The following is a 438828-nucleotide window of genomic DNA, read 5'->3' on the forward strand; positions in this document are numbered from 1 at the left end:
TCCGCGGCATGTGGGATCTTCCCGGAATGTTTGAGTGATCCAGTTTTTCCGCATCCTCACAAATTTGGTGTTGTCACTATTTTTTACTTTAGCTGTTCCGATAAGTGTCAAGTGATATATTGTTGTGATTTTAACTTACATTCCTCTAGTTGCTAATAACATTGAACTTTTTTTTTTTTTTGGCCGCGCTGTGTCTTTTTTGCTGCACGTGGGCATTCTCTAGTTGCAGCGTGTGGGCATTCTCTAGTTGCGGTGAGTGGGGGCTCCTTTTCGTTTTGGTATGTGGACTCTTCATTGCGGTGGCTTCTCTTGTTGTGGCACACAGGCTCTAGGGTGCACGGGCTTCAGTAGTTGTGGTGCGCAGGCTCAGTAGTTGTGGCCCACGGGCTTAGTTGCTCTGTGGCATCTTCCTGGACCAGGGATCGAACCTGTATCCCCTGTGTTGGCAGGCTGATCCTGGACCACTGTGCCACCAGGGAAGTCCCCAGTTTTTCCTTTTTATGGATCATGATTTTGGTGTCAACTCTAAGAACACTTGACCTGGGAATTCCCTGATGGTCCAGTGGTTAGGACTTCGTGCTCTCACTGCAGGGACCTGGGTTCCATGCCTGGTCAGGGAACTAAGATCCTGCAAGGTGCGTGGCGTGGCCAAAAAAAAAAGGTTTAAAATTAAAAAAATAACACTTGACCTAACCCTAGATCCCAAAGATTTTCTCCTATGTTTTTTCATAAAAGTTTTGTTTTATGTTTTACATTCAAATATGTGATCCATTTTGAGTTAATTTTTGTATAATGTGTTATATTTAGGTAGAGACTCATTGTTTTGCCTATCGATGTTCAATTGCTGTAGCACCATGTAAAAAAACGATTAAAGAAGATAATTTAGGTGATACAAACTTAATTTAACACTTCATGAAGCAGACAATAGCCATTCAGAAAACTGCTAAATGGAGCAAAAGACAGGAAGCTTATAGGATAAAGAATAATGAACAGGAAGAGAAAAATAGAAAATATCTGATTGACTGGGGCCACATAGTCAACCCCATTTGGGGTGAGAAGGAACAGGAAATAAGTATAGAGCCCAGAGCTGGCTTGACATTTGGGGATTGACTGATGATATAGTGTGTTTCTGTTGAAGTGGAGCATCTATGGGGACATGAAGGTTATCTAAATTTCTGTATCACCACGAGCAGGAGTGGCTTCATTTGGCCCCAGACATTTATTTCAACAACCATTTGTTGAAAAGGCTATCTCTCCTTCATTGAATTGCTCTTGTACCTCTGTCAAAAATCAATTGGGCATATTTGTGAGTACATTTCTGGGATCTCTGTTCTGTTTCATTGATCTATGTGTCTATTCCTCCACCAGTACTACACAGTGTTTTTTTTAATATAAATTTATTTTCTTTATGTATTTATTTATGGCTGTGTTGGGTCTTCCTTGCTGCATGTGGGCTTTCTCTAGTTGTGGTGAGCGGGGACTACTCTTCGTTGTGGTGCGTGGGCTTCTCATTGCAGTGGCTTCTCTTGTTGTGGAGCACGGGCTCTAGGCACACGGGCTTCAGTGGTTATGGCACACAGGCTCAGTAGTTGTGGCTCACGGGCTCTAGAGCACAGGCTCAGTAGTCGTGGCACACAGGCTTAGTTGCTTCACAGCATGTGGAATCTTCCTGGACCAGGGCTCAAACCTGTGTCCCCTGCATTGGCAGGCGGATTCTTAACCACTGCGCCACCAGGGAAGCCCAGCCCCTACACAGTCTTGATAACTGTAGGTATTTGTCTTGAAATTGGGTAGACTGATCCCTCCCACTTTATTTTCTTTTTCAAATTTGTTTTAGCTATTCTAGTTCCTTTGCCTCTCTGTATAAATTTGAGAATAATCTTATCTATGTTTACAAAAAACTCTTGCTGTGATTTTGATAGGAATTTCATTAAACCTGTTTATCAATTTGGAAAGAATTGACATGTTTACTGTGTTGAATCTGCCAATCCTTGAACACAGTATGTCTCTCCATTTATTTAGATTTTGTTTTATTTCATTCACCAGCATTGGGTAGTTTTCAGTATACAAATCCTGTATAGTACATGTGTTTTTTTGTGTGTTTTTTTTTTTGCGGTACGTGGGCCTCTCACCGCCGCGGCCTCTCCCGTTGCGGGGCACAGGCTCCGGACGCGCAGGCTCAGCGGCCATGGCTCACGGGCCCAGCCGCTCCGCGGCATGCGGGATCCTCCTGGACCGGGGCACGAACTCGTGTCCCCTGCATCGGCAGGCGGACTCTCAACCACTGCGCCACCAGGGAAGCCCAAGTACATGTTTTTTCAGATTTACACCTAAGTTTTTTTTTTGAGTGATTGTTAATGGTATTGTATTTTTATTTTTGTTTTCCTCGTGTTCATTGCTAGTATATTGAAATGCAATTGGTTTTTGTATGTTTATTTTGTATTCTGTGACCTTGATGAACTCACTTATTAGTTCCAAGAGGCTTTTTGGTAGATTTCTTGGGATTTTCTCTGTAAACAATCACGTCATCTGCATTTAGGGACACTTTTATTTATCTTTCTAGTGTGTATGTCCTTTTTTTTTTTGCGGTATGCAGGCCTCTCACTGCTGTGGCCTCTCCCGTTGCGGAGCACAGGCTCCGGACGCGCAGGCTCAGCGGCCATGGCTCCCGGGCCCAGCCGCTCCGCGGCATGTGGGATCTTCCTGGACCGGGGCACGAACCCGTGTCCCCTGCATCGGCAGGCAGACTCTCAACCACTGCGCCACCAGGGAAGCCACATGTATGCCTTTTATTTACTTTTCTTGCCTTGTTGCGCTGGCTAGAACTTCCCGCACTATGTTGAATAAGAGTGACAAAAGAAGACACCCTGTCTTGTTCCCAATCATAGGGGGAAAATATTGTCTTTCACCATTATGTATAGCGTTAGCAGTAGGTTTTTTGTTGATGTTCATTAACAAATTGAGGAATTCCCCTCTATTCCTATTTTTCTGGGAAGTTTTTATCATGAATAGCTGTTGAATTTTGTCAAAAGCTTTTTCTGTATCAGTTGATAAGATCATGTGACTTTGCTTCTTTAGCCTGCTAATATGGTGGATTACATTAATTGCTTTTTGAAAATTGAACTGGCTTTGCATCCCTGAAATAAACCCTGGGTGGTTATAGTATATGATTCTTTTTATAGATTGTTGAATTCTATCTGCTAATATTTTGTTAAGAATTTTTGAATCTAAATTCATGAGGGATATTAATCTATAGTTTCTTTTTTTGTACTGTTTTGTCTGGTTTTGGTATCAGGGTAATACTAACTTCATAAAATGAATTAGGAAGTGTTTCCTTCTCTTCTATTTTCTAGAAGCTATTGTGTAGAATTGGTATTAATTTTTCTTTAGATGTTTGGTGGAATTCTCTAGTGAAATCATCTATGCCTGGAGATTTCTTTTATGGGATTTTTAAAAGTAGGAATTCAATTTCCTTAATAGTTATAGAACTATTCAAATTATCTATTTCATATTGGATAAGTTGTGGTAGTTTGTATTTTTTTTGAGGAATTGGTCCATTTTGTTCCAGTTGTTAAATTTATGTGTGTAGAGCTTATAGTGTTCCCCTACTATTTTTTTTTTTGATGTCTGAGCATCTGTAATGATATTCCTTATTTCATCCATAATATTAGTATTTTGTGTCTTCTCTCTTTTTTCTTGGCAGTCTTACGAGAGATTTATCAGATTGATCTTTTCAAAGAATCAGCTCTTTGTTTCACTGATTTTCTCTACTGCTTTTGTTTTTACTGTGTTTTCTTAGATTTTACATTTGTCTATTTGGCACCCATTAACCACAGGGACAAACTAATGATTAAAGTTGTTTACATCTCCCTTGCAACCTAGCTTTTGCAGGCATGTGAAAATCATATTACAGACTGTTCAACCAATCCCAAGTCTGTATGCCAACCACTTCCTTTATTTAACCCTCATACTCCAAGCCAATATTTTCCCTGCCCTAAATCACCCAGGGCCAAGTAGCAGATGACCAGGGACAGACCAAAGCCCACTAGAATTATTCAAATTAGCCAATCCTAAACTGTTTTCCTGCCCTGCTGTGTCTTTTCTGTGGAAACCCCAATAAAGATTGTGCCCCTCACTCCTTTCTGCCTCCTGACCAACACTGGTGCTTCCCCCATGGTCTTGCATAGTGTGCTATGCCTCCCCTTTGTAGGGGAACTGTGAGTAGTAACATTAAACTTTTCTTTCAGTGGCATTAACTTCTCTATATCATCATTCAGTCAGTGATCAACTGAGACCTGTTAATCAGTTTTCAATTTCATTGATTTCTGCTCTTGTCTTCATTTTTTCCTTCCTTTTGCTTGCTTTGGGTTTATTTTGCTCTTCTTTTTCTAGATTCTTGAGGTAGGAGATTACATTATTGATTTGACATTTTTCTTCTTTTTTAACATATGCTACAAATTTTCCTCTCCACACTGCTGTAGCTGTGTCCCACAAATTTTGTTGTATTTTCATTTTCATCCAGTTCAATGTATTTTTTCCCTTGAAACTTCCTCTTTGACCAATGGATTATTTAGAAGTGTATTCTTTAGTTCCAAGTATTAAGAAATTTTCTTGTTATCTTTCTGTTATTGATGTGTAGTGATTCCATTGTGGCTAGAGAACACACTCTATATGACTCTTTTTGGTTGTTGTTGAGATTTGTTTTATTATTGAGGATATGCTCTATCTTGGTATATGTTCAGTGAGCACTCAAAAAGAATGTGTATTCTGCTGTTGTTTGGTGGAGTGTTATGTAATATTCATTAGATTTGTTAGTTGGTGGTGTTATTGTAGATGTCTATATTTTTGCTGGTTGTGTGTCGAGTTGTCCTTTTAATTGCTGTGAGAAGGATACTGAGGTCTTCAACTGTAACTGTGGCTATGTTAGGGCTTAATGCTTAAGTCTGCCATTTTGTTTTGTTTTGCTCTCTGTTTGTTCTCTGTTTTTCATTTCTCTGTTTCCTTTTGCCTGCATTACTTGCTCCCTATGGGAACATTTTTAGTATTTCATTTTGATTTATTTATAGTGCTTTTGTATAAATGTATTTATTTTTATTTTTGGCTGTGTTGGGTCTTCATTGCTGCATGCAGGCTTTGTCTAGTTGTGGCAAGTGGGGGCTACTCTTTGTTGCGGTGCACAGGCTTCTCATTGAGGTGGCTTCTCTTGTTACAGAGCACAGGCTCTAGGTGCGTGGGCTTCAGTAGTTGTGGCACACGGGCTCTAGAGTGCAGGCTCAGTAGTTGTGGTGCACGGGCTTAGTTGCTCCGCAGCATGTGGGATCTTCCCAGACCGGGGATCAAATTTGTGTCCCCCGCATTGGCAGGTGGATTCTTAACCACTCTGCCACCCGGGAAGTCCTATAGTGCTTTTGAATGTATGTCTTCGTATAGCTTTTTCTTAGTAGTTGCTCTAGGTATTACATTTTATCCATAATTTGTCCCAGTCTACTGGTGTCATCATTTTACTAGTTCAAGTATAGAATCTTTAACTGTCCTTACCTCCTTTGACTCTCCCCCATTTATTATAATTGCCTTAAATATTTCCTCTACAAACACTTAGGACAATATCAGAAAGTGTTGTAATTTTTGCTTCAATTATCATAATTTAGGAAACTTAAGAGGAGAATGAAATCCTATTGTGTTTACCCATATTTTTTCTTACTGTATTCTTTCTCCTTTCCTGATGTCCTAGGGTTCCTTCTTTTATATTGTTTTCTTTCTGCTTAGAGAACTTCCTTTAGTTATTTGTTTAGGTATGTCTGCTGGTGATAAATTTTCTTAGTTTTCCATTATCTGAGAATGTCTTGATGTCCCCTTCATTCCTGAATGACGTTTTTACTGGGTATAGGATTCTGGATTGATAGCACTTGAAAAATATTGTGCTACTTCCTTCTGACCTCCATGGTTCTGATGAGAAATCTGTTGTCATTCTAATTATTTTTCACCTATAGGTAAGGGGTTTTTTTGTGTTTTTTTGTTTTCTTCTTTTTTTGGTCTGGCTGCTTTTAAGATGTTTTCTTTGTCATTGTCAGAAGTTTATGATGTGTCTTGATGTGGATTTCTTTGTTTTTGTCCTGTTTGGAGTTTGCTCAGTTTCTTGAATTTGTAGGTTTATGTTTCTTGACAAATTTTGGAGATTTTCAGCTATTGTTTCTCCCAGTACATTTTCACCCCCTCCCTCTTTCTCCTGTCCTTCTTTGACTCTGTCATGAATGTCGTATCTTTTGCTGTAGTCCCACCAGTCCTTGAGCCTTTTTTTTCTCTCCCTGTTCAGACTGGAGAATTTCTGTTGTTGTATCTTTGTGTTCACAGATACTTTCCTATGTCCGCTCTGTCCATTCTTCCATTGAAACCATCCATTGAGTTTTTTAAATCAAAAGTTACTGTATTTTTAGTCCCAAACTTAGAATTCGTTCTTTATACCTTCGATGTCTCCACTGGACTTTCTGTTTCCATGCTGAGACTTTCTATTCTTTTGCATTTATTTCAAGCATGTTTGTAATGGCTCACAGAATTTTTATGACGGCTGCTTTAAAATCTTGGCCAGATAATTCTAATATCTCTGTTATTGTGGTATTGGCATCTGTTGGATTTCCTTTTCTCTCAAAAAATAGAAAATATGGCAAGTGTCTTTTTTGTTTTTTGTAACCTGGATATTTTCCTGAATGTTATGAGACTCTAGATCTTATTTAAACCTTCTGTTTTAGCTGGCCTTTTTTTTTTTTTTGGACACTGTTCAGGCAGGAGAAGTGAGGGCAGTGCCAAGTTACTGCCAGGTATACGTAGAAGTCCAGGTTCCTTACACAGCTTCTATTGATACCTGAGGCGGGGACTTCTCCTTACTGCTGGGCAGAAATGTGAGTGCAGCACCCTACTTGACCTTTTCTGACACCTCCCAAGTGGGGATGTTGGGGTACCCCCCAAAGCAGGAAATCTAGGCTGCACAGGTGGCCTTTGCTGACATGGGTAAGGTAGGGCTGCCGTTTTTTTCTGTGTTGTTTAGCTAGGCCAGAGCACTTTTGTCTAGACGATTTTCTCCTTGCTGAGCTGCCGTCTTTTTCTTGGTCCTTTGGCTAGAGAAAACAGGCTTTTATGGGGCTCTTTTGGTCTGTACTCGTTAGCATTTCTGGTTGCCAGTTTCTTCAGCTCTAAGAAAATTGGGAACTCACCACCATGTCATTCCTCAGGAATTCCTGGGAATCCCAAGGTTCCTAGCCAGTCTCTCCTCTCTCTATCTTTCAGAGTCTTCTTATTTTTGTTTTATATATAAAGTCCAAGATTTTTAGTTGTACTTAGTGGGAGGAATAGGGAAAAATACATCTACTCCCATATTCCCAGTAGCAGAAGTTCCTATTATTATTACTTTTAAATGACGTTTGAGCTAGGTTGTAAAAAATAAATGGAGGAATAATTAATACAGCTGGCAGACAGCAGAATCTCAGAGAGAAGGAGCAGTGTGTATTAGAGCACAGGTGTATGAAACTGAAAGCTGGGATGCATGGCCTTGGTGAGAGCAGGAGACTGAAGAGTAGGGAAAGGTCACACTGGGGAAAGCCTTCCTATTGAGCTAAGGGTCTCAGCCTACTTTGCCTCCTCCATATTCTATCCCCATTCTCTTACTTGTGTGGCTGACCTCCAGTAGGGGCCCCAGGGGGTAAAATCTGTCAATGAGACAGCCAAGTGAAATCTGGATTCTTTTTTTTTCTTAATTATTATTAATTTATTTATTTGGTTGCACCAGGTCTTAGTTGCTGGAGATGGGCTCCTTAGTTGTGGCAGGCAGGCTCCTTAGTTGTGGCATGCAAACTCTTAGTTGCGGCATGCATGTGGGATCTAGTTCACAGAGCAGGGATCGAACCTGGGCCCCCTGCATTAGAAGGGCAGAATCTTAACCACTGCACTACCAGGGAAGTCCCAAAATCTGGATTCTTAAAGGGCTTCCTATCTGCCCTAGACACAGAAAGGAAGCCTGATGGAGGCTCCTGCCTCCCAGGAGCTGAGCTGGTGGACCCTGAGCTGGCGGACTGGAGCCAGCTGAGCTGAGCTGTGGACTGGAGCCAGGCCAGAACTGCTGGACCATGATTTCTCTTCTCCTCTCAAAAGCCTGGTACATCCATATACATACACAAGCCACAAGCCTGTACTTCATCATTGCATCTGTGGGCCACTGGAAACTGACCAGTGGTCAGAAGACTGCCTCTAAATTGGTGTGTGATCTTGAGCACATCATTTTCTCTTTCTGGGCCTCAACTTCCTCATCTATAAGATGGAAATAATGGTAATTCCTGGGCAGCTAGCTTCACAGGACTATTGTGAGGATTAAAGCTGAACTTATGGGCTTCCCTGGTGGCGCAGTGGTTGAGAGTCCACCTGCCGATGCAGGGGACACGAGTTCGTGCCCAAGTCTGGGAAGATCCCACATGCCGCGGAGCGGCTGGGCCCGTGAGCCATAGCCGCTGAGCCTGCGCGTCCGGAGCCTGTGCTCTGCAACAGGAGAGGCCACAACAGTGAGAGGCCCGCGTACCGCAAAAAAAAAAAGCTGAACTTATGCCAAATGTCCATCCACTGATGAGTTGTTAAATAAAATACAATGGAATAGTATTCAGCAGTAAAAAGAAATGAAGTACTGATGCACATTACAACATGGACGAACCTTGAAAACATTACGCTAAGTGAAAGAAGCCAGACACAAAGGCACACATTTTATGATTTCCCTTTACATGAAATAATCAGAATAGGCAAATCTATAGAGACAGAAAGTAGATTAGTGGTTGCCTGGGGATAGGAGGGAGGCAGGGAAGAGTAGGACTGCTTATGAGTTCTGGGTTTCATGTGCAGGTGATGAAGATGCTCTGAGATTGATTGTGATGATGGTTGCCCAACTCTGTGAATGTACTAAAAACCATTGACTTGTACACTTTAAACAAGTGAATTGTATGGTTTATGAATTATTTCCCAATAAAGCCATTTTTAAAAACAAAAAGATAAACTAATAACCACAATTACATTAAAATCATAATAATACTCGTAGCTGACTTTTAGTCAGCATTTACCATATGCTTGGCACTTTCCCAAGCACTTCCTACATATTATTTAATTCTTACAAAAACCCTGTTGGTAGGTATTGTTATCCTTATTTTATTTATTATTTTTGGCTGCATTGGATCTTCGTTGCTGCACACGGTCTTTAGTTGGGGGCTACTTTAGTTGGGGCGAGCGGGGGCTACTCTTTGTTGCGGTGCACGGGCTTCTCATTGCAGTGGCTTCTCTTGTTGCGGAGCACCAGCTCTAGGCACACAGGCTTCAGTAGTTGTGGCTCAGGGGCTCTAGAGCGCAGGCTTAGTAGTTGTGGCACAGAAGCTTATTTGTTCTGTGGCATGTGGGATCTTCCCGGACCAGGGCTCGAACCCACATCCCCAGCGTTGGCAGGCAGATTCTTAACCACTGCGCCACCAGGGAAGCCCTATCCTTATTTTATAATTGAAGAAATTGAAGCTCAGAGAGAGACCAGTGCACCTCTTTCACTCAGTGACATGTGCCACCACAGACCAGGGGCAGCCCAGCTGCTGAGACCCCTCTAGGCAACCCCAGGTACTAGAAATGATTGGGCCTGCACACACTTTAGGCCCACATACGGCTTCAGCTCCCTTCAGGCCACAGGTGTGAAAGCCTGGGGATTTCCATTCATTTCACAAGTATTTATTGAATACCTACTCACTAAACAGGCATCTATGAGAAGCGGGATGGAGTAGTAGTTAAGAACTAGATTGCCTGGGGACTTCCCTGCCGATCCAGTGGTTAAGACTCTGCGCTCCCAATGCAGGGGGTGTGGATTCAATCCTTGGTCGGGGAACTAAGATCTCTCATGCCACATGCCACATGGCGTGGGCGCAAAAGAAAAAAAAAAAAGCTAGACTGCCTGGGTTCAAATCTCAGCTGTCCACTTATTACCTTTATAACCTTGGCATATATTATGTTCCTTAACTTCTCTGAACCTAAATGAACATAGTAATGGAGTAATAATAGCCACCTCATACCTATAACTCAAAATTACATGTTATGTATATAAAACACTTAGGACAATGCATGATACATATAAAAGGGCCAGATGTGGTTACTACCATTATCATGTGCCAGGCACTCTGATGTGAGGCACTGGGGAAAGAGTGTTGAATAAGATATAGTCTCTATCTTCATGAATATTATAACCTACCTTACTTATGAATTTATAAATAAACTCTAGTCCTTCAGGGAGAAAGGAGCTATATTAATTACAATTAGGTTTGGCTGTAAGTTGTGGAAAATCCAAAATAACAGTACCTTACAAAAGCTAAGTTTATTTCTCCTTCGCAGAAAAGGCCAGAGACAGGCAATTCAAGGCTGGTAGTGTGGGTTTTACAAAGTTGTCAGCTTCTTTTTTCTTCCCCATCTTCATTCAGCATGTGAATTCCACCTCACAGTCAAAATTGCCTGCTAAATTTCCAGATATTCTGCCTGCATTTAAACCAGCGGGAAAGAGGAAAGGACAAAGAATTGGACTTTCCACGCTTTAAGAAAACTTTCTGGATGTTGCCCATCAAGGTAGACACAGGGATGATGTAAGAAATGACTTGCTGTCTGTGATGGCTAATTTTATGTGTCAACTTGACTAGACCACATGGTGCCCCGATATTTGATCAAACATTCTGAGTGTATCTGTGAGGGTGTTTTGGAGGTGATTAACATTTGAATCAGTTGATTGAATAAAGCAGATTGCCCTCCCTAATGTGGGAGGGCCTCATCCAATCAGTTGAAAGCCTGACTAGACCCAAAAGGCTGACCCTCCCCTGACTAGGAGAGAATTCATTCTGCCTGACTGCCTTCAAACTGGGACACCTGTTTTTTCCTGCCGTCAGACTTAAACTGAAACATCAGATCTTCCTGGATCTTGAACCTGCCAGCCTTCAGATTGGAACTACATCATTGGCTCCCCTGGGTCTCCAGCTTGCCAATTCACCCTGCAGATCTTGGGACTTGTCAGCCTCCATATAGTGTGAGCCAATTCCTTATAATCGCTCTCCCTCTCTCTCTCTCTCTCTCTCTCTCTCTCTCTCTCTCTCTCTCTATATATATATATATGATAGATATAGATAGAGAGATAGATGTAGATATAGAGATAGGTATATGGATATATATATATATCTAGATATAGATATTCTATTGGTTCTGTTTCTTTGGAGAACCCTAATGCAGTGCTCATCTGTAGAGAATGTGGTTATTATCAAACAGCCTCTGGCAGTTGGCTCCTTCATGCTGCACAGACCCACTTTACTTGGGGTCATACTATCCCATAGTAGCTTGCATCAGGTGACTGAGAGAGTGGGACTATAAAGGCCCAACAATTTGGGCCCAACAAGGTACACTCTGACAGGCAGTAAGTGATACAGAGCTCCCCACTGAGTTGCCTGCAGCTTCACAGTTTGCCTTCTTTCTCTGCCCAGTCCTGTTTCTGCACCCTTCTTCTCATAGCTGCTCATTTGTAATGAGTATCTAGCACCCCAAATTCCTTCTCAGCTTCTGACTCCGAAGAACCCGACCTGAAAAACCTATATTACATTACCTCAGCCACATATAAATGCAGAAGCTGGGAAATATAGTCTTTATTCCAGATGGCCTTGTGCCCATTGAAAAACAGGGAGTTCCACTACTTGTGAAAAAGGGGATGTTGTAGTAACTCAGGGGGGCCCAGGGGGGCCCAATGTGGAGTCAAAGGTTCGTAAAGGAGAAGAGGCTCCCTGAACAGGTAAAGAAGGTTTCAGGCACTTGGAAAACATAGATTTTTGCCTTGCCACAGCCAAATGAAGTATTTCTGGTTCTGGTTTCCAGTGATGGCAGATAAGTTCAGTCAGACTAACCTTTCATGAATAACAATTACAAAATTTGGGGGAAAATTTTTTTTTAATTATTTGAAGGCACTGGAGAGTGACCAAAAGTAAGCAAAACTGGAGGTAAGTAACCTTGGAAAACAACTACAACTGGTGAGATTTGTGAATCTGTGGCATTTTGCTGAGAGCATTCCCCAACCTGCAAGCAGCTCTGGTGGGGAAAAGACGCAGCTTTACTGCCTTGAGGTGTTAGAGATTAGAGTTTGGGGCTGGCAGAACAGCCAGAGTTAGAGGAGAAATCCTGGAAAGCAGAGAATAGCAGGGCGGGGGATCCCCAATATTTGCATAAAATAATCCCCCCAATCCTTGTTTGACTGCTAACCTACACATGCATAGGGTTAACACCAGGCAGCCCAGTTTAAAAAAAAAAAAAAAAAACCGGGCTTCCCTGGTGGCGCAGTGGTTGAGAGTCCGCCTGCCGATGCAGGGGACGCGGGTTCGTGCCCCTGTCCGGGAAAATCCCACATGCCGCGGAGCGGCTGGGCCCTGTGAGCCATGGCTGCTGAGCCTGCGCGTCTGGAGCCTGTGCTTCGCAACGGGAGAGGCCACAACAGTGAGAGGCCTGCGTACCACAAAAAAAAAAAAAGCAACAGCTAGAAGGTGAAAGAACTGGGTGAGGATATCCACTTTTGCCTGCTGGAGAGAGAATTTGGAGTTGAAGTCTAGCCAAGCTAGCTTCCTGCAAGAACAAAAACCATTCTTCAAAGGAACATAACAGAATCTAGAATCCTGGGACATATCATTCTTAATGTCCAGTATCTAACAAAAATAGTGGGCAAGTGAAGAAACAGGAAATGTTATAAGTCAGTCAACAAAATCCCCAAGATGACTCAGATGTTAATTTAATTCAGCTGTTATTAAGTTTCAAAGACATAAAGGAAATGTATGCAAACGAAATACCACTACATAGCTACTAAAATAGCTAAAATTAAAAAGACAATATGTTAAGTGTTGGTGAGGTTGTAGAGCAACTGGCACTCATATACGTTGCTGGTTGGAGTGTAAAATGGTATAAGCATTTTCAGAAAAGTGTTGGTAGTTTCTTGTAAAATTATACTTACCACATGACCCATCCATTCCACTCCTATATTTATCCAAGAGAGCTTTTATTTGAGAAACAAATGTTTACAAAATAGCCTGTACATGAATGTTCACAGAATCTTAATTCATAAGAGCCCCAAACTGAAAACAACACAAATGTACATCAATAAGTGAATGGATTAACAAATTGTGGTATATTCATACAGTGGAATACTACTCAGCAATTACAAGTAACAAACTTTTTTTTTAAGTTTTTTTTTAATCTTTATTTATTTATTTGGCTGCGTCGGGTCTTAGTTGCGGCAGGCGGGCTCCTTAGTTGCGGCTCACAGGCTCCTTAGTTGCAGCTCGCCAGCTCCTTAGTTGTGGCATGCAAACTCTTAGTTGCGGCATGCATGTGGGATCTAGTTCCCGTACCAGGGATCGAACGTGGGCCCCCTGCATTGAGAGTGTGGGGTCTTAACCACTGTGCCATCAGGGAAGTCCCAGTAACAAACTTCTGATCCATAAAATATGTATGAACCTCAAAAACATGATGCTGAACAAAAAAAGCCACACATAAAAAAAGTACACGTTGTATTATCCTACTTACATGAAATTCTAAAACGAAATACTAATCTTCATTAATACAAAGCAGATCTATGATTGCTTGGGGCCAGGGCAGTAGAGAGACTGGCTGCAAAGGGTCATGAGATAAATTTTTGAGGTGATGAAAATGTTCTATGTATTGATTGTAATGATGATTACATCAGTGTATACATTTTCAAAACTCATCAAACTGTAACTTAAAATGGGTTCATTTTCTTATATGCAAGTTATATCTCAATAAAGTTTATTTTAATTAAAAAAAACAAAATAAAAAAAAATAATAAAAAAAAAAAAAAAAATAAAGACAATTTCAGATCAATAAAAACAGAAAATCATCACCACCAGATCTGTACTACAAGAAATGCTAAGGAAAGTTCTTCAGACTAAAGGAAAATGACACCAAATAATCCACAGGAAGGGAGATCACCAAAAATAATAAATATGTCAGTATTGTAGGCAGAATAATGACCCATTAAAGACATCCCTTACCTAAACTCCAGAATCTATGAATATGATAGGTTACAAAGGAGAATTAAGATTGAAGATGGAATTAAGGTTGCTGATCAGCTGACCTTGAGATGGAGAGATTATCCTGGATTATGTGACCCAATGTAGTCACAGATGTCCTTATACGTGGAGGAAGGAGGCAGAAGAGTCAGTGTCAGAGAGCAGATGGCCTCTAGAAGCTGGAAAATGCAAGGAAACAGATTCTGCCCTAGAGCCTCTAGAAAAGAATGCAACCCTTCTGGCACCTTGACATTAGCCTAATGAGACCCATTTCAGACCTCTGACCTCCAAAACTGTAAGGTAATAAGCTTGTGCTGTTTTACACCACTAAGTTTGGTAACAAATTTGTGTTGTTTTACATCATTAAATTTGGTAATTTGTTACAGTGGCCATAGGAAACTAATACTGTTGGTTATTATAAAAGTCTAGCTTAAAAAATTTTTTTTCTTCTCTTAGTTTCTTTAACATGCATATGACATGTTAAAACAAACATTATAGGGCTTCCCTGGTGGCGCAGTGGTTAAGAATCCGCCTGCCAACGCAGGGGACACAACTACCGCCAAAAAAAAAAAAAAAAAAAAAAAAGGGCTTTCCTGGTGGTGCAGTGGTTGGGAGTCTGCCTGCTAATGCAGGGGACACCGGTTTGAGCCCTGGTCTGGGAAGATCCCACATGCCGCAGAACAACTAAACCCATGCGCCACAACTACTGAGCCTGTGCTCTAGAGCCTGCGACCCACAACTGCTGAGCCCATGTGCCACAACTGCTGAAGCCCACGTGCCTAGAGCCCGTGCTGCACATCAGGAGAAGCCACCACAATGAGAAGCCTGTGCACTGCAATGAAGAGTGGCCCCCGCTTGCCGCAGCTAGAGAAAGCCTGCACGCAGCAACAAAGACCCAACTCAGCCATAAATAAATTAATTAATTAATTTAAAAAAAAGATGTTAAAAAAACAAGAAAAGAAAAACTCAGTACTATCTCAGGCAAATAACATTCAAATCTTCTTTTTTAAAAAAAATATATTTATTTATTATTGGCTGCATTGGGTCTTAGTTGTGGTGCGCAGGCTTCTCATTGCGGCTTCTCTTGTTGTGGAGCACAGGCCCTAGGCACGTGGGCTCAGTAGTTATGGCTCGCGGGCTCTAGAGCACAGGCTCAGTAGTTGTAGCACACAGGCTTAGTTGCTTCGCAGCATGTGGGATCTTCCCAGACCAGGGCTCGAATCCGTGTGCCCTGCATTGGCAGGTGGATTCTTGACCACTGTGCTGCCAGGAAAGTCCCCGTTGAAATCTTTTGACCTGAATCTCTTGCCTCACCCAGCATACTAAAAAATTGACAGTGGTCCTAGTGCCTTTCCTATCAAATCTAAAATTTGATCTTCCTTCAATCTTAGAATGTCTTTACTTTGGTGCCCCCACTTTAAGCAAGCCAAGCTTTTTTTTAATCCCACCATTCCTTGCTTCCAAGGCCATTTTATATATCCTATGATGTCCCTACCCTCTTGGCCAATTGTTACTAGCCAAATGCACAAATCAGGTCTCCCTGAGAAATTCTTTCCAAACTTAGTCCCCATCCCATTCAGATGATATATTTATTTGTTTTCAAATGTATGTGTATCTTGTTTTCAGCACCAAACTGTATATTCCTAAGATACGTTGGCATCTGCTCAGGGGCTCCCCATACTGGACTCAAGAAAAAAATCAGTTATTATCTAAGCCAGGGGATTCCAATCAACTGGTCAAGTTTAAGACATGATTAGTTGAAGCTACTGATGGTCACACTCTTGAAAATACGTCTCTCTTTAATACGTTTCCTTAGTTCTTGCACATGAGCTCTCATTTATTCCTCCTATAGAACCATTTATTTGTGATATATTAGTATAACTGTGTGCTCAAATAAGTTTGGAAAACAATACTTGCTCTATATCATGTCCTTTTAAAAATGTTGATAAATAACAATATATGTTTCATATAATAAAAAAAAAGAAAAACTCAGAAATGAGGTGACAGGTCTCAGGAAAGAGAAATGAAAGAAAAAAATCATTTTAGAAATGAAGACCAAACTAGAAAGTACACAACAGCAAATAAACACAATAGATAATGCCTTAAATAAAATGGAAAAGAAAAAATTTTAAATCAAAAAGAAATGAAGAAAGGTAAAAAGGATTTGAAACACAATGAATACTGAAAATAGGCAAAGAAGACTAAAATATAGATAGACAGTTAGATAGATAGATAGAGAGATAGATAGAGTCCCTGAAGAAGAAAAGAAAAAAAAAGGGAACAGAACAAACACTAAAAGCTATTGAAGAAAATTTTCCTGAAATAAAGAAAAATTTGAAGCTACACATTCAAAGATCATACTTCAAAGCTGAGAATATAGTCCCCAAATGACCAGTACCAAGACATTCTAATAAAATGACTGAACTTTAAAGAAAAAAATACTTTGGCTATCTAAAAAAATACACAACACATGACTTAGAAGGGAAGATTAGATTATCATTAGACTTTTCAAATACTTTATGAATGAAGTAACATATTTAAGAGACTCAAGAAAGTAAAGTGTGAACCTAGCAAAAGACTTAATAAGTATAAAGGACACAAACTTATCAACATGTAAGATCTCAGAGAATACTGTTCCCAAGGGCTTTTCCTGGGGAATCTAGTAGAAAACTAACTTCAGATAACCAAAATGAGTAGAGTGACTTAAGGACTGGAGGTGAATATTATAAGATAACTTGTAGAACTAAAACTACGTAGGGGCTAAAAAGAAAAAAGAGTATAGCATATCATGACTATATGCCCTGACAATGTAGATTCACTACAAAGTTGTTTAATGAGGTGGAGAATGGCAACTGCATTTGCAAAATACTTTTTAAATGTTTTCAGTAATCATATTGGTGGTAGTATTAATATTGTTATTCTGAGAGTGCTTTGTGTATGAGATAAAAGAAATGAGTAATTATGGAATATTCTATCATCTCCTGTGTCCTTAAAAACTAAGATTCTCAGTATGGAAGAAAGGAGCCAGAGAAGAGATTAAGTAAAAGTTCTTGAGTCTTTAATTTGAATTGAAAGTATCACTATGTACTCCTGAATTGTTTTAGTGTGTGTATGTGTGTGTACTATATATATAGTCTATCCACTGAATCTGTAGTTCTGTCCACTGAAAAGGCCTGGCGGTGGTCTTGAAATATAATTTCTTACTTAAAAAACTGAAGGCTTCTTAGAGAAATGGTTGATTGCAGTCTGGGGCAAGAAGTATAGAAGATGACCCAGGAATATTTTGTCAAACCAAACAGAAGGAAAGCTGTCAAAGATTACTAGAGTCGGGACCTCCTCGGTGGCACAGTCATTAAGAATCTGCCTGCCAATGCAGGGGACACGGGTTCAAGCCCTGGTCTGGGAAGATCCCACATGCCGTGGAGCAACTAAGCCCGTGCACCACAACTACTGAGCCTGCGCTCTAGAGCCCACAAGCCACAACTACTGAGCCCACGCACTACAACTACTGAAGCCCGCTTGCCTGGAGCCCATGCTCCGCAACAAGAGAAGCCACCGCAATGAGAAGCCCATGCACCGCAACAAGGAGTAGCCCCTGCTCACCGCAACTAGAGAAAGCCCAAAAGCCCACGCGCAGCAAAGAAGACCCAACGCAGCCAAAAAAAAAAAAAAAAAGAAAAGATTACTAGAGTCACGTCAAAAGAACCAAGGAGCCAGTATAATGAGACTCCACTGGCCAAAGTTGGGGCACTTGGCAGTTCAATAATGACAATTCTAATTGATGATTGAAACCCATCAAATATATATAAATCCATAGGTTCATAATGATATATATTTTTTTCATAGTGGTATTTTTTAAAGTGGTCAACTTTGGAGGATGATAGGGATTCAATTCATTATCTTCAAAACTGGTGAAAAAAGAATCAAACATTTATTCTGCCTTTCCTATGTGAACCGTACCCTCAGAAACCAAATAGTAGGTAAGAGGATGTTTCTCTTTATGAAAGTATTTCAATGAATAAATAAAATTGTAGAATTAATGGCATCCTCAACGAATAAATGGCCACCGGCAATAAACATCAACATCTGAAAAAAATTGTAAGCATAGAGACTGTATTTATATGCTTCTTAGAGTCTTGCCCAAGTGATCAAATCTGAGTCTGATTCAGCCTCTGGATCCAGCTGCCAATTTGCAGGAAATATTGAGAACACAGGACCATTCAGAACTGCATTATGAGTAGGTAATCAGCAAAATCCAGACTGTGATAAACTCTATACTTCAAATGGCCCAGGTTGTTCAACAAATAAATTGTAAGGAATTAAGAAAGGGATGAAGGGGGGACTTTAAATTAAGAGACTTATAAAGACATCAAATGTACTAAGTGAAGTAAGTCAGACAGAGAAAGACAAATATCATATGATATCACTCGTTTAGAATCTAATTTTTTAAAAAATGACACAAGTGAACTTATTTATAAAACAGAAACAGACTTACAGATATCGAAAACAAACTTATGGTTACCAAAGGGGAGATGTGGGGGGGAGGGGTAAATCAGGAGCTTGGGATTAACATATACATACTATGTTGGTTGTCTAAGAAAACCAACAAAGACCCACTGTATAGCACAGGGAACTCTACTCAGTATTCTGTGATCAGCTATATGAGAAGAGAATCTGAAAAAGAATAAATATATGTATATGTATAAGTGAATCACTTTGCTGTACACCTGAAACTAACACAACATTGTAAATCAACTACACTCCAATAAAATAAAATAAAAAGACATCAAATGTTTTCAAGTGGACAAGACTATAGTATCTAAGGATGTCCATTTGGATGATAAAGATATAAAATAAAATACAAAGAAGTGAATACTGTAATCAGGAAATGGTTGCTTATCAGCAGAGGAAGGGGATTATAATTGGGATGGGGCACATGGACAGGACTTCTGGGTGGGTTCTAGTTCTTAACATGGCAGTGGTTATAGGAGTGTTTGCCTTAGAATAATTCATTAAGCCTTACATTTGTTTTGTGTGTTTTCTACACTTGGGCTTTATTTTACAATGAATACTTTTTAAAAGAATAGCAAGGTGCTCGCTTCGGCAGCACATATACTAAAATTGGAACGATACAGAGAAGATTAGCATGGCCCCTGCACAAGGATGACACACAAATTTGTGAAGTGTTCCATATTTTTTGATGATCCATGTACAAAAAAAAAAAAAATAGTAAGGCAGTATTATGAACAAATTCATGCCAATAAATTCAACAACTTAATTGAAACAAATTCTTTGAAAAACACAACTTACCAAAACTAACTCAAAATGAAATTAAAAGTTGGAATAGCTCTATATGTATCACAGAAATTGAATTTGTTATCAAAAACCTCCCCCACAAGGAAAACTCCAAGCCCGTATTATTTCACCGATGAATTCTATCAAATACTGAACAATGCTACCAATCTTACACAGATGCTTTCAGAAGACAAAGAAGGAGGAAACAATTCTAACTTCTTTTAAGAGGCCAGCATAATCCTGATACTAAATTAAAAAAAATTTATCAGAAAATTGAATAGTTATATTTTATTATATTGAGGAATTACTAATTTTAGGTGCCATAATGGTAATAAAATTGCTTATCTTTTAGAGGTACAAACTAAAACATTACAAATGAACTGGAATCATATCTAGTTTTGCTTCAAAATAATCTTGGTTAGGGGGAGAGTAGCTGAGGGAATAAATAAACCAAGATTGGCCAGAGTTGATAATTACTGAAGCTGGGTGATGGATGCATGGAAATTCATTATACTATGTTCTCTACTATTGTTTACACTCAAGATTTTTTATAATATAAAACAAAAATAACTACAAATGATTAAAAGACATTAAATAAATAAAAGCTATAAGTTCACAACAATAATTTATTTATTTATTTTCCGTACGCGGGTCTCTCACTGTTGTGGCCTCTCCCGTTGCGAAGCACAGGCTCCGGACGCGCAGGCTCAGCGGCCATGGCTCACGGGCCCAGCCGCTCCGCGGCATGTGGGATCTTCCCGGACTGGGGCACGAACCCGTGTCCCCTGCATCGGCAGGCGGACTCTCAACCACTGCGCCACCAGGGAAGCCCCACAACAATAATTTAAAGAGAAAGTGAAACAAAACAAAATCATTAAACACCAAGTTGCTAGGACATCAACTTACTACTTTGAAAGGGATAAATAAGGGAAAAGAGATTTAAGCATTTATCTTGCCATCCTGGCCTGAACTTTATTTCAGGGTAACCAGATGGTCCTGGAGGATGTGAAAATGTTTTTCTGTACAAAATTAGAACTAATAAAAGAAAAAATAATAGCATTAGGAAATCATCATTTTGTAATTGCTAGTGAAATAACCAATTAATAAAATGGTCATTAATGGATGGTAAAACAATTTGGTGAAAAGTTGACAGGGAACTTTATGATGCAGGATCAGCCTATCACCACCTGAAAATGGAAGAAGCCTGGGACCTGAAATGGGCAGTGAAGGAGAGCTGTACAACCAAGAATACCTGTGCTCCTGTGTAAGTGAAAAATAAATCTTTATTGTGTTAAATTACTGTAATATGGGGCAATTCATTATAAAGGCTGGCTTACTATTTATATATATTAAAACACATAAGTACATAATTATTTATATTTTCAAAGATACATATATATCCAAACACATACTGAACACATTAACGTGTATACCTGGGTCAGGGAGAGGAATGACAATAGGGATCAGGGATTAAAAAAAGATCAAACAAAAAGAGACTTAGTATCAACAGATGATGAGAGTTCACCCCGCTCTGAGGAGAATGGTTTAACTATTAAGGAATAAAAAGATAATAATTTAAAAGAGAGACAACTAATCTACCCTTTCTAGAGAGAGCCCAGGCTAGTTAGCTGGTAATTATCTTCTGCCTTGAGGGGGAGCACAGAATGGTCGTGGAGAGGAGGCAGTGTTGAAGATAGAGCCTGTTAGAACCCTCCACCATGTTCACCAGGGACGTCTCAGTCCTGAAAAGTTCCCTAAACTGAGAACTTCTCCCAAGTCTGACCTTCACTCTCAGCTCTCCTTGGCAGTGAAGATGCAGGAGGCATTTGCCATTCTCCAGACATGGGGCCTGGGCCTGGCTAGCTCCCCTTGGCACCATCTCTCACTCCAGGCCAAAGGAGGCTAGACAAAGCATAGAGGCTCCTTCTGGGTGTGGATGCATCCTCCTGCCCACCCTCCATCTCTGCTTGTGGAAGGCTGAATAGTGGTCCTTCCTCCAAAGATGTTCAAGTCCTAATCCCCAGAATCTGAGAATATTTTACCTTATATGGCAAAAAGGACTTGGAAGATATGGTTAAATTAGGGATCTTGAGATGGGGAGATGATCCTGGATTACCCCAGTGGGCCCAATGTAAGCACAAGGATATCTGATCACAAAGTAATCCTCCTAAGAGGAGACAGAATTAGAGAAAGATGTAAGAATGGAAGCAGAGGTCAGAGAGGAGAAATACTATGCTGCTAGCTTTGAAGATGGAGGAAGGGGCCATGAGCCAAGGAATGCAAACGGCCTCCAGAAGCTAGAAAAGGCAAATAAATGGATTGCCCCCTAGAGTCTCCAGAAGAGACTCCAGAAGAGGCCTGCCAACACCTTAACTTTTAACTTAACCCAATGAAATTGTTTTCGGACTTGTGACCTCCAGAACTGTAAGATAACACATTTGTGTTGTTTTAAGCCGTTAAGTTTGTCACAGCAGCAATTGGAAATATGTACACTGGCCCTGCTGCTGGGCAGCATAACCTGTTCTCCTAGAAGCGTAAGGTCTGTGAGAGAGGGGAGTGGGGAATCAGAAAAGACTTCCTGGAAGCCCCTGCAGTCAGACTGACGTAGGTTCCTACCATAGTTCACTTATGATCTGTTAATAATGCATTGTTTACAGTGTTGCTAAGAATTAAATGGAATAATACTTTAAATTACCTATTACTACCTAATTAACCACTTTTTAAATTATAAGTCACATCTCTTCGTGGGTTTACATTCATTCCTCCATTCATTCAACAGGTATCACTGAACATCCAGTATGTGCCTGGCACCATGCACAGGGTGAGCCTGCATCCAGTGCAAGATCCAAGCATTTCTCACCTAAGCTGCCACTGAGCTTCCAGTCAGTCCAGTGCACAAGTTCACCACCCCATCCTAAATGCAGGCTCTTACACTTGCCCATTCACATGGTCTCATCTCCTTGGTGGACTCATCCCAGCCAGCACCACCCCTTATACTCCCAGGCACTGTTTCTGCAGCTGCCAGGAGCTCTGTCATCTCTGCCTTTACCCCAAGCCCTGACAAGTCCCCAGCCCACTTGGAGGATAGTATGCTCCCTCTGATATCTTCAAGCCTCCATTTTCATCCCATTCTCTTTTGTCTCTCTGCATCTTTCTCCCTTTTCACCCTTTTCTTCTTTGAGCTCCTAAACAGGTCCTCCTCATAACCCGGAAAAGTCTAAACTAACAGGAGAGCTAAGCCTTAAACAGTCAGTCCAGAGGCAGGTAGGAGGGACCAAGAATGTGTGCTTGCCAAGGGTTCCTGGGCCTCTCTAGTAGTGAAATGGAGTCTAAGGTATTGAGACGGGATGTCCAGGCTACCTGGAGTTCCCAGGCAGCCCCACTCACCCACCTTTGCAACCCCTCAATACCCTCAGATGCCAGTCCAACTGAGCTGTAATCCCCTGACTTTGGAGCTCCCCATCTCCACAGGACCCAACTGGATTTCTTTATCTCTCATCTCCCACCCCTATCCCCTGCTTCTCACGTCCAGGTCTGGAATGTTGAATTCTGCCCCCATGATGTCTGGGCCTACTCACCCTACCTTCCCAGAAAAATAGCTGGTCCAAGATTGATCTTCCTTATATCTGTGGTCCATATTAATGCACCCTTTACCCAATCCTGGTCCAAGGGTCTCTTTCCTCAGAGCCTGTGGCTCTTTCTCTAAATATCGAGCTGCCTCTCTAGGGTGGGGTAAGAACCTATTAAAACAGGGAGAAAATTGCTTTCAGATCCTTTGGGCTTGGGTGGTGACAGGGTGGGGTGGGGAGACAGTCTGGCCAAGTGATGGAATTGTGGGTGGACAGGCAGGCAGGCGGGCGATCTGGGTTCTTTAACCTGAGCATTGTCACAGATTTACCATGGGTGACACTGGTAAAGTCTCTGCCTTCTGTAGGCCTGTCTCTCTAACCTGTCTGTGCAATGAGAGGGCTGGTCTTTAAGGCTATATTTGAGCCTGAAGGTTTCACCCAGCTATTCCAGCAATGGTGCATAATGGTCACAAGAGGGCGGACAACCTCTTCAGCTCAGAAGTTTACAGATTAAATGAATAAGCAAGCTTTGAAAAGGAATACAATAGTTCCAAGTGGAAAGGTAGTTACCCATAAGTCACCACAAAATGGCAACAGAGTCAGGGTATTGGGAAAGGGTATTTGAATTCCCAGCCTAAGGGGAGGTCAGGAGCCCCAAGACCTAGAGGGGTAAGGAGAGGGCTGGTGGGCAGCAAAGAAGGGACTTACAGATATTCTTTAGAGATTTCAATCACTTTGAGAGGAGAGGAGGAAATGTATTGCCCCAAAAGGATTGGGGTAGGGGGTTGCAGAACCAGACTTGAGGAGTTTAGGGGAACTGGAGATAATCAACTTGGCTTCCGTCCCTTCCTCAGCATAGAATGAACAGTAGAGAAATTGCAGGAGTTATTCCAGGATTTGAGGAAGACTCCTCCAACTCACGAGGGCACAGCAAATAGGCAAGGCTCACCTGACATCCTTTTTTCTCCTTTTTGCCTTCCAATAATCTAGTTTCAGGGCCCAGGAAAGACAGGGACCAACATAGGGGCAGTTACCTGGGGTTCAAAGGGTTAACCTCCAATAATTCATATTCTGACATCAGCCACAGCCTTTGTCCCCACCCTCTCTCTGGGCCTGTCCCCTCCCTGAGCCCCAGGTTGGCAGGTTCCCTGAGTCCCTCCTTTGGTGTAATTCACTAGGGCCCTGGGATCCAGGCCCAGAGCCAGTGCCCTGCTCCCTCAGCAGGTCCAGGGAGTCTAAAGCTGGCTCTAAGGGAGGAAGGAAAGCAGCTTTTCCCTCCTATTCTCCCCCCTCCCAGGATGTGGGCCCTAGGACCAAAGAGCCTCTGTCTTTCTCTGCCACACCCCCCATTGTAACCTAGACAAGGGGATTCCTTGTGTCCTGGCCTCAGGCTGGCATCCTAGTAACCAAATGGTGGAAGGTCTGGGGCAGGATGGGGGCAGGGGAATCACAAGATCTGAGAAGATACCTCCCCCTTTTGGAGATTCTGGTACACCCCAAGCTTCTCCTCCCTCTGGCTCCCATCAGCGTTGGAGAGAGAAGGCTGAGGGACTCATCTGCATATAAAAGGTCTGAGGCCCAAAGTGGAAACCGAGAAGGTGTGGAGACACAAAGGCTGAACCTCCTGGCGGACAGATTTGGAGCCAGAATACAAGAATGGGGGCAACCCAGGGACAGAGTAAGACAGGGGACTGTGGCAGGGCAGGCCAAGCAGACTTTTGAGAGCTGTAGGTGGAGGCTCCTGCCAGTTTCCTCCCTAAAAGCACAGATATAGGAATGCTGGCAGCAGACAGGCGTGTGGTCAGAGAGGAAGTGAGAATCCCTAGGATAAAATGAGAACTCCCTGTTTAAATACTAAGAACCTCTCTGAGAAGAAGTACAAACATCTGACTGAGAAACCTTCCTGCGAGGAGGGTGGTATGTTCCCATTCACAAGAAGTAATGGTAGGGAGAATAAATGATATGGTCTCACTTAGCAGCAGGGGCTCAGACACCCCCATACTGACCTATCATCACTAAAAGACTGGTACAGAAAGGCTAATCCATCCTGGCAGGAAATGACATCACTCACCAGACAGGAAGGGGTGGCTCTACCAACCCCAAAGGCTTCTGGGAGGGCCAATCCATGGAGGGTTGGCCTTGAATGTCCATGACCCTCCACAATCCTCCATCTTGGCCAAGAGGGGAGCCAAGGCTGCTAGATGTTGGGTGAGGCAATTATACCCCCATCTCTTCATAAGTGATCTCGCAGGGATGCTAAACCATCAAATCCCAGTTGGGAGGAAAGGGGAAGAGATACCATCACACCTGGAGCCACAGGTCAAGCCTCTAGAGTCAATGTGTCCATGAAAATAGCTCTAGGGACCCAATAATTGAAGGATAAAGGCAGAGCCTCCCCAGGGATCAGAGAGATGGTGAGGCCAGGTTTCCATGGTAACTGATTTCAATGCAGCCTCTTCCTAATCCCAGATTGAGGGAGAATAAATTTGAGGGAGACCAGGGCCTAGCGATGAAAGAGCCATAGGAGTACAAAAGGGTGGAAGAGTTGTTACAGGAAGGTCACATCATCCTGGCACTGGCCCCAGTACCAGTGGGTCTCAAAGCCCAGCTTGGTACTCTCATCCTCTGGTGGCTCAGGAGGTCCACCTTGGAGCCCCTCCCCGGGGGGCTTCCACACAGCCCTCAAGCTTCCTAGCCTGGTGGCTGTCAGGTCCACCTCAGTCCTGGCCCTCTCCCCGCCGGGTATAGCCTTTGCCCAGTCCATCTCGGGACGGGGAGCCCCAGGGGGGCCCTGTTCATCCAGCTCGCTGGGGGCCACTGTGTCCAGGAAGCTGCCAATGGAGACACTGTCCAGTCGGTCAGTGGAGCTGGTGTCTGGCAGGCTGTCCCAGCTGCCTCGCCTTGAACGGCCTGGGCTCCCGCCTGTCAGGCTATATTGGCTGCTGGTGAGGCTGCTGCAGTGGCTGGTCAATGTCCCCCGCTCCTCCAACAGCCAGCGCACTGCCTCAATGCCCTCGTTCAAGGTCACCAGCTGCTGTAGGATCTTCACATCGATGGCTCGCAGGTAAGCCTAGGGGAGTGGGAGAAGGAATCAGTTCCAGGTTCTGGGCCACGGGTTTCCGCAATGTTTCTAGAGGCCTCTACCTTGTGATCCAAACAACTATGCTTCAGTTTCAAGAAGCATGGAAATAGAATGGTTTGGAGTGTAGGCTTTAGAAGCAGAGACACTGCTGTTTAAAATCTCAGCCCTACAACTGATTAGCTGTATGACTGTGGGCAACTTTCTTACCTTCTTTGAGCCTGGGTTTCCTTGTTTGTGAAATAGGGTTAGGTCACTCACCTCACAGGGTGGCTGGGAGAATTTTGTGATTTTTTTAGGCACTGAGCACTGTGCCTGGTACAGAGTAAAATCTCAATAAGTGTTAAGTATTAAAATCCAATCCTACTGAGATTTGAACTTCACAGTTAGGGTATTAACTATTGAACCAGTCCAGATTCACCAGTAAGACTTAGAAGCAGTCATCCGAAGAGTAGCCTGGGGCTTCCCACTGGTGGCGCAGTGGTTGACAGTCCACCTGCCGATGCAGGGGACACGGGTTCGTGCCCCGGTCCGGGAAGATCCCACATGCCGCGGAGTGGCTGGGCCCGTGAGCCATGGCCGCTGAGCCTGCGCATCCAGAGCCTGTCTGTGCTCCGCAACGGGAGAGGCCACACAGTGAGAGGCCCGCGTACCACAAAAAAAAAAAAAAAAAATCCCCTGTTCAGAGAGTAGCCTGATAGGCAGCCAAGTGTTAATTGGGAAGTAGACTGGGCCAAAATGAGGCAGGAGCTGGGGGGGTAAAGAAGGCACTAACCTGGTCCTCCTTCAGGATGTTGGTAGCAGCTGCTGTGGAAGGGAAGGGTTGGCTAGAGCTTCAAAGAGTCAGAATCTCACTGGCTGGGAATTCGGGGCTTCCCTTTACTATACACCAGTCTCCTTGTCTGCACTGGGAGTAAGTTTGACTTACTGGGTAATCTCTAGGGTCCCTTCTAGCTCAGATGCACTGAGTTATCTTCCCCAAGTACAAGTGTGAACTTGTCGCTCCCTTGCTCAAGAACATTTTCAGGCTTTGCACTGCTCTTAGAGAATAAAATCTAAGCACTTTAGCAGCAGGTCTTCAAAAGCCTGTCATAATACAGCTCTTGCCCATCCCTCTAACTTCACCTCTAGGATATTTCTGTGGGAACCCCAGGTCCTGCCACACACAACTTTTAAAATTTCATTTTATTTAGCTTTACTTTTTTTTTTTGGCCACACTGTGCAGCATGTGGGATCCCAGCTCCCCGACCAGAGACCAAACCTGCAGCCTCTGTAGTGGAAGCATAGAGTGTCAACCACTGGACTGCCAGGGAAGTCCTAGGTTTACCTTTTTTTAAAAAAAATATTTATTTATTTGGTTGCACCAGGTCTTAGTTGCAGCAGGCAGGCTCCTTAGTTGTGGCTCATGGGCTCCTTAGTTGTGGCTTGCTGGCTCCTTAGTTGCAGCACACAGGCTCCTTAGTTGTGGCTCGCTGGCTCCTTAGTTGCGGCTTGCCAGCTCCTTAGCTGCAGCATGCAGGCTCCTTAGTTGTGGCATGCAAACTCTTAGTTGCGCCACGCATGTGGGATCTAGCTCCCTGACCAGGGATCGAACCTGGGCCCCCTGCATTGGGAGTGCAGAGTCCTATCCATTGCGCCACCAGGGAATTCCCTACCTTTACTTTTAATAAAAGTTATAGATGCACATAGATTAAAGAAGCAAACAGTTCTCAAAGATTTATTATGAAAAGTAACAGATCCCCCATCCTAGTCCTAAATCCCACTTTCCAAAGACAGCTACTATCGCTTTTTTAGCTGTTTATTTTGGTACTTACCTTCTAATTCCCAAATAACTACTTATTGATTTTTTTTTTTTTTTTCTGGTACACAGGCCTCTCACTGTTGTGGCCTCTCCCATTGTGGAGCACAGGCTCCGGACGCACAGGCTCAGCGGCCATGGCTCACGGGCCCAGCCACTCCGCAGCATGTGGGATCCTCCCGGACCGGGGCACGAACCCGTGTCCCCTGCATCGGCAGGCAGACTCCCAACCACTGCGCCACCAGGGAAGCCCTCTCTGAATGTTTTTTTAATAACTTCCTGTTTTTGTTCATGGCTGCAATATTATCTCATCTCTTTAAGGATATAATTAATGATTGTTTAAGTTCTTATCTCCCTGAATTATCTCCATTTTATTCAAGTCGCTTTTTTCTGTTTGTATAGGTCTATATAGTTAAAGGGCTTCATCAGATGTCTTACAATCTTTAGCTGCTGCTTATACTTCAGAGTGGTCTCTAAAAAGCTGATGGAAACTCTCTGTGCCTGAGGCTTGCCAGCTCTGAACCTCACTAAGGGTTATTTTGCTAGGATGTTTGATTGGGTAAGGCCTGTAGGTAGTACCTTGCGTGTGTGTGTGTGTGTGTGTGTGTGTGTGTGTGTGTGTGTGTGTGTGTGTGTGTGTGTGTGTGTGTGTTTCTTGGGTTCATCACATTCACTATATTATACCCGTCTAGAGAGTATAATGTAAGCAAAGCTGCCAATGTTCTGGGAGCCAAGTAAGGGAAAGGCTGGGAGGGGTATTACATAGCATTTAGTATATTTTAATTTAATCCCTCTTGCTCTCAAACTTTGCTTGGTGTCTCCCAACCTGGAGACCTTTGGTTCTATTATTTTTTAAATATATATTACTTGATAAATGTTTATTGAATTATTCAGGAAATAACTGCTTTAGTCACACCTACAGTGATAAGCCAGAAATCAGACCAACTTTGTACACTGAGAAAAATATAGGCACTGGAATTAAACAGACCTGGATTCAAGTTCCAGTTTTGCCATTAATGAGTCATATGAAATTGGAATATTTTTTCCCTTTAAACCATCATTTCTTCATTGTAAAAAGAGGATACTATCTAATTTAAAGGTTTATTTTCAGAAATAGAAGGAGCATTAACAGGCAGAGCATACTGCCTGACAAGTATTCACTAATCAATAAATGGTAGCTATTTGGCTTTACATATTACTATGGTTAACTTATCTACTATGGCATAAGCACAGAAAATTTTGTACCTGAAATTATTTGTGTTTTTGGAAGAACATCACAACATTTGGAAGAATATTTGTTGACTTCAGTTAAACAAATGATTATTGGGTACCTGGATTTTCTAATAATTACAAAGATAATGGAGAAACTCTCCCTGCTTAACAGAAGCTTACAGTTTCAGTAAGGAGATGTGGACATAAATAACTGAAGTACCACAGACTGCACAGACTATTAATGACACAGGATAAAAGAGATCATCTTCAATTATTTCGTGCTGGGGACAAATTTATTAACAGTGAAACCATGTAGTCCATGACCAAACTAAATGTATTAAACAAAATTTTTCTTACTAAAAATGCTTCTCCTGCTTTGTTTTCTCCCCCCTTCCTTTCCTCTTTCCTCCTTCCTTCCCTCCTTCCCTCCCTCCCTCTCTTCCTTCCTGCCTTCCAGTCTTCTTCCCTTCCCCTTCCTCCCTTCCTTCTGTTCTATTCTTTCCAAAACTTACATTTCCAGTTTTCTGCGATGATAAAGGAGTTCTGGGCACTTGGTTGCCCAGTTGGGGAGGGATTCTTAGAGTATGATTTTTTTTTTTTTTTTTTTTAGTATTTTATTTATTTAGTTTTTGGCTGCGTCAGGTGTTAGATGTGACACGCCAGGATCTTTGCGGCGCGGGCTCTTCGTTGCAGTGTGTGGGTTTCTCTCTAGCTATGGCATGCAGGCTCCATAGCACATAGGCTCTCTAGTTGTGGTGCACGGGCTTAGTTGCCCCGCGGCATGTGGGATCTTAGTTCCCCGATCAGGGATTGAACCGGCGTCCTCTGCATTGCAAGATGGATTCTTTTTTTTTTTTTTTTAAGATGTTGGGGGTAGGAGTTTATTAATTTATTTATTTTTGCTGTGTTGGGTCTTCGTTTCTGTGCAAGGGCTTTCTCTAGTTTTGGCAAGCGGGGGCCACTCTTCATCGCGGTGCGCGGGCCTCTCACTATCGCAGCCTCTCTTGTTGCAGAGCACAGGCTCCAGACGCGCAGGCTCAGTAGTTGTGGCTCACGGGCCTCGTTGCTCCGCGGCATGTGGGATCCTCCCAGACCAGGGCTCGAACCCGTGTCCCCTGCATTAGCAGGCAGATTCTCAACCACTGCGCCACCAGGGAAGCCCCGAGATGGATTCTTAACCACTGGAACACCAGGTAAGTCCCAAGTATGATGCTTTTTTTAAAAAAAATAAATTTTATTTATTTATATTTGGCTGCGTTGGGTCTTCGTTGCTGCACGCAGGCTTTCTCTAGTTGCGGCTAGTCAGGGCTACTCTTCGTTGCAGTGTGCAGGCTTCTCATTGCGGTGGCTCCTCTTGTTGCAGAGCATGGTCTCTAGGCATGTAGGCTTCAGCAGTTGTGGCTCACGGGCTCTAGAGTGCAGGTTCTGTAGCTGTGGCGCACAGCCTTAGCTGCTCTGCGGCATGTCGGATCTTCCCGGATCAGATATCAAACCCGTGTCCCCTGCATTGGCAGGTGGATTCTTAACCACTCTGCCACCAGGGAAGTCCCTTTTTTTTTTTTTTTTAAATATTTTCTTTTTTTTTAAGATTTTTTATTTGTTTATTTATTTTTGGCTGCATCGGGTCTTCAGTTGCAGCATGCGGGCTCTTCGTTGCGGCGTGCAAGCTTCTCTCTAGTTGTGGCACATGGGTTTTCTCTCTCTAGTTGTGGTGCGTGGGCTCCAGAGTGCGTGGGCTCTGTAGTTTGCAGCATGTGGGCTTTCTCGTTGAGGTGCGTGAGCTCAGTAGTCGTGGTGCGCGGGCTCAGTTGCACCGCGGCATGTGGGATCTTAGTTCCCTGAGCAGGGATTGAACCTACGTCTCCTGCATTGTAAGGCGGATTCTTTACCACTGGGCCACCAGGGAAGTCCCCTGAGTATGATTCTTTTTTTTTTTTCCCAATTTTATATCACTAATATAAATGAAAACCAGTATTTTTTTTTAATTTATTTATTTTTGGCTGCGTTAGGTCTTCGTTGCTGCACGTGGGCTTTCTCGGGTTGCGGTGAGTGGGGGCTACTCTTCGTTGTGGTGTGTGGGCTTCTCATTGTGGTGGCTTCTCTTGTTGCGGAGCACAGGTTCTAGGCGCACGGGCTCAGTAGCTGTGGCTCATGGGCCCTAGAGCACAGGCTCAGTAGTTGTGGCACACAGGCTTAGTTGCTCTGCAGCACGTGGGACCTTCCTGGACCAGGGCTCGAACCCATGTCCCCTGCATTGGCAGGCGGATTCCCAACCACTGCACCACCAGGGAAGCCCCCGAGTATGATTCTTAAACAGACATTCATCAACCCTTTTGTGTTCAGCTCTATTTGCACCCTCAGATCTAGAAATATCTGAGACCAACTCCTGAGACCTTTGAGGTGCAAAATGGGTTGCTTTTCAACTTTCCTCATTGCTGGCTTGGAATTCAGCTTTTTTCAAGTCTACTAAGTTAGTTACTACTCTTCCTTCTGCTTTCAGCTTCCAAAATTTTGTTCCTGTCATATTCTCTCCTGTTCTTGTCATAATGGCTTCACAGCTTTAAAAATAATCTTTCTACTGGCTTTTAGTGGAGTTTCAGGGGGGAATGGAGGTAAATGCATGTGTTTAATGTGCCATCTTGAACTGGAATTCCCACTGACTTTATTCAAGTCACAACTCAAATGCCACCTCCTCTAGGAAGTCTTCCCTACACTTCCTTAAGGTGGAATTAAGCCATTCAGTCATGGAACAATATTTATTGAGTGTTTCTTATAGGCATGGCATTGTGTAGATAAAGCAAGAAAAGACCATTTCTTGCCCTCAGAGAGTTCACAGTCTAGTGGGTTAAGATAAGACAATGACACAAGCACTTAAAATTCAGTGCAGAAAATGCCAGGGGATGCAAATGCTGCACAGAGAGCTGTGGGTACCTAGAGGACCATAACCAGAGTAGTAAGGAAATGCTTCCTAGAATAAAGGACATGAGCTGAGACTTGAAGGTCAAGTGGGACTTAGCCAGACAAAGCCATGGAGAGTCATTCCAACCAGAAGAAACAGCTTGTCTTCTCCAGTTCAGTTGTGCCTTTCCAGAGCACAAATCTGACCATGCCACTCTATAATGAAGACTCTTCCAGGAAGTCCTCCCTGAGTTCCAACAGCACCTGTGCCAGAGTGGCTAGTCTGTCTCTCTCTTCCTTAACCCAGACTATGAGCTCCCTGGAGCAGCAGATCCTGCCCAGTTCGTTTATGGTGCTTAGCCTAGGATTGGGTAGGTCAGATTCAGTTCTATGATTCTCTTGTCTATACTATCCTTGGTCCCTCTGCTGGTCCCAGGGTTCAGGGGGCTGGGTTTTATCATGTTGGCGGCAAATGAATCTGAGGACCAGATTCTATACTCCTGTGACAGTGGGATTCCCTGACTGTGAAAGCATCACAGCCCAGAATAGAAGAAAGCAAGGCTTTCTTGCCAGAAAAAGAAACAGTCATTTCACACCATCTCTTTGGAAACAGAAAGGGGATAAACAGCTCAGGAGAGATGCAGCCTCAGAGGCCACTCCAACCCAATTCTCTTCCCAGGGAGATTCAGGTTCCCCATTCTTCCCTTTAACATGTACACACCAAACCCTCTGACCAGCCCTAAGATCACAAGTATGGCTCACTCATGGCTCAATCTAAATGAAGCCCTGGGATAAAAGCCTACAGATCTCAGTCCTAGCTCCCTGGTTTTAGAATGAGATTCCCAGACTATTGTTACCCCTCTCTCCCCTCGCCCTCTCCCCCAGGAGGTAGAAAAACTGAGGCCAAGAGAGTCAGGGCTCTGCTTAAGATCACAAAATTATTCAGGAGCAGGGCCAGGACTTGAACCCATGCCTTCTCTCTCCTTGCCTAAAGCTTTTTCTCAAACTGCTCTGTGGGGGTGGGTTGTCATAGCAACAGTTCTCTGGGTGGGAGGATTAAGTAGGGGAAGTTGCCATTGTTTCCCCTTCCCACAAATCCTGGGGTCTGTCTGGTTCAGTCAACTTTTGGGGAGGGAGTAGTAGGGGAGGGAGAGGCCTAGAGGCAGTGATGACCTTGGCCTCAAGGGCAGGACTGCCCCCTCCCTGCAGGAAAGCTGAGTGAGGGACAGTTGAAGGACAGTACTTAGAGGGCTTGGACTAGTTCTGCCACAAGCGGCTCCAGGGGAAACCCCCTGCCCCACCCTTGTCCCCCTGGGTGCCACCCAGTGTGTAGGGCAGAGTGCATAAAGAAACCTGAGATACCTCTGCTGAGGAGGGAGAAAGGAATGGAGTAGGAGTCCGTGGGGCACATAGGGAGCCTCTCCCTGTGCTGGACCCCAGAAGGCTCCCTCCCTTGAGTTCTTCATGGGCAGCCTCGGGCCCCAAGCCAGGCTAGGTCAGGAATGCAGAGAGACCCAATCAAAATTAAAATGTACCCCTTAAAATTTATGAACAGGTAATCTGCACCAAAGAGAGAAAAGAGAGCCAGAGCGACTAGGCACGGCTCCCCCCAGTATGAGCTCAGGCAAGCCCCTTAACACCTGCAAGCATGTTTGCTCTGTGAAATGGGAAAATAATGACTGCTTTTCTCACTCCAGTGACATGAAAGGCATTTAATGTATCTGGCACAAAGCAGGTCTCAACGGTGAAGATGTAAAGTGTAGGCAAATCACCTGGGTTCAAAGCCTGGCTCTGCTTTTTACTTTCTGTATGACTTGGGCAGTTACTTAACCTCTCTGTGCCTCAGTTTCTTCATCTATAAAATATCACATACCTAATAAGTCTCTGTGAGGACTAAGAGAATATCTTGTAAAATGTTCAGCATGATACCTGGCACATGCACTTGGTGAAAGTTAGTTTCCAAAGCAAGACATTCTAAGTTAGCTCTTTCTGGGCCCTGAGCTAAAGTTTGTACAGTGAGGCAAAGCCAGACCCCTCCCTTAGGTGGGCACAGTTACAGCCCTGCTCTGGAGAATTTGGCAATAGCTTCCGATCTTCAAGGCCAAGTGCACATATGGCATTCAAATCCTTCCCCCAGGGAGCCTTTCCTGATTGCTTTGCCCACAAATCTCTCCTCCCAGCCTCTCAGGCTGTCAGGTAGCGCCCATGACCTCCCTCCCAAAGGCACCCCCTCCACACACACACACACACACACACACACACACACACCTCAGCCTGGCACAGAGCTGGGCACAGTGGGGCTCCAGGAAGACCTGTTAGCTGACACACTCACTGTGGGCTCCTGGTTCTGTGCCAGAAAGTGGCTGGCAATTCCTCAGTTCCCTAGAATTGGCCACAAAGTGGTGGCAGGTGTAAATCACCCCCTTCAACAGAACCAGGGCCCTAGGGAGCCTGGGAGGCCCCAACTGCCCTTTTGGCTCTGAATCTAGACCAGCAGCAACAGGGAAGGGGTTGGGTGCCTGTTTTCTCCTCCTCTCCCCAAGGAAGTGCAGATGAGATGCAAATATCCAGTGTACTTGGGGGTTGGTAGGAAGAAGACTGAGTCTGCAGTGATGGGACCAACACGGCAGGTGCTGTTATTCTGTGTCTGCTAAGGTTCTAGGAACTTTCAAATATTTTAAGTGGGTGTGGGGGAACGTTGGGGAAAGAGGATGTTTTTAGTGGCCCTAGCCCAGGCAGTTTTCACCCAAATCTCTTCTGTGCTGAGTGTTGTGGTGGATACTGGAGCCTCTGAGGAACAAACCCTGGGCCCAGTTTGCAAGAGGAGAAAAAACTGGTTGCCCTACAATGGTGGCTGGGGGCAGAGGTGGCCCCAAAGTGAGGCGAGAGGGGGAAGATTTGTGCTGTGCTAGGTTCTCAGTGCTTCCCAATCCTCACCTCTCCCCTCCCAATTATTTGGCAAAAAAAAAAAAAAAAAACAACTGAAAAAACCCTGAGCCTCCCACCTCAAGTGCTCAGGGCCCATCAATACTCCACTCACCCTTCCTGGGGAACGCAATTAATGGACCCCAGGGCTTAAAGATTGATCTGATAGGAATCCTGAGGACTTAGGTGGGGAATATTAACTCCCTCCTCTCCAGCCCAACTCTGGGGACGCGAGTCCATCCCTTCCGGCCCCATGCTGGAGACTCCGTGCCCCTGGCCCGTGTAGCCCACACTTACCAGCTCCATCCTCAGCGCCATGATCTTGTCCCCCAGGCTGTGGCCAGTGCTAGGCGCCCCCGGGAGCAGCAGGGCGCCAGAGGTTCCCGGCTCCCACTCGCCTCGCAGCCCGCGGAGCAGCCCTTCAGGGGTCTTCCTGCCCACCTTGCCCTCCACGTCTCGCAGGTCAGGCGTCTGGGACTCCGCAGTCCCCTCCATGCGGGCCTAAGCCTGAACAGGGTTGGGCGACCGGACGCCGGGATCCCGCTCCCAGGGGTCCTCCTTTCACAGCAGCTAGTGCAGAGCGGAACCGGTGGGTCCCCGCCCGCGCTGTGTGGGGGCGGGAGGAGGGCGCCGTAACACTCAGAAAAGCCGCGCAGAGGGTGTGTATGTGTGTATGTGTGTGTGTGTGTGTGTGTGTGTGTGTGTGTGTACATTCGAGTGCTGCGCACACACCTCTGGCTCCGGAATGGGTGAGGCTGGGCGATGCTGGATGTGCACCTGAAAGAGCTCAGCGCCTTCTCCTGACTCTGGCTCCGGAATGGGTGAGGCTGGGCGATGCTGGATATGCACCTGAAAGAGCTCAGCGCCTTCTCCTGATTCCGGCACTTAGTCCAGCCAGGCACTCAGCAGGTGCCCAATGAATGTTTGCTGAGTGACGTTAAGCATCCTCAGTTAGGGAAGTGGGATTTTAAGGAACATTGGTAACAGAACTACAGAGGGTTTTGGAAGGCTTCCTGGAGTAGAGGAGCTGGATCTAAAACAGTGCTTGGAATTTAGCTAGCCACTGATACACACACACATCCAGTGTAGCCACTAAATTTAGACTAAAGGAGCAACCAGTATTGAAGCCGAAGAGGGCTACATCATGCTTGATCTTGTAAACTGATGCTTCTTAAACTTGACTGCGCATACATGAATTATCTGGGAATCATTAAAATGCAGATTACAATTCTGTAACTCTGGGGTGGGGCCTGAGATTCTGCATTTCTAACAAGCTCCCTGCTGATGGCCATGCTGCTGGTCCAGGGACCACACTTTGAGTAACAAGGTTATAAAAGATGGTTCTAAGGTGCTGGGATTTTATTCTATGGGCAATGATGATCCCTAAAAAGCATTTTATGCTTTGGCTTGATTTTGTTTTTCTTTTTTTTTTGCGGTACGCGGGCCTCTCACTGTTGTGGCCTCTCCCGTTGCGGAGCACAGCCTCCGGACGCGCAGGCTCAGCGGCCATGGCTCACGGGCCCAGCCTCTCCGCGGCATGTGGGATCTTCCCGGACCGGGGCACGAACCCGTGTCCCCTGCATCGGCAGGCGGACTCTCAACCACTGAGCCACCAGGGAAGCCCCTTGATTTTGTTTTTTAATCCAAGTAATTCCAGCCCATGGTTACAGAAGGATTTATAATGAAAAGATAGTTACCGCAACCTATTCTTTCCCACCTCTAGTCCCACTCCCCAGAGGCAACCACGTTCAGCTATTTTTTCCTGGTGTTTATACTCATAACTCCACAATAGACTTATACCACTATGTCTTAATTTTAAACATTGTCTACTGACTTCCTATTATGATAAATAAGATCTACCTCACACTCTGTATTTCCTTCTTCCATTGGCCCTATACATTTCTATCATTATTTTTTAGCTTGTTACCTTTGTAATTTTAAGTAACATACTTTTCCTTAGTATGCCTTGAACCATGGAAGGGTTTTAAATCAGAGATTTACAAAACAGATTTGCCTTTTTGAAAAAATACTCTGGATTTTGCAAGGAGAAAGAATTAAAGGGGTAAAAATCTGGAGTCATGGAGACCAGCTAGAAGATAAGAAACTAAAATGGCCTGGACAGCGGCTGGTGGTAAGGTTGGAAAAGAATTAGACCTGAATGGAGGAGGACTCTTTAGGAGGTAAGATTGACAAGACTTGGTGACCAGTAACATTCATTTGTTTATACTGGCATTTGATAAATATTTGTCCAGAAAACGAATGATTTCAAAAAATATTATGGAGAATCTCCTATCTTCTAGCCGTTGTATGTGGTACAAAGAATACAATGGTGAGCAAACAGACCTGGACTGGTTGCTGGAGAGAGACAAGGAATCGAGGGTGACTTCCAGCTGTTTGATCTGATGCCATTCATGAAGGAAGGGAACACAAGAAGAGGACTGGGAGTGAGAAGAGTTGATTCTAGCAGGAGCTATGTTGAATTGGAGGGACCTATGAGAATGTCCAGCTGGTAGTTGAACACAGGTCCGCCTGGAGCTCAGGAGAAAGGCTAAGTCTGCAGATATGAGTTTAGGAATCTAGATGGTCAGAGAGCTCATGAGAGTGGATGAGATCTTCTGTGGAGAGGGAGTTTGAGGAGAGAAGAGGGTCAGGGAGGAACCCTGAGGGACACCTTTCTAAAATGCCTTTTAAAAATGTGTTGGGATTTCTTCTATTCTAACACATACTTATTAGGAGAAATCACTGATTGCCTCAACTACCGAGACAAGCACTGTTAACATTTTGGGGATACCATCCCACCATTTCAGGAAGCAGATGGAATATGGAGAGCTCAAAAAAAATCTAACCTATCTTCTGGCTTCTTCTGTCTCCCTTTCATCTGTTATCCACAAAACAGTAAATGTTCTCTTAAATTGGATTATGTTGCTTCCCTGCCTAAAACTGTGCCATGGCTACCCACTCACTTCAAATAAGCATCACCGTCACCTAGAAACTTTTTCGAAATGCAGTATTCTGCTCTGCCCCAGACTCCTGAATCAAAAACTCTAAGAATGGGGCCCAGCAATCTGTTTTAACAAGTCCTCCAAGTGATTCTGATGCAAGCTAAAGTTTGAGAACCACTGTGTTAAGCTAAGTGCTTCACATGTGTTAAACTCTATAAGTGTTATTATTGTCAGTATAGTGAGGGGTTAAGAGTGGAATCTGGAGCCAGGCTGCCTGGGTTTGAATTCTAGCTTTACCAACTTCATGATATTGGGCCTCATTTTCTTTGTCTAAAAGATTGGGATAGTAACAGTACCTACCTCATGGAGTTGTTGTGGAATTAAATTAGTTAATATAGTAAGATGCTTACTTAGAACAGTGACTGCCATGGAGTGTCATATGAGGTCATACTCATTTCACAGAGAAGGGAACCTGGGCTGAGACGTGAAGTGACTTGTCCAAGGTCTAGGTGGGTGGTAGAACCAGGTTTTCAATTCCCCCGTAGTCTGCAGTGGCCTCGCATGCTCTAGACCTGGGTGCAGGCTTGCCCAAGCAAAGGGAGGGGTATCTGGGTCCGAGGCCTGTAGCCCCTCTGACCCTGGCGTGCCCTGCGGTCTACTCCAAGGCTCTAGGACTCCGACCCCAATCGGGTTTGCCACCACGCAGTGTTGGGAGCGGGGAAGCTGCTCTCCCCCAGCCGCCCACCCGGCCAGCCAGCTGCAAGGCAGCCGAGGCACCGAGCACTACCGCTACTCGCTGGGGGAAGACACCAGCCGCCGCCCTAAGCGCCTCCCGCCGCCCTCTCACCCCGCGGCGGCGGCGGCGGCGGCGGCGGAAGCGGGGAGGCGGGCCGCCCGGGCCGGGGCGGGGCCGCGAGCGGCATGGAGGAGGCGGAGGCCGCGGAGCGCCGGGCCGAGCAGTGCGGGCCCGAGTGGGGCCCGAGCGGGGCCCGGGCCCCCTGAGCCGTGAGTGTCTCTGGGCGGGGGTCCGGGAGGGGTGGCATGGCCGGGGCGGGTCCCCGAGTGCTGGGGCGGCCCAAGGCGCGGGAGGAGAAGAGCAGGGCCAGACAGGAGGGGGCGAGGGCGGAAGGGGGTGGAGAATGGCGGGGGGGGGGGGGTCGCTGCCCTTCGCTCACCCTAGGACTAGGAAGGCCTGGGGCTTGGTTCTTTTAGGGACTGATGAGCCTTGAGAGCTGATTATTTGGCCTCCAGCATTGGGACAATGGGCAGTCCTGTCAGTTTCCCCAGCCCCAGGAGAGTTTCCAGGTGATCTGACCCCTCTGAAGGTTTCCTTTCCAGAGAAGTTGAGCCACTTTTCCCAGGTCACACAGCATGGATGCTGCAAGGATGAGTTACTGGGGGGTCCTCCTTCATCTCCCCAAGAAAGCATCAGACTTTGGGAGGAAAACTTTACCCCACATGACCCTCTGGTCTCCTCAGATTCCTGAAGGCATGGGTTGGCCAGGACAGTGGTGACCCCCCAATCCGGCATGGACGACTGGAAGCCCAGCCCCCTCATCAAGCCCTTTGGGGCTCGGAAAAAGCGGAGCTGGTATCTTACCTGGAAGTATAAACTGACCAACCAGCGGGCCCTGCGGAGATTCTGTCAGGTATAGAGGTGTCCCATACCTCCCAGGGGCTCCCTCCCAGCTTTACCCCAGCCTAGACTATGGGTACTGGAACCTACCTTGGCTGCCCCCACCCTGGAAAGAGGGTGGGAAACCTCTTTGTCTCATGTCCCTACCAGGTAGTGGGTTGGGTCCAGAGTTCTGGAATCAGAACCCAAGTACAACCTCCTAGGCTTCTGACAAACCTGAAGTTGGATCAGGAAGGCTTTGCCCAGGACCCACACCTGTCAGGCAGTCAGGGCTAGGACCCAGGTCTTCTGATCCCCAGCATGGTTCTCTGGGACTGGCTCCATCTCTAGGAACTAATTGTGGAGGAACCAAGGGAATCAAGGCTCAAATGGAAGAATACAGGAGTTCTGGGTAGGGAGCGCCCTGATGAAGGGGAAAGGGTCAGGGGAGGGTCCCTGAAGGAGGTGGTCGTGAAACTGAACCCAGGTCTGGGGGAGTAGAGCTGGTCAGACAGAGGGAAGAGAGGCAAAACCCAGGTTCTCCCTGTGTCATCACTTCAGCCAGAGCCCTCCTTTCAGCAAGACGTGCAGTGATCTTTAGGGGGTGCCCCTCTTTAGTTGTCCCCACCCCTCCCCTCAGACAGGAGCTGTGCTTTTCCTACTGGTGACCGTCATTGTCAACATCAAGTTGATCCTGGACACGCGGAGAGCAATCAGCGAGGCCAATGAAGACCCGGAGCCAGAAAAAGACTATGGTAGGACCAGACTGAGGATGGGATTGGTGGTGGAGGGGGCGTCCCCTGGGATCCTGTGGCTGAAATGATGGGCAGAGCCCAAGGGGTGAGACAGTGCTGGAGGGACTATCTCCATGACCTGTCACACACCCACAGATGAGGCCTTGGGCCGACTGGAGTCCCCACGGCGCAGAGGCAGTGGTCCCCGACGGGTGCTGGATGTGGAGGTATACTCAAGCCGCAGCAAAGTGTACGTAGCAGTGGACGGCACTACGGTGAGTGGGCTGGTGTCTAGTGTACGGTCACTGCATTCTACTTACGGTGTGGTCTGCTGGCTCTGGGTCCACTGCCTGAGTGGGAACTGCAGCTCTGCCAGTTTCTAGCTGTGTGACTTCGGAGGCCTCAGTTCCTCATCTGTAGACTGGGACTAATGATTTCTGCTTGTCAGGATTAAATGTAAGGTATGTGAAATGTATTATATGTAGTGGGATATTATCAAAAGGGATCAGTAGTGTTAGTAGGCAGTTAATTCAGTGATTTATTTATTTCGTGGTCCCATTTATTTATTTATTTCCTGGTCCCTTCTTTGGCTTCGGTCTTGTCCTGGACGCTGGGAACCTGGAGGTAGTCAGCCCTGGCCCTACTTTGAGGGGTCCATCTGTGAGACGGTGATACCTCCAGCATGAGGCTGAGATAGTCAAGGGCTCTAAGAGTCGTGAAAGCTGGCGGGGGGTCGGGAGGTGTTGTAGAAAGATGGGATCTCTTTTGATGGGGGTGCTATGGAGGCTTCCTGGAAGAGATGGCCTTCAGGCTGGGTTGGAAGAGAACTGTGTGAACAGAAGCAGAGGAAGGAGGGGAGGTTTTGTTTCATGCAGCTGTTTTTTTTAAGTGCCCTAAGACAGAGAGACCTCAAATGCCAGAGTGAAGAGTTTGACCTTGTCTCTGCTACCCTGTAGGTGCTGGAGGATGAGGCCCGGGAGCAGGGCCGGGGCATCCATGTCATCGTCCTCAACCAGGCCACGGTGAGGTTCTAGGGGTAGGGGACCTAGAGGGCCAAAGCTGAGCCCTCCTTGCTGGTGACACTAACTCATGAGAGGTGTGTCTCCTGCCAGGGCCATGTGATGGCAAAGCGGGTGTTTGACACGTACTCGCCTCATGAGGATGAGGCCATGGTGCTGTTCCTCAACATGGTGGCACCTGGCCGAGTGCTCATCTGCACCGTCAAGGTCAGTGACTCTGCCTTGGCCCCATTCCCAACACGCCTAGCTCCAGCCCTGCTCATGGCCCTGGGTTCTGTGCCCCTAATATGGCATAGTGGCAAGAGCCTCTGGAGGAAGGTGACCAGGTTCCAATCCTATCCTTGTCAATGGAGAGCAAGACAGAGTCCCTACCCTTATGGAGCTTACACCAATAGGGCAAGAGCAACAAAAAGCAGCCAAATAAATCTACCATGTCAGGAAAAGATAACTTGTATGAAGAAGAAAATTAAGCAAGGGAGACAGGGTGATGGGGGTGCATTTTAGAAAGGGGAGGCCTCTGTAAGGACAAGACATGTGCACAGAAAGCTGGAGGAAGTGAGGAGTGAACCATGTGAATATCTGGAGGAAGAGCATTCTAGATAGAAAGAATGGCAAGTGCAAAGGCCCTGAATTCGTAAGGTGCTTGGTGTGGAACAGCCGGGCTGCCAGTGGAGCTGGAGTAGAATAAGGGAGGGGAGGAGAAGGGTGATGAGAAGAGGGCAAGGAGGTAGCAGGGGACAGAGGTGCAGACTGTGTGGGATCATGTTAAGGACTAATTAGCCTAGTGACCTTGGGTGATTCTCAGAATCTGTCTAAGCCTTTAATTATCTGTGAAATGATAGAAACCACAAAGGGTTGTTGTGATAGTTTAATGAGCTAATTTAAGTAAAAGGTTTTACATGGTGCTTGACATGTAGTTAGTGTTCCCTGATGCTAGGTCTGCTGGAGCTGTGCCAGTCAGGCTGACCACCTTTTCTGGTCTCCCAGGATGAGGGCTCCTTCCACCTCAAGGACACAGCCAAGGCTCTGCTGAGGAGCCTAGGCAGCCAGGCCGGCCCTGCCCTGGGCTGGAGGGACACCTGGGCCTTCGTGGGACGAAAAGGAGGTGCCAGGACCGTAGGCCATCCGCCCTGTAGTATGAAGGGGCTGAGAGGAGCAGAACTCCAGGAGATGGGGTGGGCTGGGGGCAAATAGGAGTCGGTGGTGGTAGGCTGGATGAAAGTGGGCCGGGAGATGGGAAGAAGCTCCAGAACTGCAGCCTGGGCCCCCATTGCCCCTCATTTCTGCCCCCTGCCAGGTCCTGTCCTCGGGGAGAAACATTCTAAGTCACCTGCCCTCTCCTCCTGGGGGGATCCAGTCCTACTGAAGACAGATGTGCCGCTGAGCTCAGCTGAAGGTGGGGTTAGCGGGCGCTGGGCTCCAGGGCAGTGCCTGGGCTGGGGATAGGCATTTGGGTTCTCTTCACGGGGCTCTATTCTTGACTGGGTGCCTGGTGTTCTCCAAACCACACTGGCCTCATGCCCTCATCCTGTTGACCTCATCCCTCCCTCAGAAGCAGAGTGCCACTGGGCAGACACAGAGCTGAACCGTCGCCGCCACCGCTTCTGCAGCAAAGTCGAGGGCTATGGGAGTGTGTGCAGCTGCAAGGACCCCACACCCATCGAGTTCAGCCCTGACCCAGTGAGTGGGGCCTTGGGCAGCGAGGCCCGGACTCCTTCCCAGCTTGGCAAGGGGCCCCAGGAAAGGTCCAGGTTGGGCTTTCCCTGCCCCAGCCTGGGAGGGAACCGGGAGCTGAGGATTTATGCTGAGCTCTGAAAGACGGGGCGTCTTGGTTGTGGGGAAGGAGCAGGCCATGTGAGCGAAGGCCTAGAGTTGGAGTTGGGCTGAGTGTGTGGAGGGGCCAGGACAGGGAAGACCCTCTGCCTTTTCCCTTGCGTCTCCCTCTCCCTCAAGACTCTTCCCCGGGTGGGGATCCCAGTTTGAAGAGAGAGTGAGGCAAGAGCTGAACACTATTTCTCCCTCAGCTCCCAGACAACAAGGTCTTCAATGTGCCTGTGGCTGTCATTGCGGGGAACCGGCCCAATTACCTGTACCGGTGAGCCTGGGGGGGGGCTGTATCCAGCACTGAACAGGAGGGTGCTCAGTGGTGGGAACCCGAGGCTCATGTACCTGCAGGGGGAACTCTTGAGGTGGGCGGAATGGAAACAGATTCTAGGTGCATTCACCTTTGGGGGTGAACATGGAGAATCTGGGCCCATCTGTAAGCACAGGGGAGTCCTGATTTGGGGGGACAAAGAGGCCTAATCCAACCCTGGGCTCCCCAGGATGCTGCGCTCTCTACTCTCAGCCCAGGGGGTGTCTCCCCAGATGATAACAGTTTTCATCGATGGCTACTATGAGGTGAGTGGGGCTTGGGGGCTTTGGGCGGAGCAGAGCGCAGGGTTGCTGCTGCTGAGTAGCAGTGATCACAGAGGACTGGCAAGGGAGACAGCCCGGGCAAGGGCCATGAAATGTGCAGGGCTTGGCGTGTCAGAGCCTACAGGGGTGGGCAGGGGGCGGGTGGCTCACATGATGACCAGCGGCCATGCCCCTTAGGAGCCGATGGATGTGGTGGCGCTGTTTGGTCTGAGGGGCATCCAGCACACTCCCATCAGCATCAAGAACGCCCGTGTGTCTCAGGTACCGCCTAGGCAAGGATGGAAGGGGTGGACACCTGGCCCCACTGTCCACCCCAAAGCTCATGTGCCCTATTCCTACTCCCCACCCAGCACTACAAGGCCAGCCTCACTGCCACTTTCAACCTGTTTCCGGTGAGTAGTAAAGACAAAACTCTTGGACCTAGAGAGGGGAAACATGGGCATAAGTCTGGTCTTGTTATATAGCAAGCTCTTCCTCTCTCTGGGTCTCATCCTCCTGATGTGGAAAATGGGGGTAGTGCTGCCTGAGAAGTGGGATGGAGGTGGAAGAGACGGGATGAGAAAGTCCCCCTTGGGATCATGTTGTCCCCCACCCCCTACAGGAAGCCAAGTTTGCTGTGGTTCTGGAGGAGGACCTGGACATCGCTGTGGATTTTTTCAGGTGAGGGAAGTGTCCCTCCATGCAGCTCCAAGCTGCGTAGGGCCTCTGTGCATGAGTGGGTCTCCAGGGAGGAGGGCAATGAGGGGTCTTGGAAAGCTTTCCAGAGGAAGCAAGCTCCAAAGTGGGGAAAAATCCTGAGCAAAGGTGGGCTGGTGGGGGTTGGGGCTGGAGTAGAGAGTAGAAAGGATGAATGGAGACAGTGGGGCTCTGGGGGAAGGAGGCATGACTCCGGAGTCCCATCTCCAGTTCTTCCAGCATCACTGTGTGACTGGGTTTGTCCTTGCCCCTCCCTGAACCCCTGGACCCTGCCTCTCAGTTTCCTGAGCCAGTCCATCCACCTGCTGGAGGAGGACGACAGCCTGTACTGTATCTCTGCCTGGAATGACCAGGTAGGCTGAGTGGCCAGGGGTCAGCTGCGGAGTTGGTAGAGGCCCCGAGCTAATACCTCCCATCACGGCCCCCTGTCCCCAGGGGTACGAACACACAGCTGAGGACCCAGCACTGCTGTACCGCGTGGAGACCATGCCTGGGCTGGGATGGGTGCTCAGGAAGTCCTTGTACAAGGAGGAGCTTGAGCCCAAGTGGCCCACACCGGAAAAGGTACCCTGGCAGGGTAGGGTGAGTGGGCTGAAGTCCCCTACCAGCTTGGAACCTCGTAACTCTCAGAGTCTTCCATGCCCCCAGCTCTGGGACTGGGATATGTGGATGCGGATGCCGGAGCAACGCCGAGGCCGAGAGTGCATCATCCCTGACATTTCCCGATCCTACCACTTTGGCATCGTTGGCCTCAACATGAATGGCTACTTCCATGTGAGTGGGAGGCAGGGGTGTTGGGGCATAGGGCACAGTGTGGTAAAAGGGGCAAGAACATGGACTCGAGCGACCCCAGCTCTGCCACTCACTAGCCATGTAGCCTTAGGGAAATTACTTACCTTCTTTTGCCTCAGTTTCTTTATTTGTGAAATGAGGATAAAAATACTCCTACCTCATAGGGTTGTGAGGTTATGAGGTTTAAATGAGTTAATATGTATAATATGTTTTGGACTGTAAACATTATATAAGGATTAGCTGGTATTATTTTTATCATTACTATTTTTAGCACTAGACTGTGGGTGTGGGGAGCATATTTCGGCTGCCACGCACTCGTCCAGCCCAGCAAACTCTGCCCTCTCCTGTCCTTGCAAGTGCTGAGGCCTAAGCCTCAGCCTGAAGTGAACAGAGAGGGCCCCAGGTCCCCACCCCTTCATCGCTGTGTCCAAAGGGCCACTCCCCAGTTATAGCCAGGGAGGCCTTGAGACAACCCAGTGTAAAGAATGGAGAGTTTCCAGCTTGGAACCTCCTAGAAGCCAGAAGGGCCTTCAGAGGCTGATTACTACAAGACCCCCACTCATCTCCGAGAGGGACGGGGAGTGACCTCATGTCCTTCACCCTTAGTACCTTAGTCATAGCAGTTTTCTCCCTCCCAGTCCAGCCTGTCCCTTTGCAGGGGCCGTTCCTGGCTTCTGTGGCCCTAGAACAGCAGGCCCAGGGAGAGCCACTGGGGACAAGGACTAGCTCAGGGGTCAGTAGCATGAGATGCCAGTATGAGCATGAGCTCTCTGGCAATGGTGGAGCCAGAGGGACCTTTATAGATCTAGGACTTCATTTGTGGGCCTCGTGGATGTGTGGTGGGTCAGCAGGCAGGTGTGGGCCAGACAGTGTAATGCCCTGATTTTCACCTTCACGTCCGTTCCAGGAGGCCTACTTCAAGAAGCACAAGTTCAACACGGTTCCAGGTGTCCAGCTGAGGAACGTGGACAGGTGGGGGCTGGGGACGGCCCAGGGGAGGATATTTAGGGGCCTTGATAACCAGTGCCTGACAGGCCCTACTAGCCCTGCGGTCTGTGTGTTTACCCCAGCCCTGCTTCCCCCCAATCTCCATGTCATCCCTTGAGGGGCTACTCCCTCCCCTGACCCATTTCTCCCTCTCCTTTAGTCTGAAGAAAGAAGCGTATGAAGTGGAAGTTCACAGGCTGCTCAGGTATGGCCTAGGGCAGTGGGGTATATGAGGCAGGGGGTAAGGAGAAGTCAATACTGGGAGTCTTGGTCCCATAATTTGTGGGGCCCACTGCAAAATGAAAACCAGGCTCCCTTGTTCAAACATTATTAAGTGGGACTTCCCTGGCAGTCCAGTGGTTAAGACTCCACACTCCCAATGCAGGGGGCATGGGTTTTATCCCTGGTTGGGGAACTAAGATCTCATGTGCCGTGACCAAAAAATGCCAAAAAACAACAAATGTTAAGAATTCCAAGATGGCAGCAGTAGAGCATTAAAAGCACAGGGCCTGTGTGACACACTCATGAGGTAGGCCCTGTCTTGGCCTTTCTCCCCCACTCCCTGCTACAGTGAAGCTGAGGTTCTGGACCACAGCAAGAACCCTTGTGAAGACTCTTTCCTGCCAGACACGGAGGGCCACACCTATGTGGCCTTTATCCGAATGGAGAAGGATGATGACTTCACCACCTGGACCCAGCTTGCCAAGGTGCCTCAATACCACACCTACCCCAGGAATACCCCTCCCCAAGATACAAGGAGCCTTTCTGGAATCTTCCACCTCAGAACCTTCTCTTCATACTCTCAGAGCCTCTCTTCTAAGCCCCTTTACAAATCCATATTCTTGAAGATGCTACCTCTTGCAAACTGAGGAGGCTGCTGAGGAGAGGGGGTTGGCCAAGGGCCCTCCCCACAGCTCTCCGACTCTTGCCTTTGCCCCACCCCACCCCCACCAGTGCCTCCATATCTGGGACCTGGATGTACGTGGCAACCACCGGGGCCTGTGGAGATTGTTTCGGAAGAGGAACCACTTTCTGGTGGTGGGGGTCCCAGCCTCCCCCTACTCGTGAGTGACTCTATTCTGTCCTTGGAAATGGAAGACTAGTGGGGTTAGGGGACGTAGCTAATGACCTCCTCCCTATTCGTTTTTCTGTTATCTTCCCAGAATGAAGAAGCCACCATCAATCACCCCAATTTTCTTGGAGCCACCCCCAAAGGAGGAGGGAGCCCCAGGAGCTGCAGAACAGACATGAGACCTCCTCCAGGACCCTGCAGGGCTGGGTACTGTGTACCCCCAGGCAGGCTAGCCCTTCACCCAATCCTGTAGGATTTTGTAGACACTCTCAGGGGCTGGGGCTGGTTTGTTTTTAACATGAGACTTAATTACTAACTCCCAGGGGAGGGTTCCCCTGCTCCAACATCCCTGTTCCTGAGTTGGAGGTCTATTTATTTACTTCCTTGTCGGGAAAGGGCAGGATAGTACCTGGGAATCTTTGGGATCCCTGGGCAGCTGATCCTGCCCTTTGTATACTCCCTCCTCCCAGGCCTGGCTCAGAATCTAACCTATTTATTGACTGTCCTGAGGGCCTTGGAAACCGGCGGAAGCCTGTAGGGCCTTGATTTTTTTTTTTGGACTGGGGTGCTGCCCTGAGGGTGGGGCAGGCTCTTACTCAGGAAACTGCTGTGCCCAACCCATGGACAGGCCCAGCAGGGGCCCACCTGCTGATGCAGACTCACTCAGAGACCCTCAGACACTGAACCAGGCCTCTTTCAGCCTCCTCTTTGTCCAGATTTCCAAAGCTGGATGAGGTGGTCATTGATTAAAAAAGGAGAAAAGCTCTGGGGATTGTCTTGTGACTGTGTGTGTGTGTGTGTGTGTGTGTGTATGTGTGAGAGAGACAGACACACACAGAGACAGAGAAAGAGAGAGAGATGGGTGGGAGAGAGGATGGTCATGATGGATGATGGGTTTTCTTTACTGTCCTCTACAGGTTTATCTTCCATTTGGGGCCATTTGGCCAGCAGGGGATGCCCAAGTCTCAAACTCCAATGTTTTTACCCTAGAACAACAGAGCCTGACCTTTGCCCCACCCTACTTGGGGCTGAGCTCAGAGCGGCCACCCTATACCCCATTCCCACTGTTTAATTAACCATCAAGCTGTTTTCTGCCTAGCTCGTGTCTGGGCCAGGGCACCTGTCCCCAAAAATGGAGCAAGAGAGAGCAAAAAGGGATACCTGGGGATGGGGGCGGGGGGTGGTGATAGAGAGCAGGTGAGTATAGTGGAGGTGGGAAGGAAGTGGATGAGACAGAGCTGAATGGGCATCATTCAGGAAGTGAGGACTGGGCTGCCGGTGGAGACATAGGAACAAGGATGTCTATGGTCCTTAGGGTACTTTGTATGCAGACTCCATATCTGGGCATTTTTCTGGAGAAAAGCCATCATTTTCATCAGATCACCCAACCAGTGATCCAAAGAAGTCGGGAAGATCTAAGTTGGTCACGCTAGCACCAGAAAATGGATGAGATTGTCCAGAGGAAGTGGTTGAGATAGCCCAAGGCACAGGGCATGACATTTAAGGAATCTGTGAAGGACTTAGGTTCAAGAGAGTAAGTGTAGGACACTTGGAGAAGGGGTCTGCCTGCAGAGCCCTTGCAAAGTGAGCCTCATGAGCTCCTTATATAGAGCCTTGGCCAGGGAGGCAGGAGCTGGCTGGAGCTCTGCCCTGTCACCAGCTCTCTGCCCTTGCCTCTCCAAGCGGTGCCTAGAGCCCCGCTCGGCGATGGCACGGGTGGTGTGTGGCTTCAGTGTTTGCTGGAGGTAGAGATAGCGCTTGAGGTGCCACAACAGCCAGGTTGAGGAACAATTAGCTCATAATGAGGTGGAGGAGGCACACCCAGGGCAGACAAATCCCTTGTAGCCTCTATACAGGTGCCTGGGGGTGGGGTAGTGTGAGAGGCATAGAAAGGTGGTAAAGGTGGGAGGGGGCTAAGTGCTCTACCTGCCCATCCTCCCAGCAGGCTGCTGATCTGGGCCTCACAGACCAGCTCTCAGGCACTGCACTGCACCGGCTAGGTCGCAGTTCCTTTTTGGATTCACGAGGGGTGATGGATCTGGGTTGCCCTAGTAAAACCTGGGAAGAGGAATCCAGGGCTCAGAGGCAAGCAAGGAGGACTGGTTTGCCAGGCTGGGCTTCGCCTGGTAGTAGACACCATATCCTCTGGCCACAGCCTCCCACCCTAGCGCTGTGTCTCCTGCAGCAGCAATCAGATCTATGTCTGGGACATTCTGGCCTAAAAGTAAATCATGTTCCCATGTCAGCCAGGATCCCACCCGGCTCTGGAGTCAGATGTCCTGGACCCACATCCAGGCTCAGCTCTTCATGGGAGGTTGTGGGCCTGGAACAAGTCACTTGGCCTTTCTAGGCCCAGTTTCTGGAACATGGGGGTGGTTAAGACTCGATAAGAGATCAAATCTATAGAGCCCTGGGCAACCAAGACCGAGAGTAGATGAAATTCTTTCTGAAATCCCCAAAGCAGGGACAGGTCGGGGGCTGTGCCTGCATGAGAAGGGTAGGCAGCTTGGGTCCCCTGATGGGGGCTTCCGGAGGGCTTCCCAGAGCCTAAAGAATGACCCTCTTCCATCGCCCTGGCAATATTTCGGCTCTCCCTGCCCCCACTTGGGCACAAGCTTTTTATTTTCATAGCTTTCCAGCCCAGTGCTCCTACCCAGGAGAGGGCAGTTTCAGGCCAAAGTCCTCCCACATTATAGGACTGCAGACTGGCCCAGCCCCTGCTTCCTCCCTCAGTGTCCTCTTGGCCATCCTTGCTAGACTCCCTCCCAGGCCTGGCATCCGAATGAAGGTGAGAAATAGCCACCCACCTCCGTGCTACTTCCATTCTGCTACATTTCTGGGAGCCTTCTGAGTCAATAGCCCCACAGGAATCTGAGGCCTGTTGAGGCATGATGGGTCCCTCTCCTGAAGGATACACGAAAAGAGTCCAAATGGAAACATTTTAATGGGTTTTTGAGTTCTGAAGTGCTTTCTACACATCTGCCTGGTGACTGCTGATTTTGCATATGCTCGTGTTGTCGGTGCAGTGCCTTTAATCCCCCCTGTGGAGTACTGGGATCACCAAGAGCACCCCACCCCCCTGGCCTGAGAGGATATCAAGGGTTTAAGAAACAGACTGGAGGAATGGGCAAGAGGATTGGCTACCTTAGAGGCTCTGAAATAGGTGGACCCCAACATCACCAATGGAAGGACAAGTCTGGCACAGGTTCAAGGGGGTGCTGCCTATTTGGCCCCAGGCCCACTCCAGCCCAAGTGACACTGTTAGATCCTGTCTCCACGCTGATCACTGCCTCTTGGCAGTGCTGGGGTGCCCCTTCCCAGTTCCTGTATGGCAGCAGCAGTGGCGGAGGCAGAAGCCAACTTATTTCAGATTGCAGTACAGATACATGGACACAATCATGGCAGCCAGCTGATGAGAAAGGAACAGGCAGAGAGGAAGAAACATGATCAGGGTCCTTAAGCTTTAGGCCCCTGGCCCCCAGACATTCGACATGAAGCTTTGTTAGAAGTCTGTCTCTTCCAGAAAGGCCTCAGACATGGATCAAGCAGCCCTGAGCCCATGGGGATATCCTGCCCCAACCTCCTCCCCTCCTTACCTCTAAGCCCCCAATTCCAGCTGCCACACCACCCACAGTAACTGCGTTGGTTCTGATGTCATACAGAAGCTGATTGAAGCAACCCTTGGAGGGGAGAGAGCATCTATAGTCAGCAGCTGCCCCCACTCACATTCAGCTCTCCGGGGCCATTAAAGCAGCCCAACCTCCCAGGCCAACCTGTACCTCTACTTTCTGGTTCTGGGCCTCGACACCAGTGCAGGGTTCCACAAATGTGCCATTGTCACGGTCAAAGCAACAGTATGGGGGAAAGACGTTGTTCTCTTTTACATAGGGAGAGTCCTCAAAATCTGTGTAGTTGGTGAAGCCACAGCACTTGAGCTGAAGAGGAGGAGAAGAGATGGTCAGTGGGGCCTTGCTTATTTCTCCTCACCCCAAAATCTCCCCCAGCCCACCTTACCCCTTCCATGGTGGAGTTCCACACTTGGGTGAAGTCTTTTTGGGAACCGTACTCTTTCTTGATGGTGGGCACTACCATCAACGTCAGGAAGTTCTCAGCCTGGGTGGGGAAAGTCAGTGTTTAGGGCCTGGTAGGGAGGGTGGCCATTCGCAGTGCTTTGCCCAGTTGTCCCCCCCTTGCCCCATCCCCGCTCCTCACCATTGTGGTGTACACCAAGGCAACCACAGCAGCTGCAACCTCAGCAATGAAGATGATGAGGACGATGAAGAAGAACTGAGTGGAGAACAGGGATCTTGAGTTTTAGGGAGAGACAGTCCCTCATGCATTCCTTGCCCTAACCCACCCCCACATGAAAACAAGTCAGGGGCCCCACTGGCTGAGGCCCCTGGAGTCCAGAGCAGGGCTTGGGGATCCCCAGGGCCTGGTGTCAAGGGTGAGGGACCCTGGGTCTCGGTTACGGGCCTGTGGAGCTGGGTTTGACACACCATCATGAGGGCACACTTGTTCTCAGTCTGAGCACCATAGCAGCCCAGGAAACCAAGAGTGAGGAGCACAGCGCCAGCTGCGATGAGGAAGTAGCCCACGTTGACAAACTGCATGGCACTGGATGATAGTGGCCCGAAGATCTTCATGAAGGATGTTCCGTCGACTGACACCCAGATGCCCACTGCCAACAGGGCCACACCACACAGCTGGAGACAGAGAGGCAGGCCTTGAAACAGTGCCGTCAAGCAGCTCCCTACCACGCAACTGAGTGAGGGAGATGGGAGACGAGAAACTTCCCCCTTTATTGACTATGGAGTGTAAAAACTCATCCTGTAGGGAGGAAAAACATCCTTTAGAGCCAGAAAGATGGGAGCTGGAACATCCATAGCCAGCGCCAGGCTGCACACCTAGGCAGATATAAATGGGATCAGGGATTCCAGAAATAGCTGAAGGGTGGGGGGAGGGGCAAGGCTTTCCCTCTCTGTTGCCAGGGTCATGCCACATAGCTAGGGGTGAAAAAAGTAGGTGAACATCCCCCCCAGCAGCTTCCCCCTCCCCCCCACCCCCCTCTCCATCCCCCCCTCCAGGTGCCTGGAACGACTGTCCTCTGATAGGTGGAAAGAGGGGGGTGGGAGCCTTGAGCAGTCTCCACAGTCACCATAGCAACAGAGGCATGGCTGAGGTTTACACCTGCTCCCAACATTGGAGAGGGCGGTGGTGAGAAGGGATACCCACCCCAAGGCCCCATTTGGCTCCCCTCCAGAACCAGCCTAGACTTCTCCTTGCCACCCAAGTGGAAACTGAGGCACCAGAGAGGAAGTACAGCCAGAGCTCTTAGGGGCTCTCTGGCTCAACCCCCAGCTCAGAGGGAATCCTGAAGCCTAGACTGGGGAGGAGGGCACTGCCCAGTTCCCACAGCTTAGAGCAAAGCCTTGCTGATCCAGAGCTTCAGTGGATAAATCAGCCTGACACTGCCTAGGTAGGTGTCCAGTCCCTACTTCCCGGCTATGGAAACTGAGGCTAGAACCAGGAGTGAGGTGGCAGATGGTGGGTGGATCCCAGGCATGTTTGCCCAAGGACAGAAAGATGGGGTTTTAGCCTACAGGGTCAAATTTCAAGGAGTCTGAGGCCTGCCCTGCCCAGTCTGGCGAGGCAAGGGCAACAGAAGCAGAAACCAAACCAGATTTGCCTTTAACCCCCTCGGGCCAGAGCCCCTGCTCTCCAAATCCCTTCAGTCCTGTTCCCTTCTTCAGATACATGGATAAAGTCTAGTTCCCTGAAACCAGAGGAAGCCCAAGGCACAGACCACATCGGAGTCAGAGTTTACTCCCCCCCAGCCCAATTCTTCCAAATTCACCTATACTTCATGTCTCCATTTCCTCCCCTTTCACGCACCCTAACCCACTCTCATGTGGCGCCAAGGTCTCTGGTGACATGTGCTTAGTCATGGGTGGATCCTCTTTGACCTCCCTGATACCTCGCTCGCCCTCCTGGTTTGCTTCCTGCTGCTCTTTCTTCATTTGCTTCCTGGTGGCCATTTCCCTGTTTATCCCTTGTAAGCTGAGTTTCCTGGAGTTCACTCTCCCTGAGTGGTTTCACCCCTCCCATGGCTTCAACAATCACCTATGGGCACATGACTTTCAAATATCCTGAGCTGCAACCCCACTGGGTACACAGCTGCCTGTGAGATATCCCCCAGGTTGTTCTTGCCAGAGACGTGGTCATCATCTCCAAGATGATGTCTCCCTTGCCCCTTCTTCCATCCCTTAGCCACCATCCAAGGGCTTTGTCCTTTGTCCATTTTGTCCATTTCTGCCCATCTCTAGGGTTCATGCCTCATTGCTCAGCTTCCTCAAACATGCCCTATATAATCTGTTCCTGGTTTTCTGAACAATATTTGATTTCATTGCCTTTGGGCCTTTCTGCATGCTTTACCAACCCCCTCACTCAGTGCAAATTCCTAGCCTCAGCTATTTCCTCCTAGAAGTCTTCTCTGACCAGGCAGGGTTCAAGCCCCTCCTATGGACCCCTGTGCTAAGACCACGTATACTATGTCAAAACTGTCTGCCTATCTGACCGGCTGGACCTGAGATCCCCAAGGGCAGAGAAAGGGCTTGCTTACCTGTCACCCCAGCACTCAGCACAGGGTCTTAGGCAATGTGTTTGTTGAATGAATAAGGGCTGCTTGCAGCTGACACTCTGCTCCGATGTCTCTGGGCCTTCTGTGCTTTTGCTTCCCCATCATACAGAGGCCACTGAATTTCCTTCCACACGAGGTGACCTTGGGCAAACCCCTTCCCCTCACTGGGGCCCCAGCCTGTTAGCCTACTCTGCCCTGCTGTAAGCCTGCCTGAGCTGAAGCTTCCTGGAAGGGAGAGGATGCCCCTAACCTTCTCCACCCCAACTGTGTGGCAGCCAGGCTGCTACTGGGACCAGGACTCAGCATTTGGGAAGACTTCTGCACCTCCTCAACTTGCAGGAAGAATCTGGGCATAGCAGTCTCCTCTTCCCCAGTTCGGGCTCTGCTCAGGTTAAGACCTACTCCTATAGGGAACCCCAAAGAGCCCATAACCCCCACACTTACAAAGATGAGCATATTGAAGAGGATCATCATGGTCTTAATGAAGTTGAAGCACTGCATGGTGGCTCCTGGGAGGCAGATGTGTGTGTTAGGACCTTGCTCCCTGCCCCCACCCCCAACCTGGGCTGACACACCAGACTCCAGCATCCTGGACTCACATAATCACCAAGCTTTTCCTGCATCTGGACTCTGACACCTCAGGACTTTTCCCAATTGCCATCCTGACGCTCCTATCCCTCTGTACTGCCCAGGCCCTCTACCAACACCTGGCACTCTGAAATCCTAACATCCCAGGTTCCTCTACTGGCACCCCAAGCCTGACTCCCACGCTACAGGGTCACTCCATGCCCTTCCCTGGCACCTGTGTATCCTGGGCTTTCCACTCCCCCCGAAACCAATCCTAGACTCTTCCAAGACCCTCCCCATGGCCCTTCCAACTCCCCAAACCTGTTTCCAGATTGATTTCACTTCACGGGATAGTCTCTATCCTATGCCATCACCTGTTCAGGGTTCTTGGTAGTGAGTTCTGAAAGAGGGATCTGCTGAGGCTCCAGAGGGAACTGCAGCTCCGGGGAACTGCCACTGAGTGGGCAGGCGGGGAGACGGAGCTGGCTCTCACACAGCACTGCTCACCTGTGGGCGGGGCAGGTGCTTTAAAGGCCTCCTTCTGCCCGCCCGCCTACCCCACACGCAGCCCGTCCGCCTCCTCCAGCGCCTGCTGCCCCCCTGCTGCCTGGCGCTCTGTCCTCACAGCCCCAGCCGCCTCGGGGCTCCTCCTGGCAACGCCAGCCATGGGCAACGCCCCTCCTGACCTGAAGGAGAGAGAGGTCTGGGGGTGGGGCAAGTGGCCTCCTAGAACTGTGTGCCCTCCACCACGGCAGCGCACAGGCGCTTCCTACCCTGCACCTGCTGATACTGTCGTACACACCCTGCATGCTCGAGGCACGCACATCTGCCCAAGCTGTATATTCAGACACACACACACAAACACCTCCTAGTGCTCTCGAATGCACACTCACACACGCACACACACACTCTGAACTGTGTGGACTGACTCCCAGCAACAATCAACAGAGCAACATCTGAAGTACGTACTGAAACACTCTCTCTCTCTCTCTCTCTCTCTCTCTCTCTCTCTCTCTCTCTCTCTCACACACACACACACACACACACACACACACTCACGCAGGCATGCCCACACATGCTTTCAAGGCAACGGCCAAGGCTTGGAGTTTTCTGCCCCCTCCTCTGAGTGGCAAACGACTCCTAATCTTCTAGTCTTTTTCTCTCCACAAAACTTCAACCCCACACCATTGTAAAGCAATTATACTCCAACAAAGATGTTTAAAAAACCCAAAAACATTCAACCCATCTTTCTCCTCCCCTGAGTCTTTCCTCCTCACTCTTCTCCCTCCCCACCCTTTCTCTCTCCTCAGTCCTCTCAGCACTCTGCATACACCCCTTCCATTCCTGCCAGCAGGGGGCACCATGGTCACACAAAAGCACTGCCCCCATTCCTCCCCCGACCCCTCCCCACCAAGTTCTACAGCTCGGTAATCCCCATCATCGTCAATCCTTCTGGGGCTGCTGGTCCTGGAGGTCGAGGTGCTGGGAAAGTTCTGGCTTTTAAGTCACTCAGACCAAGTGCTTGAATCCTGGTTCTGTTGCTTATTAGCTGTGTGACCCAAGGGGCATTTCTTAGACTTGGGTTTAAGCCTCTGTTTCCTGGTCTGTATAACAGAGTAGTTATGGGGTTTTCAAGTGGGATTTAAAATGAGATTTTTCTTCCCATTCTGGGACATAAGGGAATGACCACAGAGTGAAAAGTTCAGCATAAGGAGAGTCACAGCCAGAGGGGGTGTGGGATGGAAGATTTTAAAATTTGTTTTGTTTTTATAATGGGAGGAGGCAGTTGAAGAGACAGGAGAGAGAGGAAGGCTGTTAACACTAACATTTGTACATATCATGTTTTAAATGCATCACTTATATAGTAAGTCTTTTTTCTCCTTTCACAACAATCTTATGAGATAAGACTCTCTTTTCGTCTGCTTTTTAAATATGGGGAAAGAGAGGCACAGAAGGTTAAGTGCACATTTCTGAATGAATGAATGCTTGCAGAATAGCAGGAGTTAAACGTCTGGGCTTTGGGCCTCGGCCATCCCAGATTTGAATCCCTGCCTGCCTCTAATTGTGTGAGCCTAACTGAGCCTCAGTTTCCTTGTACAGTTGATCCTCATTATTCATGGATGCCATATCTGTGAATTTACCCACTCACTAAAAATGATTTAAAACTCCAAACCAATACTCACAGCACTTTTGTGGTCATTCATGGACATGCGCAGAGCTGCAAAAAATTTGAGTTGTCTACCATGCTGAGGTTGAACAAGGGGACGCTCTGCCTTCTTGTTTCAGCTCTCACAATGTAAACAAGTGTTCTTTTTGCGGCCTATTTAGTGTCTGTCATGTTTTTTGCATTTTTGTGCTTTTTGTTGGTGACTTTGCTATTAAAGACTCCCTCCAGCGTAGTGCTGAAGTGCTCTCTAGTGTTCCGAAGTGCAAGAAGGCTGTGATATGCCTTATGAAGAAAATACATGTGTTAGATAAACTTCATTCAGGCAAACGTTGGCCATTTGTTGGCTGTGAGTTCAATGTTATTGACGTCAATATATTTTAAATGAAGTGGCTTTAACAGAAACACAAATAAACTAGGTTATTGTTCAGTTGAAAAATGTTGTGACCAGAGGTTAGTATGAATCTAATCCTGTATTCCTCCTGGGAGCATTGGCTCAATATTTGCTAATACAGTGTTTGTGGTGACTTTATTAGGGCTAACTACCACGAATAACAAGAATCGACTGTATATGAAATAGGAATAATGACAGAATCTCCTTGTAGGGTTGTTGTGGGATTAGATGAGATTATGTTTGTAAAGGACTTGGCACTGTGTTTGGCACACAGTAAGTACTCAATAAACATTGTTAATGTGGATGAGTGAGAAAATGAGGGAGGAATTTTTTTACTCAGAGTTCCTTTTTTCCAAGGGGCCAAGCTGAGGTTTTCTGGCTCTTTGGCTGGACCCATGGAGAGAACTGTGAGGGAGCCTGGCCCCTAAGGGAGGGGCTGGGGATCAGGACCTGTAATAAACAGCATTACTCTTACATAGACTCTGTATGTCATCGAGGCCTCAGCTGCCCTGGCCAGTAGCACCATCAGGCACATGACAGAAGTTCCCTGCGCCCATGGGGCCTTCTCAGCTTGTCTGTGCCCCTTGGCCCCAGGGCTTGTTATATATTTATTTATTTATTATTTATTTTTGGCTGTGTTGTGTCTTCGTTGCTGCGCGTGCGCTTTCTCTAGTTGTGGCGAGTGGGGGCCACTCTCCGTTGCAGTGTGCGGGCCTCTCACTGCGGTGGCCTCTCCTGCTGCGGAGCTCGGGCTCTAGGCACACGGGTTCCAGCAGCTGTGGCACATGGGCTCAGTAGTTGTGGCTCACAGGCTCTAGGCACGTGGGCTTCAGTAGTTGTGGCACACGGGCCCAGCTGCTCTGCGGCATGTGGGATCCTCCCCAACCAGGGCTTGAACCCGTGTCCCCTGCATTGGCAGGCGGACTGCCAACCACTGCGCCACCAGGGAAGCCCGGCCCCGGGGCGTAATTTCCCCCTACCAGAGGCCAGGTATGGGCTGACCTCGGCTCCGGTTTCCCAGGATGTTTAAGTGTAGCCGCAGAAGGTACCGGCAGAAATCCCAAGGCCCAGCTGCCACCACTGCAGCCACCAATCTTGCCACCATGGCCACGGATATCAACAACACCCACACTGCCACCACCAGGGTGTGGATCCTTCCACTGCAAGGTTAGCCGAGGGCCCTGAGCCAGGGTGGGGGGTGAGAAAAACGGGGCCACTCAAGTTTTCCCCACATTAGCCCTGTGCAGGCACTGTGGGGGACACACCTTCTGTGAATTATCACCCCAAAGGTATAGTGGGGTCTTGATGGCAGGCATCCCTCAGGCTGAGAGCCTTAACGGAGGATGTATTGGCTGGAAGTGGAGGGCCTGGGGAAACAGGAGAATCGAGGAGCAGTGGAGCTTCCAGAACTTCTGCCTTCCTCACACTCTTCCCTCTCCTTCCTCTCCTCAGTACTCAGACACCTTTGTCAACGTGGCAGCTTTCTGATCCTCTAGAAATGCCCAGAAACTAGTCCAGAAGCTTGGCTGGCTCCGGACCTGCATCTCCTAAGGGCCACGGGTGGTAAACAGCAGACAAATAACAATCCTTTCTGCTCCAACTCTTTACCCCACTCCAAGGTGTTTCCAGCTGACTATGTAGGGTATAAGGGCAGGGTTGGGACTGAATGCTCCCAGGGATAGGCTTCAGCGACAGCAGCAGGCCTCAGAGTAAGACAGTGGAAGGACAGAACAAGGTCAGCAACACACACCGTCTTTGGCCTCAGCTTTTGATCTGGCCTACGAGGTGGGGGAACTTCCTGCCTTGCACTCCCATCTGCACAGGGAAAAGGATCTCCGGAAACATCTTGGAAGGTATAAGAAGCCAGATCCTTGGAGAGGGAGGTAGAGGCACAGATCAGAAAAGGATAGCATGAAAGACAGATTTCACTGCTCCAGTGTAAACCATGAGTGCCTGAGCAAGAGGTGTATGTGGCTCTGTGTGCCTCTTATGGTCAGCGTTTGTGACACCAAGAGAATGGGGATCTAAGCAGACATGTGGCTGAACATGCCTTTGCAAAGAATGTGCCTCTATTGCCAGCTGTGTGTGTCAAGGTGTGTTTGTGAGCATATGAGCGGGTCGGAGAGAGCGGCATCATCTCCATGAAGAGGAATGAAGGTCAGGAGGCGGGTGCGGGCGGCCGGAAGGAGGAGAGTGTCAGCTTCTGAGCGGAGTGTACCATCTTCAGCCCCACAGCCATTCTCTGAGGTTGGTATTTTCCAGGACTAACAGCTTAGCTGGGGTGTTTGAGGGTGGGGTGAGACTGAGTTAGAGTCCAGAAAGTGGGACTCAGGCCTGGGGATTTTCCACTTGGATTTCCGCATGTGCGCCCATGTGTCATCGGGTGTAACTGAGTTTACGTGGGGTGTGTCTCTATGGAGTTGTGTCTCAGTGGCAGGAAACATTGTGAGGGACTGTGTCTCTAAGGTGTCACTTTATGCACAAGTTAGTGTGTGTCCCAATGTCCTGAGGTCTGGCTCCAGTTCCAGGGCTCCCTTCCTTGAGGGTTGGGGGTGGGAGTGAACACTGAGACCTTTGGCCTGGCCCCCTGGGAAGCCTGTGAGGAGAAAATGAATTCTGTCTGCTTTCATCCACTCCAAGGCTTGCCAGAGACTGGGACCCTGAGAGGAGGAGAGGGGGCAGAGAATTCACTGACACATCATGCCCAGACAGCACTGGCGGAGGATGAGGCTTCTCAGGGTTTAGGGGGAAGGTGCTGAACCACAGTCAGAGCTGGAAGCTAGCTAGGCTAGTGCCCAAGGCCCACAGGGGGGCCCACACATATAAAGACACATGACAGGAACACATGCAGACATGTAAATACAACTGGACTCACAGATACACAATGCAACAAATTCACGCATGCATACAAGTACATGCCTATAAACATATGTGCACTGACACAAATGCATATAAACCTCTCCACGTGACGCATGTAACAACACATACACGTGCCTACAAATGAGCACACACACACACATGCGTGCTCCTAGACGCAGCACACAAGCGTATAGACACTTGCAATCACACTCATGCAAACCCAGGTACACACACACATACATGCAAACACACTCACCAGACTTCCCTGCCCCTGCGGCCCTGGGACCCAGAAGAGCCTCCCTCCCCTATATGAGTGTATGTGTGTGTTTGTGTGCAAGCGCATGCATGCATGCATGCCCACATTTGTGTCTGTGTGTATCTGGGTCTGTGAGAGTGTCTGTGCATTTGTGTGTGTGTGTGTGTGAGTGAGCAGGGTGCTGAGCTGTGGGAACCCGATGACATCAGCTCTTCTGGCTATTTTTAGCTCCCTCTGCAATGATGGCTACTTCACTGCCCCTCCCCCTCCCAGGTTCCCATCTCTCCTCCCCCTTCAGGCTCCCAGCGGCAGCCGCAGCCAGTGGGCACCCACCACCCCAGTCTAAGTGACCCCCCGGTTGACCGAATACAGTTCATTCTCCCTCACCCCAGCCATAGCTCCCTGGAAGCTGAGAACACCGGGCTCCCAGGCCAGAGGAGGAGGCTTGGGCAGTCTGGCAGCCCAGAGAAGGGGCCTGGGTTAGGTGAGCTGACCTGGCCGGTCTCCAGCCCCTAGGGCGCCTCTCCTTCTGCTTTTCAATCTGAAACTGTGTCTTGGTCAGTAGTGCCTGCTGTGTGCCAGGGAGGATGCCAAATTCTGGGGACAGAGCAGTGAGCATGACAGTGGGCGTTCTTCCTGGCTGGAGTTATGGCTCGGTGGGAGACAGACATGAAACAGAGCACACAGGCACCGCACTGGACCGTGGGGAGGGCTCTGAAAATTGGTAACGAGGGGATTTAGTCTGGGATGATGGTCTCTGTCTCTCACAGAGGTGACCTGAGGGAACCAGAGGGGCACTCCCTTTACCTTGCACCTCGCACCCCAACAACCACACCTCCACAATCCCGCAGAGTACTGCTTCCTTGTCACACCCCACTCTCTGCTCCCAGCACTGCAGCAGCCCACCATCCAAGTGGTGGCCCACTGCTATTTGTGTCTCTCTTTTCTTTGGAGCTTCCCCACAATCGATCCCCAGGAAGCAGTCCAGTGTTTCCCATCTATAGATGAGAAAACTGAGGACCAGAGAGGGGTAGTGCTGGACCACATCCCTCAATGCCTAGAGAGCAGCCCAGACGAGATGGCAGGCAGGTGGAGGAGGAAGTGGTGGTGGCACCGGTGTAGAAGGGGCAGGGATGAGGTCAGGAGGTGGGAGAGGGGAGGACCGCAGCCTGAGGGGCTCGTGCCTGGAGGACGGCTTCCTGCTCTACCCAGCCAGGGCAACTGCTGGAAAATCGGGTTTGGCAGCTTCAGCTAAGCCGCAGGGCTGGAGGAGTGGTCCAGACCACACCTGGGAGGTGGCCTGGAGGTGGGCCCATCCTCTAGCATGGAGTCTGGCCAAATGGTCTCATCGCGGGAGCATTTTATAATACTGGGGCCCTTTGGAGTATGTGGACAATAGCTCTGGGCTGAAGTCAGGAGCCCAGAGTTTCAGTCATTGTTTTGCCCCAGACCCCAGTGTGATCCTTAGAAAGTCCTGCCCCCTTTCTTGACCTCAGTGGGCCCTTCCGGGAAGGAGCTCTAGAGGATCGGTTTCACCACCCCCAACTCCTGCCCTCCGTGTTTTCCTGGGAGTCTGACTTAGGCACAGGAACACAAAGCCAGTGGGTAGGGGCTGACCAGACAGCCTCTAGGGCGCCAGGCTGGAGGTCCCTTGTCACCAATGGATCAATGGCCGGAAGCCCAGCTCCAGCCCCACAATGCAATACCGGTCACCCCACCCTTACCAGTGCCCTCACCCCCACCCCCACTTCCGGCCTCTGTTCCTTCCTCACCTTCAGGGAAAGCTGCAGGGCTCCCTAGGGAATCTCCCATATCTCCTCCACTGGCTCCCTGCCCTGTGCTTAACCCTCCCCCTCTGCCCATTTGGCCAGGCCAGTCTCCCAGTCAACTTTCTTTTCCTGGACCCGCAGGCAGTCCAGGGAGTAAAGGAAGCTGGGTGGGAGGGCTGTAAAGGAGGCTGCTTTTCCTGCTACCCTCAGATACTGAAGCCTAAATAAGGGGCTTTGGGGAGGCAGGTGGACTGAATGCATGGGCGTAAGACTGGGCTGCCCTGGGCATATCCCACCCCGGGCAGCCCCAGGGGAGGTAGGAGTGCTACCCTTCACCTATCCAGCCATCTTTTTCCTCTGCCTTCAGTGAATTCATAGAAAAGAGCCTAGAGCTGAGACTTGCATTCTCTGGAGAACAAACACAGAAATCCAGGCCAAGTGAATCCTGACTGTTGTCCCCATGTCAATGACAAATTCATGAAACACAAAAATCATAAAATTCTGGGTGCATAGAATCCACAGTCGCAGAATCTTAGCATCACAGAATTCTAGCGTGGTGCAATCTGAGCTACAGAATCCTAGAAATACAGAATCCTAGCGTGGTGCAATCTGAGTTACAGAATCTTAGCATCACAGAATTCCAGTGTGGTGCAATCTGAGCTACAGAATCTTAGAAATACAGAATTCTGGCATCACCGAGTCCCAGATGACAAGGGTAGCATAACCTTGAGAAGAAAGTCTTGAGAAGTCAATTAGTAAAGGGTGGATGGCTAAACCAGGGGATTCCCCACTGGGGATGCGCACAGGAGTTCTCACATGAACGGGAAGGAGGAGGCAGAGCCTGGGACACATGAGCTTGGGTGAGGTAACACACCTGCAGTAAACCAGACAGAAGACAGACCTCTTTCATAAGGACACATTCCTGGTTCCTGAGGATGAGGGGAGTGGAGTGGCAGTGAGGAGAGAAGGGGAACTATATAAACAAATAAAGTGTAACCTGAAGAAAAATTCATCAGGTAGCACAATACACTGGCCCTAATGCGTCCAACTTCCACAGGATTGGGGGTAACATCAGCCCAGGACATTTTCAAAGGTTAGTAGGTTAGTAAGACTCTTTATCACATTAGAATGGTGACCCATGGCTGGCTTTTTTTTTTTTTTTTGGTCAGAAAGGTACCAAACAGAAAAAAGTCTATATACTACACTTTTCTTGGGGCTGCTGGCAGGAGCAGCCTTTCTCCGAAGGGATGCTGAACCTGGAGCAACATGGTGTACACCAAAGCCAGCTTGTGGGGTGAGGTTCAGAGCCCCCAGCAAGGCCCTGGTAGGGGGCCTTGTGGAGGGCATCTGTCTGGGGTGGTGTCTGTTGGGGGCGGGCATCTCTATGGAAGGAGCCAAGTTTGAAGCAGCACTTTGTATGGGGACTCTTGTCTGATTATGGGGTTGGTTACTCAGTAAACAACAGGGATATTTACTTAGTATTTCTGGGAAACTACTGCAAACTCAGGAACCCAGAAGGAGCAGCTCCAGAGAAAGGCAAATTCCAGGACCTGCTGCGCATGGGAAATGGGGCAATGTCAGTTGGAGATCCTCTTGCTCGGCTGCCTGTCCTTGGATTCAGCTCAAAACCTCAGCCTCGACCTCTAACCACACCCCCATTTGCCTCCTTCTCCCTGCCTGCCTTCTGTTCTACCTACCTATACCTGCTGTGTGACCTTTGGCAAATGCTGTTCCCTCTCTCGGCCCCAAACCTCCTTTGCTTTTTTTTGAAGTCTATAATTGGGTCCTAAGTGAAGCTTTTAGTACTTTATAGTGCCGCTTTTGTCCAGATCAGTTTCAACTTCAGATATCTACATTCTCAGCTTCCAGAGAAAGTGTCTGGAAGCGTCAGGGGAGAATGCAGGGAATAGGGAATAGAAATAATGCTCACATTTGACATGCTATATGTGTCACTGCCCATGATGAGTGTTTTTATGAATCTTATACAATGCCCGCAACCACCCTGTGTATATAAATCATTGCTCCCATTTTATAGATGAAGGAACTGAGGTTCAGGGAGGGTAAATAACATGCTTCACATCATTCAGTAGGGAGCAACAGAAGCGGAATCTCAACAGGTCTGTCTTAATTCTGAGTGCTGTGGTTTCAGATTTCATGCGGCTTCAATAGGTAAAAGGAAAGCCCATGGATGGGAGTTTCAGGGAGAAGTGGTCTCTCTGGCTGGATCTGAAAGGTGATGAGTTGCACTTAGAAAAGTTTGCAGGGCTTCCCTGGTGGTGCAGTGGTTAAGAATCTGCCTGCCGAGGCAGGGGACACAGGTTTGAGCCCTGGTCCAGGAAGATCCCACATGCTGCGGAGTGGCTAAGCCCATGCGCCACAACTACTGAGCCCACGCGCCTGGAGCCTGTGCTCCGCAACAAGAGAAGCCACCGCAATGAGAAGCCCACGCACCGCAACGAAGAGTATCCCCCGCTCGCCACGAAAGCCTGCACGCAGCAACGAAGACCGAACACAGGCAAAAATAAATAAATAAATAAATTTATTAAAAAAAAGGAAGAAAAGTTTGCAGTAAGGACTGACAGCCCATGCTGTGAAAAAAGCTGAACTGAGGCTCCTCTTGGGAACCCCTGGGTATCCTGAGCTCAGACTGGAGATAGCTGGGCTGGGCTGAGTGTGAGGAGGTTGGCTTGGAGAGTGGGATGGTCCTGGTCTGATCTTTAGGGTGTTGAGAGGCTGCTGTCACCGTTCCTGGAGATAGTGTGTGCATGTTGGGGAGGGTCTGTGAATGTGGGCTTCTTCGCTTTCTGGGATGGGCTAGCCTCTGCCACCTGAAGCTGGAGCTGGTTGACAGGCCTTTGGGGCCTGGGGCAGGGGACTTTCCAGCTGGGATAGCATGGTGTGTTGGCACTAGTCTCACTGCCTTGAGGGTTCCAGCACCTTTTGGATCCCTGAGACTCAGCAACCTTGCACAGCTGCCTCAGTTAACTGGCTCAAAGGAAGTGGAAGGATTTCAGATGGACACCTAACCCCTGCCCTGTCCAAGGCTGGGTCATCACAGGGGGCTGGGAAATCAGGAAGTCACTGTCTCACAGGGTCAGGACTGGAGGCACCCCGGCGGGGGGCTGGGGGAGGGCAGTCATCTCTTCCAGATCCTTCACTGTAAGGGTGAGGAAAGAGTTTGAGGTCCAGAAAGAGAACAGGACTTGCCAAAGATTGCTTGGTAGACACACCAAGAGAGATGTCAGGGCTAAAAGAGAGGTTCAGACTTTGTATACTGAGAGCTTAGAAAGGCAGAGGCACAGACCCCCAAAGGCTTCATCAAAAATGTATACGTGGTTTTAAAGCTGGGCTTAAAGAAAGGACAACTTTTTAGCTGATGCAAAGGGATAAAAGACTTTTCCTGGCTGAGAAACACCATGAGCAACGGCCCAGAGGGGACACTGATTGGCTACGTGGGATGAATAAATTGCCCTACAAGGCTGGCCCATGTGGTTGGAATAGAAGTCTGATGGGCAATAGTGTAAGCCAGGGTCAGGACTTGAGATCAGGACTGTCTGTGCTCTGTGAGTAGTCACAAAGATGGAGGCCGCAGGGATCCAGGGCCCCGAGGCGGTTGGTACGGCAGTCTGAGGAAGACCAGGGCTGGGAGAGTCTTAGCAGCAGGGGTGGGGTCTGCTGGACTCTCACCACCCCAGGGCCCGGTCTGTTTCCTCCAGTCCTAGGCTCTGCCCTGACCTCCCTCGACAGGACCCAGGCCCAGCGTGAGGTCGGGCCCAGGTAAGGGGAGAAGATTACACCCCCGGTAGCTGCCTTCCCGCCCCAGGTTTTCCGGGCCACTGCGCACACCTCCTCCCTTCAGCAGCTTCCCGATCCCGCCACTGCGGGCGGGGTGGTGGACGGGAGAGGGACGTCCTCGGCTTTAGGGCTTTGGCCGCTGTGAGCCCTCCCAGTGCTGCTGTGATGCAAATCCGCTCCGGATTTATTCCCGGACGTTCTTCCGTAAAGCGGGACGCGCCCGGCGCCAGAGCTTGGCTGGACGTGCCTCCCCCGGCCCTGACCCAAGGGCGCCAGGGCCTAGAACTGGGCGGGGGTGCCTTCCCCGCTAGCCCGGGGATAGGGGTGGTGTTGGGAGTACGGGTGCTGGGCAGCGGCGGCTCCGGCCTGGGGGCGGGGCTGTAATTAACCCGCCGGAACGCCAACGCCGGGTGTGGAGCCGGAAGCGGTGGTCTGGAAGACCAGCAAGAACCCGACTAGGAGTATAGGGAATGGGGAGCAGCTTGGGCAGGCTGAACTCAGGTCCGGGCCTGAGGTTTTTGGTGGAGAGATATGAAGGTTTAGGGCTGGGGAGCGTGTATAGCGCTGGAGATTGTGGGGTGGAAGACATACCCGGACCTGTGATGGGCCGCCCCAAGCCTGGCAGGGAAGCCAAAGCTGGAGTTACACCTCGGAGGCCTGAGAGCCTGACACTACTGGGAGGAGGGTGGAGGAGAGGACAGGCGGGAGTAAGGGTGCTGGGTGCTGGGGCTCCAGCTTCAGGAAGCAGACCTGCAGGAATGGTGTGGGCACTTTATAAGGAAACGCTAGCCAAATCAGGATGTATGTATAGGCATAGGGAGATGGCATCTACTGAGTGCATACTGCATGTCCACAGCAAGGATATTCAACAAATTGACAAAAAGAGGAGTGCGTCTTCACTTTTTTCTTGTTACTTTTATAACCAGAAAAGGACACGACAGCTCTTTTTATTTAAAAAAAAAAAAAAAAGTAAATAGACCTAGTTTTCAGCCCTGCTAAGCCACTTACTGTTTGGCCTTGGAAAATTTACTTTAACTTCCACAAACCTTTTCTTATCTGTAAAATAATAATAGGAGAACCTAGGCCCAGGGTTTGTGGATTTGTTTGAGGATTAAATGAGTTAGGACAGCAAAGGTGCTTAGAACAGTGTTCAGCAAGTGTAGCAATGAAAGCTACTTAGCCTAGTTTGGAGGTGAGGGTGGGCATGGGGAGCAAAAAGTCTTCTGGAAGAGTGGAAATCGGAGCTGAGTCTTAGAATATGAGTAGCAGCTTGTCAGTGGAAGAGGGAGAAGAGAAGAATGTTAATGACAGAGGGGACAGCATGAGTAAAAACAGGCGGGGAGAAACAGGACCATGAATTTGCGGGAAACGGGGAGGCATGAGGCAGGCAGTGGAAAGGTGAACTGGGGCCAGACTGGGGCAAGGTGGGGCTCAAAGTTACAGAGGCCGGTTTCCCTTCTGAGAGCTGTTGAGTTTTCATCGGAGGCAGGAGGAGATAGGCTCCCACTGGGGCAGTGTGGGCACAAAGAGACCTGTGAGGAAGAGGATAATGGCACGAACTATGCGGCAGCCCTGGGGTGGAAAGAAGTGGATGGATTTGGGAGAGGTAGGAGCGACAGGACTTGGTGATAGATTGAATAAGAGGCATATCTTGATTTCTAACTTGGGTTCCCAGGGTGCTGCTATTCTCTGAGACAGGGATCAGGAAGAGTAAAACATTTGAGGGGAAGCTGAGTTCAGTGTTGGACATGCCCTTTGACCACACCCCTGGACAGACCCTCAATAATTGGGGTCCTTTCGTCCCACCTGGCAATTCCTCTGTCCATAAGATGGGAGGGGTATCATTAGCACTGCTGGCTGGCTGTTCCCTGGCTGCGGCTGGCTGGAGGTCTGGGTGGGGAGGCTGGGCTGGGGGTGCTGCTACCACTGGGCCGGGTCTGGCGAGCGTTCCTTTGTGGTTCTGGATTGCTAGGCAGTTTCTTTGGGCACAGTCATGTTATAGGAGCTCAAGGACTGAGTTGTCTGATCGTTCCCAAAGAGAGTCCCTGGAGGGGGCCAGTGCTCTGTGCTGTGGAGATTACAGTGTCAATTTTATAGCTCAGGAAACAGGCTCAGAAATTGAGTGGCAGAACAAAGGTCACTGGAAGTGAACAAAGGTCTGTGTGATGTCTTCTCACAGTTCCAGCTGCCGCATCATCAATGGTGACATTTGTTCTAAGAGGGGCAGGGAAACCACCAGAGCCATGGCTCCTTGGGGGAGAAATGCAATCTAGAGGGGGTAAGGGGGATTGGGGGAGGAGGTAGGGAAAGCTTCCTGGAGGTGGTGCAATTTGTGAGGTCATAGAAGCGCAATCTTGTTTTCTGTCTTCCCAGCCAGCAATCATTGACAATCAGCCGTTGCCTGCCGTGAGGGAGACCTTGTCATCTGAGGGACCTCTAGGTAGAATGTGTCCACAGAGCCCAAAAAGCGGCAGGCTGGAGTTCCTGCAGGCATTTCAGGCCTGAAATGGAAGCACTTCTACCTCGTTCTCTGGCATCCGTCAACCTGAGCGTCCCTTCTGCACAGGCACTTCACTGGCAGCTGGAATCCCACTGCCTATTCATTTTCCTATCAGGGTTCAGCACAGGTTTCTGTTCTGTTCCCAGGTTTTGTTTTACTTAAAAAAAAAAAAATCGTGTGATGAAGTGATGGGTTATTTCTAAGGGAGGACTGACAATTACAAGAAAAACTAATCTTTCTGTGGATGATTGGGGAAAAGTTTTAAGATACAAAAAAACATTGCTAACTTTCATCTGTCACTCATTAAGTGTTTTTTCCAGGTGTCCAAATAACTGGCATGGTAAGAGGGTGGCTGCATTTTAGGAGCTGAGAAGGGGTAACTTTCCCAAACAATGTTTAAGTAATATTTGATCATTGTAGAAAATACAAGTAAAAAGAAAATAAAAAAATAAAGCATCCATTAAGAGAGAAATACTGCTAACATTTTAAAGTATTTCCTTTCTTTTCATTTCTGGGCATTTCTGGTTTTCTTTTACATGGTTAATATACTGCATAGATAATTTTGTGTCTTGCTTTCTTTTATTTATTTATTTATGCCCGCATTGGGTCTTTGTTGCTGTGCGCAGGCTTCCTCTAGTTGCAGCCAGCAGGGGCTACTCTTTGTTGTGGTGCTTGGGCTTCTCATTGTGGTGGCTTCTCTTGTTGCAGAGCACAGACTCTAAGTGTGTGGTGCACGGCTTAGTTGCTCCATGGCATGTGGGATCTTCCCGGACCAGGGCTTGAACCCATGTCCCCTGCATTGGCAGGCGGATTCTTCACAACTGTGCCACCAGGGAAATCCCGTGTCTTGCTTTCTTATTCAACAAAATTACAAGAACTATCTCATATGATTTAAAACTGTTAAAAAAATGTTTTAATGACTACATAATCTTCTAGTATATGGAGTTACCATATTTCATTTTACCACTCCCCCCATCCTTAGACGTATAGGCCCTTTCTTTCTTTCCCTCTTTCTTCCTTCCTTCCTTCCTTCCTTCCTTTACTTCTTTCTTTCTATTATAAAAATGCCATGATGAAAATCTTTGTACATATATATCTTTGTCCATATTTTGGGTTATTTTCTTATAATTTTTTTCTGGAAGTGGAATTACTGGGTCAGAGGGTCAAAATATTTTTAAGGGGCTTCCCTGGTGGTGCAGTGGTTGAGAGTCCGCCTGCTGATGCAGGGGACTCGGGTTCATGCCCCGGTCCGGGAGGATCCCACATGCCGCAGAGCGGCTAGGCCCGTGAGCCATGGCCGCTGGGTCTGAGCGTCCGGAGCCTGTTCTCTGCAACGCGAGAGGCCACAACAGTGAGAGGCCCGCGTACCGCAAAAAAAAAAAAAAAAAAAAAATTTTAAGGATGTTTTTATTTTTTATTATTTTTTTTTAAATTAATATATTTATTAATGGCTGCGTTGGGTCTTCATTGCTGTGCGCGGGCTTTCTCTAGTTGCGGCGAGTGGGGGCTACTCTTCGTTGCGGTGCACGGGCTTCTCATTGTGGTGGATTCTCTTGTTGCAGAGCATGGGCTCTAGGCACGCGGGTTCAGTAGTTGTGGCACGTGGGCTCAGTAGTTGTGGCTCGTGGGTTCTAGAGTGCAGGCTCAGTAGTTGTGGCGCACGGGCTTAGTTGCTCCGCGGCATGTGGGGTCTTCCCGGACCAGGACTCGAACCCGTGTCCCCTGCATTGGCAGGCGGGTTCATAACCACTGAGCCACCAGGGCAGTCCCTAAGGATCTTTTTAAAATTGAAGTATAGGTGATTTCCAATGTTGTGCTAGTTTCTGGTGTACAGCAAAGTGATTCAGTTATACATAGGTATATACGTATTCTTTTTCATGTTCTTTTCCATTATGGTTTATTACAGGATATAGTTCCCTGTGCTATACTAAGGATCTTGATATGAATTGCCAAAATGCTTTCCAGAAAGGTTGTGCCAGTTACACCCCATCACCCTGATATAAACGTACCTGTCTTATGGTATAACACTGAGTATTACCATAAAAAAATTCTTCTAAGTTGATAAGTGTCAAACTGGAATCTCATTTTTGTTGTTGTTGCTGAATAGTTTCTTGGAGGCCAGAGTGGCAGGGGTCTACTAGGTTAAAGATTTGGTCCAGGGCTTCCCTGGTGGCGCAGTGGTTGAGAGTCCGCCTGCCGATGCAGGGGACACGGGTTCGTGCCCCGGTCCGGGAAGATCCCACATGCTGCAGAGCGGCTGGGCCCGTGAGCCATGGCTGCTGAGCCTGCGAGTCCAGAGCCTGTGCTCTGCAACGGGAGAGGCCACAACAGTGAGAGGCCCACGTACCGCAAAAAAAAAAAAAAAAAAAGATTTGGTCCAGTCTGACTGGTAAATTCTTCTACAGGTCAGACTGTCTCCTTCACTAAATTTGTGGGGTTTGGCCATTGTTGTGGATATCTGTTGTTTTTACCTGCCTGGAGTTCTCTCCTCCTTGTGGTTACAGTCTCCCAGTTTTCCTTTGGGAAGTTTCCTCCTCCATTTTGGTCCATGTGATTCAAGTGGGCCTTCTCCACCCCCCGAATTCCAGGGATGGGCATTGAGACCCTGGCCTGGCCAGTCATCACAGTGATTGGTTTAGTAATGGACATTTCACACAAATGGGGCAATGATGGCCTTTTGCTGGAACACCTGGGGGACAGAGGCCATCTCTCCTATTAGGGGATTGGGGGTAGAGAGAGTGAAGCTAAAGAATGCAGGCCTGCATTTCCAGATAATTTATATATTCAAATGATTCATTTCCTTCATTCTTTCCTCCAACTCTCCTAGTGTCACTATTCCTCTTTTAGCAAAGGGAATATTATAATTTTTAACAAAGCAATTTTATAAGTTCCTGAAGCAATGGATGTATGTGTGTATACATAATCGAAACTGACCAAATACAAATATATATATATATATATATATATATATATATATAAAAGAATGCAGGCCTGGAACTGGCTGGTGGCTGACTTTGCCACTCAAGGGGAGAGCCCGCCTAAGACAGAAGCTAATACTAGATAAGTGGTGCCCAGAAATGGAGAAGATATACCTGGAGACTTTTTCTGAGCCCCTGGATTCAGCTGTCTGGCATTTCATTTACGTGAGGCAACAAACACAATCTCCCCTCCCCCTTAAAGGCAGTTTGAACTAGGTTTCTGTTATATGCAATTGAAAAAGTTCTATGGTTTTTGCATGGTGTTCAGAAAAGGCAAAGGTGCCTAAATTGTTACAGAATCATAGGTTCTGAAGGTTGAAGGATCTTCACTGTGTTCTTCATTCATGTTCTATATGCATATCTCCAAGTGTTTTAGTCAGGTATTACTAGTCCAGCCTCTGCTTGCATAATTCCAAGGATGGGGTACTCACTACCTTCAAAGGTAATCTGTCCCATTGAGTCAGGAGATAGATGGTCCCCAGGCTGAGCAGCTGAAGTCTGTGCCCACCACCCCCCACCCCCCACCAAGATATTCCAGGATAAGATAATGGCAGGAGCAGGGAGGAGCTGAGCCCTGCCCAGATAAAAGATAAAGGAACCATATATTTCTCATTCTCAAGGTCAAGGAAACCTTCCTGACTACACGTGTGTGCGCAGAAAGACTCCTCAGGGGCCAAAAAGGGAGGGGGCACCACTCCATAGCAGGTGATGTCAACCTTTCCATAGGCCTCTGTGCTAGAATCCATCTTGGCTAAGAGATGCATGCGCACACAGAGGAGCACCTTGAATTATACCAAATACAGACTCAGAGCCAGGTAAGCAAGATGACTGGCCAGAAGAAACCCAGAAGAAATGCCCCATATAAGTGATTTAAACTACCACGAAGGCACGACTCTCTCTGAGCCCAACCGTGTGTGTCTATTCATACGTACTTTTTTCCTCCTAATACACCCTTTACTTGTTTCACTACTTTTCGTCTCTTTGTTGAAATTTATTTCTACAAAGAAGACAAGCCCGGGCCTTGTCACTGGCCACTGGCCCTTGTGGTCTAGTGGCTAGGATTCAGTGCTATCACTGCCGTGGCCTGACTTCAATCTCTGGCTGGGGAACTGAGATCCTGCATCAAGCCACTGCAGGTCGAGGCCACCCGAGGTCACCATCATTGGAAAGTCAACATCGAAGGAAAGTTTTTTTTCTCATGAACTGGAAGAACTAAATTACTCCCCATGACTGAAACTAAGACAAAAGATGGGAAGGATCTAATCTGATGACCCAAGTATTTTGGCCAAATCCTTGGCTTTAGAAAGGAAGAGGTTAAAGAGAGCTGAGTTTGGGCAGGAAAGAGGTTAAATGGTTTGAATAAGATAATGGGTGTTTTGTTTGTTTGTTTTTGCTTTTGAGAATTAGGGGGCCCGGAAGCGGGGGCTGGAGAGAAAGAAGAAGAGAAAGGAAAGTCAAATAATATGGCATAGTAGCAGAAAGACTTTGAGGAACAGTAATGTCTAATACTAAATTTCGGAGGTTTTCCGTGGTTATGCTAAGTTCTCTCTGTCCCAAGTTTGGTGACAAAGCTTCTGGGTAAGCGACCGTTTTTTTTTTGTTTATTTTTGTTTGTTTGTTTTTGCGGTACGCGGGCCTCTCACTGTTGTGGCCTCTCCCGTTGCGGAGCACAGGCTCCAGACGCGCAGGCTCAGCGGCCATGGCTCACAGGCCCAGCCGCTCTGCGGCATGTGGGATCTTCCCGGACCGGGGCACTAACCCGTGTCCCCTGCGTCGGCAGGCAGACTCTCAACCACAGCGCCACCAGGGAAGCCCTAAGCGACCGTTTTTGATGACAAAGGATTGAGGACCAGGTACAGGACAGGTATAACACACAGGGGTTGTGAGGCAATCCATGAGCTAAATTCAGATAGGGGAAGCAGGGAGGCAGAGACAGAAGTTATTATGACAATGTGTGTGTAATTGCCCTGGGGATTTTCAATAATCTTTGGGAATGTTTTTGGCAATTTTTGGGAATGGAGGTTTGACCACTATTATCTGTTTTTTGTTTTGTTTTGTTCTGTTTTGGCTGCACTGTGTGGCTTCTTAGTTGCCTGACCAGGGATCAAACCCAGGCCCTCAGCAGTCCTAACTACTGGACCATCAGGGAATTCCCTTATCTGGTTCTTAAGAGGCAGAGAGAACGCCAGCTAACAACTCTATTGTACTCATGTTAAGATGAAATCAGCCTCCTTAATGCTTCCCCCATGATCAAAGGCATTTGCCTTTGGGATCCATGAAGACCAAGGCTACTTCCTTTGCCCCACCAGCCTATAACTTTGTCATCTGGCTTTGGAGTCAGAACTGGGTTTGAATCTGGGCTTTGCCCCTGACCAGCTGTGTGACTGAAATTTATAATCTAGTGGGAAGAAATTGAAAATAAACAAATAAATAAAATATGTAGGGACTTCCCTGGTGGTCTAGTGGTTAAGACTCCATGCTTCCACTGCAGGGGGCATGGGTTCGATCCCTGGTTGGGGAATTAAGATCCCACGTGCCGTGTGGTACAGCCAAATAAAATAAAATAAAATAAAACGTAGTATGATGGGTAGAGATAAGTGGTATGGAGATAAAGCAAGTGAGAAGGAGATGAAATGCCAGGGAGTTAGTTATTTGCCACCTTTTATAAGGTGGACAGAGGAGACCTAATTGATAATGTGATATTTGATCAGAGACCTACAAGAAGAGAGGCAACAAGCCCTGCCTATACTTGGGGGAAGAATGTTTCAGGTAAGGGTAGAGCAAGTGTAAAGGCTCTGAGGTGGGAGTATATGAGATGTGTTTATAGACCAACAAGGAGGCCGGTGGCTGAAACAATGAATCTGCCCTCTCCGAACCTCAATTTCCCATCTAAATAATATAGGGCTTCCGCGGTGGCACAGTGGTTAAGAATCTGCCTGCCAGTGCAAGGGACACGGGTTCGAGCCCTGGTCCGGGAAAATCCCACGTGCTGCGGAGCAACTAAGTCCGTGCGCCACAACTACTGAAGCCCTCGCACCTAGTGCCTATGCTCTGCAACAAGAGAAGCCACCGCAATGAGAAGTCCGTGCACCGTGACGAAGAGTAGCCCACGCTCGCCCCAACTAGAGAAAGCCTGCGTGCAGCAAAAGACCAAAAGCAGCCAAAAATAAATAAATAAAATTTAAAAATAAATAAAATTAATAATACAGATGATAATAGTACCTATATCACAGAGTAGATATGATGAGTAAACGTGATAATGCTTAGCACAAGGCCCAGGCCTTGTAAGCTTTTGTCGTTAAGATGACAGCTAAGTCTTTGACCTTGTTGACCATTCTTTTTTGATGATGATTTGTGCTTCTCCCTCCATCCCAGTTCTCTTCCTCTGATTCATGCTGTCATTAGCCTATCATCTTTCTGCTGCAGTTGGTTCATCAGTCACTAATAATTAACAGCACCTACTATATGCTGCACACTTGGTTATAGGATTTTCTTAAGATGCCTACTGTCCCATGGGGGATAGAACACGGGTTTGATCCTTGGTGGGGAAACTAAGATCCTGCATGCCTTGAAGGGCAGCCAAAATAAAATAAAATTCACCTTAAAATTTTTATGTAAGTAAAATACACTATTTTTTGTGTACATTTCTATGGGTTTAGATTTAACTATAAAGAGCTGGTTAGGAAATATTTTAGGCTTTGTGGACAGTCTGTCATAAATACTCAACTCTGCCTTTGGAGCACCAGAATATCTACAGATAATACATAATGTACAGAGAGTGCATCTGTACATTAACAGCCATCATAAAAAGCAGGCCCGGGGCTTCCCTGGTGGCGCAGTGGTTGAGAGTCCGCCTGCCGGTGCAGGGTACACGGGTTCGTGCCCCGGTCTGGGAAGATCCCACATGCCGCGGAGCGGCTGGGCCCGTGAGCCATGGCCGCTGAACCTGTGCGTCCAGAGCCTGTGCTCTGCAACGGGAGAGGCCACAACAGTGAGAGGCCCGCGTACCGCAAAAAAAAGAAAAAAAGAAAAAAGCAGGCCCAAGAGAATAACCAGCAAAGTGCTCTGGGAGTTCAAAGGTAAGCTCATGGGAAGCTTCCTGGAGAGGGAGCGTTTAGGCTGATTTTGGGAAAAGGCTTTTCACGAATGGAGATGAGGTGGAGAGGCCGTTCCATGAGGAAAAAAAAAAGGTGTGAGCATGGGCAAAGAGACTGGCATGCTCAAGTCTCAGGTGGGGAAGGGGAAATTGCCTGATATGGGACAAGCATAATGTGCTGGAAGTGGGGACAAGATTTTGAAGGGACTTGATTGTCAAGTTGCGGATTTTGGACTTACTCTGTAAATTGTAGAGAGCCATCAAATACTTTTAGGGAATGATATAGTCACAATTGTGTTTTTGAATGATCTGTCTGGCTGCAGAGGAGGAGAGGTGAGGGTCAGCAGGGACAAAGCGGGTGATGGGAATACCGAATGAGGAGGCTGTAACAACGGCACTGATGAGTACCGATGAGGCCTTTGGAATGGAGATGGAGAGGAAGGATGATAGAAATTCAGGGTGAAACAAGATGCTCTAACTCCTCTCTTAGGATCATCAGGGAACATATAGGAATTGCCCAGATATGACTACAATGAAACTGTGCTCTCAACTCTTCTGAAATTGTGCTTTGGGAGATTGAGGTCAACTATTTTCAGTCCCACTCCACGGAAATACCTTTCAGGAAAGGGAGATGGACAGGAGTAACATGTGTCTGCCCTGGGAACCTTCCTGTTTTGGCATTTGAAAACTGCACGAAACTTCAGCAGCTTGGGGGTACTCTAGCCATCACTCTGTCCTGCAGGGATCAACTTTCTGAACAGGGATTTCTCCTGGCTCCCAGAGCGGCTTGAACTGAGAGATGGAGAATTGAGTTTTGGCCCTGGAAATGTCAGGTATAAAGCTCTGTAATCTTGGAGCAAATAATGCTGTGATTTCCACATAATCTTTTCAAAGGCTGTTTTGACTTTCTAAATGGTCTATCTAGCTGAAGAAAGAAATCAAAGATAACTAAAATTTGATAATTTGGGGGAACCCAGATCTGCCATGCTGCCAGTTCCTCTGAAAGGAGAAAGCCAGTCCAGTCCCTGAGCTTCAGGATTTACGATACTAGTTGGCTGAATCCATAGCATCAATATTAGGAGACTGGGGAGGCTCTGTCCTTGAACATGAATGACCACTCAGCCACCTCCTGTGGAGCTTTCCCATTGACGGGCAGCAAGGAGTCCTGAGGGCTGACTTTGGAGTGGAGGGAATTGGAGGGAGGGGGCCCAGCAGATGATTATCATAATAGCCCAGCTGAGCATTTCTTAAATTTTTTTTATTGTTTTGCGGTATGCGGGCCCCTCACTGTTGTGGCCTCTCCCGTTGCGGAGCACAGGCTCCGGACGCGCAGGCTCAGCGGCCATGGCTCACGGGTCTAGCCGCTCCGCGGCATGTGGGATCTTCCCGGACCGGGGCACGAACCCGTGTCCCCTGCATCGGCAGGTGGACTCTCAACTACTGCGCCACCAGGGAAGCCCCCAGCTGAACATTTTTAAGCTTCAAGCATTTTTACCCACATTAGCTAATTAACTGACAGCTTGTCCAAGTAGAAATGAGGGATGGTAGGAGACAGGGAGCTCATGCCTGATCACGCTTTCAGGGTCTGGAGGGGACTGATAACATGACTGCAGTAATAGGGCCAGGGCGTTTGAGTGTTTGGACAGGGACTAATGGACAGAAGCTAATTGACAGGCTCTTGGGCCCATGCGAGTGATGGTCAGCTGGTGTATCCGGGACAGTGTGCTAAATGCCCCATTCAGTCCAGGGGCAGTCACAGTCAGAGAAACCCAGTCAGACCCTGTTACTGATCTGATGACAAGTGCACGGCATATTAGCTGCTTCACCACAGATGACTGCTCTGGAGAACTGTCTCTGTGTCCAGGAGACTGAATGAAATTCTTCGCGGTCAGAGATGTCGCATATGATTTTTTAAATAGGAAACTTTCACATCAGAGCCCAGCCAGTGATGAATTCCTATTATTTACTATTTATTTTCTATAAGGAAAACCAGAAAAGACAAGCACATTTACAGAAATGAGTGTGTTTTAGCACAGCTTATAGTAATTCAGTGTAGACATCTATAATTTCACATTTTAAAATTCACCTTAGGGGCTTCCCTGGTGGTTCAGTGGTTAATACTCTGTGCTTCCACTGCAGGGGACATGGGTTCGATCCTTGGTGAGGGAACTAAGATCCTGCATGCCTTGAGGGGCGGCCAAAATAAAATAAAATTCACCTTAACATTTTTATGTAAGTAAAATATACTATTTTTTGTGTACATTTCTATGGGTTTAGACTTAACTGTAAAGAGCTGCATAGGAAATATTTTAGGCTTTGTGGACATACAGTCTGTCATAAATACTCAACTCTGCCTTGGGAGCACCAGAACATCTACAGATAATACATAAATGAATGAGCATGACTTTGTTTATGAACACTGAAATTTGATTTATGTAATTTTCATGAAATATTCTTTTTCTTTTGATGTTTTTCTGCAATCGTGAAAAAAATCTAAAGAACAATCTTAGCTTGTGGGCAATACAAAGATAGGTGATGAGCTGAATTTGGCCCTTGGGCTGTAGTTTTCTGACCTCTGGTTCAGACCAGGATTTCTCAACCTTGGCAATATTGACATTTCAGGGCAGATAATTCTTTGCTGTGGATACTGTCCTGCTGCACTGTAAAATGTTTAGCAGCATCCTTGGTCTCTACCCACTAGATGCCAATGGCACCCCCTCCTCTACGTTGTGACAACCAAAAATGTCTCCAGACATTGTCTAATATCCTCTAGGGAGCAGAATCGCCTCCTGTTGAGCACCACTGGTTTAGACAAATGCATACAGTCAGTTCACTACCACAACCATCAAGAGACAGAATAGTTCTATTATCCTAAAAAAGTCCCTCATACTGCACCTCTGTAGTCAACACCCCACTCCATCCCAGTCCCTGGCAGTCACTGTTTTCTGTTTCTATAATTTTGTCTTTTCCAGAATAATACATAGATAGAATCATAAGGCATGAGTTTGACTTCTTTTGCTTAGCATAATGCATTTGAGATTCATTCATGTTGTTGAGTGTATCAGTAATTCATTCCTTTTTATTGTTGAGTAATATTCAATTTTATGGACATATCATAGTTTATCTGTTCATCAGTTAAAAGATATTTGTGTTGTTTCCAGTTTTTTGTGATTATGGATGAAATTGCTTTGAACATTTGTGTGCAGGTTTTTGTCTGAATGTAAATCTTCATTTTTCTGGGACTTCCCTGGTGGTCCAGTGGGTAAGACTCCGGGCTCCCAATACAGGGGGCCTGGGTTCGATCCCTGGTCGAGGAATTAGATCCCGCACACATGCCGCAACTAAGAAGTCTGATGCCACAACTAAAGATCATGCATGCCACAACGAAGATCCTGTGTGCCACAACTAAGACCCAGTGCAGCCAAAGTAAAATAAATAAATACTTTTAAAAAAACCTTCAATTTTCTTAGGTAAATACCTAGGAGTGGAATTTAGGGATCATATGGTAATTGTATGTTTAATTTTATAATAAACTGCCAAATTGTTTTCCAAAGTGGCCGTACGATTTTAAATTCCCACCAGCTGTGTATGAGCATTCCATTTGTTCCACGTTCTCACTAACACTTGGTATTGTCAGGGTATGTTTTTTTAAGCCATTCTAATAGGTGCATAATGGTGTTTCATTGTGGTTTTAATTTGCATTTCCCTACTGATTAGTGGTGTTAAGCACATTTTAACGTGCTATCTGTATATCTTTGTTGCTGAAGTGTTCATATCTCTTGCGCATTTTTTATTAGGTGATGTGTTACTAAGTTCTTTGTATATTCTGGATACAAGTCCTTTGTTGGATCTGTGATTTGCAAATATTTTCTCTCAGTCTGTACCTTTCTTTTATTCTCTTAACAGGATCTCTTGCAAGCAGATGCTTTTAATTTTGAGGAAGTCCAGTTTATCAATTTTTTTCTTTTATGGATTGCTCTGTTATGTCATATCTAAGAAATCTTTGCCTAACCCAAGCTCACAAAGATTTTTTCCTGTGTTTTCTTTTAGAAGTTTTATAGTTTTAGGTTTTACATTTAGGTCTACGATCCATTTTGAATTAATTTTTGTATAAGATGTGAGGTATGTTGTGTTTTTTTGTTTTTGTTTTTGTTTTTTTGCATGTTGGGTATCTAATTGTTTCAGCACTATTTGTTGAAAAGACTATCCTTTCTCCATTGAACTGCCTTTGCACTTTTGTCAAAAGTCAGCTGAGGATATATGTGTGGGACTGTTTCTGGGCTCTCTGTTCTGTTCCATTGATCTATGTGTCTACCTTTTGCTAACATCACACTGTTCAATCTCACATTTTAAATAAAATTCCTAAAGGTGAATTCTTTTGAAACAGTTATGTGTCTAATGAGTGTTCTGTCATGTTGAACACATTCAGAATTGTGAAATATTTAAAACCCAAAGCTAATATTTTGGTGAAAATCTTGGATGAAAGTTGGAGGGTGACAGAGTTGACAACTCAGATAGTGTGAAGGTGCTGAAAGAACACTGAAACATCTGTGGTTTTGGGCAAATCCCATAGCCCAATTAAAGCTCCTGGGAGTCATCTGACACAAGCTGAAAGAGTAGTATGGTGGCAAGATGACCAGCCATTGAAGAACTTATTCTTGAGGACTCAAGAGGCCCTGGAGAGAGTCTCCGAAATAGCTGACATGGGGTTAATTCCTACAAATAGGGAAGTGTGTGTTCATGCTAGAATAACTTAGGTATAAAAGGTTATTAAATAATATAATCTCATTTAGTAGTTGGAGGCAAATGAGGCTGAGGATATGTGGGTTATATTTTGGAGGGGGTTCCACCTGGAATTTTTATGAATCTTATTGAAGTCTATATCTGTACCAAAAGTTTATATCCGTACCATGAACTCACCACTACTTCTAGAAATAAAGCCAATAAATGTTTAGGATAATGGCCAAGATAACATTAGAAAATTTGTGCATGGTGGTAGATGTAGACTTCCAGAAATCTCTATGATTTGTGGGATTCAAAAGAACTATGGAAAACCTGAAATTGAACAGGTGTGCAAACTTCTTTTAGGTCCCTGGGCCCAGCAAGGTCTTCAGGAGGGGAGAGAACACAGCCTTACTCAAGTTTCTAAAGATGTTAACTAGTCTGCAGTCCCAGGGAGATACCAGGGAACAGAGTTTCAGTGTTGGATATGGTTAGAAGTTCTCCTACATGAAAATAGATCGTTTCAACTGCCACCAGAATCATTGGCCTAGTTACTGGGGACAGGGGGAAGGAAAGGCCTTCCAGTTAGAGATTTATGAGATCCAAAGTTGAGAGTATTTGGGGGGAAGGCCACCCCTGGTATGAGGAAAGTGTGCTTTTGGTTGGGCATTCTACTGAGATACTACAAGTGGATACCAGTAGTGGAGAAGTGAGAGCAGAACCTCTGAGTCTGACAAAGGGAGTTTTCAAGGCTATCAAGGTCTCAGCTTCAGTTGCCTGAGTGCCAAATACTCTGACCACTTTAGTAGTTGGGAGGGTTTATAACCATAGGGTTGTTCAGATATTTTTCTCTGCTCTATTGGAGGGTGTGAGAAAAGATGCCTACTTTATTTTTTAAAGATGCCTACTTTTTGTTTGTTTGTTTTAAATTTGTATTGGAGTATAGTTGCTTTACAATGTTGTGTTAGTTTCTGCTGTACAGCAAAGTGAATCAGTTATACATATACATATATCCCCTCTTTTTTAGATTTTCTTCCCATTTAGGTCACCACAGAGCACTGAGTTGAGGTCCCTGTGCTCTACAGTAGGTTTTCATTAGTTATCTATTTTATACATAGGAGTGTATATATGTCAATCCCAAACTCCCAATTAATCCCATCCCCCCACCCCCCTTGGTATCCATAAGTTTGTTCTCTACATCTGTGTCTCTATTTCTGTTTTGCAAATAAATTCATCTGTACTATTTTTCTAGATTCTACATACAAGCAATGTTATACAATATCTGTTTTTTTCCTTCTGGCTGACTTCACTCTGTATGACAGACTCTAGATCTATCCATGTCTCTGCAAATGGCACTATTTTGTTCCCTTTTATGGCTGAGTAATGTTCCATTGTATATATGTACCACATCTTCTTTATCCATTTCTCTATCGATGGACATTTAGGTTGCTTCCATGTCCTGGCTATTATAAATCATGCTACAATGAACATTGGGGTGCATGTATCTTTTTGAATTATGGTTTTCTCTGGGTATATGGCCAGGAGTGGGAGTGCTGGGTCATATGGTAGTTCTATTTTTAGTTTTTTGAGGAACTTCCATACTGTTCTCCATAGTGGCTGTACCAATTTACATTCTCACCAACAGTGTAGGAGGGTTCCCTTTTCTCCACATCCTTTCCAGCATTTATTGTTTGTAGATTTTTTTTTTTTTTTTTGGCTGCAGTGGGTCTTTCTCTAGTTGCGGTGAGCGGGGTCTACTCTTCACTGCAGTGCGCAGGCTTCTCATTGAAGTGGCTTCTCTTGTTGCAGAGCACGGGCTCTAGGCACGCAGGCTTCAGTAGTTGTGGCACACGGGCTTAGCTGCTCCGCGGCATGTGGGATCTTCCCAGACCAGGGATCGAACCTGTGTCCCCTGCACTGGCAGGTGGATTCTTGACCATTACGCCACCAGGGAAGTCCCTGTTTGTAGATTTTTTGATGATGGCCATTCTGACCCGTGTGAGGTGATACCTCATTGTAGTTTTGATTCGCATTTCTCTAATAATTAGTGATGTTGAAAAGTTGCCTACTTTTGAATTGGGCCTGGAGACACACTTATAGGAGGCAGAGGAAACAGGAGCCAAAGTTCTAAACAGTGTGAATCAAGTCCCCCGTGTAACAGGCAAGGATTAGGGCTATCCTAAATTAAGGCTTTGGGGAAAATTTCAGCTGCCAGACCCATAGTAGTCTTTTAGGTTCTTCCAATTATTGAAATTAACACAGGAAAAGGAGGAAGGGAGGCAGCTCAAGTCATGGAATGAAGGAAACTCCATCAATTGAGGTGACTGTAGATATGCAGCAAGGACTCCAATGACTACTATACAGAAGGACTTCACAGTACAGATGAGAGCCCTAATGATGGCCTTCTAGGTTTGGGGAAAGAGCTATGAGGGTGGACACTTCAGAGCCCCTAAAAGGCAAAACACTGGAGGGGTGAGACACTATAGCATTCCTAAGGTTGAAGAGCATCAGGGAAAGGGAGTGGAGATGGGCCTGGAGTTTGAGCTGTCTTCAACCCTCACAAGAGGATCCCCTGCTAGTGAAGAGCCCATCTTTGTCTTGTGGAGGGAAAAATACTAGGAAGAGGAGCAGCCAAGAAAAGCACCAAGTACTAAGCACAGCTTGATGGTGAATTCACAAGTAGCAAGCACGCAAGCCATTCCCCATGATGAAAATAGAATGGGTGTGGGCTTCCCTGGTGGTACAGTGGTTAAGAATCCGCCTGCCAATGCAGGGGACACGGGTTCAACCCCTGGTCTGGGAAGATTCCACATGCTGCGGAGCAACTAAGTCCATGCGCCACAACTACTGAGCCTGCGTGCCACAACTACTGAGCCCATGTGCCTAGAGCCTGTGCTCCGCAACAACAGAAGCCACCACAATGAGAAGTCTGTGCACTCACTGCAACTAGAGAAAGCCTGAATGCAGCAACGAAGACCCAACGCAGCCAAAAATAAAACAAATAAAATAACTCATTAAAATCTATTTAAAAAAAAACACGAATGGGTCAGATGTGTTTTTGTTTTAGTACTGATTGTGAAGCTTGAGTTTCCTGCAGGACTTGTGGAGATGATGGAAGGAGTGAAAAATCTGTGGTTATATGTTGGACCTGGAAGTGCTCAAGGAAGGTAGGTACCTTATAGGGATCAAGTCCAGACTCTTTAAAGTGTCTACCGAAAGCATGCAGTGGTGTTCAACCCTCATGCAGGAATGGAAGCCACAGCAAAATCAAAAGGAAGAGCCCCAAATTCCCATCCTCCCTTTTTCCATTCTGGGTCCTCTATGTTAAGCTTTAATTTGGGGGATTCCCAAAATTCAAAAGGAGGAAATAGAATGTGTCATGGAAGGCCCAAACCAAGAATAGTTTTCTCTCTTTAAGAATGGACTGTGACTGGGCTTAGGAGAAGTAGCATAAACTTGAAGTTGGAAACCCAGACTCTTTAGAAAATAGTGCAGGAAGTCTATATTGTCTGAAAGGGATGATCTTTTAGATCACCTTAAAGACCTACTGATTAACTGCATCATCTCTGGGTTCCATATCCCACAGATTCCCTTTTGTGATAGTGAAGAGAAAAAAATCAAGTAAATTCTGGGTTTGTGTGGATTTCCTGGCTCTGAATAGACAGTCTGAAATAGTCCAGCATACTGTGTTCCTTATACAGTGGCTTAGCCACTTCCTATGGAGTCAGTTGTTTCCAGAATTGGATGTCAGAGCAAGTATTATAAAATCCCTATGACTGCAGAGGCCGTTAACAGGGTAGATTTTATCTGTCTTGTGTAGGTCTACCAATATGAAGGGATTGGGGTTTCAGGAACCCCCGTTACTGTTCAGAGGTTACTGGAGAAAGTGACTGGTCATTTGAATTTATCTGGAAGTGTTTATTTATTCATTTATATGTAATATTTATATATTCATTATTTATATATGTATACACATATATTCATGTTCTCCAAAACCTTGGAAAAGCATGAAGAATGGCTCTTCAAGAGTAGTGAACATGGGGACTTCCCTGGTGGTCCAGTGGATGGGAGTCCACCTTCCAATGCAGGAGATGCGGGTTTGATCCCTGGTCAGGGAACTAGGATCTCACATGCTGCAGGGCAACTGGGCCCGCGTGCCACAACTACTGAGCTCAGGCACTCTAGAGCCCGAGCACCACAACTAGAGAGAAGCCCGCGCGCCTCAATGAAAGATTCTGCATGCCACAACAAAGATCCCGCGTGCCGCAAATAAGACCCAACACAGCCAAAAAAAAAAAAAAAAAAGAGTAGTAAACATTTTTTTTGGTCTGCCCAGATTTTCTTTGAGAAACTGCCCTCCCCAATTCTCAATCCATGTATGGTGGGTGCAGCTGACCCCATACTCTGCTTCCAGGAGTGCCACATGACCTAGAACTGTCCAATTAGAACATTCCATCTAACTAGGCCCAGTGATTGGTTCAGGGGTGAGCATGAGATCCAAGGTAGGCCAATGAGACTCAACCCTCAGAATTTTTCTGTAACTATATGGAGAAACGCACTTTGCTAGATGGAGTTGCTAAGCATGTGGAATGTAGGCCTAGGGCTGCTGGAAGCTTTCCTTGTCACCATTTGGGGGAACATCAGAGGGAAGGAGAACTGAGAATGAATCTAGTTCCTGCTAGCATTATTTGAGCACCTCTACTTAGGTATATTTATTTGGATTAAGCTAGTTTTCTGTCACTTACATCCGAAAAAGTCATACTAATACAATAGTGATACTAGACCGCTTGGGAGACTTTACAACTCAAGTAATTTTGCTTGATCTCAGTAAAAGAGGATGACATGTAATGTCACACGGGGGAAAGAACAGGTCACGAGAAGATCTCTATTAACAACTAGCTCTGCCCCATCAACTATGAAAAACTAGAAATATTCATAATGTTTATGAAAAGCTCTTCCAAGATTGCAGAATTCACCTGTATTCTAACGTGGCATTATCAGTACAGACCCAGCTCACCAATTCATAAGTCAGCTTAAAATCCAGAAGGAAGTCAAATCCCTCACTCCCTTGTGAGAGTTCAAGGCCTTGGTAAGTTTGCTGAGCTCCTTAGCTCAGGATTGTCCTAACAATTGCTGACCCACGCTGATGTCAGTTTTGAGGGCATCTAAGTAAGTATTATGTTAAAAAAATGAAGAAGAGAGAAGCCTTATAATTTTTGTTATCAAGTCTGTCTGAGAGTGAGGTGCAACACTATTTAAAAAATAGAGTTCCTGGATCAAAAGTGGGAAATCACAGGTAAATTCCGAGAGAGAGAGCGGATGTGTCAGGTGCTAGACTATATCTCATTTGCCCATGTGTTTCCCAGTGCTAAGTTGGTTTCTTCTGGTACCTGACTATTATCGATCTGTAAGCATGCTGGTGGTTTTTCTTCACTGTCTATACTCACGGGCCACTGAGAATCAGGCTTTGACACAGGCCTTGGATACCGTGATCACAGTGGCATTTGACTGTGTGGTCCAGGGCAGACCATTACTATCTTCAATGTGAGTGTAGAGTTGGAGAGAGGAATGATAGGCAGGACCCAAGCCGAGTGTGTGTGTGGGTTCTCTCCAAAGAAAATACTCAAAACTTCCCAAGGAATAGGACCAGAGCATCCTCCGATAGAGATGGCTTCTAGACCTGATTAATAGCATAGTACCAACATTTGACATTTTTGGCCGCCTGGCATCTGAACGCCCTTCCGTTTTGGAGGACTCCCAAATCAGGTGGGAGGCGGGGTCCATAAACTCTGATATGATGTTGAGTATGGTGCCAAAAGATGCAAGAAAGAAATAAAATGCTATTTTAGGATGTGGGGCTGCCCATTAAGCTCAAAATAGCTAATTGGAGGTATAACATAGCCTGACAGTGGGAGAGGACAGTCACAGTGCTTGACCAAAATAACTTACCACTGATGGGGGAACCCTCCTTTTTTCTGGCCCACTTGGTAGGCATTAGGGTTCATGAGGAAACCCTCCCCCAGGCACTACTAGAGGCCCCATGGGGAGCAGAGAGAGAAAATTGGACAGTGGTTGAGAGGGTAAAGACATCAGTCTTATTTAGGATTCTTGGGTTGCAAATAAAAGAATCTAGTTGGAGCCTACTTAAATAAACAAAGAATTCATATAAGGAGCCCCTGTTAGATCTGAGAAAGAGGGGCCCAGGACAGGGTCTAGAGGGTCCCGAGCCCACCTCTCCTCATAGGATGAGAAATCAGTAGAGCCAAGGGAACTTAGCAACCCAGAGGCTTTGGTTCTTTCTTCTAGACCATGCTTTTGGAGTTCTTCACCCAAATGGCCCCAAGCCTGTTTCCAGGACTGCACTGGGCCTTTTCCCTGGATATGTTCTCCTAAGGACAGACAACATTGTCAATGCCAGTACCTTTAGACCCAAGGGGTGGTCAAGCGACCACTATTTGTAGCAGAATGGATGGAAGGGGCTTGGACGTGTGCACAAGGATCCCCTTCACAGTTCAGGATGAAGCCAGGGGTGAAAAGAGATGGGAGTCAGAACTCTAAGAATCCATGAATTCTAGATTTGAACCTAGTCTTCCAGGTTTACATGAAGGTATATTTGGCAAGATAGGAGGATTGAATATATTTTACTTAGTGGTTTGTTCCTTTGATTTATGACTTTTAAGTATTTTGACATATGGTATGTGTGCTTCTACTTATATTATCATCCTGGGCTCTGCAAAGGTTAGAGGTGGGCCTGACCTTAGAACAGGGACAAAGCTGGGCATTAGGAGACTATAGACTGAAGAAATTGACTACTGGGGGACTTCTCTGGCAGTTCAGTGGTTAAGACTCTGCACTTCCACTGCAGGGGGCACAAGTTCGATCCCTGGTCAGGGAACTAAGATCCTGTATACCATGCTGAGTGGCCAAAAAAAAAAGAAGTTGACTACTGCTTAGGTCCTTTCCATTCTTCATCCCTGCTCCTTTCAGAGCATTTTCTTCATCCTTCTTTGGCTTTCTGAACACTGGCCAGCTCCAGAGATTCCATGCTACACGTCCAAACCCCTGGAGAGACCAGTTCTTGTGTTGGCTACTGTTTGCAAATATTTGACAGAAAATGTAACTCAGTCTGTGTCCCATCAACTATGGCCAGCAGCAAGGTCATGTACAAACTGAGGAGAGAAATGTCATGGTGAACTGGCCAGAGGTATTAAAAGGTGTCTACTACAATGGGGCAACTGACCAACCAGTCTGGGTCATCAATCCACTCACACCCTCAAGCCTTAGCCCATTAACAGTATCCTCGGGGCTAGTTAATCCACCCAGTGAGGTCCCAGAAGTGAGTGTATCACCTAGAAAAACAGAGGAGGAAAATACTACCAATAAAGAGAAAGATTCTCAACCAGAAAAGTTGTAATCTCATTTTGCAGTGAGCCATTTTTTAGGTTGGGGATGTACTGGTTACCTAATACCACCAAGTGTTGCCTTTCCTACCTCTTAAACATTTCTCAAATCTACCCAGGGCTATCCATCTTTTGTCTACATTGTTTTAACAATGTTTTGTCTTCAGTTTGTCCCTTCAGTTCACTCTGCAATATGTAATGATTCTCAAACACAGACCTGCCCTCATTGCTCTGAGCAAAAAGAATGCATTCCTGGGAATTCCCCGGCGGTCCAGTGGTTAGTACTCTGTGCTTTCACTGCTGAGGGCCCAGGTTCAATCCCTGGTCGGGGAACTAAGATCCTGCAAGCCGAGCGGTGCGGCCAAAAAAAAAAAAAGAGAATGCATTCCTTATCTTGGTTTACAAGGCTCTTCGCTCTGCAGCTTCATTCCTCACCATCCTCTACATCCTTTATGGCACTATTTCCAGTGCTCCCAAGAGACACATGCTCTCCTCTGGGCATCTGCACATGCTCTTTTCCTTGTGGGCCTGTATTCCCATCTGGCCCTGTCACCCAACTAGAAAAGGAACCAGCTTAGATATGATGATTTTGAGGTGTTTTGGGGCTATCTAGTAGGCATTTGGGTAGACAGGAGAAGGGATGCTTTAGGAGGTTGATGAGGGTGCTACCAGAGGTCAGAATGGGTGATCGGCTTTCAGTTGGAGGAGAGGCATGCTGCCTCAGAGGGAGGAAAGGAAGCAAGGATGGTAGAAGTTTATAGGCTCTGGAGGGGATGTAAGCAGGGGGGCCATTATGCCTGATGTGAAGTAAAAGGCCAGGTTATATTTACTGATCTGGGGGTGGAGTGTAGTCATTTGAGATAAGTGGTGAAGGTTTGGAACGTCGGAGAGAGCACATTGAGGATTAAGTAAAAGGAAGCCCAATTATGACCAGAGACCAGCCCAAAGCGAACTTGGTAAACTTGGTTTTTCTTTCTCTAAGCCCCAGCTGCCTGAGTGTAAGAGCAGAAGCAGGACTCTTGTTTTGGTCTGGGATTTGGCTTCAGCAGGGTGACTTTTTTGGAAGGACACAGGGGAGACAAAGTTGAAGGGATTGTGAGAAAATTGTTAAAAAGATACACCTTGGGTTAGGCCTGAGGTTCCAATACTGGGGCTAGTCTGTAACAACATTTCATCAGTTTGAACACTATATTTAAAGTGACTTAAGGTCATTTCTTGGGAAGGATGGTCCTTTAGTTTGAAGTTATATTCTTTCTATGTCTTTTTTCTTTCTTTCTTTCTATGTCTTGATAGTAAAATGTCTTTAATTATTAAATTATCAGGCAATGTATTAGTTTTGTAGGGCTAGCATAATGAACTACCACAAACTGGGTGAATTAAAACAACAAAAATTTATTCTCTCACAATTTTGGAGGTTAGACGTCTGAAATCAAGTTGTTGGCAGGACTGATCCTTTCTAAAGACTCTGAAGGAGAATCTGTTCTATGCCTCTCCTCTAGCTTTCTGCGGTTGTAGGCAATTCTTGGTGCCCCTTGGCTTGGACATGCATTACTCCAATTTCCGCGTCTGCTTCACATTGCCTTCCCCTCTGTCTGTGTCTCAAATCCCCTCTGCCTCTTTCCATAGGGACACCTGCCTTTGGATCTAGGACTCACCCTAAATCCAGGATGATCTCATTTTAAGATCTTTATAACTGCAAAGACCCTTTTCCAAATAAGATCACATTCAGAGCTTCTGAAGGGTTAGGACTTAGACAGATCTTTTTTGGGGACCACTATTTACTACAGTGGTATGAGATGGTAATCATTTTCCTCCAATGCCTATGCTTGGCAAAAAAAAGAAAAGGTCAGGGAGGGTTGGAGAGAGTTATCTGTTTGAGTTGAGATTTCAGAGAAGGAGCAATTCATGGGTATAATATCGCCTGGTTCTTGTTTGCAGGGTCCTGGGAAAACTCAGGAGAAACACCAACCACAAGGCCCTATATCAGGGTAGGATACAGAACTATATTCCTCCATTGCCCTGAAAAATAAGGCAAGGGACACATTTGAGCTGTGGTTAGGGAACACAGCCAGAAGTCAGTGCTGCAAGAACAGAATCAGTGAGGAGTGTGACATTAAGATAACAGTCGAGGAGATGAGAAAGAGGCTAAGGAACAGTAGAGCTATTGGAGAAGAAGATGGAGAGGGTAAATAGAGGCTGTCTTGCACCCTGATCTTTTGGTCTCAAGAGAGTTAGCCAGTTTAAAAGCACAAGGGCTGTAGGGGAGGGATAAATTGGGTGTTTGGGATTAACAGATACACACTACTGTATATAAAATAGGTAAACAACAAGGACCTACTGTATAGCACAGGGGACTATACTCAATATCCTGTAATAACCTATGGTAGAAAAGAATCTGAAAAAGAATGTATAACTGAATCACTTTGCAGTACACCTGAAACATTGTAAATCAACTATACTTCAATTTAAAAGAAAAAAAGCACAAAGGTCAGTGAAACTCTTATTGCTTGTTCACGTGAGTCTCCCTTACTAGATGATGGGCTCAACAAGGACAGAAATAGCATCTTACTGAGTACTCAGCATAAACTGTAGATCGTGAAAGGGGTTTAGTTGAACTGAAAGAGCTTGTCATTTTGGATTGTTCTTCCCTTCCACCTTTAACATTTAATAAATCTACTTTAGGTGCAATTATCATATTACATTTTTGATATATGTGATGACCAGTTAAATTTTTTTTGTTCACTATATGAAAATATATTGCTTTAGAACTCCCAGTTCCTTATGCTAGGAGTACCTAAGGTGTTTTACTTCTACTATCAGGACCTTAGGTGCCTTTACTTAGCCCTAACATTGCATAATTTAGTATTTCACATATTGGTACTGAGAGGGGAGCAACAGGATCCTGGATGAAGTTTGGGGAATAATAGTGATCTTTGCAGAGCGTTTCCTTTGCAAGAAGCGTAAGATGAGCAGAACACAAGGTAGTCTCTACCTTTGAATTAAAAAAAAAGTCACTGTGGGTGTATCACTTTTTTCAATCAAATTCTCAGATCTGAAGATCAAGCCTTTTACATTCCATGCCTGTACTTTTCTTACTCAAATGGTGATCTTTAAGCCCTAGAGGTTGGATCATTTTCCCAGATTTCAAGGATGCCCATGCAGAGGTGTCTGGGGAGGCTGTAAGAGGCTCGCCCTCTCTCCCTCCCTCCCTCCCTCCCTCCCTCCCTCCCTCCCTTCCTTCCCTCCTTCCCTCCTTCCCTGCACCCTGCGGGATCTTAGTTCCCCCACCAGGGATCTAACCCCGTGCCCCCTGTAGTGGAAGCTCAGGGAGTCTTAACCACTGGACCACCAGGGAAGTCCTGACTTTTCTTTTAATGCATAGATTTTATAGAATATTTCTAAAGGATGTTTGTGATTTTATTATTCATAGAAGCAATGAAAAATGCTATTAGTTTTTTTTTTAAACCAAAATTGTCCAATATGGGAACTGGGCTGATTTTGCCCTCTACAATGAAACATATAAGACAGTTTTTAGATTTGACACCCTGGAATTACAGGGAGATTATTGTACATTCCAGAAAGCGGGCATGAACTACAAATTGTTCCAAACTATTGAAATAATGACCACAGGAAGTAAGCGTACTTTAAAGCTCTATATGGTGTTACATTTCAGAAATGAGCTGGCCTGGAAAATGAAACCAGCTTCTCTTCTCACTGCTGAGTTTTTCTGAATTTTCTACAAGCTGCTTGGAATTTTGCTAACAATTCACAGCTGATAAAATAAAAGGGTAGTGGAACTGAGTGTCTGTGGTGAAGACCCTAGAGGCACCCAGCAGGAGAGAAATGTCACTGTCTGCCCCTCGCACTTCTGTAACCAAAAACTGTACAGTTAAAATTTTTTCTTTTTGTCCTTTTAAATAAATGGGAATCAGCTGAGGAACTACAGAAAGGATTATCAGGGTAACCTGAACTTAGACTGCCCCAGAACTTTCTTGGAGAGTCATTTCTTCTTGTGACTTTTGTTTATTCACTCAAAGAATATTCATCGGCTACCCACTGTGCACCAGGCCTGATGCTGGGCACTGATGGTCTGAGGACATGCTTTCCACCCATGAAGAGCTCCAAGAGCAGGAGGGGACAGTTAGACCTGGAAACAGACACTTTGAACACGGTGTGCTAAGGGTTGTACAGAGGCCAGTGCAGGGGGCTGGGTGAGCACAGTCTTCGAAATAGGATGCACATAAGTGAGAGTTTGCAAGTTTCTAGTGGAGGGTATTGCGTGGAGGAGAAATTTTCTGAGAAATGCAGTACTTCAGTATAGCTAGTTCTTAGGAGTGACAGGAAGAAATGTGTGAGAAAAGACTGGAGAGGGAGGCAAGGGTTAGACCATCAAAGCCTTGAATGCCAGGCTAAGAGACTGAAACCTTATCCCGAGGGCAAATGGGATTACCGTGCAGTTTCTGCAAGGGAGTGACAGGCCCAGATTTTTTATTTAGAGCCATCACTCTAACTTTGTAGAGTATGAACTGGAAGAAACAAGGCAGGGAGATTATGAGGAGGCTGTTGCAGCCTGATTAAAGATAATGAAAGACTCTGGTGATCTGATCTTTGGGTCAGATTTCAGTGAAACTTTTTCAGGCTTGGAGCTAATCATATGGATTGGACAAACTGAGAAGTAAAGAGACCACATGTTTAAAGCAGGTGCATATAAGTTTGGGGCAGGCCAAATATCACCTCCTCAAGGAAGCCTTTACTCAGCTGCATTGTGGGCAGAGATCATTACTGTTTTGGGGGTTCATATAGCAGCACTCTGTCAGTTTCTCTATTATAGCATACTTCTATAAATACAGGCATATAATTGGACTCCTTCTCTATGGACTCTGGACTCAATGTTAGGCACTTTGTCATATTCATTTTTGTATCCCCAGTGTTTGAAAGCATCAATAAACATTTGCTAAGTGAATGAAGGGGTGGGAAGCTGTGTGGTGTAGTGGGAAAGGCATCAGGACCTGGGGCTCTAATGCTGGCTGTGCTACTGAGTGGCTGCGTGACTTTGAACAAGTCTCCTCACTGCTCTGGGTCTCAATTTCCTCATCTGTAAAAGGAGAATAAAAATACAAACGTCCTCAGGGTTATGGAGATTAAATGAGGTAGCAGAGCTCACCAGCTGCCCTGTTTGTGCCCTGTCCTCGTGAAACAGTCTGGACTATTGTTCCTGTCATTTGGATCTCATTTGCTCTCTCTCTCTCCCGGTGAGAGCTGAGTTGAAAGCTGTTGCCTTGATGGAGGAGAAGTTTGCATAACATACCATCCAGGTGGCCCTTGTGTTGCTAAAAGGGCAGACACCAAAAAGAGGGGAACATGTTAGGCTAGAGAGAGAGAGACCTGCTTTTTTGGTCATCTTCAAAGCTGAAGGAGGACCCAAAGTGGGGAGAAGACCTATATCATGTGCTGAAGGGTCTGAGGAAGCCCTCAAACAGAGCCCTATAAGCCCAGGAATTTAGCAGCATCTGGAGAAATGCCACTCCTATGAAAACTGCTCATTCATCTCATGTCATAATTTCTCAGTGCCTTGGGCTGATAGGATTAACCCTACCATGGTTTTCCAAGTTTCAAGAAAGATGTAGAGGAGAAATAAAAAATTACAAATGCCAAATAAAAGGGGTATCATTCTGAAAAAATGGAAAACCAAGATGTTAGACACTGGTATCTCAAGAGATGACTATCCATCCCCAGGGGAGATGTCTTTCTAGAAGATCTACTAGCATTGCTTTTTTTACATTGTAAAGGCAAACTTTTCCATAAAAACTTGATATACCTCCAATTTATAAGGCATGTGGCTGGGGAGGTCCTAAAATCTGCAACTGATAATTTGTAGAGTTTTCTTGGAATCCCATTTATTAAATGGGATTATTTATGATATAACTCATATTAAATGAGTTTATTTAGCTGCATGGACTTGGCCTTATCACAAGACAAGTGGCGAAGGGAAGATAATGAGAAAGGAAAAAAAGAGGGGGATTGAGTCCAGTGATCCTCCCCAAAGCCTAAAGCCAGTTCTGTGTTAAAGCCAGTGACCTTAAAAAAATAATAAAAGTATGTTTCCATTTTGCAAGGCTTTAAAAAAATATCTTGTGCTCAGATGGCACCTTTAATCACGAAGAACTTTTGGCTGAGTTCCAGGCTGATTCTGCTGGCACAGAGAGGTCTGAGATCATACCCTATATTCAGTGCACAGAAGAAATACTTCACCCATCTCTGAAATAAAGAGGGGGAAACGGAGCATATTTGAACTGTTTCATTGCAAGACAAGAGCAGGGTGAAAAGTGAAGGACACTCTGTCTGTTTGGAGTTACAGAAAGGTACTATTAATTCTAAGTACTTAAGTGGCATTTTTTTTTCATTCTCAGAGCGTTTCACAATAAACTAAGTAGCTTGCATAAATCTGAAGGTAATCTCCAATTTCACAGATATATAAATGAAGGCAGATTTTGTGATTTACCTAAGACTACTTTAAATTTTAAAAAGGCAGGAGGCAAACGGGAAAAAACAACTCCCAAAGTAGCAGGTTGTGACCCAGGAGTTTGAGCCCTTACAGCTGAATTTACTCCACACCCAGGCCAAATATAACTCTCCAGGATGGAAATGATCCAGGGCACCAGAGCTAACATTGTCTACCTTTGCCAAAGAGCCTGAGGCGGTTTGGTGACAAGTAGTCAGAACCTCACTTCTATTTCTCAACTGAAAGAAAGTAAAGCCAACATCATATGACAGGCACTTCCCACCATGGCAGGGCACTGGTTCAAGCCCATCTGAAGGAAGTGTGCTTCCCCTTGATTCATCGTTGCCTCTTGCATCACTGTTATTCTTTGGAGGCCTCCTTTATTTGTTGGACAGTTGGGTCATATGATTTTAGGTGGCAAGGTTGAATCACACAGCTTTACTCAATGTGTCAGTATTGAGCACACATTATATACTGTGCTGTTTCTTCACTACATTTCCCAAAGCCTTAGCTGTGGGGAAGGCCTGGGTGATTGCTCTGTGCATTGGAAATTGAATCCCCACCACTAAATCATGAGAAGTGGTCCAGGCAAAAGCTGCTATGGAAATCTGAAAGCTATTATCTTTTCCACAGTTCCTCTCTTCACCTTCATTTTGTTTGGGAATGCACAGGGACACCCGTGAACAAAAATAAACCAACTTGCCCTTGACTGATTGTTCTGTTTTTTGAGTTATCAAATGTGAGTACTTCTGGCTCCCAGATACAGTGAAGTAAAGAGCCTGCTGGGAAACCAGCCACAAATTAGGGTTGATCTTCCAGTATCTTCTACCTGGAGGAATGGTTCTGGACATTCAAATTAATGTGACCCGTCCCAGGTTGGTTTGGCTCCAGAATCACATTTGGATTTCAGAAATGTAAGCAAGCAAGCATATAAGAATACTGGTATGTTTTCTCAGCTCAACCCTGTCCATTCATTCTTCCTGGCTCTTTTTAACCCATGACTTTATACCCGGTCCATACACATTTTGACTGCTCCCAGGAACTGCCTCAACTCAGAGCACCTTTAAGGAAGGCAGAACCACTTTAGGAGGTTGAGGATGAAACGTGGCAACTTTTCCACAGGCATGTCAATACAGCAGAGCCACTCATGGTAGGAGGTTTTGCTAGGGCTTTAATCAGGTTGTCAACCCAAACACAATGGGCTTCGTTACTCCTGTGTAAAGAGGAAAGAGAGCAGTTTTTGGCCTCCCCAGACTGTATTGCAGGGTATGCAGAATGGCAATTCCAGGCACAAGCTTCACGAGACACAAATCTGCTTTTGGCTATTCCGTGTCCCCCCAGCAAGTGAATTAGCAGTTTCTGAAATGCGTGGAAATATTCAGCATTTTAAGAATGGGTGTAGGGATTGGGTGTATGTGGAAAGGCATCTGTCGGGGACACAGAATAGAGCCCTTTTGGCGAGGGATTCCAACACCTGTGATTTATCTCAAAAATCACACACGCGCTGTAATTGCAAGGCATTTTTTTCCGGCTTGAGCACTAGAGCCGAGGGGCCTGCTGTGGCGCTCCACCATTTATTTCAGGTGTGGGCAGTTCCCTCTGGGTTCAAAAATCCTGGGGTGGAAAGCGCAGGGTAACCGCGAAATACCTGCTTAAGAAATGCCTCACTGCTCAAGGGGAGAAGTCGCGGCTGGGCTCAGGTAGCGGCCGCGGACGGCTGCACGGGGCCCATGGGAACATCCTCTCACTTAGCAGCACGGTCCTGCAAGTGGGTTTGTGGACCTTTGCTTTATTTGACAACTTATCATGGGGGGTGGGGCGGACTGTCTCAGCTCGGATAAGAGGTCCGTGGGGAGGGACTCTAACCGGGGACCTCCTAAGGACCAGAAGAGCGCGCGTCCCGCCAAGTGACAGCACGCGCCCTCTCTGTCCGCTCCCCTCCCCCACGGCCAGTCTCCGGGCAGAGGTGTCTCGCGCCAGCCCGTCCTCCCCCTCTCCTAACTCGTCCGGGCGGACCGAGCCTCAGCGGGAGCCCCGCCTGTCTCCGGGCAGCTTGAGCCCCTGAGCGCTCGCCGAGCCTGTCAGTAACCGCCGTTTGCGCTTTCTTTCTTTCTTCCTTCTTTTTTTTTTTCCTCCTCTTTTCTTTCCCCCTTCTGCCTTTGTCCCGCTTAGTAACTGGGCTGCGACCAATCGCCGCCTCACCGGCCGGCGCCGGCTGGCTCCTGATTGGCTCGCTTGGGGCGCGCAGCCGTCTCCCGCTCCTCAGCTGGAGCAAGGCAGACAAAAGACGCAGGCTCCGGGCTCCGGCAACCAGGCTCAGCCAATCACCAGCCACTTCATCCTCTCATTTCCCCCCCCTCCCCTCTCGCCTCTCCCTCCCCGCGCGGCTCGCGTGCTCCCGGCACTGACTCCTGGCGAGTGGCCAGCGCCCGGGCCCTACCATTCTGATTGAGGCTGGGGGGAGAAAGGTTGGAGGGTTAAGGAGCCGAGGCCTAGGGAGCGGTGGGGAGAGTTGATAGCCGAGGCGGAGGACAGCTTCTTAAACAGTCTCTCAGGCACCTGACAGAAGCCCCAACACTTCGAGGCGGAATAGAGTGGAAGGGGCAGTGGCGATGCTGGCCATCCCCCCTGCTCGGCGCGGTTAGGTGGCGCCTCAGCGGGAGAGCGTGGGGGCGGGGGAGGGTGTCCCCCCTCCGCGCCGTTAAAATGAAACTCTAGTGGCTTGAGTCAGGGCAGAGCGTGAGGGGAGCCGGCGCTGGCGAGCTTGCTTGCAGCCGGGCGGGAGCGCACGGCCAAGCAGAGATAACTGGACACTCGGACGGGCCCCCATCCCCAGGCTGCAGCAGCTTCGGTTCCTAGCCCGACCGGAACGGAGCCCGAGTCCTGGCCCCTGAGGGGATTTCTCCCCGCAGACCAGTGGGACCCCGAAACTTGAACGCAATACCCAACCTCCTTTTTATGCCTTCCTTTGTCACTTACCCACCTTTCTCCCAGCGCGTTCTTTTTCCCCCCCTCTCTGTTCTCCCTCTCTCGAAGGACACAAAAGTGGCTTCCGCGGAAAGATTTGAAGGCGGTGGGAGCTTTTCTCTTTGGAGAACGACTGTGTAGGAGGGATTTTGGGGAAGCCGCTTTTTAACACTTCTGCCCTCCGCCCCCCAAGCCTTTCTGTACCCCTTCGAGGAGAAGAGCCCGTAGATTGAACGTTCGGGGGGCATTTTGCTGGCTGCCAAAGCAGGAGAGGGGAAAAGGACCCCGTCCTTGTCCTGGTACTTGGCTGGACTTGTACCGGCCGTTGGAAACCCCGAAGTACATTTCCGAGTGGGACTTTTACAGATATATATTTTTAGATTTTTAAATAGCAGATAAAAAAAATATATGCTTTCTATATATTTCCTGACGACCTGCCCCTGACAGCGCGATGTACAATACGGTGTGGAGTATGGACCGCGATGACGCAGACTGGAGGGAGGTGATGATGCCCTATTCGACAGAACTGATATTTTATATTGAAATGGATCCTCCAGGTACTTGGGAGAAAAAAAAGAGAATCTTGTGATGAGTCTGATTTGTGTTTAACAAAACCTTGGTGATGTTTTCAGGGCAGAAGTATTCTTGGGTGAACTAGGTTCGGGATGAGGGGCAGATTTGCAGTTAGAGCTGCAGTAAAACTGCTTCTGGTTTACACGTTTAAAGTTTTCAGTTAGGACCCCGATCCTATTGTCCTGTGAGAGTGGGGGTGGGGGCTGGGGTGGGGGATGGGAGGAGAGACCCGTTTCTTTTACTTCTTTGCCTTTGCTTGTCGTTCGGTTTTTTGTCGTACCCTTCACCACCGCCACCCCCCCTTTTTTTTCTTTTTCAATTAAAGATTCTTCTACCTGCAAAGGATGCTTTATATCCCAGTCTTGAAGTCAGTCTTTCCCTTTGGGGAAATTCTTTAAAGCTTGTCATTTCGTACGTTTGTCTTCTTTGGTTCGCTGTGTTTTACGTTCGTTAACTTCTGAAACTGGGTTACCTATGTGATGATTCGTTTTAAGACCCCCTTTTTCTCTCACGGAAACCGAATGCCGGTTAGTGATTTTCAGGGATTGGGCGTTTTTATTCAGTCAAGGCCTTAGTCTCAGGTTTTTCTTTTCAGAATATAGTCACTCAGATCTACGTGCCCTATTTTATTACTCTTTAATTTATGGTGATTTAACTTCATTTATGGGATAGAATTTAACGTAACTTCAATTCTTAGCGTAAAAAAAGGAGAAACCTTTTTTGTGTGAATATATGTGATGTGTACATATGTGAGATAGGTTTGAGTATACATAATGTAAAGTATACATACACTGTATTTTTACTTTAGAGCTTTGTCTGAGATCCTTACAGACATTTTGTGTATCTGGTAGGAAAGGAAAAGGAAGGAAAAATGGAAAAGTTGGGTAATTTTTTTTCTTTAAAGTCTACCCCATTTTATGATTATTAGCTGTCAGATTTTCAAACCCTGTTTGCAGTTATAGACAGCGCTTTATGTAATGATTTTTGAATAAGTAGAGGGCTTTTGTGACTATTTTTGTTGAGGATGAATTCGTTATGTCTTTAAAAAATGTGTTATAGCTAAGCCTATAGAATAAATTGTGTGTCATTGGGGAATCTCAGTTATCATAAGACTATGTGTTTTTGGAAGCCTTTGAAAGGATTTGAGCCCATGAAAGTGTAATGAAGTATAACTGTCTTATAGGATGTATGTAGAAATTATTTCCTGTGTCCTTGTGAACAGTGAATTATCCTCTTTTTTTTTTTTGGGAGATAGAGTGTTAAATGATGTTACATTAAAAACTGGTACTAATATTGAATCAACCTTTTTCACTCTTAATGATCACTTAGAATTTTTTCTTTTCCCTTCATTTTGGAGCCTTCTTTATTTGCTTTTATAATTGTGACTGCAATCCAGATGCAGCTTTTTTTGTATTTTGCAAAGTTTGTGAGATTTGCCACCCATCTATTGTGTGTATTTCCCCCTTTGTTTCCCCCTAATGGTAAAGCATCATTTCTATTAGATGCATTTATCATTCACATAAATGGAAATTTAGTACATCATTGGTTCCTCTCCTGTAAAAAGTAAGGTTAATAATTCTAGATTTCTGTTACTGTAAGAATTATATATTCGAACTGCCTTAGAATCATACTGTATCACATAGTATCTTGCCTTGCAGACATACAAAGGGAATTTGTTGGGCGGAGAGGTGAGTGGGGAGGAGGGGAGAAAATGAAGAAGGCACTAATATTTGAAAAATATGGGCCTGGTAGAAGTGTAGACCGAGTTGAGTTGAGTTGTCCAGAAATGATTTTAAGAAAAGTGAACTATTATGTAGTAGTGTGGGTCTTACAAGATTGTATAGAAAATTCTGATCCAAACTTTGTGTATTCCATGGAAATAAACTTTTGAGTTTAAAATGTTCATCGTTAAAAGAAATTTTGTATACTGTGATTCTAGTCAGAATATTGAAAGTATGGTTATGCTGCTCTTTATTACCCATTTTATAGTCTTAATGTAGAATACAGTTAGTTATTCCTTACAGCTTTTTAAAAAGGAAGCACACTTGAGTATGCTGAAGTATTGCCTATGAAGTGAAGTAAAAGTGTAATGTAAATAATGTGAACAACCTTGTTTTGTGTGGTAAATTAAGTTTCGAAACATTTAAAACTAAGTTAATTTTTAGTGAAGAGGTTGCAGCATGTCTTGTATCTGCCTTTTTCCTAGTTCCTGTCCCAGATCAAGCTCTTATTTCCTGCCTGGACTGGTGTGATAGTGCACTGACTGTTCTCCCCGTTTCTACTCTGTCCAATCCACAGTATTATTTAAATATCATCTGATGATTTACCTTCCAATGGTAAATCTTCCGATGACTTTAAAAACCGTCCAATGGCTTCCCTTTGCCTACTGAAAAAAAGCCCTTTCTTGCTTATCCTGTCATGTAAGTCCCTTTATTTTTGCTTCCAGCCTAATATTCCAGTCTTTTCTCCTCCTGGAGTCCATCACAAGTTCTGTGGAAGCTATTTTATACTTGCTGTTCCTTACTGTGTGTGTTTTCCTCTTCCTCGGATGCCTTTCACTTTGGGTTGGAATCTTATATATGTTAAGGGCCTGGTGAGATGCCTTCTATGCCAGAATGTATGTTCCATGATCCCTTCTGTTAGGAGACATCCTTCCCTCCCTCTTCTAGCACTTCTCAGATAGAACTTCTTCCGTTCTGTCTAGAGTAGCTTCTGCATTTATTTATGTATACTTCCCCCTTTGGAATTATCTTCCCACCAGCTTATGAGCTTCTTAGTTTGCTCAAGGTCTTGCAAGTAGTAGACAATTTAATAAATATGTGAATTAATGAATACCTAAGGAGCATCATTTCTTTCTAGCCTTTAAGTGCTTTTCTACTTAAGGTCTTTGGTCACCTCATTTCTTGGCTATTGCAATAGCCTAGGGTTAAGTAACTTTCAAATTAAACAGTTGTTGACTTAGGTTCCTTAACTATAATATTAATATTACAGTTTTCAAAGTATGGCTTTCATTTTAATTTTAGACTGAAGCATAAATGTGAAGTTTTTATCTGTTATTGCTTCCAGCAGCCTCAAAAACTAGTATTGAAAGGTGTTTCCCTCCAGCCTGTATTTTCAAAAACTACCATTACCCTGCATCCTGAAGGTTTCTAATAACTGCATGGATTGCTACATCTATTACAATTTATTGACAACGTAAGGATTGGATCCAGATGGGACTTTGGTGTCTTAATGTTTATGTATTTCCCAGAAATACTGGGAAATACTGAACTGTTTAGATGAAACAAAACTTTTTATTTTGGAGATGTTAAGATTATGGTACAGAGAATTGCTTTTAAGCATCTCAGTTAGTCCTGTTGTGATTTGGGAATCAGGATTATTCCATAACAGAACAGTTGCCGGATAGGCCTCTCAGAGAGCCCTGTTTTTGGTATAGGGGCTATTGGAGGATTACCAGTACATAACTGATCATAAACTCATGCCCAGAGCTTATAGATAGTGGTCTATTAGCTTGCACTTTAGTTTTGACATTGTTATTGTATTTATTTTGAGGAGATGTAATAAATGATTTATTTTTTAAACTAATGGATACAATTCTTTTTAAGATTGTCTGTAGACTTTTTTTGTTCTTATTAAGACAAATTTCTGAAATAATCTGTATGGCAGCAACATCTCCTCAGTGGTCACTAGAAAATTAAAAATTTAATTGTTTGGCAAAACATAAATACAGAAAGGTCTAGAAAAGTGGTTCTCATTTTTTTTTTTAATCTCAGTACCCTCTTTTTTTTTTTTTTTTTTTTTTTTCGGTACGCGGACCTCTCACTGTTGTGGCCTCTCCCATTGCGGAGCACAGGCTCCGGACGCGCAGACTCAGCGGCCATGGCTCACGGGCCCAGCCGCTCCGCGGTATGTGGGATCTTCCCAGACCGGGGCACGAACCCGTGTCCCCTGCATTGGCAGGCGGACTCTCAACCACTGCGCCACCAGGGAAGCCCTCAGTACCCCTTTTATACTCTTAAAAATTATTGAAGATCCCAAAGAGTTTCTGTTTAAGTGGGTTGTATCTATTGAAATTTACTATATTAGAATAAAACTGAGAAGTTAAAAATATTTAATTCATTTAGAAATAATAAAGCATTATATGTTAACATAACTTTAAAATGAGGAAATAGCTATATTTCCCAAAAAACAAACAAAAAAATGGGAAGAGTGGCATCATTTTATGTTTTTGCAAATAACTTTAATGTCTGGCTTTTTAATCTTTAATGTCTGGCTTAAATGGAAGACATGTAAATTCCTAAGTCTGTTCCTCTATTCAGTCTGTTGAGATACCACAGGTCATAGCCTGTGGAAAACTCCACTACACAGTTGTGAATGAATGAGAGTACAGAAGGCAAGTAATGTCTTAGTGACATTCTGAAAGTATTTTTGATCTGTTGGACCCTCTGAAAAGGTCTTGGGGACTCTCATTGGTCTCTGGACTACACTTTGAGAAGTACTGGTTTAGTAGTTACTTGACTATATAGTTTGATGGCCAACCCAGTAAAGTATCTTCTGACTTTTTTGAAGCCAAATGAAAAGGTTGTTTCAGGAAACTTTCTTGCTTTGGCATACTTGGTATTTTCATCCTGGTAAAATTTAGATTAAGTAACATTCTGGTGGAGAACTAGCATACTGGCCCTGTGGTTGAAGGAAATATCTGCTGAGAAGCAACACTGAAGAAATAGGTCACCTGCCACCATGTGGTCCTTACTATTAGCAGACTGAGCATTCTGCTTCTGTGTAATTTTTCTTTATAACTCTGAACATTTGATGGATTCATCTTATGTAAAATGCTTCTATGTGTAGTAAGGTATTTCTTTTATGAGCTACGTGTCAACTTTTTAATGATGCTGTAGTATGGGACAAATGTTAATATCATCAAATGATGTAAAAAGCCATGCCAACTTTTTCTGCATGTTCTTATTGAAAAAGATTAGTCATTGCTTTCATTTAATATATTATAGTTTATAGTATATCCCACTATGTTTCATTAGAAATATGGTAAGTCTTCATTTTATAATGCTTTTAAAATTTATTCTCATTTTTTATATTTATCTTAGAATGTAGAAAAGATTGGACATGTTTATGGTCACCATATTTAACAAAGTAGATAGAAAAATAATTACAAATATGTCTGTGTGATATGATATAATTTTTATTGATATTAAAGGGGGATGCAGCCTGAATGTAGTAGGAAGAACACAGGCTTTGGAAACAGATGGTATGGGTCCCATACCTAGCTTTGCTTCTTACTCTGCCCAAGGTTACGTGCCTAGTGCTTAACCTCTGTGAGCATCCATTTTCTCTTTTGTAAAATTGAACTAATACGTACCTTTCACAGTTGTTCTGGGAATTAGAAGTACTATATCATAATCTAGCACAGTGTTTGGCACATGTTATATACTCAGTTCATTGTAGCTTATATTTTAAAGCATATTTTTGTTTAAAGATTTTTTTTTTGATGTGGACCACCTTCAAAATCTCTGTTGAATTTGTTACAATGTTTTTATGTTTTGGTTTTCTGGCTGCGGGGCATGAGGGATCCTAGCTCCCTCACCCCCTGCACCAGAAGGCGAAGTCTCAACCACTGGACCGCCAGGAAAGTCCCTCTTAAAGCATATTGATAATATTTAATTATCTTAACTCTACTGCTTTGGACACTGTTGCAGTCAAAACCTCTTGAGCTATCTTGCTCCATTCTTGTCTCATCCTTGACATTTAAACTGGGGCCGTTTTGTTTTTGGAAGAATTCTCTAGGGTCTTTTCTAGTTATAACATCTCATGAGTCTATGGAAATACGACTCAAGTCATCCTTTCTTCTTAGTTTCTATTGCCCTTGTTCCTCATCACCTAGCATTTGAAATGGTTTGTAATACGGTAATTGTTGCCAACATTTGTTGAGTAGTTATTACAGAACAAGCGCTATGTTAAATGCTTTCATATGTAGTATTTCCTTTAGCCATACCACAACCTTATAAAATAAGCACTATTAGTATCCCACTTTACAGACAGGAAACTGAGGCATAAATGTGTTTAGTAAATTATTCAGTGCCTCACAGCCAGCAAGTAGCAGAGCAGGTGTGTCTGCCTGACTCTAATGCCCAAGTTCTTAATCAGTGCCTCCTAAGTGATTGCTTTATTTCTAAATTTTTTCCCCTCCCCCATAAATTCATCCTGAATTCTTCAGCCAGGTTAATCCTACAGAAATGTTATTTTCATCGTCTTACTGCTCTATTTAGAAATAATCAGCAGCTCTCCATTTCCTTTAAGCAGAGGCTATATTCTTAAACTTGGCTTACATAGTCTTTAGTAATATGGTTCCAATTTACATTTCCAACTTAATTACTAATCCTCTATTCTCATTTCTCATCTTGCCCAATTCCTTGCTTATCCCCTCAATATACCTTGCTTATCCCCTCAATATACCTTGCTTATTTCCACCTCCAGCCTTTTGGTTATGCCGCTTCTTGTGTTAGATTATGCCCATCCCACCCCATCTTCAAATCAGGATCCTTTGCAAGTCCTTCTTCCTTTTTTTCTTCCTCTGAAAATTCTAGCACTGAACCCCTTAATTATCTAGGGCTAAGGTCTGTTATTTTGACACAAAATCATGTTATATTATGGCATTAATTATTTTGTGAATATAATTTATCTCCCCAACAAGGTAAGCTGCTTGAGGTCAAGCTGTCATATTTCTTTTGTATCTATTTTTTTTCTCTAAATACCCAGTGTCCAAATATTTTGTTAAATCTTAGACCTGTGGACCCAACCAGCTTCATTTGTGACTTGTTTCAAAATATTGATATTATTTATTATCAACATGTGACCTTTAAACTTATAAAGGTAATTTATTCTAACAAAAGAAATAATGAAAAATTCCAATACTTAATGTTATCAGCAAAATTTTATGGTTTCATGTAAAAGTCACATTTGAAATTTGGAACAATTAAAGTGAGTAGTAAGTTTCTGAAAGTTTGTTAGGCTAGTTTTAACACAGTGTTGGGTTAAATGTAGATTTAATTTACTTAATGTGTTACTATCCCAATTAAATTTAGATTGTGTAGGACCTGACTTGGGATAGCAAGGTAAAGCCAAGCATAGAGCCTTATAAATCAGTTTCCAAATTGTTTGCCCATATATGGTATATTTTTTGTTCCTTGTGTATTATTTGTAAGTTCATATAAAGTAAGAGGGTTATCTAATTTTTTTAATAAAAGAGTCAGTAGGCTAGGTCCAGCCTGCCAGATCATACCATTTTGCATGTCCCACGTCAATAAAAAACTGCCCTGTGCCCTGTGAATATGAGCCAACACAAAGCCAAAGTCAACACCATGATGTCATACCATCCGCCATTATCCAGCCTTGGATTTCCTGTCTGATGTTCTGTTTGTGGACCAGATTAGTTGTCTACCCGTGTGTAAGGGTATAGGGCAACAAATCCAGAGCATGTAGCTATGTAATCTTAAATACTTATTGTTATAGTTTCTTTTTTTTTTTGGCTGTGCCACGTGGCTTGCAGGATTTTAGTTCCCCGACCAGGGATTGAACCCGGGCCATGGCAGTGAAAGCGCCGAGTACTAATCACTGGACCACCAGGGAATTCCCTAGTTTCTTTTTTTTAAAACTTAAGAAAAAATAAATTCAATCATGAGTCAAAATTTAAAATTTGTGTATAAATTGTTTTGGAGAAGGCCTTATTGAAATGATTGTGGTAGAAGAACACTGTTTTAGAGTTCGTTCTTTCACAGGTATCCTTTTTAACTTTCTAACTCTACAGCTGAGTCACTCAGTATGGTATAATTCATGTTGAACTTCTAATATGCATTTGTAGAATTAGCTACAAACCTTTTTTTAAAGATAGTTTAAGATAAATTTTATTTTTCTTATTAAAAGCACTACAAAAATACTATAGTCATTGTAGAAAAGATAAAAAATACAGATAAGTAAAAAGAAGAAAGTAAGAGCTCCCAATCCTACCACACAGAATAACCACTGTGATCACCTTTAGATATATTCTTTCACGTGTGTATTTCTCATTTCAAATTCAAATGAGACAGTACTGTAAATATCTGCTTTTTAAGGTATTTATACAAACTTTTACATTTGAGAATAGTTTTAGATTTACAGAAAAGTTGCAAAGTAGTACAGAGAATTCCCATATACCTTTCACCCAGTTAAATAGCTGCTTTTTAAAAAAAGTTTATTTAATTTATTTTTATTTTTGACTGTATTGGGTCTTCATTGCTACGCACGGGCTTTCTCTAGTTGCGGTGAGCTGGGGCTTCTCTTCGTTGCGGTACAAGGGCTTCTCATTGTGGTGACCTCTCCTGTTGCAGAGCATGGGCCCTAGGCGCGTGGGCTTCAGTAGCTGTGGTGCATGGGCTCAGTGGTTGTGGCTCATGGACTCTAGAGCGCAGGCCAGTAGTGTGGCACATGGACTTAGTTGCTCTGCGGCATGTGGGATCTTCCCGGACCAGGGATTGAACCTGTGTCCCCTGCATTGGTAGGTGGGTGCTTAACCACTGCACCACCAGGGAAGCCCAACACCTGCTTTTTTTTCATTTAATTTGTCATGAACACTTTCCCATGACAATAACTATTCATGTCAATATCATTTTAAATAATAGGATTGTATTCATTTGTAGGGATATAGCATATTTATTGAACTAATTCTATTTAACCACAAACTTTTTTTTCTGAGGTTAGTCCTGGGATATGTTTCATAAAAAAGTATGTAGTTAATATGTTTTCAGCTGTAAGCAGCAGAACCTAATTCAACATGGCTTAAGAAATAAGAAATTTTATCTTCTCATATAATAGGCTTCAGCATTGGTTGATTACAGAAATTCAACAATGTCAGTAAAAACCCATATTCTTTCCACTGCTCAGTTCTGCTGCTCTCCACGGGATAGGCTTACAGGCATCACATCCATACACACAACTTCTAAAAGAAGGAAGATGTCTCTTCCTGTGCCTCTATTTACAGAGAGAGGAAACTTTCTCCAAAAGCCTCTAGCAGGCTTCTTTCAGACCTTTTTGGCCAGAATTGGGTAGTATGTCCATTCCTCAACCCATCAGGAATGGTTCAATAGTGATTACTATCAAACTAACTGAGTTTGTGCCTGAATCTGGAGTGGTGTTGACTTCCCCTGAGGCATTATACTGGGGAAGGATTCTATTAGGAAGGAAGAAGGAGGGGATGAATTCTAGGTAGGCAAACAACAGTGGCCAATCTGGAAAGTAATTTGGAGAACCATAGCTCTTTCAAAGTTCTCGTCTCTGTGTTTGGAAATGAAAAGAATTAGCGAGTTAATTTGTTTTTCTTTTTCAAAACTAAAATCTAATTAGTATAGTGATGTATTATGAAACCCATTTTCATTTTATAAATTGGAATTCACAGGGTCACATAGTACTGATAGTTAAATATAAGACAGGCCTTTTCCTATCTTACCAGTTGCTTTCTAGAAGATGAGGAAGCTAACTTCTCTGGTTGACGGTTTCCTTACTTGAGTCATGTAGGTGTTGGAATAGAGTATATTAGTATATCAAGTAAATGAGTGTGAAGAGAGAATTTTGTAAAACTGTAAACTCCAAATTTCAAAGTTTAGTAAATTAAGTAAGTTTGGTATATGAAGCCTTGGACTTGTAGAATGATTTATGATTTGAATGACTGACGTTAAAAATTAGGACACTTAAAGTAACCCATAGATCAACCCATACATTTCAATTAAAATGTATTAACTAGTTAGAAATTTAGAGGCAATATAGTGGGGCTGTTAAGAGAGAGGGTTCTGGAATCAGATTGCCTGAGTTCAGATTGTGCCTCTGCCACTTCCTAGCATATGTCATTGAGCAATTTACTTATGTTTTCTGTGTTTTGGTTTCCTCACCTAAAAAATGGGGATGATGACGGTCCCTACTTCAGTAGGATTGTTGTGAGAATTAACAACTGTAAAGCAGCTAACATGCCCAGACCATATTAAGCATCCAAAAATGTTTTTGTTCATGAGTATTGATTAATTCATGTTTTTCAACAAATATTTGATTGCCAGATAGTGTTCTAGGTATAGCAGTGAACAGAACAGCAAAGCTCCCTGTATTCATGGAGTATACATTTTTTTTTTTGGAGTATACGTTTTTAAGGGAGGGGAGAGAGCAAAGAATAAACAAATTCATAAGTGAAATACATAGTGATGGTGATAAATGATATGGAGAAAAAGCAGAGAACAAAAAGAGAGTGCTGGGTGGGGGACCTGCTATTTTAAATAATAGGACAGGGAGGGCCTGACCTAAAGGAAATGAGGGGGCTAGCCAGGTGGATATATGGGAGCTGAGAGGGCGAGGGAGTGTGCCTGGTAGAGGGGATACCATATGACTTACTCTGAGGCAGGAGCGTGTGTGTCATGTATTCAGGGATCGTCTACGAGGCTAGTGTGGTTGGAGTGGAATGAGGGGAAAGTAGTAAGATTTAAAAACAAGTAATGGTGTGGATGGTGGGGAAGACCATGTAGGACATTGTAAGAACTTTGGCTTTTAAAACTTGACTGAGGAATATAGCCAATATTTTATAACTATAAATGGAATATAACCTTTAAAAATTGTGAATCACTATTCTGTACACCTGTAACTTGTACATCAACTTATACTTCAATAAAAAAAAAACTGTGATGAGAAGCCATCCAAGGTATTGAACAGTGATGTATTATGATTCCTGGCTTAAAAGGATGATTCTGGCTGCTGGTGGAAGTGGAGAAACTGGTTAGGAAGCTACTGCAATAAATAAGCTGAGGGATGGTGGTGGCTTGGACAAGGGTGGACGCTGAGGAGGTGGTGAAAGTAGTTGGATTCTGAATATTATGACCAGTTATGTAGCTTGTCATTTCTAAACTGACTTAATTATTTTCTAATTTCTTAGCTTTAAGTATGCTTTAGTAATGAAAAGATTTAGCTTTTAAAATTATGTCAAAACTATATATTTTGGATGGATTTTTCTCTTTTTTGAAGTGTTATAATTTCTACTCTCTGCCATCTGAGTGCAAAGCAGCATAATATGTGGTCTAAGTTATTTGATGAAGGCTTACTCATAAGTTGCTTTGATAAACATTACTGTATAAATCTAGACTGTACTATAATTTACTTTCAAAAGTAACTTTGAAAAGAAAATTATCTTAAAGTTCTAAGTTTCTATGGTGGGCTTTGAAGGGGAGAAGAAATTAAAGAGAAGGAAGCCATGCCATGTATGTGTCATTTTACTTTATGTGCTAAAGTTGTTAGAGTTTTAGAATAATTAAACTATATTTATGTGTTTTTGCTTATTAGTGGAATGCTTAAGTGCTTGAGTATAGACATTGCTTTGAAATAGGAAGTGTTGCTCAGTGTTTAGGAGCTCTGAACTCGGGCTGCTTGGATTTCCAGTTCTAGCCCTGTCTACTTCTGGTTTGTGACCCTGGACGGTTTCCTAATCTGTATAGCAGGGAGAAGAATATTAACCCCATTGCAGGGTTGTTGTGAGAATTACATGAATGAGTACATGTTAGACACCTAGAGCAGGTATCTGTTGTTGTTATTATTTTTATTATTAAGCTGGGATGCTTTGTGACATATCACCTCTGTTCCATTCAGATGAAGCACCAGCCTAACATTTAAATTGAACTGAAAAGTAATTTAAATCTTTATTCCAGCTTCTCAAAAATGCCAAAGGGGATTACATTCATACCATATTGCATTACTACTTAAAATCTGATTTCTCCATTTTTTTTAAGAGTATCTTTTTAAAAATAATTAATTAATTAATTTTGTCTGCACTGGGTCTTCATCGTGGCGCATGGGCTTCTGTAGTTGCGGCACATGGGCTTCTCTAGTTGTGGTGCGCGGGCTCTAGAGTGTGCTTCTAGAGCACGCGTGGGCTTCTCTAGTTGCAGCGCGCAGGCTTCTCTAGGTGTAATGCACGGGCTCTCTAGTTGCAGCATGTGGGCTTTGCTAGTTGCAGCATGTGGGTTCTAGAGTGCGTGGGCCCAGTAGTTGTGGCGTGCGGGCTCTCTAGTTGCAGTGCGCGGGCTCAGTAGTTGTGGCACATGGGCTTAGTTGTGGTATGTGGGATCCTAGTTCCCCAACCAGGGATCGAACCCAGGCCCCCTGCATTGGGAGCTCGGAGTCGCAACCACTGGACCACCAGGGAAGTCCCTGATTTCTCCATTTTTGATCAGTATCTTTGCACGGTTAATCCCAAACTTCCTTCTCTCTTTTAAAACTTGCCAGACTCTATAGCAACTTGAACAGTCTCATTGTTTTTGTTTCTTTCCTCCCTTTCTCAAACTTATTAGTTTCTCTTCCAGGAGTACCTGTTTCCCTTTCAGCTCTCTCCTTTGCCTATTTCATTACTCTGATCTGTATAATAAGGGCCAGGAACCAAGGGAGTAAAGAAAAGAAGCTATGAATACTCATATAGCAACATATTTCATTTTGTCACACTTCTCTGCCATAGAGGGTATAACATGTTTGACTTTTAGAAAGAAGTTTGCTTAAGACAATCAGGTAGTTAAGACCTGTTGTAGGATGTTAGCTCAGGACTTGGGAGTTTAGTCTTTTTCCTAGTAGTCATGAACTATGTAAGAGAAGTTATCACTTCTGTCTGACTGAGATTGACGTGGGCCTCTCTTTTGATTCCTAGGGATCAACAATGGGCATTTAGAGTAGAGTTGCCAGATAAAATACATTCAGTATGTCCCATGCAATATTTGGGACATATTTATACTAGAAAGTTATTCATTGTTTATCTGGAATTCAAATTTAACTGGGTGTCTTGTGTTTTTATTTGCTAAATTTGCCAAGCCTAATTTAGAGAGAGGCTAGACAGTTGAATAGACACTATTTCCTAGTACATTCTCCCCATGGAGATAGATGTGTAGGGATAGACATGTAACTTGTTGTAATGGATATCAGGATTTTTTAGTTTCAGTAGCAAAAAGCCCAACTCAAATTGGTGTAAGCAAAGAGAATTTATGGGTTTGTGTAGTTGAAAAGTTGAAAGGGGATGAGGGAATAAACAGGGTTGTACTGTATAGCACAGGGAACTATATCCAATCTCCTGGGATAAACCATAATGGAAAAGAATATAAAAAAAGAATGTATATATGTGTATAACTGAGTCACTTTGCTGTACAGCAGAAATTAGCACAACACTGTAAATCAACTATACTTCAGTTTAAAAAAAAAAAAAAGGAATGGGGGTCCCTGGCTGGGTTTGATTAAGACTGTCAGGCTTTGGCCCTGTTTTTCTGCATTTCTCTTGGCTCTCCCCTATATCAGTTTTTTCCTCAGGCTGGCTTCCCTGGTAGTACAAGATGATTGCCTGTGGCTCCTGGGACTACATGTTTTCTCAATTCTGGGTGGGAAAAAAGGATGCTTCCCACAAATATAACACAGAAATCCTGAGTTTGTCACTACTTAGACTATTCCTGTGTCTCAAAGGATCACTGTCTTAAAATCTGTATTCCTTGAAATATTAATTGTAGCTTTCTCTGTCTGGTAAACTTGAGAGTGCATCAGAACCACCTGGAGGACTTGTAAAAACACAGATTGCTAGGCCTTACCCCCAGAGTTTCTGATTCAGTAGGTTTGGGTTCTAAAAATTTGTATTTGTAACAAGTTTCCAGATGTTACTGATTTGGCTGGTCTGCAGACCACACTTTGAGAACTACTGCTGTGTGTAATCAGGGCCTACTCCTGGAGCTGGGGAAGGGGTCAGTCCCACATAAACTCCTTACCAGTGTGGGGAAGGAACAAGACAGGTTTTGAGGAGATAATTACAATGTCCACTAAAGAGAGGACTGCTGGCTGTTTTTTGCCTGTCCAGCTTCCTTTCCCTCTTTTTTTTTCTCTTGTTTTTCCTTCCCTCTTATTTGGGTAACAGCTTCCTGATTTTTGTCTTGGAACCATTCCTCCCCTATTTGCAATCAGTGTGGCTTAGGTAGAATTGATCTAAGCCATTGGCTTTAAGGGTGGGCACGTGACCCAGGCCTGGCCAATAAGATCACTGCATTTGCCTGGCCAGGGGGATTAGCCTAGGAGTTAACAGGGCAGTGATCTTTGTAATATAGTCAATGCACATTACTGTACGTTACTATTTACTGTCTTGACTAGTGATATAAAGATGGCATAATCCTTGTCCTTAAGGAGCTCAGACTGTAATTAAGGAGTACCCACATGTAAACAAATGCATGTAGTACTTCTCTTTATAACTTCCTCCCTTTCTCATGTTTATCATCTAACATACATTTCCATTGTATACTGTATTACCCACTTTATAATCCTTAACCACAGTTATAATTAGTTGTTTAGCATCTTTAGTCTTTATTAGATTATCAGTTCCATCAGGATAAGAGCTGAGTCCTTAATTAACTGCTGGGTTTCCAGTACCTAGCACTGTCTCTGGCACATAGAGATACTCAGTAAATATTGATTGAATGAATGTTTTAAGTATAGTAATAGAAAAATGTATAAATAGAAGAGGGAATGATTGGTTTACTGGTGGGGTAGTAGAGAGGTAGCAGCCTGAGTAAATGCACACAACTTGGTGTATTTGGGAACTGTAACTAATTCAGTTTTGTTGAAACAAGTGTGGGGTAGGAAGTGGTGGTAAATGAACCTGGAGAGATAGGTGAGGGCCAATTGATGAAAGGCCCTGAATGCTACACTTAGAGACTGGATTTTTTCCTATGGGCAGTTGGGGAGCCACTGACTGATTGGTTTCAAGTAGGGAAAAGAATATATTGGCTGCAAAGTGAAAAACAGATTGGAGGAAAGCCAGATTGAAGAAAGTAAACTCTCTAGGAGGCTATTTCAGTACAGATGAAAGATGTTATGAAAGCCTAAGGTAAGTGGAAAAAAAAAAAAAAAAGAACAATATGGAGGTTGGGGGGAGACCCTGTGCATAAGAACTCATGTGGACTCATGGACATTTTTACTATAATTTAATTTTGTTTTAGCAACAGAGACTGCCTTAGCCAATCTTAACTACTGACGCATAGTTCTACATACATACCCACTTTATATTTGTAACTAGAGATTATGTTTCTGTTTTATCTTCTAATCATTTAAAAAAAATAAGTGGAAATTACCTGCCCCCCACCACCCCCCAAAAAAACCTCTAAAGTAAGGTAGTAGCAGAGAGAATGAATAGGAGAGTTATTTAAAAAGTAGAATTGATGGGACTTAGAGACTATTTTGAGAAAAATCAAAGACTCTAGAATGATTTTTAGTTTTCTGGCTTGGGAGATGGTGGTACCATAAACTAAGAGACACAATTTAAAGAGGAAGGGCAGCTTTGGATCATATGGAGAGAAGTGTAAATGTGTATTTTATTCTAGGTACTCTTCTAATGGCTGGGAATATAGCAATGAACAAAACAAAGTGCTTGTTTATGCAGGAGGAGATACGACAGTAAACAAATTAAGAAGTAAATACATAGTTATGTTAGGTGAAGACAAAGGCTATAGAGGAAAAAAACTACTGGCTTAGGAATTCCCTGGTGGTCCAGTGGTTGTAACTACACACTGTCACTGTGGAGGGCTCGGGTTCAATCCCTGGTCGGGGAACTAAAATCCCACAAGCCATGTGACACATCCAAAAAAAGAAACGAAAAAACAAAACAAAAAAAAGCTACTGGCTCAGGGAGATGGAAGTCAGAGAAGGAATTACTGTTTTATTTTGGGTAATCAGAGAAGGCCTCACTGATATGGTGATTTAACCTTATTGTGACATAAAATACATATTAATAAGTATATAAAACATAAATGTACAGTTTACTGACTTCATATAAAGTGAACAACCTTGTAACCACCACTTAGATAAGGATGTTGAAGATAGCTTCCCGGAAGCCAAAAGCATGCCCCTTTCCAATGAATATCCCCCTTCTCTTCTTCCCACCAGAGGTAACCATTGACTTGACATTTTATGCAATTACTTCCTTGTTTTCTTTCTTTTCTTTTCTTTTCTTTTTTTTTTTTTTTTTTGGTCTGCACTGTGCAGCTTGCGAGATTTTATTTCCCTGACCAGGGATCGAACCCAAGCCCCTGGCAGTAAGAGCACCGAGTCCTAACCACTGGACCTCCAGGAAATTCCCTGTTCTTAAATGATATATTTTAGTTTTGCCTTTCTTTTGAGTTTCAGATATGTGGAATTATACCATATGTATTCTCTTGTGGTTTTTGTTCAGAATTGTCGTCTATATTGTTTTGACCTAGCTGTAGTTTCTTCTTTTTTTATTATATGGTATTTCATTGTGTATCACAGTTTATTCCTACTGTTGATAGATATTTGGGCAGTTTCTATTTTGTCTGTTATGGACAGTGCTGCTATGAACATTTTTTCACACATGCCTTGTTTTACATCAATGCATTTTTGTAGGATATATCTAGGATTCAGAATTCTGGTTTATAGAATATGTGTATCTCAGCCCTTCTAGAGAATGCCAAACTATTTCCTTTTGTAACAGTATATGTTACTCTAACCCTCGGTATTGTCAGACATTTACATTTTTGTAAATCTCATAAGTGTGTAGTGGTATCTCATTGTGGTTTAAATTCATTTGCATTTTCCTTATTCCTAATGAGGTTGATAATCTTTTCGTATGTAGGCCATTTGGTTATCTTCTTATAAAATGCCTTTTCATGTCTTTTGCCTGTTTTTCTGTTGGATTGTCTATTTTTTAAAATATTTATTTACTTATTTATTTGGTTGCACTGGGTCTTAGTTGCAGCAGGTGGGCTCCTTAGTTGTGACTGTAGGGCTCCTTAGTTGTGGCATGCATGTGGGATCTAGTTCCCTGACCAGAGATTGAACCCGGGCCCCCTGCATCGGGAGCATGGGGTCTTATCCACTGCATCACCAGGGAAGTCCCCTATTTTTTCTTTTTCTTAGATTTGTAGGAATTATAGATATGGGTGTCAGTCCTTGTTTATTATTGTACATGTATTGCAGATATTTTCTCTTAAGGTGACATTCTGAGCAGAGACCTAAAGGAAATGAATGAGTGAGCCATGGGGTTAGCTGAATGAAGAGTATTACAGGTAGAGTGAGCAACAATAACATACAAAGACCTTGAGGCAGGAGTATTTTTGAAATGTAGGAGCAGCAAAGGATGCTTACCTGAGGTTGGAAGACAGAGGGTTAGGAGGATCTCAGAAAAAAATGAAGCAAAATGAAAAGGAAAAAAGAATTCATGGGGCTTCCCTGGTGGCACAGTGGTTAAGAATCCACCTGCCAATGCAAGGGACACAGGTTCAAGCCCTGGCCCGGGAAGATCCCACATGCCGCGGAGCAACTAAGCCCATGCACTACAACTACTGAGCCTGAGCTCTAGAGCCGGCGATCCACAACTACTGAGCCCACAAGCCACAACTACTGAATCCCATGTGTCTAGAGCCCGTGCTCCGCAACAAGAGAAGCCACTGCAGTGAGAAGCCTGTGCACCACAACGAAGAGTAGGCCCCGCTCGCCGCAGCTAGAGAAACCCCGTGCAGCAACAAAGACCCAATGCAGCCAAAATAAATAAATTAATTAATTAAAACAAAAAAACCAAAAAAACCCCCCAAAACTCATGGATTGTTCCTAGTAAAAATGTAGACTATAAAATCCATTCCTTGCTATTACTACAAATATGTAAAAATGGAGTATGGTGAAGGAAGAGAACTAGAATACGATAGAATGAAAAGAATAATTTAATGATGGCATTGTGGATAATTTTTGTCCTAGATTTGTTGTTATATACCAAAAACAATGTTAAAAGTACATTTAGAAAGAGAAAAGATTTGCAAGTGGATACTGCAGTTAAGTTAAAAAAATTAATCTTCAGAAAGATAATCTCAGAGCTGCCTCTTACTCTCAGGCATTAATACATAGAAACTCTGTATTAGTTTCCTGTTGCTACCATAACCAGTTACCATAAACTTAGTGGCTTAAAATATTATTATCTTGCAGTTCCGGAAATCAAAAGTTCTAAAATCAAGGTGTTGGCAGGCTGTATTCCTTTTGTAGGCACTAGAGAAGGATTCATTTTCTTGCTTTTTCCACCTTCTAGAAGCTGCCTGCATTCCTTGACTCCTGGCCCCTTACTCTATTTCAAAGCCAGTAGCATTGCATCTTCAAAACTCTCTCTCTTTCTGACCTCTGCTTCTGTTGTCATATCGCCTTCTCTGATATTCTTGCCTTCCTCTTATGAGGATGTTTGTGATTTCTTTAGCTCACTTGGATAATCCAAGATGATCTTCCCATCGCAATATTCTTAACAGAATCACATCTACAAAGTCCCTTTTGCCATGTAATGTAACATATTCATAGGTTCCAGGAACGTTCTAGGGATGTCTGCATCCTTGGAGGGCTGTTATTCTATCTACTGCAGACTCTAAATTTGAGAATAAAAATTTCACTTAATCCTGTTTCTTAGGGTTTGATGAATGAGGAATTAGAAGTTTAGATAAAAGAGAGAGGGCCCTCATTAGCAGAGAAGGAGCTTGGTGAATGTCTTATCTTAATTTTGAATATTCTACAACATCTGCCATAGAGGGATAGCTTAGAGTTAGCCTTACGCATGATGTGAGGAGTACCTGAAAGATTGCTAGGAACTTTTAAGTCACATTTCATGTAGTTGATGCCTTGAGAGAAAGAGGATTGTGCTTTGTTAGAAGACTGGTTTGAATTTGGTCTGCTTAACAACTGTGTGACATTGAACGGTCTTCATCTGTGAAATGGGAGTAGTCGTACTTAATTCACAAAGATTTTTATAAGAATTATAATATATATATACAAACATACACAAATATACATATACATATAATGAAATAATACTTAGCTTGGTATCTGGCATATAGCACGTACTCACTTTTCTTGAAGGTCAGTGCTTTTGTGATATACTGATAGGGAAATATTAGAGAGGTTAAGGTGAGGGGCTTGTGCTGGAAGCTTTGCTAGAGGCAGCTGCACATCTCAGTTGCTAGAAGCTGCCTGACTCTAGCGTGTGCTTGGCTCTAAGGTCAGGATGGGTAAACTTTTGGGACAAGAGAAACAGTGGGTTAATATTTGTAGCAAGTGTCACTGATCATGATTCTTTTTTTATGGCTCATTTTACCTTTTTCTTTTTTTCATTTTACCTTTTTCTATGGGAAATTTCAAAAATGTTTTTCTGTCTTCAGGCTGACGTTTTTTTCTTTTTCTGCCTTCAATAAAAGTCTACTGCTGTTTTTTCAGCATAATTATTCTTGGATCTTCTCTTTTTCTCTATGGTAAGCCTAAATGCTGATCATCTCATACATTAATTCAACAAATATTTAACAAGTGCCTTCTATCAGTGAGACACTCAGCACTGGAGACACGAAGATAAATAAGAAAAGGTGTGTCCTGAAGGAGCTCCAGTTTCAGTACAAAGACAGGTAAATAGCTATACTATAATGGATAAGCTTTATATTAGAATGTTAGCAAAGCTCTATGGAATCAAAGAGGAGATTAGTGCTTACCTAGGCCTAAAAATGTGAGGGAAGGTTTCATGGATAAAACTATGTATGACCTGAGTCTTAAAAAAGTAAGTGGAGGGCCTCCCTGGTGGCGCAGTGGTTGAGGGTCCGCCTGCCGATACAGGGGGCGCGGGTTCGTGCCCCGGTCTGGGAGGATCCCGCATGCTGCGGAGCGGCTGGGCCCGTGAGCCATGGCCAATGGGCCTGCGTGTCCGGAGCCTGTGCTCCACAACGGGAGAGGCCGCAGCGGTGAGAGGCCTGTGTACCTCAAAAATAAACAAATAAATAAATATAAATAAAAAAGTAAGTGGAAGGAGAGTGTGGTGAAAGAGAGAAGGAGAGAGAAAGGAAGAGGGAGAGAGAAGAAGGAGAAGAAGACGGGGGAGGAGGAGAGAGAGAGGGAGAAAGAAAAAGAGAGGAATGGGCATTCTTTGCGGTACAGGGAACCATATGTACAAAAGCATGAGAGGGTGTTGTGTGTTTGGATGAGCTGTGGGTGTTTGGGTGTGGCTAGGGTGAAAGGTGCCTGTGGGAAAGTAATAAGAAAATGAGCTTAGAAAAGTAAGCAGGGGGCTTCCCTGGTGGCGCAGTGGTTGAGAGTACGCCTGCCGATGCGGGGGACGTGGGTTCGTGCCCCGGTCCGGGAGGATCCCCACGTGCCGCGGAGCGGCTGGGCCCGTGAGCCATGGCCGCTGAGCCTGCGTGTCCGGAGCCTGTGCTCCGCAGCGGGAGAGGCCGCAGCAGTGAGAGGCCCGTGTACCACAAAAAAAAAAGAGGAGGAAAGTAAGCAGGGCCAGGCCCTAAAGGGCCTTATATTCCACACTGAAGAATTTGGACTTTATCTTACAGGTAGTACAGAACTCCTGAAGCATAGTATGCTAAAGCAATATGATTAGATTCAAGACTCAAAAGTAGCAGGGCAGGTAGGAAGAGAAGATTGGTCTCTGGGAAGCTCAGGGGCAGATTTTCAAGAAGGACAAAATGGCTTACAGGGACTTCCCTGGTGGCGCAGTGGTTGAGAATCCGCCTGCCAGTGCAGGGGATATGGGTTCAAGTCCTGCTCCGGGAAGATCCCACATGCTGCGGAGCAACTAAGCCCCTGCGCCACAACTACTAAGCCTGTGCTCTGCAACAAGAGAAGCCACCGCAATGAGAAGCCCGCGCACCGCTACGAGGAGTAGCCCCCACTCGTCGCAACTAGAGAAAGCCCGCGCACAGCAATGAAGACCCAATGCAGCCAAAAATAAATAAAATTTAGAAATGGCTTACATTGTAAAACCTGAAGTGATTTTGTGAAATAAAGATAGAAAAGTTTCTGCTGGACCTTGTTATTGAGAAGAAATCAAATTACAGTAAGTTGAAGAGTGGATGAGAGGTGAGAGTATAGACTATAAATATATAGACCACTCTTAGAAAACTTGCTGTGAAGGAAAAGTGAGAGGTAGCAAAAGAGAGACATAGACCTGAGAAACATAATTTTTTTTTTAAAGACAGAAAAATTGAACAACTTATATTTTGGTGGAGATAATAAAGCAGAGATAAGGTTGAATATATGGGTGGGGGGTGTGATTTGATGGAACAGGAAAGTGATGTGTTTGGAGGTGAGAGGAGTTATTATCCCAGGGGAGGAGGAAAGATACCTTTGTCTAACACTTAGAAGGGAGGAGATGGATTTGAAGAACAATGTAGGTTGGAAAATTGGGTGAGGTCAGACTTCTTTTTTCTGGTAGAGGGCAATTGTGAAAGAAGAGGTGTGTAGAGTGATTGCTGTGTGGGATGGAAAGGGCCACTGATATATAAATGAATTACTAATAAGATAGTTAATGTCAGTGAAGATTAGAGACTTGCACATTTGCAGTGGCACAAATTCCATGCTCGTTGTGCTTTTCTTCAGCAGCACTCAGCACTTGTGGTATGGAAACAGGAAGCAGGTGGTTGGATAATTCCCCATGATTGAGAGATGTACTGGGCTGGTGTGGCAAAAGAACAACAAGGAGCTGGGTAGATATATCAATAAGAGAGTGGTTGATGCTCAACACTGAGGGCATAGTTAAGTGAATTATGACACATTCATATAAAAAACTCTTTTGCAGCTATTAAAATTTATGTTTATAAAATGCTTATTTTATAGTATTAAGGTAATAAGAGTGCTGTATGTTGTACAAAGGTTTAGTAATGATCAACTGTAATACTCTAGGGGTTGTCTTAGGCTTAATGATGAATAAATACTCTCAGAACCAAAAGAGTATTGGTTGTCCCTGTTCACACACAGACAATCATTCGACAGGGATTATTATGTCTACTTTACAGGTGAAGAAAATGAGATTTAGCAAAGGTGACTATTCAGAGTCATAGATTTGATAAATGGCAGAGTAATAACTATTATAGTACTTATTGGGTAGTTAAGCATTGTTCTGCTTAAGTAGTCTTATTTAATATTTTCCTCACATATTGCTCTAATTTTCATTTCTCAGTTAAAGAAACAGACTCAGCAGAGAGTAATAATATGAGCAATAGATAACTATAAAAATGTGATACCAACAAGTGATTTTAGAAATTCAAGAGAAGGGGGGGATTGTGGGCTAGAGTGGAAGGAAGGACTTTGGAAATGATGGTGTTTGAACTTGGACTATGAAGGATAGGTAGGATAGTATTTTTTTTTTGCAGTGTGTCTCTTTGATTTACATTTTCCACGTTAAAAAAAGTTCTCTATAATAGTCTACTATATCATGTTTCTGGAGCCTTTTGCTCAGCTAAAAAAAATATTATTCTTGCTTATTTTTAATGAAGAGACCAAGGCTATCTATAGATGTCATAAGGGACTCAACATAATATCCAGATCTTGGGTGCATCAAATTTGAGACTCCTTTGGAAGGAATGGAAGAAATAATGGCTTCCAATCAGCTTTGCTAGTTGATTCATGAATTCCTTGGTAGGCCTTCTAGAATAGGTTTCAAATAAATCTATTTATCTGTATATTGATCTTAAGTTATTTTTCTCTTTACACAGTCATTTATATTTGGGTATTATTTTTACTATGGTTAACAGAAGAAAACACTTCATTTGAAACAACAATGAAAAGGCCACTGAAAATTAGTTCTTTCATGCTGAATTGAAACGGGCAAAAATAAGGACTCTTTAAGGGTAGTAGTTTAAATTTCCTTTTCCCCCAGTCTTGACACTTTCCTCTGTGGTTTTAGTGGAAGAAACATTTGAATGTAGAATATTTTACCTTAAGGAATCTTCAAGAACATATCAGAAGGAATTTAGGAAGTATGATCTCACATTACTCATAAAGTAGGGCTTGCTCTGTGTGGATTTGTTATTTATCAGGTTTTATGTTTGGAGATGCCTATAATTGCCATCTGTAAATTTCCACAAGAAGTAGTCACCATTGTAATCTGTCTCATTTGTAGATCAAGTCCGTATGTAATAGATTATGGCTTCAAATGAGTACTTGATACTTTTTAATAGGGCTCATCTGGTAACTACAAAAAGTAAGGATAAAACAGACAATTTAATGAGCTGTGAAAACGTAGCTTCAATAGGGAAAGCACAGTTTAAAAACAATTAAGAATGACTTACCAATACTGACTTGAGAAGAAATTAAAAATCTTTATATAGTCTTTTAACCATAAAAGAAATTGAATTAGTGATTTAAAAAATCTACCTACCAAAACGATTCCAGGTTCATATAGTTTTAAAAATCATGATTTAAAAAAAAAATTTACCAGCTTAACCCTTTTTAAATGTGTAATTCAGTAGAGTTAAACATACTCACATTGTTATAGAACATATCTCCAGAACTTTTTCGTCTTGCAAATCTGAAATGCTGTACCCGTTAAACAACTCCCTTTTCCTCCTCCCCTTAGCACCCGGTGACCGCCATTCTACTTTGTGTTTCTATGAATTTGACTACTTTAGATACCTCATATAAGAAAAATCATATAATCTCTGTCTTTTTGTGACTGCTTATTTCACTTCATGTAATATCCTTAAGATTCATCTATATTGTAGCCTGTGACAGGTTTTCCTTCCTTTTTAAGGCTGAGTAATATTCCACTATATGTATATGCCACATTTTGTTTATGCATTCGTCTGTCAGGGGACATCTAGGTTGTTTTCACTGGTGGCTATTGTGAATAATGCTGCTGTGGACATAGGTATCCAGTGTCTCTTTGAGACCCTGCTTTCATTTCTTTTGGATATATGAGTATATATCCAAATTGGGATTGTTGGATCAAATGGTATTTCTTTTTTTTTATTTTAATTTTTTTTGGCTGCATTGTGCGTCATGCAGGATCTTAGTTCCCTAACCAGGGATCGAACCCGTGCCCCCTGTAGTGGAAGCACAGAACCTTAACCACTGGACTGCCAGGAAAGTCCCTCAAATGATATTTCTATTTTTAATTTTTTTTCATAAATTTATTTTATTATTTATTTATTTATTCATTTTGGCTGCGTTGGGTCTTTTGTTGCTGTGCACCGGCTTTCTGTAGTTGCGGTGAGTGGGGGCTACTCTTTGTTGCAGTGCGTGGGCTTCTCATTGCGATGGCTTCTCTTGTTGTGGAGCACGGGCTCTAGGCACGCGGGCTTCAGTAGTTGTGGCATGCGGGCTCAGTAGTTGTGGCTCACGGGCTCTAGAGCACAGGCTCAGTAGTTGCACACGGGCTTAGTTGCTCCGCGGCATGTGGGATCTTCCCAGACCAGGGCTTGAACCCGTGTCCCCTGAATTGGCAGGTGGATTCTTAACTACTGCGCCACCAGGGAAGCGCTATTTTTAATTTTATGAGGCACCTCCATACTGTTTTCCATAGTGGTTGGACCATTTTACATTCCCCCAGCAGTGCACTGGGGTTCCAGAATTGTGGTACTGGGTTGAAGGTAAGCCTTGAACTGAAACACATTATTCTTTCTGTGATTGGTCTCTATGTGTATGTATTTTTATACTTTCTTTGTTATGAGGTTACAAAAGGTCTGATAAAAGTCTGTTTTAAATTGGAATTTTTTGTTGTTGTTGTTGTTGGTACGGGAGCCTCTCACCGCTGCGGCCTCTCACCGCTGCGGCCTCCCCCGTCGCAGAGCACAGGCTCTGGACGCGCAGGCTCTGGACGCGCAGGCCCAGCGGCCACGGCCCACGGGCCCAGCCGCTCCGCGGCACACGGGACCCTCCCGGACCGGGGCACGACCCCGCGTCCCCTGCACCGGCAGGCGGACCTCCAACCACTGCGCCACCAGGGAAGCCCCTAAATTGGAATTTTAAAAGTACCTTGGTTTGCCTTCTTTCTCTCTTTTATATTGAGATATAATTCACATGCTGTTATATTCATCCTTTTAAAACATACAATTCAGTGGTTTTTAGTATATTCATAAAGTTGTGCAGCCATCTAATTCCAGAACATTAAAAAATGTTGTAAACCTTGTAGCTGTTAGCAGTCACTCCCCATTCTGCTTACCCCAGCCCATGGCAACAACTAACCTACTCCCATCTCTATGGATTTGCCTGGTTAGGACATTTCATGTAAATGGAATGATACAGTTTATGGCCTTTTGTGTTTGGCTTCTTTCACATAGCAAAATGTTTTCAAGGTTCATCTATTTATAGCATCTATCAGTATTTCTTCTTATGGCTGAATAATATTCCACTTTATGTATATACTACATTTGTTTATCCATTCATCAGTTGATAGATATTTGGGTTGTTTCTACTTTTCAGCTATTATGAAGAATGCTGCTATGAACATTCACGTGCAAAATTTTCAGTTCTCATGGGTATATACGTTGGAGTGGAATTGCTGGGTCATATGATACCTTTATATTAAACTTTTTGAGAAACTGCCAAACTGTTTCCCACATTGGCTGCTGCATGATTTTACATCCTTGCCAGCAGTGTATGAGGGTTCCACTTTTTCTACGTTCTCATCAACACTTGTTATCTGTCATTTTTATTATAGGCATCCTAGCAGATGTGAAGTAGTATCTCATTATGGTTTTGATTTGCATTTCCTTAATGACTAATGAAGTTGAGCATTTTTCATGTGCTTATTGGACATTTGTATACTTTCTTTGCTGAAATGTCTGTTCAATATTTTATTCTCTTCAGGGGCTATTGTAAGTAGAATTGTTTTCTTAATTTCATTTTTGATTGTGAGTTTATTAGCTAAATCGTTAATAGTGGGTTTTTTGGGGATATGATTATAGAGGCTTACAAGTTTTTTTTTTTTCTTTTTTGGCCGTACCACGCGGCATGTGGGATCTTAGTTCCCCGATGAGAGATCGAACCTGCTCCTTCTGCAGTGGAAGCATGGAGTCTTAACCACTGGACCACCAGGGAGGTCCCTCAATAGATTTTCTAAAAAAAAAAGTTTATTTATTTATGGCTGCATTAGGTCTTTGTTGCTGCACACGGGCTTTCTCTAGTTGCAGCTAGTGGGGGCTACTCTTTATTGCGGTGTGTGGGCTTCTCATTGCGGTGGCTTCTCGTTGCAGAGCGTGGGCTCTAGGCACATGGGCTTCAGTAGTTGTGGCACGCGCACTCAGTAGTTGTGGCTCGTGGGCTCTAGAACGCAGGCTCAGTAGTTGTGGCACATGGGCTTAGTTGCTCCGCGGCATGTGGGATTTTCCCGGACCAGGGCTCGAACCCGTGTCCCTGCATTGGCAGGCGGATTCCTAACCACTGCGCCACCAGGGAAGTCCCCTCAATTGATTTTTGTATGTTGATCTTGTGTCCTGCAATCTTGCTGCGCTTGTTTGTTAGCTCTAATAGTGTTTTTTTTGGTGTGTGTATTTTTTGTAATTTTCTGTATGCAAATAGACATAGTTTTACTTCTTCCTTTCCAATCTGGATGCCTTTTATGTATTTTATTTCCCTAATTGCTCTGGTGAGAACCTCCAGTAGTATTACATAGAAATGGCAAGAAAAAACATCCTTGTATTGTTCCTGATTTAGGGGAAAGCATTCAGTCTTTCACCATTAAGTATCATGTTAGCTGTGCGTTTTTTCATAGATGCCCTTTATCAGGTTGAGGAAAATCCCATCTACTCCTAGTTTGTTGAGTGTTTTTATCTTGAAACGGTGTTTGATATTGTCAAATGCTTTTTCTGCATCTACTGTGATGACCAAACCTTTATTCTTATTCTGTTAATATGGTGTATTACATTGATTGATTTTTGTTTGTTGAACCAACCTTGCATTCCTGGAACAAATCTCACTTGGTCATGGTATATAATCCTTTTTATGTGTTGCTGGGTTTGGTTTGCTAGTATTTAGTAGAGGATTTTTGATTCTGTGTTCCTAAGGGATATTGTGTCTATAGTTTTCTTCTCTTGTGTTGTCTTTTTCTGGTATTGGTATCAGAGTTATACTGGCATCATACAATGAGTTGGAAGGAGTTCCCTCCTCTGTTTTGCTAATCCCTCTCTCCCCCTAAAGTCTAATCCTAGTTTTCTTCAGTTCCGTTGTTCACTTTAAAAAATATTAATGCTATTTTTTTGGTTCTGGTTGTTCTTTTTATGAACACCTAGATATACAGACTGCTAACAAACACATGAAAGAATGCTCAACATCATTAATCATTAGAGAAATGCAAATCAAAACTACAATGAGATATCATCTCACACCAGTCAGAATGGCCATCATCAAAAAATCTAGAAACAATAAATGCTGGAGAGGGTGTGGAGAAAAGGGAACACTCTTGCACTGCTGGTGGGAATGTGAATTGGTTCAGCCACTATGGAGAACAGTATGGAGGTTCCTTAAAAAACTACAAATAGAACTACCATATGACCCAGCAATCCCACTACTGGGCATATACCCTGAGAAAACCAAAATTCAAAGAGTCATGTACCAAAATGTTCATTGCAGCTCTATTTACAATAGCCCGGAGATGGAAACAACCTAAGTGCCCATCATCGGATGAATGGATAAAGAAGATGTGGCACATATGTACAGTGGAATATTACTCAGCCATAAAAAGAAACGAAATTGAGCTATTTGTAATGAGGTGGATAGACCTAGAGTCTGTCATACAGAGTGAAGTAAGTCAGAAAGAAAAAGACAAATACTGTATGCTAACACATATATATGGAATTTAAGAAAAAAAATGTCATGAAGAACCTAGGGATAAGGCAGGAATAAAGACGCAGACCTACTAGAGAACGGACTTGAGGTTATGGGGAGGGGGAAGGGTGAGCTGTGACAGGGCGAGAGAGAGTCATGGACATATACACACTAACAAACGTAGTAAGGTAGATAGCTAGTGGGAAGCAGCCGCATGGCACAGGGATATTGGCTCGGTGCTTTGTGACAGCCTGGAGGGGTGGGATAGGGAGTGTGGGAGGGAGGGAGACACAAGAGGGAAGACATATGGGAACATATGTATATGTATAACTGATTCACTTTGTTATAAAGCAGAAACTAACACACCATTGTAAAGCAATTATACCCCAATAAAGATGTTAAAAAAAAAAACACCTAGAAATATAGTCTTCATAATTGCATTTAGCTTACCAGTTGGGAATATGACTCATGGTACACAGCAAACTTTAAATGAAATCTGCCTAAGATACTGTCTCTTTTGGATAGCCAAATATAAGGACAGGAGGAACTATTTAGACGTAATCAAACATTTTATAGATAAGAAGACGAGAGTTTAAGAGGATTGTTCAAAGTTACATTGCTGGATTATGGCCAAGTCTGGAGATTTTATTTTAGACCAGTAGTTTTCTGTGTGTTTGTGAGCAATACTAAGGAACAGTATTCTATTTATTTGAATGAAATATGTCTAAAACTTATCATATTGTAATCATCGTATTTTCCAGTTGGAGAAATCTTTGAAAATATAATGAATTCATTGCTATCAGGAAGATGATATTATTACTATTATTATTATTAGAATCTTCAAAACAGTTAACTAACTGAAGAAACTGTTGTTTACCTAAATTATATCATGTGAGTGGACAAAAAAAGGCAGTGTCAAAATAAATTGAGGGACTTCCCTGGTGGTCCAGTGGTAAAGCATCTTCCTTCCAATGCAGGGGACGCGGGTTCGATCCCTGGTCAGGGAACTAAGATCCCACATGCCACGGGGCAACTAAGCCCACACACCACAACTGTTGAGCTCGCACCACAACTGTTGAGCTCGCGCCACAACTAGAGCCCGCGTGCCGCAAACTACGTAGCCCACATGCTCTGGAGCCCGCGCCACAACTAGAGGGAAAAAACCCACACGCCACAACTAGAGAGAAGCCCGCACGCCGCAATGAAAGATCCTGTGTGCCACAACTAAGACCCAGTGCAGCCTAAAATAAACAAACAAACAAATAAATAAATACATCTTAAAAAAAAATTGAAATCAGAAGGAACTCTGTCTCTAGCTTGGGGAAAGGCACAAAGGGAGGGGAAATCACATTACTATTTCAATCTAAATGTTTTAACCTTGAATTATTAATTAAATGTTACTTCTACCAATTGTTAAAATCATTTTTTTGGTTGTGAGACAGTCTTTTAGAAACATATATTTTCAAAGAAAAAATCAGCAATATAATTTTAAGAAAATAACATATATGTTTCTAAAGATAAGATCATAGCTTCAGTTTTGCTGAGCCAAGAAGCTCAACTAAAAATACCTGTTGGAAATTGCAGTTTTCTGTCTCAATGTCAGTAACATACAAACCAAATTCTGTGTTGTGACTGGCTTATGTACTGTTTTCATTCGGAGATTAGTTTTACCAGCAACATCTGATTTGGAATTGGGATTTAGCTCACAAAGCAGGTTGGTTATTGGGACATAGGAAAGGGTCAGTGTTACTAATGAGCATACTACAGAGAAATAATTTCAGTGGAGAAAAATAGCATTTGTCCATATGTGAGCAAAATTGTTCTGTAATTCATTGTTGTATGCCAAATAGTCTGTGAAGTCTGGATTTGAATGTGGCAGCTCACTGGTGCTGGGGGCGAAATTTTGTTTTAATCATTATCCTTGAAAAAGAGGTTGGTTAAAGGTGTCAGTTGTTTTTCTTTTAGAAGGATGAAATGTTGTTTTTGTTTCTTTCTCTCCTCATGTTCCCATAATTTTATTTTTAGGTTTTCAAAAAGCTGAAGATTTAATTTACGTAAAAGTTTTCCTTCCCTCTGAATATAGTTGTTTTTTTCCTCTGGATAGCCTGATCAACCAGTCTTTTCTAAGCTTTTTTCTATATCTAAGATTATATCAACATCCAGAGTAGTTCTAATTCTTTTTTAAAAATTTCTCTAAAATGAAATAGGTTCATGAGTTTAGAACTGTATTTTAATAGAATTATTTCATTTTATAACTTTTGTGTTTAAACCTTGTATAATTTCAGATTATTCACAAATATATGTACTGGGAATTTTTCTCATGTTCTCTGGTTCCTTAGCAGTGGTTAGTAATAGCTAGTTTGATGTTTCTAGAAATTCAGAGTACTTTTTAAATAAAATGGTCATTTAAAGTACCATGGATAACACTTTCTATTCAGGTAGTCAGAATTTATCATCTGATGAAATATTTCAGGTTTGTTATGTGTACTTGATAACATCATTTGCCTTTGACTACACTTAACAGGATAATTTCTTTATTTACTTAGTACTTAAACACAGTACCCTCAGTACCATACAGCAAAGGTTTATATGAATGAAACACTTTTCTTAAACAGAATTTTTATGTCAAGGATATTTGTAGAAGATAAGATTTACTATTTAGAGGGTAAATATTAAGAATTAAAAAAATGTAAGAGGTTGATACAGAAAGATTTTAAGAGAGCATTGCAAATTCCTTTTTTACTTTTAGTTGATTGATCAGAACCAGTATCTAAATATAGCTTAAATGAATTAACTGTAAAGAGTAAACATAAATTAATAGTTTTTTTCTTTTTCTTTATGAAAATAAAAACAATTTCTTTTTTTTTTTTTTTTTTGCGGTACACGGGCCTCTCACTGTTGTGGCCTCTCTCCTGTTGCGGAGCACAGGTTCCGGACGCGCAGGCTCAGAGGCCATGGCTCACGGGCCCAGCTGCTCCACGGCATGTGGGATCTTCCCGGACCGGGGCACGAACCCGTGTCCCCTGCATCGGCAGGCGGACTCTCAACCACTGCACCACCAGGGAAGCCCTAAAAACAATTTCTGATTTACTAGTTTGCCATCTCTAGTTATACTAAACTACCAGTAACAGCTGACTAAGCCAGAGGTGCTAAGGACTTTTTCCCTAGTACAGAGATGACTGCTTTTATGTTTGCCTTTTGGTTCTGCATATGTTACTTAGGTCTGGTTTAGTGATAACTGAAATATCCTGTGAATGCCTAATAAATATTTTTGGTGCCCACTATATCACCTTTGAGGGAGAAAAAAACCTTTTTCTCTACCCTCATAGGTTTAGTTACTGGGGATTGCTAATTAAACTGACAAATGCCGGATTAACAAAAGAAAAGGTTTACTCCTCATATATACACAGGAATGTCACAGAAAAGAAGTGAAAACCCAAAGAAGCAGTTAGGCTTGAGAGCTTGTATGCCATATTTTTAAAATTTTCTTTTCTTTTAAATTGGACTATAATTGATATATAACATTATATTAGTTTCAGGTGTACAACATAATGATTTGATATATGTATATATTGTGAAGTGATCACAAGTCTAGTTAACATCTATCATCACATATAGTTACAATTTTTTTTCTCATGATGGGAACTTTTAAGATATATTCTCTTAGCAACTTTCAAATATACAATATAGTATTATTAACTATGGTCACCATGCTGTACATTATATCCCTAGGACTTATTAATTTTATAACTGGAAGTTTGTATCTTTTTGCCACCTTTACCTATTTCACCCATCTCTCATCCCTTTCCTCTGGCAATCACCAATCTGTTCTCTCTATGAGTTCTGTTTTTTTCATTCTTTTTCTTTTTTTTTCAGATTCTATATATAAGTGAGATCATACAGTATTTGTCTTTCTCTGTGTTATTTCACTTAGCATAATGCCCTCAAGGTCCATCCATGTTGTCACAAATGGCAGGATTATCTTCTTTTTATGACTGAATAATATTCCATTGTATATATTTTCTTTTTTTTTTTTTTTTGGCCGAGCCACGTGGCTTGCCAGGATATTAGTTTTCTGACCAGGGATCGAACCTGGGCCACAGCAGTGAAAGCCTGAAAGCACCGAGTCCTAACCACTGGACCTCCAGGGAATTCCCTCCATTGTATATATTTTCTTTATCCATTCATCCATCAGTGGACACTTAGGTTGTTTTCCATATCTTGGCTACTGTAAATAATGCTGCAGTGGACATGGGGGTGCATATATCTTTTTGAGTTAGTGTTTTCATTTTTGGGGGATAAATACCCAGAAGTGGAGTTGCTGGTTCATACATTAATTCTATTTTTAATTTTTTGAGGAACATTCATACTGTTTTCCATAGTTGCTGTACCAATTTACATTCCCACTGACAATACACAAGGGTTTTCTTTTCTTCACATCCTTGCCAACACTTGTTATTTCTTGTCCTTTTAAAATTTTTAAATTTTTGACTGCGTTGGGTATTTGTTGCTGCGTGTGGGCTTTCCCTAGTTGTGGCGAGCGGGGTCTACTCCTCGTTGTGTTGTACGGGCTTCTCATTTTGGTGGCTTCTTGTGTGGAGCACGGGCTCTAGGTGTGCAGGCTTCAGTAGCTGTGGCACACAGGCTCAGTAGTTGTGGCGCATGGGCTGTAGAGCGAAGGCTCAGTAGTTGTGATGCACGGGCTTAGTTACTCTGAGACATGTGGCATCTTCCCGGACCAGGGCTCAAACCCATGTGCCCTGCATTGGCAGGCGGATTCTTAACCATTGCACCACCAGGGAAGCCCCTCTTGTCTTTTTTTTTTCTTTCTTTCCTTTGCGGTACGCGGGCCTCTCACTGTTGTGGCCTCTCCCGTTGCGGAGCACAGGCTCCAGACGCGCAGGCTCAGCGGCCATGGCTCACAGGCCCAGCCGCTCCGCGACATGTGGGATCTTCCCGGACCGGGGCACGAACCCGTGTCCCCTGCATCGGCAGGCGGACTCTCAACCACTGGGCCACCAGGGAAGCTTCCCTCTTGTCTTTGATAATAGCCATTGTAACAGATGTGACATGATATCTCGTAGTTTTGATTTGGATTTTCCTGATAATTAGTGATGTTGAGCACCTTTTCATGTAACAGTTGGCCATCGGGATGTCTTTTTGGAAAAATGGATATTCAGATCCTCTGCCCATTTTTTTAAATTAATTTATTTTTGGACCACATTGGGTCTTCGTTGCTGTGTACGGGCTTCTCATTGCGGTGGCTTCTCTTGTCACAGAGCATTGGCCCTAGGTGCACAGGCTTCAGTAGTTGTAGCACACGGGCTCAGTAGTTGCAGCACGTGGGCCATAGAGCACGCGGCTTCAGTAGTTGTGGCGCCCGGGCTTAGTTGCTCCGCAGCATGTGGGATCTTCCTGGACCAGGGCTCGAACCCGTGTCCCCTGCATTGGCAGGCGGATTCTTAACCACTGTCCCACCAGGGAAGTCCCCTCTGCCCATTTTTTATCAGATTTTTTGCTATTGAGTTGCATAAGTTTTAAAATATATTTTATTTATTTTTAAAATTATTTATTTATTTATTTGGCTGTCCTGGGTCTTAGTTGCGGCACACGGGATCTTTGTTGCCGTGTGTGGGATCTTCATTGCAGCATGAGGGATCTTTAGTTGTGGCACACGGGATCTTTAGTTGCGACATGCAGGATCTAGTTCTCTGACCAGGGGTTGAACCCGGGCCGCCTGCATTGGGAGCGCAGAGCCTTAACCACTGGACCACCAGGGAAGTCCCTAATATATTTTAGGTATTACTGTCTCATCAGATTTATGATTTGCAAATATTTTCTCCCATTCTGTAGGTTGCTTTTTCATTTTGTTGATGGCTTCCTTTGCTGTATAGAAGCTTTTTAGTTTGATGTAGTCCCACCTGTTGATTTTTGCTTTTGTTGCCTTTGGTTTTGGTGTCAAATCCAGGAAACCATCACCAAGACTAATGTCAAGGAGCTTACCTTCTGTTTTCTTCTGGGAATTTTATGGTTTCAGCTCTTATATTTGAGTGTTTAATCCATTTTGAGTTGATTTTTGTGTATGGTGTAAGATGGTGGTCCAGTTTCACTCTTTTGCATGTGGCTGTCCAGTTTTCTCTGCACCATTTATTGAAGAGGCTGCCCTTTCCCCTTTGTATATCCTTGGCTCTTTTGACATAAATTAATTAACCTTGTGTGTGGGTTTATTTCTGGGCTATTTCATTCCATTGACGTATGTGTCTGTTTTTATGCTAAATACCATACTGTTTTGATTGCTTTAGCTTTGTAATATAGTTTGTGTTCAGGAAGTTTGAAGCCTCCCGCTTTGTTATTCCTTCTCAAGATTGCTTTGACTCTTTGGGGTCTTTTGTAGTTCCGTGCCAGTTTTAGGATTGTTTCTTCTATTTCTGTGAAAAACGCCATTGGAATTTGGATAGGGATTGCATTGAATCTGTAGATTGCTTTGGGTTGTATGAACATTTTAACAGTTTTCTTCCAATCCATAAGTGTGGAATATCTTTCCATTTAGTTGTGTCTTTAGTTTTTTTCATCAGTGCCTTATAGTTTTTAGTGTAGAGATCTTTTACCTCCTTGGTTAAATTTATTCTTAGGTATTTTATTCTTTTTGATCCAGTTGTAAATGGGATTGTTTTCTTAATTTCTCTTTCTTATGGCTCATTATTAGTATAGAAATGCAATTGGTTTTTATATATTGACTTTGTATCTTACAGCTATACTGAGTTTATTAGTTCTAACAGTTTTTTTTGTGGAGTCCTTAGGGTTTTCTATACGTAATATATTGTCATCTGCAAATAGAGACAATTTTACTTCTTCCTGTCCAATTTGGATACCTTTTCTTTTTTTTTTTTTTTTTTTGCCTAATTGCCCTGGCTAGGACTTTCAAAACTGTTTTGAATAAAAGTGGTGAATAAAAGTTGTCTTGTTGGGCTTCCCTGGTGGCACAGTGGTTAAGAACCTGCCTGCCAATGCAGGGGACATGGGTTCGAGCCCTGGTCCTGGAAGATCCCACATGCCGCAGAGCAACTAAGCCCACGTGCCACAACTACTGAGCCTGCACTCTAGAGCCCGTGAGCCACAACTACTGAGCCTGCATGCCACAACTACTGAAGCCTGTGCGCCTAGAGCCTGTGCTCCACAACAAGAGAGGCCACCACAATGAGGAGACCACACACCGCAACGAAGAGTAGCCCCTGCTCGCCGCAACTAGAGAAAGCCCGCGCACAGCACAAGACCCAATGCAACCATAAATAAATAAGTCTTGTTCCTTAAAAAAGCTTTCAGCTTTTTATTATTGCATATGATGTTAGCTGTGGGCTTATCATATATGGTCTTTATTGTGTTGAGGTATGTTCCCTTTGTACCCACCTTTTTTTAAAAAAACATATTTATTTATTTGGCTGCCTCACGTCTTAGTTGTGGCATGTGGGATCTTCGTTGTGGCATGTGGGATCTTTAGTTGTGGCATTCAGGATTTTTAGTTGCGGCATTGAACTCTTAGTTGCAGCATGTGGGATCTAGTTCCCTGACCAGGGATCAAACCTGAGGCCCCTGCATTGGGAGCGCAGAGTCTTAGCCACTGGACCATGAGGGAAGTCCCCCCTCTGTACCCACCTTGTTGAGAGTTTTTATCATTAATAGATATTCAGTTTTTTTTTTTTTTTTGCGGTACGCAGGCCTCTCACTGCTGTGGCCTCTCCTGTTGCGGAGCACAGGCTCCGGATGTGCAGGCTCAGCAACCATGGCTCACAGGCCCAGCCTCTCTGCGGCATGTGGGATCCTCCCGGAAGGGGGCACGAACCCGTGTCCCCTGCATCGGCAGGCGGACTCTCAACCACTGCACCACCAGGGAAGCCCAGATGTTCAGTTTTGTCAAATGCTTTTTCTGCATCTATTGAGATGATCATATAACTTTTATCCTTCATTTTGTTCATGTGGTATATCACAACATGGTGCTTTATGGATGTTGAACCATCCTTGCATTCCTGGAATAAATCCCACTTGATCATGATGTATGATCCTGTTAATGTATTGTTGAATTCAGTTGGCTAATATTTTGGTGATGATTTTTGCATCTATGTTCATTGGAGATATTGGCCTTCCTCTTCTATTATTTGTAAGAGTTTGAGAAGGATTGGTATTCATTCTTTTTAAAATGTTTGGTGGAACTCACTAGTGGAGCCGTCTGGCCCTGGACTTCTGTTTGTTGGGGTGATTTTTGTTACTGATTCGATCTCCTTGCTAGTAACTGGTCTGTTCATGTTTTCTGTTTCTTCATGATTCAGTCTTAATAGGTTGTATGTTTCTAGGAATGTTTCCATATCTTCTGGGTTGTCCAGTTTTTTGACATGTAATTATTCATAGTAGTCTCTTATGATCCTTTGTATTTCTGTGGTATCAGTGCTAATGTCTTCCCTTTCATTTCTGATTTTATTTGAGTCCTCTCTCTTTTTTTCTTGGTAAGTCTAGCTAAATATTTGTCTATTTTTAAAATCTTTTTGAAAAATCAGTGAGAGCTTGTATACCATTTTAAGAAAGGGTGATAAATTGTGGAGAAGTGACTAGACAAAGTTAAAAGGATTTGGGATTCTAGGGGTAGTAAATTGTGGGAAGGTAAATATATGGGGAAATTAATGGAAGATAAGGGTCATTTTAGTAAGGTTTGTTTATGCAGACTCCAGTTGGTGCTGTCTCCTGTGATAAAAGTCATTTCTGGTGATTGAGTCATTCTCGTCTTCCTGGTATGGGAGAGGGAGATGTCTTTGCAAATAGAAATATATGCCCTGCCTTTAGACAGAAAAGGGGAGGGCAGAGAGTTCCTCTTGTGTCTTCTGTTTCTTAATTGCCTTCAGCTCAAAATAATCCTCATGCCAAAGTGGCATACTTTGGGGTGGTATATTCTTTTTTTTTTTTTTGGCGGTACGCCAACAGTGGTATGCCACTGTTGTGGCCTCTCCCGTTGCGGAGCACAGGCTCCAGACGCACAGGCTCAGCGGCCATGGCTCACGGGCCTAGCCGCTCCACGGCACGTGGGATCTTCCTGGACCGGGGCATGAACCTGTGTCCCCTGCATCGGCAGGCGGACTCTCAACCACTGCGCCACCAGGGAAGCCCAATTTTAACCATTTTAAGTGTGTAATTCAGTGGCATTAAGTAAATTCATAATGTTGTGCAACCAGTACCAATATCAATTTTCAGAATTTTTCATCATCGCTAACAGAAACTTAGTACCTATTAGACAATAATTCCTCCATTCTCCCCACCCCACAGTTCCTGGTAACCTCTATTCTACTTTCTGTCTCTATTAATTTGCCTATTCTGGGTACTTTATAAGTTGAGATAAATATACAGTATTTATCCTTTTTGTCTGGCTTATTTCAATTAGCATTATGCATTCAGGATTTATTCATGTTGTAACCTGTATCAGAATTTCATTCTTTTTTAAGGCTGAATAATATTCCTTTATATGTGTATACCACATTTTATTTGTCTGTTCTTCTACTGATCAACACTGGTTTGTTTCTGCCTTTGGCTATTGTGAATAATGCTGCTATGAACACTGGTGTACAAGTATCTGTTTGAGTCATTGCTTTTAATTCTTTTAGTGTATACCTACAAGTGGAATTGCTGGATAATCTAGTAATTTTATGTTTAACTTTTTAAGAAACCACCAAATTGTTTTCACAGCATCTGTACCATTTTTACATTCCCAGCACCAATGCACCAGGGTTCCAATTTCTTCAGATGTTTGCCATCATTTGCTATTTTCTGTTATTTTGATAATAGCCATCCTAATGGGTATGAAGTGATAACTCATTGTGGTTTTGATTTGCAATTCTCTAATAACTAATAATAATCTTTTCATGTGTTTATTAGCCTTTCGTATATCTGCTTTGGAGCAATAATATTCGAGTCCTTTGCCCATTTTTTAAATTCAGTTGTTTGTTTTTGGTTGATTTGTTCTTTATGTATTCTGATTATTAAACCCTTGTAGATATATGATTTGCAAATACTTCCTCCCATTCTGTGAGTTGTCTTTTTCACTTTTTTCATGGTGTCCTTTGATGCACAAAGGTTAAAAAAATTTTTTTTAACTTTATTTTTGGGCCACACCTTGCAGCATGCGGGATCTAGTTCCCTAACCAGGGATCGAACCCGTGCCCCTTGCAGTGGGAGCGTGGACTCCTAACCACTGGACTGCCTGGGAGGTCCCTAAAAGTTTTAAATTTTGATGAATTCCAGTTTATTTTTTCCCTTTTGCCTGTGTTTTTGGTGTCAAATCCAAGAGATTATTACCAAATCTAATGTTGTGAAGATTTCCCTATATATTTTCTTCTAAGATATTTGTAGTTTTGGCTCTTACATTTAGGACTTTATCCAGATTGTATTAATTTTTTTTTTATAGCGTGAGGTAGGAGTTTAACTGCATTATTTTGCATATGAATATACAGTTTCCCCAGCCCCATATGTTGTAAAGACTTTCCCAAAGATGGTCTTTGGACTCTTGTCCTAAATCAGTTTACCATATACGTATGAGGGTTTATTTCTGATTTGTCAGTTCTGTTCCATTAGTCTGTGTGTCTGTCCTTCTGCCAGTATCATCCTGTTTTGATTACTGTAGCTTTATAGTAAGTTTTAAAACAGGTAAGTGTGAATCTTCTAACCTTGTTGTTCTTTTTCAAGATTATTTTGGTTATTCAGGGTCCCTTTTAATTCCATATGAATTTCATTGCTTTTTCTAGTCCTACAAAAAGCCTATGGCAATTTTGATAGGGATTACATTGGATCTGTAGATTGCTTTTGTCCATCTGTGAACCTAAGATGTGTTTCCACTTATTTATGGAATTGTTTTCTTAATTTTCTTTCAGATTGTTCATTGCTGGTTTATAGAAATATAACTGACTTTTATGTGTTGACCTTGGACCACTACAACTTTGCCAAACTTATTTATTAGCTCTAGTAGTTTTTTTTTTTAAATTAATTAATTAATTTTTGGCTGTGTTGGGTCTTCATTGCTGTACACGGGCTTTCTCTAGTTGCGGCAAGCGGGGGCTATTCTTCATTGCAGTGTGTGGGTTTCTCATTGCGGTGGCTTCTCGTTGTGGAGTATGGGCTCTAGGTGCATGGGCTTCAGTAGTTGTGGCATTTGGGCTCAGTAATTGTGGCTCGCGGGCTCTAGAGCACAGGCTCAGTAGTTGTGGTGCACAGGCTTAGCTGCTCTGCGGCATGTGGGATCTTACCAGACCAGGGCTTGAACCCATGTATCCTGCATTGGCAGGCAGATTCTTAACCACTGTGCCACCAGGGAAGCCCAGTACATTTAACTTGATACAATACTTTAATCTTCTATTTGTACATTATTTGTAGATTATGACCAAAGAAATAATTTTTTTACAGCATTGTAGCCCCTGAACACTTTCTTTAATTAAAAAAATCAAAGTGAATTTTTGAAAGTTTTTTTTAAAAAGTCAGAAAACACAACAAATTAAAATGAAAAATTATTCATAACCATTTTTGGTTTTTTTTTTAAACATACATAAATAAAGCATGCATATATAGGTAAAGTGCTCTCCTGTGTTGCTCCCAACATTCCTGTTGTACACTATTAGCAGTTTGTGTATTCTTCCATATGTTTTTATGCATGTATATACATACACACAAACATATATGTGTATATGTTTGTTCTTATATCTACATATTAAAAACTGGATTTGAAACATCTTTATGTATGGCTAATATTTTAAAACTTGTAATATAATTTTTCAAAATGGGAAGAGAAGTACTGTTCATTGTCTACTAGATAGAAACAAAAGTGCTAGGTATTTTATGAATACTTATGTAGGAAGGTATTGGGTTGGCCAAAAGTTCTTTTGGGTTTTCCTGTAAGACCTTATGGAAAAACATGAACAAATTTTTTGGCCAGCCCAATATTTGCTCAGGTGCATTTAATTTATCACTCAGCACTGCAGTGCTTACTCAGTGCAAGAATCACTTTGTCAAGGGGTTGAAAGGTAATTAATGTACCCTAATTAGCTTCTCCCTTTATGTGTTCCACTTGACCTACTTAAAATGTATGTGATTTGTAATTTTTCCCTTTATTTATAATATCATAATCTGGAAGTGACATATAGATAAAAATATGCTTATCTCCATGTAATAAGAAGGTTTTGTAAGGTAAATTTTTACTTACTTTCGTCCAATAAATTCTATAATTTACATGGGAGGGAGATCAACTGCTAGAGAAAGCAAAACATTTAGTTTGAAGACTCATGTTAGTTTAGTTGAACTAAATTTGAACATACTCATGATTTTAAGAATGATGAATTATCTTGAAGTTTATCCTTTTGGATTATAAAGTTCATAAGTATAAAGACTGTGTCTGTCTAGTTCATTGCTGTATTCCCAGCTTTTAGAACGTAGAAGGTATTCAATAAATACTTGTTTAATTAGATGAGAATGTAGAAATAGGCCAGTATTTCATTCATTCTTAATTGTGTTCTTTTAGCAACTTTATGTAGGAACAGCTTTATAATCATTTCATTCTTCTTATATTTCTGCAGATGAGACAAGCAAGTTTTAAGGAGGCTATGGGAGCCCTCTGTAATACATGTGACGTGGTCATTATCTGTTTGGTGGTGGTGGAGCTATCAGTAAACTGTCATTATCCATAAATAGCAGATTCCCCAAGCTGCTGGTCAACTCAGTTCAGTATAGAGCTCCCCCAGAGAAGGAATATAGACAGCAGCAAGTCTCTGTGGCTCCTTTTGGTGATTAGGTTGTAACCTACCTGCTGATTCAAGGAGGCGAATTGGTTCTTGTTGGGCCCTCCTGGTCATGGCATTCAGTTCAGTAAGGACTAGGTTTGAGAAGCCCAGTGTTTGAACTTGAAGTTTTCCCAGGAGGGGATCAATTGTTCCTTTTGCTGGGTTTTCATTGCACCTTACTTTACTTTTATTATAGTTATTTACCTCATTCTGCTGAGAATTATGGTTAGGTGTTTCTAAGTGTCATTCCCTCTAGATTTGTTCTTTTGAGTGCCTTGTCTTTGTACCTTTCATAGTGATAGCAAAGTGCTTTTGTATAGCACACGTTTAAACTGTTAATCCTTATACGTAGAAGAATTTTAAATTCTACAAAATTATAGTTCCAACTGTTGCTACTTTTATAAGCCACATCCTTTTCAAAGGAGATAAGTATAAATAAGTAGCCAATTAGAAAAAAAAGTATGGATTATAGCAAGCTCTCCCCCATCTAGTGATTTCAGAAGCCTGATTTTTTAAAAAAAAAAACAGCTTTATTGAGATATAATTCACATACCATACAATTCATCCACTTAAATAGTATATGATTCAGTAGTGTTTAATATATTCACAGAGTTGTGCAGCCATCACCACAAGCAATTTTGGAACATTTTCGTTACCCCCCAAAGAAACCTGCATACATAACTGCATACATTAACTGTCATTCCCTTTTCCCCTTCAACTCAACCATTATTCTACTTTGTCTTCTATAGATTTTCATGTTCTGGACAATGGAATCATATAATATGTGGTCTTTCATGACTGTTTTTTCACTTAGTCTAATGTTTTCATGGTTTATCCATGTTACAGCATGTTTTATTCCTTTTTACTGCCTTTTAATTTATAATTAAATATTAAATATATTTAATTATATGTATATGTATTCTCACACACACCACATTTTATTTATTCATGTGGGTTGTTTCCAATTTTTGGCTATTATAAATAATATAGCTATGAACATTTATATACAAGTTTTTGTATGGTTGTATGTTTCATTTCTCTTGAAATATACAGCTAGGATTGAAATTGCTGGGTTATATGGTAATTGTATGTTTAACCTTTTGAGGAACTACTAGACTGTTTTCCAACCAGTTGCATCATTTTACATTTTCATCAGCAGTGTATGAAAGTTCCAATTTCTCCACATCCTCACCAACACTTGTTATTATCTGTCTCTTTGATTATAGTCATCCTAGTGGGTATGAAGTGGTATCTCATTGCAGTTTGATTTTCATTTCTGTGATGCCTAATGATATTGAATATCTTTTCATGTGCTTGTGGACCATTTGTATATCTTCTTTGGAGAGATACCTATTCAGATCCTTTGCCCATTTTTAATTTTAGTCACTTTTTTTTCTGTTAAGTTGCAAGGTTCTTTATGTGTTTTAGATACAATTTTTTGTCAGGTATATCATTTGGCTCTTAACATTTAGGTCTTTGATCCATTTTGAGTTAATATTTGCATATATGGTGTGAGATAGGGGACCAACTGTATTCTTACATTCACATTGTTCCCCTTTCCCCACAGTATTTTCTATAACTTTTTTGTTAATTAAAAAAGAAGTTTTTTTGAAACAATCTAAAACTTAAAGTTGCAAGTACGATACAAAGAACTTGATTTCTTGAACCATTCAGAGTAGGTTGCTGACATGATAGTCCATGATGACCATGTTTGTGTGTATTTCCCACCAATAAGAACATTCTCCAACGTAACCACAATACAACTATCAAAATCAGAAAATTAACATTGATGCATTACTACCATCTCATCCTCAGATCCCATTCAGGTGTTGCCATTGTCCCAGTAATGTCTTTTATAACAAAAGGAGCCAGTCCAGACTCACACATTGTATTTAATTGTCATGATTCTCTAGTCTTCTTCAATCTGGAACAGTCCCTCAGTCTTTCTTGACTTTCATGACCTTAACATTTTTGAAGATTCCAAGCCAGTTTTGTTTTTCTTTTTTTAGAGGGAATCTTTTTTTTTAAAATAAATTTATTTATTTTATTTATTTTTGGCTGTGTTGGGTCTTCATTGCTGCGTGTGGACTTTCTTTAGTTGCGGCTAGTGGGGGCTACTCTTCGTTGAGGTGTGTGGGCTTCTCATTGCAGTGGCTTCTCTTCTTGCGGAGCACAGGCTCTAGGTGTGTGGTGCACGGGCTTAGTTGCTCCGTGGCATGTGGGATCTTCCTGGGCCAGGGCTCGAACCATGTCCCCTGCATGGGCAGGCAGATTCTTAACCACTGCACCACCAGGGAAGCACCAAGCCAGTTATTTTGTAGAATGTCTTTCAGTTGTGGTTTGTCTGATGATTTGTCTGTGGTTTGTCTGATTTCCTCATGATTAGATTCAGCTTATGCATATATGGCAGGTATTTGGCAGAAGTGATGTTGTGTCCGTGATGCATCCTGTTGGGGGCCCATGATCTCACCATTACTGTTGGTAGTAACCTTGATTAAGGTATATTTGTCAGGTTTCTCCACTATTATATTAGTCTTTTTCAATACTTTTGTGATTAATAAGCATTTGTGGGAAGGCCTTCGAAATTATATGTCTTCCTCATTAATCTTTCAATTTTTTCATTTATTTATTTATATCTGTGTGGACACATAGATTCCTATTTTGTTTAATGGTTTATATTCCCTTACTATTGTTATTTGTATTGATGCTCCAGTTATCCCAGATTTGGTAGTGGGAGCCCCTTCAAGCTGACTTCTTTGTTCTTTTGTCATGGCCCCTCATTCTTTGAGTACTTGGTTACTTTTTAGCACAACATAATGTTCCAAGTACATTTGGTACTTGCTCTGCCCAACCTCAGCCATTTCTTCAAAGAGCCCTGGTTCCTTTTAGTACAGAATGGCATTAGAAACCAAGATCTGGGTGCTAGGTGTGCATATTAGGATTTTGCTGATCCCAGGACCTCTCAGGGGACAGAGCTAGGGAATAGTTGTATTTTCTATAAGTACAGACATTTATATCTATCTATCTATCTATCTGTTGAATTCCATGAGTTCACATCAATAGCTGCAATTGCAGTCCAAACCAGGGGGTTCATTCTATTTTTCTGCCTTTCCATATCTGTAACTTCCTTTTTAGACTGTGAGAACCCCAGCTCCTATTATCTATAGTAGTTCTACTTATTTGATCCATTTCTCTGTATTACCCAGTCTTTCATAGTTATTGCTACATTCTGCCTACCCCCTCCCATCCCCTGCCCAATTAGAAATTCTTTGCATCCTAATCTGGCTTTGCCCCACTGTGTTGGGATGCCCACCTCCTAGGACTGTGTCCTTGTTAGCTTGGTCTCCAACACTCTGTGCCACCCGGGTCCCAGGCCACTGCCCTTCTTCTTCACTCACCTTCAACACCCCACGCCAAGTTGCCCTCTTGAGGATTCCCTCCTCACCCTGCTGGAGATCTGAGATCCTTGTTGTGCAGCTGCCCTCAAACATGGACATAGTCCTCCCTCACCTGCTTTGGGCTCTGACACCAGCTCTTGGCCATCATGATCAGCTCTCCCTTAATGGCTTTTGGACTGAATTGTTTGTGAAGGGGCTTCATGTTGTCTTTTGAGAGAGAAGTTTTTTGGACATCTGTTTAGAATTAAAAGTTTATTTTTTTTTCTAATTTAGAACTATTTTATTTGAAGAGATTTTCTTCTGTAGTTCTAAACACAAAACGAATGCTGTTTGACTGCTTCAGAGGCATCATTGTATTTAAATGCATCATGTGATATATTTACATTTTAAGCCACGCTTGAAATTGAAGACTCAATACAAGCTTTTTAAAAAAAATTTATTTATTTATTTATTTATTTTTGGCTACATTGGGTCTTCGTTCCTGCGCGTGGGCTTTCTCTAGTTGCAGCGAGCAGGGGCTACTCTTCATTGCAGTGCGTGGGTTTCTCATTGTGGTGGCTTCTCTTGTTGCGGAGCACAGGCTCTAGGTGTGCGGGCTTCAGTAGTTGTGGTGCATGGGCTTAGTTGCTCCACGGCATGTGGGATCTTCCCAGACCAGGGCTCAAACCCGTGTCCCCTGCATTGGCAGGCGGATTCTTAACCACTGCACCACCAGGGAAGTCCCAATACAACCTTTTTATTATTTTTAAAATTACTTAATTTATTATGTGTGTGTGTACAAATATACATTTTTTTTAGCCTTTATTTTTTTTTGAATTTTATTTAATTTATTTTTTTTATATAGCAGGTTCTTATTAGTTATCCATTTTATACATATTAGTGTGTATATGTCAATCCTGATCTCCCAATGCATCACACCACCACCACCCCGCCACTTTCCCCCCCTTGGTGTCCATACGTTTGTTCTCTACATCTGTGTCTCTATTTCTGCCCTGCAAACCGGTTCATCTGTACCATTTTTCTAGGTTCCACGTATATGCGTTAATATACGATATTTGTTTTTCTCTTTCTGACTCACTTCACTCTGTATGGCAGTCTCTAGATCCCTCCATGTCTCTACAAATGACCCAATTTCGTTCCTTTTTATGGCCAATACAACCTTTTTAACAAAGAAAGTATTAGTTGTAACAAAACATAACTATTCATTCTACAGATTATCATTTTTCCTAATATGACCACTAAATATAGAGCCCCTATTAAGTTTTTTTTTAGAAAAACTGACACAGTAATGCAAACTACATTTCCTTTCTCTTTACTAGTAATAAACTATGACATCCATTTGACAAAGCACTACCCAACCCTAGCAAAGTCATTTCTGCAACCTTTGTAACTCAAAATTGACCATCTTTTACACTTAATCTGTCTCCTGTAAGGAATGGATGTAAATGGTTATGTCAAGTGCAGAAGTCAGTCTGTGTCAATTGGTGTGTATTTTATATTGTGTTCTTAAGTTAACACCAGAAAATGAAAAATAAGTACTCTTATGTGAATGAAACATACCCTTTGATAGTTATCACAAAGGCAGAATCAATTGATTTTTAGTCAGGACTAGTGTCTCAATGTCCATTTCTTTATTAATACTTTTTATGGAAACGTGTTAAAGGCATAGGTATAAACGCACACGTTAACAGCTTACTTCTCTCCCAATAACCACTTGCCTGGCCTTGCTCCTCCTTTTCATGGGATCAAGCTACTGAGCCCTCAGCTACAGAGGCTGTGGTGCCTAGTCAGTATTTTTAAATAAAGCAGATCTCATATCATCCTTTTCTGAAAAATGAAGTACAGAGAAGACTATGGAAAGTAGTGAGAAAGAGCATACTGTGAAAAACAAAAAACCAAAACCATAGGATGTGATGTTCAAATTTAGAGAAGAGCTGGTTCATGATAATTGTCAGTAAATCATAAAGTAGGGGGCAGATTGGGCCAGGACTGGAGAGGCAGGAAGGCCAGGGAGCCCCAGTGCGCCTGACAAAAGTGGGCATGCTCCAGATGGACAGTCTAATTACGACCATCATGGCAAACATTTTCACAAAGCTGTAAACTCTTCAAGGCCAGGGACGGTGGCTTACTCAAGTCTGTATCCCCACTTCTTAGCACTTTCTTGCGCATGATAGACATTTAATACGTATTTCTGGGAACCAGGGAACTGAGCTGAATCAGCTCACTGCTTTCAAAGCCATTTTGGGTGGTGTCTATTCATGCAATTCATTCACTCCTCTGCCTAAGGCAGGGATGACAAACAGACTTTATCTCACTCTGATGGACTGATAATGGATGCCTGGAAGCATGAATGACACAGATTTTGAGGGGACTTCCTTGGCAGTCCAGTGGTTAAGACTCCACGCTTCCACTGCAGGCGCACGGTTTCAATCACTGGTTGGGGAACTAACATCCCCGCAGGCCGCGCAGTGGGGCAAAAAAAAAACTGCATAAAGAAAAAATGACGTGGATTTTGAGACCAATTCCTGGTATGGAGGAAAGGAGTGCCGCTCATTCACAATGCCACCTTGAAAGAATGGTGGCACAGACATTCTCTATTCCCCACCCCTGGTCTAGGAGAAGGGAATCCAACGAAAAGCTAGTACTTTATAAGAAGGAAGAAAACGCAAATAGCTCGAATATTTCATTTTTTCAGGCAATTATTAGTAGAGTTCTAAAAGGACTCTTTCTTTGGCTAATGTTTAACATTTAACATAAAATAACTCTTAATTTGATTTATAATTATTTGAATCTTAGTGTACATTGGTTAATGAGCTGTGTTTGAGGAAATTAGAAAACAAATAATAATTTACATCTACAAAATAATAATATTCATTTCTCTTCTAGCTCTTCCACCAAAGCCACCTAAGCCAATGACTTCAGCCATTACAAATGGAATGAAGGACGGTTCTGTTTCTCTTCAGGATGCAGAATGGTACTGGGGGGATATTTCAAGGTAACTAGAAGGGTACTATAATTGAATGAAGTTTAAAAAAATAATTTTGAGATTATGAGTTAAAATAAAACATTTTTAATGCCCCACAAGTTGTCATTTAAAGATTACCATTTAAAAAATTGTTTAGGAGAACCTTTCAAATTTTCTAAATGCTTTTCTTCCCACAAAAAAAAGTGACAAGAAAATCTTTCAATTATGGCTGTGATTATTACTTTTAATACTGTATTGAGGATAGACTTCTGAATAAATGAAACCTATACATTTAGGATAGGTGCATGTGTTTTAGGACAAAAGATATTTATCTGTACTTAATTTTCCTTTTCTGTTTCTAAGGCAATGGTTCCACAGTCTTTGCATGCACAAGAATCATGGGGTAGGGTCCAGGAATCTGCATTTATAACCTCCCCAGGTGATTTTTATGCACCCTTCACACACCTCCTTTTGAGAAACAGGACTCTAGTATAGATTTGCTTTTTGGGTAAAATGTGGTTTTGGGAAGCTTTGAACTTACAGAAGGAAAAAATATATATGTATATATATTTTAAAATTTGAACATTGTATTTTCTTGTTTTTAAAAAGTCCTATCTATTTCTGCCAAGTCAGATTCCAGGTTGCTTCTATATTGCTCAATATGCTTGTCCTTCTCTTTCTCTTGTCTGTTCTCTCCCATTACAAAGTAGCACTCATTTCTTTTTTTTTCCTTATCATTTTAACCCTCTTTAAGTATACAGTTTAGTGGCATAAAGTACATTCACATTATTGTTCAACCATCACCACCATCCGTCTCTGGAACTCTCATCTTCCCAAAGTGAAGCTCTGTACCAATTAAACACTAACTCCCCTTTCCTCCTGTTCTCCCCAGCCCCTGGCAAGCACCATCCTGCCTTCTCTTTCTATGAATTTGACTATTCTAGGTACCTCATATAAGTGGAACCATATAATATTTGTCCTTTTGTGTTTGGCTTATTTCACTTAGCATAATGTCTTCAAGGTTCATCCATGTTGTAGCGTGTGTCAGAATTTCCTTTTTAAGGCTGAATACTATTCCATTATATGTATATACCACATTTTTATTTATTCATTCATCTGGACATTTGGCTTTGGTGAATATTCGGATTGTTACAGCTTTGGGCTATTGTGAATAATGTTGCTGTGAACATTGGTGTATAAATGTTTGTTCAAGTTTCTGCTTTCAGTTCTTTGGGTGTATACCCAGAAGTGGAATTTCTGGGTCATATGGTAATTCCTTATTTAATTTTTTTTTTTTTTTTTTTTTTTTGTTGTACGCGGGCTTCTCACTGTTGTGGCCTCTTGCGCTGCAGAGCACAGGCTCCGGACGCACAGGCTCAGCGGCCATGGCTCACGGGCTCAGCCGCTCCGCGGCAGTGGGATCTTCCTGGACTGGGGCACGAACCCATGTCCCCTGCAACGGCAGGCAGACTCTCAACCACTGCGCCACCAGGGAAGCCCCTCCTTATTTAATTTTTTAAGGAAGACTTAATATATTTCATATTCAAATTGATCAGAAAATTTAAATTTTAGCAGTGTACAATAAAAGGATCTGTTATATTTAAATACTACGTAATTTATATTTTAAGACCATGTGGTTCTATAATTCAAGTTTCTTTTATGCTCTGCCATTTTCTTTGAGTCTTCTAGTGTTGTTCCTTAAAGGCCTAAACCAGCTCTGCAGAAGGAATTTGTTATCAGTATAAATTCAAATTGGAGAATATTATATTAAAGGCTGTGAACTAAGTAAATTATCCACACTCTGATCTGACCCAGCTGCCACTGTTGCTTAAACTTAATCTTCTTTCTAAACAGCTGTTGTTTTTTTCTGAAACTCTACAAGTTCATACCTGCCTAAGGAAGCCCTAAAGGCTTAATGGAAACACTATTCCCTACAGACAGTTGAAACCTGGAAGAGTTCAAAAATCAAATACCCTTCCTTAGATTGCATAACACCAAAAATCAAAACAGAAAGAAATATCTACGGGGAGGAACTAAATGACCTCTGGCAGCCCCCATGATTCTATAACCTTAGACGTACCTACCTCCCAACTAGTCTTAGTGATAATATGTGAGAAGAACAACCAACACTTACATTTTTTTCATTTTTCCTATAATTCTGTTCTTCAGGGAGGAGGTAAATGACAAATTACGGGACATGCCAGACGGTACCTTCTTGGTCAGAGATGCCTCAACAAAAATGCAGGGAGATTACACTTTGACTCTGCGGTGAGTATTTTTCAGCATTTTGGCTAGGGTTCTACTAGGATTATTTATTTCTGGGTATACAAAGATTCCTGTATTTTATTTAAATCTTTACATACAAATTTTTTCATATTTTTATTTAATTTAGATACATAATTTTTAGTTTGGCTAACCGTCCTTTTTCTACACATTTAAATATTTAAATGTTATATTAAAAAGGCAACAGTTTTTATTTTTATGTAGCAATAAGACAGAAAGGCTTAAAATCCCTAAATGTAATGAGTAAGAAATATACTGTTGACCTTATGAGTGAAGGAGAGGTCATGGGCACAGCCTAAGGTTATTAATGATGTGCTGGGAATCCACGCCTCCAATAACAGACTTCAGAGAGTTAAACTCAACATAGATTAGGCTGATGAGGATATGTAGAAGATAAAGCAATTCTCAGCCTATATCATGCCATCCATGTGGGCGTATTAGAATCTCATAACGTGGATGTATCATTCTTTATATTTACAAAGATGGGATGTATATTTATTAAAAAACTTTATATATATATATATATATATATATATTTTTTTTTTTTTTTTTTTTTTTTTTTTTTTTTTTGCGGTACACGGGCCTCTCACCGTTGTGGCCTCTCCCGCCGCGGAGCACAGGCTCCGGACGCGCAGGCTCAGCGGCCATGGCTCACGGGCCCAGCCGCCCTGCGGCATGCGGGATCCTCCCGGACCGGGACACGAACCCACGTCCCCTGCATCGGCAGGCGGACTCTCAACTACTGCACCACCAGGGAAGCCCTATAGATATATTTTTAATTAATTAATTTTTGGCTATGTTGGATCTTTGTTGCTGTGCACGGACTTTCTCTAGTTGTGGTGAGTGGGGGCTACTCTTCGTTGCGGTGCGTAGGCTTCTCATTGCGGTGGCTTCTCTTGTTATGGAGCATGGGCTCTAGGCACACAGGCTTTAGTCGTTGTGGCTCGCGGCCTCTAGAGCGCAGTCTTAGTAGTTGTGATGCATGGGCTTTGTTGCTCTGTGGCATGTGGGATCTTCCCGGACCAGGGCTCGAGCCTGTGTCTCCTGCATTGGCAGGCGGATTCTTAACCACTGTGCCACCAGGGAAGCCCAGATGGGATGTATATTTAAATAGGTTAGGAATACTGTATTAGATATTTCCACATTCAGTTTTAACAATTAACATAGCCTAAGGGCAGTAAAGTCTTGTGATTTTTTTTTAAAGGAATATCTAAATAAAAGAATAATGATAACAATAGTGACAATAACCACTTCCTTGTACTAAGCATTTTACATTCAATATCTATTTATTTATCAAAACAACCTTATGGGGTAGGTATTATTAATATTTCCATTTTATAGATGAAGTAACTGAAGCTTAACTTTGTTAAGAAACTTGTCCTAAAGACACTTAGCTTATAAGTGGCAGAGGATGAGTTCAAATCCAGACTTATCTGTCTCTTTGTTGCCTTTCCAGCCTAGTATCTTTAGGAAAAATAATCCCATATTTTATGCTAGAAATTTGGGGTTTATATCAGTTTCTAGTAAAGACATTAATACCTTAGGACTTCAGTTGTGCTGAGGAATAATTAGTGTTCTACAGTGATTCATTCAACTTAATTTTTTCCCATTCCAGTCAGGCTTCTGTCTCTACTACTCTACACGGACAGCTAAACCAATGGCCACTTCTTTCTTACCTTACCTGACCTCTTAGCAGCATTAGTCATAGACACTTCTTCTTAGAAACAGTTTATTGTCTTGGCTGTTGTGACATCACCCTCTCCTAATTTCCTTCCTAACTCCTTTGCTCAATATCCCAGGGCTCAGAATTGGGCCTCCTTTTCTCCATTCTCCCAAGGTGAGCTTGTCCTCTCCCATGGCTTTAATATACAGCTTCGTGGTGATGATTCATAAACCTTATCTCCAGCTCTGACCTCCTGAATTCCAGATGCATATATCCAGTTGCTACTTAGATAACTAGAGGACATACTAATTTTAATATAATCAAAGCAGAATTCTTGATTTCTAATGCATCTCCTCTACCCAGACTGTTTCTCTTCTAGTCTTTCCTTTTTTCAGAAGCAGAACCACGATCTCTACAGTTACTAGAACCACAAATCTTTTTTTTCCTCCCTTTCCCTCAGCCTCACATCCAAGCCATCATTAAACGAGCCCTGCCAACTCTACCTCCAAATCTACATCCATAATCTCTTCACACTTCTCTACCATCCAAATCTAAGCCACCATCTTCTTGCTTATATTTCATAGTTACCTCCTAACAGATTTGGATATGTAGAAAGTTGGGAGAGAAGGTTTGCAGGATTAGGTAACAATAGGAACAAAGATATGAAGGTGAGGAACTATAGAGTCCTGTTCTGTGAGATGCAATCCCATTTGGCTAGAGGGTAACATTTGAAAAGAGGAAAAAGCAGTAGGGGATAGAAGGTTGGAAAAGGGTCATGTTGAAGAGGGCTTTGAATTCTAAAATTTGGAGTTTGTGTTTATTATCATAGGGAGGAGGGGGAACCATTTCATTTTTTTAAAAAATTTATTTATTTTTGGCTGCGTTGGGTCTTTGTTGTTGCACGTGGGCTTTCTCCAGTTGCAGCCAGCAGGGCCATTCTTCGCTGCAGTGAGCAGGCTTCTCATTACAGTGGCTTCTCTTTGTTGCGGAGCATGGGCTCTAGGCACGTGGGCTTCAGTAGGTGTGGCACGTGGGGTCAGTAGGTGTGGTTTGCGGGCTCTACAGCACAGGGTCAGTAGTTGTGGCGCACGGGCTTAGATGCTTCGCAGCATGTGGGATCTTCCCAGACCAGGGCTTGAACCCCTGTCCCCCGCATCGGCAGGCAGATTCTTAACCACTATGCCACCAGGGAAGTCCCCCATTTCATTTTTTAAATAGGGAATTTATATGATCAGACCATATTTGAATAGAAAAAAATAAAAAAGGATAGAGACTAGTAAAGAGTTAAAAGGCTATTATTAATTGAGAGGGAATGATCATCCAGAATTAGATTTATTCTTTAATCATTTAATATTATTGAGTGCCCACATTGTTCTAGGAAAAGAAAATGATGGACAAGCCAGACATGGTCTCTTGTCTATAGTGTTTATATTTGGGAAGGGGTATTAGTGGGGGAGAGGGAGACAAAATAAACACATAAAAAAGAAATGAGGGAGTTCCCTGGCAGTCCAGTGGTTAGGACTTGGCATGGCCCTGGGTTCAATCCCTGGTTGGGGAACTAAGATCCCGCAAGCTGCGAGGCACAGCCAAAAAAGAAATGAGACTGAATCACTTTGTTGTACACCTGAAACTAACACAATATTGTAAATCAACTTAGTTCAATAAAAAAAAGAAAAGATAATTTCACAGTGTATGAAGTGCTATATAGGGAATACATAAGGTTATCTGATAACAGAATATGAGGAAAGGGAATTTCACATAGTTTTCAGGAGGGCCTCTCTGAGGATATGACTTTGGAAAACTGAAGGATTAGAAAGAGCCAGCCAGAAAAGTGTTCCAGGGAGAGGGAACAGAAAATGCAAAGACACTGATTTTGGAAAGATTTGGTGGATCCAATGAATGCAGAGACTGCTGTGCCTGGCTTCCAGTGTGAACCACAGAGTGGTAGGAGATGAAGTTGAAAGTGGAAAGAGCCCAGTGCAGAGAGCCTGATGAGCCATGGTAGGGAATTTGAAATTTATTTCTAAGTGCAAAAAAAATTAATAAAAGGTTTTAAGCAGGAAAATGACATGATTGAAAGATTAAATGAACTATTACGTAGGATGGTGGCTCTAGGAATGGAGTTGAGGAATCAAAGTAAGAGGCAATGTGGAGCTAAGAGCTAAAAGAATTTGATAATAGAAAAGGTATGAGGTTGAGGAGGAGTTAAAAGTGACTGGTTTGACCCCTGCGGGGCTTAGAATGAATGTGCCATTTATAGAAATAGGAGAGCCAGGAGCAGTTGATTTTTAGCTGCTTCAGAACTTCCAGGTTAAAAAATATCTAGAATATGGCTAGAAATTTAGGTTTAATGCTTAGGAGAGAGTATAGGGCCAGAAAAAGATTCAGGTACCATCTATATAGAATAATTGGAATTTTAAAGAAAGAGTTTATTTTGGAAAAAATGGGTAGAGGCTGAAGGCAAATTTTTTTAGGGAATAACTGTGTTTAGCAGCAGGATGGAGGCAGAGAAAGAGCAGTCTAAGAGTTGAGAGAAAAGAGTAATGTCCTAGAGGTCATGGGAGTATGAAATATTAAGAAGGAAGTGGAGATGGAGGGAAGGAAGGGAGTAGGGAAATTTCAGTCACTGCAAAGAATCTGAGCCTGGGATAGAGGAAGTGAGCAGAGTCTGAATTTGGTGACCCTCAAATGAGAGGAATGAGAGTGAAGTCAGACTGCAGCGAGTAGGTGATGAGAAAGTAGAGGTTTTTCAATTCAGTAACCATTTAAAAAAATCAGCAAATAGTATTTATTATAGAAAATCTGGATAGTTAACAAATCTTTAGGAATCTGATATATGCCAGGCATTGGGCCAGGTGCTAGGATATAAGAAGGAATAGCATGATTCTTCTGTTCAAGAAGATTACAGTGAGGGAGAGGCATAATTAAAAATCCACCACCACAATTCCTTCATGTCTTTACTTCCCTCCTTCTCTGTTTAGGGTCCATGGTCCACTATTAAAGTTACCCTTGTGAATATATCCTCTCTCCAAACTTGCTCCTCTCTCCCTTCATAGTAGTCGTCTAACTATATTCCAACACTTGTTAAATTCAACTCTCCATCTATTTTTTGCTTATACCTGGGCAGCTGAATGTGGAGAAAAATACATCATGCTGATTGGTCTCACATTAACTTTGTGACTGCTAATCTTAAGTGGGCATTTAGTACTGCCCAGCTGAATTTGCATTTCCGCAATCCATTTGCTCTCTCACTTTTCCTAGATGATAATTTCACATATTCTTTTTTTTCTCTTCAGATCAACAACCCACCTCCTTCCCTTTTAACAAGCTGCTTCCTGTTTCTCTGAGGACATGGAAGCAGTTAGAAGCCATAATTCCATCATGCTCCTGTTGCTATAGCTGTCAACATGAATGTAAATACTCTGCCTTTTTCCTGTTCCATTCGTGTCCTTGTCCAAGATCCTGTTGTGGACTGGATCCCATCCCATCCCTCTAACCTACTCAAGGACATCACCCTAGGAATTATCTTGTCCTTTCTTTTGTATCAACAGTTTTTGTCTCTCTACTGAGCCCTTCCCATCAGTATATAAATATGCTATACTGTCTCTCACTTAGGAATAGTAAATAAAGAATACTCCCTTGACTCTCTTTCTCTTTCCAGCTATCTCCCTATTTCTCTGCTCCCATTTACAGCAGTATTCCTAAAGACAGTTCTCTATAGGCATTTCTTCTATCTCTTCTTTCATTCTCTTTAATCCATTCCAGTCAGGCTTCCATCCTTACCATTCCACTGAAACCATTTTGTCAAGATCACTTAGTGATTCTCTACTTTGCCAAGCCCCAAGATCATTTACCCAGTTGATTATTTCCTCTTTGTTGAAATGCTTTTTTTTTAAATTGCTTTTTTTGGATACCATTTACTTATTAATTCCCCTCTCTTGGTTTCCTTTGTCATCTCCCTGACCACTAAACATTGGTGTACCCCAGGACTTAGAACTCGGACCTTTTCTCTTATTCAACTATGTTCATCTTCAAATAACATCTATAGGCTGACAATTCCTGATTTTATACATCTAGCCCAGAACTTTCTCCTGAACTTTAGATTCTTCACATAGGCTGCAGGATCCTCTGCTCTTGGATGTTCACTAGGCATCTCAAATGTAACATGTCTAAAACAAAATTGTTTTTTCCTCTTTAAACGTGTTCCTTTTATATATCCTTCTTCACTCCAATAAATGACAGTTCCGTTCTGGCTACTTAAGATAAAAACCTTGAAATCATCTTTACCTTGTCTCTTTCTCTTATATCCATATCCAGGCCACAGCATATCCTGTCAGCTCTCTCTTCAACATATATTCAGAATCCCACCATTTCTCAGTGTCTCCACTGCTACTACTCTTGTCCAGGACACCATCATGTCTTGCCTAGATTATCTTTCCACTCTACCCCTTCCCACTTTGTATGGTCTCACCTCAACCTAGCAGCTAGAATGAGCCTTTTAAAACACAAAATAGATGATATCATTCTGCTCAGACCCTCTTGTGTTTCCCTGTCTTACTCAGCAAAATCCAAAGCCATTACGATGACCCATAGGCTATTAAATGATCTAAGCTCGTTTTATATCTTTTATTTTGTCTCCCACTACTCTCCTTTTTGCTCATTCAGCCCCAGCATCACTGGCCTCATTGCTGTGCCTGGAATATGCCAAGCTTTCTTCTACCTCAGGGGCTTTGCACTTGCCGTTCCCTCTGTCTGGAAAACTTCTCCCCCAGATATCTGCTGTGCTAGCTCCCTCAATTCATTTAGGACTCTGCTAAATGTCACCTGAACAGAGTGGTTTTCCTTGTTTAACATGTATAAAATAGCAATCTCTCCACCCCCAGAATGATCTCTTCCCTTTACTCTGCTTTATTTTTTTTCCAAAGGACTTAATACCAGTTGATATATCTAGTTGTATATTTTATATGTTCTATCTTAATGAAAAATTCTTTATCCTCTTTATAAATATGGAGATACATTCCTCATGCTGCTAAATTGGAAGTTCTGTGAGAGCATGTACTATATCTGGCCTGCTTATCATTATGTCCACTGTGCCTCATACAGTTCCTGGCACATAGTAGATGTTCAATAAGTTTTTTTTGAATGAATGAGTGCTTTTTAGCTTTTCTCTAGCAGAAAGACCAGCTTGCATTTATTGTGGGTATATGTGTGGGTATATACACCTATAGAAACTGCATATGATTAGGTGGTCCTTCTAATGTACATTTTACAGGAATAGTTCTTCATCCATCTAAACAGTGACCTGCTGAGCATTAAATTTAAATCAATCCACAGATTCAAACCAATTGTGTTTGACCTTTCACAAATCCCAGTGGTTCATTTATCATGTGTAATGGCATGGCATAAAGAGATACAGAAGCATATTTTTTCCCCATTAAGTCTGCATTCTGCTATAAGAACAGTTGAGTGGGAATGGTGCAGTATTTTGCTATGATATAACGAATACATCTGCTCTGGTTTTAGATTATACCTTATGGGACTTGTAAAACATTGCCATTTTAAGCTTTGGTTATAAATTATCTTTTAAGGGACCATTGGATATGACTCAGTAAGCAAAAGTGGTCTAAACTATTCAAGCATCAGATTACATCCATCTAATATAAATGACTCTTCAAAAGCTGTACTTTGTAAAACAGTTGAATGACAGTTGAATCATTTACATATTGTGATAGCCTAAATAAATAGTCATTTCCAAGAATTACAAGCAAATATAAAAGAAAAAATAATGTAAGGTGCTAGATTAATTACTCAGCTATAAATCATTCAAGGAGCTTAATTATGTTTGTGCATTAACAATAAAACCTTGAGTGCTGTGTTGGTGTATGTGTGACAAATGGTTATCATCCCCTTTCATGTAGAGATTGCTTCTGCTTCCCTCCACAGACACACAACCACGTACCTTTAGATCCCAAAGAGATTGTCCCTGTTCTTCCTGATATAGAATTTAAATTTAAAAATTCATTCAGAAAATAAACAAAAGATACAATTTACTTGTGTTTTGATTTTTTTTAGTGATTATTTTTGCTAAATTTGTTGATACTGGAAGCTGTGTAAGTATGCTGACCTTTAGTAACCAAGATATTTTATAGACAAAAGAAATAGTTGTTAAAAAAATATGATATTATGTATACTTCTACACACATAACATGTGCCTTTTTACCCATTCCAGTTTCATTAACATAGTAAAAACTTGTTTATAATGTAATACCAAGCTTTCATATCTCCATGTGAAAGTAGTACTTCAATAGAATTTTTTGGGAAAAAAATCTACAGTTGTTGTCTTGTTCACAGGAAGGGAGGCAATAATAAGCTAATAAAGATCTATCATCGAGATGGTAAATATGGCTTTTCTGATCCTCTGACATTTAATTCTGTGGTGGAGCTCATTAGCCACTATCATCATGAATCTCTTGCTCAGTACAATCCCAAACTTGATGTGAAGCTGATGTACCCAGTGTCCAGATACCAACAGGTATGATTACACAATTTTTTTTTGGCTGTGCTGTGCAGCATGCAAGATCTTAGTTCCCCCACCAGGGATCGAACCCGTGCCCCCTTCAGTGGAAGTGTGAAGTCTTAACCACTGGACCGCCAGGGAAGTCCCATGATTACACAGCTCTTGATAGCTAATTGGCAAGTCATTATTTAACAACATCATTTGATTCTAACTTACCAGGCTTATCAGTTAGAAAAAAGAAGAAATTTAGATGTTTAAAATTTCCTACTTAAGATTTAAGATATTTTTAGAACTTATTTTGTGGCTACTACTCCTTAATAGCTTGTTGTATGTGTTTATTAACTTTATATAAAAATACTTCTGTTTATGTTTCCTATTCTTTATTTCTTTTGTTTACCTGTATAGGATCAGTTGGTAAAAGAAGATAACATTGATGCAGTAGGTAAAAAACTGCAAGAGTATCACTCTCAGTATCAGGAAAAGAGTAAAGAGTATGACAGGCTATATGAAGAATATACCAGAACATCCCAGGTTAGTATATTTTTGTTGTTTAGGCCAATAAGTATGCAATAAGTATTATAGTTATATCGGATTTTCTATAATTTTATAATTTTCTATAATTCACCTGACAATCTTTAGCTGTCTTAATATCTTTTTTTAATTTAAAAAGTTTTTAAATTTATTTTTTATTGATGTATAGTTGATTTACATATATAAATTCTTATATATATTTATATATAAAAATTATTTTTCAGATTCTTTTCCATTATAGGTTATTACAAGAAATTGAATATAGTTCCCTGTGCTATACAGTAGGACCTTGTTGTTTAAGCTATCTTAATATCTTTTTGTTTTTAATTGAAGTATCCTTGATTTACAATGTTGTGTTAGTTTCTGGTGTATAGCAAAGTGATTCAGTTATACATATGTATACGTATTCTTTTTCATATTAATATCTTTTAATATCAAATAAACTGGTTTGAATAATACCAACTTATTATTGAATAAGTTTTCAATAGGGTATAAACACTGTGCTCCTATACATCTTTATTCCTCCCCCTTTATATTGTTACTACCACTGATTACATTTTTATACATTGCCAATTAGCATAGATTTATAATTATTGTTTTATGCATTTGTCCTTTAAATCATATAGGCTTTTATATTTACTTATCCAGTTACCTTTACCAGTATTCTTTATTTCTTCATGTAGCTTTTTTTTTTTTTTAATATTTATTTGGCTGCACCAGGTCTTAGTTGCGGTACGCGGGATCTTCGTTGCCTCATGTGGGATCTTAGTTGCAGCACATGGGATCTAGTTCCCTGACTAGGGATCAAACCCGGGCTCCCTGCACTGGGAACTCGGAGTCTTAGCCACTGGACCATCAGGGAAGTCCCTCTTCATGTAGCTTTGAGTTACTGTCTAGTGTCCTTTCATTTCACCCTGAAGGAGTCTCTTGAGCATTTCTTGTAGGGCAAGTCTAGTGGTAACAAACTCCTTCAACTTTTGTTTATCTGGGCATATCTTAATTTCTCCTCCTTCATTCTTGAAGGACAGTACTGCTGGCTATAGAATTTTTGGTTGATGGTTTTTTTTTTTCTCTCAGGGCTTTAAATATGCCTACCCACTGCCTTCTGGCCTCCATGTTTCAGATGAGAAATCAGCTATTAATTTTATTGGGGGTCATTTGTATATGACAGGTTGCTTCTCTCTTGCTGCTTTCAAAATTCTCTCTTTGTGTTTTGACAATTTGACTATAATGTGAAATACTTGTTTTTTTTATATCTTTGTCTATAGTTTATAATTGTTAACTGTGAAGGGTATTCCAGTCTTACTGTGCTTCATGGTACCTTGTTTTAACCCTAGAATTAATGTTCTTGATTTCTCAGCCCCAAAGCCCTTGATCTTATTTCTAAGCTAGTGTCTGTGGTGGGCAGTGTAAAGGTAGAGACTGCACCAGGAACCTCAGGACTGGAGGAGTTTATTAGGGAATATTGGCCTGTGAGGATTGTAGGTTAGGTATGAGATATAGTGCTGATTGGGGAAAGGTGTGGGATTACAGTGGCCAGAATTGCTGTAATGGTCCATTTTTCTATGTGAGATGTTTGATTTCATTTTATTTTCAGGTTTTCTTTTATTAGTTAATTAGTTATTCAGAATGATTTTAATAACTTTTTTTCCCTTTTCTGATACTTGTGTCTGTGGTGTGCCTGTGTGTATATGCTTTTTTTTACACTGCAAATTTCAGCTTTTCTGTATTCCTTTACCTCTTCTAGGTGCATTATCTGTGATGAGGCTAGTGTTTGAGTTAGAATGGGGAAAAAGTTACTGAGGAATCAACATATGTGGTCAACATTAGGGGATGGTGAAATTATCATACATATAATAGAAGGTTATACAGCTATTAGAATAGTTTTCAGAAATTATTTTAAAACTTCTTGATTTTTAAAGAGTGAAAAAGTTATGTAAATATATATGTTAAATTCAATATAAATGTTGCTGAATTCTATGAATTATATCACACAACGTAAAAGTCCCTATTCCCCAGAGGCAACTGCTGTTATTAAGTGCTTCTTAGGAATTCCTGATGACCTGAGAAATGCTAATGATGTAGTTTCAGGTAAAGGAGACAGCATTTAGAATTGTGTGTACATGATTTCAGCTGTGGGTGTACCTACTCACCTGAAGGGAGAAGACTTTATAAAAATATTCTGGGATGTTTTGGGGATAGAATTAGAGAGATTTGGGGAAAATACAGTTAAAATAGAAAGAAGGAAATAATAAAAAAATAATATGCATGTATTATTCTATAACAAAAATGGCATTTCTTCTTTTTAAAACAAAATGAACACTACCAAACGTAAAATAGATAGCTAGTGGGAAGCAGCTGCATAGCACAGGGAGATCAGCTCGGTGCTTTGTGACCACCTAGAGGGGTGAGATAGGGAGGGTAGGAGGGAGGGAGATGCAAGAGGGAAGAGATATGGGGACATATGTATATGTATAACTGATTCACTTTGTTATAAAGCAGAAACGAACACACCATTGTAAAGCAATTATACTCCAATAAAGATGTTAAAAAAACAAAAAAAATGAAATTATTCTATAACCATCAAAAAAAATAAGGCAGTCTACATTTACTGATTTTGAGTGGTTTCTAAGACATATTAAGTAAAAAAAAAAAAAGTGAGGTACAGAAAAATATATGTGGTAGAGAGAAGCCCGTGCGCTGCAACGGAAGATCCCACATGCTGCAATGAAGATTCCGCTGGCAGCTAAGACCTGATGCAGCCAAATAAATAAATAAATAATTTTTAAAAAGAAAAATATATGTGGTATACTGTCATTTATGGTTAAAAAAAGAATTTGGAAGGTGTTATATATTTATATGTACTCAGAATATCTCTGGTCAAAAACTGACATACTCTCTGGGGAAGGTAATTAAGGCAGTGAGGGTGCAGGAGTAGGGAACTTAATCTTTACTATTCTTTTGTATTGTTTGATTTATTTTTTTTCTCTGTGCATGTATTACCTTTTTAAAAAATATAAAATGAACTGAATTGGAATTTAGGAGATTTATTTTCTAATCCTGGTTATGTTAAAAACTAGTGATGTCCCATGAGAGACATCACTTGTCCATGCTTCAAGTTCCCATCTATAAGATGCAGATACTGGCAACTACAGCTATATTTGAGTGTGAATGTGTGTTTGTGAGAGAGAGAGAGAGAGAGAGAGAATCAGGTATAAAAGGTTAGCACAACCATCCAAAAACATTTATTGAATACCTAGTCTAGGTATGAAACTATATTTGACTCTAGAAATACAGAGGGAGAGATGAGGCCCTATTTTGTAAAAGTGCAAAGTGCTCTGACAATATTTGTTAAATATAATGTGCATTAGTCAAAATAGCATACTTTAATCCCTTTCCTCTGCATCAAATAAAACTATGATGGGTTACTATAATTGTGTATATTTATTTAAAGGGCAATGTATAACACTATGTTTAATCTCACAAAAACATTGAGTAAAAGATTCAAAAGAATATATATATAATATGAGTGTATTCTATAAGGTACAAAACCAAGCAAATGTTAACTTTTTAATTTTGGCTGTGAGCATAAAGTGGTAAAACCATAAAGAATAACAAGGAAATGATCATCATAAAGGGCAGGATAATGTTATCACCAAGGCAGGGAAGGTAGAGTGGGAAAAGGCAGGGAGTTGTGATCCAGAAAGCATACACAGGGAATTTCTGGGGTGCTGGTAGTGGATGTTCATTTTATAATAACTTGTTAAGCTGTGTATTTTTTATGTACTTTACTGTTATGTTATATCTCGTGCTAAAAAATGATAAACATTAAAAACCCATGGCTGTATGCAAAAACAATGTGACTATTTCTATAGATCAGAGGTGGAAGAGAAACCCATAATAAATAATCATAAATGGAACTTTTGGATCTGGAAATAAGCAGAGACAGCTGAGAGCTTGACCTCCCTGGTAGTTCCTTCTCAGTCTTCTTTGCTGATTTCTCCTCTTTGACCATTGTTCTATTCTCCTTTCTGGATAGTCATTCACTCTCTGGTGTGATCTCAAAGAGTCTCATGGCCTTTACATACACCTATATGTCAGTAACTCCCAAAATTCTATCTCTGGTTCTTCTGACTTCTTTTAACTCTAGACTCATATATTCAACTGCCTATTCAACAGCCCCACTTGGATGTTTAAGTAGATATCTCAAGCTTAACATATCCAAAATTGAACTCTGATATTCCACGTCAAGGCTGTTCTACCCTTTGCTTTCCCCATCTCAGATGAGAATTATAATATTCTTCTTACTCAGGTCAAACGCCCTGAAGTCTCTTTCTTTTACATGTTGCGTCCAGTCCATCAGGCATTCCTGTTGACTTTACCTTTAGAATATACCCAGAATCCTACTCCTTCTCACCACATCCATTGCTAATACCTTGATCTAAGCCACTGTCAGTCATTTATCACAGAAACCTCCGAACTGGTCTTCTTGCCCTTATCTATACTCCCCTTGCCCTGGTCAGTTCTCAACATAGCAGCTAGGTGATACTTGTAAAACATAGGTAAGATCATAGCACTCCTTTGTTTGAGACCCACCTCTGGTTCCACGTTTTACATAGAGTGAAAGCCAGAGTTCTCTCTACAATGCCAGTATGATCTGTGTCCCTCTTTCTCTCTGACCTCATTTCTTATAACTCTCTTCCCCACTATACTTCAGCCACACTAGCCTCCTTGTGGCTCCGCGAATATACTAGACCTGCTGCCTATCTTTGAGTCTTTGCACCAGCCATTTCCTTGCCTGAAACACTTTCCCCCGAGATAGGCACCTGGCCAACCACCTCACCACCTTCAAGGCTTTGCTCAAATGTTGTCATCTCAGCGAGGCTCACTTGACCACTTTATTTGAAATTCCAGCTCACATTTCACTTCTCCTTTCCCACTCTACTTTTCTTTTTCCGTAATACTTCTTACCTTCTAAAAAACTATGTAATTTATTTACTTGTTCTATTATTTATTGTCTGTATAACCCCCTAAACTATAAGTTCCAGGAGGGCAGAAATCTTTAAGTTTGTTTACTTACATATCCCAAATGCTTCAAATAATGCCTGGCGTATAGTTAGTGTTCAATTATTTGTTGAATGAATTTATGCAAGATAATGAACCAAAGCACTCCACCCTTGTCAAGGGTGTGAAGTCAGACTCATGGTATGGACTGGAATCTTGGGGAGGGCTAACCCTCCTGTGAATGGAGGCAAGAAAAAATGGCCTCTATTGCATATGGCTTTGGTTTGTGTAGAGCTGCATTTCTGCTTTCTTGTCATGATTGGAGAAAGCAGAGAAAGCTCCACGTGCTGCACACATGCCCAGTAATATGGGGGCTTTAACAGCAGAATATGAGTTCTGGGCAGCTAAGAGACTGGGTTCTGGAATTGGAATCCCTGGTTGGGGAGCTGGGAATGGGGGTGGATGGAAGCAACCAAAAAAGCCACGAGGTCAAAGCTAGAAGAGGGCTAATTCCTCCGTGTGAGAATTGACAGCAACACCTGAGATGGGGCTGAGCGGAGAAGAGCCTTGGAGGCTTAATGCTTTGGGAGGTAGAGGAAGAGAGGGCGGGATCCAAAGGGATCCAGTGATTAGCAGTTTAGGAGATGTGCTGGGACAATGAGTGTTAAAGGGAGATTAAAGAATTGACCTCTGTTTGTGTCATAGTGTTTCTAAGTGTTATAGACCTTCCCTGTTTTTTTCTGTGAAATCTTAGATACAATCTAGATTGCTTTAATGTAATCGAATTCTTCCCAGTGAATGGGAAGAGATGGTGTATCCTGAATCAGAGTTGGCACAGGGTGAGAATAGGCTGTATGTGGGGATATTTGGCATCCGGATTACATATAATTAGGAGGCAAAGTGATAGGATTTAGCGATGGTTTGGGATTAGAGACAGGAATTCAGCAATGAGATCATTGGTGACCTTGGAAAGAGCAGTCTCTGTGGAATGGTGAGTACAGAAGCCAGAATAGGGCGAGTTGCAGTATGAATGAGAGATGAGGAAAGAGAGAGAACCCATATAAACAACTTTTTTAAGAAGCTTAACTGTGACTGGAAGAGAAATTAAGGTTAAGGAACTTTTCTTTTTCAAAGTGGTGTTACTTGAACTTGTGTGTATGCCGATGAGAAGGAACCTTAAACTGGTGGAGTGAATGCTGTAAGAGGGGCTAGTTGATGTGATGAGATGAAGTGCCTGAGAAAGGAAAAGGAGGTGAGACCCAGAGCACATGTAGGTAAAAGAGAAGAGAAGGAGAGCAGGTATAAATAAAGGTAGGGTTACAGTTTCGGTGGTAGGTATAATGGCGTTGTTTGAGGGGGAGCTGCTGCTTTGGCAGCAGCACCAAATACTTTTTCCTTTGCTGCCCTACCTACCAACACACACAACAGTGTCAGTAAAGTCAAGTTTTTGGTGTTTCCTTTGAAGATACAGGGCCAGAACTTTTAATAGGTAATTTCTAACCTTGCAAGGGAGCCACGACTATAATTTGAGAGTTGTAGAATTTGAGAGTTGTAGAATTTATAGCTAGATATTTAGATACGGGCATTACAATAAGTTTACAATACTATTTGAGATAATGTATGATATAACCTCAGCTGTATGAAACATCACAAGGTTCTAGTGTCCCATATCTGCTAATCCCCTTATGTTCCAGCCCTACCGAGCAATTGCTGATCCCTAACATCCACTATTATTTCATGTATATGTCATGCCATGCCTTCTATGTGCAATGCTGAATTTTCTTCTCAGTTAAGACCTAGCTCAGATGTTGCCTCGTCCATGAAGTCTCTGTAAAGCAGTAAGTAACTTTATTGCCCCACTTTATTGCCTCTATCGTGACATGAAACAAAACCTTATAAAAGTTCAGGAATCTATTTTGCCTGTATATTCTGAATCCTGGAGGGCAGGCCCCATGTTTTATGAATCTCTTTAACACCAGGTGGTACTTTCTAAACAGTGGATTCTCAATAATCATTTGTTGAAATTAATCATTGCTAAATAGTTGAATTATCCCATAAGCACCAAAACTTTTAAAATTGTAAACATTCAGGATTGCAATCTTTCTAGATCTTTACACATATTTCTTGATTTTCTAAAGTAAGTTGAACAAAATTTAACCCTCTTTGAAGATTTTAGGAGAATCATGATTCAGAAGCTAAAGTGTACAAATATATTCAGAGCTCATTGGAATGCGGAGGACCACTTACCCTATGTGGTGAACAATGTGAACGGCTTAGCCTCCTGGGCTTCTGTTAGCCTCCTGGGCTTCTGTTTTGTGGAGTTTTTAGTTTTTCATATTATTCTGCATCTCGTTTTAGCAGCTATTCTTCCCCTTTGCATTTTCTGCTTCTAATTAGATTAATCTACTAATGAATCTGTTTAGAAAACGCCATGCTTTAGAAATGAAAGTAAGTATAAGTAGACTCTATAGGGCTCTTCTGGAAATAAGGCTTTGCATGTTGGTGCATGAACTCCTCTGCTCTGTCTCTTCACTCGTTCAGCACCTTTTGGGGGTCAGCACTACATTAGTTACAAAGGCAGAACTTTATCCTTGTCTTCAAGATGTTCAGGGTTAATCTCTCTTAGCAACTCAGAGGGCTTTCTGTGTTTCTCAGCTATATTTCAGGTAATAGTTATTTTTCTTTTATTTTAGGGTTTGAATGATGTATTTTATATACAAGTAATACGGGTAGAAGGGTTTGTTTTGGTCCCCTTAATTTGATATTATATGGAATCGTAACAAGAATTGTAAGATTTGTTTTAAGCCTAAGGTTACAAAAAATACAAAGATAATGAAGTGTGTGTGTTTTCTTTTTTTACAGGAAATACAGATGAAGAGGACTGCAATTGAAGCTTTTAATGAAACAATTAAAATATTTGAAGAGCAGTGTCATACACAAGAACAACATAGCAAAGAATATATTGAGCGATTTCGGAAAGAGGGGAATGAAAAGGAAATTGAACGGTAAATCTACCTAATACCTCCAAGTGCATCAGTGACCCGAGACATCTTTTCTTCTCCAATAATCTCTGACATGTCTGCTTTTACGCCCTCAAACTTGACAGTCCTGCCATATGGAATTACTTGCTGTTCCCACTAATGGCACCAAGCTGAACCTTGTCTCTTCTGTGTTCTTTCTCCGTCCTCCAAAATTGTTGACCCCGGCTCATCCTTTAGGACTCGGTTTAGATACAACTTACTGGAAAATTTTCCCTGACTCCCTAGACTGGTTTAGGGGCTTTTTATCCCCACCCCTGCAGCATCTATCCTGATCCCTAGTGTAACATTTACTGAAAGTCACACTCACTGTATTTTGAGCTTGTTGAGAGTAAGGGTGGTGGCTTATTTTCCCTGATAGCTCCAGCAGGTTTTATGGTGCCTGAGAGTACATAGTGGTGCCCATGGAATATTTGTTGAACTGAAAACCAACGGCAGCAGTCTGACAATTAGTTGAAGGCAGAGCAAGACCATTGGCAGGAAGACCAGCCTGCATGTTGCAGGTGACTGATTGCGTCTTTGTGGTCATCAGGTTAAAAGACGGTGAAGGCCTGAACCAGAGCAATGGCACGAAAGGAGGGGTAGTTACTAGAAATGCTGAGGACTTGGTGCCTGACCAGATCTGGCAGGTGTGGGAGAAGCCAAAGATAATTCCTAGATTTCTGATATTAGTGACTAAGGGATGTGTAATTCACCAAAACGGGAAGTACATCAGGGGAGTTCAGGGTTGGAACCAATGAGTTTTGAAGTTCCTGTGAAAACCCAAATGGAGTTGTCTGAGAGGCAGGCAGCTGGTTATCTGGATTTGGAACTCACAGTACAGAAGGCATTTGGGAGGCCAAAGTGTTGTAGGTGATGGTAACTGCTAAGGATGAGATTACACAGAGAGTGAGAAGCATGAGTATTGGATCTGGCAACTAAAAGAGTATTGGGAACCTTTATCAAAGCAAATTTAGTGGAGTATTAGAAAATGAGCCAAATAACATGGGGCTGAGGAGTGAAAAAGTGGATCATAAAGAAAAATGAATCACATGCAAGGGAAAAGCAAAATTATTTCTCATATTAGCACCAAAGTGTTAGTGAACTTCTGTGTGCCTAAGAATAGTATTAAGTGCTGTGAGGCAGTATAGCTTAATGAATAAAACTGTGGGCTTAAATGCTATATTAACCATTTACTAGCTGTGTGACCTTGAGTGAGTTACTTAACTCTCTGAGCCTGTTTCTTCCTCCATAAAACTGTGGATAAAACCTTGTTGAAATGCTATGAGGACTAAGTGATACACACACACACATTTATGGTAGAGAAAGGTAGGGATGTGTGTGTGTGTGTGTGTGTGTGTGTATCTTGACATATGGTATCAGTAAGTGACAGTTATTACTAATAATGAAGAAATAGAAAAGAACTTGTAGTTTAGTTGCAAAGGGAGTTAAAGTATCATGATGATGTTTTAATAGTAATATAAAACTACATATTATTGAGTGACAAATGAGTAATGTGGACAGTTGTTGCCTTAGGATTCAGAGCACAGCAAAACTTTGTGTGCTGGAAAAGCTTAGGGCCGTCATCTACTGAGTGCTTACCAAGATGTCCCAGGCACAGTTTAGTCCTTTTACATGTATTACCACAATTAATTCACATAGTACCCCAGCTTTACTTGTTCAGTCATGGCTGGATCCAGGGCCCAAACAAGATCATCAGGATTCCCCTCATGCTGTGTCTTTTGGCTCAGTTTTTCTCTGTGTTGGCTTCATCCTCAGGCAGGCTTTCCCTACGAGGTAGCAATATTAGCTGCTGGGAGTCCTAGAATCACATGTTCACAACTTAGTCCCAGTGGAAAGAGAGAATCTCTGTTTACAATATTTCTAGTAAGAGTCCTAGATTTGACTCTCATTGGGTCAGTTTGGGTATTATTCCCATTTCTGAACAAGTCATTGTGGCCTGAGGCAGGGATAGGATGGAATGGAACACTCTTTTTTTTCTTTTTTAATTAATTAATTAATTTATTTTTGGCTGCGTTGGGTCTTCGTTGCTGCGCATGGGCTTTCTCTAGTTTGGGTGAGCAGGGTCTACTCTTCATTGTGGTATGTGGGCTTCTCATTGCCGTGGCTTCTCTTGTTGAGCACAGGCTCTAGGGCGTGCAGGCTTCAGTAGTTGTGGCATGCAGGATTCCATAGTTGTGGCACACAGGCTTAGTTGCTCCAGGGCATGTGGGATCTTCCTGGACCAGGGCTCAAACCCATGTCCTCTGCATTGGCAGGCGGATTCTTAATCACTGCGCCACCAGGAATGGAACACTCTTATTGGCCAGGCTGGGTGGTATGGATGTTCACCTGTGAATCTGAGATGGGGGCAGGGAACATGAGGGTGCTGTTCCCAGAAAAGTAGGAATGGATATGTGCCAGGCAAAAACAGCAGATGTCCACCACACTTCAGGTGTTAGGGCTGTGTTCATACTGTGGAAAGCTCCTGCTTGGTTCGTGTTTTAGCCTTAATATGTCAAATATTTTCACAGAATTATGATGAACTATGACAAATTAAAATCACGTCTGGGTGAGATTCATGATAGCAAAATGCGTCTAGAGCAGGATTTGAAGAAACAAGCTTTGGACAACCGGGAAATAGATAAAAAAATGAACAGTATCAAACCTGACCTGATCCAGCTGCGCAAGATCCGAGATCAGCACCTTGTGTGAGTATTCTGGGACTATGTGGGAGGGATCCACCACCACCTGATTCCTACTGTGCTAGAGACCTTAGAGGTAGAAGAAGAGATTTGTCATTGAGAACTGGCCAGTGAGATTGTAAGAACTTAGGACAGCAGTCCTGTTAGTAGTCGCGGTATCAGAGTCTACCTGAAGTCAAGCGTGTGGGGCCAGTCAGAAGGTAAGACTGTAATCCATACAAATGAGCAAAATGGTTGAGTTTTAAAGGTACAGATTCCTTAATGTGTGCCTAAAACACAAAACCCAGAATCTTCGGCTACATAGAAGAACCACAGAAACAGAAATTACCCCTCAAAGGCAAGGGCACTAATAGTGGGGGCCTACAAAGAAGTATACAGAATAGTCCGTTAAAGGGTTCTTATATTTAAGAAATAAGATTCTATATTTAAGTAATAGAAATATTACTGTTGATAGCAGGTATGAAAAATGGCACACCTGAGGAGTGATGGAAAACTGTGATTTAGCTAGATATAGGGATATTATCTAAATATAGATTGAAAGATATATTATCAGAACAAGATGTGTGGATTAAGAGTTTTAGGCCAGATGACTGCTTCATAGAAGGAGAAAATCCATGAGAAAGGAAAATATATTAGGTTTAGTTCTAGGTAATAATAGACTGTTATGTAATATGTTTATGGGTGACTTTCATGCATGTAACACACTCAGTTCAAACTCTTGGCAGGAGGAGACAGAGTAAAGACCTCTGAGGGTTTCTTTGTGTCAGAAAGAGGGAGGGGATAAAATACAAGCTTAGAGGTTGGAACATTGGCTGTTGAGTTTCAGTAGAGGAAAATTTAAGGTGATTGTTTTGGGAGCAAACAATTATAACTACACTATACTGAGTAATTTTTAGTAGCACTCCTCTCTAGAGATCTTTCATTTTGCTACTGTGGCCAAAAAAAGTCAACGAAGTACACATAGCATACAGAAGAGCTTTGGAAGCAAGGCAGGCAGGTGCCCTTGTGTAAAAGCAGGATGTGTCTGCTCTTGGAATGCTTATATGGTTTGGGTCATATAATGAAGCTGAAGAAAGGCCCAAGAAGGCTGTGCCATGGACCAAAGGAATGAATGGAAGCACTTCTTTGCCCTGGAAAGTGATGAGAGATGAAGAAACCTACCATTCCTAGGTGCATGACTAAGGGTGGCAAACTAGACCTTGAAAGTTCCTTTAACAAGTTATGTAAGCTAAATATAAGAGAATTTAGCTCTATATTTAGAATTTATCATGAATGATAAGCCATGACCTGCTTGTATCCTGCTAGGATATTTAGGGAGACACACAAAACCATTGCCTCTTTTGGAAGTGTTGCTTCCACTGTCCCATAGTCCATGCTTTGATGTTTCTAACAAAGACAATACTAGGATTGGTAGGCTTGATCTGCTCTAATGCTGAAATTGTACAGTCAGTCCTGAAAGAGACTGGTTGTATTGCTGCGTGATACTGAATATGATCTCTCTTTGGTCCTGTGTTGAAGTTGGAATAGGTTGGAATTCTGCAGCACCCAACGAGAGACTGTCATTAGTTTATCAGGTCCCTTTTGCGTGTGGACATTTCCCTGACTTCCCACTGTATAGCCCATAAGGATTTTTTGAGATTTTCTGCTGAGATTCCAATGTACTGTTTCTAGAATATTCTTGAATGCCTAAATGCAGAATTTCATTTCTTAAATATAGAATAAAATATTTCTTAAATATAAAATCCTTTATTTATTTTTACTTTATTTTTAGTTTTTGGCCATGCCATGTGGCTTGCGGGATCTTAGTTCTCCAGTCAGGCCCCACGGCAGTGAGAGCGCAAGTCCTAACCACAGGACTGCCAGGGAATTCCCTAAAAGCCTTTAAAATTCCTTTTCAAAAAAAGGAGTTCATTTGCAATTCTTTTTCATCAGGAGCTAGTTTTCATGATTACCATTTACTTTTCTTGGTATTCATAAACCTGAATGCAAAATAAAGAATAATTTGCCATAACACAACTTAGTCTTCCTGACTAATAAACTATGACTTATTGCCACCCTAAAGTAGGCTCTGTGTAGTGTGTGTCAGTCCATCCACAGCTACGCCCAAAGTAACATTATTATCAGTGATTGGATCATCATTAGCAGCTGATCATATTTTATTTGATCATATTTTAAAAAGCTGGGATAAGTACCTGATCAGATAGATGATAAAATATCAGGCTCCAGAAAGATCTCAGGAGACTGAAACTGTGATCCAAATTGAATATCATAGAACTTAATTTGAATAAATGTCATCTTACACATAGCTCCAAAAAGTCAACTTCCTGAAAGTAAAATTGGAGAGGCAAGATGGGGCAGCTGTGTGTATGAGGAATTCTGAAGGATATTATTACTGTGTCAGTAATTGTTCGGTAAAGGTACACATTGTGACTACAAAAGTTAGTTTAATCTTACATTAAAATGTATCCTAAATAAGCCATTAAAAGTCCCATTCTCTTATGCTGGGTAAACACTCCTTGAGTACAGGAAGCCATCTCTTTATCTGAGGATAATAGATCCTGGAAAAAAAAGTCCACTTAAAGTTAATCCATTTCAAAAAAAACACCGCTAATCCATTTCAAAGGGTGTGCTGGAATTTTCCATTTGCCCTCTCAGTTTCTACTCTTCATCTTTCTCTACCCTGCTCTGTGCCTAAGAAAACGGATCTATTTGCCCTCTGGCTTCTAATTAGTTTTGGCCATTTGGAGGCACTGGCAGGAGATGAGAGGGCAGGAGGAGAGTGAAGTAAGAATATTTATTTTCTGGCTTCCTCTCTGTGTGATCACAGTGAGTTGGCTGTGTCCTCATTCTCTACCAAAGGTGGCACTCTCCATACGATACTCTCTGGGTTCAAGTCACTGCTGTCTCCAACTGATTCTTCAGTTCTAGGAGAGGTTATGTCTTCCCACTACTGCTAGCCCCAGGGAGTTTCTCTAAAACATCTCAAGACCTTTGTAAATAGTAAACTCTCCTCAACTACCAGTTTGACTGTGCCTTCTGCTTCTAGCCAAGGCCCTAACTGATACAAATTAGGCGAAATGTCATAGTATGAAATGTCATAGTACACAGTAAACAAAATGATAGTTTGATGAGGGATTTTATGTTGAAGATAAAATTGAACATAAAGAAAATAAGTTCATCCTATGTGAACTGAATTTATGTTGTAACTTCAACTTCATATCTTTTTTAGAATAAACAAAGAAAAAAACCTCACAGTTAGTGACAGAATGAGAATTGGATGTCAGGTCTTTGATGCTTTGTTCGGGTTTTCCCCCTAGAATGTACTGTTTTATATGTGGCATTACTCAATAACAGTAAGTTAAATATGAATTAACATGCTAAATTTACTTGAGCTTTTTAAAAATCATTTTTAGAAGCTAGTCAGTTCCTGGCATTGTTATTAGATGTTTAAGGAGTCAGAACTATATAGTAGTATTTGAAATGGACTTTTGGGAGATTAGAAAAGTTGCCTGTGTCAGAAGGCAGAGACCATCATAGATGGAGCGTGAACCAAAATATTCTTCTCTTTCGCCTGGATTTTCCTGGGTGTCTTAACTTCCTTGTGGCAGAAAGGGAAGCTCAGTTTACAGAGGTTGGTGGTTTACAAGAAAATGAGGACTCAAAAGAAAATGTGGTGTAGTTTGTTCATTTTAAGCCTTTTACCCAGTGTGCTTGTCTCTTTATTTAATAAAGGAAAGATCAGTTCTTCAAGGATAGAAAACTTTGGATGTTAAGAGTGCTTAGAGGAGGGTATCTGGATATTTTGCTAAGAGAAGTGATAGTGTAGGATGGGGTTTGTTACTAAATAAATTCTATCAAGATCATATGTTAGTTGTTTTCCAGTTTCACTAAGCATACAAAATGAAATCCAGGTTAACTGAAGAACATGTCTCATTGAGAAAGGCTGTGTAATCTGTCTTAAAATAACTTTAAAATTAGGTGCGATGCCAAGTTATCTAGTGTACTTGGGGTCAGAGGGAGATACAAGATGACCTTGGAGTTGACCCTGAAGACTTTGTTAAAAGTGGCCCACCTACAGATATTTACTGACTATTTATTGAATATCTACCATGTGCTGGCACTGTTTTCAGCATTTGGAATAGCCATGAGCAGGACAGATCCCTTTCTTTAAAGCAGCTTACATTTTAGCTGGGGAGACAAACATAACCAAGTGAAAATAGTGAATTTCAGGGAGTTTCCTGGTGGTCCAGTGGTTAGGACTCAGCGCTTTCACTACTGTGGCCCGGGTTCAATCCCTGGTTGGGGACTAAGATCCCACAAGCCGCGCAGCGTGGCCAAAAAAAAAAAAAAAAAAAAAAACCCATTAAAAAAATGAATTGCAGGCAAGTACTATGAAGATGATAAAATAAAGAAAAGTGTAGAGTGACTGGTGGACTGCCTTAGTTGGGACAATTTAGGGTAGTCTTCCCTGAGATGTTTATGATGACACCTGAATGATCAGGGGCCTGGTTGGAGGATGGTGATGAATGAAAGAGTTTTTATACTCCACTGAAGTTTCAGGCCATCATCCATCTCAGCGGAACGAGATGAAATGGTTTATTTCATTTTACATCTAAAATGTTGGTATATTTTGAAATACTGTGATTTACCTGGTGATGAAGTAGATTTGTATTAATTACTCAGATTGCCACCCGGAATTTCTTGTGGCTTGCTTAGGTGCAAAAATAGACCTTGAAATTCTGTTTTAGAATTTAACTCAAGTTAGTAGTAGGCCAGTGAGGGATTGCATACTCTGGTTTAGTGGAGATTGCAAACGTGACACCATGCTCACCTAACTAATGATTTCAGAAACAAGTGTCCCATTGTGTTTGAGTGCAAGTATATGTGTGCTTGTGGTTATATAACCTTCTAGAAAAGGAAAGTGAAAAGTGAGAGAAGTGCCTAATTTCAAGTAGCTTTCTGTGTTTCTGCCTTTTTGCAAAAAGTTGAAGGAAAAGTAATGGAGAAACAAGTTTAGGGAAATCTCTGGCCATTCTTAGTGGGACTGGGGAAAATAAGTTCCTGGACCCTGGAAGTTTGTCCAGGCAGAGTTTGCACAGACACTGACACTGGTGTCTTCCCTCTGGCAGGTGGCTCAATCACAAAGGAGTAAGACAGAAGCGCCTAAATGCCTGGCTGGGAATCAAGAATGAGGATGCTGCTGAGTAAGTTCTCTCTGTACCTTTCTGTCAGAGGGCTTTGTTTCCAGGATAAGACATGGGACTTCTTAATACCTACTGAGTGCTGGTTCTCTTTGTTACTTGAGGACATTTGAATCAAGAACTTTGCACCTCTTTAAATTGAATTGCCTCAAGAATACCCTATAGGCACTTGAGTTCAAAGACCTGATGAACCATATGAAACCTGGATGCTTAAGCATTGCTCATTCAGACATTCATGTGTCAGGTTATTGGATGAAACATGTGAATTCTGTGCTTTCTGCATAATAGCAAATAATAAAGCTGTTAAAAAAAATCCAACTAATTGCAATTCCACTGTCATTTTGTGGTTTAAGATTTAGAAGAGAGTGTTATTCGTGAATTTGCTTTTAGATATAAGTAAACTGATCGTTAGAATAATATTTTAACATTTAATTTTTAGGACCTATTTTATCAATGAGGAAGATGAAAACCTGCCCCATTATGATGAGAAAACCTGGTTTGTTGAGGATATCAATCGAGTACAAGCAGAGGACTTGCTTTATGGGAAACCTGATGGTGCATTCTTAATTCGTGAGAGTAGCAAGAAAGGATGTTATGCTTGCTCTGTGGTGTAAGTCTTCTCTGGGGGTATAACCTTTTGAAAACTTCCTCATTGATTAATAGAAAATCAACCCCTCCTAAAGTTCAGATCAAATTAGTTGAAGTACAATAAAATGAGGAACCATGGCTTAGACCATTAATATTAGTACAAAGAAAACCGTTAGTTGCTTTAAGAGAAATACCATCTGAAATTATTTCGGGGATTTTAATTTAAATGGTAAGCAGACTAGGCCCTGCATTGTTGCTATTGGACTTTAGGTATCTGTGAAAAGTAACTTGAGATTTTCAATTGAAAAGATCACTTAATTCTTTAGTAGTCTCCTGCTTGCCTAACTTGGCCTTCATTGTCATACTAAGGAAGGCTTGATTAAACAACTGTTTTTACTTCAGAAGAAAAACTATCTAAAATTTGTACTTAAATAGTATTCTGTTGAGGTTGTGATAGAAAATGTTGGATGTGTTCTGTAAGATGATCTTATGACTTTGTTTGGAAAAGCCTATTTTCCTTTTAATGGAAAGTGAAGTTCTGGGGACAATTAATCATGCCTCAGTGAGATTTTGCCAAAGTGTTGTATATATATTCCTTAAAAAGGCAACTGTTTTCATTGACAAAGACCATACCTAGAGTGGAGGTACAGTATGATGGTCATGAGAGCAAGGTTTGGGGCCAGATATACAGGATTCAGATCCTGACTCTACCACTTACTAGATATGTGACCTAGGGTAAGTTACTTAAACTTTCTTTGCCTAGTTTCCTTATTTGTAAAATAAGGATAATAATAATATCTACTTAAGGGTTTTTAAAGTATTACTCGAGTTAATATATATGATTTAATATACTTTGATCAGTGCTGGAACATAGTAAATAAATGTTATCTACTAATATTATTATGATAATGATGCTGCTGATGGACATGCCAGAAGGCAAAGATGACAAAAATGATTTTGCCCTCAAAGAGGACAAAGTGGTGACGATAGACAAAAGACACTCATATTAACGGAATGCTTAGTGCTTTACATGATCATCTTGTCCTTAGTGGTCTGTCTCTGTCATGCAGTCATAGTTTGAATCCAACTTTACCTGGTTTCAAAGCCCGCATTTTTCTTTTGCACCACACTTTCTTCATTTCACAGTTAAATATCCAAGATAAACAAAATCACTGTGACATAGGTATCACTAGTAGGCTGTGTGCATGAAGAACTAATTCTGATGGAGAAAGAGGGTTGGGAGATTTTGTGGAAGAGGTGGCATTTGAACTGGACTTTGAAAGGATATTGAAAAGTGGGACATCTATGGGCAAAAAGTAAGGCAGGAATTGGATTAGTATTATCCAAAGATAGAGCTACTTGAAACATTTCATTTCTCTCTGACCTGGGCTCAGATACTCAAGTTTATTTGAGTGGAAATGGCAGGAGAAGATGGCTCTTGCAGGATCTGAGATCTTTTAAGAACAATAAAAAGAAGGAAGACAATAAGCCCAGCACATTAGTAGTCCCTCACTCTTATCTAGGTCGTTGGGTGGCAGCCTGTGGGTTAAAGACTTGGCTGGTGGAAAATGCTCCTCAGCAGCTCAGCTAATTCCTGGGAGACCAAGGAGCAGCTTGAGTATCTTGGGGAGCTGTATTCTTTTTCTCCTTCTCCTTCCTTTAGCCACAGACTTCATCAGACCCAAGTCCACAGCAGTGTGGATTTCTGTTGCCTATGAAAACCAACTGCAGTAATATATCATATTGGGGTTCACTTTTGGAGAGATTGGAAGCAAAAGAGTCTGGCATCACAGACTTCCACTTGTTTGTTAGCCACTCCAGCTACAGAAAGCCTGCTTACAGTGATTTCTCAGTTTACTCAGGACATTTGCTGAAGTTAGGGATGTGAATAAGTTCAGTTTTTAAGGAGACTCATAGCAAAATTAAAATGATCATGTAGTAGGAAGTCAAGGCATAAAACTCACTTGTTTTTCCATTTTAATATCTGTAAATGACATTATAAAGAAGCCTAAGAAGAAATTGCTTAACTCTACAGCCTTCTCAGGCTAGAGCCAACAATATATGTGTTTCACTAGGTTAAGGAGTTAGGTAGTGAGCACCTGTGATCCTTATTGTTATTGCCATTTGGGGTAAGAAATTTGATTAGGGATAGAACAATTAGATCAACAAGGAAACAGAAGACTTGAACAACACTATAAAACAACTAGACCTAACAGCCATCTCTAGAACACTCCATCTAACAACAGCAGAATACACATTCTTCTCAAGTGCACATGAAACATTATACAGGCTAGACTCTAGGTTAGGCCACAAGTCTCAATAAATAGGGTTGAAATCATACAAAATATGTTGTCTATACCACAATGGAAAGAAATGAGAAAGTAAAAATAAGGAAATTTGGGAAATTCACAAATGTGGACAATAAATAACACACTCCTAAATAATCAGTAGATCAAAAAAGGAAAACAAGGGAAATTAGAAAATACTTCGAGTTAAAAAGAGAAACACAGGGGCTTCCCTGGTGGCGCAGTGGTTGAGAGTCCGCCTGCCGATGCAGAGGACACGGGTTCGTGCCCCGGTCCGGGAAGATCCCACATGCCGCGGCGCGGCTGGGCCCGTGAGCCATGGCTGTTGAGCCTGCGTGTCTGGAACCTGTGCTCCACAACGGGAGAGGCCACAACAGTGAGAGGCCCACATACCGAAAAAAAAAAAAAAAAAGAGAAACACAAAATTCAAAACTTATGGAATGCAGCTAAAGCAGTGCTAAGAGGGAAATTTATAACTGTAAGCATTTATATTAAAAAAGCTCTCAAATCAATAACCTACCCTTCTTTCACCTTAAGAAACTAAAAAAAGAAGAACAAACTAAACCCAAGCAAGCAAAAGGAAGGGAATAATAAAGATTAGAACTGAATTATATAAAATAGAGAATAGAAAACAATTGAGGAGGGCTTCCCTGGTGGCACAGTGGTTAAGAATCCGCCTGCCAATGCAGGGGACATGGGTTCAAGCCCTGGTCTGGGAAGATCCCACGTGCTGCAGAGCAACTAAGCCCGTGTGCCACAGCTACTGAGGCTGCACTCTAGAGCCCATGACCCACAACTGCTGAAGCCCGCACACCTAGAACCCATGCTCCGCAACAAGAGAAGCCACCGCAATGAGAAGATGACGCACCACAACGAAGAGTAGCCCCCGCTCACCGCAACTAGAGAAAGCCTGCGCACAGCAACGAAGACCCAACATAGACAAAAATAAATAAATAAAATAAATAATTTTTTTTAAAAAGGAAACAATTGAGGAAATCAGTGAAACCAGAAATTGGGATGAACAAATAGTTAAAGTCTCGCACACACACACATACACACACGGGAGAGAGAGAAGACACAAATTACTAAAATCAGGATGAAAGAGGGGATGCTACTTGTAGTCCTTACAGAAATAAAAAAAAATAATAATGGAATACTATGAATAATTATATGCTAACAAATTAAACAACCTAGATGAAATGGACAAATTCCTGGAAGCACACAAACTACCAAAACTGACTTAAGAGGAAGTAGAAATTCTGAATAGAACTATAACAAGTAAAGAAATTGGCTTCACTGGTGAATTCTACCAAATATTGTAAAAGGAATTAACACAAGTCCTTCACAAACTCTTCCAAAAAATAGGAGAGAACACTTCCTAATTCATTTTATGAAGGCATATTCCTTATGAATATAGACATAAAATTCTTTAACAAAACACTAGCAAAGCAACTCCAGCAGCATATAAAAAGGATTATAAACCATGACTAAGTAGAATTCATCTTAGGAATGCCAAGAGGTTCAACATTAAAAACTCAATGTAATAAACCATATTAATAGAATTAAGGACAAAAATCAACTGACAATAATCTACTGATTATTTCAGTAGACTCAGAAAAAGCATTTGACACTCTTACATGTTAAAAAACACTGAATAAACTAGGAACAGGAGGGCAATTCCTCAGCCTGATAATGAAAAACCCACAGCTAATATCATACGTAGTGGTAAAAGACTGAATGCTTAAGATCAGGAAGAAGACAAGGATGTCTGCTCTCACCACTTCTAATCATTGTACAGAAGGTTCTAGTTAGGGCATTTAGGCAAGGAAAAGAAATAAAAGGTATCCAGATTGGAAAAGAAGAAGTAAACTATTAGAGCTAGTAAATGAGTTCAGCAAGGTTGCAGGTTAAAAGATTAGGATACCAAAAATCAGTTGTGTTTATATATACTAGCAGTGAATAATCTGAAAATGAAATGAAGACATTCTATTTATAATGGCATAAAAAATGCCTAGGCTTAAAAAAATGCAAAAGCTATACAGTGAAAACTATGAAACATCATTGAAAGAACTTAAAGAAAACCTAAATAAGTGGAAAAACATCCGTGTTCATGGATGGCAGTGCTTCCCAAATTGATCTATGTGTTCAGTGTAATCCCCATAGACAGTACCAGCTGGCTTTTTCCAGAAATGTCAGGACGATCTTAAAATTCATACGAAAATGCAAGGGATCCAGAACAGCTAAAATAACCTGAAAGAATAGAAAAGAGTTGAAGTACACCTCCCAATTTGACAACTTACAACAAAGCTGTAGTAATCAAAATTGTGAGGTACTAACATAAGATTAAACATGTAGATCAATGAATAGAAATGAGAGCCAGGAAGTAAACCCTTACAATTATGGTCAGTTGGTTTTCAACAAGGGTCTCAAGACCATTCAAAGGGGAAAAAATAGTCATTTCAACACATGGTGCTGGGACAACTGGTGAGCCACATGCAGAAGAATGAGGTTGGACCCCTACCTCACACCATATACAAAAATTAACTCAAAGTGTATCTTAGGGACTTCCCTGGTGGTCCAGTGGTTAAGAATCCACCTTCCAATGCAGGGGACGTGGGTTCGATCCCTGGTCGGGGAACTAAGATCCCACATGCAACAGGGCAACTAAGCCCGGGCACCACAGCTAGAGTCTGCGTGCTGCAATTAGAGAGAAGCCCATGCACTGCAACAAAAAGATCCCGTGTGCTGCAACTAAGACCCGACCAGCCAAAAATAAATAAATAAATATTTTTAAAAAAAACCCAAAATGTATCATAGAACTAAATGTAAGAGCTAAAAGATAAAACACTTAGGAGAAAAGATTAGGTATAAATCTTTGTGACTCTGGATTAGGCAGTGGTCTCTTACACATCAAAAACACAGACGACAAAAGAAAAAGATAAATTGGACTTCACCGTAATTAAAGACTTTGTGCATCAAAGGACACTATCAAGAAAGTAAAAGAGACAACCCACAGAATGGAAGGAAATATTTGCAAATCATATATCTAAGCAACTAGTGTCTAATATATAAAGAACTCTTAACAATAAAAAGACAAGTGCCTCAATTAAAAATGGGCAAAGGATTCAAGTAGACACTTCTTTAAAGAAGATATAAATGGTCAATAAGCATATGAAAAGATGCTCAATGTCATTAGTCATTAGGGAACTGTAAATCAAAACCACCATGAGATACTACAAGGATGATGGTAATCAAAGAGATGGACAATAACAAGTGTTGACAGGGATGTGGAGAAATTAGAACCCTCATACACTGCTGGCAGGAATTTAAAATGGTGCAACCACTTCAGAAAACAGTTCGGCAGTTTCTCAAGTTTAACTTTCTTTTTGGCAGGGTTGGGGGGTGCCATGCCACGCAGCTTGTGGGATCTTAGTTCGCCAACCAGGGATTGAACCCAGGGCCATGGTGGTGAAAGCACTGAGTCCTAACCACTGGACCTCTGGGGAATTCCCAAGAAGTTTAACTTATGACTCAACAGTTCCCCTCATAGGTATATATCCAAGAGAACTGAAAACCCATGTCCATACAAAAACTTGTACATGACTATTCACTATAGCCAAAAAGTGTTAACAATCCAGGTGTCCCATCAATTGATGAATGGACAACCAAATTGTGGCATATCCATACAATAGAATATTACTCAGCCATGAGGAGAAATGAAGTATCAATACATGCTACCACACAGAACTTTGACAATGGTGTATTAAGTGAACGTAGCCAGACCAAAAAGATTGAGTGATACTGTATGATTCCATTTATATGAAATGTCCAGAATAGGCAATCCGTAGTGACAGTAGGTTAGTGGTTGCCTGGGTCTAGGGGGAGGGAGGAATACAGAGTGACTACTAATGGATACATGGTTTCTTTTTAGGGAGTGAGATAGTGGTGATTGTTGCACAACCTTATGAATATTCTAAAACCCACTGATTTGCACACTTAATTTTTTTTTTTTGGTTTGTTTTGCCCCCTGCAGTGCATTCTTGCCTAATGGGGGTCCAGAGCTGAGTGATTAAATGCAGCCATCCATTTTAGCTACCAGGTCTTGGGAAATGAAGGGTATCTCTGTGACAAGTCTGTCGGGGTGGGGGGGCAACACATGGGTGTGATATCGTACAAGCTTTGATTGACAAAAAGCTTCTACTTCTCCTTTGCAGAACAACTGCTCTCAGACTTCTGTTCATTTAGGGTCCCTTTATCTGTTGCTATCCGCCTTAATTCCCTGTGGTGTTTGTGTGTTGTATCGTTGCAGTGCTGATGGGGAAGTGAAGCACTGCGTGATCTACAGCACTGCTCGGGGCTATGGCTTTGCAGAGCCCTACAACCTGTACAGCTCACTGAAGGAGCTGGTGCTCCACTACCAGCAGACATCCCTCGTCCAGCACAATGACTCCCTCAACGTCAGGCTTGCCTACCCTGTCCACGCACAGATGCCCTCGCTCTGCAGATAAAGAGGGAGTGGGAAGAGCGGTGGCTCTCTAGCGATTTTTATACAGTTTTTATTAGACTATGAGGGCATTCTTTCTACGTAGACTGCTTGTTTTGCACAAGAAGTGATTCTGTGAATGTGAAGTGGAGAGGCCGAGCAGCAGCCGGCCAGAATGGGGGCATACAGGGCCTGGGGTTCTCTGTGACTCACCGCTGCACTGACATAGGAAGCTGGGAGCAGATGCTGTTTTTTGGAAAGTCTGTTTCATTGGGGTTTTTATTTAGCCAGGCACCCTCAACAGAACACATTAGGCCTGATGGGGGTGAGGGTTATATCTGGAAGCCTCTGAGGAGTCCATGTCCTCTTCTGAGAGGCCATGTTGCTCTGAGAGTGTGGTGGGGCATGGCCCTTCTTTCTTCCTCCCAACAAGGCGGTGGTTTTGGTTCGGTGGTAGAATGGCATTTGGTGAAAAAGACAACCAAAGGAAAATGGGGAGGCTTGGGATTTCATTTAAAGAATCTTAATCCATGGGTAAAAAACTTTCAGCCGAAGGTACTTAACCAACATCGTTTAGGCGTCAGCATCTCAGTAGCTCCTCCCTTTAAAGAAGCATTATGTTTAGAAACCAAATTGATCCCAGCAAAACGATTGTTGCCAGACTAAGGTCTGATGGAAGAAGGCGGCACTAGTATCTGAATGCACACTTCTGTACCAAAACTTGAAAGTAAAACTAGAGACTTTGTTAGTTTTAGCAAACACTAAAATTGGTCAGTGTAACTCCTTTTGCCCTGCCCTTGTTTCTCTGAGGTGAGGAATAGTGTTCTTTTCGTGGGCTGGTGAGCTTTGAATCATAAAATGAAGTTGGTACTTGTGTGGTGTTTCCTTAGCCTAAAGAATGATCTGTTGTTTGAAACCTTTGTAACTTGTGTGTATGAGTAAAGAAAAGGTGCAATCCAGTGCTTTTAGATGGCTTGATATACCAAATAATGATGTAGAACAACATTCTTATATGTGCTTCCCCAAGTTTAAATGCCCAGCAGAAATAGTCAACATGGTTTAATTTCCCGTCATCTCCTGTCGTTTGCTGGGTAGGGCCCAGGGGAACCATAGGTGGCTAAGGCTGTAGCTGGAAGGGAGCCAGACTGCGGTCAGGGACTTCAGTAAATCACAGGCCCAAGGGCTCTGGTTTCCAGGGCGAGGGTCATACCACATTACCCATGTGCTTCCATACAGTGGTTTCTGAAACTTCTGCAAGGAGAGGAAGGGATGGCTTGGAGTTTAGACTGTTAGCCGAAGCCATCTGGAAGCTTTTTTCTTTGCCTTTTTTGTGATCCTGCCATTAAGATGATGTGCACAGACTGTCCTCATGCTCCAGTGGCCCTGATTTTAGGCCAGGAATCTTCCGCTTCATGTGATTTAAGCCTTCCAGCTGAGTGAAGCTGGGCAAATGGAGCTGGAGGCAGCCTCTACTCCTACCTCCATTATGCGCCACCCTCCTCAGTCAACACTCGTTTGACAAATAGAGTCCAGCTGCCTCTGAGTCAATCCTAGAGCCATAATAGGCTTGAATGAGTCAGCTGTTTGAGCCCAAAGCTGTGCAGTCAGGCATCCTGGCTGAGCTACAGAAGTCAATATCTGAGTCTTGGTGAATAAATAAGGTTTACACCTAGGGAAACTCTAGTTTTGGGGATGAAAGAAACAAATTTTGCTTTCCCTGAGCACTTATCTTGGTGACAGGATCTAGAATGGACCATGACATAGAAATAGATTAAAAATTTGGGGGAGAACCTCCAGAGTTACTGACAGTGAAGATAGAAAGAAAAGGGGCATATCTTTGGCTTTTCCTTGGTTATGTTACAGTTTCAGGATTGGGTGAGGCAGACAAATGAAACCCCCTCCAGTGTCACTGTTCTGACCTAAGCCCTTAACTAGTTGATAGCCAGCTGAAATCCCTTCCCCGTATTGCCAGATTGCTGAACCTGCTTAAGCAGCTAGATGCTCAAGATTGGGTGCAAGGAATCCCTTCTTTCTGGTACTAAAATTTAGTGTGTCCTGGATATCTCTTAAAATAAACGAAAAGGAGAATGAGGATGAACCACGTGTTGCTCCTTATCAGGCAGCGTTAAGGGTGTGCAGGGAGAGCGCAAGCGCCATCTACCATCTACACTTGGGCTGGCTTGTGGAGAAGGGCTACTCATTTTTAAGTCATACATTCCTTCACTTTTTTCTTTCCTGTTTTTCATTACTGAATTTGTTGCTTTGTGGGAACTAAGACCTAGGGATCATTTGAGAAGTTGGAAAGTATCTTTTCTGAGGAGTTGCCATGTGATTTGCTTGATCTTGACCAGTGGAAATGGCATAGGGACCAGTCTGCTAACCACTTAGAGGGGTAGTATGCAGCTCTTTTACTCCATGGTCTTGGCAGCAGGTCTTGGCCTCCTTCCTCAGAACCTAGCTCTGTGTGTTATCCCATGATCTGGGCCCTGGGATTCTCTCTCGGCATCTTAACTGCAGCCTCAGTGAGGCAGAGGGTAAAGAGACAGACCAAGACCAGAGGGGCTCATTGTTTTCCTGGCTAGAGAAGCTGGCCACCAACACGGAAGCAGCTTAGGGCTGGCTGGACACTGGTCAGAGGCCTATCTTTTCCAGGTCGAGCTTTCATCACAGAACAATGCTCTGTCTCCATCTGGCCATAGATGCTAACTAAGCCTTGGCCATGCCTCAGGCCTGTATAGGCTAGTGGTGTCCTTACCACTGATTTGGTCAAGGTTGAGGACTTCTGATTACCGCCCCTACCCTGTCTCCAGGCCTCGATGGAATCCCTGCTCATTTTGGACCCTCAAGTGCTTTGCAGAAGCTCTGAGAGCCAATGTGGTGTCTTCCACCGGTCTCCTCTTGCAGCAAGGAACCAGCCTCATGGGTCCTCCTGGGCCAAGAATTGCATCTGGGCAATTACTGGTTTTTCAAGTTGGTCTCTTGCCAGTTAAGACTCCTTAGTAGATCTGTTTGAGGCTTCAGTGGCCTCAAAGCAGAGGGTCCAGATGGGGGCCTGGCTGGGCCCTCTGCTGTCACCTGCTCAGCCTTGCTCTAACTCCAGCCACTTGTGACAGACAACCTTGTTTCCTTACAAACTCCAGCATGTGACTTTGGTGCCCTGTTGTTACTCGTGAAAAACCTATTCTTCTGTTGTCTTTGGTGTAGTCAAAAAAATTCATGTAGTTACGTAAAAATATCAGATTTACAAGGAAGCCAACTGTATGTCTTGTGTTGGGACAATTCATAATGTAGTTCCTAGACCACTTTTGCAAATTGTTCTTGTCACCAGGTGTGTTCAGACATTGCTGTGCAGTTGTGGGGGAGGGTGGGGGGAAGGTGAGGGGAGATACTTTTTGGTCTTTTTGTTTTTTACCTTCCCCAAGTGGGGACAGTCTGGCCAACTTGCTCCAGTAATACAATAAAGACATTGCAATAAAGCTCCTTTTTGTTCTCATGCTGTGGAGGGGTGGGCTGGGCGCGCGGGGGGCGGGGGGCGGGCAAAAGGAAGAGGACTGGGGTATTGAAAAACCCCGAAGCTCCCAAACCTCGTCCACCGTGGCACCAAAAACTCAAGCTCAGTCCTGGGGTTGGATTGGGGTTACCAGAGGCGCTCTTCTTCCCCTGAAGAGGAAGTCAAGCCTGTCAGGCATGATGCCAGAATCCTGTCCACCAACACAGCACACAGGGAGACTCAGAAACTAACCCTGATAAAGTTAAACGTGAGAGCCCTTTTGTCCTCACCCCATTCTTATCAGAAAGGCCACTTAATTGATTCTTAATACCTGTCTCTGCCCAGCAGTGTGTTTGCATGCTCTTTTGTGGAGGCAGGGGTGTGGGCTGTCTTAGTCTGCCTGTCCTCTTGTTGCCCCCGGCCATCACCCTCTTTGTTGAGGTTCCTACATGTTGGGAACATAATCAGCAAACATGTGACCAGCACTGTGGGCAAAGGGCACCGCAGTTCTCATCCTTGTCACTCAGGCCCCACTCACCTGTGTACTGAATTACAAATCAGACTGAAGGGCAATAATCTATTGTTCTAAATGACCTTGCCAACGTCCTTCCTCCCCACTGCACTTAGCTACATAGCACCCTCAAGGCCACTGCCAGGAACCACGGATGATTTCCCCTAATTCCGAGAGCTTGTCCCACCCTCGGCATGGGATGCTCAAACTCCTATCTATCTCCAGCCCAGTCCTCTCTTCTGAACTCCACCTGCTGGCGGGATATCTCAAATGGGGCCTTGGGTGTCCCACAGGACTGCAAACTTTTTGTCTACTTAATGAGTAAACATATGCTTGGCTGTGAATTCCCTTACCTTCCTACCACCAAACCTATAACTGGTCTGCATCCACATAACTCCTCTCCCTCTCACCTGTCAAATTACAAAAGGTAGCCCTCCTCCAACTATAAGCTAGTCTCTCCACGTGTATTTTGGATCCTATTTTCTCCCATCTTCTCAGGAATCTCCTGTGAGTTCTCTGTTGTTTCCTCTCAACTGGATGATCCATTTAAACGTGGTTGGCTGTCTCTCACTCCACTTGCTCAGTCTCTACTCAATCCTTTATCTCTTCAGAGCCTAACCTTTTTAAAAAAACATCTAAGTTTGTCTTTATTTCTTCACCTCCTCAAGCTTTTCAGTACGGGTCCCACCACTACCTGAAATTGCTCTCCTTGATGTCTTAAGTAACCAGCATTGTGACTACTCTGTGAAAAACTCTGCCATTGACTCCATGATCATCTCGTTTTCCTCCTGCATCTCTGACTGTTCCTTTTAATTCTCCTGGACTCTAAGTCTCCTGGGCTCCTCTGGCCACCTCACTTATGCCTTTTTCCCTGGCAGTTTTATCCATATCCATGAATTCACCTACCATCTCTAGGCCAATTATACCCATCGTTGTTTCTCCTGCCCAGACCTATGTTGCGAGGTACCTCACATGCAACGTATTGAACGCAGGGTCACCACGTAGCCCTGGTTCTTTCATTATTTCATATTTCAGTGAATGGAAATACATAATTCATCTGGTTATATAGGTCAGGAATGTAGTCATCATCTTTGATACCTTTGCTTTGTGTCTACATAAAACCCACCACCAACCCATATCAATTTTACTTTCTAAATAGCAAAGATACTCAACTTTTCTCTCCAACTTCACTGTTTCACTATCTCTAACAATACTGGAAGGCCTCCCTTTTATCATTCTTGCCCCCTCAAATTCATTTTCATTATAGCAACCAGAGTCATTGTTTCAAAATAGAAATCTGGGGAATTCCCTGGTGGTCCAGTGGTTACGACTCGGACTTGCGCTGCCAGGGCCCAGGTTCAATCCTTGGTCGGGGAACTAAAAACAACAAAAAAAACTAAACTCAAAACAAAACAAACACCAAAAAGGGCCTCCCCCATGGCACAGTGGTTAAGAATCTGCCTGCCAATGCAGGGGACACGGGTTCGATCCCTGGTCCGGGAAGATTCCACACGCCACGGAGCAACTACACCCGTGCGCCACAACTACTGAGCCTGCGTTCTATAGCCCGCGAGCCACAACTACTGAGCCCGTGTGCTACAACTACTGAAGCCACGTGCCTAGAGCCCATGCTCCGCAACAAGAGAAGCCACAGCAATAAGGAGCCTGTGCACCACAATGAAGAGTAGGCTGCTCGCCGCAACTAGAGAAAGCCCACACAGCAACAAAGACCCAACACAGCCAAAAAATTAAAAACAAAAAAACACCCAAATCTGAACTTGCGTAAAACCATTAAATAACTTTCAATTGCTCTTATGGTAAATCACAAAATTCTTAAAATCATCTGGCTTCTCCCAAGTTCAGGATCTCATCCCCTACTTCAGTTACTCTTCATTTGGCTCCCTCCACTCAGCTAACCCCAGAGGCTTGGACCTTTTCCTTTTTCCTTCTGCACATGTCCTCTGTACAATCCCTATCTTCTCCTATGGCTTTAATTACCACCTATTGGCTGATGGCTGCCAGAGCTATGCGTCCAGCTCCCTACACTTCCCCTCCGTCTGGGGACACCTCCTCATTGTTGCCATCCTAGTTTAGACCACCACAAGGGGTCACTACATCATTTTCTCTCTGGTCGGCTTACTCCACTTGAGCCTCTCTACACTGCGGCCAGTGATCTTCCTAAAACCTAAATCTGATTATACCACTCCCAGAATTACCTTCCAGAAGCTCCTCACTCCTCAGGCTAATCCAGCAGTGTTTCTCAAGGGGAGCATCACTGGCACTTGGGGCAGCTGCCCTAAGCAATACAGGATGCTTAGCATCTCTGTGCCTACTCTTCGCAAACCCCTTCCTTCCCATTTCCAACTGCCCCAGGGGGGCAGTTCCTCCCTCCCAGGAACTGCTGCAAGATGTGCCCGCACCTCCCCCTTTACCTATGGTATGGTGCTTCTAACCAGATCCTGACCTACATGGGGGGCTGCCCCAGGCGACTAGTTACCTGTGTTCCCAGTGTCCCGTAAAGGCTGTCCAAGGATCTGCCGTCAGTGAATGACTGAAGGAAGGAGGAAGGGAGGTTCAAGAGGGGCCTGGAAGGCTGAGGGGACAGACATCTGCCACCACAGGCAGGGTGCGCCCTCTGGCGGCCACAGCCTTCCCGACGCAGGGTGACGAGCAGCTGCAGGATGCATGTCGCGCCCAGCCAGTACCCAGAGGCATTTTCCTGTCTCTAGGCCTCTTGATGCCTCTCCTTCTGACCTAGGCGCTGGATTACAGAACAGTCAGTGCAAGACAGCAGTTTGGCGAGTGAGTCCTGCATCACCATGGAGGCCCTCTACCACAGCCCTGCCTCCTGTCCCTGGGATACCATCTCCCGACTCCTCCAATGGTCCCACAGCTGTCCTCCCCCTTCCTTCCACACCACCCACCCACTCACCAACTGCAGTCCTACCTACTGGGGGCGGCTCACGTCAGCAATGTCCATATCCAGTGCTAAGGCCTACCTGAGAACAGCCCAAGAAGGGCTGACTGGCTACAGACATTAAGGGTTTATGACTAAATACGGAAGGCAGTTTCTCTATTTCACCTGGCTGCTCAGCATTTTACCAAGTGAGCTCTCCTTCCATTTAAAATCTCTTTACTTTTGGATTTTATGACTCTTCCTTGATGTCTTCTTTCTTTGCCTTAAATGCTAGTGCATTACTACTGATACATTGATGGCTCTCAGATTTCTAACTTCAGTCTAGATTTCCAGACCCATGCACCCAAACTTCTGGATGTCCCACAAGTACCTCAAATTAAATATATCCCAAGTTCAACTCTTCACCTCCCTCTACCTCTTTTTCTCATTTACTGGCTAAGAGCACTCCAAATTAGGAGATAAATGTGGGTTCTAGAGTCAAGAGAGTCTAGATTCTAATCCTAGCCCTGCCCAGAGCTGTATGATCTTGCTCACGTTAATGTCTGAAAACCTGAGTTCCCTTCTCTATAAAGCAGGAATATTACTTGCTACATGGCCTTCTCTGGTTCTCCATCTCCTACAGAAAGTCTAAACTCCTAGAAGACTCTTAGATATGGCCCTTGCCTAACTCACTAGACCCATTTCCAGTCTGAATTACTTTCAGCTCTTTGAGTATGCCAGGTGTACGCCAAGTGCCGTACTCTTTGTCTGGACATTCTTTCTCACACTAATCCCCACTCTTCTAACCTAGCAAACTACCACCTATCATCTGTCCTCCAGGTTTGAGCTCAGATGCCCTAGTCTCTGGGAAGCCTAGCTGGCTTAGGCACCCTCCCACAACCGTGTCTCATTCATCACTACATTCTCAGCAGCAACACAGGACCTTAAGTTACATTTGTATTGACTGAAGGAAAGAAGAAAGCCAAAGACATAAAGATAGTTTCCAAGAGCGTGTATTACACAGGACTGAGTGCAAGAAATGGCAAACAACCTCTATGTTTGCTTTAAAAGCTCATCGGGTGCCAATGCCAAGTCCTGATGCTTCTGAGGGCCCCCTGGGTCTCGGCCCTTCTGGAGCAGGCTGGGCCCAGGCTCCTGGGTGAGGGGGCAGCTTTTGCATGGAATGTCCTGCCTCCTGTCACCTGAGGCATCAGGCACTTTGGTGATACCCGGGGCTGGCTCCTCTTCCTCTCTTTGTGTACACTCAGGCTCCCATAGCCAGCTCTGGCTGGGAACCTCACAAGGTAGATGGGCCAGCCCAGGGGCACTGGGTGGCCATGACTTCCCCTCCTGTCTGGGAGACAAGTTTGCAGGGTGGACTGGAGTTGTAGTTTCCAAATCCTGAGAGCTGGCCAGCCCATCTTCCATTGTTGCCTTTCTGGTTGGGGATGCCCTGTCAGGGTCTTCAGCAATGAATTTCCAGGACCACAGGCCCAGCTCTCCGGAGGTGGAGGCAGTGGAGCAACTGGCGGGGATGAGTCCTGAAGAGCTCGGACAAAGTGCTGTTAGTGCCTGGGTGTGGAGGTGCTGGGCCTTCCAGCAGCCTTCAGGGGGGATGGGGTCTGTGGGTCCAGCCCTACCCAGGTTGGGAGCTGATGACGAGGAGCTGGCAGCCTCTTCAAAGGCTTGTAGGATCCCAAGCCTCTTCTGGGGGACACTAGGGCCTTCCGTTCTGGGAGATCCCAGTGTGACCCCTGTCAATAGGCCTGGGACCACCGGGCCCTGGCTCCTGGGATCCCTGGGCAAGAAGGCGTCCTCTTCCTCACCCTCTCCTGCTCCTGCTCCTGTGAGGAGTGGATCCTGGCCCACTTCTGGGTTAGGTACCAAGCTTGGCTCCTGTACACCTTGGCTGTTCTCAGGCCCCTCATCAGTGTCATCTTCTGAAGAGTCAACCTCCCGGATGGCTTCCTGCTTCTGCAGCGACTCTCGCCGTTCAGCCCGGTCCTGGCGGAGGGTTCCTAGGGCCCGTGAGGGAGCAGCCTGCAGCACCCCTTTCCCTGGCAGCGCCCCCTTACCAGACAGCACACTCCTGGTCCCAACTACCTCCAGAGGGCTGACTTCCCTGGGTGGCAACTCCTTCTTTAGCTCAGGGTAGGGCAGGTCGAGACTATGTTTTCGAGAAGTGGCTAGCTTCTTCTCGGAAGCAGCAAGTGCAGCCGCCAGTTTCTCAGCTGACTGCACCCTCTTAAGCAGTGGTGAGCGGGGTGACTCCGCACTCCTGGGTCGTGAGAGTTGCCGGCCTAGGGGAGGCGACACGTGAAGCTTGGTAGGGAAGGCCTGGGCTCCGTGGCCAGACAGGGGTGATGGGGAACGCTGGGGTGAAGCTGCTGGTGGCGGAGAAGGGGTGTGGGCCAGTGGTGACAGTGGGATGCTGCCTGCTGACTTGCGCCGTGGAGAGCGGTACTGGCGTTGGAGCTTGGGCGCCAAACCGTGGAGGGAGCTGGGCCGTGTGTGCCCAGAGCCGGCTGGAGAACTGGGCACGCTGGAGCTGGGGGAGCTGCTCTGTGATGAATTTCCCCCCACTTTACACAGACAGACAGACAAACAGAGAGACACACACACACAGAGGCAGAGCAGTTAGCTCTTGGAAGTGACTGAGGGGCAAAACAGGGCTTAGGCCTGGAATGTCCCAGGATCATCAAGGTTACTCCACCAGTGAACCAGAGCCCAGGCTACAGAAATGAAGTCACCCTCCACCTCTGTCACCTCCTCCCCAAGACTGCCAGATCTTAAGGGGGTGGGTTGGATGAGAGCTTCAGAGTGGGATGAGTGGGAAGCACAGAGGGCCCAGGACTCTGCTACCTCCCAGGGGCTGTCTCTGCAACCAGCCCTTCATACCTGAATGCACAGCTTCAGGGGTCACCCTGTAGCCCTGAGTGGGAGATCGGGGAGAAAGGCTGTGGCTGTGTGTGGGAGAACCTGGCCCACTCTCCCCTGATGACAAAGAGCGGTTAAGGGAAGAAAGGCTGCGGCTGGTGTGGAGTAGGGATGCCTGCTTCGTGATCTTCCGGAACAGGGAGCTCCTTTTTCTGCTGCAGAGACAGGGGTCAGAGGCTGTCTGAGTTGGTGCCCAGGGCACAGCACACACTGGGCCAAGGGCCAGGGTCCCCAGCACACACTAGCACCTAGGTGGCTGAGAGCAGATCCCCTGGGCTAAGTCTGGCTCACCTTTCTTGCCCATCCTTGCCCCGGCTCCGCTTGCTCCTTCGGGCCATCTTGGCCTTGTAGCTGTCCTTCCGAGCTGGCCCCACTTTAATGGATGTGTTCTCCAGGGGAGTTGTTGAAATAGACACCTTGTTTCCACTCTGGGGATCAGAGCATGAGCCTAGGCTAAGGCCGTGGCTGTGTTCTTGCCCCTGCCCCTGCCCCTCCCCCTCCCGCTGAGTACGGCTGTCCCACGGCTTGAGCTTCTGCCCCTGCATCACCACGTCTGAGCCAGGGACCACCTTCCTTCTTCACAGATTAGGAAATGGCTCCACTGGAGCCCAAGTAGTTTGGGGTTGGGAAGATAGAGAAGAGGCTCACATGCCCTGTCCTCCAGTCCTACCCACAGCTCAGCAGGATCCCTGCCTTGGTCAATGAGGGTGTCGCCTTCCAGTGAAAACCCTTTGCTATGTCCACACCCAAGTTCCGTGTGTGTGTGCATCTGTCCTCAGTGTCAGGTATGTGTGCGCCCAACTCTCCCACTCCCCCATGGCCAGTCACTGACTCATAAGGCTGGAGTCATTCAGGGACCGCAGCAGGCGGCACACCCAGCACTGACCTTCAGGATCAGCTCCACCACCTCTGTATGCACCAGCCCGTGCACAGGCTCCCCGTTGACGTGTGTGATGAGGTCCCCCTGACGGAGCCCCGCCTCACTGGCTGGACCTCCGTCCTCCACGTGCTGTCCCGGGGAGAGAACAGTCCTCAGCCTGGAGCCTGAGCATGAAGGGTGGGGCCTAGCTCTGCTCATCGAGCTGAGACCCCTACCCCCCACTCTTTGACCCCTGAGGGTAATGTGGGCGTGGACAGAAGCAGGGACAGACAGGCCCTAGCAAGGGGAAGGAAGAAGAGTGATGAAGCTGGGAGACAACAGGTCTGGATGGTCAGACGTACCCACACCATGTGGTGCACGGTGTAGACGTCTGAGTCACCCATGTAGACACGGATGGCCCGCAGGGTGAAGCCATACTTCTTGCCGGCGCGGTGGATGATGATGGGGGGCCTTGAGCTGCTGAGGGCTGGCAGGAAGTCCCTGCTTGGAGAAGAGTCCCTGGACGATGGGTTGGATGACTGGGAATGCGGGGACATGGGGCTGGCCAGTGGAGAGCAGGTGTGGTGCTCTGGAGAAGGAGAAGCCGGGACTTAGTGCGTCCATGCTCAAGCCCGGCCCCTGTCTGGGCTGTTGATCCCACACAGCTCCAGTCACAGAGCCTGCCCCCAGCCAGGTATGTCTTCCCCGCAACCTCTGAGCAGCAAAGCGCCTTCGTGTGCCCAGACCCTTGCAGACCCCAGGAGGTGACGGGCTCGCATTTACTGAGTGCTTACTTATATGCATTAGGGACCACAGAAGCTCTTCATACATACTTGAACGTCACAATTACCCTATGAGTTACCATCATTAACATCCACATTTTTTGATGAGGAACTTGAGGCTCAGAGGGATTAAGCACCTTCTTCAAGATCAAGAGCCCTTCAGTGATGGAACCAGGATCTGCATGAGCCTCTGCCTCAGAGCCTGCGCTCATTACACGGTGCTATCTGCCTTCTGGAACACGCACACCCCCCCCAGACCAACGCACACCTTCAGAGACCCCTGCTCTCTTAACAAAGGGGCCACAGTGACACACAGCCTCTCGGATCCCTGCTCCTCGACACACAGAACACAGACACACCTGCTGGGTGCACACCCCAGCCACGGGCCCACAGAGGTTCCAAGGCCCTTCCTATGAGTTCTATCTTCACCCCCCGGGGGCCTCACCCGCAGGAATGAGGAGGGACAGGGCTGTGGCTGAGGCGGACTTGATCACTTTGTTGATGGGGCGAGCAGTGCGCTTTTCTATAGAGTCCCCAGAGAGCAGCCGGTGGCGGGCCCTGCGCACCGCCAGGTCGCTGATGGCCTTGGCTGTGGCTCCCTCAGCCCGCTGTGGGGTCCCGCGGCCTCCTCGAGTCTCCATGGCTGTGGACCAAGTGACCAGTGAGACCTGCAGTGCAGCGGAGCCTCCCCTCCTGGCCCCCTGCCGCATCCCCAGCCCAGGCCCTCTGGCCACCCGCTGGGCCACACCTGGACTGGAAGCGCTGCTCTGGCCAAGAGGCTCCTCATCCAGCTTCAGCCGCCGTTCCGCTGGCCGTTCAGGGGAAGGCCCGGATCCCCCCTCTGCAGACGGGGGTGTCAGGAGCCAGGCACCCTCCTGCTGCTGCCTCCGAGGGGGGCCGCCAGCCTCCTCAGTGCCCTCAGGGAAGCGAGGCACGTCCAGGAGGCCCGAGCAGTGGCGGCGCACTGTGAGGGGAGGGCTGGAGTCGCTCTCTGTGTGGGATGACTCAGACACTGACAGCCGCTTCCGTAATCTGTGAGACACAAGGCCTAGGGTGAGGTGGCCCCAGCGGCCTCCCTCCTCCAGCCCAGGCTTCCTCTGGGGCTCGTGTCACAGAACCTCTCTTCAGGAGCCATCTTCTCGAAGGCCCCTCACCACACCACATGCCTCCCCACCATCCGTGACCACCAGCGGATGGCTGTGCTGCCCACCCCTGGGCGAGCTCTGGGTGCTCACATCTCAGGGGAGCCGATCACCCAGCTCCGCTCTCGGCCCCTCAGCCCCGCCAGGCCGTCCGAGCGGTCCTCCTTCTCCTCGCTCAGGCTGCGCTTGGTGGGGGGCGGCATCCGGCGCTCCTCGAGCAGCGAGAGCCTCTCCATGCTGCTGTACACCTGTGGGCACAGGAGACCTGCCGGGACGCCCAACGACCACACCTCCCAAGGAGCGAAGAGGATTCTCAGCGCCTGAAGCCCAGGAATTCGAGCCAGTTCTCCTCTTCCCTCCCCCATATATACCAGATGAGTATTCGAGGAAACAGCTATTCCACTGGTCTGACCTGGCCGCACCCTGGCATCTCATATGTCAGGGCCCTGAGCAGATCTAGAGGCATCTGTCACATGCAGGCCCAGACCTTGCCCGCTCTTTTCCCAGAGATAGCCCATCCCCTCCTCCCCAGGTGTGCCCCAGGGATGTCCCTCAATAGGTCCTCTTCTCCCAGTTCTCCAGTCTGGGCCCACCACAGTCGCACCTTGCTGAACCTTGGAGAGCAGGAAGAGAACTGGCGAATCTCAAGGTAGCCATCCTCACTCACTTCCTCCTCGTCCTCTGAGTCTATGTGGTGGTATCGCTCCGAGCGGGCTGGGACACACAGAACAGTGCCTTTCAGAGGCCATGGTGGTGGCCTCCTTTAACCCTATCGGATCTCAGGAGGGCCTGGAGAAGTTGCTCCTGATACCAAGTTCACGGTGCACAGGTGTTTCTGGGCACACAGGTAGGATCCCTGCTCCTCCCCGTTCCACCAGTGGCCTTACTGTCAAAGTAGCTGGTATCATCCTCTGACTCCAGCTGAGGAATAAATTCTGCCTTCTGACGAAGCAGTCCTGTCCAGTCCAGACCAATAAAGAACGGGTGCTGCTTCACCTCATAGGCACTGCCTGTGGACAGGGATGGCGTGGGCAAGGGGCTGGGGTGAGCTGTGTGGAGTCCAGGTCAGCACGTCCGGTGAGAACCTAGGCCTCGAAAGGCTGGGCCTGGAGGCCTCAGCTCCAGCACCTTCCTCTTCCGCCCACAGGGAGCAGGGCAGAGGTTCAGGATCCAGGGGCACCGCCCACACCTGAAGTCTGAACCTCCCAGTTATATGGAATCAGCCCTACTCCTCCAAGTGCTGAGAAAGGTTAGTGGGGCCTGTCCCACCTGTACCCAGTCTCTCCAGAGGGTTCTGGTGGAGCAGTTTTGAGGTGAGATCCTGGGCGTCCGGTGGCAGCGCATCATCCCCCTCGGGCCACACAATCTCATCTGAAGAGTCATTGGGTGTGACAAGGAAAGGAGTGGGTTAGAGGAGTCTCAGAAGTCGTGGGCAGAGTGGGGAGATGGAGAAGAGGGTCCTGTGATACGATACGTGTGGGGAGACATAAAGGGCCCAGCCCAGAGCCCTGAAAGCCTTGCCTGGGACCCACTGCCTTTAAGTTGTACAGGTTCCTGTCCTTCTAGGGGAGCCTCCCACATCCTAGACCACGGCTTGCTCTTTGGTCCAGGGTGGCCACTGCAAAGCAGTGGTCTGATCTCCAGCTCACCCTGCCTTTACACTCCAGACACATGTACACTCACACACACACAGAACTCACACTCACGGGGTATGCACAGACACAACACAGGTACACCCATGCACTCATGTGGGACCAGGCACACAATCAGAACAAGCGCTAGGTGACACACAGAGTCTGCATGTGCACATATCTGAGGCAAGCATACCAAACACACACACATGAACACAGAACAAGAACTCGTAAGCCTCGCAGATGCATGCGTAAGTCATATCTGTGGATCCAGATTCTGTCCCCTTGGTGGGCCAGGGGGATGGTACCTACCACTGATCACTTGCCCAAAGAGCTCCTCTGGAGTGTCTCCGAAGAAAGGGACGCAGCCCACCAGGAACTCATACAGGATTATGCCCATGGCCCACCAGTCCACTGGTTTCCCATAGCCCTGACGCAGGATCACCTCAGGGGCAATGTATTCCGGGGTCCCGCATACCTGGGCACAAAGAAGTCGGGCTGGCTCAGCATGCAGAGACAGTGCATTGGCATGGCGGCCGGAGGGGCTGGGGTGCTCCCATTTCTGGAGCAGCAAGTCTCTGAATGAAGACTCAGCTCACTCTGGTTAATGAGCAGGAGCAATAGGAGCCCCAGCGTACCAGGGGTGGAGCTGTTGGTGGGGTGAGTTTATATATTTTCCTAATTAACCGAAACATCTAGTTCTAGCCTGGAACCACCACTCCTTTTTGGCATGTGGTACCCACAATTGGTCTCTGCCCTCCAGCCTCCAGAGAACAGACACTGCAGTCATATGACTCCTACAGGGACTTGTGAACATTCATAACCTGTAATGTCAAATCAGGAAACGCCCCGCGGCTGCTCTCAGGATGCAGCCCAGTGGAAACTTGGAGCTGTGTTCCACGGACACAGGCGCCAGGAGAGCTTTGCTCTTTACTGAGGCTAGAAGTCTCAGGACTGACCTCTTATCAGTCTCTGAGAGTGTCAATGGTTATGTGACCTATCTTCTTCAAACCCCGAGGTGGAAGATGATTTTGGATTTTATATCCATGTGATTCTCATGGGCCACCTTATTTTCCAAATGTGCTGCCTATCTCAATGGCTCCCTGGAACCAAAAGGTGGAAAAGACAGGAGCTCTCAGTCTTAACATCTAGCTGCAAGGTAAGCATGTGGCCTCCAGTCCTTACTCTGAGGCCTGGATTCAACCCCCAAGGTCTCAAGCATCCTTGCTATTACCTGCTTGTCCAGGAACTCGCGAGTATCCTTTTCAATGTGGCCCTCGTACAAGTTTGTGGTCAGACTCATGAGGCCGATTTTAGAAAGGCCGAAGTCAGTGAGCTTGATGTGCCCCATGGATGTGATCAGCAGGCTGGGAAACCAGAGAAACAAAAGTCTGAAGTTACTTCCTGGCCTTCCAAGATGGCTGGTTTTAGTACATGCCCAATTTTCCCACTCAGGCGTCTACTGTGGGACATAAGCAGGACAGCTTCATCAGGGAGACAGGCAGCTGTGAAAGAATAAATAGCTCTGGTCGTATGAGCACTGTACTCTGCACAAGCAGCTAACCTGCCTTTTGCCCATTCCCCCAATTCACTTTTGTTTACGGCCCTCAACCGTATTCTACGCTGAGGGCAAGTATCAGCCAGCTGAGAAACAGACTTTCTTCCACCAGCGATCAGCCTCACCCTAAGGCTCCAGCCATTCCCAGTCTCCACTCCTGACCTCAGTGGCTCACAACACCCCAGTCAGGGAGAGGGCAAAGGGGCACAATGATCCCGTTCCACGTCCACGGCTAGTTTTAGGAGGGCTGGTTGGGAGGAACTAGAAGTAAGATCTCACAGAGAACTGTCTCTTCCTCTTCACACACTCTGCCTGAGCCATTTTGTGCCAAAGGCTTCACCCTACTACCCCTTTACTCCCAAATCTGTATCTCTGGCCCTGACTTTTTTTTTTTTTTTTTGGCCCTGACTTCTTTCACGAGCTCCAGGCCTAAAAACTGCCCAGATGTCCTACAGGCACACGAACTCAACCTGTCCAAAACAAGGTCATGCCTCCTAACTGGTCCTCTTCTCAGTGAAAAGCAGTAGTTTCTGTTACCTACTGAGCTCTGTGGTAAGTGCTTTAGCAATTATTTATCAAAATATTCTGGCTCATGAAAGGTCTTACAGAGTAACTAACACAACAAAGGTAGGTATTATTATCCCCAAAAGGAGGAACACAAGGCTCAGAGAGGTTTAATTAACAGACCCGGAGTTCAGAGAGTTAATGAGCTTTATGAACGTAGGTCTGTCTAATGTCAAAGCTGCTTTCCACTACAGAGGCTTACCGCCACCAGCACCAAGGTGGAAAGCTGGAAGATATCCCAGACTCCTGCTCTCTCACCCCAGCCTTATCATTTCCTTTCCACTTCCCAACGCTATCCCTCTCTTCTCCATCCTGACTCTGTTCCAGTGCAGGCACTGTTGTTTTGGGCCTAGACTACTGCCATGGTCTCATCACCTCTTTCCATGGGCAGTGATCTTCCTAAACCTAAATCAGAGTCTGAGTGTGACACTGTCACCCTGTGGTTAACAGGCCCTTCAGAGACTCTCTAGGACCCTTTAAAATTAAACCCAAACTTAACAAAAGGCCCCTTGATGATCCAATCCCTGCCCCTCTCTCTAGCTTCCTCTCTTACTACTCTGACCAACTAACAATCTCAGCTTCAGCCATACTGTACTCTTTGTAGTTCCTGAATGGGACCCGTCCCCACACCTGTGCGTGCCTTTGCAAATCCTGCTCCCCAGCTCGAGAAACCTCCTCCCACCTTCGCCCACCTGACTAATACCTTCTAAGAAGCAGCCTATACAAAGATATTTCTGCCACCCACACTAGCTTTAAGCTCTACAGGCCAGGGACTAGAATACAGTGCTTGGCACAGAGCAGGTGTCAGTAAATGTCAGGACACTTGCTTAGCCATCTACTACATGTGTGGATCCTTTTGTTCCTGCTTGGTTTCTTGAGTGGAGCTCCTCAGTGATTCTTTGATGTCACCAAAGCCTTACGGTGCCCCTGCCAGACCTTGCTGGCAATGTTCTTTGCATTTGGGGTAGTCAGGGGCTAGAGTACCAAGCCTAGATGGACACCCACATGAGCAGTGTTTCCTAGCAGCCATTTGGGATAGATTCAAACGTGCTGTGTCTGCGTTCATTTATCTAGAGACCCAAGAGGGACACCCTAAACAAGGGACTGGGAGAGTGGGCATACTTGTCAGGCTTGAGGTCACGGTGCACGATGCCATAGTTGTGTAAGTACTCCAGGGCTAGCACAGTTTCCGCAAAGTACAGGCGCACCATATCCACAGGCAGGGCCCCGATGTTCTTCAGCAGAGTGGCACAGTCTCCTCCTGCAACAAGCCCAGGCCACCATGAAGGATGGGTCCAGTGCCCTGCTCTAGATGGTCTCAGAGGCCCCAGAGTAGATAGTGTCACAGAATACCCTGGTGCCAGAGACTGTGATTCTAACCCCTCTGCTGCTGGCATGGGTGGGAGAGTGTGGAGGGGAGCAGGAGGTAAGACGAGTCGGCCAGTGGCTGTCAAGGCCATCGTTCAGGACAAAGAGGGAAGGAACCCAGGCCTCTAGGCCTGTAAGCTGACTCGTTGGGACAGGACTAAGTTATTTTAGGATGAGACTTCAGCATTTGTCCATTTATTTCCTTCCTGTTGGCTCTCCTTTAGTTTTTGAGTAAAGTAACACTGTAAACTCCCAGCACCTACCCAAAGAATGAAAAGCGGAGTTTTGTTCAGCTTCAACTTCAAGACTTAGGCAAAATATCTTTGGAAGCTGTACGCAGCCCTGACGAAGGGAGAGGGAAGGCCACTGGCAAAGCGGCTGCCCCCTCCAGAGCTGTGCCCCATGATGCTCTCCTACACCATCCCCAGAGCATTTTGTGGGGTCCTAAGGGGCATCCCCTTCAAAAACCATCCGCAAGGGCAGTGGCTTTCCCCTCCTCTGAGGGCCCAGATGCAATCCTCCCAGCATCCGACCCTGGGCTTTGGTGGCTCTGCTACCCCCTTTGCTCCTGCCAGGTGCCAGCAGGTCTGCCAGGCTGTGCAGGCTTTGTAGCTGTGGGGCTGATACATCCTGTCCTGACATGGGCAGCCTCATGGCAGCTACTGCTCCAGAAGCCTCTCCCTGGGAGGGGCACGACACCTTGTGCCCACCATGGCCAAATGGTCTCTGAGATCCTAAGGCAGAAACCAAGGCCAAAGAGAGGTTGGGAAGCTGGGCCCTGAAACCTCACGCCTACACAAGCTGTTGGTCCCTGCTCAGGGCTCTCTCAGATTATACCGTGGCCCCCAAGCCAGACCACCTTTTCCCCAGTACCTTCAACATACTCCATCACCATGCACAGGTGGCGCTTGGTCTCAAAGGAGCAGAACATGCTGACCACAAAGGGGTTCTCAGCAAAAGTCAGTATGTCACGCTCCACAAAGGCTTGCTGGATCTGGTTCCGTAGGATCAGGTTCTGCTTGTTGATCTTCTTCACGGCAAAGCGCTGCCGGGTGGACTTGTGCCGCACCAGGAATACGGCCCTGGAAACAAAGCCCATCCGTACCCCACGGCCCTCAGCCCCTGAGCTGTGCTCTCCTCCACTGCGAGCTTGGGTGGTCAAACTGCTTCCTCTCACACCTTATCAATGCACAGAACAAAGGAGCAGGGGGTGCTTATCAATGAGAAGGATCTGAGCACCTGCCCAGGGAGCTCTTCAATTTCCTGATATACCAAGACCTGAGGACACAGCTCAACCCCTCCTCAGAGCTCAGTGAGAGCAGAAGTGCCGCCAAGAGGAGAGGGACTCTTCCCTGGGAAAGGAACCACACTCAGGTATTAGAGGAAACTGGGCTCTTGCCTCTCCTGGAGGCTTCGGGGAGGGACAGGTCCATCCTGAGGCATCTGGTGCTCAGAGGATTAGGCATCATTCACTTCCGGAAGGAAGAGCCCCAGGGCTGACTTAGCTCCAGTCCCGGCCACACCCTGACCCCTGCCTTTACCCATAGGCGCCATTGCTGATGAGCTTAATGGTTTCGAAGTCCTCTTCAGAGGGTGTCTTTTTAGATGTCAGAGATGCCCCACGGCCCTGGAAGACATGGGAAAGGGCAGGAGCCAGGAATGCTTCTCAGAGCTCACATCTGGGGGGAAGCTGCGGCCCCAGCATCTGCTCAGCTCTTAGCCCTGCCATGGCCTCCTGCCCATTCTTCCCCAGGAACTGAATGACCTCTCAGACAGTGTAAGCGATCACCCACTCCGCCATCCCTCCTTCAGACAGTCTCTTAGAGAGAATTCACAGCCCTTTGCTTCACAGGGCCCCGGGTCCAGGATTGAGGCAGGAGCTCAGGGTCTTTACCTCGATTGAATCATCTGTCTCTGGAGTGTCAGGACTGTCATAGCTGCTCAACTGGGCCATTTCTAGAAACAAAGCAAGGACACAAGAGAAAAGTGTGCGTGGCAATGTCAAGACATCTCAGCAGTCCATTCACATCACACGACAGATGCACGTAGGGAAGGCATTAATGCTTCCTGCATCAGGCTGGGAGGCGGTCCTGTGGCTCTATCCTTAGTGCAGTCACAGCTTTTAGACTTGTTTGTCAAATAATATTGCCACTCCTATTTCTAGAAGTCCAGTACCATTCAAAAGGCCTGGCAAATTCTACAAAGCTTCCCTCAAACTTGGGACAATGCCTGAAAACAGGGCCCAAAGCTGGGCTGTCTGATAGCTGGCCCCCATCCTGCTGGTCAAGACTCTGCTTTGCCAGATGAGGTTGGGAAGCAGGAAAGGCAGGAGTGGGACGACTAGAGACTAGGGATTCGGAAGCCCATGGTTCAGGAGGGGCTCAGTGTGAAGGCCCAGAGAATGGCATTATCTTCTGAAGCCCTGAGTTGGGACCACCCCAAAGACACAGGAGGACTTGTGAGGTGGCAGCAGGAGAGGCAAGCATGCAGAGGAGGTGACCATTTTTGAAAATGTGATTGTGGCCCTCTGTGATGACCTTTTGACCTTAGGCTCTAAATCCAACGCAGCTGGGCCCAAGGCAATCCAGCTTGGGTTATATAAGGCAGATGTGGACAATCCTGAAGGAGGGGCTGTTTTATGACAGAGAACACAGAGTTTTTCCTATAGCCCTCGGGCCTCTGATGCTGTGTTGTGTCCCTGTCCAACTAAGCTTCTTCTCCAAGTGGCTTCCCTGCTGTTAGAGCTTGTAGGCTGTGTGGCCTCTTTGCAGCCACCAGGCCGCATGCTCACCCTCTAGGGGATCCCGTGTGAGGCCCAGTTGGCTAACGATGTAGCGGGGAATGTCACATTTAATCCCTTGTCCCTCTTTGGCGTGGCCCTCAGCTGCTTCTAACAGGTGGTAGAACTCTTCAGGGTCAAACTCCTGTACCGGGGAGAGAGGTAGTCAGTGGTGAGGGCTACAAAAGCAGGCTGCTGGTCTCTTTGGTTTTACGGCATATACCCAGAGTAGGATGACAGGAAGACTTCCTCTTTGTGATGGACACCCCTACCCCTGAATCCCAAGAAACATCATGATTCAGGAACCAATGGGGACAAAGCTGTCTTACAGGTCACCTCCAGATTGGACATCCTAAGCGTTTGCTGTCTTTACAGCAATAAGAACCAGAGCATTTGGTTTCCAGAGAGCTCTGCCTATTCGCCTGGTCCAAAGCCTTGTGCCAGCCGGACACGGCACTGTCAGGTGTGTTCCCACACCCAGTGAAGAGGGGCAGTCCTGGCACACCTTCAATCACGCTTCACAGCCCTGGCGGTGCACACACATGCCTTCAGACATCTACTGAGCAAACCCCTGTGTGCTGGGGGCTGGAGAGCCTTGTGGACACAGCACAGAAGTCCTTGTCTGCCTGGAGCACATAATAACGAGGGCCCCATTGACTGAGTGCCTACTAAGTGCCAGTATGGGCGAAACCCTGGAGACACCTCTGTGACCTTGGTGAGGAAATCAAGGCTCACAGAGATGCACGGACTTGACCATGACCACAGAGGTAGGAAGAAAGAGAAAATCAGCACGCAAACCCAGGCCTAACTCCAAGCCCCTGTTTAACCACGGACTTCATGTCCTTGAGGGAGAGGCCTCTGTTCACCACGACCCCACAGCCTCCACTGCTTTCTTTACCTCTGGTCTCACGGGTTTGGAGAACTCTACCACTACCTATGTGGATACAATCTAACCCAGACTGGAAGTCCTTTTACCTTCTTCTTCATCCTCAGTCCCTGTCTAGTCAGAATGTCTACTTCAGAAACCCGCCTCTACCCAACTCTTCTGCTCTGTCCTCCCACCACTGTCCTAGTTCTGGGCGCTCCTCTCCGTCACATGAACGGCTTTAAGTGCCTCTGCAAGGTTGTCCCTGGCTCATCCTGCCTTCTCTTCCAATTCACTATCCATGCTGCAGCCAGCGTCATCTTTCTTAGGAGTAAATCTGATGGAGTGTTACTCAGAAGTAAATAGGAACCAATTACTGATACATGCAATAACATGTATGACTCTCCAAAACATTATGCTGAGTGAAAGAAGTCAGAACATACTATATGATTTAATTTATATGAAACTGTACAAAAGGCAAACTTATCCATAGTGAAAGAGCAGATAAGTGGTTGCCTGGAGTGGGAGGTAAGATGGGCAGGGGAAAGGGACTGATTGCAAAGGAGCACAAGGGAATTTTCTAAGACGGGAGAAATGTTTTCCATCTTAACTGTGGCAGTGATTAGACAGGTGTATATTTGTTAAAACTCATTGAACTGTATACTCAAATGGGATATATTTGATTGTATGTAAATTATACCTCTATAAAATTAGTTTAAAAAAGTAAATCTGACCATGTCATATTCTTACCTAAACTTTCTGATGGCTCCAAGTAGCCTTAAGGATAAATGCAAACTCCGGAGCCAAGAACCCAACACTCTCCATGGTCCTGTCATGGCCTACCTCCCAGTTTATCCCTCACCAACACTTCGGACACACCCTGTACTCCATCAAATGCCTTTTCTGATGGCTCTCCCCTGGCAAACTCATAATTATCCTGCAAGTAGCTGACTAAGCTTCACATTCCCCAGGGAGCCTTCACTGAATGCCCATCTCTGTTCATCCCAAGGAGGACTAGAGCACTTCCTTCCCCATGTCCCCGTTGCACCTTGTATTTCCCTTGGCTGCAAACTTCTTCCAGTATCATAATTATTATTTGCATGTCTCCATGCCTCATACTTAAGGCACTAAAAGACGAAATCTAACTCTACTGCAGAGGAGGCATCGTAGGATCAGGGACCCTGCTTTACTTACGCCTGTATCTCCAGTGTCTAGAATGACGCAGGTACTCAGTAGTGTCACTGAATGATCAAATGAAGGGTGGACTCAACTTGTGCAAACGAAACTGGCCTGTGCTCCTCACCCCCAGGGTCCCCATTGACCTGGGGCCTGCTCAGTGTGGGCTGGGCAGACGAGCACCCCTCCCTGCCACACTTCTCAGGAGCAACCACTTTTCCTCACAGGGACTTGCTTGCGTGTCATATTTAAACAAGGATTTCAGCAGCAGAAATGGCAGTGGGTACCCCCACAGTTCTGCTGTTAGCAGAATACTTCCTCTACAGCCCCCGTTCCCTCCCCTCCAGCCACCCACCCCCCCCAACCTCCCGAGAGCCCACTCACCAGGCATTCCAGGAGACGAGCAGGGCGGGCAATGACAATCATCAGTTTTTTCACCAGCTGCATCACAAAAGCCACTTCTGAACTCTCTGAGCGCTCATGAGCCTGTAGAGAAGACAAAGGATACTTAAGCAATCCACCGGCCCAACATGGCTGAGTGAAGCAGGACTGGGCTGGGCAGAGCCTACTCTGCCAGAGGGTACAGAGGGTGTACCCTCTGTAGTACAGAGGGTGCTGCAAAGTAAAGACCTTAGAGAGGGCCAGTGGGCCGTGATGAGGGGGGACAGGCTGCTCACCAGGAACCACATGAGCTGAGGAACACTACATGACGCCGAGGAATGTCACAAAGACACGCAGCTTTACCTGCTGCTCCATCCAGCAGGCTTCACTTACCCTCCAGACCCCAGCTCAAGATGTAACTCCCAATGGAGACTTCACTGATGCTCACTTTCCACCACAGACAGACTGTAAGGAATAGAAAGACCTCAAAGCAGGAGAGTGATGTGACCAGAAGGGATTTTAGAGAGATCTCTTTGGCTGTAGTGTGGATGGTGCACTAAGGAGGGCAAGCCTAAAAGCAGGGAAATCCACCAGCAGGCTACTGCCAACAGTGCAGATGAAAAAGGCATAATAAGCCAAGGCAGTAAGAATGGAGGGAAATGGACAGACTGGGCCATCTCCGAGCAGCCCTGAGGGGTGGAAGAGGCAGGAACAGATGGGAAGTACAACGACAATTTTACGGAAATTCCATTGAACCCATAAATGAAATAGACAGTATAAAAAAATACACAGTTTAGGTGAGGATAGGTAGAGAACATATTCCCTTTGGTTTTAAAGAGAAAGCAGGTAGGTGGAAAGTTCTGCTTTGGACTTGGAAAGTTTGAGGTACCTATACTAGATACTTTCGTAGGCATTGGCTCAGCCCCAGAGACTCTCCCTTCTTGGAAACTGCTCTGACTCATGGAGCCACATTTGTCTGGTGTGGCTGCACTTTCCCTCCCACCTCCGATAGCTGACCAGAGTGGACTACTTTCCTAGGAACTTACTTTTTTAAATTTTTTTTTAATTTTTGGCCGTACCATGCAGCATGCAAGATCTTTGTTCCCTGACCAGGGACTGAACCCATGCCCCCTGCACTGGGAGCACGGAGTCTTAACCACTGGACTACCAGTGAAGTCCCCCCACCCCGCTTTTTCTTTTACATTTTTTTTTTCCCCTAGGAACTTAAAAATGGGTGGAACGACAACCATTAATATCAGCATGACAGAACTGTATAATTCGCTCTTGGGTGAAAAGGATGACCATACCTACCAAAGAGAGAGAAACAGAGCTGAGAGAAGGAAGACGAATGGTTCCTGGGCTTTCCACAGGCTCTCGTTTCTGGTTCTGGTCCCTTCTTAAGGCCTGGTTGCATTCCTGTCTTCAATTCTCTAAGACACCCTTTCAATCTTTATAATTAGTTTCCCTTTCCTGCATAAACTGCTCTGAGTTGGTTCTCTACCACTTGCAACAAAGAATACTAACCGATGTGGAAAGTACGGTGGAGGAGTCCAATCAGCAGCTGGGGCCACTGATCCGGAGCTCAGAAGAACAGTGGGGAGCAAAGGCCCGTTAGCAGACGGATGACAACTGAAGACACAGGAGCTGACAGGGCCGATCAGAGAGTGAAGAAAGGAGAATGAGGAGCACGGATGCTCAGGAAGGTGCCCCTCGAAACACCAGCATTTAAGAAAACTTGTGAAGGGGCAGCAAGGCCACAAGACTGGAGAGAACAGTGTCATGACAACTGGGGGGGAGAAAAGATCAAAGAGAGGTATTCACTGTGGAAACCTCTGTAGACAGGTGAAGGAAAGTGAGGACTGAGAGAGGTCACAGCATTTGGCAACCGGCCAGTTAGTTCTTTGGTGACTTTTGCCTGAAATGTTTCAGTGGAATAATGGGAAGGGAAAGTAGAAGGCAAGAGACTGAATAGTGAACAGGTTGTAAGGAAAGAAATACAAGCAAATGAAGACCATTAAAAAAAACTGGTTATGCAATGAAAAGAGAGGCTGGGCACTTGATGAAATCTTGTTCACTCTTTTAACACGCAGCTCAAATATCAACTTTGTGAAGCCTCATCTAAGTCCCCTGCCCCCCCCCCCCACACACACACACGAAGAACAAGAAGTAACAGCTCCTTTTTCTATGTTTTCCTAGCTGTTTGCTCACAGCACACGGTACTAGCATGTTGTTTTATAATTAATTGTCTGTCTCTACAGGTACACTGTAGGGCCTTGTGAGTAGAGAGGCTGTGTCGCCTAGCACAGGTGCCTCCCCCCCCCCCACACACACACACGAAGAACAAGAAGTAACAGCTCCTTTTTCTATGTTTTCCTAGCTGTTTGCTCACAGCACACGGTACTAGCATGTTGTTTTATAATTAATTGTCTGTCTCTACAGGTACACTGTAGGGCCTTGTGAGTAGAGAGGCTGTGTCGCCTAGCACAGGTGCCTCTTATATAGCAGATGTCAATGCTTACTGACTAAGTATTTGCAAGTGTATGATCTTAGGCTCTGGAATAAGTAACCTGGGTTTGGGTGCTAGCTCTGCTACTCAAGAAATGAGTTACCTTGGGCTAACTTGGCCCTTTTAAGGTTTGGTTTCCTCATCTGCATATTTAGAGAATAATAATAATACCTTCCTTACAATGTTGTTATGAAGATTAAATTAGACAATGTAGTGCCTAGCAAATTCATCTACCAGGGTTTCCCTGCACACATCCTTCACTCTAGTCATGCCAAACTACTTTACCTGCAATTCCTGAAATGAACCAAGTTCCTCCACACCTCTGAAAGGTTGTTTATACTGCTTTCTAGATCCAGTGAACTCCTACCTACTCATCGAGACTCAGCTTTTCCTGAACTCTCCATGCAGAGTCAGCACATCCTCCTCTGTGCTCAGAACGGATCTCTGTTTAGTGCTCATCAATCACACTTACTATAATAAACAAAAGTGAGATACTTCATATAGAGCACTCAGTGTGGTGTCTGGCATACAGTATACTTCGATAATTGACAGCTATTATTTTTACTGTAATACATATTGATGGGTCTGTAAACCCCAGTCAACAGCAAATTCCTTGAGCCAGAACCGGCACTGAACTTCTTCTCTGCATTCCCAGGGCCTAGCAAATGAGAGAACATATGAATGCACGGGCTCCATGTTCAGTGCTCTTCCCACTGCCAGAGGCAATGCATCTGGGAAATACCTGAAGGTTTTGGGCAAAGCTCTGACTTGAGCATTTCAGAAGATCCATCTTAGATGTACAAGCAACCCTGGAAGTCACTCTAGTTGATTTATCTGATGCCTCAATCCCTGATTCCTACGTATTGTCGGAGAACTGTTAGAAAGTTATTCTTGAACAGAAACAAACAGCCGCCAGTGATGTTTCATGGGACTTCAGCTTTTTAAACTCATATTTCTGCAATGTTTAAATTTAAGTATTACTTTTGAAATCAGAAAAAGACATTTTTGTAGAAGGAAGAACTTTTTCATCTATTAAATCAAAACCTTTCTTACTGTAACTCTTGTCCACTGGGCTAGTATGCCTTTTAGGGGACAGAGAAGCTGCCACATATTACATATGATAAAACTCCCATTATTTGACAGCACTAATCGTGACCATCTTTAGTCATCCTTTCTCTAGATTCAACTGTTTCCTAAATTAAAAAAACAAACAAACAACTTCCTGCTCCTAATTTCTGGACTAACACACCGGAGTCCTTTGAGCCCATTAGCCTGGGCTCTCAGCTCAGTTGGTCCTACAAAAGCATGAAGGCACACGTCTGGAGGTAACAGGGGTCTGGACTGGGAAATATTCTAGTGACATGAAGAGCCCCGAAGAGACAGCACATCTCCTCTCCCCTAAGCTGTACTAATGGTGTGATATGGGCAACTGTAGTCTGAGTGGGAAGGCGTCCGATCACCCTATCGGAGAGGCAGAGAGGAAAGCGAAGAGCGGAGCACGAAGCAGCGAGAAGAACTCAATGGTCTCTGGATTACTTTGCCCAGAGACTTTTTACACTGGGGAGGATCAGGTCTCTAAACACATCAGTCCCTGCTGGAGAACTTCTGCTACGCAAACAGAATATCAGCAAACGGATAAACCCATGGTGCCGTCCTCGGGCCTGTTTTTCCTCGACTGAGGAGAAGCAGTCTCAAGGTTCTGCTTACACCAGTATGTCTACCAAAAGAGAGCCCACTACAGCCACTAGGACCTCTTTTTGGCTCTGGGTTACAAATCTCCTAGGCAAATATTTATGAACACTACGCTGGAGCCTCGGGAAGAGTAATTGGTATTAGAAAAGGAAAGGAATCACAGCACTGAGTTCTGACGCCGAACAGGCTTCTCGGAGAAATGCAGGGGACTGAGGAGGAACCAAAGCCCAGCAGCAGCAGCACATGTGGGGTGCGTCCCACATACCAGCAGGGAGGTGGCAAGCAGGCTGGGAACACCATGACTGCCTTCATCTTAGCTTGGGACTAAAAACCACTACTATACGGATTCACCAGAGTTGCAGAACAAGGACACTCACATCTTGCAGAAGCTTCTCTAAATTCTCTTGAAGTTCATAGAAGTAGTGTGAGGTAATGAGGCCACTCCGAGATTTATCCAGGCAGTCTCGGGCCATCTCAATCACCTGATGATGAATAAAGCTCAAGGTTCCGTCTGCCAAGGGCAACACGTTGTCTGGAGTGTTGGAGGAAATGAACTCTGCTAGATGCTCTTCCATTTGTGCGGTGGCCTGCAAATCAAAGCAGGACAAGTGACTCTTCCCTTCTGATCCAGCTCGGCCGGAGCTAAGCCTGAAGGGCCTGGTCAGAGCCTAAGGATGGGTTCTGTGATCCTGGTTTCCTGATGTTGCATTTGGGGAACCTGACGACTGGAGACGTGAAAGGTCACCTTCAAGTCAAGTCAAAACATTACAGTCAAGGCCCTCTCTCACCTGGCCTTGTCCACCTCCCCACTCCTTGAACGGCACATTCTCTTGCTCTAAGGACACTGAGGTTCTGTTGTTCCTTTATCATGCTATCTCATGCCTCTGTCCATTTATGCTGTTCCCTGTGTGTAGCTTTTTCACCTGCCAAGCCTGCCTGGCAAACTCCTACTACTCCTTCTAATCTCAGTTCAAGCATCATCTTTCCTCTGGGAAGTCTTTGATTCCTCCAGGAAAACTAGGGTTTCCTTTCCTCTGTGCTTCCACTGGACCTCCCAACTGTATAAACTTGGTGTGTGGACACTCCTGGTTTCTAAATCTTTCTCCAGACTGGGAACTTCTTCAAGCCAGTGGGAGTTTGATTTATCTCAGGATCCTCTTACTTGAAGTTAGGACCCAACCGAGCTAAGCAGATGTTCAGAGAGTGTTTACTGAAGGTGTGAACCTGCCTGCTCACGGACCTGGATCCCCAGCAGAGCGGCATGAGGTCTGGCTCAGAAGCCTCTTGGGGACCTAACTGCACAGGAATGTCAAAATGACAAATATACATCTGCTAACAAGTTCCTAGCTGCCTATCTAGGGCTTGGCTTTCTTTCCTTTGCCACCAGGTGGTGATTTCTGATTTTCAGTGTGTGTTTAAGTGGGTGTTTGTATATGTATATATATGTGTGTGTATATATATACACACACACACAAACACACACACACATATTTATGGTGTAGCGATGTGGTAGGGAGAGAGGGAGAGGAGGGGAGGTGAAAGAGAAGAGGGAATGGAAGGAATCTTAACATGCTTTTTCTAACACGAGTTCATCTTACATACAAACGTGCAATGCTAGGATAACAATACAACACCTAATACACAAGGAGGAAGAGGAGGAGGAAACACGCGAGGTGCATTTCTAAACACTATACACACCCAAACTTTTTTATGAAGAAGCAAGGCACAACAGAATGATTTCCTAGCTGTTCATTCTGCCCCTCTTCCTTGCTCTTACTCTCCAGTGCCCATTTGAAGGCTAGAAAGTGCAGACCACAGGGCAGCAAAGAAATAACAGCTAACACTTACTGAGCGCTAACTATGTCCTGGGCACAGTTAGAAAAGCTTAATGTTCACTAATCTTCACAAACTCCCTACGAGATAGATACTCTTATTATCTCAGATTACAGATGAGGCAAATGAAGCTCAGAGAAGTTAAAAAATCTGCCCAGGGTCATGAGGCTAATAAATGGTAGAAGCCAACCTGAACCCAGTCGGCCTGGTTCCAGAGTCTGAGCTCCTCCTCACTGCTCTGCTTCACTGTGAATGTCAAGAGGGAAAGCACAAGGGCTTCGCACTTTTTCCCTAAGCCACCCGTGTGTGCCCAGGAGACTACTCGAGGCTCGAAAAAGGACACTCTCGGAGGAGCAGGGAACCACACATCGCAGACCCTAGATACAGATGAACAGGTAGAGCCGGGGGTCTGGATGGAGGATGAAGAAAGAGGCTTGAAGACCCCATTCTCGCTGTTGTCATGGAGAGGGAGCCTCCGTCAGGCCCTGCTTCTCTCTCGGACAGAACTGGCTGTGTTCTGCAGGAACAGGGCCTATCATTAGAAAGCCAGGTCAGAGTGTTTAGGCGTGTGGTGTTCAAAAGAAATGCAAATGGAAAACAAGGCCCTCATTCCACATACAAGGAGGTTTACAGTCAAACTGCGGTTGTGAAGACCATTTCTCAACCATCTCAGGACAGTAACCTACCTTCCTCCCTCAGCATTTCCCTGCTTGAAAACACAAGTCCAAATGTGAATAGCAACCCTGAGCTGTCTCCCACCCTACTGCTCTCTCTGGCCAACTTCCTGCCAGAGGAAATTTCCAGCGTAGCTCTGTTTGTGCTTGGTAATGGGGGTGCTGCTTTAGAAATCTGCATTAAGTGAAGGTGCTCTCAGAGGGCGAATCTCCTTCTGGGGGACCCCGACTCATGGATCCTGATGTGCACGGTCAGAAGCAAGGTCTCTGCTCTTTCCTTCCCACTAATATACAGTGGGATATGTTTTCGACATTTCCCTCTGGATACCCCTTTCTCTGGGGAGTGGAGAAACAGAGGCTCTGCAAGTACGATCCCCAAACTCAAAGTCCTCTGCTGCCTTCCTCTTCTCCAGCAGTCTGAAAGCCCTCATGCTTGTGTCCTCCTCCTCCTGGCGCCTCCCTGATCTCCTTCCAGATTGCCTCTGGCGACTCCCCCACCCCCAGTCTTCCCACTGGGGCTGGCTGGAGGTGGCATCCTCAGAGGCGTTACCAGTCTCCTTTAAACTGGATCCTTACCTTGGGGAATCTTTCCTTGTACACATGATTCATCATTATTATTTCACTGTCAAAGGAAACTGGTGACCGTCCAGGACTAAATAAGAAGGAAACAACTGTGTTACTTTAGTGCCAGGGAACCTTCAAGGAGAAAGATGCCCATCCCCAGAGCCCGTGCCCACCCACTGTCTGCAGCACCCACACACTCCCACCTTAAGGAGTGCTGAGTTCCAGAGCCTTTCTTATTCCTGGAGCTGCCAGCACTGTTCAGCTCAAAAGTGTGCCATCTGGAGCTAGACTACCTTCCTGTAAGAGGCCTGGCCTTCACAAAGACTTCTGCCAGGGCCTGAAAAGGCCTAGACAGGAGGAGACCACTCTTGAGGCCACTGGTGGTTCTTCTAGGATCACTTCCTCCAGAACAGGACTCTCTGGGTCTTCTTTGCTTTGGCCAGTGGGGTTGGGCATACCCCAGCATGTTCTAGGAATCAAATCAAATCAAACCACCACCAAAACAACCAAAGGAAGACAGTGTATACCTGTATCTTTTCTAAACAAGCTGCATCCAGTGGGGCTAACTTAGCTCTCACCTGGGGGATGAACGAGGCCAGTCCAGCCAGCCCGTAGTGAATCATAAACCTGGGTCATCTAAATCTTCCCCTTTGGCCCATGTGTGATTACATCCTCTTAAAGGATTCAGAGTTTGAGCCGTACAACTGAATGGCTATTTGGGTCCTGCCCAGTTTGGTGCCCGACATGTGATCCCAGCTGAGCTATGTTCAGAACCATTCTTTTCTGCCTTTCCTCCCTACGGTAGGCCATGGTCTGCCTGCTACATTAATGCACATTACCCAGCTTTTTAAGAGTAATTCTCAGGGATTTCCCAGAGGTACTGTAGTCCTCTCAGTCTCAAATGGCCTAAAAGGTGCCCGTCTCTGTGTGGAGTGTGAAGAGCACCAAGATTCAGACATTCCTCTGTATGAGACAAAGAAACACACTGGGCTCCACACTTCACACTCCCTCATTTGTATGTCTGACCCTTTGCACTGCAGTCCCAGTCATTGTTCTCATCAATCTGAACTTGAACCAGTCTTTGTGGTCTGGCTCAGCTCACTGGCACTTGCAGTGCCAACATGACCTGAGGGGATTCTTTCTGGAAGGCACTGCTCCTCTGGGCCTCCACCCTGAACATGTGAACCAACTTCTTATTTCCCAGGGACCCTGGAAATCTGAGCTCGATCACTTAAAGCCATGATCATTTTATTCTCCACCCTCTCCCTTAACCTGGAATTCTGGCACAGATTTACCACCTAATGCCAAAGAGAAGAGCTGATTTAATCTATGGAATACACAGATAAATCAGCTGTTAAGGTTTGCTTGGTTTGATGAGCCCAGGTGATTCAGGGAAATGAGACAGCTTTAGATGGGCATTTAGTTCTGCTTCTGCAATGGGCTTCTTGCCCGAGTCAGCCTCAAGTGTCCTCAGAAGCAACTTTTTTAATTGGCCTAGTTTATATATGCTGGGCCTCTGGGTTCTGCAGCCAGGTAACCATCAGAATGGATGATACTATTACTCTCCTTTTACTGAATGGAGTCCAAAGTACATTTCTACTGCCAGCTACTTTCAAAGGGAAAAAGAGGGACCCCTTGACAGCATCTTCAGGCACCTCTTGTGATGGTGAGTTGAGCTGTACCCAATACCAAAGGGCTTGAGCTTCACTGCACTTGACTCATTTGAGCTGTGCCTACGTGCTAGGCCCAGGGTTGGCAAACTACGGCCCGCAGACCAAATCTGGCCCGCCGGCTGCTTTTATAAATAAAGTTTACATAATGTCTGCGGATGATTCTGCACCACAGCAGAGTAAGTAGCTGCCAGAGACGATATGGCCTGCAAAGTGTGAATTATTTACTACCTTGCCCTTTATGGAATAAGTCTGTTGACTCCTAGGCTGTGCAGACAAGCTGAACTGCATGGGTACCAGGGCAGTGGGTGGAGAGCACCCTCACCTGAGGCTGCGGGAGCGGGGCCGCAGGGCCGGGGACTGCCGTCCTTCTTCATCGGGTACACTCTCTGTGCTGAAATGCTTCGTCAGAAAGTGCAGCTCATCGGCTGTAGGCTGGAAGGGCAACTGGTGCAGCTTTTCCTGCGAGGAGCATGATGACTAGAGGGGACAACATTTTTAAAAAGCATTAAAGACATGTCTAAGGCAGTCTAGAAGTGGAGAAGGACTGAAAATGGTCAGTGGCTCCCCAGTCGACGTAAACCTGAAGTCAGCCCACAGCCAGCATGCTTTCCCTTGCTCCCTTGAGTCTCCACTGTACATGATCCCGTTCATCTCTATCCTTCAGAGCTCTGTTCAGATGAAGCCAAGATACTATTATCCTTCATGAGCCTTGCAGGGGGCCAGACCCAGACATTCATGAGGTGTGACAGCTCCCCAACTACCTAGGGAGCCTCTTTAGGTGGCAAAAAGCAGATTCTTCCACGTGGACCCTTTGCCCTCAGTGAAGCTTCTGGCTAGTTAGAATGGCAAGTAATTAATAAATCATGCTTCCTGGCTTATTAGGAAATGTTCTAGGTATGCCCAGCCTACAAATGACATCCCCATAAGTTTTGCCTTCTACAACACCCTGGGAGAGCCCCAGGATGGCTCAGCAATGTTTCCTTTAGGCTGTTACCCAGAGGGCAACTGGCTTCGCTGCAGCTGTGAAGGCTTTGCCCAGGCTCTAGGGACACCAATAGGCAAGAAAATCCAGCAGGGAAGAAAATTATTTTTAGATCTAGAACCCAAAGATTAGACTTGACCTGAAAACAATTAAGAATTCTAAACATGGCCCAACGATTGAGATTCCAGAATCACAAGAGACAATTTGAGGGAGTGAGCTGTGCTATTACAGGCATCCCACCAATGCAGCCATTGCCATGGCAGCCCTGGTCGGCACCTGGATCAGGGAACTCCTGCCCTTACCTGACAAGACTGGCTACAGCAGCAGCAAATCTAACACTATTGGCTCAACTTCTGTTCACCAACTGATGAAGGATCTGGGGTTAAATTCACTTACACTCAAAGCTGCAGTACCACACCAAGAAAACCGTTGCCACACGTAAGCCTTAATACCAAGTGAGAAATCAAAAATTTTTTTGACTTACAGTGCACACTTCTCTCATGGAATCCTATAATACATAAAGTTGTAAACAGCTAGTGGGAGGTTTTCATGAGGCTCTGTCTTGGTCACATTTTTATAAATGATTTGGATAGAAGTTGCAAAAAGTATTCTCACCCAACTGCAACTAACATGAAGAAAAATTGGTATTTTAAGGTATTCCAATAAAATAAGCTGGAGCAATGGGTTGAGTCTATTAAAACTTATTGAACAGGAATATATATATAATAAATACATGACTCTTACTTTGGGTCTCAAAAATCACCTGTTTGAGTAAAGGATTATGGGGAAGGGATATTTACTAGGGAAAGATCTGAAACTAAACAGCTGCCAAAAGACCAGTGAGATCTTTGGATTAATTTAAGAGTAAAATCTAGGACTTTCCTGGTGGTCCAGTGGTTAAGACTCCGTGCTTTCACTGCAGGGGGCACGGGTTTGATCCCTGGTTGGGGAACTAAGATCCCACTTGCAGCACAGAGCGGCCAAAAAAATAATAATAAAAAAATTTTTAAAAAGAGTAATATCTAGGTCAAGGGAGGAAATGATAACTTCTTTTACCTGCTTGGGATTTATGAATACAAACTGAGCTGAGAAGACCTGAAGAATGGTGGGAGACATGGAGAAACGGGTCATCCAGTCTGCGGCCTACAAAGCCTAAAATATGCGCCCTTTACAGAACGTGCTTGCCAACTTGTCATCCTGGCTTCAATTAAATGTTGCTCAATGAGGAAGACTCATTTTAGGGTCAATTGTGCATGGTGGCAGTTAGGACATTTGTTGTGTTTTAGGCTAAAATCTTCTCTAAAAGAGACATAACTAGAAGTTTTAGAGACAGGCCCAATATTTTTTTTTTTGCTGATATACAATCAAACTTGAATATCAAATCACATTCATCCTTCCCTTCTTTTCTGAAAGGAAAAGGTGAAAAAGTTGGAGGAGGGTCTACCAGGCCTTTGTGACATGGTGGGGGGTGGTGTTATTTGCTCTTGGTTGCAGTTCTACAAATAAAATAGGGGAGCAAGGGAACCGTGCTTAGGAGTGCCTGTGCCTGGCCTCGTGGGCAAAGCGAAAGTCCATCCTCAAGCCCTCTTCTGACTCCACTAGGAATAACTGACGCTCAGAAACATGCTGGTTAATTCTTTCCAAAGGCATTTAATGGATCTGACTATGGCTGTTAAAGGCCACCAGCCCTCTGTCCCTCTCAGCCTCATCCCAAGCAACCTCTTTGAGTTGGGCTTTGGAGAAAAAGTTGAGAACCACTTTGCATCACTGTAGGGACAGGGAGCAATACCTGTAGGGAAGTATTTCCTCAGAGTGAAGGAGGTACGGCCACAGATTTGGCTACTTACTGAGACAGTGGAGCTAGGAGTGTTGGTTCCATAGCCTGAAGAAGGCAAAGAAGCCAAAGACCAGCGCCGTCCATCAGTCCTATGTAAGAAAAGAATGTTAGGCAGTTTCTACCGAACCCCACCCTGAGCCCAGGACCTGCCTGTCTTTCCATCAGGTTTTTTGGGGCAGTTGATTCATTGGTAGGCTCTTTCTTGTCTCAAGACAGTACTGCTCAGTCCAGCACTTGCTTTCATATCTCTTTCCTACATGGGGCCTATTGTTGTGTGTTTTCCACTGCAAAGACAGACATCTCTGACTATAAAGGAGTCCATAACTTTAAATAAGAGTATCTGTTATGCAATACTATGGTTTTGGAATAAAAATCTTTACACTCTCAACTTATTCACTTTTAGCAATGACAGAGAAGCAATGACAGAGGACTGCAGCTAAAGGCATCATCACAAGGAGAGAACTACCACTGAAATGCTAGTTCCTTTTCTGAAGGCTCCATGTGAAGGGTCCTTTGGTGTTCCCCAGGCCACTGGGTTGAAAACCAGGAAGAAGTGAAACTACCACCTGGGTCTGAGTATGAATCAATAGATTGCAAATAGTCAAAGGCTACCCAGAACCCATTAGGACTCATAAATCCAATCTTTGAGAATGTTTGCCAAAGAGTGACAGCAACCTTATGAAAGAAGAGTGAAGTGGCATAGCTTGGCCATATATGAGACTCTGGGGCAGGCTTCCAGCTGCTCTTTAGAGGATGTGCTCTGAAGCTCTCATCACAGAGAACCACAGTTATCTGCTTTGCTTTAGAGGAGAAAGATCAAGCAAGTGTCTGGTTTGAAGCTTTTATAACATGGACAAGTGATTCTTTCCTGGACTACAGGATGTGTTGTAACACAAATGTTCTTTCTTGTGGAGCTTAGGGGTACAGCCTGCTCTGGTTGAAGTTATAGAAAAACTTCTTTGATGTGACCCACAGAACCTAAGAACGTTAGCAGTGGAGGACCTTTAGAAGTTAAGTTCAATACTCTCAATCTTCAGAGAAAACAGTAAGACCCAGAGATCTGGATGAATTGTTCCAGGCTCCACAGTTAAAGGTGGGTGCAGAGAGGCATGGAGAGGAAGAAGGAAAAAAAGGAACGAATCTTGCCAGGGCTTCTCTTTTGGAAGCACTCCTCTCCACCCCCACCAATACCAGGCAGCTTTTCCTACTATGTTCTGTAAGGGGACAGCCGGGGGTTCCATGCCACATGCACATGACTCAAACTTCATGCCACCCAGGCAGCCGGTCCTGCTGGAACCTAGTCTCTGAGGCAAAGAAATGTCCAGGAGGCTGCTCAAACATGATATTCTCTCTGATCTCTCTTTTGGGTCCTGAGAGCTCTACACAAGGAAGCAAGTCAATTCCAGGAAAACAGAGCTCAGCAAAGATGGGACTAGTCTAACTCAGGGAGGCATTTCCCAAACCCTTGTCAGATACACTTCTCCACAGGCGATTTTTCCTCCTTCATAAAGAAATGGGAACCAAAATGGCAGCCATTTTTCTGTAAACTGAAGAGCAGGGACCACCAGAGTCAGAAATGCCACTACAGGATGCCTCCATTTCCTCTGCCTGGTCATCCCACTGGGTGACTGAGGAAAGTTGTGGGAATGAGGGTGACCTGTTCCTATGCTCAGAAGCTTGGAACTAAATATTTAGCAAATCCTGTCTTCTAAACATATGAGCACGGAGCCTTGGTTCCAGCAGGTAGAGGGGGCTCCGTTAGGGCCTCTTTGATAGAAATGAAAGGCCAAATGTTCATACCCACACTCAGAGAAGACTCATCACAGCCAGTTCTCACCAAGCATGAAACCACAAACCATACTGTCTGGCCATGCATAGCAGTTTCCCAGCCCCTCTCCCCATCACGTCCGCTATTACCTGTCTGCTCTGTGGCCATGGCTGTAGTGAAAAGACATACGTTAAAGTGAGAATCAAAGGGAACCAGAGAGACTGCTCTGTTTGACACCTGGCATTTGGTCTAGCTTGGCAGAGACAAACCTTTCGTTTATGAATGTGTGTAAGTTAGTAGTGAAATTGTGTGACTAATGGGTCTATCCCTACAGTTTCATTAAATCTGCCTTTTGTGTGATATTCCAAACTAATGTGATGCTATAAAGCTCATGCCCAACTTCAGTGATAGGAAACACAATTCCTGAGTACCTTGTTTCGCAGGGTTGAAGTCTTCCTCCCCTCACCCACGAATACCTAGCTACTTTTCCTACTATGTCTGGTAAAGGGACAGCCCGGGGCTCTGTCTTCCACACATACGACTCAAACTTCAGGCCACCTAGCACAGACCTGTGTGGATCTCAGTGGTAATACCAGGTCCCAAAGCCCCCGGCTGATCCTACTCCTAAAGCCCAGGGAATGATGCAGACACAGGACACCAATGGAACATGCTATTCCCTCTGCATCGATTGGTCTACACACCTGCATCCTCACTCCCAACATGGCAGGCTCCTTCTTATCCTTCAGGTTGGCTTAAAAGTCACTCCTTCCAAGAGGTCTTACATGACCACCCAGTACAGACTCTCCAGCCTCATTCCCTTCCTATTCTTTTAGGCAGCATCATTTTCTTTCCCTTCACGGTGCTTATCACAGGTTACAGCAATATATTTGTTAGTTTGCTTGTTCGTTACTCTTCCCCACCACTCATTCAATCAATAAGCACCGACTGAGTGCTTATTATATACTAGCAGACATATTTTCAACATATTAAGGCATCTCTATTAAAGGTGCTTTGATTCTGGTTGAGAGGAAACAGAAAACAAATAAGAAACTACAGTCAGCCCTCCTTATCCATGGGTTCTGTATCTGTAGATTCAACCAACAGTGAATCAAAAATATTCAGGGGAAAAAAAATCCAGAAAGTTCCACAAAGCCAAACTTGAATGTGCTCCATGCCAGCAACTATTCACACTGTATTTAAAACTATTTACATATCATTTACATTGTATTAGCTATTATAAGTAATCTAGAGATGATTTAAAGTATACAAGAGGATGTGCATAGGTTATATGCAAATACTATGCCATTGTATATAAGGGATTTAAACATCTGTAGACTTTGGTATCCACCAGGGTCCTGGAACCAATCCCCTCTGGATACCGAGGGGTGACTGTATCAGGCATTGAAAAGTACTAGTTTGAAAATAAAACTGGATGGTTTGCTGGAGAATGATGAGGGGCCTCCTTTATATTGTATGGTGAGGGAAGGCCTCTCTGGGGAGTTGACATTTAAGATGAGAAATGAAAGACAAGAAGGTGTTAACTAAGCGAAGACCTGAGGGAACAGCATTCCCTCAAAGGGAACAAAAAGTGCACAGACTCTACTAAGTCTACTAAGTTTCTATAAAGTTAGGGCTTTGTCTGGTTCCCACTATATAACTAAGTACACAGCATGTGCCTGGGCTTACTGGGTACTCAGTAAATATTTATTGAATGAATGGGAAATGACTCAATGCCATTTACAGAGAACGGTCACAGGTCCTACTGTCCCAGCTCAGACCTAATCTGAGGCTAGAGTTCAAACACAATCAAGGCAGGAAGTCTGAGATAAGTTAGACTTTCAGCTGGGCTGGAAAGCAAATGCATCCATCCATTACATACCTATACCGTAAGTGTTCCTATCTGGATCCTTAGTTAACTAACGAAGTTACACAGGGTAGGAGAGGTGAGTCCATGGAACAAACTCTTGACGATATTTGCTTTGAATAAGGCAATTGGGTCAGGAGGGGCACCCAAGTCAGCCATCAAACTTTTCCCAACCCGTCCACGACCTTTTCAGCTGCATAGAATCCTGGAGAAGAAGGGGGTGGATTTCTTCTGGGTTGCCATTTTAACAGTGAGTTAATGCTGTTAAATTAGGAATCTGTTCTTTTTCTCTTATCTCTTTTAAAAAAGTAGTCGGAGTACTACTACTACTACTCTGATCTCAAGATGTATATATCATTCTCCAACCATTAGAGGCTCCAAATCTGGAGCCATGATTTTTCTGGAGGTCTTAATACCAAAGACTGACTCCAACCAAGAATATTTTTAAAATAAAAAATAAAGTCAAAGAATGTGAACGCTGCCAAGAAAGAATTTTAGAGATGTTCTGAAAAGTAAATAATTTGTGTAAGAAGTCTTGGGGGACTTCCCTGGTGATGCAGTGGTTAAGAATCCGCCTGCCAATGCAGGGGACACAGGTTCGAGCCCTGGTCTGGGAAGATCCCACATGCCGTGGAGCAACTAAGTCCGTGCACCACAACTACTGAGCCTGCACTCCAGAGCCCACGAACCACAACTACTGAGCCCGCATGCCACGGCTACTGAAGTCTGTGCGCCTAGAGCCCGTGCTCCTCAACAAGAGAAGCCACCGCAATGAGAAGCCCACGCACCAGAACGAAGAGTAGCCCCCACTCACCGCAACTAGAGAAAGTCCACATGCAGCAATGAAGACCCAACACAGCCAAAAATAAACAAATAAATAAATGTATTTAAAAAAAAAAAAAAAAGAAGAAGCCTTGGTATATGGATTGACTCATGTCAACTCATTACTTCTCCAGAGGCCAGGTGATACCCTGGCAATGGGCTGAACTGTCAGGATTGCTACCATGGGCCAGGGATAAGTTGATATCATTTCCAGAAATAAGTGAAATGTGAGGAATACAAGCACGGCTCTGCAACACACCAAATCTTTCTAAATTCATGGGAGGATAAGTGAAGATCTGGTAGTCTCTTTATCCCCAAGGAGGGAGGCATAAATGGCCTCTTCTAGCTCCCTGGAACTACCTGAGTTAGAGGAATAAGAGTATAACTTTGAGTCCTCCTGGGAGGAGAACCCATTTTGTCATTGATCACTCTAGGATAGCTTTCAGTCAAGAGTATAATGTTTTCGAACATACCCTCAGGAAACCAGGGGCTTGTGCTTAAGATTATAAAATAAATTCACTTCTAATATCTACTTGCCCATTTGAACATTCAAACACAAATACCTACGGTGTTTGGAAAGCAAAGCTTGAACAAGACGTTTATGACCTGGGCGAGGAAGGCAGGAAAGGAATTTGATGGCTGGTAGACCATCAAAGGTAACACCTTGGTAACACCAAGGTAACACCTTGGAAGGGAAGTGCCTCAAAGGAGGAAGCTGACATTTAACTGACATTCATGCAAATGCCACACATGTTAGTCACAGAGGAGTTTTTCTATCAACTTACCTACGGGCAGGAACAAAGGAAAAGTGAGCAGGTGCATTTGGAGAGAAATTCCGGGGGCTGTCCAAAGGACTGTTACCTGTGGACAAGGAAAGTAAAAGAAATCCTCTGTGAGGTTTGCTTCTGAGGAGGGTTAAGATGATAATAACCTTCAGGGGAGAAATCAGCCCCTAGCATAGGCAATTAGCATTATATGGTTATTTTTCCAGGTCCACCATTAGTTTAGTGATTCTCTCTTTGCAAAAACTGGCAGCCCAGAGGTTTCTCCCTTGTTCCCAAGTTGCCTATAACCATCTATGCTTCTCAGACATCTGTTTTAGATCTAGCATCAACCTGCCCTCCTTGGAACACCTCAGGTTCCAATCTGCCTATTCAAGTTAACCCAATTTTCCAAAGGCTTGAACTCATTCAGTACAGATAGCACGGCCAAACGCTCCCACTTCTCAAAGGGCAACGGGACTCCTGGCCTGAAAGTCTCTTGCACATATATCTCTGCACACTGCATCCAAGGGGCTAACCCAGGAATACGTGTGCTTAAGCGGAAATGAAGTTCTCAGGAGAGCAGTGCTCCTTAAACAGTCCATACACAAGGCCCCCAAGTCTGCAAAGCATGCCCAACCCCTTCACAGTGTAGGAATTCTCTATCCCTTTATTAGTTTTCACATGTTCCTTATAACTTGTAAACTTATAGCTCAGAAGCTTTGAACAAAACTGTGTGCTTACCTTAGCGCTATGACCACAATTCTCAAACCTAAGCCTGCCATACTTCTTTGGTCTAACTTCCAGCTGGGGGCTGGTATTTAAGGAGGAACTGTCAACATGTCTCTACCCAAAAATCATGTTGAAGTAAGCACCATACTCTGTGATGTGCTAACCACTCTGCCAATGCCTGCCCACCTCCCCACTTCTGTGCTCACCTCTATGAACCAACACTGGCTCTGAGGAACTGCTATCCAGGGACCTGGTAGTTCACCATGCCCTGGCTTTTTCTTGGGCAGTTTATTTCCTGTATAGGAAATACATATATATATGACTGTTCCAAGGTGCCACGAAGCTGCCCAAGTGTTTCTCATTATCTCCATTCAGCAGGTATGGATAGCACTTGCCTTTCTGTACTGATCTTGGAAAAACCAGCCTCTCAAACAATGCCCCCCTACCCTATGCAGCACCTCTGTATCAATTATATAAAGGCACTCTCTTTAGGAGAACTAGTGAAGAAGAGGCATTTTCAGCTTCCACTCATCCCCTTGACAGGGATCCCCAATGAGGTGTACAACCTTATGTTCTCAACCTAGTACCAGCTCTGGGTTTCCCATGTGTCTAGGGCTATCTCCTACAATCTATCCCACCTCCTGGCTGGCACATGCCACCAGGGTGTAAGAAAAGTGATTTGGAAAAACTGTTTCCTTAGGCAGGACTTAAAAAGAATCAGGCCTCCTCAGAATTATCAAGGTCTTAAAAAAAAAAATCCCTGTTCTTTTAAAATAGTGTCATCTCAGAGATTAAAAAGTATCTTCAGTTTGATCCATGACATGTAAAACTAGATGCCCTTTGTTGGTTCCCAAAACCACCCAGCTAGGGCTTCCCTGGTGGCGCAGTGGTTGAGAGTCCACCTGCCGATGCAGGGGCCACAGGTTTGTGCCCCGGTCCGAGAAGATCCCACATGCCGCGGAGCGGCTGGGCCCGTGAGCCATGGCTGCTGGGCCTGCGCGTCCGGAGCCTGTGCTCCGCAACGGGAGAGGCCACAACAGTGAGAGGTCCGCGTACCGCAAAAAAAAACCCAAAACAACCACCCAGCTAAAGCCTCAAGGAAATCGCCGGACATGAATATCCTACAAACAATGGCCAGCCTTCCAAGGACCAGGTGTGGTGATGGTTATCGGGAAGAACATGAATCTTCCAGGTGCTCACAGTAAAGCTAGGGATTCACAGAACACACATATGTCAGAAATAACTAACACTAAGAGGAAAAAAAGCTGTAAACAACAACAACAACAACAACAATAAAAACCAGCACATCACTGAGCTGTGAGACAACTTCAAGCAAACTAATAATCCTTAAAGGAGAAGAGAGTGAGGGAGCAGAAAAACATATTTGAAGAAATAATCGCTGACAGTTTTCCAAATTTGGTGAAAAAAAACCTATAAACCCACATATCTAAGAATCTCCAAGAACCCTGAGAGAAAGAGGAAGAAAACTATACCAAAGCACATTATAATCATATTGCTCAAAACTCATGATAAAAAGAAAAATCTTAGACGCAGCTGGGAGGTGGATGGGGGTAAGAAAGACATGTTATATACAGAGAAACAAAGATAAGGATTATAGCAGACTTCTCATTGAAAACAATGCATGAAGGCAATGGAACAACATCTTTAAATTAATGAAAAAAAACATAAATCCTACCAACCTAGAATTCTATACCAGCTATTGTGTAATAAAGAATCTGGTGGCGTTTGTCCCCAGTTCCCGGGAATGTGCCTCTAAATCTTTGCAATTTCCCAAGTGATGGGAGTGTCTTTGTTATTTATGGTGGGGCCAGACAGTTTATGCAAATGAGATGACCAATCATGTGACTAGAGGGCTGGGGCTTTAAACCATGTGATATTACTCTGACCTCCAGGGAATGGAGGGGCGCTAGAGACTGAGTTCAATCACATAGCCAATGAATCAATCAATCACACCTACATAATGAAACCCCAATAAGCACTCTGGACACCAAAGCTTTGATGAGCTTTCCTGGTTAATAATACTCTGCGTACTGTTACACATCAGCGTGCCGGGGGGATTGATGCATCGAGACTTCATGGAGAGAAGGCACTAGAAGCTTCACACGTGGGACCCTCTCAGACCTCACCTTATAAGTCTCTTTTTTTGGCTGATTCTTTTATTTATTTATTTATTTATTTATTTATTTATTTGGCTGCATTGGGTCTTAGTTGCAGTGCGCATGCTCTTTGTTGCGGCACACAGGCTCAGTAGTTGTAGTACACAGCCTCTCTAGTTGTGGTGCGTGGGCTCCAGAGTGCACAGGCTCAGTAGTTGTGGCACATGGGCTCTCCAGTTGTGGTGAGCAGGCTCTAGAGCATGCTGGCTTAGTTGCCCTGTGGCATGTGGGATCTTAGTTCCCTGACCAGGGATCAAATACATGTCCCCTGCATTGGAAGGCGGATTCTTAACCACTGAACCACCGGGGAAGACCCTGGCTGGTTCTTAATGTACCCTTTTTGCTATAATAAAACTGTATTTGTAAGTACAGTGCTTTCCTGTGTTCTGTAAGTCATTCTAGCAAATTATTAAACCTGAGGAGGTAGTGGGAATCCTTGAATTTGTATCCAATTGGTCAGAATTATGGGTGGCCTGGGAATCACCAAGCATGGATGTCTAAAGTAATGATAGTTTTGTGGAGGACTGTGCCCATAACCTGAGAAGTCTCGCCTAATTCTGGGCAGTTAGTTTCAGAAGTCATTGCACCAGTGAAAATATTTTTAAAATACTGTTAAAAAACAAAGGTGAAATAAAGATATTTTCAGATAAAAAAGCCAAATGAAATCCTCAACAGGAGACTGCACTACAAGAAATATTTTTAAAATTTCCTTTAGGCAGAAGGGAAATAATACCAGGAGGAAATATAGATCTACACAAAAGAATGAAGAGCACTGGAAAAGTTAGCTACATGGGAAAATATGTAAGATTTTTTTCTTATTATTTAAATGTCTTTTAAAAATAATAATGTTTAAACAAAAATAATAAGGTGGTGTAAGGTTTATAACATATATGAAAGTAAAAAGGTTTAAGATAATAATATAAAGGCTGGGAGGTGAAAATGGAATAGTACTATTCTTACGCTATATGTGAAGTGGTTTAGTATGGTGATAAAGATATATACTATAAATGCTAATCCAACCACTAAATAACAAAGAGTTATAGCTCACAGGCCAATAAAGGATATGAAATGGAATAAAAGACACTAAACCCCAAATAAGAGAGAAAAAGAGCAAAGAAGAGAAAACAGATTGTACAGTTAGAAAACAAATAGGAAGGTGACAGATTTAAACCAAACCATATCAACAACAATAGTAAGTAAATGTAAATAGTCTAAAAGCCCCAATTAAAAGACAGAGATTGTAAGACTGGATTAAAAGAAGAAAGAACTTATTAAAGAAAGTATCAATATTCATAATCATTCAAAAAAGAGAAGATCAGTCTCTGACATTTCACTGAAATTTGACCAAACACTTAAGGAAAAAATACCAAACAACAGCAGAATATACATTATTTTCAAGTGAACATGGAACATGTACTAAGAAAGATCATATTCTGGTCCATAAAACAAGATCCAATAAATTTAAAAGAATTCAAGACATATAAAGTATGTTCTCTGACCACAATGAAATTTAATTAGAAATCAGTAACAGAAAGACCTTTGGAAAATCTCCAAATATTTGGAAACTAAACAACACACTTCTGAATAATTTGTGGGTCAAAGCAGAAATGAAAAGGGAAATTAGAAAAGTATTTTAAACTAAATAAAAATGAACACATATCATATTAGTTAAAGCAATTCCATAGCGGGAAAATTATATCACTAAATACCGGTATTAGAAAAGAATGACTCAATTCAGTGACCTCAGCTTCTATCTTAAGAAAAAAGAAAAAGAGCAAATGAAACCCAGAATAAAGGAAAGCACAAAGATAGCTGAAGAAATCAATTAAAAACCAAAGGAAAACAATAGAGAAAATTAGCAAAACCATATACAGATCTTTTAAGATCAATAAACTATAGACATATTGATCAGGAAAAAAAGAGAGAAGACACAAAATACTGACATCAGGAATGAAAGAGGTGACATCCTACAGATTGTACAGATATCAGAAGAATAATCAGGCAAGATTATGAACAAGCTTATGTCAATTAATTTGACAACTTAGATGGAACTGAAATTTTTATTAAAGATACAAACCACCAAAGCTCATTGAGAAATAGATTACCTGAATAGCCCTGTATCTATTAAAGAAATTAAATTTATTCTTTAGAACCTTCCCACGAAGAAAACTCCAGGCCAAGATGGCTTCACTGGAGAATTCTACTAAACATTTAAGGAAGAAATAATAACAATTCTACACAAACTCTTCCAGAAAACTGAGAAGGGAATCCTTCCCAACTCATTGTATGAAGTTACCATTACTCTTTATACTAAAACCAGCCAAAGATGAATATATTGTACATTCTCAACAATATTTCAACAAATCAAATCCAACAATATATTAAAAGGATAATACATTATGACCAAGTAGGGTTTATCCCAGGAATACAAGTTGGTTTAAAATATGAAAAAATCAATGAATAAAACCCACCATAATAATAGGCTAAAAAAGAAAAACCGTAATATCATTGCATTAGACACATTAAAAGCATTTGACAAAAATCCAACAACCATTTTTCATAAAAGCTTTCTCCAAACTAGGAATAGAAGGAAACATTCTTAAATTGATAAAACCCATAACTAACATTTCCTTAATGGTGAAGACAAATGGTCTAGGATCGGAAACAAGGTAAGGATGTCCATGCTCACTATTTCCATTCAAAACTGTACTGGAGAATCTAGTGAGTGAAATAGGTGATAAAGAGAAATTTTAAAAAGCATCCAGATCAGAAAGGAAGAAAAAAAATGTATTTATTCATAGACAACATGATCGTCTATGTAGAAAATCTGACAGGATCTACAATAAAGTTACTTATAATAAGCAAGTTTAGCAAGGCTACAGGATATAAGATCAATATACAAAACTCTACTGTATTTCTATATACTAGCAACAATCAGAAATTGAAAATAAAAGCAATACCATTTACTGCATTAAAAATATGGAATACTTAAGAGGTAAACTTGACAAAAGATGTACAAGAGCCATACAAAACAGTGTTAAGAGAAATTAAAGACAGCCTAAATAAATGGGGAAATAGCCCATGAGTAAGAAGAGTCAATATTAAGAAGTCAGTTCTCCCCTAACTGATCTACACGTTTAGAATAATCAGAATCCCAACTGCGTTAAAAAAAAAAAAAAAAAAAGACTAAAGAGCAGTTTTAGGTTCACAGCAAAACTGAGCCAAAAGTACAGAGATTTTCCATATATCCCCTGCCCTCACTCACGCACAACCTTCCCCACCAGTTGCCTTTTGGATAAGCTGCTTTTAAAATTCACATGGAAATGCAAAGGACAAGAAGCCAGACAAAAAAAAGAATACATACTATGTGATTCCACTTTGATAAAAATTCTACAAAATTCATACTAATCTATAAGTGACAGAAAGCAGATCAGTGGTTGCCTGGAGATGGAGGGAATTATAAAAGGACACTGCAGAAACTTTTAGACATGATGGACATATTCACTATTTTGATGGTGGTGATAGTTTCACAGATATATAAGTATGTCAAAAGTTATCAAAATGCATGCCTTAAAACAAATATTTTTAAAATTAAAATTTATTTTATTCATGTTATACAACTTTTTGCTTTTTTAAAAAAAGTACAGTGTGACTGAAGATGGTTCATATTTTTAGAAATCTTAGGTCTTTTGCAGTTTGGTTTTTAAATTTAGATTTTGTGGTTGGTTTTATTATAGGTGGAAAATAAACCTCACAGACATGTAGCTCCCAATGAAAGTAGTACATTATTGGCTTTGTTTATTAGATCATTTCAATTCTATTCAAAGGGTGATAAAATTTTCTTCTGTCTTCTGTGCTGTCAAGCAGTTTTTCTTGGAAACTAATGGAAATATTTAATAATTTTTTAAAAGTTTATTTATTTATTTATGGCTGCATTGGGTCTTTGTTGCTGCACGCGGGCTTTCTCTAGTTGCAGTGAGCGGAGAATACTCTTTGTTGTGGTGTGCGGGCTTCTCATTGCGGTGGCTTCCCTTGTTGCGGAACACGGGCCCTAGAGCACAGGGGCTTCAGGAGTTGCAGTGCATGGGCTCAGTAGTTGCAGTGCACAGGCTCTAGGGCACGCAGGCTTCAGTAGTTGTGGCATGGGCTCAGTAGTTGTGGTGCACGGGCTTAGCTCCTCTGCAGCATGTGGAATCTTCCCGGACCAGGGATGGAACCCGTGTACCTGGCGATGGCAGGCGGATTCTTAACCGCTGTGCCACCAGGGAAGTCTCTATAATGTTTTTTTAAATTTTTAACAAATAGGTTCAAAATCTATTGAACTTTTCATTTGGAAGATAAAAAATATTCTATTTCCAATGTTTTTTAAAAAGTGGCAGATTTACCTGTTTCAATAGGTGGCATCATTTTTGTCAATAAAATCACATATAGATGGGAACATTTCAAAACATCCATTTTCAAAATGCTCTCTCTGTGGCACAAACTTCTTTCAAACTGTAGCTACTTTTTCACTCATTGTTAAAATGTCACCTTCACCCTGAAGGGATAGGAGTATTTGCCGCCACTCACCCCGCAAATACCTCCTAGTCAGCATATTACAACCAGTAAATTTCCTTCTTATACAAACTTTCCAAAAGTCCCTCCACACCGTTCTACAAGATATTGTAAAAATTCACCTGTAAGCTGCAATATGTTGCAGTCTGCTGAAGGGAAATGAATGACCGAGGGGGTACAGTGGAACACCACTCTTTGTTCATGATATGCTACATACAATTTATGACACAGTCTGACAAATGGATCTAATGAGGGTACCAGTGTTGATCTATACCTAAGTACTAGTAAAGCCTAATTTAATCCTCATTTTTCATGATAAAAAGTAAGTAAAAATCAGTCCCTGGTGGTGCAGAGGTTAAGAATCCGCCTGCCAATGCAGGGGACACAGGTTCGAGCCCTGGTCCAGGAAGATCCCACATGCCGCAGATCAACTAAGCCTGTGAGCCACAACTACTGAGCCTGCGCTCTAGAGTCCATGAGCCACAACTACTGAGCCCATGCACCACAGCTACTGAAGCCCATGAGCCTAGAGCCCATGCTCTGCAACCGGAGAGGTCACCACAATGAGAAGCCCTTGTACCGCAATGAAGAGAAGCCCCGGCTCGCCGCAACTAGAGAAAGCCCAGGCACAGTAATGAAGATCCAACGCAGCCAAAATTAATTAATTAATTAATAAAATTTAAAAAAAAAGAAAAGTAAAAGTTTTTATATTTTTCCCCCATACCCAAGGGGATCACCTTTAGAGAACCACTTCGATGAATGCTGTTATTCGAAAATTCTAAGCAGTAGAATGACAGGTACACAGTGATATATCACAAAAAATGTCCAGCTTCAAAATTTAGACTGGGGCTTCCCTGGTGGCACAGTGGTTGAGAGTCTGCTTGCCGATGCAGGGGACACGGGTTCGTGCCCTGGTCCGGGAAGATCCCACATGCCGCGGAGCGGCTGGGCCCGTGAGCCACGGCCACTGAGCCTGCACGTCCGGAGCCTGTGCTCCGCAGCGGAAGAGGCCACAACAGTGAGAGGCCCGCGTAATGCAAAAAAAAAAAAATTTAGACTGGACTCAGTAGAAAGAGAAAGGAATTAAGGGGTTTCTTCAATAAGTCAAATGATAGATGATTAAGGCCTCCATAAAGCCAAAGTCGGACCGTATTCACCCAGAGTTAGTTTGCAACAGCTTCTATATCAAAGGCTTTTTCTGAGTTTTAAACTATGTCCTCTTTCTCCTCTGCTTGCTTATTTTTTTAAAAATTTATTATTTGTTTATTTTATTTTTGGCTGCATTGGGTCTTTGTTGCTGCATGCAGGCTTTTCTCTAGTTGCAGCGAGCGGGGGCTCCTCTTCGTTGTGGTGCGCTGGCTTCTCATTGTGGTAGCTTCTCTTGTTGTGAAGCACGGGCTCTAGGCACGTGGGCTTCAGTAGTTGTGGCACGCAGGCTCAGTAGTTGTGGCTCACAGGCTCTAGAGTGCAGGCTCAGTAATTGTGGCTCATGGGCTTAGTTGCTCCGCGGCATGTGGGATCTTCCTGTACCAGGGCTCAAACCCGTGTCCCCTGCATTGGCAGGCGGATTCTTAACCACTGAGCCACCAGAGAAGTCCCTGCTTGCCTGTTTTTGAACCCCTGATGGCATTTACCAGAATTAAGGGCACCATATGGTACATCTTTATTCCAGTGTCAATGAAGTACTTATTAATTTATCAGTTACTAAGGTTTATACATTTGTTCGTTAGAACATTTTAGAGTTGGTTCACAATTCAACATCTTATATACCAAATACTGCCAACATCACAGAAAGGAAATGGCTTGCAAGTTATGGGGGTAGTTGCCAGACATAGTCCAAAACAGATCTCTGTGTACGTGATTGTAGTCTTTGGCAAAAAGCATCTTTGGTTCAGGGGTAAATAACAATGGATTCCTACCACCTGGAAGCTGATGAAATAATAAAGATTATAACAAGCATTCCTCCCAACTGGCCAGGCTCCAGTACACTTTCCAAAAAAGGTACTACTCTGACACTAACTGGGTGTACTGCAATTCCATTCTGACACCAACCACACAAAGCACAGACCCAACAGGTTTAGGGCAAAGTCTTTAACGAGACTGCCTCACTTCCTATACCAGCCATAAATCTTGGGAGGAGGGAGGTGCCTATACTTCTGACCCACTGACTATAAATTTGGAGGTTTCCTTGCCTTCCCCCAGCTGCAATAATTCACTAGAACAACTCACAGAACTCAGAAAGTATTATATTTACTATTACAAATTTAGTTTAGAGGATGTACACAGGTGAAGTCAGGGAAGGAATGCAGAACTCCTGTGTCCTCTCCTTGTGGAACCTGGGTACGTCCCCCTTCCAGCACATAAATGTGTTCACCAACCAGGAAGCTCTACTCAGAGCTTTGGTATCTACAGTTTTCAATGGAGTTTCACTACACAGGCATAATTGATTAAATCACGGGCTACACAATTGAACTCAATCTCCAGCTCCTTCCCCTCCCCATGAGGTTGGTCTGGACCAAAGTCCCAACTTTCTAATCATATGGTTGGTTTTCCTGATGACCAGCCACCATCCTGAAGCTATCTAGGGGGCTACCCTGAGTTACCTCATTGGCATAACAAAGACACTCTATCACTCAGGAAATTCCAAGGTTTTTAGAAGCTCCATGCCAGGAACCTGGGATAAAAAACTGTAGAAATTGTTTATTATACAGGTGCTAAGGCCTAAAAAGTTTGTGCTACCTTACTGTGTTTTCTCTACTTCTCCAATATTCATTTTGCCAAACAGCCAAAAATTACTAATACGAAGATTGTGACAGAATAAAATCAATAATTTGAATTGCTCTTCTTTTGAGGGAAGATCAAGATATTAGACTGCTAACATTTGAAGAAAATATTTAAATTGACCCTTCTTACTGAATTACATTCACAGTTCTGGCTCCAGAAAAAAAAAAACACAACACGTCATTGAGAAGAACTTTTCCTTAAAAACAACCAGAAATGCCTCAACAGGACAAAAAATTGATGGAAAATCCAGCAGCCCAGAAAGCAGGCTTTTTCAACTTTACCAAACAGTTTAGCAGTTGGAAAAAATAGTCAAAGACAGGTAATCATCCATCCCAGCAAAACAAGTTATAATAAAACATATAAACAAACAACTGGGAGCTGTCACCTACAAACCGGCACTTGCCATCTACCTCTACAAGGATCAAATTAGCGGATGCAGCTGCTGACCATCAACACTCCCTGAAAGGAGTTCAGGGTGGAGATCAGGAATGAGGCACTCTGTGCTCTAGGGAAAACCGGCAGAACAGGTTTTCAGTTGGTTAGATATTTTCAGGAGAAGATTTTATGAACCCAATTCTTGCATCTACTCGTATCTAGAAAAGCACTAAAATCCTTCATGGTGACGTCTGCTCCTCGTAACTAACAGTAACCTTCACGAGACTAGCAGAAACCTTCTGCAAAAATATGTGCTTGATGGCATGTACTCACCCTTTAACAAAATCACATATATACTGACCTTCCCCCCACCTCTTTGGAGAAGTTTCTTGGAGCTATCTGAAATGCTGTCTCCAAGGCCATAGTCCTCATTTTGCCCCAAATAAAACTTAACTCACAACTCTCAGGTTGTGCATTTTTTTCAGCTGTGAGTTGACCCTGAACTAGTTGTTTCATTTATACAGTTTAGCTAGTTATAAAGTAATATAATTATATAGCAAGCACCTGTATAAATACCATCCAGGTTAACAATGCCATCTTCCGAAATCCCTCTACATAATCCTTCCAGTCAAAACCCCTCCCCATCCTGACTAAAGGTAAACATTACCCTGACTTTTACGGCAATCATTTCCTTATAGCTTTACCAACTAAATATGCAGCTCTAAATACTTGAGTTTAGTTTTTCTCAATTTAAAAAACTGATATGTAGGGAATTCCCTAGTGGTCCAGTGATTAGGCTCTGCACTTCCACTGCTGGGGGCCCGGGTTCAATCCCTGTTCGGGGAATTAAGATCCCACAAGCCACGTGGAGTGGCCAAAAAAAAAGAGATGAGTCACATATCATAAAATTCACCCTTTTAAAGTGCACAGTGTAGCAGTTTTAGTATATTCACAAAGCTGTGCAACCATCACCACTATCTACTTCCAGAACATTTTTTATCACTCAAAAAAGAAACTGTACCTGTTGATAGTCACTCCTGATTCTGCTCTCCCCCAAGACTCTGGCAACCACTAATCTATGTTCTGTTCCTATGGAATTGCCTACCCTGGACATTTCATAGAAATGGAATCATACAATATGTGACCTTTTGTGCTCCAGTCTATTTTTAAACTTTACTTAAGAAAATGCCGAACTGTTTTTGCAAAATGGATGTACCAATTTATAGTTCCACCAGTGATGCTTAAGAGTTCCCACTGTTTCATATACTTATCTATACTTTGTTCTGTCATTTTAATTTAAGCCATGTTTGACAGTAATATAATGGCATTTCATTGTGATTTTATTTTGCATTTCCATAATTACTAATGAGATTAAAGTATCTTTTCACATACTTATTGGCCATTTGGATTGCTTCTGTGAACTGCCTGCTCAAGTCCCTTGGCCATTTTTCAATCATACTATCTTTTTATTTTATTGATTTGCTGGAGTCCTTTAAATGTTCTGAATCCAAGCCCTTTGTCAATTTTAAGCGTCATAATTATCTTCTCTCAGTTTGTGGCTTGCCTTTTCATGGTACCTTTTGGTGACTAAAAATTCTAATGTATTCAAATGTATTACCTTTTTCCTTTATGTCCTTTACAAAAAATTCCCTTTATGTATTTCCAATTCCCTTTATGTCCTTTTAAAAAAATGAAGATGTTCTACTGCGTACCTTCTAAAAGTTTAGTGTTTTGGCCTTCACATTTAAATCTACAATTCACGTATATGAAATCGTCATGTGTATACTTTAAATATCTTACCATTTTATTTATCAATTATACCTTACTGAAGCTGAAAAAAAACCCTACAGTTCACCTAGAACTGATTTTTGTGAAGTAAGAGCTAATTCTTTCAATTTCTCCATATGAACATCCAACTGTCCCAGTGTCACCTCTGTCATAAATCAAGTGTCCATATATGTATGGATTTGTTTCTGGGATCTTCTTTCTCCTTTCCCTAAATATATTCTTCTCTTCAATACTGCTTATTTAAGTTAAGGGTATCATCACTCATTAATCACCCAAACAGGAAATCTGGAGACAATCAATTCTAATCCTTGCTGATTTGATCTCATGCATTTTCCCATATTCATATATTTTCTCCATTTCTAATACTTCCTTACATCTTGACAATGGCCAGGGCCTCTTAACTGGTCTTCTAAATGCCAGCATATCTTTACTTTTGTACTCCCAAGCACCCTGGACATACATTTAGTATAGCCTTTAACAAATTAGGTGAAACTTGATTGTCCCCTGTGGACACAGCTCTCCTTGCAGCTCTCTCAAGTAATGACTGTTTGCTTTCACACATCCCTTTGTATACCACTGGGCCGAAATATGGGGTTGGTATCCTGCTAGCTCCTCATGTTTTCTTCCAGGCACTCTCCAGTTCTACTTCTCTCTCCTGAAATCAAGACTAATATATTGATTGGCCCATACCAGTGTCTAAAAGGCAGTTCAAACTTAATATATTTAAGGGTTCCAAGGATCAGAGGTCCTGGAATCAAATGATTGGTTTTCGGGGGATGAGGTTTCTAGATGGCACAAGGTAGAAAGACTGGGTTAGTGCTTGGAGAGCAGGAAGAATGAAACTAAAGTTATAGAGACAGGGTCTAAAGTATAGGTATTGGGCATATGTGACCAAGGAAGTACGGAGGAGAAGCTCACTGGAAGGCAGGAGCTCAAAGAACTGAAAGTCCTAAGAACTGAAAAGATCCTCAACATAAGTGGACTGAAACTATCAAGAATAACAGAGGAGTTAGAACTGAAGAGTAATAGTCAAGAACTCAGATATTTACAGCTGCAATGATGGGTAGTGAGTGATGTAATTTAATGGCATAAGATTCAAAGTATTAGGGCATTAGGAAGAAGAGAGGGAGAATAATGAAAAGACAAGGCCCAGTGGTAGGAGGTCATGGGAGCAGTAAGAGCTAACAACACTTCAGAGGGCTGCAGACAGTCAGTGTTCTAACCCTTCCCTTTTCCCCAGGATTTCATTAGAACAAGACTGATGGACTCTGAATTCCAGAAGGTACATTGGAAGAGTTTCAAGAGTCAGAGAGGGATGAGAAAAAGGGTCAGAGCAGGGAATGTTCAGAGATTTATAGCAGCTAGGAGTATAGGAGACAGAAGGGGCAAATACCTGGGGGTTCCTGTGGTGACTGACAGGGATAAGGGATAATGAAATTAGCCCTAGTGGATTCAAGACTGATAAGAGGTGAGGAGGCTGCAAGTGTTAGGGAGTAAAGAGGAGTGGATTACTGGGGACTGCTCTTGACCCTGGATGATAGGGGCTGAAGGCTTAAGAAAGACACACTTTTAGTCCCATTACACTAGTTTAAAATCAGATGATATGTAACAAACATCATATAAACATGCATGCCCACTGACCTGTTAATCTTATTCTGAAAATATGACTCAGCAAGTTCACGCCTACATATAATTTTTAGACAGTCTTTATACATATATACAAAAAGAACATAAGAAAGGATGTTTGTTGCAACATTGACCATGACAGTGAAAAACTGAAAACAATCTAAATGTCTGTGCTAGTTACCAATTTAATACCTCTCAACTCCAAATTCATCCTTTAATATCTGCTCTGCCACAGAGGAGAGAATTCCTTTAGGTACTTCCTTTATAGTGAACATAATATTAAACTTTCCCAGTAGAGGGTGCTGGAGGGACACTGTAGAAGGAAGAGGCTCTGGGTGCAGTCCCAGCAACTGCGCCTTCAGTCAGTAGTGTGGCTCAGTAGTGTGGCAGTGAGGACATGCAGGGGTGCTCTGACCTAGTCACATGCTCGCAACCTGGCATCGCTGACCTGACCTGGCAATCACCTTTCCACAGCCCTCCCTGAAAGGACACTGTATGCCCCAGGCATGCCCACACTAGTGCCCTGACTCCCTCTGTTTGCCTGGTCCACTCCCTGCACCCCAGGGTTTGTCTTCCATGTTGTTCCTGAGGGATATAATATGCACTATGCCTCCCACTCTCTGTGCAGGCCTGGATACTGGCTGCCATGCTAGTGCTCCGGAGGGCTACTTTGCTGATTGCTCAGCGGCTATGGACCAGCTCTGGCCTTTTATTGTCATAGTTTATAATTCTATTCAACGTCACCTGTTTAAATCATTGTGTGGTTTCTGTCTCCTGATTAGGCCCAGATTAATATAATGTCCATCAATAAAAAATTAATATGTAATTTTTGTATGGTTACATAATGGAATACTCTATAGGCAATAAAAATAAATGAACTAACTTTCCATGTATGGTCTGGCACGTTAGGGGTTTAGAGGTTGCTGCTTCATCCTAACAAGTAAAAAGCTGAACAAATCAAACAAACAACTCTTCTCTTCTGTCAGAGAAGTGAAGTCCCAGGGCAAACCACTGCCCCTAAAATGAGAGAGAGACAGGCAGATACAGAGTATCACAACTTAACACAGCAGAAACCCCTGTTGGTTCCTCCCCGGGAACCAGTGCCAAGGTAGGAAAACCTGAACTGTAATTGATGAGCTGCTAGAGGCTCAGTGTGCATAACTTTGAGAGTTAAAAACTCCCAGGGGATGCAGTCTCAGAGGGGTCCCCACACTATTTTGAGTTTTACCTACAAGAGTCCTACCAGGTTCTCACAGTGAAGATCTGAGAAAAATTCCCTCGAGCTTCCAGCAGGGGAAGGGGTAAAGGAACCATTTCAAAATAGGCCAGAGCATTCTGTTCTTCTTACCAAGGTTTGTTCACAGGAGAAACTATTTTTACAAGAGCTTAGCCTTCTGAGGTTTGATCAGAGCCTAACCTACCTGGGAGAGGGGAAATATCTAACTCCAGCACCCTCCAGCCATATCCTATCTAAGGTTGGGAGAGAACTAAGAAGCACTGGTGAAGTTCACAGTTTAAGGGCACAGGCTCACCAAAAGACTGAGGACTACAGAACACTTCCGCTCTCCCGACACCTTACTATTACATTACTAAAGGCCTATTTATAGTGATTCCTTTTATTCCTTTTACATCAGGTTTGCTTTTCAACCAAAAATTACAAGGCACTCTAAAAGGCAAAAAACACAGTCTGAAGAGACTGAACAAGCATCAGAACCAGAGTCAGATATGATAGGAATGTGGGAATTATCAGAACAAGAATTTTTTTAAAACTATGATTAATATGCTAAGGGCTTTAAAAATAAGGGGGAAGTTTAGAGCAATACAAGCCCACCTTAAGAAGCAGGAAACATCTCGAATAAACAACCTAACCTTGCACCTCAAGCAATTAGAGAAAGAAGAACAAAAAAAAAACCCCAAAGCTAGCAGAAGGAAAGAAATCATAAAAATCAGATCAGAAATAAATGAAAAAGAAATGAAGGAAACAATAGCAAAGATCAATAAAACTAAAAGCTCGTTCTTTGAGAAGATAAACAAAATAGATAAACCACTAGCCAGACTCATCAAGAAAAAAAGGGAGAACACCCAAATCAATAGAATTAGAAATGAAAAAGGAGAGGTAACAACTGACACTGCAGAAATAAAAAAGATCATGAGAGATTACTACAAGCAACTCTATGCCAATAAAATGGACAATCTGGAAGAAATGGACAAATTCTTAGAAATGCACAACCTGCCAAGACTGAATCAGGAAGAAATAGAAAATGTGAACAGACCAATCACAAGCACTGAAATTGAACCTGTGATTAAAAATCTTCCAACAAACAAAAGCCCACGACCAGATGGCTTCACAGGCGAATTCTATCAAACATTTAGAGAAGAGCTAACACCTATCCTTCTCAAACTCTTCCAAAATATAGCAGAGGGAGGAACACTCCCAAATTCCTTCTACGAGGCCACCATCACCTTGATACCAAAACCAGACAAGGATGTCACAAAGAAAGAAAACTACAGGCCAATATCACTGATGAACATAGATGCAAAAATCCTCAACAAAATACTAGCAAACAGAATCCAACAGCACATTAAAAGGATCATACACAGGGCTTCCCTGGTGGCACAGTGGTTGAGAGTCCGCCTGCCGATGCAGGGGACACGGGTTCATGCCCCGGTCCGGGAAGATCCCACATGCCACGGAGCAGCTAGGCCCATGAGCCATGGCCGCTGAGCCTGTGCTCCACAACGGGAGAGGCCACAACAGTGAGAGGCCCGTGTACCACAAAAAAAAAAAAAAAAAGGATCATACACCATGATCAAGTGGGGTTTATTCCAGGAATGCAAGGATTCTTCAATATACGCAAATCTATCAATGTGATAAACCAAATTAACAAATTGAAGGAGAAAAACCATATGATCATCTCAATAGATGCAGAGAAAGCTTTTGACAAAATTCAACACCGATTTATGATAAAAACCCTGCAGAAAGTAGGCATAGAGGGAAATTTCCTCAACATAATAAAGGCCATATATGACAAGCCCACAGCAAACATCATCCTCAATGGTGAAAAACTGAAAGCATTTTCACTAAGATCAGGAACAAGACAAGGTTGCCCACTCTCACCCCTCTTATTCAACATAGTTTGGGAAGTTTTAGCCACAGCAATCAGAGAAGAAAAGGAAATAAAAGGAATCCAAATCAGAAAAGAAGAAGTAAAGCTGTCACTGTTTGCAGATGACATGATCCTATACATAGAGAATCCTAAAGATGCTACCAGAAAACTACTAGAGCTAATCAATGAATTTGGTAAAGTGGCAGGATACAAAATTAATGCACAGAAATCTCTGGCATTCCTATATACTAAGGATGAAAAATCTGAAAGTGAAATCAAGAAAACACTCTCATTTACCATTGCAACAAAAAGAATAAAATATCTAGGAATAAACCTACCTAAGGAGACAAAAGACCTGTATGCAGAAAATTATAAGACACTGATGAAAGAAATTAAAGATGATACAAATAGATGGAGAGATATACCATGTTCTTGGATTGGAAGAATCAACATTGTGAAAATGACTCTACTACCCAAAGCAATCTATAGATTCAATGCAATCCCTATCAAACTACCACTGGCATTTTTCACAGAACTAGAACAAAAAATTTCGCAATTTGTATGGAAACACAAAAGACCCCGAATAGCGAAAGCAATCTTGAGAACGAAAAACGGGGCTGGAGGAATCAGGCTCCCTGACTTCAGACTATACTACAAAGCTACAGTAATCAAGACAGTATGGTACTGGCACAAAAACAGAAAGATAGATCAATGGAACAGGATAGAAAGCCCAGAGATAAACCCACGCACATATGGACACCTTATCTTTTTTTTTTTTTTTTTTTTGCGGTACACGGGTCTCTCACTGTTGTGGTCTCTCCCGTTGCAGAGCAACAGGCTCCGGACACACAGGCTCAGCGTCCACGGCTCACGGGCCCAGCCAGTCCGTGGCATGTGGGATCTTCCCGGACCGGGGCACAAACCCGTGTCCCCTGCATCGGCAGGCGGACTCTCAACCACTGTGCCACCAGGGAAGCCCTGGACACCTTATCTTTGATAAAGGTGGCAGAATGTACAGTGGAGAAAGGACAGCCTCTTCTATAAGTGGTGCTGGGAAAACTGGACAGGTACATGTAAAAGTATGAGATTAGATCACTCCCTAACACCATACACAAAAGTAAGCTCAAAATGGATTAAAGACCTAAATGTAAGGCCAGAAACTATCAAACTCTTAGAGGAAAACATAGGCAGAACACTCTATGACATAAATCACAGCAAGATCCTTTCTGACCCACCTCCTAGAGTAATGGAAATAAAAACAAAAATAAACAAATGGGACCTAATGAAACTTCAAAGATTTTGCACAGCAAAGGAAACCATAAACAAGACCAAAAGACAACCCTCAGAATGGGAGAAAATATTTGCAAATGAAGCAACCGACAAAGGATTAATCTCCAAAATTTACAAGCAGCTCATGCAGCTCAATAACTAAAAAACAAACAAGCCAATTCAAAAATGGGCAGAAGACCTAAATAGACATTTCTCCAAAGAAGATATACAGACTGCCAACAAACACATGAAAGAATGCTCAACATCATTAATCATTAGAGAAATGCAAATCAAAACTACAATGAGATATCATCTCATACCAGTCAGAATGGCCATCATCAAAAAATCTAGAAACAATAAATGCTGGAGAGGGTGTGGAGAAAAGGGAAACTCTTGCACTGCTGGTGGGAATGTGAATTAGTTCACCCACTATGGAGAACAGTATGGAGTTTCCTTAAAAAACTACAAATAGAACTACCATATGACCCAGCAATCCCACTACTGGGCATATACCCTGAGAAAACCAAAATTCAAAAAGAGTCATGTACCAAAATGTTCATTGCAGCTCTATTTACAATAGCCCGGAGATGGAAACAACCTAAGTGCCCATCATCGGATGAATGGATAAAGAAGATGTGGCACATATAGACGATGGAATATTACTCAGCCATAAAAAGAAACGAAATTGAGCTATTTGTAATGAGGTGGATAGGCCTAGAGTCTGTCATACAGAGTGAAGTAAGTCAGAAAGAAAAAGACAAATACCGTATGCTAACACATATATATGGAATTTAAGAAAAAAAATGTCATGAAGAACCTAGGGGTAAGGCAGGAATAAAGACGCAGACCTACTAGAGAACGGACTTGAGGTTATGGGGAGGGGGAAGGGTGAGCTGTGACAGGGCGAGAGAGAGTCATGGACATATACACACTAACAAACGTAGTAAGGTAGATAGCTAGTGGGAAGCAGCCGCATGGCACAGGGATATTGGCTCGGTGCTTTGTGACAGCCTGGAGGGGTGGGATAGGGAGGGTGGGAGGGAGGGAGACGTAAGAGGGAAGACATATGGGAACATATGTATATGTATAACTGATTCACTTTGTTATAAAGCAGAAACTAACACACCATTGTAAAGCAATTATACCCCAATAAAGATGTTAAAAAAAAATAAATAAATTTGGCATTCTAATATAAAAAAAACCAAAAAACCAAAAAAACTATGATTAATATGCTAAGGGCTTTAAAAAAAATAAATAAATAAGTTTATTTGTTTTTGGCTGCGTTGGGTCTTCATTGCTACATGCAGGCCTTCTCTAGTTGTGGCGAGCGCGGGCTGCTCTTCGTTGCAGTGAGTGGGGGCTACTCTTTGTTGCGGTGCATGTGCTGCTTCTCATTGCGGTGGCTTCTCTTGTTGCAAAGCACGGGCTCTAGGTGTGCGGGCTTCAGTAGCTGTGGCACGTGGGCTCAGCAGTGTGGCTCGTGGGCTCTAGAGCTCAAGCTCAGTAGTTGTGGCGCATGGGCTTAGTTGCTCCACGGCATGTGGGATCTTTCCAGACAAGGGATCAAACTCATGTTCCCTACATTGGCAGGCAGATTCTTAACCACTGCGCCACCAGGGAAGTTCTTATGCTAAGGGCTTTAATGGAAAAAGTAGACAACAAGAAGGACACATGTAAAATATAATCAGAGAGATGGAAATTCTAAGAAAGAATCAGAAATGCTAGATGTCAAAAACACTGTAACAGAATTAAGAATGCCTTTGAAAGGCTCATTAGTGGAACTGACACAGTTGAGAAAAGAATCTCTGACCCTGAGGATATGATACTAGAAACTTCCAATACTAAAAAGCAAAGAGAAAAAAAAAAAAGACTGAAATTAATAGAACAGAATATCCAAGAACTGTGGGACAACTACAAAAGGTGTAAGACTTGTGTAATGGAAATACCAGAGAAGAAACAGAAAAATATTTGAAACAATAATGACTGAGAATTTCCCCAAATTAATGTCAGACACCAAACCACAGATCCAGGAAACTCAGAGAACACAAAGCAGGATTAAATGCCAAGAAAACTACACCTAGGCACATCATATTCAAACTTTGGAAAAATCAAAGATAATGAAAAAATCTTGAAAGAAACCAGAGGGTAAAAACATCTTACCTATAGAGGAGCAAAAAATTAGAATTATATCCTTCTTCTCAGACATAATGCAAACAAGAGAGTTGATAGGAAAAAAAACTCTACCAACCTAAAATTCTGTGCCCTGCAGTACTATCCTTCAAAAGTGAAGGAGAAACTAAGACTTTTTCAGACAATCAAAAATTGAGGGAATTTGTTGCCTGTAGACCTGCCTTACAAGGAATGTTGAAAGTTCTAAGGGAATTCCCTGAGGGTCCAGTGGTTAGGACTTGGCACTTTCATTGCCGAGGCCTGGGTTCAATCCCTGGTCAGGGAACTAAGATCCTGAAAGCTGCAGGGCATGGCCAAAAAAAAGTTCTAAGAGAAGTAAAATGATATAGGTCAGAAACTTAGATCTATATAAAGGAATAGCATTAGAGAAGGAGTAAGTGAAGGTAAAATTAAAAATTTGATCTTTTATATTCTTCATTGATTTAACAGGTAACAGTTTGTTCAAAATAATAATAGCAAAAATGTATTCAATTATGTATTATTATGTATTTATATGCTTATGGATAAGTGAAAAGAATGCCTTCAGTGATACAAAGGATGGGGGGAGGAATTAGGATTATTTTGTTACTATAAGGAATTTACACCACCTGTGAAGCAGTATATGTTTTTTAAAGTGGATTTGGATCAGTTGTAAATGTATATTGCAAACTCTAAAACAAACACACAAAGGTAAGGAAAATACAGCTGATATGCTAACAAGGAGAGTATGGAATCATCTAAAATGCTCCATTAAGACCACAAAAGAGTAGAAGACAAAAATAGGAACAATAGGAACAAAGACCACAGGCAACCAATGGAAAACAGTAGCAAACATGGTAGATACTAATCTAACTATATCAATAATCACCTTAAATATCTATGGTCTAAATTAAAAGATAGAGATTGTCACATAGATTTAAAACAAAAGCAAAAACAAGACCCAACTAAGTGTAATTTACAAGGAAGTCATTTAAAATATAAAGACACATGTAAATTAAAAGCACATGGATAGAAAAAGAGATATCATCCTAACACTAATCAAAAGAATGTGGAAGTAGGTACATTAATTTCAGACAGCAGACTTCAGAGGAATAAAAGTTACTGAGATAAAGAGGGGCATCATATAATGATAGAGGGGTCAGTATTCCAAGACATCATAATAATCCTTAATGTGTATGCGCCTAACAACAGAGCTTCAAAATACATTAGGCCAAAAACTGTTAGAGCTGCAAGGAGAAATAGATGAACCCACAACTATAGTTGGAGACTTCAACATTCCTCTATCCAAAACTGAAAAATACAGCAGGTAGAAAATCAGTAAGGAGAGAGTTGAAGTCTATGGCGTCATCAATCAACTAAATATAATTGACATCTATAGACTACTTCATCCAATAACAGTGGAATACACATTCTTCTCAATCTCACATGGAACTTTCAACAATACAGACCACATTCTGGGCCATAAGACACACCTTAACAAATTTAAGAGAAAAGAATTCATATGCCTGCTTTCAGATCACAATGGAATTGAACTAGTAATCAGTAACAGAAAGACAACTGGGAAAACCCCAAAATACTCGGAGATTAAACAACACAGTTCAAAATAACATATGGGTCAAAAAAAAATAACATATGGGTCAAAGAAGAAATCTCTACAGAAATTTTAAAATATTTTTAACTAAATGAAAATGAAAATGCAACTTATCAAAATTTGTGGAATGGGCAATATAGGGGTGGGGGAGTGGGAGAGGGAGATATAAACTATTGGGTGTAAGACATGCTACAAGGGGGACTTCCTTGTCAGTCCAGTGGTTAAGACTCTGTGCTTCTGCTGCAGGGAGCACAGGTTCGATCCCTGGTTGGGGAACTAAGATCCTGCATAACCAAAAAAAAAAAAAAAAATGATAAGCTACAAGGATGTATTGTACAACATGGGAATATAGACAATATTTTATAGTAACTGTAAATGGAGTGTAACCTTTAAAAATTGAATATTAATTAAGGAAGATCTAAGATTAATCATCTAAGCCTTCACCTTAAGAAACCAGAAAAAGAGCAAATTAAATCTAACATAAGCAGATGAAAAGAAATAACCAATAGTAGAGCAGAAATCAGTAAAATTGAAAACAGGAAATCAATAGAGAAAATCAACAAAACCAAAAGCTGGTTCTTTGAAAAGATCAACAAAATGGACATGCCTCTAGCCAGGCTAACTAAGGGGAAAAAAAAGAGAGAAGACGCACGTCACTAGCATCAGAACAGATGCTGTATCACTACAGATTCCATGGGCATTAAAAGGATAATAAAGGAATATTATGAACAACTCTATGCCCACAAATTTGATACCCAGGTTAAATACATCAATTATTTTAAGACAAAATCTGCCAAATCTCACATAAGAAGAAACAGACAATCTGAATAGGCTTATATCTATTAAAGAAATTTAATCAATAATGAATAATCTTCCAACACAGAAAGCACCAGGCCCAGATAGGTTCTCTTGTGAATTCTACCAAACATTCAAAAAGAAATTATACCAACTATCCAGAATCTCTTCCAGAAGACAGAAGTGGAGGGAACACTTCCTAACTTATTCTATGAGGCCATTATCCTAACACCAAAACCAGGCAAAGACATTATAAGAAAAGAAAACTACAGACCAGTATCTCTCATGAACATGGATACAAAATCCTTAACAAAATATTAGCAAATCCAATCCAACAATGCATAAAAGGAATTATACACCATAACTAAGTAGGATTTAATCCTAGGTATGCAAGGCTGGTTCAACATTTGGAAATCAATTAATGTAATCTATCATATCAACAGCTAAAGAAGCAAAATCAAATGATCATATCAACAGATGCAGAAAAAGCATTTGACAAAATCCAAAACACATTAAAGAAAAAAAAAACTTTCAATAAATTAGGAACAGAAGGGAAGTTCCTCAATTTGATAAAGAACATCTACAAAAAAACTACAGCTAATATCATATTTAATGGTGAGAAACTTTAAGCTTTCCTGCCAAAATCAGGAAAATGGGATGTTCTCCATTACCATTGTTTTCCAACATCATACTGGAAGTTCCAGCTAATGCAACAAGATAAGAAAAGAAATTAAAAGGTATACAGATTGGGAAGGAAGGAGGTACAAACTGTCTTTGTTTGCAGATGACATGATGGCCTATGTAGAAAATCTGAAAAAAAAAAAATCAACGAAAATCCTCTGAAACTCTTAAGTGATTATATCAAAGTTGTAGGATTCAAGGTTAATGTACAGAAGTCAACACTTTATACCATCAATGAACAAGTGGAATTTGAAATTAAAAACATTACCAATCACATTAGCATCCCCAAAATGAAATACTTAGGTATAAATCTAACAAATTATATATGTACAAGATCTACATGACGAAAACTTCAAAACTCTGATGAAAGATATCAAAGAAGAACTACATAAATGGAGAGAGATTCCACGTTCATGGATAGGAAGACTCAATACTGTCAAGATATCAGTTCTTCCCACTCGATCTATAGATTCGATGCAATCCCAAATCAAAATCTCAACAAATTATTCTGTGGATGGACAAACTGATTCTAAAGTTCATATGCAGAGGCAAAAGATCCAGAATAGCCAACTCAATACTGAAGAAGAAAACAGAGTTGTAAGACTGTTATTACCGAACTCAAGACTTACTATAAAGCTACAGTAATCAAAACTGTGTGGTATTAGAGAAAGAACAAATAGATTAATGGAACAGAACAGAAACAGAATACAGAAACAGACCCACATCAGTTAAATATACTTAACTGATGTTTGACAAAGGAGCAAAAGTAATACAATAGAAAAAAGACAATCCTTCCAATAGTGCTACAACGACTGTATAGCCACATGAAAAAAAAGAATAGACACAGACCTTCATAAAAATTATCTCAAAATGGACCACAGACCTAATCATGAAACACAAAACTATAAAACTCCTAGAATATAACATAGGACTAAGCCTTGATGACCTTCGGCAGGACAATGACATTTCAGATGCAATACCAGATGCACAATCCATGAAAGAAATAATTGATAAGTTGGTCTACATTAAAATGAAAAACTTCTGTTCTGCAAAAGAGAATGAGAAAACAAGCCACAGGCTAGGGGTAATACTTGCAAGAGACATCTGATAAAGGACTGTTATCCAAAAATACACAAAAAACCACTTAAAACTCAACAATAAGAAAACAAACAACCTGATTAAAAAACAAGCAAAAGATCTGGACACTTCATCAACGAAGATATACAGATGGGAAGTAAGCATATAGAAAGATGTTCAATACCATATGTCACTAGGGATATGCAAATGGAAACAATAAGATACCACTGCAAAACTGTTAGAATGGCCAAATTATAAAACACTGACAACACCAAAAGTTGGAAAGTATGTGGAGCAAGAGAAACTCTCATTTGTTGCTGGTGGGAATGCCAAAATAGTTCAGCCGTTTTAGAAGACAATTTGGCAGTTTCTTATAAAACTACCCTTAACCATACAATCCAGTAATCACCCTCCTTGGTATTTAATCAAATGAATTGAAAATTTATGTCCACATAAAAACTTGCACACAGATGTTTATAGTACCTTTATTCATAACTGCCAAAACTTGGAAGTCACCAAGATGTGCTTCAGTAGGTCAGTGAGTAAGTAAACTGGTATATCCAGACAATGGAATATTATTCAGCACTAAAAAGAAATGAACTATCAAGCCATGATAAGACATGAAGGAAAGTTATATATATATTATTAAGTGAAATAAGCCAATCTGAAAAGGCTACATACTGTATGATTCTAACTATATGACATTTTGGAAAAGGCAAAACTACGGAGACAGTGAAAAGACTAGTGGATGTCAGGTGTTGGGGGAGGGACTGATGAACAGACAGGACATAGGGGATTTTTAGGGCAGTAAAACTACTCTGTATGATACTACAATGATACATTCATGTCATAATACATTTGTGAAAACCCATATAATGTACACCAAGAGTGAATCCTAATGTAAACTATGGGTTCTGGGTAATAATGATGTGTCAATGTAGGTTCATCAGTTGTAACAAATGTGCCACTCTGGTGCTGGATACTGATAGTGGGGAGGTTGTACATGTGTGGGGACAGGTATATGGGAACTCTCTACTCTCTTCTCAATTTTGCCGTGAATCTAAAACTGCTCTAAAAAACAGTTTATTAATTAAAAGAAAAAAACAATAAACTAGGAAGGTTCCATTTCCAGAATGGCTAAGTAAGTGCCTACTGAATTGACCTTACTGTAGTTATAATCTAATTATATATAGTAAACATTTAATATTGAACTGAACTGTATGGAATAAATGAACCTACTTTCAAATCAACAGGCCCCATATTATTCAACATATTCCAGACTTTAAAGTGAAAATAAAGAGTCTTAGAATACCCTGTGGACCCAAATATCAGGATGTATAAGATTTTAGAATTAATCTGATATGAAGTTTGATCTGTATGGAACAATTAACGCTGCCTTTCCCAACATCTGGTTAAGTAGAGAGTCTACAGCCATGAATTGGGCTTTTAAATCAATTCTTCCTCCCTGTATCTGAGGACTGACTAGATTTTCTGCATTAATTTAAGGAGAGATGATGATGATGATGATAGCTAACATTTATGGAGTACTAAGCATGTTATACATATTAACACAAGGCTAGAGTCCACAGACCCAGGCAGGCTGAAAAAAACCAGATGATTTTCTCAATCAAAGCCCCTTGAGTAGGGAAGCTTTAGTCCTAAACTCTGTCAGGAATCTAAATAGCATCTCAGAGAGAAGCTGCAAGTAGTAATTACTACCTAGCACTCACACTACAGTTGAGAAACTATGTTCAAGGTCTAGACATGCTAAATTAATTTCTATATGATAAAAAGGCCAAGTCAGATATATGCTGAGTTTTTACAAAATTCATGACTAGAATTCACTATCTGAGCTAACAGCTAACCCAGTCAATTCTGAGGGAAAGTACCTAAGCACAACGAGAGCTTTGCTTTAAAAGCCAAGGGCAGCAATGGCTTCCTATGGGTCCAAGCCTGCTCTATTTCCATTACCTCCAGGTCTGGAACTTCCACTGTAAACAGAATAGCAGTGAACAGTGTTGCAGAGCAACAACTCCTTCAACAAAGCTGAGTTCCCTGGTCTGGCTCCCCTGGGATTTAAGAATACACGTCTAGACCAAAATACATGACTAACCCAAATGAGGTGTTCTGCCTCATAATTTTTATATATTCCTTAGTCAGAGGCAAGTAAATCAGTCCTTACACTGCCTGCAAGAGCCCATAATTCAGATGGAGCAAAGTCTGAATGCATGAGATCACTGATTTCACATATTGGAATTGAAGCAAATGTCAACATGAAACCAACAGTCCTCTCACTTTTGCTGACGCCTGTTGTAACAGAGGGAAAGTTGTTAGGAGTCCCATAAGGCAGAAAACCGTCTCTGTGAGCCCTAATTCTTGGGCATGATAGGACAAAATGTTAATGGAGCCCTCATCACATGGCCCCAGATGACTGGAGCCATAATACACTCTCAACACACCAGAACAGAGGTGGTAGGCCCAGGATATGTACAAGACCAAAAGGACAGTTGACAGGTCAAGGCAAGAAATAACTAAGAGTCAAAAACAGACTGAACACATTCTCCCATGGAAAGCATGCCCATGAGCTCTGTATGCTTCAGTCAGCCACATGAAGTGACAACGTAGTACGTTGAACCTCACAAAGTGAGAAGTAGGAAAGAAATTGGGCATCTGTGACCACTCTTTTATTCCACCTTTCTTAATCTTCAAGCACTCACCTGTGTGGCCATGGAGTGGTGAGTGTGGCCGTGGTAGTGTAGGTGATGTGCTAGAGGTCACAATCAAACTCTTGCGGTTACTTGTCCGACAACTGCAATGAAAACACAAATGTCAGTTATAACAGGGTTGCATCATGGGCCCAGAGAACTTGAATGGCTATCGAGGAAAAAAAGAGTGATATCATTCCATGAGCTGAGCAGTATAATACTTTAAACTGAACTGGCTCAGCAATTACTGTTTGCACAGTGAGATTTCATAATTCACTGTGTTCCATCTTGGAATAACTTTTGTCACTGTCTTGACTTTTATCTTGTATTGCCACTGCACTTTTCCAAAGTGTAAGTTTTGCTTCCTAAGCAAATACCCAAGGAGCTCCTTAAACGTAACAACCATGTCTTAAATGGTATCTAATGAAGAATGACCACTGCAAATTTGATTCAGAAAACAAAAAACATGAGCCATAAATATTCTCATATCTCATAAAAATGTTCTTGCCATAAAAATGAAACTATTAACTTAATCTATAAAACTTATCTTTTAAAAACTGCTTAATCAATGGATTAAGTAATATTCTCATTTCACTATAAATTTCAGAACAGGCCTGTGTTCCTTCTACAAAGTTGGCTTTCCTTTACATGTTAATAGCTGAGGCTTTTTCTTGAGGCTGGAGAAAGCCAAATCATGATGAAAGGCCATTTCATGCTGTACCTGCTATTGAAAAGTGTGTATTAATTTATTTGAAAGTCAGCCCATCTTTCTTTTTTAAAAATATTTATTTATTTATTTATTTGGCTGCATCAGGTCTTAGTTGCAGCATGCGGGATCTAGTTCCCTGACCACGGATTGAACCTGGGCCCCCTGAATTGAGAGTGCATTCTTAGCCACTGGACCAACAGGGAAGTCCCCAGCCCATCTTTTAAAGGCATTAAAGAAGCCTGTCATTTATATTCATCCAAACAAATATTTACTGGACACCTACTATGCACCAGGCACAATTCTAGGTGTTAGGGAAGTAGTAGGGAACAAGAGGAATTATCTGTCCTCAAACTGGAGTGAAAAGTGCTATGAAGAAAGAGAGAGAGAATGTTCAAGAAATAGCAAAGAAGTCAAGTAGGTGGCAGGAAGGGAGAATGACAGGAAAAGAAGTAGGTTATAGAAACTATGGGTATAGGCCACAGCCAGACTTTGTAGGGCTGGTAGACTACTGCAAAGAAACACTGGAAATGTGATAAGGAACCGCTGGAAGGACTGTGATCAATCTCAAGAGATTATGATTAGAAATGATAAGCAACTTTCCCTAAGATACCAGGAAGACTAATCTAATCATGTCTCACACCCCCTCCTTACCCCCGTTACACTCAAATGCCCAAGACTTCCATCTCTAATTTGACACAGTCTCTACTCCTTGATCTTTAAAAGAAGCTTACCCTCTGTCTCCCTGAACTCAGTCTGTCATCAGCAAACTCTATATCCTTAACTTCTTTTCTCAGCATTCAGTTTAAATTCTAGCTCTAACTGAAACTTTGCTATCCCCCAGGACACCACAGTCCTGGTGAAATCCCAATCCTTTTTTTTTTTTTTTTTTTTTGCAGTACGCGGGCCTCTCACCGTTGTGGCTTCTCGCTCCGTGGCACATGGGATCCTCCCAGACCAGGGCACAAACCCATGTCCCCTGCATCGGCAGGAGGACTCTCAACCACTGCGCCACCAGGGAAGCCCCTCCAATCCTTTTAAACCCAACTTTCCATCTACTTTGCAACTGTACTTGGGCAGCTAAAGGTGAATGAAAAAAAATCCAAAATCATGCTGCCTGGTGTTTCTTTATGTTTATGAAGATAAATATCAAGTGGGTCCATACTACATCTACCTAGGCAATGTGCTCTCTCTCCAAGACAACTAATTCAGAAATTCTCCCCAAACCTCTAGCACTCCTTCCCCAAATCTTACCCTCATCTGCTGACTTTGCTTTTTATTCAACTAGGGGTAAAAACCATCAACACAAAAAGAAGTACTACATATTTCTGCTACAAAAATCCATTAGCCTGGGACTTCCCTGGTGGCGCAATGGTTAAGAATCTGCCTGCCAGCGCAGGGGACACAGGTTTGATCCCTGGTCCAAGAAGATCCCACATGCCGTGGAGCAACTAAGCAGGTGCGTCACAACTATTGAGCCTGCGCTCTAGAGCCCACGAGCCACAACTACTGAAGTTCGCGTGCCTAGAGCCCGTGCTCCACAACAAGAGAAGCCACCGCAATGAGAAGCCCGCACTCTGCAATGAAGAGTAGCCCCCACTCGCCGCAACTAGAGAAAGCCTGTGTGCAGCAAAGAAGACCCAACACAGCCAAAAAATATAAAAGTAGCCATTAAAAATCTATTATCCTAAATCTTTGTCCATATACTGTACTTTCCCATCTGTAACAGCAGAAGGAAAGACCATGTTCCTACCAAAGTCAACTCCCCCAACTCCCCATTCAAGAAGTCTGTACCTGCACTGTCCTCCCATGCCATGAATTTCTACTTCCTACTGGATCACTCTCATCATCATAAAAATATGCTGTCATTTCTCATATCTCAAGAAAATAAGAAAAAAACTTTCATAGACCTCTTCCAACGTGCCTGTTTCTTTGCTCCCCTGTTTGGGAAAAATCCCATGCAGGGATTCTATATTTGTCATCTTCATACCCTCATTTCCTATTCTCTCTTTAACCCACTCTAGACTATACAATCATCCTCATCTTTCATGCCTGTTACCAAGGTCACCACTGACAACAGGCAATTCTCAGTCCTTGTCTTATGTAAACTCTCAACATCATTCGACAGTTATAACTCCCTCTTCTAAAAAACAAATTGGGATATAATTTATATCGATTATTCAATTAAGTGTTCTGTTCAGTGAACCTTGAACAACTGTATACATTCATATAACACATCCAAAACAAAAGTCAGAATAATTTTATTACCCCAGAAAGTCCCCATGTTCCCCTTCCGGTCAATCCCCCAACTACTTTCTTCTATCACCATAAATTAATTTTGTTTTGCTGGATTTCCTATAAGTAGAATTACACACTATGTATTTTTTTGTGTTTGACTGCTTTTGTTCAACCTAACATCTGTGTAACTTTTCTTGAGATACTTCTTTATTTAGCTTCTAGGACATGAGGCTTTCCTGGTCTTCCTCCTAGCTCACTAGCTGCTCACTTTTCATTCCCCTTTGCTAGTTCCTTCTCTTCCTGACCTCTAAACCGTTTAGTACTCTGGGGCTCAAATGTGGAATATCTTTTCTTCTTCCCTGCACTCACTCCCTAAATGATTTTTTTCCTGTATTATAACTTTAAATCTATGATGTTGATGATACCCAGCTTTTTATTGCTAACTCTGTGCTCTTACCTCTGACTGTGAGACTCATATCCAAATACCTACTTGACATCTTTAACTGGATGTCTAAAAGGCATCTCAAATTTAACAACAGAGGTAGTGAATGTCCCTCTAAAACCTGCTAACTCCTCCCTATCTATTTCATTACATGGCACCACCATTCATCCAGATGCTCAGGCAAGTCCTTCAGGCAGAAGGAACATGATACTAGATGGAAATCTGGATCCACATAAAGAAAAGCACCAAAAATCATAAATGTGTGGGTAAATATAAATCACTTGCTTTTATTTTTAAAATCTCTTCTTGGGACTTCCCTGGCGGTCCAGTGGTTAAGACTCTGCGCTTCCACTGCAAGGGGCACGGGTTCAATTCCTGGTCAGGAAACTAAGATCCTGCAAGTTGCAAGGCGCAGCCAAAAAAAAAAACTCTTCTTGAATTTTAAAGGAAATATAATAATTTACTGTGGGGTTTACAACATATGTAGATATAAAATGTAGGTCAGCCAAGGCAGCAAGGCTGGAAGGGAAGAATGGACGTATACTATTGTGAGGCTCTTACATTAAGTATGAAGCGGTATAATACGACTTGAAGATAAACTAAAAGTTAAAATTTTATATTATAAACACTAATGCAACTACTACAAAAGAAAAACAAACAAAAAAAGGGAAATAAAATGGTCTCATAAAAAATACTCAGTCTAAAAGAAGGCAGAAAAAGAAGTAAGAACAAGTACAGTTGGCCCACACAGAAAACAGATAGCAAGAGAACAGATTTTAACCCAATTACACTAATAATCACATAAAATGTAAATGTTCTAAATACATATTTAATTAAGACAAAGACTGTCAGATTGGATAAAACAGCAGGACCCAACTATATGCTGTTTATTACTTGTGACAGCCAAAAAACTAGAAACCACCTCAAATGTCTACTAATAGATGAAGGATAAACAAATCACAATATATCCATACAATGGACTACTACTCATCAATAAAAAGGAATGAACTATTGATTCACACAATAAATGAATCTCAAAATAATTATGCTAAAACCAAGAAGCTAGACATAAAAGAGTAAATACTGAATAATTCCATTTATATAAAATTCAAGAAAACACTAATCTAGAGTGACAGACAAAAGATTAGTGGTTCCTGACCAGAGGCCGGGGAGGTATTATAACAAGGCATAAGGAAATTTGGGAGAGCTGTAGATATGTTTATTGTCTTGACTGTACTAATGGTTTCAGAGATGCATACATGTGTCAAGACCCATCAAATTGTACATTTTAAACATGTACAGTCTATTATATTTCAATCATACTTCAATAAAGCTATAAAATTTTTTCAATATAAATAATATCAAAGTCACTCTTATGCTTAAAATTCTCCCTGTCTCACTGAGAGTAGAAGTCAATGTTCTTACAATGGCCGACAAGCTTTACGCGGTCTGGATCTCCATTACCTCTTTCCCTCCTACTCACTCTACTCTAGTCACATGGGCCTCTGCACTGTTCTTAGAATATGCCAAGTGTGCCACTGCCTCAGGGCCTTTACAAAGGAAGTTTCCTTTGCCTGTTTCCCTCGTGGCTTGCTCCCTCACCTCTTTCAGGTCTTTGCTCAAGTACAATCTCCTGAATGGATTTTCCTTTGACCATTCTACTTTAAATGGTAACACCCGTCCTCTCAAACGATCTTTTCCTCCTTTCCTGATATATTTTCCTCAATAGCACTTACTGTTATCTAACATACTATGGATTTTGCATTCATTCTGTTTGTTGTCTCTCCTCCCATTAGAATCTTAAGCTCTATGAGATCAGGGACTTGCACAATCTTTGCTGTATTTCTCAGTGCCTAGAATTCAGCCTGGCACATGGCAGACTCAATAACTATTTGTTAAATGGATGAATGGATGAGTATAATTTGTTACAAGAATTATAATAAAAGAGGATACTTGCATACGTGGCACCTGTAAGGTATATCAAACCACTATGTCTAAACTCCTTTTGTATAAAAACTAAGATCTCTTAAAACTGCAGGACAGGACTTCCCTGGTGGTGCAGTGGTTAAGAATCCATCTACCAGTGCAGGGGACACGGGTTCGAGCCCTGGTCCAGGAAGATCCCACGTGTCACTGAGCAACTAAGCCCGTGCGCCACAGCTACTGAGCCTGTGCTCTAGAGCCCGCAAGCCACAACTACTGAGCCCGCATGTCACAACTACTGAAGCCCTCACGCCTAGAGCCCATGCTCCGCAACAAGAGAAGCCACCGCAATGAGAAGCCCACGCACCGCAACCAAGAGTAGCCCCCGCTCACCGCAACTAGAGAAAGCCCGCGTGCAACAATGAAGACCCAAGGCAGCCAAAAATAAATAAATTAATTTTTTTAAAAAAGAAAGATCAATAGTCTGTAATAACCTATACGGGAAAAGAATCTGAAAAAGAATGGATATATGTATATGTATAATTGAACCACTGTGCTTAAAAAAAAAAAACTGCAGGGACAGATAATTGATTCTAATTTCATTTGTCATTATCTTATTAAAATTTAAATACAAAACAGTAAAGATCATATTTCCAGGTCACATGCCTTTGTATGAAGGTACATATAATCTCACTTGGAAAATCTGCAACAGCTGCCAGGGGAAAAAAAGGTCAGATACCCTGGTACAGATGCCATGACTCAGCTGAGATCCAAGACAAGGAACTGCCTAATTTTTCCATTTCAACAAGCACTGGCCATTGCCCCCAGGATCCTAGAAGATAAAGGGCAGGTCTTCATTTTTTCATTCCAGAAGATTAAAGTACCAGATGTTTACAGTGTCAGCCACACTCACTCTCAGCTGATGGGGTAACCTGGAAGCTCCCGGAGCTGATGTTCTGCTAATCACTGCAAGGACTGGGTTAAACTAGACTGCTGCCCACCACCATGCCAGTCACTTGGTCACTCAGAGCAAGGCCTGGCATTTCATCTTCCTACTTGCTTTACCACGGTCACCCCTCCATGGGTAGTGGGAGCAAGGACTAAAGCACCTGTGTAATCTCTGTGAAACTTGAACTGTGGCCATATTTGAAGAGTTACCAGCCTTCAAAAATCCCTTCTCCCAGCAACTAGCAGGTACTCAAATTTGAGCCCCTGCAGGAGCTGCCGTAAATTTATTTAGGAAGTCTGTTTCCCAGTCTGAAGGAATATAGAATACGGGGTAAGATGCGTGGTTGCAGACCCCTCAGGGTCTCTAATCTCCAATCTGTCAATTCCAGAAGTCCAGCTGCTCCTAGGAATCCAAGCACTCGGTAATGAATTGACTTGCACTTGGCTATTCCTTTCAGAATTCAGAATGAGGAAAAGACCACTTTTGTTTCATTAAGTGTGATCAATACAATAGACAAGAATTTGGGTCCATTTTAAGGTCAAGCACTTCCAGGTGTTACTTCAGAATAACAACCAGGATGATGTCCCTGTAAAGACTGAGATGCTAGAGTGGGAGAAAATGCATGTTCTCTCAGTAAATAAAGGGTGCTGCTTGGAGATAAATCCATTATTTGTCTTTTGCCTGGGTTATTTCAACAGCCTCCTAACTAGTCTCTCTGGTTTACTCCTGTCTCCTATTGCCGGTCTGTTCTCAACACAAGTAGCCACAGTGATCCTTTAAAGGCATAAATCAGATGATTTGCCCAAAACCTTGCAAAGGCTGCTAATTTCACACAGAAACATCAAGCTACTTGGATCACTGCACTAACTGTTCCCTCCACTTGGAATGCCCTTCCCCACCTATACAATGGCAAATATCCCATACCTCCTTCAGTGTCACCTTCCACATTTCCCTATGTAACACTGTGACCTGCCCCTGAGAATCCCCCTTACTCAGCTCTCTTTGGATTAATGAAGTATTTTTTAACTTCTACTCCATTGGTTTGGAAATTATATACTGTTGTGGTTTTTTTAAAACGTAGTTATTGTTATTAAGGTTTTAATAGGCATTCTTGTCTTAACAAGAGCCTAAGTCTTAGGTCTAAGGTTAGCTAGCATCTCAACCCTCGCTTCTAAACAAAATTAGATCTTGGGACTTCTTTAGTGGCTCAGTGGTTAAGAATCTGCATGCCGATACAGGGGACATAGGTTCGATCCTTGGTCCGGGAAGATCCCACATGCTGCGGAGCAACTAAGCCCGTGCGCCACAACTACTGAGCCTTTGCTCTAGAGCCCACGTACCACAACTACTGAGCCTGCGTGCTACAGCAACTGAAGCCCATGAGCCTAGAGCCTGTGCCCTGCAACAAGAGAAGCCACCGCAATGAGAAGCCAGCGCACCACAAGGAAGAGTAGTCCCCGCTCGCTGCAACTAGAGAAAGCCCGCGCACAGCAACAAAGATCCAACGCAGCCAAAAATAAATAAATAAAATAAATAAATTTTTAAAAAATTAGATCTTAACTCCAATTCTCCCCACCCCCTCCAACTTACATGTAATTTGGTCCAGTGGTTCAGGTCTATCTTGCTTTTATAATGCCAAATTAGTAATTCTTATTGTTTCATACAATAATTGCTTGCTTTGATTTACTCATACTTTCCAATTTCTTTGCTCAGCATTCTCTCTTGGATCTCACAACTTTTGTCTTTCTTTCTTCTTTTCTAAGTGATTATTTCACTGAGAATCTGATATTGATAAACCTTCTCAATTTCACAGTTTGTCTGAAAATGGCTTTATTTTTCTCAGTGACTTCCAACGATAATTACACAGGTATGGAATTCTACAATCTCTTGTTGGGAGTAACTTTTTTCTCAATATCTTAAAGATATTATTCCATTGTCTTATGGCTCCTGTTATTGCTATTGAGAAGCTTGCTCTTAGGATTGTTATTCTTTTGTAGTTAATTTTTCTTTTCTCTCTCGCTGCTTTGTTTTTTTAAACCATAATTTTTTAGATATATTCACATACCATAGAATTCAACCTTTTAAAGTGCATAATTTAGTGGTTTTTAGTACACTCGCAAGTCTGTGCAACCGCCACGGTTAATTCCAGAACATTTTCATTATCCCCCAAAGAACCCCTGTACCCATAAAGCAGTCACTCTCCATCCCCATCTTTGCTACCCCCTTTCCCAGGCAACCACCAAAGTACTTTCTGTCTCTACGGATTCCACGTATTCTGGATATTTCAAATAAATGGAATCATATATCATGTGGCCTTGAGTCAGGCTTCTTTCGCTTAGCATGTTTTCAAGATTCATCCACGTTGTAGTATTTGTCAGTATTTCGTTTTTTTATGGCTGAATAATATTCTATTGGGTGAAGAATATACAACATTTATTTATCCATTCATAAACTGATGGACAACTTGGGTTGTTTCTGCTCTTTAGATATTTTAAATGATGTTGCTATGAGTATTTGTGTATTTGTGTGTACATTATGCTTTCAATTTTCTTAGGTAAACTTCCTTGCTCAACTCATTCATTAGAGCTCTTTTAGCTTTTGTGGATTCTTGAGGGTTCTCTAGTTCCTTTGAAGACCTCTGTTTTTTGGTTCTGAAATTTTACTGCAATGTACCTAGATGGACATTTATTTTTACCTATTGTGCTCCATGATGTTATTTTGGTTTCTAATCAATTCTGGAAGGTCTCAATCATTATTTCTATGAATACTGCCTTTCCCCCATTTCTCTATACTCTGTTGGACCTTATTATTGTATCCTCCATATTTCTTAGTTCTCATTCATATTTTACATCTCTCCATCTCTGTGCTGCACTTTAGATAAAATTTTACTAGCTTTGTCCACAGCTCTACTATATAACCTGACTACTGAGCTTTCAAATTCAATGTTACAATGTATTTAATTCCTTGAATTCTAATTGTCATTTTTTTCAAAATATGCCTGATCTTTTAAAATTAAATGTCTTTTGTTCTCGCATTTTTGTCTCCATTTATATTTTTATTCACTTTACATATACTTATTTTACAGTTTTCATTCATAATGCTACTTTCTAAAGTTCTTAGGGGTCTAATCTTACTGTTTCTTTTTTCTTCTGATTTTCACATGTGGTGGACTGCTTCCTTGTATGGTCTATGGTTTTGTACTGTAAACTCACCTTTATTTAGTGTGGCTTTATGGCAATCTTGTGCTACCTGATTTGAAGATATGTCTTTAAAAATTTTTTGAATTTGTTTCTGACAGATTTGTCAGAGTTATTCACAGCCCAGAATCAGCTCTTAAGACCATACATATGGTATAAACTCCAGGCCTCAAATTCAGTTGAATAAAGGTCTATAGTTTAAAATTCTCAAGGAGACTTTTTTATTTCTTATTAAGAGCCTACTTAAAACCTAGATGAGATTAAAGAACTTCCTTTCATCTCTCCATGACAGTGGACAAACTGTTTTCCTAGTGCATTCCTACACTGAGGGTAAAGTCCTTTGAGTGTGGGGTCTCAATTCTACCCTAACTTAGGGTCTCCCTACCCTAAACAAGCCCAAGGCCTCATCCTTTTTCCCCTAACGGATATCAAGACTAATACAATATACCTCCTCCCTGGCCCTCTTTCTTGGAAGTTCCCAACACTGATTCCCACTGTTGAGGCATTGTTTTCTCTCTTAGATTTAGGTCACTTGGGATTGTCCTCACATTCTATTAGCTATGCATTTAAAACAATAATTATAATAGCTAGCATTTATTAAGTGCTAACTGGGCACTGTTTAAAGCACTGCATGTAGTATCTCACACCCTATTAAGTAGGTACTACTAAAATCCACTTTATACAGACAAGGAACCTGAAACACAGAGAGGCTAAGTAGCTTGCCCTAGGTCACAATAACACACCAATAATTTTTGAAAGCCTAATGTAACTTACTTTCTCTTTGCCCTAGCACTTTCTTAATGTGGGTCTCCATCCTAAAGATGATTGATTCAGAAGGCACATATCCAGAAAAACAAGGGCATTTTTCATAATTTGACTAACTTCAGGGGACAGAAAATGGATGGACAGAAAGGTTATTAAGAACTACCCTGGGCTTCCCTGGTGGCGCAGTGGTTGAGAGTCCGCCTGCCGATGCAGGGGACGTGGGTTCGTGCCCCGGTCCGGGAAGATCCCACATGCCGCGGAGCGGCTGGGCCCGCGAGCCATGGCCGCTGAGCCTGCGCGTCCGGAGCCTGTGCTCCGCAACGGGCGAGACCACAACAGTGAGAGGCCCGCGTACCGTAAAAAAAAAAAAAAAAGAACTACCCTAGGCAGGCATCTAATGTACAGCATGGTGGCTATGATTGGCAATACTGTATCATATACTTGAAAGCTGCTGTGAGAGCAGAGCTTTAATTTTCTCACCATAGTAACAACAACAAAATGATAATTATGTGAGGTGAAGGATGTGTTAACTAACCATATTGTGGTAAACATTTCACAATATATATGTGTATCAAATCATCACATGGTACAGCTTAAACTTACACAATATTAAATGTCAATTATACCTCAGTGAAGATGGGAAAAAAGGAAGAAAAAAAAAAAACTACCTTAGGGCTTAGAACAGAACTTTGACAGAGCCACAAATACTGGAAAGGAGACCGGCTATGGCAGAGACTCAGCAAAGACTATGCTCTCACCAAATTCTTTAGTCATGACCATCTTGGCTACCATTGTCAACATCAACAAGGTACAGCAAAGAACTCTCTTGATCCAGACAAAATACCAAGAGGTACAGATTATCTCTACACTGGCCAATCCTGAATCCTTTCACTGTGCTGTAGAAGAAAAGACCAGCAACAATGCAAAGGAAGCATGATTCAGCTCCTGGCAGAATATAAGAGCCAGACCTAAAAGTCTCAGCTACATGGTCCTGCAACAATACTGACTTACAGTGAAAAGAAATAAATTTACTTCTAAAGCTCAAATGCCAATGTCCAAGGTACCACCATGGATTAAACAGACCCATACTGCTTGGAATGAATCAGGTTTTAAAGTAAAAAACATGAGGAAAGCGGGTAACTGGCTAAATGTAAGCCAGTGCAATCTCCTTCCCTGGAATCATGTGACATAGTGGGAAGTTTCCCTAACAGGGCAGCAGCAGCATGTCCCCAACCCCAGTCTCAAGATGAAAAAAGAGTTGTGCTCACCACCTAGAAAACTAGGTAGTTCTGTCATTGCTGACTGTAGTTGATGTTCACATTCCCAGAGTTCTAACTGAATAAACCTGGCAGAGAAATGTAAAAGCCCTAGAGTGGGCAATGCTTCAGAATTTGTGTATTCTAAGTGTGTCTATATTCCCAGTGCCCAGGACAGTGGCTGATACACAGTTATTATTGTTTGGATAACTAATGAATGGGAGAGAATGGTCCTGTAATGCATTCTTAAAGCAGTGCATTTCTTGGTGATAAAAGGAAAGTGGCCAATGAGACTAGAGATTTTTTCTTTGAATGGAGTACACTTCCACTACAAATATGGGCCTTGGTAAAATGAAGTAGTCTAAGGCTATCCCTAATTACACAGTGTCTGGGAAGTTGTGGTATATTTGGTTTGTCTTTACTAAGTTCCCATGGCTTCCGGATTTCTTTGGAAGTTCCAATTTATAAGCCCACTCCCAGGTTACATTTACAGACCAGTTTCTCTGAGAGAAAGTAGTTAAAGAGAAACACAAAATATCTTGTAAGCATTCCATATGTTTGTCCAATATCCACGTTAAACCCTGAATTGGTAACAATCCTTCTTTTCTGCCTCCTTCCTCAATAAATAGCCCAGCTGTCTGGCCTGTGCCCAAGTTTCCATAATAGAGAAGATTAGAACACTTCTAATCTATACAAGATAGCCTCTGTATCCATGGCTGTTTCTATGAGGCAGCTATGGATACAGAGGCTACTTTTAGAACTAAGCCCCCACTTTCAGTAGTCAAACACTATATCCCAGTCATTTTTAGTGATAGTTAATTTCAACGTTCTAGGCCAGGCACTGGAAGGACTAAAATATATGAATGTAATCAATCCTTGGCTTTCAGAGGCCCACAGCTGAAGAAACTTAGATATATGAGGGAAGACAGCTCAGGCAATATATACTGAACATAGGTGCCTTTTAAGAAGCTGGGTGTCCGGACCAGAGGGCAGACAGCAGAAGCAAGAAGAACTACAATCCTGCAGGCTGTGGAACGAAAACCACATTCACAGAAAGATGGACAAAATGAAAAGGCAGAGGCCCATGTACCAGATGAAGGAACAAGATAAAACCCCAGAAAAACAACTAAATGAAGTGGAGATAGGCAACCTTCCAGAAAAAGAATTCATAATAATGATAGTGAAGATGATCCAGGACCTCGGAAAAAGAATGGAGGCAAAGATCGAGAAGATGCAAGAAATGTTTAACAAGGACCTAGAAAATTAAAGAACAAACAGAGATGAACAATACAATAACTGAAATGAAAAATACACTAGAAGGAATCAACAGCAGAATAACTGAAGCAGAAGAATGGATAAGTGACCTGGAAGACAGAATGGTGGAATTTACTGCCATGGAACAGAATAAAGAAAAAAGAATGAAATGAAATGAAGACAGCCTAAGAGACCTCTGGGACAACATTAAATGCACCAACATTCACATTATAGGGGTCCCAGAAGGAGAAGAGAGAGAGAAAGACCCGAGAAAATATTTGAAGAGATTATAGTCGAATACTTCCCTAACACGGGAAAGGAAATAGCCATCCAAGTCCAGGAAGCACAGAGAGTCCCAGGCAGGATAAACCCAAGGAGAAACACGCCGAGACACACAGTAATCAAATTGACAAAAACTAAAGACAAAGAAAAATTATTAAAAGCAACAAGGGAAAAATGACAAATAACATACAAGGGAACTCCCATAAGGTTAACAGCTGATTTCTCAGCAGAAACTCTGCAAGCCAGAAGGGAGTGGCACAATATATTTAAAGTGATGAAAGGGAAGAAACTACAACCAAGATTACTCTACCTGGTAAGGATCTCACTCAGATTCCACGGAGAAACCAAAAGCTTTACAGACAAGCAAAAGCTAAGAGAATTCAGCACCACCAAACCAGCTCTACAACAAATGCTAAATGAACTCCTCTAAGTGGGAAACACAAGAGAAGAAAAGGACCTACAAAAACAAACCCAAAACAATTAAGAAAATGGTAATAGGAACATACATATCGATAATTACCTTAAATGTGAATGGATTAAATGCTCCAACCAAAAGACACAGACTGCCTGAATGGATACAAAAACAAGATGCGTATATATGCTATCTACAAGAGATCCACTTCAGACCTAGGGACAAATACAGACTGAAAGTGAGGGGATGGAAAAAGATATTCCATGCAAATGGAAATCAAAAGAAAGCTGGAGTAGCAATACTCATATCAGATAAAATAGAAATGTTATAAGAGACAAGGAAGGACACTACATAATGATCAAGGGATCAGTCCAAGAGGAAGATATAAAAATTATAAGTATATATGCACCCAACACAGGAGCACCTCAATACATAAGACAAATGCTAACAGCTATAAAAGAGGAAATCAATAGTAACACAGTAATAGTGGGGGACTGTAACACCTCACCTACACCAATGGACAGATCATCCAGACAGAAAATTAATAAGGAAACACAAGCTTTAAATGGCACAATAGACCAGATATATTTAATTGATATTTATAGGACACTCCATCCATAAACAGCAGATTACACGTTCTTCTCAGGTGCACGTGGAACATTCTCCAGGACAGATGACATCTTGGGTCACAAATCAAGCCTCGGTAAATTAAAGAAAATTGAAATCATATGTATTTTCTGACCACAACGCTATGAGATTAGAAATAAATTACAGGGAAAAAAATGTAAAAAACACAAACACATGGAGGCTAAACAATACATTACTAAATAACCAAGAGATCACTGAAGAACTCAAAGAGGAAATCAAAAAATACCTAGAAACAAATGACAACAAAAACACGACAATCCAAAACCTATGGGATGCAGCAAAAGCAGTTCGAAGGAGGAAGTTTATAGCAATACAATCCTACCTCAAGAAACAAGAAAAATCTCAGATAAACAATCTAACCTTACACCTAAAGGAACTAGAGGAAGAAGAACAAACAAAACCCAAAGTTAGTAGAAGGAAAGAAATCATAAAGATCAAAGCAGAAATAAATGAAATGGAAACAAAGAAAACAATAGTATAGATCAATAAAACTTAAAAAAAAAAACAAGAATCTGGGTGTTGGGACTTCCCTGGTGGTCCAGTGGTTAAGTCTCTGAGCTTCCAATGCAGGGGTCGCAGGTTCCATCTCTGGTCAGGGAACTAAGATCCCACATGCTGTGCGGTGCAGCTAAAAAGTATTAAAAAAAAGAATCTGCGTGTCTATGGTCCACCAAAATGAAGGACTTGACTAAGAGGAAGGCAGAAGATCTGGTGAACTTATTAAAACCCATAGTGGAAAGAGGTACTGGTAATACCATGATGGCAGCTATGCAAGAAGACTAGAGAATAATCAAGATAGACTGGAGTGGAATATGAGAGGGTTCTAGGATTAATGATGGGGGTGACGGGGAGGATCATTAGATCATTTAATGTAACCTACTGCATTTTACACTTCTGATGGAAAATTTGGGGATGAACAAATGAATTCTACATAAAATATGAAGCAATGCAAAAGTGAGGTAATTATAACCCTCAAGAAAACAAAAAGTTGTAAAAGAAAACAAACATGATCACAGCATACAGTGATTGAACTAGGATAATAGTTATGAAGTCATAACTGACACTGATACAGATGAAATAATTTTTTTTGTTTGGTTTCTTCTTTTTTTGTTTTTAACATGAAATAATTTAAAGTGCTTACTTTATTTTTTTTTTTGCTGTACGCGGGCCTCTCACTGCTGTGGCCTCTCCCGTTGCGGAGCACAGGCTCCGTATGCGCAGGCTCAGCGGCCATGGCTCACGGGCCCAGCCGCTTCGCGGCACGTGGGATCTTCCCGGACCAGGGCACGAACCCGCGTCCCCTGCATCGGCAGGTGGACTCCCAACCACTGCGCCACCAGGGAAGCCCATAAAGTGCTTACTTTTGAGAAGCAAAAATTAAGGATGGTAAGAGTGGGGTGAGAGAATATCTAGTTTTCTTTTACAAGCCTTAAAGAAGTCACTGACTTTTGAAATTATGTCCATATATTACTCCGACAAAATAAAAATTAAATTTAAAATGTGGGTGGCTTACACATATGTAAAGTGAACAGGAGGGGGATGGCTGCAGTAGAAAAAGAAATTTGTAGCAATCAGTAATGTAATAGTAGTAATTATACTGCATGTTAATTGGTACAACCATGGTTCAATTCTAAGCTACAGTAGTTTAAAGAAAACTAGTAAATGATCACCTCACATGTCAAATAAATAAATATCGAAATTAGTTATTAGCATGCTATTCAAGGCGCTTCATGATATGGCCAGCCCCTTGCCGATCTGTCCTGATCATCATCACCTCCTCACAAATCCACTCTCTATATGCTCTACACCCCAATTATGTCTCCCCTCCCTTGCACATGCTATTGCTTCTCCTTAAATATCCTTGTCTCAGATGACTACCTGACAAATTTATGTTAATTATTCTCTTCTCAACTCACAAACTTCCTTCCCTCTAAAGCCTTCATTGAGTTCTCCAGGGCAGAATTAAAGACTGGTTTCCATACACCAGCACTGAATTTTGTATAACCTTCTATCATAGAATTTATTGTGCATCTCCACACAACTCCTACCACAAGCCAAGTAGCTCTCTACAGGAGAGAACTAACAAACTTTCAAGGAACAAGTAATCCTTGTCTTATTATAAAGTTGTGCTAGAAAACAGAATAAGTTGGAAAGCTGCCTAAGTTGTTCTATGGCATTAGTATAACTTTGATTCAAAACCGGATAACAACAGCCTAAGAAAATTATATGTCTATTTCCTTTATAAGCATGCATGTTTTAATTCTATACAATTTTAGCAAGTTTAATTTTTAAAAATATCATGATCAAGTTGGTCTGCAAACCGCTGAAGGATCCTGAGGCCCTTTCAGAAGGACGGCAATGTCAAGTCTATTTTCATAAGAATACTGAGACATTATTTACTTTTTTTGCTGGGTGACATTTGCAGCGATGTTACAGCAGCAATAGTGGGTAAAACTTCTGGCACCTCAGCACAAATGGAACCAAAATAGTTCTAATAGTCAACTGTATTTTTTGCCACCACTCACCTGAAGTTAAAAAAAAAAAATCTATATTGGGCTTCCCTGGTGGCGCAGTGGTTGAGAGTTCGTCTGCTGATGCAGGGGACACGGGTTCGTGCCCTGGTCTGGGAGGATCCCACATGCCACGGAGCGGCTGGGCCCGTGAGCCACGGCCGCTGAGCCTGCACGTCCAGAGCCTGTGCTCTGCAACGGGAGAGGCCCCAACAGTGAGAGGTCCACGTACCACAAAAAAAAAAAAAAAAAAAAACTACACAGAAAACAAATTACCAGTCACAATAGTAACCAAAACACTTAAAAAAAATCTGATGGTAAGAAAGTCAGCCAATAAAATCAATAATGGGAAGATGAATTTCCATGGGATAGGAGTCAATTAATAGAAATCTGAAAAAGACTTGCAAATACAGAATGTTTTAGATCATCAGAAGTATAAATGAATAACATAAAAAATAAAAAAAATTAATGAATCAAAACTGGCAATAATGGAACAAGAATAGTTGAATATGGGAAAATTTAATTCAATGTTTTATAAATAAAAATTGTAAGATACTGAATTATAAGATACTGAATGGATGAATGGATAAAGACAAACACACACACACACACACACACATATACACACACAGGAATATTATTCAGCCATGAAAAAGAATGAAGTCTAAAAACTATAATTCAAAAAGAAATATACACCCCTATGTTCACAGCAGCACTATTCATAATAGCCAAAACATGGAAACAACCTAAATGTCCATCAACAGATTAATGGATAAAGAAGATGTGGTACATATATACAATGGAATACTACTCAGCCACAAACAAGAACAAAATAATGCCATTTGCAGCAATGGTTGCAATTAGAGATTATCATACTAAGTGAAGTAAGTCAGAAAAAGGAAGACAAATACCATACGATATCACTTACATGTGGCACAAATGAACCTATCTACAGGACAGAAACAGACTCAAGACATAGTGAACAGACTTGTGGTTGCCAAGGGCGAGTGAGGGAGGGAGAGGGATGGACTGGGAGTTTGAGGTTGGTAGATGCAAACATTACATTTAGAATAGATAAACAACAAGGTCCTAATGTATAGCACAGGGAACTATATTCAAAATCCTGGGATAAACCATAATGGAAAAGAATATTAAAAAAAGCATGTCGCTATGTGTGTAACTGAGTCACTTTGCTGTACAGCAGAGACTGGCACAACATTGTAAATCAACTCTACTTCAATTTTTTTTTAATTGAAAAAAATTTTTTTAAAAAAACAATGAAGTCTTGCCATTTGTAAAAACATGGATGGACCTTGAGGGCATTATGCTAAGTGAAACAGTCACATAGAAGAAGATAAATAGCATATAATCTCACTTTTATGTGGAATATAAAGCAAAGAAACAAATATGTCTGAGCTTATGAATATAGAGAACACATCATCGGTGGTTGCCTGAGGCAGGGGGTGTGAAGGGCTGGGCAAAATGGGTTAAGGGGGTTGAAAGGTACAAATTTCCAGTTATAAAATGAGTAAGTCATGGGGATTTAATGGACAGCATGATGACTATAGTTAACAATAACTACTACATATTAGAAAGTAGCTAGGAGAGGGAGTGGATCTTGAAAGTTCTCATCACAAGAAAAAAAATTACAACTGTGTATGGTGACGGATGTTAACTGGACTTACTAGGGTGATCATTTCGCAATACATACAAATATTGCATCATACACTGTACACCTGAAGCTAATATAATATGTCAATTACACCTCAATTAGATGAGGTAAACTCTAGCTTTAACACAATCAAAAAGACATACTAACAACCCACTCAAAGACACAGTGAATGGATGGCTGTGTGAGCTTATTTCCTGGACCCTACTTAGGACCATAGTGCAGTGGCCTAAAGACAGACTTACAGCTAGAGAGAAAAAAAAATGCAATATAATGAGCTTCACTGTAAACCACAGACACTACTTAACAGTCTAATCCACTGTCCTGGTCTTTCTTCTACACAAACTTCTTGTAAACATGTAGATTAGGAAGAACATACCTCTTTCAAAAATAATTAGTAATTCAAAAGGAACTAGCACAAAATCTATACAAAGATACTATTAAAAATTAATATCCAGGATGTATAAGTAAGTCCTACAAAACAACAACAAAAACAATAAACAACACCAGATTTTAAAATGACACAAATAGGCATTTCTCCAAAGAAGATATACAAATGGCCAACAAGCACATGAAAACCTGTTCCATGTCACTAGTCATCAAGGAAATGCGAATCAAAACCACAGTAAGATACCACTTCATACTCATCAGGATGGCTATTATAAACAACAACTATAAAAACAGAAAATTACAAGTGCTGGCTAGCATGTGCAGAAATTGGAACACTTATGCATTGCTGGTGGGAATGCACTACGGTGCAGCTGCTGTGGAAAATAGTAGGGTGGTTCCTCAAAAAATTAAACAAAAAATTACCGTATGATCTGGCATCTCCACTTCTGGGCACATGCCCAAAAGAACTGAAAGCAAGGACTCGAACAGATATCTGTACACCATGTTCAGAGTAGCATTATTCACAATAGTCAAAAGGTGGAAGCTACCCAAGTGTCCTCAATAGATGAATGGATAAAGAAAGTTGTGGTATATACACACAATGGAATATCATTCAGCCTAAAAAAGGAAGGAAATTCTGACGCATGCTACAACAGCAATGACCTTAAAGACATTTTGCTAAGTGAAATAAGCCAGTCACAAAAGAACAAACATTTTATGATTCCACTTATATGAGATGTCTAGAGTAGTCAAATTCATAAAGAAAGTTAAGTAGAATGGTGGTTACCAGGGGCTGGGAGAGGAAGGAATGGGGAATGAGCATTTAATGGGTACAGCGTTTCAGTTTGCAAAGATGAAAACATTCTGGAAATGGATGGGAGTGACACTGCACAATAATGTGAATGTACTTAATGCCACAGAACTATACACTTAAAAATAGTTAAAATGACAAATTTTATGCTCTTTATATTAAGTCACAGTTAAAAATGAAAATAAAATTTAAAAACCAATTTAAAAGAGAAGAAATATAGAAGGGAAGGGAAAGAAAAAGCAAAAGGATTCTAAACTACGGGATCTATCCTTTGCAAAGTTGGTTTAAAATCAATTAATATATTATACCATATTAATAGAATAAAGGACAAAAACTATATGATCATCTCAATAGATGCAGAAAACACATTTTTTAACAAAGGTCCAAAACACATTCACAATAAATGCTCTCAACAAACTTGGGACAAGTTAAGGGAACATCCTCAACCTGATAAAGGGCACCTATGAAAACCTCACAACTAACATATTTAATGGTGAAAGACAAAATGCTTTCCTCCTCTTACTAAGAGAAGGAAAAAGGCAAGTATGTCTGCTTTTGCTTATTCTATTCAACAGTGTACTGAAGTTTCCTGCCAGTACAGTAAGTAAAAAATAAAATCATCCAGGATGGAAAAGAAGAAGTAAAACTGTTATTATTCACAGATAAAATGATCCTGTATGTGGAAAATCTCAAGGAATTAAAAAAAAAACTACTAAAACCAATAAACAAGTTTGGCAAGATCACAGGATACATGAATACACAAAAGCTAACTGTATTTCTATATACTAGCAACCAACAACCTGAAAATGAAATTAAGAAACACTTCCACTCACAATAGCATGAGAAAGAATAAAATTCGTAGGAATAAATTTAACAAAAGAAGTGTAAGACTTGTACACTGGAAACTACAACATATTGAGAGAAATTTTTGCTATAATCAAGCAAAAAGAATATCTAGTGTTGGTGAAGACGTAAAAAAATGGTCCCTCAAACGTTGCTGGTAGGAATATAAAATGATACAACTTTCTAAAACGTTACGGTTTCCCTTGTGGCACAGTGGTTAAGAATCTGCCTGCCAATGCAGGGGACATGGGTTCGAGCCCTGGTCCGGGAAGATCCCACATGCCGCAGGGCAACTAAGCCTCTGAGCCACAAGTACTGAGCCTGCGCTGTAGAGCCCACGAGCCACAACTACTGAGCCCATGCGCCGCTGCTACTGAAGCCCGCATGCTTAGAGCCCATGCTCCGCAACAAAAGAAGCCACCACGATGAGAAGCCCGTACATCGCAACGAAGAGAAGCCCCCGCTTGCTGCAACTAGAGAAAGCCCGCGCACAGCAACGAAGACCCAACACAGCCAAAATTAATAAATACATTTATATACATATATTAAAATAACGTTAGGCATAAACTAATCATACAACTCAATTCCATTCCTAGGACTCTACCCAAGAGAAATGAAAACGTATGCCCACACAATGACATGTACACACATGTTCACATCAACATTCCCTCATAGGGCTGCCCTGGTGGCGCAGTGGTTGAGAGTCCGCCTGCCGATGCAGGGGACACGGGTTCGTGCCCCGGTCCGGGAGGATCCCACATGCCGCGGAACGGCTGGGCCCGTGATCCATGGCCGCTAAGCCTGCGCGTCCGGAGCCTGTGCTCCGCAACGGGAGAGGCCACAACAGTGAGAGGCCCGCGCACCGCAAAAAACCAAAAACAAACAAACAAAAAAATTCCTCATAATAGTCCCAAACTGGAAACAATCCAGCTGTCCATCAACTGAAGAATGAACTAACAAGATGTGGTCTATCCATACAATGGAACATTATTAAGTAACAAAAGGAATGAACTGCTGATGCATGCTTACAACATGGATAAAACTCAAAAACATCACGCTAAACGTAAGAAGCCAGAAACAAGAAAACTACAAGGAGTATGATTCCATTTATATTAAATGTTCAGGAATGGCAAATTTATGTAACCAAAATCAGATCAGTGGTTGCCTGAGGCTGGGAGAAAGAGTAGGATTAACTGCAAATGGGCACAAGGAAACATTTTGGATTATGGAAATGTTCTAAATTTAGATTCTGGTGATGGCTGCACAATTTTATAAATTTAGTAAAAACCACTGGATAACTTACAATTGGTGAATTTTACAGTATGTAAATTATATCTCAGTAAACTTATTTTTTTTTAATTATGCAGGCTCCTGAGAGTGCGTCTGATGTACTTAGTGAACCTAAGAATCCCCCCTCCTCCGCTTCCTTCCTGAATAATTCAGTCTAGAAACCATTATATAATGATAATGGCTGAGTAGTTGGGGGTTGGGGGGACGGTGCCTGGCATGGGATGTCAGAGACTGACAAGGGTAAGGAGGTTGTCCGCTTGCAGAGAAAAGTGGTGTCAGTTTGGCATAGGGCATTGGAGATCCAGCAAGCTGAGGAGGGCAGGAAGTCAGTGATTACAGGAAGTCAGTGATTACAAAGCCAGACTGTTTTCATATGGGAAGAAATTATCAAGTAAGTACATAGAGGGTAATGGGAGTCAGGTTTCTCACTATCAAAGACAGGAGTTACAAATATGGAAATGGAAAAAACTAGAATGAACTAGAATTGGAAGTAAAGATGTCAATGTTGGCTTACAGTTCTCAATATATAGAGATCAAGAAATTTAGAAAGATATATACATGTTACATGTATACATTCTCTGGGAACAGTGAACCCGAATATCAGCAACCATGCCTACCACCCATATCGTGGCTTTTAAAAGGAACCATGCTCCTTGGAGAAATGACTAATTCAAGGGCTAGGGCAGAGAGGGCACAAAATAAGCCAGCCAGTATCATCTTGGCAGGCCAGAAAGAGGAAGTTCCTAAATAATGATGGAGACATGTCAAAAAAGACAAAGAAGCCAGTATGAAGAGACGCCCCTTGACCAAATATGGTACAATTTGAGCATCAAAATATATAATGACATTAATAGATTATAACCCATTAAATTAAATAAGAGCCCATTGAGTTCATGCTGATATAATAAAATAAGTGAAAAAATGAACAGGGAGAGGAGAAAACTTTTCTTTACAGTGCAGTTTCAACTGATGAATGTAGAAAGGATGCTGGAATTAGAAAAATACTATTTGGCAACTAGCACAGTATAATAACTCAGCCAAGAAATATAAATGGATGCTAAAAACAGTGGGTTAAAATTTGGTGAGAAATGGGGTAGTTACATAATTTCAAGAACCTTCCCACAAAATAGTTTTTTTTTTTTTTTAAATTATTTATTTATTTTTGGCTGTGTTGGGTCTTCGTTTCTGTGTGAGGGCTTTCTCTAGTTGTGGTGAGCGGGGGCCACTCTTCTTCGCGGTGCACGGGCCTCTCACTATCGCGGCCTCTCTTGTTGCAGAGCACAGGCTCCAGACGCGCAGGCTCAGTAGTTGTGGCTCACGGGCCCACTCGCTCCGTGGCATGTGGGATCCTCCCAGACCAGGGCTCGAACCTGTGTCCCCTGCATTGGCAAGCAGATTCTCAACCGCTGTGCCACCAGGGAAGCCCCCCCACAAAATAGTTATTAATTACAAAGGGAAAATGAGTAACTTTACAGCAGAGAAACCTAGCAGACACACCTGAATCAGTGATCAAAGTTAACTTCACAGTAATGAGACAACATGAAAGCCTGTATCACCTAACAGGACTGAAGGAGAAGAAAAAACACCATCCTTTTTCAGGAATAGTAATGTTCCTGCCAAAGATGCTGAAGGGGATCAGAATATGCCTCCCCAAAATATGCTACTTTGGAAAAAGGATTATTTTAAGCTGAAGATAAGTGAAAACAGATACAGGAAGAATTCTCTGCCCTCCCCTTATCTGCCTAAAATCCAGCAAATTTTCCTCTGAGGAAGGTGTCCCTTTTACCAGGTAGAGAAGAGCTATGATGCATTTGCATAAACAGACCTTACCTTCCATTAGTTCCCCCATATATTTCCTAGTTACTTCCCCACGATTCATCATCCCTTGAAGCTCAAACCTTTCCTTTGTTAAAAGAGTATACAAGCTTCGGAGTCTAACCACTTCTTTGAGTTTAATTTCTTTTCTGTGAAATCCCATGCATGTAAATATTAATAAAAATTGTATGCCTTTTCTCCTGTTGATCCGTCTTTTGTCACAGGCCCCCAGGCACCGAATTAAGAGGGTAGAGTAAAAGTTTTTCCTCCCTAGCAATGCCCAAATTAAGGGACATTCTATCAAATAACTGGCCTGTAATTTTCAAAAGTGTCAAGGTCATAAAAGTTGAGAAAAGACCACAGAATTGTTCCAAATTGAAGGAGACAAAAAGAAATAATAAAATTATAACACACGAGCCTGGAAAAAATATAAAAGACATTACTAGGACACTTGGTAAAACATGAATTAAGTCTGTGAATTAGGTGATGGTATTTATCAACGCTAATTTCCTGATTTTAATGGTTGTATTGTAATCATGAAAAAATCTCTGTGGTAAGCACACTCTGAAGTATTCTGGGGTGATGGGATAGCATGTCAGGAACTGATTGTCAAATGGGTTAGGGCAAGGGTTGGCAAACTCTTTCTGAAAAGGGCCAGATAATAAATATTTTAGGCTTTGAGGGCCATATGTGGTCTCTGTCACATAGTCCTTTAAAAAAACAAATCCCTTCAATGGTAAAATCCATTCTCAGCTCATGCATGGGCTACACAAACATGGGTGGCAGAATGCATTTGGCCCATGGTGTTTGCTGACCACTGGTTTGGGGGCTGGAGGGTTCTTTGAACTATCCTTGCAATTCTGAAATTATTTTTTTAAAAATATATCTGCTAACGTCCAGAGCAATCGCCTGAAAAGTTCTGGGAATGGTTGTAATGGAGATGAATAAGGCCGAAAGCTTTCTGTATCAAAAGCATTCTCTCTTTCTCCACCACATGCTGGGAACTTTCCTACTGCCAACTTGGACCTATACTCCTGCTCAGAGGGACTAGTATACAGCTGAATGGAAAAATGGGTGCATCCACTTCAATTTCCTAGAAAAGGAAAATTACTTCCCTCCGCATAAGGTTGGGAAATAAATTATCATCCTTAAGGAACATTTTAGCATGACTTTTTTTAGTTAGCTACTCTGAGAAACGATTTCTCACCCATCAGATTGGCAAAAATTCAAAAGCTTGATGATACATTCTGTTGACAAGGCACAGAGCAAATAGACATTCTCTTACACTGCTGATGGAAATACAAAATGATATAACCACTATGAAGTGAAACTGGTCAATAGCTAATAAAACTACATATGCATTTATTCTTCGACTCAGCATCCCCAATTCTAGGAGTTTATCCGGAAGAGACACCATGAAAATTAACTCTTCTACGCCAAGGATCACTGAAAATTATTTGTGTCTCTCTTTCTCTAGTGTACTAGTTCCTCAACAGAAGGACTCTAAGCCTCAACCTATCCTATCTATCAAGACTGGGAAAGGGACTGACCCTAGTCCCTGAGGCAGTCAGGATAAGCAGTGGCCCCTCCTCCTGTAGCATCCAGAGGCATGAAAGAGAAGCTGCTACAAGTGGCCCTCCTAAAGAAACTTAACAAATAACATTTATCTTCTGCAGCTGCCTGGCTCCTGGGTTCCTGCTACCTGGATCAGTTTTTACCTCTCAGAGCACCTACATAACGAGAGTCTGTATGACAAGGTGCCTGTCCCAGGATGACTACTAGGAGCCAAAAGAGGAAGCCGAGGTTTTGCTCAGCTGAGCATTCAGTCAGCAGCTACTAAAATGGCAAGCCCCAAGGGCCTTCACACAGACGAAAATCTCCAGTTGTACTTCTCTGGCTAAACAATCTTCACTACAAAGCAGCAGTTATAAAACACCTACCAAGAAACTGGTGACACTCAGGTGTCAGGTTGAAGGCCCAGGAAAGAGTCTAATTAAGTTGACTCAAGAGTAAGGGTACCCAGGGACTTCCCTGCCAGTCCAGTGGTTAAGACTCTGCATTTCCACTGCAGGGGGCATGGGTTCGATCCCTGGTCGGGTAACAGATCCCACATGCCATGCAGCAAGGCCAAAAAAAAAAAAAAGAGTAAGGGTACCTAATAGGATCACAGATGTAGAAAACAATCTTATAGTTACCGGGGGTAAAGAGAAGGGAGGGATAAATTGGGAGACTGGGATTGACATATACACATTGCTATATATAAAATAGATAATAAGGACCTACTGTATAGCACAGGGAACTCTACTCAGTGCTCTGTAATGACTTTTATAGGAAAAGAATCTAAAAAAGAGTGGATATATGTACATGTATAATCGATTCACTTAGCTGTAGAGCAGAAACTAACACAACATTGTAAATCAACTATACTCCAATAAAAATTAAAAAAAAAAAAAGAGTAGGGTACCTAACTGTACCCTAGGGTAACACATAACAAGGGGGAAATTCCTTTCGTGTAAGTATTGTAGCTAATAAATGGAAAAGGAATGGGACTATCACCTTTTTTGCAAACTCCTAATAAAATAAAGGATCTAGGTAATAATTATCAATGGCCACTACTATCAAAACAAGGAAGAAACCTGACATTACCTGCCTCCTAATAGCTGTACACTGCATCAACTACTGTATTAAGTATGTTTCCCCAGGCCCCCAAATCAAACCAGAATCAGTTCAAGCCCCCAGGTTTACAGGAAATATAGAGGTCATAAGAACATGTTAAATACCTTTCAGGGATGCAATCAGCAAAATACAGAATGTGGGAAAGTATACAAGGAAAAACAACTCAGTTACTTCAACAAATGAAACACAAGGAAGGAAAAAAAAAAAAGAGAATGGGATACCTAGATTGAAAGAAACTTTTAAAAGTAGAATGACCAGGGACTTCCCTAGTGGCGCAGTAGTTGGGAGTCTGCCTGCCAATGCAGGGAACACGGGTTTGATGCCTGGTCTGGGACGATCCCACATGCCGCGGAGCAACTGAGCCCATGCGCCACAACTACCAAGCCTGCGCTCTAGAGCCCACAAGCCACAACTACTAAGCCTGTATGCCACAACTGTTGAAGCCCAGGCGCCTAGAGCCCGTGCTCCACAACAAGAGAAGCCACCACAATGAGAAGCCTGTGCACCACAACAAAGAGCAGTCCTCGCTCGCCCCAACTAGAGAAAGCCCACACGCAGCAATGAAGACCCAGTGCAGCCAAAAAAAAAAAAAAAAAGTAGAGTGACCTTGGACTTCCCTGGTGGTGCAGTGGTTAAGAATCCACCTGCCAATGCAGGGGACATGGGTTCAAACCCAAAACAGACAAAAATAAAATAAATAAATTTATTTTAAAAAAAAAAAGTAGGGCTTCCCTGGTGGCGCAGTGGTTGAGAGTCCGCCTGCCGATGAAGGGGACACGGGTTCCTGCCCCGGTCCGGGAAGATCCCACATGCCGTGGAGCGGCTGGGCCCGTGAGCCATGGCCTCTGAGCCTGCGCGTCCAGAGCCCGTGCTCCGCAACGGGAGAGGCCCGCGTACCGCAAAAAAAAAAAAAAAAAAAGTAGAGTGACCAGACATCCCAATTTGTCCATGACAACCCAGGTTTATGCCTCTTGTCCCAGTATAACTGTTAATAGAGTCCTCTTTCATTATTAAAAGTTTCCTAGTTTAGATAATAAATTATATGGTCACCCTACCTAAGAGATACAGTAATCAAATGAACTGTGTTGGCATATTTGGATATTGAGTTTTAAAAAACCGTCATAAAACATTTGAATACTGGATATTTGATGATATTGATCAATTATTATTAATTGTCTTAGGTGTGATAATGGTAATATGCTTATGCTTTTACTGAAATATTTACAGATGAAATGACATGGGATTTGCTTTAAAATAATTGAGTGAGGGGGGAATAGGTGGGATGTAGATGAGATAATATTGACCATGGGTTGATAACATAGATACTGGAGATGTAGGACTACTCTCTCTACTTTGGAATATTATGGAGATTTTCCATAATACAACGTCTAAAAAAGAGAGTAAGTTTTCTAGAAAACAAAATTTTCCTACTTCCAGAAACAGAAATACCCTAGAAACCTTCAGCTTCCTGCTCTTAATCCAAGAACAAGCCTTTGACATCTTGCCCAATACAACTATATGTTTATTCATAGTCACTGAAGCCAGGATCTATGAATAATTCTCTCCCATATAAAGTTTCCTGAGGTTAAATCACAGCTAGCATTCTTCATTACTTTACCTTTCCATTAAAAAAAGAAAAAGTACTTTCCCTTCCCTAACAGGAGAATCACATCTGAATATACTCTCAAGCTGTTCTTTCCCTTACATGGTGGAGGGGTGGTGTGGGGGGTGGGAAGGGGGTGGGAGGGGGGAAACACCTTGAAACCTGTTTTGAGGACTTTTCCCACTGCCAAAATATGGCCCAAAAAAGAATGTAATTCAGTGTTTCTTGTTTTAGTCCATGTCCTGGTGTGCCCCAACAGGCCAGTTTTAGCTGCAATAATTAGTGAGCCTGCGCAAGAGGGCAGGAGAGCACCCAGCTGCCACTGCCTTATCTTAACCAATGACAAAGCTTCCATGGGCAGGACATAATGATAAGTGATACCTAGAGCTACTCAAGGGAAAATTAGAATATGAGAAAACTAGTGGAAGCCAAAGGAAAATTAATGGAAGCAACATGAAGTGTGAGGATCAGCAACATGTGAATTTTCTAACAAAAATAGCAAAATAACTGCTATAGCAACTATAATTGTTATCCCGAACAATTTTACATGTGTTGACTCATCTAATCCTGACAGCAACACCTGACGTGCTATCACTATCCCCAGTTTAATAATGTAGAAAACTGAGAAAGAAAGAAGTGAAGTGATTTGCCTACAACAGGGCCAGGATAAGAACAAGTTCTGGAGATGTTCCTCTTTTAGAGTTACTTTGAAAAGCAGTTTAAAAAAGACAGATAAGACAAGCAGGTGTTGGTAAAATGAAAATAGTGCTTTCTCTTTGGTAGGAAACAATCTTGACACTACCAAAAAAGGGTTTCAAAGGCTGCCTAGTTTTGGAGGAGGCCCAAAGGAACACCTGTCCTTTGCCATAAAAGTCTACAGAAAGCTTCTCACACATGTGACACAGGAGACAGAGAGCTGAATTAGTCCCAGCTGCAAATTTCAGTAGTGAACTTCTTGCTGCTGAAGATATTCAACCAAAGAATAGCTTTTCCACTAGAGACTATATGAAAAGAATTCCTACGCAGTAGGCAGCAGGCTACAGCTAGAACCCTTCCAATACAAAGTTCACTCTAATGAGGATTTCTTGCTGCACTTTAGGGCCAACAAAGACGATGGCAATTTAAAACTGAACCAAAACCTAAGCCATTCTATGTTCCAGGAAGTTGCCAAGACCAAACTTCTATCCCCAGGAGGTCTACAGCGCCAATGAATGGCCAAAGACACAACTGCCTCCTCTCTCTAGGGGCATGAATTATGCCAAGGACCATATCTAGTACTCCTTCAAATAGGGTTATATCAACAATGCAATACCCATGTCTCAGCACCAATCGGCAGGCTAGAATCATATTCTTAGAAGATGTACAAGTTGACTAAATGTTCAAGGTTAATTAATTCAACCCAAATCACAATCATATTTATTATGCCTCTTAAGGTTGATCATACCCATCCAGGACACTTGAGAGCTAGCATCAAGGCCTGTCTATAACAGACCCATCCCTTCTCATCAAGGAAAAAACGGAAATGTAGTATAAGAGTTAAAGTGGGCATCATTTTAAAACCATGTGATTTTTTGGTACGCGGGCCTCTCACTGTTGTGGCCTCTCCCGTTGCAACCATGTCTTGATTGTCCTTCAAATTACTATGGACAACAATTCGTAAGGTCCTAAGTCATCACTAAGATGCAGTCAATAAAAGGGTTAAGATTCTGAGCAGGGCCAGTTCTAATTACTATTTCTAGCCCTTTCGGGCAATGCAACTAACAGCTGTGTTAGTTTGCTAGGGCTGCCACATCAAACTACCACAGACTGGGTGGCTTAAGCAAGAGACATTTATTTCCTACCAGTTCTGGAGACTAGAAGGTGTCAGCAGGGTTGCTTTCTTCTGAGGCCTCACTCCTTGGCTTATAAATGTCTGTCTTCTCCCTCTGTGTCTGTGTCCTACCTAATCCACTCTTCTTATAAGTACACCAGTCATATGACAGCCTACCCTAATGACCATATTTAACCTTAATTACCTGTGTGAAGACCCCATCTCCAAATACAGTCACATTCTAGGGACTGGGGGTTAAAGCTTCAACATATGAATTTTAGGGGGACACAATTCAGCCCATAAAAATAGTTATACTCCATGGAAATAAAAGACATCCCAATATGGCCACTGTATGGTGGCAGTATGTAGATCCTAGTACCCTCTTTCCTGGGTCATCTATTTTTTTTAAATTTTATTTATTTTTATTTATTTATTTTTGGCTGCTTTGGTTCTTCATTGCTGCGTGCAGGCTTTCTCTAGTTGCGGTGAGCGGGGGCTACTCTTCGTTGCAGTGCACGGGCTTCCCATTGCAGTGGCTTCTATTGTTGCAGAGCATGGGCTCTAGGCACACGGGCTTCAGTAGTTGTGGCATGGGGGCTCTAGAGTGCAGGCTCAGTAGTTATGGCACACGGGCTTAGCTGCTCTGCGGCATGTGGGATCTTCCCGGGCCAGAGCTCGAACCCGTGTCCCCTGCATTGACAGGCAGATTCTTAACCACTGTGCCACCAGGGAAGCCCCATCCATTTTTAAATAGAGGTCAAATTCACTGCCAGTAGCTCTAGAATTTTCTTCACTTATTCACATTGTTTACTGGAATCATTTTTCTCTTCTTTTGACCTGTATTTGTTCAATTGCTAAATAACAGCATGTTCATTAGGCACATGTATGTGGTAAGGATTTTGTAGAATTTAGGTTCATCACTGTGTTCATTAAAAACTGATTCTGTCCTAGATTCTGAATGTGAATTCAGAGAACAAAACTAAATTAGTGGATGATAGCAATGAGCATGGATAAAAGAAAAAATGGAATGACATAAGCCTAAAAGAGGAACAGAGGTTTTTCAAAGAAGGTAGTAAAGGTAATGGCCAACCTCTTAAAGTCAGATCACCCCAGGGCTCAATCCATTGACATTTCCTCCTTCTCTACTCACTGGATGATCTCACAAACCTAATGATTCATTTCACGTATACGCTGACAATTCCTAATTACAGCTCTTTAGCCCAGACCTCACATATCTCTAACTGAATGTCTAATTAGCTATCTCTTGCAGTTTCCCAGTCTCAGTTCATGGTAACCCCAATTTTCTAGCTGTTCAGCCCCAAATCTTCAATTATCCTTAACTCATCTTCTTCTCAAATTCTGCATCTAATCCATCAAGAAATCCTATCAATTCTACCTCCAAAATACATCCGCAAATCCGACCACTTCTTACCACCTGCACCATCGTGGGTTCAAACCACTGTCTCTCACCTAGAATGTAACAGTAGCCTTCTAACTATAACCATAGTGATTCTTTTCATCTAAGTCAGATCATGACATTCTTCTGCTTTAAACCCGTCAATAGTTTCTCATCTCACTGAGCATAAAAATAAGAATCCTTATAATGGCTTTAAAGCTCTACTATATCTGGCTCCCCACTACATCTCAGACCTCATTTCTCACCTCTCACCACCTCTCATTCCACAGGAGCTTCACTGGACTCTGCTGCACAAAGAACACACAAAGCAAGCTCTTAGGTCAGGTCTTAGGCACTTACTGTTGCCTCTGTCTGAAACACTCTTCTTTCAGATATCACTATTCTGGCTCCGTGACTTCTTTCAGGTCTTTACTCAAATGTCAACTTATCACTGAGGACCTCCCTGGCCATCTTATATGAAATGTCAACCCCTGGGCCCCACATTTCTTATTGCCCTTAGCCTACTCTATTTTCTCAGTATCATTTATGTCCATCTGTTAAATATTTACTCACTAATTTGTTTGCCTCCCTCCACTAAAATCTAAGCTCCCTGAGGACAGAGACTTTACCTCTTTGTGGTCATGGTTTGTTCCTTCAGTGCCCAGCACATAGTATGTACTCAAATAACATTGAACATAAGGAAGACAGGAAGAAATGTGGAGGGGGTTATTTTCAGCAACCTGAACAAATCCCCTAACCTGTTTTGGAATCAAATTTTCCTTTTGTGTAAAATGTGGGTTTGGACTATTTAACCCTCAGAGAGCTCTAGCATCCTGTCATGCTATGCTTCTCCTATGGGGTGGTTACAGGACTGTCCATCAGTTAAGATGGACACGCAATTATTCAACTACTGATATGCCACACTACTTTCTCCCTAATTTTGAATGCAACAGAGATCTGTGAAATTCCTTTCACAGAGGGCCATAACTTTCATTCCATTTCTCCCCATTATTAATGAGAAAGGTCTAGGTTTTACCTATCAGGCCAGAAGCAATCACCAAGGCCCACGTTTATCACAGCAGGTTTCTTACCTCCACTGCAGTGAGCGGCTGGAACTGGGACTGCCGGGACTGCTGTGGGCTTGTGTGTTCAGGAAAAAGGCAAGAGGAGAAGTAGCCAGAGCACAATCAGCACTAAATGGGACTTGAGTGAGGGATAGGGTTGGAGCCGATGTGGGTGAAAGTATGAGCCGGTTTACTTCAGATCCTCGACAAAGAGCAGAGATTCTGACAAGGTACCACAGTAGAAGACAGAGTCAGTGATAATTTCTCAGCCAAAAAGAAACATTCAAGGTGGGTTAGCTTAGTCAAGAGGATCAAGAAAAGTAAGTGGTCAAAAATCATTCTCAAATATCATACCCAGTACCAATGCTGGCACAGAATGACCACTGAGTCTAAAACTTAATCCACAAAATTAAAACCAAAAATTTAAGCTTTGGATAGTCAAAGTATTTAGATTGGCTTCTGGGAAAATATTGTAAATTTACTATAACTCATCAATTAGCAAGCAGTAGATAATATTTTGTGTTCAATGACTAAAATTTCCTAGAAAAATTTGTATGTCAATAAAAGTAAAACATTCTTAATAGTTTTTAAGTTGTTAGATTACATTTACAATAATACCAAGTTACTTAGCTAACTTTTGCCTAAGGAGTACACCAAATAACGTTACTTTACTCTGTATAATAAATTTTGCTTCTATTTAAAATTTCGTTTTGCAGGTTACTTCTTCCCCCTAAAAACAATCTAACCATCTTGATGTGTTAAGTCCTAAAGAAGACTATTAAGTGAGATCATTAGACTGAAAACTGACAGATGGTAAATATGAATTTCTATTTTGTTGACCATTTATAGACTTGTCACAGATGATGAAAAAGAACTGACAGATGCACAGCATTTAATTTGCTATAGTAGTGGCATAGCTTTCTATACAAATACCACATTTAACTAGAATATTTTATTTCCAAGATAGGAAAAAAATTAAGTATCATATAAGCACCTGTTTTAAAATGATATTAGTTTCCTGTATTGTTATTGCTGCCTGTTTGGATTTGGTGACATTCTGCTTGTGTTTAATTACATATATTCAAAGGAAATCTTCACCTTCCTATGTACTATCCCTCTAGCTGGCTTCAGTATATTTCTCAGATGAGTATTTAATATGAGGATATAGTAGGATAGGAAAGTGGATGGCAGACAACTATTTAAAATTACAGCCATATCCAAATTTCCACAAATTCAACATATTTTTTAAATTACAAGCAAAATATTAATTTTTAATTAATTAATAAAATATTAATATTTTTGATTAATTTTTCACTTTCAAAAAGAATTTTCACTTTGCTAAAGAGCTCTAAATAACACCTAAAGAATTTAAAAAATCAGCTCCCTAGTACAGGTGACCCTTGAACAATGCAGGGGTTAGGGGTGCCAACTCCCCTCGCAGTTGGAAATCCGCCTACTTCACAGTCGGCACTCCATATCTGAGGTTCTGCATCTGCAGGTTCAACCAACTGTGGATCGTGTAGTACCCTAGGACATACTTATTGAAAAAAATCTGTGGTATAAGTGTGTTGTTCAAGGGTCAACAGTATATATAAGCTAGAGCTAATCAGAACATACAGCAAGACACTTTTCTTGTTAACCTGAATAATACTGCTTTTACAAAATTCTGGAGTCTTAAATCTTATCACATAAGACGAGGCTTAGACATTTGATGAATATATAATAAGGATTATAAAAAATCTATGAAAACCAAATCTCATTCTTTTTTTGCTCTTAATTACCACTCTGCAAACTGGTTAGACTCTGGGCCTAGAGTCTAAAAAGGATTGTTTGGAAAAGGAAAGGTGATTGATAAACTACTTCCTAGATCCTAAGGGAGAGTTTTCCTAATCCAAATTCAAAGTCACTAAAACAGATACAATGATTACAATTACCAGTATACTAATGTTCGGTGAGCATGATTTTTAACCCCTTATGTTTTCTTAAACTACCAACTTAATTGAAATTTTTCCAATTTTGCTCACAAGTTATCTTTACTTTAAATGACACTTTAGTTGATGAAGCTTCTCTATTGTGGTCTTTCACTTCACAGTTTTAATGTGGGGCTAAACCATTTTTTTAAAGTGTGCCAATCCTTCCAATTATATACTCCAAATAAGCTTGATTTCCCAATGTCTGGTAGAATCATCAGTTCAATCAATGAGCATCCACTAGCACGGAAGGGCAAGGACCCAAAGGAAGCCCACTGATGAAGTCTGCCTACTTGAGTAGCTATGCTGTCTCCACGTAACCACTACCCTTCAGGGGAAGAAAATCTGAAGTGCTCTCCCTCTGCCCTGTGAGTTACAGCAAAGGCAGTTCAAGACAGATCGCTGAGGTGGCATGGATTCTAGGGCCTTCTTTCCCTGGTTCCCTAATTTGCTGATCAATTCACTCAGTACTTCTTCATTAAATAAGCCTGAGCAGCTCTTGTGAAAGCTACCCTGAAGTGGAAGTCTTCTTCCATTCCCCAGCTTCAAAATCCTTACCTAAGTATTATTTCTATATTGGTCAACATAGAAATAAAATTCAGGTCATACCCTAAAAGACTCAGGCTTGGATCTGCAAGGGTAGAGATCTGAGATCCTGAGCTGACAGGCCAAGGGCAGAAATACAATACCCTCTCTAGTCAAAGGCAGAGATACTTTCATTTCCATTTGTTTCTCACATTCATGGGGCTTTGACACTAACTTTACATACATATTTGCTTGCAAGACAGGAAAAAAGGATCTTCACTGTTAACCCAGCTTCCCAAGTACCTAAGAATCACTAAAAGACATCTAACTCAGTTTTCAGAATTAGAAAACCCCATATGCCTCTGCCAGGGATCACTGTTTTGACCTTGAATCTATTAAGCCAGCTCAGCCCTCTTCCTGACAGGCATCTCCAAACCAGAGTCTCTTCCAAGCAAATGAAGGCGTGTTAGTCGGCATTAGTTCTTTTCCTGACACCTGCCAGTTTCCACTCAGAGACCCCAGCCTCCTTACTGAATCCGCAGGCATGGTGCTCCCAGTCTCTCTCTCCTCCGTTTCATGATTTTCCTGGCTACTCAAGCTTTTGCCCTCTCACACTTGGAATCTTGGCAGGAAGTTCTCTCACACAAGGGGTATGCAGTCATAAACCAAAAGAAACTTACAAAGGCTTCCCAAATATAAGAGAAAAATTAAAGCACTTTTCTTCAAAAACATGATTTTCAGAACCCCCCCTTAAAAAGACCTAAGACCACAAAAGGCAGCAGTGAGGCAGAGTGAGGAGTCCCAGATCCCAAATGAATCAGCTGTCCTCTGATCTGCCTGACATCATTCACACTCAGCCTGCAACAAATCAGAGCCCCAGGGAGCACCTTGTTCCTCCTCAGTGACAAGCATCAAATCCCCTCCCCCACAAATCAGCTGCAACCTCCAACCCTGAGACCTGGCAACAATAAAGGCTCTGGCAGAAACTGCACATACCAACTTGAAAACTCACACTGTGACAGAAATACTATTAACTCAGGAGGCGTGGGCCAGACTATAACAGCTGTTGCAGCGGGCAGGGGAATGGAACAAAGCATATTAAGGATCCCAAATCAGTAAATAATGAGCTAAGAATATGTGGGCATTTCTGCAACATTATTCATTCTCAAACCCAGGCCTGATGGAGGATGACAGAGTTGTAATGTTGGGGCTCAAGGCATAGTTATTATTCAAATTCAGAATCTGACCAATTTAAGTAAACTCTGTACTCCTTCTTTAGACTAAGTCCAGCATCATTTTAAATTCAACTTCTATTACTCTCCAATTACTTAAATAACCTTGTGGTAAAAAGAAAAAAAAAAGCCATAAGGAAAGTTAAGAAAAATAAGCCTAGAAACTATTTAGTTTAATTTCATCAGAAACTATTAATGAAATAATTTATATGGCAGATGTTATACAAGGTAAGGTGAGGTAAGCTGCAAAAGAACTGTAAAAAGGGTAAACCACTGAACCTTTGCATGTTTGATTTGCCCATCTGTAGAATGAAAATTACTAAGGTACCTAAGAGGTATGTTGTGGTAAAGATTAATATATGTAAAACAGAAAACTGCCTAGCACAGAGGAAGTGCTACAGAACTGTTAGCTATTATTGTAGCTCTTACCCTCCCAGGAGGGCAAGCTCCCAATCTAAAGGAGAAGATAAGTGCAAACGCATAAGAAACCATCTGACAAAAAGCAGCCTGGCCAATTGATCAAGTAAACTACTGAGCTAAATACTGACAGCTAAGGGAGCTGAGATTAAGCAAAAAGTCTTGGTCCCCTGCTTCGGAGCACCTGCCAACTCTGATGGGCTCCTCTCATTCACCTGGATGACAAACAAAGTATGTCAAACTGGTTTTCTAGGGTAACATTCAAAGGATTAATTCATACTCCAACCAGTGCTTTTTTAACTGCAGGTCACAACTCTTTAGTGAGTCATGAGATCAATTTAGGAAGTCAGGACCAATATTTTCTTAAAAGGGAAACAGAATGAAATAGAATAGAAAAGAAAATATTGAAGTGCTTCACACAGATTAAGGATAAGAATTATTTAGTGAAATTTGTGTGTTTGTGACAACTGTTATTGAAATATGTATAATATACAAGTGTAAACATGTGTCATGGTTTACAGTGTAAAAATCTATTTACTTCTGAGGGTCATAGTCTAAAAAGTTTGAAAGCCACTGCTCTAATGACCCAAGCAAACCCACCCCACCTGGCAGCTACAGACACTCACTTTCCCTCTCCATGTACCAGCCCAGTCATTTGGCTCTCACAGCTCCTTTCCAGAATCCCCTGTTCTCTATAACAAAAATGGAAACACTCTCTCAGAAATCTAGCACCTCTGAACAAGTACTGGGTCCCACTTTGGGAAAGTCTCGTGATGATATGAGGGTCAGTCACAGAAGCCCACACTCCCACATCTAACAGACTAGCTGCGATCTATCTCCATCCCAAGCCGAGGCCATGCAGTTAAGGCCACGGTCCTGAGTTTCTACTCAATATTCTCCACTCGCCAATACCCAACCCCAGGCTACTTAATAATAATAGTAGTAGTAATAATAATAACAACAATAATGGAATAACAGCACATATATCATAGGGCTGTGATGAGGACCATTTGGTTATTATGCGTGGAGTGCTTAGAATAGAATCTAGTAAACAGTAATTACTTACAAATGTTGGTTGCTTTATGTCGTTATTATTAACATCACTTTTCATCCAAGAAATGCAAGTTAAAACCACAATGCATAACACTATCCACCCACTTAGATTGGCCTTAAAATTTGAAGTCTTACTATAACAATTGTTAGTATAGATGTGGGCCAACTAGAGCTCTCACTATCACTGGTAGGAGTATAAAATGGTACAACCATCCCAGAAAATTATGTGGTGGTTTTTACAAACCTAAACATACAGTTATCATTTATCATTTGACAAGGATGGAGGAAGGGCAAAAAAAAAAAAAAAAGAAAGAAAGAAATCTAAGTTTGGCTATTTGGCTCTTCCACTTTTTAAAAGATTAAAAATATTTTAGCCAAAAGAAATTCCACATAGCAGATACAATGAAAGCAACACTGCAATAAAATATAAGGAGATTAAAGCAAAAAAGTGGAAAAAGTAAGTTTGCACGATGTATTTATTTTCTGTTGCATAACCAATTACCACAAACAGCCACTTAAGACAACACACATTTATTATTTCACAGTTTCTGTCAGTCAAGAATTCAAGCACAGCTTATCTAGGTCCTCTGCTTAGGGTCTCACAAGGCTGCAATCATGTGTCACCCAGGTTGCATTCTTATATGGCAGACTGGCTAGGGAAGAATCCCATTTCTAAGCTCAATCAGGCAGTTAGCTGAATTAATTTCCTTGTGGCTATGGGACTGAGGGCCTTAGCTTATTGCTGGATATCAAGTGAAAGCCAACCTCAGCTCCTACAGGCTACCGTAGTTCCTTGTCACAAGGGCTTTCCCAGCATAGCCGCCTACTTCACCAAGCCAGTACAGACTGTTTCTATGGTAAGTCTACTAACTAGACAAAGTCTTATATACCATAATATAGCCACATGAATGACATCTTGTCACTCTTACTATGTTTCATTGGTTAGAAGCAAGTCACAGGTACTGCCACACTCAAAGGGAGTAGGATTACACAAAAAAATGAACTCCAGGAGGAGGAGACTACGGGGGCTACTTTAGAGTACGTTCATCATGCGTGACTATGAAGAAGATTCACCAAAAAATAACCCCAAACTGATTTCTATAGACTACTTTATTAGCACCACCACAGATCAAGGTTTAGTCTGCTATTTTTGGTTTTCTTTATAATATCCCAGCACTGAAAACATTAAAGGAGATCTTTTTTTTTTAATATTTATTTATTTGGTTGCGCCGGGACTTAGTTGCAGCATGCAGGATCTCTAGTTGAGGCATGCGGGATCTAGTTCCCCGACCAGGGATCGAACCCGGGTCCCCTGCATTGGGAGTACGGAGTCTTAACCACTGGACCACCAGGGAAGTCCCAAAGGAGATCTTAAGACATGTCATACGGCTGCCTAGCTACTGCTTTAAGAGATGGTGAAACTGCAACATAAGTGGCAACAATTTATAAGGTGATATTAAAATATTGTTTAATATCTTGTGACAACAATAATTTACCATGAGACTCCATTACAAAGTCTGATGTGTGAAGTTCGTGGTTCATTTCTAAATCCATGTATTGCTTTTAAGAAATCTTTTTTGCCAATTCCAATTTCTACTGCTACAGCAGAACAAATAACCTCTAATTTAAAGAAAAAAAATCTAAGAAACAAAATGACTCAAGAAAGTCTATTAAGCTGGTATTGTCAAAATAACACAATTAAAAATTTTTAATATATTTAACCTAGTATATTCAAAATATCACTCCAATATGTAAACAATATAATTCTTAACAACACACTTTACACTCTCTTTTCCCAGTCTTTGTGATATAATTGACATAAAAACAAAACAATTTATAAGAAGATCTTAATTACAATATAGTGGCTTTGCTAATAAAGTCAAGGAAAAGTATGGACATTTTTATAACATGAATTGTTTGCCTTTACTGCTCAAACAGATGAACACCTAGATGGGTGCAGTATTAATTCAATTATCATCTTTAATATTTTGCCAACTTTCAATCATATAAAATTGATAATGGAAAAATTCATAATTGGTTGTAATATCTGTCTGTTTCCCTCCTTAATGATGAGGCTGTCTTTCTCTAACCTTTAAATGTTTTCATTTTATATCTGGATGAGAGCCATGATTTTATCTTTTTTGGAAAATTACCTGTTAAACAGTGTTGGAAGTCTTCCACCAAAATGTCCAATGGATTCACCTCACAGAGCCACGTGAAAGAAGTGCACCTCATGTGGACTGCCCAGGCATTTCTTTTCTCGAATTTGAGAGGTAAATCTGAAGTGGCGATCTGAAGTTGGCCTAGTCTCTCCTTTTCTAATTTTAATTTTCCTCTATATAATTCAGTTTTGTTTTAGGTTTGTTTATGGCTGATAAGTTACTCCCACGGTGGTAGTAGCAATGACTGGGATACTGTTTTTATGGTCTGACCACTCCTGGCTATACACCCAAGAGAAATGAAAACATATGTCCATAAAAAGACTTGTATATGGGGCTTTCCTGGTGGCGCAGTGGTTGAGAGTCCGCCTGCCGATGCAGGGGACATGGGTTCGTGCCCCGGTCCGGGAAGATCCCACATGCCGCGGAGCGGCTGGGTCCTTGAGCCATGGCCGCTGAGCCTGTGCCTCCGGAGCCTGTGCTCCGCAACAGGAGAGGCCATAACAGTGAGAGGCCCGCGTACCACAAAAAAAAAAAAAAAAAAAAAAGACTTGTATATGAATATCATAGCACTTTTATTCACGATATCTAAAAACTGTAAATGAAAACAAGCAGGACCCTGTAGGGCCCTCTGGGTGACAGACCTCTCCATGTCCCCTGTTTCTTGTTTGTAGAAAAAGGCTTTAGTCTTCTAGGCCTTCCCTGAGTTCCAAAGAGCAGACTTAAGCAGTTACTAATTAGGGAAGTAAGGGAATGCAGAAACAAAGGAAAAGCAGTCAAGTAAGAAAAGTAATAATAGCTTAAACAATAGTTCAGCAATAAAACAGAGTCCTAGCTCCTTCTTAAGGGATATACATAACAATCCAATGCATATCTTTGAGTTGCAGGAACTAAGACCTCCCCACCCAAGTGGAGGATGGTGACTACATGCTGAGCACAAGCAGGTAGACCCCAGACTGCTCAGAACCAGAAGGTTGAAGATTAAGATTAACAAAACATCACCCTGTTACCTCACCACCAACAGCCAATCAGAAGACAGTCCATGAGCTGACCATGCACCCTGCAATCCCACCCCTAATGTTGCCTTAAAAGTCCTTTCCTGAAAGCCATCATGGAGTTTGTGTTTTTAGAACATGAGCTGCCCATTCTCTTTGCTTGGTGCCCTGCAATAAATGCTGTACTTTCCTTCACCACAACCCAGTCAGTGTCAGTAGACTGGCTTTGCTGTGTGGTGGGCAAGCATACCCAAGTTCAAGTCAGTAACAGAAATAACCCAAATATCCATCAAACAAAGAGTGGTCTATTCACACAAGGTATACTAAGTATTAAAATGAACAGGAACACCGAAGCCAAATATAAAAGAGTAGATACTGTAAGATATTCACTTATATGAAATCCTGCCACAAGCAAAACTCATCTAGAGTGCCAAAAAGCAGATGAGTGATTGCCTGGGACCAAGAGGTGAAAGAAGAATTGACTGCAAAACTACACAGGCAATATTTGGGGTAATAAAACTGTTCTGTATCCTGGTTGTGGTGGTAATTGCATGGTGTATATGAAACAGGAGGAAAATGGGCAGGGCACAACCTCTAAAAGCATGACATAGCCCTTAAGGACATGACAAAAACTGGTTAGAACCGATTAGGTCCAAGATGGCAGAAGATTCGACTTCTCGTAGATCTTGTGCTTCATTATACGCTCATAATACATTATGGGCATCATAATACCTTAGCATATGCTAAATGACACATCCGCCAGAGCCATGACAGTTTCAAGGCAGACCATAAAAGGCCAAAAAGTGGGCGGTGGCCCAATTCCTATAAATCTCTGTCCCTTTCCCAAAATGGTTGGAATAATCCTCCCTCTTGTTAGCCTATGAAATTACCCAGTCCATAAAAACTAACCACCCCATATATCAGGGCCTCTGAGATGGCCCACACTCTGTCTGTGGAGTGTGTTTCTCCCATGGCTGCTCTCACTTTCCAAGACAGCCCCATGCCCTGGGGCTACCCTTACCTTTTGAGACAGATGGCATTCTGTCTATGGAATGTGTTATCTCTCTAAATAAATCCATTTCTTACCTATCACTTTGTCTCTCATTGAATTCTTTCTGCAACAAGACATACAGAACCTGAGTTCCATTAAGTCCTGAGACCACGTATGTGATCTCAATTAAAAGACAGTGGGTTCAAGTCCCAACCTGGGTTCTGGCCAGGTTCGAGTCCTGCCCCATGGGTTCAAGTCCCGGTCTGGGTTCTGGCTAGGTTCGAGTCCCAATCTGAGTTGTGCAGTTTCATATATATTTCTCAAAATTCATCAAGCAAAACTTTTTGGTGACCCCCAAAGAGCTTATTTCTATGGGTAATAACTATCAATAATAACTGTGCTACAAATGGAAACTGAAAGGTTTTGTATGTGTGTGTTTGGCTTAAACAACAGACATTTATTTCTCACGGTCTGGAGGCTGGGAAGTCCAAGATCAAGGTGCTAGCAGATTTGGTTCCTTGTAGGGCCCACTTCCTGGGTTGTAGCCAGCAGTCATCTTCTCACTGTGTCCTCATGGCAGAGAGAGAGAGGGGAAGGCAGAGGAGGGGGGAGGGAGAGGAAGGGGAGAGCCACAGGTACTTTCTGGTCTCTCTCCCTCTTCTTAAAAGGACACTAATCCCATCATGGGTACCCTACCCTCAGGACTTCATCTAAATCTAATTACCTCTCAGACATTTAAAAATGTTTATCTATTGATTCATTTGAAGAGAGCAATGATAAACACATTACATGTTAATATCATCTTAGTATTACTATAAAATTAAATCTGATCTGACAACACCCTAAGAACTGTCCTCAAGTAAAGTGTAAATATGTTCCAGAATATGAAGCAGAATAATAAAGAACAAAAGTTGGGAAGTGATTTTTGTTTGCCATGGTTTATAATACCATGCCGTGAGTCTGAAAAGCTATGAACTGGTTAAAATCTTAGCCAAGTCTGCTCAACTTTGATGGGCCAGTTTCCCTTGTTTATTGTTTATTGCCTTCACCTACCTTATTAAAGTGTATTCTTTTTTTCTATGTAAAATGCCCAGATAGCAAATATTTTGTGTCTTAATAGAATAACTTTATTGGCTTTATTCTGACTTATTATGTCCTTAGTTATTTAAGAAAACACGCAAAAGAAGGTTCCTCATGAAAAAGCTGAGGTTATTCAAAATTGTGTTACCTTCTATGTTTATTTTTAAATATTTTATTGTCACCTTGGTTAAGTAACCAGCTTTGTTTTTCAAACACCAAACTCTTATCTTTGTGTTTTCATTGACAACTCTTTGCAGTTTAGCCTTCCCCAAATCACTTCCTAAATATAAGAAACAGTAAAATAAAACTTTCAGTATATTCTTACCACCTAAAAATATCTTTGAGATATCCCAGAACATTCCTGCAAAAATCACAAAGTGTTCTTTCACATTTTTAGAGAGATGCCAGAGATAATTTGGTTTGATGTTTTACTATTGATGAGTTTCATGGGAAAAGTTGTCAAATCAGAAAAGATGCTCAGCCTTCCCTAGTTGAAATATGTACAGCTAAAATGCTATGAATATAAATATTCTAGAAACTGTATAATTATGGGAAGTTCCTAGAGATTTGTCAATGCCCTTGCTATCCCACAACGTGTTTCTGTTTTATGAGTCCTCATGGTGTTTTGCCAGATTTTAGGAAATAATAGTTTAGTGTTTTCAGTCTTAATTTCAGTTATCATTTAAAATGCTTACTTGGTAGAAGCCTTACTTTTAAAATCTAAATCTAGCAACTTCTAGGTCAATGGAATTTTATAAAAATATATTGATAAATGTCCAGCATTTACTGCAGACTTACTAAATCTTTTTACTTGATATCCTTAGTTTGGCCTTGGTATGTTCTCTGCCATAAGATTATTATGTTATATATCAAGAATTTTTCCTCTGTAGAAGTTATGTTCATCCATATTTTTTTGAATTGGTTTTATTCTTTCTGTTCTGCATGCTACAGAAACAACTTAATTCCCTGTTAGTTGCATTATTCTTGTTATAAACTCTCATCAGACCTTTCACATTTAAAAATTGTCCATAATAAACTGACCACAGCTCTTTTAAGTCTCTGTCATTTATGAAGAGATTTTGTTTTACACTGATGCTAGCATGAAGGCTCCATAATCAACTAGAAGCCAAAATCTGTGTTTTCAACAAAGAATTGTCTGAGTCCCACGGAAAAGGACTGTAGCAGGTATTTCAAACTATTTGACACTTCAAAGAATAGACTCTTGGGTACAGGCTTCTGATGCTATCACTTGGACAACTGGAAAACTTTCAGACCGTTCCAGTGGACTGAGTCAGAATTTCCAGAGCTCTTTTTAGTCAAGAAGCAGACTACCAACCTAAGATCCAGTGAAATGAAAATTAATTACACTAAGACTGAATGAACTAATGAGGGATGACTGTAGTTTGTTTGGAATACTGTCTTAAAGTCTATTTTCTGGATATATAAGGAAGCCTACTCTTTCTTCTTAAGCTATCTAAATCCTTAATAATTTGCTTTTGTAAAAGAAAACATTTCTAAATCATATCTGATTCTCACTGACTATCCCCAATGGGACTTGAGAAAGTCTTACTAAATTTCCTTATTGAATCCCCTTAAAATAAAATTGTAAAAAATGGTTCTGCAACCAGAAGTTTGTCAAGATGTCATATTTGAGAATGCTACTTATTTAATCAGGTATAACAAACCACTTTAAAAGAACTAAGTTTGACTTTTTGGAGTCAATAAATACAAAACCGTCCCAGGAAAACTGGCCTGGTACCTGGCTTTATAGGGTCCAGCAGATCACCTCCTGGCAGACCCAAGACCCTTAGGACATTTTTAAGGACCCTGAAAACAGAAGAATCCACCCAAATTTACAGGTACTACAGATGAAATCTGATAAAGAGTTTCTTTTTTAAAATTAATTAATTTATTTATTTTATTTTTGGCTGTGTTGGGTCTTCATTGCTGCATGTGGGCTTTCTCTAGTTGCGGCGAGTGGGAGCTACTCTTCGTTGCAGTGTGCAGGCTTCTCAATACAGTAGCTTCTCTTGTTGCAGAGCAGGGGCTCTAGGCACACGGGCTTCAACAGTTGTGGCACACGGGCTCAGTAGTTGTGGCTTGCGGGCTCTAGAGCACAGGCTCAGTAGTTGCGGCGCACGGGCTTTGTTGCTCCGCAGCATGTGGGACCTTCCTGGACCAGGGCTCAAACCCGTGTCCCCTGTGTTGGCAGATGGATTCTTAACCACTGCACCACCAGGAAAGTTCCTACCTTCGGTTTTATAAATGCTAAGGATGAGCTGTCTCTGAGATATCCAAGTACATTATAGTGAATTGGTAGTTGCAAGGTCAAGACATAAACGTGCATATGATCAGCATAATGATAGCTATTTTCAACATAACGGTAACAAAACAGGTTCTCACGAATTCTCCATTTTCAGGTCTGTGTCCACATACTTACGGCTCACTGACAAACCATGCCCATTGTTTAACAACAAAATGGTTCCTATTGGGAAATTAGTAATAACTGTTGCTCACCCCTGCCAATCTCTGCCAATCCCTGCCTTCCCACTGGAGAGGTAGAGAACCTATGTAAGATCATTTCCTGTATAAGCCCAATTTTTAAAAAAGACTGCTAAACGTAACACAAAGCTATTACTCTGGTCTTCAAAGTCCTTACAGGTACCAAAATTTCCTGATTTGCAAAGTCCACACAGAAACTAAAGCCTTATATCAGGCACCACTGACACCACACAAAGGATTTACTATGTGTAGCAGGTGGTATCTCTTTTTAGCACATTCTCCAGAAGCATTCATCTAGGCGAATACCATCAAGTTGCATCAGAGTGGGAAAGTACATGACACTGTTTCACATGTCAGTTTCACAGTGGTAAAGCTTGATACAGCAAATCCTTGAGCCCCAGGAACTCCTCCCTGCACACTGCCTATCATTGCAGACACCTGGCATTTACTTTCATCCAATATCTGATGTCCTAGCCCACTGAACAAATGAGTAAGCCAGCACTGCAAAAAGGTAACTATCCTAAAGGACTCTTAAGTTTAATAAAGGCCACCAATAGCAACACACACACACACACACACACACACACACACACACACACAGCATGACAGGTGCTGTAGCTACTTCTTCACTCCTACAGTCCATTCTTTACCTCTACTGACTGTTCACAGCCTCAAAGAAATAAAGACATTTCAAGAAATATGAGGCCAATTACCTTGAGTTGCAATAGGTATTAGAAAAGCTTAACTTTCTGGGTAACTAGAGACATAAACACTATTTACATTGAGCTCCTAAGTGTAGGGTCTAGGTATTGGTGCTGAAATTCACAAACAAATAAACAAAAAATCCTATGTGAAAGGAATTGCCAAGAGGAGGTCCCCTCCACAGAGCCAGGCGAGGGAAGTCATTCAGAGCTGTTTCAATTGAGAAAAAGCAAAATACAATATTCCTATGGCTTGGGTAAACAAATATAAATAGCTTTAGAACTTCATTTTCTTTCAAATTTTTTTCCACAGATATATACACTGTCAACAAACTTATCAGCTCCTCTAGGTCTGGTATTCTAGACTAGATTTTTTAATGCATTAAAAAATACCCAGATGAGTTTAAATATGAAATAGCTTTCTAAAAATGAAAACAATTTAATTTCGGGAAGCTACATCTAAAATAAATGGTATGAGCCAGGCCAAAAGAACTTTCATAACCAATCTTGCCCCAACAAAGCCCTTATCGTTGCAGGCCTGGATGTTCTCATTCCCCATATTGGAATTTAGTTGCTTTCTTCTCTAATGTGACCAAAGCCAACCATGAATATCCTGTGGCTCTTCTAAGGCACGCTATTGTTCTTTTAACTTGGTTTAGGATCTTAACTAATTTGTTTTTCTGAAGCATTTACAGTTTCTAACAGGTAATTATGGACTGCTAATAATAAGAATAATAAAAAACAACTACCATTTTTTCCAAGTCTGCTAGTAATAGGCATTGCACTAAATGCTTTAACAATAACAAATAGTTGAGCGCTTAATTGAAGGCACTATGCCATACACTTTACATGCATAATCTTTTACAAATAAAGTGAGGTACCTGAGGCGACTGTGGACAAACTGTCAACACTCCTGTCTAAGGCCAATACCCCCACATGTACCTAGATGGTCTCCATTTTTGCTTACTCAAGAATATTCCAGCAGTTGTTCTCTCCTCTCCTGCATCAACTTCTCCTTCACTACTGGATAATTTCATTGACATACAAATAAGATGTAATATCTCCTATTTATGTTTTAAAAAGAGGGAGGGACTTCTTTGGTGGCGCAGTGGTTAAGAATCCGCCCGCCTGCCAATGCAGGGGACACAGGTTCGATCCCTGGTCCGGGAAGATCCCACATGCCATGAAGCAACTAAGCCCGTGTCCCACAACTAATGAGCCTGCGCACTAGAGCCCGAGAACCACAACTACTGAAGCCCACAAGCCACAACTACTGAGTCTGCAAGCCACAACTACTGAAGCCCGCATGCGTAGAGCCCATGCTCTGCAACAAGAGAAGCCACCGCAATGAGAAGCCCACACGCAGCAACGAAGACCCAACGCAGCCAAAAATAAATAAAATAAAATAAATAAATTTATAAAATAGAGGGAAAAAATACTCAACTCTATAACCTTTCCAGGTGTCACCTGATTTCTAAAATCCTCTTTTCAGCAAATCACTTTGAAACAATAGTATAGACTCACTACCTTCTCTCCAAATTATCAGAAGAGCAACATGAGTAATTCATTGAAACTCTATATACCCTTCACTTACCATTAACAACTGTTAACATTTTGTTACATGTGCTTTTTTCTCTCCATTCTCTTTCCCTCTCATTCTCTCCCTCTCTTGCTCTAACACACACACACACACACACACACATACACACTTATTTTTTGTTAACTGAACCATTTGAAAGTCAGTTGTAAACATCATAATACCTCCTCTCAAATACTTCCACAATTAATGTTCTTGGTCTAAGAATAAGGAACAACCACCACACAATTTTCACACTAAGGAAATTTAACACTGGCACATTTTCACCTAACGGAAGTCCACATTCAAATTTCCTCAACTGTCCCAATAATGTCCTTCAACTATTTTTTAAAATCCAGGATCCAACCAAAAATTAATCAAGAATTACATTTATTCACCAAGTCTCTTTTCTCCAATACTCTAGAGCATATCCTTAGTGTTTGCTTGTTTGTGGTCTTTTACAACTTCAACATTTTTGAAGAGTTCAGGCCAGTACTTCTACAGATTATCCCCTCAATTTGAACTTCCCTGACTGTTTCCTCATTCATTAGATTGAGGTTAAATATTTTTTAACACAAATAACACATAGGTAATACTGCCTCCTATTCTGTCTTGAGCCCATTCAAATCAAGCTTTGGACCCATCTCTGATTAATGTCACTTGCCAATGTCACCAATTTGGTCTTCCCTATTACTAACCCAAAGATCAATTCTTAGCTGGTCATCTTACATAGCCTTGACACACTTTCTTCTTGTGTCTTTGGAAACACCGAACACTTTCTCTTGGTTTTGTTGCAACCTCACTCAGACGGTCCTTCTCAGTCTTCTTTACTAATGGATTCTCCTTATCTCTTAAGTAAACATGAAGTGCCCCAGGGCTCAGTCCTTAGATAACTTTTCTATCTAGATTCACTCACTCACCAGGTCAGTGCTTCTCAAACTGGCTGTGGTGACAGGCCAAGTGAAATTTCCATCCATTCACAAACCATTGCAAAATACAATAAATATGAAATAACAGAAAAATGATCAAATGCCTGAAGGTCACAACAATGTCAAATTGCTTACTCTAAATTTCTGTACTTATTAACTCCTGGCAAACTGGTAACAAACAGTTCATGGATCATCACCAGTCAGCTGACCACACTTAAGTAGCATTTCGTAGTTTATCTCAGCCAATCACATAGCTTAAATATCATCTATATGCTGTCAATCCCTAAATGTATATCTCCAGATCATATCACACCCTTGATCCCAGGATTCATATATGCAATTGCTTTATCAACACTCCTTCTTGGATGTCAAGCAAGCACCAAAGTTCTGATTCCTCCAACAACCCTTATCCTGCCCCTCCCAAGAGCAAAAATAACAACAACAACAAAAAAAAACCCTGCTCCACTCACAATATTCTCTACTTGCTCAGTAAATGGCAACCATATCCATCTACCTACTCAGCCCTAAAACCTTACCATCACCCTCAATTCCTCTCTTTCTCTCATATACCAAAATTAATAACTATCAACAAATACTGTCAGCTCTCTTTTCAAAATACATCCAGAATCCAATCACTTCTCACCACCTAAGCTGCTACCACCCTGTCTAAGCAATCATCACCTTGACTGAATTTTGTAATTGTTTCCTCACTTACTTTGCAGCTTTCACTCCTACTCTCCCTACAGTCTGAGCAACCAGTGACCTTGCTAAAACCTAAGACAAGAAAAGTTCTTTCAACAAATGGTGCTGGGACAACAGCTATGCACATTCAAAGGAATGAAATCGGACCCTTACCGATACCACATATAAAAAATATACTACATATAAAAATAATACCACATATAAAAATTAACTAATAAGGAATCAAAGACCTAAAGTAAGAGCTAAAACCATAAAACCCTTAAAAGGAAACAGAAGTAAATCATCATAACCTCATTCTAACTGTTTTCTTAGATTCTGTATTTGTCTATTTGGCATCCATTAATTGCTAGCCAAACTAACGGCCAAACTTATTCATATCTCCTCTGTAATTTTGCAAATAGTGTTGCAAAATTACTATTACAAACTCTCCAATCAATCCTGAGTCCACATTCCCAACCACCTCCTTTATCAAACTCGCAGACATCAAGCCATTATTTCATCTGCCCTATATCACTCAGGGCCAAGTACCAAACAACTAAAGACCAGACCTCTAGCCCTGAACCCGCCAACATTATTCAAAGTAGCCAGTCCTATACTGTTTACCCTGCCCTGCTTTGCCTTTCCTGTGGAAACCCCAATAAAGGCTCTCTGGCTTCCCCTTGCAACTTTCTGCCTCCTGACCAAACCTGGTGCTTTCCCCACATGGCCCTGCATGGCATGGCATGCCCCTTCTCTTGAGGAAACTATAATAAATTCTTCTTTCAATAGCACTAGCCACTTTGTGTCATCAATCAGTTACCTTCATAAATTAAAGCACAGGAACAAATCAGATCTTAAATTAGGCAATGGTTTCTTAGATATGATATGATATCAAAAGCCCAACCAATGAAAAAGCAGGTAAACTGGACTTCATCAAAATTACAAACTTTTGTGCATCAATGGTCACTATCAAGAAAGTAAAACAACAACCCACAGAATAGAAAATATTTGCAAACCAAGTGTCTGATAAGGGTCTAGTATACAGGATATATAAAGTACTCTTACAGGGACTTCCCTGGTGGTCCAGTTGTTAAGAATCCGTGCTTCCACTGCAGGGGGTGCGGGTTCGATTTCTGGTGGGGGAACTAAGATCCCATACGCCACATGGCGTGGCCATAAATAAATAAATAAATAAATAAAGTACTCTTACAATTAAACAATAAAAAGACAACTCACATTTTAAAATGGGCAAAGGATTTGAATAAACATTTCTCCAAAGAAGATATGCAAAGAGCCAACAAGTACACAAAAAGATGCTCAACATCATTGGTCATTAGGGAAATGCAAATCAAAACCACAATGAGAAACAAATTCAGCAAAGCTGGAGAATACAAAACCAACCAGTAAAAATCAGTTGCATCTACACACTAACAATGAACAATCTAAAAAAGAATTTAAGAAATAATTCCATTTATAATAGCATCACAAATAATAAAATATTTAGGAATAAATTTAACTAAGGAAGTGAAAACCTGTACACTGAAAACTACAAAACATTTCTGAAAGAAATTAAATAGAAAAACATCCCATGCTCATGGATTGGAAGACTTAATATTGTCAAGTTTGACAATATCACCCAAATCAATCTACAAATTCCATGCAATCCATATCAAAATCCCAACAATTTTTTTTAGAGCAGAAATAGAGAAACTCATCCTAACATTCATATGGAATCACAAGGAACCCTGAATAGCCAAAACAATCTTGAAGAACAAAGTTGGTTCTTGATTTCACACTTCTTGACTTCAAAACTTATTACAAAGCTACAGTAATTAAAACAGTGGGGTACTAGCACAGGACAGAAATACACACCACAGAATAGAATAGAGAGCCCCCAAATAAATCTTCACATGTATGGTCAAAAACTTGACAAGGGTGCCAAGACCATTCAATGGGTTAAGGACAGTCTTTTCAACAAATGGTCCTGAGAATACTAGATACTCATATGCAAAACAATGAGTTAGATACTTACTTTACATCATAAAGAAAAATTAACTCAAAAGTGATCAAAGGCCTAATTATGAGAGCTAAAACTCTTAGAAGAAAACACACGGAGGAAATCTTTATGACACTGGATCTGGCAATGATTTCTTGGATATGACACCAAAAGCTCAAGCAACAAAAGATAAAATAGATAAATTGAACTTCATCAAAATTAAAAACTTCTGTGCATCAAGGACACTATCAAGAAAGTGAAAACACAATCCAAAAAATGGAAGAAAATATATACAAATCATATACTTGATAAGAGCTGAATATCTAGAATATAGAGAGAATTCTTACAACTCAACAACAAAAATAAACAGACCAATTAAAAAATGGACAAAGAACCTGATTTCTCCAGAGAAGGTTTACAAATGAACAATAATCATACGAAAAGATGCTCAACATCACTAGTAATTAGGAAAATGCAAAATAAAACCACAATGAGACACCACTTCATACATATTAAGATGGCTATTTTTTTAATTAATATATAATTGATTTACAATATTGTGTTAGTTTCAGCATAGTGATTCAGTATTTTTGCAGATTATACTCCATTATGTGTTATTACAAGATAATAGGAATAATTCCCTGTGTTATACAGTAAATTCTCATTGCTTATCTGTTTTATATATAGTAGTTTGTACCTGTTAATCCCGTACCCCTAATTTGTTCCTCCCCACTTCCCTCTCCCCTGTGGTAACCACAAGTTTGTTTTCTATGCCTGTGAATCTGTTTCTGTTTTGTATATACAATCATTTGTATTATTTTTAGATTTCACATATAAGGGATATCATATAGTATTTGTCTTTCTCCTGTCTATCTTATTTCACTAAGCATAATATTCTCTAGGTCTATCCATGTTGATGCATATGGAAGAATTTCATTCTTTTTATGGCTGAGTAATATTCCATTATGCACACATACATATATGTATTTCTATATATAACATCTTCTTTATCCATTCATCTGTTGATGGACACTTGGGTTGCTTCCATATCTTAGCTATTGCAAATAGTGTTGCAATGAACATTGGGGTGCATGTATATTTTCTAATAAGTGTTGCCATTTTTTCCAGATATACACCCAGGAGTGGAATTGCTGGATCATATGGTAGTTCTATTTTTAGTGTTGGGGGGGACTCTCCATACTGTTTCCCACAGTGGCTGCACCAATTTACATTCCTACCAACAGTGTACGAGGGTTCCCATTTCTCCACATCCTCTCCAACACTTGCTATCTGTAGACTTTTTGATGACAGCCATTCTGACAGGTGTGAGGTGATATCTCACTGTGGTTTTGATTTGCATTTCTCTAATAATTAGTGGTATTGAGCATCTTTTCATGTGAAGATGGCTATTCTTTTAAAAATGGAAAATAACAAGTGTTAGCTAGGATGCAGAGAAACTGGAACCCTGGTGTATTCTGGTGTATTGTTGGTAGGAGTAAGAAATGGTGCAGCTGCTATGGAAAGCAGTATGGTGGTTCCTCAAAAAGCTAAAGAACTGTCATATGATCCAACAATTCCACTTCTAGGTATCTACCCAAAATAACTGAAAGCAAGGACTCAAATAGGTACTTGTACATCCATGTTCAGAGCAGCATTACTCACAATGTCCATTGATGGATAATGGATAAACAAAATATGGTACATACATACAGTGGAATATTATTTAGCCTTGAAAAGGAATGAAGTACTGACATGTGCTAAAACATGGATGAATCTTGAAAAAGTTATGCTGAGTGAAAAAAACCAGACACAAGAAGCCACATTTTATATAATTCCATTTATATGTAATGTTCAGAACAGGCAAATCTATTGAGACAGATGTAGATTAGGGGGACTTCCCTGGCAGTCCAGTGGTTAAGACTTCACCTTCCAATGCAGGGGGTGAGGGTTCGATCCCTGGTTGGGGAGCTAAGATCTCACATGCCTCCCGGCCAAAAAAACAAAACATAAAACAGAAGCAATGTTGTAACAGATTCAATAAAGACTTTAAAAATGGTCCACATCAAAAAAAAAAAAAAAAAAGACAGATGTAGATTAGTGGTTACCAGGGGCTAGAGGGAGTGTAGAATAGGGGAGTGACTGCAAAGGAGTAGGGGGTTTCTTTTTGGGTGATGAAAATGTTCTAATTGAAAGTAGTAATGATAGTTAAGACCTTGTGAATATGTTAAAAAACAGTGAATTGTGTATTCTTAAATGGTGATTATACAGTATGTGAATCATATTTCAGTAAAATAAATTGCCCTTCCCCCAAAACTCTGACAGAGCACATCATTTCTCTGCTTAAAACTACCCACTGACTTTCTGTCCCAATTAGTATAAAATGCAAAGTCCTTTCTGTGGCCCACAAGGCATTACAAAATCCAGCTCCTGCCTCATGTTCTTCTACACCCTCCCACCCCAACACCATTGTTCACTTAGCAACAGCCACTCCAGCCTCCTTTCTATTTGCCAAGCATGTTCCCACCTCAGGACCTTGGCACATGCTGGATCCCTACCTGGGATGCTCTTGCCCAGTACATACATCAACATCACTCATTCCAGACTCCTGTTCTCTACTCAAACATCATCTTAATGAGAAAATTCCTAGAAAACATGATTTAGAATTTCAACCCCTGGGCTTCTCTGGTGGCACAGTGGTTAAGAATCCGCCTGCCAATGCAGGGGACACGGGTTGGAGCCCTGGTCCAGGAAGATCTCACATGCCGCGGAGCAACTAAGCCCGTGCACCACAACTACTGAGCCTGCACTCTAGAGCCTGCGAGCCACAACTACTGAGCCCGCGTGCCACAACTACTGAAGCCTGCGTGCCTAGAGCCCGTGCTCCACCACAAGAGAAGCCACTGCAATGAGAAGCCCATGCACTGCAATAAAGAGTAGCCACCGCTCGCCACAACTATAGAAAGCCCGCGAGCAGCAACAAAGATAAATAAATTAATCAACGCAGCCAAAAATAAATTAATTAGTTAAAAACAAAAAATTTCAACCCCTGCCCCACAGAAACACATACCCTCATATCTCTTTATCTGGTTTTATTTTTCTTCATAGCACTCAATATCATGACATATCATACATGCTTTTGTCTGTCCGTCTCTCTGTCTGCTAAAACCTACTGTATCTCCAGTATTTCGAACAGTGCCTGCACATAAGAACTGAATAAATACAGTATGATAGATGCATGGATGGATGGATGAATTTGAACAAATGAATGAATAAATGGAAGCAAAAAGACAAACAGAAATGTAGTAACTTGTTTTATGAAAAAATACGTAGTAAATGGTAGGGCAGAGACTCAACCTAGGTCTGCCTGACTCTCAAGCCCAGGCTCTTTACTTCTATGCTATAATTCCATTTACTAATTTGGAGACATTGGAGGAATTACTTGTTGGGTGGAAGTGCATTTTGTATAATGACAAGATATCACATACATCTCGAAATCCATTTTTTAGTTCCTGTCCATTTTCATGCAACTACCAAATTACATGCAAAAGCATAACAACTGACAGCCTCCAAAATGACTGAACTTCGTTTATTTTATATTGCTCAGCTATTTTAACATTATGCTAATTAAATGAATCTGACTCCCTCTCTAAAGACAAGAACACCAAACCAGTTGCAAACTCCAAATCTCTCTGCACCCATAATGTATACTAGTGAGAACATGCCAAAGGAAATGGGCCTTTATACCTGGTGGGCATACAGTAGGTTCTGCTCTTGCAAGAGCCATTCTGGGGCAGAAGCAAACAGGGATCTAAGTACAATACCCCTCTCCTTCTGACCAAGACTCAGAGGACAATTATAATAACTTTTAACTTTCCAGACTAGGCTACAAGGACAAGAAATAATGGGCTAAGTGGTAAGTCACTCGTTTTATTAACATCAGTTTCTCCACACTTACTACAAATGTTTAAGTATTGATTAAACTTATTCAAAACACCTTACGCTTTGTGGTTCTTAATTTCCTGTCTTCTCTACTTCAGATGCTAAGCCATGTTCTGCCTCCTACTGCATACTCCCTGCGAAGACTTGCCCAGCTCTCTGAAGAAGAGGTACCATGGAGTTTCAATTATTTGGGGAGATGACTAAGCACAGAGATCAGGTAAGCCCAGGTAAGCCAGCCCCCTCATTTTACAAGTGAGGCATTTCAAGCCCAGAAGTGATAGTTCCTGTTGAAACCACATATAACTTGTTAGTGGCAAAGCCTAGGTTAGTATCTATGTTTCCAAGATTCCTTCCAGAATAAAACTCTTTCTACTCTAATACTAAAGATAAAAAATATATATTTTTCAGGTTTACTTAACTCTAAGTTTTCAAAATAGAGGAATGTGTCTAATTGAATCTTATAACCTCAGAACTTAGATCAGTGCCCAACACACAGTAGGTATTAGTATGTATTTACTGAGTGATCAATTGTTTAAATGGGAGTTACTTTATTAAAAAGTATTTCTGGCGCATTCCCTGGAGGTCCAGTGGTTAAGGACTGGGTGCTTTCACTGCTTGGGGCCGGGGTTCAATCCCTGGTCGGGGAAATAAGATCCCGCAAGCCACGCAGTGCAGCCAAAAAAAAAAAGTACTTCTGATCTTTATTAATTAAATATTTAAAGGCAGTTAGAATACGCCTAACTTTAACTACAATAAATAACCAAGAAATTCCTCTAGTTTAAAACTAAATTGGTCCTGGGACTTTCCTGGTGGTCCAGTAGTTAAGAATCCGCCTTCCAATGTAGGAGACACAGGATCGATCCCTGGCTGGGGAACTAAGACCCCACATGCCGCGAGGCAACTAAGCCCACACACTCTAGAGCCTGCACCGCAACTAAGACCCGACGCAGCCAAATAAATAAAGATTAAAATTTATAAAAAAGAAAAAATTCAATCAATAATAAAAAAAACTAAATTGATCCAAAAATTCCTCCAGTTTCAAATAAAAATCATTTTCACAGGATATCCTTCCTTCTCAGCAAACTCTATTCATTAGAGGCACACATTCCTAGAAGAAGCTACCTGCCTCAGGACTTAATTCATTTCACCTAACCTTAAGCAAAGGCAAATCTCAGAGAACTTCCAAATAAAGGGAACCAAAAGAAAAAAAAAAAATGACAGAAATAATAGGAAAGTGATCAAGTACAAATATTTGCTGAACGTGATGCTGAAAAGCCACTCTCCTTCAGTTATGTATACCTACTCAGTGTATCATTCCATTAAGAGTCCTGGTAGCGCCCTTGCCCAATTTTTAGAAGACTCAGGACACTTGAGAACCTAGAATTGAGATCCACTGCTAGAAATTAATTTAAAGACAGAAATGTGACTCTTAAATAATGAAATATATCCAAATGTAACCTAATATATTTACAAGAATTCTGAAACTAACACACCTTAGACTAAAACTAAAAAATGAAGCACTACCACATGTATTAAGTGATCTTTCTAATACCTATATATATATAAAACAGGTATCATCATGGTTTATCATTTTATAGATAAGGCAACTGAGGAGATGAAGCAATTCCTCTACATTACAAAGCCAATTAAGTGACATAGCCAAGACTGAACCCTAAGAGTTTGCTGACTCGTAACTCCAGTCTCTTTATATCAAAGCACAGTGAGAAAGCAGCCAAAAGGACTTTACAAGAATCTCAGAGGACAATTTAATCATTGGAGCATTTTACAAAACAAAATCCCAGGATGACAGTAACAGAAACACCATGCGTTTCACACATTTTTAAATGCATATGATACATACATAAAGTATACTTAATAAATAAATAGGAATACTGTCGTCCTCTCTGTAGCCATGTCTCATACATGTCTGTGAGAGACTTTTCAAAGCCATCGTTTTAACACAGCCCTATTCCTTTCGTGTTTCCCAAATCTGGCTCCTTAGCAAAATCACAGTGGCTGTGCTCGCAGGTGCAAAAGTACAGGCTCCCAGGCCCCGACGTGGAGATTTTAAACAAGCTCAGAATCTGCATTTTAACTGCTTCTATTATTTAAATGTTTGTTTTTAATCTGAAAAATAAGCATTCTAGATGATTCTGATTAGCCAAATATGCAGTACTACCCCAACAGAAGTCTTAGAGAAAAAGCAAGCCAAGAAAACCTATGAAATTGAAATCCAGAGACAAAGATTTTTTTTTTTTTTGCAGTACGTGGGCCTCTTACTGTCGTGGCCTCTCCCATTGCGGAGCACAGGCTCCGGACACGCAGGCTCATCAGCCATGGCTCACGGGCCCAGCCACTCCACGGCATGTGGGATATTCCCGGACCGGGGCATGAGCCCATGTCCCCTGCACTGGCAGGTGGACTCTCAACCACTGCACCACCAGGGAAGCCCCAGAGACAAAGATTATTAACGAATTTCCCCAGCCCTGAAGCCAGAAGAGAACAAAAAGGTAAACGACAGCCCTATTCCAACCGTGAACCCAAACGTAGCTTTTTTTGCCCCAACTTGTTGACCTCTCCCTAGTACCATGCTATGGGACAGATGTAGATGCTAAGAGTTTCAATTTTAACATTCTAAAAAAGCTTGACTCTACTAAAACTCAGTAAAGCCCAAAACACAAGCATAAGACTGTGATGGGTATTTAAGTGGCAGCTTTCCCCCAGACCCTAGGCAAAAACTGACACAGAGAAGAGGATCTGGGGTGGGGACTGATGAGGGAGAGGGGAGGAGCTGACCTAGTGAAAGAAGTTGGCTGGCCCACTGGTTTCACTGGCCCAGACAGGAGTCCACAGAAAAAAACACTCATGAATGAGAGTCCTCTGAGTGATACTGAGAACAGTCCCCAGGAGGGATTCCTAAGCAGGATATCATAATCATAATCATAATCATCATCTACTTACAAGCTGCCTCTTCTTGGAAGGCTCAACTCCTTCTGAAAAGCAAAACACAAACATAAGTTAGAGAGAAATAAGGACCCATCTGAGTCCTACAGGTCTGTACTAAATGTCCTAGAAGATTTATAGCATCATATTAATAATGGCAAAAACTCAATATTTCTAAATAATAACCTTTTTCTTTGTCTCTCAAATTTTAGTGAAATAATAAGCAGTCTGGTTAACTATCTATCATCTCATTCTTCCTTCCCAAAACGAATGTCTCACGGAATACTTGTAGCACTTTCACCACTAGATGGAACCAACTGGCCAATGAAGATTCCAGGTATTCACTGGGCCAGCCATCAATGGCTGATGAATTGTAAAGGACTCATATCATTAGAGTCAGTGATATGAAAGGAATGAAATGGAATATTTTCTTTAATTATAAAATATTTTTGACAAATAAATAATAATTTATTATTATTATAATAAATTATTTATTATAATAAATAATTTATTATTATGATAATAATATCACAAAGAGATGACTATACACACCACTGACATGAGAAATAACCCTTGCAATAGCAGATGGGCCCCTGTGACTTGCTTTCTAAATTTATCAAGTCCCACCTCCCACTAGTCTCCACTTAACAACTATTCTTAATTTTTTGTTTATCTTTTCCATAAGTGTCTTTATTTTTATTACATATATCCGTAAATTATTAGTATTGTTTTACATATTTTTAAATTATATACTTAAAACACTGTATATATTCATCTGCTGACATCAATCTACATTATAATTAGGAGATTCACCCATATGAATATATTTCACTTTAGTTCATATATCTATAGTACAGTAGTCCAGTCTATAGATTTTTACAGTACTTATTTATCCATTCTCCAGTAAATGGAAATTTAATTTTCTTCCCATGTTTTTCTTCTCCATCAAAACAATGCTCCTATAAACATGCTGTAGTACTTGCTTCCTCATGCACATGTATAAAAAGTTTCTTGGAAGTATACACTTAGATGTGGCATGAACTAAGTCAGAAACTGCATCAGAAATTGCTCCCAAAATGACTGTACCAATTTACCTTTCCCCTCCAACATTTCCTAAGAGTTCTCCTTTCCAGACTTGTCTCCCAAACTCCTGACACTTATAATCAATTGCCTTCTCAACACTTCAAATCCAAAGTGTCCAAAACTGAATGTGTTCTCTCCACCAAAACGGACTCCAACCATAGCCTTTCCCCATCTCAGATGACGGTAATTCTATTCTTCCTGTTGTTCAGACCAAAACCCTGGACATCTGGACTCTTGTTTTTAACACACCCCACATCCCATCCAACAGGAATTCTTAATGGCTTTAAATTTAAAATACAGCCAGAATACAACCATTTTCCACTATCTCCAAAGACTTACATGCTTACAATCTCTTAACCAAAAACCTTGGATTTAGTCATGTTTTAGAAATCAGAATTGGGGGTGGGTAATTAAAGTAATAGTAATATATATATATATATATATATAGTAATATATATATATATACACACACACACACACACACATATATATAATATATAACACCCTCAACAAAGACTAGGTCACCAACAAAATACATCAAAAACATTAAGATTTCTCCAGTAAAGTGTATGACAGCCACAATAAATGTGATAAACACTCTAGTCTCAGTTCAGTTTTGTCACCAGAAGAGTTCAAATTAGGTCAGGTTTTACTGCTACGTGAGTTACAGAATCTCTTGGGTTTTGCTATTATGATCCAAGCCACCATGGTCTCTCCCCAGCCTCACAACTGTCTCCAACTGGTATCCCATTCCTGCTTCTATCCTTAACCCACATGGTCTATTCTTAACAGAGTGATCCTTTTAAAGGTCAGTAAGATCACAACACTCCTACTCAAAATCCTGGAATGGCTCCCCATTTCATTCAAGAATAAAAGTCAAGACCTAAATGGGTGACCCACCACCCTTCCCCAGTATCTCTCTGACCTCCTCTCTCCCATGCACACTTGCACATTTTGATCCAGCCACACTGGACTTTACTGTTTGTCAAACACATTCGGTATTCTTCTGCCTTAAAGCCTTGTGCTAATCTGTGCACTCTGCCTAGAATGCTCCTCTTCCCCAAATATTTCCTTGGCTAACCCCTACAGCTTTCAAATCTCTTGGCTCAATTTTCACCTGAGTTCTTAATGAAACCTACTACCCTGATAGCTCTATATAACATTACAACATATTTTCCACCCCATCACACTCTTACTCCACTCTGCTTTTATAACCAATACACTTTCCATACACTTACCACTTCTAACGTACTACGTAATTTACTTGTTTATAATGTTTATTGTTCATTTTCTGTCTTTCCCCACTAAAATCTAAGCTCCATGAGTGCTGGGATCTTAGTCTGTTTTATTTAGTAATGTACCTCAACAACTTAGAACAGTGACTGGCAAGTAGTAGATGCTCAAAAATTTGTTGAACAAATGATTTCACATACTCGCCAATACCTGGCATTTATTAAACTGTTTAATTTTTGTCAATCTAATGGCTGTGATCATATCACAGTATGGGTTTAATTGCCATTTCCCATAATTACTAGTGAAGCTAAACAGTGTTTTATATGTTTATTGGCCATTAGGGTTTCCTCAACTGTGAATTGCCTATTTACAATCGTCCCTCGGTATCAGCGGGGGATTGGTTTCAGAACTCCTGGCAGATACTAATACCTGCAGATGTTCAAGTCCCTTAGATAAAACAGCACCATACAGTACAGTTGGCCCTCCATATCTGCAGCTGGGGAGCCTGCCAAGACACAGGGTCAAGTGTATATCCCTGGCCTATTTTTCTATTAGGTTTTCTATCTTTTTTCTTATTGAGTATAGGTATTTACCTAATATATTCTGGATACTAATTATTTGTGGATTATATTCACTGAAAATGTTCTCTCAGTCTTTTTACTTTTTTTTAATGGAGCCACCAAAGAATTTAATTTTTATATCATCAAATCTATTATTCTCCTTTATTATTATCTCCTCTATTTTTACATATAAGAAATACATCCCTAAGACTCCTCGCTCCCAATGCAGAGAACCCAGGTTCAATCCCTGGTCGGGGAACTAGATCCCGCACACATGCCGCAACTAAGAGCTCGCATGCCTCAACTAAGACCCAGAGCAGCCTAAATAAATATTAAGAAATACATCCCTGACACACAGAGACATGAATACATTTACTTATATTTTCTTCTAAAAGATTATAGGTTTACTTTTCACACTAAGTTTGTGAATATACCTGGAACTTATTTTTGCATATGGTGGGAGATAGGAATCCCATTATATTTTTTTCTATAGGAGTGATCAATTAGCCCAAGCCATTTATTAAATGATATGCAATGTCAGTTCTGTCATATATTAAGTTTCCATGTACACAGGGGTGTCTTTCTTGACTATATTCTATTCCACTGAGCTGTCAGCCCCTGTGCCTATACCATGCTGTTTAATTGGTATAGCTTGACAATAAATCTTGATATTTGTAAGGCAAGTCCACTCACATTGTTATTAGTCCTCAAAATTATGGGAGTTATTCTTGGGACTCTGCTCTTCCATATAAATTTTAGGATCAAGTTGTAGATTAAAACTTGACACTGCACTCAATCTAGAGGATAACTGACACATTTATAATACAGACAACCGCTATATAAGAACATGGTAAATCTCTCCATTTATTTAGGTCTTCTTTAATATGTTTTAATAAAGTTTGATACATTTTCACATAAAGATTATACAAATCTTTTGTTATATTTATTTCTAGATAGCTTACATTTTCTTGTTGCCATTATAGTGTATTTTTTAACTAAATCAAGAGTTGTATTTCATTACACCAGTAACACCATTTTCTTCCCAATACAACATGAAAATTTTCAAACACAGGAAACAGAAAAGTTAAAAGATTTGTACAGTGAACATCCATATACACACCCACAACCCAGACTGTACAACTGTTAACATTTTGTGATATTTTCTTTGTCACATATTTAGCCATCTATCCACCCATTTGGGTTTTTTAAAATATTTATTTATTTATTTATTTTGGCTGCGCTGGGTCTTAGCTGCAGCAAGCGGGATATTCGCTGCAGCACGCAGACTCCTGGTTGCGGCATGCAGACTTCTTAGTTGCAGCATGCGAACTCTTAGTTGCAGCATGCATGCGGAATCTAGTTCCCCGACCAGGGATCGAACCCGGGCCCTCTGCATTGGGAGCGAGGAGTCTTTTTTTTTTTTTTGGCTGCGTTGGGTCTTCACTGCTGTACATGGGCTTTCTCTAGTTGCAGCGAGCGGGGTCTGCTCTTTGTTGTGGTGCGTGGGCTTCTCATTGCAATGGCTTTTCTTGCTGAGGAGCATGGGCTCTAGGGTGTGTGGGCTTCCGTAGTTGTGGTGCACAGGCTTCAGTAGTTGTGGTTCACGGGCTCTAGAGCACAGGCTCAGTAGTTGTGGCGCACAGGCTTAGTTGTTCTGCAGTATGTGGGATCTTCCCAGACCAGGGCTCAAACCCATGTCCCCTGCAGCGGCAGGCGGATTCTTAACCACTGCACCACCAGGGAAGTCCCTGTTTTTTTTCTGTTGTTGTTATTTTGTTTTCGGGGTTTTTTTAATGCATCTCAAAGTAGACTGTGGACATCAGTACACATTTCAGTATGTATATCATTAAGTAGAATTCAGTATTTGTTTACAACTTTTTCATGTTGGGTTTTTTTTTTAAGGTAAACGCTGAACTGCACAAACCTTAGGTGTACCAATGAATAAGTATGATAAATGTATATGCTTATAACCTAAATCCCTATCAAAATACAGAATATTTCCATCAATTCAGAAAGTTTCATCATGTCCTTTCTTGGTAAATTCCCAACAAACCACTATTCCCTTGCCCCAAGCAAATACTATTCCCATATTTTCACCATAGATTTTCTTTCACCAGAGCTTCGTATCAGTGGAATTATACAAATATGAACCTCTTTATATAACCCCTTCTTTCACTCAGTATAGTGTTTCAGAAATTCATCCATGTGGTTGTATATAACAGTACGAATATCCAATCATATTAATATACCACAGTTTAGTAATCCTTTCTCCTACTAATGGACATTTGAGTTATATCCAGTTTTGAGCTATTAGCATTCCTGTACAAGTCTTTTTAATAGGCCTATGTCTCATTTGTCTTGAGTAAATAAGAGTGTAATTGCTGGGCTATAGGATAGATGTATGTTTAGTTTTATAAGAAACTACCAGATCTTTTTCTAAAGTGATTATACCATGTTACACTTCCATTAACAATGTATGAGAGTTTCAATTGCTCCACATTCTAGCTAATATAGGTTACCCTCAATAATATAAGAATTGCTCTACATTCATGCCAAGATATGATATCAGTATTTTAAATTTCAGCCATTCTTGTGAGTGTGTAGCGGTATCTCACTGTGGATTTCCATTTTCCTGATGAATAATGATGTTGAGCACCTTGTAATGTGCTTATTAGCCATCAGTACATATTCTTGTATGAATTACCTTAAAATATTTTGCCCCTTTTATAACTGGACTATTTATCTTTTTATTATTGAGTTGTAAGCGTTCTTCATATATTCTAGATGCAAGTCCTTTATTAGATATTTTGATGAATATTTTCTCCCAGCCTGTGGCTTGCCTAGTGAAGTTATATGTGGTGTCTTCTTTTTTTTTTTTTTTGCCATGCCACACGGTTTGTGGGATCTTGGTTCCCCGACCAGGGAACAAACCCATGCCCCCTGCAGTGGAAGCGTGGAGTCCTAACCACTGGATCACAAGGGAATTCCCATAAGTGGCATCTTTTTTTTTTTTTGAAAAAGACAGATGTTTCTTGTCCTCATGGAGCTTACAGTCTAATGGGAAGAAAGACAGTAACTGAGACATCACACACATAACTAAAGTAGTTACAAGTTGGGTTCAGTGCTCAAGCAGAGAATAACAGGGGCAAGAGAAGTTGACTTCATTCTTATCAAAATGACACACGCATCTGGTTAAAAAAAACCACACAAACACTATAGAACAACTTCGAATATAGAGAACAATCCTTTCATCCTCTCTCCTCAACCTTCAGTTCCACGAGGCTACTTTTAACCTTTCTCTTTTAATTCTTCTGCTGATTGACCTCTATTTCTCTAGATAATACGCTTCTGTCCTCTTTTTTTTTAATTTTAGAATTTTATTTATTTTTTTATACAGCAGGTTCTTATTAGTTACCCATTTTATACATATTAGTGCATATATGTCAATCCCAATCTCCCAATGCATCACACCACCACCATCCCCCACCATAAGTGGCATCTTTTCTTTTTTTTTTCTTTTTTTTTTGCAGTACGCGGGCCTCTTAACTGTTGTGGCCTCTCCCGTTGTGGAGCACAGGCTCCGGACGCGCAGGCTCATCAGCCATGGCTCACGGGCCCAGCCACTCCGCGGCATGTGGGATCTTCCCGGACCAGGGCACGAACCCGTGTCCCCTGCATCGGCAGGCGGACTCTCAACCACTGCGCCACCAGGGAAGCCCATAAGTGGCATCTTTTGATGAACAAAAGTTTTTACTTTAACGAAGGTCAATTTGCCAGTATTTTTTTTAATGGTTAATGCTTTTAGTATCTTGTCTAAGAAAACTCTGCCCATGCCAAGGACACAAAAATATTTTCCTACATTTTATTTCCATATGCTTTATGGTTTTAGCCTTTATGTTTAGGTTCACATATGTTTATGATCCACGTCTGAATTAATTTTGGGGTAATATGTGAGATGGGGTTAAGGCTCATTTTTTTCCCATATGCTATCCACTTATTCCAGCACCATTTATTAAAAACACTATCTTTTTCTCAACAGATTGCTTTGCCACCTTTGTTGAAAATCAAATTGTAATAGAATGGGCTATTTCTGGCTCTCTACTGCACTCTACTGATCTATTTTTCTAGCCTATGCCAGCACCACACTTTCTTGATCATGTAGCTTTATATCAAGTATTGAAGTCAGATCATGGGGTGCTTTAACTTTGTTCTTTTTCAATATTGCTTTGGATATTCTAGATTCTTTGCATTTCGATATGAATTTTAGAAACAGATTATTCACTTTTACCCAAAAAAGGCCTGCTGGGATTACAGACCAATTTGGAAAGCAGTGACAGCCTAATATTGAGTCTTTATATCCATGAACACAGTATTTCTCCACTAACTTAGACCTGCTTTAATTACTCTAAGCAATGTTTTATAGTTTTCAGCAAAAAGATCTTGTACTTCTATTGCTAAGTTTATCTCTAGGAAGATTTTTTTTTTTTTTTTTTTGCGGTACGCGGGCCTCTCACTGTTGTGGCCTCTCCCGTTGCGGAGCACAGGCTCTGGACGCGCAGGCTCAGTGGCCATGGCTCACGGGCCTAGCCGCTCCGCGGCATGTGGGATCTTCCCGGACCGGGGCACAAACCCGTGTCCCCTGCATCGGCAAGTGGACTCTCAACCACTGCGCCACCAGGGAAGCCCAGAAGATTTTTTTTAATTGAAGTATAGTTGTTGTATAATATTATATAAAGTTAAGATGATTTTTGAAGCTATTGTAAATAAAATCTTTATTTCACTTACCAACTGCTTGCTCTGGTATGGGAAAGCAATCAATTTTTTATATATTAACTGTATATATTACAACTTAAATTCATTATTATAGTTGTAATGACTGTTTTGTACATTCCCTAGGATTTTTCTATATAAACAATCATGTTCTCTATAAATAGTTTTACTTCTTTCCACTTTCTAGGATTGTCTGTGGTACACATCCTTGCCTTGTTTCTCATTTGATTGTAGAGGGAAAGAGTTCAACATTTTACTACTAAATATGATGTTAGCTGCAGATTTTTCATAGGCCACTTTGATCAAATTGATAAAGTTCCTTTCTATTCCTAATTTGTTTAGAGTTTTTATCAGTAATGAGTATTGATTTTGCCAAGTACTTTCTCTGCATATGCTGAAATAATCATATGGTTTTTCTCCTCTATTCTGTTAATGTGGTAAATTACAGTGATTGATTTTCTAGTATTAGACTAATCTCGCATTCCTGGGTTAAATCCAACTTTGTCAAATACACCATTAGATTATCTTTGCTAATATTTTATTAATGATTTTTACACCTATGTTCAGAAGGGATAATGGTCTCCAGTTTTCTTTTATTATAATGCCTTTGTCAGATTCTGGTATAACAATTATGCCAGCCTCCTAAAACTGGCTGTGAAGTGTTCCTGCCTCCTCTATTTTCTACAAGAGTTTGTGTAAGATTGGTGTTATTTCACTAATAAAACCATCTGGGGTCTGGAGGCTTTTCTTTAGGATTTTTTGCCTATATGTTAATAAATAAGATTGGCCTATGTACTTTTTCTTCTCAGATTGTCCTTGTCAGTTTTGGCTTCATGGTTATACTATCCTCATAAAGTGTGCTAGGAAAGTGTGTCCTCTTTTTCTATTTTCTGAAACAACCTATGTAACACTGGGAATATCATTCTTTGAACCTACATGACAGTTCTGGCTTCTTGAATAGTTTAAATAGATAACATGAGGTGGATTTATATTTGGGGGCAATAACCATAAACAAAAATTCTATAAAATGCGTCTCTGAATCCTCTTTAAACAAGGAAATGCATCCATGGAAATCCATCCCTTCTGCATTCCTTACCCACTTCTTGCACCTACACAAAAGCCTACATTGGCAAGATGGATGCCCAGGGTTCCAGATCAGTACATTCTGTGCCAAGCTTTCCAGTACCATACAGACAGGCCTAAGGAAAGGAGAAGAAGAACTGGTCTCCAATCAGATAAAGGTAGTCCAAGGAACAATGATTTCCCAGTCCTCCCTTTCCCAGAGAATATTCATAGCAGGCTGAGGAAGAAAGCTGCATAATCAGGAAATTTGGCTGAGGTAAGAAGACCATTCATTTAGGCAAATAACCATAAATTCTCTGACTCGTCACTTACTCTTCGAAAGTAGGATGGTAATATCTGACAATACATTACATCAGGTGAAGCCTGTCCCATCCAACCTTTTCTGACCTACTAGTTATCTCTGGACTCACGATGTTCTGATTAGCATTCTGAACACATTCAAGTCTATCCCACCTTGAGATAAGAAAAATATTTCCCTTAATTACTACATACCCCTCTTCAACCACTGCCTTATCAATTCTTTTTTCCCTTCACAGTCACACTTCTTGAATGAGCTGTCTACATTCACTGTCTCCAATGTCTCACCTTCTATTTTCTTCACACACTGCAGATATCCCAAGACCTTACCACCCCATTTAAGCCATTCTTGCCAGGTTACCAATGGTCTCTATGTAAAGAACCTTTGCTACATTTTTAGTCTACCTTTTCGTTTTTGGGCTTGACTGCTCAGCAGCATCTGACAGTATTATTCATTCTTCTGTTTCGAATGACTTTTCTATCCACGAAATCACACTACCCTGTTTTACCTCTTATCACTACTTAAACAACTTCCTTCAGCTTAGATGCTCAAATGCTGATTGTCCTTAAAGCTCTCCCTGGAAACTCCTCTCTACACACATTTTACAGATGATGCCAATATTTGTATCTTCATCCCAGATCTCTCTCCACTATACAGTTGTATATAGTTTTATATACAACTACCTTGTCCTTAATATGTCTGAAAACTCAACTTATCTTTCTATGCAAACTTGCTCCTTCTCTGTTTTCCATTTCAGTGATGGTACCACCAAACTCAGAGTCATTCTTGATTCTTCACTTTCTCTCACACTACACATCCAATTATTCATCAAGCCTTGCCAGTTTTACCTCCAAAATACCTACCTTTAGTCAATTTCACTTTACTTCCACTGCTATGTCTCCTAGTCCAAGCCAGCATCATCCTGTAACATTCTCCTAACCGACCTCACTTTAGTTTTGTTCCCCTTGATTCTTAATGTTATATCAATGTAAATATCATGTAATAAGTATCTATTTGCTAAGTGGTAATATATGAGTTTAACAAAACAAATAATGCAGTCAAAAAGATCTTTTTAAAATGCAGAACTGACTGGGTGATTTCTCTTCTTAAAAACCCTTAATAACCCTTAACGGATAAAGTCTAAAATCCTTCCTGTAGCCTATAGGGCACTGCCTAGCTGCTACTGCCTTCCTCTCTAGCATCATTTGCACAATTCTCCAGGCTTGTTGGAGTTTTGATCTTTTAGACACACCATACTCTCTCTCTCACCCTCAGGGTTTCACAGCTATTGTTCTCTCTGCCTTTTCCTTTGCTCTTTTTATACATTCTTGGACCTTAGCTTAAACCTCATTTCCTCTGAGATTTCCCTATACACAGTTTCCCCAGCCTACCTCTATTTAATTCCAACACTTTACTACAATTAGTTGCTTAATTGTCTGTTTTCTGAGACTGACTGTTAGCTGGAGGAGGAGAGATCATTCTTGCTCACAATGGCATTACTAGCACCCAGCACAATACCTGGCCTAGTAAGTACCAAATGAACGTTTGATGAATAAATCAGTGAATCAGTAACGTAAGTAAATGGTACTTACTATTATCACTGTCATCATTATAAGGCTCACATAGGGTCTTCCTCATTTGGAGTTATATTGATGAAAACTGTCAACTGCAATTCGGTCAGCAAAAGAGGCTTTACTAGAGAAAGGATATACTCTGCTATCACTTATATTATTTACTGACAGTCTTCAGGATGGTAGCTATTATTCCACTGTTTGTTTTTGTTTTGTTTTGTTTTTTTAAAGCTTTCAGGCGAGGGAAACAAACAAACAAACAAAACAAAACAAAACCATTACCTACCAAGGAAATCCACTTTTATACCATTTACTAAGTGGCCTTAAAAGGACCATTATTCCCGAATACAAGCTTTTCCTCCGCTCTGGCAGCAAGCATTCTGCTGGGATGCACAAAAACCTCCCTTTCCTGTGTAGCAAATGTACCATTACAACTGCTCTGGGCATTATGGCGTTTTAGCTCCACTTATTTACACTTGAGTGTGAGTGTATCTTGAGGTCAGGAACCAAGGGGAAATCAACGTATATGTAGCTATGGTGCGCCTATGAAACTCTAATGTATTTCACTCCTCTTGTTCCATTAAATTCAGATGTCCTCACCCTGAGAACAGGTTCCAATGACAAAATATTTACATTATACAATCATATTAAGAAACATGGAAAAGAGCACAAAATTTTAAGTTAAGAAAACTAGGTGCATGTTATGGCTCAATGACATATAACTTCTGTGGCCTGGGATTTCACCTACCTCTAAAGCTCAGATATAGTGCTTATAAAGGTCAAATAAAATAATGTATACAAAAGTATTTTATTCTATAAATTGTGACACAGATGATATGTGTTATTCTCATATGAGTTTGAAGAACAGTAAAAAGAGGCTGATGATCCTAACAGGATATTTCTACATGGCATAAAGAACTCAGGGCTCAGAGTCAAAAAAATATTTAAACACAGTTCTACTATTTACTCTGCTCATAAATCCTGGTCAGTCATTAAAAGCCTTTCTAAATCTCATTTTTCTTATCTGCACACCTGAGATAAAAATACCTATTTTGCCTATATCATAAAAGTTATTCCAAGGCTACAATAAGAAAACACATTTAAAGCTTAAGGTTTTCATAAAAAAGATGCTCCATATCATATGTCATCAGGGAAATGCAAATCCAAATAATGAGACAGTACTACACACCTATAAGAATGGACAAAATCTGGAACACTACAACACCAAATGCTGGTTAGGATATGGAGCAACAGGAACTCTTATTCACTGCTGGTGGGAATGCAAAATGGTACAGCCACTTTGGAAGACAGTTTGGCAACTCCTTACGAAACTAAACATACTCTTATTTTATGACCCAGCAATTGCACTAGGAGCTGAAAACTCACGTCCACACAAAAACTTGCACACAGATGTTTGTAGCAGTTTTATTTATAATTGCTAAAACTTGGAAACAATCAAGGTGTCCTTCAGTAGATAAACAGATAAATAAACTGTGGTATATCTAGACAATGGAATATTATTCAGCACTAAAAAGAAATGAGCTATTGAGCCATGAAAAGGCATGAAGGAAAATTAAATGCATATTACTAAATGAAAGAAACCAATCTGAAAAGACTACATACTGTATGATTACAACTATATGATGTTCTAGAAAAGGTAAAACTATGGACACAGTAAAATGATCAGTGGTTGCCAGGGGTGGGGGCATGGGGAGATGAACTGGCAGACCACAGAGGATTTTTAGAGCAGTGAAAATACTGTGTACGATATTATAATTATGGATATGTCATTATACATTTGTCCCAACCCACAGAATATATAACACCAAGAGTGAATCCTAAAGTAAACTAAGGCCTTTGGGTGATTATGATGTGTCAATGTAGGTTCATCCCTGGTTAAAAAAAAGTACCATTCTGGTGAATGATACTGATAATGGGGGAGGCTATGCATGTGCGGGGGCAAGGAGTATATGAGAAATATCTGACCTTCCTCTCAAATTTGCTGTAAACCTAAAATTGCTCTAAAAACAAAATACGGTCTTTAACCACCCCCCCGCAAAGAAGCTTAGGACTTGACAGTTTGGATTATCATTAATAATAATAAGTTGCATTTTTCTAATCTGACCCACCTCCAACAAGGTTTAAACGCTAATGGATGAATTGCTGACTCTGCTCCCAAAACTCAAGGATATATTGTTTAGAGTCTCTAAAATTTTTATTACCGTGTTGGATCCCTCAAGTTGACATATTTTGACACTGTCTGCCGAAAATGATATATCTCTCTTTTCTTGAACTATATTCTGAAGCTGCAAAGAAAGCTGTACATACTAAATTCTAGAGAAACAACCCCTCACTCCCTTTCACTTGTCCACAAAACAAACTTCTAAAGGTATTACATACAAAATAAGATGGTGCTCTTCACATGAGGAATCACTATCTATATGCATTACTCATTATTCACAATGACTAAACCCATAAAATATTTCCAAAGAAACGACAAAGGCCAAGTGTCTAAAGGCAACAACCACTACCCCCACAAGTAAATATGCAAGCCAAGAGTCACAAGGCTTATGTTTGTCCTTTATATCAATAGCCACCAGCATGGAGATGACTGTGGGTTAAAACTATCTCTGCCTGAGACAGCTCCCAAACTGAGTCTCCCTCACCACATTTTCTATTTGAATTCTCACTTATATTTATTTATTTATTCATTCATTCATTCCTCTTCCACTGAGTAGCTGCACTCTTCCCAGAAAAGGAAATTAACAGCCTTTAAGAAACATAACTCAATCTTCCACTCCACTGGAAGTGGATAGAGGGTTGGGTTTTGGAGACAACTTCTCAACTAACATATAAAAGCAAGGCAGGGGTTGGGAGGTGGGGGCATTCTCCACAACTGAAAGACTAGATATCTCTTTACAGAACTTGTAATTAAACCCATATAGTGTGCCTAACATAAATAACACTGTTTGAGGTGAGAGCAGGAGTAGAGAACAACACTCTAGGGGCCACTCAGAATCCACTGCTGATGAAAATACCATCCTGTACTTCGGTGACCAACTGGATGAAAGAAGACAACAAATACTTTTTTACTCTTATTGAAATACACTATAAATACAGAAAAATGCACATAAGCATACAACTCAAACTTTCACAAACTGAACACACTAGTGTAACCAACAGCCAGATTTTTAAAAAATGAATTATTACCATCAATCCAGAAGCATCCTCATGTCCCTTCCTCCAGTCACTACCTACACTCCCCAGGAAAACCATCTTCTTGATTTCTAAACTTTATAGGTCAGTTTTGCCGTTTTGTCATTTTCTTTACACGGAATACAGAGTATATACTCTTCTCTGTCTAGCACTCGTGTTCAACATATGCCCAATTCGAGTCCCAGAAGGCAAACAGTAAATGCAGATGTTAACAATATCTGAAGAGATAATGGCTAAGAAATTCCCAAAACTGATAACAGAAATGAATACACAATATATAGGAAGCAAAATGTACCCCAAGTAGGATTAATTTTTAAAAAATCTAGACCAGGTAAATGATAATAATATTGAAAAACACCAGGGACTTCCCTGGTGGCACAGTAGTTAAAAAAGTCCATCTGCCAATGTAGGGGACACAGGTCCGAGCCCTGGTCTGGGAAGATCCCACATGCTGCGGAGCAACTAAGCCTGTGCGCCACAACTACTGAGCCTGTGTGCCACAGCTACTGAAGCCTGGGCACCTAGAGCCTGTGCTCCACAACAAGAGAAGCCACCACAATGAGAAGCCTGCGCGCCGCAACAAAGAGTAGCCCCGGCTTGCCGCAACTAGAGAAAGCCCATGAGCAGCAACGAAGACCCAACACAGCCAAAATAAATAATTAAGTTTTTTTAAAAAGAAAGAAAAACACCAAAGACAAAAATAAATCTTAAGAGACAGAAAATAAGATCCATAACCTTCAATGGAATGACAATTAGAGTATCAATATATTTCTCAATAGCAATGATGGAAACCAAAAGATAGCTGAATAATATGTGCAAGTCTGAGAGAAAATGACTATCAACACAAAATTGTGTACCTATACAAACCATCTTTCAAGGTCAAAAGTATTTAAAACAGACATTTAAATAAATATAAGTATTTACTACTAACATAACTATACTAATGTTAAATGACATACTTTAGGAAGAAGAAAAATGATCCCAGGAGGAAAGTCTAAGACCCAAAAATGAATATTGACCAAGAAAACTAGCAAAGATACATAAATCTCAGTTAAGTACTGACTGTATAAAATAACAACAGAAATATCCAACTTGTGGAATTTTTAAAAATACTGGACAAAAATAGCATGTACGTTTGGAGGGGGTGATGAGAAGGAAGGAGTCCTTGTGTTGTTCAGGAGGGGGGTTAAAATCTGAATTTGTTCTAATTCACCAGTAGAGTTGGAAAAATCAAATAAGAACACAAGCCAAAAAACTCTATCAATATTTTTAAATGGCAAAGAAGAAAAGGAGCTGTAAGGCATGGAAATGCAGGACATGGAATGTAAGAAATAATATGGCAGAAACAGTTCATAACAAATGTAAATAGACAAATTCACCAGTTTGCCCGGGGGTGGGGGGTGGGGGGTGGGGGTAGTGGTAACTTACTGATTGCCATTTGCAACAGATACCCCAAAAGCAAAACTACATTGGAATGGTTGGGATAGTTGGTCTTAGAAAAACTAACAAAACAGATCTCAAATGATATAGAAAGGAAACACATCAAACTAGTAGATCAACTTATTAAAAGAAAAGCAAAGAATCAAGGGAACAGAGATCTTCAAGACATTAGAAAAAGAAAAGGAGGAAAGCTAAGAAAGACAGAGGTCTTTAGTTGAGACATATATATTGCAAACTCAAACACTTTCAGAGGCCAGTAAGGTAATATATTTCATCAAGTCTGAAAAAACTACTAATTTCAAGGGATGTCATTATTTTAGGTATTAGAAAAAAAATTGTAAGCAAAACAAAATAACCACTGCCAGTTAAAGTATAACACACCATCAAAAGTAACATACTATAACTTCAGAGCTGTTAAAAAGTAAAAAGATGAGAGCCTTAGAAATGATAAAATACAGTAAATGTATGAAGCTACAAAATATAAAATGAGAAAGGATTGGTGAGGCCTGTATTGGTCAATTTTTCTTAAAATCTCCAAAAGTAGTTAAATAAAACACAACTACAGGAAGTATTTCACAGTCCTCCAAATTGTGATCTTCACACAGGAGAATACAAGAATTTAATTCAGAGATGATAAGGGGTTGTAATTTTAGAATATCGTAAGATTTCTAGGTGAAACAACTCCACCTATAAAAATATGCACTGCTTAGGGAAAATATGCTGTTAAAAAAGAGCAAAGAGAACCCTAAAGATCTGAAGCTGCTTCGATTATTCTTTTCTGCAAAGATGTTGAAATTATCCATGATGACATTAGTTGCTACATGGGGATGATGACCAGAGGTTGATAGGTAAAGAAAGGAGAGGACAACATTCAAGAATGGGAAACTTCTGGAGAAGATAAATGAATATGGAAAAAATAATCCAAAAAAATGTGGTTTGGCTGTAACATAGGAGTACACTATAGAGCACAGAGGAAAAATAGGAAGTATACAGATAAATCACTCAATTTTTAAAGCCATTTAATTTACTGACATGAAGGAAATATTCATCAGCTTGGTGCTTTGTGACCACCTAGAGGGGTGGGATAGGGAGGGTGGGAGGGAGATGCAAGAGGGAGAGGATATGGGGATATATGTATACATATAGCTGATTCACTTTGTTATACAGCAGAAACTAACACTGTAAAGCAATTATACTCCAATAAAGATGTTAAAAAAAAGAGAGAGAAGAAGAAAATATTCAGTGGTGCTAAGAATTGAAGAGTACAAATTGCAATTTTTCTTATTTTATCAAACTTCCCACAAAAAGAATAACAGGGACTTCCCCGGCAGTCCAATGGTTCAGATTCTGCCTTCCAATGCAGAAGGCGCGGGTCCTATCCCTGGTCAGGGAACTAAGATCCCACATGCCTCGGGGTGTGGCTAAAAATTAAAAAACAAAAACAAACAAACAAACAAATATGAAATTTAGAGCATCAGGAGGAAATCATTAGGTTACATGCTTATACATATGTCGTTATCTTTTTAAAAATGAAATAACTTTCAAAAAGAATGTTTGAAATCTAGCTGGTTCTTGAAGTTTGTTTTTAATAAATATTATATACACATTCCTTTTTTTTTTAATTTTCTGTTTTATTTATTTATTTTTGCATTTTGGCCGCGACGTGCAGCATGCGTGATCTAGTTCCCTGACCCTGCATTGGGAGCACAGAGTCTTAACCAATGGACCACCAGGGAAGTCCCCAAGATTTTGTTTTTAAGGACTAAAATCTAACCTGAATTGCATCTTGTATGGTGATCATAATTTATTAGGATAGTCATAATTTTCAAAATTAAAAAAAAAAATCCCAAGAATGCTTTGTCAACAGTACTTCCCAGTAGGCACTGTGCTGTCATATGTTCTCCAAAATAATAATTAAGTACCCCTGAATGATGGCACTTTTAAGCACTTTCACTTTTCAACATAAAAGGCAGAAAAGCAGAAAAGAAACATTGCACAGTTTTTGCCTGAAGGCAATAATTTTATCAGCAGAGCATATCCTCAGTTCAGAATCTGGGCTCTCTATACAATGAAGACCAATTACTTTGTCTGCCTTATAGGCAAATACTTACTTAATGTAGAAATGATGGCGCTAAGAGAGTTGATAATAACAGTTTGTTTATGGTAATCAGGTGACCCTTCAAAATTAAAATAATCTCCCATAAAGTTGACTGGGAAATAGGGCAAATATAAAAGCACCTTCTTCCATTCACAAAGGACTGCAGTCTCATCTCACACTGCAGATGCTCCAAAAGTAGCAGTAGGATGAGAGCCAATTTTTACCATATGGAAGACCCAAACCTCAACTGCTCTTCAAGTAAAATGATGTCGTCAATCCCTACACAGGATGGAGACTCCTCCAGTTTTAAGGAAACATGCTCACAGAATCTCCCAGAGGTCTAAAAGGACCCAGGGATGCTGTAGTGTGTGAATGTGCAGGTTGAAACCACTACAGATCTTTTTCTAATAAGTAGGAAGCCAGTTTGAAAAAGAGAGAAGCAGAGAAGCTGAGAAGCTGAGCAAAAGACTCTAGATTACCCAACTCTGAAACCCATCCAACCTATGGATACACCTGAAAATGCAGATAACACCTACTTGTCATCAATGTCATAATGATTGACTGAGATAATGTATAGTCTAACAATATAGGAAACAAAACAGGCACACAATGAATGCACTATTTACTATACTGATACCTCCCAGGAAACCTAGCAAAGAAAGCTGGGTGATCAAAGTAGGGTGTATCTCGGCTGATTTTCTGGAAAACTTTTAGGAAGTCTAACTTATTCACCAAAAAGCTATTAGTAAGGCCCAGATATTCATTTGGATTTTCATCTTCTAATCTGAGGTAACCCAGTAGATTATCTGTACTACTGGGTACACTTTAGCTTTTGTGTTTATGTACACAAATCTAAAACCAACTTTCAAAGTTTTACGTTAACAATTTACCTGTTTAAAACAAATAATCTAAACTTCTGCTTTTCAAGCATTACTTCTATTTCAGCATGTTCCAATGCAGCCTTCTGGAGAATAAACTTGAAAGTAAAAAAAAAAATGGGGTGTAAAAAAGAGGCTGTATGAAAACACTTTCCAGTGCTATGTAATCTGGCAATTTGGAACTCCTGCTAGATAAAAACAAAGACTTGAAAGGAAGGGGCATCAGTAAACAGGGTAGTAGATACTAGAGACTGACTCAGTCACTAGGGAGAAAATATTTAATTGATTTAGCACAAAACAGGCACAATAACTAAAAATATTTCCCATTCAACAAATAGAATTCCCTTTCTGAATCCTGGAAACTAAAGAGAAATAAAGAGATAAATAGGCAATGCAATTAAATGTGCTTACAGAGCCGGCCATTTTCTATTAACAGCTACTTGAACACACAACACTATTTATCAGAGGTCTTCTGAGTACTTTGTAACAATTTCACAAAATACTCCCAGGAAATCAAATGACAAATCTCATGGAACCAGTTGTACTAACAGAAGAAATTAAAATAAGGCTTTGACTTTGAAAGCCCAGTCATCCTGGACAACCGCTGAAGATGCAGTGGGTGCTCCCAGTAGGCTCTGAATGTTTTCAATGCCATTAACTAGAAGCACAAATAAGAAGAGCTACAAATATCATTTGTTTAAATTTTACCAATCCTATACATTTTCTTTCTGAGCACTTTAAAGAAACCAAAACAATGTTAATTCAGGATGACTAAAAAGACCCTAGGTGCTTTGTCAAAAAGTGCTTTACAAATGTCAAACAAACAAAATAAAAACAAGAGAAATAGCTATATTTCATGATAAGAACTTCACAGGCTGACTGATTAGCTCAGCGTTTTATACCGAAATCTTTACTATGTCAATCTTTTAAAACGTTCGATGATGAACTAAATGAAGCTGGTTTGTTCTTTATTAATAAGATTAAGTCAGGATGATCTACTTTACAAAGCATAAAAAAATTAATTATCAAATTTAAAAGAGTTGTACTATGTACTCTTTTAGTGCTAAAGGTACTCATTAAAACTCAGTTGAAGGTTGTCTACCAGTCTATTTCCCCCTCATTGTTATATTTTACTTACCTCTTCATGTACCAAATTACCCAAGACTTAAGGAGGAGAGGGCTTCCAAAACAGGTGTCAGATACATGGCCATCACATATGGCTATATTGTATGTATGTATGCAAAGTGATAATTTAGAAAAGTTCATAAAACTATGTGTCGGGTCACACATATATGTGAATTAATTAAGGGAGGGATGGGTTGGGAGACAGGCACAGTGGTCAAGAACAGAATATGCTTACTGTAAACAATCTGTCAGCAATAATGTCTGGTGTCCAAAATTAGGTGTGCATCCTGCGTAGGTCTGATTTATTCTCCACTCAATATAATATAAGTAAACCCAAGCAGCACGTTTTTTCTATCGAAGTAGAAAGGTCTTAGATGATTTCTCTAATTATAACTATACATAACATAGAGGAACTTAGTACCATTCTACCCTGCCGCAAATGAATTAAATAACATTTAAGCTATCTGTTCAGTATATTTTCAATAGGCAGCAAGAGGAAGGAGATCAGTAAAAAGGCTTTCTGTTACTCACCTGTAACCCTCTCCTTTGTAGAATACTGGAATCATCCATAATAGACAACAGACCAAAAAAAAGCCACTCTCCAGTTAGTCAACCACTAGTGCCTACTTGCATATCGCTGGGTAAAGAGGGAAACAATCAAGCCCGCTCTCCATGCTGTGCCCACTGCTCCACTAAACCAGCTCTCTCTCAGTCCAGCGTGAGTACACAATCACTGCCTCACACCAGAGCCACGTCTTTCTTCACAGCAGTCCAGATAGATCTCATCTGAATCACCATCAAAAAAGGGGGAAATTTTTCATATTTGTTTTTCTCTTGCATACACACCCCTTTGGTTGAAAATATCTGAAGTACCAAGAAAAGGACAAAGATCCCGGGAAAAAATTCCAATCTTTAACATCCTGACTTCGCTGCTTATTAAAAAGGTTTGGCAAACAAAACAAGAGAGTCTCCACCTACAGCTACTAAGCTTATAAAATCCATGTCACGTTTTCCTTTCCAAAAACAAAACCACGTCACATACATTTTTTAAAAAGATAATTCTTCAGAAATACAGAGAAAAACACATTATTCTGGCGCTATATTTTAAGCTTAGTCTGATATAAAACCAGTTATTGTTTTGACTAAGTCGGCAAAATTCCTTTCATCCTTTGTATAGACAAAGCAAATGTCAGATTCTTTCAATACTGTGACAGGCTCTTTTGTTTCTTTATCTCTAGATACGCTGGTCTTCACTTCTTGGACAGTCACGAAAGCCTCTTTCTTCAGGAGCTTAGGTCATTGCTAAGGTCGGCTTCCCTGTTCTTTTATGTCCTGGAGGGGGCTTGTACACGTTTGGTAAGTTCTGAGCATGGACGAATTCATTCATCTATTCATTGCTGATAGTACTGTCACAGGAAAAGCTCCCCATTCCATCAGACTTCTAAAAGGGCACAGCATGAAAAAGTCTAGTTTTACCCAGACTTTAATAATCTCAGAATCGTTTCTTTGGTCACTGGTTGTCATTTTCAAAGCAAGACTTCAGCCAAGTTTACAGATGCTTCTAGACTCTTAATTTATATATTTATAACATATACATATATATATAGAGAGAGAGAGAGAGAGAGAGAGTGAAAGGTTAGCTCTCATGATGTGATTTTGTCACTTAAACATCCCATAAGCAATGTTTCAAACTTTCCAATTTTATAGTAATTGCCAGAATCCTAGTAAACACAGGGGAAAGAAAACCAAGGCAAGTTAGTGATTTTTCTAGTAAGTCACAAAAGAACTGTTAGCAAAGGCAGCACTATATTCTTAGGAAGAGGGTTAAATACATTATCTACCAATTCACAATCACTGTTCTTCAAACTATAGGACATGCACAAATTATTCACTCTCCAAAGAATTTCAGAAGATATTAATCCAAATTTCCTAATTTGACAAATAAAGTTATATATAAAGCACCCTGAATCAGGCTGTTGTACTCTCTAAGGAGTAAATATAGCAATAACTATAGGACAGATTCAGTCTGCACCTAACAAGGAGAAAAGGCTGCCCCTCCTATAATTATGGCAGCTGCACCAAACAGTTTGGGGCTTGAAGGAAGGTCTATTTACAAAATCTTTTTCTGGTCTTCTTACAACTGACTCTAGTCACAAGAGCTAGCCACACTGCTGAAAACTGCACACAAAGCAGGATCCATCTCTCTTTCATTCAGCAAAAACCTTCTAATCTTTAGCACAACCAGTGTGGTCTTTCATTGTGAGAGCTAATAAATCCACATCTCCATGGACTCCTTCCATCTGCTGCTTTAAACAACTAATGGACGGATTATGTCTATGGGGAAAACAAACACAAGACCTGAACAGACAGCTGATTTGCATAGGGTGTGTTATCTACTGTATGAGTATCTACAAAGTCACAGGATTTTAAAGCTACAGAGCCTCTATCAAAATAGATTTTATTAACTAAAACACATACATCAGCAGAGAGGAAGTAGGAGTGAGCCTCTAATCTATCTATCCCTGTAGAAATAGAAATGGTGTAATTCTGATAAACTGTTCAGGCCAGACATTCAAAATTCAAACTCTTCATTCATTTACTAATTCAGGAATCATTTATTATGCCAAGCATTGAGATGGGCAGTAGGGAACGATTACCAAGATTAACATTACCCATAAACTAATAATTCCATTCTAGAAGAGCTCAAGTCCAATGGGGAAGCCAAATAAGCAAGTAATTATGATACAACGTGGGAATTATGACAAAGAGGACTCAATTCATTACATTGGGAAATCTACAAAAAAGGCTTCCAGTGCCAAGTGCCATCTGGTCACTGAAACAAACCTTACAGGATTATCAGACCTTGGCCGTTACCTAAAGTATGCATAGCTTAAAAATCTTTAACCAGTCCTCACTAACCAAAAAATTAGTAACAAACTCCTTCCCTTGGCATTCAAGGCACGCTACAATATAGGAACAATAGATTTCATCTCCACCACTACCTTGCTGTAACCTTAGCCTTCCAATGAGAAAGAACAATGCACTGCTTCCTGAATACATACCATCCTCCTTCTTCTCTATCTCATATTCTTTGTGGTTAAACAGGAATACAATCATACACCTTATCGGACTGTTGAATAACTTAAACAACATATACCAATGCTTCTTAAACTTTTTCAATATTTCTAATGACAGTGTAGAATGCACCCTGCCCAAAATTTCCTGCCATAAGCTGGCTTCTTTAAAGCCTCATGTTTTGTTCTTAAAATTCATACCAATTTTGCATTCTTCTCTCTAATCTAATAAACTTTCATTTTTAATACTAAAATAATATTTACAAATGCTGATTAAATTGTAGGAGACTGAAGAAGAGTAACCAAAGAGGTGGGAGGAAAATCAAGACTGCTAATGCTATCAAAGAAGCCAGGAAAAGAGTGTTCAGGGAGGGCTGAACAGTAACAAATGCTGCCAAGAGACCCATCTCTAAAGAAAACCCCTGAATTTACTGACTTGGAAGTCATTGGTATCCTCTGTAAGAAGAGTTTCAGGGGTAGACAGGTGAGAGGAGCAGAAGCCCTCTCACAGAGTGCTTCTGTGAGTGAGCAGGAAATGAGGAAATAAAGATGGCAGATCTTGACAACTCTTCCACCTTCCACTTAACTCTTTTCTATCCTTCACAGGCAAATCTCTTTAAAGAAGTTATTCTTGAAAAGGAATGGACAGGATTCAGGGCATTTACAGAAATAGGAGGAGGAATATTTCTTCCATTGTAACAGAAGAAAAAGCAGGTATAGGTAACAAAATATCTGTTAATCTTAGTGGTAAAGAAGCTAACAAAGTTTCCAAATTATAGCTGTTTTCTCTGTGAAATAAGAAAGAAATCAGCAAAGAGATTGGAAATTTGAGAAAAGCAAAGAGAATCTGAAAGAGATAATGTAGAGAACAAGAAGATGAGTTAAAGAAAAAGGACTGGCAAGCAATGTTGAGAACTGACTGACAGACATTATTCATCATAATTTTATAGGGCCAGCTACCAATCTGCTCCACGTGTGGCTTTCTTCAGTAAACTACAGTAACACAAAGGCAAACGTTTTACCAGACGAATTTACCAGATAGATGGACAAAAAATGGGGCAAAAGACTTACGACACTGACGGAAGAGCTAAAGAGTTAATGGACCACAGAATCTAAGCTAAAAGATTAAAGGACAGGAAGAAATTAGAATGATCTAATAGAGATGCTGATAAGCCTAAGCACTGTTATACTCTAAGAATAATTAAATGAGGGAACTGAAAATCTATCAGGTCATGGTGAGGTTATCCAGCATTATGACGTTAGTAGGTATTCCAAGGCACAGAGTATAGTCCTGAAGAGGGTACATAAGTGGACTATAAATGATGATGATGATGAAGTTAATTTAAGTAACTGTGATGCCAGGATCCTTCCCTGTGGAAGGATCCACACAGTCGCTGTGGATAACTGTAGGAGTTGGGAGGAGTAGGAAGACTTATGCCTGACGATAGTATCTAACATAAAAGGGGAGGAATAATTGGGAGGTTAGTAAATACAGTGGCCAGGAATGGAAGGGCTTAGACATAAGGACTGCTAAGAAAAATTACCCTAACAGTTCATATTGAATCCTGCTTCAAATAAAGTTGATTTATAAACAGTCGTCATAATATAATCCATATCCCTTATTTTATTCCTGGATAAATTAGGACCCAAGAAGGGGATATAACCTGCTCAGAAACTGTATACTAGGAACTTGAACTCACGTTTCTGCTAGAACATGCAGCTTTAACTAAATAGAACAATGGAGGAAGGTTTCCTGTCCTAGGAAGGATGAATAGAACATTTTCATCAACTTCTCTACTATACAGTAATTTGGTGTTAAAAAGACCATTTGGCAATGACTAGGTAGAAACTAGGACATCTGCAGAAATAAATAAAATTAAATACATAAATTCTCAGAATAGGTTGCATCCATGCATGTTCTCAACAAATATCATCCTTTCATTTATCCGAATGTGAGTAAAATATCTTATGATTAACCCAATGTGGAAAGCTATAAGGAGCTTTATATGGTAAACAAGCCAAGGTAAGCCCAACAAGAAAATTAACTCTTGTTGTAAAACCCAAGTCCTGAAGGTAGCCTCAGAGGAGACCTTTCTCCACCAGGCATGCAGCACTGCATGCAACACAAAGCACAGAACCTGGAATCTCTTCGGTTCATGATAGGTCCTCAACAAAGGATTCTTTTTAATTTGCTGCTTAAATGGAAACTCAGTCAAATAAAATTTCTTCAAAATAGGCCTTTTTATACAGGAAAAATATGCTCCTCAAGGTAAAAAGAATGATTTTACTGATATCCCCTGTTTTACAATATGCATGGGTTTACAGTTAAGATTCTCCACTCAAACCTTATAGGAAATCACTGTCATTATTTCAAAATAAAAAGTTAAATAAACCAGCTGAAACTTGCTTGATTTCTACATTTTCATTTTACTGTATCCTATAAATGCACTTTATTTTGTTCCCAAGATGCCCATACATCTGAGGGACCTTTCTGTTTGGAGTTTTGTGCCCCTTTTGAAAAACAGTCCATTAATTGTGTTTGCCAGAAGCAGTCTCAGTCCCTCAGCGCAGGTAATTTATTTCATGTGGGTCTGAAAATTAAGAGGTCAAATGGGGGGAAAAAGTGAGCTGAAACTGCAAAAATTACTGTCATTTAAAAAAATCTGGGGCTTCCCTGGTGGCGCAGTGGTTGAGAGTCCGCCTGCTGATGCAGGGGACACGGGTTCGTGCCCCTATCTGGGAAGATCCCACATGCCGCGGAGCAGCTGGGCCCGTGAGCCATGGCCGCTGAGCCTGCGCGTCCAGAGCCTGTGCTCCGCAACGGGAGAGGCCACAACAGTGAGAGGCCCACGTACCGCAAAAAAAAAAAAAAAAAAAAAAATCTAGGCAAAAGTTATAAGCAATCACAGAGCGGAAAATCAATTAACATCATTTTTATGTCTTTTGCTTACTACAATGTAAATTTTACACAATCAAAACAGAAAACTTTCCTACAATTTTCAAAAGCAGAAAATCACTTCTGTATTCCTTTGTATTCCGCTTTTAGAAGTTCTGTTTTCCCTGTTATTTTTTAAAGGATAAAACTAAAAGTCTATACATACTCACATTCCAACAGACATGCCACAAGACAAAGGATTCCTTTCAATCCAAACACTGACATAAATAATTCAAAGCTTTTAGAGAAACTAGAAATCCTATCACTAAATTCTAATTCCTAAAATATATATATCTCCCTTGCCTTAAACGGACTAGATGACTTAAAATTAAAATGATTTTCTCTGTGAAAACTGCCCAAAGTAATTAAGTTAGTGTAAAATCAAAGCTAGAAAATCAATGATTTAAAAAATAAAAACATAACAGACAGCATATGCATTGACCTCCAGCCCCTCTTGAGATTCCAAAACCCTCTTTAACAACTGATATAGAAAGCAGACAAAAAATCAGTAAGGACCAAAAAAACCCTGAACAACACTATCAACCAATGTGAGTTAAATGACATTTGTAGAGCACTAACACAACAGTGGCAGAACACACATTCTTTTCAAGTGCGCATCAAACATTTACCAAGGTAGACCATATTCAACACTATAAAACATGAGTCAATAAATTTTAAGACTTAAGTCATATATGTGACTGACCACAATGGAAATAACCTAGAAAATAATAACAAAAGAGATATGCAAAAATCCTCTAATATTTGAAAACTAAATAACATACCCATGACTAACTCATCATTCAAAGAAATTAAAAAGAAAACTAGAAAGTAATTTGAACTGAGTGAAAATAAAAAAACACACATCAAAGATGTGTAGGATATAGCTAAAGCTTTAGTATACAGAGAGAAATGTTTACCACTAATCACCTATATTAGAAAAGAAATGACCTCAGCTTCCACCTCAAGAAACTAGAAAGAGTAAATAAAATCCAGAGTAAGCAGAGAAAAAAATTAATAAAGATGAGAGCATAGAGTAGAAAACATACGTATAGACATACATACATACATAAATTCAGTAATAAGAGAAATCAGTTAAACAAAAGCTAGATCTTGAGAAAACGAATAAATCACTATTCAGACTGTTAGAGAAAAATGAAGGAAAAAATTACCAAGATCAGGATGAGAGATTTATAATTGGATACCAATAAATTATACAATTTAGATGAAATGGATAAACTGCTTAAAGGACATAAAATACCAAATCTCCCTCAAGAAATATAGAAAGTATTGGGACTTCCCTCAAGAAATATAGAAAGTATTGGGACTTCCCTGGTGGTCCAGTGGTTAAGACTCTGCACTTCCAATGCAGGGGGCACGGGTTCAATGCCTGGTTGGGAAACTAAGATTCCACAGGATGCGTGGCATGGCCAAAAAAAAAAAAGAAATATAGAAAGTATGAATATACATATCCCTATATCTAGTAAAGCAACTGAACTTTTAGTTTAAAAATATTCCTACAAATAAAAGTACAGATCCAGGTGGCTTCACTACTAAATTCTACCAAGCATTTAAAAAAACAAATTCTACAAAAACTCTTCCCAAATATTGAAAATGAGGGACTACTTACCAACACATTCTATAATATCAGCATTATCTTGACTCCAAAACCAGGCAAAAGACATTACAAGAAAAGAAAACTACAGATCATATATATCCCTTATGAAAATAAACGTAATAATTTAGCAAATCATATCCAGCAATATATTAAAAAGACAATACATTGTGACCAAGTGGGGTTTATGCCAGGAATGCAAGGTTGGCTTAACATTTAAAAGTCAACCAATGAAAAAAAGCAATATAACTCTCCAGATTACCACACTAAAAAAGAAAAACCTTATCATCTCAACACATGCATAAAAAGCATTTGACAAAATACATCATCCATTCCTGTTAAAACTCTCAGCAAGCTGGGAAAAGAAGGGAACTTCCTCAACTTGATAGAGAGCATCTACAACAAACCTAAAGTTAGCACTGTACTTAACAGTGAAAGACTGAAAGCTTTCCTCCTAAGATAAGAAACAAGGCAATAATGCCTGCTTATCACTTCTATTCAACACTGCACTGGCACTTCTAGCCATTGCAATAAAGCAAAGAAAAAATAAATAAATGGGATCTGCATCTAACTTGGAAAGGATAAAAAATAAAACTATCTTTATTCACAGATGACATGATCATCTACACAAAAGAATCTAACATAACGAACAAAAAAAGCTACTATAACTGAAAAGTGAGTTTAACAAGGTTGTAGGATACATGATCAATATTGAGAAATCCACTGTATTTCTATACACTGACAACAAGCAATCAGAAACTGAAAATTGTAAAGCAATTACATTTTACAATAGCATCAAAACATACGAAAAGGGGCTTCCCTGGTGGCGCAGTGGTTGAGAGTCCGCCTGCCGATGCAGGGGACACGGGTTCGTGTCCCGGTCCGGGAAGATCCCACATGCCGCGGAGCGGCTGGGCCCGTGAGCCACGGCCGCTGAGCCTGCACGTCCGGAGCCTGTGCTCCGCAACGGGAGGGGCCACAACAGTGAGAGGCCCCCGTACCGCAAAAAAAAAAAAAAAAACATACGAAAAACTTACGGCTAAATCTGACAAGAGATGCACAAGGCCTGTACACCAAAAATTGCAAAACATTACCCAGAAACAAAGAAGATTTATATAAATGGAAATACTGTGTTCATAGATCACAAGACTCAATAATGTTAAGATGTCAATTCTCTTCTAATTGATCTGTAGATTCAATGCAGTCCTAATCAAAATCCTAGCAGGTTTTGGGGCTTTTGGGGTTTGGGTTTTGTTTCACTTTGTTTTGTTTGGTTTTTTTTTAGAAATTTACAAGTTGATTCTAAAATTCAAATGGAAGTGCAAAGGACCTAGAATTGCCAAATCAACTATAAGAAAGAACAAAGTTGTAGGTCTTATACTACCTGGCTTTCAGACTTATTATAAAGCTACAATAATTAAACAGTGTGATACTGGCATCAAGACAGACAAATACAGAATAAAGATCTGGGAAGAGGCCCACACATATATGGTCCATTGATTTTTGACAAAGGTGCAAAGCAATTTAGTAAAAAAAGGACAGTCCTTTCAACAGCGTTGGAACAACCGATGTCGACAAGCAAAAAAGTATGAACATAAATCCATATCTCACATTATATATTAAAATTAACTCAAAATAAATCATAGACCTAGACATAAAACCTATAAGCTTTAGGTTGGTCTGCCATATTGCTGAAAGTTCTCTATTTACTCTTTAACACTGGCATTCTGACATCCATCCCTACACTCCTCATTTTAAGATACCCTATTGCATGAGTTATTTTTATAAGGAGCATAAATTACCTTCAAACACTGTTTAATCTAATGAGTAATAATGTGAGCAGCCAAAACAGTTCAAATAGCTTAAGTTAAAATCTTATTTACTAATTAGTTTAATTAATTAAAATACCTATTAAAATATTCATCTTACAGAATGGTTCTAAGTCTTTAAAATCCCAAGCTTAACCAAAGTAAGTGTCATACATAGTTGGTGTTGCAAAATGTTCAAAATAAGGAAGACTCAAAGATAGGGGCTTCCCAGGTGGCGCAGTGGTTGAGAGTCCACCTGCCGATGCAGAGGACACGGGTTCGTGCCCCGGTCCGGGAAGATCCCACATGCCGCAGAGCAGCTGGGCCCGTGAGCCATGGCCGCTGAGCCTGCGTGTCCGGAGCCTGTGCTCCGCAACGGGAGAGGCCACAACAGTGAGAGGCCCGCGTACCGCCAAAAAAAAAAAAAAAAAAAAACAGATAGTTTGCACTGTTCATTATAAAGAACAAAATCTCCCATCACTTCTGATCTGTCCGTCCACCAAGCAGAGCTGTCAGGATATTAGCGAACAAGGCAAAAATCAGAAATCCTCAAGCATGCCATGATAGTCTGCATAAACAGATTATTTTAATAAAATGCCTTTAATATATAAAATTCAAAAGCTCCCCAAATCCAGAGTAAGATCCTATACTAGTTTCCAAATGTAAAGATGCAAAAAAACAAGTTAAGAATTTTTTTCAAATAAACAATACAAACATACATACACACCGTTAAACGCCATGAAGAAAACAATGTGTGATGGGGGAGGAATAATGACATTTGAGATAAAACTTGAAAGAGAGACTCAGTCATGAAAAGATCAGGCTAAAGTGCATAATAGCTATAGGGAAAATAACCTGTAAAGGCTTTGTGGTGGGAACAAGCTTGCAATGTCCATTATGTAGAAAGAAGACTAACACTGTTGGAATATAGTAAGAAGGGGTTTGTTGCATAAGATGAGTTCAGAGAAGTAGGCAGGGACCAGATCATATAGTAACTTGGTAGGCCATGATAAGGAGTTTAGAGTTTATTGTTTGTATAATGGGAAGCCACTGGGTAATTTTAAGCAAGGGAATGACATAATCTGATATACATTTTTTTTAACGTACTACTTTCTTAAAAAATTGCTTAAAATTTTTCTTAATGTACTGACTACTTTGTGGAGAATGATTTGTAAAGAGGTCAAGGGAATGCAGAGAAATCACATAAGAAGCTACTGGAACAGTTCAGACTAGAGAAGTGGGGACTTGTACTAGGGGTTCTAGCAATTAGGCTTGGCAGGCAGGGTGGAGAGAAGGCAAATACACAGATTCAGAGTGTATTCCATACAGAGAGCCAACTAGACTAGCTCTTGGACTGAACATGAGGTGGAAAAATAAAACAATCAAGGATGCCATCTTTTACCAAGATTGTGGCACCATTTATAAGATGAAGAATACTAGAGAAGGAACAAGTCTATCACTTGACATGTTAAAATTCCATTCTCCTAACTAATTTGCTTCTACAGAGTTATAAAGGTTCCCTACATTCCACCCTCACTAGTAACAACCTTCAAATTGGTGAAGGTTGGACCTCGACCACCACTTTCTTCTTGAGAAGAGTATTACTTTCTAACTCTTCCATATGTAAAACCACAGTCTAGAGAGCTGACTGACAAAGTTCGAGCACAGGTTCGAGCCCTGGTCTGGGAAAATCCCACATGCCATGGAGCAACTAAGCCTGTGTTAGGTGCTTCTGAATGAAGAAAGGTGGGAAATACTTTGTGAGCTTCCTAAGCATCAGAGTGAAAACGTGAAGAAACTGTCTTTCTAGCAGTGTGAGCTCTTAAATAAACTGTATAGCCTTTTACATTACTAAATGAAATCATCTTCTTTTCCGCTTTCAAAGACTCAAGCCCATGCCAAGAGCAGAAAAACATACACAACTAGAATTTTATACAATATTTAAACTCATTTATACTCACTCTATCATTTGGAATTTTTATCCAATGAAATCTGGTTTTGAGGGGGAAAAAAACCCTATCTTTTTACACTTTTACATGATGTCTTGACTCCTCCCTAGATTCATTCTCTAACTTCTGAACACTGCCTCTAAGGACTGAAAACATCTTCATTAAGAAAAAAAAAAAGCTGCCTATACAGAGATAAACTAATTAGAAAATTCCAGTCAGTAGCAAATACCAATATTATCATAATCACATAACCTTGTCCAACTGATGCCAAGGAATGTTCTGAGACTCTCTTGAAATAATAGAATAATAGGAAAAGTACACTTTGTATAGGCATTTGTGATATAACAGAGAAACCACTGGAATCAGAAACAAAAGAATCCCAATCCATTACTTGTTAACAATAATCATCTTGAGTGATGTATTCATACTACCTCACAGCTTCTTCATTTATAAAGCAGAGTTAATAATACAGTATGCCGGCTTTCCTGGTGGCACAGTGGTTAAGAATCCGCCTGCCAATGCAGGGGACACGGGTTCGAGCCCTGGTCCAGGAAGATCCCACATGCCGCGGAGCAACTAAGCCTGTGTGCTACAACTACTGAAGCCCATGCGCCTAGAGCCTGTGCTCTGCAACAAGAGAAGCCACCACAGCGAGAAGCCCACACACCACAACGAAGAGTAGCCCCCACTCACCACAACTAGAGAAAGCCCATGCACAGCAACGAAGACCCAACGCAGCCAAAAATAAATAAATAAAATAAATAAAATTTTTAAATAAATAAATAAAATAGTGTGGCAAAAATTACAAGAGTTTTAATATCTAATAACTTAGAGAAATGCAAGAAAACAGGTATATTCACATATTGCTAGTAGAAAGTAAACTGTTAAAAACAATAATACCTATTAAAATAAAATATGCATATAACCTTTGATCCAGCAACTCCATTTTAGAGGATCTATTCTAGAGAGAGGGAAGCGTCAACATTTAAGAATATATGAATATGACCGTTGTAAAGCAATTATACCCCAATAAAGATGTTAAAAAAAAAAAAAGAATATATGAATATGGATATTTATTACAGCATGTTTAATATCTGCCAAGAGAGGAAAAGATGAAAAAACATTGTATAGGGATTTTCAGAAGTCCCTTAAAACCTTGAGTTTCCCACATCATAGTGGTTCCCAAACTCTGCTGCACATTACAATCAACCTGAGCTTTCGAAAATCCTGATCCCCAGGTCACATCCCACACCAATTATATTTGAATGTCTGAGATCAGGAGCCAGGTGTCAGTATTTTGAAGATTCCCAGATAATTTCGATGTGCAGCAAAGTTTGGGAACCAATACCACAACTGTTAAAAAAGCAATCTACTGTTCTGAGGTCCCTCCCTGTTTAGGATTGCCAGGTTTAGCAAATAAAAATACAGAATGTCCAGTTAAATTTATCCTGCTCTAACATTCAATTTTTTGTCTGGTTTTGGATGAGAAAAGGGAGTTGTCAGACAACACTGAAGGAGAGGTTTCTCTATAATTTCTCAACAAAAGTGGTTCAAGTGAAACCAAGAGAGAAACTTCCCAAATATAGTAATTACAAAATAATAAGAAACATCATCACAGAGATTAACAGCATTCATTCTACAAAAAGAGAGATCTGGATTCAAACCATACTTCTATCATGAACCATCTGTGTGAACTTGGGCAAGTTACCCACTTTTAAGCCTCCACTTCCTCAATTTATACATTGATTGAGTAATCATGTCTATTTCATAGGGTTGGTATAAGGATTAAATAAAGCTAATCCATTTCAAATACTCAGCATAGTCCCCAGCACACAGGATGCATTCAACAAATGTTATTATTTTTAATCATGCAGTAAATGAGCCCTTCAAAATGGGCCCTGCTGTAAAAAACGCTAGTTGATGTGGAAATACTAGTTAATATCTCCCACGAATTACTTCTATGGGAAGGATGTGACTATTCTTTAGCTAATCTCCGATTATTTACTTAAGTAGGCAAGTACCAAGTAGAATAACATCATGTATGAATCTAAAAGAGTTTCTTTAATGCATTTTAAGCACAAAGAGGATTTTGCATCCTATGTTCAAAGTATTATTCTTTTCTCCATGAAACTAATATCCTAAAATGCCAATGAGCCATGCTTCTCATTGACATCAATAATTGTGCTGCTGAAGGAAGACAGCTGAGGCCCTTTAATACAATGCAGCTAACACACTGCCATCATAAGCTTATAATGAGAACTACTATTGTTCAGAATGATAAGGCTAGATCAGATGCCCATCAATTCCTTTAATAGGCACAATACAGCAATTTACATTTGCATTCATAATCAGGAACCTAAACTAAACTACTATAGAAGACAAGATAAAATGTCTTGTAAAAAGTTTTGTTAGCCAGAGATGCTCCTAATCCCAGCATTCTGAAACGCAGATCAAAAGTCACAGTACAGAGCACACAGACCACAATTCCATACAATCCTACCAGGTAAACAGAACACCCAGACTCATTCATTTGTAGCAAAATACGTTTTAAACACTATAGTTCTTTGACAGTGTTGATAATAACATTAATCTTTCATTGCCATTTACAGCTATATAACTGCATCAATGCTGATTTATAATTATATACATATTTCTTGAATAGGAGGAAGGGGAGGCAATTCTTATCACTCATTTAGAGAAACTATATGATTTGTTTTGATATAAATCTTCCTGCTCATAATTAATTCTCCAGGCATTTTCATTGAAAGCATAGTGGCAAGCATCTTTTTACCCCATTTAATACTAGTAGTCTATAGAAAAATTATAATCAAGGACAACATACATATAAAGCAACTAACCTGTTGAAAGGACTAGTTGTTTTCTTCTTTAAAACGTTTACAAATCAATTACACTGCTTTAAAAAAGAGCAAAAAACTTAACCTCCTAATCACACTGAGTGACACATAATGGAATAGTTACTGAAAATGCAAAACTCAACAGCAGTTTCTCTCCCTCCCCTATAGCACCTTCTGCTCTGCACTGTTCACTACACATCTCTCTTTGTCCTAAAAGCCTGGGATCTTGCTAAGCACAAAGACTGTATCTCATTCTTCTCTGTGCACCCAGCACCGGGCACAACAAACTGCCACAGAAGAGTCAAAAAGGTCTATTAAATTTAGAAAGACACGATACCTGTCCTAAAGGCAATCCTCATCTAACAGAAGAGTGGCTCCCCTAAAGGTCTGTCTCTTTTTTAATCCTTCAATGTTCTCAAGTGAACTCATCCACATTCATAGCTTCAACTACCATTTCATACTGATGATTTGCCTCTTAAAGCTCTATCTCTAGCACAAATTTCCTGAGCTCTAAAAACAATTCTTACTGGCAATGGATCCCTCAAATTAGACATGGCCAAACAAGCTCTTTTTTCCACTCCCTAGGCCTGCCCTGGCTCCCATAATCTTGTGGGGTTTGGGGTTTTTTTTGTTTTTTTTGATTAATGAAATCACTCTGTGAGATCTATCAAGTCTTTGTAATTTTAATAATCACTGGAGGCTTCTAAGCAGAGGATAACTATTAGATCTCTAGTTCCAGAAAAAATCTGAAACGTTTTTCATAAACAAGCCAATTAAGGAGTCAGAATAAGGGTAAATAAAATGGGGAAAGGTGAAAGAAACAACTGATGAGGAAAGCAAGAGATGTACACAGAGAGTAAAGAACACGGGCAGATACAAAGACCCTCATTCAGTCAGAAAACACTCTCTGAGCACTTTACACTGATCTCCCTCCCTCTCCCTCCCTAACCCTCTCCTCATCAACCACCCTCCCACTTTTTTTATCTGCAAACAATCACCTCTACACAAAAGACCCCCTCCAACCCATTTCTCTCTAGTGCCCTAATCAAAATTCTCAACCAGTTTGTTAATCCTCAAGGGCTCCCCACTACTTAAAACTGAGGTCCTGATGCCTCCCTTAACATCCAAACTCCTTTGCTCTTTAATCCAATTTACCCAACATACTGTTCACAACCTTATCTATCACTTCACTCCTTCCCTTAGGCTCCATGAAGACAGGGACAATGTCCGTTTTATTTAATAAGATGCAGCCAGAAGAAGGCACACTGACTGCCGTATAGTATGAGTATATAAGCTCTATAGTCCAGCCAAAATGAACTATTTGCTATTTCTAGGATTTTAGACAACCATACCTTTATTTCATGTTCCCTACTTCAGAAAGGCCTTCTCTCTGCCCAAACCTTTTTATCTCTAAAACTTATCCGTCCAGGTCTAGCTCAAACACTACCTCTTCCATGAAGTTTTCTTTCATTCCCTAGAAAAAGTTATTTATTGCCTCACAGACAACTTCTACCATCCTTTGATCATTTCTAATCATCCTTTAAAATCCAGCTCAAGCATTATCACTATTAAGCTTTTAATTCCCACCCACATCCAGAACTGATCACTACCTATTGTGTCCAAACTATGCCTCACACAGTTTTCTATTATAACAATTATACAGCAATTATTATTTAGTTCTCTGAGAACAAGGACAATGCCTTCTGTATCTTATTTTCTCCAGCATTCACCTCAAATCCTGACACCATGTGAGCACTAAAAACATGTTTGCTGAATGAATAAAAATCCAGACACTATGTGGATATAGTATTTCTCAATACTAACCTAAACCAGTTGAGATTTAGGAAGGGATCCTAAAAGCCCAAAGATACCATTAACCTAATTTAAAGGCAAATCTAAATATTATCCTCAAAATTATAATTATATTATGTTATCTCCCTTTTATAGCTCTCTGCTTAGAGAATGAGTACTTTGGTCAATTTACCTCTAACTTTATAACATTCTGTAGAGCAAGATTATTTCACAGGTTCTACAACAGATGAAAACATGCCTCTATGTAATAAGTAGCATAGGCTGAAATACGCATATTAGTTTCATATAGATCACAGAACCAATTGGACTAACACAAGTTCAGTTTGACCCATCAGTGCTTGCATTGTTATAAACATGCTTATTACATATGCATTTCATAAGTTAAACACTGATGGAATATTTTAAGTCACAATTCTTCCTACAAGTCTCCCTCACTTAACACAGTAATAAATCATGATTACACACACACACACACACACACACACACACACACAACCATGGGCTCTAAAATGTGTCATTTTACGTGGCACAGAACAATTTTGCAAGTATGGGGATATAAGATGGACATTCCAGGACAGTTCTTTTTTAAACTGCCTAAGAAAACTGTTAAATGTATTCACAAACAGAAAATATCAATCAGGAAATCCTGAGACAAACAAAGGAAAAACAGAAAAGGGTTATACTAAGCTTGGGACAAGTACAGAAAAAAAAGAAAGAAACAGAGGCAGCTTAAGAGCTGTATCTTATTCTTCTTTTTTATCAGCCACAGCTCCCAGCATAATACTTCAACATAGTGGCCATATATATAAAATTAACTGAATAAAAATAATGAAAATAAGATATGCTGCAAAGAGGTAACAGACCAAGAAAAGAGAGCCCAGCTCTTTCAATCTGTTTTATGTGCCATAAAAAAAACAGGAGGAGGGACCTCCCTAGTGGTGCAGTGGTTAAGACTCCACGCTCCCAATGCAGGGGGCCCAGGTTCGATCCCTGGTCAGGGAACTAGATCCCACATGCATGTCGCAACGAAGAGTTTGCATGCCACAGCTAAGGAGCCCGTGCACCGCAACTAAGGAGCCCACCTGCCACAACTAAGACCCAGCGCAACCAAATAAATAAATTAAATAAATATTAAAAAGAAGAAAAGGACTCAAGATTCAAAGAGGTAAGAATTAATTATATACTAGAAAAAAAACGGAGGACATGGCAGAAGCAATGCCATCCTCAGGGTAAAAAGCAAATAATGCCAGTTCTGGGGCAAATAGTGGTACAGGAAAAGATGGCTCAGTCTCAGGTGCTATGAAATGACCTAAAGTTAATTACACATAAAACAATTTTCAACTCCAACCATTAATGTAAATCTGGGGAGCTACCTTTGGCCATTTCCACAAGCCCTTCAAAGGCGGCTACCTTTGTCAGAGGCCCTCAAGGTAACCCCCAGGTCCAACAATATACTTGTACTCCTGACTAAAATTTATTACAGAAAAATGAAACAAAACAAAATCAGCAAAGGGAAAAGGGGCATGATGAAGTTCAGAGGAAACCAGAGGCACGCTTTCAAGAGTTCTCTCCCAGTGGAGATACACAGGACACATTCAATTCCTCCAGCAACAAATTTTGATAACACACATGGAATGCAATCTACCAGCGAAGTTCATCAGACTCAGTGCTCTAAGTTTTTATTGGAGCTGCTTACACAGGCACACTCTGCCTACTACATACCAAAATTCCAGGCCTCCAGGAAAGCAGGTATTCACATTGTTTGTACAGTCTAGACACAGTCAGTCACTCTCATCATTTAGGGAAAGCTTTATCAGTGTAAGAAACAGTTTACAGTTCAAGTTCCCAAATGCTAACCAATGGCCAATCTTGCATGCAGGCTTTTTCAAGGACAGCAGTCTCAGGCCTTGTTAAATCTTTTCTGCACGCTACTCTTTCTTAACATTCCCCCCTTTCAAGGTTACCAGTATGCACATATGCTTGAACCAGCCCTGTACTCTAGATATTCTAAGATAAGAAAAGACACACTGCAAAAATGCAGAATGACAACTCCCTTGGAAGCTTAAAAAAAAAAAAAAAGACCTGAGTCATACACCATAAGTAGATAATTTTTAGAAAAAGTGATTTTCACCTAACGCTTGTGGACTCAACTATTACATACAAACATCAAATATTATGTTAGATAGCTGTTGCAGGGAGCAGTGAATGGGGGGAAATTTTTGTAAGAAACGAACCTTGCTGTCAAGAAGTATATAATCTAGTGATAGATGGGATCCTCTACCAAGATTCCCAGCAAATATTTACAAATGTTAACCCTATGAGAAAAAAGAAAATAGACATGTTCATGGAGAGGACTTTGAAAGCAATCTTCATAAACCTTACAGTAAAACAATTATTCAGAATTTTAGAGATTGTGTTAAAAACAATAAGAATATCAGAACACTCAAAACCGATTCATTTTGCAAATGTTTACAGAGAACCCACTACATGCTACGCTTTGTGCTATGCTCTGCAGTCCAGGTGTAAAGAGAAACACGTGCTCAAAGGCTATCAGATGAGAGAAAATTTACACAATAATCATATCATCTAATATTTCCTAGAGTTTCCAAGCATTGTTCTAAGAACTTTCCATATACAAATTCATTTAATACTTAAGACAAAAAGAGAATAACTATTTTAGATAATTTTTATTTCCATTTTACAAAAGGGAACGCATTACAGAGAACTTAAGTAATTTGTACAAAGCAAGCATCTTCTAATGGTGGCAACTAGTTTAAGCACTCAATCTTCATTCACACTCTTGGAGTCTAACACCTATATATAGTAATAAAGGTTGTATAAGGTTTAATTGTGGTACATATAAAGTTTAACAACTCTGTTCAAGATGAGGGAGTCACAGAAGACTTCACAATGGAGGGAATCATTGAACTGGATCTTAAAAGATGCACAGAAGTTGACTGAACAATCTAAGCAAAAGGAACAATATATGCAATTCCACATAAGGTTCCAAGAGTCATATCAAGTACTTTGATTTCCCATTTGAAAACAGAATTTGTTAAATGAAAAGTTTACAGAATAACTGCTATTTGCTACTATATATTATTTTTTAAAAGAACTTATATTTTTGCATACACAAACTTAAAACTAAGGTACAGTAAATGCTATATTTACATGTATTTTAATGAACCAGAGCACTGTAGAATGATGGAATTTCTGAACTACAAGAGATGGTTTCTGGGATGAAGACACTCTCAAAAACAGGTTTATGAAAAAAAAGAATTAGCAGTGCTTTGAATAAAACTGCAACATGATTTAACATAATTCATAGTCAAAACTATGTATCAATAAGCTTAATGTTTAAAATATTTGCAAGATGTACAGGATATCATCCATTCGCCCCTCCAGATCATTCACTGTACCCCAAATGCAGGCTCATTATGAACTATGTCAACAGGTTCCCTTGCCCTCTTCTGTCCAGATGGGTTCAGCCAATAGGTAGCACCAGCAAGAGGTCGGAGAAAGAACAGAGGGTAAGGGAGAGAGTGGAGGAGATTCATTCTCCTGGGTTGGTCGCTGCAGGGTTGTGTTAGGCAAGCTGCATCACACTACCACAAGTCATGCCAACTGTCAGGTCACTTTCTATACATAGGCTCCTCTGTCTGTCCAAGTTCCAAGGATCACTTCTTCCCCTCACCCTTTCAGGCCTAGGGTTGGTAACAGCACCAGGTTATTATTAAGGAGAAGGTACTATGTACATGTTGCCATTTCACTACATCCTGCCTATATCTCTTTATTATAATATCATAATTTGTTCTTTTTCCAGCCAAAACCATTTTATGTGGAATAAAATTAAATGTATTTTCAACTTATTTGCATACTCTAAAGACGAGAAAGTCTTTTTAACTCAAAGAGAAATTTTTATGTAATCAAAACCAAGTAAAACTTTCCCTATATGTAATCCTGATCAAAATCTTCAGTATCTGAATAGCTGAGAAAATTGAGTATCAGTAAGTACAGCAAAAAAGTGCAATTCAAATCACCCAACTTGCTAAAGACGTGCCTCTCCACTTACAAGTCTTGAAATAGACCTCAGAGTCAGACCTGGTTTTGAATCCGTACTCTGACATTCACCCACTATCCTACAGCAAAGTACTTAACTTTGTTTTGTTCATCGTTGTATTCTGAGCACCCAGTACAGTGATGATACATAGTGGGTACCTCATAAATATTTGTGGAATGAATGCACAAATTCATTCTGCAGACCTGAATTTCCTCACCTGTAAAAGAGGATAATTATGTCTACCTCACAAAAAGAAAATTTATGTTCCTGAGAAAATAAAGAAGAATATATGTAAAAAAAACCTAGGTACAGGGTCTAGTAAACATTAGTTCTCTATCCCAACTCAAATATCTCCAGGATTTCTATTTTGTTTACATGATAGAATGTACAAATATCAATACTTTGCAATCTTTCCTCGCACTGTTAATTACACTTATACATAGCAATATACGACATTAATGGTCTGATTAAAAGACTTTCTGTAAAAGATTTAAAACAAAAACAAAACAGAACAAAACCTGTAGCTATAACTTTTAACTGGTGATTTAATAACACCATCTTTCTTTCTTAATGAAAAACTTGCATAAACATTGTCATGTATGTCATGTATTCTAACCCTCAACAAATTCAATAAGATGTTTTTCAGTAGTCCTAATCAATCAACCAATTTATCTAAAAATTTTTTAAATTTTAAATGCTTTTTTAAATATGGAAGGGGGCTTCTCTGGTGGTCCAGTGGTTAAGACTCTGTGCTTCCAATGCAGGAGCATGGGTTCGATGCCTGGATGGGGAACTAAGATCCTACACGATGCGTGGTGTGGCCAAAATAAACAAACAATTAATTTAAAAATAAGATTAAATGATGAAAAAAATTTTTTTTAATATGGAAGCCACTATTTTTAAAATTGTACACCTTAAATTCTTTACAAATTATCAAAAAAGATATGATAAAAATGTTTACAAAATTCATCTCTGAATTTGTTCAGGCAAAATAATTAGCCTATTCTTTTGCTTCTCACTTAAGGATGTTCTTGAGAACAAGCAACTAGGCTTCTAATATTCTTTTCAATCTCATGAAAATCTCCCAACTTTTATTTTAAAATCTCTTATGGGGCTTCCCTGGTGACGCAGTGGTTGAGAGTCCGCCTGCCGATGCAGGGGACACAAGTTCATGCCCCGGTCCGGGAAGATCCCACATGCCGCGGAGCGGCTGGGTCCGTGAGCCATGGCCACTGAGCCTGCGCATCCGGAGCCTGTGCTCCGCAACGGGAGAGGCCACGACAGTAAGAGGCCCGCGTACCTCAAAAAAAAAAAGAAAAAAAAATCTCTTATGAAACATTATTCTCATACCTTTGAAAAGACACTAGGTGGCATTAGAAACACGTTCCTCTCGCAAAAAAGAAGAAACCAAGAGTGGAAAGGAGAGCAATTCTCAAGTTAATAGGCACTGAATGCACTTTTTTAAACCTAAACTCTTATAATTCTTACTAAACTGAACACTTCACTCTTTTATACTATTTGATAAAGTGAAAATTCTTCCCTCTTATGGCTTGTGCCTTTTATGTTCTAAGAAACCTTTGCCTCACCCAAAATCACAAAATTTTTCTCCAGTTTTCCTTTACATGTTTTATAATTTTAGCTCTTACATTTGGGTAATTATCCATTTCAAGTTAATTTTTGTATATAGCATGGGGTAAGGATCAAGGTTCATTTTTTTTTCCATGTAAACTGTTCCAGCACCATTTGTTGAAATGACTATTTTTTCCCCATTAAATTACCTTGCATATTTGTCTATTTCTGAACTTTCTATTCTGTTCCAATGATTTGTGTGTCTATCTTTACACTAATATCACAATGTCTTGATTACTGTACCCTTACAGACACTCATAAAATCAGGTGGGGCGATTCCTCCAACTTTGGCCTTTTTCAATATTGTTTTGGTTATTCTAGGCCCTTTGCATTTCAATATAAACTTGAAATCATCTTTTCACTTTCTGAAAAGTCCTGCTTGGGTTTTGATTGGAACTGGATTGAATCTATAGATCGATAGGAGAATTTATATCTTAATGTTATTGAGTCTTCCAATCCATTAACATATCATATTTTCCATTCATTTAAGTATTCTTTAATCTCTCTCAGTAATGTTTTGTAGTTTAAAATGTACTGGTCTTGCAAATAATTTTTTTTAATTTATCTTTAATTATTTCATATTTGTAAGCTATTATAAATAGTAATGATTTCTAAATTTCAATTTCATTGTTAGTATAGAGAAATACAGATGATTTTTGCACATTTTTATAAACATATTTTGATGTAAAACAGTGATAAGAAAATGAAAACATGAGCCACAGACAGGGAGAAATATTTAGAAAGTATATATCAAATATATAACTTGTATTCAGAATATACAAAGAACTCTTAAGACTCAATAATAAGAAGACAAACAACCTAAAATTTTTTAAAGGACAGAAGATTTGAACAGGTAATTCACCATAGAATACACACACACACACACACACACACATACATGTCAAACAAGCACATAAAAAGCAATTCAACCTCATTAGTCATCAGGGATATGCAAATTAAAACCACAACGAGATATCCCTACACACCCATTAGACCAGCTAAAATTAAAATGATAATACCTAGTACTGAAAAGGATGTGGAACAACTGCTGGTGGAAATACAAAAATGCCAGTTCCTCATTGAGATAAGCATACACTTATCATACATCCCAGGAATCTCATTCCTAGGTATTTATCCAGCAAAAATGAAAGACTAAGTCCACACAAATACTTGTACACAAACTTTCATAGCAGCTTTCTCCATAATAGGCAAAAACAAAAAACAATCCAAGGACTTCCCTGGTGGCGCAGTGGTTGAGAGTCCGCCTGCCGATGCAGGGGACACAGGTTCGTGCCCCGGTCAGGGAAGATCCCACATGCCGTGGAGCGGCTAGGCCTGTGAGCCATGGCTGCTGAGCCTGCATGTCCGGAGCCTGTGCTCCGCGACGGGAGAGGCCACAGCAGTGAGAGGCCCGTGTACCGCAAAAAAAAAAACAATCCAAATGATCATCAAGTGGTGAATAAACAAAGTCTGACATACCCAGGCCAATGGAACACTTTCAGCAATAAAAAGGAACTACTGATACTCAAAACAGCATGGATGAATCTCAAAACCATTATGCTAAGTGAAAGAAGTCAAACGCAAAATATTACATACTGTATGATTCCATTTATATGAAATTCTGGAAAAGACAAAAAAAACCACAGTGACATAAAGCAGGTCAATGGTTGCCAAGGGCTGGGACTCAGGAAAGAACAAACTGCAAAGGGATACAAGGGAACATTTTGAAAACTCATCAAATTGCACACTTAAAATGGGTGAACTTTATTCTATGAAAATTATACCTCAATAAACCTAATTAAGAGATAAATAGAGATATCTCCAACTTTCACAGTAGAAAAGGCAAAAAGTTACAGCTGCAGAAAGGTAAGCCTGAAAGGGGAAGTTGCTGAGTTTGGAATCTCTGTAACACAGAAGTAGGCAAAACAAATATCCATGGTGTTTCTTTTTGAACTCATATGTCAAAATTAAAGAATAATCATAAGAGTTAAGAAGTATGGGAAAAGGTTGTAAGTAGTATCTTGGATTTTTAATTCCTTCAAAGGCATACCCCAAATATGTCACTTCGAAAAAGTTCTGAAATATTACTACGTTAAAAATACAATAATAGGGAATTCCCTGGCAGTCCAGTGGTTAGGATTCCATGCTTCCACTGTAAGAGGCACAGGCTCAATCCCTGCTTGGGGAACTAAGATCCCACATGCTGCACAGCACAGCCAAAAAAAAAAAATCCCCACACAATAATACTCAAAGTCACAATGAGATACCACTTAATACCCACTAGGATAGCTATAATTTAAAAAAAACAAAAAACAACAAAAACAGAAAATAAAATGTATTGGCGGGGCTTCCCTGGTGGTGCAGTGGTTAAGAATCCACCTGCCAATGTAGAGGACACAGGTTCAAGCCCTGCTCCAGGAAGATCCCACATGCCACAGAGCAACTAAGCCCATGAGACACAACTACTGAGCCTGCGCTCTAGAGCCCACAAGCCACAACTACTGAAGCCCACGAGCCACAACTAATGAAGCCCGTGCACCTAGAGTCAGTTCTCCACAAGAGAAGCCACCGCAATGAGACGCCCAGGCACCACAACGAAGAGTAGCCCCTGCTCACCACAACTAAAGAAAGACTGCACACAGCAACGAAGACCAAATGCAGCCGTTAATTAATTAATTAATTTTAAAAAATAAAAAATAAAATGTTTTGGCAAATATATAGAAAAAATGGAACCCTCACACACTGTAGATAGGGATGCCAAATGATGCATCCACTGTGGAAAACAGCTTATTGGTTCCTCAAAAAAATAAACAGAATTACCATACGACTCAGCAATTCTGCTCCCAGGAAGGAAGGTATATACTCCAAAGAACTGAAACCAGGAACTCAAAGAAATACTTGAACATGAATGCTCACAGTAACATTATTCACAATAACCAAAAGGTGGAAACAACCCAAATGTCCATCAACTGATGAATGGATAAACACAATGTGGTATATCCATTCGATGGGATCATATTCAGCCATAAAAAGGAACAAAGTACTGATACATGCTACAATATGGATAAACCTCAAAAACATTATGCTAAATAAAAGAAGCCAGACACAGATCACATACCATGTGATTCCATTCATAAGAAATATCCAAAATAGGTAATCCATGGAGACAGAATACAGATTGGTAGTTACCAGGGCTGGGATGAAGTTAAAATGGACAGTGACTGCTTAATGGATAAAGGTTTTCCTTTTACAGTGACGAAAATGTCTTGGAACTTGACTTTAATTCAAATTTCAATCCAGTTTTGAGCTTTGGGCTTTTCAAAGGTTACTTTTCTCTCTGTTAAACCTCATTTTCCTGGTTCTTCTTGAACCATCATTTCTGTTTGTAAGGCTCTGACTGAATTTAACATTCAACATGTCATCAGCATGGGATACTGATGCATACGTGATAAGCAATTTCTTCAGTGTCTTTATCCAAGATATTGATTAAAATGAATTAAGACAAGGACAAGAATAGAGGTCTGTGTGACATCATTTCAGGCTGGTACTGACACATTAAATCAACCTTTTTTTTTTTTTTTTTTTTTTTGCGGTACGTGGGCCTCTCACTGTTGTGGCCTCTCCCGTTGCAGAGCACAGGCTCCGGATGCGCAGGCTCAGCGGCCATGGCTCACGGGCCTAGCCGCTCTGCGGCATGTGGGATCTTCCCAAACCGGGGCACAAACCCGTGTCCCCTGCATCGGCAGGCGGACTCTCAACCACTGTGCCACCAGGGAAGCCCAAATCAACCTTCTTTTGTGGACATTATACTTCAAACAAGTATTAATCCAACCAGCTATAACATTAGTGAAGGTATTCCAAAAGTGCTTTACTCCTTCAGTAAGTAATTATACATTGCCTACTATGTAGGAGATACAATGCTACATGTCAACTAGGAACATGAGGATGGAAAGAGCCATTCCTTGCAAGTGATCAGTCCTATAAAGGCATCATTCCTGTGAAGGCCATGTCTGCCAATAAAGTAAAGAAAGAATCCCAAAAGTATATTTGGAGAATTAGTCAAACACTATCAATTAAAAGATTCCTGGGATTTACAGCCCTCCTATTAAAATGTCAATATTTGGTACAATTCACTGGTTAGGTCAACCTAACCAGTGAATTGTACCAAATTACTTGAATCCAACAGACTGATTTCAGAGAAAAAGCATCCAAGTCTAATCTTTCCATCTGTGGTCTCTGTCTCTAATGCCTCATTACCAATTTGCTAATGTCAATGAAAACACATCCACTCAATAATTACTTATTACTATATTTTATAATAATTGTTATAGAAAGCTATGGAAAGATTTTAAACATTACGGCTGGATAAATATTAACCAAGTGAAAATTTTAGAAGATAAAACTAAAAGAAAAGAGTAAGAACAGACATATCAGATCTGTGGTTTTGAAAGAATAGACTTTAGAGTGGAGAGTGGTTGGAAAGGAAGAAGAATGAATACAGGGTTAACAGTAACGAGGCCCCAACAATGATCCAAGAGACTGCAAATGTGGCTTAAACTGGGCCACATCCCTTGTGAAAAAAAGTAGAACCACTCAGAGATGTTGGGAGCTAGGACTTGATGGATGATTGGATGGGGATAGAGTAAGGGCAGAGGAGGAGTCAAAACAGACTTCTAGGTCTGTAGCTTTCTACTACTGGGGCGGGGAGTGGGGTGGGTCATGGTGCTATTTAACAAGACAGGGAACAACCGAAGAATCGGTTTAGGGGAACAGAGAGGAAGGATAAACAGATGGAGCGAGTCACAGACAAAGATCAAAGTTGCAGATACTACTCGACATATTCATGAGAAAGCAAAGAAGGAACTAACCTTATTTTAAAGATTATATACATACAATCTTATATATGTATTTTAAGATATATATGTAAATATCTTATATATATCATATATTATAATTTATATCATAAAAGGATATGTATATATGTTGCAGGAAGGGGGACCCCTTCCAGAGCCCGAGAGTGGGCTCTTGTCTAACACTTGGAAATGAATTGTCTGAGGAGACACATGTGCTGACAAAGCAAGAAACTTTATTGGGAAGGGGTGCCCGGGCGGAGAGCAGCAGGATAAGGGAACCCAGGAGAACTGCTCTGCCGCATAGCTCACAGTCTCAGGTTTTATAGCAATGGGGTTAGCTTCCAGTTGTCCCTGGCCAATCATCTTGCTTGGCTCCTATTTGGTCTGACTCAGGGTCCTTCTGGTGGCTTGCACATCTCTCAGCCAAGATGGATCCAAGCGTGAGGGTTTCTGGGAGGCTGGCAGCACATATCGTCTCCTCCCTCCTCCTTTTGGCCCTTCCCGAATTCTTCTGGGTTAGTTTTACAAGACATACTATGGGCTGGCGTGTCCTCCCTCCTTTAGGCCCCTCCCGAATTCTCCTGGTTAGTTTTTGGGTGGCAGCACCTAGTTCTTTATCAGAACCTCCTGTTGTGAGACAATTCACACAAGCGGTTATCATTGTGCCTGGCCAAGGTGGGCGGTTTTGGTCAGCGGTTCCCTAACATATATGTATGTACATATATCTTAAGATTAATAATTAATCTTGGACAAGATGTCACCTAAGTTTTTCCCTATCCCTAGTAACATACAATATAGTAGTATGATTGTATGATCCTTTTTATACATGCTCTGGAAACCACTAATTGGAATCATTGTCACTATATATATGGGGAAGATGGGCCTTCAGAGAAATCTTCTCAATAGATACTAGGAAACGAGGGAGAAGAAAAAAGTCTCCTCATAAACACAATCACGTAGATGTCGTCAAAATGAAAGTATTTGCTACATTAAGGCTTTTGGCTATCCATTCTCCAGAGTCTGGTCAAATCTAACCTCCTGCAAATTATCTCCCCAATAATTATACACAACACAATTCTTGTCTCCTTAGTTCCTTTTAAGTCATAATTAACATTCTATTAAGTGTTGTTATGTTACTTTTAAATTGTTTTTTGTTGTTATTATGTGAATCTTTTTGAACCAAAAATTCTCTGGAGGCTGGGTCTATGGACTATATAGGGCCGTAACTCTATTAACAACAAGAATACGTTATAGGACAGATTTTTCAGAAATGCCACAGCCAGAAGCTGGGGTGGCATCGAGGTATATTCAGTGTAAAGTAAGTCAAAGCAGGAAAAGTATTCGATACTATCAAATGTGCCACCAAACATAAAATACCAACTGGAAATCCTTGAGTAGGAGAATGAAAAAGGAGGAACTAGCTGAGGTTACTGTAAGTAAGCAAATAGCTCAGGAAAGAAAGGCACAGGAGGAAACAAAAGGCAGATCCCTGGGAGGAAAGAAGGAACTGGATTCAGGTCTAAAGAAGTAATGATTTTACAAATCCGTATATAAAAAAGACAAATAACCCAATTTTTTAAATGGGCAGAGTCTGAATAGACATTTCTTCAAAGAAGACATACAAAGGGCAAATAATCACATGAAAAGATGATCAATGTCATTAGTCATTAGGAAAACACAAACCAAAACCACAGATACCACTTCAGACCCACTAGGATAGCTAAAATCAAAGACAAATAATAGCAAATGTTGATCACAATGTGAAGAAACCAAAAATCTCATACACTGCAGTTTATCAAACACTGCTACATTTAAACAATTACCATACGACCCAGCAATTCCACTCACAAGAAAAATGAAAACTGTCCATGTGAAAATTGTAAACAAATGTTCATAGCAGCATTATTCATAATAGTCTAAAGGAAGAAACAACCCAAATGTCCATCCACTGACAAACAGATAGACAAAACATGGCATATCCATACAACGGAATATTATTCAGGAGTAAAAAGGAATGACATACTAATACATGCTACACAATGGATGGACCTTGAAAACATCGTCCTAAGTGAAAGAAGCTAGTTACAAAAGGTCACATAGTATAAGGCTCAATTTATATGAAATGTACAGTACAGGTAAATCTATGGAGGCAGGAAGTATATTAATGGTTACATAAGGCTAAGGAGATGTGAAAATATGAAGGTGATAGCTAAAGGGTATAGGAATTCTTTCTGAAATGATGAAAATGTTCTAAAATTGACTCCAGTAATGGCTGCATGTATCTATGAATATACTAAAAATCACTGAATTGTACGGTTTAAATGAGTGAATTTTATCATATGTGAATTATGTCTCAATAAGCTTTAAAAAAAATTAATTCAGGAATATTCTACTTCAGTTGGCCTAAGCTAGGAATTCAGCAAACTCAGTCCAAGAATTTCCTCTGCAACAAACCACCTTAAAATGAAACATTCAGCTTTACCTTAGTGGCAGTAGTTCTCAAAAGAGTGCATCTAGAAGTAGGTATAATGCTTTAAAGAAAATACGGATGCCTGGGACCACCCTAGACCCACTGGATCAAAATCTCTATGACGGTACATGGATTTTTTTTTTTTTTAAGTTCCAGATGTTAAAGAGGGGAGAGATGGGGCTTTAATAGACATGCTGAAAACAAGTAGGGAAATTTGAATATGGTTTTTATATTAAATTGATATTAAACTTCTTGGATCTGACAATACAGGTGACCCTTGAACAATGCAGGGGTTAGAGGTGCTGACATCTCCCAAACCCTCCCCACCCCTCCATGCAGTGGAAAATCCAAGTATAAACTTACAGTTGGCCCTCCCTATCTACAGTTCTGCATCCCAGGATTCAACCAATCATGGATCCTATAGTACTAGCATTTACTATTGGGAAAAATCCACATATAAGTGGGCCCACCCAGTTCAAACCAGTGGTGTTCAAGGGTCCGCTATATATTGTGGTTATTTAGGAGACTGTCCTTGATGTTAGGAGAAATACTTAAGAGGGAGGTAGCATAACATCTGTTACTTCCTTTGAAATCTTCAGGAAAAAAATATATACATACACACAGATTAAACAAAATGTGGCAAAATATAAAGTTACAACGAAATTGGTCAATCTAAGCAAGCTTAATTGGGTATACACTGTACCATTCTTTCCATTTTTCTGTAGGTTTGATATTTTCAAGATAAAAAGTTGGGGGCTTCCTGAGTGGCACAGTGGTTAAGAATCCGCCTGCCAATGCAGGGGACATGGGTTCGAGCCCTGGTCCGGGAAGATCCCACGTGCCACAGAGCAACTAAGCCCATGCACCACAACTACTGAGGCTGCATTCTAAAGCCCACGTGCCACAACTACTGAGCCCGCATGCTGCACATACTTAAGCCCGCGCACCTAGAGCCCGTGTTCCACAACAAGAGAAGCCACCGCAATGAGAAGTCCGCGCACCGCAATGAAGAGCAGCCCCTGCTCACCGCAACTAGAGAAAAGCCCACACGCAGCAACAAAGACCCAACGCAGCCAAAAATAAAATAAATAAATAAATAAATAAGATAAAAAGTTGGGGAAGTTCCACAAATGACCCTGATGGTCCCTGTGGCCTAAAAGTCACAGACTTCTTCCCCTATCCCCACTTCCCAGGATGGACAAATGGACAAAACTTTCTACTCCCTATGTGCCAACCCAAAAGATTTATGGTCCCAAAGAGTAGATAAGATTATTTTAACGGGAACAAGCTTCTGTTATTGTATCCTGAAAATTACTGTGTGCCTTGTCCTACATTTAGAGGTAAGAGTGTGAGATCAGCAGAAAGTTAACGGGTCCCCTAAGTAAAGAGGCAGGGCCACTGAGGGTAAAAGGGTACAAGATGCAATAATAGGCAGAAAACAACCTGCCCAGACTACACAGTGTAACCTCTGTTAGGTCCTGTCTACTATACAAAGTCTAGACAAAGAAAAGTCTCATTCTTTTCACCCAGTATATACTGAACTGCCTACTATGTGCAAAACATGTTCCCTATCTTCATGTACTAAATATGTATACCACAGAGCTGTACACAGAAGCAACACAACTTCACAAGATTTAGAATCATTTCTATAAGAAAGCTCCTTCTCAGGAAATTTATTCATTAAAGTTAGAATCATATTGAGTCTTCTTCTTGACTCTCATTATATAATCAGTACCAGTGACAGCATGAGAGCAATCAGAATACAGTCTATTAAATTCCATTCTTTCCCATAATTCGCTTTGAGAAATGAAACTAGCCAAACCCTAAAAAGGAAAATAATAGATGCAATAATGACGAATGACAACCAAGAATTTGTTCATGGAGCAAGGGACCATCTGTACTAACACTTACCAAACCAGCAGTCAGAGAAGGCGCAGACTGTCCGAGGGTCTGATTCCTCATTCGAACCAGGTTTGATGCTTCTCCTGAAGACTGCCAAGTCACCTGTCCCACACTGCTATGTACACTGCCAGACAAGGGGAGCAGCTGCTTACCTTCAACAACAAGGTTTGGAAAATTAACAAATTATTAATTAACAAATGAAAAAATACAATGATATCAAGTGGATTACAGGTACATTGATCCAGGGACTTCCCTGGTGGTCCAGTGGTTAAGACTCCACCCTCCCAATTCCGGGGGCCCAGGTTCGATCCCCGGTCAGGGAACTAGATCCCACATGCTGCAACTAAGACCCAGCACAGCCAAATAAATATATATATATATATATATATATATTTTTTTTTTTTAAGTACTTTGATCCAAAACAAAGTGAAGTCCCTCCACATCCATTTTAGAACCTGCAGCCCTCTAAAAATTCCAACTATATTGGTGGTGGTGAGAAATGCCAAGTGGAATACTGAACTGAGTTGATGACTATTTTAAATTCTCTGTAGGGACTTCCCTGGTGGTGCAACGGGTAAGACTCCACACTTCCAAAGCACGGAGCCCGGGTTCAATCCCTGGCCAGGGAACTCTGCATGCATGCCGCAACTAAGACCTGGCGCAGCCAAAATAAATTAAATAAATATTAAAAAAAATAAATTCTCTGTAATATCCACCATCATGCCAGGGCCCAACCCTGACACCCAACCTAGCAGGCTAGGAGTTTTCTAGTCCCTTCCATCCCACCTAGTTTCTCACCAACTCAATGCAATAAGAGTGGAGCTGACAGCTTTTCCTAGACAAATTTGGCCCTTAGGTTTCCAGAAGACAAACACTGAATATATACTATTCTTGCCAGGCTCCATGTGTTCAGTCCAGGTTGACCAACTGCCTTAATCCCACTGAGAGACTACAAGAAAATCACTTATAAAGACTAAGCATCTAGAATTACAATGACTTTCTACCTGAGGTTCAAGTCCCATTTCAACTCCCCTCACACCATTCTCACGTTGCTGCTAGTGATCTAATCAGAACAAACATGGTCACGTCATTCCCTTCTCATGACTCCCTACTGTTTAAAGAATTAAGCCACACTTTTTGCTTGTTTTGTTTTGGTTTTTTGTTTTTGGCGGCGCCACACAGCATGTGGGATCTTAGTTCCCTAATCAGCAATGGAACCTGCGCCCCCTGCAGGGGAAGGGCGGAGTCTTAACCACTGGACCACCAGGGAAGTCCTAAGCCACACTTTTTTTAAAAAATTTATTTATTTATTTATTTATTTTGGCTGAGTTGGGTCTTCATTGCTGCGCACAGGCTTTCTCTAGTTGCGGCGAGTGGGGGCTACTCATTGCGGTGGCTTCTCTTGTTGTGGAGCACGGGTTCTAGGTGCACGGGCTTCAGTAGTTGTGGCACGCAGGTTCAGTACCTGTGGTTCGCGGGCTCCAGAGTGCAGGCTCAGTTGTGGCACACGGGCTTGGTTTCTCCTTGGCATGTGGGATATTCCTGGACCAGGGCTCGAACCTGTGTCCTCTGCACTGGCAGGAGGATTCTTAACCACTGAGCCACCAGTGAAGTCCCCTAAGCCACACTTTTAAAACACTAAAAAACACTAAAAAGATCCTCCGTAAATCCAGATTATCTTCCTGGCCTGATCTCCTTCCACTCTTTCCAAACCCATTCACTCATTCAACTTAAATATTCTGCCCTGCATATTCAGCAGGCTTTATCTTGATCATCAATTCACTTGAAAACCCTTCTTTTTCCTGGCAAAATCCTATTTGTCATGGAAATACCCACTTTATAAAGAGGTATGAGCAAAAGGAGGTTTGGGTTTTGTTTTTGCTATAACATATCCTTTTACTGCAAACAAAGTGTGATGCAACTTATTTGCAGGGCAATTTAGCAAAACCTATTATAATTTTAATTTGAGTATGCTTGGACCCAGCATTCCACTTATAGGAATGTAAAGAAAAAAAAGTAGACCAGAACGTCTCCCTAGCAATGCTCATCATAATAAAATTGTAAATAAGATAAATGATCATTACCAGTTAATTATAATCCACGTAATGACATACTGAACCCGTTAAAAATAATGAGGCAGCTGAACATGTAGTCAAGAGAAAAATGTTCAACATTTCCTGTTAAGTGAAAATAGCAGAAAGGAAGCATATAGGGACTTCCCTGGCGGACCAATGGTTAAGACTTCACGCTTCTACCACAGGGGGCACGGGTTCAATCCCTGGTCGGGGAACTGAGATCCCACATGCCACACAGTGCGGCCAAAATGTAATAAAAATTAAAAATAAAAAGAATTTTTTTAGGGGCTTCCCTGGTGGCGCAGTGGTTGAGAGTCCGCCTGCCTTTGCAGGGCATACGGGTTCATGCCCCGGTCCGGGAGGATCCCACATGCCGCAGAGCGGCTGGGCCCATGAGCCATGGCCGCTGAGCCTGTGCATCCAGAGCCTGTGCTCTGCAACGGGAGAGGCCACAACAGTGAGAGGCCCGCGTACCGCAAAAAAAAAAAAAAAAAATTTTTTTAAAAAGGAAGCATATAGCTTATGATTCCAATGTTCATTTTTAAAATAAAGCTTATATATATTTATATAAGATTTTAAATGTATATTTAAATATAATGGAGTATATATAAATGGTTTGAAGGGAGGGAAAATAGAAGAAAGTAAAGATTAAGAAGGACACTTCACTTTTGACATGATGCATGTTATTGTACTCAAATTTTTTATAACTGGCATATTTTACATTTTTGATCAGGAACACACAATTTAAAAAAATCTAGTTATCTTTCAAGTCTGCTCTCAAATGCATGCTTTAATGAGAAGTCTTTCCATAAAATGCTCCACAAAAAATAATAATGGTTCTGTACTCAAAACTTCCACAAGCCCAGAGCAGAGCCTGCCTGGTTTCTTTTCTTCCTTCTGCAAATGTTGCCAAGCTCTCCAGGCGATCTGCCTATAGATGAGGATCTATATAACCTAAAGGAAAGCTAGTTTGTTAACTTTCCCCATCCACATATACAAAGGCTAGTATCACTCTATCTCCCTTCAAAATAAGGGCCTGCTAGGGAAAGAGGCTTATACAACAGCAGAAGAAACCCATTTGGACATCTACTGGTCAGGGCTTGAAGCATACCAAGAACTGCCAAGAATCTGAGGAACACAAACAACTTAAAAACAGAAGGAACAATATGAACAAATGGAGCAACTAGCCCTTTAGTAAACAAATAACTCAGAAAAAAAGAAAACTTCTTAAAAATTCTAATTATTATTCTTACAATAATTTGAGGATATTTTTAAGAAATATTCCCAGTTAAAGATGGCTGACTGAGCACATACTTGTATTTTTGTCCCCCAGGAAACTCCATTAAATGAGAATAAAGAGGGAATTCCCTGGCGGTCCGGTGGTTAGGACCCAGCACTCTCACTGCCAGGGGCCCGGCTTCAATCCCTGGTCAGGGAACTAAGATCCAGCAAAATGGCCACATGGCGCCACACGGCCAAAAAAAAGAGAGAGAGAATAAAAACAAAATAAATAAACAAATAAAGGCTACCACCAGAGAGAGAAAGAGAGACAGAGACAGACACATAGACACTCTACGAGGGAATGAACAAAATTTGGGGAAAATCTAAAGCATATAGATGAATCATAACCAATGGAACTGGGCAAAGAAAGGCATGAGGTATAATAAGCTTAGTGGAGCTTGTAATTAAATGGGGCATCAGGCTGCCCTGCAAAATCTCACGTAAGTTCAGTACTCAGTACTTAGATACCTAAGAGGACATAAAGTAAGACATAAGGCTGAAATCAGAGTAACTGAAAATCTGTAGACAGAACAGTCAAACACAACCACATTCCCACATTGCACCACCCAGTAGCCAGACAATTACCTCACAGGATAAAAGGGATTTATTAGCATCTCAGAGCAAAGCAATGGATTCTGGTTGTTAGGTGCTCAAAAGAAAAAAAGTTGATTCAGAAACAAAAGAAAACTTAAAAAAGAAAATTTTAATCCAAAAATAAAAAATCTATTTACTCATAGAGAATTAGAAGATAAATACATCCTTAAAAGAAGAGCAGAATGCTATGGGAAAAAAACAAACAAGAAATAGCTCTATGTGATTAAATACATGACTGACAAAATAAAATTTCAATAGAAGAGTGAGAAGAGAAAGCCAAGGGAACAGCCCTGAAAAGGTACAAAAATAAAAAGAAACTGAAAACTGTTTACAGTAGGCCAAGGAATGTAATAGGATTACATTTGCTTCTTCAACTAAAGTCAAATGGATTCTCTTTCTTCCATACTCTATTGATTGCTTAAAACTATGCCACATTTTAATTGCTTCCTATTTGGGCATGATGTCCTTGTATTAATTTTTCCCTTTGAATTTTTTAAGACTTTTCTATGGATGAGGTGGGGAGGCACTATGGGCTTTGGAATGAGTTTTGGAAATAAGAGAAAAAAGAAAATAAAAAGAAGCAAAGTTTGTGAAGTCTACAGAAGTAAGCAGAGAGCACAAATCATATTGAAAGGGAATAACCAGTGATAATGGTCAACCAGGAAATACTCAGCAGGTTCAGGAGGTTAGCATTCAGAAATGCCATGAGGAAACAGGGAAACAGTAAAGAAAGGAAGACAGCCTTACCCACAAGTGCTCTACATAACACTATTACAACAGAAGAAGGGGTCAAGATGCCAAGTCAGTTGATATACCCTTAAATATTGACAAAACAGTCACACAACTCTGGGGGTTTTTTTGTTTTTTGGCTGCATTGGGTCTTCGTTGCTGCGTGTGGGCTTTCTTTAGTTGCGGCGAGCGGAGGCTACTCTTCGTTGCAGTGCACCGGCTTCTCACTGCGGTGGCTTCTCTTATTGAGGAGCACCAGCTCTAGACACACGGGCTTCAGTAGTTGTGGCACGCAGGCTCTGTAGTTGTGGTTCGCAGGCTCTAGAGCACAGGCTCAGTAGTTGTGGTACATGGGCTTAGTTGCTCTGCAGCATGTGGGATCCTCCCGGACCAGGGCTCGAACCCATGTCCCCTGCATTGGCAGGCGGATTCTTAACCACTGTGCCACCAGGGAAGTCCCATTCCCACAACTGTTAAAAGAAAACAAAATTAGATACTTACCTGAAAAAGAACTGGCCGGGCTTCCTCTCCGTAACTTAGAGTCATCCTGACTAAGTTGTCGTTGAAGTTTAGCTTTTCCAGTGGATGAAAATATGTCAGGATTACTGAGCTTCCTGAAGAGCAGGGGACTAAGTCCAGTTATCACATCCTTCAAAGTGAAAGAAGTAAAACATAAGCCTTTAATGTCTTTTCTGAAAGTATAAGAACTAACTTTATATTAAATATCTCTACAACATTCATTACAGTTAAAAAGTGCCAACATTTTATATTTCCTGTTCAACAGCTAAAGCCAGAAACAAATTTCTTAGTGACAGCTGTTTGGGTATGCTGTGAATGATGTGGGACATTGAGTATAAAATGCCAAAGGAAAAATAGGGGATGAGATTCACAAGGTGACACAATAAGGCACTTTGACAGGATATATTATCCATAATGAGTACATGTCTAATTATGTTTATTTACTTTTCTCCATTTATTCACACTCTTCCTGTATCTAGTAAAGTATATTTTAGTTTTTAAAAAATCGTAAATAATAGACCTTCCTTTACCTGTCATACAAAGTTAGAAATACCCCTAACATTCAATTAATGCTAAAGTAAAACTCAGAGCCTTCTTTATGTCTATAATAGGAGCTGAACTCATGTTTTCAATGAAAAATTATAATAGTACAATGGAGGATATACAGACAATATGAAGCATTGACAGTGCCTTCCCATTGCCTTTATTTTAGTCTAACCCATCCCACCCCATCCCAATGCCACTTCCTCCTCACTCAGTAAGCATCATCAAGATGCAGACATTTTAAAGCAAACACCCACCTAATTAGCAGCATTAATGAGAAAATATTCTGGGTAAAAAAATAAAAAATAAGGCAAATGAGGCCTATCTTTTATATTTCAGTGAAGGAAGCTACAACAAACACAGATAAGTAGCACATCAATCTGACCTGGACAGTACAAAGACAAAATGAGAAGCATAAGGAGAAATAAATAACTGAAATCTATGTTACCTGCCATTTGAAAAACAAGACACAAGCAACTAGTACCATAGCAATAAAGCCACAGGGGGGTGGGAAATAAATGGAAAAATGCCTGCCTCCTTGAGAAAAGATTTTTTTTAAAGCCTCTAGAGGGGACTTCCCTGGTGGGACAGTGGTTAAGACTCTGTGCTCCCAATACAGGGGGCCCAGGTTCGATCTCTAGTCAGGGAACTAGATCCCACATGTATGCCGCTACTGAGAGCTCACATGCCACAACTAAGGGGCCAGCGAGCTGCAACTAAGGAGCCAACGTGCCACAACTAAGGAGTCAGTGAGCCACCACTGAGGAGTCCACCTGCCGCAACTAAGACCCAGCGCAACCAAATAAATAATTTAAAAATAAATAAATAAAGCCTCTAGGGTCATATACTGTGACCGGTGAGTTCACACACAGGAAAGTACAAACATTGCTTAGTGGTGGCCATCCAGAATATAATTTACAAATACCCCAGGATAAAAAGAAGAGTGAAGTTGATGAAAAATAACTGAAGAGAAAAGGAAAAAGGTTTTTTTCATTTGTTTTGGGGGTTTTTTTTTTTTTGGCCGCATAGCATGGCTTGTGGGATTTTAGTTCTCCAACCAGGGACTGAACCTGGGCCCTCGACAGTGAGAGCACAGAATGCTAACCACTGGACCACCAGGGAATTCCCGAGGAAAAAGTATTTTTAAAATTGGTAGTAAATGAGACTTCCCTGGTGGTCCAGTGGTTAAGACTCCACGCTCCTAGTGCAGGGTACACGGGTTCAATCCCTGGTCAGGGAACTAAATCCCGCATGCCGCACCTAAGATCCCGCATGTCGCAACTAAAAGATCCAGTAGGCCACAACAAAGATCTCGCACGCAGCAACAAAGATCCCACGTGCCGCAACTAAGACCCAGCATAGCCAAATAAATAAATAAATAAATAAATAAAAATATTTTTTTTAAAAATTGGTAGTAAATGGATAAAAGGATAAAGGGGGATATTTAGGCACTGTACCATTAAATCTACTGATGTGCCCATCCAACTCTAACAGGAATGAGCAGGGAGAAAGGAGAATTGGAAGGAGTAGTCAATGCGAAAAGAGAAGGCAGCAAGGGAACAGCCTATATTCCCACCAACTGGTGTATCGAGGATGAAACAGTACCTATGCATCAAGTAGAAACCATGAAGAAAGCAGGGTCTGGGCACTAATGCTGGTAACCCACCAAAAAGGGCTGGCCATTCACAGAAGCAACACCCCAGTAAGCAGCTTTGGGTGGAGGGAAGTGAGAAGGCCTTGTAAGATATCATGCTGAAGGAATATCCTATGTGAAGGCAATATGGAAAGAAAAGTATCCCAAAAATACCTTACAAATGAGCTACTTGAGAGAGCCAGCACTTGGATGCCTGCTACACTGTATGGATGAACAGTTAGTCTTAGCCACAAAAGGATCGACAACCGATAGGACGAGATCAGCACCAGTTAAAAGAAAGTTGTGGCTCATGGGCTCTAGAGCACAGACTCAGTAGTTGTGGCTTATGGGCTCTAGAGCACAGGCTCAGTAGTTGTGGCGCAGGGGCTTAGTCGCTCCGCAGCATGTGGGATCTTCCTGGACCAGGAATTGAACCTGTGTCCCCTGCACTGGCAGGCGGATTCTTAATCACTACGCCACCAGGGAAGTCCCAAAAGAAAGTCATATCCTTTTCAATCTCCCTATTCCCTATCATAACATACCAAAGTAAAGAAGCCAGAAAACAGAGGAGAGGAATAATGAAAGCAGATCATGCACCTTCTTATTCCAAGTCTCCCCTGTCAAAACTTTGCAAAGGGAAGGAAATATAAATGGGAAATGAAATTTAACTTTTAAATCAGGACGTCTTTTTAACTTTTACTTAAGTATATTACTCATTTCAGAAAAGTACATATACCTAAGCATATAACTCAATAAATTTTGCAAGTTAAACATATCCATGGAACCAGCATCAAGATTAAAAAAAAAAAAGACATAACCAAGCATTCCAGAAAGCCCCCTGTGCACCCTTCTAGTCACTACACTATCCCTCCAGGGTAACTACTATCCAGGCTTCGAACAGAATATTAGATAAATGGAATCACTCTGTACGAACTGTTCTGTATCTTGCTTCTCTTGCTCAGCTAGACTGCACTTTTTAAAACAGCAGAACATTACTGAATTTACCAAAGAATTCATTAAAAGACAGGAAAAGAGAATGAAGCAAATAAAACAGAACCACACATAGCCCAAGAAAGAAAAAGGGCATGGGAAGAGGAACTTCCTTTCTAACTTCCAAACTAATTTGCTTCTTGCAGTTTTCTAGTTCCCATTTCTAGTCACTTATGAGAGATCCAGCCAAACCACATGTTTTCAGATTCAACGGCATACCACTGTACCCTTATAGTAAGCTCCCCCTTTCTGCTTAAATTGGATCAAATTTCTATCTGGTTCCTATCATTTCTACACTCAAATGATTCTTCAGCAAAATAGGGAGTTAAGGAGGGGAAGGAGCCTAGGATGACTTCCAGGTTTCTGGCTTGGATAGAATCCCAGGGAATATAGCAAGAGAAACAAGGTTACAAATAAAATACTATTATGGCAATATTAACATAACTACAAATTGCAGTACTCTTCCAATAACTATTAGGGAAACTATAAACATTTAACGTGAAAGAAATAAAACAAAGAAGACATGAATAACTCTCTTCAACTACAAGAGAGCTATCTCCTCTGTTATAGGAGAGTAAACTTCTTACTTCAGAGGCCAGTTTGATATACTGGATAAAAATAACAGAAGGAGAAGTAGGTTTAATTATAGGAAGAACCATCTAACAGTGAAAAAAGGCCGTCTTAAAGGGAATGGACTGTGCCCCTAGGATACTGAAAAAGTAAGGTGAAAGTTGACCTAAGCAGTGACTCTCAAAATGTGGTCCCCAGACCAGCAGCATCAGCATCACCTGTGAACTTGTTAGAAAGGCAAATTCTAGGGCCCCACCCCAGATCTACTAAATAGGAAATTCTGGGGGAGGGTAGCAGCAATCCGTGTTTTAACAAGCCCTCTAAGTGACTGTGAAGCACACTAAAGTTTGAGAACCACGAGACTAAATAAAAACTTTCAATATGATGCCATCAACACAAATATATGTTGACCAATTGTGAGGATCGTGTCACAAATTATTTGAAATTGACTTAAAGTACTCAAGTTTGCAATCAGTATACTCTCTTAATTAAATGAAAGCAGGTTCTTGGTAAATACTATCAATGAAATAAAGTCAGTTCGCTTATGTTACATTCTTTCTTAAGTGAGATTTTTTAAAAGGCAGAATTACAGCCTGCATGCCAGAAATTACATATAATGTGTATTTATCTATCATAACAATAACATATCTAATATATGACATATAAATTTCAACTGTCAAAAAAAAAGGTTGAAAATTGCCTGACTACACAATTTCTACATGCTCCTTCCAACTCTAAGAGCTTATTGCTTTCTCTTTTAATTCAGAGTACTAAGTTGTGGCTATTTTGCCTATTGCTCTGGGAGTCCTCACAGAGAGTCCTCCCTCTCTTGGTCAGAACCATCTCCCTCCTCCACAATATCAAAGCAAATCTCAGGCTAACTTTACCCACAAGGATAGCGTTGTGTTTACACTGTGTCATGCTACTAAGGATAGGATTAGAAGTAAGCAAAGGATTCACAGCTGAAAACAGAAGTCTACACACTAAAAACTTGTCTATCAGGCTAAGAACCTGGGCTCTCAATAGGAGTTGTCTTATCCCATATGAATGGAAATTCAGTAGGTGAAGAAAATCCATACCCTATGGCAGAGTCTTCCTGACCTACCTTGCCAAGAGTCAAACCCAGGTGCCATACTACTCAAAGTACATTCTCTTAATCCTTATCAAAAAACCTTTGCTTGATATGTACATGCGAAAAAAAAGAACCCTGACCCATACCTCAGGCATATCAAAGACAACATATATAAAAATTAACTCTAAGTGGATCATGAGTCTAACTATAAAACCTAAAAGTATAAACCTTCAGAAGAAAATACAAGAGTAAATTTTTATACTTTTGAGTTAGATAGCATTCTTAGATAACACACAAAGCAGAAGTTTAAAAAGAACAAATTTATAAATAGACTTCAACAAATTTTAAAACTACTACTCTTCAAAAGATACTGTTAAAAAATGAAAACAAATCACACAGGAGGAAGAATATTTGCAAAACACATCTGAGAAAGACTGGCATTCAGTATATATAAAGATCTTTCACAATTCAATAATAAGAAAACACACAAGCTAATAAAAAAACATGAGCAAGGGGCTTCCCTGGTGGCGCAGTGGTAGACAGTCCACCTGCCGATGCAAGGGACATGGGTTCATGCCCCAGTCTGGGAAGATCCCGCATGCCGCGGAGTGGCTGGGCCTGTGAGCCATGGCCGCTGAGCCTGCACGTCCGGAGCCTGTGCTCCGCAACGGGAGAGGCCACAACAGTGAGAGGCCCGCATACCGTGCAAAAAAAGACATTTCAGCAAAGAAGAGGCAAATATGGCAAATGAACACATGAAACCATTCTCAACATCATTTATCACTGGGGAAACAAAGATTAAAATCAAGTGAAAGAAAACATCAGCAAAATGATGGAGTACACAGCTCCAAGCTAACATTCCCCCACAGAAACACTGAAAAACAAGCAGAAATTGTGACCACCTAGAGGGGTGGGATAGGGAGGGTGGGAGGGAGGGAGACGAAAGACAGAAGAGATATGGGGATATATGTATATGTATAGCTGATTCACTTTGTTACAAAGCAGAAACTAATACGCCATTGTAAAGCAATTATACTCCAATAAAGATGTTAAAAAAATAAACTTAAAGAAAAAATTTTTTATAAAAAAAGAAAATCAAATGAGATAAAGGACGTGAAAACAAACAAACAAAAAAAAAACAAGCAGAAACTGTCAGAACCACCTTTGTCAGACTCTGGAAAATAGTCAAAGGCTTACGGCAACCAAGAGAATGCTGAATCAAGAAGTCAACTTAAGGGGCTTCCCTGGTGGCACGGTGGTTGAGAATCCGCCTTCCAATGCAGGGGACCACGGGTTCGAGACCTGGTCTGGAAAGATCCCACATGCCGCGGAGCAACTAGGCCCGTGTGCCACGATTACTGAGCCTGCGTTCTAGAGCCCACAAGCCACAACTACTGAAGCCCGTGTGCCACAACTACTGAAGCCTGTGCGCCTCAAGCCTGTGCTCCGCAACAAGAGAAGCCACCACAATGGGAAGCCCTCACACCGCAACAAAGAGTAGCCCCCGCTCGCCGCAACTAGAGAAAGCCTGCGCACAGCAACGGAAGACTCAACGCAGCCAATAAATAAATAAATAAAATCTATTAAAAAAAAAAGTCAACTTAAAAATGGTAGGAAAGCTTTGTGGCATTTTTACTTGCCCTCACCCTACCCACTCCTTGATGTGGAGGCAATCTTAAAGACATCAGCTGGTGTTCCAAGTGTGGGACCCTGGCCCCTGGTTCTAGAAGGAGCAGAACAGACCTTACTTGCAACTTATCGTTTATACCTGTTATAACTTATCTGGAGACTACCTGAAGGACTAACACAAGGCACTCCTCTCTATTTCACCTAACTCACAATCTTCTCAAGGTGGAAAAGCAGCAAGTATTGCTTAAAACCCTGTAAGATGATCCAAATACCCACAGCCACTTGGGCAAAAGATTAACAATGAGACATTCAACTGACTGCCTGAGATCTGGGTGAGAAAAGGGAGAGTTTCTTTGGGAAATTAGGGCAATCAAAAACACCTGTGTATATATGGCAATTTAGAAAGCCCAGGGTGAAATGCATGCTCAGGAAAGACCTAAAAAGATTTTAAGCTTTCATCTCAAGCTGATCCCTAGACTTAGCACAAGTCTGGCTAAGGGCCAAAGGAGGGCACAAAGTCAATCTGCAAAGACCAGGATGTGTGTTTGTTTGCTTGCTTAGCTCCTGGCAATCCAGGAAATCTTCATCAAAACACAAGCTAAGTAACAGAGACTTCAGTATCACACACAGCAAGAAATACAGTTTCTACAAAAAATGTTGGAAAACTCACTAGACAAATGGACAACTACAGCCTTCAACGATCAAACAACAGCAAAGCCTGGGGAAAATGAAAAAGCTGTATTCCAGAGTTACCAATATTCAAATGTCCAAATTTCAACAACAACAAAAAAATCACAAGACATATAACGAAATAAGAAAGTATGGCCCACTCAAAGAATCAAAATAAATTAACAGAAACCACCCCTGAGGAAGCCCAGCATTGGACTTAGCAGTAAATTTTAAATTGATTGTCTTAAGCATGGTCATATCAGTAAAGGAAAACACGGACAAAGAACTAAAGAAAATCAATGAACAAAGAAAAAGAAAGAAAACAATGAACTAAATGAACAATGAACAAAGAACTAAAGAAAAACAATGAACAAAACAACACTATCAACAAAAAGACAGAAATTATTAAAAAGAACCAAACAGAAATTCAGGAGATAAAAAGACCAATAAGTAAGTGAAAAATTCAATAGGGCGTTCAATAGCAAATTTGAGCAGGCAAAGACAGAATCAGCAATCTTGAAGACAAGATAATTAAAACTATACAGTCTGAGGAACAAGAAAAAAAAAAAGAATGAAGAAAAGTGAAGAGAGGGCTTCCCTGGTGGCGCAGTGGTTGAGAGTCCACCTGCCGATGCAGGGGACACGGGTTCGTGCCCTGGTCCGGGAAGATCCCACATGCCGCGGAGCAGCTGCGCCCGTGAGCCATGGCCGCTGAGCCTGCGCGTCCGGAGCCACTGCTTCACAATGGGAGAGGCCACAACAGTGAGAGGCCCGCGTACCGCAAAAAAAAAAAAAAGAAAAGTGAAGAGAGCCTAAGGGACCGGGGGACATCTTCAAAAGAAACAATATATGCATTAAGGGAATCCCAGAAGGAGAAGAGAGAAAGGGGAAGAAAGAGTATCTGAAGAAATAACTGCCAAAAACTTCCCAAATTTGATGAGAGACACGAGCCTACATGTTCAGAAGCTCAATGAACTTCAAGTAGGTTAAACTCAGACCCACATCTAAACATATCATAATCAAACTGTTGAAGCTAACAACAAGGAGAAAATATTCAAAACAGTAAGAGAGATGCAATTCATCATGTACAGGGGATCCCCAATCAGATTAACAGCCAATTTTGCATCAGAACTATGGAGTCCAGAAGGAATGACATATTTAAAGTGCTGACAGGGGCTTCCCTGGTGGCGCAGTGGTTGAGAGTCCACTTGCCGATGCAGGGGACATGGGTTTGTGCCCCAGTCCGGGAAGATCCCACATGCCGCGGAGCGGCTAGGCCCGTGAGCCATGGCCACTGAGCCTGCGCATCCGGAGCCTGTGCTCTGCAACGGGAGAGGCCACAACAGTGAGAGGCCCTCATTCCGCAAAAAAAAAAAAAAAAAAAAAAGTGCTGACAGGAAAAACTCTCAACTTAGATTTCTACCCAGATAAACAAAAGCTGAGGGAGTTTATTACCACTACACCAGCCCTAAAAGGAATCCTTCAGGTTGAAATGAAAAGACACAAAACAGGAACTTCAAGCCATATGAAGATATAAAGATCTCCAGTAAAGGTAACTACATGAGCAAATATAAAAGTGAGCATTGTTATAGTTTTGGTTTATAACTCCACTTTTTATTTCCTACATGATTTAAAAGACAAATACATAAAAATAATTATAAATCTATGTTACTGAGCACACAATGTATGAAGATATAATTTGTGAGAACAACATAAAGGGGGGTGGGAGAATAGAGGTGTATAGGAGCAGAGTTTTTGTATGTTATTGAAGTTGGTACCAATTCAAACTAGACTGTTATAAATTTAGGATGTTACGTGTAATCCCTGTGGCAAAGCAAAAAGAAAATATAAAAAAAGCACACACAAAAGGAAATGAAAGGGGATCAAAACGGTTCATTACACCAAAAAAAAATTTTTTTTCTTCAACTAAACACAAAAGATGGCAGTAACAGAGGAAATGAGAGACAAAAGGGTATAAAACATACATGATAAAAATATTTCAATGAGCAAAGGTATCCATACTTGAATCAAAGGAAAAAATAAAACATAAAGAAGAACCCAATGGATATTTTAGAATTGAAATATATAATAACCAAAATAAAAAAACTGAGTGAATAAGCTTTTCAGCAGAACATAGAGGACAGAATAAAGAAACAGTGAACTGGAAGACAGAAGAACAGAAGTTATTCAACATGAACAACAAAGTGAAAACAGTAAACAGAGGCTTCAGGACCTATGGTTTTGTAATTAAAGATCTAATGTCTGTGTCACTGGAGTCCAAAAGGAAAGGACAAAGAGAGAAAGAAAGAAAAAGTACTAGAATAAATCATGGCTGAAAACCTCCCAAATGTGTGAAGAAGACATAAACCTACAGATTCAAGAAGCTGAGTGAACCCCAAGCAGAATAAACCCAAAGAAATATGCCAGGAAACATTATAATTAAAATTCAGAAAAATTACAAACAAAAGAAAACAAAAACGTTTGAATGACAGATTTCTCATCAGAAACTATGTAGTCCAGAATAAAGTGGGAGCACAGTATTTTTCCAGTGTTGAAAGAAACGAACTGTCAACCAGAAGCAATAACCAGGGAAAATGACCTTCAGAAATAAGGATAATTAAGAGACTTTATTGGCAGCAAACCTATCCTAAAAGAATGGCTAAAGAAAGTTCTCTAAACAGAAAGGAAATAATACAATAAGCAACTTTAGGAACAGAGAAAGAACACAGTAAGTAAAAATGCAGATAAATACATTGGCGTTTCCTTCTGTAACATATGATTTTAAAATTTACTAAAGACATTTATGCTACAAAACATGAATCAGATTCAAATAAACTCACCAGTGAGGTGAGAGAGCTTAAGAAAAAATTAGAAATAAAAGATCAATTAAGAAATGACAGGCCCCACCTCCGGCTGCTCCGTAAAGAGAGTGATCTCCCTGAGACTAGGGGCCATATACATTTGCGCCCTCAGCAGGACTCAGGACAAGACTCGTATAAGGCACGATTCAGCAAATGTTTGTTAAATGGGTGCAAAAAAATCAAATTCCAGCCTGCCTGCCTCCAAGGCCTACATGTTTGACCACCATGCCACACTGCTCCAGTGAAGACTCGCTCACAGACTGATGGAAGACAGCTGAACCAAGAAAAATGATCTTATCTCACGCTTCAGTGACAAAATAAAAGCCATCAGACATGGGAGAATTGTTCCAGGGCCTTCATCTTCCCACCACTGAATCTCTAAACCTCCCAGTATCTGTGTTCATCTTTTGTCTCATTCCTTCCTGTTACAATGAAGGGCCTGAGGACCTCTCCTTATCTCTGAGGCCCAGTGCCCTAGACCCCAGTCCCTCCTTCCCCTTCCATTATTCCCTTTCTCTTCTATGTTCCCATCTGGTCCTGCTTTATGGTCTCTGTGTCATTCCCAGCAGCAAACAAGCATAGTCTAGTATCTCCCATCTTAGAAAAATCATTCTTTGCCCCTCCTCCTACCATCACCTTAGCTCTCTGGGTTCTGTTCCCATTCACAGCCATGTTTCACAAGGAAATCGCCTACACATCTAGCTCCACTTCAGCAGTAGTGTTTTATTCCCTCTGACCTCAGGGAGGGTCCTATAACAATCTACCCTCCCACAAGTACTCTATCCAATTATTCCTGTTTTTTAAATTTTATTTATTTTTCATGATAATACATTATAAATTTTATAATATACATATCTGTACAGTTTGAATAAATTATAAAACAAATACCTATGTACCTGTACCCATCACCCAGCTTCAAAAACAAATCATTTCTGAATGACAAAACCCACCATGTAGCCCTCCCCAGTCACATCGCCTTCCCCTGCCTGAGGTAACCAGTGTCATTTTTCATGCCTTGCTTTTTTGTATGGTTTTACAACATATTACTGCATCCATATATTGTAAAATTTTGCATGTTGTTCAACTTTATATAAACATATTCTTTCATGACTTTTTTGAATCAGTATTAGGTTTCCTGAGTTTTATCCATGTTGATACATGTAGCTGGAGTTCATTCATAATACTTTATTATAGTATTCCATTGTAAAAAAAAAAAAAAGACTAAATTTGAAGGAACACAAGACAGAATACAAACAAGAGATAATGCCTTAAGAGGCACAGAAGATGAAATGCTTTGGGTGTTTCTGTTTATTTTTTTATGAAGAGGAAAAAAAATGTTTGAGAGAAAATGATATGTTGAAGAGAGGCAAAGAAGATCCAACATACAGCAAATAGAAGTCCCTGCAGAAGAAAATCAAAGCAAGGCAACAGAACGAATATCAATACTAAAATTATAATTCAAAAACTTTGCTGAAATTAAAACTATATATATGAAAACTACATCCTGGAAGAGCACACCACATGCATGACATATAAATCCAAAATGACCAACACCAAGATATATTTTAGTATAATAACTGGACTTTAACAGAAAAATCATTTCAGCATTAAAAAAAAAATGACCTATTAGAAAAACCTGCATCACTATCAGACTATGGCAACGTTTTTTTTTTAATATTTATTTATCTGCACTGGGTCTTAGTTGCAGCAACGCAGGCTCCTTAGTTGTGGCAGGCATGTGGGATCTAGTTCCCTGACCAGGGATCAAACCCGGGCCCCCTGCATTGGGAGCATGGAGTCTTAACCACTGTGCCACCAGGGAAGTCCCGACAACAATTCTTTATGCCAGAAGAAAAACAGGGTTACAAGATACTATATAAGATACTCAAAGAAAGGCAGTATGAGCCCAGGATTTTATATCCAGGAAAACTAATCTTCAAGGTAAAGGGCACAGGCAAAATGTTATCAATATAAAATAACTCAGAGAATATTGTTCCAACAGGTCGTTCCTAAGGAATGTACTAAAGAAGAAGATTCATACAATCAGGACTTCCCTGGCAGTCCAGTGGTTAAGACTCTGCGCTTCCACTGCAGGGGGCATGGGTTCGATCCCTGGTCGGGGAACTAAGATCCCACATGCCACACTGTGCGGCCAAAAAAAATAAAAAATAAAATAAAATAAACAAATGTTTAAAAACAAAAGATTCGGGGCTTCCCTGGTGGCGCAGTGGTTGAGAGTCCGCCTGCCGATGCAGAGGACGCGGGTTCATGCCCTGGTCCGGGAGGATCCCACATGCCGCGAAGCGGCTGGGCCCGTGAGCCATGGCCGTCGCTGAGCCTGCGCGTCCAGAGCCTGTGCTCCGCAACGGGAGAGGCCACAACAGTGAGAGGCCCGCGTACCACAAAAAAGAAAAGAAAAAACAAAAAAACAAAAGATTCATACAATCAAAATAACTAGAATGACGAGGTCCTACTGCATAGCACAGGGAACTATATTCACAGGGAACTTGTAATAACCTATAATGGAAAAGAATTTGAAAAAGAATATATATATTTATATGTAAATATATATGTATATCTGAATCACTTTGCTGTATACCAGAAACTAACACAACACTATAAATCAACAATACTTCAATTAAAAAAAAAACCAGAGATGTATCAATATGGTGATTAGCATTAAATATATGGTCATTTATAAAATTATAAATAAGTGTTCATTAAAAGGGAGAGAGTATAGTATATAATGGCTACATGATCTGACAATGTAGATATAGGTCAACCAAAAAATGAGGGGAGAAGGTGGAGACAACATACACAAAAGAATTTTTTAACAGTTTTCATTAATCATTGGTGGTAGTACATTAGTAGTGCCACTAGAGACTGTTATACAGTTAACATATGATAAAGCAAATTAGTAATTCCTGGATATTCTAATTTTATCATCCCCTGAGTCTTTGGGAACATGATTCTTGGTATGAAAGAAAGGAGATACTAATGTAATAAATGGGAGATTAAGTTTAAAAAAAACCTCTGTAGTCCTTTGTCAATATCACTGTTGATTGCCAAGATAGTTTTTATTATATTTATTTCTAACTCTATCCACTGAAAGGTCATAGGAACAATGATCAACCTAGTAGCAATAAGTATCCCTAGGATCTAGACTGCAGGTGTTCTGAAATTCCATTTCCCATTAAAAGAAGCCAGGAGTTCTTAGAGAAACAGCTAATTCCAGGTCTAAGGTGGAAAATGAGCCTGGAACAGTTGAACGTAAGAGATAGCAAGAAAATTATCAAAACTATTAGGATTGGGTCAAAAAGACTAAGGAACCGGCTTCCCTGGTGGCGCAGTGGTTGAGAGTCCACCTGCCGATGCAGGGGACACGGGTTCGTGCCCCAGTCCGGGAAGATCCCACATGCCGCGGAGCGGCTGGGTCCGTGAGCCATGGTCGCTGAGCCTGCGCGTCCGGAGCCTGTGCTCCGCAACAGGAGAGGCAACAACAGTGAGAAGCCCACGTACCGCAAAAAAAAAAAAAAAAAAAAAGACTAAGGAACCAATATGAAGAGGCTCTTCCTAGACAACAACAGGACAATGTGAGCTTCAATTAGCAGTAAAAAAAAAAGAAAGAAAGAAAAACACATAAAATATGGGTTGAAACCCATCAAATACATTTAAATGTATGACTCCACAGTGATAATAAAAAATAACTAACTGATCACCATCTGAAGATGACCGGGAACCAATTTATTACCTTAAAAACTAGGTAAATAAAAGGAAAGAATCAGACCATTCTTACATGAACTATACCACTGGGAATCAAACAGTAGATGAGAAGCATCTCCTTAAAATGCTATGCCACCTAATAAATGAAAACAAAATGATAGAATTATATCACTACTTTGCAACTCCCAATTAGCGAATCTCAGCACTGAGCATCAGCAACTGCTACAATCAAAGAGCAAAAAGCAGACATCACATGCCTCCTGTTGAAAGAACACACTACCACCCAAAATCTTGCCAAAGGAATTGAACCTGAGGCTGATTAAGCCTCTGTATCCAGCTGTAATTTGCAGGAAATACAACAGGACATAAAACATTTTGAAATGCACCATAACTATGCAATCTAGACTTTGGGAAACTCTACAGGCCAAATGCCCCAAGGTTTTTCAACTTACAGATTTTAAGGAAAAGGAAGAGATGAAAGGAAAAGATTAAAAAGAGACAGAGACTTCCCTGGTTGTCCAGCAGTTAAGACTCCACGCTCCCAAGGCAAGGGGCCCGGGTTCAATCCCTGGTCAGGGAACTAGATCCTGCATGCCACAACTAAAGATCCCGTGTGCCGCAACTAAGACCCAGCACAGCCAAATAAATAAATAAATTTTTTTTTTTAAAAAGTATGAGATATTTCTATCCACTAGGATGGCTAGATTTTTTTAAAATGGAAAATAACAAGTGCTAGCAAGGTCACAGACAAACTGGAACCCTTGTAAATTGCTGGTGGGAATGTTAAAATGATACACCCACTGTGGAAAACAGTTTGACAATTCATCAAAAACTTAAACATAGAATTATCATATGATCCAACAATTCCACTCCTATATATAGAAACAAAAAATTGAAAAACAGGTGTACAAACAGAAACTTGTACACAAATGTTCATAGGGGTACTACCACAATCACCAAAAGGTGGAAACAACCCAAATGCCCATCAGTTGATGACTGAATAAACCAAATGTGGTATATCCATATAATGGAATATTACTCGGCCATAAAAAGGAATGACATACTGATGATATATGCTACAATATGGATGAATCTCAAAAACATTACATTAAGTAAAAGAAGCCAAACATAAAAGGCCATGTATTGTATGATTCCCTTTACATGAAATGTTCACAGTTCACAGAGACAGAAAACAGATTAGTGGTTGCCAGGGACTGGGGGAAGGAGGAAATATTTTGGAACTAGATAGTGGTGATGGTTATACATTTGAATGTACTGAATGTCACTAATCGTGAATTTTATGGTAAGTGTATTTTACCACAATTTAAGAAGTCAAAGCACATGTAGAGGTAGGGTGTCTAGGGCCACACTTCCTTCCAGGAGCCTATTAAAGTGAAAATAGCTGAGACCCAGTCGCCTTCCTCTCTGGCTTCTCTTGGCTTTCTTATGGCTTTTTTCTCTTCCACATGGCTGGGTGGACAAACTGAGAAATGCCTACAGAAAGCGATCACTAGTCACCAAGACCTGAAAGAGTGTGGGGGTTGCCAGAGACTAGCTCTGCCACAGACGGAGGAAAACAAGCTTTTCCAGACCTCCTAGGTATTCCTGCAAAAAGGCCTTTACATGCATTCAAAACGGTTATTATCCAAAACTCTGTGGGCCTATAAGGAATGAAGGTTCTAGGTGGTCTATATCCAGAATAATAGGATTTCTACATAGTTCTAGCTGAGGACCATATTAGGGTTTGAGGGCTATTGCAAGGACTAGCTAGATATTGACCAAACATGATTCACCTTCCTCCTGGGCACAAGCTATGGCCCTATGATTGAATTCTGGCAACAGAATATGGGTGGAAGTGATTAAGCCATTTCCAGGTCTGCGCATCAACAACTCCCACAAGATTGCCCCACCTGCCTCAGGTGACCTTGGAAGCCATGTGTAGAAAATGGTAGAGCCTCCATTACTCTAGGTTCTTTTGAATGTATTTTTTTACAGCAACTAGTGTTCTTAAATATAAAAGAGTACTGGGATTTCCCTGGTGATCCAGTGGGTAAGACTCCGCACTCCCAATGCAGGGGGCCCGGGTTCAACCCCTGGTTGGGGAACTAGATCCCAAATGCATGCTGCAACTAAGAGTTCGCATGCCGCAAATAAGAAGTCCGCATGCCACAACTGAGAAGTGCGCATGCTGCAACTAAAAAAAAAATGATCCTGCATGCTGCAACGAAGATCCCGCGCACCGCAACCAAGACCCGGCATAGCCTAAACGAATAAATAAATATTTAAAAATAATAATAATAAATATATAGAAGACTACTAGCATGAGAGCTAGTAGTAAAATGTCCCATTCTCTTACTGGTCAAAGGCAGGACTCAGATTTCCTGGGGTCACCTAAAAAAGAAATCATCTTGGTAACACCCTTTTGAAACAACTTAAGGACTTTTTAAGAATTAATACCAACTTTTTTTTTTTTTTTTGGCTGCACCACGCACCTTGCAGGATCTTAGTTCCCCAACCAGGGATTGAAACTGGGCCCGTGGCAGTGAAAGCACAGAGTCCTAACCACTGGAATGTCACGAAATTCCCAATCCCAACTATTTTTAAACTCTTTTGTCTTTAAAACATTCTTGAAGATCTCAAATAGTCATGAAAATTAGAAGGCCAGACAGTACTATATTACCTCTGCTTTGCTGAAATACAGGCAGAGAAACTATGTGGCTTGTTAACCTCCCAACACATTAAAGGTTAAAGGATTTGTGCATCTGCTACCCAGGTTCACCCTTAGAAAATATTTTGTTACATTAAAGTTGGTACAACTAAAACGATATTACAGAATTTTAAAATGCGGTTTCCTTGGCCTGAATTTGCTCTTAATTATGTTCTAAAATCTAGGGAGACTATATATATATATATATATATATATATATATATATATAATATCTTCTAAGCCAGTTAGTTAAGAAAGAAATCCATAAAAGTTTCCCTAAAGGGAAAAACGCACAAATTAAAGCCATCTTTTCAAGCTGAACAAAGTAAAAGAGTTCAATAACAACAACAAATCAAAGGTCAAGACATACCTTTTTCTATTATATTTCTTTATAAAACCAGATGAGAACACAGAAAAATATGAACTCTATATTCACACATTCTACGCACTTACCCTAAAAATATAATAATTAACCATTATTGAGTGCTCACTGGTATCAGGCTTTGTAATAAGTGTTTTACATGGATTAATTTATTAAATCCTAACAATAACCCTATGAAATCGGTAATGATAGTATGTCCATTACATTTATATGGGATAAGTAAGGCTTAAAGAACTTAAGTAACTTGCATCAGGTAATAGAGTTGGAATCTGAGGTCAGAGAATGACTTAATCACTATACATTCACTCAAGAAGTATTTATTTAGTACCTCCTATATACAATTCTAGAAGCTGGAGATACAGCAGTAAGGAAAAACCAACCCAAATTCCTACCCTCATGAACCATATATCCTAATGTGTGAGAATGACAATAAATAACAAATATGTGACAGTAACAGGTGAATAAAGGACATGAATAAAAAGAGGGGAAGGGAATGACTAAGAGTGCTACTTTAAAAAGGCTGGTCAGGCTTCCCTGGGGGCGCAGTGGTTAAGAATCCGTCTGCCAATGCAGGAGACATGGGTCGGAGTCCTGGTCCGGGAAGATCCCACATGCCGCGGAGCAACTAAGTCTGTGCGCCACAACTACTGAGCCCGCTCGCCTAGAGCCCGTGCTCTGCAACAAGAGAAGCCACCGCAATGAGAAGCCCACACACCGCCACGAAGAGTAGCCCCCGCTCGCCGCAACTAGAGAAAGCCTGCATGCAGCAATGAAAACCCAACACAGCCAAAAATAAATAAAATAAACAAATTTATTTTAAAAAATAATAATAAAAAGGCTGGTCAAGGAAGGCCTTTATCTGAACAGAGACCTAAATGAAATGAGGAAGCCAGTCATATAAATATATCCAGAAAAAGAACCCCTCACGTAGAGAAAACTACCAAGTATAGAAGTCCTCAATTAATAATTTTTAAAATGTCCTCAGGCAGGAGCATGCTTAATATATTTGGAGACCATCAAGGCAGCCAGTGTGAACAGAGCTCAGTAACAAGAGGAGGAGTAGAAGGAAATGAGGTTAGAGAAGGCCAAGAGGCAGATCATGCAGACTTTAAGTACAAAGCAAGCACCTTCCATTTTGATCAACTGTGATGGAAAGCCACTTTTGAGTAGGGGATGGTAACAAACTTTGATTTTAGCTTTTACAGGATGATACCGATCTTGCTGTGTGCAAATTATCATGGGGGCGGAGGGGAGAGGAGGTAAAAGAACAGAATCAGGAAGACAGGTTTGGAGACTTTTATAGTAATCCAGATGAAAGATGATAGAGGCTAAGATTAAGGTAGTGATGGAGCTAGTGGGGAAAAGTCTCATGCAATTTGAATGTAGCACCAACCAGAACTGATGGGCTGAATGTGGAATATGAGGTTAAGAAAAGAATCAAAAACAACTTCCATGTTTTGCTCTAAATAAATGAGTGAATGATAGTGCCATTTATTGATGTGGGAAAGACTGGGGAAGCAGTGGAATGGGAAGTGAAAAACAGGGTTCAGCTTTGGACCCATTAAGTTTGAAAGGTCTATTAGCTACCCAAATAGAAATGTTACATACACAACTGAAAATAGGAGAGCTCAAAAGAAAGGTCAAGACTAGAGAAATAAATGTGGGAATCAGCAGCACAGAGATGGAATGTTAAGTAATACAATCTGATGAGATTACATCAGGAGAGAGAATAGACTGCAAAAGCAGATTAAATACTGAACGCTCTAGCAGGTCTGCGTCTTTATTCCTGCTAGAGCGTTCAGTAGGAATAAAGACGCAGACCTACTAGAGAACAGACTTGAGGTTATGGGGAGGGGGAAGGGTGAGCTGTGACAGGGCGAGAGAGAGTCATGGACATATACACACTAACAAACGTAGTAAGGTAGATAGCTAGTGGGAAGCAGCCGCATGGCACAGGGATATTGGCTCGGTGCTTTGTGACAGCCTGGAGGGGTGGGATAGGGAGGGTGGGAGGGAGGGAAACGCAAGAGGGAAGAGAGATGGGAACATATGTATATGTATAACTGATTCACTTTGTTATAAAGCAGAAACTAACACACCATTGTAAAGCAATTATACCCCAATAAAGATGTTAAAAAAAAAAAAAATACTGAACGCTCTCAAGCACCAGTGAGATTGGAAGAAAACCAAGACAGCATGGTCCCAGGAGCCAAATGATGGAATGATCAACCATGTCAAAAGCAACAGGTCGAGTGAGATGAAGACTGAAAACTGGCCACTGGGTTAGACCAATGATGACCTTCACATAAGTGTTTCAGTGGAATGACGGGGGACTAAAGCCTGACTTGACTGGAATGGGTTCAAGAGAAGAGGAAATGAAAGAAGATATAGACAACTCTTTCAAGTAGTTTTGTTATAAAGAGGAGCACTCTCCTACTCACAATTATTTCGTATCCCTTGCTCTTTTGCCTGAATAACTGCAAGAGCCTCTTAACTGGTTCCACATACCCATTCAGTCAATGCTCGCTAAAGTAGCCAAATAAGTGGGATTAAAATAAATGTTAGATCACGTGATTCTTATGCTCAAAACTCTCCAATGGCTTCTCATCTCGTTCAACATGAAAGTCAAAATCCTCACAGCTGCCTGTAAGACCCTTACCAATCTGAAACTCTCCACAGTTCAGCCCTCCTCTCCCCATCTTTCCCCTCTGAGCTCACCTACTACTCTTCCTCTTACTCTACTCCAGCCACACTTGGCTTCCTTGGTGTTCCTCAAACACAAATTTTAGAGCTGGAAGTATGCTTCTACCCCAAGGTGCTTCCTATTCCCTCTACCAAGTATACTCTTCCCCACACATAATCTAAATGCCTCAATCTCTTACATTCTTCAGGTCTTTACTCAAACATCTCATTCCAAAGAGATGCCTTTCCTGATAATGCTATTTAAGCCATAAAATCCCCCATCACTCTATATTCCCCTTCCCTGCTTTATTGTCTTTGTAGTATTTATCACCGTATAGCATACTACATATTTTACTTATTTCTTTTATTATCTGATTCCCTCTACTAGAATAGAAACTTTGAAAGCAGGGTTTGTCATCTGCCTTTTTCACTTCTATAATCCCAACAGTAACCAAAAAATTTTAAAAAAACAAAAACAAAACAAAAAAAACTTCTTGAATCCAAGGATGAATGAATGAGAGGGAATGCAGGGTTAATGAAGTTTTTTCAAGATTGAAAATATTGTAGCATGCTTGTATGCTGATGAGAATCATCAACAGAAAAAAAACATTAATGACTCAGGAGTAGGAAAGAATAATTCCAAGAATAAAACTCTTATTTAGATGTAGGGGTTGGCCTTAGATGGGAATAGGAACAGATTATCCATAGCAATAAGAGAGAGGGAAAAGAATGCGGGTACAGGGCTTCCCTGGTGGTGCAGTGGTTGAGAGTCTGCCTGCCGGATGCGGGGGACACAGGTTCGTGCCCCGGTCCGGGAAGATCCCACATGCCGCGGAACGGCTGGGCCCGTGAGCCATGGCCGCTGAGCCTGCACGTCCGGAGCCTGTGCTCCGCAGCGGGAGAGGCCACAACAGTAAGAGGCCCGCGTACAGCAAAAAAAAAAAAAAAAAAAGAATGCGGGTACAGATATAGGTAGGTTGGGTGACTTGTAATGGGAGCTTGTAGGATTATCTTTGTTTTTTCTTCAGTGAAACAGGAAGCAAGGACATCAACTGAGAGTAAAGAGGACAAATAGAGTGCTAAAAGTTTGAGGAGAACGATTAAACTATCATTTAAGAGTGAATGGAGGGAATTCCCTGGTGGTCCAGTGGTTAGGACTCCGTACTCTCACTGCTGAGGGCCTGGGTTCAATCCCTGGTCTGGGAACAAAGATCCCACAAGCCGTGTGGCACTGCCAAAAAAAAAAAAAAAAAAAAAGTGAATGGACTAGGGAATGTCATAGGATTGACTGTCATTGCTGAAAGACTCCTTAGGTTCATGATCACAAATTTAGATGTCAGCATCGTTGTGTTTTCCTCCAGCCACATTCAGCTGCCTAGACACAAGGGCAGAATAGGCAGAGTTGGTTTAATCATGGTTGGAATTTTCTCAAGCAGGTATGATAGAAGGTACTGAAGGTACATGCATAGCAGTAATTATGATAGCCCATGAAATGTTAAGTTGGACAAGGAGGAAAGTAGAGGCATGAGGTGACTGACAATGAAAAGGTAGTCTGGACTTCCCTGCTGGCTCAGTGGTTAAGAATCCGCCTGCCAATGCAGGGGACATGGGTTCGAGCCCTGGTCTGGGAAGATCCCACGTGCCACGGAGCAACTAAGCCCATGCGCCACAACTACTGAGCCTGCGCGCTAGAGCCCACAAGCCACAACGACTGAGCCCCCATGCCACAACTACTGAAGCCCACCTAGAACCCATACTCCACAACAACAGAAGCCACCGCAAAGAGAAACCCGTGCACCGCAATGAAGAGTAGCCCCTGCTCGCTGCAACTAGAGAAAGCCTGCATGCAGCAACGAAGACCCAATGCAGCCATAAATAAATAAATAAATAAATTTATTTTTTTAAAAAAAATCAACAGACCAGAGGTTCCAAAGCGTTTGAACAATTTTTGGAGAGGAAATCCTAAAATAAATGTGAGCTAGAGAAACAGAAGATGATGTGAAGGTCAGAGTCTGGCAAGCTCAAAACTAAGATTTTAGAGGCAGAACAATTATTGGTAAAGATGAAAAGTACCTAATGAATATGGAAGTAAGAGGCTCAGGTTTATGTCAATTTTCCCCATCAATTATTTACTGTACTTCCACTGTACACATGGCTACGGTGCAGAGAAAAGAGTTTGGGAGTTAACAATGAGGAACAACAAAAAGGTGGTCAACTATGTCTGACTAACAATGCATTTTGTGTAAGTCCTTACTGCCAATAATGTCTAGTCTCTGCTCTCCCTTGAGGACTTTTTCCTCTTCCCCCAGGGCTAGCCCTTGACCCAACAACCTGGTTTTCAAAACTCTTTGGAACCCCAAGTATGTATATAATGAAGAAAAACAACCAATAACTGCTGATAAAAAGTAATAATTACCAAGGTGCCATAGGGATTTTATCAAGAAAGTACAAAGCTAGGTGGCAAATTTAGCAGAGAATCATAAGCAGCTAAGACCAGCAATAAAGGAGGCATAATGATTGCAATATTAAGCTGCCTCTCACAGTCCTGATCATAGGTCACCATGAATAACTGGGGTGGAAAAAGCTTTTAGGTTGATCTTAGGCTATGGGCATCCAGTAAAACAAAGATGGGAAAAATCTGGAGGCAGATGTGTCCTACCCTCATCAGGAAACACTGTCCAACCTGCTTCAACCATCCCAGGCTCTCTGCTCCCAGTACCTCTGATGAAATCAAATCTTCCAAAGGTAACAGGTTTTCAGGAGCTGGCCCTTATTCATATTACTTCTGGACAAGAGGGGGGGGAGGGCCAATAAACATTCTGTATTGAGGGACTTCCCTGGTGGTCCAGTGAGTAAGACTCCACACTCCCAATGCAGGGAGCCCGGGTTCGATCCCTGGTCAGGGAATCAGATTCCACATGCACACCACAATAAGTGTCCGCATGCCACAACTAAGAGTCCACATGCCGCAACTAAGAGCCCACATGCTGCAACTAAATATCCCGCGTGCCCCAACTAAGACCCAGCGCAGCCTAACTAAATAAATAAATAGACATTCTGTATTGAAAACTCAGAAAAATTCTCAAATGCCCATGTCTCAATCACCATGTCCTACATTGTATCCTCCACACAGCTGCCAGAGTAATCCAGCTAAAAAACAAGAAAGACCACCCTGCTTCCCTACTTACTATCTTTTTACATAATACTAAAGACCATCTACAATCTAGGCTCCTTTAGTCTCTTAACTCAACATCTATAGCTTCAAGTTCAACTTCCAACAATACTAAATTGATTACAGTTCCCTACACAATATATGCAGCTTCCCCTCTGTATGTTTTGTGCCTCATGCTTTTGCCCGTATACTAATATTATAGTGCAGAATAAAGAGAAGATACTGATTTCCATGAAAATAATTTTGAAAATTCCTTAATGATGCCAAGAGAATTCAAAATTCAAAATATTTTAATCTTTTTCTATTCATTCAGTCCACAAATAATTCATTCAGTCAACAAGTAACTACTTAACATCTATTGTGACAAAGCCCTTGACTATGCATTATGATAGATAAAATGATGATATAGTTCCTACCCTCAGTAATTTACAACTTAAAAGCAGATATGAAATAATACAAAATGAATACAGAAGGATAGAAGTGCTATTTACTACAGCCCAATCATGGAAAAACAACTTCACAGAACAGTTTCTGTGGCATGAGTTAGGCCTGGAAACTTGAGTAGAATTTTAATGAGCAAAGACAGAGAAGAAAGAGCTTTTCAGATGAATGATTAATTAAAATAAATATATGGGGACTTCCCTGGTGGCACAGTGGTTAAGAATCCGCCTGCCAATGCAGGGGACACAGGTTTGATCCCTGGTCCGGGAAGATCCCACATGCCATTGGAGCAACTAAGCCCATGCACCACAACTACTCAGCCTGAGTTCTAGAGCCCGCAAGCCACAAATACTGAGCCTGTGTGCCACAACCACTGAGCCTGTGTGCCACAACCACTGAAGCCCATGCGCCTAGAGCTCGTGTTCTATAAGAGAAGCCACCACAACGAGAAGCACGCACACTGCAACGAAGAGTAGCCCCCGCTTGCTGCAACTAGAGAAAGCCCACACGCAGCAACGAAGACCCAACACAGCCAAATATAAATAAATTAAATAAATAAATAAATAAATTTAAAATATATATATACATATGAAAATGCCTAAGCAGTAAACAAATATTTACTGAATGTCCATTACGTACCAGTTAAAACACTAAAGGCTGGTATAATGATGAATAAAACAGCCTCTGAGGAGTTTTTTCTCTGATGAGAGACTGACAGCCAATCAGAATGAGGAAATACATGTTTCAAGTGCCAGCACACATATCTATGTTTCTAATAAATATTCAGACTAATAACTATGTTTCAAATACCATACTAGGCCCTAGGTAAATGAAAGAGTCTGGGCCTCAAAGAACTTACTTATGAGAGAGACAAACTATTTCAATAATGTACGCTACAATGGAGACAAAGCAAAGTCTTGGGAACCAAGAGAAGGGGCCTCTAACTCTGATTCTAATAAAAAGTGATAAGTATCAAGTAGACCTTGAATGCCAAGGTCTTCAAACTTTATTCTATGGTATCAAGAAGCTAATGAAAGTTTCTGAAGATAAAGCAATAAAATGATCATTTAACAAATACTTATCTATCACTGGAACTCAGGTAGGCAAGGAGTTCCAATCTTTTTTTTAATTAGAATGCAGAATAAATCAGAGGTTAAAAGACTAAAAACAAGTAAATGCAGTTAAAATATTACAACAACCAAGACAAAAATTTATAAATGCTGAATTAAGGTGATGACAGTGAGAACAAAGATTTGAAAGATGTTATGAAGACAGAATCAGCAGAACCTGGATAAGGGGGTCAAGGGAGAGGGAAAAGTCAAAGACCATGGATATAATTTCAAGTTTGATGACAAGAAAAAGGAAAGACACGGGGAGACCACATTTCAAAGGAGAAATAATGGATTCTATTTCAATGATACAGTAAGCCACTGAGCTAGAGATCCAAGTTCTGCATCCTGTTCAGAAATTATTCCTAAATACCCGCATGGTATAACATGTAACAAGCATTATTCCGTATCATGAGAAATGGAGAACAAAGTCATTTGTGAAAGGTAGATGCTTGGTGATCAGCCAGGTTCTTATTCCCTGAATGAATGGAATAATCCATCCAGCCTCATAACACACGAAACTGAAATTTTTAACTTTTCAACATCAAATAATTTCTAGTTATGGACTTTGAAGGACACTATCAGTTTATGAAAATCACAAATGTTAAGATCACAAATGCTGAGGGTCTAATGTGGAAATATTAAGCCCAGAAATGGAAATGTAGAGCTAAGGAAAGAGGTCAGGCCTAGAGACTCAGATCACTCTACAAGGAGGTTCTGTGACACAATGCTATGAACAAAGAGAACTACAGACCCTATTATACATCCTAAGCACTTGCCACAAATAGGGTAAGCCTGCTAAAAAACAAAGTACAATTAAGAAAAACGCTGGGAATTCCCTGGCAGTCCGGTGGTTAGGACTTGGTACTTTCACTGTGGGGGTCCGTGTTCAATCCCTAGTGGGGGAACTAAGATCCCCCAAGCTGCACAGTGTGGCCAAAAGAAAAAAGCTAAGGACAGAGGACATATCCGCAAGGAACATATTGGGGACAGAGACAGAAAACAGTAAAAGACACCCAAGAAGCAGTCAGAGTAACAGGAGTAGAATGGACATTATGACAAAAGAGAAGAAAATATCAAGAAGGAACACATGCAAAAATTAATCAAAATAAAGCTGAGGTAGTCATACTAATATCAGATAAAAGACACTTTAAAATGCATAATTGTAGTATAAAAGCTCACTATAAAATAACCGACGTTTATTTCACCAGAAACGTTTAACAATTGTATTGTACACTTGAATGCACCTAATAAAGAGAAAAACAAAAAAACAAAAACAAAAAAAAGAAGGAACACATGGTCAAGAGTGACAAATAGTTCACAGAGGTCAGAGAAGATGAGGAATGGGGAAAGGCTATCATATTTAATCATGTAAAGGTCCCTGGGACTGCTGCATCTCTCTGTGTAATTCACAATGAAAACTTTTCACAAATAGCCACACATTTTTTTTTTTTTTTTTAATTTTTGGCTGCGTTGGGTCTTCATGGCTGCGTGGGCTTTCTCTAGTTGCGGCGAGTGGGGTCTACTCTTCCTTGCAGTGTGCAGGCTTCTCATTGCGGTGACTTCTCTTGTTGCGGAACACGGGCTCTAGGCGCACGGGATTCAGTAGTTGTGGCGCACGGGCTTAGTTGCTCCGTGGTATGTGGGATCTACCCGGACCAGGTCTCAAACCTGTGTCCCCTGCATTGGCAGGCGATTCTTAACCACTGCGCCACCAGGGAAGCCCCAACACACATTATTTTTTAATTAAAAAAAAAAGGAAAAGTTTTAGTATCCATCATGGTATAATCACACAATGGAAAATCACACAGCAATGAAAAAGAACAAGCTTTTTCTAAAAGCAACAACACAGATGAATCTCACAGACATAATGAAAGAATCTAGTCACAAAAGAGTACAAACTGTATGATTCCATTTATATGAAGTTCAGAAGAGGCAAAACTAATCCATGGTGATAGAGTTTGGGAGAGTGGTTACCTCTGGAGAAGGGTAATACCTGGGAGAAAGTACAAAGGAACATTCTAGGGTACTGGAAATGTTCTACATCCTGATCTGAGGTGTGGTCACATAGGTGTATTCATTCTGTAAAAGTTCATGGGCTGAACGAACCTTTGATTTGCACACTGTAGATAAGTCACATCTCAATTAAAAAGTAAATAAACAAACACACAAAGTTACTGGGAACCTTGAAGACAACACTTTGGGGGAATTTATTTGTAGAAGCCAAATCACAATATGGGGGATGTATACAAGGTGAAGAAGCTGAGACAGTGAATACAAACTCGTTTTTCAAGAAGGTTGCTGGTAAAGCAAAAATGAGATTACAAAGTAGCTTAGGTAGGTTACAAAACTCAGGGAAATCATGTTGTTTTGTTTTTATTTGAGGTATAAGACAAAGAGAAAATAACATACATAACAAGGGCCTACAGCCTATGAGAGGGAATGAAATCAAGAACATAGAGGGATTAGCCTTGGAAAAGAGGATGAATACTTCCTTCTTTGAGATTTAAAAGATGAGAGAACACAGAAATCCTGAGATAGAGAAGAGGGAGAAATCAAGTTACCTTGAACTCTTTAGTGAAGCATGTGATAAGGTCAATTAGACCAGGTAAATTGAGTCAGGAAAGGATCTGGGCTTTAAGTACATTTTTAAATGTTTCAAATAGGAACTGCAGAGAATATAAAACACAAGGATGAAGAAGGAAATTCCAGTAAGAGGACAATGCTCAGTGGCCTGAAAGCAAGGGCAGAAATGGCACAGTCTACTCAGGACTAGGTGGAGAATACAAGATAAAAAAACAAAAGGAGGGGGGCTTCCCTGGTGGCGCAGTGGTTGAGAATCTGTCTGTTGATGCAGGGGACACGGGTTCGAGACCTGGTCCGGGAAAATCCCACATGCCACGGAGCAGCGATGCCCGTGCGCCACAACTACTGAGCCCACGTGCCACAGCTACTGAAGCCCCCACGCCTAGAGCCCATGCTCCTCAACAAGAGGAGCCATTGCAATGAGAAGCCCGTGCACCACAACGAAGAGAAGCCCCCCTCACAGCAACTAGAGAAAGCCCACGCACAACAACGAAGACCCAACGCAGCCAAAAATAAATAAATTAATTTTTTAAAAAAAGGGAGGGAAAAGTCCAAGGGCTAACATGTGCATCACTGAAACTATATAATAAAGAATGATGTCTAAGGAAAATACTTATTTAACATACAGGAAAGAGGCAGAAGACCTAACAGAACTCTTCAAAGATCCAAAGATGAAGTCACTAGGGTCTAGAGTAGAGTGTGCGAAAGGGAAGCTGTCACTAGAGTTCATTACTACAGAACATTTTTCTGTAACTCCCACAAGATCAAGAACCACATATTCTCCTTTCACTGAACTTCCTACAGCTACTAGTGACAACTTCTCCTCCCTGATAAAACTGACCTTTATCCCCTACTTCTAAATACACCTACACTTGATTAATAAATTATATAAACATATCCTGTCCATTCAGAAACTCCATGAACTTTTTACACTTCTATCTGTGTTCTCCCACTAAGGTGTTTTCAGTGGTACAATCCTAGAAGGCAGAGACTATATCCACGAATTCTCTGTTCACAGTATTGGGTTTGGGATTACACACATGCATCCCCAAAGCACATGTTTTAAAAACTGCTTTCTCGTGAAATGAATCATTACTGGAGAGAAACTTTAACAATGCTTCAGAACATATTCCTACACGACTATAACGATGGCCAAATCAGAGAATGCTTAGGAATGACACCCGTTTTCACAACTGTCAACATAACCTCTAGAAAGTAGGATAACATTTACTATATTATTGACTATTTGCCCCTCTGGATAATTCCTCCATACCTCTTTAGTAAACCTATTCTTTGCACTTCATTTACTCCCAGCCCACATTCTAGCGTCCCTTCCTCCCATCCAGAACCCCTAACCTCAAACGCCCCACAGGACCATTTTTCAGCCGTACTCCCTCATTTCCTATTCAACCCCAGACCATCACTTCCATCCACTTCTCCACTCCCCATTTTTCTGCCTCTCCAGACCTCCCATTCCTTCTGCCGAACTATTCAGTCCCCACCCCTTCAACGCCCCAGCCCAAGTCTTCCCGCCTGAGATCGCCCTCCCCCATCGCTCCCTTTCAGGCTCCCCCTCCCCAACCCTTCCCTCCGAGACCCCGGCCAGCACTACCTGCTCCCTGACTTCGGGCCCTGCGGGCCCCACCCGCTCCTCCAGTAGCTGCCTCCCGGACGGCGCTCGCCGGCGCGAGGGCAGGGGCTGGGGCAGCTCCGCTGCCCGCTGAGCCCCATCCTCCCGGCGGGCGGCCGGCGGCGGCGGCGGCAGCTGCGGTCGGTCGCGGCAGCGGCTCCGCTTCATATCTGCGGCTGGGCCCTGGGCGTCAGCGCAGCGAATGTCCCGGACCCGCACGGCCCCGGGCCGCGGCGCTACCGCGCCAACCACCGCCCGCGGCCACCATGGCCCGGCGGGCGCCCGAAGCCACCGACCCCAGCCAGCAGCTCCTCTGCGCTTTCTGGGGCCTCAAGAGCCGCGGCCTCCTCGGCGCTCCTTACGGAGGCGGCAGCATCGCCGCAGTGTCTTCTTCTCCCACCCGGTGCACGCTCGGGCGGCCAGCAGCCGCCGCCGCCGCCTCCACCGCAGCAGCCGGCTACACAGCCAGACGCCAACAGCTTGCCTGTAGCCCGGCCCCGCCCCTCCCTTCCCCTCGCGCGCGCGCACCGGGAGCCCGCCCGCCACCTCTGGCCGCGCGCCGCCTCCCGCGCACGCGCCAGCGAACGGTCGCGAGAGACCCGCCCTTGGCCCCACCGCGTGGTGGGGGTGGGAGGGAGCGGAGAGCGGAAGAGGGCGGGGCCCCGACGCGCCCGCTGCGGCCGTGGAAGCTCCTTGATTCGTTCATTCATTCATCCATTCATGAAATTGTGTGTCTGGCCAAGCTAAGTGGTGGGGATCCAAAAGTGAATTACAACTGATCAGCGTCCTCAAGGAAGTAGGTGAAGAGGGACCAGGAGCAGCAAGGAGACAAAATAGACAACCAGTAAACAGAACACTAATGCCTGCCTTTTTGTTGAGCACCTTCCAACCAACCGTCAACAGATCTTCACATCACACTTTGAAGGCAGGTCTGCTCATTCTCCTGTTATAGATAAGAAGACCGACGGGAAGTAATATGTACCAGGTCACTGAGCAAACTCAAATTCTGGCTTTTCTGCCCCTTTTCACTGTTTCCTGTTGCTCCCAGAAAGTAAAACAGGGTGTGGAAAGTCCTATAAAAGAGGAAGAAGTGATGGATTCCTTCAAGTGGAAGGCGAAGACAAAAAGGCATCCCCATCATTCCCCACTGACAATGAAGTCATCATGTTATAGCCCAGTCCAGCCTGGCCACAGCGGTGGGCAGCGCAGCCTGCCTCTTTCAGTGACTCATCTGCTCAGCAACGTGGCTGTAGCTCAGCCCTGTCTGACCTCCTCCTTCTGGCTTTAGCTGGTCTGCCAAAGCACCATGTTTTTCCTCTTTTGTCTTGACTGGAGTTCTTTCACAGAAGCCTTTACTGAAGGGTTCACCCATTTTTGCTTGGCCTCCGCCCTAAACCCTTTCTGAGAGGTAATAATAGCTAACATTATAGCATAACTACTGTATACCAGACACTGTGCATTCAATTCACACATGTGCAAACAAGAGGTAAGTTGTATTATTTCCAGTTTACAGTTGAGATTCAAGTTACATAATATGCTCAATATGACACAGCTAGTAAGTGCAGAGCCAGGATTCAAACCAAGGTCTGTCAGATACCAGAGCCTACACACACAACCAGTGTACTCTACAGCCAATCATCAGTCTGTTCCTGTATTCCCTGTTTCAGTTCCTCACCACCATCCATCCAGTTGCCTCAACCAGAAACCTGGAAGTCATCCTAGACTCCTTCCTTCCCCTCCTGCCCCCACACCCAATTAATGAACAAGTCCTGCTGCTTCTATAACCTTACCATCTCTCCAATCTGTCTCCTTTTTCCATCCCACTGGTACTACCTCAGCTCAAGTCTTATCTTCTCTCACCTACTTGACTGGGAAATCTTTCTAAATCATTCACCTACAGCAAGTCCCTTTCTCTTCAAACCCATCCTCCAAAAAGCCTTTACAAGAACCTTCATATAACATGTGACTCCCTTGCTTAAAACAGTTAAATAGATTTCCATGACCCTCAGGATGAGGTCTACTAAATTTACTATGATTGGCAAGACCATCTGAAATCTGGTCTCTGTCTACCTCACCTTCTCCTATTAATCCCTGCTATGTCAATTATTTATAGTTATGCCAGCTGTTTATAGTTCCCTGCATGTACAGGGTCTGACACATTCTTGGTTACAAACAACAGAAACAAACTGATTATCCTAAGCCTAAGGGGGAATTATTAGAAGGCTATACAGAGGGGCTCACAGAACAGAACAGAGATTGGAAAATCAGGCTTATGAAACTGGCAGGAAACAAGGAGTCTCTCCAGAGTACACATTAGGGACAATTTCAGGACAGTGCTGTCACCACCACTCCCACACCACCACCAGACAATGTGCTATGCTGCTGCCACATACTTGTGCAAAGGGATTCTATCCTTCTCTCCTCTCTAATTGCATCACCATTCCAGATTCACAGTCTCTGGCAAGAGAATCCACTGACTCAGCCTTGGCAACTTAGGGACCAGAACTCCATTTCAACCTCTTGCCTTCCACTATAGGGACTAAGAAAGTCAGTGTGGCAAATAGACTCTAAGGTTGCCCTCATGATCCACCTCCTCTCCAGTGTTTATGCCTTTGTGTGATCTCCTCCCCTTGAGGTGAGTGGGACCTGTGACTTGCTTCTAAACAGCAAAAATGATGTGGTATCACTTCCATGATTACATTACATTATATAAGATTCTGTCTTGCTAACAGACTCACTCTCATTCTCATTCTCCTAATGGCCTTGAAGAACCAAGCTACCATATTCTGAACTGCCTGTAGAGAGGGTCATGTGGCAGAAAGTTGCAGGCAACCTCTAGAAGCTATGGGCAGCCTCTGGCCCAAAAGCCAGCCAAAAAACAAACACAAAAAACTCAGTCCTACAACCACAAGAAAAAAATTTTTTCTTGTAGTATAGTTGCTTTACAATGTAGTGTTAGTTTCTGCTGTACAATGAAGTGAATCAGCTATATGTATACATATTTCCCCTCCCTCCCACCCCCCCATCCCACCCATCTAGGTCATCACAGAGCACCAAGCTGAGCTCCCTGTGCTATACAGCAGGTTCCCACTAGCTATCTATTTTATGCATGGTAGTGTATATACGTCAATCCTAATCTCCCAATTCGTCCCACCCTCCCTTTCCCCTCTCTGTGTCCACATGTACATTCTCTACATCTGCGTCTCTATTCCTGCCACACAAATAGGTTCATCCATACCATTTTTCTAGATTCCACATATATGTGCTAATATACGATATTTGTTTTTCTCTTTCTGACTTAACTTCACTCTGTATGACAGACTCTAGGTCCATCCACCTCACTACAAATAACTCAATTTCGTTCCTTTTTATGGCTGAGTAATATTCCATTGGATATATGTACCACATCTTCTTTTTCCATTCATCTGTCAATGGACATTTAGGTTGTTTCCATGTCCTGGCTATTGTAAATAGTGTTGCAATGAACATTGGGGTTACATGTGTCTTTTTGAATTATTTTTCTCAGGGTATATGCCCAGTAGTGGGATTGCAGGGTCATATGGTAGTTCTATTTTTAGTTTTTTAATGAACACCCATACTGTTCTCCATAGTGGCTGTATCAATTTACATTCCCACAGTGCAGGAGGGCTCCCTTTTCTCCACGCCCCCTCCAGCATTTATTGTTTGTAGATTTTTTGATGATGGCCATTCTGCCGGTGTGAGGTGATATCTCATTGTGATTTTGATTTGCATTTCTCTAATAACTAGTGATGTTGAGCATCTTTTCATGTGCCTCTTGGCCATCTGTATGTCTTCTTTGGAGAAATGTCTATTTAGGCCTTCCACCCATTTTTGGATTGGGTTGTTTGTTTTTTTGATATTGAGCTCCATGAGCTGTTTGTATATTTTGGAGATTAATCCTTTGTCCATTGCTTCATTTGCAAATATTTTCTCCCATTCTGAGGGTTGTCTTTACATCTTGTGTCGGGTTTCCTTTGCTGTGCAAAAGCTTTTAAGTTTCATCAGGTCCCATTTGTTTATTTTTTGTTTTATTTTCATTACTCTAGGAGGTAGGTCAAAAAAGATCTTGCTGTGATTTATGTCAAAGAGTGGTCTTCCTATTTTTTCCTCTAAGAGTTTTATAGTGTTGGCCTTACATTTAGATCTTTAATCCATTTTGAGTTTATTTTTGTGTATGGTGTTAGGTCGTGTTCTGATTTCATTCTTTTACATGTAGCTGTCCAGTTTTCCCAGCACCACTTATTGAAGAGGCTGTCTTTTCTTCATTGTATATTCTTGCCTCCTTTGTCATAGATTAGGTGACCATAGGTGCATGGGTTTATCTCTGGGCTTTCTATCCTGTACCATTGATCTATATTTCTGTTTTTGTGCCAGTACCATACTGTCTTGAATACTGTAACTTTGTAGTAGAGTCTGAAGTCGGGGAGCCTGATTCCTCCAGCTCCGTTTTTCTTTCTCAAGATTGCTTTGGCTATTCAGGGTCTTTTGTGTTTCCATACAAATTGTAAAACTTTTTGTCCTAATTTTGTGAAAAATGCCATTGACAATTTGATAGGGATTGCATTGAACCTGTAGATTGCTTTGGGTAGTATAGTCATTTTCACAATATTGATTCTTCCAATCCAAGAACATGGTATATCTCTCCATCTGTTTGTATCATCTTTGATTTCTTTCATCAGTGCTTTATAGTTTTCTGAGTACAGGTCTTTTGCCTCCTTAGGCAGGTTTATTCCTAGGTATTCTTTTTGTTGTGATGGTAAATGGGATTGTTTCCTTAATTTCTCCTTCTGATTTTTCGTTAATGTATAGGAATGCAAGAGATTTCTGTGCATTAATTTCGTATCCTGCAACTTTACCAAATTCATTGATTAGCTCTAGTAGTTTTCTGGTAGCATCTTTAGGATTTTCTATGTATAGTATCATACCATCTGCAAACAGTGACAGTTTTACTTCTTCTTTTCCAGTTTGTATTCCTTTTGTTTCTTTTTCTTCTCTGACTGCCATGGCTAGGACTTCCAAAACTATGTTGAATGATAGTGGCAAGAGTGGACATCCTTGTCTTGTTCCTGATCTTAGAGGAAATGCTTTCAGTTTTTCACCATTGAGAATGAAGTTTGCTGTGGGTTTGTCATATGTGGCCTTTATTATGTTGAGGTAGTTTCCCTCTATGCCCACCTTCCAGAGAGTTTTTATCATAAATGGGTGTTGAATTTTGTCAAAAGCCTTTTCTGCATCTATTGAGATGATCATATGGTTTTTATTATTTAATTTGTTAATATGGTGTATCACACTGATTGATTTGCATATATTGAAGAATCCTTGCATACCTGGGATAAATCCCACTTGATCATGGTGTATGATCCTTTTAATGTGTTGTTGGATTCTGTTTGCTAGAATTTTGTTGAGGATTTTTGTGTCTGTGTTCATCAGTGATATTGGTCTGTAATTTTCTTTTTTTGTGGTATCAGGGTGATGGTGGCCTTACAGGACGAGTTTGGGAGTGTTCCTCCCTCTGCAACACCTGAGTGAGCTTGGAAACAAACCTCTCCAGTTGAATCTCCAGATGAGAACATATCCCAGCCATATCTGGACTCCTGGTCCACAGAAATTGTGAGATAAATGCTTATTATTTTAAGCTGATAAGTTTATGGTAAGTTATTACACAGGAATAGAAAACTAATACATCCAGATACTCACTTTCTCAGGCCAGAGGTGGCCATGTGACACAATCTGGCCTGAACCCCCTCTTGCTCCTATCTTCCCTACATTAATAAATGACAAGCCGATTTTTTTCAGTTGCTCAGGCCAAAACCTCAGAATGATAGTTGAATCCTTTCCTTCTCACACACTTCACACCCATTCCACTAGCAAATTCTATGCAAATTAAGAGAATTTTACAATTATCTGGGAGAGAGGTGATGATGACATGTAGAAAGAAAGTGATCATCGTAATGAAAGAAAGTGAATCTTAGAGAGACTCAGAAAGCAGAAACAACAGGAACTGTTGACTCATCTGGGTAGAGAGAAAGAGAGAAGATTCGAGAATGATTTCCAGGTTTCTGGCTTGGACAACTGATATAGGGAACAGTGAAGAAAAAGTTTGAAGGAGATTATAATTAATTTTCAGATATGTTTGCTCTTTTTTTTTTTTTCTCTTAAGTACCAGTGACATACCCAAGTGAAGATGGTAGGGTGAGCTATTGATTAAATTGCTTTAGAGTTCAGAACTGAGGGCTACCAGTATTTAGATGTATGACAAATATAAACTGTTCAATAATCTTGGGTTTATACATGTTATGACATCTCTTTTCTGTTTCCTAGTTAGTCACTCAGGCTCCTCATGTCATATTATCAGGAAGTCTAGTATCTCCTCCTTAATTATCTAAGAACTCCAATATTCCTATATATTCTAAAAGGTAAGTATGGTAGTCATCTATTGTTACATAACAAAGCATCTCAAAATTTGTGAATTAAAACAACAAGCATTTATTTATCTGACAATTCTGTGGGTCAGCTGGTTGGTTCTTATGGCCTGGGCCAGTTTAGCTGATCACTTCTTAGTTTGCAAATGCACCTGCAGTTAGCTGAGGATTGACAGGTGGCTAGATAATCTAGAATGGCCTTTCTCAGACATCTGACAGTTTTCAAGCTGTTGGCCATAACAATGGGGCCAAAAAAGTCAAATATCTCTCATCATCCAGCAGGCTGGCTTGAATTTCTTCACATGGCAGCAGTATAGGGGTCCCAAGAATAGAAAAAAAAGCCTCAATGTGAAAGCACTTTTCAAGTCTTTCTTGGAGTCACATTGGCAATTGTGCCATTGCCAAAGCAAGTCATAAATCACACAGCAAGTCACTGCCAAAGCAAGTCAATGTGGGAACGAACTAAAGTGACATGGCAAGGGGTAATAGATTCAAAGAGGGGAAGAATGTGTAGCTCTCTTTGAAATCTGCTCCAGGAAGATCAGTACAATTTCCACAGTCAAGTCCAGCTAGAATTAAATGAGTCCATGAGCATCATTGCATCCTGGGACCATGTTTGAAGTGAATGTCTGTGTCCCCCCAAAATTCATATGTTGAAGCCCTAACTTCCAATGTGGCTATATTTGAAGATGGGGCCACTAAGGAAGTAATTAAGGTTAAATGAAGTTGTAAGGGGGCCTGGATCCAATAGGATTTTTATCCTTGTAAGAAGAGACACCAGGGGGTGTTTGCTCTCCCCCACCCCAGGCACCTATGCAGAATAGGACATGTGACTATCTAGCAAAGAGGTGGCTACCTACAAGCCAAGAAGAGAGCTCTCACCAGAAACCCAAGCAGGTAGAATCTTGATCTTGGACTTTTAGCCTCCAGAACTGTGAGAAAATAAATTTCTGTTGTTTACACCACCCAGTCTAGGTTTTCGTTGCTGTTGTTGTTGTTGTTGTTTTGGCTGCGCCTTGGAGGCTTGCAGGATCTTAATTTTCCCACCAGGGATCCAACCCGGGCCCACGGCAGTGAAAGTGCCAAGTCCTAACCACTGGACCACCAGGGAATTCCCGTAGGGTATTTTGTTATGGCAGCCCAAGCAGACTAATACAGACCACATAACAAGGTCCTCCCAATCCAGCAAAGGTTTTTTGAGATAGGACAATCCCACTCCCTTGGTACCCAGCTCAGCCAAATATGCCCAGGCCACAGTTCCCACAATTGAAGCTCTTAGTCCTGTATGTTTTCCGTTTCCATACACAGCACAGTGAATTTCCAGGGAAACAAGCAGTCCCAGGACAAGTTTCCCAAGGAGCCCACATCCTAGAGATCTGCAGTGTTTCCTCTTAAACAGTCAAAAGAGAGAGTGTCTAATTATGTCTCCTTTCCCTAGGCAATGATTGCTTGCTAATCCTCCTAAGGGAGGATACTCTCAGTGTTTCTAGGGGGCTGAGGAATCATTACATACCCTCTTGGAAAAGCCTGCTTTCAGTGATACTAACATTCTCTACTCTTCTATGAAAGATTCCTTAGGTGATTTGAAGGGGCCCACATTACTCTTCTAAGAGTTAGCTTCAAGGATTCCTTATTACAATTATGGTAAAAACAGATCCTTGTCCCCCAATATCCATTCTTCCCTTTTCATATGATTGGACACATGCCACCTAAAATAAAGCAAAATTTCCAGCCTTCTTTGTAGCTAAATATAACCATGTAACTAAGCTCTGACCGTGAGCTGTGAGCTTGAGTGATGAGAGCAACTTTTGAAGTATGCTCTAAAAGGGAAAAGCCATGTCTTTCCTTTGTTCTACCTATTGCTTATAAAGTGGTCATGGTAGTAATCTACCTTGGACCACAGGTATAAGAAAACATCAAAAGGATGGCAATGCAACAATGTAGAAAGTGCCAAGATAAACTCATGGAGCAGAGCTGCCATCCTTGCCCTCTCTAGTATTATGTGAGAGAGAAATATATCTCTGTCTTAAGTTACTGTAATTTTGGGTGTCTGTTACATGTAACTAATCCTCCATCATTATCACTTACTATGATGATTTCTAGTACCTGTTTTGCAGAGCTGATGGATCCAAATGTAACCTTGGGCAGGGCACCAGCTACAGATGGAAACTGAAGCCTTATTAAATACATTAGGATACACTTGGCAATAAAGGAAACAGGACTCTCAGGGAAATTCAAGACTAAAAGTACAGCTGTCCTCAGGGAATTTGGAACTAGAAGCATATCTAGGACCCTCAGCAGCAGGAGTGTAGAGCATTTTACTCTACACTCTTGTCATTACCATGACTAAGTTTCTCTCTTGGTCTCTCATGTGTCTTTTTGTGTTTCCTCCCAGAACTAACCAGCTTATTTACCCTCTGTTCTGTATTACTGCTTTATATCATCACTTCTATCTACCAATATTTTCTACTTAGGCAAAATTTTGTCTTAGTCACCGCCTCTTCTGTACTAACTGGCTTCTTTATGCAATTTTAAAAACTTCCTTGCTTCTAATGTCTGATTCATTCCCTATTTTCTAATTCATTTGCCTAAAGATGAGAAGCTAATTGGCCAAACTTTACCTGTCAAGTACTTTAATAGCTGCTGGATAACCTACACATTAGTTAGGGGTACCTTCCTGGTGTAATCAGCAATGTCTAGGAACTGGGAAGATGGTGTCATGTGGTACAGAATATGATTGCATAGGATTATCCCTTGACAGAGGTATGGGAGAGATGATTTTCCATAAAGGGGGATGGTGGACTTCTCTGGAACTATGAGTACCATGTCTTAGATATATTGAAGAGAAATAAAAGTGGAGACCAGAAACCCGTAAGGAGTCTATTACAAAGGAATAGGTAACAGGTACTTGTCAGAGTTTTATAGTAGTAGGGTTAGAGAGGAAGGGAGAGACTGAAGAAATATTAAAGCTGTACAATTTATAGGGCTTGATGAATAGCCAGAGAGGAGAAATGGGCAAATAGGATGAATCAGTGATAATCTTCAGGATTATGGTTTAAATAACCAGGTGGATGATGGTGTCTTTCACTGACCTAGAGAATACTGAAGGAAGAACAAGTTTCATAATTTCATTTACTCATTTATTCACAAACTAAACAAGTATTTGTTTAAACTTCCATGGAAGAGAAATATTAAACAAATGCATTCAGAAAAAGAACAAATATACTCAAAGAAGTACAATTTGGGGACATGTTGATTTTGTGGTGCCTATGAGATAAACAAGATGGATATATGGGTCTAAAGTTCAGGGAATGCTCTCAGTATATATATATATATATATATATATATATATATACACACACATGCACACACACATGCACACACACACATATACAGAATGAAACTTATGAACAGGCATATGCTCACAACTTTCTCTCCTGCCCGAGTCTTCCCCTGGCCAAGAGAGTTCTATAGATGCCAGACTGCTTCTTTGGGCTTGGGGATGCAGGACAAGGAGAATAATAAATAAGAAGAATAATTAAAGGGAAAAAAGAAGTAGAACTTAGTTCAAGAAGCTGAGTTGCTCTACACGGGAAGGAGCTGTAAGACGGGAGGAAAGGGAGGAAGGTAGAAGATACAGGTAGGGAAGCAGAGAGAAGAAAAGAAAACTGTGTGGTAGGTGGGAGTAGTTGTTTTGTGGTGTGTAAGGGAAGTAGGTAGGAGACGAAGAGGAGCTGTAAAGAGTATTGCTACAAATCCTCTTCTCAGTTCCCAAGCAATGCCTGTAAAGGACTTGCATCATTTTGAAGTTACTTTTGGTTGCTGAACTGTGAACTTCTCTAAATATGATTCCATGCAAAGAGTAAGCTATGTTGCCCTCCCTCATTTACGAAGGGTGACTTAAAAATTCGGGAGCATATAGATGGAAATTGAAGTTGTGGAGATATATATATACATATATATATATATATATATATATATACGCTCAGAGTATATGACTGAAGTAAAAGATTAAAAGAGTCTAGGAAGGAGCCAAATATTTAAGGTACAGAGAGTGGATGAAAAGTTGGTTAAAGAAAAGTGAGGAAGCCTACAGCTTTTAAAAGCATCTTAAACTCCATCATTGCAAACATATGGCAACTTCAGACTAAAATAACTGTGAGGGGGACTTCCCGGGCAGTCCAGAGGTTAAGACTCTGTGCTTCCGCTGCAGGGGGCAAGGGTTCCATCCCTGGTCAGGGAGCTAAGAACCCGCATGCCCATGCGGCCCAGCAAAAAAAAAAAAAAAAACCACAAAACAAAACAAAGAAAAAAACTATGAGCATTAAAAATTCAGAGCACAATAAAAATATTATAATCTATGGCAACATGAAATTATATATATATATATAATAGATGATAGGAAATAGAGAGGTAAAGAAATGGGATTTCCTCATCTTTTACTATTGAGAGAGCAAAAGATATTGTTTAAAGCTAATAAATAAGGGCTTCCCTCATGGCCCAGTGGTTAAGAATCCGCCTGCCAATGCAGGGGACACGGGTTCAAGCCCTGGCCTGGGAAGATCCCACATGTCACGGAGCAACTAAGCCCATGTGCCACAACTACTGAGCCTGTGCTCTAGAGCCCGTGAACCACAACTACTGAGCCCACGTGCCACAACTACTGAAGCCCGCGTGCCTAGAGCCCATGTTCCTCAACAAGAGAAGCCCACACACTGCAAGGAAGAGTAGACCCCGCTGGCTGCAACTAGAGAAAGCCTGTACGCAGCAATGAAGGCCCAACGCAGCCAAAAATAAATAAATAAATAGATGGGAAAAAGAAAGAGACCCAATAAAGCTAATAAATAATAGAGACAAACTTATTTGAAGATTCTTTAAAGGTATAGAGGTAATCTTCAGAAGAATTTTTAAAATAATGTTTGTCGTTAAAATTACATGTTAAAGGGGAAGGGAAGGGAAGGAAGTGCGAAGTGGAAGTATAGTAATTTTGTCATTGCTGAGAGCGGAGAGTTAATAGGTAAAGTCTCAAGAAATATTAGGAAATGTTACAGCTATAAAGGTAACCACTGGAAGAACCAAAAATTAACTACAAACTTCCAAGTTAGCAGAAGGTACATGCACAAAATAAAACACAGCAAATATAAATCATATAGTAAACTTTTTTTTAAAGGTAATCATCTCAAAAATAAATTCTTGACTCTTCAGAGCAGAAATAAATTTAGAGATCACCAGGAGCAGAGCTACTCCAAGTGTGGTCCTCAGACCTGAGCCAGCTGGCAAACTGCTATCGGTCTATAAAGAGATTAAGTAAAGAAACCGAGAGTAAGCTCTTAAAAAACATTTATAGCAATTTGGCAGAGTCATTTTATGTCTGTGAATCTAATAATAAAAAATTCTGTATGTCTTTGTGTTATTTCATTTTTTCTAGCTTTTTTACTGTATTTTACAAAAATATCAGTCTAGGCAATAAAAATATGTTTTTTAATCTCAGTTGAGAAGCACTGCTCTAGAGTAGCAGCAACAGCAACATCAACTGGGAACTTTTAGAAATGCAAATTTATTGAGTTTCTCTTATTTTAGGTATTGTGCTGGGTCGGACTCTCTGAAGAAATCACATTTAAGCTAATCTGATGGATGAGTAGACATTAGCCAGGTGAATATCTCCAGAGCTCACGTTCTGTATATTTTACTGTGTTACCTACATTTATTTCTGAATTCATTCATTCAACAAATATTCAGAGTTCCTACTACATGTCAGGACTTATTTCTGATGAGCAAACTAAGATGAACAAGATCCTTGGCCCCAGAGAATTTATAGTTGAAGGGAAGATGTCAACTTTTATAGGGGTTTAAGTCTATGTCTTGAATTTCTATTTATTTCTACTTTCTATTCTTCAATTCATAACCCAGTACCAGACAGTTTCAACAACTGCTGCACTATACAATTTTTCAAGTTAGGTACAGCTCTGTATCCAACAGTAGTGTCACTTTGTCTCTCTCTAGTTTTTTTTGTTGTTGTTGTGTGTGTTTTTGTTTTGTTTTGGTTTGTTTTTTGGCCACGCCAAATGTAGTCAAAGCCGATGCAGGGGACACGGGTTCGTGCCCCGGTCTGGGAAGATACCACATGCCACGGAGCGGCTGGGCCTGTGAGCCATGGCCGCTGAGCCTGCGCATCCGGAGCCTGTGCTCCACAACAGGAGAGGCCACAACAGTGAGAGGCCCGTGTACCGCAAAAAAAAAAAAGCTGTTGATCATTTCCTTCATGATGTTTCTGGGTTTGGGCCATGTCGTGTGGCATGTGGGATCTTAGTTCCCCGACAAGGGATCAAACCCATGCCCCCTGCATTGGAAGCGCGGAGTCTTAACCACTGGACTGCCAGGGTAGTCCATAGCTCTAGTTTTCTAAACATTTTACTAGAGCAGTCAGCAATTCTTGACACGGTTGACCCTCTCTTTCATGAAAGTTACTTTCTTCTCGTGGCTTTAACATTCTGGGTTTGCCTCCTACCTCTCTGATCATTCCTTCTCGGTCTCTTTATGATGTCTCCTCCTCTACCTGACTTAACTGTTGGCGTTCTTCACAGGTCGGCCTTGGATCTTCTACTCTGCTTACTCAAAACATTTTCTTTAGGTAATCTTATAAATTCCTGTGACAAAATGCCATCTATAATGCTGTTGACTTTCAAATTTATAACTTTAGCTCAGAATTATTTTCTGAGCTCTTCCCTACTTGACATATTCACTTTGTCTCTCAGGCATATTTAACAAACATGTCCTTAATGATCTTTTCTCCCTTCTTATTCAGCCTGAATTTCACGGTCATTCATATTCACTCGCTCGCATATACCATTCACTCTTCTGTCCCTCTTTCATTTTGGTATACTCATTTAGCAAAACCGAAACCCTGATTAAACCCACCCTGTGCCTCTGCCTTGCATGTACTGTTGCAGCTGAACAGAGCTGGAGAAAATATGAGACCATGAGGTAAAGTCATAACCATAAATTTCAAGTGGGCCTTATTGTTGCCCAACAATCACACCACATGTCCCTAGTTCATTCACTCTCCCTTCTCCTAGATGATGATTTCATAACTCCTACGAAACCCCAGTACATTCTCTCCCATCCTCACGGTCAGGTAACAGACTTGCTTTCTACTTCAGGAGACAGTTTCCACAGAATTCCACCATCACATCTCACCTGCCAGCATCTGCACTCACATATTTTGTTTCTCTTTCGGTTATTATACATGAACTATCCATGTCCCTATCTAAAGTCAATCCCTCCGCTTGTACAATAATTCCATTTTCTGCCGTTTATTCAAGAATATCACTCCAGAAATACTGCCCCCTCTATCCTATATCATAAATTTCCCTCTCTTTCCTGGATCATTCCATCAGATTACTTAAAGTTTCTCTTGTCCTCACTTCTGCCACCAGCTACTCCTAATAATTTTTGCTCCTCTATGTAGCAAAATTTCTAAGAATATTTGTCTCTATATGCTCTCTCCAGTCTCCCCTCCATCTTATTTTTAAGTCCTTTTTTTGGGGGGCTGCTCTTCACAGCATTCGGGATCTTAGTTCCCCCACCAGGGATCAAACCCATGCCCCCTGAATTGGAAGCATGGAGTCTTAACCACTGGACCACCAGGGAAGTCCCTAAGTCTTTTTATTATAAAATTATAAAAATTTATATTATAAAAATTGCAAACATACACAAAAATTGAGAGAATAATATAATGAATCCCCATGTAACCAATCAAAATATTCTACAATTATGAACATTTGCCATATTTGCTTCCTCTTATCTTTTTTATTTCTTTTTGTTGCTGTAGTATTTTAGAGCAAATCCATGATAGTATGTCATTTCAATTCTAAATACTCATATGTACTTCTAAAAAAATAGAAAAATTTCTTTAACCACAATATCTTTATCACTTCTTACAAAATTAACAATATTCCTTAAAATTACCTGATATCTGGTCCACATCGAAATTGTTCAAATTGTCTCCAAAATGTCTTTATGTAGTTAGATTATCCACTCTCTCTTAAATATACTCCAATTAAGCTTCCTCCTACCACCACTCCACCAAAACTTCACTGGTCAATATTATCAATATTTACCATGTTGTTTAACCCATTGATCAATTCTCATTTGATATCTCAGTTGCATTTTATATATTTGCTCACTTCCTACTTCTTTTGTTTTTAGAGAAAATCATATAATGAACCCCCATGTACCACTACCACCCAGTTTGTATAATTATCAACATTTTACCATTCTTGTTTTGTTTATGCTCCACACCTTTTTCTTTTTCCTGGAGAATTTAAAGGAAACCCCAGACAGCTTGTAATTTCAATACATATTTCTATAGGTAAGGACTTTTAAAGCATAACCATAATCACATTATCACACCTAACAAAATGAATCATAATTTCTTAATATCATCTAATAACCAGTCTGTGTTCAATTTCCCCCTTTTGTCACAAAAATATCTTTTCGCATTCGTTTTGAAAATTATTTCCAAGCAACATCCATTTGTTGATTTGGTTGATATGACTCCTAAGTCTCATTTAACCTAAAACAGTTGCCCCTCCCTCCTTTTTATGCCATTTTTTGCTGAAGAAACTAGGTGGTTTTTCCTATAGAATTTCCCACATTCTGCCTTTAGCTGATTGGATCCTTGTGGTGTCATTCTTATATTCCCCGATCCCTAGTGTTCCCTAGTGTTTCCCTGTAAATTGGTAGTTATATCTGGAGGCTTGATGAGATTCAGGTTCATTTTTCTTGGCAAGAATACTTCATAAGTGGTGCTGTGTATTCTCATTACATCATATCAGGAGGCACATAATAACTTGTGGTTCCATTTTCAGTGACGATAATAAGACTGATGAGTAGGTTCAGATACTGTGAACTTCATCTATCCATCATAGATCTTCTCATAAACCATTCACCTAATGCTTTAAGCAGACAGTGACAATCATTACTTAAATTTATTATTTCAATAGGGGATCTAAGTCTAATATTTCATTTCATGGAAAAGCCAAAGTATGTGCCTGATCTTTCTCTTTGTTCACCAATTTTCAAAATAATGACTGCCCTGCCATCTCCAAAGAAATCAGCAAGTTTTGGAGATTTTCTGGAGTTAGTTAAGGGCTCATGGTTTCAATCCATATTAGTCATTACTCTTAGATGTTCAAAATACCCCATTTTTCGTCAATGGGGGCTACTTTAGTTTGGCTCCTGTGTCTTTTCATCCTTTTGACAAATTCCAGTATTCTTAGGTAGTTTCCTTGCTTTCTGGAAAAGAGAATGTCCTGGGATTATCTTGTGTATTTTCTGCATCAAACCTGGAATGAGCCCATTCCTTCCTTCCTGATATATTTTTTCACCTAACGTGATAAATGGCACTTCTATCTATCTAGTTTCTTGAGCCAGAAACCTGGGAGTCATCCTGGATGCCACTGACTCCCATATCCTCTACATGCAGTTAATTGCCAAATCCTCTTGGATCTATATATAAAGAAAAATCTCAATTTGTCTACTCCTCATCTTTACTGCTTCCTCTCTAGTCCAGGTCACTATCATCTTTCATATGTACAGCCAAAATAAACTTCTAATTATATTACCATTTCTATTTGCCCTTTCCAATCTATTCTTCGTCCAGCACTTGCTTTTTAAAAATGTAAGTCAAGGGACTTCCTTTGTGGCACAGTGGTTAAGAATCCACCTGCTAGGGGCTTCCCTGGTGGCGCAGTGGTTGAGAGTCCAACTGCCAATGCAGGGGACGTGGGTTCGTGCCCTGGTCTGGGAGGATCCCACATGCCACGGTAGCGGCTGGGCCCGTGAGCCATGGCAGCTGAGCCTGCGCGTGCGGAGCCTGTGCTCTGCAACGGGAGAGGCCACAACAGTGAGAGGCCCGGGTACCGCAAAAAAAAAAAAAAAAAGAATCCACCTGCCAGTGCAGGGGACACGGGTTCGCTCCCTAGTCCAAGAAGATCCCACATGCCGCAGAGCAACTAAGCCCGTGCGCTACAACTACTGAGCCTGCACTCTAGAGCCCATGCTCCACAGCAAGAGAAGCCACCACAATGAGAAGCCCGCATACTGCAACGAAGAGTAGCCCTCACTCACCGCAACTAGAGAAAGCCCGCTCACAGCAACGAAGACCCAATGCAGCCAAAAGTAAATAAATAACTTAAAACAAAAAAAAAATTTGCTAAAAATAATTAATTAATTAATTTCTAAAAAAAAATTCATGATGCTGTGCCTTGGCATGGAGATTTTTTTTAAAATGTAAGTCAAGATGTTTTATTTAGTATATTAAACTGAGCACATGTTTTGACAATTTCTCCTTCCAAAAATCTCATTGAATTTGTACAATAAATAAAGAAATCCAGTTCGTGACAAATTCCCACAAGAACAAAAGCAGACAAGGTCAATGGTCCTGAGAATGTTCTAGTTACTTGGTTAGGTGATAAATTTGCTGATGCTTATTTTATTATGCTTCAAACTTACATATATGTTACACATATTATTTTTCATGTATCTGTGCAACACACATTTATTTCTCACTAAATATCCATGTTGGCACCTACATTTCCCAACATTCTTCACAGTTAGGTGGGATCACATGACCAGGACTGACCAATGGGCTATGAAAGGAAATGAGATATGTAATTTTCAAACCAAAGTCTCAAAGAGGGAGTGTAAGTTTGCTGTGTTCTCCCTCCCCCTGTGTGTGATTGTAGAGACCCATGGGAAGCAGCTGGAATTGTTGAGTCGTAGGGTGGAAGACAGCAACCTACAGAGTCAGATTGGACTCATCAGAGCAAGCAAGAAATAAACATTTGTTTTTGTAAGCCACTAAGATTTTAGGGTTACTTTCTAGCCTAGCCTATCCTGACAAATACAGTATCTAATATAATTTTTAAAAAACAAAAACTTTTTTTTACAGATAGGATCATATTGATAGACAAACTAGAGTTGAGAAAGCCACAGTCCAGAATATGAACAGAAAAGGCTAAAATGGAGGTGAAAATAGACTTCCTAAGAGAGAGAATTTCTAAATTGGAGTGAGCAGGAGCAGAAAGCATCTGAGAAAGGAAGCAGAGATCAAAATATTAATTGAAACACTGGGAACAGCTGCACTACTTAGAATCCTTCTCTCTCTCCATAAGCACCCACTAGCTTCCCTGTTACTTTAAAACACATCCTGAGAATAAACGGAAGAATCTGCTCAGGAGAGTTCATGCTCTAGACTTCTTATTTTGGAATTTGGGTGGGGAAAGTCTTGTTAGCTACTCCCTCCTCATTTTAACTATATATTTTCCTCAGAAAACAAGCTCAAATATCAAATTTCTTATCAGCTACACTTACACATATGTAATAAATCAGAAAAATTTTAAGTACTTTTCTTGAAAAAATATATATAATTTAGTGCGAGTGTGTATTCTAGCAAAAAATATAAAGGAATTCCGCCCCCCCCAGAAAGAGGAGGATATGGGAAGAAACAGATGAGTAATATAAAAATAACATGAAAATAAATATAAAGATTTAGTTATACAGTAGGCCTAAAATGCAATTGTTCAAAATAGAATGAGAAGTCAAAAGCTAAAATGGAATGAATTCCATTCAAATGATAACATGTTTATGAAGATGAAAAATCTCATTGATATTGTAAAGAAACTTCCCTGAAGTAACAGGGAAGCTAGTTTTTTAATTCAACAAGAAAAAAGAAAGTCTATTAGAATCTCCAGAAAAACATAAAGCCACGTCCCAAAGGTGAACCAAATTAAAAATATGGTCTATATTGTAGCAATTAATGGGAAATAGGATAAGAAAATCTATTTGGCCTTGATATTTCTTGTTTTATTGTTAAAGTTTTATACTTCTGAGGTTAGATTTTTTTTAAAAATCCTAACAGACTTGGGAACATCTTTGTAAACTCCAGCCACTATTAACTGTGTTAGTCTCAAATCCATTTCTTGCCCTTCCTCTACTTTGCTCTATCTTGCAGAGGATTAGCTCATGCAAATTATCTTTCTAAAATTTCCTAGTTTACTTACTTTTGGTTAGTGGGAGGGATGTTGGAGGACCTCTGCTTCAGGCAGCATCTCCAACATTGACTGTGTCTTTTCCATGGTTCCACATCTCACCAGAGTCCCTTCCTCCCCATCTCAGCTTTCAGAGGGCTGTCTTTCCCTCTATGGTTTCAGTTCCCATTGAGTGGTCTCAGCTTGTAGGCTCTGTTAACACTACCTCCTCCTCTGATCCTCCAGCCCTAGGGATGGTAGAGGTTTCCTGCTGTTGCTAATTTATGAGTTGCTTACCCATCCCCTGTTTCACTTTGGACCCATTTGTAACTAGTTACCTATATGAAATTCCTTCTATTTAACTACTGGCATGGGCTCTGTTTCTCAGACAGGACCCTGACAGATAAATGAATCTAAGTAGTGTGTATAAACCATGAGAATTAATGCCACTGAATCATCCATCAAAGGACAAGAAAGGAGAATACTGAGACTAGAGAGTTCCTGGAGCAGTAAGTTACATAGGCAATGGAATAGCCAGGCTCAGAGATGTGCTTTGGGAAGGCTGGTTGCATTAGCATTACCATTTCAAACAAAGTGGAAATCGGTAACAGGGGGACTAATGGGGACCCTTATACAGTAATCCAGGAGAAAGACAATGAAGACTGTATTAGTCAAAACTTATCTGATTGTAAGTGATCAAAACCTAAGTCAAGGGCTTCCCTGGTGGCGCAGTGGTTGAGCCTGCCTGCCGATGCAGGGGACACGGGTTCGTGCCCCGGTCCGGGAAGATCCCACATGCCGCGGAGCGGCTGGGCCTGTGAGCCATGGCCACTGGGCCTGCGTGTCCAGAGCCTGTGCTCCGCAATGGGAGAGGCCACAGCAGTGAGAGGCCCGTGTACCTCAAAAAACAAAAAACAAAAAAAAAACCCTAAGTCAACCAGATAAGCAAAAAGGAACATGGACCACACTGCTAGTTGCCTATCTAATATTCATTCCTCTGTCTTCCATACTAAGAGAATCGCAGTTTTGTATGAGGCAGCAGTGTACATAGAAGTAGCTAAAAGTTCTTACTTTCCTAGAGTGCAAGTGGGGATAATATGTACTCAGGGTGGCCATATGATCCAATTCTGGCCAATGAGAGAATAAAAGAAAGTTTTAGAGTTAGGCTTCCAGAGGTATGCTTATTCCTTCAATCCTTTGTCCTTTCTCCTTTCCTTCTCTTCATGATAAGAAAGCAGACTCTGCTTGACAGTCACTATCTTGCCTTACACTAAGGATAATGGAACAGAAAGACAGAAGAGCCTGGTCTTTTATGATATTTTGTAACCTGGAACAGCTACTCTTATCCTCACATGCCTATCTCCAAGCACCCTTTTATTGGGGGAAAATTAATTTGTATATGGTTAAGCCATGTTAATTACTTGCAATTGCATATATCTCTAACTGATAAAGAGGGTGTATTGGAAGAGTCCTAACGTAACTCAGATTATACAGACTGAACTAGAGTTCAACAAACTGTTCTTGAAAGAAACTGCAGTACTGTAGATCTTCCCTCTTTATCTCATTACTCTTCTCTGTATTGAATTAATATTCTTTTCTTGCTCTGATCTGGCTTTCTCTATTCCCCAATTCATCTGACAGAAAATATGGCCAACAACAGCTTCCATGTTTTACATTGAATATCTACAGTCACTGTAGAGAGATTAACCTCACTCTCTTGGTTCTAAATATAAAAAGATAAGAAGAAACTCACTGGCCCAGTTTGGGCCAGGTGACTGCCCCTAGATAAATCAACCACAAACAGGTGGGCATGGTCAAATATAAACATGCAATCTCCAGCAGTAATCATGCATAGAATTGGAAGAGAGGCAATTCCCACAAGAAAGGAGATGTCTGACAGAAAAAACAGTAAATGTTTACTACAAAGACTGAATTAAGCTGGTGGTACCAGAGTTAGATATAAGAGAGATTCAGGGAATAATCAGGGGGATGATTGTCTTGGGGCTGAGAATGACTTCAGCTTTCTTGTTTCTTGTCAAAAAGATTTATAAAAATAGGAAAGAAGAATTGGTGATTGACTCAAATTGAGTTATCATAAAGAGTAACTTTGGCCTGAATGCTGTTGATTTTTCTCTGCACACATTTTCACATGGTTTTAAACACCAGATTTTTACCTTAGTTTCATAAAAATTCCATACAAGTCTATATGAATATCGGCATTTCCAATGAATGAAGGAGCAGAGGACAGGGAACACATAATTCACAAAGGATGAAATTAAAGCAGTTGACAAACATGAAAAATGTTCTAACTTATTAGCAGCCAAAGAACCGTAAATTAAAACAAAGAGATGTGCTAGTATTTTTTTAACCCATTAGATTTGCAAGAAGGCTGGCTGTAGAAGCAATATGTTAGTTAGACCTGGGCATTCACCTGTGTTTCAGGTGACAAGGAAGTAGGCACAGCCTTCAGAGTAAGCATCGTGACCAAAACTACTCATGAAACATAGAAATGCTCCACTCTAATGACTCCACTTCTGAAAAAAGATTCTAGGCAGGGACTTCCCTGGTGGCGCAGTGGTTAAGAATCTGCCTGCCAATGCAGGGGACACGAGTTCTAGCCCTGTTCCGGGAAGATCCCACATGCCACGGAGCAACTAAGCCCACGTGTCACAACTACTGAGCCTGCGCGCCTAGAGCCCGTGCTCTGCAACAAGAGAAGCCACTGCAATGAGAAGCCCGCCCACCGCAACAAAGAGTACTCCTGCTTGCCGCAACTAGAGAAAGCCCAAGCACAGCAACAAAGACCCAATGCAGCCAACCATAAATAAATAAATTTATTAAAAAAAAGGATCCTAGGCAAATATCCAAAATATAGAAAAAAGAAACTTTATGCATTAAAGATGTTTGCCACAGCATTGCTTAAAATAGTAAAAATTATTGAAAACAATAGTGAGAAGTGATTTAATAAAGTATGATATCCTCTCAAAACACAATATTATACAACCATTAAAATAATAGCATTTACAAAGTATTTGTATAGCAGTATGGAAAATGCTTCTCATATAACCTTAGTTATATAAGCAATGCTCCAAGTATAAATTCAAATGAAACCAAAGTATATGAAGTAAAAAATGAAAGTTTACTCCAGGGTACCCACTCCAGTGGGTAACCACTGCTAAAAGTTTTTTGTGTTTGCAAACTTTTTTCTATGCACAGAAAATTGTATATCCTGATAATTTTACTTATCATTGTCAGTTGAGCATTTTACGTGTCATTAAATAGTCCTCTAAAACATTTTTAATGGTAGTTTGATAATCTACTGTAGAAAAAATGTACGTTTACTCAACCATCCCCTTAACTGTAAAGGTACAGTAAGCTTTTGAATGCAAGTAATTGAAACCCACCTAGTTAGCTTAAGGGAAATATATAAGCTGTCATAAGAATACCGTGTTTCTCAGAATAAAAAGGCAGGAATGCAGAAAGCAACTAGAATGTGCAATGTAATGGTCCAGGAATGTTTTGTCTATGTCTCTTATCTCTACTTCTCTCCACAGCTCTGCCTCATTCTCCTCTCTCTGTAGACTGGTGTTCTCTGTTTTTCAGTTCATCTGGAGGATAATAGCCTTGACACAGTTCCAGAATTTTTACACTACTTCCATTCAAGATATCAGCCTAAACCGGAATTCCTAAGTAAGAAAGACAATATAATTGACCTAGTTTGGTCAGGTGTCTACCCTGGTCCAGTGAACAGTGGCCAGTGGATCAAGGTCCCTCTTCTGAGGCTGAATTAAGGAGGGTGATAACACAAATAGGTCCCTCTGTTCTCAGAGATGAGTAAATCACTGTGAGCTGAGAATACACCCCCAAGGATGTCTATTATGGCCTCCATATGTCAATTTCTCTTCTTAGAATGGACAGGTAAGTGAAATCATCAGGTCAAATGATATGAGCATTTTAAGGCCAATTGCTTTCCAGAAAAAGCATCAACCTACACTTTCACCTGCAGTGACTGGGAGTTCCTGCATGCCCTCATCCATCTAAGAAAAGGAAGACCAATTTGAAAGAGAAAACATGGTATCTCAGTGTTGCTTTATTTTGTGGGGTTTTTTTAAGCACTATTGAAGCTGAGCATTTTCTCAGATGTTTACAGACTAGTCCTTCTTCTGGGCAGGGCAGAGCTGTACGCAGTTTCTTTCATACTCCTTAGTGAAGATAGTGAAGATTCTCCCCCACTGATAGGACAGATGAATGGATGGGGCCTCTGCAGCTGTTGCACAAATGTCTGCCTTTCTTCCAGGCTGCCCACACCTGCTCTCCAGCCACTGTTGTCTCCTGCCTGGTTCTACTTTCAGCCCTGCCACCAGATCCCCCAGTCTTCCCCTCCTCCCTAGGAGCCATAGCTCTTTTAGGATAGAAGTCCTGGGATGTCCAGGTCTCCTAGCTCTGTCTTCTGGCAAATCAGTGTTTGTACAGAAAGTTCAGAAGTCCCCATTAGCAAGAGTCAACACTGCAGCAATCTTTACTGCAGCACAGAAGCTGGGCACTTACATGCAGTACCAGAACCAGCTACCTAGAGAACTTATCTGTGCTGACCCTGCAGATGAAGCAACAGCTCATGAAGACTGCAGTTTCATTCCGTTGCCCTGCATCTCTCCATGAGGTTTCACCCATCTTACCTACAGCCTCCAGTGCACAATTCTGTCATTGCATTTGCATATTGTGTTGTCATTATCTGTGCTAGTGACTTTTTCCCTCCCTAAAGTATCAACTCCTTGGCCTCTTGCCTTCCAAGATGGCCCACACTCTGTCTGTGGAGTGTGTATCTCCCTGAATAAACCTTCTTTCACTTTACTATGTCTTGCTCTTGAATTCTTGCCTGCACAAAGCCAAGAACCCACACTGGGCGGTCATCCCAGGGACTCGGACATGACTTGGGATGTGCCCATCCTCTCGCACCCCACTCTCTTTCCTGCAACATCTTTTCTGGCACCCAATGCGGGGCCTCCAAGGCCATAATCTTGATCCACCTATTGGGCTATGGCTCCCCTCTGAAGGGTGCCTGGGACTTATCCTGAGCCATGTAGATTCAAGTAGCCCGTTAAGTGGCAGCTGACGTCGCCTGCAGGATCTGCCAGAGACCAGTTCTCTGGCCGTGAAGAAGCGCACTGAGGCCAAGGCTTTTCCCCCTCAGTCTTTCTCATTCTCCTATTGCTCTATCTCCGTGGACTTGAAAAGATCCACCCAGACGACCACCAAACATCCAAATTAAGACTGCGCGGCAAGTAATTGACAACTTGGTTGGGTCTAAAGAACTCCTGCCAGGGGGCTTATCTGGTGGCGCAGTAGTTGAGAATCTGCCTGCCAATGCAGGGGACACGGGTTCGAGCCCACATGCCGCGGAGCAACAGGATCCCACATGCTGCGGAGCAACTAGGCCCGTGAGCCACAACTACTGAGCCTGCGCGTCTGGAGCCTGTGCTTTGCAACAGGAGAGGCCGCGATAGTGAGAGGCCCGCGCACCGCGATGAAGAGTGGCCCCCGCTTGCCGCAACTAGAGAAAGCCCTCGCAGAGAAACGAAGACCCAGCACAGCCAAATATTAAAAAATAAAATAAATTTTTTTAAAAAGTATCAACTCCTTGAGGACAGAGTCTATGTCTTCTTGTTTATTATTTCTGTGTCTTCAGTTGCATGAAACTTCCCTGCTAGACTTGCTCTGCCAACATTTCCTCTGAGCTCCCTGGTTGGGGAGAATAAAAAATAGAGACTATAGTTAGAGTAGAGGCCCAAGAGGGACCATTTGCTATTCAAAAAGCTAAAGGCCTAAAAGGTTTTTGACTGAGGACTGAATTTCCAAGGCTTATGGTGAAGGGAAACTAACATTTTTAAAGTACCTGTTAAGTGCTAGGTACTTGTATTATTCAGTACTCTTTCACTCACTTGGTTTCTCTCCTACAGCTGTCACGCTCTCTGCACTGTAGGAAACCTGGTAGCCGGCAGCCCCAAGCTTACGTTATCTCAGATAAGAACCTGCAACCAAAAAGAAGTTTTCTCTTCTATATATAAAGCCGAAAAAGGACTCTGATTAGTTTTACTTGTGTCACCTGTCCCCTGTGGACCAATCACTGACCCAGAGAGATGGAATACTCTGACAGGCCATGGCCAAATTATATGTCCTATGACAAGAGGAGCAAAGAGAATAGAAAAGCTTACCAGACAGCCAAGAGCATTAGTTACCAGGGCTAAAGTGTATTGGAGCCAATTGTCTGCCTTGAAAACCTCTCCTCTAACACTCTAACCATTATACTCTAAGGATGGCCTTCTTGTGCCCTGAAGACATAGATTCAAAGATCTTAAGAGGCCTTTACAGACTCTGGTTAAGAGAGAGCATGCACTTTTGCCAAGCCTTGAATGCTGGGCCTGTTCTGAAATAATGCAGAGAACTGGATAATAAGCACCTCTGGGTGGATCTGCTCCCACGACTAGGTCTTCAGGGCTTCCAAAACATTCTCACACCCCATTTGTTTGACCTCCCTCATTCCCAGTCCTCCTTCACCAAATAATGACTTGACTCTTCAAACTCCTCTGGCCATTTTCTTCACTTGCTTTTTGAAAGAGATTTACTTTTGAAATTCATTCACCCATTCCTTCAAAAATAATTTTATTGAACACCATCTATGTACCAGGACTATGCTAGGCACCTTAAAAAAACTTTAAGAATGGAAGGCATGTAGAGGGTTGAATCTGCAAATGTCAGCCCAACCAGATAAAGCCTTCTATTGAGTCCTTCCAAACTTTTCCTGACTCCCAGGTCTTCAGAACACTGAACAAGACAGGTGTGACTTACCAGCTGTGGTTTCCAGGTGTCCTGACCCATCCCTTTTCTGACTCAGTCACAAGAGAAATACAGGACATTTTTTTCAATCAAACAAATAAGTTAATAAAACTATATAAACAATTAGGGACTTAGAGAAGATATGGCTGGAGTTTTTTCCTGGGGGTGGAGTATAACTGACTGCACACATGTATACATATGTGTTCAACTTGCCAAGGCTGAATGGTTCTGACCTTACCAGCTAAACATTTTCTTTCTGGCAATTTTCTTTTTCTATAACTTAGCAACAGCAGCAATAGCAAGGTAGGCCCAATAGCAAGGTCAACTGTTCAAGGGTATCTCTGAGACCTATGACTTCTTAGTAAAGCTAAAGAAATAGTCTCCCTGGGCTTCCTTATCTCTGTTCTATTCTGTTGTCAGGGAAAGTTTCAAACTCAGTTTTCCCAATCCAGAGTAAGCCACTCCTCAGCCACAATATTTTCTGAGTAATAACAGCTGGTAAGAGTTAAGAGCTCTCAGGTGCTTTTTTAAAAATAAATTTATTTATTTTATTTATATTTATTTTTGGCTGCATTGGGTCTTGGTTGCTGTGCGCGGGCTTTCTCTAGTTGGGGCGAGTGGGGGCTACTCTTCAGTGTGGTGTGCGTGCTTCTCATTGCGGTGTCTTCTCTTGTGGCGGAGCACAGGCTCTAGGTGCACGGGCTTCAGTAATTGCGGCACTCAGCCTCAGTAGTTGTGGCTCACGGGCTCTAGAGTGCAGGCTCAGTAGTTGTGGCGCATGGGCTTAGTTGCTCCGCAGCATGTGGAATCTTCCTGGATGGGGCTCGAACCCATGTCCCCTGTACTGGCAGGTAGATTCTTAACCACTGCACCACCAGGGAAGCCCCTCAGGTGCTTTTAAAGGGCATTCAGCGCTCTCTGATATCTCCCCAGAACTCAGTGTGGACTCTCAAGCCTGCCCTTGCTCTGAATGTGAAAAGAGTACAAATGGCACTGGTTGACCAGCCGTGAAGTTATGTCTTCTAGGGTGAAATCTTTAACCTGTCAAAACCTTATACAGGTAGAAAAGATTACTCTGTCATCTTCACGTACTACAAAGTAAAATCTCCTCAAAGTCTCAGAGTGAATGAAAGATAGAATAGGCAGAAATGCTGAGCCAATTACAGCTTTGCTTAGAAAATCCAGGCATTTGGTCAATGACGGAGAGGAGAAACTGAGACAAACCTGCAGGCAAGACAAATGAAGAGCCAGAGTAGCCTCTTAGAGACCCCTGGCCATTGTATGCAGAGCTGACAAAGAAGCTGGATCAAGAAAGGCAAAGCAGACATCTGATTGAGGTCTCCTCTTATATAAGGAAGTCTCTAGTGCATTGTGATTATGTACTGTATTGTCAATATATATTTTGATAGAGACTGTAAGTCTGTGACCCCATTGGTAAGTCATAATCACTTCGGTATTCAGGAGATGGGAACTCTGTAGACCAGCCTCAGGCAGGTCAGGAAGGCACAGATTATGTTCAGAACACTGCATTGAGGGAGCTCAAAGTCTGAATGGGAATGGATATCTTTGGGTGAAGAAAACAGACTATTATTTGTGAGATAGATGGTCTAATATCATGTTACTACTCTCTGTTTATTTTCTGTGTCACCATCAAGCCTTTAGTAAAGTCTTTTTTTGTTTGTTTTTAATGTAGCGGGGTTTTTTGTTTGTTTGTTTTTTTGTTTGTTTTCTTTGGTGTGCGCGGCTTGCGGAATCTCAGTTCCCCAACCAGGGACTGAATCCAGGCCACGGCAGTGAAAGCCTGGAATCCTAACCACTAGGCCACCAAGGAACTCTGAGCCTTTAGTAAGTATTGGAAAGCCCCAGCCTCACGTCACCATGCTGCTAGGATTAAGGGCAGCATTGCGAAACAGCAACCCATCTACGTTTCCACATTCAAAGTTTCCACCCAGGAGCAGCTATAAATAGCCCCTCAGCTCTCCATTAAGCCCATATATGCCAAACCTCAGCACAGATACAGCCAAAAGGACGCATGTCACTTTCCTTCTCTGACGCTCAGTTCCCTCCTCTTACAGGTACATCATGAGTCCCAGCTAAATGCAAACTGAATTCAGTCTGAATTGTGGTAGAATTAGTGGGCTAGTGTATGCATGAGTTAACACACATGAGGAGGTTCCTGGGGAGAAAGAGGAGATGAATGGAGGCACTGTCAGGGACTCAGTCCCTGTACATGCTAGAGGTACTGATCTCCTTGGAGTGGGTGCCTTAATTTGAATTCCCCTAGAAACAGACCCTGAGACAGGGATTCAAGAGCAAGTAGTTTATTATGTGGTGCAGGAAACACTAGAAGGGAAGTGAGGAGTGAGAAAGGAAGGGAGGGAGGTCCATAATGAACAAATGATCAAACCAGCTATCACTGTAGGTGACTGGAGCTTAATGACATGCAGAAACTGTGGGAAACTGTGTTGAATACAGGCCTCAGGGTTTCCATGTCAAGGGTGAGAGAATGGTGTTATATACACCAATTCCCATCAGTCATTTGTTGAGGACTGCTCCAGGGAGTATTAATTCCCTCCACTGCCACCCCTGCCACTGTATTTCCAGCCTGCCAGATACAGGGGCTGTGTGCCCTTCAGGCAGAGTTGGAGATGCAGGCAGGTGGAAGTTTGTTAGTGAGCACTTAGTGATAAAGCCCTAAGATGAAGGGCAGAGCACCGAAAGCATCTGCCACAGAAGGGCTGGAGCATGGTATACATCATGTCTTTGTGAGACTTGGGGTACATTTGGGGAAGCTTTGGGGCCTCAGTGGCAAAGGTAGGGAGCTGATAATTCCCTTTTTTCCCCTCCTCTACTACAAACTACAGTGCCAAGGTCAGAGCTGGAGGATGCTTGCTGGAAAATTCTGGCAGAGGGTACCAGGCAATGGGAAGATTCCTTGAAGAGGTGTTTGGAGGATAAGAATATAAACAACTTCCCTCAATACCTGTGAGACACCTCTGAGTACTCCTTGGAATGTCTGAGGAGACTTTTGAGGGGGACTAAGGTCCTGTATGGCAAATGGTTGGCTAAGCACCACTGTGATTGGACATTAATATTAACACTGTGATTGGACGTTAATATTAAGATGGCTTCTTTTGAACCCATAGTCTGGTGAGGCCTAGAATATTCAGGTTGCATAGAACAGGGCGGAGACTCCATGAAATGGCATATATCGATACAAAGGGGCTAAGGCAGTACTGAACACAGAGGCACATTCAATAAAAGGCAACTTTTGTTACTTTGGTAATCTCAGTCAATAAAAGGGGTCATCAAAGACAGAAAAGGCACATTCCTCAGAATGCCAAGTCCTTCTTTGTGTAAAGTTCTACCTGTCTGTCTCAGACTTTGGGGAGTAAAAGGGAATCAGAGTCAATCACTTTCCCTACCCAACCTAGACTTTCTGATCTAAGGTATTTGTGTCAGTGTGTATTTATGCATATAGGTGATCACATCCATGTGCATGTCTCTGTATATGTAAATTATGTGTGTGCAATGTACATGTGTTATTGTGTGTATGTCTGTGGGCATGTGTGTCAGCCTGTGAGGTTTGAGGGGTGGTACCAATATTGCCATGTTCTCCTCTGCAACTTTAACCAAGCCCAGTGGTCTCTCCTTCAAAGCTGCCCTGTGATCCTGGATCTGGGAGGAATTAGAGGAGCAAGTTCTTGGGGCCAGCCTTATAGAGACTAAGTGGTGGGCTAAATAGATGACTGATGGTTCAGCCAGGCGCAGCCCAGGGCAGAGCCTAAAGAACACATTTGTCAACATGAACAGGGGAAGCAGAGACAGGAAACAGAGAAAGCAGAGAGAGGTGAGGACAGGAGTGGGATGGGGCAGCTCAAAAGCTAGAGCCAAGAGCCAAGAACTGAGAAGCTCTTTTCTGTGATGTACAGGATCCAGATAATGATTTTCTAACCCCTTATCTCAGGAGGCCCAGATTGGCCAGGCAGAACTTCCTGGACAGTCTGTGTTCAATGCCAGCCCAAGCTGAAGCAGGGCCAAGTTACAAAACAAACTGGATGAAGGCGGAAACACAGCTTGGCTTCCCTGGGACCCAGCACAGCAGCCAGCGTCTGAGCAGATGCGTGTTTCAGGTGCAGGAAATCCACTAGCCACTTTGGCCATACAGGAAGCAATTGTCCTCACAATAACAGTGTCGTGTGTTTGCACAGGGACAAACAGCTTATGAGGCCCTTTAACGGTATTATCTCATTTGAGCCTCATTCGGGCCTTTTGGAAACAGTGTCATATCCGTTTTACAGATGAAGCGATGTAAGCTTAGAGGTTAACTGATTTTCCCGTGGTTATATAGTGACTGGTTAGTGACACAGCTAGGACTGGAATTCAGGTTTGTCTGTCTCCAAAGCCAGAAAATTCTGTCTCTTCTGTTTCCTTTCCAATTGGTTTCTCCTTGCTCCCTTCCTGGAGACATACAGGGGCCCCTGGAAAAGCAAGGGTCCACTTTATCGGGCTCTAGAAAGCCCAAGAAGCTGGTCGTTCTTAAGCAGATAGTGTCCTCAGCTCAGCCACATGATGCTCTTCCTGCCAATCCACCCAGGGAACCTTGTGTGAGCTGAGATAGAGGGGACCTGGCAGCAGAATGTCTTAGGATGTGTCCAGATGTGTTAGAAACCTTGCCCAGTATGCATCTGGGCCTGATTCAGCTCAGGCACAGAGAAGGAAGGCAGAAACACCTCCAGGGCTCCTCCACTGGAATCAAAGTACAAGCCCCTCAGCCTCAGAAGGAGACCTGGATGCCCTTAATTCCTGGCTATGAAAATAGCAATTTTCTCCAGGAAGATTCTTGGATTACTAAAAAGATTAATCCTCATTGGTGGAGGAATAAATGAATTGAGTCTGTTCCTCTGCATTTCTTTGTACTTTTTGTTCTTCTACCATTCAGCAGGCTTACTGCTTCACTCAGTTCTTCAGGGAAGAAATGACACAGCAGGCCAAAAAGTTGTTTCTTAGATTTTGAGAGTTAAAACCTTAAGCTGCAAGTGCATGTGATATAAAAGCAAGCTTCCTGTGACTAAGACTAGCTTGGGGTATGTTGAAGTTGGGCAGAAGAGTTGAGGGGAAGAAAAGAGGATACAGGAGATGTTGTACCTGAAGTTGACTGATAAGGTGTGGTTAGGACAGAAACTTCAGTTTTAGAGAAAATCCAAGCACAAGGTAAACCTTGCAACCTTTGCTAGGTAGAGACCACAAAGGCAGCAAGCCCCGGAGCAGAGATGGCTGGGTGGTAGAGCTGGGCAAACAAATCTGAGTCCACCTCACAGAGCTCCTTGCTCCTCAGTGCAGCAAGGGGCGGTAGCAAGATTCCTGTGTTCCCAAGAGTGGCATATAAGTGATAAATGATTACAGAGAATCCCAAGTTTCTTGAGCTTCTAGCTAGTTAGATCTAGAGATCAGTAGAATGTACCTGGGTCCCTGAATGGAGTATGAGAGTGGTATGAAAGAGCTGAACCTAAAGGAGTCAGGGTGATTGGAATGATGAACAACCCAACAGTGATCCACATGCCTCTAAAAATATAAAACTATATATGCACAGCGTGTGCACAAGGTTATTTTCATTGTGATAATATTCCTAATAGCAAAAAAAAAAAGAATGAGGATGATCTACCCATTCCACTTCTGGATATATACTCAAAAGAATTGAAAGCAAGGACTTGAATGGATATGCATAGATCTGTCTTCATAGCAGCATTAATCACGACAACATAAAGTGGAAGAAACCCAAGTGTCCACTGACAGATGAGTGGATAAACAAAGTACGGTATGTGCATACAGTAGAATTGTATTCAGCCTTTAAAAGGAAGGAAATTCTGACACAGGCTACTACATGGAGGCACCTTGATGACATTATGCTAAGTGAAATAAACCAGTCATAAAGGGACAAATATTGTATGATTCTGCTTAATAAGGTACCTAAAGTAGTCAAATTCATAGAGACAGAAAGTGGCATAGGCGTTGCAGGAGCTAGGGGGGAAAGGAGAATGGGGAGCTATTGTGGGGTTTTTTTGTTTTTTGTTTTGTTTTGTTTTGTTTTTTTCTCAGTAAACAGTATTTTATTCTTAGATGGGAAAAAGAAGTATATAATGTTTTAAGCCTAAGGACATTCATATATTTGTAAGAGATTTTTTTTTTAACATCTTTATTGCGGTATAATTGCTTTACAATGGTGTGTTAGTTTCTGCTTTATAACAAAGTGAATCAGTTATACATATACATATGTTCCCATATGTCTGCCCTCTTGCGTCTCCCTCCCTCCCACCCTCCCTATCCCACCCCTCCAGGCTGTCACAAAGCACCGAGCCAATATCCCTGTGCCATGCGGCTGCTTCCCACTAGCTATCTACCTTACGTTTGTTAGTGTGTATATGTCCATGACTCTCTCTCGCCCTGTCACAGCCCACCCTTCCCCCTCCCCATATCCTCAAGTCCGTTCTCCAGTAGGTCTGCGTCTTTATTCCTGTCTTACCCCTAGGTTCTTCATGACATTTTTTTTTCTTAAATTCCATATATATGTGTTAGCATATGGTATTTGTCTTTTTCTTTCTGACTTACTTCACTCTGTATGACAGACTCTAGGTCTATCCACCTCATTACAAATAGCTCAATTTCGTTTCTTTTCATGGCTGAGTAATATTCCATTGTATATATGTGCCACAACTTCTTTATCCATCATCCGATGATGGGCACTTGGGAGCTATTGTTTAATGGGTACAAGGTTTCAGCTGGAAAAGATTAAAAAGTTCAGGAGGTGGATGCACAACAATGTGAATGTACTTAATGCCACTGAACTGTGCACATTAAAACGGTTTAAATGGTACATCTTATGTATATTTTACCACAATAAAAAAAAAAGAATATACTTTAGGGTGTGAGCGCCATGACATATTAAGTGAAAAAAAGCAAGGTACAGAATAAGCATAAAGCATGCTACTTTTTGGTTAGAAAGGGGGGTATAGTCTAAGGATGAAAAAACTGCAAAAAAAATCTTAAACATTATTCAACAATTTAATTGTTGGTAGTCGTATTGATAATGCAAGTTGAATCTAATAATGTATATTATAGAATAAAACAAGTAAATGTTAATATTATTAAGAACCAAGATTTTCAGTATAAGAGAAAGGGGATACAATATTAAATTCTAAGGTAAAGAAAAAATGCAATGTTCATTTTGAATTGGAAATATTAACATTAATTCAGTTTTTTAAAAAAATGTATTTTCCAGCTCTGTCTTTTGAAAGCACCTGCAAGCAATAACCTGTAGTAGATTCTATGAATGCCCTGTCCCACACATCCCCTTACACCTGCTCTGAGTTCACCTGAAGTGAATAGTTCTAGTACACACTTATTAACTCAAGCTCCTGATGAAAGTGCTGGGATTTAAAAATCTAGGGATAGTTCTAGAACAGTGAGGAGAGTTTGTGGGTAAATAACCCAGCATTTCTGTCCCTGGGTGGGACAGTTCTGGGGCACATTCTAGGTTGTTCCTCAGAGGGTTCTCAGCAGGATTGAGCCCCATTTGCTCACAGTAGTAATTTGTTCATTAATACACGCTTTATTGGCTTTTTTCCCTTCCCTGATTCATCTCCCCACTTCTTGATGTGTATTTCTGGGGATCATCTTCCAAAGAAACTACCTGACCTCAAACCCTTGTCTCAGGGTCTGCTTTCAGGGGAATCCAAATGAAGAAAAACCCTGATAGTAATCAGTGCAGCCCGTACTGTGACCACTAATTATTATTTTTCACTAAAACTGGCCACAGTTCCTTAAAGAAATAGCTTATGAGAGGTATGAGGCAGGTAGAGTACAAGGTGAACCAAGGATATCTTATCATGCCAGAAAACAAGGAAGCTCTCAAAGACTAATGGAGACATCATAAACACAAGGAGCCAGTTTGAAGGAATTCTCATTGACCAACTTTGGGATTATTTGAGAGTCAAAAAGAATAATGACTGTGAAACAACAAGGTCCTACTGTATAGCATAGGGAACTATATTCAATATCCTGTAATAAACCATGATGGAAAAGAATATATATACGTATAACTGAATCACTTTGCTGTACTGCAAAAATTAACACAACATTGTAAATCAACTATACTTCAGTTATATATATGTGTGTGTGTATATATATATATATATATATATATTTTTTTTTTTTTTTTTTTTGCTGCACCACTCAGACACATAGGATCTTAGTTCCCCGACCAGGGATCGAACCTGTGCCCCCTGCAGTGGAAGCATGGAGTCTTAACCACTGGACCGCCAGGGAAGTCCCAATAAAATAAATTTTAAAAAAAGAATAATGACTGTGTTTTTTAAATATTTGAGTAAATAAAATTAAAAAGTCCATAGTGACTCTCAGAGAGAGACAGAAAAAGAGAGAGAGCTAATTGAAAATAAGCTTGTATATACAATATTCTGAAAACTGGCAACTAAATGAAATTAAGCATTTACCCTGCCTTTTTAGGAGTTGCTATGTTTAATCCCCAGTGGAAGAGGGGAAGCCTTTCTTTACAGGGAATGTAAAAAGGTAATATTGATAGGATTAACAAATTGCCATTTTTCTACTCCTTGTAAAATAATTGGTTAAGGCATGGAAAAAGAAATCAGTGGATGCTGAAAATCTTGAGTGAAAGGCTTTTGGGGAACAAGATATTTGCACTGTGCCGAAGTATCACCCACAAGTTATCTTGTTGCTAATTTCACAGAGAAAAACCAATCTTGACGATTTAGAGATCTGGGAGTCATTAACTTAACCAAGCCCGATTAATGGAATAAACTAGCATGATGAGCCTCATGATGTGATACAGTATGAAGTGCACAGCAAAACCTACGAAATATTCTTGCCTAAATGTTTAATTGAATTTAAGCAAATTTTCAGCCCTAACTTTCAGTTACAGGAAATATAAGAGCAAGATAGGGAATTCCCTGGCTGTCCAGTGGTTAGAACTCTGTGCTTTCACTGTCCAGGGCGCAAGTTCAATCCCTGGTCGGGGAACTAAGATCTCGCAAGCCACACAAGGTGGCCAAAACAAACAAACAAACAAACAAGATACATTACACCATTAAGACACATATAGACAATCCAGAACATAGGACATTTATGAGGTAACTAATGAGTCTCTTCAAAGAATTGATGTCATGAGAGAGAAAAAAAAGGGTAGAAGAATTTTTCTAGATATGAATACACTAAAGAGGCATAACCAAGTCCAATGCATGAACTTTGATGCAATATTGGTTTGGTAAAACAAACAGAGCTATAGGAGACATAATGAATGTCTAGTCTGGGCATCGGTGTGATAATGCTGGTCTCATAGACTGAGTTGGGAAGAATTTTCTTGAAGACTTTGTGTACTGTTTGTGAATTAGTATTATTTCTTCTTTAAATGTTTGGTAGAATTTATAAGTTAAGCCATTTGGGACTGGAGTTCCTTTTGTGGGAAATGTTTTTAACTAAAAGTTGAGTTTCTTTAATAGATACACAACTATTCAGGTTGTTTCTCTTTTTTTGGCAGTGCCGAGCAGCATGCAGGATCTTAGTTCCACGACCAGGGGTCCAATCTGTGGCCCCTGCAGTGGAAGCCCAGAGTCTTAAACACTGGACCACCAGGGAAGTCCCGTTATGTTTCTTTTTGAGTGAGGTTTGGTAGTTTATGTGTTTCAGAGAATTTATACATCTCATCTAAGTTGTCAAAAATTTTGCATAAAGTTGTTCATACTATCTCCATACAGTATTATGATTATAATGTCTATAAGAACTGTAATGATGTCTTCTCTCTCATTCCTGATATTGGTAATTTATACCTTATTTTTTCCTGATCACTTTGCCTAAAGTCATATCAATTTTATTGATCTTAAATAATCAGTTCCAGTTTCATCAGTTTTCTATGGTTTTTCTGTTTTTATTTCATTGATTTATGCTCTTTTTTAAGATTTATTTATTTATTTATTTATTTTATTATTTATTTTTGGCTGCATCGGGTCTTAGTTGCAGCGCGCGGGATCTTCGTTGAGGCATGTGGGATCTTTCACTGCGGTGCACAGGCTCTTCGTTTCAGCACGTGGGCTTCTCTCTAGTTGTGGTGTGCGGGTTTGCTCTTCTCTAGTTGTGGCGCACAGGCTCCAGGGTGTGTGGGCTCTGTAGTTTGCAGCACACAGGCTCTCTAGTTGAGGCACGTGAGCTTAGTAGTTGTGGCACACGGGCTTAGTTGCCCTGCAGCATGTGGGATCTTAGTTCCCTGACCAGGGATCGAACCCGTGTCCCCTGCATTGTAAGACGGATTCTTTATCACGGGACCACCCGGGAAGTCCCACATCCTCTTATTTTACTTATTTCCTTTTTTCTGCTTACTTTGGGTTTCATTTGGTTTTTTTTTTCTACTTTCTTAAGGTGGAAGCCTGGGTCATTGAGAGCTTTTCTCTTTCTAATACACACATTTATGCTATAAACTTCCCCATATGGAATGCTTTACCTGTATCTCACACGTATTGATATCATGTTGATATGTTCTGTTTTCATTTTCATTAAGTCCAAATTGTTTTCTAATTTCCCTTTTGAGTTCTTTTTTTTTATAGATTTATGTATTGATTTATTTTTGGCTGCGTTGGGTCTTTGTTGCTGTGCGCACGAGCTGGGAGCTGCTCTTGGTTGTGGTGCGCGGGCTTCTCATTGCGGTGGCTTCTCTTGTTGCAGAGCATGGGCTCTCAGCACATGGGCTTCAGTAGTTATGGCATGTGGGCTCAGTAGTTGTGGCTCGCGGGCTCTAGAGCACAAGCTCAGTAGTTGTGGCGCATGGGCTTAGTTGCTCCGCAGCATGTGGGATATTCCCGGACCAGGGCTCGAACCCATGTCCCCTGCATTGGCAGGCAGATTCTTAACCACTGCGCCACCAAGGAAGTCCCCTTCTGAGTTCTTTGGACAATGTGTTACTTAGAAATGTGTTAATTAACAAATAGAGAATTTTCTACATTCCTTCTATTGATTTCTAATTTAATTTTATTTATGGTCAGAGAACATATTTCATATGATAAGAATCATTTTACATTTATTGAGACTTGTTTTAAAGCCCAGAATATAGTCTACTTTGGTAAATATTCTATGTGCACTTGAAAACAATATCTATTCTGCTGATCTATAGTCTGTTGAGTTTAGAGTTCTATAAATGTCAATTAGGTCAAATGAGTTGACAGTGTTGTTCAAGGTTTCTGCAGGATACACATGCCATCGAGGTCAGAGACAATGAGAATTGGCACGGGTTTCAAGGCATTCTTGTGATCTCCAGCTTGTGCTTGTGGCCATTATTTCTCCAGCCTTTTTTCTCTCTGTGTTTCCTTTTGGCTATTTTCTATCGCTATGTCTTCAGGTCAACTGACTTGCAATATCTGCTGTTAATCTCATCTAATGTATTTTTTTTCATTTCATTCTTTTTTTTGCCTCTAGAAGTTTATTGGGACTTTTTTATATCTTCTGTGTTTTTCTTTAACATGCTCATGCTTCCTTCTACTTTTTTGAACATACAAAATGTATTTATAATAATTTTAATGTCCTTGTCTATTAATTCTATCATTTGTGTCATTTCTGGATCTGTTGCTTACTGATTGATTTTCCTCCTCATTATAGGTTATATTCTTTGCTTCTTTACATGACTGGTAATTTTTGGTTGGATGCCTTAACTTTGTCAATTATTGGGTGCTGGATACTTTTTGCATTCCTATAAATATTCTTGAGCTTTTTTCCAAGAAATAGTTTGATCCTTTCAAGGCTTGCTTTTAAGCTTTGTTACTTGGGACCAGAGCAACTTTTAGTCTAGGGCTAATTTTGCCACACAAGTGAGCAATACTCTTCTGGGTACACTACCTGATGATGTATTCTGGCTTTGGGGGACATGAAACGTTTCTAGGCTAAGTGAGGCCAGAATTTTTCCACTTATTTTCCCAAGACTTGGATAGTTTTCTTATGCACATGTACTGATCAGTACCCAGACGAAGACATGAGGAGAACCTTCTGAAGATCTCCAAATATTGCTTACCCTTTTCAGCTCCTTCTTCTTTGTGCTGCTCTCTCCTCTCTGGTACTTTACCCTGAAAATTCTGTCCAACTTGGCCTCCTCAAATTCTCAACTTTGTCTCCTCAACTCAGGGAGAATGCTGAACTCTGGGTTCTCCCTCCTTGAACTGTGGCAGGGAATGCACTCCATGAAGTAAGCTGGGGCAATTATAGAACTCACCACATTTGTTTCCTTTCTCTCAAGGATAACTCTCCTGTTCTGCCTGTTTTCTAACATCTGAAAGTTGTTTCAAATATTTTCTTCAGATTTTTAGAATTTTTTTTTTATGCCAGAGGCTAAATTATGGTTGGAAGCAAAAGTCTATGAGGAGATACTTTGAGACTATGTAAATGTCCTGTTCTCCAACATATTTTTATATGCTTATTCCAGTGATTATTCTTATTTATATCATTTATTGCTAAGGTGGTTGGAAAATAATGATTTCCTGTCTACTATTCTTTCTACGTTGATAAGTTGGCCTGTGTGAATGAGAAATGTTGCCCGCCCTGTCAGTCAACAAAGGGTGCTGCAGCCGTCACAGCAGCCACCCCCAAAGGTGAGCCCTGTGGGAGCTCAGGATGGAGACAGATGGGCTCCCTGCTGCCTGGCCCTCAGCCACTGCAGCCACCCCAGGGGTGCACTCTGAGTGGACTCAGGATGGGAAAGAACAGGATACCGGCTCTAGATAGCTAAGATGAATATCAGAGGAATGATTTCAGTGAGTCCACTCTTGCATCTTCCCATACATAGAAAAGCGCTAAATTCATTTACTTGAGATATCTGGTTTTCTTCAATTAACAGTGATCTTTGATGTTTTCACTACCTGGTCGTTGTTGCAAAAACTCCTATATATCCCGGCTCCTCCCTTACCTCTTTGGAGTAGTCCCTCAGAGCTATCTGAGAGGCTGCCTCCCAGGGTTGAGGTCCTTAGAAAAACCACCAAATAAAACATAATTCTCAACTTTTAGGTTGTGCATTTTTTTCAGTCGACATCTGTTACCATGAAAAATAGCTTTCCCTTTTCCCTCTTTCACTTGTGTATTTAGGTATTTAGTTACTGTGGTGGACAGACTCTGAGATGGGCTCCATGATCCTTGCCTCTTATATGATCCCTTCCCTTTGAATGTGCGTGTAGACCTGTAACTTGCTACTAACCAACAGAATACGGCAAAGGTTATCTGTATGTGATTGCATTACCTAAGATTGTAACTGTCTTACTTGGAGAGTATCTTTCCTTTGCTGACTTGAAAGAAACAAGCTGCCATGTTGTGAGCTGCCATATGGAGAGGAACACCTGGCAAAGAGCTGAGGTGGCCTCCTGTTGACAGCCAGCCAGAAACAGAGGCCCTCAGTCTAGCAGCCTGCAAGGAACTGAATGCTGCCAACAATCACACGAGCTTGGAAGTGAGTCCCTATCCAGTCAAGCCTCAGATGAGATGGCAGCCCTGGTAAACAAGCTAATTATAACTTTGTGAGACCCTGAAACAGAGGATCCAACTAAACCATGCGCTGGTTCCTGATTCTCTGGGACTATGAGATAATAAATGTGTGCTGTTTTAAGTTACTAAATTCATGACACTATTGTGACTGTATTCTCTATCTGTTGCTATGGGTTACATAGCAACAGATAGAGAATACAGTCACTTAGTTATTCACATCTTTTAGTGTCAGGACTGAAAGGACTCATGGATCTTTTTCCTAATTAATTTTTTAAACTAGAATATACATTAAAATTAAGTATATAAATGAATTACACTTAGAACTAGATCTTCAAATTACTGCTGCACAAGATAATCAGTCAAGATTTTTAGGAAGAATTAAGCCTACTCTCTTTCATTACTCTCTATAGAAAGAAATTAAAGAGTTTTTTATACCATTCATAATGAAGTGAAAACTTTTTTTAAAAATTGTCATATTTATATCTTTTAACTTTATAGCTTGTGCTATATATAATTTACACAAAAATAAATATACCTATATTTGGAATACACTTCAAATATCTTTCTGATGGAGTATATAATCAAACAGTTTGGAATATACTGTCCTCTGTGTATAACTTTTTTGCCCTATTATCAAAGGTACCTTTTTTTTTTTAACCCAAAATCCTTCACGTTTTTTACTCTGTTTAGGACAGTAGTTCTCATCCCTAGCTGCACATTAGAATCACCTGGGACTTTTTAGAACTTAAGAAGCCGGTGCCCTACCCCAAAACAATTTAATCAGCGTCTCTGGGGGTTAGGCATAGTATTGTTTTATTTATTTTGAATTATTATTTTTAAAGACCCAAACTCCCCAGTGGCTTTCGGGGGAAGGGTTTTTATTTTTTATTTTATTTACTTATTTATTAAATTTATTTATTTTTTGGCTGCATTGGGTCTTTGTTGCTGCGAGCGGGCTTTCTCTAGTTGTGGTGAGCGGGGGCTACTCTGTTGTGGTGTGCGGGCTTCTCATTGTGGTGGCTTCTCTTGTTGCAGAGCACAGGCTCTAGAGCGCAGGCTCAGTAGCTGTGGCGCGCAAGCTTAGTTGCTCCGCGGCATGTGGGATCTTCCCGGACCAGGAATCGAACCCATGTTCCCTGCATTGGCAGGTGGATTCTTAACCACTGTGCCACCAGGGAAGTCCCAGGCATGGTATCATTTTAAAAACTCCTCAGGTTATTCTAATGAGCAGCCAAGGTTGCGAACTACTGTTTTTGAGATAAGCAACTGTCTTTGAAAAGTGCTTTGTGAAAAAAGACCCAGTTGGAAAAACATCCTGTTTGAGGTGTGATTCTCTGGCTAAACCCAACTCCCTGGAAGCCCTGAAACTGACCCCTAGAGGAAATGTAATCCAGATCACAAAATGTTCAGCCAGCATTCATCTCTTTTCTTAACCAAAATAAATCCATGAGTATTAGATAAAGGTCAGAACCAATGCATGTTTTAGATGGAGAGTAGTCCTCAACCAAGATTCAAGAAGCTTTAAGTTTTGAGGGAAGTAAAGACACTGGTGGACTGTGAATTTTGAGTTCAGTTCTATTCTCATGTGTAAATAGGCTATTCACCTGTTCTTTTATTCTCTATTAATTTGCTTGCCAAATTAGTATATGCAATGACTGCAGAATAATTGAGCACTTCTGGACTGGGCACCAAAATGAAGTAGTAGGTATTTCCTATAACTTGCTGACACACCTTTTCTTCCATATCCCTCTTCCTGAAGGAACCACTGAGATGTCTTCTATCTCCTCTGCATTTCAAGGTTATATATTTCTTTGGCTAATATGAGAAATTCCATCTTGTCTCTGTCTCTGGTAATTCTACAATAAATTTTCTGTTGAAACCTAAAAGTAAGCTTTTTTATCAAAACACTTTTCTTCGCTACTCCTCATTTCCAGCTCAAATTTTTATTTCTCAGGAGAAATGAAAAAGAGAAAAACAAACAATAGTGAGCTTCTGGTTAATAAATTCAGGCTATGTGAAATAGATTGCTTAATTGGAAAGTCTCCATTCTCTAGTCTTTAACATAGCCATGTGAGGAGAACAGTGATATTATCCAAACCATGTACTAACAACTCAGGATCTTCTTTAAAAATGAGGTATGTTCTAACAGTAGCAGTTAGTTCCCTCTGATACCAAGATTGTGGTGTCTAAATACCATTTCTCATTAAAATGGATCTAGAGGGAATTCCCTGGTGGTCCAGTGGTTAGGACTCTGCTCTTTCACTACTGAGGGCGTGGGTTAGATCCCTGGTCAGGGAACTAAGATCCTGCAAGCTCTGCAGCATGGCCAAAATAAATAAATAAATAAAAATAAAGGATCTAGAGGTCCTTGGATAAGTGGCTGATTCTCAGGCCTGGGACAAGAAATGTCAAGATGAGCCTGAAATATCTTGTTGTGCCCAAAAGCGAGAAAGTTATCAAAGACTACTGGTGGTACATCAAAATGATACAGGAGCCAACTAGAAAGGGATTCCCACTAGCCAAAAACAGGATAATTTGAGTATTGAAAAGAATAATGACTTCAATGAGTTGAACCAAATCAAATATATAATCTATGATTTCATCATGATACTAAAATGTACTGTGAAATAAAAGTCATATTTTTATGGCATGACAAGAGAAATTTAAACAAAAAAATCTCTGCACTTCGGCCTCCTCTCTCCCCACCCTGTGCATTGTGTACCTGCATTATGCATCACCAAATCTCCCCCAATGACAGAAAGACTTATTCAACCTAAAGAGCAAAATTCTCCTACCATAAACAAGACAACTCCTTAAAAGATAGCATTCCTTCTTGATCTCGTAAGGGGCCACATGACCCACCACCATGATGCATAGATCTGGATTATGTAAACTGTCAATAATACATCATCTGCATACAGATGGCCAAAAGGCACATGAAAAGCTCATCATTGCTAATTATTTTCACTTTCTTAACGGTGTCACTTGAAGCACAAAAGTTTTAAATTTTGATGAAGTCCAATTTATCTATTTTTTATTTTGCCACTTGTGCTTTTGGTGTTGTATCTAAGAAGCCATTACCTAACCCAAAGTCATGAAAATTTGTGCCTATTTTTTCTTTCTTTCTTTCTTTTTTTTTTTTGGCTGCATGGCTTGCAGGATCTTAGTTCTGTCACCAGCAATTGAACCTGGGCCCCAGCACTGAAAGCACTAAGTCCTAACCACTGGATCGCCAAGGAATTCCCTATGTTTTCTTTTAAAATGTTATAGTTTTGGCTCTCATATTTATGCCTTTGGTCCATTTTGAGCTGACTTTTGTATATGGTGTGAGGGAGAGGTCCACCTTCATTCTTTTGCGTGCAGTAAAGAGTTGTCCTGCACCATTTGTTGAAAAGACTCTGCTTTTCCCTTTGAATTGTCCTGGCATCTCTGCTGAAAATCAATTGACCATACAACATACTTCAATTAAAAATAAAATGCATGGACACTGAGAGGATATACATCAAAATGCTAAAGGTGGTGGGACTTTCCTGGTGGTCCAGTGGGTAGGACTCCACACTCCCAGTGCAGGGGGCCCGGGTTCAATCCCTGGTCGGGGAACTAGATCCTGCATGTGTGCTGCAACTAAGAGTCTGCATGCTGCAACTAAAGATCCCACATGCCACAACTAAGACCCCGTGCAGCCAAAATAAATAAATAATTTTTTTTAAGTGCTTGGTGGTTATCTCTGGGGGGTGAGGATTATGGGTGATTGTTATTTTTTACTTTATGCTTTTATGTATTTCTAGTTGTCTGCAGTGAACATATATTGCTTGTAAAATTAGAAAGAAAACAATAGGGACTTCCCTGGTGGCGCAGTGGTTAAGAATCCACCTGCCAATGCAGGGGATACGGGTTCGATCCCTGGTCCGGAAAGATCCCACATGCCACGGAGCAATGAAACTCGTGCATCACAACTACCGAGCCTGTGCTCTAGAGCCCGTGAGCCACAACTACTGAGCCTGCGTGCTGCAACTACTGAAGCCCATGTGCCTAGAGCCTGTGCTCTGCAACAAGAGAAGCTACCACAATGAGAAGCCCACGCACCACAACGAAGAGTAGCCCCTGCTCCCCGCAACTAGAGAAAGCCTGCTCACGTCAATGAAGACCCAACGCAGCCAAAAAAAAAAGAATTGTCATTAAAAAATGAAAAAAAAGGGCTTCCCTGGTGGCGCAGTTGTTGAGAGTCCACCTGCTGATGCGGGGGACACGGGTCCAGGAAGATCCCACATGCCGCGGAGCGGCTGGGCCCGTGAGCCATGGCCGTTGAGCCTGAGCACCCGGAGCCTGTGCTCCACAACGGGAGAGGCCACAACAGTGAGAGGCCCGCATAACGCAAAAAAAAAAAAAAAGAAAAAGAAAAAGAAAGAAAATCAATTGACCATAGACGTGAGGGTTTATTGCTGAACTCTCAATTCTATTCATTTATCTATATGTCTATCCTTATGCCAGCTCCACACTGTCTTAGTTACTGTAGCTTTGTAGCAGGTTTTGAAATTGGTAAATGTAAGTCCTCCAACATTGTTTTCTTTTTAAAAATTGGTTTGGCTATTCTGAGTCCCCTGAATTCCATATGAATTTTAGGATCAACTTGTCAGTTTCTACAAAGAAACCAGCTGGGCTTTTTTTAATAGAGATTTCATTTAATCTGAGATCAATTTGGGGAGCATTGCTATCTTAACAGATTGTTTTATGATCCATGAACACACGATGTCTTTCCATTTACTTGGTTCTCCTTCAATTTCTTTCAACCATGTTTTGTAGTTTCAGTTACACTCATTTCTTTTGTTAAATTTACTCCTAAGTATTTTATCATTCTTGATGCTATTATAAATGAAATTGTTTTTTTAATTTTGTTCATTTCTAGTGCATGGAAATACAACTGATTTTTGTACATTGATCTTGTATTCAGCAACCTTACCAAATTCAATTATTAGTTCTAATAGTTTTTGTGTATGTGTGTGGATTCTGTAGGATTTTCTATACAAGATCATGTCATCTGCAAATAGAAACTGTTTACTTCTTCCTTTCCAACTTGGATGCCTTTTATTTCTTTTTCTTTCTTAACTTCCCTGGTTAAACCTCCCACACAATGTCGAATAGAAAGGATGAGAGCAGTCATCCTTGTCTTATTCCTGATCTTAAGAGGAAAGTATTTAGTCTTTCACTATCAATGCTGTAAGCTGTGGGGGTTTTTATACATGCCCTTTATCAGATAGGCAGAGTTCCCTTCTATTCCTAGTTTACTGTGTGTTTTTATCATGAAAAGGTACCTTATGTTTTAAATGGATCATTTTACTTGCTCTGTAGAGAATGGATTGGAATTGAACAAGATCTAAAAGAGGGAGACTGGTTAGGATGCTATTGTGATAATCCAGGTGAGAGATGATGATGGCTTGCAGTTTTCCAGACAAGAAATGATGAAAGAGGGTGGGATAACCCAATGGTAATCAGAATATAACAAGAGATATTGAGAGAATAGGATTGATAGAACCTTGTGACAATTGAATGTGATACTAGGCACAGCAGATAATGTTGCAGATCTTCTTTACTAGGCTGGTACAACCATCCCCCAACTGCTGTGGCTGTTGGCTGATAATGGCTCACATCTGCGCTTCTCTTTTTTTTTTTTTTATTTATTTTTGGCTACATTGGGTCTTCGTTGCTGCGTGCGGGCTTTCTCTAGTTGCAGCAAGCGGGAGCTACTCTTCAATGCGGTGCGCTAGCTTCTCATTGTGGTGGCTTCTCTTGTTGCACAGCACAGGCTCTAGGGTGCACGGTCTTCAGTAGTTGCAGCACACAGGCTCAGTAGTTGTGTCAGGTGGGCTCTAGAGTGCAGGCTCAGTAGTTGTGGTGCATGGGCTTAGTTGCTCTGTGGCATGTGGGATCTTCCCGGACCAGGGCTCGAACCCGTGTCCCCTGCATTGGCAGGCGGATTCTTAACCACTGTAGCACCAGGGAAGTCCACAACTGCACTTCTCTTGACAATTGACATTAGCTATCTCATCCAGAGATGTCTGGAAGGTTAAATGACTTTCATCCCCGTGGAAGCCAATGACTAACTGGTGTGAGAGTTCACCATACCGAAAGGGATTGTATATTATATATTATTATATATATTATATTATAATTATATATTACTAAGATTCTGATCCTTGAACTGCCCAGTGGGAGTGAAAAGCTGCCGCTTTGGCATGATGAATTCAGTTATTAATGGAAACCATATATTAAGCTGTTGAGATCCACTATGATAACTGGTCCCAGAAATTTACCAAGCAATTTGCTGAAGGACTTTGGAGATAATGAAAATACTTGTGGTTAGAAAATAAAGGAAAACAGGACTTCAAAAGTTATGTCAGTTTATGGGGTGTTGGAAATAGTTTATATTTTGATTGTGGCAGGTACATGACTTTATACTTGTGATGGACACATGAGTGTGCCTTGCACACTTTCAACAACAGGGAACATAATTGACCAAAGCCCTAGCTACTGGACCCAGAAATCCATCACCATATTTGAACCAATGCTACATTTCAATGGGCTATTCTCAGACAACAACTGGGCACAGCAAGGGTACTAAGGCAGGTCTATTGGGGAAAGGTCCTTAGAAGGTCAACTTTAGCTCAAAGATTCCCAAAGGCCTTGCTTACAGATCTTTCCTTAGATTTCCTAGCATTCAAGGACACTCCCAACCTCTTTTCCTTCTCTTTTCACTCAGGATCAGGCTTGCATTGTTATCAGAGAGCTGTCCCACCCTTGCCTGGCTCCCTTCTCATTACTATCACAAGCGTTGTCCTAAAAAAAAAAAAAACTCCTTGGACTTCCCTGGTGGTCCAGTGGTTAAGATTCTGCACTTCCAACACAGGGGGCATGGGTTTGATCCCTGACTGGGGAAATTCCACATGTTGCGCACTGCAGAAAAAACAACAAAAAACCTTGTATGTTTAATCTCACATTGGCATCGGCTTTAAGGATAACCTGGACTAGTACAATACATTTGTGAAAACTTAGAACTGTACAGTCAAAAAGAGTGAATTTTATTGTATATAAATTATACCTCAATAAACTTGACTTTTTAAAAAATTGTTGGGCTTCCCTGGTGGCGCAGTAGTTGAGAGTCCACCTGCCGATGCAGGGGACACGGGTTCGTGCCCCGGTCCAGGAAGATCCCACATGCCACGGAGCGGCTGGGCTGTGAGCCATGGCCGCTGAGCCTGCGCGAACGGAGCGTGTGCTCCGCAACAGGAGAGGCCACAACAGTGAGAGGGGCCCGCGTACCACAAAAATAAATAAATAAATAAATAAATAAAAATAAAAAAGTGTTGTTAGTTTTAAACATTTATCAAGAGTAGGTGAGTTATGCCTGTTTCTTCTCCACTCCACTTCAACCGTCTGTTTCCAAGATCTCATCCTGGCTCAGGTCGCCACCTAGAACTGCTGAAATTCCACATCTCACAATGACCGCATCCACCTAGCCTTGCAATCTGCTTCCTCAGTTACTCCCCAAATCTGTATGTCCTGGTCTCTCAGGGCTAGTTGGAGACAAAAGTGACATAATGACTAAAGTTTACAACCAATGAGAACAGAAAAGGTGAGAGATCTGGACATAGGGGAGAAGAGTACCTAGGCTAGACAGAGAAACTGGCCTTATTGTCCCCTCCACTGACTGCCAACAGTCAGATCTCTGGGCACACCTAGTTCTTTAAGGACTCAAAAGACTGATGTCAAACAACTTGACTGGGGTTTTATATACAGAAATGTGTGAGAGCCATTTGTCATTCAAAAAACAAAACAAAACAAATAACAACAAAACTAAACAAATAGAATAATTATTTCACTCAGAAGAAAAGCCAAAGGTCTTCTACTGGCATACAGAGCACTACATGATACTGTTCCTAGCTACCCATCTGCCGTCATATCCTATGAGCCTCTTCCTCCTTGCTAATGTTTCTCTAGTAACAATGGCTTCCTTGTTCCTTAAACATTCTAAGCATATTCTCACCATAGGACCTTTGTGTTTACTTTTCTATCTGCCTAGAATTCTCCTCTACATGGTCTCTCTCTCCAAGCAGGCCTCTGATCAAATGTTATCTTCTTAGAAGGCTGTCCCTGATCACATTGTCTAGAACAGCACTCCCTTCCTCAATATGTCACTCTCTATTCTCTTATCCTTCTTTATTCTTCTTCATAACACTTATCATCCCCTGACATATCATATTTATTCATTTATTTGTTTATTTTCTGCCTCCCCAACTAGCATGTAATCCCACAAAAGCAAGAACTTTGTTTTGTTCACTGCTATATCGCCACGACCTGAAGTGCCAAGCACATTGTGGACCCTCATTAAGCACTGGTTGAATAAATGAGTAAGTGAAGCTCACTATCATGACTCCTTTCTCTTCCTTCCTCAGTTCAGTAAAAATAGAAAATTACCAAGAGGAGAATCTCCGCAAATGGTAGACCTAGGACTTAATCTGGGGGCCCCGAGTATGTTGTCATGCTACACTGAACAAGTTTCTTGTGGCTTCTGAGAAGGACTCTTCTAGTCCATTCAACCACTATCTTATTAACATTCTCAAGGTCCTTGACCGATTTTCTTTTCATAGTACCTACCTAGCAAAACCTTAACCCTAGATCAATTCAAATGGTTGATTTTCTGCATCCAGGCAGGTTGTGGAGCACTGCTGAAGAAAAATCATTCAGCTGGGTAGACTGATGCCACTCTAAATTCATGGTCACTCATTTCAACCAACAAAGACATGTAAGAAAAGTAAGAGGTAATGTTTATTCCTGAAAATGGCATAAATACTTTACATGCATTAACTCATTTCATAATTATAACACCACCATAAGTAGATAGATATTCATTCCATTTCACTAATGAAGAAACTGAAACATAGAGAAGTTAAGTAACTAGCCAAAAGTCACACAGCTAGTAAGAGTCAGAGTCTAAGTTTTCAACTCAGACATTCTGATTTCAGAACCTGAGTTTTTAAGCACTACTGCCAGGAAATTTAACAATGTTTCAGTAGTCAGTTCTACCTCTTTTCTATCTATAACCAACAGGGCTACTTTGTTACCTAACTCCCAGGGGTACTATTCATGCTTACATTATAAGCGATATTTAGACAGAAATTTATAGCCTTAAACCTATATTTTAAAATAAGAAAGACTGAAAAGTCAGGAACTAAGCAAATGAAAAACTTAAACTGATAAAGAAGAAAAGAATAAATTCAATGAAAGCTAAAATAAGGAAATAATAAACATAAAAACAGAAAATAATGAGGTAGGAAACAAAGATAAAGTGGAGAGGATCAACAAAGTCAAAAGTCAGTTCTTTGAAAAGAATAATGAGATTGAGAAACCTGTGGCAGGATTTATCAAGAAAAAAGGTTCGTAAATAAATATGAAAAAGGAGCCATGACTATAGATAATAGCAGAGATTAAAATTTGAGAATATTGTTAACAATGTTGTTGTTTCATTGTCTGTGAATGAATTTGAAATTTTAATTAAATAGAACAAATTTATAGAAAAATATAAATTAGCAAAATTGCTCAAGAATAAAGAGAAAATGCGATAGAGATTGAAAAAAATCTTTGCACAAAGAAAAAAGCAGATCCATATATTTTTACAGGCAAGTTCAACAGCTTCTATCTTACTCAATTCCAATCTTACTCAGACTCATGTAGAGAAAAAAAAAAAAAGAAAAAGGAAAAACACTCCTAAAACCATGTCAGGGGTTAGTTAGTATAATATTGATACTTAAATCAGAAAAGAGTAGTATAACAAAGGAAAATTAAAGGTTAGGCTCACTCATGAATATTGATGCACATATTCTAAGCAAAGTCTCAGCAGGATTTCCCTGGTGGTTCAATGGTTAAGATTCTGTGCTCCCAATGCAGGGGGCCTGGGTTTGATCCCTGGTCAGGGAACTAGATCTCACATGCATGCCGCAACTAAGAGTCCACATGCCACAACAAAGATCCCAGATGCTGCAACTAAGACCTGGTGCAGCCAAATAAATAAATAAATATATTTTTAAAAAGCGTTAGCAAAGTAAATCCAGCAATGTTAAGTTAATGATAAACACATGAGGACCAAGTGAAATTTGCATCAGAAATGAAGATTATTTTAGCATTAAAAAACCTATTAATGCAATTTAGCACATTAACGGGCTAAAGAAGAAAAATCATATGATCATCTAAACAGGTACAGAATTCATAGCACCACTATTTACAATAGCCAAGACATGCGAGCAACCTAAGTGTCCATCAACAGATGAATGGATAAAGAAGATGTAATATATATATCTATATATTTCAATGGAGTATATATATATTCCATTATATGTATATAAAATATTACTCAGCCATAAAAAAGAATGAAATAATGTCATTTGCAGCAATGTGGATGGACCTAGAAATTATCATACTAAAGTGAAGTCAGTCAGAGAAAGACATATATCACATGATATTACTTGTATGTGGAATCTAAAAAAAAGTGATACAAATGAACTTATTTACAAAAAAGAAACAGACTCATAGACATAGAAAGTAAACTTGTGGTTACCAAAAGGGAAAGGCAGGGGGAGGGATAAATTAGGAGTTTGGAACTAACAGATACACACTACTATATATCAAACAGATAAATAACAAGGACCTACTGTATAGCACAGGGAACTATGTTCAATATCTCATAATAACCTATAATGGAAAAGAATCTGAAAAAGAATATACATAGAAAGAATCACTTTGCCGTATACCTGAAACTAACACAACATTGTAAATCAACTATACTTCAGTTTTTAAAAAAAGATACAAAAAAGGTGTTTGCTAAAAGGCAATTCATGAAATACTCAGGAGATGCAATAAATTTAGGGATTAAAAGCATAACAAATACCATATGTGTTCAGTATTATCATCGCTATCAGTTGTAGTAGCACTAATTGTAGTAGTTGTAGATGGATTTGAAGGGAACTACCTGATAAAAATAAGCCTACCAAAAAATAACCTACAGCAAACATTATATTTAATAGTAAAATATTATTTAAAATCAGGACCTGTGTAAGGATACTTGATTTATTATTACTTTTTTAAAAAATTAAAACGAATGTTTTTAATTTTTTGGCCACTCCACATGGCATGAGGGATCTTAGTTCCCTGAACAGGGATTGAACCTGAGTCCCCTGCAATGGAAGCGTGCACTTTTAACCACTGGACCACCAGGGAAGTCCCTATTATTACTATTTTTGTTTTATTAATAATTTTAAAGTGCTAACAGTTGTCAGATACTAACTGCTGTATATATGTTAAATTAATCCTTACAACAATGATATGAAGTACAATAATTAGGCATAGTTTAACTTGAGAAATCTGAGTTTCAAGAAAAGTTAAATAGATTGCTTAAGGACTCAGTGGCAGGGCTAGATTTTGTATTTAGGCATTTGGCTCCAAAGTCTATGCATTAATTCCTACACTACTCTGCATCTGCAGTCAACCTCACACTAGAGATCTTAGCTAGCTGAGTAAGACAAGAAAAATAAACATAAAGTATAAGGTTTGGAAAAAAAGAAGCAAAACTGTCATATGTGCAGATGATATGATTATTTACACAGAAAAATCCCAAAGCCCCTATGGATAATTTTTTAATTAATAAGTGAATTAAGTAATGTTGTTGTCCATAAAATCAACACACAGAAGTACCCCAACAAACAAAATGTAATTCTTAAAAAGATATTATTTATAATAGTACAAAGAGAAAGTACTCAGGAATAAAGTTAATAAAAGATATATAAGACCCTTATGAATAAAAATATAAAACTTTAAACTTTTCTAAAATTTAATTTTATTAATGGATAAAAGTATTCAATATTATGAAGGTGTTAATTCTCTCCAAATTGTCCTATAGGTTTATTGAAATATTAATAGAACCTCTCCTTCCCCCCTTGTAGGTATTTGTGTGTGAAACTTGACAGGTTGGTTCTAAAATCTATGTGGAAGAACCAGGTGTTCCAAGAATAGCCAAGACACCACTGAAGAAGAACAAGACAGGGAAACTTATTCTACCAGATATCAAGACCCATTACAAAAGTATAGTAATTAAAGCAGCAGGGCATGTATGAATAGACCAATGTAACTGAATAGAGAACTGATTCCAGCCCAAAAGGAAACATAAAATGGGAAAGAGCTAGCATTGAAGATTAGTGAGGAAATATGAAATATTCAGTAAATAATGTTGTGACAATTAGTTATTCATATGGGGAAAAAAACTGGATCCCTATCCCAATCCACACTCAAAAATTAATTCCTAGTGACTTAAAGAAGTAAATGTGAAAAGAGACATTATAACACTTTTAGAAGAAAATATAATATAATATCTTTATAACATTGGGGAGGAGAAGAATTTCTTAGGCAATATACCAAAAGTGCAAAACATAAATAAATAGACTAATACACTGGTAAAATTATAAATTTTTGTTCATTAAAAGAGACAATGAAGGAAATTCCCTGGTGGTCCAGTGGTTAGGACTCTGTGCTTCCATCGCAGGGGGCACAGGTTCGATCCCTGGTCAGGGAACTAAGATCCCACAAGCCGCACAGTGCGGCCAAAAAAAAAAGAGAGAGATAATGAATAAAAAA

General features: G+C 41.7%; 6 protein-coding genes across 16 annotated transcripts; 3 read left to right on the plus strand and 3 right to left on the minus strand.

Moving 5' to 3' along the window:
• Positions 1 to 25511: 25511 nt before the first annotated feature.
• On the minus strand, positions 25512 to 35424 carry LURAP1 (leucine rich adaptor protein 1; the record flags this gene model as incomplete). Its single annotated transcript, XM_082653945.1, has 2 exons — positions 35173 to 35424; positions 25512 to 26033 (listed from the first exon to the last, which is right to left on the minus strand). The coding sequence occupies exons 1-2, from the start codon at positions 35368 to 35370 to the stop codon at positions 25512 to 25514; spliced, it is 720 nt and encodes a 239-aa protein (XP_082510071.1). The 5' UTR covers positions 35371 to 35424.
• A 3292-nt stretch (positions 35425 to 38716) lies between these two features.
• On the plus strand, positions 38717 to 47916 carry POMGNT1 (protein O-linked mannose N-acetylglucosaminyltransferase 1 (beta 1,2-)). 2 transcript variants are annotated; one of them, XM_082661926.1, is made up of 22 exons: positions 38717 to 38822; positions 39297 to 39466; positions 40073 to 40187; positions 40323 to 40441; positions 41123 to 41188; positions 41279 to 41392; positions 42173 to 42320; positions 42483 to 42581; positions 42738 to 42865; positions 43210 to 43280; positions 43510 to 43585; positions 43781 to 43864; positions 43954 to 43995; positions 44205 to 44263; positions 44580 to 44652; positions 44735 to 44863; positions 44948 to 45073; positions 45999 to 46063; positions 46239 to 46283; positions 46650 to 46785; positions 47033 to 47142; positions 47242 to 47916. In XM_082661926.1, exons 2-22 carry the CDS (start codon positions 39347 to 39349, stop codon positions 47327 to 47329), a joined length of 2013 nt encoding a protein of 670 aa, XP_082518052.1. In that variant the 5' UTR covers positions 38717 to 38822; positions 39297 to 39346; the 3' UTR covers positions 47330 to 47916. The 2 variants fall into 2 exon arrangements, with proteins under 2 accessions (XP_082518052.1, XP_082518053.1); XM_082661927.1 differs by having other exon boundaries at positions 42173 to 42290.
• A 2595-nt stretch (positions 47917 to 50511) lies between these two features.
• On the minus strand, positions 50512 to 54291 carry TSPAN1 (tetraspanin 1; the record flags this gene model as incomplete). Its single annotated transcript, XM_082672552.1, has 7 exons — positions 50512 to 50559; positions 50747 to 50830; positions 50930 to 51085; positions 51165 to 51263; positions 51363 to 51437; positions 51650 to 51856; positions 54235 to 54291. 7 exons carry the CDS (start codon positions 54289 to 54291, stop codon positions 50512 to 50514), a joined length of 726 nt encoding a protein of 241 aa, XP_082528678.1.
• A 1428-nt stretch (positions 54292 to 55719) lies between these two features.
• P3R3URF (PIK3R3 upstream open reading frame) lies at positions 55720 to 58411 on the plus strand (the record flags this gene model as incomplete). Its single annotated transcript, XM_082668839.1, is given in 4 exon segments — positions 55720 to 55784; positions 57835 to 57913; positions 57917 to 58082; positions 58368 to 58411. Coding segments are annotated over 4 exon segments (354 nt in total).
• Positions 58412 to 97210: 38799 nt separating this feature from the next.
• On the plus strand, positions 97211 to 178545 carry LOC309830945 (phosphatidylinositol 3-kinase regulatory subunit gamma; the record flags this gene model as incomplete). Of its 3 annotated transcripts, XM_082667857.1 has the most annotated exons (10): positions 97211 to 97316; positions 144029 to 144137; positions 146277 to 146375; positions 154405 to 154585; positions 154976 to 155101; positions 162968 to 163110; positions 165657 to 165833; positions 170957 to 171031; positions 171468 to 171638; positions 178232 to 178545. In XM_082667857.1, the coding sequence occupies 10 exons, from the start codon at positions 97211 to 97213 to the stop codon at positions 178428 to 178430; spliced, it is 1386 nt and encodes a 461-aa protein (XP_082523983.1). In that variant the 3' UTR covers positions 178431 to 178545. The 3 variants fall into 3 exon arrangements, with proteins under 3 accessions (XP_082523983.1, XP_082523984.1, XP_082523985.1); XM_082667858.1 differs by lacking the exon at positions 171468 to 171638; XM_082667859.1 differs by lacking the exon at positions 165657 to 165833.
• Positions 178546 to 186311: 7766 nt separating this feature from the next.
• On the minus strand, positions 186312 to 387467 carry MAST2 (microtubule associated serine/threonine kinase 2; the record flags this gene model as incomplete). Of its 8 annotated transcripts, XM_082674652.1 has the most annotated exons (31): positions 186312 to 187884; positions 188201 to 188394; positions 188531 to 188667; positions 189126 to 189248; positions 189461 to 189687; positions 190326 to 190523; positions 190629 to 190912; positions 191116 to 191270; positions 191627 to 191736; positions 191910 to 192032; positions 192292 to 192393; positions 192966 to 193131; positions 193888 to 194020; positions 195898 to 196036; positions 197017 to 197225; positions 197685 to 197770; positions 198038 to 198099; positions 198935 to 199067; positions 201348 to 201449; positions 205920 to 206129; positions 208626 to 208701; positions 210609 to 210763; positions 213116 to 213194; positions 215023 to 215043; positions 218345 to 218420; positions 245763 to 245854; positions 277727 to 277921; positions 303407 to 303438; positions 353712 to 353854; positions 358883 to 359030; positions 387282 to 387467. In XM_082674652.1, the coding sequence occupies 31 exons, from the start codon at positions 387465 to 387467 to the stop codon at positions 186356 to 186358; spliced, it is 5625 nt and encodes a 1874-aa protein (XP_082530778.1). In that variant the 3' UTR covers positions 186312 to 186355. The 8 variants fall into 8 exon arrangements, with proteins under 8 accessions (XP_082530778.1, XP_082530772.1, XP_082530774.1 ...); XM_082674646.1 differs by lacking the exon at positions 277727 to 277921 and having other exon boundaries at positions 191116 to 191342; positions 192298 to 192393; XM_082674648.1 differs by lacking the exon at positions 277727 to 277921.
• Positions 387468 to 438828: the final 51361 nt, after the last annotated feature.

The sequence above is a fragment of the Grampus griseus genome, assembly GCF_964374135.1.
Source record: "Grampus griseus genome assembly, chromosome: 1".
In the NCBI taxonomy this organism is placed as follows: Eukaryota; Metazoa; Chordata; class Mammalia; order Artiodactyla; family Delphinidae; genus Grampus; species Grampus griseus.

What these genes read in the sequence shown, in the direction of transcription:
- POMGNT1 (XM_082661926.1), top strand. Translation starts at nt 39,347, where the DNA reads ATGGACGACTGGAAGCCCAGCCCCCTCATCAAGCCCTTTGGGGCTCGG. An exon ending in GGAGCCAGAAAAAGACTATG is followed by an intron (nt 40,188 to 40,322) that starts GTAGGACCAGAC and finishes ACACACCCACAG; the next exon opens with ATGAGGCCTTGGGCCGACTG. An exon ending in TCATCGATGGCTACTATGAG is followed by an intron (nt 43,586 to 43,780) that starts GTGAGTGGGGCT and finishes CATGCCCCTTAG; the next exon opens with GAGCCGATGGATGTGGTGGC.